This window comes from Pituophis catenifer, unplaced genomic scaffold, assembly GCF_029215685.1.
Source record: "Pituophis catenifer annectens isolate HBS135680 unplaced genomic scaffold, rPitCat1.0.hap2 SCAF_3, whole genome shotgun sequence".
In the NCBI taxonomy this organism is placed as follows: domain Eukaryota; kingdom Metazoa; phylum Chordata; class Lepidosauria; order Squamata; family Colubridae; genus Pituophis; species Pituophis catenifer.
The window spans coordinates 44,017,654-44,537,636 of NW_027256883.1; the positions used below are offsets into that span (position 1 = coordinate 44,017,654).

The 519,983-nt window shown below is 36.5% G+C and overlaps 6 protein-coding genes and 3 non-coding genes across 15 annotated transcripts; 5 read left to right on the forward strand and 4 right to left on the reverse strand.

Annotated features, from left to right (window-relative positions):
- Nucleotides 1-131,512: 131,512 nt before the first annotated feature.
- Nucleotides 131,513-140,682, reverse strand: UBE2V2 (ubiquitin conjugating enzyme E2 V2). 3 transcript variants are annotated; one of them, XM_070940550.1, is made up of 6 exons: nt 140,619-140,657; nt 139,209-139,247; nt 137,199-137,344; nt 135,139-135,189; nt 133,474-133,599; nt 131,513-132,384 (listed from the first exon to the last, which is right to left on the reverse strand). In XM_070940550.1, the coding sequence occupies exons 4-6, from the start codon at nt 135,157-135,159 to the stop codon at nt 132,238-132,240; spliced, it is 294 nt and encodes a 97-aa protein (XP_070796651.1). In that variant the 5' UTR covers nt 135,160-135,189; nt 137,199-137,344; nt 139,209-139,247; nt 140,619-140,657; the 3' UTR covers nt 131,513-132,237. The 3 variants fall into 3 exon arrangements, with proteins under 3 accessions (XP_070796651.1, XP_070796650.1, XP_070796649.1); XM_070940549.1 differs by lacking the exon at nt 135,139-135,189; XM_070940548.1 differs by lacking the exons at nt 135,139-135,189; nt 139,209-139,247 and having other exon boundaries at nt 140,619-140,682.
- A 1,135-nt stretch (nt 140,683-141,817) lies between these two features.
- On the forward strand, nt 141,818-141,890 carry TRNAA-AGC (transfer RNA alanine (anticodon AGC)). Its single transcript has one exon. It is a non-coding gene; the product is annotated as a tRNA-Ala (tRNA).
- Nucleotides 141,891-142,375: 485 nt separating this feature from the next.
- TRNAA-AGC (transfer RNA alanine (anticodon AGC)) lies at nt 142,376-142,448 on the forward strand. Its single transcript has one exon. It is a non-coding gene; the product is annotated as a tRNA-Ala (tRNA).
- A 623-nt stretch (nt 142,449-143,071) lies between these two features.
- TRNAA-AGC (transfer RNA alanine (anticodon AGC)) lies at nt 143,072-143,144 on the forward strand. The gene has a single exon. It is a non-coding gene; the product is annotated as a tRNA-Ala (tRNA).
- A 7,777-nt stretch (nt 143,145-150,921) lies between these two features.
- On the reverse strand, nt 150,922-163,984 carry MCM4 (minichromosome maintenance complex component 4). Its single transcript, XM_070942312.1, has 16 exons — nt 163,850-163,984; nt 162,421-162,576; nt 161,302-161,462; nt 161,065-161,166; nt 160,704-160,799; nt 160,520-160,615; nt 159,867-160,005; nt 159,260-159,480; nt 158,771-158,891; nt 157,744-158,003; nt 156,575-156,940; nt 156,010-156,137; nt 154,945-155,152; nt 152,139-152,367; nt 151,835-151,968; nt 150,922-151,202 (listed from the first exon to the last, which is right to left on the reverse strand). Exons 1-16 carry the CDS (start codon nt 163,944-163,946, stop codon nt 151,110-151,112), a joined length of 2,607 nt encoding a protein of 868 aa, XP_070798413.1. The 5' UTR covers nt 163,947-163,984; the 3' UTR covers nt 150,922-151,109.
- A 669-nt stretch (nt 163,985-164,653) lies between these two features.
- PRKDC (protein kinase, DNA-activated, catalytic subunit) lies at nt 164,654-258,590 on the forward strand. The gene is made up of 87 exons (XM_070940987.1): nt 164,654-164,819; nt 169,481-169,557; nt 169,804-169,896; nt 170,521-170,595; nt 170,684-170,792; nt 171,916-172,028; nt 173,120-173,219; nt 174,438-174,493; nt 174,589-174,619; nt 174,984-175,141; nt 175,715-175,861; nt 178,629-178,793; nt 178,978-179,146; nt 180,863-180,912; nt 186,047-186,052; nt 187,572-187,694; nt 188,403-188,555; nt 188,736-188,851; nt 189,651-189,810; nt 191,586-191,672; nt 191,939-192,058; nt 192,488-192,647; nt 192,981-193,087; nt 193,803-193,893; nt 194,088-194,251; nt 194,933-195,085; nt 196,312-196,419; nt 196,888-197,114; nt 197,958-198,052; nt 198,917-199,016; nt 199,608-199,738; nt 200,714-200,968; nt 201,485-201,714; nt 203,178-203,386; nt 203,503-203,635; nt 204,110-204,268; nt 205,445-205,648; nt 206,150-206,335; nt 207,415-207,516; nt 208,670-208,837; nt 209,320-209,447; nt 209,852-210,059; nt 210,168-210,346; nt 211,657-211,825; nt 212,853-212,918; nt 214,080-214,152; nt 214,744-214,892; nt 216,296-216,433; nt 216,536-216,655; nt 218,275-218,418; nt 218,836-218,987; nt 219,701-219,832; nt 220,378-220,489; nt 221,813-221,937; nt 222,033-222,182; nt 222,418-222,591; nt 224,147-224,245; nt 224,631-224,841; nt 226,203-226,365; nt 226,693-226,902; nt 229,168-229,280; nt 230,613-230,744; nt 232,071-232,250; nt 232,507-232,718; nt 234,058-234,196; nt 235,406-235,594; nt 236,026-236,250; nt 236,927-237,035; nt 237,524-237,635; nt 238,035-238,215; nt 238,637-238,811; nt 238,948-239,138; nt 240,475-240,655; nt 241,814-241,974; nt 242,725-242,936; nt 243,670-243,757; nt 244,137-244,280; nt 246,139-246,343; nt 248,177-248,244; nt 249,760-249,980; nt 250,484-250,576; nt 251,861-251,947; nt 253,983-254,054; nt 255,102-255,303; nt 255,904-256,092; nt 256,454-256,593; nt 258,054-258,590. Exons 1-87 carry the CDS (start codon nt 164,654-164,656, stop codon nt 258,256-258,258), a joined length of 12,384 nt encoding a protein of 4,127 aa, XP_070797088.1. The 3' UTR covers nt 258,259-258,590.
- A 5,491-nt stretch (nt 258,591-264,081) lies between these two features.
- CEBPD (CCAAT enhancer binding protein delta) lies at nt 264,082-265,864 on the forward strand. Its single transcript, XM_070940551.1, has one exon. It carries the CDS (start codon nt 264,306-264,308, stop codon nt 265,254-265,256), a length of 951 nt encoding a protein of 316 aa, XP_070796652.1. The 5' UTR covers nt 264,082-264,305; the 3' UTR covers nt 265,257-265,864.
- Nucleotides 265,865-268,024: 2,160 nt separating this feature from the next.
- On the reverse strand, nt 268,025-436,558 carry SPIDR (scaffold protein involved in DNA repair). The gene is made up of 20 exons (XM_070942313.1): nt 436,525-436,558; nt 434,988-435,143; nt 432,949-433,018; nt 430,815-430,982; nt 428,456-428,616; nt 384,237-384,478; nt 379,777-379,877; nt 369,330-369,549; nt 336,220-336,433; nt 330,972-331,237; nt 300,139-300,300; nt 298,960-299,047; nt 296,142-296,282; nt 295,990-296,049; nt 287,689-287,899; nt 280,436-280,588; nt 278,106-278,199; nt 269,609-269,723; nt 269,206-269,259; nt 268,025-268,726 (listed from the first exon to the last, which is right to left on the reverse strand). Exons 1-20 carry the CDS (start codon nt 436,537-436,539, stop codon nt 268,604-268,606), a joined length of 2,814 nt encoding a protein of 937 aa, XP_070798414.1. The 5' UTR covers nt 436,540-436,558; the 3' UTR covers nt 268,025-268,603.
- Nucleotides 436,559-449,834: 13,276 nt separating this feature from the next.
- On the reverse strand, nt 449,835-515,772 carry MAPRE2 (microtubule associated protein RP/EB family member 2). 5 transcript variants are annotated; one of them, XM_070940553.1, is made up of 8 exons: nt 515,686-515,772; nt 505,030-505,091; nt 479,740-479,867; nt 458,782-458,927; nt 458,307-458,520; nt 455,201-455,340; nt 452,894-453,052; nt 449,835-452,341 (listed from the first exon to the last, which is right to left on the reverse strand). In XM_070940553.1, the coding sequence occupies exons 3-8, from the start codon at nt 479,858-479,860 to the stop codon at nt 452,270-452,272; spliced, it is 852 nt and encodes a 283-aa protein (XP_070796654.1). In that variant the 5' UTR covers nt 479,861-479,867; nt 505,030-505,091; nt 515,686-515,772; the 3' UTR covers nt 449,835-452,269. The 5 variants fall into 5 exon arrangements, with proteins under 5 accessions (XP_070796654.1, XP_070796655.1, XP_070796656.1 ...); XM_070940554.1 differs by lacking the exon at nt 515,686-515,772 and adding an exon at nt 515,494-515,626; XM_070940555.1 differs by lacking the exon at nt 515,686-515,772 and adding an exon at nt 515,080-515,131.
- Between the last annotated feature and the right edge of the window lie 4,211 nt (nt 515,773-519,983).

Genomic DNA, 519,983 nt, shown 5'->3' on the forward strand with positions numbered 1-519,983 from the left:
ATTGAAACATACACTTCTAAATCATTTCAAGTATTGGCTTTATGACATATTTTTGAATGGCTTGCTTTTAAAAGCATCTAGTAAATTTTTCTTCCAACTTCTAGCATGTAAACCAAAAACAACTCTTTCATCAAATTTCCTCAATCACATCCAGTTGCCTTATGAAAAAGCACCTTTGAGACATCTATGACCTGGATGACTAAGAATCTACAAAGACATTCTCCAATCACACTTTCACCCTGACTATAAAAACCTGAAATTCTTTGATTTCAACACATTTGGTAATTTTTTATTGATTTCTTTTAAAATATTACAGAGAATCTCAGCATTTCCAGGACAAATTAATACTAAACGTGTATTTTTCTGTTTCATATCAATTAACTCAGTACAAGAGCTTTGTAAGGGAGACCATTATTTTTTCCCTGCATTACCAGCAAGTAGGTTTGTAATTTAGAGATCAGATTATTGCTTGGTTTCATAGCAATCAGACTATATTTGAAATGGCTATGCTTCAGTGTATTTGTTTTCAAAAACATAAAAAGTTAGCAGAATTATATTTTAACATTGACTTTTTATAAATGAAAGGAATTAAACATTGTGTTGCTTATGAGACTCAAAACTTTCCACCAAGAATTTATCAAGAAAAAATAATTGATTAAATTAAATTTCTTAAATTTGTAAGACCACCCAATTCAAAACCCCTCTGGGCAATGTGTAATATTAAAAGCAGATCAAAAACAATAATTATCCAAAAATGAAGTGAACCAGAAGACCTGGCACACTGCCAAAATGATGTCTTATTTCATCCTGGTGTTTGTTTTGTCACATTTTTAGACAAAATGTTCTACCAAAGTGGTGATGAAATTGAATCCTTTTCCATGAAATATATGATTGGTCAGCTAGTTTATTTTTAAACTAGTTCATTGTTTGTTTATTTATAGCTCCAAAATAGTGCTACAGCAACTCCACCCAGCTTTATCATTAGTACTGCCCCAGAAAAAATTAGTGCATAATTTATGGTACCTCCTGGACTTGTGCTTCTGTTTGTAGTTATGGCACAAATTCATCTTATTCATTAAGTACACCTTTTCCTGGACTGGGAAGCATTGATCACAGTCACTTTTGATTTGGTCCCTGTTCAAATAGACTACATGGAGTTGCCCTTGAATATCTCTTGGAAGCTGCAACTGATCCAGTATACAGTACCACAGACAATTATGACAGCACTTTGGTGTGCCCACGTTACACGATTCCTCCATGGGGTGGAATAATGTTCAATATGCTTCCAAATGTAATGCAAGGTGCTGGTTGTTACCTATAAAGTATTTTATCACATGGGCTCCAGTTATCATCTGTCACCCATTGTTTCTGTCCATCCCATTAGATCCAACAGGTCCTGTTTATTAAACAGTGCCATCTAGAGGGGCCCTGGAAAGCCTGGCTTCTGGAAGATTATATCTCATGAGGTCTGCCTGGTCCTGAACCTCTTAGCATTTTGTAAGAACCGGAATAGAGGCTCCTTCAGACATGGGATCTGGAAATTGGATAATCTGTTGATGTGGTTCCATATCTTTTTATGGTTTGAGATAGATTCATGTTTGGGTGATATTATATAAGTATTGAATTTAATAGTGTCTTGTTTGGGCTACACATCACACATTTCTAACATTCTGTTTTCACTTTGTTATAATTAATCTATATAAAGTATAGATTAATGAGAAAAATGAATTTCAACAACTGTAGAATCAGGCTGCAGCATAACAAAATTGAGAAAAGTGAAGGGCGTCTGAATACTTTCTGAATGCACTGTAAATAGCCATAGCAATACCACCTAGTTTTATTTACCGCTTCACAGTGCTTTACAGCCATCTCTAAGAGTCAGCATATTGCTCTCAATGATCTGGGTTCTCATTTTACCCACCTCGGAAGGATGGAAGGCTGAGTCAACCTACAGCCAGTGAGAACTGAACTGCTGAACTGTAACCAGCAGTCAGCAGAAGTAGCTTGCAGTACTGCATTCTAACCACTCTATTCTAAATCCTTCCATTCTCCACCATACAGTCACGAGCGAAGAAGCTTCTTGGATGAGAAATGAAACATTTTCAAGGAAAAAACTCAGAAAGTTAAATTGCCTTTTGAAAAGCACTATGGGACATTTTAACAGAATAACATTTGGAAGGGACCTTGGAGGTCTTCTAGTCCAATCCCTTGATCAAGCAGGAGACCCTACACCATAGGGTAGGGTCCAGTCTCTTCTTAAAAACTTCCAGTGATGGAGCACCCACAATTTCTGAAGGCAAGTCATCCTTGTGACTACTTGTTGCTTTCACTGTCATATCTATATCTATATGTATTTGTGTGTATGTGTGTGTGAATATACATACATACATACATACATACACACACACACACACACACACACACACATGGGTTATTTCAATACTATCATTATGAATACTGGTGGAGTATGTTTGCATTAAATGAATCACTTTAATTTTCTGTTATATTAGCAGCCCAACGTTTTAATATATTACTAGAACAAGCCACAATATTTATGCATATTATTTGAACTAAATAACAACATGTTCTAAATCCCAAAACAGCCTGAATGGCCAATGTTCAAATCAAGTAACCAAGCAGGAAAGAAACTTCACCCAGAAAGTCTAAAAACAAACTAAATTTTTTTCAGCTCACTTGAGATACAGTGCCGGGCTGGGTATATTCTGAATACTAATGATCAGCTGTTTGGCAAGGACGAAAGCCTTAGGAGACTTATCCAGCTCCCTGCTTTTTACCAAACAGCTGATCAACAATGTACATCTGTATCTTAAATCAAATTAAGTTATCTCTGATTAATGCTAAATTCCTAGCCTGTGCAATTCCCTATTTAACCAAGGATGCAGGCTCAAAATCCTGCTCCCACACGTACTTAACTTCCAAGTAGAAAAAAATAGTGAAAGGAGAATTACACTTTGTAAAAAAAAAATTGTAGCAGAACATTTATGTAACAAAGAACAACACCGGAGGAAAAAAATGCTTCTTAAAAACTAGTGTACAAAGCTTTATATATTAGAAAAATTACAAACGAAACCAGATGTAGATTTTATTAATCTTTTTAAGGACACATTTTTTTAAAAAAAACCCTCTAATGGACTAGAAAATGTTCAAAGAGTAAAATGGGACAATTGAACCACTTGATGAAACAAGTGCCGATAGCATGTTACTTGGCATGACAAGTTTCAAGTAAATCTGCTTAGGCATCATATCTGATTGAAATACATAAAGGCTGCCTGGCCACAGGCATTGGCCTTGCTCTCAGCATGCCAATATATGTAGTCTTCATCTATTTACATCATATAGATTTAAACACCATATCTAGATTATATCAAAATCTAAATATATATTTCAATGCATAGCATGATAAAAGTGCACCAAAAAGTTAAAATTACTTTAAAGGTGACTTGCATTCCCTTACATGCTCTATGGAATCACAGAATCTCTGTTCACATGGAGAATTCTACACTTATTCAAATAGGCTAAGTATAAGGTGACCAGATTTTAACATTGGTAAAGAGAGACATTGTGGGCGTGGCTTATTTTGTGGGCGTGGCTAGCTGGTCATGTGACCGGGTGGCCATGGCTATGTGTATAGGGTAAGGTGAACAGATTTTAACATTGGTAAGAGGGACACCATTGTGGGCGTGGCTTATTGTGTGGGCGTGGCTTGGAGGCCATGTGACTGGGTGGGCGTGGCTATCTGGTCATGTGACCGGGTGGCTATGGCTATGTGTATAGGGACTACTCAGAGGGCTGAAAAAAGTCATTTCTGACAGGTCCTCACACTTTTGACTGGTCCTCACACTTATGACCATCCTCACATTTATGCCCGTGCAGCATTCTTAACAACCATGTCACTCATTTCACAACTGCTTCTCTTCACCATGATGAGAAGATAGGGCAAAAATGTAAAATGTGAGGACAGTCGTAAGTTCGAGGACTGGTCAAAAGTGCGAGGACCAGTCAAAAATAACTTTTTCAGCCCTCTGAGTAGTCCATATGCATAAAAGGATACAGCAATAGAGAGGAATGAAGGAAGGGAAGGGAAATTAGAGTAGGAGTGACGGTAAGAGAGGGAGGAAGAGAGGAGGAGAAGGAGAAAGGAAGAGGAAATAGGGAAGAGAAGAAGAGGGTGGGGGGAAGAGAAAGTAAGAAGGAAAGAAAAGAGAGGTGGTAGGTTTGAGGAGAAAGATTGCTGTACAATAAAAAAGATGAAAGGGAAGAAAGCCAACCCCAAACAAATATGAAGATATTAAGATAAAGAATGAATTGTTAAACTTTAAGGAATAAAAGAGAACAAATATGAATAAATAGCAATAATTAGAAACACACATACAAACATACAATGTATTTTCTTTGAACAGAATATTTGGCTGGTTCACAAATTTAAACAGTGTTTAGTCATTTCAATTAAATTTACAATTTCTATATTTCCTTTTTGCCATATTTATTCCTCATCTATTTTTTTAAAAAAACAATATTACCCTTCATCCTCATCTCTAATCTTAATCAAATTCAATTTTTCCCTTCTATTCTATATTATACCCCTTCCCATTGTCATCTATTTTTATATCCATCCTCACATTGGTTAATTATGTAATTATGTAATACAGTTGTTTAATACAAATTCAACATTTTAATATAAATCAATTAGTTATATAACTACCTTTTTTGTATATTAATCAATATGAACATGAATATTCCAATTATTTCCATGCAATCCAATTTCTTACAAATCAATTAATTATACTTACCAATAATAATAAACCAAATAATTTCCCCCATATATTCCTCCAAACCACAACTTAACCATTTCTGCTTTCAACACAGTATACAATTAATAGTATCTCAATTATTACAATTCCCTAGTTAAAAAGAGCTTTTTTTTCTTTTGTGTTTTAAAATCTTGAACTCTCCTCTTTTGCCCTAAATAATTTCCCATTGTTTGCACCTACCTTTTTTGGTGAGGAAAAGGAAAATAAATCTGCTGCCTAATTTTCCAACGTTGCAAGCAAACAGCAAAGCCAACAGCCTGTTTTACTTTCAGTTTCGTTTTGAGCTTGGTTTGCACAAAGAGAAAAAAAACTGCTGAGCAATTTAGCAAGAGCAGAGCCCTGCGCAAATCAGCTGAGAGGGGGAAGCCAAGCTAATCAACGTAGGGCGGCCCTTTGAAGCCCCGCGGCAAGAGTTTAAACAGGTTTTTTCCCTCTAACCATCAGCTGGGACTCAGGAGGTAGCCGGGACTCAGGAGGCAGAATGAAAAATCGGGACTTTTTTAAAACGCCGCAGGACGCGGGACAAATTGCTCAAAAGCGGGACTGTCCCACCAAAAGCGGGACGTCTGGTCACCTTAGCTAAGTAGCATGGCCATCATTCCACTCATCAGATTTTACCACTCAATTAGAGAAGAAAATTAAGTGTAGATATAGGTATATGGTTAGCATGTGCATTGAACCTTGTACACAGATGTATTTAAACATCCTGTTCAGATATAATGCCTGAGTGAAGTTGATATAAATGGGAAATCCCTGCTTTCTTTAAGGTACCGAAAGCCAAAGTTTCTACAAGAGTACATCGGGTTTTTCTAATGATAATGATATAAACAGGTTAACAACCAACATGGAAGGAAAATTCTTTTCTTTGATACATACAAATAAGTCTATCCACAAGACGTTTGCTTATACTATGTTATCAAAGGAAGTCAGCCTTAATTTACTATTTATGATGTTATTTAAATAGTCAGATGTTCACATATGCTAGTTTGAATTAGTGCAGATACCATCTGTTTAAAAACAAATATACGTATGTGCTTCTATCCATATTTCTTTGCCTGAAATATGATGTACTCAGTCTCAGATTAATTGTTCAATTTAAAGATAAGTGTCTGGAGTAACCAGCAGCCTTGCAGCATGACACCCAGGTAAAATGCTCTTCATGCTTTCTTCTATATTGATGCTAGCCAATATAGGTTTTAAACTAAAATTAGAGGTATGAGAAATGTCCATATGGATATAACTATCACCAGAGAAAATAGCTGTAGAAATAACATTACAGCCAGAACAAACTGTTTCACAATATATATGCAGAAAAGAAAGTAACCACAAACATTTCTCAACTATAAGAATTATACCTGGTAGCAACAACAGACAATTACACAGTGACAATAAAATATTGGGAACCCTACTGCTACCAACACAGTAGTGTTCTTCCCAAACGTTAGTTACTTTCTTTGAAACACTGAGGGCCTGCAGTGGGGCGGCTCCACCAACCAGTTGGAGATTTTGCTTAGAAGTCTTCTTCATGCTGTTTATGTTGCTGACAAACCCAGTTTGCCGCAAACCAAATGCTGCCACTTTTTTGTTTACATATCTCATTTCCAGAACATCACTGCCCTCCCCTACTAATCCAGCTCAGTGTGCAAGGAAAGAGCTCCCTTTTTGTGTGAAGTTTGTTAATTATCTTCCTAGGAGGTGTTCAGTCAAACACCACCTGAAGAGATTCTTGCTATCCATGTTTAATTAAGGCTGAATAAGGAGAGAATTCATCCCAACAAAGCTCTCTTTTTCACAGAGAACAAGGGCAGGATCATCTTTCTGAAGAAAAAAAGGCTTTCAGAACAGTTAGCCTAAGACTGTCACAGAATGATGGGCACTGTAGGTTCAGCAACTGTGGAAATTGAAAGTAGCCCCTGGGCATAAATAATGTCTAAATGGTATAAGTCTACAATAGGCTGTGTGATTTATAGATTACATCCTTTCACAAAAGTTCTCAAATTCCTTATGCTTATCAAACATGCTCATCCTTTTGTTTGGTATATTCCTGAACTTTCCACAAGAAAATATGTTTGTTTTGCATGGAAAAAACATTTCTCATTTTTCAATGTTTGCTAGGAGCTTGTGTTTTGTCAGATATTTCTTGATCCAGAGGTACTTCTTCCTTAATGGAAATTTATGATACAAACATGTAAATGTCCATTAAAAAACTTGGATATTTAAAGAAGTATTCAATTTTGGACTGGCTAGATATACATTTTTATTTGGAAAATGGAATTGTCTCTGCTTCAAGCTGTTTTCTGATCAGCAACTCCTTTTCCTCTTAATATAGGTAGCCAATTACTTTTTATTTAGCTCCATGTATTATTCTTATAAACTAACAGAACAAGTAAAGGAAAAGTTATATTATATCCAAGACGGGTGGATTGTTAGCAAGCGTGAAGAAGGTCACAGAAGTAATGTCCAACTGTGACCTCCCTTTTTGTTCCTTTGTTTACGGGATCAAGTCCTCAGTTAATAAAATCTTTTTTTCAAGGGGAGTGATGATCGCATTTTAACTGAAGCTAACAACTGCAGTTCTTAGTTGTTCAGAATTTCATCTGAAATGAACAGTAATAAGAATTCTGTAACCACATTTTTCAGGTGTTAAATACTGATCTGTCAACTAGTGAGCAGTTTGTTATTCTACATATTAATCAGCATTTCCACTCACCCTTCTGCCAGAGCTGGAATGATAAAATGCAAAGTGCCTCACATTAGTGAACTTAGTCCCTTTATGTCTGAAACACATGCCATGGGAATGGAAATGCCCTTGTAAACTTCTCAAGGTCCTGAGTTCACACAAATGGCAGCAATGTAAGAAAACTATTCTGCATCCTGCAGAGAGGAAATTAAAGGTATCACAGAAAAAAAGAATGTGCTGCATAGTACAAAAAAACCAAACCTTGCCTCCTGATGCTAAACATCTGCCACTTTTTTGCACTGACTCACTCAACAGTGAGAGAATATAAGCATCCTTGAGGTCGCATGAAGCCTCTTCCAGACACAAACTGTCTATGCTGGCAGCTATGGGAAGACCCACAGGAAGCAGGGACCCTGGAAAAAAGAGTGTGGGAGTGTATCCTGGAAAGACAGATAACAAGTCATAATAGGACTATGGGAACATATTCAGCACCAGTTCATGAATAAAGAGTCAAGGCCTCTGTTGTTTGTTCAGGGATTTGGGTTTATAAGAAATCGTTTTATGTTTAAGTGACTTAGTGTGAATGGCAGTTATATCAACAGTCAAGTAGATCAGTTTTCCTGAGAATGAGAGTTGAAGGGATAGATACTTCAGCCAATGGACCCAAAACCATTCAGATAAACCTCATTTATCCCAGGAATACTGAAGAAAGCAAAGATCAGCCTGGCTCCTCCATCAGCAGCTGTAGAGAGCTGTTCTTTCTCTCTCGGCCAGATAAAACACTCCACTCCAGTACAAAAGTTGTTTGGAGATGAAGAACTGAATGAAGGGAAGAGCACTCGCCTCATCTATCACACAGGTCTATCCAGGGGTGGGCTTAAAAATTTTTAGCAAGGGGTTCTCTGCCCGGTTGCTGGGTGGGCGTGGCCATGGTGGGCCTCCTGCACCATGGGGGGGGCATTTTTGCCCTCCCTGGGCTCTGGAGGCTTTTCTTGAGCCTCCAGGAGGGCGAAAACAGCCTCCCCAGGATTCAGAGGTGCTCTTCTGGTAGGCCCATTTTTTGCCCTCCCCAAGCCTCCGTGTGCACCCTGCCCTTACCTGCATTCAAAATGGGCCGCATGGGGACTACTAGAAGGGGCAGGGTGGGGCCAGCCAGGAGTCCCCATGTGTGGGATTTGGGGGTTATCTGAACTGCACAGAATCTTAGCTAGAGGTTCTCCTGAACCCCTGCAAACCCCGAGCAGCCCACCTCTGGGTCTATCATACAGGAGACTAAGAACCACTGGAACACCATACTTGCTTCCTCTTAAGAAGAGTTGAATAGAAAATAGAAGGCCAAGCTGCTCCTGGTCCAACAGCCAGACAAATTCTAAAAGTGTCCTATTCCCAAATATATTTTACACTGCTTATAAAATTTGCAGAGAAGTTTGTGTTCTGCATTGTGGTGCCCATGTTCTGTAATAAACTTCCAATAGATATGCAATTCAAATGCTTTCACTAACAATTAGAGAAATATTGTTTTGCCCAGGCCTTTCTTTGCTTTTCCTTTCAGTCAGCACATTATTTAGAATGCTTAATACAATAGAGCAGAGGCTTTTGTCTGGAGAGTAAAGATGGTCAAATGCAGAATGGAAAGGAAGACCAACATGTGTACCTTTCTCTCCTTGACCGTGTTTATGGCATGTGGAAGAATAAGGTGGGCCCATATTTGCCTCTTACATATAATGTTATTCAAATACTAGATCTCTCAGAAATAAGAAGGAAATAGAAAGGAAAAATCTCTCAGTTTTTTTATCTCAGCTGAGAAATCTCCTGTCTGGTAGGTGTTTCTGCCTATTATAAAAAGAATGGCAAATGTATAAGGATGTAGGTTTTATAGTAAAAATTCTCCAGCGAGAGCAAAAACAACTCATATCTTTTTAGCAATCGTTTTTTGGACAGTAGACACATAGAGACAAAAGGGGGGATTATTTTTGACTCTACATATATTACTAACTGAGGATATTAAAAAGTCTCTTTAATTTAATTTAATTTTTTGCTTTAATATCTCAGACAATTTAACAGCATATCAATACAATACAAATCAGCTGATGTGGCAAATAATGTTTTACATTACTTTATTTCATTCATTCACAGTGTAATTTTTTTCTCCAAAGTTTCTTCCTGCTCTAGGCTCCACGCCAAATTGTCATCACACTCCCCAGGAGCTCTTCGCTGTAGAAAGGAAGATATATGACTATAAAAATGGTGCTCCTATGGTACATAATGGTCCATTGCTGCTTAGATCTGCCTTTTTTGGTAACATGGTACCAAATTATGTCCTTTCCTAAAAGGAAAGCCATTTGAAAAATAAATTTTCTGAGAGCTCTTACCAGAGAATTCTAAAGCAAAAAAATATTGTCTCTTTACTGCCATCAATGAATAAAGCTTAATGTTTCACTCACTTCTTCAGTATTCTGAACAGATAAATTAGTTTATTCCCCTTTTAAATATTATTTGAAAGATTACTCAGAAAACTCTAGTAAGTTATTTTACAAAAAAGCAGGTCGAAAAAAGGGTAATGCTTGCTAGAAAGACATAGATACACAAAGCTCAGTCTAAGAGAGTTCACACCATAAGTAAACTATCTCTCTTGCAAACAATAGTGAAGGAAAAGGAATCAATGAGTATCCTTCAAAGCATCATATGATTCCCTAAAGCCAGTGGGAAGGACTCTGGAGGCATAAATAGAATGCAGATGTTTCGAAAATGCAACTTAGTGTTCTGCTTAACCTATTATCCTACAGGGAGGCTATGTCTCCTCCCTGGGGACATTCCAAAGAGAGACCAGCTGATTGCTCATATTGAAACAACATGTCCAAGAAAAATTCCAATGGAAAGAAAATAATACTGGCCTATTCTCGAGCAACATATTAATCATCAACTTCTCTCATTTCTTTCTATCTATCTCTCTCTCATCCTACCTCTTTTTTTTTTTTCTTATAGTCTGCTATAAAGCTTTCCAAGGGGAATAGAGTAGTGGGTAAAGAGCTGCTAAAGAAGTAAATTCAGGCACTGACAACTGTTCCCAGTTCCACCCAGATGACTGCTGGATGGGGAAACTATAGATTTTTGCACTAGAGGCAGTTTCTTTTCTGGAAGAGAACAAAGGGGAAAAAACTTTTACATAACATTACTTTGAACTCCCTATCAAGCTGTTATAATACCAATATTCTCCTGAAATGTAAGACAAGTAAAATAATCAAGTCATTATGTTAGAAGAGGGCTGAAAAATTTACAGCCCTCAAAAAGATGCTGAACTGGAATTCAGCATCATAGCATGGTAATTCAGCAATGCCCAGAAGACAACCATTTTACCGTTTTCATTTAAATTAATATTTGCCTATATGCTTTCAAATCTAGCTGGTTCCTATGTACAGAGAATAAGAAAATTAATGAAAAAAACTTTTTCAAAATAATAACTTAAATACTATAACAAACACACAGCTGGTGTCCAAAAGACAGTTTTTATCTAATTCCTCAGTTTTCTTAATTACAACAATACATCCTGCTGATTCCTGATATTGTTATTTTTGGTGAATAGTACTATACATGCCTACTGCAACTGCTAATCAAACATCAGATACCCATGTGAACACCCATAAATATAAATCAAATAAATGGTATCCTGTCCCTTTTATGGTCCATAGTAGTAATGCATATTCTAGTCTGGTGTCTTTTTTTAAAAAAAAATGTTTGATCACAATTTTCCATGTGTGAGGCCAAGAATCAACTTGATTGTTGCAGCATAAAAATTGGTATAATAAATAAATGAATTTTATTTATTTATTTATTTATTTATTTGTTTGTTTATTTATTTATTTTCTTTATCTGTCAAAGTTGTCATATATAACCTCCCCTAATATATATGACTGATACAAATCTCCTCCACCTATCTCTTTCGTGCAAATTTAATGAAATTTTCTCCACATTAAATGTCTTCTTTCTCGGAATCGAAACATAAACTTTAAAAATACAACTATTACAATATACTGGTAATAAATGTTTATATATTATTTTCAAGAATTATTCTTTGTTTAGGGAATACATCTTTCACAAGCAGAGGCAAATTATACCATCAAACTCCATCTTATGCCACTATGTATGTAACTGGAAAGAGACTCTTTAGGGATCTCTTGCAAATTAATTCTTATTAGCATCATTTTTATTCCCACATTCACATACCTAAAGAAGGCAGAAATATTAATCCCCATTAAGATTTAAAGATAGGGTTTTTTTATTAAAAAATTTATTAAAATTTTAATAGTATTACAATAATTCTTGAAATTAATAAAACAATTATGAAGAAATTCACCCTCTTTACCTTCTAGATACTTAAATTTGCATCTTTACAGAGCTGTGAAATGTAGGATGATAAAGAAAGATATCCCCAAGAACAACAGAGATTATGCTTTCCAGTGAGTTCCAGAGCCATCATGACAATTATCTAAACCATACTGTTTCTTTTACTGATCCAAGTTCTCTTAATATTCCCAGAAGCCTGAGCATTGTTGGGATCTACATCTGCACATGAAGCAGCCTGGGTGGGAAGAATGCATGCTGCTTACTTGCCTAACACTGTCTGTTTACATTTCACACTGGGAAAGACCACTGCAGAAAATATTTCACACACTTCCACACAGAAACTAAGGCTTAGGGAAAGCTCTGTAGGGAACTACAGATCATACACTATAAATCAAGACATTGTAACTGTAAACATATATACTATGAGAAATGGGAACTAACTTTTGCTTACAAATACCCAGGCAAAGTCCTAGCTGTGGGGGATAATAATGGAATAAATCACCAACTAATAGCCAGCATCTAACCACCCTTCCTTCTGAGAACTGTCAGCTGTAGTGTACGAGACTAAACCCTTGTATGATTCTATATTGTAGCTTTCATACAACTGCAAAGGTGACATGGAATAGTTTTCATACAATGGCATTGAAAGAAAGAATCTCCATGAGGCTTGTAACTTTCTATATAGTATTTTCCTAATTATGAAAAGTCTTATTTTTCTGGGCTAAATATATTGAATATATTATGAGGTCCTTGGTGCTCTCTGAGTTTGGTTGTTTTCTTGCAGACATTTCATTACCAAACTAGGTAACATCATCAGTGCTATTAGGAAGTGGTGTTTGCTCTCATTTTATATATTAAAGTATACTTTATATACCAATGGCCTGCCCTGTCAGTGTTGGAGGGAGTGGTCCCAGTGGTTGATTACACTATTGTTCACTGTTAGTTTGTTTGGCAGTTCTTTGGGGTATTGTTTGCTTCTTTGACTGTTGGTATAATGTTAATCTCGATGTTAATCTCTGTTCAGCTGGATATTGATCGCTGGTGTGGTGGTGTTTTGATCTTTTTGTTTCCTTTTTGGCTTTTTGGTTGTCTCTTTTGAATGGTATGTAGAAGTGCCTGTTAACGCAGTGGTCCCCAATCTTTATGGCTTGGCGGCCCAGTGGGGGGGAGAGGGGAACTGACCCAGCTGCCTGCATGACTTGGTTCCAGACAGGCCATGGCTCACTACTGACTACTGACTACTCACTACTCACTACCAGTAGTGAGCCATGGCCCAGGGTTTGGAAACCCCTGTGTTAATGGATGATTTGTCTGAGTGCTAAGCTTCCATATATTCTTTAGCATTTTAATTAGACAGCCCATGACATGATTGAGTCATTCTTTTATTCTTTGACTTACAACTATTTGTTCAGTGAGCATTCAAGATTATGACATTGCTGAAGGGAGTTGCCACCCCTTCCTGAAGTTATGGCCTTTGTAGCACCCCCACGGTCACAAAATAAAAATTCAGATTTTTCACAGTGTGCCCAGCCTTATGAGGGCATTGCAACTCCCCCTATCTTTCTGCCCACCCAATGCAGCTACTGACAAGCATGCTAAGCCAGTGCAAGGTGCATCCAGACAACTAGCAAGCATGGTGTTTCTAAAACTAGAAAGGCTGGAAAGATTAAATATAAATTTGAAAATAAATATAATTATATCTATGCAAAGTATATTTTCTTTTATTTATTTTCCTAGTTATCTCCATTTTATAAAGTGTCACTTTTCTTTTATGCTCCAGTCAAGTGCAATACTTTATCTTGAAAAAAGATAAAACTCCTAAGAAATGATTTTCCTGTAGTATATTTAACATCTTTCTATTGTTTTTCAGACCTGTCAACAAATTCATTTATTAAACCTGAAATGTTTCTTAGAAAGGATTGGATAGAGCTGACTCTGTGAATGGTTTTAATTAGATATGAAGTCTTTTTTCAAGAAATTTGTAGACGTATTCAGCAGTTACAAAAATGTACTCATATTTGACCGTTGGCTAAGAAGAACCATGAGCTGTCAAAACCAAGGAAATATGTACCTCCCTTTTAGAGCTTTTCTGTACTAATACTATTAAAGGATCTGAAGTCATGCTATTGACACCAGCTTTTGGCATGTGCTCAGCCGCTGATACCATAGCAGCCAAGAGTGTGACTGGTGCCAGTCCTTATTGTCACAGGAGCCCCAGGACCGCATGAAGAAGGGCCCTCCAGGATGCAAAACAATACTGGGAAGGAAAAGGAGGGAACCTCGACCTTGGGGCAGGGCTGGTGGCAGACTATTGAACCCTGTGTCTCGACAAGCTACTAAGAGTAAAACATTCTTGGAAGCTGCAGAGATTGCAGATGAAAACAAAGGATTCTATCATGTAGGAAATAGAGCAAAACACCGCAGAATATGTTTTGTTTTCTGAGATAAAATAAGCACAGAGCATTCCAGCCGGGTCAGGAGATTCTAGATCTTTCGGACGAATTGAAGAGCACAAGGATAAAGCAAAAAGCAGACAGGCATTTAAAGACAGGTAGCGACTTAAAGACAATGGACTATTTTTTTAAAAAAAACCTTGACAATCTCATTTAGGAGGAAGAAAATTGGAGGGTGATAACCAAAGCATTTTACTGTATTTTCCATGAGAAGCTTAAAATAAGTATCGAGACAAGCATTTGATATCAGTCTTGTTCACTGCTGCCTTTCAATTTAATATTTTTATATAAACTGCCACATGGTATTTTAAAAATGTTTATATACGTTTAAATTCTTTTATTTTCTTTCTTTTAATGAAGGAACCATGTCATTTCATGATGATGCTTCAAGTTTTCCAAAATATCCGACACATTTCTTATATTATCCTATAACTGTTTTTTTAGGTTAAAAAAAAACACATTGATCCTCATAAATAAATTCTTAGGATCTTATTTTCAACCTCCTAGCCAAAATTGTTGTAAACAACTTATGGTAATTATTCAATAATGATATTGACCAATAGTTTCTTGATAAAATCAAATCTTGTTCTTCTGTAAGGCATTATTGTTTTATTAATCTCTTTCCAGCTCTCTTCCATCTTTTCTCTCTGTAAAATAGAATTCATTGTATCTTATAAAAGTTCATCCTCAAAGCATTTATAGTAAAAAGCTGGTAACCCATCTAGCCCAGGCAGTTTTCCTGTTTTAATCTTTTTTAAATAATTTCACAAACTCCCTTTATTGTTATAAATCCATTCATAATCTGTTTCTGTTTGGCATAAAATTTCTCACCTTTTTGCTCAGTAATGGGACCAATGAGTTGTGCTTTCATGCATGGAAAGTTAAGGCAAGTGAAAAGTAGATTCCTTTGTTTTCATTTCCCATCCGACCAAACATCACCAGCTGATAGGGAAACATCCCCGCTGTCTCTCTTATTGGAAGGAGACAAGTTTTGACAGATGAGTCCATGGAGTCCATGTCAAAACCCAATATTAAGAAAGTGCATCTGTAGGGTGGACATGGCTTCCTGATAAAGCAGGAGAGGCTATTTAACTGGCAGGTACTGATTTTATTTCTCCCACCAGCATCAGCCTTAGCTTACATTAAAAAAAATACAAGAATTTATCTACCTGCCTGGACTCGGAGAATTAATTACAGATATCTTAGATAAACAAATCTGTTTCTTATTAATATAATAAACTGAAATTAATATGCAGAGTCACTTAGATTAACTAATAATGAAATCTAGTATTATGAAATAGCATCTAAAACAAAAGGTCTCCATGATTTTGAAATAAGTTAAATAATTTATGAAGGCTCCATTATTATTTTTATTGTACTCAGAATACTAAATTATCATTATCATCTAAATTGACTCCTGGCTTTGCCTGTGCAAATTGACTAATCAACTCCTATAAAGCTGGCTGTGAGTTTCTCTTGTCATAAAACCAGAAAGATGGAGGAAGAGAATTCTGAGGACCAGAGGGGAAAGCAGCTTAATAGCAGCTTAATAGCCAGTAGAAGAGAGAACACCTTGTTCACTTCAGCAACCACATCCTCAAGGAAGCAAAACAAATTTTATCCATTGCAAAACTGTAATGGAAGGGTGTGGGGGGGGGTATCAGAAAAACAATGGAACAGTCAAAAGCAACCTTAAGCTGCTTCTTTTGGGGACTGAGGGTCAGATAAAGGCAACTATGTATGATATAAAAACATTTTTAGATATGTTTGTGGTGTGATTATACAGATGTATGGATGAGCTCTTGAAATGTGGAAATGGATGCCCTTTGTAGCTCCATGGGCTGGCCTTGTTTAAACTTAATAAGAGCTTGGTATCAAATATATGCAATCCAAATTTAAACATTGGAAGTCTGTGTGTGGCCTTTCTTTTTCCATCCATGCCTGCAGCAAGACATTCTATGACCATATAAAACAGTCTCCTGTTTCTCCTCACATCCTGTTCAGTCCCATTTTTACGTCTATCCGAAACTCCATTACTTTATTCCTTGACCTCCTTGACAATGAAATAGAAATCATTTAATTTCTTGAATGCTCATCCAACTTACATTGCACTTATTCAAATAGGTTTGTCTAGGAGGAGTGGAAATGGATGTGGCATTGACTTTTTAGCTGTGGTTTATATTTCCATTAGCCTTACAGCACAAAAATCCATGAGATATTTACACAAATCTTTCCACAATTCCTGTGGCTTTGAGGGACATTGCATTTGCATGATCTCACCACTGTGGCTGATTTGTGCTTTCTCAGCATCATTGCCTGAGACAAGGAGCCATCAAACCAATTCCTAATATTTCTCCCTTATTCTATTCTCAATCTCTCTCTTTGTTCTCTCCCATTATTAAGCAATACAAATGCATTTAACCTTCTTGAAGAAATGATTCAAATATTTTTGACGATTTGCAAAGCATCAGTGTAATATGATATCTTTATTTATCTATTGTTTTGTTTCTCATACTTCTCCAAAGAACTCTGGGGGAATAAATGGGGGATTGCCTTACCAGCATGGTTGCACATACCTATAAATATATATGTTTAAGAGAATCTAGAACTGTTTTTTCCTTTTTCTTTGATGATGGACAGGGCCCTCTTCTTTGTCCTTTTGCTGCAGGCTTCAAATTGAGATTATTATAGTTGGCTACACAATCAGCCAGAAGTTTAGACTAGGTTTGACATTTTTATTTACCTATCGAGTCCTTCCCAAGGACCTAAGGAGATGAGCCGGGATAGGAGGATGGTATTTGATGGTATTAAAAGTGTTGTTACCAGATGTAAGCTGCTCGATGTAGTGCTGCCTTTTGCAATTGACTGATGATTTCATCATTTTTGTGATTGCATCCGAGGTACCTATCACTATTGGTACTACCTTTGCTTTCTTTTGCTACAGTTGTTCTATTTGCAGAACTTTGCATTCTTTCTTTTTCTTCTATTTTCTTCTTTTCTATTCTGATCGACTCCCAGTGACTCTGAACATAACTGAACATTAGACAGTGCTTTCTCTTTGTATCTTACCATAGTACAAATGAACCGTGGCAGCATCTTTTTTTCTGCTGTGTATCCAAAAGGTGTCTTTCATCTCATCCCATTCCATGAGTGAAAGAGGCTTGAAAGATCCTTAGCTATATTGAGGTTAAGTTAATGCTTTTCTCCTATTCCAAAACTGTCCAAAGGCAGCTACAAGCTATATAAAATCCTTTACACATCCATTACTTTGAAAGGCTATTATATATCTGGAAATGAATAGGAAAAAGCAGGACAGGGACTGGCAATAAGAACCACAGATTTCATACGTTAATTGCTTTCTGCTGATTCAAGGATAAGATGTAGTGCATTTCAAGTAAGAAACAATGGAAAAGCTCCAATAATAATGTAAAATGATTGGTCCTGAACTACTTGCCAAAGAGAACCTAAGGGCCAACTCAAAATAAGCAGATAACTCAACCCTGTACTTGCATACCCTGAGGTACTATAACTGAAAAAGGTTGTCTTATACATTTCAGGGAAGCAAATTTTTCATTCTTCTTCTGTGCGAACATACTTCAGCATAGAAAAACGTGTATAATCTCAAAGGTTCATTGTTATGATGGGCAAACTCCATATTTATGTATCACTGTTTCTCCTTTGAGTTAAGAAATCTAGATACCATGCCCATTGAAAACAATGTAGATTTGCAAGAATAAGGCAGCTGAATATTTTAACAACCAGAATTTCTTAGCCTTCAGGAAAACATATGAGCAGATATGGAAATCCCAATCCTATAAATGATCAGTAACTTCTAATAAAGAAAGAGTCTAGGAAACATCTAGAAGAATACAAGTCAATACTTTTCCCATTACAGTAGTTCACTGTTCTGCCCGTGTCCATCTGGCTTTTCCATTTCAAGGTAATAAACATTATGCAAAGTATGAAAAAGTAATAAAAAAAGTAGTAAATAAGAAAATGAACTATAGCTAACTCTAATTAATTCAAACAATATTCAATATACTTATCCATATCTTACTGTCTTTCCTCCAAATTTATCATCCATAAATACATTGAAGAACCAAAGGAACTTGTACACCTACATCTTATTTACTAATCAGTGTTGAATCATTCATTAGACATTTCTTTTTACATGCATATTGTTTTTATTGTATGTTTTGACACATTCAGTAACTGATCTTCAACTCAATACTTGAACATTCCAAAATTTAAATATTCTTACTGTATACATAAACAGAGGGATAGAATCAAGATCATGTGAAGTGTTAGTACCGCTTTATACTGCCTTAGTAAAGCCACACTTGGAATACTGCATCCAATTTTGGTCGCCACAATGCAAAAAAGATGTTAAGACTCTAGAAAGAGTGCAGAGAAGAGCAACAAATATGATTAGGGGACTCAAGGATAAAACATATAAAGAACAGTTGCTGGAACTGGATATTCTTGTCTTATGAAAAGAAGGGGTAACATGTCTAGAGGTAAAATGATAGCAGTGTTTCGGTATCTCAGCGGTTGCCACAAAGAAAAGGGAGTCAAACTATTCTCCAAAGCACCTGAGGATAGGACAAGAAACAATGGGTGGAAACTAATCAAGGAGAGAAGCAACTTAGAACTAAGGAGAAATTTCCTGACAGTTAGAACAATTAATCAGTGGAACAATTTGCCTCCAGAAGTTGTAAATGCTCCAACACTGGAAGTTTTTAAGAAGATATTAGATATTAGATAACCATTTGTCTGAAGTGGTGTAGGATTTCCTGCCTAAGCAGGGGGTTGGACTAGAAGACCTCCAAGATCCCTTTCAACTCTGTTATTCTGTTATCTGTATCCTACCCTTTCCTGAATTAACAGTTCACATTAGTCATACCACTCAGTTCTAACAGCTTTCACCAATCATTTTTACTTCTACTCACATCAAAACTTTCACTAATTCACTAATTCCTCTTGTACAATTACTACTTCTTTGACACCATTTTTTTTTAAATGGTGTGGGGTAGAAAAGGGAAATCAATTGATTTCTTAAGAATGAATGTAACTTGAATCCATTTCAGTAAGCCAGTCAGAATTCTAATTCTAGGATAATAATTCAAATCAGTGAAAATAATAAAATAAAATATACTTTGATAGGACTTCTAATGACTATACAGCTGTCAAAAGATACACTTTTATGTGCAGCTTTCAATAGGGATTTCTACAGGATATATTTGTCAGAACAATATTACATTTAAAAAACCTTACCAAAACTGCTAAAATTATCTTGGAAAGTAGAAATTCAGCCAAATCTGGCCTCAGTTACAACTCAACTATAGGTATTGTTGCAATTTAATAGGTATCCATTAAATAAATACTTGAATGGCTCTCAGAAACCACCACTACCACCCCCCCACCACCACTTTTACATCCTTCCTTCTAAGGTGTTTGTAGATATGCGTAAGATCATATGATCCTCAGGCAGCACATAAAATAATCGAATACTAAAATAAAACTTAGATCTTATAAAATCACAACTTTTTCTGAGTGGCAGTTAGAAAACTTTGCTTATCAACATTAACCCTTGCTCAGTCTCAAGATCCTATTCTACCTTCAACCAATCAAGTTCTAATTAAGATTAAACCTATTTTTTTCAGGAACTTAGTGTCTTCATTTCAGTACCAGTCTTCTCAATGCTGATCTTTAAATTCAGAAAATATATCACGTAACAGTAATAACAGCTTTTCTCTAGCCTTGAAATATAAATTGCAATGGAGAACGGGAATAAATCCAGGGCCCATGATCTTAGGTAATATTGTTTTTAATAACAATGCCTTTTAAAACTCAGTATTAAAAATCTCTTTTTTATTGAGTTTCCCCCATTAAAGGCATGGGCAAGATTCTTTATTTCTCCTGAAAAAAAGACAATCTTTCTGGCTGATCTAAGATGAAAGCAGTACTTCAGAGGAAGTACTTTTTTATTATTTGGTTATGGAGAAATCTTTTTTAAAAAAAGTTTTCACAAAGGAAAGCTTTCAGTTGAAAGGTTGAGAACTGATTTATTATTGTCTACTTTTTTTGATGATGACTCCCCAGATGGCAGAGAACATGCAATTTATTAAAATCCCTTCTCATTCCACTCAAATTCAGGTGTCAAAGACATTTTATTGAAAATCCCTGTTGATTTTTACCTTCATGTTCCCAGTCTTATTTCCAATTACCTTTACCTCCTACAGCTGGCCACAGTTTTAGCATCTGATTCTCATTTTCAACCATAACAATATGCAGTGTTACCTATAACTGACATGTCATTTTATGAATCATCAATGCATACAACATCATAATTCCCAAATATCCATTTAATGTGCTTGGGTGTCCAGTTAGATGCTATGCTGTTAACCTTTTCGGGGGGGGAAAACAGTAATATTAAGTTAAAATTGCTTCCTGAATGTTAGTTGTATTGCTTAACGTTAGTAGCAGGTCTCAGGTGGTTCTGCTCAAACAATACACCAAATATTTATAGTCTAAATTTTCCCAATTCCCTTGGTTTATCTAAAAGAATGGGCAATTGCTTCTGGCCAAATGTGGCTGTTCTGACCCAGCAGAAGCAAGAAACAGACGCCTTGTCACAAAAAAGCCCTCTTTATTTACCTCTTGTGAATTAATGGCATTCATCCACCGAAAAGTCCAAGCAAGACTCCTGCAAGGAGTTAAATGCAGCAATAGACCTTATCAGTTCCTTGCAATAATTACAAGGCCGTGAGCTCCCAGCCGAAAGGCTGCAAATTAAGTTCTGGCAAGCAGTCTTTGATGCACGAAACACAATAAGCAAAATCTTCAGAAACACGAACTGTTGTCTCCTATGACAACCACTCCCCTTTCCTTCTATTTATTCCCCAGCCAGGGAGGGGCCATTCAGCATCCACGTTTACTTTGCTTCCCAAATCGACTCCTTGACCTCTCCTAACTGCTCTGCACACACGTCCATCTGGAACAGGCCCCAGCTGTTCTTCCTCCTCACTTATCTCAGCCTCCAAAGGCAGCTGCCTCTCCGGTGGCTGGGAAATGTTGGGCGGTCTTGGCTCTGTCTCTCTGTGTCCGACACAGAGCATCCATCAGAGCCTTCACCAGACTCCAGAAGTAGCCCAAGTTCCTCCCCAACCTCCTCATCGTCCGAGTCTGCTGCCAGCTGGCCACAGTAGTGGCAATATCTGTGTATTCCATAGACAAGGATTGCCTAACCATCCAAACCACTACCATTTTAATTAGATTTTATTTATTTAGGTTATTTGGATACCATTTCTTGCTTTCCCAACGAAAACTCACTAATGGCTTACATTATCAACTCCTGAGGTAAATGCTAGATAAACTTGTGATTCCAAAGTTTTTTTAAGCAAATTATTCTCATGTTTATAAACGTGACCAATGTGTATTACATACAGATATTTTGAGGCTAATTAATTATTTATACATCATCACAGGTTCTTATTAAATTTATTAAAGAGACTCATAGTTTTTATCTGATTACTCCTTCTATCAGTTACTTTTAAACTAGCCAAATATCAATAGTCCAAGCAGAATTATTTGATGTTAACTGAGTGCTTCTTGTAAAATCCTATATTGTTAGAATATACATTGAAAATATATGTAAACATATATGTAAATGCAGAATGTACATTAAGACTGAAGATTAATTTGGAAATGGAATGGGGAAGATTTAGGAATGAATACACATAAAAGGAGCATATCCTGCAAATAAACAAACTGAACAATTTTTAGCAAAACAAAGCCCTGATGGAAAGGATTAGGGGAGCTGTGTGGTAGGACATCTGGCTATACAATGTTGTTTATATATGAGCATTACTTCCCTAAGAACAATACTGACTGCAAGTTCAAAACTGAAATCAACAGAAAAGAAAAGTAAATGAACTGCTGAGGTAAAATATTGCCTTGCTTTTATACAACAGAAATAAAGGAAATTGATAAACTAAAAGAGCAAAATTAACCAGCAGAGCTGTAATTTCAGGCTTTCTTAAAATAATTGTAAATGCAAGCCTATTCAGATATTAAGCTATTTTGTTGTCCAAACTGATGCAAAGAAGACATTAAGAGATATAGAACTGTGATATTAATTAATAGAAACAGAAGTCCAGACAGTTTTGTGGAGATATGAATATTCCCATTTGTATCATTATGAAGATTTAGCCTAATCACTGACCCTAGGCTTCAAGAGTCAACCATTTAAATTTAAGCCACCTGTAATTTGGAAATGGAGACTAAGTCAGCAATTCTGCAATTACAAACAGAGCAACTTGTCTCATGATCAACATAATGTAGAATAAATTAATATTCCAAATATTGATCCCAATATTCAGGTCATGTGCAGCAGAATAATTGGGTAGGAGGTTGGATAGCACCTGAGGAGGTTCAGGTTCAAATACAAAGTCAGCTGTGGAAACTCACTTTAGTTGAGTACCTATCAGAACAACAGAACTCATATTTCTTCATTCATATGCCCCCCACCCCCATAAGGCAGCATAGCAGGGCTTATGGGGATCTTCAGTCAGTGGTAAGACATTATTTTCTAGATCTCCAGGAGATTCAGAATAATTGTCCAACAACATACTGGTTTTATGGGTCCAAATTTTTGCATTGAAAGGGGATACAAACCATTTTCTCCATTATATTAGTAGGGAAACTTAAAATTTCATGGACAAAAATCAGCAATTTGCCACCCAGTTTTGGTGATGCAATGTGGAAAATCTCATTTCACAATCAGCCCCGTCACAGATTGCTCACACCTGTCCAAAACTATTATGAAATGATGGGATGGTCAACCTTTTTGGAATGATGTCCAGTGCATTCCCAAACTGAAAGCAGTCTTGAGATTTTGGCTGTTAAATAGAGTCACATATCTTTCCCACCTCTCCTTCCATTCTCTTTTCATTCCTTTAACTGATTATTGTTAACTGTATTGTTCTAGAGATGTGTGTCTTGATTCTTTGACCTCTACATATGGCACTTATATACCAACCTTTCTCAGAGAAGTTAAAGTAGTTTATTTGAGGCTCTCCCCTAATTTTATGTCCAAGAACAACCTTGCAAAATTGAATGTGCTGAGAGAATGTAATTGTTCCATGGTCAGGCAGGATTGAAACAAAAATGCAACTGGTTTTTAATTAACTCTTTTCAAAGAAATTAGCCTTGGATAAGTACTGGCATCCTAAAACATCCCATACATCGAACCCACAGACATATACTATTATCTTCCATTCATTGAAATTTGAAGATACAAATCACACCTGCACTATTCTTTTTTCTTTTGTATTATAATTATGGAGGGTGTAGTAGTTCCCTGTATGCAGACATTATCAAGTCATTTGAGCATTGTACAAAATATGTCAAGGAGTTGTGGAGACCTTACTGGTAAAAGTTGTATGTTTTAATTCTTTTTCTCCCAAATATCAGATAGAAAACAAAGGTACTTCAAGCTTTTTTCCCCCAGATCCTATTTATGAAATGCATTTGCTCTTTTAAAAAAAGCTGTTTGGCTGATCAGGTTTTTTTTTTTTGCTACCTTCACAATCACACTTTGGTGTTTTATTCAACTGTTCAGCTAGCCATTGCCAAATACAGGCAGATGTTGCAGCTCTTGACCTGAGCAGTTTGAGAGGTGGTGGAGGAAAGGGGCAGGCAGGGAAAGAATTAAGTCAGTTAGTCAAAGAAAAAGAAGGAATAAAAGGAACAAAAATACACACCAAGCCCTCACCATACACAATAGCTGGAAGGCGGGAGCGGAGTGGTGTTTTCCTCTGTCAATGGATCAATGTGTTCTGTAAGCATTTCCATCCTGTCAGGTCCCCAACTCGGTCTCCACCTGCTAGTTTGCCAACTCTAGAAGAACACTGTCCTGGCCCCTCCCTCACTTTGCTGGCGCCAGCGTCTTGATGGGCCTTGCACTTTGATTATTTGTGTTAACAGTTAATTTAGCACCAGGGACACGTGTGCCAAAGCTGCCTCCACTTCCTTCAGCCGCCAAACAAATGGGACTTTTATGAGATGCTTTTTAGGACTCACCCGCATCCTTTGCCTGGACTCCATCTCCTCCTCCCCCCCCCCCCCCCCCCCCCCGCCTCCAGACTCAGCTGTAATCTTTTCTTCATCTTGCAGGAAAAGAGCTATTTCTGGCAGCTCTGTCTCTTAACACTCACTCCCGTCAAACTGATTTAATGGAGATTTATAGAGGCTGGGCTCTGGAGCTCTCTGAGGCCCTTTCCAAAACTGTTGCGCCTACATTATGTATGGAATGTATTTAATGTTTTATATAGAAGCTGTACTATAAACTATTAACAACACTATAATAGATTTACCTAATGGGGTGGGTTTTTTTGCACCAAATGCAAGCAAAAATGTGTTGTTTTTGGCCCCAGTCACAATCTAGATCATCCTAGCACAACTAGCCAAAGGTATTTTGCCGCCTAAAGAGTGGAGGGCAAGAAGACACTGTTTGACAATTTATTATACTTGTTCAAAACAGTTAACATACTCTGTTGTACCTGAGAAGAGGTTGGTTGCTTTAGAGCAGTGTTTATGAATCTTGGCAATTCTAAAATGTGTGGCTTCAACTCCCATAATTCTCCAGCAAGCAATGCTGGCTAGGGAATTCTAGGAATTGAAATATACACACTCTTTAGAGTTTCCAAGGTCAGAAACACTGATCTAGAGCATAGCTGGCTATCATGCATGATATTGCTGCACTCTTCGTGATTCTCCTGAGACCCAAACCCTGCCATCTGTGTCTTCTAATGATAAGGAAAGCCAGTTTAGGTTCAAGCAAACCAATTTATGTGAGAAACCCAGTTTAGGTCCATTAAAGTTGAACTGATATAGTTAAAATAATAGCTGAACAACATCTATGTGTATTGATGGTACTCAATAAGAACTTTAACAGATCAAAAGAACAAGCTTCAAGTCAGAGTAGGCATAGCATGAATTGCTCTGATAATTGGACAATATTTTATAAGTTACACTTTTCTTTTGGTGGATTTAAAGTAACAGTAAAGATTGTTTCATGAGGATTCAAGATTCAATTCTCTTTCTATGCTTTGCATGCATTCTTTACATTATATTTCCACATTCTAATGTTCAATTTTCAGTTTTTTATGGTCTCATTATTTTCTTCACCCATAAAGAGAAACAAAAAGGCATACTGTGCAATAAAGTATAAGTGCTGGGACTGTTTCCCATACCTCCCTGCTCTTTCATGTTGGTTTACTATATTGCTTACTGAGTCTTGACAAAGTTAGATTGCTAATAATATGGCCCCTTCTGCACATCCAGGAGGTGCCAATGCAGATCACCACTGTTCCCTGTATGTCCACAATGCCAGTGGTCTTGAGGATGTTTTCAGCAGCTGAGCTAATTAATGTCAAACAGAGGAAAGATGCTGAAGAAAGTTCTGCAGTATTTCCCCTTGAGCTATGAGACAGGCAGTTTCCCATTGGTGGAAATTCTCATCTCATTCAACCTTCCAATTTCTCAGCTTTCAGAAGATAATGTACTGTTCTCCCATTCTGCTGAGTGGATCTGAAGAGCACTTGGGTTGTTTCAATGCTCTATAGTTTTTTTTTCCCATATTGCAAAACTAATGGAATAAAGCAAGGACAGAGATAGGATATTGGCTAGTACATCTCCATTGGGAAATGTACTGTCAACTTCCTGGTAGAAACAGTGTAGATGGTCATAGTATGCAGCTCTTAAGGTTTGTGAGGAGTAAAAAATTACAGCTGTGTAGAAATCTCTCTTTTTTTCTTGTCTAATACCTGAAACTGTCTTTCATCCTATAGAGAACTCAGATTCCAAGTCAAGCATAAACACATTCTGGAAAGCCTCTCTGTCTAGAGCAGGGGTCTCCAACCTTGGCAACTTTAAGACTTGTGGACTTCAACTCCAAAATTCCTCAGCCAGCTTTGCTTTGCTGGCTGAGGAATTCTGGGAGTTGAAGTCCACAAGTCTTAAAGTTGCCAAGGTTGGAGACCCCTGCTCTAGAGCAGCACTTGAATTGTTGCTATTGTTAGCCAACTGTTTAAAATTTCAACCCAAAATTTGTACAAAATCTCACCCTATATTTATGAAAGTGGAAAACCAGTCAGGGTATCCAGGCAGGGTATGCAGAGCAAGAGATGCTAATGGAGTAGTTAGCAATATTCAGAAGACCACAGGTTTCTGTGACTTGTATTAAAACCTCTGTGGAAAAAAATTATGACTAACCACTGCAGTCTCCCCACATAATCAATATGAGGTAAAGGCTGATCCATAATAATTCAGGTGTTAAAATAACTTAATCTGACCTATCATAAACATCTATTGTATCAAAGATCATTGTTCCGTGTTTGCAATCACAATCCCACAAAATACCATCAAGAGCACTCTACCAATACTTCAGAAGCCTGTTCACATCATGCAACAGTGATTAGAACAGTCCCCAATCACACAATAGCCATCCCAGAGATATTTATCCTGTAAAGGAAGGAAGGAAAAGAGCGTTTTCAGGGAACTATCAACACTGAGAGGTATTCAGATATAGTTCTGTCTATCTGTAGTCTTAAGCATACAGTCTCAAGAGAGAACTAATTCACAATATTAGGCATTTGAAGATCAGCTGTCAGTGATAAATTACCTGACAGACCCAGGGAAAATTTGCATGGGGCTTCTATCATAGGAAAAGAGTCTTGGTGGCACAGCAGACTAAAGCACTGTTAAGTAACACCAGCTGCCTGCAATTACTGCAAGTTCAAATCTCACCAGGTTCAAGGTTGACTCAGCCTTCCATCCTTTTGAGGTAGGTCAAATGAGGACTCAGTTTGTGGGGACAATAAACTGACTTTGTATAAAAAAGAACACTGCTTGGGGGGGCTGAAAGCCCTACTAAGCAGATATATACAAAAGTATGAAGGCTATTGCTTAACGCACTGTAAGCCGCCCTGAGTCTCCGGAAAAAGGCGGCATATAAATCGAACCAATAAATAAATAAAATAAATAAAATAAAGGAATGTCAAGATCTGTGAGAAAGTGCCCCCAGTGCTCACAGGACAGAAGACACCAGGTCGAAAGAAACTTCAAATATTTAAGGAAATGGTAGGCAGAAAGGCAATGCCTATTGTTCAGCTCTCTGCCTTCTCTCTTTTTCATTTCTAGTCACTGCTCCCCACCTTGGAACAACATTCCAAAGAAATAATCCACGTGGCTGAGGGTAAAATGAAGCAAGGCATTAGAAACTGTAATTTAATCTAATATTTGAGGCTTGGCAAATGTATCAATGGGGTTTTAATGAAAAATCCTACATCTTTTTCATTTTTGAGCAATTAACCAGAGTCCCAGTTCTGCTGGCTCCAGCAAGCTGCTTAGCTCTTAGTTTTATTAGCCATTTGCTTTTCCCCTTTCTTTGCATGAGCTCTTGCAGCTAAAGCACAAAAGAACAAATCCCAGGCTACTAAGGTGCTGCAAAGGGGCCACCACAGACAAGTGCCAGGCAATGATTTGGAAATTAATGTGGAGCACACATCAATGTGATATATTTGGATTCAAATGCTGTGGTGTGGAATCATTTATGTGTGGCATAATTAAAAACATCCAGCAGTCATTTCATGGAACCCACCAAGCACAGACATAAAGTCTAGCTTGTCTTCTCCCTGTGTCCCTCTTCTGCAGTTTTAACTCTTGGAGGAAGAGCAACAAGGAAACTTGAGTTACTCACTGCAGTTACAGAAAGTCTTTTGTTTGTATTCTACTTTATTTAAACAGAGTACAAAAGGCTCAGCCAGGGGCCGGGGGTGGGGGGAGAGATATAAATAGTAATCACATTTAACTGGCTCTAAATTTTCCCCTCCCCCCAGCAACAATGCTAGGAAATGAATTGTTGATTTGTACACGGTGCATTGTTGGAAATTACGTGGAAATACTAATTATCTTCTGGGGTTGGAGAAGGGAAGGGCTATTTCACCATACAAAGCATACAATTGACAATTCACAAAATTTGAATTTTGTACATGTCTCAAAAAAGAAGCATGTGCTTCTTGTTATATATCAGTATCGATTGATTGCTATGTTCATGTCTGTTCTAGAACTGAATTTAGACACCATAGACAGAAAATACGATAATATGATGATCCACATCTCAGAGTGAGCTGCGGCAAACTGTTAAAGTTAAATGCTTGTTTCCACAATATAACAAGACCTCCTTTACAAGTTTGTTGAGAAGAAAGCACAGGCTTTGAACATTAAACTTAGAAACATGCAGTAAACAGGATAAGTATGTTTTTTTCTCATTATTCTGCTTCCCAAGTAAACCTGTTTATATCAAAAATCAAAGGGGCATTCAAATCAAATCTACAGTATTTCTATGTTTTGCAACTAATAGTAAATACTGTATTCCTACTAACTGTAAATGGAAAGTGTATTAACTGACTGCAGTACAAGTGTTTCACCTAACACAAAGCTGAGTCTTAAAAGGGAAATACATTTTAAAATTGCATTATATATAATGAAAAAGGTCGGGGTAAAGGCCTTTTTGGTCTCTTATACATGATTATTTTGTCAGTTCCTTTTATTGTATTGACTTAAGGCCCCCAACCGATTGACTTGTGTGCCCATTAGAAAGTGCCTACTTCCTGGGGGTGGGGGTGGGGAGTAAATTGTATTCTTTTCCCATCTGTTTCTAAGCTCAGAAAATAGTCTCTTGGGGTGAGGGTCACAATAAATAAGGCTTGGTTATATGCAAGCACTAAATTTTATTATGTAATTCAGAGTGCAATGAAAACATTGTAGTACATAATTATGTGGCACATTGTACAGTTCCTTCATTCCTTTTGACATTGTATTATCTGCTTAGGGCATGGGATTGCGACCTTCTCAGACAGCTAGTTTCATAATTCAGCAAATTTATGCAAAAACCATTTCTAATTCTTTTAACAAAAGGTGGCTCAGCTATTGCAAGATGCTATTAGATTTTTTTTCAGTGTCAACCTGACATTTCAGTGTTGATTTGACCAGTTTTCACCATTCTCACATAAGTTTGCAGATAATAGTGATGGCTGCCTGACATTTAAGGCATGCTTTTAAAAAAATGTAATGGAAGAAACTAATTCTGAGAGTCTATAGATGTCATTGCGAGTGTTGCAGATGTCTTAGTTTGCAACCTTATTGATTGCCTTCCCTGACAACTGACACAATCTGGCAGAAGTGAATAATTGTTAACGAGCTGGTTCTGACAACCAATGGTCGTCACACAATTAGTTTTCATCTAGGCCAGGGGTGTCAAACTCACGGTGTTACAACGGCGTCACATGACGTATAGCGACTTTTTCCCCTTTGCTAAACCAGGTGTGGGTGTGGCCAGCATGTGACACATCCGGCCCATGGGCTGCGACAGCCCTGATCTAGGCGATGTGTATGGGAGGACTTGCAAAAACAGAGCCACAACCCCCACAGTTTACTATCATTGCAAAAGTCACACTTCTGCATAATCCCATCAAGGGCACAAACACCAAGCAGCTGCCACAAACTATTGCAAGAGCGTACTGCATGTTATGAAACATCATCAAGTCTTCTAAAAATCAAGAAAATTTAACAGTCCCAGCAATTAAAGCCACAGCAAACTGCAAGCACAGTTTGACACAATAAGACTTTCTTCCAAGTAAATAAGGCTCAAATTGGCATTTATAAAGTCCCTTTTCACCCTTCCAATGGAACTGATTTCCAAGAACTAACATTTTCTATTTGATGGAATTTATGCCTAACAGTAATGTAATACAAGGCAAGATAGAAATTAAGTTAACCAAGGCAACAACTTTATTAACTCTTCACATAGGAAATCTACAACAATGGTATGGGCTAATTCTTGTGCTGAGGCCAAATGAAGAGACAGGAGAAATGTTCTGTGTGCTGAAACCTAACTCAGAATCTAAGCAGCTGCACTTGGTTGTTTCGACTGATTCCAATTACAACTGCCCTTAAAGTCATAATAAAAGTTTAATCTTAACAGATTCCAATTCATATTTAAAGATTGCAGCAAGGAAGGTGTGCCTGTGCCCCCAAATCCTTGACCACTAAGTATAATGGTTTGATGACTAATACAAGTTGTGCCCAATATTTGGAAATCTACAGGTAATTTATCCCTGACCTGCCTAGCCTATTTAATCATCATAACATCTACTTATTCTTTACCTGTAGAGTAAAATATGCCAAAAAAACCCACCCCACCCTTCATTCAGTATTTAATTAAAGAGAATCTTTTTTTATCAATCACTGATGCAAACCAGAGGTGGGTTTCAGTATGTTCTGACCAGTTCTGGAGAACCAGTAGCGGAAATTTTGAGTAATTCAGAGCACCGGTAAATACCACCTTTGACTGCTCCACCCCCATCTATTCTCTGCCTCTCGAGTCTTAGCTAATTGGGAGGAAATGGAGATTTTGCAGTATCCTTCTCCTGGAGTGGGGTGGGAATGGAGATTTTGCAGTATCCTTCCCCTGGAGTGGGGTGGGAATGGAGATTTTACAGTATCCTTCCCCTGCCAAACCCACCAAGCCATGCCCACCAAGCCATGCCATGCCCACCAAGTCACACCGACAGAACTGGTAGTAAAAAAATTTAAAACCCACCACTGATGCAAACTGTCCTTGCAGTTTAATAATGCTGAGGACTCGTGACTCCCTTTAGTACAAATATTAGAATCATAGACTCATAGAACGGGAAGGAACCAGAATCTCTGCCACTTTGCATGAACATGATATAAAAGCTATTGGTTATTTATTGCTATTGCAGCATTATGCTGCATGCTCTGATCCCTTCGCACATGCATGTGAAAACACACATAGAAAAGGCATGGAACTTGTAATGTGATACTGCAATACTTCTTCGCTATTCTGCTATAGTCTTGTCCCTCCTAGCAACAGGCTTGACCGGATGCAAAAGAGCCAATGCCCAATTGCATTGTTTAATTTGGACATTCACCTACATTGCTGGTTTCATTTCATTTTTTAATACTATAAATCTCCAGGTTGTCTATCCCAATTTCACTTTTTTACTGAAATTCCTCATGTGTACATTGCATCAGTGTATCTCTTTTAAAGTAATGCTACAGTGGCTTATCTTGAGCAAATGGTTTGCTTTTAGCCTGATTAACAGGCTCTATATATCCTAACGTAGTATATTTTCTGCACCTTCTACTTTAAATTTACTTTGGGATGCAACAGCACTGCGTTCATGTTTTCTTCTGTTTATATTGCAAGTTTATTCACTTGGCTTCTATTCCTGCCTGTTGCTCCCAGCAGTCTCCATGGAGATAGCAATTTCACATGCTCCCTTCAACGGTAACCCAGGAGCTTTGAATGCTCTCTTTCACAATACCACACCAGCCAATGGCTCAATGCATCCTTTGGCCAGTCACCAAATTTGTAGAAGTTCAACTGCATATGCTGCAATAGGTTCCCCCTCTTTCTGTTTGTACTTTGGAAACCTGAAATGCTCGCCATTCACTAATACTTTTGATGCCAAACATTCCTGGGTTATTTTTATTAGTTCTGTGAAGATGAATTGCAAGAGAAACTTCATAATAAAGAGTATGGTTTTCTTCCCACAACAAACGGTAAAACAGACACATTTTTCTGATCTGCCTCAAAAAAAAATTTTTTTCAAGTTTCTCTGTATTTCATGCCCAGCCACATCTCTCCAATAAAAATAGTCTTATTGCTGTATTCTTTTCCCCTTTGTTTTTAATCACTGTGACCCATTCAGTATTATTTGTTCTCTGTTTTCTGCAGCCATTTGTCTCATTTCAGAGATAAAGAAAAGCTTGAGGAGTTTTATGTTTTATCATCTCACCTCATTGCCATTGTTGTGACTTTTTGACTGATCTAACAAAAGAAGACACTACAATCAGAAGAGGTTCCCCCCCCTTTACTTTATTAAAAACTAGTTCCAGTGAGTCTGCAAAAATTGCAAGACATGACAAGGTGATCAGATAACAAGGGATGCTTAAGCCACTAAAAACAACAATTACCCAATAAAGGATTCTTCTTTTGCACATAACTGTAAAAATTATTCAGAAGAAATGCTTTGATTTCTGTTTGCACACATCACTTCTCTGCTCTTCACTAAATCAGCTCCCCATATTTCCATCTTCCACCTAGGCCTGAATAAAAGATGCTGCCACAAAAGAAGTTGACTCATTAAAGTAGTACTTCCCAAATTTTTGCCTTCATTACCCAAAATGAACTTCAGTGATTAGTTGTAACTCCCTTCCTTCATAACTTTGAATGAAGTTGAATGAATGATGGTAATTTGAGGACTACCTGTATTATAAAAGCAATATCATTGACCGATCTTTATGTCATTTCAACAAATTGCCATTGGTCATTTCATCATTTTTTTGTCTCCATAAGAATACTTTGGAAGATTTTCAAATATATTTTAATATTGTGGAATCCTTGGTGCTCTCTGAGCGTGGTGGTTTTCCTGAAGACATTTCATTAGCAAACTAGGTAACATTATCAGTGCTAGAAGAGAATGGAGTTTGCTCTTATTTTGATATATTAGTGGCTTGCCCTGTCAGTGTTGGTGAGATGGTCTTGGTCAGGGGTCAGCAATCCGCAGCTCTGGAACCGTATGTGGCTCTTTCATCCCTCTGCTGTGGCTCCCTGTTGCCGGTCGGCTCCACAATTGATAGGGCTTTCAGTTAGGACAGGTAGAGGAAAAAGGATGCTGCGCTAGGAGGAGACTCTATGATGGGGGAACTGGACTTCTGGTCGGCTCCAGAATTGAACAGAGGCTTCCGGTTAGGACCTTTGTGGCGCTTTGAGTGTTTAAAGTTGCTGAGCCCTGGTCTTGGTGCTTCCTTGATTAAGCAGTTGTTTATTATTAGCTTCTTTGCATTAGTAGTTCCTTGATTGGGGTATTGTTTACTTCTTGATTGTTGGTCTAATGTTAATCTTGGGGTTAATCTCTGCTCATATGGGCGTTGACTGATGGTTTTAATATTTTTAAATTTTTAGTATTTTTAGTAGTTGTAAATTTTACTATGTAAAGCAAGTTTAAAATCAATTTAAATGTCCATGTTGTAAAGGATAAAGACTTCTGTGTTGTTACCCAGAGAAAAACTTTTACCCAATGCTGGATTATTTACTCAGGTTTGGGAAGCACTGTATTAAAGTAAGTGTGATCTTAAGACTTAAGACAGAATCCTATGGAAGCCCAAACAAGATCCAGTTGCTTTAATGAATAGCAAAGAGGTTCTGTGCCTGTTTATAACACAGAACACTTTTTCCAGCTCATCTTCAATATGTTCTCAGTTCTACTAAAAAGTTCAACTGTAATATCATTATTGAATGGCTATTTTAGCAATGTGAAGCTACAAATATATCCCACAATGAATATGTGACAACCTACAAGCATTATGGATTTATCGTGCATGAACTATGCTTTAAAAAAAGGTCCATTTGGATGGAAACACTATGGTAACCAATTTCAAACCATGATTGATATTTTCACTGAGTTTCTTTGATAATGATGTAGAAGACAGTGTGACCAATACTAGTCCATATAATCCAGATTTACCATATCTTTCGGAGTATAAGATGAACCGGAGTATAAGACGCACCTACCTTTTTTGGTTGTTGTTGTTTTTAAGTTTTTTTTTATTTTTTAGACAAACACACATACAAACATACAATGTATTTTCTTTGAACAAAGTGCTTGGCTGGTTCACAAATTTAAACAGTGTTTAGTCATTTCAATTAAATTTACAATTTCTATATTTCCTTTTTGCCATATTAATTCCTCATCTATTTTTTTTAAAAAAAACCAATATTACCCTTCATCCTCATCTCTAATCTTAATCAAATTCAATTTTCCCCTTCTATTCTATATTATACCCCTTCCCATTGTCATCTGTTTTTATATCCATCCTCACATTGGTTAATTATTTAATATTACAATTGTTTAATACAAATTCAACATTTTTATATAAATCAATTGGTTATAACTATCTTTTTTTTAATCAATATGAACATGAATATTCCAATTATTTTCATGCAATCCAATTTCTTACAAATCAATTAATTATATTTACCAATAATAATAAACCAAATAATTTCCCCCATATATTCCTCCAAACCATAACTTAACCATTTCTGCTTTCAACACAATATACAATTAATAGTATCTCAATTATTACAATTCCCTAGTTAAATAGAGCTTTTTTTCTTTTGTGTTTTAAAATCTTGAACTCTCCTCTTTTGCCCTAAATTTCCCATTGTTTGCACCTACCTTTTTTGGTGAGAAAAAAGAAAAAGAAATCTCTGTCTGCCTCATTTTGTCACGTTGCAGCAAAGAGCCTGCTTTACTTTCAGTTTTGTTTTTTCAGCATAGCGAGGGGAAAAAAATCTGCTCCAGCACTTTTTGCAGCAAACAGGAAAGCCCTGCGCAAAACAGCTGAGAGCAAATCAGATGAGAGTCGGGAGGCTGATCTAATCAACTTGTGCTAATTAACCTATGCTGAAGCTGAAAGGGGCTGTTTTTTCTTGCTGTTTGCTTGCAAGAAGGTAACTGCTGCGAGGCACAGGCCAAAGGGTGGGGGCCAGTGGATGGGCAGGGCTACATTCGGTGTATAAGACACACCTAAATTTTCACCTCCTTTTGGAGGTGTCTTATACCCCGAAAAATACGGTAGTTTGTTGTTTCAAACCTAATTATATATATTTATACATGTAGATATATAACTAGGCATGAATAGGGTTATATTCTTTTACTTTACCCTTGTTTATTTAGCTTGTTTATATTTTTGTTTTTGCTTTCTCTTAATATAAAGCAGTGTTTTCTTTTAAAAAATTGAATCTGCTGAACCATCAGAATCTGCAATCATCAACATAAACATATACATTAATTATAGTCTGTAAACTTGTTTCTATATGCAGTTAACAAAAATCCTACAGACTTAATTTATCCTGGAAGACTTATTAGCTTAATAAGGGAGGTCAAACTCACAGCTTGCAGGCCGGATGCATCACATGCTGGCCACGCCCACCCCCAGTTTAGCAAAGGAGGGGAAGTCACAATACGTCCCAAGATGACAATGTGATGCCGCGAGTTTGACACCCCTGGCTTAATTCATTCCCTTATCCTAATTTCATCCAAACGGATGGCAATTCCTAGCCAATCTTGGCTGATAATGAAAGCTAAGCTGGGCTGGATTTGAACAGGAAGACATCAGAAATACCAAGGCAATTTCCTACACTGGAAAGGCTTCAAAACAGCCCCAAATCCAGCAATTAAAAAAATATGTCCATAGCATTGTCAGGAAATCTACTGTACATGGGTTGGGTTTGTGTAGAACAGGATTTCAGCTTGACACAAGTGACCCTTTATTTTATTCTTATTTATTTTTATGTATTTATTTAAATGATTCATAGAACCACTGTTTCCTTGTATTTATTAAATCCATATGGTTAGTAAGGAATGATAAAAGGAGCAAGGACTTCTCTGAAATTCTACTTGTCGCCCTTTAATACCACAGGAGCAAGCATTGTTCAATTGGATGCAATAATTATTGCATATTGTTTCTTAAACAGAACCAGTCCTAGGCATGAACAGAAAAATGAAGTCTCTGTCAACAACAGAATATTCTTCCAGTTATAATCCTGATAAAGATCTATTCCTTTTATAAATAAAAACAGAGCATGCTTTATATAGTTTTCTGTGGCTGAAAAGGCAGCCAGATGATGGATTTGGACTGCCATAAATTCTCCCTGGGTTAAGGAGAGATCTTGAGATTGCCCATATGTACTGCAGAGACCTGGTTTGTTTGTTTGTTTGTTTGTGATAAATAGAAGAAAGTAATGTTTTTCCAGTCTCTTGCAATCTGCTGTCTGTCATGAGATTCCATTGTGCTCAGAGCTGCTAATGTAGAATTTATGGATTCAAAGTTTGACTGAACCTCATTTTATAAATCATTTTGGATATTTTTATTATTATAATTGTTTGTTAATGATTTAAAAACCTTCAAAATTGCAAGTATAATATTCACTGGGTGAGTTTCTTTTCAGTTTGGTTAGAAAGTTACATGAAAGGCACAGGCTGGCTGTATGTGTCTCTATTTATGCCTGAAAATCCTGCTGAGAGAGACTCACATGTGACTGCACTGGGCCTTTCACAGTCTTCCCCATACCTGAGGCACCTTGCACTCCTTACTTGGGATTCCATCTGCTTGATGATTCATGATAACCTTTAATGACCATAATCAGGAAAGCCAGGATTGCAGTGTTGAGTGAAGTGGTCACATGATGTCTCGCTTAACAACTGCTTTGCTCAAGGACTCAGATCTTGGTCTCAATTGGGTTTTAAATTGAGGATTATCTGTACATTGTCTATTTTGTGGTCCCACCAGTACTTGCTTGCAGGGAAATGGCATTTCTTGCAGATATTATGTTATTTTGTAATGCCATTCATTATAGTCAACGTATGTGATTAGTTGTTTATTATTTACAATTAATTATAGCAGTTAATTGTGCTACCTAATAATCAGAAGTAAAATATATGATCCAAGTGGCAGCCAGCTTACTCAGCACTGGGTTTCAATTAACATTCCCAGATAACAAATTTACAATTCTATTTTGGATTAAATTATCTTTCCAAACCCCACCTATGGTGGATTTCATTAATCACTGCCATGCTGGAAACAGTTATTTAAAGTCAACTTTGTGATGTTTTAATTATTATTTTGAGTACATTCAGCAAGTACCAGATGAAGCCTAAAATTGTTTTATGTAATTTCAACTTTGGACCCCTTTGCAATGAATTATGTTTTATATTCCTATTAATGTTTTGCTAATGCTCTTTCATGCCATATTGGTTGTAATTATAATGACAACTTTTACACAGGAGCAGCATCAGCTGTTCTTTCTTCAGCATCTACCAGTCATTTTCTTTCTTTTTAAATGAACTACATTTACTCTGCAGATATGCCTCCTTCTATTTAACTTGTTCTCTCATGACAAATAAAGATTTGTTTTTAAGCCTAAAGGACACCTTAACCCATGTGTGTATGTGTATACTATGGGGTGGGGTGGGGGGAGAGATAGAGAGGGAGTAAAAGCAACATACAGGTAGTCCTTGACTTACAACTGTTCATTTAATAACCGTTCAGTTACAACGGCACTGAAAAATGTGACTTATTACCGTTTTTCAGTTACAACCTTTGCAGCATTCCCATCGTCACATGATCAAAATTCAGATGCTTGGCAACTGGTTCATACATATGACTGTTGCTGTGTCCCAGGATCATGTGATCACCTTTTGCAACCTTCTGACAAGCAAAGTCAATGGGGAAACCAGATTCACTTAACAACCAGGTGACTAACTTAAGTGTGGTTATTCGTTTAACAACAGTAAGGTTGTAAAATGGGGCAAAACTCACTTAACAAATGTCTCACTTAGCAACAGAAATTTTGGACTCAGTTGTGGTCATAAATCGAGGACTACCTATATTGAGTTAAAAACCCATTGTGGGATTATCCTAACATCCTGCTAACTGTAGTCCAAAACTGTCCCCTTAACTATTTTCAGCTGTCATGATATCATCTTCATGTTGTCATTTGTACTTTTACAGTCATCTTTAGTTGTTCCAGCGTACAACCAGTGATGTATCTGGATGCACATGGATACATTGGATATGATGGATTGATCTAGTCTTGAGTATCCTTGAGGTACTCTCTTAATTCTTCAACCACAACACTGCTTCACCGTCCACACAAATCCTGGGATTGCCATCCTGGTAATATTGCAACCAGCTACCTTTTATCCCTGGTTTCCTTGGGAGGAAGAAAGTGGCAATTCTCCTTCCTCCAAGAATTGAACTAAATGGGAAGGAAATCTATTAAAGGCTTGTTCTTTTCCTCAGAACAAATATCAATCCGCTAGGAATTCAAAGACTTTAAGGAGGAAGGACAAAAACAGGGAGGAAAAATGAATTTCTGAAAAGGTTGGCTTCAACCAATTACTGCTTTTGGCCAGGATCTCTCATAAAACACAATATTCCACAATTCATATCACCATTCATACATAATAATCAATATTGCATCTAGTTTCTCTGGATTTCAGCTTTGAGCTTCAGTCTGGCTTTTTTGTAAGCTTTTACAAGCTATTTTGATTGTAAAAGCAAAATAGAGCTGGCAAAATAGGATGGCTTACCAAGAGGGAAAAACTCACATTTCTGTTTGGCTTCTAAGCATTTGATTGTCTCTGCCCATGCCTTCAGTTATCAGCCTTAATTCTTTTAAGTGTCAGAACCTCCTTGCAAGGGATTCTCAACTCCAGTAGAGTTTTTCATTTTCTCCTAACATATAATACTTGCATACAAATGATCTGCAATGGTTCTTCAATGATGCTGGTGATGATATTGTCAGAAGTTGGGATCTGACAAGTTCCTAGTGGCTACTATTGGCTGGTGCAGGCATGTCTGTCTGGTCACTGAGCATTGTTTTCCAAATTTCTCCTGTTATCTTCCCTAGACCTGTCAGGGATCCAAGTGATCTTGCTATCACTTGGGCCCTGTCATCTAATTGTGAAACTGTCAGGAAAAGGGAGAACAGTTTTTCTTGCCAATCAATTTTTCAAACTGGAAGGACTGATAGAGAAAGATCCTTTGAAACATGTATTTTGCACTCTTTTATGGATCTTAAACTCTTTGGACTGATCTGTGGCATGGATGTGCATTTCCTAGTAAACCTCTCCCAATTCATTAGAAAATAGTCCCCTGCCTCATACTTGGATTACGGTACCAATACATCCAATGATTATGAAATTCTAAAAATGCCCAGTATTCCTCATAAACATATAAATCTTGTTTCCTGATGACTAAATAAACATTTCTGGGGAGTTTTTTGCAAATTTTTCAGAAGGAGTTTGCCTTTTTCCTACAGCAGAGAGAAAGCAATGGCCAAAAAATGAACTAATACTGACTAGTCTCCTGATTTTTAGCCTAGTACCTTTAACTGTTACACAAAACTGGGTCTGTAGATCTGCACAAAGACCTACTCAATGGCAATCATTCAAAGTCAGATGTTATACCTAAGAAATAATTGAGAGACACAGATACAACACAAATCTAGCCATTACAAAGTTGCTACTGCATTTGCTTACTATATTAATGATTACTCAAAAATGTATTAGAATTTTAATTTACCATAAACCCATCTGTATTTTATGATGAAATCCAGTGAGATAATTTTGCTTAATAAATAGAAAATAACACTGCAGAACAGGATTAATGTGATAATGTGAAAACAACAGCACCACTACTAAGTTTTGACTGTTAAAGCCAAGATGATACAACTTGCTGACATTTAAGCTAGAACATAAACAAGTTAAGCCAGAGACATCATCACGAATCAATCATTAAAAAATCAAGATAGCAGCCATCACCATACAATAGAAGTATCACCATCTTGACTTCTTATTTTAGCATACTCTGTGGACTTTCCTACTACTGATGTAATCTTGGATATGAGAATTCTAAAGAATCCTGGGGCAGTAATCTATATTAAGTTAAAAAGAAAAAGAAATATTCCTGGAAATAGGCAGTGGCAAAGAACTTCTGAATTTCTGTAACTGCTGGAAAAATCATCAGGAGTCATTTCAACTTGAAGGACAATTTATCTTATGCTACATTTAAAAATGAGATGTAAATATGCTGACATTCTTAAGGAATCCCAAATCTTGAACAAGAAATCATGCCCCATTTCTACTTCAAATCCCACTGAATTCTGTCAGCTAATTCCCAAATAAATATGACAAACATATTTTTTAAAGTCTTTGTCTTACCAGAGACAAGCAAGCAGCAGGATTAAGTTCCTATCCATTTAAAAACCTGAGACTTGAATGTTCTTTTGTGAGAGAATAAAATTGTAATTTTTTAAATTATATAAAAACTGGCTTTACAAGCTGTGTTGCAAAGTTAACGTGGAATTAGAGAAAACAATAAAGTTGCTTATTTAGATTTATATTCTGCCTTTTCTCCAAGGTTCAAGGTACCTGACATGGGAATCTCTCTTCATCTTGGTGTCATAACAATCCTGTAAGAAGACTGAGCTAATGAAAGTGACTGGCTCAACGTTATCCCTTGAGTTTTCATATCTGAGAGTGACATGAACTTAGGTTTCCCAGTCCATTCCGTACTTTGATGACACCACACTTGTTTCTCAATTTTTTTTTTCCAAAAATACCTCAAGTACATAAGAATTATAGGTAGAAAACAACTGATTTGTATGAAGCAGGAGTGTCAAACTCACATTTTCATGTCATCATCACGTGACGTATCGGGACTTTTTTCCCCTTCGCCAAACCGGGAGTAGGCATGGCCAGCACATGAGGCATGCGGCCCGTGGGCCGTGAGTTTGACACCCCTTGTATGAAAGAAATGTAAGAAAGAATCCATATTATGAAAACTTATTTAATGTCATAGACATTTTTATAATAATACCTGTGATGTTTTGAAGAGAAAATATATTCATATTCTCCAGGTGCCAGTCCCAAAATTGCAATGGTTGCTCTTCTTAATGAGTCAGCAAATTCCATCAAAGTTTTTCTGTGGCTCTTGGCAGAATATTAGTTATAAACTGAAGGCCAAAATGAAAACCATATGTATGATTTTTTAAATACTATTATTATGACCAATCATTTATGTGGTAGGCTTAAATACATGCTGTACTTCTTCAGAAAAGCTTAAGACACGTTCTTTTAATTCAGGATTGCTGTGTTTGACAAATGCTTGCTGAATAGATTACAAAAGTAACAACAAGTTCATAATTTTAAAACAATTAGTACTCAAAAATGAGACAAATTATGTCTCACTTCTGGCACTTGTTTCTTTGTCCTGTTCATGGTACACCTTACAAATATGGAGGGTGAGGGTTGAGAGCCTTCTCTCTCATATGGCATACTGGAAATGTAGCAAAGAAAAAGTAAAAACAAAGCAAATATCTATGGAGATGCTCAGTCATCCAGGTCATGACTGTCCCAAAGGTGCTTTTCTCACTCACAAGAGGCAACTAGACTTTCTGGTTTTTCTTTGAAGACATTTTTATTATAATTGAACAGGAGCTGAAGAAGCTTCTTGGATGAGAAGTGAACGGTCTTCAAAGAAAAAACAGAAAGTCCAATTGCCCCTCGAGAGAGAGAGAGAGAAAAGCACCTTTGGGATAAAAATAAAGCATCAACCACAAAAAGTAAATATTCTATTTATTACCAATACACTTTCAACAACATTGGAGGTGGGGGGTGGAGAAAGAATCAAAAATCCATGCCTCTGCCATCTTAACTTTTTTGCCCTTCTGGAGATACCATTCTGTCATATGCATTTTTGTCATTATTGTCCAATATATTTTTCTGAACCATTTTCCTGCCAAATTAGACATATGAAAGGAAAAGATATAATTTCAAGAACCAGCTGCTCTTAAAATATATTTTGGAAGCTTTACTGAGTGTAAAATTCATTACTCCCATCTGTAAGAAGGAGAAAAGGATAGAGAACCCTTTTAGATAACTGACGGGTCACCTCTAGACTTTTCTACTCTGAAGTCTATTCTGATTATACAGAAAGGAATTGAGTTCAACGGTTCTAACCATTCCAGAAATATTTGAACTCACAATTTCCTGGTCCTAGACTGGTGCCTTAAGCACCAGTTCAAACTGGTATTTTAAAAAAAACCCTACCGTGTTTTGTCAGTTAACCATTCTGTTAAATAAATATAAAACTGTGTGTTTGCTAACTGAACTGAGCAGTATATGTGTTTGCTTTGATCTAGAAATAGAGATAAACTGGGGAGTGTGCCTGATGCCAACCAAATTGGAAGTTACCAACAGTAGTTTTCCAATGTGACCTCAGTGCTGCACTTTTTTAAAAATGCAATTCACTTTTTAAAAAGGTGGAGCTTTGACTGTGTGCTCCCTGCTAGATCTTTCCACTAGAAAACAATCTGTAACAAATGATAAATGACAAATATGTAAAGATTTAAAAGATAGGTCAAGAGTAAAAAGGCCATTCTCCTGCATAATGCTGAAATGAACCCTAACTAAACCAAGCCAGTGTTTCTCAACCTTGACCAATTTAAAATACTGTATGTGGACTTCAACTCCTAGAAATCCCTAGCCAGCATGAAGGGATTCATACAAGGAGAGGCAACCTCTGAATTATTCAGATATGTCGAATTACATCTGTGCCCATCTCCTTTATTCTTTTCTCTCAGCTGCTCCAGTTGCTTCCTATTCCTTCCATTTTGCTGTCTTTTTTTTTCCTCTAAAGCTTTTTTAATGTCAGAAATTCTCTCCCAGAGCAGCTTTGTGGAATCCTTTGAACCAAGAAACATCTTAGGAAAGTTATTTGAATAGGCAAAGTCAGGAAAAGGGAAAGAGATGGAGAAAGTAGGATCACATATATTTTTACAGTGCCCAAAATCTAGCATTAAGAAATATATTCTAGATAGGTTAAATTCCAATCTTCAAATGTGTATGAAACTTAAAAGCATGGAAAACATATAACCTAATATACATGATTTGTACATTCAAATAATGTATAAAAACAGTTCTTCTACACCCTTCTTTTATATGAAGTCTATCGGTTAATTCCTTAGTCCTTTTTCTCCAGTAGATATATAAGCTGTGTATAAATGGATTTGTACACATTGATATCCTGTTATCTTATTCCCCCCATTTCCTTTCTTTCTTTCCAACGTCTCCTTCTTTATCAAAGCTTATCCTATATAAACCTCAAAGTAGAAAACTGTTGTGCTGCATAAGTTATGCAATGAAGATCTGTGAATAATAATAATGTTTGTAAATACATCAGTGAAAGAGTGAATGAGTGGGAAGACTCACAACCTAAAGGCTTGAATCAACATTTTTCAGTTGCCCAAAATTTAACTTAAAGAAACCTCTCAGCCCTGTTTATGTATTACATGGAGCCAGCTTTCTAGTTTAGCCAACTCCCAATGCAACTCTCACAAGCTTTCAAGTAATATGCCTTGTGATGTTCACAGATCCAAATCACCAAGGTTGGGACAGGCTGGCTTTAAGCCATTTTGAAGAAGCAGGTTGCTTTCTCCTTTGTTTATAGTATAAAAATATAACATTGAGTTTTGAGACTGAAAATTAGTCTACTTTAACAGCTTGCAAACAGATTTGGATTTTTACTGACAATCTATGACAGAATGAAAACTAAAAAGAATTAAACCTGACTAACAGTGTATTCGTACTTTCAAAAAAAAAAAATCCATTACAGAATAAGATGAGGGTTCTACATCTTATCTAAAATTTCTTCAGTGGACAAAGAATCCCTTTGATCCTGTTTTTTTTTAAATCATAGCATATTGAAATTGGTAAGTATAGGGTTTTTTTTCTGTGAGTTCCTGAACTGGCCACATTCAGTGCAATATTAAACATCAGTATTTCTCCATCTTTATTGAGTCTAGCGATAGCCAGTCAGTTGCCTTGTTTAGGGTAACCTGCTTCCTGCTGATCAAGAATAGACTACTGGATTATTTACAGAGCTGCTGTGGAAAATATTCAGGCTATTTGGTGAATAAGATCACTCAAGTTGGACCCCAGAGGGCAGGTGCCAGAAACTCAGTCTTGTGGTGACCTGGGATAAGTTTGAGTCTGTGACACCTGAGGAATTGAACAGGATCTCTATACTGTTAGTTCGGACACCTGTTTATTGTACCCAGAGAAATGACCTATAGTTGGCTCCATGCTGTAGTGTCAACTTTGTTGAGGTAGTGAGATAGTGTCTTCAACCTTGAAAGAGGCAATGGTACTCCCCTACTCTAGAGATTGGCCTTGGATGCAACAAGTTTAGATAACTACCATCCTGTCTTTCTTTTTGAGGGAGGGTTATTGAGAAGATACTCAGTCTGCCGTTGCAGAGAATCCTGAAGGAAGTGGATTGCCTACATCCATTTCAATTCAGTTTCAGGTCAGGTTTCAGTACTGATAGAATTTGCATGTTCCAGGTCCCTTAAATTAAATCTATCAGGACACATGCCTGTTTTGTTGTGGTATCTGCTACAGAATGAGAAAGCCTCCAATAGAATCAGAGACCCTCTGCATCTCAGGCAAACAAATGCAACTACTATGCTACTAGAACAGTATTGGTAGCAATAGCTGCAGCTAAGCTTAAAGAGCAATAGGGCAACCACTGTTGACCCAGGGAGGCCTGTTATTGCCACCACATGCAGCAGCCAATTAAAGTGTAGTGGTTTGCCTAGAAAGAAGTAAAACACATCAGCTGAGCCAGGTAGCAACACCATTAAAAGCCAGTAAAAGTTGAAAAACTCTACTTTCAGTGTGAAAACATGGGTGAAGGTTACATTTACAATGACCTGGGGAAGATAGAAGATGATGCCCCATCCTGCCCTCTACAAGAAATGGAGACTGGGCCATATAATACTTGCATTGTGGCAACCTGGCAGGGTGGATTAAACTCATTATCCTTAGACCATAGATGAATGACCTTGTACAATTCTCTTTCAGAAAACTCAGAAGGGAAAATGCGAAGCTGGAATTGTATAAAAGCATCTGCCTATAAATGGTGGCTGAGTGGCTAAGACACTGAGCTTGTCGATCAAAAGTCAGCAGTTCAGAGGTTCGAATCCCTAGTGCTGCGTAACAGGGTGAGCTCCCATTACTTGTCCAAACTTCTGCCAACCTAGCAGTTCGAAAGCATGTAACAAATGCAAGTAGAAAAATAGGGAGCACCTTTGGTGGGAAGATAACAGTGCGCCTTTGGCATTTAGTCATGCCAGCCATATGACCACGGAGACGTCTTCGGACAGTGCTGGCTCTTCGGCTTTGAAACAGAGATGAGCACCACCCCCTAGAGTCAGGAACGACTAGCACATATGTGTGAGGGGAACCTTTACCTTATATGTTACATCCAATGTGTAGTGGAAGGGAGGAATGGTTTGGGCAAGGCAATGGAGGAGGAATTTTTCATTTATACTTTTTTAACTCTGTCCCCCTACTTTGCTAATTAAAATGTAAAAGAGGTGCTGTGCTCTGCTCAAATAAATGGAAAGCCTACCTAGTCGTCTGTTCAGCTGCCTCTGGAAACTCTAAGCAAATCAAGTAAGAATCCTCTAGGAAGAAAATAACTGTTGTCCATATCTCTGACTTATGTTAGCCATCTGTTTGGTGACAATTTCTTTTCATTCTTTGTCTGGATATATGCAGTGTATACAAGTAAGACATGCAAATTAGTAACAGTCTTCTAGTAAACGGTTCATTTAAGCAGGGGCTTTTTATGCCAAATGGGATAATTGCCTTACCATTTGTTTGTCACTTTTAATGTAAACAAGCCATCAAATCAACAAATAGTATACAGCTCATTTCTCAGTGTCAAATTGGTGGGTAATAATAAAACGCTTCAAAAGGTAGTTGTAATATACATGAAGGAACACTCATATAAAGCAAACAATTGTCTAAATTCTGCTGAGTTTCACAGCTTTTGTGAAACAGATTTCAGAGGGAAGGGGATCACTTTATCAGTGTCTGTTTTTAGAGACATTTTTAATTTCATTTTAGATTTAAGTCATGTTTTTTCCTCTTGTATTCACCATCGTTTTTACATTGTGCTGTAAAAATAAACTCTGCCAAACTTAAAGTTTTGTTTTTTTTTAAGAATTAGAATTGAAAAAATTACTTCACAGTATTATTTTCTATTTGGCCTGTATATCTTAAGACCAGAAATGTGAATATTGAACATACGATTAAAAAAGAAAAGGAGACAATATCCATACCTAAGCCAACTATGTTTATAGCATTGGAATGAAGCTTTCACATTGTATAGAATATAGTGGCCATTATTCAGTTCAAAATACTACTATACAAATATACCAACAATATGAATAAGTTCTACTGTTTTTACCACAGATCATTCCTAATAGTTAAATCCCTTCATCAGAGGAAAGAAGTAAAGTATAAGACCCCATCAATGGCTAGGTTCACACATGCTCAGTAATAATATGATTTGTTGGATTGTAGCTTAGTGCAATGGGTGAGCCCATCCATTACATTTTGTGAACTATACTTTATAGCTTAGTGTCATGCATTAATTAAACCATGGCTAAAAGAAACAAGTTGATACAAGGAATGTATCAATGCACTAATGGATTTTGGCTCCAGTTTTTCTTAATCTTTACTAGGGAAAACAAATTGAGTTGAACTTCTTTTGGGCAGCTTTCTCATCAAATCTTATCCATTTTGATGTAGAAATTTAAACTTTTAATTCCAAATATATTCTGCAAATTGGCAGATAGAAAGTACTACAGTCTTTTTTTATTTCAATTTATTTCAGAACACTATGTTCCTGATATAGCACTTCTGAAGTTAACAAGCTACTGTGTACTCCCCCACAATTTCACAGGTGAGATCTATTAAACAATGCAGCTGAGGAGTTAGGAATGTCAGAGCTATTAGTCGCTGTATATGGCAGCCATGAATCAAAGGTAGAAGATTTTCACTGTATTTCCTTAAGCATGTTTTTTAAAAATTGACAGGGAAGGTGCCAAAAATTGCACATCTGTGTAGTTGTCAAAGTTAGGAGGATGTCTTAAAATTTCATTATTCAGAAAATAAGTATAGCTATTCTGGATTTATGCCATTTCAGAATCCATATAAGGATGTCTTTTTAAATGTTTGCCTACATCATAAACTCCCAACCCATAGAACAACCTAAAATCTTTGAAACGTTTCATATTTTTCCTTATACATTGTGTTTCTTCTATGTAACAACATTTAGACATGCAAGTTCCACCCACATTCCAAAATAATGGGATTCCAGAATAACAATATAATACATAATATATTGTATTATAATTATTTTTGGACTCAAATTCATCAAATTTTCTGGAACATAATCAACTATATGCATATATGAAAATTCTAATAACTTATCCCAATTGCAAAACAATGTATCATCAGGATGCTTCCCATATTAAATCCTGGACCTTATTTTAAAATAAGAATGGGACTCATTTCAGAAATGAAATTAAGTTTGCCCACATGACTTTTCTTTTGTTGTTGTTGTTGTTGGGCATTAGGGAACAAACTGATAGGGGGAAAAGCAGTTTGTGTCCTAGGGCACGTTTTAAAGCATGATCTCATGCCTTAAAATTATAGCATACAACAGCATCTTAAAAAGTCAATATACTAAATACAGTTTATAGGTAATTACATTTTTGGGTAATGTTTTAACTCTACTCAGGCCTGCATGCTGGTCATGATTCTAGCAGAGATAGAGAAAAATATTTCCTCAGTGTAACCCAATTATGTTCAATATAATTGATATATGAAAAATACCATTTATAAAGGGTTTTGTTAATGTGAAGTATGTGGTGATTCTAAACTGAACATTCCAATAACTTGGAGTAGAATCACGATAATGTACAGAATTTGTCCATGAAACCTCAAACAACTGGATTTGCAACACTGCATTTTATTGGGCCTTGACTTGTCTGAGGCTGATGTAGAAACAGCCATGAACCAAAGTGCAACAAATGTGCAACAGATGTGCTACTGGCTTGCTGCTCTAATTCATTCAAAAATTCATTCTTCTCCTCCAGGGAATGGAACAAGTTGCTTCTTTGAAGAAAATGGAAAAACTTCAGTTGAATAACCATATACTTTCAATAATATTTCCTTTAAAAATGAACATTTCAAGGGTTAAGCAAGTAGTTTCAATATCAAATCCTGCATTATGACTTCGACTTATATCATCTCTTAACTTGGCTCAAAATCTAAGAAAATGATCCAAAAACGATAACCATCTGCTGAGGTCATTTTTATAATTCTGTAGTGATACAGTTCTATCCAATGCGGTGGGCCATGCATGGGACATATTCCATTTACTTAGCAAGCCCTGCTGAGCTTTGTGAACTTGTTGCAAAGAGTGGCATCTAGTGGTGCCTATCAGCAGGTGGGTTTCATGCATCGACTCAAACTTGTAGCAACATGAAGAGCTATACAGAAAAAATACAAAGGTGCCTACAACAAAAGTTTTTTAAGACGTAAACTAGGAATTATGAAGCAACAGGGTAAAGCCAGCAGGAAATCATTCTTTGAGAAAATTCTTGGTTTTGTACTTTGGTTCATCCCCGCATTATGTATCAGAACAGCTTTGCTGAAGAAACAAAACAAAACAAAACAAAACAAATCCTTCAGAAAAAATGGTGAGGATATCCTTGTGAATTAACCTGTTTGGGTAGTTATGAAGCAGAAATGAGATGTGATAAGTCAAAAATCACAAGAGGAAAATAATTGCCATATTCAGGGTTTGTTTTTTTTTAAATCATTTCAAACAATAGGCATTTCCAAAATCAAAATTCAAAAAGCAATTTTGGGTTCTAATTAACCGGCACTCCGAAGATTTGATCAATATGTAATGATGTATATGATTCACTTAAAAAAAGCGCTGAATGGCCCCCTTTCAGATCAGAAGACTAAAGGTGTTTGCAATATCTAGAATCTATTTGTCTGTGAAGGACAGCATAATTAAGAATGTTCCTCAAGAGGCAGAATTCCAAGGATATCTTACAGAAAAAGATTTGAGAATATCCTTGAGTTAGCTTACTCTATAAAATAAATTGATTAAATAAATAAACCTAAATGAAAGAACAACCAGTTACAGGAAATCTGAATAACTAACAAATCATCCTAACAAATAGAAACTTCTACCCCAACACACCTCCCCATTTCCTAGCTGGGCAATCTAACTTGTCTGCATTTTCTGGATGAAAGCCATCTGCATCTTTTGTATGCTGTTGTATGCTGTCTCTATTTTCTATACCATTACTTTTCATTAATAATTTTTGTTTTCATTATTTGTTTTCCAAAAATGAACTGGGAAAACAGTGTTAGAAATGGACTTTGGATTAAGCTGAAGTCTACGTCACAATGAGAATGAGTTGTAGCCAGTGTGGAACAGAAAAACCACAATTGCTCTCCTTCAATTCAGATTCTCAGCTTCCATGAAACTCCTTCCCTCATCTATTTGTTTGGAGTTCCATTATATTGGAAAACCATTATGAAAAACAGCATTTTTGTGACATTCCATTCTGGGCAGGAAGAGGAAGGAGTGAGTGAGAGTATTGCATTGATGCAGGGGCAGGTTTCAAAACCTATCACTACCAGTTTGCTTGTGGGCGCGCGCGCACTTGCGCGCACAATGCTTTTGTGCAGACACGTCCAGGCTGGTGGGCAAAGCCTCCCGCCACTGCCGCTACCAGTTCGCCTGATCCAGGGCGAACTGGTAGCAACCCACCATTGCATTGATGTGATCAACAGGACTGAAGTGACGTTGGAGACATCCTAGTGACTAGTAATTGAATTCTTTGTACTTCCTCCTCTGACAATGAATTCCACCACATTCAGAAAAGAGCACTATTATTTCTTATTTCTCTTACCCTTCTTTTGTATATCTCACTCCATGTTCTAAGCAAAACTGGCCAAGTTGTTCCCCATTGCAGGGATTGTTATTGCTGGAATTTTCATTAACTTCCATTTCAGAAAATTAAATAGTTCAAAAATAATCTCTTTGATTAGTATAAATTGGGCCTACTGCATCCCCCTTTTAAATTCAATCTGGTTCAATGTATCCATTGAAAGTGGATTGTATTAAGCTATCTCTAGCCTAGATCAAATAGCTTCCGAAGGTCCAAATTGGAATCTAAGTCTCTACATCAAATCCATGAACTAAATTTGAATAACCTACTGTAGTCTCCTGGCATAAGAGAACATGTAATGCCAGTGGAAGAATTCCATATTTCTTATATGCTCCTCCATCTATTTCCTACAGCTTTGTGTTGTTAGCATGAGCCCAGTAACCAAACTTCACAAACAAAACTCCAGTGTTTTTTTATTATTAATACTGGATCATTATTTGGGGGGGACTTTATTATTTTACTTATATAAATTTTAAAAGTACTGTATAAATAAATATAACTAATAAACATATTCATTAGATGAATCTCATAATTCAGAACTATTACATACAAATAATCTTTTAAATGAATTTGTGCATTATAGACTAGAAAGTGATTGAGCGACTCTTACTCAGGTTTTATTAATAAAAATAAAACTGGACTAGAAAGTGGGACAGTGTAAGTACTAGTTCTCCCTGAAAAATGAAAGATGGCTAGGGATTTGGGGCCAACCATATTACCTCAGCCCAACCTGGTTTCACAGATTTGGCACCAGCTGAGACCCCAGGGAAAGGGAGGTGAGGTGGCAGCGATTACAGTGGTGAAATCCAATTTTTTTTACTACCGGTTCTGTGTGGCTTGGTGGGCATGGCTTGGTGAGTGTGGCTTGGTGGGCATAGCAGGGGAAGGATACTGCAAAATCCCCATTCCCTCCCCACTCCTGGGGGAAGAATATTGCAAAATCTCCATTCCCACCCCACTCTGGGGCCAGCCAGAAGTGGTATTTGCCAGTTCTCCGAACTGCTCAAAATTTCCACTACTGGTCCTCCAGAACCTGTCAGAACCTGCTGGATTTCACCCCGGAGCAATTACCTGAAATAATTAGAAGGCATCCAAACACCTAACTTCACAGATTGTTGGTTGTGAGATGCTGTTTCTTAAATTGGGCACCAGCAAAGGACACCTGGGATTATTGCTATTGTACCAGCCTCCCTTCTGCGTGGCAACTTCCTTGCCTGAGCTCCTTGATTCAGGCAGGAGAGGCAGGGGAGTTCCCTGGACTCATGGCTCATGGTTAATCTGCCTTCACTGGGCATGGATAAGAGGTAGCTCAGGAGTTTATATCTACTACGGCAGCCATGGACCTGACCCAAATTGTTCAGGGGTCAACTCATAACAGTGATAATACATCTGATCTGGTTTTTCTGTTGGGGCAATGCTAGAACATTCTGGATTTGAGGGAAATACGAATGTCTCCCTTGCCATGATCCATCCCGTAGAGCCAGTTCTCTACTGCCATCCCGCTTTACAGGGAGGTTGGGCCTATTGGATTGGCCTTCTCCAGGTGACTAATGGACTCAATTGGGTTCTAGAGGGAGCTTAAGGTTATTCTACAAAACCTGGTAGGCCTGATTGAAGCTTTAGCAGTTGCATGAATAACAAAGCAACACCTTTAGATTAGATTGTGCCTAAATGGACTCTCCTTGCCCAATGTTCCCAATGCTCATCATGGTATATGATGGAATTCAGGAAATTAAATTGGCTAAGAGATGCCTAGAGCACTGCTGGTGAAAAACAAGGCATGAAGATCACCGGACATGAGCTAGAGCCACTATTAGAGCCACTATCTCCCTGTCAGAGAATAATGTTCTGAGGTTATATGATCAGCCTTAAAATTAAAAGCACCTAGACTACAAACTTATTTCCCCTGACTCAATTTGTTTGCTTTTGGTTATTATCCAGTTTCAAAAGAGTTCTGATATTGGCAATTCCTGTTCATATGTGGGACCAAATTAAAAAAAAAAGTTTCTTCTTTGGGTTGGTCAATATTTTTCTTATTTGCTCTATTGCAGATCACCAGGTGCAATGGGCCTCTAGAAGGGGGTACTATTAAATAAACTAAGAAAATCACAGGTTGGTTGGTCTGGTTAAAGTAAGGAAAATAGAAATGAGTAAATGGTGAATGTATTGAAGTGCTGAGAAGTAAAACGGGATATCTGTGACTTGCTAGAGTTGCATGACTAAGGGAGAAAAAAGTGCCTTTGGACCTGAGTAATTTATATAGTTAGGGACGCAGTGGTTCAGTGGTAAGACGCTGAGCTTGTCAATCGAAAGGTCAGCAGTTCAGTGGTTCGAATCCCTAGTGCCACGTAACAGGGTGAGCTCCCATTACTTGTCCCAGCTTCTGCCAACCTAGCAGTTTGAAAGATGTAAAAAATGCAAGTAGAAAAATAGGGACCACCTTTTGTGGGAAGGTAACAGCATTCTGTGCACCTTTGGCATTTAGTCATGCCAGCCACATGACCATGGAGACGTCTTCGGACAGCGCTGGCTCTTCGGCTTTGAAATGGAGATGAGCACCGCCCCCGAGAGTCAGGAACAACTAGCACATATGTGCGAGGGGGACCTTTACCTTTAATTTATACAGTTAGAATCATGGATCACTGCAGTGGTTGCAGTTCAGAAGAGCATCCTTCTGTATCAGAATATATTGTATGATTAAAGAAGACTGATTTCAACTGCATTGGATTCAGAAATTTCACTGAATATCAATTTAATTGTGATCTTCAACAAAAGACATTACTCCAAAGCTATTACTCTATACATTTTGCCTAATATACATGTTGTATACACTTTTAAACACAGTAAGTTACATCACAAAAATCAGAAGTACATTTTGGAATATAACTATATTCTGATTCACATATAGATTCAGGAATAGAAATGGGTAAAGTCTTATTAAACTATGAACTAATGCAAATACATGACCCAATATAAAGCCTTTAGAACTGAATGAACCTATTGTATTCTAATTTTTTTTATCCAACCATTGTGAGAGGAAAGTACATTTTTTTCTTCATACATTGCAGAAGTAGATAATAATCTGTAATATAATTACTAAGTATAATTTAAAAAGTAGCTTTAGATCGTTAATCTAATTGTCTAATAAATAACTTTGATTATATTAACTTTTTGAGAACTTTATGGGGGGAAAATCCTCTATTCAATTAAAAACCTTTTTGAAAGTACATGTGGAATATTTTTAGATTTTGTTCTTGTATAATCTTCTAGTGTTTTGGCAGAGTTTTTAAGAACCATGAAATTAGTTCCTCACATACAGTACTAAGCAACCTTGGAGCAAGGATTTTTCAAATTATCCCTCTTCCAGATAATTTTAAGGATAATTTCTACAATAAATAGTGAGTTTGGATATTAGGAAGGTTTTTTTAATAACAAGTAAAATATCTTCACAAGTATGTCAAAAGAAATGATTAGTTGATTATGTGCCATCAAACCAGTGTTTGACTCTTAGTGACCTGGCAGACAGATCTTTTCTAGGTTGTTTTGTCCCCAGGCTGGCCTTCAGTTCTTTCAATGTTGCACCTATTGTTGCTGTAATCTGTCTTGCTACTAATCATCCTCTTCTCTTTCCTTCCACTTTTCCTCCCACTTCTCAAGGGACCTGGATTTTCATATGTGTCCAAAATATGATAATTTGATATTTGTGCCTCAGAACTCTGCATTAATTTGACCCCTTTGTTTGTTTCCTAGATGGCCCACCATGGTATTCTCAAGACTCTTTCTTGGCTAGTCTTTGTATTCTTGCAAGGTTAAACTATTTTATTCTATGAGCCAATTGTTTGTGTTCTTGGTTATCCAAAGTTCAAAATTGTCTTTATGTCTTGTTTTTTCAGCTTTTACTTCCATGTTATAAAAACATGGAAGTCAACTGGAAGCATCAACTTCTAGTTAATGCTTGATCATTCTTTTCAGTGTTGGATCAATTATTTTACGAATTACTTTTTTCACCATTACTACGTCAAAAATATAATATAAAGAATGTCAGTTTATTAGATCTTGTACAATTTATTTGCTATAAAATGACATTGGCTAGCATCCTCTATATCAGTTTGCTATGTTAATACATTCATCGCACTAGCTATGATTAATCAAATTGTGCTATTTACTTTCACGATATGTACGCATGTATGTATAGAATTGTTTTATGATGATCTAGCAATACGTTTTTTAAAAAAATAATTTGAAGTATTTGGGGAAAGTATTTCAGTAAGCATTTAAGTAAGAAAGATTACAGATTTTTCTTCCCTAAACCAACATGGTGATAATCTTTTGCTCCATTCTTTCCCAAATCCATCTAGGATTGTTTTCCAATTTTTTTCATATATATGGTGATCAATCAGTATTATAGCAATGCTGGTTTTCTGAATTTTTTATATCAGTGATACATAATATTTTTAAGGTGAGGAATATATTTAGTGTCCAAAGGCTTGCGAAGGCCATATTAAAAATATGGTAGACCAAAACAAAAATGTAATGACAATTTAGTTTAAATAAAAAGAAATGTATACAGCATACATGATTACTTCCCTGTGTTTAATTAGTTTCTTCTCTATCATATTAAAGCATTACAATTTTTTGATACACCAAGTAAACTTCACCAAACACTTTTAGAAGCTTTATAAAGTCATAGTATAATCTTTCAGCTCAAAATAACAACAAACCTTGGCTTTCCAGATTTCAAAGCTTTTTTTTTCTTTCAGCATTAGTTTAGTCTGTGATAGAATCTTGGACAAAGTATAATGAAGATACTTTATTGAAGGCAAAAATGAAGCCAACTATTATATAAGATCTGCCTCCTGCAGTATATAGGAATCAGAGCCTATGTATCTCTATAATCCAAGAAAATATATATATATATTTCCTCCTACCATTCTGGGTTAAGTTTTTATATACATACGGATTATAATATGTCCTATCTTAGATTCAGATGCAAACAACTATGTAATTAACATACACTATGAATTTTTTAAAAATCATTCATTCGTTCATTTATTCATTTGTTGTAAAACAGTCACAATGGGAATTGGGCATGAGCCATGTATCGTAATTTGAGCTAAAGAAACCCTATAATTTAAGAACTTCAAATATAAACAAGTTATATATTTCTTTCATTCATTATGAAAAATGTTAAGTCTACCATCACCACCACTACCACCAAAAAAAGAATACAATAATGTTTGATGATTAGTTCAATCTTCATTTGGATTATTTCCTAGTCCAAAAGCTCATCATCTGAGTGAGGCTGGTGTGATGCTTTCGGGGATCCCAGGTTTTTTTCTAGTTGGAAGGATATCAGATCTTTCCTAGTGATTATGCCAACAACTTCATTCTGCAAATCAACTACTGTTAAGTGACGAAGACCCAAAGATCGAAATATGATGTATGTGCGTTGCAGTGAGAAATGAGCTTGAACTGATACTGCTGATTTGTTTATATATGGATCCTGAAAGATAAAGTAAAGAACAGATTAAGAGAAAAAGATTGAAACTTTTTTAAAAAACATCTCATTGGTAGTTTAAAATGATTTTTTAAAAAACCAATTACAACAACAATTGGGACCAGAATTTCAGTTGCTAAATAAGGTGGTTATTAAATGAGTCATACCCAATTTTATAACCTTTTTTGGCCACAGTTGTTAAGCGAATCACTGAGGTTGTTAAGAAAATCACATGGTCATTAAGTGTCTCTTGCTTCTCCAACTGATTGCTTGTCAAAGGCAGACTGGGAAAATTGCAAATGGCAATCATTTGATCCGAGGAAGTGGCAACCATTACATGCCAATTGGAAGATGGGAAAAAATTAAGTTGTTCGATTACTAATCATTAGAGAAAGATCAATAACTACATTTATCAGTAAGTGGAACCTTATAGACTTTTTGCTGAAAAAAAGAGAAAAATGAACTTGTGATTTATGGATTTGAGGAATGAAAAGAATACTTTGTGGAAAGAAGGAAATTACGATGTAACTTTAGATGGTGAGGGTAAAATAGAAATGTATTTACAATCACAGTTATTTTTTTTTAATTTATTCATTCACCATTTTTTCTTATTGTCTTTCTTTCTTTTCTTTTCAATATTTGTACTGTTTTTATCTCATTAGAAATTTCTTCAATAAAAATTACATTTTTTAAAATGGCACATTTTGCAGAGGGGTGGACAGACTGGTGTGATTTTTTTTTTACTTATTTATCAGCCCCCTGTTTTTCATTGCTATATTATTAGGGGTATGGCTAGAAAAACAGGGGGGAAATGAATGCAGAATATTGCGTCTTCATGATTGCATAGAAATCAAATATTGACTTTTAAAGGATATGTTCTATTAACGTTGCATCTTTTTGATAATCTGGAACATTTTAATTGCTGGCCCACATGCAATGGTTGTTTTCTTCTTTCCTTTTTTTCCCTTTTGTTGGCTCATTTTATCAACATCTGTTATGTTTATATAATATGAATTAAAACTCAGGAATGCTGTTTGTACTCAGTTACTTTTGTTGAGAGTATATCGTCTCAGGATTGGCAGTGTTTATGTAAATCAGTGTAACTGACACAGCCGTCATAAACAGAAGAGGAAATATAACAAACACGTTGTAGGCAAAGGAAATGTGTGCTTTTAGAATTGCTTTCACTCTTACCAGATTGATGAAGAGTTGCTGATATCGAGGGTCTGTAGTATAGCAAGCCAACATAGCAGTCATCCACTGCTGATTGGGCAATTTCTCAGTTCTGATCTGGAATATACAGTATAATTACTGGAATAATACAGTGTAATTATATAGTACACAAACACTCCAACTGTGTAGAACAATTCAACCAGGTTGGCTTTATAGCAAGAAAAATAAAACTCTGGCGCACTGAAGAATGCATGCTTTTTTTTTTTTCATTCTATGATGCAAAATCCTTGTACAAAATTCAATACTTGCAATTTTTCTCTCTGAAAATCATTTTCCTACCGTGTTTCCCCGAAAATAAGTCCGTGCCTTATGTTTTTTTTGAACTCCGAAATGAGTGCTTGGCCTTATTTTCAGGGATATCTTATTATTTTGGGGCGTGAATATCAAGACGGGACTCCTCTTGCCTTCTTACCTGATTCCCAGCTCTGTCTCCCTAACCCTAACCGGAGGAAATGACAAGGGACTGCTGCGCATGCGTTTAAATATTTTTGGGAAGGGCTTATTTTCAGGGAGGATTTATTTTAGCACATGTGTTCAAAAGCCCGATTGGGCTTATTATCAGGGGATGTCTTATTTTAGGGGAAACAGAGTATGTAGTTATTTTTTAAAAAAGCAACAAGTGCTTTTTAAAGAATAAGATATATTAGAAATTTTATTACATAAGATTAATAAAATTGCGAAGTCCAATAAATCAACAGCTGCTTAAGTTCGATACAAGCCATTAATTAGTTAAATATACTTTGTTTTGCAATTGTTGTAATTCATAAGGCTTCACAAATGCAGCAATATTCTGTAACAAGTTTATTATAGCAATATATAATAAATAGAAGTAGAAAAATCATGGAATAAACCATTTCATTTTTGGTGAATAACAAATTCATTATTGATGAAAAAATGCCATTCATCAAATAATTTAGTACACACATGTAATATTTTTGGAGCAAGTGTTTGGTAATCAATCATATACTAAATAAAGAAATAAGGAAGCTTGCTTCAAGAAGAATACCATTTTTGCAAGTTGGGGAACTATTTAATCTTTGTTAAAGCAATTGTGGTAGAATAGGAAATGTACTTCATTCAACAAAAAGCCGTTTTTAAGAAATAAAAAGAAAGAAATAAAATAAAAAGTGTGTAGAAAGATAAGTAAACTGGTCGGTTTCTTGTTTATATTTTTCAAGCATTGGCAAGTTTTTTGAGGACAGATCAGTGGTGGGTTGCCCTCCTGCTTCACACGGGTTCTATAGAACCGGGGGGCAACCCACCACCCACTGACCCTGACGTCATCAGAATGCTTCTGCACATGCACAGAAGCTTCTGCGCATGCGCGTGGCCCATTTCGAACCAGTAGTAAACGTAAGTAGAACCCACCCCTCGGACAGATGTCAGTATGGCTTTAGTGATGTCAGTGGCAGTAGTAGATAATTTCTATAATAGAACTGCACAGATCTATATAAAATCTTTAAACTTCTTGTGAGATCAGGAACTAAATTTTCCTATGTAGAATTTGAGGCATACTGAAGCTCTATCCTATTATTTTATTAATTAAAAATGGCTTTGATAAAACAGCTGCAGGTTCCTGTTGTAGAAATACAGTTGTGTGCCAAACCAGAACTTTCAAAATGTAATGCATAATGTTTCACTGGAGTAGAATAATGAGGGAGGGAGGGAGGGAGGAAACAAGCTAACATCAGCTCATAGTGTTCTATACTATTTATTTTAAATCCTACAACACTGTATTGTTTCCATAGTGAACAACCACCCCTAACTAAATTTCATATGAGAGACAATTAAACAAGAAAGCAAACATTACCTTCTGATAGGGCAGAAGAGGTGGATGGGATTCAGTGTCTTCCATTTCAAAAATGGTCTCATTTTCCAGTAGCACACAGAGCTCAGGCCTAGTTTCACAGAAAGCACATTTATCACCAGATGAAAGACCATGTCCAAATCTTCTATGAGACTGTTTTTGTTTTGTTTTGTTTTTAACTGGCAAAATTCTTAATTTGTGGACTTTAGATTTTTGAATTTAGGATTGATGTTCATATCATACTTGGTTATGCTAGCTATGGATTATGGGAGCCATACTCCAAGTCACTTGTGGACCCAGGATAGATAATAATCTTTGCATCAGGATAATAGCAGTGACACAGTTTTGCACTTGTACACTTTTTTAATTTCCCTGAAAGATGGGAAGCTTAAGGAAAGATATTTTCATATTTATCTCAATTTTCATTTTTAACAGACTTGCTAGTACTGATACACACAGAGAGACATATATATTCTGATAATTAGCTTAACATAATAACGCATATTTAAAAAAGAGAATACTGAAAACTATTTTCAATTTATTTCTTATATTAATAAGTATAAGGTATGGGTAGGTGATCATTCATATAGAATAGATTGCATTAGATCAGGGGTGGGCAACTATGGCCCTTTTATGACTTGTGGACTTCAATTCCCAGAATTCCTGAGCTAACAAGGCTGGCTTAGGAATTCTGGTAGTTGAAGTCCACAAGTCATAAAAGGGCCATAGTTGCCCACCCTTGCATTAGATTAAACTTTGATCTGTTCTAGATGTCTATAAGATCTTTGATGTTTATTTTATGTCCATAACACTTATATGTCAAAACAGACACCTCTTCAATTTTCAATCTATTGATATATAAGCATACATGATATGATCCCGACTTAGTTCACTCCAGATATGTTTGCTGGAAAATATTGCTAGTATTAATTAAAAACCTAACATGACACCAGTTGGAGAATGGACAATATAGGCCATCCACCAAACAATGGAGATATTTCTGTTGGAAAGTAGTCTTACTGTTTCACTAATTTAGATGCTCACTAGTGACTTCAGGCAATTGCTGTCATAATCCAACCATGCTTGAGAAGATATCTATTGTGATTATTATTCTGATCATTCCACATAGCAATGGCTGGATAATTCTAGATACTACAAAAAATTATGGGTCTTTGTTATTTGTTTTGAAATCTGTTAATTGCACTTGACTCATGGGAATAATGTTGTGATATTATACATTGATATTAATTTTATATGCAGAAAGAGAGTTGAACCTTCCTCTTATACATTATCTGCATTTATCCTCTTATTTATCTGTAGAAATAAAATTTTGCTGGGATAAAAATTGAAGTATGTTATTTTTACAAGTATCTTTTATAATATTTTGTATTAAACAACAGTATTATTGTCTCAACAGTAGCTATGCAAAATCATGTGTCCCTGTGGTCTGATCCAATTTTCAATAGCTATTACATTGAATTGGCTTGAAATAAATTCCCTCACTGGGAAACATGAGTGGGTTAACGGTTATATATGTGTTTTTCAAAATAGACAAATGATCTAAGCACAAAGTGAGCAAGGTTGTATTCAGTTACCTTCTACCGTAGTTCACTCAGAGTTTTAATAAGTAGATCCATTCATTTAGCTAAACAAAACATTTATTTACTCATAAATGCAGAAAAAGTCATTACAATATTTATTCTCATGGTAATCCCATAAAATAGTTCATTGTAATGCAGTTTTACAATTCAGCTAAACATTTAATATTGGCATTCTTTTCATTTGGCCATGTAAGGTCTTGTTAATAAGTTACTTTCCATTTAATTAAATTTTTTTAAGACATTGTCCAATATACTTAGATACTTCAATATCACTTGTATTCACACAAGACAGTTAACCTGGAATCTCATTTTATTCATACACAAGGTGTAGTTGTACATGTAAAGGCATAAATTGCAAGTGCATAAGGAAAGAAAAAAAATCCACCGGATCAAGAACTTTAATCAAAATAAGGAAAGCAGCATTGTACCACTACTCAAGCTTTCAGTTATATGTGAATATAACTGCTCTTTTTGTCATCTGCCCTCCCTTCATCCTCCCTCCCCCACAGAAGCCTTGGGTACTTGAGCAACTTCATTTCACTTCACTACTTCACTTGTTTCAAACATGAATGATAAATAAAAAAACATCTGAAAAAAAATATCTGAGCAAGGAAATTTTTTAAACTGTAGTAGTTGTTTATTATACTAATAGCGGTGTTTTAGTAGAGTTAAAATGTATGATCCATTGAGTACAACGGTAAAGAACACAACCATTGGTTTTGCATAAGAGTTTGGCTAGCAGATTCATAATTATTCAGCTTTGGTCTGAAATAAACCCAGCAGGGCATCACAGAGAAATTGGACTTTGGGGGGAGGTGGAGATCTCTGTAATGAAAAAGACATATGTACACATATTGAAAGAAAGATTTAGAATACAAGAAAAAAATAAGTATCCATTGTTTGACTTAGACTCACTGAAGTCACACTTCAGAAATATAACAAGCTTATTCTTTGACGTTACATATATCCTTCTGATGGATTGTAAAAATAGAAGATAAAAGCAAACAGCCAGCCAGTTTTCTACTATTTTTTGGGCAAGGAAGGATGATGGAGTGTTATCTTCCAGTCTCACACATACTCAACAGAAATAGCGGAGGAACATGGAAACAGACAGGTAGATCATATTTTCAATAAACCTTCAATAAATGGAGCCTTGGTAGTACAGTGGTCTAAGGCACTGTTATTAAGCTGGTTATTAAGACCAGCTGCCTGCAATTACTGCAGGTTCGAATCTCGCCAAGGCTCAAGGTTGACTCAGCCTTCCATACTTTCTAAGGTAGGTAAATTGAGGACCCAGTTGTGGGGGCAATAAGCTGACTTTGTATAAATATACAAAAAAAGATGAAGGCTATTGCTGAGCACATTGTAAGCCGCCCTGAGTCTCCGGAGAAGGGCGGCATATAAATCAAATTAAAAAAAAATAATAAATAAATAAATAAATAAATAAATGAGGTATAGCCAATCTGATGCCCTCCAAATATTTTATGATTCAGTCTCAGACTTCAATCCCAACTATCATAGCCAATTACAGAAATAATGGTCTAAAACATCTGAAAAGTATTAGTTACCAATAAGAATAACAAATCCTTAAACGTCTTCTCATAGTCATTAATTGCACTTCATATTATATTTCTATTCTACTCCCCAAATGAAATCTTGGTGATCTGTTGCTCACTATCAAGTACACCCAAGATTTTGTTCCTTCCACAGCTTTCATTAGCTATTCCAAACCAGACATGGGTTTCACTGATCAACTGACTGATATTTTGTATTGATTTATTTTATTTGTATGTGAAGAGCTACTCTCTTCAAATACAACTTTGAGAGTTCATACAAATTGAATAAAGTAATTGTGTAGGTGATAAAATGTAAAAATAACAACAGTAACAATGGTTGCATATGTTTAAAAGCAAAATTGCAGCTGAGAAATATTGTATCCAAATTTAATGATGATATTCACCTGAAGGCAGGGCAAGAATGGATGGAAAAAAATCAAGGAGAGAATCAACCAAAGGGAATGAAGGGGAAATTTCATGAATGTTAAAACAATTACTCAAGGGAATAACTTGCCTCCAGAAGTTCTGAATGCTCCAGCAGGAAATTTTTAAGACGATATTGGAAAATCATTTGTCTGAAATGGTATAGGGTTTCCTGCCTTATTTACATTTTATGGCAAAATACATGGGGAAATGCCGTTGGCAGAAAATCCACAGGGTTAAGGATAGGTCTCCATCAATTTGGAGAGGAAAATGGACATCGCAAATGGATTCAGAGCAATTCAGTATGGTTAGGAGGATACATAATTTTTAAGCCTTATCTACAATTTTGATAAAATACATGAGAAAATGGAATCCGCGGAAAATCCACTTAGGGTAAGGGTTAGGTCTCCATGAATTCATACAGCAAAATGGACATTGCCAATGAATTCAGAGCACATGGGTCTGGTTAGGAGGATGCATAACATTTGAGCCTGCCTTATCTACATTTCCTGGGTATATACATGGAAAAATACCATTTGCCAAAAATCCACTTAGGGTTAGGGGTTAGGTCTCCATGAATTCGGAGAGCAAAATGGAAATCGCCAATAGATTCGGAGCCCATGGCTATAGTTAGGAGCATGAATACCTTTCAAGGCTGCCTTGTCTACATTGCCTGTGAAAATACATGGGAAAATCCAATTTGCCAAAAATCCACGTAGGGTTAGGCTTAGCTGTCCATGAATTCAGAGACCATAATGAACATCGCCAATGGATTCGGAGCCCATGGCTATGGTTAGGAGTGTGCATTCTTTTTAAGCCTGCTTTATTTATGTTTCCTCAGAAAATACATGGGAAAATCCTATTTGCAGAAAATCCATTTAGGGTTAGGGTTAAGTCTCCATGAATTTGGAGAGCAAAATAAACATTGCCATTGGAGTTGGAGCCCATTGGAATGGTTTGGAGGGTGCATACTTTTGAGCAAGGGGTTAGACAAAAGACCTCCAAGGTCCCTTCCAACTCTGTTATCCTGTTATACTATTATTCCTTTTTTACTGTTTAATTCTTATTGTACCTGGATAGACATGATATAAAGAAATTATTGAGAGGAAATGCATATCAACATTTGTTTAAAAATGTTGTTAAATGGTCCAATTAACTTTCAGTTTTAAACAATTCTATCACATACTTATTGTAAGCTATAAGACAAATATAGGATCAATATTTCTATGCATGCAATTTTTTTTCACATACCTGACAACAAACTGCTCTTGCCTCAAAAACACTTACAGATTGCAATTCAGCTACATCTGTTTTTAACTGACCTTTCAGAAATTTAATTCACATTCTACATTATTTTTATTTGTTCTGAGGAATGTGCATCTGCATAGCTGTTCATGTAAAAAGTGAACTCTTGATGCTTAAAATAATTTTAAAAATCATCCTTAAGATCTTATATAAAATCTTTATCCAAGCACGTTTCTCAATGAATAGTTTTAAAAAACCCTGCATAAAATAAAACTTGTACATGGGTATCTGTGTGTGTGTTTGTATTTCTCAGATTATTTTTATTGAAAATACTACGTAAGAAAAATCTGTTCAGAATTAAGAACAAAACACTTTTTAACTGCATCAGTTTTATAGGCAAGTGTTCAAATGCACATCAAATGTAGGAATCCAGGCTGTAGTATAAGACTGGGAATTGTTGTTCATAGGTAAAAAATTTTACTGTTGTTATTTTAATAAAGTGTGTAGTAAAGTGTGTACCCTATGCTTTCTAGCAGTAGTTAGCATTGCTTCATCATCATATTCACAAGAGAGACATGTTTTTATATCACCAATCTAATTTCTCTTCTTCTGCCTTCCTTCCCCATTCTCAATGCCTCAGACCGTTCCTAGGTTTCAAAAATATTTTTCTATCTTTGCATGGCATTAATTTCTATTAATCTGATTTAATTCCATGCATGGCAAAGACACAACATTTGTTGATGGAACAGTTTTCTAAATGAAGGAGTCAGTGATGGTACACTTACAATCTTATCACAACTATTGTACCATTGCTTTCTAAAACAGGGGAGTTGGAAAATATTACAGATTTGAGTTTTATTATGGGAAAATATATAAGCAATGTAATCTCTATGAGATTGTGCTACAGAGGACAGCATATATTCCAAACTATAGCTTTAAATACAAAGTCTTAGTACTGTTCATTATGACCCAAACCTATTCATAATATACCTATAGTGTTGATGCAATAAATTATATGTAGAAATAAGAATACAATAAATTTGAAAGTTTTTACCAGATCTTTTGTACTTCTGTACTCAGCAATTGAAACAATTCAGAGAAGAGATTGTGAGATTGCATGCAACAAATGAAAAATTCATGCATAATTATTTATTTGGTTTTGGTTTGTTCATCTGTTTTTCTTTAGAAGAGATATTATGCAGAAAGCAGTTGAATCACTTTAATGCACAATTCCATCAATATTGATGGGATCTTCATTATTTATATAAGAGGTTCAGAATGGTCAGAATCTTTCCCTTATTAACATTAGTTAATTGCAAAATTATTGTACTACTTAAGTTACTAAACACGAGCATCTCTCTTTTTCCCAAAAAATGGTGAAGTTCAATAACTGTTTTTGAAGGAAGAAAAAAAATTATGGGATTATCCAACACTAGATGTTGTAACAAGAACTGTGACCTACATATCAACTCTATTTTTTTGCTCAAGCAGCACATATCCAAAGCATACCTTTACGCTTCTGAAACAAATTGGCCCTATATCATTTTGGCTTAGTAAATTTGTCAATGAAAAGAAATCACTAAAAATCAGCCAGTAAATATATAGACATAAATAAGTTATTTCTGTCTCGAAGGATAATGCAGCTTTAAGTTTTCAACTTTGTCATATTTTCTAAACTATAATGTCTTCAATTTACTTTCAATTATGCAACATGCACTTTACTGGAGGGAAAGCATGTTTTAGCTAAACAATGTAGTTTGGTTTTAGTATTCCCATGGATCATTGTAAAAATGTTTCTCTCAGCAATAGTGTTGTTATCGTTACTAAATACAGCTGCTCAGCCATCACTAATACAGATGATTTTTTTAAACTGGTTTGTCTACTGAGGAATTAGTACAAGACTATGGCTACAATCAAATAATCTTTAAACCATCAAGTTCTCTCTGTGTCATATTTCTTGTCCTGCTCTCACACTTCCTTCCTATTTTTAATATTCTGTTGCAACTGAGTAGGTATGGGTAGAACAATTCCTCCAAAAAAGGAAAGCAAAGTGTGATCAAATTTTACTATTTTGGTATTACATAGAAGATGTTGATGTAGTTATGACTTAAATGCTAAGTATTAGCACCAGTTCAGGTAAAGATTAATCCTAGGGTCATATTAAATATTGTTTATATAGCTTCAAGAAACTTCACAGTCTTTTTCCTCATTGCTCATGTGTTCTTTTCCTGCTGGGTAGGTTCTCTGGATAGAATACTCAATTTTTTCATTATCAAATCTGTAGTGTAGAAACTCCAAGACAGTTGCTAGAATTCACACATTAGAAATTTGATATCATATATTTTAGGGGGTTATATTTTGGTAAAGCAACACTGATTCTGCAAAGAAAGCTAAGCCTGCAAATATTTTTTATAATAATGAACCATGAAAAATATCTGGACATAAGGGATGAATCCTCTAATTATTATAATAACACTTCAATATTTATGACCTAAGGTATGATTTTTTAAAAAAAAAATATCCAGGAGAAGAGAAGAATTCTAAAATGCTTCTTTATTTCATTTTTAAAAGAATAAACGTCATTTGCCATAAATGATGTTGTTTTGCTAGTATAAACCCATCCCAAAATTGGAAATAGAAATGCCTGGTATTTATGCAAATGCCAGTCTAGAATTTTTTTTCTGTTTTGCAAAATGGTTAGCCTGTATACCCATTTTTATTAGCATTAACATTTTAAGGGCCTCCAAAGCAGAAGAAATGAGAATTTGCTTACATAATAAAAATTATAATATTGCGACCAAAGTGACATTCATATTTCATAGCCAGCTATTTAATACGGTTTCCAATGAATTTTATTTTGCTTTGTAAGTGTAAAGTTGTTCTTACTAAAAACTACTAAATAAATATAAAATGTTTTCTTCTATTGAAAGGCAATCACAAACATTATTTCCTAATCATAGGTTGGAAGAATGCTGCATACAGTTCAATATCATCATGATAAGTAATATAATCATGATAAGCAAATGAGTTATATGATTCCAAGGAAACTTTTTCAGATCTAAGAATATAGGCAGTAATCATATACGTCTGGCTAGAATTGTTAGCAGACCAAGCAAGGTGGCTAAATAAGATTAGTTCTAAACAGCTAGGATGCTATGGGTATTGGGAAATGTCAGAGAATTACTAAGGCAGAGATGCTACCAAGTCTGATCCTATGCTGCTAAATTGCATCTTATTTTTGCAATTGTTAGGATAATAATAATAATAATAATAATAATAATAATAATAATAATAATAATAATAATAATAATTTTATTGTCATTGTACGTGTATACCCGGTATACCCATACAACAAAATTCACTTAACATCCAAAGACCAGGTCCAACACAGATAACAATCCCCAAACACACTCCCACCCATCACAAATTCTCCACCCCTAAACCACCCAAACATCCACACAACAGAGCAAGTAATACTGTCTAACAGCTGACTGATGGTGGCCCTTTAGTTCATTGTTGAGTGCAATTATAGCTCTGGGATAAAAACTATTCAGAAAATTATCTATCATCTTTCAACATTCTTGACTAAGGACCTTCATCTGGGGGTAACAGTGCTTTAGAGCAGAATAATAATCACTTTTGTGGTTTCTGTCTCTTTCCTAATACTCCTGTATGGAACTCCTCAGGCTTTTGTCCAGGACAATTAAGAACAGGTACATCAGACCCAATCAGAAAAAGTAAAAAAGTGACTTAGTGGTAGCTGTTTGAAACACAAATCTCTTTGGAATGGAAATTTTTCTCTAAATAAGAAAGTTCTCATTCTGCTTGTAGCAGTTGTCCCTATTGATCTTACATAATCCAGAAAAGAGTGACAGGGCTTCAGACAGAAGTCTGAATCTAGGTCAATCTCAGGTTTAGCTTGACTCTTGAGATTTCACCACTGAATGCAGTAAGGGTTCCTAGGCAAGCTCTAGGAATAAACTTACAAAATCTGGCTCATGGAAGAGAGTAAGTATCCATTGCATAGAAAGCAGAACATTAAAAATTGCTTGAATGGGTTAGACAAAACTAAAGGAACACCTAGTTGTGCAATGGGATTTGGGAGACAGGTGAGAGAAAGAAGGAAGCTCAATAAATCTAAAACATCCTAATAGAAATATATTACCTTTCTGAAATGACTTTAACAAATTCAAGAAGTTCAAGTATGTTTGCATTTTCCTTGCCCTGCTTGTACCTGTGCTCTTGGGGTGTATTTGCCAAAGATAAAGTAATTAGCCAAACATGCTGTTTAAACAACGTTTTCCCAGTACAAAGAAACAATTTATCATCTGACCAAATGAGACTCTAAAAGCAATAAACTGAGAAACTTTGATAAGTCCTTAGGCAATAGTAAGTTCTTTTTCAACAACTGCTTATTTCCCTGATCTTTCCACAACTAAAATATAATTTGTTTTGGAATTAAAGAAGGTCTTAAGAATTAGGCCAAGGATAGGTAAAGGTAAAGGTAAAGGTAAAGGTAAAGGTAAAGGTAAAGGTAAAGGTTCCCCTCACACATATGTGCTAGTCGTTCCCGACTCTAGGGGGCGGTGCTCATCTCTGTTTCAAAGCCAAAGAGCCAGCGCTGTCCGAAGATATCTCTGTGGTCATGTAGCCGGCATGACTCAACACCAAAGGCGCATGGAACGCTATTACCTTCCCACTAAAGGTGATTCCTATTTTTCTACTTGCATTTTTTACATGCTTTTGAATTGCTAGGTTGGCAGAAGCTGGGACAAGTAACGGGAGCTCACCCTGTTATGCAGCACTAGGGATTTGAACCACTGAACTGCCAACCTTTCAATCAACAAGTTTAGCGTTTTAGCCACTAATCCACCACGTCCCCTACTTAAGGATAGGTAGGAAACTTTAAACAATAACAAGACAATTTATAAAGCCTTGCAATAGGCCTTGTTTATGTGTGTGGATAGACAGCAGCATTGTGATGGTAACGTTTACTGCAATATTTATAAGCCATTACATGAAAGATGGAATAGATCACCATGATCATACCATCACACTTGCATAAGGACTCCAATTCTCATGATCAGGATTTTCAGCTCCAGCTTTACTGATGTTGTCATGTAGTTTTACGGTACCTTTCTGCACTCGTTCTTGGTGACCTCTGTTTTCCAATCTATGCCTTTGCTTGGCACAATAGAAAAGGAAAAATCTCAACATCTATGTGAGTACACTGAATAAAAAATATATGGTGAATGTAAGCAACATTGCAGTAGCAGCCCTGCCACAATTGATGTATATTTAGTTGAAGTTCACTTATAAGAGAGTCATGCAATGCTTCATATACAAAGGAGTTGAAGATGTGCTATAGCAACAGAGAGAAGTTACAGGATAGGTAACTAGATGCTACATGCCTGTTCTTGTGTTCCCTAGATGACCTTTTTTCCTGTGAATCTGAAGTGCTATACAGTCTTGCTATATAAATATGGTTGCATAGTATAAGACTGTCTCTATTCAAAAGAAAACTATTTGCCACTGTATTCCTGATCATGTGGCTTGTGGCCTGAATGTGCTAGAAAGTCATTTTTCAGGAATGTTTTAATATGAATATCTATCTATTCTGAGCAACAAATTGTTGCTGGACTAAAGAGTTGATGGACTAAATGGCACCTTCCAACTCTGTGGATCTATAATTATAATTTAGGATTATATTTGCTGTATAGAAATAATGTGTCTCTGACCTGCACAGAAAAAGAAACCAAATTGCCTGTGTCAAATATTACTTGTAGTTACTGATCCATAATTGTCATATTTTCCTTTTTCATTATATAAAATAATGGCAGTTGACTACATTTACACACACTGATTTCACTTGCAGCCTTCTGTTTAATTTCTATTTTTCACTGAAATCCATTTGCTTCTATTTTATTTAACATGCACTCTTACAGGGTATTTTATGTCACTTTCTCATCTGCCTTATAATTCCTAGAGCAGACACTGAATAAACAATGTAAACCAGGGGTATCAAACTTATGTCATCACGGCAGCGTCACTTTTTTCCCCTTCGTTAAACGGAGGAGGGGGGTGGCCAGCACATGATGCATCTGGCCCACGGGCTGGGAGTTTGACAACCCTGATGTAAACAGATAGAACTTCAATCAGTCTTTCATTGTTCTTTTTGCTGATTCTGAAATAAACCAGTAAATAGTTCTGACTTTATTAAAATAAATACGGTGATCTCCAACTGATGAAACAACTAAAGATAACATCTTATTTGTCTGCAACAGTTATGCACAAGAATATTGTCTATCACTTTGAACACTGAAAATGATTGGAAATTTGGCTAAAGTGATAATGCATTGTATTTTTCTGAAGCTGTATTTGAGAGAACCCAGTACTTTCTATATCCTCTTCAGATCTCCCATAAATGAATTGCAGGCACTTTCAATTAAATTATTTTCAATGTGTGAAGTTTAAGGGACGTTTAACAAATAAACTAGGCTGTATCTTGGCAAAACTACCAACAGCACTGGCTGGTGAGTTATATATTATTTCATTTTTCAGCTGGACATTTAAAATATGGCAACTTTTGTTCATAAGTAGCCATCATTCACTCCATAAATTGATACTAAATTGGTAGTAGGATTCATAGGTTGTAATTGAGATGTTCAGGTGGCAAATCACATTGTGGCATCCAATGATATCACCAGAAAAGTACAGCTGATTTTTTTTAATACCCTGCCCGCCAGCAATCACACTAGTAGTGAGTTCCTCTTACCTTCGCTACTGGTTTGGAACTGGGAGTGTGTGCGTGTGTGTGCTTCGCTTGCACACTGTGCTTCTGCGCATGCGCAGAACCTTCTGCACATGTGCAGTGTCCGTGATGATGTCCGGACAGGTGGGTGGAGCCTCCCGCCGCTGCCACTACCAGTTTGCCCAAACTAGGGTGAACTGGTAGAAATCCACCACTGAATCACACCCATTTGTAACCAAAGCTATGCCACCAAAATGCGGCTGCTTGTTTCTTAGTGGCACAAGACCCGATTGCTGGAAAAGTACAAATGGGTTATTGGCAGCCTATAAATAACCTCTAGATCATAGATTAACCATCCCTGCTCCATACCTTGAAAAGACCAACATCTGAAACCAAGACTGCAATACCTTACTGTGTTGAGATGCATAGCACAAGCCTTCATAAACTCTCACACACATTCTTCATTCTCTGTTCCTATCTTCTCTTTCCCTTCTGAAAATCCATTGCAGACTCTTTGATATTAAATATTTGTTAACTGACTAATGAAATTTTATTTTCTTTATATGAAAGGCTTGATTATTTGAAGCAAAGAGAGAAAAAGAATTTCTTGATTCCTTCCATTTCTGCAGTGTGTCTTCTCAACATTTTTCTAAGACACTTTGGCGTCCTACTATCTTTTCTCCTATGACTTCAGGGAGGAGTTAAAGAATCTCTCTTCCTCTCCATTCATCCGTTCAAATTAAGGCACTCTTACATCCTTTTTCAGTTAAAGTCTCTAGGCCACAGGTGTCAAACTCACCACGTCACGTTGCCATCATGTCATGCCGTCATATCATGACATTTTTTTTCCCTTGCGGAGCTGGGGTGGGCATGGCCTGCGTGTGACACATCGGCCCATGGGCCACCAGTTTGATACCCCTGCCCTAGGTAAAATAAGTATGTCTTTATTCTTTCGAAACTAGTTTTAAAACTTTAGAAAGAGGTCCATGCAAGGAGGCTAGATAACAAGCATTTAAAAAAAAGTAGTCTCATTTAAGATCACTGGAAAACCATAGATAAGTAGGAGGGGATATTAGGCAAGCTGCAGAATACAGAGAATGCTGTTCATAAATGGACTATGAACAGAATCAGCCCAAAAATGATGGTTTTCTTTTTTAAAAAAATATGAAAATTTTAAGTTGGTACTGCATGAAAAATCCTGCTGCTCCCTCCCAGAAAATTACAGGTTCTATAGAAAAGAAATAAATATAACAGTTTAGATATATTAAGGTCTCTACTTTTTAATCTTTTACTATTTCACATGGGAGACTTACAGTAACTTTAGCTTTTTATTCTAGTTGTTTTAAAATGTATCATATAGGGTGTATAAATATAAAATCCAAATATCTGAACTCTACCATTATTGAATTCAGAATGCTATGGACAATTTAACAGGGAAAGAATGAGACAATCATTTTGGCTCAATTATTTATTAGCATCAGTTCTTGTTTTATTGCAGCAGACAGCTGGAAAATAAATGAGTGAGTTAAGCTTATTTAATGTAACAAATTCAACCTGGTGCAGACCCCATAGTTTACAAACTATTAGAAGTGTAGTTCTGTGATTTTTCAGACACTTCTTAATAAGATTTAATGGATGCAACAATAAGACAAAAATCAAAGCATTTTAAGAATGTCAGCTGGCCTCTTCAGACATTGGGTTGGATCCAAACTAGGTTTGCTGAACTTGTCTCATTCAGATCAATAGGCTACGTCAATTGTGATTTAAGTCAAATAATTTCAGTGGGATTAAGTTCATGTCAGCCAGTGGTGGGATTCTGGGGGTTCTAGGGGGTTCAGCTGAACCCTTTGTTAAATTGCTGGCTCGCCCCGCCCCTTGCCCCGCCCCTCCGCACTACTATTTATTGCCAATAAATGGGGCGAGCGAGCCAGCAATTTAACAAACGGTTCAGTGTTTTTTTGTAATTTATTGGCCCCGCAGCACACCAAACCGTTTGTTAAATTGCTCGCTTGCCTGCCCCTCACCCAGCCCCGCCTCCCACCCGCGCGGCGCCAGCCTACCATAGCCAGGGGTAGGCAATTGTGGCTCTTTTACAACCTGTGGACTTCAACTTCCAGCTTGGCTGTCTCAGGAATTCTGGGAGTTGAAGGCCACAGGTTATAAAAGAGCCACAATTGCCCACCCCTTCCCTAGCCTGAGTTCCGCTGCCTGGGATCCACGTGGGCTGCCACGTGGTTCCCCACCGGCTCCGGACGCAAGAGAGCAGGATGGAGAAAGCAGCTTCCACGCCTTCACTCACCCTCACTCTCTGCTCTGTTGGATTGCCGGCCGTTCGCTTACCCCGCCCACTCCCAATCTATTGCTGCCTCTGGAGTCCCAGCTGATGGCTAGAAGAAAAAAAACTGTTCAAATTCTTGTCGCGAGACTTCAAAGGGCCGCCCTATAGCCAGTGGTGGGATTCTGCCGGTTCTAGGAGCCGAACCATTTGTTAAATTGCTGGCTTGCCCCGCCCCTCCTCACCACTATTTATTGCCAATAAATAGTGGTGGGCGAGGGGCAGGCGAGCCACCAATTTAACAAATGGTTCGGTGTTTTTTTGTAATTTTACAAAAATTACTTCAGCATAGGCTAATTAGCCCTTGCTTAGATCGGCTCCCGAGTCTCAGCTGATTTGTCTCAGCTGTTTTGTTCAGAGCTCTGCTGCTTGCTGGAGCAATTTTTTTTCCCCTAGCTATCCTGAAAAACGAAACTGAAACTGCTTTGCTGTTGCTGCAACGTTGGATAATTAGGCAAGCAGATTTCTTTTCTTTTTCCTCACCAAAAAAGATAGGTGCAAACAATGGGAAATTTAGGGAAAAAGAGGAGATTTTAAAACACAAAAGAAAAAAAACTCTATTTAACTAGGGAATTGTAATAATTGAGATACTATTAATTGTATATTTCTGAAAGCAGAAATGGTTAAGTTGTGGTTTGGAGGAATATATGGGGGAAATTATTTGGTTTATTATTATTGGTAAATATAATTAATGGATTTGTAAGAAATTGGATTGCATGGAAATAATTGGAATATTCATGTTCATATTGATTAATATACAAAAAAGGTAGTTATATAACTAATTGATTTATATTAAAATGTTGAATTTATATTAAACAACTAATATTACATAATTAACCAATGTGAGGATGGATATAAAAATAGATGACAATGGGAAGGGGTATAATATAGAATAGAAGGGAAAAATTGAATTTGATTAAGATTAGAGATGAGGATGAAGGGTAATATTGGTTTTTTACAAAAATAGATGAGAAATAAATATGGCAAAAAGGAAATATAGAAATTGTAAATTTAATTGAAATGACTAAACACTGTTTAAATTTGTGAACCGGCCAAATACTCTGTTCAAAGAAAATACATTGTATGTTTGTATGTGTGTTTCTAATTATTGTTATTTATTCATATTTGTTCTCTTTTATTCTTTAAAGTTTAACAATTCATTCTTTTATCTTAATATCTTTATATTTGTTTGGGGTTGGCTTTCTTCCCTTTCATGGTTTTATTGTACAGCAATCTTTCTCCTCAAACCTACCACCTCTCTCTTTTCTTTCCTTCTTACTTTCTCTTCCTCCCCCTCTTCTTCTCCTCCCTACTTCCTCTTCCTTTCTCCTTCTCCTCCTCTCTTCCTCCCTCTCTTACCCTCCCTTCTACTCTAATTTCCCTTCCCTTCCTTCATCCCTTTTTATTGCTGTATCCTTTTATGCATATGGACTACTCAGAGGGCTGAAAAAGTTATTTCTGACTGGTCCTCGCACTTTTGACCAGTCTTCGAACTTACGACTGTCCTCACATTTTACGTTTTTGCCCTATCTTGTCACCATGGTGAAGAGAAGCAGTTGTGAAATGAGTGACATGGTTGTTAAGAATGCTACAATGGGCATAAATGATGACCAATCATAAGTGCGAAGACCGGTCAAAAGTGCGAGGACCTGTCAGAAATCACTTTTTTCAGCCCTCTGGGTAGTCCTTTTGTGCATATGGACTCCTCAGAGGACTGAAAAAGTTATTTTTGACTGGTCCTCGCACTTTTGACCAGTCCTCGAATTTACGACTGTCCTCACATTTTACGTTTTTGCCCTATCTTGTCACCATGGTGAAGAGAAGCAGTTGTGAAATGAGTGACATGGTTGTTAAGAATGCTGCACGGGCATAAATGTGAGGATGGTCATAAGTGTGAGGATCAGTCAAAAGTGCGAGGACCTGTCAGAAATGACTTTTTTTCAGCCCTCTGAGTAGTCCCTATGCACATAGCCACGCCCACCCGGTCACATGACCAGCTAGCCACACCTACACAGTCACATGACCAGCTAGCCATGCCTACACAGTCACGTGACCAGCTAGCCACGCCCACCCAGTCACATGATTGCCAAGCCACACCCCCAACTAAGCCACGCCCACAGAACCTGTTGTTTAAAAAATTGAATCCCACCACTGATGTCAGCCCATGTCTATGCAGAAGTAATAATGTGGTTTTATAAAATATGAAGGCAAAAATTTGATATAGATATGTTCAAGATGGTATATAATGTGTAGATAAAAATTTGATAGCTTGAATTTAAATCAAATAGTTCTAAGTTTCATGAATAATTTTGTATTTGTTTAAAACACTCAAATGATATGAATAATTTGATCTTTTTATCCACCACTTTCAAATTGGAATACCCAACTTCCCCCAAAATAAGACATCCCCTGATAATAAGCCCAATTGGGCTTTTGAGTGCATGGCAATAAGTCCAAGCTTATTTCAGAGTTTAAAAAAATATAAGACATGTTCTTATTTTCGGGGAAAGACAGTATGAAAGACATATCTAATTGTAATAATATCTAATTGTTTTAAACATTTGTATTCCCCAATACTATGGATCAGTATAATTCCAATCCATTCCAATCCATGTACTTTCTGTTTTATAAGGTACATTTCCTCTGTCACTGATTTATGGCCACATAAATTCATTGCTCTGCTTTGGGGCAGCCCATATTCCCCACACATCAGGGGTGAAATGCTCCCGGTTCTAAAATTGGGTAATGTTTTAAGGAATTAAGCAATTGATTTTATTCTTTAAAATCCTCCAATTAAAAAATGCAAATGGGAAGGGCTAAAATGTCTGGACCCACTTACACTAGTGGGTTAAAGGCAGCTCTGGGACACATTTTTGGCAGCTTTGATGTAAAGGGTTTTTATTTTGAAAGGAGAAAAAGGGAAGAAGAAAACCCATGATGTGGCTATGATGACTTCATATATTTTCAGAAGGGAAACTAATTTTTTTCCCTGAGGACTTAGTTTGAGTTTCATCCTACTATGTTTAATATATGCTTTATCTTTCTTAACTTAATCCTGCCATGGATGTGCTAGGACAAAAAACAACAACAACAAAAATGCCTAAAAATGTTACATTATTTTACATTCCTACTCCTCTGCAAGCAATTGTAGTGTTTACCAGTAGTTCTTAAATTAACTTCCATCCATATAGCAATCATAGAACCAACATTGTTCTACCAACATCAAATACTCCATTGGGGGAGGGAGAGAGAGACAAAATCTCAGATCCCTGATTGGTTTAAAGGTGACCTGAATCGAAAGTGTTATAGCTATTCGACTCAACCCTTTCAAGACCGAGTGGCTATGGCTTCTGGCGTCCCGATATAGCCAGCTGGTGCCATCGCTGGCTATTAGGGGCGAATCACTGGACCCCACGGAGGGGGCTCAAAACTTAGGCGTCCTCCTGGACGCACGGCTGTCTTTAGAAGAGCATATGACGGCCGTGGCCAGGAGGGCTTTTTGACAGGTTCGCCTGATACGCCAGTTGTGCCCCTTTCTGGATCAGGACTCCCTATGCACAGTCACTCAAGCACTCGTCACTTCCCGCCTGGACTACTGCAATGCTCTCTACATGGGGCTCCCCTTGAGGAGCACTCGGAGGCTCCAACTGGTGCAGAATGCAGCCGCGCGGGAGATTATGGGAGTGACGGGGCGCTCACATATAACACCTCTCCTGCACAAGCTGCACAGGCTTCCTGTGGTCTTCTTGGTGCGCTTCAAGGTGTTGGTGACCATCTTTAAAGTGCTCCATGGCTTAGGGTCGGGGTATTTGCGAGATCACCTTCTGCCACCAATAGCCTCCCACCGACCGTTTCACTCGCACAGAGAGGGCCTCCTCAGGTGCCGTCGGCCAGACAGTGTCGGCTGGCGACCCCCAGGGGGAGAGCCTTCTCTGTGGCAGCACCTGCCCTCTGGAATGACCTGCCCCCTGAGATACGCACGATATCAGACCTCCAGACTTTTTGTCGGGCCCTGAAAACACACTTATTCCATCTAGCCGGGCTGGCTTGATCCCATCCTCTCAGTTTTTAATTGATTTCGGTTTTAATTGGGTTGTTTTAAACTTGGGCCAAAATTATTTAATTGTTTTTTAAAATGCTTTTAAATTTTATATGCTATGTTTTATCCTGGCTGTACACCGCCCTGAGTCCCGCAGGAGAAGGGCAGTATAGAAATAAAATAAAATAAAATAAAATAAAATAAAATAAAATAAAATAAAATAAAATAAAATAAAATAAAATAAAATAAAATAAAATAAAATAAATAAATAAATAAATAAATTTTGTATTTCTACAAGTGGATGTGGGCAGAATCAGGATGCTATGATACATTTCTAAATGATTTTCAGTAGACAAGATTACAGCACATCTCCCAGTTACAATAACTCCAGATCAGAACTGGGCTAGAGCTAGTCAAGGCTTTGGATACAGAAGAGGAGCTGTAGTGTGCAAGATTATGTAAAGTTACTTTTTTCCCCCAGAGGAAAGATGGATATTTTGGGCATGAAAGTAAGATGATAAGACGCCTTAAATACTTTGCAGGCCAACAAGTAGCAATTGGGTGAGTCAAGTCAATACTAATTTTCTGGCAAGGAAAGACATGCTAATTTGGCTGTTTGATTCTCTGCAGAGGTAAATGTCCCACATGTAGTTATCTTTGATGACTATAATTCATCTGACCAGCCTCTTCAAGGTGTGCATGAGATTTCACTGTGAAATCAGTAGACTCTCCTAATAAGAAAGCTGCTTATGTAGAAGTGCCCTAAAATTATCAATTTTGATATGAATTCCTGATAACCATGAGCATTGGGGAGGAGGTGCTAATAAAAATATATATCATCAATTTCCATAATTTATGTACTTGACTGATAAATTGGATCATCAGGCACAACTATGTAATGGTGGAATTTGTGTAATGATAAATTGGATCATCAGGCATGTGTCTTTTTTTTTAATGTCACTACCACTGATGAACAATGAAAATCAACTATAGCACAAAACCCTTTTTGTGATCCTTCCCTACAACAAAATCCACAAGTATTGCCATTTTTCTTCCTTAAAGCAGGGGTGAAATCCAGCAGGGTCTGACAGGTTCTGGAGAATGGTAGCAGAAATTTTGAGTAGTTTGGAGAATACCACCTCTGGGTGGTCCCAGAGTGGAGTGGGAATGGAGATTTTGCAATACCCTTCCCCCAGAAGTGGGGTGGAAATGGAGATTTTGCAGTATCCTTCCCTTGCCATGCCCACCAAGCCACGCCCAACAAGCCACGCCACGCCCAACAAGCCACGCCCACAGAACCGGTAGTTTAAAAAAAATGAATTTCACCACTGCCTTAAAGTATATCTGTTTAATTCCTGGAGCAAGCCATCCTTTGCTGTTTGAATGTTGATATACTTTATCTTTTAAAAAATGGACTTGGATAAAAAGAAGAAGGTGGCTACCTATTTCCCCTTCTTCCAGTTTTATTTCAGTTGTATGAGAAGTTTGACTACAGAAATGTTTCTGTGTCTTTTTCTGGAATTCCTTCAAGTCCCTAAGATTTTATTCTGTTTCTAATGTCATATTGCACAGTAATTCAGAATAACCCACAAAGAACCCTATGTGTCCAATATTGGATAAAGCTATATACACTGTTGTTTCAAGAGCAAACAGTTGTAGATTGCAGGGCATCTACTCATAATATACTGTGTTAAATTCTAAAGACTGACTCGAGGGGCTACTCTAAGGAGGAATGTAGTGTCTTACCTTGTAATTGTTCCCAGAAACACCTTGGACTGGTCTGGTTTAGATTTGTAGACCACTGGGAATCCACTATGGTTGGTGCTGGCAAGGACCTGAGCCAAGAAAGCAATGTTTTCCTTTAAATTGAAGACTCTGACGTGAAGCTTCATGACATCTTTGGCAGCAAACAATTCCAAATTTAACCTGAAAAATACAAAGCAGACAGGCATAATTTATTTAGTAAACAAGAAACTAGGCATGCAATACCATTTTAGCATATGATGGTTTTATAGTGTGCTAGTGAAGTACTTCAAGCTAAAATTAGATTTATGAATATTTTGTTTAAAGCATAATTACCCAATAAAGTAGTGATCAAGCATAGCCTTCTTACCTGTGAGTAAAATCCATGATAAATTCAACCAGATGCAAGCCATGTTTTTTTACTAGAGGACAAGCACCTTTCATCAATTTATTTTTTTTAGCTTTTTGTTTTAACATCCTAACTGAAAATGAAATGCTTAGAAAATCACATTCAGTTAACAAAATGTTCTTGGAGTGAAGAAAAATATGACAAAAAGATAAATAAATCTTAATTTTATAATTAAGTATGGGTGAGACCAATTGTCCAGTTCAATATCCTGCTTATGTCAGTAACCTATGAGAATGGTTGGTGATCTTAAAAACCACGAACAACGGCTTACACAATGAATAACAAGAGAACATTTGTGCCATGTTGGTTTTATTTAGAATATTTTAACAACATAATAAAATCTGATCATCCCACAATTTTCATAGAGTTTTCATGGACTAAGAAGATATAAAATTTGAGATAAAATGTACTGGTCCTAGAAGAGAATCAATTATTACAATGAAGCAAGGCAATTAAGTCACAATTAAGATATTTGGGTATGAAATTGGGTATGTCTAGTTTGGAATTGGGCATGTCTAGTTTAATGAAAAGAAGGACTAGGGAAGACATGATAGCAGTGTTCCAATATCTAAGGGGTTGCCACAAAGAAGAGGGTCCAGCTATTCTCCAAAGCACCTGAAGGCAGGACAAAAAGCAATGGATGTAAACTAATCAAGGAGAGAAGCAACCTAGAGCTAAGGAGGAGTTAGAACAATTAATAAGTGGAACAACTTGCCTCCAGAAGTGAATGTTTTTAAGAAAAGATTGGACAACCATTTATATGAAATAGTATAGGGCAGCGGTTCTCAACCTGGGGGTCGCGACCCCTTTGGGGGTCGAACGACCATTTCACAGGGGTCGCCAAAGCCCTCTCTCGCCCCCCCCCCCACATGCCTTCACTCACCCTCACCCTCTGCCTCTGTTGGATCGCCCGGTCGCCGTTCGCTTACCCCGCCCACTCCCAATCTATTGCTGCCTCCGGAGTCCCAGCTGATGGCTAGAGGGAAAAAAAACTTTAAATTCTTGCTGCGGGGCTTCAAAGAGCTAACTGCAAAGAGGTAAATTCCTGGAGCAGATTTTTTTCCCTCTAGCTGAAAACGCGAAATTGAAAGTAAGCAGGCTGCAACGTGACAAAATGAGGCAGAGAGATTTCTTTTTCTTTTTCCTCACCAAAAAAGGTAGGTGCAAAACTGCAAACAATGGGAAATTTAGGGCAAAAGAGGAAAGTTCCAAGATTTTAAAACACAAAAGAAAAAAAGCTCTATTTAACTAGGGAATTGTAATAATCGAGATACTATTAATTGGTTAAGTTGTGGTTCAGAGGAATATATGGGGGAAATTATTTGGTTTATTATTATTGGTAAATATAATTAATTGATTTGTAAGAAATTGGATTGCATGGAAATAATTGGAATATTCATGTTCATATTGATTAATATACAAAAAAGATAGTTATATAACTAATTGATTTATATTAAAATGTTGAATTTGTATTAAACAACTGTATTACATAATTAATCAATGTGAGGATGGATATAAAAAGATAACAATGCAAAGGGGTATAATATAGAATAGAAGGGAAAAATTGAATTTGATTAAGATTAGAGATGAGGATGAAGGGTAATATTGGTTTTTTAAAAAAATAGATGAGGAATAAATATGGCAAAAAGGAAATATAGAAATTGTAAATTTAATTGAAATGACTAAATACTGTGTTGGAAGAAATATCCTTCTGGGTTCTGCTCCAAGTGAGGAAAAAGACACTGGAAACATAGAGACTGCTTGGAAAGATGGTTTAATGGTGGACAGGATCACATGGCTTGATGGGGCCCATTGTGTTAGTTTCTGTTGCTATTGTGTTGCAAATGTCCTTTGACAAAGGATTGACTTTCTGCCTCTGGCCCATTAACAAAGGGTGGGGGGCAGGAAGGTGGGAGCTGCTTTGTCTGTAAAATATGCTTCTCCATTTCTCATCCAGGTAGGGAAATATAATATTCTGCCTTTTTAATATTTCCCAAAATATTTCATTCTTCTAGGAAAGGGGTGGGTGCTAACCTCCTACAACTGTTTAAATTTGTGAACCGGCCAAATACTCTGTTCAAAGAAAATACGTTGTATGTGTGTATGTGTGTTTCTAATTATTGCTATTTATTGCTATTTGTTCTCTTTTATTCTTTAAAGTTTAACAATTCATTCTTTATCTTAATATCTTAATATTTGTTTGGGGTTGGCTTTCTTCTCTTTCATCTTTTTTATTGTACAGCAATCTTTCTCCTCAAACCTACCACCTCTGTCTTTTCTTTCTTACTTACTTTCTCTTCCCCCCTCTTCTTCTTCTCCCTACTTCCTCTTTCTTTCTCTTTCTCCTCCTCTCTTCCTCCTTCTCTTACCTTCACTCCTACTCTAATTTCCCTTCCCTTCCTTCATCCCTCTCTATTGCTGTATCCTTTTATGCATATGGACTACTCAGAGGGCTGAAAAAGTTATTTTTGACTGGTCCTCGCACTTTTGACCAGTCCTCAAACTTACGACTGTCCTCACAATTTACGTATTTGCGCTATCTTGTCACCATGGTGAAGAGAAGCAGTTGTGAAATGAGTGACACGGTTGTTAAGAATGGTACAATGGGCATAAATGATGACCAGTCATAACTGCGAAGACCGGTCAAAAGTGCGAGGACCTGTCAGAAATCACATTTTTCAGCCCTCTGGGTAGTCCTTTTGGGCACAGGGACTACTCAGAGGGCTGAAAAAGTTATTTTTGACTGGTCCTCGCGCTTTTGACCAGTCCTCGAAAGAAGCAGTTGTGAAATGAGTGACATGGTTGTTAAGAATGCTGCACAGGCATAAATGTGAGGATGGTCATAAGTGTGAGGACCAGTCAAAAGTGCGAGGACCTGTCAGAAATGACTTTTTTCAGCCCTCTGAGTAGTCCCTATACATATAGCCATGGCCACCTGGTCACATGACCAGCTACCCACACCCACAAAATAAGCCACGCCCACAGAACCAGTAGTAAAAAAATTTAGAACCCACCCTTGGTTGGGGTTCACCACAACATGAGGAACTGTATTAAAGGGTCGCGGCATTAGGAAGGTTGAGAACCACTGGTATAGGGTGTCCTGTCTGAGCAGGGGACTGGACTAGAAGACCTTTAAGGTCCCTTAGAACTCTGTTATTCTGTATTCTGTATTCTATATTTTTTTGTTTCAAAGACAATCCTTTATTTTAAAGAAAGAGATATTTTGTCCAGATTTGATCTATAATGAAATATCTTAAACTAGAATTATCATAACTAGTTACAAGGATCCTGGCATCAGAGTAATACATCACAATTTTCTGTATCATTTTGCTGCCATCTCATGGATATCCAGATGCTTGCAGCCCACATATGTAACCCGGCTATAAACCTATGAGACCATTCGTCTGGAATAACTTTTTTTTAATAAAACACATAGCCATAAGGATCAGTGCAAAGGAACAGACAGTTTTATTCATTCATAAGTTTTACCGTAGTTTTTGTTCTAACTCAAGATATTCACTTCATTTGGTGGGAATGTTTATCTGTTATTTAGCTAGAGATTTTCATCAGAACAACATTGGATTTTAGTTTACTTTCTTGTAAACCATTTTTTTATTATGCTGAGTAACTATTAAACCTTATATAAATATATTTCATGAGTTTATTTTGAAGATGGCTTTATTTTCATGGTAATTGCCAGTTTCATTTGGTTAGCTCAGCAATGTTTGGATTCTGAATTATATACAACACTGTAGGTTTGCCTGTTATTATTAACTGGATCCATGACTAAATCTCATTGGTGGTTTACCATTTATGACTTTTTTGCAGTTATTCAGTGCATCTACTTTTGGTTGGAAAAAAAGTAATACCGCTACTTATAAGGTTTCATATTCACATTTTGATTCTTTACATTGTTGAATGTTTATATTTTATTTTGGTGCACCATTTAATAAGTAAATAAAAAACTAGAAAAGACTCAGTTTCCCTTTATATCTGATTTTTTTTTTATTTCATAATGAGGGAAAGGTTCAGGTGATAATTCTCCAGGTTATATAAAAAGAAAGGATTTGATTGTTCAGTTACATAAGTGGGTGAGAATTTAAATTTTAAATATATTTCAGATAATTTAATACCTGTGCCACTTCTCCTCCACAGAGAATTTTAAAAGTTAGTTGTTTTTCAACCAACTAAAGGTTGGTTGAAGGCATATATCTTACTTAAATCCATCTGTGGGCATTTCTATTGAATTTTATAAGATAAGATAGCAAAGAATTTTGCAAATATCCAGTAAAATCATTTTGCTTCTGTCTTTTTAATCTTTCTTTGTGCTAAAAGCAATTTTGATAGTAAGAATTACTACTGTGAATTCTATTACAGCACTTAGACTTATACTGTATATTGCTTTACAGTGCTTTACAGCCCTCTCTAAGCGGTTTAGAGAGTCAGCATATAGCCCCCAACAAATTGAGTCCTCATTTTACCCACCTTGGAAGGATGGAAGGCTGAGTCAACCTTGAGCCTGGTAAGATTTGAACTGCCAAATTGCAGGCAACTGGTAGTCAGCAGAAGTAGCTTGCAGTGCTGCACTCTAACCACTGCACCACCATGGCTCTTTATCAGTTGTTATATTCAATATTATCTTAATAACATACACAGTATTAAATTATAGCTGTAAAAATAGGATTTGCTGATTTCCAACAATTTTCTGAAGCTAGCATTTCATCGGTAGGAGGCTGAAAATATTCATTTCTGTAATGTTTCTAGCATTTCTCTGCCGACCATATGGCATCATCATGATTGAATAAATATTCATGTCCGCAGCTAATATGCCTCCAATGTCAACAAAATTTTATTTTTACTTTTATCTATAAAGCATTGAATGTTGGTTTTAATAATATTTAGATTCATATTTTTCATTACATCATGCAATCTAGCTATTATTTACTGCAAATAATTTTGCTCCTCAGTCAACAACACAGCATCATCACAAAAGGTACACATATATTCATATTCCAAATCATTAAGTATTTAACTTCATATAGATTTATTCATAAGTATATTTTATAACTAAAGGGACATCACAGATTTACTAATCTCGGCTCACTGTTGAGCCAGTCATTAAATATTTTATATGTTTTCATAGATGCTTCACTTCTATTAAATATTCCTCTTAGATTAACCAACCAACATTAAACTCAATATTGGCACAAAATAATCCACAAGTTAGCTCTATTCACTTTGTCATACGCTTTCTCTAAATTAAAATGCAGTAAATTTTATTTTTTGCGATTCTATTTTTCAATGATTTGAAGAAATTTATGGTTAAAACACATTCAGAACTGAACTTTTTCTAGCAGATAGTCACCAAATAATTACCATTTTCATTTATCCCTGGATGCCCAATAATTTCTTTTCAGCTCATTAACTAATATATTCTCTTATCCTGTTCTCACCCATCCAATCATGCTCTCTAACAGAATTATTTTTCCTTGGATCCCAATCATCCAGAATGTTGCATAATTTCCATAAATTCACCCAGAATAAGGCTGAATAAATCATAACTGGGCAAGACAGACATGTCTAGTGACATTGTAAATAATGAATTAAGATAGGCTCCAACAGTCAAGCAGAAACCAAAAAAAGTAACATGATTTAATCAAACACATGTTAAAGCACCATAACAAATATAAAAGCTATCTCAATTATTAATAAGCAATTAAAATATAGCAGCTAGACAGCCGTGATCAGAGGTTAAATGAAGAGACTTTAAGTATATATTGGAAACCAAGCTTAGCACTTGGGAGGTCATTCCACAATCTCGGCTTCCTAGAAATGGTATTATCTGAACCTCTCCAGCTTTCCCATTATGCCAGTAGATATGGAATAGGATTCTGACTGCTAATATTAAAGATCAGACAGAAAAGAGAAAGAAGAGGAATCACATTGTTAATATTCCTAAAATACAACAGATCTTTGCATTTATAAATAGACCTGTTGTTTTTTAAATAAGCCAGCTGCATCAGTGTCTGCCTCATCACAGTGGGATGATCTGGTTGTTTTTAAGTAGAAAACCTCAGTAATTTCTTTTGTCTGCCAGCTGGTGACTAGATATTGGAACAGCCTTAACTAATTAGTAGAGTGTCCCATCCAATAACTAGATTCACTGTGTCTACCACCTGCAAACTACTGCATCTGAGATCAATGAACCTTGTTTCTGGCACATAGAAACTATTCAACCTCTGTTTTTCTCCCCAGCAGGAAGTCAGTTGCTCTCCGCACATTATCTATAATAGCCCGAAAAAGAACGGAGGGTACATAAGCACTCCATAAGCCTGAAACAAAATATATGAACTCCATATGTTGCTCTCTTGAGCTTTGTTCTGCAAAGTGCATGGATATGGAAGAGATTTTATTTCATGAAGCTTATCAGAAATGGGAAACTTAAAAGTCAGTACGGTAGGAGGGAGTGTTTTAATACAATGCAAAAAGCCATAAAGAATAGCAGTTTTTGCTACAGTATCTGCTGAGCTTTTGCTAGTGTATTGTTCAAGTACTAAGAAGAAATGTTCTTGGTCCTTCCTTTAGTGGATTGGATAAAAAGTAGACATGAAACCCCATGGGCAGAAGAAAAGAGGATATAGGGCTTAATGTATTATGTAAAGGATGTTATAGATAGGCAGATCCCAAACCAAAGACAGGCAGGGCTTCAGCAAGTGGGCTGTGGAAATTAATTAATGAATTAATTAGTTAAATAAGTTGTATCATGACCAACCTAAAGTATAATATGAAATAGTGATGCTCAACTTCATTCAGTTTCTTTTATCATTCATTTCAGTTATATGTACATATGCATGTGTACTGCTATATGCTCCTCATATATTGCATGATGGAAAAGTAGAGAAAATTGCCATTATGCTAGTGATATTAAATTGCCTTCTAAAATGTATTGTAAAATGTTCTCTCATATCTGGAGAATGTAGCTATTAATAACTTTAAGAAACAAGATATGGAATTTTTAAAAAAATGTTGTTAACTTGAGTTGTACTCTGCTCTTCAATAAGATTCATAGGGCAATTCATCATCATATTAGAATCCCCAAAATTTAAAAGTGAGCAATATGATTGTTCGATATGCAACTTCTGGGATTTATTATATCACAACTAAAATATGACAGCCATTTCTTTTGTCTTATTTTTTATTTTTGATCTCATGAGATTGCCAAAATCTACAACCTCTTACCTCAGATCTACACACTTCTCTCAAACTCACTGGGGAAAAAAATACTCATGTCACCCTAAAAAAATTGGAATTATTTCAGATATAATTTACATTTCTATACACTAATTCCATCAATTAAAAATATGCATACATTTCAATTTTCAAAGTCCATATTAGCATTGTGGAAAAGGAAATTTGAAAAGATCAAGTATGCAATAAAAATCAACTATTCAATATAATGCCATCCTGTTTAACTTAAAACAATGTGCAATGGCTACAGCATGCTCAGAATTCTTGGCTTCAACTTTATCAGCTCATCAGCTTTATGTGGTATGGCAGGCAGAAATCTCCAGTGAAAGCTTTGACAGAAGTAATGTTAAACTAGAACAGACTAAGCATCAGACTTACTCAAGTCTTTAACTGACCTTATCACATTAAAGTGCTAGATGTAAGATATTTTCTCTTGAAGTGTACAGGGGTTTATAAAAGCAAGAAGCTCTGCCAAGTTGGGGATGTGTTCAAGAACTCTTGCCCTTATTAAAAAGCACTTCCTGGCACCTAGCAACTCTGAGCATTCTAGCCTGTTAGTTTATAACTAGAAATGCAACATAAGTAGACGTCAAAGAGCACCCTTTTTACTTACATTCATCTCAATCAGCCAAAATCTAAAACATAAAAGCCCATGTGATCAGAAATAAATATTTGCACACAAAAGTGAATAACTACACTATGCAATAAGAAAAACAGTCTTTCTTGTTCATTGTTTATTAATGGAAAGCATACTCAACATTTGAGACTTTCAATCTGGGGAATCAGTCAAACTTGGCTGAAAACAAACCATGATGAATACATTGCCTTTTTCTCATCTCAGAGTACAAAGAGACAGCAGTTCAACGTATAGCTATTCCACAAAAGAGCAAAGAGACAGAAGAACATATATGTTCCCATTCCTCTTCAAAAAAAAAAGTTACAGTGCCATCATTCATTACATTCTAAGTCACTTTTAATTATAACACTGCAGCCATTATGGATATGTGATTACAAAAAACATGGGAATAGAAGGACAAGATACTATTCAAGGCCAATAAAGTCTTGGCCACTCAATTATAGCCTTCTGACTGGCAGCTGCAACCCATTGGAATTTGTTACAGGGGACCTGAACATAGGACTTGAGTGAATGGTCTTAAATTGGGACAGGCAATAGACCTAAATGAACTTGAACAGCTTGCTGTTTTGTGAAGCTGATTGCCATTGATGGAAGATAAGAAAAGGTCTATGAGTTTACAGTCACTTGAAATTGGGTACCAAGAGTGAGATTGGGGGCATATTTCCCCCTTTCTTCCAATGTATCATCTTGGCCCCAATCTTCTGCCACAGACTTACCTAGAAATGTCTCCAGTGGGAGATGGAATAGCAACCAGATTGTCCCCAACTGTAGTGGGAGAGAGAGTTGTTGCCATCTAGATTTGAAAAAGTAGGGGTAGATGGCTTGCAATATTATGTTGTAGGACTAATTCTTAATATTGTATGTTTGAATGAATGGTACTATTGTATGCTGAGGGGAGGCCCAGTGAAAGGTATTTCCAACAGTAAGCCCTGTGTGCATTCTGGTTGGGTTGGAGATTCCCATTTAGGTATATGGACATGGAGGTATTAGGTAGCTTCAGCAAGACGTAGGCATAGATAGTTATATCTTTGAGGCTATGGCAAAGAACATTGATGGGCCACTGCAGGAGAAGAAAAACCTCCAATATCATAGAGATCTTGATTTCTGACCCACCCTGAGGAACACCACTCATTGTATGATGATTTGATCCACCACTTTCCCAGATTTCATTTAAAATTTATGGGGGAAAAAACCACTCACCCATTTTTATTCTGGTAGACAAATGGTTCAACATCTAGATATGGTATGCTTTTTAATTTCAGTAAAGAACTGTACAAAGACATGTTAAACCAGTCGCCAACCATTTTTGCTAACATGACAGCCAGCATGATGAGTAACAAGGATTGTACATCATTTGTGATTTCTACCTAAATGTGGAGGGAAAAGAAAGAATATATTACTAGAAAATAAATGTATCAATGATATCAATCAAGCCTTTAAAACTGAGTTATAATTACAATACAGTCTTTAAATAATTACCATTAAATAAACTTTGGCACATAGTATTTTTTTACATCAGATTTCTTTTCTAATGATTTTCTGCCTGACAAAGTATTGTTTTATTTAATTCTATAGAGAAGCCTGCAAATTGTACCTTTGACCTTTCACTTGAAAAGCATGGACTCTACACTGAGCATGGCTGGCAAAGTAGGAAGATATCACTTAAAAATTCAACTCCAGCAACCACTCTAGATAGCGTCTCCAATTATTTGTTTCTACCTGTAAAAGTGATAGATACTTTTCAAGCTTTGTGTTAAGATTAGTCAATTACAGCTACAAATCTGGTTCCCCTCTTTATTATTTCAATGTACATGAATCAATTCACTGGCAGTAGCATCACCAACTATCAGTGATAATAACAGCTGCTATCAAGTAGGAGCTCTTAAACCAATATAGACTTCATTAGGAAAGAGCTGTGAGCAATATCATCTAAGTTTCAACATCTTAATAGTAAGTAGAAGATAGAAGGCAGGAAGGCAAAAAAGCAATAATTAGAAATGGAGAGATAATTTTCCCCCATGCTATTGTCTCAGGTAAAATCATTATCTCATAAACTGCAGTTTTATCCATGGGCAGAAAAACATATAATTATTTCTCTTGTGTAACATTCTTCTATAAAACAAAGAGCAGCTTCAGATTATCTAAATTTCCCTGAAATTGGAACAAAGTGAAAAATGAAGTCAATCGTCCCCTTGCCATCTTAATTGCCATCCTAATCCAAATCAGGAAGAGCCATTGCTGCCTTTAATTGTTCATCAAAAGAAAAATAAACAATGAGATCCTACTCTGATGCTCCCATCAGTTTTGCCTTGTGACATGCATGACTTTGTCACTTAACACCATATTTAGGTGAAAATCTAACATTTCTATTAATAGCTTTAGATGCTATTCAATAAAATAAACATGCACCTTTATGATATTAGGTGCATATCAATGTATTAGGCTCAAGGAACCAAGAACAACATGATGAATAATTGCTCAGAGAAGTTTATTACTGTTAACCCATAGACAGGAATCTTGCCAAACTAAAGCACACTTCACATAATTATCACACATATACTGTGAAGATTTAGGGAGGATCTTTCCTAGGCCTCTTTCTGCATGCCAAGGACTGATATGCCTCTTAGCTGTTTGGGATGCCCTCCCTCCTGCAACTCAGAACCAGTTTCTGCAACAACATGCAACTGTTACAATTCTGGGATTATATCTTGATTCACAGCAACCCTATTAAATAGAAAATATAGAGCTAGTATGATGGTCTGACATTGGTTTAACCTTTTCCCCCCACTCCTTGACACCTACCCAGAATCTCCGAACAATTCTCTTCCTCCAATATAGTATTCTACTATGGATTTTAGTCATCCAGAGGAAAAATCAGAAAATAGTGCGTTCAACTAAATGTGCTTAAAAACGTATACATAATCAGGAGTTGTGCCTTCTCAAGCTTCCTGATAAACTAATGATTCAAAATATATTTAATATGTATTCCAAAAAAAAAAAATCAGACTTAGTAGTGAATGAATGTTAAAAAAAAAAAAATGTACAATTGAAAATGCCAGAGAATCCCTGCATAGTATTTTCTGACCTTCTCTGCAGGCTTACTTCTTGAATATGCATTTCTATGCACGTTCAATAGACAAAGGCTGATTGTACATGATGTTAAGTCCTATTTGACATAGTCATGTGGATTTTTAAAAAATAAGGATGGGACAACTTGATCAGGAATTTTATTGCACAGGGAAGGGGATTTATGCTTTTCTTCCTGTACTGCAATCTTAATCAGTCAAGTTCCTTTTGGAAATGAAAGGTTAATTTCTTTGCACTAAATAACAATTTCTGGGGGGATTTCAACCAAGTCTACAGGGCCAATAGAATAATCTAATTATCCCTTCTCTCAGGGCCTATCATAATTCCAATTCTATATGCATCTTCCCAATCTTAGTCTCAGGTTTCAAGTGCCTATACCAAATGCTTAATTGGGATTCTCATTGTTTTAAAATTATGTCCTAGTGCTTCTTCTTTTTCTTTTCCCCTGCAAGCATACCATCTTTTTTTAAAGTACAAACATTCTTTGTGGACAGGAATCCCAAACCCAGCAAAGTTTGAAGAAACTAGTTAAAGCAACTTTTGGAAGCACATTAGTGGTGCAAGAAGAAGTGTGTGTGTGGGGGGGGGCAGTGCCTCCCTCCTATAGTAGCTGGGAAAGGTATCTTGCCCTTCCTGCCCTCTGAGAAGCAGAAATGAGGCAAGAGGAAGTGGCCAACAAGCATGCAGACAGCATTTAGGGGCTTGAGTGTGACTGAGATTGCTACAGAGATTTTATTCTTCCTGAACAAAGAGAGATTTTATTTACCAAAACATAATATATAAAAGCTAAATTGATTGAACAAACCCTGATTTATCAAAGAAAGAGTTGATCTGAAAAGCTGTTCCAAATTCATTTATTTATGTTGCATTTCCCCAATTGTTGTGATGCATTTCTATGCCAGTTGATTTTTCATTATTTGGAATATATTGTCAGTTAAGAGAAAATAATAAATAAATAAATAAATAAATAAATAAATAAATAAATAAATAAATAAATAAATATTCCTCTGGATATCCCTCACTCAATAATTTAATATGTTTTTTTTTTCCTTTGGGGCTTAGAAGATTGCTCCCATAATGGTGAGCACTGCTTCATCCCCATTTATTCTATTGGGGATCTATTACTTTGGATTCTGACAGGCAAAATGTGTTCTAGGAAGAAGAGCAAACATTTTTCTCTGCACCATATTGAATTTTTTAAGTACCTTCTTTTTTTCCCCTAAACTTCAAATGTGGTTACCATATTATGACTGTTGGGTATAATTATAGCTTTAGTTGAGGTAATAATTTAATTAAAAATGAATAAAACACATGTTTGATTTTAGTATATGTTTCCTTAACATTGGGAGGGGTAAGTCTAATCAGTAAACCCATGATTCTGGAAAAATGTTACATAAAATTACTAAACTGTTTTAGGTAGATATGCTTTCCTATGAAATTATACCTTTTTTGTTTTCTTGTTCACGAAAACTGAACAGTTCCATTTTGAAGTTGTGCTGGTTTGTGCTGAACACAGCCAGAAAAGCACTTAATGTCACCAACAGATGTTTTGCTTTGCTTTTTTTGCAGCAGATGGAAGCTTTTTCTTTTTTCTTTCCCAGGAGGAAATGCCAACAGGGTTGTGATCCAGCCATGACATCAAACTGCGACAGTTTACTCCTGAGTATCAAACTTTTATCACTGCTATGCGATCTTGCCATAGACTGCAGATATTTATGACACCAGATGTACTACTGTTATACAGACACGAGTATTGATATCCTGCTTCTGTCAATCCTAGGTTTTATTCTATATATATTCATGCTTAGTAAAAGAATAAACTCTTCTGTACTTTACCATAGTAACAATGCCAGAGAAAGGTTTATCACTTTCTGAGTTAGTTTTTGTCATTGCTTGTCACTATTTGGACATAAATAATATGAATCCATCTGCAATATCTATGGAAGTTGAAAATTGTACCAGGTGAAAATATAAATCAAGATTTTTTACCTGTAGAAATGACTTCCCTATTATTAAACTCTCTCTTGTTGAATCTCTCTCTTGAGAAACTCAGAATCCTCCAAAACCCTAGAGCAGTGTTTCAACCTTGGCCACTTTAAGAGGGATGGACTTCAACTTCCAGAATTCTCCAGCCAGCTTTAGTTGAAGCCCACCCCTCTTCAAGTGGTGAAAGTTGAGAAACACTGCCTTAAAGCAATGCCAGTCAGAGCTCCTGATAGGATCTCACTTGTTAATTTCAAAGGTGGAGGGAAACTAAGAAATCCATAGCATGAGGGCAGGTGAAATCCTGCAGGTATAGAAGAATCTAATCACCCAGAAGTAGTAACTTCAAAATTATACCATGACAATCCACTTTTGTGTAATTGTCAAAAAGCCCACATAAACATAACTGAAATGTTTAAATCAGCCTGGGTGCCAAATAAAAAGACACCCAAAGTGGATAGACACTGCTGTATTATTGGGAAGAAAGTGAAACTTTCATAAGCAGATGTGGCATAGAAAAATAAAGGTTACAAGAACATCTGGTTTCAAAGAAGGAAGAAGAGTTTCACCTAAATATTTAAAAATGGAATGTGAAAAATATGAATCAAATAAAACTTGAAATTCTAAATTAGTTGTTTCAGAAATAAATGAATATAAATGAATGAAAACAGACCTGATACATGATTACCTGATGATAGAAATAGATAAAGGAATGGAGAAATGGATTGGCAATTGTGTTTAAAAATAGCATCACTATTTTTAAACACAACTATAACCCAACACAGGTATAACCCAACATACAAGAGGATCATATCCATTAGAATTAATGGATATCCAATGAACATCGATTTTACACACACACACACACACACACACACACACACACACACACAATTGTAATATGTGCTCAATCAAGAAAAGATGGAGTACTATTAATCAGTGATTGTTTAGCAAAAGTTAGAAAATTGAGATAACTGGAATCACTGGAACATTTGGACTGAGTATTGAAATAAGGGAGGAGAAAGTTATGGGGATTTCTGAAGAGATTATTTGTTTATTGCCAAAGCCCACTTCAAGCAAAATAAACTCAGGTTCTACAAAGGCACACCAGCAGATGCAAACACTGGAATCAAATCAAATACATAATGGATAACAGAAGATGAGTAAATGCAATCCTATCAGACAAAGCACTTCCAAGTACAAACTATAGAACAGATAATAAATTGTGTTAAATATATCAAGTTACACTTAGAAAAATAATGAAAGGAGCAGGAGGAGTGGAATAATGTAAATCAGGATATAGGATGAATATAAAGAAGAGATTAAGTATACTTACCTAATGTGCAAAAGACCATGAGAAGAGCTAAGATATACTGTTATGAAAGCTGAAGCAAGAATATTATCAAAATTTCAAAGCAAATCCAAATGGCTTTTGGAATAGGTTATTGTGATTACCAAAAAAAGATAGAAGAGTAAAAAGATAAGCAATATAGAATTTTAAAATTAAGCTAATTGAAGTAATAAACAAACAAGCACAATAAGCTCTACAAATAAAGATCAATAAACAGTACCTCAATCAAGAATATCAACAAATGAAGGATAATAACAAGAAAAGAAAAATGAGAACTATTTTTAAGATAATATTAAGAGAAATATTCAAATAGCCACAGTGGAATTACTTGGAGTAATCATGAAAGAGACCCAAAAGAGGCAAATTAGATTAAAGGAAAATGGAAAACCATAATTAAAAGCATTATAAAATAAGAGAAACATTTGAGAGAAAAAGGAGTTCGAGAACCTATTCCTTTAGAGTGACTATATAACTTCATTTTCTCCTGCAGCTTTAAAGTGCTAACAGTTACATGTCAACATAGAACAAGAATGTGGCAAATTGTAAGAGGTGATTAATAAAGGAAGAATAGAGTACTAGTGACCTGTGATTGGAATGTAAAAGTTTGAAAATGGAGACATCTGGAATCATTGGATAAAATCAATTACAGTATATACCTATGCTGAAGAAGCAAGATGCAAAAGAATATGTTTAATTTACCAAAGGATCACACTAATTCTTTGTGAAAGCAAAGTTTTGTTTAAGATCAAAGAAGAGCCATACGTGGTAAAAGACAGTAGCAAATTAACCAACAGACATGAAATCAAATAGGTAACATTAAAACAAGATTGTGGAGAGACCATGAGATCATGAAGAATAGACTTGCATGTGTTTTATTGACTTTGTCAAAGATTTAGGTTGTTTAGATCATGTTAGAATGTGACATATATTAAAACTAATGGAAGTGCTTGAACATCTGCTTATTCCTCTGAGGAACCTTCAACATGAGCCTTGATAGTACAGTGGTCTACACACCCTGTTATTAACACAGCTGCCTGCAATTTACTGCTGGTTCGAATCTCTCCACGGCTCAAGGTTGACTCAGCCTTCCATCCTTTCTAAGGTAGATGAAATGAGGACCCAGTTTGTGGGGGCAATAAGCTGACTTTGTATAAATATACAAAAGTATGAAGGCTATTGCTTAACGCACTGCAAGCCGCCCTGAATCTCCGGAGAAGGGCGGCATACAAATCAAATTTAAAAAAATAATAATAAAAAAAAAACATCAACAAAAACTGCAATAAGATCTACACTTCGTGAAATTAGAAAATTTGAATTGGTTTAGAATAAGGAAAGGAATAAGACAAGAATTCATATGGTCCCCATAATTGTCAAATTGATGTATTATAAGAATGGAATTAGTGACAACTGAAATGAAAACAAGAGAGTAAGGCATGAACTACAGTATTTCAGATAAGCAGATGGCACCACTTAGTTACCTAAAATTATAGAAGACTTAGAAAAGTTTATTATAAAATAAATATGAAAATACATCTGGATTAATAGTAAGAAAATTAAGATCCGCCACCATGTGGATGGTGAAAAAGATAAATATGTAGATGGTTTTCTTGGGTTCAAGAATAGATAAAGATAAAAAATATACTGGAGAAGAAAAGGGAAGATTAATCCTAGGGAGGAAAGCCAATGTAGATAAGATGATGAATAATAAGGATATTGACAACTCATGATTTAATTAGGGCATCCGTCGGAACCCTGACAAATATTTTTATGATTAGAAATATCAGAATATATAAAGCAAAGATGTTCCATTGGTAATATATGACTATAAATGTTAAATAAACTGAGACAGATCAAGAAAAAACACATAGTTGCTATTAACTATGCTACAGATTTGAAACAGTAACATGGGCTGCAAAATTAGCTAGTCTATGTCTTGTACCAAATAAAACCGACTGCTCTTTTGAAGCTAAGATCAGGCAGCAGGTCATATGAAACAAGACAGAATAGAAACGTATATTGGTAAGGTTGAGGGAAGTAGAAGATATGATGATAGATAATGTGGACTGATAGGACCAAGAGAAGATTACCACCAGATACAGGTGAGATGGTAGATATTGGTCCATGCTGTCCAAAAGAATAAGGCATGCTAGGCTTATATCCCTGTTCCCACAAATGTCTGTTTGTGCTTCTCATTCTTTGTCTCTATATTATTGAGTCTGATTCTTTTTAAATGCTTCCTGGCACACCTATATCTTCCTATATTTTCTGTTTATGTCCTCTTTTTGTTTTGCTACTTCTGCACAAGTTCATAGGTTGCTAGTTCTCTTTAGCTTCTTCACAGAAGAATATAATAAGTTTCATAAACCATTCACACTGCACTTCTAACAAAGCTCAAGGGAAATAGTAAAATGCTGCTACATTTTTAGTAGTAATTTAAGCAGCAATCCATACAGCTGCAGGACTACATCCCACAGGAAAGTGGTGATAATCTACTAGTACAGATGGCAGTAACTGGATTTAGATGATAAAATAGAATGAGGAGCAAATGAGCTGGAGAAAAACATTGTAAATCTCAAGAGCCAAATATATTTGCAGCCAAAAATAACAGCTGGGAAATTGGCCTTCTTTGCACAAGAGAAAATCAAGTGTCAGTTGGCAAGTAATCTTCACTTTCTCTTGCAATAGTTCTGCTGTTGTACTGAGACAGATTGAGAATAAAATATTATACTTTTAAAAAGACATCATAAAGTCAATGGGACTGGTTTCTGAGCAGAAGTGTAGCATTCTCCTAAATTCTCTCTATAGAAATAGTTAACTTATTTTAAAAGTCTACTAGCAATTGTCCTCACAATGAGTAAGCTTAAAACTGTGATTAAAGAACTGGGCACGATAAAGGAGGGTAATGGATTGCACACATTTTGTAAATCTTTTGGCTTTATATATCATGCAAGCACAGCTCTACACTACTTAGCGTTATAATATACCAGAAATTTAAACATCCCATCAAATTTAATTGAAAGGAAATATCTTTTTGTTGAATTTGGGGGCACAGAAGCTAAAGTATGATAAAGCTTAGAAGTGGTAAGCATTATAGAACTGCAGGCACTATATGTTTTAATTTACCACCTTTAATTCAATATGCATCTGAACAAATAATGAAGATAAGCTGTATTCTTGCCAAGGAAATCTTCCAGACTAGCCTCACAAAGTCACTGCTATGGCAATATAAGGCCTGTCTGCAATAGTGATTTAGTGCCATAGCAAGACCTGAGTTATGCTATAAATTACTACTCTGGAAGGCTTCTGGAAAAGCCCTGAGTGATCACAGGGTTTTTTTTCCCTTCATATGTTTGTTTTCACACAAAGGGAAAAAAGTGAGTCGGGATGATTTCAAGGACATTGGCAGGGAATAACCTACACTTCCTGCATTATATTTAAGGTACCTTTGTAACGGATTAGATAATGGGAATAAACAAGATCTAACTAAATGGGCCGCATGATTTAACCAAAAGCTAAATCTCCCTTTAAAAAGCAATTCCTATAAAATCAGATTTATGGAAAGTGTATGAAACAGTAAATATTCTTTTTTCTTTCATGTTATTGCACTAATAACAGAAGAAGGTGTTTTTATTTTGTAGATAAAGATAAAACACCATCAGTCCAGTGGTGAAATCCAATTTTTTTTACTACCGGTTCTGTGGACGTGGCTTGGTGGGCATGGCAGGGGAAGGATACTGCAAAATCCCCATTCCCTCCCCGCTCTGGAGCCAGCCAGAGGTGGTATTTGCCGGTTCTCCAAACTACTCAAAATTTCTGCTACCGGTTCTCCAGAACCTGTCAGAACCTGCTGGATTTCACCCTTGCATCAGTCTCTGTAAATGTAGCTGAGCAATTTTTATACATTCTAACTAGTGGTTAGAATTTTTTTACTACTGGTTCTGTGGGTGTGGCTTGGTGGGCACGTGGCATTGCTTGGTGGGCATGGCTTGGTGGGCATGGCAGGGAAGGATACTGTAAAATCTCCATTCCCATCCCACTCCAGGGGAAGGTTACTGCAAAATCTCCATTTCCTCCTGATCAGCTGGGACTTGTGAGGCAGAGAATAGATGGGGGCGGGGCCAGTCAGAATTTTTACTACCAGTTCTCCGAACTACTCAAAATTTTCGCTACAGGTTCTCCAGAACCGGTCAGAGTTTACTGAAACCCACCTCTGATTCTCACAAACAAACAAGTTTGACACTATTATCCATGGTATAATAAACAGAGGTGAATCTCCTCTAGAACACTGGTGCTTAAATCCTTAGATAGTCAATTCATATGACCTGTTAGGTCAAGGAATGTCCATTTATTCCAGAATATAGTGGCTGATAATTTTCAGAATTACCAGCACATCCATTTCCTCATCTGAAGCATATGGTCTTCTAGTCAACTTCCTGCTTAAATAGGAAATCCTATACCATTTCAGACAAATAGCTGTCCAATCTCTTCTTACAAACCTCCAGCGTAGGAGCATCTGCAACTTCTGGAGACAAGCCGTTCATGATTAATAGTTTTAACTGTCAGGAAATTTCTCCTTAGTTCTAAGTTGCTTCTCTCCTTGATCAGTTTCCATCAATTGCTTCTTATCCTGCTTTCAGATGCTTTGGAGAATAGGTTGACCTCGTCTTCTTTGTGGCAACACCTTAGATATTGGAACACTGCTATCATGTCACCCCAGTCCTTCTTTAAATTAAACCCAGTTTAATGAGTTTCATTAATACCCAGTTCCTGCAACCATTCTTTATATGTTTTAGCCTTCAGCCCCCAATCATCTTTATTACTCTTCTCTGTACTCTTACATGTGAGACGGTTGATATTAAAAAAATTTAAGACTATCTTAAGGTTTAAACAAATCCAATGAATTTTTAACAAAATATACTTGCAAAATGATAAGGGATTTGTAATTTGCCTTATACGTAACCTGCATAACTACCCTCTCCCTCCCATCTTGCTTCATTTTTAATTAAATCTTACATCAGTTATAAGTCATAAGTCATAAGTTTTATTTGTCAAGCATATATAAGATAACAGATAAAAATATAAACATAATTTGAATACATGAAAAGAGTAAGTAAAGAGGAATATTAGGATAGGGATGGTAGGCACCCTGGTGCACTTATGCACACCACTTACAGACCTCTTAGGAATGGGGTGAGGTCAACAGTAGATAGTTTAAGGTTAAAGTTTTGGGGGTTTGGGGAAGAAACTACAGAGTCAGGTAGTGCATTCCAGGCATTGACCACTCTGTTACTGAAGTCATATTTTCTGCAATCGAGTTTGGAACAGTTTATCTTGAGTTTGTATCTATTATTTGCTCGTGTATTGTTGTGGTTGAAGCTGAAGTAGTCATTGACAGGAAGAACATTGTGGTTAACCAAAAAGTTATTACTCCAAACGAAGTAAACTATACTTCATGAAAGCTTCTGTCTTTTAATAAAATTTGTTAATTTGAATACTTCTTCTGATTCAGAGCTCCTACAGTTATTATCTGACTTATCCCACTGCACAAAACTTTGAAGTAGTTTGTCTGGTTATACTTCAGTATACTAAGCAAAAACAGCCAATTGTAGCTTATTTAACAAAATTAGGTAATATCCATGGCGGATATCATCATGGAGCAGGTATCCAAACAATGAAATGATGCAGAGATGGAACCCATTTCATTGAATAGAAAAAAGAGAGAACATAGAGAAAAATTTGGATTAATTTAATAACAATAGATGAGGGAAGAGAACAAAAAAACCATGGATAAATATATAGTATATCTTAAGTCTATTATCAGAATACTTTAAAGTTGCTATTTACTGATTTCTATCCTTCCTTTCATTTAGGAGGTTGAGGCTGGGTATATCATTAGAAACATAAATGTTTATTTGTTATTTATTATTTTTTTGTTTACTTATTTATTTACTTATTTATTTATTTGATTCTTTCTCTTTTTTACTTTATAAGTAAATCAAGGCAGTGACCGTACATAATGCCCCTCTTCTATTTTGCACAACAAGCCTGTGTGGTGGGTTGGTCTGAGAAAGCGTGACTGGCCCAAAGTTACCTAGCTGGATTTCATGCCTATGGCAAGACTAGAATTCAATCTCCTGGTTTCTAGGCCAGCACCTTAACCATTACATCAAACTCATTGAATACTGTGGAAATAGGTGATATAAGTGTGTATTAGAAGAGACAAAGCAAGAATTAATAGGTACTAAATTAATATGGACGAGTGGTGGGTTCCTCCCGGCTCGGCCCGTTTCCGCCAAGCCGGTAGCGGTGACAATATGATGTCACCGAACTGGTTCTGCCCACCCCAACCCCCCACCCCCCTCACCCCCCCGCATTATTCTTACCTTTTATTTCGCCCCACCCCCAATTTATTGCTGCCTCCTGAGTCCCAGCTGATGGCTAGAGGGAAAAAAACTGTTTAAACTCTTGCGGCAGGGCTTCAAAGGGCTGCCCTACAGCTGATCAGTGTTAAAAGAAAACAAATGAGTAGACCGGTGCCTGCAAAAATAAATGGGTAGATCAGTACAGCTCTGCAAGCAGTTAAAAGCCTGGTAGACAAGTACCTCTGCTAAATCCTAAAGAACTGTCACATGACCATCAAGCCACGCCCACAAAATAAGCCATGCCCACAGAACCGGTAGTAAAAAAATTTAGAACACACCCCTGATATGGACTAAATATAAAAATAAGTGACCAGTGCAAAAGATCTACATTGAGATAGTTTGGTTGCATAGAAAGAATAAATGTGAAAACAAAACATGAAGGGAGAATGAATGGATCAAGAGAAAAAAGATTGAGAAAATTGTAGCTGGATTCTCAAAAGAGTTTTTTTTAAAAAAAAAGTATGAACTGTTTTTTAGTCAAGATGGAAAGAAAGTTTCTAAGATTAGGAAAATATGGAGGTAAAATAACAAATGAAACTGATGTAAACTAGGTTTAGCTATATCTGTTTCTTACCTCATGCTTTAATTCTTTGGCTTTTCTGAACTTTGCACGTTTACCCCAAAACAGCAATAACATAAAAGTTATGTATTTATATAGGAGCCTTTAAGAAGTGTACAAGCAACATTTTTTTATTCCAAGGGTTCCACAAATAGAATGAAAAGATATATTCCCACACACATTCATATATAGTACATGCACATCTCTTCCTTTACATCCATCCATGCATTGCTTATTCGTACCTCATATTTCTCCACCTCGCATAGTCTCTGAGAGACTATGCAAAAAACCAAAACAAACATTTCAAAATTATTTTGGAATCTATCAGACAAAGAAATGTGTGCATTTACAGTGTAGTTTTTCAGCTATGTTATTGCACTGTTCAAGTCCTTATACTCTTGTCAAAAATATATGATGCCTGTATTTACTTTGGAAGGACATGAACTGAACTTCTACTTCCCAGCCTAAAGAAAAAGACTCACAAGTGTTATAATCGCCATCTAGAGGGACTACATGTGCAATGCTAGGGTGCCAGAGTGAATACTAGCAGTTCCTTTATGCTGCTGCTGTCCTTTTCTAATTCTATGGATATTGATTTTTTTCTGACCTTTTCATAGGAATTCAGTTGCACTGAACATAACATTCCACAAAGCTTCTGAACAATGTTTCAGATAAAGGTTTCGTTTTGCTCTTCAGATATTTTATTTCCAGAAAAATGATATTAAGACTAAGGTTTCGATTGTCTTAAAGTCAAAATAGATCTTTGGTTATTTCATTGGTAGGATATAAGTAGTCCAGGATGAATAATATTTATATTCTATTTCAAAAGAACATTGATAACATAATTGCTATATAAAAAGCATTTTATTATTGGGAAGTCAATGCCTTCTAGGTTTAGATTTTTTCAAAGGAGAGGAATACATCTTGAAGACTTATTTGTTTGAATTTAGATCTGGTGTCAAAATCAGGGACTGAAAAAAGTTGATCTATTGGCTCTTCAGACCCAAGAAGCAGCTTTCTTAAGAACTAAATCTATAAAGATGATGAATCTGATAACCAAGAATTTGTTTCCCATCCCCTCAGGTCTAAAATGCCACATGTCATCTAAGTCTTATGCCTTCTCCCCAAATTTCCTATAATATCTCTATATATAATGCCTGGTCAAAAGTATAGAAACATTTATCTGGTAACTAATTATCAGTTTCTTTAAGTAATGTGATATTCCTCAAATCCTAGCATTTGGTCAGAATTTAGGGCAGTTCTTAACATCATCGGCCAGATTAGAAAAATCTGAATGCCAGTGGTATTAAAGCCTCACCTTAAAAGATATGCTTATTCTAAAGTGACATTGTATTGTTTTGTGTATGTTTTTATATTTTATACTATACTTAATGTAGTTTTCAATTATTGCACTGCCTAGGGAGGCAATTTGTGAAAGTCAATATTGTATATAAACATAAGATAGAAAAAAAGAACTATTACAGACCTGTGGGTATAACTTTCTCTTTACATCAAACAGTTATACTTCACCCAATTAGCAACATCTGGATGAATCCAGTAAGTCTCTCATTATCCCTTCCCAGCATAGCAAAATCTTCCAAACTTTCTTATGAAAAAAACCTTCTTCAGGGCAAAAATCTAATGATTCCAGCCACTCATTCCCACACTCTTAGTCTCCCAGTCAGGCAACACCTCATCAAATGCTCTTTTGATCCAAGGCTTTTGATCAAACATCTCTTCCTACAAGTTATCTTAAACATACCATGATGACTGTAAGGGATATTGTTAGTCTTGAAACACCACTGAAAAAGGAAGCTGCTCCAATTGCAGCAAACAATCCAGGGTCTATCCATGCATGACTTTCATCAGTCTGAATTCCAAAAATGGAAACTAATACCAAACCAACAATTCTCCCATATAAAGCTCCAATGTATCTGCAAAAGAAAAAAGAGAAAGAGAATTCTGCACTGAAAATGCTTCACATTGTGCCTATTTGATGATAAATTATTATTTTTTTATAATGAGAAAATTTGGGTTATAGTTTTATGGATGGGAATACAAGATTCTCATGTTTAATTTAGTAACAAAGCAATTGAAGGGTGGCTCTTGACTAACTTTGACTGAAGTGATTAGAGCACCAGGAATGCTATGGGTTTAATTGGGACATTAAAAAAAATATTAAACAGTCTGTGGCTAACCATTTCTTTATTGTTGCCAAGATAATTATATGAATAAATCCAGGTAGTAACTAGGAGTCATGCTTAAATCAATGAATTAATATTTGTAAATATTTTATATTTTATTGCACAATAATTCCCCTAAAAGTGTTATGGGTATTCACAGCCCAGGCTGCTTTTTTTCCCCCAAAATTATGAAAGTGGCATTGTTCTGTAAGTTCTGCTTCTTTAGGACATATATGTGATGTCTCAAAGTACATATCAAACAGCTGGGGCTTTGGAGTTCAACAATGTTGACATTGCTTTCATCATATTGACTGATTTGGCTGTCTCTGCAAATGCCACTAAAAAGTGTCCTGATCATTCCATAACTACAATTAAGTTACAAAGGAACTTCTCCCACAGGGTTGTTCAGGAAGCAGAAGCAATGAATGACATTATGGAAAGGTGTGTGTAACAAAACATGTGTGCAGCTCAAAAACAGCCTCAAAAGAAATATTTGAAATATTGAAATGTTGAAAATAAGATGGGGAAAATCTTTTTTGTAATAGGAGAAAACTTTAGGGAAGTTAAAGGACAGGTGTTAGCACCATTTAAATCTTGAGCAGAAATTAAGTGTCTCTTTAATCTTTGTGCCATATCCCCAGTTTGCTTTTTAGCAAAGATGACAGCATCCCACAGCAGTAGAAAATGAATAGCATACTTACAGCATAGGTATAACCAAGCCACTTGCAACAGCAGAGCCTGCAGTCAAGCAGGACAACAAGAAATAGAGAAGAAGTGCCATAAAAAGAGAGGGATATCCAAATTCCTCATGAGTCCCACGTCTGAATAAGTACATGATTCCTTTCATACCATTTTCTGCCAGGAGGGCAGCAGCTTTAAATTTGAATGGAGAGAGACAGAAGAGAGAAGAGTTCATAATCTAGATTTGTAAAACACACAGATACAAAGATATGCACCGCATTCATTATGGTTCCCCGTCTTTTCTCTTTAGTTCATCATGTTCACTAAAATGCCATGGACACAGATTGTTGTACACTGTTGTTGCTATTGTTACTATTATTGCAATGATCTATGTTTTCTCTCAAAAGGATGCTAATAGAATAACAGAATAACAGAATTGGAAGGGACCTTGGAAGTCTTCTAGTCCAACCCGCTGCTTAAGCAGGAAATCCTATACTATTTCAGACAAATGATTTGTCCAATCTCTTCTTAAAAACTTCCAGTGTTGGAGCACCCACAACTTCTGGAAGGAAGTCATTCAAGTCTTTGTGACTTGGCTACTTAGCTTAATGTCTTACATAAACAGTAAATTCTCATATCCTAAATGAGAGTTACAAGCAACTTTATTTGGTCAGGCCTGCTATTATTATTGACTAATAGGCAGAGGAGGTGTCTGATGATGAGATGATCTTATCAAAGGGTTTAACCAATTTTTTCAGTCTTTCTCCTTTTACTTTTCATTCTTTTTTTGACTCTATGGGGGAGTCTAATCCAAATTCTTATATTCAAATTTTAAAAACTGAGAGTTTTAGGTACATCATGGCATCAGCTACATATTTCATGCAGTTGGATGTTCCTATACATAAAAGGGCTTTCATGCTAGCCCAATGAAATGCCCTGCCTTCATTCCTGCTGTAGATACATACTGTAAAAGAAAATACCACAGCTATTACGCCCCTGTGGGAAAGGTAGATTCTACTGAGCATGCCCTCTTTTACTCCCAGTTTTATAGGGAACCCCATAGAGTCCTAATTAGTCCATTTCTGAATAATGTCACAGAATTTACCATCCAACAAATATGCATGGTTCCTGCTATCTGACACCAGTTGTAACATATTCAGATTATGTGTGGCTGAATACGAGCCACATGGTAAATAAGAGCAGCTGAACGTGTTTGATTATGATCTGCTAGATATGAAACTACTTCCAGCATTACATTTAGGATTACCTGTTGTTTGTATTAGCCAAAACCACTTGTATTAAGTGGTAAAGCTTTTTCTTTTAGTTAAAATTTCTGTTTTTAATTTACCCCATCATTTATTTTAATCCCTTTATCTTTATTCATGGATCAACTATTAACTGAAACATTTTGCCTTTAAATTTCTTTCAGTTGAAATTATACCTTTACCTTCTGTGTTGGTTAATAACTACAGTAAAGATTTGATTTAGCCTCCTTTTAGACCAAAGGAGGAAATTGACAGCACTGGAAATTATCAGTTTTGCTAGCAATTTTGGTGGTACATACTGGGATTACAAAATAGGGCAAAGATTGCTGGGTTGCCCATCCTGTTCTGGGAGACAATATTGAAAGAGTATAGAATGGCTAGAATGTTTTAAGTACAGAAAGTCCACAAATTCCCAAAGTGGCATAATTTGAATCCAGATATTGCTGAAAACCAAGTTTAACAACAACAACACATGGCTTCTTGTAAAACTAATATATTTGCATTACAATTAGGGACCAGTCTTCAAAACATTTGTATGTGAATCTTGTAGAAGAATATTTAAGCAAAGTTGTTCTTTAACAGAGAGGGGAAGGGAAGAGATTTTTTTTCCTCTTACCTTCATTGAAGGTTTGGTTGTAAAATTCTGTTTCATTTGATCTACCTTGTAAAGTGGCTAGTTTACAGTTATATTCACATATTTGCCAGCTAAGATGATGTATGCTTGTAACCAAAATGAAAAGAAATCATAATCAGTTCATGATAAGAATATATAATGCAGGTGCTAAGGCAATTATTATCCATGTTCTCCTTTCCCAACAGTATCTGAAGCTCTTAATGTGCTTGCAAAGTTCCTTCACAAGCAAGATTTCATCTGAGCTAAATCTCTTGAACAAAAAAATGCAATATAGTAAAAAAAAAAAAAAAACCTGCTTTCAATGTCAGTCAAACATTTGGCCAGTGGTTGGGGTAGAATACATTTTTCACCTACGTGGTTATTTTTCAATGCATTGTGAAGTCACTCATCCATCTATTCAAAAAAGTTGTTTTCCAGTGAATCGTTCTAAAATTGGTGATTATTTGTAATGTTCTACTATATGTATACTATTTCTTAAATTTTTAATCACCTTTTGGGGAATGGGAGGCTTAGCTAGATATATGATATAACCTTCCTATTTTTATGTATGTGGCAATTAGCCTCCTCGCCTCCTAATCCAGAAAACAGGGCTCTTTAGGAAACTTGTGTTGTGATGTCAACAATTCAAGCATCAAAGGTTCTGCAGTTATTTAAGGAACCTGCATATGAAAACGGCTTTTTTTTTATTTCTGTGATTCCTGCCAGACCTTAAAAGTGCCTGATTCCATACTTTTTGACATCACTCTGAAAGGATGCTTGTACTGTCATAAATCATTACAGAATGTCTAATTGTGAGAAGTACAGTATTGCATATCTGAAGTGAGCATACATTCCACTTCCTGTGCCCCCACTATGAAATATGTTTATGGACTAGCCCTCCATGTATTCCACCCAGGTCATATGACATGCCTTGAAGCTACACAATTGAATCAGTTCCCAAACTGAAGTACCCCAGAGCCATTTTAATATACATGTGCTTCCATCCCTTTCACTACTTACCTCTGTGACTTACTAGTTGGATCAGATGCTGGCAGCCTCCTGACAGGAGTACAGTGAAAGAAATATGGCAAGTAGACTGTAGTAGTAATAGTCAAAACCTGCATATAGTATTTTAAAATACAGAAAGAAATGTTTAACGATAGTCTAAAATCAGCCAGTTCTATAGCACAGGAACATCTACAGTTATATTCATTTGATCTAGATCAAGCAATTTTAACTATCAGATTCACAAAATATTTCAGAGAGGGACATTTAAGTTCATGAAAGAACAAAAATCAAAACCAACAATCCAATAAAAATTATCTTCATAGTACTAGAACTGTCAAAAACTATTTTTACCCATAGTTTGCTGGTCTCCAGTTCTGCAAACTTTTGCCCTCTAGAGATACTGAAATTTAATTGTTGAATGCCACTGCCTAATGAATTCTAGGAATGGTGGGCTACATGAGTTACATAATGGAAGGCATTGAATTGGGAGAGAAAACAATTTTGCACTTCATTAAAGGAAAAAGATCTGTTTCTGAAAATGGTCTGGAAATTTCAGTTCCTCTAAAATAAACTGCGACACAATTAACTGACAAATCGGGTCATGTTACAGTTTAATGTTTGATGATAATAATCTAATTCAAAACACCACTTTATATTTGGCCTGAATTCAATCAACAAGTTTGGGAGTGTGTTACAATTCTTCTTCGACTTATCTGATAACGTCAGTTTGCAAAAAAAAAGGTATTTTGTGCTTTAAGTATGCTTTATGTACTGTACTACATGTATACTTGGCCAAATAAAGCTCAATTCAATGCTTATGTAATGAACTGAGTTTCTGTATGATACATTTACATATTCCTATATTCATAAGCAGTGTTTATTGATTATATGTGCTTGGCTTCATTCTTAAACATAATTCAGATGGAAGCATTATGTTATACTTGAACTTTTAAAGTAATATTTCCAATTCTTTCAACTGTTCACCAGTATCATGGAAACCTTGTTTTGTTAAAAACTGAATAATAGATTCCCTTGTAACATTTTGCAAGGAAAGAACATTCTGATTTTATTTTTTATTAATAGTTTTTCTATTTTATAATATGAAGATTAGAAAATGAATGTTATTTTTAAAAGAACATATTTGCAGTTAATTTTTGTTATCTCTATTATATTGGCATATTTTATATCCCATCCCATCTTTGTTATTTTTATACATAACTCAAGGTGGCAAAACTACCTAATATTCCTTCCCACTATTTCCTCCATAACAACTCTGTGAGGTGGGTTGGGCTGCAAGACAATGACAGCCCAAAGTCATCTGGCCAGCAGGACTATAACTCATCATCTTTTGGTTTCTAGTCTAGTGCCTTAACCACTAGACCAAACTGACATTTTTGTGTCTTTTTAGTCCAAACTACTTTTAATTTCTATGCATAAAGTAAAGTAAAATAAGTTAAAAATATATTGATTATGAATGCCTATATTAATGGTATTTTCTAATGCTTAAGGAACTATTACTGTTCAAAGGTTGCAATTTTCAGTCCAAATGCAACTGAGAGTGACCAAGAAACTTTGAGAAAATTCAGAAAGAGTGTAAAACATTGGAAGAAGATAACAATAGCACTTAGATTTATATATTGCTTCACAGTGCCTTACAGCCCTCTCTAAGCAGTTTACAGAGTCAGCATATTTCCCCCAATAAATTGGGTCCTCATTTTATCGACCTCGGAAGGATGGAAGGGTGAGTCAACCTTGAGCTGGTGAGAATTGAAGTGCCAAAGTGCTGGCAGCCGGCAGTCAGCAGAAGTAGCCTGCAGTACTGCATTCTAACCACTGTGCCACCATGGCTCATGGTGCAATGCAATGATGATGAAAAGGGAGTTTCCCTGGAAAAGCGAACTCCAGGGAAATTCCTTCTTATAGTCTAACAAGTAGGGACTGAAACACTGCCAGTTTCAAATGTTTAAAAATTGAGGAATGTTGGACTTCAGGGTTTAGTTACCATGGTCTCGAAAATAGATTTCCTGATGTTTGCCAGAAACTATGATTGGTATCTTCAGAAGAAATCTTCTGTATAGGAGACCACAGCTGCTGGCAAAATGTCAAGATATCTGTTGTTTAGACCATGGTCACTAAACCTGGAAGCCCATTGCTACCCAACAGTGAAAGTCTACATCAGTAAATTGAAAAAGTGTCTAAATATCTATGTCTTACCATTCTGAATCTGGTATAAATATATCTTTGGAATGCTCGAGAAAATAACATTCAATACTTACAAAGATCAGAATACATTCAAGAAGTTTGATTGATTTTCTGAGGGATGGTTTTTGAATTGTGCTGAAGAACCACAGACGTATTTTATTAATCCTTATGTTGAGGAAAACAAAAAAAGCTCCTAAAAGACCCCCAAGTATTCCAAGGAAGATGGCCGGAAGAAAGGCCAACACACTCATATCCAGTAAGTTCTTAACCTAAACAGAAAGGAAGCAAAATAAAATGTTCTGTAATTTTTGCCAATTATTTGATATCTAGCAGCCTCCAGGATAAAAGGTACATGATGCAACCATTCTACATATAAAATAAAATTAGGTGCATAAAAACAGATTGTTCTTATGATAGTTTATAGCTCATCATCAAAGTCTTTTTTCCAGAACTTGTACTGTCTCCAGTGGTCCTTCTTATCTTGAAGATTAAAATACAAATGCTTATTATGGGATTGTATAATTGATAATATTAGAACTGACTGAAATAACCTATTGGATAAACTCATACATGCTGTTTCAGGGCTTTATATAGTTATGAGTGTCTCTCCATATCCCCAAGCAGACCTAAGAAGTTTAGATAAATACATTTATTATGGAGAAATGGAAGGCCATAAATAAAAATGATTTTCCATTTAAAGCAGGGGTCCTCAACCCCTGGGCTGCGGCCCACTACCAGTCCACCAATGGTGGGTTGTCCCCGGTTTGGACCGGTTCTTTGGAACCAGTAATAAAACCGGCGGGAGGCTCCGGCCACCGACCCCAACATCATCAGACTGCTTCTGCGCATGCCCCATTGCGAACCGGTAGTAAAGGTAAGTAGAACCCACCCCTACGGCCCACTACTACGGCCTATTCAGAATTGGGCCATGCGAGTGGTTGGCTGGGGCATGCACAGCCCAACCTGCACAAGCAGTGGCCTAGTGGGTACTCGTGCAGATGTATGCCAGTCCATTGCTTGTGCAAGTCAAGCTGCATGTGTGTGTGCCAGCCTGCTCACATAAGGGCTGAGTGCACATGCACACATGCCAGCCTGTTACTTGTGCAGCCCAGTTCCCCTCTCCCCCCCCACCTCAGCCAGGCCACCAAGCCACAAAGGTTGGGGACTGCTGATTTAAGGCACCCCAGAATCTTCTTTTCTAGATTTGTGGTTTAAATTCTGGGTTGCTTCATTCTATCTTTTGAGTAGCTGCTCATTTCCCAGTTTTAAATATTCCTACTATGTGTCACTTGTTTACAAAATGTCTTTCTCTGGCCTGAAAATCAGAGATATCCACCTTACTAGCTTCCATTCTATTGGGGTCTTTATCAGCTGGCTAAATTGATGATTCTTTTCCAAGCACAAATTATTGTAAAATTTTCTTTCAATATGCACACATACATTCTTCATTCGTTTGCTACGTGGTATTTCCAATTCATTCATTCATTCATTCATTCATTCATTCATTCATTCATTTTCATTTCTCATTTGTGTATGACCGCCATCTCATAAAACATGACTCTGGGTGGCGTACAATAAAAGAAAGTCCTATAAAACAGTGATATAAAAACAAGTAAAAATATTAATGTTATAATTAAAGGCAAGGAGAAAGCAACAGGTATTAACAGTGAAGCCACTTTAACATCTCATAATTCTCTTTAGACTCCCAGAGCTGATGACATAACCAAATTTTGAGGGACTTATGGAAAATTAACAAGGATGTAGCCAACCTCATTTCAAAGGGGATGGTGTTCCATAAGGTAGGTACTGTGGCAGAAAAAGCTCATCTCCTGGATCCTGCCAGATTAGCTCCTTGGCAGGTGAGACCCACAACATACCTCTTATGCCAGATATGATGGGATGAGCAGATCTAGTTGGTAATGGGTATTATATCAAATAACTTAGCCCCATGTCATGAAGGGCTTTAAAACCAGCATCTTGAATTGGATCTGGAAGCAAACTAGTAATCAATGCAGCTCATAGAGTAGAGTTGTAAAGTGTTCTGTTTAGAGGGGCACAAATAACTGCCCACACTGCCACATTCTGCACAGCTAAAGTTTCTGGATACACTTCAAGGGTGGCCCCATGTAGAGCACATTACAGTAGTTAACTCAGAAGATGAATAGAGTATGAGGATCCAGGAATGGATGCAATGGACACATAACACAAAACTATGCAAAGACCCTCATACCCATGACTTCCACCTACTCTTTAAACAGGAGTTGCAAGTCCAGAACAACCCCCCAAATTTGTGCCTATCTATTTGTGGCAGTGCAATCCCATCCATTACCAATGACATCATAGTTCCAGAAATGGCAGGCCCCCAAACCCAGAATCTCTTATTCTTGGCAGAATTCAGTTGAAGCCTCTTGTTCCCTGTCCAGAGCCTCACAGCTTCCAGGCACTGGGATAAGATATCAAAAGCATACTTAGTTGCTTAGACAGAGGTGTATAATTAGGTATCATCAGCATACTAATGATACTTCAGCCCATGGCAATGGATGAGCTCACCCAGTGGTTTCATGTAAACGTTGAATAGGAGCAGAAAAAGCACTGAATCCTGCAGCATCTCACATACTAGAGATCTCTCCCTTTCTCAGTCACCACTGACTGATATCAAACCTGGAGATAGAAGGGGAATCCAGCACAATACATTGCCAATCACCCTCAATCCCCAAAGTTAATCCAGAAGGACGGCATGATCAGTGATAGTGAAGGCTGCTAAGAGATCCCGCCAAATAGGGCTGAATGTACAACTTTCATTCTACTCTCACCTGACATTATCTAAAAGTGTGACTAATACCATTTCCATTCCATAATCAGGCTTGAATGCATATTGAAAACGATTAAATAATCCAGAGTTCTCAATCAAAATGGTCAACTAGTCAAGTTAGTTCCAGGACATGCATATTGGTGATGGTTCCCAAAATAAATTCAGCAAAGCCTATCTCAACTTGGTAGCATTCAGAACCGAAATGAACTCCTCTATACCCTGAGATGCAAATTTGCAATTACTTGCTACCTGTTGACAATTTTATTTTTATGTTTTAACTATAGTCCTAAACAACCCCAGATAAAAGAGGATGTTATCGATAAAAGAGTTTGTTTTTAACTGTCCCTCAGAAATATGGGAGTTGACATTATTTGATTTGGTATCAACTTAATACATACCCAAAATAAAATCCTCTTCTCAGCTTTGAAAAATCCAAATTGACCCCTGTATACAAACCCATAGAGAGAAGAGGATAGTAAATCTGAAGTGAAAGCAGCCATCAAGCAACAGAAGAATGTTTGCCAGGCCAATTTGATATCCCAGAAAGAGGCCACCTCCTCTAGTGTAAATAAAAGTCCACCCACAGGAGCATGGAACACAGAGGCGAGTGCTGCTCCTGCACCAGCTGTAACAAAATTCCTTCTGTAACAAAGGTGAGAAAGGATTTCTTTTTAAAAAATTACTCTATAGGCTTATATTAGATGATAAAACAATTGTGCACTTCATAAAACTGGACATCTCAGTCCAAATATTAACCATGGATTTGTGAGATAAGAAAGGAAAGGAAAAAGAAAAACGTAACTCTAAACCATCTACTTTATGTAGGTACATATTGCAGTTAGGTTGAGTCCCAATATTTAAGTAGGTTACAGCTAACCCAAAAACAATTTTGTTTAGAATTGGTTTGTCAAATTGAATCAGATCAAGGTTTTTTGTGAAGAAAGTTCAGAACCCAGTGTGTTGGCTGTAATGCAGATCAGGTAGAATTAAGTTTCCATGGTCTTAAATGAATGTACAAAGATATTTCTGAAGTCTACATTACTGGTCATGGGCCAAATGTTTTCTATAAGTAACAGCTAAAGAAACACATCCCATATTCCTTTCACAAATTGCTGAAGCCGGTTAAAAGACAAAATATATTTTGTTTATTTGGGCTGTCAAGTTGTCCTTGGGCCACTGATAACTTGTAATAGCTTTTTGTTTGGAGATACAACAAACAGTATGGTCAAAGGTTTGGATGTTATTTACATATTTTCATAATCACTGTTTTAAAGCAATAGAATTTGATCCTTCAACTCTTTCCAAAATCTGAGCTTGACATGAACAATAACACTAGCATTTTGTTTAAAATAAAATTTTCTGGGTACACCATGGATTTGCAAATGCCATAATTTTACAAAAGATAGGGTTTGAACTCATATTCATACTCCAAGAACTGCTGATTTATGACATCCAAATATCTTGAAAGTTTGTTACTTCATACAAATTTAGCATGTTATACAAATTATATCCATGTAAAATCCTATATGAATAGAAAATGTTCACCTGTGATATGATAAGCCAACCATTATGTCAGTTCACGACAGAAGACAATCAAAAATCAACTCCAGAAAATTAAATTCTGATATTCTTTTATGCATTTGGCTTGGCAATGTTATCATATTTTTGTGCTATCTATGTTCCAGAAATACTGTGCCCAAAAGTATAGCATTAATTGATCTCTCTAATCTCTCTAATTTTCTTTTCCCAATTAAAAAAAATCACCCTAAGTTGATGTGTTGCTTTCGGATATATTATACAATTTTTCTCCATCTTGGTGTCTCATACACTGTTCTGGTTGTAAATTGAGGCTACAGCTTTGGAGAAGCTCAGATTGAAGATTTGTAGTGCAACCCAGTCTTCCAATGTATGCTTACTTGTAATAGATATAAGCATATGGTAACAAACACTTAAGATGGTGGTCATAACCACACAACTGAAGCCCTGACCCTTTTTTATGTTTAACACTGATAGGTGTATGGCTATGATTAGATAGTTGTGGCCATTATCTTGACTTCTTTCTCAGTCCCCTCTCCCTGCAGAGACCACTGGAAAAGTGATGTTGCTCATATATGGCATAAAGTGCTCACTGCTCTTTTCTGCAGTGGAAATGTAAAGATATTGAAGAAAGATGGGCTCCAAATGTTTACAGCACATCCTTTGAGATTCATAATCATTACAACCACTGCAACCAACCTCCAAAGACAATATGTCCAACTTTCACTTCTGGAATTTTTTATGTTAAGAAATAAAGAGAAGTAAAGATGGAATTAGAAATAGAAGATAGTATCCAGATGCCACCATTGAATTTTTGTGGTGAAGATAGGATAGTTGTACTATGTATCTTCACTTGAAAGTCGTGGAACCTTATTTATCCCCAAATGAAGTGTTTGTGCATACTGTTACAAATATGTCATACAAACATTGTCTAGGCTTGGAAGGAACTTTAGTGGTCTTCTAATCCAAGTCTTTGCCCGGTTCAAGAATCTTCTGGACAAAATGAATATCTATTTTTTTTTAAGAGTGATAGAGCACCTACTTCACAAGGCAGGCTGCTTAATAGCTCTCATAGTCAGATATACCCTCTGTCTTCTATTGTGCATATACCATATGTTTTACTTACCGTATAAGTGCAAAACCTTATATTTATAACTGAAGAACATTTTGTTGACTGGAGCCCAATGTTCAAGTGTATCAAGTGCCTTTTGAACATTAAGCCAATCTTTTGGGGTGTTAGCAATCCCCCCAGCTTTATGTCATCTGCAAATTGAGATCTATTCCCCTCATATACATTATTTTTTAAGATAGTGAAGAATATTGGACCACCCAGGAGAAAATCCTGAGGTATCTCATTGTATATCATCCTCTGCGTGGGCATAAAAAGCCCAGACTGGCTCCAGTTCTTTAGCCAACTGCAAATCAATTTGGTAATGGGATCCTCCATCCTCCATTATTGCAATTTGTCAAAAAGGAGGTTATGGCTGACTTTTTCAAATGTATTATTAAAGTCTAAGTATACATGCAAATGCTAAATCCACAGCATTTCCTTAGTCCACTACTCGCTTGATATTTTCATTCTTATACATTCCATTATGTACGTTGAGGCAGTCCTTATTTTATTTCAGGAACAATTTAGAAGCACACAGTTAATAAATTCCCATACCTGTCAGCTGTATTCCAAAATCTGATGATGGAAGGAAAATAAACTCTAAAAATCTTTGGTCTGAAATGGCTCAATCCATACCCTATATTTGCCCTAGAAAAAACATTTACAAACATGAGTCTCCTTATACATTTTCATGAAATTAAAAAACAATATACCAAGTTATAGAGTTATTTATATTTTTCAGATTAATGATTATATATTCATTCACAATTTAGAAGTGGAATTTACAGTAAAAACTACAGCATACCATACTTTTCTTCAGCCATCTGGATTCTTTCTATTCTATTTCTTCCTCGTCCATGTTTTTCTTTTATCCTCCACTTATTTCTGAATTTGTATCCATTAAATATGATATTTATTACATTATACCACATTCTGTTGGCGTTTGTCAGAAAATTTATAGAACTTTACTTAGATTAGTAAAACCTAGTTGATTTTCATTACTATGACCTGCACTTTGTTAGAATGTGTATCTTGCCTTATTTGACATGCTGAATGAGAAAATTAGGTTCCTGATATTCTACCTTTTGTGTAGATTCATGCAGTAGAATCTGTTTAATTAATGCAGCAATGCTTTATTTTTCTACCAGTATGTAGTTTTAAAAACATAAATTATTTACCCCAAATGAATCATAGGTCCTTCTGGTCCACAGAAGAGTCCAGATGCTACAGCTAGAACACAAGAGCCAAATGTTCCTGCAAAAGTCCTAATATTAAAAATTTGCTGAATAGAAGCTCCATTCAGGAAACCAATGACTTCAGGTAATCCACTTGGGGCACCTGTTGGACAAAAGAACTATAAAAAGAAAAGAAGAATTTTACTGTAGTTATCATATTCATAATTAAATCTAAGTTTTTGTTGCTCTAATCAGAAGTTTACTTGTTTATTTAAATCATAATGCTTGGTCCCAAAGAATCCTAGAAGTTATAATATCTTAACAATGCTCTGTCAGAAATAAACTAACTAGTGGATTGTGTGTGTGTAAAGTAGAATTTTGGTAAAATCAGAGGAACTTTAGAAATTGGCTGAGTGGTAGAAACAAGTAACTTCCCAAATCAAGTATTCATATAAAACGATATTGTTATAATCTCATGATCATGCAGATTTTTGCAGCCCAAATATGATAGCCCTAGTGATAAGTTAGTTTAAGAATAATGTTAATGTTTAAAATGTGCTTTCTAAAGTATTGTAGCATAAATAGTGACTTCTCAGTCATTTGTACCGGGGATCTCATTTTTTTTTCACTATAAGGAAACACTTCCCATCTTTTAGAAATTGTTTCAGATTGCTAAGTAAGATATTTAACACTTACCACAACTAATCCTGATGATAAAATGATCATCGCAAGTCCAATTCCCAACATGTAAATCCAGGTCATGTGAAAGTTGCCTTTCTGTCCATTTTACAAATATATGGTAAGCGAAAGAGGAATGTTATAGCTCTTATCACATTCATTTGCTCTACATATTCTGTTAAAACATTGTATGACCTCCTAAGATTTATTTAATCTATATACTGTCTTTATCATATGAAAAAAAACTCACAATAGAGGAATGGAAACTGGGTATATTTTAGCTTGGGGAAAATATATGTTGGAGATCTGATTTCAGCATGAATCCTTGTTAAAGGATTCTGCTCCTGTACAAAAAGCAGAAGAATCCCAAGTAATTAAGTAACAGGACATCCCATTAAAAATGCTCATCTTCAAAATGAATATTGTTTTATTTGGCACAGAGTGTAGGCTTACCCCAACTATCAATTAATAGCAACAGACGTTCATTGTACTTGAACTGAAACTTTGATTTATTAAGAAGTATAATAAATACTTATTATACAGAAAGCTTTCACTTCTATGTAAACTATATTTTATCCAGAGTTGTGGATGGGCAGATTTAATAAATAAATACATTTTAAAGTGTGATGTAGTCTGAAGAAAGGGAGGAAAGGATGGAGAAAGAAAATTGCCTTATTGCTTAAGAGATTCATTAACTAACAAAAGAACAGGAGAGAATTGAACATAGGAATACAGTATGAATACCCTTATTAGTGGCTTGTCATTGGCTCTAGTGGTTAAATAGGCTTATAAGTGCAAAGAGATAGTCTAATCTCCAACAATATGAATACAGAGGAATATAAAAGCATTCTTCATGTATCTTAAAGAATAGCACGCAAAAGAAATCATAACCTGTGTTTTATCATCTCAGAATACAAAAACAAGGAATGGTCTTAATTTTCAGGAAGAGGGTTTCAGAAAAAATAATAATAATGAAGCAAATCAACAGTATTCCCAATCACTCTTCCTTTTGCTGGAAGATAAAAGAGTTTTTGATTTGTAGTCCTGCACTGAGCAGACTTTGGAGTTGACTACTTAAATTATCTTTCCAACTCTGCTTGAAGGGTGCAACCAGTCCACAGAAACATCATTGTCCAACTGGTATCAGCAAATAGTAGTATCATGGTCATGAACATCTATAATAATGTTTACCCTTTGTGCTGAGCTCTTGACTTTCACCCTCTTTCAGACGTATTTCTGTTCACAATCAAATCCAAATGACAATAGTGAATTGCTAGCTCAAAACAGAAGTACAATTGCTGATGTCAACAGCTTATGTGTTAAGGCTAAGCATATGTTTATTTGTACAACATTCACTGCATCTCTGCCAACGTCTACTGTTATTTTTACCATTTCATAAAATATGAAGAATTCCTTCCTCCCACACACTCAAATACATATATTAGTCCCTGTTTCATCTAATAAGCCACCTCATTAGCCTCCAAGCCCTATAATAAAAATATAATGAAACAGTGGATTTATATGCACTCACACAAGCAGAAAGCCATTTTCGGTATTTATCTAGAGTTATACATTTATTTTTAAATAAAGGCATATTAAATTGGCTATATTGCTTAAGTTAAAAATAGTAGCTTCTGAATGTTACACATTTAATTGCATATATTTAGTATATAGTGTTTATTTACTTTAATTTTGAAAAGATACTGACTTAATTATTTGTCCAGTGTTCCTGACTTGGCAAATTATCTTGTAATTCAGCTACATCTATAATTATCATTCCAACTAAACAAATATTTCTACTACCAACTTTATACTAACACCCAACTGATTTGATACAGGCTGGGTGATACTGGGAGCAGACTTTTGATACACATTATGAAATAAATCCCATTGATTTGAGTACAATTGTGACAATGTCCATCCAACTCATTGATCATTAGTGAGTACTTTGTAAAATCATCGTCACAGAAACCCATACAATATATTTCCTACTTTATATCTTCAGCAAAATATTGTTCCATCTTCCAACTTTTTTTTTTTTTTTTTGGCTTTTGTTTGTGTTGGATTGGCTGGAGTCAAGATGTCTGGAGTGCCCATCACAAGTAAATTGACTCCTATGCTTTTGCAAAAATGTCATGATACTGAGGTTAGATTCACTTGTGGCTAAACGTCAAAGATGCCTCCAAGATGAAATAGTTCAGCAAGCTACCACAAATTTCCTGCTGTAGCTTCAGGCCAGATCTTTTGACTGTAAATTGCAAACATGTGGTACTCTGTAGTAATTCAGGAAGACCAGATACATAAACCTGAATCTACCACTTCACAAATTTAAATGGTATTTACCTCAGCCTTGGAAACATTTCCATAATTTTCTCAAGTTTCCTTACATATGATTAGTATATTCAGCATTTTAACAGAATCCTGATAATGTAAAACACACAAAAAAACCTATGGGCTAAAATCTGCTCTAAATCTTTGGTACCAAAAAGAGCCATTATTTACAATCTCTTAGCATTAACAGGCTGGCCTGGCCTAAATCTTCTCCCCTTTTTAAATGTAAATTTTAATTTGTTTTTAAATTATGGGATATTTTAAATTCAGCCAAATTATTTAATTGGTTTTTAATTTATTTTAAATTTTTGTATTTATGTGTTTTATCTTGTGGCTGTTCACCGCCCTGAGTCCTTCAGTAGAAGGGCAGTATAGAAATTTAATAAAATAAAAATAAAAAAATAAATTATTCACAGCCCAAGTCTAAAAAATCCTTCTTGCTCTTTACTGCTACATTGTGCATCATATTTTGATATTTATATTGGGTGATATCTTTGCAGGCATCCCCTGTTTTGGATGCAAGTAATCTGATCCCTGTGAACATCCCTGTCTGCACTCATGATGCTTTGCCAATACCCAAGATTTATATTATTTCTTTTTGATCAGACATTTGCTAATCACCTTCTCTATTTTGACCCAGAATATTAGTGGACTCAATATAAGACCTAAAGACAGGCCTCAGAATTAAGAACAGCACTTCCTATATTTAACAATAGAGGTCAGCAGTTAGCTTTGAAATGCTCCTGGACATTTTCCCCTACAAAAGAAAGGAAGGTATTGAGTGCCAACTTTGTTTAGTGATTAAGGCACCAGACTAGTACTCAGAAGATTGTGACTTCTAGTCTCAACCTTAAGCATGAGAGCTGGCTGGACAACTTTGGGCCAGTTGTTTTCTCTCAAATCCACAATGTCAGGCTTGGTTGACAAGCTGGTCAATCAATTCCCTCCGCAACCAATGGATCAATTATCAGTTAATCATTTTGGGGGAAAGGTGACCCTGTATTTGTGAGAAAACACTAGGAAGGGGGGGAGAAAAGTATTGACCATATTGCCACTGACTATTTAGTGGTAGAAAGCTAAGAATGAATTGTGTGGACTTTAAGCTACAAAAGCTAGAAGCAAAGAACCTGAAACCAAAAAGGACCATGATCAAAACCCAATATAGGTGTCCTCTACACCCAAGAAGACATGAGTAACATTTAAGAGCAAAGAGACTTAGAAGAGTTGCATATTTATTTATTTATTTTATTGATAGGCCAATCAACATCCAGCAACTCTGGACAGTTTGATGTGCACTTTTGAAATGCACTGTTTTAAATTCCCTTTTTATGCTGGAGTTCCAGAATGGCAAGATATTAAAATGCTATCGACTGTAGTTTTATATCTCAGCTATATTTCTCAGACTATTTATATTCAGAGTTTTCATATATCAACATAAAAACAGGCACCACACACTTGATTCTTTTAAAGGATCTTCTGCATTGATAGCAATAAATCAATGCTTATGTATTCGCTGAAATACACAGAAAGTATAGGTTTTTTCAATGCTTTCAAAAATCTGCTTTTGTGGGTCTATCAGCCCTTTAGGATAGATTTTAAGACTAGGTAGTACAGCATCAGAAAATATGGGAAACAGCAATAAATGCCTTGTTGCTCATGTAGTTTTAAGACATCAGTTATTAATTCTAAAGTTATCGTACCTAAAAAGAAGACATGCTTATTTTTTACAGTGCTCTATTTTGCACTTTTAGAATCTCAGATTTCAAAAGTTTGGATCAAACAACAATATATAGGGAAACCTACCAGAACAACTATATCAGGGAAGTGAAAATAGAATGGAAAAGGAAATGAGATGGGTATCACATGTATGTATTAATCCAATTTTATCTCCATTATCTGCTTTGTGGTATGAATAATCTACTGCAGATTTCACTGAAACAAGCACATAATCGGAATGAATCACTGGAACTGTCTATTCTAATACTCTAGGAATGAAACTCACAAAAAAGTGATGGAATAATATAAAAAGAAGGCTTAGGCCCAAGGTCAGGCAATATTCTGGATATATTAAGGACTATGACTCCATCCTCCTTAAAAGCCATAGTCTGTCATGACCAGTTAACTTTTTGATTGGGAATTAAGGGAGTTGTAGTTCAGGTTGGGCAAGGATGAGATAAATTACTGAGAAAAGACTATTCTGCAAAGCCTGATACTTTATTGAAGATCCAAAGGGGCTTGTCTCTGAAAGCTCCATTGAATTACTGGATTCAGTGAGGTGATGCATTTTATAAATAGGCAAGGTTAATAGAGCAACATGGTTGAAAGGTAATTTCCATGAAAATTGGAAGTGTGGCAGTTAAAAATTTGCAGGGTAATGGGAGAAAATATTCGTCGTGTTTGCCTTCAGTCTCAAAGCACCAGTAGACAAAAACAGCACCTTCTTCCTGCAGCTGAAGTAAGTCCTATCATGTTTTTGATTATGGCCAAATTCAATGGCACATAGACAAATGCCTTTTGTTTCTTCTGGCTGCTGCTCTTATAGATATTGGTTAAAGCTTTCATTTGCTTTCAATTTCATAGTGATGTTTTTAACCTCTGCCAGGTTAAAATAAAGACCAGATGTGCTGGACTACTTATTCATCAGGCTTCCTCTGCTGACAACTGTGTCCTTGTTGTCAACACATTCAATAATATGCAGATTTCTTATAGGCTGCTCCACTTCAGGCATTCAGCACTTCCCTTTGATCTGACTCTAAATATAAATAAAAGAAAACCTGGAACCGAAGAATGCTACTTTATATAGGCAGCAACAGGTCTCTAAGGCTATCTGACATTTTTCAATTAGGTAGTATTTTTTTTTCCAAAAGAGACAAAAAAGCATAATTTGTTTTATTAGATTCAATGAGCAAGCTTGAAGAAAAATGGGAAGAATTGCTAAATAGGACCTGGTATGTTGCATAGGGTTGTTTTAATCACTGTGTGGAAGAAAGAACTCCAATTGGATAATTGGACCTAAGTTCTATTCATCTTAGCAGGTTTCTAAGGCATATTAGGTGCCATTGCCCCACCCTGTGTGACAGGGGGAAGGTGTCAAAAAACTGTGAATGCATGATCAAAGCTCCAACTCTCTTTTCATCACATAATCTATTTTAACTTTCTTAGTACCCACTTACAGAACCTTATATTATCTATCTTCCGTTGTGTGTACATGTGTGTTACTTCATTACCTTTTGCTTGCCATTTAGTGTTATCCAGATTTATATGGCCCAGATATAGTTGCATGCAAATCTTTGAAAATGACTCATATGGCTGCTTCTAAAACTGTCCCTGCCTGGTTGACTCAAATAAGAATATGTGCATATGCAGACAACAAAAGTCAGAAACAAACAAGTCACCTTATGGATTACATGTAAATGTACAAACCCTATCAAAACTAATTGTGGCTCATTGGAAATCACAGGCTATTACCAAGTTTTCCACCTGAGGCAAATTCCTTGTGTGTCTAATCACACTTGGCCAACAAAGTGTTCTATTCTAAACTGATATTTATCATTTGTTGTCTTCATTTGGGGGCTGAAAAAACTCACCTAGTATTAAGTAAACAGGAAAATGACCTCACTGCATTGTTATACAAGCATATTGGGACAAAGTCCTTTTTATAAAAATGGGCAATCTTGTGAAAAGAAAATATGACATATGAAGTGATTGAATCTATACATCTTACTAAGCCATAGTTTGCTTAAGCATGTTGATGGGTGAATCATCTTTGGTTAGATTTGCAAAACATGCCAAAACACACCAAAATTTCATTTATGGGCTGTAGTAGCTGTACACTACACAAAGCAAAATAAAACAAACCCTATCTTGATGTGACCCAGCCACAATTTAAAATCACCAGGCAACTATATTCAATACTTGAGCAGGGAAAAATGTAATGAATGTAGCATAATCTTACAATCAGACAAGAATATTTCAGTTGAGTTTAACTTTGTAATAAAAGCTATAGTGTATAATTTTCTTTTACCTGAAGGTAGTCTTCCACCAAGCCCCATTTTAATCTGATGAGGTAATCAATTATCTGGTGAGTCAGGAAACCTAGAATTCCGACTGCTGTTCCAATGATCCCCATCACCAACCATCTATCCCAATCCGTTCTTTAAAAAAAAAGGGAGGGAGAGGAAGCAATTCCATATCAGAGGCAAAAATATTATGGGGTTAATTAGTGGCTTTGAGGCAAGAAATGCATAAAGGTTAATTAGTTAATGTTTAGGATAATGGAATCTAGGTTTTAAAACTGATTCAGAGACTTATCCTGAGAAGCCAGAGGCAAGTAGGAAAACCTCCACTAAGAAAACAATGACTTTGTTTGATTCTACTCCTCTGTTTTGTTCCCTTTTTGCATCACAACAATCCTACATTCTAAACAGCATGTGTGGCATACTGAAAGTCACTCTATTAACCCTGAGGCAACTTCTTTAAGAAAAAAATTCAACAAAAGCAAACTGGTTTACATTTCATTATGTATTCTAATGAGAACTTTTGAGAGGTATAATTTGCTTTTGAGATATATTTGTTTATGGGTAACATTTAGCTTGTTTTGTCATTACATTGTGGCCACATTTGAACTCAATATACACAGGGGTAATAGCTCATTCTTCATTGCTGAAATGTGAAAATAGTTTGCCAAATCTAGCCTCATTGTCACCATAATTCCTAGTTCAGAAACATTTCAAGAATCTTAGCAAGCTTAGTCCCAGTTTTCCTTAAGCAACAAGAAGTTCATCAGTGCCCGCAGGTAAAGAACATATTTTCTTATAATGTTGTTCAGGTGTTTTAGATTGCAGTTCTTCAATAAAACCACAAAGAATTATTATAGTTAAGTATCAAAACACAATTCTGTCCACTGTTTTATCACATTCTTACTTTTACGTTGCACATACTGATATTGTTTTTCTGTACATTATTTGATTACTTTTAGCAGAAAATTAGAAATAAGCATTTTTCTAAAATGTGTCCACAATGTAAAATGACATTTTAAACTTTCCTCATCCTTGCTTATAACACTTGCTCCCCTTTCTTGATTGTGTTTGGTTCTTCTAATGAAAGGGTATGGATTTCTCAAGAATGGGTGTGATTTTTTTTCCTAATGTGATCTGTCTTCCTAGACTTTTGGTTTATTCTGGAGTTCATCTCCTGGCTGATCTGAATGCACTTTTCACTGTCATCAACAGATGGCACTAGAGCACTTTATAATCCTTGTGCAGAGAAAAAGATGTAATGGAAGGTATTTTCAAACTAGGAAATATTTAGTGTCTCAAATGAGATAAGGTTCCTCAGGTGCCGTGCTCCATTTACTTTTGGGAGACAATTGATCATGTAGTTTCCTCAATGTATATTTTCTATAGCTAGTCCTCAACTTACAACCACAATTGAGACCATAATTTCTGTCATAAGTCATTGTAGTCATAAGTCAAGTTAGAACTGATTTGATGACAGCATTTACAGTGCTTATTAAATAAATCACTGGGTCATTAAACAAATCATATGGTCATTAAGTGAATTCAGCTTCCCCAATGGGTGGTTTTTTTAAAAGAAATTGGCAACAAATGTTCCAAATCATGTGACCATAGGATGCTGCAACCAGTTGTGATCTGGTTGCCAAGAGCCAAAATTGTAATCATATGACTGCAAGAGTGATACAATGGTCATAAGTGCAAATACAGGTCACAACTCACTTTTTTCTGAGGCTGCTGTAACTTTGAATCATGGTTAAATAGTTCTTTAAATTGTTAAACTTGGATCCCTTTAGTTCTAGCACAACACTTCAATCTCTATAGCACATTTGAATGTTTATTTGCAAGGTATTCATTAGATTAGAGATCTTAGTTTGCATAGAATAGTGTGAGCATATTTGGGCTTTGGTTGTGCTTATGGTTTAAGGGCAAAAATGTGCCAAAAAGTGGCTCATACAGTTCAGATTCTTAGCAAACAATAATGCCTATTGCATGAGTATGAGTAAGGTACTTAATTCTACCCTTTTCTTACTAAAAACATTATTTGAAAGCATCAGCTGACCAGACCATGTTTGATGGCAGTAATGATAGTATATGAGCTCAAAGATGACATCACAGCTTGGGATGTAATAGGAGTGAATAAAACAGGGGTGTCAAACTCGCGGCATCATGTTGTCGTCACGTGCTGTATCACAACTTTTTTCCCCTTCGCTAACCCAGGGTGGGGGTGACCAGCGCATGATGCATCCAGCCCGTGGGCTGTGAGTTTGACACTCCTGGTATAGAAAAAGAACTAGAATGTATGACATGAAAGAAAGAAAAAAGATGTCTTTTTTACAAAACTAAGAGAAAAGGGAAAGCTACAAAAAATTAACAATGGCCTGATCCTGTTTAGTGAAGGTATAGATTTAATTATGAATAAGTGATGAAATATGTCAAAAATATTAATTGCTGTTAATATATGTAGGTTGGTATATGTACAAAAGTAGGGATACATAGGTTGACAATGTTTATGATAGCTTTGTAGGTGACAAAAGACTAAGAAAAGCTCCAGAATGCAATAGCCCTCATGTTCAACTTGGTATATCCATGTTACATATTGCATATATGTAAGACTGTTTTCTCTAGACAGACACTATCCATCCAGTGAGATCCAGTAGGTGAGAACTCAATCCCCAAGAAATCTTACCAGAAGCTTTGAGGGTAACCTTCACTGTAGGAATTCCTATCTTATGGAATAGCCTCACCCAGAAGACAATAAAATCCTGGTTCTTCTGGGTGGCAGCTAAGATGGCTGCATGATTCCTGATGTTGCCAGAACATTGTGCATCATTATATTCTTACTCACAATATAATTTGTTCAGATTTGGTTTGAACTGGAGTGGTATATAAACTCTAGAAAATAAATCTTACTGGCTGACAATTAGATTCATTGAAGTTCAATGAATTTGGAGAGGACAGACTGAGAAAACAGATATGCATATTCAGAAAACTACCTCTAATTGTTGTGGGGGAAATTGACTATATAATAAATGTCTTTTCAAGAGAAGCAAACTCAAATTTAATCAAAAATCCCACCAGTGTACTCTAAATAATCTGTTTTACCTGCTGAATTGTTAATGGCAATTGCAAATATATAAAAAAATAGATATTCTGGCTTTGCTGTCATTAATTTCTAGATTAATTTTGCTGCAGACATTAGAAATATTTCATGGACTGAATGATCTGACTCACACAACTTATTTATGAAGGATAGGTCTTATTCTGCCATATTTGACCACTTCCCCTTGATTAGTATTAGTGACGTGAACAGGTGCATTATAAAAAAAAGTGCTTCACTTTAGCAAGATTATATGCCTAAATATACAATAATCCTGATTTAATTGTGCAACCCTGTCAATTGACTCAAGAATGAAGCCTGCTATTTTTCTGGGATTTAGTCCCTCACTTATAACCCAGTTAGTTCCTCCGGCTCACCAGATGTACTCGATTAATTTCCATAATTGCTTAGGAATTCATCTGGTAGCCATTATAGCTGAGTAATTTTAGATACTCGATACATATCTGACGACATCAAGCTGGACACAGCTGCCATAAGTGCATTATTAATTCATAATATTAAAATCTACATATTTCATTTGGATAAGTTTCTAAACAAGAGAAACTTTGTTAGCTTACTTATTGCATCAGATTCACAATTCCTTCATTCCAAAACCATTTATTAATATAGTACTTATTGGTACTTTGTTACTGTTTCCATGAAAGGCATTTTCAATCATGTAAACATACTTAATATCTATGATATATTATCATAAATGCATACAGGTAGTCCTCACCTACCTATCGCAGTTGGGACTGGCAACTCTATCAAGCAATGAGATTATGAAGTAAAATGTCATTAACCATGCCTAATTTACAATGTCACTTCAATTCTGGTTACAGTTGTTAAGTGAACCACCACAGGTCATTAAATATATCTTGTGACCACAACTAGCAACTTTCTACCAGTTTCTCCATTGATTTTGCTTGTCAAAAGCTGGCTGTGATTGTGGGATGCTGCAACTGTCATAAATGTCCACCAGTTGCTAAATGCTTCGAATCCTGATCATATGACTGTGGTAATGCTGTAGTGTCCACAATTTTGAGAACCATTTGCAAGTCTCCTTTTTCAGTATTAATCATAATTTCAAAACAGTTGTTAAATTAGTGGCTGGTAAATAGGGATTGCCTGTACTGCCAGTTCCTAGTAAAATTCCCAGTTTGGAGTGTTAGTTCTATGAGGATAATATCCAGAGTCTCATAGTTTCAAGACTTTCTGAAATTAATATCGGAGATGTTCTCCAACTTTATAGTACCATGCTCTCCCCCCCCCCAATTTATAAACATATGTGCTTCCTAACAAATTAGAAAAAAACACTTCTTGGGATTATGGTGAGGTAAGAAGTAAATACTACTTCCATTTAAAAATTTAATTTTAATCCATTTATTAGATGAAATTGTAAGCCAAGATGAGCTCCATTTTTTCTGCCTATGCAAGCCTGAGTAAGTTTTTAAAAACATTGACACCTGGGGGGGGGGAGAATCCGGCTCATTGTTTAATAATCCTACAATCAACACCTCTCAATGCCATTTAAAGAGTTAATAGCAATAGCACTTAAATTTATATACCACTTCAGTGTTTTACAGCCCTCTCTAAGCGGTTTACAGAATCAGCATATTGCCCCCAATAATCTGGGCCATCAACTTGGCAGGATGGAAGGCTGAGTCAACCTTGAGCCTGGTGAGATTCGAACTGCCAAATTGTAGGCAGCTGATTGTCAGCAGAAGTAACCTGCAGAACTGCATTCTAACCACTGCACCACCACTGCTCTAAACTTGATCAGTGATCACAGAATCCTAGCTGACTACTGAATGGAAGAGGGAAATGAAAAATTAAAAAGGAGGAAGTAAGCTGAAATCAGCACTCCATGTTTGCTTCTTATAATAGCAATTCTAAGATACATATACATACAAATTTAAGTCAAGTACCTGTAAGCTTGCTCCTGCAGCCACTTCTTATAAATATTACTGTGTGAAGGCAAATAATCCAGACTTTCATGGACTGAATGTTCATCTCCCTTCTCTTGAAGACTGTTTTTTCTAGAGCAATGAGTATTGTTAGAGTTCCCTTTGCATTGGAGATCAAGAGAGTCAATCAAATCAGGCTGCTCTTCTGCCAGCAACATTTGATCTTCAGCAACACCTGTGCACCTCTTATGAGAAAGCAGGATTGACAAAATCACACAGCTCACAAAAGATTGCAGCTTGCGAAGTTGTCTTGCTACCCAATCAGATAAGTAGGAAATTCAACAGGAGCAAAGAATGTATCTGTACAAGAACTTGCTGATGTTGTGGGTTGGATTATTTTGGGGCTGCAAGATACAGATTCAACATGTTTGCGGCATCTACAGCCAGCCAGAACCAGATCTTGCTTTGTATGGTAATCTTCTCACTGGAAGAGACTAGCATGCAACAGACTAGATGCTTTTTTTTTTCTTGAACAGAGGTGACTTGAAATGATAGATTTAGGAATTAAGCAGCCACTACAAATAATTTGAATAATTTGGCTACATAATACAAAACTGTATTCCTTTTGTTTATTAAGTCAAATCAAACAGAATTCGGAAGGCTGCAGAAACATTACATAACAAGGCAGGTATCAAGGACTGTTGTATAAATTAAGTGATAAGGCACATCGCCAATATCCAACTGTACTTGAGTTTGCTGCTGCTGCTCCTTTGTGCTGCTTCAGTTTACTTTCTCCAAGAGCAAAAGAAGCCCCATTTTTCTCATCTCAAGAGAAATCTAAGCATATGGGGGAAATGATGAGAACAAGAATTTCTCATTTGCCCTAAATGGAAGATTCATAGTGAATGCCTTTTGAGTATTGTGCCAATCTCGGTCAATTATTTGTGTGACCAAGAACAGAGGCATTTTCTCTCCATACAAATACATGTACATGTTAAATCCTGATGACTTCTATGGAAGATTACCTGTCTTGGGTGAAAACAGAACATATGAAATTTCCCAGTATAAATCTTGAGGTATACTTGCACATTCATCATGGAACAAGTTAAGGCAGCTGGAGAGTGGAGCATGCTGTTTTGTGTTTCTGCATGGACATCAGCATCACACAAATTGTTATGAAAGTTAGATGAAATATTGCTTTTATATATATATAGTATTGATAGGCAATACACATAAAATAGTAGCATACAGGAATGAAGGAGACAATCCATGACAAAATTTTCTGAATAGTGCCAGTTAATGTTTCTAAGAAACACATTTCCTTTCTTCTTGTACCACTATGATGTTTACTGTAAACTGGAAAACAGTATCAATACTGCCTGTTTACGTAAGAAGGCTTGTCAAGTCATAACTTAAGTTTTTCATCAGTGCCATTATTTATGCAGCACAACAATGGAAGAATACTGCAGCATATCAGGCAGAAGGTTTTGGGTTTTTTTGCTTTACAACAGAAAAATGGAAAGACACATTTTAATTACAAACACTTGAATCTCTTTATGAGCATAGCATGATTTAGATTTCAGATAGAGCAACATCATTGGTATACGGGTGAAAGGGATGGTGATCTTCTGACCATCAGGACATTATCAAACTGACAAAAAGCTTCATTTCTTTGAATATGAAGTTATTTGAATATGGCTATCTTGGCTGTGGAAAAACAGTAAGCTATCTTTTTTTATTGTAAATGAATAAATAAAATTTCTTCCACAGGACAAATGGTAGACACCTGTGCATATAATTAAACATCTTTTATGAAGTGTTTAAAAATGTAATAAAGCTATCCTGAAGTGTATCATCCAATTCATTTTCTTGCTAGAGATAAAACATAATGTATTTTTGTATTAAGTTAACCTACAATAAATGACACGGAAGTTTTAACTCTATCCTATAGTACTCGAACTCAGGGTCAGCTATGAACTTTTCCCAATTCATGTGCTTCACTTTAAAAAACATATTAGAAATTAATTTTTACAAGATGCAGTAAGGCTTGATTAGAAAAGGACAAGCCAGATTAATGGAGAAGGTAAAGGTCTATTGCCCATGGCAGCCCGGTCAGTAATAACAGTACCAGATGATTGAATGCAATGATGAAGAAGAGGTAGAGTTTGCATGGAAAAGCCAATTCCAAGGAAATTCCTTCTTATAGTCTAACAAGTAGGGACTGAAACACTACCAGTTTCAGAATGTTGTTTAAAGGGCATTACTCAATGTCAGCAACTTTTAAGATACTGTATATGGACTTCAACACCCAGAATTACCCAGCCAGCATCAGAATTCTGGGTGTTGAAGCCCGCACAACTTAAAGTTCCCGAGGGTGAGAAACACTGGTTTAAAAGATGCCTTTCCATTTTGCGAAGTCTAAACCTAACAGTATTCATGTTTGGGGTGTGGGGTTTGGGGGAAGCAGATTTTTTGTGGGGTGGGGTTAGATACACAATACTGGGAGATTGGGGAAAGGGGGCTTCTCCATGCAGATGTTATTTTGTTGTTGTTTAGGCCTTGTAACAGCATAATTATCTTTGAGCAAACATACAGCTTAAAAATGGCACTTGTTCCAAACATTTATTATAAGTAACTACAGTGAGACAATCAAACAAACACTGAGAAGCCAATGCAGTCAACACACATTAGAAAACAGGATACTAATGTACTATTCTCAGTATATCAGAATGAGTCGGACCCTCAAAAAAAAAATGAAAGATCACTCATAGAAAGCCGGTGCAATACATTTTGCTGCCTGAGGGAAAAGACAAGATGACATCTCTTTATTCAACAGACATCAGCTGACCAAGTTGATGGCTGCATCTTGTTTCAGTACTACCAATGAGGCAATATTTATCATTAATACCCCAAAGTAACCAAGATAGCTTAGGCCTTGGAACCATCATTTGATGCACACAACTCTGACCTCACATCTTCCCAAATCCTTATCCCTCAGTACTTGCTGAGGTAGCTGCCTTTTTTTCATAGTAAGAACAAATCTGCACACCCAAAGGCTAGGTTGACACATCACTAACTCTATGCCATAAGGTGATTTTAGTTTTAGCTTAATGTGGTGTGTTAGCCCAATAATTGTGGCTTATATAAGCATAACTGATGGCTTAGTATTGCATATGAACCAGGCCATAATGGCTTTTTAAAACAAGCTATGGCTTAGCACTATGTGTAAAGCCTGAATTGTGTATCATACATGGTCTGATGGATTCATACTTAATAATATATTTTTATTTTGTATATTGTGTGACTTCTGAAAATTCTGGCTTCTTCCAGAAACCATGGTTAGAAAACAATGGCTTAGTATAAAGTTTAAACCCATTCTCGTACTTGTTAATTATCCTTTAGCAATAACCTTTATTTCCAGGCACATTTTTTAGAAATTATTGTGCACTGGGATTTAGGAAGGAAAAACATTTTTGCTTGCCTTATTTATACTGTTATCGCATATGCATTTTGCACCACCAAATAGATAATTTAAGGCTGATGTCAAGTTGTCCTGTCTACACATGGTTCTGTGCTCAAGGAACTTTGTTTTTATAAACTTACTAATATCATTAATATCATTACACTGAAAAGTTGCCAAGCTTTAAAGGGAAAAGGCACAAAGTGGCTTTAGGGGAATAATTCATCAACCTTCAAGGCTCCTCCAGATGTTTTTTGCAGCTGCCCACTCCCAGTCATACTGTTCCACACTTTTCACTCCTGGCACCTCAGTTCATGTGATCTAGATTTTGTATGTAGAATCAGGTAGTCAGTCACATATATACTCCTAGTTTATCAAATTAAGTCTAGATAGAATCCTTATCAAGGAAAGAGTAATATTATGTATCAATAAATTATAGCGGAATGGAAATGGCTGGTCAACTTGGGACATGTATCTATCAGAATTTTTCAAAAAGAAAGCCTTCTTCTTATGATTAGATTATCATAATGGAGGGTTTTTTTCTCAAAATGGTAGGAGCTATGATAAAAGAATGTATGTATGTAAATACCCATACACACACTAAAAAATTAATTCCATTACATTCAGAAAGCTCATAATCTAGCAAAATACATTTAGGAACTCAGGTTTGAGGCTTACTTACCATGTGTATATTAAGGGCAATTTCCTATAAGAGAATTTATAAGATATAGATATCCAAATATAAAACATGCATTAGTTATGAAGGCCACATCATGAAGAAACTGCTGTTCATTTTTAATGTATCTGAAATTATGGATTAACCTTATCTTGATTTCCATTTATTCTGAAGATAGAAGCTGCAAACTGCATTTCATGAAACACAAAATTTTAACATTTACAAAGAAAGCTTCCCTTAAACAGCTGTTTATCCTGTTCATTAATTTAGAAGGAACAAAGAAAAAAGAATTTATTCCTATATTAATGTCTCTCCTCATGTAAAATGAAGGTGGCAAAAAGAAAATATTTCTAAAATTAACATTTACACCCTGCAAACAAGATTAGGCTGAGCTAATAAATTATCCATCCACAATGGCTACACAGATCAGAGGCTTCTTGTACCTTAGATAGTACCTTAGTTGCTGGCATATGAATAACAGACCTCAATTCGTTGAAGAAGGGGTTTGCATGCATATTTCAATCAGTATGAAAGGAAAAGAAATATAAGGCAGAATGAATTTTCAACACCTTACTGTCCATCTAGGGCTCCTTGAACCATCGAGCAGCAATTGCACAAAACACAAAAGCACCTAAAAAGCCAGCAATAACATACTTACAAGGAGTTGTATCTTTCCCCTCTTATTATTTTTAATACTATACCTGCTAATAGCAAAGAGAGTTCAAAGAGAGAATTCAACATACGAACTGAGCATCACAAAAGCAAAAAGGTTACAATAGAGGGCCATTTAGTTCAAAATTAAAGAAAAAGAATTTACACATGCAGAGTCTAATATAACTGGTTCCACTAAAATTGCTCCAGCAGCCTAGATACCAAGAAAAAGAGTAATTAAGACAAGATTAGGAGCAACATTTGACTTCTCAATCTTGCAGGGTACTGCCAGCGTAAATTTAGAAATAGCACAGCCTCGGGGGATATTTTTCACATTTTATTTACATTTGAAGACTAACTTTATTCTCAATCACATATCCATACACCTATTTCCTTTTTTTTTTGTTTGTTGGTTTCACTAAAACTTAAATGCATGGTTTATTAGAACGAAGACTGTAAACAAATATTTGCAAAGTCCATTACATGAAACACACAGGAGCTGCTTAAAAGAAAATCATTCCCCCATTTTATAAATACAAGTATCAAAACAATCCTGACCATATTCTGAAACACTACTAGCAGTCAGCACCCACACATTGCAAAAATTAAACAAGTTGAGCAATGGTATTTGCAGTACCTGCTACTTAATTGTTTTAATCTGCAGCTCTTTCACTAAAGCAAGATGGATAAAGCATGCCATTAGTTTCTTTTTTTTTTCTTCTTGCAAAAAGTTTCTGAAACATTATTCCACAGCAACCTGACACTTCCGATCATGCGCTCATCTTGAAACACTGGAGTTCCAAATTTAGGCTACTTCAGGCTTATGCTTAAAATGATAGTGCTTGGTAAAGAGGAAAAAATTGTGCTGCCTTTTTTCTGATTGTGCCTGAAAACATATGGGGCATACATATACATATATATTCTTTCAATGTCCAGATCATATACACCAGCAGAAACTCTTAATGTGTGGGTGGTTTGCATTGTGAAATTGAATCAAGACATTAACATAAGTAGAAGTTGTTTAAGACAAGTTTGGGATTCAGCTAAAATTAATTGTTGTAAGTTTGCCCTTCTGGAGGTTGTGGAAGCTTCATATTTTCTTTGGACATCATTAGACGCCTTAACTCTTGAAGTACAACTTTAATGCTATAAGAATTTTGCCATTTTGCTAACACTGGTATGCTCCGTGCATCCACCTATAAAGAAAGAAATCATACATTTAAACTGAGAATGTAGAATAATTCATTCTACAATGATGTCAACAATCAGCATGTATATTTCAGAAAATATGAACACCAATTTAAACCTGTGGTTTGGTGTTTAAACTGCTGCATTAATTTGTAAATGCAAAAAATGGAGACTACTGATTATTGCAACATAAAAGAAATTATTACTCAGTGTCTCAAATAAGAATCTTTATCTTGGTGCCCTTTGAATTTTTAAAAAAGCCAAGCTATGGGCTTGGGAGGGATGAGGGATGCTTTCAATGAATGAATATAATTTTTCCTCAACAATTCAAAAATGGAAAAGCATATGAAAAGCAGGAAATTATTTATGTATATATATTTTATATTGTCATATTCAGAAAATACTGTTTGAATATACTCCAATTTTCTGGGACTAGTACGTCAAATATTCAATGATATTGCTTTATCTTTAAAAAAATACTCAGCTATTTATTTTTAATTTCTGGAATATGCATAACTGTTGACTTTTAAAATAGAAATTCTTATATATTATTCTTCAACAATTTGCAGTTACAATCTCATTAATTGTTTATCTATCTATCTATCGAGGACAGTCCAATTAGATATATACATTAAGAGGATTATCAGAAACAGACATATTTAGCCTCTACTCCATCAGTCTCCTTGCAGCTGCCATGGCAAAGTGGGATTACAGTTCCCACTACTACCTCTCAATATGCAGTTCCCATAGTCAGCTCTATGTTTTACTAATCTCTGATAACAAATAAAACACTACTAAATTAAAAGTTTTAACTTTTACTATTAATTAGTAAACATTCTATTGTGAGCTATTTTATATCTGAATCAAAATTTTAATAGTGGTGTATTTATCAATATGCTCTTTTAAAAAATTGTAATCAATCTCATCATTTTGGCAATAATTACCGTGATCCAGATGTACCGTATATAATTACACACTGGTACATGACAATTTATAAAGAGGTATGTTCCTTAATTCTAAGCCCAACCTCTCCTGCCAAGCACAATCCTTCACAACTTTCCTGCCAAATTAATTGGCTAATTTTGTATCCAACTTACCATTCCATTGGAATTATTTATTCCATTCATATTAATTTTAGTTACAAATCTAACTGTTGGAGGTGCTTCAGGATATTTAGGCCCACACTCTACTTTCAAGCTGTATATTCTGTTTTCATAATTTGTCTAGTAAACAGAGAAGACAAAAAGTTAATCATAATGAAAATATGCATTCACAATTTTAAGAAAACAACTAAATAAAGCCAGCCATATTTCAGGGCTGGTAGACTTTTGCTGAGCAAATGCAGCAGAAATAAAAGAATGTTAGAGATATATTACAATATTCACTTCTGTTAATCAGCTGATTAATAGATTTTAGGCTTTTTTAGGAGTGGCATTTACAGCCAATCTAATTAACTGTAGAATTATCACCATTCGAAAGGATTTGTTTGTAAACCTAGTTTCAATTCTACCTAAAAATATGTATGCCTAGTAACCATAACTGAATGGGGAAAAGCAATACAATATTTTCAATTTAATTAATATAAAAATGGCTACATGATTATCTGCTTGCTTCTTTATGGCATTATAGACTATTTTGGGCATACTATATTAAAGGTTTTAGCCAAATATTTTTAAAAAAAAAATTAGAGAAATTTAAAAATATCCCTATAATAGCAATCCTTAAGAATTGTTCCAAGAATCAATTTTACACTCCCCAAAAGGCCTTGAGAACTCCTAATACTTGTTATTTGATTCTCAAGATCCTCCAGATTCTATCATTTATTTTTATTAATGTGTGGAAGAGGAAAAATATTGCACACAAGTGAAGTAATCAAATTGTCTTTACAATTTAAATAACTATACTGTACATTCAAATTAAACAAAATCAAAGTTACTTTTGTCATACCATAGCAATTTCTTTATTCTAAGCACACTTAGTTTTTGAAATGCCAACCTTGGAATCCCATGATAGGACAACTATAGCTTCTGAACCTAAAATAATGTGCATACCTGACAGAACAAAATAATGGTGGCAAAACACAATCAATTTATTAAAAATACAGAACTTGCTAAATAAAATCAATTTCTGTAAATTTGTAATAGTTTGAAAATAAATATCAAAACTAATTATATCTAGATGCTAATCATATTTCTCTTTTCAACTTAACCAAGCTGTATTTTCTTACAACCCAGTTTTTCCCATTGAACAACAGTATGCTTTATAGTTGTTCCATGTACACTTATTCATTTTATGCTGCCTTTATCATTTTTATAAATAAAGGCAGCAAATATACTCAATACTCCTTCCTCCTCCTATTTTCATCACAACAACCAGGTGAGCTGGCCTCAGAGAAAGTGACTAGTCCAAACTCACCCAGCCAGCTTTCATGCCTAAGGCACAACTAAAACTCAAATCTCCTGGTTTCTAGCCTTATGCCTTAAATTTTGCTGCTATTATGTTCTGATGGATATTGACCTTTCAGTTTCACAAATTCATGGCTATGCAATGATTGGACTACATATAAATTTACAAAGCAAGTTTCCCCTTATGCAAATTTATTTTCTGATCTCAAGAGGTTCCCTATCTCTTTATCGCAGATTTGAGGACCGCCTAGAAATGCGGTCATTAAAAATAATTTTGGCAGAATGGTATCCACCACAAGATAACAACCCATTAAGGTAGAAAGATTCAACCCATTAAGGTAGAAGGTTTCTTCACACCTGTTTACTTCCATTTTCCATACTTGCTCAAGAAGCAATTCAGATTTTGAGCTAAAATAATACAAAATGACAGTATTTAGGGCACTGTCCTAACTAGAATAAAATGTTGGTTATTTCAATAGATTTTTTTTCTGTGTACAAGTAAAAAGTAAAGTTATTTCAAGTCAAACTTGATTCCTGGTGACTTTATGGATATACTGCTCTTTGCAGCAATATGGAAGTTGTTTGCCAATGTAATCTTTTTTTCTTTTCCTCTGATCTAAAGCCCTGGAAATCCTCAGTTTTCCACTCAAATACTAACTAGCCCATGCCCAATTAGCTTCCATGGCCAGATACTATTACCCATATTAGGTAGTATATAATTATTTAATCTCTATTTGTCTTATTAATATACGATTAATGAAGTCATTAGTTAGCAAATTATACGAAAGCATAAATCAAATATATATATACATAAACAGAACTGAGAAAACTGTGGGCATACATCAAGCTAATCATCAGAGAGATCAATTCTGCTGATTGAAGAGTAATCTAAAAATTAATGTTACAAAATAGGGCTATCAACTGCTTTCTTTCCTAGATAAAATGATATTCAGCATAAAGATTACACCTATATTATTATAATTAAAACATTCTAGATAGAAGTAATTCTTAAAGCTTCAGGCAGTGAAGTTGCAAATAGCGTATTTACTGGACCTAAATACTGAGGGACTTCCATTTTTACGGTTTTAGATATATTTATAGGTGATGATTTTAATGTTTTATGCTGTAAGCCATCTGGAGTCATTTCATTACAAAATGGGCAGCAAATAAATTTAATAATAAATAATAATTCCCTCAACAGCACTGAGAAAATCCTCAAATTTCTCAGTGCTAGGATCTCCATTCTGTAGAACTTTTCTCAGCTTAAACTAGTAAGTGTTACAATTACAAAAAAGAAATACAAAAAGAAATAAAAGAACTTTAGTGTAAGCACCAGCCTATTTAAAATACTTTTATACCAAATAAACAAAATTCATTAAATTGTGTTCAGTTCTAAGCAGTACTGGGTTTTAAATCCTGTCGCTACCGGTTCGCTCATGGACGCGCTCACGCATATGCGCAACGCTTCTGCACATGTGCAGAGATGTCAGGGCGGGCGGGCGGAGCCTGCCATCACCAACCCACCACTGGTTCTAAGATACAAATTTGTATCAAAGAGCAAAATGCTGTATAATACTGATACATAAAACTAACAAGGCCGTCATGTGTAAGTTAAATCAGACAGAATAACTAATGTTGGTATACCTAACAAGAAAATTATACTCCAAACCCAGCAACAGACACACATCTAAGAGGTCCAAGAAGGATGCAGTGGATGGAGGATAGGTTTCCATGTGGCAGTAGCTCACATTCCCTTCTGTCTTTCACTTTATCTCACATATTAACCCTGGGGGAGAGGCCCACAAAAAAGGGGGAGGAAAAGCAACGTATCTTTGGATTCTTTAATGCAGGCCAATTGACCTCTTGTCATACATACATACATACACACACTAACCGAAAGGAGGGGATCTGCAAGAAAGCCTAATATGACCAAGATTTTTTATTTCTGAAAATCATATCAATTTCTTTGCAAAATGTAGCTATCAAGTATTATTTCAATATTGAATCCATGGAATAAGATAATATATTTCAGTTGCATCACTATTGGAGAGTAGCGTTCAAAATTCATGAATCCTTCACTTTGTGAAATAGCTACCAGTGAGCTCTATTTTCTCAATATATTATTATAGAGTTAATGAACATATACATATAAAGGTATTTGCCCTTATTATTTTAAGTATATTGTTCATGTTTTAGATTGAGCATATAAGAAATATTTCCAACTATACCCAAAAGGGAAAATATTTTTTTGTAACTTCCACTATTAATTCCTATTACTTAAAAGACTCCTGACAAATTCCACATTTACATTCAAAGGAAGACTTGAATGTAATTATATTAACTACCACTGATCATGTTCTCTTAAAATATGACCCAAATGTTTCTTTTTAGAAAAATATTTAACTTGCAGCACCAACCCTTGGTGGTCCAATAATCATGCCTGTCCACCGTGTAAGTGTCATGTCTTCATCATCTTCCAGACCCCAGCTTACTGTACCATCTCCTACTCCTTTTTGACCCTCTTCAAGTTCTTCCAACAAGCGAAAATTACGAGGGACTTTAACTATTGGAGAGAAATGAAGTAATATTAACATTTTTAAAAACAGTATTAAGAATTTATGTAACCTGTTAGTAAATATGTTTCATCTAATCCAACCATTATCAATCACACATCAGAATGTTTGTATTTAAGCAAAACAAAAACACTTTCATGGTAAACAAAGTACATCCCAATTGAAAATTAAACCATTATGCATAAAATAATGTTGTTCTAAGTCGTTCAGAGGTGCCTCGAACTGCGAGATGAACAATATATAAATTAGATGGATTTTTCAAATTATATGGATAAATGTTTATTTTGGAATAAAACACTTTATCGTGAGTCTTTTAAATGATAGATTCTAAATATCAAATTTCATACTTGGAAGTCAAATCAATTTTCTGCATCAGAAAACAGCTCTTTTTTGATAGTGAGGATTTGTTCAGTTAATGTTATCAATGACTGACAACCAATCTCCATGAAACTTTATCAAATGTGAATAATCAAATCTTGACTTAATCCTTTTTCTTTCCAGAATATATAACACTTTTTTCCATAGTGAGACACTGAAATTAGAGAGTTTCTAACTACTAGTTTTAGAACAAGCTAGAATATTAAACCAATCTCAGATTATGGTTTATAATTTCTGATTTGTTGTAAAGATGACAACTGTAATTCTGTAGTTTAGACAAAATAGGAAACTACAGACAGAGTATTTCTGATTAGTTTTATTATATTGAGCAGGCAACTGCTCAATACATGAGTGCTCCAGGGGGCAGGCAACTGACTATTGCCATTCAGTATAGCACGGCCAGGTACAAGATAGGTGTTCCAGAGGGTAGAAGCATGGAAAAATGACAGGAGTGGGAACAGACCTATGCCTTCACCTCCCAGCATGTGAGAAGCTGGCAGGGAAGGTTACAATGATGATAATGTGACCATGGGATACTGCAACCATTGTAAGTGGAAGCTGGTTACCAAGTGCCAGATCTCAATCACATGACCACAGGGGAGTGGAACTTTTGAAGACCAGGCTTTTTGTTGTTAAGGTACTAGGTCTGGGAAAACATCTGGTGCAAAGTAAGTTTATGATATTTCATTTTCTTATCAATTATATGCTTCAAAACCACATTTGTACTGGTCACTGAAATTGATATCAGATTATTCATTCAAATATTGTCATACCTGATTCTTTCTCTAGATTAATAATTATGCAAACATGTTGTATCAATTAACTTGGTTGAATATTACTATGCCCACACAGTAATTTTGCTTTTGGAGACACAAACTGAGGAAAGATCTATGGGTTTTTATTAGATGGTACCTTCAACTCAAGATAGAAGTCTGAACTTTATTTTATTAAAATATACTGGGAAAAAATAGCAATTGTAGCTATCATACTAAAATACACAAATAAGAAACTCATCTATTCCATGTTGTGAATTCAAACAAAGTGAAAAAGGACATCTTAGCAAATTCTAAACAGCTACCTTCTCTTACAGAAAAGCAATGTGTTTTATTTCTACATAATGTAAGATATAAACACACACTATACTTGTTCAGTACATACTTATCTGAACTAGATGTAGATTTATAAATTGCTTTTCTCATGTAAGAAATACTATCATTGCTTCCCATAAGACTTCCTGAATTTGTCAAGTTTTAGATAATACTTAAAAACACAAGTATTTATTATACTTTTTGAAGTAATACTAAGAATCAAAACTCTTAAGCAGATGCCAGTTATTAAAACATTTGTGTAGATACAATTTATTTCAAACCTAATCAAGTACTTTATTTTAAAGTAATGGCTTATTTTATTGCTTTGTATACTGCACTGGACTCTTATGACAGAGATACAAATATAAAAATACTGTACATTACTTACATTTAATAATTTAAGCATCCATTGTGTGCAAAACACATCCTGTTTAACAAGAAACAATATTTACAGTCTAAGCAAATCAGAATATAAGGGCAGCTGCCAAAGGCCTAGTTGCCTTATCATGGCAATTGGATGCCCATGGGAAACTCAGAAGTTATGAATAAAACACCATCTCCAGGTAACTACCGGTATGATTAATGTTCACTGATTTAACAATCCCATCTGTATCAACAATTCAATAATTAGACAGCGTAAAGCATCAAATTAATGATCTGTAGCCCTAGAATACTTAAATACAGAGTTGAGATGCAATGATGCCATTTCATGAACCCAAAATAAGAACTGATTTAATCAAGATTTTATTAATTTAGGATACTAGAAAAATAAATTTTGTGAATATAATATATATACACACTGAATCATTGTTTTATTTTTCCATACTCACTGAAATGCCACATCATCAGAAGCACAGGTGCTTCTGAATGAATTTAGGGTGAATTTCTGGTTAACTTATATGTCCTTTCCACAAACAATTTTTTTAATCATTATGTGAACAATGAGAAGATATGGACAAAATACCAAGAACACCCAAGTCAGAGTAATATAAAAGACAAGGCATACTGCAAAGGAGCAAGAATATTCACATTTATCATACAGCCTAAACAGAAAAAGCAGAGGAACAATCAAAAAAGGAAGAAAACAAAATCCTAAGATTATATAAACTGCTTAAGTGGCAGATCTTTCCTGAGATCCGAAGGAAGTTAGCCAAGATGACAGAGGAGGAGGAAAGCGCATGAGATTATCAAATAGAAAACCTTAAGAACAAGCATTCTTCAGAACCAATAGAATAGTAAGCGAAGATGCCAGGCAAAACTCATTGGGTGTTTTTTTTTTAAAAAAAAAGATCTGTTAATCAGGTAAATCCCAGACTTTAATATCTGTATTTTCGACCGAATTCAGTCTGGCTTGGGAAGAGCCGCATTTGTCAGCATCCTGACTGGAAAGGGATGCGACCGAAGACATTGCTCAGCTCGCACAGCCCTTTAAGCCCTGGAAGTTTCCGCCACAGAAATAGGTTCAAAGACCCAGAAAACCGGTCACCGCCCGTCAAGATGCAAAAGCCGCCTTGGAGGGCGCGTTTGACGCCTTCGACACGTTCCTAACCCGGTGTCTTTCCCCTCCCGGGTCTCTTCCAAGCGAATTCCCTGCCCCGGCGCCAAGCCTTCGGCCTCTCCTCCGCTTCCCCGGGTGGAACTTCAGTCGGGCTTTACTGACGCCGCTCACCCCCCCCCTCCCTCCCGAGGGTTAGTCTCAGCCCCACGCTCGAAGCCTTGTCATCGGAGGGCCCCTCCCCCCCAACCGACAGCGCCGCAGCAAGCCCCAAATGACCCCCACCCCAATCTCAGCACAGACCTGTGGATCCGGCCATCTTGTCCAAACCCCTCCCCCACCAGCCGGAAACACACTGGCGGCCAGCCGTGAGTGTTGCTTTGCGTGCAACGTCATTTCCTGGAAACAAACCCCTCCCCTTCACTGAACTTTTTTTTCTTTTTTGGTGGCGGTGGTGGTGGTGAGATCCGTCAATCTCACGGCTAGCATAGAATGAGGGCCTTTGCATCCGGGAAGGGAGGGCGCGATAAGCGCTGCCGCGTAAATAGAAGGTGGGGCGGTTCCAACCAGTAGAATATTCTGGAGAAATTTGCTAAATAGACTTGTGTTCAGGAAGCTGCTGCTAATGTGCTCAACAAGTATTTTACCATCTGAGTAGTTAATTCATTTCACAAAGCATTTTACCATCTGAGTAGTTAATTCATTTCGCAGCATGTAATACTTAGGTTCCAGTTGGGCTATGTAGTTTGGCTGAGGAATGGGCTTCCCTGGGCAGTAATCACTAAGCTGAAATTCCACTGAAGTATAAATTTAGAGTCTCCAGACCAGTTTTCACAGATACGGCTGGTGAGAAAGAAGATCACAGGAGTGACTAGGATGAGGAGGAAATACTTGTCATTATTGTGTGGTTGTTACCTTGAGGAGTGGTAGCTTTTATTGACTTCTCACATGGTTTCAGATCCAGCCTTACTACTCCCAGTACTATGCTTATAGGATTTAATCCTAACGGAGCTGCATATTTCCAAGATTCAGTTTGGAATTGAATGGTTTCGTCAGACTTATTAACCTTCAAAACAGCATTGCCCTCAGCAAATGACACGTGCCATGACACTTCACCACCACGGATAAGGCTATCATAACAGCACTAAATGCGTAGATAGCCTTAATTTTTACCATAATCTCATACGTGAGTGTGTTTTAAGGCCTCAAAAATCGTGTTTGGATTCAGTGAATGTATTCCGTTAACAGACCTCCTTTCCGTTGTTTATTAGATTGAGAGTTTGTTAATGCGTTGTTTTTAAAAAGTATGCAATGTGAAATATTATTAATATATGAGAAAGAATAGATTTAAAACAAGATTTATTAAAACTGCATGTTTCACTTTTAATTAAGCTGTCAGGTGACGCAGAATACCCAATACGGTTTACTGGTTAATCTATGTAGCGTGAACTCCTTCGTCTTTGTTTACTTTTAAATGGAACACCGAGAAGCACACTTAGGAAGGGGAATTAGCTCAAATGGTAGAGCGCTCGCTTAGCATGCGAGAGGTAGCGGGATCGATGCCCGCATTCTCCAAGGTACTGCTTTTTTTTTTTTTTTTTTAGATCTTCCTCATACAGCCAGTAGTTAACAGTTCTCTTATTAGGCAAATGGCTAGTTAATCCAGGAGAGGTTATTACTGCACCAATGAGTGTTATGAACCATTGTGGTTTTAAATGGATATGCAATCAAAGTTTCGTGGGCACTTGACATTTATAAGGGAGGAGGAAGATTAGAACATATTTATGGAAGAAACATATTTGATTATTCAGAAGGAAGGGGGGGAGGAGACTGAAAGCAGCAGACGTCTCACAGTTTCAGCTGCAATTAGCTGAATGGGTGAATCTTTGCTTTTTTAAAAAAAAGTGTATTTTGGCTCTCTTGATATTGCTTTAAGTTTCTTCCAAAGGAACCAAATATGAACGCTGTATTTGTGACGGTGGAGAATACATCGTAGTACTTAGTCTGAGCCATTCATTTCCTGTGATGATTCATCAGAGGTTGAGCAAACCCTCTTGAGAGGGGAATTAGCTCAAATGGTAGAGCGCTCGCTTAGCATGCGAGAGGTAGCGGGATCGATGCCCGCATTCTCCATGGTGTGCTTTTTATATTAAAAGAGAGAATATTCGAGGGGAGGGGGAATCAGGACATTCAAATTAAGTCGTGTATATTCCCGGTATCCAATGTATTCCTTTTAAGAAAATATAGTGGAATATAATTTTGGGGTGAATTTTTTTTAAAAAAAAACTCAGACTACTGTATTGCCCAGAATAAAGATGTGGGGAATTAGCTCAAATGGTAGAGCGCTCGCTTAGCATGTGAGAGGTAGTGGGATCAATGCCCACATTCTCCATGGCGTAGTTTCTTTTTTAACCCCATGTTTTTATTTATAAAGCTTTGCTTTTGATTGTTACATAGGATAAATGGAAGATCGAATAGCAAAACTTTCCATTTCTTCACATGAGTACCTGCAATTGAATGGTGACAATTTTAAGTAGAACTGCCTTAACTAAACATAGAAAGAGAATTACAAAAACTATTATTTGCTCTTGTTTTATCATAAACACAAACTTCCAAATCCTGGTATAAAGGGCTTATTTTCAGTATAGACTGTTGCTTTGCAGTTTTGCTTCGGAATGAACTGTGAATCAACAAAAATCCCCTGTTCTTTTCGACAAAGCTTTCTATACAGTAACTGCCAAACTGCTGCATTGGGTGGGGAATTAGCTCAAATGGTAGAGCGCTCGCTTAGCATGCGAGAGGTAGCGGGATCGATGCCCGCATTCTCCAGTTTTCATTTCCAGTCCATTTTAAGAAGAACTATTTTGTTTCGTTTTTTTGAAAAGTACAAGAAAAATGAGGGAACCAGACAATCTTTTATCTTTTATCTTCTCTCTTTATTTTCTGGTGCTGCTATGATTAATCTTAGAAAAGATTAATGTTAATCTTAGAAAAAGTAATTCTGGAGCTGCAATGTAATTGTTGCCTTAATTTTATATTAAAATCAAAACAATAGTGAAATTTGAAAAAAGTAAACTAATATTAATAGTTGTTTATAAAGTGATTACTGTTGTGAACACTTTTTAATTTATGCTAATACTTAACAGCAATACTTCACAGATTTAGTTTTGCTTAAAGAAATAACCTTGATAAATTGATATGTTTGTTCCATAGAACAGAACCCAGTTTTTTGTAAATCATTTGCTATTTGTACTTATTTATATATTTGCTAACTCAATTTATACCCTGTCTTTCTGAACACAAGCTGGTTTATGTCAGAAAGCAAACAAATAAAGGAACCATTAAATCAAATATATGTTGTGCCTTGATTAATCTTGAAAAACACCATTTCCAAGAATCAATGCCACAGAATACTCTCTCCAGTCTGCCAACTTTGAAAATAAAGAGCTTTTGTGAGGAATATAACTTTCAATAGATTTGTAACAGGAATGGTATGTGCTCAAATGGTCAGGCCTTAAGCATCACAACAAGCAATAGCAACCACTGTAGATCTTTCCGTTTGGGGAACATCTGATCTCTATATCAGCGATTAAGTAGCTACCGACATGATGTTTTTGCACTAATAATCTCCCAGGATTTGAAATGGACATCTAACATTAGAACCATCACTAAAAAGGCACAACCAAAAAAGTTCTTGCATCAACTTTGGAAGTTCAGACTGTTCCTGGAGCTGTTGATACAGTTGTGCAGAGGAATTATTGAGTCTGTCATCTGTACTTGTTTGGTACAGCAACCAAACAGGACAGTAAAGACTCCAATGGATAGTTAACACTGCAAAAAGAACAATTGAAACCAGCCTGCCTTCCATAGAAGATCTGTCTATCAAAAGGGAGACTGGGAAAATATCTACAGATCCCTCATATCCTGGACATAAATCTGTTTCAACTCCTCCTTTCAGGACACTACTGTTAGAAGAATTATCCTTCTGGGTTCAGTTCCAAGTGGGGAAAAAAGACACTGGAAACATGGAGACTACTGGAAAGATGGACAGGATCACATAGTTTGAGTTCCTGAACAAAAAAAGGGGCAAGATGCAGCGAGTCCCCGGGTTTTATGCCCTCTCTGGCTTTGAACTTCCTGGGGCCCCGAAAGAGTATCCTGATTGGTTGTTGGACTCCCAGGGGGTGGGGGTCTTAGCTAGCCTTGCTGGCTGATGTAATTTTCCCTGGTGCCATGTGGTGAGTTTCTGTTGCTAGATGGGTCCTATTGTGTTAGTTTCTATTGCTAGATGGGTCCTATTGTATTGCATATGATGGTCCATTGACAAAGACGGGAAGAAATTGAGTTTCTGCCTTTGGCCCATTGACAAAGGGTGGGGGGGCAAGAAGGTGGGAGCTGCTTCATCTTTAAAATATGCTTCTCCATTTCTCATCCAGGGAAACATAATATTTTTAATATTTCCTAAAATATTTCATTCTTCTAGGAAAGGGGTGGGTGCTAACTTCCTACACTACTATAGGGCATTACATGCAAAAACAATTAGACACAGGGATAGTTTTTTCCCGAATGCCATCACTCTGCTAAACAAATAATTCCCTCAACACTGTCAAACTATTTACTAAGTCTGCACTACTATTAATCTTCTCATCGTTCCCACCACCCATCTCCTTCCACTTATGACTGTATGACTGTAATTCTGTTGCTTGTATCCTTACGATTCATAATGATATTGTTTCCTGATTGCTTATTTGTACCCTATGACTATCATTGTGTTGTACTTTATGATTCTTGATGAACATATCTTTTCTTTTATGTACACTGATAGCATATGCACCAAGACAAATTCCTTGTGTGTCCAATCACACTTGGCCAATAAAAAAAAATCTATATATTTACCCATGTTGTATGGCTGTAGTATTATTATTATTATTTTCATCTTCTCCACCACTTGCTCTTACTGCTATTATGTTATGATTACTATTACCCTGTTGCTTTGCGTGTACATTGAGAGCTTCTGCACCAGAGATAAATTCTTGTGTGTCTAATGACAGTTTATTTATTTATTTGTTTGTTTGTTTGTCAAACATGTACAGATAACAAGTATAGTATAAACATAAACAAAGGAAGTAAATACAAATAAATGGGGACAGTAAGACAGGGACTGTAGGCACGCTGGTATGCTTATGCATACCCCCTTTACAGACCTCTTAAGAAGGGAGTGAGGTCCACAGTAAACAGTTTGAAGTTGAAACTGTGAGGGTTTGAGGCTGTAACAACGGAGTCGGGGAGAGCATTCCAGGCATTGACCACTCTGTTAATGAAATCATTTCCTGTGATCGAGTTTGAAGTGGTTTGTATTGATTGTTTGACTGTGTACGATTGTGGTTGAAACTGAAGAAGTCATTGACAAGCAAGACATTGTAGCAGACAATTTTGTGTACTATGTTTAAATAAAAACTTTGCATTTCCCTCAGGCCTTGGATAGAGGTGGATGGGTCCTATGAATTATTAAGAATTTGGAGCAATGTCACCTTAACAATTGCTATTTTATGAGTATACATAACTGTGTACTGTTATTTCTAACTCTGTGAACTCAACCAGAGTCAATTGAAATAGAGCAGTTTAGAATTTAATAAATAAATGTATACTCTACTATTGAATAGAGAACTCTTGGAAAAGATGTTACTTATTTACTAGTTGATTATCAGGAAACCCTTTTTTAACCCTCCTGCATATTCCAATTTAAATATGCAGCTGATGTGGATTTTAAATCACACTTATTTCAAGGCTCCTTCAGCAACTTCAGACAAAAACTTCACTTGTGGCAAAAAGAGTGACATTAGGGGTTAGTCTCCCTGTGTATGTGTTCCCAAGCTTTGACTCACTTCAGAATGTTGGCATTGGCAGTCTGCTTAGTGTGCAGCTGACAGTCTTGAATCCTTTAAATGCAGGTTAGCTTCACAATAGCCTTAGCTACACTTACTTGCAGGTTTGTATCATACCATTTATTCAGGAACTTAAGACAGCATATGTAAACAGTCTCCCCCTATTTCCCCCCTCCCCACACACACATCATCCTATATGGTACATTTGACTGACAGAATGACTGGCTGAGGGTCATCAAGTGAGCTTGCGTAGCTCAGCAGCTCAGTTGGATCTGGATCTGTGCAGTCCCAATCTGATAAATTAACCATGCTTTTCATGCTAAGAAATTACTGTTTTGGCTAATTGGGGCTACTATTTAATGTGCTTAATTAAGTTTGTTAATTAATTTTCACAAAGACGCTATCTTATTTTTCAGACTGCAAAATGACATGTATTTGAAAGCATTTTTTAAAAATCCAAAAATGAACATTTCCTCCATCAGGGTATAATTATGTTTTTAGTGCTGTGGTACACTTAATTGAATTAATGTCATTATCATGAAAACACAAATATATGTATATATATTTTTCTATTTCTGTTTGGCAGGCTATTTCAATATATTTTAGCTAGCTATCTTTCGCTGAAAAGAGAACTACATGTTCTATTAGTTTCTGAATAGAATTTAATATATAAACTGTCATTGTTAATATTTCCCTACAAATATTACTAATCTGTTGCTGTCCCTTTTCCTGCAATGTTTTTTTTAAATTTTTTAAAACTGATCAACATTGTTTTATTTGCACCATGGAAAAAAATAACTACAATTGTAATTCAGTTTCATTCAAGTTTGCGTCCATCTCCTCCTTGTGGTTATAATTATTACAACAAACACAAATATTTTTCCAATAGTAGCAGTGGTATAAAATCTATGCTATTCTGTCCAACAATAATCCTCTTAGTTTATTTTAGAAAACAGTTTTGTTGTGGTGCAAGGATTTATACTGCTTATACCAGAGGAAAATTTGTTAAGTCTAAGCTAGTTACTGTGCAAACTGAAACCAGTTCAGGTTTAAATAGTGGCTTGGTTGAACTATAAATCACTTTTAGTGTGACCAAGAAATAAGGCTTATATAAAAGATGGGAGGCAAAATTGGTATTTGGTAGAATCAATTTTAACACACAGCCCAAGTGAAGTTTTGGAGTGTAACTTTCACCTTATTCTGTATAAAACATTGCTATTTTTATGTTGCACAGATGAGAAAAATTGCTAACAGGAAGTTTGAACAGAAGGCATACTGCCCAATATTTTGCATATAGGCTGCAGGAATCTTAGGGTTTTTTTATATAAGAACAAAATATCTGTTCAATGTAAGAAATCTTAAAATAAATTAGAAGTACATGACAAAGCAGGATGCCCATTATTACATCTTTATTCCAAAGAATGTCAAAATAGGCCATGTAACTTCTTAAAAAATAAAAAATAATAAAAAATAATAAAATAAAAAGGGAAATACGGACAGCAAATAAATGTTTTGTATCAGTTATGTTCCTTAAGATAGACATTTTGACTAATAAGTCTTCTGATTGTCATTTGACCATGTTCTTAAATTTTCAGATGTACCAGAGCTGAAAAAGTTCGCTAGTCTCTGTTTCAGGAATACCTTGTAAACTGAATGGGAGAAATTTCAAATTCTATCCTCTGTCCACTTCTCTGTTGAAATGCATGCCTCCACTTTATTGTCACAAAGAAGTTTAATAGCAAATCCGCATCTGATTTTGGGATGGCACAATAGCTCAGTGGTTAAGATGCTGAGCTTGTCAGCTGGGAAACCAGCAACCCAGGTTCGATACCTAAGCTCCCACAGGGTACAGTCCTGTCCTCTCCTGCCAACCTAGCAGTTTGAAAGCTTGTAAATGCAAGTAGATATAGGTACCACTTCAGTGGGAAGTGAACATCACTCTGTGACATATGTTGGCCATATGACCAAGAAATGTCTTCGGATGGCGCTGGCTCAATGGCCTTGAAATGGAGATGAGCACCGCCCCCTGTAGCCAACGACTAGCAGAGTAGAATCCACAGGGACTCCTACCATCTGATTAATATTATTGATTACTTAACATTCTAGTATGGCACTTGTTTCTAATATGAATCAAGTGGGTCATTCTTTATGAGGGATTAAAACGCAGTTGTAATTTGACCAAACTAAGAAACAAATGCCAGGTTTGCTTAAAACTATTTAAAAGATTGGATATTGCAACAGAGTCCTTTAAGTCTGAATTTGCTTCTCTGCATCTTTTATCTTCATGGGAATTTTGGAGTGTCTGAGATGCTTTTGGACCTTTCCTCCCTCCTCTCGTCTTCTGCATTGTTTATCTCATCACTTTGGTAATGGACCTTCTCCTTTGTTTTCTATGTTTTTCTTTGTGATTTAATTTAAAATGGCTATTTATTTCCAAGTGCTAATGCTGACTCTTGGTTTCTAAATGCTTGAACAGAGAACATCCAGAGTACTTCCTTACCCACATTTGACCTGAATGTTTATTCAGTTATACAATTCCGTCATCTATACATGACACACTGAAGCATAAACAGGTTGTGTTCATAAATTATCCAAGAGTCAGCTTGGAGCTCCTTTATGAACTGACATATTAGTGACAATTAGGAACAGATCTTTCAATATTATATGGCTGACTCAGTTTCAAAGCCTCTGTGCTAGTTCCTGTTTTTAGTTTCTCTTTGAAGCCTACCTCCCCTCCTCCCCACCAGTTTTATTTTCATTTTGTGAGATTTGCCGAGATCTATTATTTGTTTTGAAGGAAGACCCCCCCTCCCGAGATGGAAGAAACCATGAGGCAGCAAATAATTAAATCACAACCATTTACACCAGAGAAAAAAAGCCTTGTCTGGCTCATTGCCAAAGCTCACACTCCAGCCAAGTTCAAGGGTAAACACTTGAAATAAACCTAACTACAAACAATGCAATTAACGCTATCGTGTTTCCCCAAAAATAGGACCGTCTTATTTTTTTTTTAACCCAAAATAAGCACTTGGCCTTATTTTCGGGGAGGTCTTATTATGTGTTTAAATATTTTTGGGGAGGGCTTATTTTCAGGGGGGGCTTATTTTAGTGCATGTGCTCAAAAGCCCGGTTGGGCTTATTATCAGGGGATGTCTTATTTTAGGGGAAACAGGGTAGAATGCAGCAAAAGAGCAAACACAGTAGCTGTTGCTTGTTAGACCAATTACTAGAAGAAATAGACACAGAAATTAGAGATTTCTCAGCCCTCCTTCTTTTCAGGAACAGAGATAAACCTTCTTCCTTCCAAACAAATAAGGAAAATTATCCCATCAATAAATACAGGATTAAACGTCACCAAGCACAGAATTAAACGTCACCAAAAACCAGTTTTAGACCAAAACTCAGAAAGGTTATATAAAATCATGTTTGAATAACAATCTTTCTAGCTAGCCAAGAAGCCTTGTTGAATGTCACTCAGCGGGAAGAATCCTAATCAGGAAGCATTTTCCTCCCAAGTTTTAAATACTTGTATGCTTTATATTTAAATACTGGCATCTTAATTTCACTTTGAATGAATTTTAACCACTTGATTCTCAGTTTACAATGTACTGGAATTATAGCTTCCACCCAAATTCACTTGTCTGAAATGGGCAGCTATAGATGATGACCCAACGCATCATGAGTTGTATAGTGTTTAAGAAAAGTACAAGCTATATTGCTGATACTTCTATTTGACAGGAATACTTTTTATCATTTCTGATTGATGGCAGGTCCCCTCTTTGCATAACATATTGTCAAAGTCAAATTATTAAGTGTCTTACACATAGATCTTTGTCATCTTCTCAGCTAAGAACAGCAGCTTTAGACAGCCCCAAAATGTCAAGCAAACTCCAAAACTGTATCTCATATTTTCTATTGCTTTTATTTATTAGATTTATATCTTGCATTTTGTTCAGACTGGGGCAAAACACAGCATTTCCTTCTATTTTCCACAAAAGCAACCCTTGGAACTGGGTTTGATTGAGCATGTGTGTGACTGGCCTGAAGTCACCCAGTAAATTTCCATGGCTAAGGGTAGTGTTAAGTGTCAGTCTAATCACATGACTTTCAGTGCTATCATATTCTATACTTCTGTCATAACCTACAGCATTTATAAAAAATATTATATGCTTACTTAGAAGTTGAATTAAATTTGGTCTATTGATAAAGGCAATGAGTAGGACATCAATTTACTATACTGAAAAGGTTAAAATCTTTTCCAATTCTGAAACTCAGAACGAAGTCTTTTTGGAGGAATCAAAACACGAAACAATAATTTGCTCCTCAAAATATTAAGTTATCTTTCATATGTTGATGTAGTTCAGAACAATAACAATTTATGAGGGCTACCAAAACTACAGTATTTATGCAAAAGTAAGTGAGTTTATAAATATTCAAAGAAAATTAAAGTAAGAAGTTTTGTTCACAATTCACATAAAGCTTTTTAAAAGAATATGGTAAACCTTACAGGCCTAGTCTTCCACCTGAATTGTTTGCTTTCTAAACATGAAATTATTAAGAATAAAAAATCAATTACTGTATTTTGGCCAAACAGACACAACTACTTGAAGTTTGTGATACAAATTGATTTTTTTATTGTAACAATATTTAAAATTTTTATGTAATAATGAGTGTAACATTATTTCAACAATCTTTGAATTCTAATTCTCTACTATCCCAGGTGTTTAAATGTATAGCATTTATTCAGTTTAAAATCCTAAAGAAATATATTCATGAAGATAAAATTCACTGTGCTTTAAGTATTTACAAGCTTTTTTAAAAATTAAACTTTAGATATTAATGTTCAGTGGTGATGTTGACAGCCTCTGTTAAACAGTATTTTTAAATTACTGCAAAAAGATGATTTGAATTAAAGTAGTCTCACAGTCCTCCCAGTTACAGTCAAGAAATCATCATCAGTCAATGCATGAAGTGCTTCTTCAAACATTTCTTTAGTGATAGCCTTGAAGAAAAAAAATTGAAATGAACAAATATGACTTTCAATTAACCAGCTTATCAGCAAGCATTCCTTTATCTCCCATCACTTTTCCTTCACTGATCTCAAGTTCAAAATTCTTCAACTATAATTAAAATGTACATACAATCTAGAAATTATATAATAGATTTGGATATTTAAGACCATTATTTGAATACTTCCTGAAATATTACTGATAAAACTTTCTGAAAAACATGATCAATCTTGGCAACTTAGCCTTCTCCAATCTGATATTATCCTATAAATGCTGTAAATCACATTCCATGCTGGAATTGTAATCCAACAGAGAGAACCAGACTAGAAAAGGTATTCTAAAATAACTTTGTTCTCCAAGTTATGCAGACAAAATGGCCACAACCAGATCACTATTGTTCTTCATAACATGCACATTGTCTTTTGCATTTTCTGGCTGCCTATGAAAAATGCTAATAGATTCTTATAGCAGAATAAGACATAATAGTTTATTGATTAGTAGTTATGGTTTTTCAGTAGTTATGAAATAAATAATAAAAGTGAAATCAAAACATTGAAAAATAAATAGAAGTGCCTTGTTGGATATAGATAAAATATACAAAGTCTTAAGCCTGTATCAAACTTACTGTTTCAGATTGTGCACGAAGATCATCAAAGAGTTGTTGATATTTTAGAGATGGCGTTTTACCCTTGGACTGAATAAGTTTTTTCAAAGCTTGAGCCAATTCTTCTTTGCGCTTACGGGCAGTGGCACTCATCCCTTTAAGAGCAAAAATAGAAACAAATCATAGCAAGAGGATTCTATACAACATTCTAATACTACATACAGAACTCTTGTCAGATTATGGCATTAAGCATTTTTAGTTTTATCATGTGGAAATATTTATACACATTTAAGTGAAGAGAGAACATGTATTATTATATGAAGACCTGTTGTAAGAATAGATATGTCCACAATTCCAGTCCTTGGATCAGTGGCAGACTGTTTTAAAGCCTCACGGTGAAGACGTTTTGCTTCTTCTACATCAATTGTTTCCACCTTTGCAGAAAAGCGCACTTTAGCATGAGCTTCAGCCAAACGAATCAATGATTCTAGTTGCCGAGGATATGCTGAAACCATCCCTTTTCCACTCCCAACTTTCCTCATATCCACATATGCCTAGTGGAGAAGAAAAGGTTATAATATTGTTTGTATATATTATGTACATGGATTAAACATTTTAGATAGGACATTAATATAAAAAACACTTCTATTATTCAATCCAAATTGAAATTGGCTAAATTGTTTACCCTCAGCCATTGTGGGGGGGATTACATTATTCATATAATTTTCAATCTATATGGGATCAATGATTTATCTCACCTTTACATATTTATGTAATGAATATATGTACTGTATATTACTTAGAATTTAGTTGAACATACAACTGATCTACAGTCAGGTCCAGAAATATTGGGACATCGACACAATTCTAACATCTTTGGCTCTATACACCACCACAATGGAGTTGGAATGAAACAAACACAATGTGCGTTAACTGCAGACTGTCAGCTTTAATTTGAGGGTATGTACATCCAACTCAAGTGAACGGTGTAGGACTTACAGCAGTTTGCATATGTGCCTCCCACTTGTTAAGGGACCAAAAGTAATGGGACAGAATAATAATCATAAATCAAACTTTCCCTTCTTAATACTTGGTTGCAAATCCTTTGCAGTCAATCACAGTCTGAAGTATAGAACGCATAGACATCACCAGAAGCTGGGTTTCATCCCTGGTGATGCTCTGCCAGGTCTCTACTGCACTGTCTTCAGTTCCTGCTTGTTCTTGGGGCATTTTCCCTTCAGTTTTGTCTTCAGCAAGTGAAATGCATGCTCAATGGGATTCAGGTCAGGTGATTGACTTGGCCATTGCATAACATTCCACTTGTCCCTTTAAAAACTCTTTGGTTGCTTTTGCAGTATGCTTTGAGTCATTGTCCATCTGCACTGTGAAGTGCCGTCCAATGAGTTCTGCAGCATTTGGCTGAATGTGAGCAGATAATATTGCCCAAAACACTTCAGAATTCATCCTGCTGCTTTTGTCAGCAGTCACATCATCAATAAATACAAGAGAACCAGTTCCATTGGCAGCCATACATGCCCATGCCATGACACTACCACCACCATGCTTCACTGATGAGGTGGTATGCTTAGGATCATGACCAATTCCTTTCCTTCTCCATACTCTTCTCTTCCCATCACTCTGGTACAAGTTGATCTTGGTCTCATCTGTCCATAGGATCTTGTTCCAGAACTGTGAAGGCTTTGTTAGATGTTGTTTGGCAAACTAATCTGGTCTTCCTGTTTTTGAAACTCACCAATGGTTTACATCTTGTGGTGAACCCTCTGTATTCACTCTGGTGAAGTCTTCTCTTGATTGTTGACTTTGACACACATACACCTACCTCCTGGAGAGTGTTCTTGATCTGGCCAACTGTTGTGAAGAGTGTTTTCTTCACCAGGGAAAGAATTCTTCGGTCATCCACCACACTTGTTTTCCAAGGTCTCCCAGGTCTTTTGGTGTTGCTGAGCTCACCGGTGCATTCCTTCTTTTTGAGAATGTTTCAAACAGTTGTTTTGGCCACGCCTAATGTTCTTGCTATCTCTCTGATGGGTTTGTTTTGTTTCTTCAGCCTAATGATGGCTTGCTTCACTGATAGTGACAGCTCTTTGGATGTCATATTGAGAGTTGACAGCAACAGATTCCAAATGCAAATAGCACACTTGAAATGAACTCTGGGCCTTTTATTTGCACATTGTAATTGGGGTAATGAGGGAATATCACACACCAGGCCATGGAATAGCTGAGAAGCCAATTGTCCCATTACTTTTGGTCCCTTAACAAGTGGGAGGCACATATACAAACTGCTGTAAGTCCTACCCTGTTCACCTGAGTTGGATGTACATACCGTCAAATTAAAGCTGACAGACTGCAGTTAACACACATTGTGTTTATTTCATTCCAACTCCATTGTGGTGGTGTAGAGAGCCAAAGATGTTAGAATTGTGTCGATGTCCCAATATTTCTGGACCTGACTGTATGTAGGCAAGCAATTCCCTTGATCTAGTTCATCCCTCTCGCATCCACACATAAGATTGCAGCAAAAACTGACCAACCAGCCATCCATTTCCCTGCAATGAAATCCTTGGGCATTCGTTTGTGCAATTAACAAGATGAGTTGATGATATGATCTTTAGGGCAGAATTCTTCAAATTATACCTAAGTTGTTCACATATTCAATTAAGTAACCTTAAATTAATGCATGAAATACCATTTTAAATTTAATACTAACATAAAGCTCTAATCGGTTCTAAATCATGTTTATTTGCCTATTCAATACATTCATTTCTAAGGATCTATACATCTTTCAAGAGCACTTAAGTAGTGCTCCTTCTCTCTGCAGCACAATGTTCTGGAGTCTGCCACAATTTTTCTTTTGGGATCATCGATTTACACAAAGGTGCTTCATCCAAATGGATTTAATCCAGAGCCGAGTTTCCGGATTCTCATGTATCCTACTTTTAGGCCATGTTTTTCAAATAATATACCCTTTTTATATACTTGTTAAACTAGTCACTTGTAATTAATTATATTTCCCATTAGAACTTTAAGTGGCTGTTAAAGAGTTCAAAATCAGATGAGCAATTTAAAAATGTGCTGTACAAAAGTTAAAAAATGTTTTGGCCTGTTTGTACCTCAATGAGAGCTTGACTTGCTTCTTCACTCAATTTGGGATTGATGTAATTACGAGCATAAGCTATATAGTCTCTAAGTACTGCCATATCCATGTGTTCCTCTTCAACCTGTTCTTCAGTTTGGTAGTATAATGAAACCAAATGATGAGCTAAACGTCTATCATATGTTTCATCACGAGGATCCAACATAAGGAAAATGAGATCAAATCTATTCGGAATAAAACAATATGGATGATTTTTCCATCATTAATAGGATTGCTTCTTAAAAACAATAGCACTAATTTCAAGTTACAAAAACAATTTTATTTCATTCTGGAATGCGAACTTCATCCAGTAAAATCTAAAAGTTAAAATTTTTTTCTCTATGTATGGCATATTCATTTTTTTGATTTGTCCTGCTTTTCACACAGAAGCACAAGAGGACATAAATACATTCCTATTTTTCCCCACATCCAGCTCGCTGTTGAAGTAGGTTGGGTTGAGACAGGAATGATTGCTCAAGTCAGAATGAGCTTCTTTGATTGAGAGTGGACTAGAATGCTCAAACTACAAATCTTAGGTCTAGACATGTATCCCCATTTCTGCCTCCTTAAATATTTAAACTTTCTTCTGCGAATGCAGCCCTAAGAAAAGCCATGGCTTCTTTTAAGGAGCAGCTACTGATAATGAAAGGGCACCCATACCAGACTTCAAGTATTCTTGCCCACTTCAGATCTGAATATTGTTCTGAATATTCAGAACAAAATGCCTCCTTTTGGAGTATACCAAGAAAGAAATATAGAAGGGTCAATGAAACAGCTTCCCATCATCTGAATATTTAACATTAGTGTCTTCCTCTTCTTGGGTAAGCAATCATATAATCCCAGAAGATACAGTAGCTCTGAAGAGTTCCAAACTAGTACTCCTTCCTTACACTTCAATGCACTGTTTTGCCAAAACAGTTAAATCCAAAGCGCTGTACAGCCCTATTAGGGAGTTAGTGAAAAACTATCTGCAAAGAGCAAAAGAGTAATGTCATGCAAAAATAACTACTAGCAACGATAGCGCATATATTTCAGAGCATACCTGGATAATAATGTGTGGGGAAGCTGGATATTTTCAATTGTAGTTTTCTTTGGATTCCACTGGGATTCTATTGGGTTAGCGGCTGCCAAAATGGAAGTACGAGCATTTAGTTGGCAAATAATTCCAGCCTGTTAGGAAGAAAACATTTGAGGGTCTCTTACAATTCTGGATCTCATTTACATGAAAGTACAGCAACAAAGTTGTTATATGTTTTACTCTTTTATAAAAACTCTGTAAGTGAACCATTTCTCAATTGTTCTTTGTGAATAAGACCCTAAACAAAATATGTCAGTGGGAATGCAAATATTTACTCTTTTTCTGGTCAGTAGACTTTTCTTAGGACACCCCCTTTGTCTTATCACCCCCATAAACTCGAGCATTTTGCCTTTTCCTCCTTTATACTATTTAATTTTTTTCTGTCATGCCTGCTTATTTGTCCTATCATATTTTGCATGAATTATTCTATTTGGGTATAGAGGTATCTGCACTCACACCTGGAGGCCAGATATAGAGAGAATAATAAAATTACCAAAATTTTAAAATGCTGGTTTTTTTAAGGACTTACCTTGGCAATAGAGAGTGTTTGTTGCTCCATAACTTCATGAAGCACTGATCTTGTACTTTCATTCATTTTATCGAACTCATCAATACAGCAAATCCCATTGTCACTGAGGACCAAAGCTCCAGTCTGTAGAACTAATTGTCTTGTTTCAGGATCCTTCATTACATATGCTGTAAGACCAACAGCACTAGAACCTTTTCCAGATGTATACTGTCCTCTTGGAACCAGGTTATAAACATACTGAAGTAATTGTGACTTGCTGGTGCCAGGATCGCCACAAAGCAAAATGTTTATCTCAGCCCGGAAATTACCTCTGCCAGTGTGACTGAAATCTTTTCTTGAACCTCCAAATAGCTGAAGAAGAATGCCCTGCAAAACAATCTCAAGGTCAAGTCTCCCTCCCACCTTTTTAAAAAGGAGATTCAATCATACTATTAACAAAATGAACCATGTGATTTTTAAATTTCAAATTCAAATAATTAGGTATCTGATTAATACATATGGAACATTTTCTTAGAACACCTAAGTGATATAATCGTATGGATATGTCTGGTCATATGCATCTTTTTCATAGAACAGGCATTACTTCTGAGAAAATCTCCCTGTAGATTGCTTATAGAGACATATCTCACTTATTAGCCTTTTAAAAACACATCCAAAATCAGACTAAATTTCCAAACTGATGCATGTTTTAGAAATTTAAGGGGCAATTTAAGGTAGTATTAAAAACCTCTGACAAAACAGGTCAATTCTTTCTTTTGAAATAGATATTAGCTATCCAAGTTAAGTATTTTATGTTCTGTTTGGTTTCAAATTATGAAGGACCTTATTTTATATATCCCCAAAATGAATTGCCCCATTCATTTATACTGAACCATCAGTATAATTGAGAGTTTTTCCCCTTTAGTAAACCAGATATAACTAAAAGTTCTCTACTATCATTTTAAGAAAATGCTATCTAAGTTTCTGAAGTGAGATTCGCATCCTATACTTGCACCTAATGGTTTGAGGTTTTAAACCCCCTTATGTAACATAAAGCACTTTACTTATTTTTCATAATTTAACTGTTACTGTTAGAATGCATGTACCAAGAGGTTTGCAAAGAGTTTCATGTATTTCATCAACATAACATCTGGTTCAGCTGCTAAAATATAGTTTTAAGTTTTCCTTACCTTTTTAATGTCTTCATGCTCATATATGCTTGGAGCAAGAGCAGAAGAAAGTCTGTCATAAATATCTGGTTTTTGAGAAAGCACTTGAAGCATTTTTTCACGTTCTTCCATAAATATTTTCTTTTCTGTTCCTTCTTCAATTCTATGGAGACGTTTTGAATCGGTTTTGCAGTAATGAATAACATCAATGTGAGTCTTATAGACAGACCTTACACTGCTCATTCTTGGTATGACACGAACAGGAACTGCTCTGTAGATTCCTGATCAAATATAAAATAATATTAATTTACCATATATCTATATATCTATGTATGTATGTATGTATGTATGTGAGTTTTCACGGGTATATATGTGTGTACAGTTAATATTTCGGGTTTCTTCCCGTGTAATTGTGAACATATCCCTAAAAGGGTAGAAGCGACGTTTCGACAGAATCTCATCTGCCATCATCAGGCTTATGAGGGGGGTCTTTTGCAGTAACTTATAACTAATATATATATATATGATTATGGAGTCACAACTGGATACTAGTAATGCTCCTACACAATACAATTATATGTATTACATATTATTTTAAGTAATATTCAACAAATAGATAGATCCACCTCATTGGTTATGTCTTCCCTTCAGTGAAATATGTTATAAGCAATCAACATGAAGAAATTTTTTTTGAGCAATAGAAAGATAACACATTCAAAATGAACTCCATAATTCTTGGATTTGTGAAATTATTATGATGTACCCAAAATAGAAAAATTGTTTTGCAACTCGAACAAGTCATTTGTGTTTTGGACGATCTGCAGAATTTTTGGAGGCCAGTTTCAGCAAAAGCCAAACCAGAGAATGTTTCTGTTGTTCAGATGAAACAAAACCCATATATCCTGGTGGGTGTGGCCCCTTTTTCATTCCCAGAAACTTATAGCATATCATGCCCAAAAACCTACCCATCCCCCTGCCCTTCCCAGTGCATTGTGGTCGCCCATCTCTAGGTTATAAAAAGTAAGACTATCAATCTTTTTTTCCTTACCAGTAATATTAACTCTGTCCCCAGGCTGAACTTTATCCACAAGATCATTGTGAGCAAAAAGGATAATAGTATATGGTGTCTGACCAGCTGGCATATCTTCTGGAGACTCCTGTAGTTTGATCTGACAAAAAAAAAAAGTGCAAAAATATATTTTTCTATTATATTAGATAATTCCAGAATAGATAATCTTCAAGAAAACCGTCAAGAACAAAAAGGCATTTTCCTAGATAGGATCTCAGTAGATAGGATCAATTGAGCTTGCAGTTATCTACTCTCAATTAATTTGGCTTTGGATAGATCAAAAAAGTAGGATTTTTAAAGAAGGTGTAATATAGCCTGGTATAAAAGTTAACTGTTTAATCAGAATGCAGCCCAAGGAATGAACATTTGCAAGTCACTATAGACATGGAGCTGAAAGCTAACAGAAACATATAGTAATTTTTGACAATTAAGAATGAATTTTTATGATTGAAGATAAGAGCAACATACCATCTGTTTATCCGAGAAGAGAGAGCGATTGTGAATCAAATTCATGCTATGTGTAGTGTTACAATTCTTACATGCTGATGGTTCAGCAATCCTGCCACGATCAATCTCAACTCTTGTTGTGAATCCACAGACCTGACATTTGAAGAACGCTTCTTGCATTTCTGGAATTAACTGGGATGTTCTGATCACCATGCCACTGATTGTGTTAAGCTGATCAATATCTGATTTTAAAATGTTTTTTAAAAAACATATAATTAATCAGAATGAAAACTGTGTTACTGTAAAATGGCATCTAGCATTTCTAAACGTATTTCAAATGGATACAGATACAGTAAGAGACATCCAAAATATTCATTGTAGAATTATACATTTATATGTAAGGTAAATTATTCTATTAAAATAAAGTTGCTGATAAAGGAAATAATTTCCCAAATGACATTAGTTTGTTTCTTCCCTTGAAGCAAAGACATTTGTTAAAATTAAATTGCATAATAGTGACAAAATGTACTAAAATTCAGTTGATTACAAACCTGTTGACATCTAAAGATATTTATAAACAATTTCTATGATAATACACAAATATCGAACTTATACCAAAACTTCTTACCTTCAGGGTTCAAACTTCTCATGTTTCTTGTCTTTAATGCATTGTATGGTCTAACTTGAATCTGATGTTCCAGTATGGAATCAGGGTAACGCTCAAAGAAAATTTCATTAGCAGCCATATCAAATGTTGGGATTACTTCCTATGCAAGTTAGATATAAGTGAAAAATACATATTGACATTCTTCAGTACTAGCACATCTTTCCCATAAAAAGCAAATCAATCATTCAATCCAATTGTATAGTGGATAGATTCAGAATCCACTTTATTAATGATATATTTGCTTTAAAACACAAGGCGGATGGGTAGAATGGCAATGGCTATATAACAGTGTGTGGTTTTTCTGGACACATACGGTTTTTTTTTCTTTTTTAAATAATCAGTTGCCCAGAGTCACTCTGGACTTAGGCAGCCTCTAAATCTTTTAATAAATAATTAAGTAAAGACTCAAACCATTCAATAACATTTTCAGATAAAAAGAAATGCTTACTCATTAAAATAAACAACTAATTAATTTCTAATCACAAGAACTTATAATTTTTGCAACATCTCTATTATGCACATTAATGAACATCCAAATTACTTAAAGCAATAAATCCAAACTATCTAAAATTACCTTTGGCTGAGACTATTCCTCCATTAAAAATGACTATTACCTGGGGATAGCACATCAGCTGTCTGTAAAGATTTTCATCAAATGATTTTAGATGGTCACAGTTTAGATTCAGAAATGGTTCCCCAATTAAATTTATCTGCAAAGTGAACAAAGATTGACAATTAACATGCAAGTCTTCTAACACAAGTCAAATTTAAATAACAAGTACACCTCTTCTATTATACCTCTTCTAGTCGCTGCATGTATAAAGGTTCATTAAGATCCAAGCCAATGTTTTCTTCTTCCTTAGCTGTTGGATCAATAAAACGCTGAAGAAATCTCTGGATATTTTAAAACAAGAGGATATGGATTCAGTGCTTAGGCTTAGCCAGCAAAATCACAATAGGATAAAATATCCTGACGATGGTACTCAACCCAAATGAATCTTCACAAGTGCTATCAATTTTATGTAACCGCAAGCAAGCATAATAATTAAATATAAATATCCAGAAGCATTCAACACAAAGCTTTTCATGCATACTTCATGTTTAGACTTCATGTCTGTTATCACTATTTCAGATCAAATTATAAAATGCAACTACTTACCTGGAACTTTTCTTTACATGAGGCTACATTGACATCTGTTCCCCAAATCACAAGCTTTTGTCCATCAGAGGGGTCACTTGCTATTGCATCACCTGGTGCAGGCTAAGTAAAACAGGAAGTTATTAATACCAGTATAAATCAAAAGGATACAATTTTATATTTATTTATCCAAAAGAATGCCACTTTTTTAATACATAAGTTGACATGTATCTCCTGAAATATATGAAAAAAACCTACCGTATCAGAATGCAGATCCACCTGCCTGGTTTTACGGACAGAGCCAAGATCAGCCCGTTGTCGAATGGGAGTCCCTCGTGCACCACTCCTTGGTGTTCCCTCCACTCTAGAACTAGGTGTTCCATAGGTCAGAGGTGAACTAATATCAAAATCCATGGGAACTATTAGAGAGGAAAGTTTTATAAAATAGATTATATATTTTTAGACACAAGCTTGATGATTTATTTCATTTCCTGTCAATATAAAACTTTAGTAGGCTACTTTAGTGTATATTCTCCACTATCAAGAGACACTTGATAGGTACCAATAGGTAACAATAACCATATGCCAATTAATACAAAATTAAAACTTGCAAGATAAAAACCTCACATATCCTGCTCCTCCAAACAATCCAGCCTGTTTAAAATCAACAAAATCCAGAAGGTTGGATATGGACTTCAAAAGTGAAGTCTTTCTAAATTAAAAAGATAGTGCATTGAACCTCTGAAATATAAGCAACAATCATGAAGACACCAGAAAAATATATTCTGGACCTGTAATATTTTATCCTTGCATCACTACTTAACAAAGCTATCTGAAATGGGCATGCAAAACCTTCCAATGATCAGGGATAAGCCGTTCTACTTTCCTTCCAGAATGGCAAAACTGGTCAGCTCCCAGAGATAATGAACTGGGAAATTTCAGAATGTTTCATTCCCAAGACAGTAAGTTTTGTCTGCAATTAAGGGAGAGCTAGGAGTGCACAAAAATTAAAATTTAGATGTTCAGAATTTTGAATGGTTATGTATGGCTAATATTATATACAAATACAGTGGTATATTATTTTGGACACTGTATATTCAAAATAAAATATTATGGGTTATGCGTATGCTTAAATATTTCATGAGAATTTGATACTCCAAATTTAGGACTGTAATCTTTTTATTTTTATTCTGTATTTGTATTAATATTCTTCATCCACTTTTACAGATGAATAAAGAGCATCAATTAGAAATACTTAAGAGTTAAATTATGTTAGAAAATTATTCACTACATAAAACTACCGGTTTTGACTTGACAAATAATTATAAAAATCCTAATAAGTTTAATGCAATTATTAACATCTGATGATAAAGATACCTGAATTTTGCATTTGTGGTGGACTGGAAAACAGAGCATCCTGAACATTTGGGCTTTGTATGTCAACTGGTGGAGAAGTTGGCATTGGTTGCAAATCTGTAGAGTCATCCAGGCGACTTTGCTGTGACTGAGTGGAGTGTACGGATTCAGAAGCAGCTGCAACAAGAACTATTGTAAATAAAACTTCAAGCTAAAGAGTTTCAAAAAAAAAAAAAAACCCTATACAAGAAACCTATACAAGAAAAATCTAGAGCATCATAGAGAAAGTGATTCCTTAATATATGTGATGTTCGTCCATTGTGTTCGAAGAGGACCTTGACATCTAACAGGTTGTGGGCTGTCCACAATGTGGCTGGTAAAGCCTATACGGGCAAGAAATGTTCTGCTACATGTCGGGCAGAAATATGTGGGCACCTTAATATAACAGCATACTGAAATGACAGCAAAATGGTAAGGCTGCATTCTGCTTGGCGTTCCTCAGTGTGGTTGAGATGAATTAAAGATAAACATTTTTTAACAGTTTAGTTACTATCCTTTACCAGTGTGAGCGCCCTGAAATGCTCCTATAACCATGATGGCGAACCTATGGCACGCGTGCCACAGGTGGAACGCAGAACCATATCTGTGGGCACACGAATGTTGACCTAGCTCAGCTCCACCAGCTGATTTTCGGGCCTTCTGGGCCCACCGAAGTCAGGAAATGGGCCATTTCTGACTTCCAGAGGGCCTGTGGGGGGGGGGGGGAGAGCCTGTTTTCGCCCTCCCCAGGCTCCAAGAAAGCCCCTGGAGTCTGGGAAGGGTGAAAAACGGGCCTACGAGGCCCACCGATAACCTTTTTGCCATTGCGTGCCAAAAGTAGGGGAGCGCATGCATGCGAGGGGCAGGTGTGGGGGGGCATTGAATTATGGGTGTGGGCACGTGTGCGCACGACCCCCCCCCCCCTGTGCTCCCAGTGCTTTTGGCATGCGACAGCAAAAAGGTTAGCCGTCACTGTCCTATAATAATAAGATAATACAGGAACAACAACAATCAAAAGCAGGGGTCTCCAACCTTGGCCACTTGAAGCCTGGAGGACTTCAACTCCCAGAATTCAACTCCCAGAATTCCCCAGCCAATTCTGGGAGTTGAAGTCCTCCAGGCTTCAAGTGGCCAAGGTTGGAGACCCCTGATCAAGAGGATAGGACTCAACAGTTAACAGCCCATCTAATGAACAAGCCACCCGCACAAATACAGAAAGCAAGGCACTGGTAGATCCTTGCTCGCAAATGCACAATCCGGGATGATACAGCGGTGGCTCTCTTTGCAGGGCAGAGCTTGGACTGGTCTATTAGCCGGGGTTGCACTATTCAAGAGATCGCATCCCATCGATCTCTCTGATTCGGAAGAACGACGGACGGCGCAGACGGGCTCGGGGGAATCCGCAACTTACGAGTAGTAGGAGCATTCGTGTTCCCGCCAGTCGGGGTGGTTTCCCCTCTCGAGCGTTTTTTGCCTCGGCGACTCGGAGTCGATGCTGGCGAGGACATGACTGGTTACGCGAATCCTACAGCGGGGGTAAAAAAAAAAAAAAATCCGCGCCAAATGGGATCACATGACCGTGCGTTTTCGCGGGCTTTCTCGCCCATTGCAAAGCGGGAGAAACCACATCTGCGCGAAAAGGGGGGGGAGTTAATACCCGCATGCCAGTCGCAGGTTTAATATTTGAAGCGACGTCTTTGAGCGGAATGGATGAAACGGCGAAATTTTCGTTTGTCGGCTTGGTGGAAGGGGCTGCTGACCGAACCATACGGCCGCGCACGCTTCCAAATAACTTTTTTCCATGTTGAGTCCTCCTCCATGTTCAATTGGTACCGCCCCGCCTCAAAGAGTCTCCCTGCTATTCAGATAAGGAACATCCAATTAATTTCAAGGAAGGAGGGTTGTCTAACGTTGTATGCTAATTCAATGTCCCGACAGGACCAAGCGAATTAGAGTGTCGTTCTTCCTTGTGCCGTAATCTTAGACCAGATTGTCCCCTCCGTTTCCAGGCGGCAATGGTTTAATCTAATAATAATAGGCAGGCAGCTCTCTCTTGCTAAAGCCAATCCCGTCATGTTCCCTAGCGCCTGATAGACTTGGTTTATTCCTCTCTTGTTCCTCCTCCGTCCGGAGGTGGACTTGGTTTCGTCCGCTCCTCTCCACTTCCCTCTTTGAGCCCGAGCTGGTTCCTGCTGCTGATGCGGCGGTGGGCGGCATGGCGCCCTCCCTTGCAGTGCCTGGCGGTGGGTTGCAGGGCTGCCTTTTGCAGTTGCACGACACCCTTCGGAGCTCAGACCCCGGCAGCGCCGCGCTCCACGGCTGCGGCTTAATCCGCTCTCTAACGGAGTCGTGTGTCGTTAGCAGTGGAGAAGACATCCTGGGTGTGTAAAACCATTGATCAAGCCGTGACCTGAGTTCTCAGCAATGGTACCCCTAAAAAAAAAAAAAAAAGCAAGCAAACTTTGGGGGTGATCAAATAGAGTTCGGGCTTTGGAGTGTAAATGCAAGCGATGCGTTGCTTATTCAGCGAGTCTTACTTCTTCGGAACGTTGCAGCGGTTGTTATCCATTCTGGAAGCAGATTGTTTACTCCAGATTCAGTGGTAGTTAATGAGGTGAAAAACGGACCGGAAAACAAAATTGCAGACCACGACTGTGAACGCGCAACCCTGGGAAGTAGGGATAATTCTGCATTCGCAAACGCTTAAACAATGCATTAAACAATGGCTTGGTTGCAACCTTCTGAGGAATGAGTTGTGAAGGCAAATTTAAATCGACTTGTTGTTACCCATGCAGATGTTACAACACTTTATGAGGGTATTCTTTAACAAATGGAGGTTTATTTAAATTACGTTAAGCTGCTTTACAGGGCTAGGTTCTCAAAAAAGTGATAAACAAAACTACCGTATAATAAGTAATCTTGGGTATGTTTTGAGAAAGCTGCTGGAACAATTTGGTTTCTGAAGAAGCAACAGCAGGGAGATGTAGCGTAACCTAAGAGTTTTTTTTTTAAAAAAAAGTGTTCTTTTGGTTCAGCAACTGTTAAGACCCTTAAACTTCAATTCCCAGAATGCTAACTGGGGAATGAATTCTGGAAGTTGAAGTCTTTAAAGTTGCTGTGATTGGGAAACACTGAGAATGTTAGACACGGGTTGGAAAGATCCAGCTAAGAAGCCAGCTATGGATTTAACTAGGTGCTTCTCAGCTCTTGCTGTTTCTCGATCTAATCTGAAAAAATTTGTGAGAATGAAATGAGTGGCCAGTCACAATGCCTAATAGGAAAGCTGGGAAGAGTTAGTAGAATAGAATATAGAATAATGGAGTTGGAAGGGACCTTGGAGGTCTTCTAGTCCAACCCCGTGCTCAGGCAGGAAATCCTATATCATTTCAGACAAAAGGTTGTCCAATCTTTTCTTAAAAACATCCAGTGTTGGAGCATTCACAACTTTTGGAGGCAAGTTCTTCCACCGATTAATTGTTCTGTCAGGAAATTTCTCCTTAGTTCTAGGTTGTTTCTATCCTTGATTAGTGTCCATCCGTTGCTTCTTGTCCTGCCTTCATGTGCTTTGGAGAATAGCTTGACTCCCTCTTCTTTGTAGCAGCCCCTGAGATATCGGAACACTCAGGGCCGGATTTTCCTATAGGCTAACTAGGCTTCAGCCTAGGGCCTCAAGATCAAGAGGGGCCTACACAGTGGTGGGATTCTGGGGGTTCTAGGGGGTTCGGCTGAACTCTTTGTTAAATTGCTGGCTCGCCCGCCCCTCGCCTCCCACCCGCGCAGCCCCAGCCTACCGTAGCCAGGGGTAGGCAATTGTGGCTCTTTTACAACCTGTGGACTTCAACTTCCAGAATTCCTGAGACAGCTTGGCTGTCTCAGGAATTCTGGGAGTTGAAGGCCACAGGTTGTAAAAGAGCCACAATTGCCCACCCCTTCCCTAGCCTGAGTTCCGCTGCCTGGGATCCACGTGGGCTGCGGGACGCAAGAGAGCAGGCTGGAGAAAGCAGCTTCCACGCCTTCACTCACCCTCACTCTCTGCTCTGTTGGATCGGCGGCCGTTCGCTTACCCCGCCCACTCCCCATCTATTGCTGCCTCTGATGGCTGGAGGGAAAAAAAACTTCAAATTCTTGCCGCGGGGCTTCAAAGGGCCACCCTAGAGCCAGTGGTGCAGCCGAACCCTTTGTTAAATTGCTGGCTTGCCCCGCCCCTCCGCACCACTATTTATTGCCAATAAATAGTGGTGGGCAAGGGGCGGGGGAGCCAGCAATTTAACAAAGGGGTCGGTGTTTTTTTTGTAATTTTATTGGCACAGAGCTTCAGCATAGGCTAATTGGCCTCCCGGCTCTCAGCTGATTTGTCTCAGCTGTTTTGCTCAGGGCTCTTCTGCTTCCTTGCAAAGAGTGTTGATTTTTTTCTCCCTAACTATGCTGAGAAACGAAACGAAAGTGAAACTGCTTTGCTGTTGCTGCAAGGTTGGAAAATTAGGCAGGCAGAATTCTTTTCTTTTTCCTCACCTAAAAAGGTAGGTACAAACAATGGGAAATTTAAGGAAAGATTTTAAAACACAAAAGAAAAAAAAGCTCTATTTAACTAGGGAATTGTAATAATTGAGATACTATTAATTGTATATTTCTGAAAGCAGAAATGGTTAAGTTGTGGTTTGGAGGAATATATGGGGGAAATTATTTGGTTTATTATTATTGGTAAATATAATTAATGGATTTGTAAGAAATTGGATTGCATGGAAATAATTGGAATATTCATGTTCATATTGATTAATATACAAAAAAGGTAGTTATATAACTAATTGATTTATATTAAAATGTTGAATTTATATTAAACAACTAATATTACATAATTAACCAATGTGAGGATGGATATAAAAATAGATGACAATGGGAAGGGCTATAATATAGAATAAGAAGGGAAAAATTGAATTTGATTAAGATTAGAGATGAGGATGAAGGGTAATATTGGTTTTTTACAAAAATAGATGAGGAATAAATATGGCAAAAAGGAAATATAGAAATTGTAAATTTAATTGAAATGACTAAACACTGCTTAAATTTGTGAACCGGCCAAATACTCTGTTCAAAGAAAATACATTGTATGTTTGTATGTGTGTTTCTAATTATTATTATTTATTCATATTTGTTCTCTTTTATTCTTTAAAGTTTAACAATTCATTCTTTATCTTAATATCTTTATATTTGTTTGGGGTTGGCTTTCTTCCCTTTCATTTTTTTTATTGTACAGCAATCTTTCTCCTCAAACCTACCACCTCTCTCTTTTCTTTCCTTCTTACTTTCTCTTCCTCCCCCTCTTCTTCTCCTCCCTACTTCCTCTTCCTTTCTCCTTCTCCTCCTCTCTTCCTCCCTCTCTTACCCTCCCCTCCTACTCTAATTTCCCTTCCCTTCCTTCATCCCTCTCTATTGCTGTATCCTTTTATGCATATGGACTACTCAGAGGGCTGAAAAAGTTATTTTTTACTGGTGCTCGCACTTTTGACCAGTCCTCGAACTTACGACTGTCCTCACATTTTATGTTTTTGCCCTATCTTGTCACCATGGTGAAGAGAAGCAGTTGTGAAATGAGTGACATGGTTGTTAAGAAAGCTGCATGGGCATAAATGATGACCAGTCAAAAGTGCGAAGACCGGTCAAAAGTGCGAGGACCTGTCAGAAATCACTTTTTTCAGCCCTCTTGGTAGTCCTTTTGTGCATATGGACTACTCAGAGGGCTGAAAAAGTTATTTTTGACTGGTCCTCGCACTTTTGACCAGTCCTCGAACTTACAACTGTCCTCACATTTTACGTTTTTGCCCTATCTTGTCACCATGGTGAAGAGAAGCAGTTGTGAAATGAGTGACATGGTTGTTAAGAAAGCTGCACGGGCATAAATGTGAGGATGGTCATAAGTGTGAGGACCGGTCAAAAGTGCGAGGCCCAGTCAGAAATGACTTTTTTCAGCCCTCTGAGTAGTCCCTATGCACATAGCCACGCCCACTCGGTCACATGATGAGCTAGCCACGCCTACCCAGTCACATGATTGCCAAGCCACACCCCCAACTAAGCCACACCCACAGAATCTGTTGTTAAAAAAATTGAATCCCACCACTGGTGAAAGGGCCTCATAAGTGGAATAGCCTAGGGCCTCTTTTCATCTAAATCCGGCCCTGGGAACACTCCTATCATGTCACTGCTAATTCTTCTTTTCATTAAACTAGACATACCCAATTCCAGCAAATGAATAGTTATATACATTTCAGTGGTAGCACAGTCCCCACTATTTAGTTTAGCGCAGAGATGGGCAACTGTGGCCCTTTTACAACCTGTGGACTTCAACTCCCAGAATTCCTGAGCCAGTTGAAGTCCACAGGTTGTAAAAGGGCCACAGTTGCCCACCCCTGGTTTAGCGTGAAGTATAAACCCAAGCAAGGTTTGCAAATAACTTGCCTTAAGTTTTTACACTGCATTTAGATTTCCCCTGCGTTTGTGATGTGGAGAATCAAGAGCGTGATCCTTGTTCCCAATATGACATGCATTTCCTGAATGTGCCATTCTTTGTTACATTCATAGGGAGAATATTATATTCTGTAATCTTCATTTGGAAATGCAGGTAGTCCTTGACTTCCGACTAGAATTGGGACCAGAATTTCCATTGCTAGGCAAGGTGGTTATTAAATAAGTTGTGCCTAATTTTACAAGCTTCTTTGCCGCGGTGAAGCAAATCACTGCTCTTGTTAAGTGAATCATGCATAATTAAGTGAATCCAACTTCACCCACTGACTTTGCTTGTTGGAAACAGTTTGGGAAGGTAACTGCAACCATCATAAATATATGGTAGTTGCCAAGCACCCAGTTTTCATCAAGTGACCATGGGGAAGCTGCAATGGTTGTAAATGAGAAGACTGATAATGTCACTTTTTCCAGTACCATTGTAACTTTGAATGGTTGTTAAACCAATGGTTGTAAATCAAGGATTACCTATAGAGTATTTGCTTAATTTATTGAAATATTAATCTGCATTTATTCTTCCCTTCAGCCTTGCAGATTTCACTGGTGTTTTCTAATGAAAATGGACTACTATCATTTATTGATAAATCACTGAAAGTTGAAGATGTAAGTTAAAAATTTAGGGATGAAACTTTTTAAATAGTTTAACTTTATTGAATATTATTTCTAGACAAATTAGGTACATTTTGTTAACATTGGAGGTGATTTGAATTGCTTCTTCAAAAGCTGTGTGTAGCAACTAAGTAAGTGATCTGAGACGGCAGTGTTTATATATATGTTCATTTCATAAGGCTGATATGAAGCCTTATTTTGTCTGAATGTATTCTTAATGAAGATTATTTTTTTTTTTAGTTTAGAGAATGCAGAGAAGAAGCATTAAAATTTATTCTTACCTTTGTGGAAAAGATTGGCCCCAAAGTTCAGCCTTATGCACAAGATGTAAAGGTAGGTTAAAGAAAATTATTTTACTTTTTTTAAATGTCAAACTAGATAATTTTGCTGAGCAAAGTAGAATTAATGTTAGGATTAAAATATTAGTAATTTTAAAAGCTAATTACTTCCATGAAATTTTTGAATTATTTGTTCAATTGAAACTCTCAAACACGAGATAATACTTACCTATACTTCATGAGAAATATTTAAAGTGTCTCAAATGAAAAATGTTACATCTTCCAAACAGATTAGATGTGAAAATTGTATTTTGGATGGAGGTCGGTTGGGAAAACAGGAAACATGATTTGTACTTCATCTTAATTTCATAATTTATCTTCAGAATGCACCCTTTTAATATAAAGTCTGTAACATGCTTGTCCTTCTGAGTCTGAACAATCAACTGTGATTGTAACCTTCTGCCTCAATCTAGAAATTGTACTATTGTAATATTGTTAACATTGTTCTAATCCCCCAGCAGCACTGGCTGGGCGATTCTGGGAGTTGAAGTCCACCCATCTTCAAGCTTCCAAGATTGAGAAACACTGCCTCACCAATTCCATATTTAAAAGTTAGAGGATTTTGGTTGTATTGTTACTATATAATAATATATTATCATTTTTGTCTTTTAAAAATTAGCGAATATGTATTATTGCTTATACAAAAGACAGATCAGCAAGATGTGGAATCCCAGCTCTAGAGCTACTGATCAAGGTAAAATTGATGGCATTGTTTTATATTTTGCTGTACTTTAAAAAATTATTTACCATTCTAATCCTTGGCATGTTGAATATCTTTGTAGTTGCTTCAAAAGTTACAATCATCGAATGCAATGACATACATGAACGTCGGAAAAATCTTTAACAAATTTTATGGAGAACTTGCTATAAAAAGCAAAGTGCCTGATACAGGTAATATTTAACTTGTCTGTCAGTAATTAAGATTAAAAGGTATTTAGCAAGTATTGTAAATTAGTGTCCTAAATAATAAACAGATTGAGATACAGTATAACCTGACAAAAAGTTTCTAATAAGTCTCTAATAAGGTGTAAGTAGTATTGAAAGCAAGGAATGATGGTAACCAATGTAACATTGATTTCGTACAAATTTAATCCTAGTTAATTGTTTTTAAAATTCATTCACAACTTAACATCTTTTTAAAAATGTGCCAGACATCAAGATTTGTTCCACAGGTGATGCAAAAGAGACCAGCCTAAAGGAACATGGCTTGACAATAACTTGTAATTTTTTCTTCCAAAGAAAAAATGCACATGGATGAAGAAGAGTATTCTTCTGGTTTCTGGCTTGACTAGGGAAGAAATAATCTTTACACATGCTTTATTTCTTCTCTGAGTCATTAAAAAGTTATTGCTGAAAGCCTGAGCAATCTTGTGGCAGACTCTTCACTTTTATCAAGTTTATTTGTAATTTGTCTGGCAAATTAAATTAAAACCCAGTTGTAGAAATTATATAATTAAGTAGCTGAGTTTATATACCAGTGATAATTAACCTTTTTGGTGCTGAGTGGCCAAAGCACGTGCAAATTCATGCACGCGTGCCCAAAGTCCCAAAATGCAATGTGAGTGCTTCCCCATGCATGCGCCCCACTCCACCCCCACATGCGTGAGGCCCTCCTGCACCGCTTTTTGGGCCTGGAAGGCCGTCTGCACCACCCCACACATGCACACGCATGTCCCTCACATGCACCCCACGCATGCACGGCAGAGACCTGAAAACTAGCTGGCCGGTGGGAGGCACCCACGCATGCGTGATGAAGCTGGGCTGGAGCGATGGCTTGCATGCCTGCAGAGAGGGCTCTGCATGCCACCTGTGGCATGTGTGCATAGGTTCGCCATCACAGTTATATACAATGAGATTGGCACCCCTCAGGACAATGTATGCAAATGCCAGTAAGAACTTGAAAATCTGTATGTTGCTCTGAATTAAATCCTCCTATATTTGATGATAAGGGAAAGTAATTGGGGTAATTGACAGAAAATATAATCAAGTGATTAAGATGCTATTTTTTTTTAAGTGTTGGAAAGGATTTATGAGCTCTTGGGAGTCTTGGGTGAAGTTCAACCTAGTGAAATGATTGACAATTCTGAAAACCTATTCCGCGCTTATCTGCGAGAATTAAAAATACAGGTAAGAAAGGTTTTTGCATTTGATATGGAAGGTTGAGGTTGTTTTCTTAAAAGTGTTGATAATGCTGACTCTTAATACCTCATATATTGCTATTTGTATTATGATACAGGTTTTAATGGGCTATTCCAGTTTATTGTATCAAATTGAATAGATATTTTTCCAATGTGTGCTTTTTATATATATATATATATATATATATATATATATATATATATATATATATATATATATAAATTTTGAAATATAAATGAACAGGAATTGGCAGAAGTGAGACTTAAAATTAATGCAACTTGAGTTAGTGAGATAAATGTTTATAAACACATTTAATATTTTTAAAAATATTTAATGAGAATTTGGAAATCTGTATATTGAATTGGATTAAATTTTTCTATATAATGAAGGGCAAAAATAATTTGCATAACTGGTATTAAAATAGAAATAGGTGAAAAGGATGCTAAATATTTTTTGTAAATGTATTAGAAATTATATGTAAGCTCCTGGGAATCAGGTAAAGTTTATCCTTTATTTACTTACAACTTATAATTTATATTTATGTACATTTTTCTGTTGCTTATATAGTATTCTTACACATGTAATTAAAACTATGCATTCTAAACTTTATAGAACCGTAAAATAAAACAACTGATCTATATATGCAGTATATCAGAATGATGAATATAACTCTTATTGCTGTAGAAATTAGCTCGCTTCTAGGAAAGTCAGATTTTACAAACCTATCTTTTAGCATCAGTTATTCATTTGTAATAGAAGTCTGTTTATTTAAGGTATATATAAATGGTGCCAATTTGACAGAATTGCCAAATAACTTTAAAGACAGTTGATAAGAACTTGGTTAGTGCTATCACAACCCTGTATGATTTATTGATTACTTATGTGTCAACATTTTCTGGATTATTCATCCTATCTGCAATAACAGTGATGAAACGATTCTTTGGTACCCCGATATACATCAGAAGTACCACATTTGTTCCATAATCTGACAATAAATGCATTACTAAAATGTTGACGTTTATTATTATTATTGTTATTTCAAATTTTTTTAATGCAATCATTTATTTTCTCATTTTCAGATGACCTCTGCAACAAGGCAACCTAAATTCCCTATTGTAGCAGGGTGTCTGAAAGGACTGACTGCACTTATGTATAATTTTACCAAATCCATGGATGAAGGTATAATCTTTATTTTACTAAAATAACCCAATAACAAAAAAGCATACAGTTTTTTTCCTGTATAAAGTTGTGTTTTACCAAAAAGGCTAAATCTCTTAAGGATGGAGACACGGAAACATTGTCAAGGTTGGAAAGTTCATGCCTCAAGCCATCCAATTTAAATCTCATTTCACTGTTTGGAATAATTTGCTTCAAGATCAGACCACTTTCATTAAAGTGAAAATGGCCAAATTTGTGGTAAAAAAAAAATCTCAATGTTGAACAATTTGCACACATATTTAAAATGAAAAGCCTTGCTGACTGCTTATAAACTGTGGAAACTTTCTATGAATTACTTTCTTGCTTTGTATGATACTAAAACTGATTTATCAATTTGAGAAGCATTTGGTATAAAACAAGCTTATGGATACTTTCCTAGATTAATTCATATATAAAAGGAGCCTATAAATATTTAGAATCGTCAAAAGGTGATTTTGTGACTTCTTTGATCTTGGTAATCTGTTTTATTGGAATAGCATTAATTCCCTTTATTTAACCTGTTGTAAGTGGATACTTTGCTTTTCTCCTTTTTCTAGAACTATTTTTAGATTGTTAAAATGTTTTTAGTGCCCTTTCCAAGTAATTAGTTCTGTTAGGATCTTAAAGCAGATTAGCAGATATTTCATAGTGTTTGGATTTCTTCTCTGAAGGTTTTATAAAATTAGGATATGCGAGAGTCGAGTAGAACAAATTGATAAAAATTGAAACTTCCAATTGTTCTCTACAGTTCATTCTAATAATTTTCTAGGCTTTATGGTGCAGCTATATGGAGATTTCCTGTTTCCTACAATAGCAAAAGTAGAATGGACCAAAATGGGAATGCCTTGGATTGGGGTGGGTCTTGCTTAATGATTGGTAGGATTTGGTTATCAGTGGCAAGAGAATGCCAGGATTTCCGCTGCTTAAGGAATGCAGTTACATGATGTTGCACTTTCTGACCATATTGCTTAGCAACGGAAATTCTGATCCCAATTATTGTTTGTTAACCAAGGCCTTACCTGTATGCTAAATAAACATGGTGGATTAGTTTGGCTTAGTTTGTTAGGAAGTCCTTGTTGAATCAGAGCAATATGTTGGAATAAAGAATTGTTGATATCTGACTTTTATGACATGTGAGAAAAGGATTAAATTCACACAACTCTTGTCATTACTATGTTTATATTGTTCCTCTATCCACAGATCCCCGAACATCAAAAGAGATCTTTGATTTTGCAGTGATGGCAATAAGTCCACAGGTATATAGAGTGTCTCTTCTAACTTCTTCTTAAATGAAGATTCTGACATATCAATTTGACAAATTATTCTTATTCTGAACCCTTTGAAATTGCAGATTGATTTAAAAAGATATGCAGTGCCTCTTGGTAAGAATTTCTTATTTTCTTATGAAATAGTTCTGTGGTGACAAAATAGTTTCTGTGATAACATATTGTGCTTGTGTTCTTTAGATATACTTTAATTTCAGCTCCCATTATCATCCAATATAATTACAGTTTAGATTAGGTTGACATGTGCTTTCCATTTAGAAAAGACATAGATAAATCACATGGGGTTTTTTTCCCCAAGGAAATATTTAAAAACTAACAAAATAAATAACAATTCAACAATTTTGTCAAAAGTAGTTTTATAAAAAAGTAATCATCCAAAACTCTTAAAATCTACTATAAAAATATTTTGGAAATAATTGAAACAAAATGGTCAATGTAAATTAAAATGTTTACTTTACAGCTGGTCTACATTTATTCAGTAAGCATGCTATTCAGTTCAGCACTCGTCTTTTAGACAATTATGTCTCCTTGTTTCAAACAATGTCTAAATGGTGTGGCCATCAAAATGCAGAACTCAAGAAAGCTGGTCATTCTGCGTTGGATTCATTTCTTAAACAGGTATAAAAAATACAGCTGTTATCTGGCAGAATTCCTAGAATGTATGAATTCCTAGAATAGTGAAACAGTCTACATATAAGTTTGCCTCTTGTTGTAAGTAAGAAATGAGTTATGCATACTAGCTCTAGCCTGGTTTACATTTTTCAAAGAAGAATGGAACAACTTTAGATCAGCGAATTCAAAAAAATTTAAAATCTATCTAGGGGCAACCATATTTTATCTCTTTTCTTCCCTTTTATGTTCATTAATATTAGACTGAATTCAGAGTTGTGAGGATCTCAGAGATTCATGAAGGCATGAAGAGTTTATTCACATTTTTAAAAGCAGATCTTCCTTTCATCTCTTAAACGATATCTGTTTTCATGGCCTGTTGGATTGTAGGCCTCCTAAAAGTTTTATTATGTTACTTTTAATATCAATAGATCACTGCTTCTTGTTCCTTCAAATGTGTTAGCATTTTATTACATAATTTTGGAAAACAATTAGCAATGTTAATAATAGATAAATGTAAGACTGTGGAAAATATTTGAATATTCAAATGATAAAATTACTAATTTTACGTATAATTTTAAGGTTTCATCAATGATTGCCAAAGATGTTGAAATACATAGGGATAAGTTACACTTCTTTATGGAAGAATTTTATGATATCATTAGAAATATGGATGCCAGCAACAAAGAACTGTCCATTGCTATTCGTGGTTATGGACTATTTGCAGCGGTATGTAGTTTTCTTCATGATATGAAGGTATTCTGAAGGAATGCAATGCTACAAATTATTTATTTATTTATTTATTTATTTATTTATTTATTTATTTATTTATTTATTATTTCAATTTGTATCCCGCCCTTCTCCTAGTGGACTCAGGGCAGTGCACAGCCAGAACTAAAACACATACCAATACAAAATTTAAAATTTTTAAAAGAATTATATGACTTTGGCCCAAAATTTAAAACATTCAAACTAAAACCCATTGACAATTTAAAAGGCTAAAAAAAAGGGGGGGGGGTTTCACGCCAGCCCTGCTTGATGGAAAAGAAAAGTTTTTAGGGCACGGCGAAAGACCCGGAGATCAGATATCCTTCGTATCTCCGGGGGCAAATCGTTCCAGAGGGCAGGAGCTGCCACAGAGAAGGTCCTCCCCCTGGGGGTCGCCAGCCGACATTGCCTGGCTGATGGCACCCTGAGGAGTCCCTCTCTGTGGGAGTGTACTGGTTGGTGGGAGGCTATTGGCGACAGAAGATGGTCCCGCAAATACCCAGGTCCTATGCCATGGAGCGCTTTAAAGATGGTGACCAACACCTTGAAGCGCACCCGGAAGACCACTGGAAGCCAATGCAGCTCACGCAGGAGAGGTGTCACATGGGAGCGCCCCCTCGCTCCCATAATCCCCCACGCGGCCTCATTCTGGACCAGTTGGAGCCTCCGGGTGCTCCTCAAGGGGAGCCCCATGTAGAGAGCATTGTAGTAGTATATGGGAATGGGAATAAGGTTTTATTTTATATATTTGGCTAGTCATGTTCTGTAGAAATTTTGTTAATTGTTTATAATGTTTTAATAACATTTAAAAATACAAAGATAAAAAACCCAATATATACTAAGAAATATATTAAAAATACAAAGAGAAAAAAAAAGGGGGAGGGGAGAGGCAAAAAGGGAAAAATATATTAAAAAGAAGAATGAAAGAAAAACATAAAAAGAAATGACTTCCATCTTCAGCAAGACAAGTACAATCATTTTCAATAATTTAACACCACCTTTAATATTCCAACCAAATATTTCTTTATCCCATATAGAAATCTTGTTAAATCCTATGCTGTACTACAAGTAAAATTCTGCTTGATGTGAATAGAGACTTTAGGAACATTGCAAATATAGAAAGGGATTTCTAACTAAAAATTTCCCCCTTTTCTTTAAATTTAATTTTCTTTGTATACAAAAATAAAATTAGTAAATACATTTTGAACATGTTCTTTTATAGTTAAAACTATTAAATTAGAAATGGATAATCATGAAGGCTTTTTTTATTTTGTGTAGAAGACACAGATGCCTTCTGTTCCAAACTATAGTTTTTTTAACTGGTTTAGGATTTTTTGTCATTTTATTCTATTTTACATATGTTTGTATTAAATTGGTACATTTTATACTATAACTATTGTATTTTACCCTACTCTCATTTTAAATTGTTTGTTTAGAATTTTATTGATAATATGTGTTTGAACCAGAGGTGGGTTTTAGCAGGTTCTGACCAATTCTGGAGAATCGGTAGCGGAAATTTTGAGTAGTTTGTAGAACCGGTAGTAAAAATTCTGCCTGGCCCCGCCCCCATCTATCCTCTGTCTCCCAAGTCCCAGCTGATCGGGAGGAAATGGGGATTTTGCAGTATCCTTCTCCTGGATTGGGGAGGGAATGGAGATTTTACAGTATCCTTCCCCTCCCATGCCCATCAAGCCATGCCACGCCCACCAAGCCACACCCACAGAACCGGTAGTAAAAAAAATTGAAACCCACCTCCAGTTTGAATCTGTATGTTGATTTGGTCATAGGTAATCAATTTTTTCTATTAAAAAAAAATCCTGGTTTTAGGAGACTATTGAATAGTTCAGGATGCTGTTGATTCTTGTAGTCCTATGCAGTTGGAAATTCATTCCACTCATGCAACTGGATGTTGAAATTCAAACGAATGTACTATAAATCTAAGATTATATTAAAGGTTTTGATTATGCAGAAAGTTGACAGAAAACGTGGTGTTCTTTAGATATTACGTTATATCCCATTTAAATTGTTTTGTGTCAATCTTCAAATTTGTGCATAAATATTACTAAATATTTAATGCATTATCAGAATGCTGGAGAAGAACTCCATACAGGTAGTCCTCAACTTAAGAGCACGACTGAGCCCAGAATTTTTGCTGCTAAGTGAAACATTTGTTAAGTGAATTTTGCCTTTCTTTCTACAATGTTAGGTGAATCGCTGCAGTTGTAAATTATTGTGTTAATCTGTATTCCTCATTGACTTTGCTTGTCAGAAAGTCACAAAAATTATTCCATGACCCTGGGACACTATCAAAAATATGAGTCAGTTGCCAAGCATCTGAATTATGATCACATAATTTCACGTAGGTGAAAAATGGTAACTTCAAATGGTCACTAAACAAACTGTTTTAAGCCGAGGACTACTTCTATTAGATAGGTAGAAGATGTTTTAAACAAACTGTCTTAGAGAGCATTTTGTACATCTCTCTGGCTTTTCTATATCAAATTACTTCTACTGAATATTGAATAGAACATTTCAAAGAAGTCAGATCATGTTAAATGACTTTTGGACAAAATACATTAATGAATGACTTAGTAATTTCTAAAGAAATTTTGACATGGTCCATAAAAGGAGTAAAATAATCCAGAATTGTCCATTCCCTAATTGATGGATTTTGCATATTCCTAACCTTAACCCTATATAATAGTTTTTGTATTTTCTCCACTTAAAGCCTTGTAAAGTTATCAATCCAAAGGATGTTGACTTCATGTATGTGGAACTCCTTCAGCGCTGTAAGCAAATGTATCTAATTGAGGCAGAAACCATTGATGACCATGTGTATCAGCTCCCAAGCTTTCTTCAATCCATTGCAAGTGTTATAGTCCACTTGGACACTGTAAGTAAGCAGTTTAAACCTGATTTGTGAGGCTATTTGTATGTTCAGGAAATATATGGACCTCCACTGATGAAGATGCTAATATAATTTTTTCTTTGGATTGAAAAATACAACAACAGATTTTAGAAATTTTAGAAAACGGGCAACTGCTTTTTTCTGATATCTCCTCTTGTTCTTCTTCTAGATTCCTGAGATATACACTCCAGTTCTTGAACGTCTTATGATAGTTCAAATAGATAGCTTCCCACAATATAGTGCCAGGATGCAAACAGGATGTTGTAAGTCTATTGTGAAAGTATTTTTAGCTTTGGCAGCAAAAGGCCCAGTGCTGTGGAGTTTTATGAGCACTGTCGGTGAGTATTCGATACTGTACAAACAAATGTGTATTGTTCCTTTGACTTCAGTATGAATTTAGGTTTGAATAACAAATTTAAGGAAGCAGTAGTGATAGTAAGCTTAGGCATTTCCTGATAATTGCTATTTAACTTTTGCAGCAATTAGAATATATTGTTACATTAAAGATTTGCATCTTTTAATACAACAACCCTTCAATTTGGATTTGGATTTCTGAAACAGTTTTCCCGAACTCCATCATACTCTCCACCATTTTGGAGGACATTGCTGACTTTCAATTTATTTTTTAAATTCCTCCCTGACAGTCATGACTTAAATACTATTAATTTTCACTAATTTTTTCTTTTCCTCATTCCTGTAACAAAAAGGCTTCTTATACCATAATGAAGTTCGAATTAGGCTTAACAAAATGTATGAACCCATTGAGTAAACTTAAGCATTATATATGAACTCTACACAGCAAACTGTGATTTTAAAATCTTGGCTTAGAGTTTTGTACCAATTCCAGTTTCTAATGCTAGTTTGTTATAGTTTTCTTTTGAGTCAGGTATTTTTCCTGTTTTTAAGTGCTAGAAGGTAAGAGGTTCCATGTTTCCATCTTAGTTTAGTTTTGCTTAGACTAGATTCCGGATGGGAAGAAGACAAAAGATTTATTACCAGCAAGATACTGGGTCAAAAATCACCTTTTTAACCTTTTATTTTCTTATGATCTGGAAATAAGAAGGGGGAAGACTTACTGTCTATAAATAGGATGATTGATACAGTCAGAAATTAGCAGTTGATTACTGAATTGAACAAATAATTAAGTTTGATAGTCTAGACAAATCAGTGAAATACATTGCATAAGTTGCCATGCAAAAAGACTTAGAAATTACAGAAAAGTAATGGTAATGGCTAGTTTAACATGATAAAGGATGCTGTAAATCTTATTCAGTTAACAACTGGACCATTTTAAGATGCCATTTTAAGATTTCATCATTGTCACTGTGAAAAGGAGAGAGTTTTTAGAAGTTTTCATTTTCTTTGAGTTCAGTGGCTAGTGAAAAGTTGTCATTGTAAAACTTAATTGTGAGTACAGGTAGTCTTCAACTTATAACCATTAGTTTAACAACAGCCCAAAGTTACTATAGCCTTGACAAAATGGCTTGCATTCCATTCTTGAAGTTACTATTCTTGCATCACTCCCATGATCACATGATTGCAATTTGGGCATTTGGCAACTGGCTTGCATTTACTTAATGACCGCATTGCTTAGCCATCAAAATTCAGGTCCCAATTGTGGTCGTAAGTCAAAGATTACCTGTTGCAAAAGTCTGTCATAAAATTGGGTTCATATTTAGGCCTCAGAGAAGTACAGCAGATTGATCGTTGCAATACCCATCTCCCCTTTGTAATGGGAACATAGAATTTTTGTTGCATTAGGACATGAGCGGTATGAGCCGTAGTGGTCCAGTGGTTAGAGTGCAGTACTGCAGGCAACTTCGGCTGACTGCCAGCTGACTGCAATTTGGCAGTTCAAAGCTCACCAGGCTCAAGATTGACTTCCATCCTTCCGAGGTCAATAAAATGAGGGCCCAGATTGTTGGCGGCAATATGTTGACTGTAAACCACTTAGAGAGGGCTGTAAAGTGGTATATAAGTCTAAGTGCTATTGCTAGTATTTTGAGGCCAGCTTATTGAAATACTAAATAAAAACAAACTGTCTTCAATTTCAGTGCATCAGGGTTTAATCAGAATCTGTTCAAAACCACTGGTCTTTTCAATGGTAAGTTTACTGGGGTTTTGTGGAATTAAATGTGTATCTACAGAATTGGAAAAAGTACTTATTTACAATTTAGGGACAGTTATTCAATTATGAATTTCAACAATGTTCTCCCTTACCAGAAAATTTAGAATGTGGTATACTGGTATTGGGGGAATGACTTTGGGAAACTGGTTCCAGAGATGCTTCTTAGGAATAATCGGATAAGAGAAAACATAGTCCACAGCTGGATAATGGGTGGGGTAAGAGGCTCAGAAGAGACCCCCGTAATTTTTTAGTGTTGTTCAGCCAATAGTGCCACTGAGGAGTGCCGCTATATAGGGCGGCCAAAGGGGCAAAGGTGAATAGGGGAGTAGAAGCAGCCCTATAGTTGTAAGTGCTGATAGGCTGCAAATCCCCAAATGTTGATCTTGTGACCATGGGGGTACTGCAGTGGCCATAACTTTGGGAACCAGGCACAAGTACCACTGAACAAATGATCATAACTCAAGGACTATTTATATCCATTTTTAATTTTCATTTGCCTGTATGTTACCTCTTTATTCAAACCTCTTGATTTCTATTGCAAGAAACATAAATAGGAATCCCAGCAGATTTATTAGGAACCCATTCAGCACTTTTCAGTTAATTTGTATTGTACCAGATGAAGGCATTTTGAAGAATATTTCAGTATGTCTTGGCAAAATGTTCTTGCTTATTTATTATCATGGAGTCTTAGATTAAGTATTGAAAACTATATAAATTTCCTTGATGAGGGTGTGACATTGTCCAGATGAGGGTTGTATCAGTCGGATCTGATGCTGGCTGAGTCATAATTTTTGACCACTCCCCTTGCTCCGCCCCTTTCATGCTCAGTTTAGACTCAGTCGGCCTGAGAGAAACATCTCCTACAGATCTGGCTATACAGCCCAGGTCTGTTCAATATCACAGAATTGTAAGTCTTTTTGACCACCTTTTTATTTCTCTAGTTTAAAATTGTTACTTCCCCTTTAAATTTTTTTCCCCCCTTCTATTGTAGCCTGCCGGTTTTGCCTTGCTAGAGCGTCCTAAGCTGCAGGCTTTGCTTCGCTCCTGGCGGCGGCCATTTTGAAAGCCCCATTTTAAAAGGGAACTTTTTTCCTTTTTCTTTTTCCTGTCTTTTTTGGGGGGGATTTTTTTTGATCTATCCCACCAACGATTGTTTAAGGGGCCCTAGACCACAATACCACCAACAATAATAGCGATTCCCTAATTTTAAGGGAAATTGCCAAATCGGGCCGCCGCCCACGCTACAGCGATCCCAAAACCGCTGATCAGCTGTAGAGCGGTTAATTGAAGTGCCGCGGCAATTTTAAAAGGAAATTTTTTGCCGCTTTGCCACCAACGAGTCTGCAAGTTTGGGGGGGGGCAGCAAGCTTCTTCTTGCCTCCCCCTGTGGCATTTCTAGCCAGTATTTTTTATTTTTTTCTCATCGTGGCTGTGGGGGCGCTGAGGAGGTCCGTTTCTAGGCTTGCCTAGACAGATACCTCCAGAGCAGAGTTTCCTCCTGCTCAAGTGTGACCTGGCAGCCATCGTGCTTAACGCCAGAGTCGTTGCCATCTCAAATTTCAACCACGTGGCGAAACTGAAACCAAAAGCTATTTCTCCAGTCGACATCGTGGTCGCAGTGAGTATACTAAAGATGGCGGATTGCTCTTCCCATGGGGAGGAAAATACTATGTACACTGGGAACAAATCAACTTCCAAACGTAAGCACCTTTCTAAGCCTGAGGAGAAGGATTTAACAAAGAGGCATAAATCTCTAGAAAAGCAAGTTAGTGAGGTGCCTGCAACAGAGCCTGGTAAGGGGACCCCCCCCCATCTACCCCCCCTCCTCCCATTTCAACTGTTAGCCAGGCCTGGTCTTCGGAGGGAGAGGGTAATGTTCTTCAACAAGACCAAAGCAATTTGCAAAACCCCTTTGCAAGTCAATTAATGACCCCTGCAACTCCTGTATTTGGTGGCCATGCAGCTGCAGCTGCTTCAACAGGTGAATCCTCTATGCCTGTGCTAACCCCCGAAGATCCTTTAAAAAATGTGCCAGAAGGATTGAGAATTCTGATTGAACAGGCCATTGCTTCTAGAATGGCAGCCAATATTCATGGTCACCACTCTGGCTCTGCTATTTCAGAGCGAACTGCCCGTATTAGAATTTCTCCTGCAGTCAGTCTTACTGGCTCTCATTCTCCTGCAGCCTCCAGAGTTAGTGAAGCCTTTGTGTTTGAGGAAGAGAGACATTCTGACCTATCAGATGATGAGGGAATAATCCAAGATCAACCTGCCTTTACAGGATTATTTCCCCCCAATAAATTCAAGTCTTTATTGCATAAGGCTCGCTTAACAGCCGCCTTAAAGGAAGATGAATACTTTCAAGAGATGCAGGAGGCTCAAAAGGGTGGACTACAGGGACCTTTTTCTGAGCCCCCCCCCTGAACTTTGTTATGTACCAACTCCACAACTGTTCATAGACGTGGTAAAGAAACAGTGGGCTGGGCCTGCAACCATGGCATCTGCACATGGTTCAGATAAGAAATATTATGCTGTTGCTCCAAAGTTTGCTCAACTCTTGCAAGTTCCACCTGTAGACAGTCCTGTAGCGGCCCTTTCCTCTTCTTCTTCATACGTAACTGGGGATACTTCTGAAGGTCTAAGGCCAGAAGACAAAAAGTTAGAATTTCTGTTTAAAAAGAACCATCAGGCCTCGGCATGGGCAATTCAATCAGCTTCATCAGCCTCATTTTTTAATAGAACTACCATCCTTTGGCTTCAATAGTTACAGGCAAGGGTACCCCCCAGTGAGGTTCGCCTTCATCAGGATATTAATAAAATCATTGCTGCCACTCAATTTTCGGCTGATGCAACCTTGAATTCAGCCAAATTTGCATCCAGAGCCTTAGCTTCTACAGTTTCAGCCCGCAGGATGCTCTGGCTTCGCCAATGGCCTGCTGACCTTAAGGCCAAATGGCGCTTGGCTGCAGCTCCATATTCTGCAAACAAACTATTTGGGGAATCACTTGACCCTCTTCTTGTAGAGACACGGGACAAGCGAAAAATTTTGCCCTCAACATACAAACGGGCTGAAGGAAGACCCTCTCCATATTACAGAAGGCCTTCCTTTCGTTCCTACCCCCAGGGAGGCCCCTCCAGGCAGGAATATCTTCAGGGATCCTATCGATCCTCGGACCGTCAATATTTTCGGGACAGGAGCAGACAATTCCAGCCCAAACGGTCCTTTCGGGGTTCTGGTTTCCGCCAGCCCCGCAGTCGTAAGTGACTCACTACCAAATCCTCCAGTAGGGGGTCGCCTGTCCCTCTTTGCGGACAGGTGGGAAAGGTCATCTTCAGACCTTTGGGTTCTTTCAGTTGTGAAATTCGGCCTCCCCCTGGAATTTCTCTCCAGGCCTCCAGCGAATCCAGACGTCAATTAATGAACCAAGCAGTTCAGCACCTACTACAGATTCACGCCATAGAGGAGGTCCCCCACGATCAATGGAAACAGGGGTATTATTCCATCCTGTTCGTAGTTCCAAAGCGGTCAGGGGGGTGGAGAGCCATTCTGGACTTAAAAAATCTCAACTCATACATAGTGTATCGCAGATTCAAAATGTGTTCACTAACCTCTATTCTTCAAGGGATTCGTCCCAACGATTTTCTAGTTTCCATAGACCTCATGGAGGCTTATCTTCACATTCCCATCCTGCCAAAGCATCGACAGTATCTCCGATTCAGCTATGCAGGAAAGCATTTTCAATATCGGGCTCTTCCCTTCGGACTGGCATCTGCACCAAGGGTCTTCACAAAGGTCCTGGCGGTGGTGGCGGCTCACCTGAGACAACAACCGGTAAGGATCCAGGCTTACCTGGACGATATTCTGATTCAGGCTCACTCTCAAGAGCAAGCCTTACACGACCTACACCTCACGATTCAAACCCTGAACGACCATGGGTTCTTGGTCAACTACAAAAAAAGTCAGTTAGTGCCAGTCACCAGGATCACCCATCTTGGCGCCATCATAGACGCAGCCCAGGGGACCGTCTACCTAACCTTGGAACGACGGTCAGACATCAGGGACCTAGTAGCTCTCATTCGCAGAACTCCATCAGTTCCATTGGCCACTCTATCCAAGCTCTTAGGCAAGATGGTCTCCTGCGTCCAGATCGTCCCATGGGCACACCTTCACGCTCGCCACTTGCAGTGGTTCCTGCTTCCTTTTCAAAAGAAACGCCAAGCTCACACCATGTCAACAGTCAAAGTTCCACTCTCAGTCAGGCGATCGCTAGGTTGGTGGACATCGCCTTCTCTCGACAAGGGGTGTCTCTTCATGAATCACGACCGACTTGTACTCACTACAGACGCCAGCCTTCACGGATGGGGGGCTCATCTTGCATCACACGTGGCTCAGGGCCGTTGGTCTGCATCAGACCTCGCCAACCCTATCAACTGGCTGGAGCTGAAGGCCATTCGTCTCGCTCTCACACACTTTCACCGGTTCGTGCAACACCGTCATGTTCTGGTGTTGACAGACAATATGGCGGCGAAGGCACATGTCAACCGTCAAGGGGGCACCCACTCAAAGCGCCTCATGGAGGAATCATTTCGCCTGGGCAAGTGGGCAGAACAACACCTCCTCTCCATCAGAGCGGACCACATTGCGGGGTCGGAAAACACACAGGCGGATTTCCTGAGCAGGACAGAGGTGGACAACAGCGAGTGGCAGATTCATCCCGACATATTTCATCAGATTTGCAACAGGTTCGGCATCCCAGCCATAGATCTCTTCGCCACACACCTGAACAATCAGCTTCCTCGCTTCTTCTCGAGGTTCCCGACGCCAGGGGCGGAAGGGGTCAACGCTCTCCGTCTCACCTGGCCGCCGGGTCTTCACTATGCCTTTCCACCGCTGCCTCTGATTCCGGCCCTGATTCGGAAGGTCATCGCCGACAGAGCAGAAATTATCCTCGTGGCTCCCCACTGGCCACGCCGTCCGTGGTTCGCAGACCTGGTCAGTCTCTCCACATTTCACCCTTGGAGGATTCCACCAGACGAGATTGTCCTGCGTCAGGGGAACCTTCTTCATCCGGACCCTCAGTGGCTCCAACTGACTGCATGGCGCTTGAAGGGGCCCGTCTAAGGCAGGACAATTATTCAGATAGGGTGATTCACATTGTTCAAGCCTGCAGACGTAAATCCACAGTCAGACTCTACAATATCTCCTGGCTCGCCTTTTATAGGTGGTGCCACTCCCGGCAGATAGATCCTGTTTCAGCCTCACCTGCCCAGATCTTGGAGTTCCTCAGAGATGGGTTTGACCGTGGTCTGGCCCATAGTACCCTTCGGAGACATGTGGCGGCTCTGTCTACGGCCTTGTCCAGTCCATCCGGCCGACCACTCACTCAGCACCCTGTGATAAAAAAGTTCCTGCGAGGAGCCAGGCTCTTGCGGCCCTCCTCGATTCATAGATACCCTACTTGGGATTTGCCCAAGGTCCTTAACGCTTTAACTGAGACTCCCTTTGAACCCCTCCGCACGGTTCACCTTCGCTTTCTCACCCTTAAGGTGGTTTTCCTTATAGCCATAACTTCAGCCCGTCGCATTTCGGAGCTGGCAGCCCTCTCAGTTAGGGAGGATCTCTGTGTTTTCCGGCCGGACACAGTTATTTTGAGATTGGACCCTTCCTTTATTCCCAAGGTTAATTCCCCCTTTCACAGGGCCCAAGAGGTTATTTTGCCCAATTTCTGTCCCCGGCCCTCTCATGCCTTGGAACGAAGGTGGCATACCTTAGATGTACGGAGGGCCCTAAAGATTTATATCAAAAGGACTGCTCCCTTCAGGAAGTCAGAGGCTTTGTTTGTTTCCTTTTTGCCAGGCTCCCTAGGGCTCAAAGTCTCTTCTGCCACAATTGGTAGATGGATCAGGGCTTGCATCGCCTCGGCATATCAGGCCCAGGCGATTCCTGTTCCCAATAGCATTACTGCCCACTCCACTAGGAGTGCTGCTACCTCAGCAGCTTGGGCGACTCAGGCCTCCCTTGAGGAGGTATGTAGGGCAGCCACCTGGTCTACCCCCTCGCCATTTATTCGTCATTACAAGATAGATACCTTTGCTTCTGCTGAAGCGTCATTTGGCAGGAGGGTTTTGCAGCAGGTGCATCGTGCGAGGGTCTCTCCAGGCCCTTCGACATCCCGCCCTTGAGACAGCCAAATCTTTGGTATGTCCCTCATCTGGACAATGTCACACCCTCATCAAGGAAATTGGGCATTGGTCTTACCTTAAATGCCAGATTTCTTGAGTGGGGTGACATTGTCCAGCCCCTCCCTCTGTCTCAGTGCCTGTACAGTTTATTGTTCTTGTTCAGTAGTTTTTTTCCAGTTGTCCCGTTGGACCGATTTACTTCCTCCTGATAACGGTGGTTCCTGTTGGAGATACTTCTGGTGGCCTTCCTTCGTCAAAACTGAGCATGAAAGGGGCGGAGCAAGGGGAGTGGTCAAAAATTATGACTCAGCCAGCATCAGAGCCGACTGATACAACCCTCATCTGGACAATGTCACCCCACTCAAGAAATCTGGCATTTAAGGTAAGACCAATGCCCATTTTACTTATAGTTACTTCAACATTGCAATGTCTTTCAGGATTTTTTTGGAAAGAATATTTCCAAATCAGAAGAATCAAATTCATCTGGAGAAGTAAGGACTGGGAAATGGAAAGTGCCTACATATAAGGATTACCTAGATCTCTTTAGAACCTTACTTAGCTGTGATACAATGAAGGTAAAGAAAAACTTAAGCAAGGTTAAGAATAATAATTAATATATTGTTACGATTCATGATACAATTTCTGCTGGAAAAAAACTATAAATAGTTTTGTCTCCTGGCGCACTCTTTCTTTCTGTCACCTTCATCTTATAAGAGATTATAGTTGTTCAAAGTGTTCTTTTTCCTCATGTCCAGTTCAGTATTTCTGAGGTCTCATAGATGTTGATCAAACTAGCTGGGCATGAACAAAATGACCTCTCCAAAGCTTTTGTAGATGCAGTATGTGCAGTTTAATCTTTAATGTGGTAAACAACCATTGAAATACAATGCCATAAATACATTTAACCAAAAAAGAGTTGTAGAGCTCCTATGTTTGGGATTCCTATATACATATCACTCAAAGGTAGGTTTCAGATATTACCACCAGTTTGCCATGCTTGCTTCGCCCACATACCTTCCACACATGCACCCAGCCTTCCGCGCATGTGCTTTGCTCACGTGCGCACGTTCCGCACATGTACCCAGTCTCAAAAATGTGGCTAAATAGGACAGCATAGCACCCGGGTGGGTGGGCCCACCCGCGATTTCTGCTACCGGTTCGCCCCAACCGGTCCAAATCTTCTATCACTTAATTTTAAAATATCTGTATTTTTTTGATTAATTGGCAAAAAACCAATATAATGTGCAATAGCAGAGTTTTCTTTCCTTCCTTCTCTATTAAAGGATATCCTATTGACAGATGAAGTCTGTTTAACTGAAAATTCACCACTACTGTCTCTAAATCGTCTGTTATATGATGAACTCATTAAATCTGTCATAAAAATAATTGATAAACTGGATCTTACAGTTCAGAAACAGAACATTAAGGAAGAGAAGGTAGGATTTACTTTTTTAAAAATAAATATTAATATAGAATTATTCAGTCTTTTTTCCCCATATTATTGTTTTCAAGGTCCCTTATTGGGTTTTTGTTCTTATTTGAGCAGTTTGCAAGAATTTTATAGTGGCAAACTTGAAAATCAGTTCCAAAACTGCTTCTGAAACTTTTTTCCTCAGGATGGAAGTGAAGGGGATGCCCATCTGACAATTCCTACCTCTGATCCAGCTGCAAATCTTCAGCCATCTAAGCCTAACGACTATTCTGCCTTCATTAACTTAGTGGAATTTTGCAGGTAATAATAGGACTAAAAAAGCAGCATATGTGCGAGATGCATCATTTAACATACTGTGTTTTCATCATTCTTACTAAAATATCCTGGCAAAGCTTCACAAATGTACCATTTACTTATTTAGGATATTTTAAAGTAGTTGAAATCCCGATACTCCCATGTTACACACCTCCTGCGTGATTTGCATTGGCTACCGGTTGCCCTCCGGGTGAGATTCAAGGTGCTGGTGTTGACCTATAAAGCCCTACATGGCTTAGGACCAGGATATTTGGCGGACCACCTACAGCCAGCAACAACATCCCATCGCCCAGTTCGCGCCCATAGAGAGGGCTTACTCAGGGTGCCGTCGGCTAGACAGTGGCGGCTGGTGGCCCCCAGGAGTAGAGCCTTCTTGGTTGGGGTGCCCACCCTCTGGAATCAACTCCCCTTGGAGCTCCAACCAGCTCCCGATCTTCGCACCTTCCGCCAGGAATTAAAAACCTGGCTTTTCAAATCCCTTGGCCTGGTCTGATGATGGGGTTTTAAGGGTTTTAATGGGTTAATTTTAAATTTTTTAGATTTTAGTCTTTATTTTTATTGTGGCTTGTGTTTTATTGTTGTGAGCCGCCCTGAGTCCATTGTGAGATAGGGCGGCATATAAGCCGAATAAAATAAAAATAAATAAATAAATAAATAGTTCTTTGTTTGATTGGAACATCCTAGGTGGGGGCGTATTGAGAATTGCTTTAATTGATCATTGGTCAGATTGCTCATCTGACTTTCTGGTCTACTTGTTTTTCTTCTTATTTCCAAACTTTTGCAGAGATATTCTTCCAGACAAGCATATTAAATATTTTGAACCATGGATTTATTCATTTGGTTATGAACTGATTATACAAGCAACACATTTACCTTTTATTAGTGGATTTTATAAACTACTTTCCATCGCGATGAAAATTGCAAAGAAAACTAAATACTTTGAGGTGAGTAAGCCATTGAGGAATGATAATTTGGGTGGGTTTTTTCAAAGGAACAACTGAAGTTGTATTGATCTGTTCACACCTTCATATTTTAGATATAATTGTGATTACTTCATTTTTATAAGAGAAAGGTAGTATTGAGCCATTTTTCTACTCCCAAGTTCTTTCTCTCTTCTGCCACTGACCCTATGGTTCATATTATTTCTTTATCACATTAATTATAATTGTAGGTTTTCTCCTAATCAGAATTTGACATTAATCACAAGTTTGAAGTGAATTATAAACATTTCAGAGTTGGTCATGGTTCAAGCTGATGGAGATTAGGAGCAATTCTCATGATAGATGCATAATCTCTCAACTGGGTTTTTACAAATATTTGCATACAAATGAAAAGTATCATTTGGATTTTTATAATATTCCAGGGGAAAATAGGAGGAGGAAGGTGTTGGATATGTTCACTGCCTTAAGTTACTTATAAAAATAATAAAGCTGGGGTACAAATAAATAGTTTTCAATAGCATATTCTGTTATTTTCATTTTCTGAAGAATTTCATTATATTGCAAAGCAATAAAATTAAAACATAGCATTAGACCCCCTCCTTGTAACAACACTTCATTCCAAAGACTTGGTTGTTAAGTAAAAAGTTTGTAAGTGAACAAGAAGGTTCTTCCTGAGCTGCTTTCCTCCATAGCGGAACACTTCCTTAAAAAGTGCTAACCTCAAGCTAATAAGCTTAATAATTAGTTGATTAGCTGGCTGCTTTAAACTGACCAAACCTTAACCAGTTTCATGCTAAAGACTTTTGTTGCCAGGCACTTGAATTTTTGTTGTAAATACAGGCATTGGTCAGAAATTTTTTTTTAATTACTGTTTATTACCATCATGTTACCGCATTGTAGTTGCTAAATGCTGAGTGACTATTGGAAATGGTTTTAATTGGGAGATAGATTTCAACTATTCCCAGCATTTTCTGGCCTTGATTTGTTGATTGCATCTTATTTAAACATCATCCAAGTAACAAAGATGATTGTACACTGCTGAGAGTTGGCTGTGATTTGAACTATCTATAAACACTGTTAAATAAATAAATACATAAAGCAGCAGAAAAGGAGCTGTGCATGTCAATGTGTCATATTAAAATTCTTTTACTCAGTGGCAGGCTTAAATATATAGTAGTATTTTTCATTGAGATGCGAAAGTCTTGAGGTAGCAATTGTGGCATGCCTTGTAGTACAGGTTTACTACTTATAGCATGTTTCTCAGCCTGAAAAACTTATAGCTTAAATTTTAAAAAAAGATTAATTTAAATTTTAAGCCTGCTGAAATTGACAAATGCTCCCTTTATAGAAAAGACATCAAAATTAAGAAGACCTTGCCTTTCATTGAAGCCCTGCTCAGTCTTAATCAGTCTTATATGTTTTTCAGAGACTTGAAGGTACCACTGTATATGTGAGCAAATGTGGCCTTTGATATACTTGCTATACGTTTTCTTAGGGCATTAGTATTTGAGTTATGCGCAGAAAGAAATCATTGGTCAGTGCAATTCATTTAAAAATTAGCAAAATTTTAAAAACAATTAATTGTATTCTAAACCAATTCCAACTTCCAAACAGTCTTCAAAGGAAATGATATACAAAGATATTGCAGTAATTTTTGACACTTTTGCTTGGTACATGGAATTATCTAATATTTTTACATTATCCAAAAGGTTCTTTGAAAACATAAAACACAAGACTAATAAAATCTGTACAGTTAATCCTATTTTGTCTTTTGCTAGGGTGTCAGTCCAGAGAGTACGAAAAAATGTCCTGAAGATCCAGAGAAGAGTTCCTGTTTTGCATTATTTTCCAAATTTGGAAAAGAGGTTATTTATATTATTCTTTGAACTGTGCTAGTAGTGTTTGCAGGGATGAAAAAGGCAAAGAATTCTAACTTATCATATTTTCATTTATATTTTTTCTTACTTTAAATCCATGACCTGTTCATTTTAGTTAAAAGGACACTTGTGGGCTTATTTTAAAAGAATATTGTTGCTTTTTTTGAGGTACGGTGAATTATTTTTTACATTTATTAATTCATTTGTTCAGGTAACACCCTATGTTATTTCCATTAAAATTTTTCTTACCTCAGGTAACTGCAAAAATGAAGCAGTACAAAGATGAATTATTGGCGTCCTGTCTGACTTTTGTGCTTTCTCTTCCATATAACATCATTATGCTTGATATCAAAGCATACATTCCTGCTTTACAGGTGGGTTAATGTGGTGATCGAATAATGAAAAAAAATTATATTTGTAATTTTGTTGGTATTCTTTTCTTCATTTCACTTATACAAAATATTTTTTCATGATACTTCAATAATACGCAGGCAGGACTGCAGTCCTCTTTATATTACCATCACAACAGTGAGCAAACCAGTGAGAAAGTCCAAAATGTGAATGATAAATTTGTATGTCTGTTACATGTGATGATGTAGTTTTATCACCTCTATTTAATTCTGTGGTTTAACAGTACCTTATTCCAGGAGCAAGTCTCGTTAACAATCTTAACATTTTAAATATTTGTAGCAATAGTTAAGAAAATAGTCCATTGTATGGTCAAAGATAACTTCAGGACAATGTGGATGTTTTATATCTCCAAAATTCTTATATATCTCCTTGTCATTATGCACAAACTACAGAATGCCTTTAAACTGGGTCTCAGCTACACTCCAATGGCTGATATGGCACTGGACGCACTGGAGGACTGGTCAACCCACATTCCTAGATACACTATTCAGCCTTACTACAAAGACATTGTGCCTTGCCTTGATGGTTATTTGAAAACTTCTGCATCAGCAGGTAAAAATAATAAATATACATCCTATTTATTTACAGCAGTAGATCTAGGAATATGAAGATATTCATGTATTACTAAATTCATAATTCATGTATTACTGAATAGTCTTAGAGTGAGTAATGTCTGAGGTATAAAGGGCTGTAATTCAACTTCCTGATTTTTATAGGACTACTTCGTGGCAGTTTATAATAGCATTGATGGAAGATGTATGTAGTCAGTCATTTCTGCTGCATTTGGGGGGCTTTAGTTTTTTCAAAAATCATAACTACAGATCTTGTTTTAAGATTTATTTTATTGCTTGCATATTAAATTTTCAGTTTTGTATTTTAAAATAGGTGAATCTCAGAATAATTTGGAAGTGAAGAAACTTTCCAAAGCCATCCAGAAAGGAATGAACAAAGTAGTTATTCAGCATCTCAAAAAATCAAAGAATCTTGAATTGGTAAAGAATTTTCCTACCTTTCTAAAATACTAGCTTTTTATTTGGAAAAGTGATAGGTGGTTTTATTATTTCAATAAAAGCTAATTTTGTTTATTATGTAAATAAGCCTTGAATAGAATTTACATATTAAAGCTTAAAATTTGTCAGTAAACAGTCAGTGTCTCACAATAGATTTCATTGGTAGTAATAAAAACACTGTATGGTTTATTACAAAATATCTTATCCTCAGGCAGGCTAAAATCTCATACAAATAAAACTGTACCTGCTGGTATGATCTTGCAATATCTAGAATCAATAAATATTCCATTCTACCAAAATCAAAGGATAGCATGTTCTTAAAGGCTTCAAAATTTACAATATTAAAGAACTTTCTGACAAAGTTTGGTTATGAAATATTGAAGATTTATAAAATTAAAACAGAGTATCTTTTCTGATTTTTGTTTTGAAAAACACTTTACACAAAGTAAATTTTATACAACCATTTCTGTTGAAAACTTTATAAATTTGATAAATAAATTTAAAATGTTCCAGGAATATTTGTAGGATTTGGGGGTTTCTGACACAGGAAACTGTTGCAGCATTGGTATATGCTTTGGTTATTTATGACTATTACTGTAATATTGTCCTGACCGGTGTTCCCAATTTGTGTCTCTGTTGCCTGATTTTACACCTTTTAAACTGTTCACATTATCATTACACTGTTGTTATGGTTTAGGAGGAAGACCCATCTTTAGAAGCAGTAAGAACTAGAGTTGTACGCCTTCTTGGAACTTTGGGAGGACAAATCAATCGGCATTTAATTACAGGTAGCAATTTTATTTACATGCTTTTATATTTTTTTCTTGTTTTTAAATTGTTGCACTGGTTTTGCACTTTTATATTGCTTTTAACTGTTTGAAAGCTGCCCAGAGCGTATGTTGTACATACTCAAGTATTAGCCCTTCTGTGGATAAGACAGTACTTAGATTTTTAGCCAGATATTCTTTTCTAAATGTTACAGCTGCTTCTGCAGAGGAAAAGATGAAGAAATTTGTATCCTGGGATATAGAGAAGCGTCTGAATTTTGCAGTTCCATTTGCTGATATGAAGCCTGTTATATACTTGGATTTATTTTTGCCTCGGGTCACTGAATTGGCTCTTTGTGCTAGCGACAGACAAACTAAGGTATTAGGCTGAATATTTTTGTTCTATTCTTTTCCCATTGAACTATTTTTTTCTGGATTGGGGCTATGGTTCATCATTAAAAGTAATCTAGATATGAACGATACAAATAAATATTCCAAAAGTATAAACTCTGAAGATCTTTGAATACAGTGACATTATTTACTTATTGATTATTGGGGGCAATATACTGACTCTGTAAATCGCTTAGAAAGTGCTGTACAGCACTATGAAGCGGTATATAAGCCTAGGTGCTATTGCTATTGCATTTATATCCTGCCTTTTCTCAGAGACTTCAAGGTGATATACATAGAAGTCTGCCTTACTTTTATGCTTAGAGTAGCAGCTCTGTGGGATAGGTTGGGTCGACAGAATGCTCCAATGAATTCCATTGCAAAGAGAAAGTAGAACTTGATTCTCCCTGTACATGTCCAACAGTGTAAGCATTACTCACCCCAGCTTTCTAATTGCAGGATAAAGATGTTAATTATTTGGGGAAATATTAATCCCTGTCCATATATTGCTTGTATGTTTTAAAGGAATATTAAAGATTTAGAGTTGTAACATAACATTCTTTCACATTAAATTGTATTTTTATCAAATAGAATGTGCTGAATAATTCATACTGATAAAATAATTTGGAACAATTCAATCTAGTAGCTGATCAGTACTCACATTTTTCAGGTTGCAGCTTGTGAGCTGTTGCATAGCATCGTTATGTTCATGCTGGGAAAAGCTGCTCAAATACCTGAAGGACACGAGAATTCCCCACCAATGTTTAATTTGTATAAACGTATGTTTCCTGTACTGCTTCGACTTGCTTGTGATGTGGACCAGGCAAGTAAATTTCATTTTACTGCTTCAGAGTGAGATTGATTTTTGATGTTAAAAAAAACCCCAAAAACTTATGAGAGGATTTCCAATGATTTTAGATTTCATCTTTGGTCTTATTGCCTCTCCCACAGGAAAACTTACTGTTTTGTCTGTTACATCATGGAAGCCATTGAAACTAAAGAGGAAGAAAATAGTTTAAAATTAAAAAACCAGTCATCAGTCCAGTCAATATATAGGTTAACTCAGTGTTTCTGAATTAATTTAATAATGGACTACTTAATACCTATTAGAAAAATGAGAGCCAGTTTGGTCAGTCAATTCCTGTTGGATCAAATCAAGCCTGACTAGGTGGCTCAGTGGCTAAGACACTGTCTGTCTTTCTGTCAATCAGAAAGGTTGGCAGTTCGGCGGTTCAAATCCCTAGCACAGGTCTCCTGCGTGAGCAGCGGGTTGGACTAGATGACCTCCAAGGTTCCTTTCAATTCTGTTACTGTTAATCTCTGTTAAACTCTCAGTTGATTAACTCCCCCTCTCCTCCAAAAAACAGATCCTGCACTTCTTAGAAAAATTCTAAGAAGGAAATAAAAATACGTTAGAAAAAATTTGAGAATACCATGTTAAGCAAATAATCTCTCCCTAGTCTTTTTTTAATTGTTCATATTTTTTTTAATTAATTTGTGAATGCCTTCCTGTTCTCTCCAAACATTTGAATGCTTTTATTTGCTCCCTTGAGTTCGTTTATGTTCTGCATACTATAAGGATTCCTACTACAAGTTCGTAGAGGCAAAGAAGGTTGTTTGATTGAAATCTGTGATTACTTAAGAGCTATAAGCAAGTGAATCTCCAGTTTAATAAAACCTCATTTTTATATATTCATCCGTTGTTTTCTTTTGGGATTGCCTATACAAGATTACATTTCCCCTTATCACAGTATGTATAGATTTACAATCAGTAATTGTACTTCAGACATATCAGTTTGTCAGTTTTCTGAATTTAAGCATACATACATGTATGTTTCAATAGTCAGTTCTAAAGGGAACTAATACAAATCATTACATAGCACTTAATATTTAGTAAAATATAATAAAGAGTTCAAGCTGTATGAAATCAAGTGAGTTTATGTTTCTAAAAGGTCTGAAAAACATTGGGATCATTTTGTGAGAAATTTTCTACAGTATAATTATAAATCTAAAATGCAGAATAAACCAATCTTTCATTTTTTTTTTTAGGTTACAAGACAACTCTATGGCACTTTAGTAATGGAATTAATTCATTGGTTCACAAACAATAAAAAGTTTGAAAGCCAAGACACTGTGACGCTATTGGAAGCAATTTTGGTAGGTGATTGTTGAGTAAGATAAATTATAAAGATTTCTGTCAAATTGTAACTTACCAGTCTAAGTTTTAAGATTTTCTCAATTAATTTTCAATTTCTTACATAGCGGTTGACAATTTGCCCAACTACTATTGTCTTATTTTCGACCATTGCAATATGGGCCTCATGCTGCTGTGTTTATTTTATGTTTATATGTTTATTTTTTAATAGAATTTAATTAAGTGATTTTAACCAACTAGAGAATCCTATTTTTCTATTTAAAACAAAATCCCCTATTATTAAACCAAAATTTTGACTTGGAGCAGTTTACTTGAAAAGGTTAAATAGGTTAAATTTTTGCTGTCATTGCTATTTGTAATTATTTGGATAGCCTAAAAATGCCATATATAAATTACTTACCGTTTCATTTTGTGTTGCATAAGTTGCATAACTCTGAAACATAGTGAATCTAGCTTGTTCTCTGTTTCAGGATGGGATAGTGGATCCTGTAGACAGTACTTTGAGAGACTTTTGTGGTCAGTGTGTCCATGAATTTTTGAAATGGTCCATTAAGCAAACAACTCCACAGCAGCAAGAGAAAAGTCCAGTGAACACCAAATCTCTTTTTAAGAGGCTGTACAGCCTTGCTCTCCATCCGAATGCTTTCAAACGGCTAGGAGCTGCCCTTGCTTTCAACAACATTTACCGAGAGTTTAGGTGAGCAGTGAATAAATTAATTGCTGAATCAAACAATACAGTGATGTACAAATATTTGTGCAGTTTCTATCAAATGTACTTTAAAATACTATTAGAAGTTGTTACTTGTGGGATTTAAGTAGTTGTAAATCTGATGAGGATAAACATTGCCACAACCTTTTGTGATATTGGGTGCAATAGATTTGAATTCAAAATCAAATAAATATTTATTTATTTATTTATTTATTTATTTATTTATTTATTTATTGGTTTGATTTATATGCCGCCCTTTTCCGGAGACTCAGGGTGGCTTACAATGCGTTAAGCAATAGCCTTCATACTTTTTGTATATACCTGCTTAGTAGGGCTTTTGGCCCCCCCAAGTGGTGTTCTTTTTTATACAAAGTCAGCTTATTGCCCCCACAATCCAGGTCCTCATTTTACCTACCTTGGAAGGATGGAAGGCTGAGTCAACCTTGAGCCTGGTGAGATTTGAACTTGCAGTAATTGCAGGCAGCTGGTGCTACTTAACAGCACTTTAGTCTGCTGTGCCACCAAGGCTCTTGAAATAAAATACTTCAATCTATTAATTTTTGGAACAGTTTTGCTGTATTAATAGTTATTAAAATCTGGATCGTTTGGCATAATTGGCATTGGGTATCATAGCTGTGGTGTCTGTTCATGTTTAGTAGAATCCAATTAATAACTCATGTTTATTCCGGAAGAGATCAAATTGTTATTATTTGCCTCTGTGCTAAACATTTTTGAACCATCTGAGACAATAAAGTTACCATTTTTTACACTGCATTAGCTGTAAATAGTTCTCACCTAATAAGCTTAATTTGTTTCCCCTTCGTTTCATAGAGAAGAGAATGCTCTGGTGGACCAGTTTGTTTTTGAAGCATTGGTTGTATATCTGGAAAGTCTGGCCTTGACACATGGAGATGAGAAGTCTTTAGGTGATATTGACAGCTTTTGTTGGATTAGGTTTACATTTGGTTGTTTCAGAATTCTTTAAAAACTAAATATTTTAATAGTTTTCTAATGAAATGTTTCTGTGTTGAGCAGTTAGAATGTTTCTGTGAAATTATATTATAGAAATGTGTTGACAGACAATTTTGGAAAGAATGCTTTTTTAAAAAATAAACTTGAAATACTTTTATGTATGGTTCATATTTTATATTAATTATTTCAGTATTATGTTCTTTTAAGCATTACATTTTAGTAATTTATTTATTACAATTCTAAAAATATAAAACAATTAAAACAAAACATTCTCAAAATAAATAAATCATCAATCATGATTGATCAACTAACAGTAAATCCAAGAAACACAGCCATTGATGTACTCAGACCCAGATCTGAGTACATAGCCAGGTTTTCAAACTTTTACTGTGTAAAACTTTTATTACAAACAATCAAACTAAGTGAGGCATATTCAGGGTTTTCTGTTCTCCAAAATGGGGAAAAATGAGAACTATTAAAAATTAGGCTAGATGTTACCACTTTGTGGATTAAACATAGACTGAATCCAATTTTCAACCGGAAATGTGTTCACTATCAGATTTCAGATTACCTTCTCAGACAGAGCACACGGAAGAGATATTATCTATAGTTTTGTTTCTTATTCTCAGAAAACCTTAAAGGTTCCCGACTTAGCAGAGAATAAAATTTTTTTAACAGTCCTTATACAGTATCAGCAAAGCTAGAGAGTAATTTAAGTAACGTGTATTTTATCATTGCAAAACCAACTAAGGGTCATATCTGTTCAAAATTTTACTTGGAAGCAATGACAATATTACTTTTTGTTGATTTGAAAATAGGTACAATTCAACAATGTTGTGATGCTATTGATCACCTCAAGCGTATTATTAAGCATAAAGCATCTACTTTGAACAAAAAAAGCACTCGGAGATTGCCGCGGTTAGTATTAATTACTTTATCAATTCAGAGGGAACATCATTACATAGCACTTAGTTATTAGTTTCAGTGATTTTTCTTCTGAGGGAACACTATTATAATCTAACAATATATTTCAGCATTCTATAAACTCTGAATTTGTTCCCTAAATTTACTTGCAACTAAGGTAGGCATCCAGTTTAATTGACCTGGATAAACCTCTGTATCCAGACTTTTGCATACAGATTGAATGTATCTAGTTTAAATACATCCAAGTTACATGCAGCATAGTGCAATTCTGTCACAAATATAAAAGATGAAACTCTTGTTTGAACTGATGTGGTATAGGGGAATAAAGAAAGTTACTAATTATTAATTTATTTTGCAGTCAGGAGGAGAAATTAATATTTTAATATTAAGTATAATATTTAGTATTGGAGAGTAAAATACAAGGCATGGCAAAAATCTGACTACGGTATAAACTTCTAATGCATATGAATCTGTTGATTCTCTTATTGGTAGAGCATTTGAAATCTTACATTTATATATAAATGCAAAAGCAGAGCAGACAACTGCTTGATAATTTCAGACTTACGTTTTAATTCATTCCTGTAGGGGATTTCCATCTAGATCTATTTGTTTAGAGGATGTTGTCATGTGGCTTTTAAGACAGTGTGGACAACCCCAAACTGAGTGCCGGCACAAAGTCATGGAACTGTTATTTGAATTTGTTCTCTTATTGCCAGGTATGTATATTACAACATGTGTAAATAGTCTATTGCTATCATGATATACTAACTTTTGCACTGTGTTGCAAATTGGAAATTCCTTTTGAAAAATGTCCCTTTTGGAAGCCTAGCAATTTATTTTACTTTCTTCACATCAGGGGTGAAATGCTCCCAGTTCGGACCGGCTTGGGCGAGTAGGTAGCGATGGCGGCGGGCAGTTCGGAGAACCGGTAGCAAAAATCCCTGCCCCCGCCCCCCCCATGCCCAGCTGAGCCGTGCAATCATCAGAGGCTTTTTTTCTTTTAAATGCCTCTGATGATCCAAGCTGTGACGATCCCAGCTGAGTTGCCTGATCGGCAGGCAACTCAGCTGGGATCGTCAGAGCCTTTTGAAAGCATTTTTTTACATGGTTTTACATGTAAAAAATGGTTTTAAAAGTAAAAAAAAAAATTGGCCACGCCCACCCAGTCACATTTCCCCCGCCCCCCACCAAGCCACACCCACAGAACTGGTAGTAACAAATTTTAGATTTCACCACTGCCTCACATAAATACATTTTGAAAGTATGTGAACCAGTTGTAATGTTGCGTTCTGCATACCATTAGGTTACTTACATTTTATATATATTGGTAGGACATGTTCTATAGTTTAATAAATTGGCTTTTGCCAAATCAAAGTAGCATAAAAATGTTACTACCATTTTTTATAATAATTTTAAAATTGTATTATCATCCCCCCCCCCAAAATCAAATCCTTGGAATAATTAGCTCTATTCATTTTATAGACTGTCTAAGGGTAGCAGAGAATATTCTTTATCAATTTCTCTATCAATCCAGGCTTTATTTAAAAATGGATCCATTTTTGGAAATAGTTTTTATAGTTTCCCTCCATTTTTATAATAAAAATATTTTTGGGGGGTGTTTTTTAAAAAAAATGTAAACTTGAAATTGAATTGCAACAAATTTATCCAGGATCTGTTTGCTTCTCTAACAGGAAACCCATCTCCATCTTCATGGTTGGGTGATGTTCTCCGGAAAGAAGGAATCTATTTTCTGATAAAGAAATTTGAAGGAGGAGGATGTGAGGGTGAAAATGTCTCTGGAATCTTAGCTCATCCAACCCTCTATGAGTTGCAAGGGAACTTTAGTTTGCGAGCTGTTGTACAATGGATGGATATGCTTCTAGCTGCCTTAGACTGTTACAATACCTTTATTGAACAGGGAATGATAAAACCAAATGAGATCTTAGGTAGGTAGATGATGACCTAATCAGTTTGTACTGTGATTATCATCCCAAATCCATTAGAAGAAATTATATAACTACAGATGTGAAAATGGTTCATGTTGAAGTTCATGTTTAATTGCAAATAAATTATTTTTGATAGAATTTTTATAATCTTTTAACCAATATACAGAAAGTCCAGAGTCCTAACCCCTTCATTTAGGAACACTGTTCCACCAGACCGATTGGCAAGTGCCAATGGGGAATCTTGCACTGAGGTAGATTTGCATTATAGAAGATCTCACTCTCCTTTTTATGCTTTACTTTGCCAAAAAGTACTTCAGTCTTATTATCAAAGAACTTTCCAATTGTATTTTTTCTTCTTAATAAGATCATTCTTTGGTGCTGGCCATCACAAAGGCCTACTTTTTAAAAATAATATATAGTATGCTGGTATAAATGATTTTTGGAAGTTCTTGTGAATTTTGGAATAAAAAATTGTGATGGATGTATTTTTAACATTTTTTAAATATTTGTTTAAAGCTACAAACACAGGGTCTTCGTTTTTAAAATCACTGGAGTTCTTCCTTGGTAAAATTGCCTTGTACAATATATCTGGTGCAGAACAATGTTTTAGCAGTGCATCCAAAGATGATACGTTGTTGACTCCACAAGAAAGAGAAGAATACAATTATAGCAAATGTACAATTATAGTTCGGATTATGGTTTTTGGCAGCATGATTTTGGAGACTCACCAGCAACATTTCTGGAAGGTAGGTTTGGCTTCACTGCTTCAAGCAAGTTTGCTATTTGCACTTTTGCACTTAAAGGGACTTAAGAAATGCATACACGGGCACGCTATTTTCTGACTTTGGGGCAAATTATTTTTAGAAATTGTGATTTATTTTATTTAGTCAAGTTATATGTGTAGTGTAGGGTTTCCTGCCTAAGCAGAGGGTTGGACTAGAAGACCTCCAAGGTCCCTTCCAACTCTGTTATTCTACTCTATTCTATATAAGATCAACATGACTAGCGGTGATGTATAATCAAAGCAGTAACAGAATAAAAAATTATAAGACATATAGGACAGTATTCCAAAGGCAACTCAACAGTAATAAAGAATCTAGATCACAAGACCATGCGCCCCAATGCTGGAGGAAAAAATGGCTTAAAGGCCTTTAAAAAGGCAGGGAGGGCCAAGACATGCAGATCTACTGGTACTGTTATTCCACAGCGTGGACATGATGATAGAGAAGGCATGTCTCCTGGGTTCTACTAGATGATACTTAAGTAATGGAATTGGAACATATCAACTCTATCAGATCTTATGAGACCAGTAGCAGTAATTGGATACAGACAATCTTGCACAGATCTAGATCCTGTGCCAAAAGGTCCAGCATCTTGAATTGTACTTTGAAGTCCAAGTGCAATCAGTAGTGATGTTGCATGGTGTCAAGATGTACCATAACTACCTGTATGACATTGAGATGTACCCATAACTACCTGTAGTGCCGAATCTTAGACTGCATATACCTTAAAGCCTCATATAGAGCATATTGCAGTAATTTAGATGAAAGGTAGCCAAGGCATGAGTGAGTAAGACTTCCTGATTTAAGAGTGGCACAGTTGGCATATAAGATAGGTTTAAGATACATTTGTGATATAGTTTAGGTGGAGTTAAAATTATGAAAGAGAATTGTGTAATTTTAAAAATGTCTTTATATCCAACATTGCCTTTGTGTGCTGCCTTCTGACAAATTCAGATAAATGCCTGTTGCAGTTTTTATGACACTGTACCAAATGAGCTGAATTAATATACTGATTAAATAGCTCCATGTTGTTTAATACAACCCAGAGAAATATATTTTCCCTATATGAAGATGATGATATTATGAACAATTTGTTGAAAGTATGCCCACTAGATGCATGCTGAAGTGACTGTCAGAGTATAGCAGAACTGTTTCCTCTCGGTTACCTTCAATAAATCTCATAGGTGTTCTTGAAAATTTGATCCAGGTGTTCATCTATAAACATACATAGCTTACATAATACCATCTAATTAAATCCTTTAACTTTTGAAAAAATTGTATATAAATAAAATGTAGATTGAACAAAATTATTATTTCAGGGGGATGCACACAGAGGTCGTATATTTAAGGGTAAATGTTAAATGCAAATTATAAACATTTCAAATTAAAAGTACTTGTCTATCTCATTTTTATCTTACCATTTCTAGCTGCTTGAGAAAGAGCTGCTTAATGAGAATCTAATAAAACTTCTTGTGAAAACCATTTGTGACCCAAAAAGTGTAGGCTTTAATATAGCTGATGTACAAGTTATGGAAAATCTCCCAAGTATTTGCGTGAGACTAGTAAAAGCTTTGATGAACTCTCCCTATAATGAATCTTTAGAGAATAGTATCAAAGAAATAATAACCATGAAAAGGTAAGACATTTTTGATTCAGTATTCTAATATCTCTGTTTAAAAATGCAAATAATTTTTAGGGTAACATTTAGTGAGTCTGTTATGCAATTGTAATTTATTCATTTCTATTTGTTAGCATTGAAGAACTTTGCACTGTTGATTTGTACAATCCAGAAGCCCGGCTGGATCACGTTAGATATGTATCCATTCTTTCTGCCTGCAGACAGCTTCACAAGGCTGGTGTATTGCACTGTACCTTGCAATCTAAGGTAAAAATATATGTATTGATATAAATGGGAGTTCATATGTCTATCATGCTAATGTAACATGTTTGTTAGTCGCTGAACATTAGGCATTCATCACTTACCAAGTATTGTATATATATCGCTCTTTTAGGGGCATCTAAATGATGCAGTTCTCATTCTTTTAATAGTTTGGGGGATTTAATGCATTGGAGGAAAGCCATTGTTTTTCCTCAGTTATTTAGTTTAAGAAGAATCTCTAGGGTTTTTTTTAAAAAAAATAATGATAAAGACTGTAAGAACTTTAGACCAGGGGTCTCCTACCTGTGGGCCACGGCCCACTAATGAACTGTGAGGGGTTTGCAACCAGGCCACAGAAATGGCCGGCGAGCACACTCATCCTCACTTGGGGAGCAGCAGACATTTAGAAGACATTTATTTAATTGCTTAATTATAAATATGTTTTTAGTAAAATATTTTAACATTTTTCTCTCCCCAAAGGGTGGCGATCTACATTTTGAAACTGGTTCTAAGTTCATGTTAGTAGTGTACAAAGGTATTGCACCAGGAGAGGAAAGAAGGTCCCTTCCTTCATTAGACATCGGCAGTAAACAATTAGCTGAGGGACTTCTGCATCTGGCTTTTGCTTTTGGTGTTCGGGTAAGGCCTTGTTGGTGCCATCTGTCTCTTTTCTGTCTTCTCTGTATCTGTCTCTTCTTTGGAATTTAAATGTATTTAAGAAACTTTCCAGTTGCTGATCTCTGTCCCTTGTATAAGCCACCACCCAAGTTAATGTTATATCACATAAAGACAAAATAAAATAACTTTAATTAAAAATCGGCATGGGTTAGGGTTAGGGTTTGCCTTTACCCATAGAGCTATAGGACAGTGTGATCAGTAGTGATATATATAGATACACACACACACACTTCTGGATAGAGTGAGTTCTTTTGTTCGACATAGAGAGGCCGAACTACATACAGAACTCCCTTAGAATTTCCATACTGCAGTTCTGCACCTGAACTGCAGAAGACACCTTTTCTTCTTTACCTTCCTATTTCCAAGCTTAGTTCATTAAGGAAAGAAAAACAGAATCTCAAAAGCAGCAAAAACGTGAAGAATTAGTTTGCTGGTAGATTTTCCAAAGTAGCTACTGCTGCCAAAAGCAACTTGCTTTGCTGGACAGTTGCAACCTACTATGCTGTCATCAGTATCTTGTTCCCCTGGAAGCACTGAATAACCTCCCTACTCTGAATTAGTGGTGAAATTCATTTTTTTTTACTACCAGTTCTGTGGGCATGGCTTGGTGGGCATGGCAGGGAAAGGATACTGCAAAATCCCCATTCCCTCCCCACTCCTGGGAAAAGGATATTGCAAAATCTCCATTCCCACCCCACTCGGGGGCCAGCCAGAGGTGGTATTTGTTGGTTCTCCGAACTACTCACAATGTCCGCTACCGGTTCTCCAGAACCTGTCAGAACCTGCTGGATTTCACCCCTGCTGTGAACCTAAATATCCCAAAAAGAGAAAACAGCACAATTGATGGAAGACATTTGTAGATGTGCCACCTGGGTGCCTGCTTTCACCTCTACCACTGTAAGATTAGTGCTTAGGTATCGGTAGAGATGAATTTTGTAAGAAAAACAAAGCAATTACTCTGGGCTACTATTGCTTATCTCGCCAAAGGATATCTGCCTCTGTTCAAATACAAAAGATGGTTCTCCTTGGAAATCCTGATGTGTTCTGTATTATTTTCTATTTGTGATTTTTGACTTAAGAAGATACATGGGAAAAATTAAATGACAAAAAATATTCTTTTGTATTTATTTCCCTTAGTGCACAGAGCTGGTGAGCCTCTTGTTGAACACACTGATGTTATCTGTACCATTGTCTGGAGCAGCCCAAGAAAGTCTTATCAACTTTTCTCATGGAGAATATTTCTACAGTCTCTTCTTAGAAATCATTAACCGGGAGTTGTTGAAAAATCTGGAAATTGCTGTATTTGAGCTTATGAAATCAGCTTTAGATAGCCCCAAAATGGTACTGGATTTTTCCTTTAAAATGTCGTTTAAATTTTTAAAATATTCCTTTAAAATATACTAGCATATTTATTTTTTTAGGTTTTATTTCCCCAAAAATTCACAATGAAACTATAACTGTATTTTAGCTATCCTTCTATTTTTTGGTTCTTTGTTGGTTTTATTTCTGTTGAATTATTTATTTTTCATTTGTTACTATTTTTAATAGTATTTTTTTAGCCTTTTATTACTTTTACCTTAAACACCACTTCTATTTTTAGATCTACTACTAGATCTTCTTGTTACTATTCTATAAGCAATGGATGTTTTGAAAGTGGCTAGAACATTCTGATTTTACATTCTTAGTTTCTTAGAAGTACACTTTCTAACGTTTGGGAAACTTCTAAAAATGTACTTACCAATTGCTTACCTTGTACATTTTGTGCCTCTGTTCCACAGTATAAAAGTTGAATTAAATTAAAATGCTGTCAATATTGTATACTTTCAATATCCTATACTGCAGGTTAGTACAGTTTTGAATGGTATGTTGGATCAAAGCTTTAAAGACCGTGCTACTTGCAAACAACAAGGAATAAAACTAGTAGCTGCTATTTTAAAAAATTGGGGACATCTTGATCACTGGTGGGCCAAAGATGCTTCTCCTGAGAGCAAAATGTCTGTTTTGACTCTATTGGCTAAAGTTCTGCAGGTAAACACGCATATATATCTACCCAGCCTCCTCTGGGTAATTTTCTAGGGTTATAATATCAAAATTGATTTTGGAATAATTATTATTTTTAAATGTCGGTGGTATTTCTACAGCTATCCAATATTTTAGCCTTGTTTCTTCCTTTTCTATATTTGGTTTAAAAAAAGGTAAGTATGTTGTAATCGGTTGTAATGTCATTTCAAGATAGTGTTACAAGGTAAAAGCAGTATCCCATTCATCACCTTAATTTTTGATTTGCTGTACTTCTAATCATGATAAAGTTGTCTCTTTCATCCTAATAATAAAGGCTAATGTAGAGGTCTGGTTGAGGACACTTGAAAATTGAGATTACTTGTGTTTTTAGGTAAGACTATAGTTATATCAGGCTACCTTGAGAGAATTCTGGGTATTTAGAAATGTAAAAATGTTCAGTGTGTTCAGAAGTATTAGACGTATATTTATTTATTTAAATATATTTATTCCCATATCTCTGTATAAGTTGCTGTATTATCATGGCTGTAGCATGTTGATCTTCAGTCCGCCTTTCTAAGGATCTCAATATATATGGGATATGGTCCAGTAATTATTGCACCTGTATAAATATTGCAACATTACTCCCCATATTAACTATACTTATATAATGGATGATTCACAATTGAAATTGCCAACTTTTCCTGCACTATGAACTAAAATGACTCAAATCTTCTGTCAGTTTGGTTTATAGTATCCAACCTCATTGTATAATTGAGAGTGTTTGTTATTTGTCTGCATATATTTAGAATTGGGACTAATATGAAGTTAAATAATAATAAAATTATATCTTTGAAAGAACGCTTTTATTTTTTTTTATTAATAAATTTTTTTTATTAATATAATAAAAAAAAAGAAAGAACGCTTTGATTTTAATAGGCATTATGCTGTTGTTTTTTTGCATTTATTAATGTAATTAATGTGAGAGTTCTTAAGAGCTCTACATGACACAAAAGTATAGAAATATATTGTATATAGAAATATAAAACAGATAATGTAAACTTTCCTTAATGAAATGCTTACTATTCTAATTCTTTTATGTTTTCAAGATCGACTCTTCGGTGTCATTTACTCATCATGAGGCATTTCCCCATGTTTTTAATACATACACATGTCTGCTTGTGGACCAGAACTTGGGTTTAAATCTCAAGGCAAGTGCCTTATGCATGCTTATTAGTGTAAATGAAGAATGTGTTGCATAGAGTGGCCATTTAGCTTTATTCAGATTAGCTAGAAACATTGAACTGCAGTGAGAATTATTACTATCGTTATTTAATGCTGCCTGACTCTCAACCACTCTGAGTTAAGTCTGAGGATGCTTCATGAAAATTGTGCCAGTATCACTATTTAAGGCTAAATATTCATATATTTACTGTGGATATCTGTATTGAGGACTTTTTTTGAGTAAATGAAACCCAACCCCATGTAATCTGTTGTTGGTAGATAAACTGAAGAGAATGTTGCAGGATCCTATCTGGGTCAGTCACTGGGACCAGAGGTTTTGTCTTCTGAGCTTTTTGACTTGTGTTGGAGCCCTTTTTCAGGGAACTTCTCTCTAGCCACACTGGCTAGAAGTTCCCTGGGCTCCAGCATGAGTCCAAAAACTCATAAGACAAAACCTCTGGTCCCGGTGACCGACCCAGATTGGATCCTGCAGCATTATCCTGAGACATGTATATTCCCCTTCACTTGGGAACAGAATGTTGTTAGCAGGGGAGAAAATGAGAACAACCTCTGACTGTTAAATAGAATTAACAGGGTTAAAGATTTCTACAAAAATATCCACAAGAGTCTGTCTTAACCATATGAGAGTAGTTTCAGCTCTCCTTTGTAATCTACATTTCTTAGCACTTAATTAAAAAACAAGAAACCAGTTTTGGAAGAAACAACAAACTCTACAGTTAACTAAAGCTAAAGTTGCCAAGACCATTTCAGGTTATGATTTGTTTGTATGGATAATGGTCAAATGTATAAGCCAACTAGACTTCACAAATTATTGTTTGTTACATCTGAGCAAAGATTATGGTGTAGCCTGTTGCTTTTATACTTTGTTTTCTCAATCTTAAATGTTTACAGTTTACATTGGTCCAAATGCTATTCAGAATGTTAATTAACCAGAGTTAAAATTAAAGCTTAAAACATTTTCAGATTTCAATGTGAAAATTGAAAAATCTTAATCTGACCAGAATTTACTGTTCTTATCTTGTTGTGCATCATTTTTTCTATCAAAGTTTCTCAAAAGGCAATAAGATTTTAGATTTAACCAGATCTACAGTGACACATTGTAAATTGTATATATTTCAGAGTCAGGCAATTATTATTCTGCCATTCTTCACTAAACTTGTTGGAGAAGGACTTTGTAGCCTTAAACATGCACTTGATCAACTTGTAGCATATAATTTCCCTTTGACATCAGATGAGTTTCCTAAGGGAACTTTAAAGTACAATAACTATGTGGATTGCGTAAAAAAAGTAAGTGAAAAAAATCTAGAATGACTTTTTGCACAGTTGATTTATTTCTATCATATTACTAATTTTAAGTCCTAATTGATATAAAGCAAACAAATCTATGAACTAAACTATAGGAACAAATAGACTATGCAATATTACGGTATTATAAAGAGAAATTATCTTATTTGTAATAAGATTTTGCTATTTAAAAACTTACCTAAATTTCATGTGTAATTGTTAAGTATTTTTATACTTTTAGAAATTATAATAATAATTGACATAACCTTAACATTCTGAATTCCTTAATTTGTAAAGGCATTTATGTTTGTATCTTAATTTTAAAGGCTATTGGCACCCGGAATTGTTCTAATGAGATGGCCATCCAAATCAATCAATGTTTTATTAAACATACCAGAAAAAAAATGAATTTATGTAGATAAGCCTAAGAATACATTTTAGTGTATGGAAACTCTTAACTGTACAATTATTCTTTTATATTTTAGCTTTTAGATGCACTAGAACTATCCCAGAATTCTACATTATTGGAGCTGATGACAGAAATTCTTTGTAGGGACCGTAAGCATATAATGGAGGAATTATTTGAGATTAACTTCAAAAGAATTGCCAAAAGGTAGTCAGTAACATATTCTTTAATCGCATTATATTAAGAGCATGATTAAAAAACAAGAGTTCAGTAGTATGTTAAAGGCTTAAAATGTGATCAATGACAACTGCTATGCTATGCTTACACATTGAAATTCATACATATTATTTGTGTATTTATATGTATTTCACTTTGTTTCCTATCAGAGATACTCATACTGGAGAAGACACAACACATATGATTTTTTAATAGCAGTAATATAGGTTGTGGTTGTGATAGTTAGCTGGAATTTATCTCAAATACATAGAAAAAGAGATTGGTTTGTAACCAAATCACAACTTTAGAAAGAATTCACTGAAACATTACGGATAACATAATTTACAAGTAGGAAAGTAGCTGAAGATTCTACTTAAATTTATTGTGGTGTTTAGGGGCAGCTGTGAAAGGCAAGTGCTGTTGTTGGATACCGTGCACCAGATGTTCCAGAGTGAAACCCTTCACTCAAATATAATCCGACAAGCCTATGTAGATCGATGTCTTCTCATTCTGTTGCTTCACTGCAGCTTAGATGCATTGAAAGAATTTCTAAGTAAGATTATCATAGAGGCTATGGATACATTGAAGTCCAGGTTTACGAAGGTAAAGATGAATTATTACTAAATAGTTATATTATTTTTTAAAAAAATAAAACACTTATTCATGTATGAATCTCCTTTGACATTTTGTTCTTTTAATGTATTTTTCCAGTCAACTGAAACTTCTTTTGAAACCCAGCTAATCAAGAAAATAAGCTATTACAAGATTCTAGAAGTTATGTACTCCCGTCTGTCCAAAGAAGATGTGCATTCTAAAGATTCCAGAATTAACCAAGCTTTTCAGCATTCTACCCATGTAGAGGGGAATGAACTTACAAAAACACTTATAAAGTGAGAATTGTTCATGTATGCTTTAAAACAATGTTGCCAATAATTAATTTGGTTATCACAGTCAGTAAAAAAATACTTTGAAATATTGCCTTAAAAGTGTCATGGTAGCTACATGGAGGAGCAGTAATACCCAATTAATAATGATAAACACTTAATAAACTTTTCCTATTTGTTTAGAAGAAAATTCGCAATTCTTTCTTGATCTTAAAGGTTTATCCTGAAAATCTTAAAGAAAAATTATGTTGCTTTCCTTCATAAGTTTTATTTTTGTTAGCAATTCAGTGAAAATATTTTACTGGTCTGAATCCTCTTCAGGCACACGAGATAAAGATTTCAAATAAAGTCCATCAAAATAGGGTTTTTTCAAAAGGCTCTAGGACAGGGGTGTCAAACTTGCGACATGCAGGCCAGTTGCATCACGTACCCCCCCCCGGTTTAGCGAAGGGGAAAAAAGTTCCAATATGTCACGTGACGTTGCTGTGACGACAACGAGTTTGACAACCCTGCTCTAGGATGACTTACAAACTGCTGCCCTCTGCAGTTTGGAGATTAATGAATGTACACTTTTACTTTTTTCCCCTGGCCTTGTCCTTTATATTGTATTATTTATGTTTTAAATAAATTTATTGTATTATTTATGGTATTATTTGTGCAGTGGTGAAATTCAAATTTTTTTACTACCAGTTCTGTGGGCGTGGTTTGGTGGGCATGGCAGGAGAAGGATACTGCAAAATCTCCATTTCTACCCCACTCCAGGGGAAGGATACTGCAAAATTTTCATTCCCACCCCACTCCAGGGGAAGGATACTGCAAATTCCCCATTCCCTCCCCACTACTGGGGGAAGGATATTGCAAAAGCTCCATTCCCACCCCACTCTGGGCCAGCTAGAGGTGGTATTTGCTGGTTCTCCGAACCACCCAAAATTTCTACTACCGGTTCTGTGAACCACTCAAACTTTCAGCTACCGGTTCTCCAGAACCTGTTAGAACCTGCTGGATTTCACCCCTGTATTTGTGTCTTTTAGCCTTACTTATATAAATAGGGTACACCGTAGACTGGGGGTTGGTTATAATTGGAATGGAATATTAACTAAATGAATAGATCTCAACTAAAGCCAGCTACAACTTTAGTTTGTATTTGCTGGAATGTATTTGTTCAGCAAATTAAATCTCAACTAATAGCCCTGATGTTGTTCAGATGTATTAGATGTTCTAGTGCACATATAGACGGGGTAGCAGATTTGGGAAGAGTACACACATTTTTAAAAAAAATGTCTTGGTATTTTTTTCTTTTTTTACTTCCTTTCAAGGTCCTGTTATGATGCCTTTACAGAAAACATGTTGGGTGAAACACAGTTGTTGGAAAACAGGAGACAGTTTCATTGTGCTGCATATAATTGTGCCATTGCAGTTGTCAGCTGTGTCTTCAATGAAAGTAAATTCTATCAAGGTTTTCTGTTCAGTGAAAAACCAGACAAAGTACGTAATAGTAAACAGATACTAGATGGAATTTTGGTGTAGAAAGGTGGTCAATAGCCTATACAGTGGAGTATTTTTTAGACCTTGCCTGTGGGTTTTGTTAATATTAATTTGTATTGGTTTTATGTATTTTATATAGTTTGAGTTCATTGATTTTATAGTTTTTAAATTACTGTAAGCCATCCAGAATTATGCAGTTCAGTTGGCAACTATATAAATAGAATGAATGAATGAACGAACAAACAAACAAACAAACAACAAGATTAAATTAATGGAATTTGAATGAATAAAATTTTAAAATATTTTTATAGTAAAAATCAACATCTTCCAAAATTGGTTAAATTGTGCTCTTATCAATAGGTAGAAGAATACAAAATGTAGCAAATGCTGCCTTAAATACCATTGATCATGGTACCTCTCTGCGCTGGTTTGGGAGATTTGGGAATGGGAGAGATGGTGTTGCAGTGGCTCTCCTTCTTTCACTGATATTGGTTCCAATCATTTTTGATAGTGACCCTTGTCCCCAGCTCTTACTCTTGGGGGAGGGGGGCTCATGGTTCAGTTCTATCCACTCCTGTTTAATGTCTAAATGAGACTTCTTGGTTAGGTCATCTCTTACATGAGGTTATATATCAGTGTCCTGATGTTGTACATATCAGCCCTTGCTTGTCCAAGTAATGCCCTCAAGGTTCTTTGTAGAAAGACTCTGAGGAAACTGGATGAGGAGAAAATGAATCCAACTCAATCCTATAAAGTATAAGCGGCCTTGGGTTTTGAGGCTTCCTGAATCCAGAGGTCTTATGAGTTAGTCTTGAGTGTTTGTCTTTGGTGTTTGAGTTGCCTTTGGCACAATATGCTGTGTTATCTTATATTTTTATGTTTATTTTTGAATGTAATATAGCTTTTTACAAAATTGTATATACCTGCCTAGGTTGCATATTGAGTAGTAACGATATGACTAAATTAAAAAATGTTTATAATAAAGTAAATCATGGTGATCACATTACAATTTGCTATTGTCCTACAGAATCTGCTTATTTTTGAAAATTTGTTAGATTTACAGCATCGTTATTCATTTCCCATAGAGATTGAGGTAAGAAATCTTATTCCCTATGAGTTCTGAAATTGTAATCATTTTTATCTAGCATGATACTAGAATGTGGTATAGATAATATAAGAAGTTAGTGTTCCCAGATAAGTTTATTGAGACTTTTTTTCCAATTATAAAATTTCTACAGTAAGCTTAAAGGGTCTAAACAGACGACAAGTATCAAAGTATACCTCCTTGAATTAGTATTCTTATATAACTCTCTCGTACTATGAATGGATTGTGTCCTTTGGCAAATGTTAGCCTAGTTCTTCCTGCTGGCTACTACTTGATATGTATTATGATGAATTCCAAGCTTAATTTTGGCATGGTGGAATTTAAACCTTATCTTATAACAGCAGTCCCCAACCTTTCCAGCTCTGTAGATCAGCGGAGAAGGGGAAAGAGCAGAGGTGGTATTCAGCAGGTTCTGACCAGTTCTGGAGAACCGGTAGCGGAAATTTTGAGTAGTTTGGAGAACCGGTAAATACCACCTCTGACTGGCCCCGCCCCCATCTATTCTCTGCCTCCCGAGTCCCAGCTGATCGGGAGGAAATGGGAATTTTGCAGTATCCCTCCCCTGCCACACCCGCCATGCCACGCCCACCATGCCCACAGAACCGGTAGTAAAAATTTTTGAATTCCACCACTGGGAAAGAGGGGATGGTTTTGTGCACATGCCTGTCTTGCAAATGGAGTTTCACGTATACACTCTCCTACTGCTTGCAAGGCCTGGTTCTCAATAGGCTGCAGCCCAGTACCGGGGTATGGAGCAGAAGTTGGGGCCCCTGGATTAAACAACATGAATATGTAGGCGAGTTCTTACAGTATTGATGCACAGCTTTAGACCCTATAATGATTATTTACTTCCCAAAAAACTTACCAAAGGATCATTTTTAATGTGACAAAAATTAAATAAAAAGTAGAGGGTAATCTCTCTTGTTAGGTAAGTGAAACCAAATTTTATCTAACCAGATTCTCTACTTTTTGGAGCATGATTATCCAGCATGCCACTCAAACGCCAGGTGCCTAGAAACAAACTGGGTAGTGCAATCATGCATTTATTAGTGTTTAAGATGCCACAGAATTCCTTGTTGTATTTTTCTTGGTTTATTTAGAAATTCTGTAAATATATCAAATATACTGAAAGCTTTTTATATTTTCTAGGTTCCTCTGGAAAAGAAAAAACGGTACATAACCATTAGGAAAGAAGCCAGACAAACAATGAGTGGGGATTCAGGTATTTGCTATGTCTACAAAAAAGATGAATTGATCACGGCTTAAGTTATTCTGTGTCAAGCATGAATATACGTGTACTAATATAAATATACTTTGAAAGCAGAAATAAACAAAACCAATCTAGAGAGCCAGTATAGTGTAATGGTTAAGGTGCTGGGTTGGGCATGGAGACACCCGTATTCTAGTCCTTGGTTTGAAGGCCAGACATTCCCTCTCAACCCAAATTGGCATCAGGTCTGCAAGAGGCCAGCTGAAAACCAGTTGCCTCATTACATCATACCGTGGCACCTTTGGTGTGTAACTATGGTGAGTGCAGTGAAAAATAAGTGGACTCTGCAACTGAGCAGGACAAATTCTAGGAATAATAATCTGGACCACGTCTCTTGCTGTTTTCAGTATTCACGTTCGCTAAAGATTTGTTTAATTAAATGCAATGTAATGTTGAAATCAGAAAATTCAGAAAAGGAATTTGAAAGAAGAAAATTTATTTAGCATTATTTATTGGAAACATACAAAGAGGTTTGTGTAACTGATTTTGTAATTTTTATTGGGAAGCTTCTTACTTATTTCAGCCGCACTATTTGCTTTCTAGCTGAACCAAACTATTTAGCGTCTGCATCATATATGGTAGATAGCAGTTTAAGTGAAGAAATGAGCCAATTTGATTTCTCAACTGGAATACAGAGTTTTTCATACAGCTCTGAAGGTCCTACCAGTTCCGGTTCTCACATCAGGAAAAAGGTGATTTAATTTATACACGTGTAAGTGTGTGCTTAACTATACTGCTTTTTAGCCCAAACAATTCCTTTAGCTGTTTGTAGAAAATTGTCAGATTTTCTAAAGGCTAAAAAACATACTTTATCGGAGTACTAATGAGGATGCAATAACTGCTCTCTAATAGCAACATAAGTTTCCCCATAAAATACTATCTCCTTTTGAGCAAGACTTAAATCTATAAGTAGTCAGGCACATTATCATTACAAATATTTATATGATTCCTTAAATCTAAATGACAGATTTCAACTGTGAGAAACAGGAATGTTCCAACATTAGTACCTCAGCAGCGGAATAAATAGGCATGGTTAACATTAGGTTGTCTAATTAAGCTTGATTATAATAATAACTGCCTTGAGTACATTGTGAGGAGAAAGACAGGGGTAAGAGATTTGGGCTGAATCAAAATTTTCCACTTCAGGCAAATTTGACAGTTTGTCATTTATTAGTCTTTATTGTTTTACTGGACATTGTACAAAAATACAGTGGAATGTTTTCAACACTCCAGTTACAAAGCTCCCTATATAAAAGCCTTTAGGTTTTTTTTTTCACTATATTGATCAAACTTCATAAAGCTAGGTTTAATTTCTTTTTCACATCAAATGATAGAGCCCATGGAATGTGCAGACCAGGGTTGGGTTCTACTTACCTTTATTACCGGTTCGCAACGGGATCACTCGCACGCTCTCACTTCACTTGCACGCACGCCTTGCTTCTACGAAGCTTCTACACATACGCAGATTGCCAATGATAACATCCAGGGTGGTAGGCGGAGCCTCCCGCCAGTTTTACTACCGGTTCTTGCGAACTAGTCCGAACCGGGGGCAACCCATCACTGGTGCAGACCATAGAAATTGAAATGAACATTCTAATTGGGATTTTCTCCCAAATCTAAAAGGAAATAATAAATTAGGTGTGTAATAAATAGCCAAGCAACTTTTGTTTTGTTAAACCATTGTTTCTTGGAGAGCTCCAGATAGAATCCAGTGAAATGTGGAGAGCCTTTTAGTTACATTATTGCAATAAATCCATCTTCCCCAAAGTTTCGTTGCATTGTTCTTATTGTTCTTTATGTTCATTTTGGGGTTTGGGAGACCTGATTGAAGTGAGAGATTAGCACATGCAATATTAATCATATACCAAGCTCATACTTCATTTAAATCAAGTTTCTTGCTAACATATTCTTTTAAAAAATAGGGCTACAAGGATATCATATGAACAACTTTGAGAAATACAAGCTTTGCCTGATAAACCATCTTGAAATAACAGGATATAATATATGCATTCTTTATGGGTAGTTTTGTTATAGCAAAAATCTGAACAAAAAGGAGAGATAAGGACAAAATTGAAATTAATTATTATTCTAAAAGGAGATTACGGCTACTGAGGTTCCAGATGATGTGATGGAGTTAGAAATGGATGAGCTCAATCAGCATGAGTGCATGGCTTCTATGACAATCCTACTCAAACATATGCATAGAAATAATATCACACCAGTAGTAGAAAAAGTAAGTATTCCATTTTAGCTTCTGGAGTTGGCTTTCAGTTAACCTAATTTGTAAGAAGTATGCTTTTATATATATAAATCTGTAATTTTTTTGGGTATTCAGGATACAAATTCACCAGAACTTCCTCCATGGATGAAGTTTTTGCACAGCAAACTGGGAAATTCTACTATACCTCTAAATATTCGTCTCTTTGTAGCAAAACTCATTGTGAACACAGAGGAAGTAAGTTCTTTTTTATGATAGAGAAAAGTATTGTATATAGCTGGTATACTTGCATTTCTTTGGGTTATTAAAGAAGCTAATATTGAGATTAGAATAATCTCCGAACTTTACAGGTAGTCCTTGCTTAATAACCACAATTGTGACCAGCAAGTCCATCATTATGTACCATGGTCACTAAGCAAGGCATCACATGACCGTGCCAGGCTTACAGTGTCTTTTCCACTTCCAGCGTCTAGGGGGTCACTGTGGTCATTCACCAGGATATCACATGACCTCAACTTCCGATTTCACTTTTACATTCTCCAATAATTCTACTTGGTAGAAGCTGGTTGTGAAGCTTGCAAATGCAACCACGTGGCCACGGACTGCTTCAACAGTTGTAAATATGTATCAATCGTAAAGCCAACAAATGGCGATTCTGTGATAGGGATGCTATGATGGCCGTGACATCCATGAGATGTGAGGATTGATCACAAAGCTGGGGTTTTTTTCCAACTGTCATAACTAAACAGTCTTTAAACAAGACAGTATATAAGGACTACTTGTAATAATCGTTCTGGTGGTTTTATTAAATAGAGGCAGTTTAACATTCTTTTTATGAACAAGATTTTCAAGTGTTACCAAAAGTGACAAAAGCTTCTTGTTCAAACTAAATATAGGGATGACGATATCAAATAAAGTCTGTCTTTGATCTTGTGAGGGTGGGTTTTTGTTTTTTTTGCACCTTGTTGAAATACATTAATTTTCTAAGCAAGTATAGATTCCTAACTGATTTCTTAAGTAATTAGTACAGCTAGTATCTCCTTTGTGAGGTGGATTCATGAATGATTCATAATGGCAAACTATGTTCATATAATATTGTTATTACCATGTATACATTTTGACTGGAAACAGACAAGGGTGCAAAATAACTTTAATATCATTCAGTCTCTGTGTTGTTGCTCAAAAATAAGTCCTCCCAACACAGTAAAAGCTGCTCCTGATTCACAAGCTATATCAAGTCTCTGGAGTAAGAGATGATAATTCCTTGACGAAATAGTATCTCTTCTAGACAGAAAGCCACTCCCCATACAATTTGGTTGGTAGCTTTATGAGCAGTGTTAGAATTTACAGTTTGGTTAGCTGTTCACGAAATAAAGAGTACAAGGACATTCATATGATCTTAATGGGCGTCCTGGTAGACTGCAGTGTTATCTCCCCTGTGATGATTAATTTTTCCCTCTTCCTCTACCCAGTTATTTGAACTCATAAAAGGTTGTGCTAGATGACAATAGTTTAAGGATGGTAGTTTTAAAAGCAATAAAACTTGATGATTCAGGAGACATTCTGTAATCACCCAGAATTTTGTATTTTATATTTTGTACTGTTGTGGATGGCAGTTGACTGATATGTGCTAATAGAGGGGTTTGATTGAGGTAGTTCTTATATTAATTATGAATATAAATCGGAGGTTGAAATACTAATGTGTTATGTAATTTATCTGCTTAGATATTTTTGTGTAAGGCATGAAATGTTTTTGCATTGTTGAGTATTTGCATGGGTAACCTTTTCAATAATAATTTGGTTAGATGTAAATAACAAAGCTAACGTGCAACAAATCTTGGATTTTTCTTCTCCAGGTTTTCCAACCCTATGCAAAATGGTGGCTGGGTCCTTTACTGCAGCTGGTCGTTTCTGAAGATAATGGAGGAAAAGGGATACATTACATGGTGGTGGAGATAGTGGTCACACTGCTTTCATGGACTAATGTGGCAACTCCTAAAGTAAGAAATGTATTTGGTTATAATAAGGCCGCCATATATACATATGGCCAGACCGGACCTGCCCTCTCCTCTCCTCTCCTCTCCTCTCCTCTCCTCTCCTCTCCTCTCCTCTCCTCTCCTCTCTTCTCCCCCTGCCCCTCCCTCTCCCCCTCCTCTCCACTCCTTTCCACTCCTCCCTTCCCTTCCCTCCACTAAGCCTCTTTAGTACATATATTCTTAATAGGACAGCGGCTAAGAGAATTTTGTATTGCTGAAAAATAAGACTTTTCTTTCTTTTCTGAATATTTGTTAGTCCTAAACAGGGAGAATTTGGCAAGCCTGAATATAATGTGTTTACATTAAGGTACCATATATTTTGTCACTTAATGAGCAAAGATGAATATTTGCAATATGCTTTTTCTAATTCTTTCATATCAGGGCAACATAAAGGATGAAGTCTTGGCAAATAGGTTGTTGGAGTTCCTGATGAAAAATGTGTTTCATCAGAAAAGAGCAGTATTTAGACATAACCTGGAAATAATCAAGACGGTAATAGAGTGCTGGAGGGATTGTCTGAGCATACCTTACGGGTAAATTATGGCAATAAAATGTGGTTGTATATGCAATTTTCCAAGAGCTATAGCAAAAATGAGAAGGGGTGACTTTCTACATAATACTGAAATAAACAGCAGTGCCACTAGGCATTGGCTATACTAAGAAAAGGAAGGAAAGAAGGAAGGAAAGAAGGAGATTATAATGAGAGTGAGGGAGGGTGTGAGGGAAGTCCTGCCTTAGGACTTGGCCACCACAGGTGGCCCCAACATGAGTGACGTTGAGCTGGCCACACCCACTCTGGCCACGCTTACCCCAGCCCCCCCCTTCCAGGTTAAACACAACCCTGATGTGGCCCTCAATGAAATTTGACACCCCTGGCCTAGACCAAGTCTTAAACTTCATCTATGGGATACTGGTTTTTTTAATAGATGCCTCTATTAGACTAAATCAGAAAGTGTTTTAATAAGGATTATGTTTTTGCATCACTAATTTGTTTGTGGTGCCTAAACTCGATAAGTAATTAAATAACCTATTGTTCATGATTGATGGCTTATTATATTATAGTAATTTGTCCAGTTTGCTAACAATCTCTATTTAGGTAAAGTTTATGACTTAGTGTGATGAGTGATTCCACTTATTAAGTGACCAACATTTTGCGGTCTGTTCTTTCTCAGTACAAAACACCAACCTGGTACCAATGGTTACTAGTTATTTTCAGTACCTTCATCTCTGTCTTTGCTTGCTGCAGGATAATATTTCAACAATTTTCTGGTGAAAATCATAATACAAAAGACAATTCAGTAGGAATTCAATTATTGGGAATTGTTCTTGCTAATAATTTACCTCCATATGATCCAAAGTGTGAAATAGATAGTATAAGGTAAGTATAAGGTAAGAATTAAACTTTCTGATATTCCTGTTGAGGTACATTGAGCATAAAGCAAAAGCAAAGAAAGTTATGAAAATAGGAGGTGATCTCCAAGTGCATAGATTGGAAAACAAATGATGAAATTGAGATATATTATATCAGTTATTAGCGGACATTTTCCTAAAGAATTTGATTGATTTTTTATTATATTTCATATGTATAGATGTGTTTCAGAAAATGAGGACCCAGATTATTGGGGGAAATATGCTGATTCTGTAAACCACTTAGAGGGCTGTAAAGCACTATGAAGTGGTATATAAGTCTAAGTGCTATTGCTATTACTATTACGCTTGGATGTGTTTGAAACATTGGAAAGAGGTAGATGGAGAATTGATAACAGAATTGGGAGATGTAAAAGACAGATATATAGCTCTGGAGCTCCTCAGACTTTACCTGAACATTTCAAGATATTATGAAAGTAGTTTACTTTATGTCAGGGGAATAAATATGCATTTGTGAAATATTGTGAAATAAATAATATTTCTCATTTATATTAGTTATTTCCGAGCTTTGTCTAATAACATAGCTCTGGAAAAATACAAGGAAGTACATGCTGCCGCCGCTGAAGTACTGGGACTCATTCTTCAGTACATTGCTGAGAAAGAAAATGTGAGGATAACATGCTTTTTATGTTTTATTGTGCTATAATTAAAGAGTTAGCTTTTTAAATCAATTTAGTTTTTAATCTAGTACCTAAAATATTTTGATTTTAATATCATGTTTCCCTGAAAATACAACCTATTCAGAAAGTAAGTCCTAGCTTGATTTTTTACATATGCACCCAATATAAGCCCTACTCCCAATATAAGCCCTAAGACCCCACCCACTCCAGAGTGCACGGGTAAAAATTAAGCTAGGGTGGGGATTAGGGTGTGTGTGTAGCTGCCTAACTATATATTAGGATAGTTGCAGCCAGGCCTCGCACCCTCAGGATCGATCCGGAGCTCTCTTATCGGCTACAGAGGCCTTCAGGAAAGACTTGCTGGCTGCAGAAGAAATGGGCCGAGGTGTGTGAGGCCTGGCTGCAACTATCCAAAGCCGAAGAAGTTCCTGAAGGCCTCTGACAGTGAAAAGGAAGCCAGGGGCAACACATGCAAGTGAGGTGAGTCAGTGGATGATATTCCCCTACCCCGAAAATAAGACCCGGTGCCTTTTTTGGTGGCAAAAAAAATATAAGACACAGTCTTGTTTTCGGGGAAGCACAGTACTAGTACCTAAAATACTTTGATTAGTCTACAGGTAGTCCTCAACTTATAACCACAATTGAGCCCAAAATTTCTGTTATAAGTTAGACAGTTGTCAAGTGAGTTTTGCCCAATTTTACAATCTTTTATTATTAGGTAAATCACTGCAATTATTAGTAACATGGTTGTAAAGTGAATCTGGCTTCCCCATAGACTTTGCTTGTCAGAAGGTCGCAAAAGGTGATCACATGATCCCTCATAAATATGAGTGTTGCCAAACATCTGAATTTTGATCACGTGATCATAAGAATGCTGCAACAGATGTAAGTGTGAAAAAGTTTTTCTGTGTGAAAAACACTGAATGGTCACTAAGCAAGTTGTTGTAAATCAAGGACTACCTGTATTGAAAATAGCATTGAAAGGCACTGTAGAACAGTGATATTACAAAATATTAGATTTACTTTTCTGGATCTCCTGAAAGATTCTTCTAGTCTAGGATTCATTCTTTGGTATAGGCCAGCTATTTAACTCTTAAGAAGCTGTATAAGAAATAGTTTATGATAAAAGTATCATTCATTTGTCTCTGAATGAGGATTTATGGGCAATGAAAAAGAAAGATAGTTTTTATGAAATGTTCCTAAAAGAAGAACTGAGGAGGTAAATTTCAATTAGCAGCAGTAGTTTTAATTATTGCCAGAATATTTGGCCAACATGTTAAGTTTTTAACATTCACTTTTCAATTTTTCAGACATTTGAAGGTCCAATTTATGACATGGTCATAAAACAATTAAAGCTGTATCAGAATACCAGAGATGACAAATTTATTGTGTGCCTGAATAAAATCACAAAGAACTTCCCTCCTTTTGCTGATAGGTATATTAGAATTATGAGTGGTATTGTACTGTTGGGATTATGAGTTTAATACCTTGGTCTAACTTCCTGTACTTTTTGTCTTTGGTCATGGGAAGATTTATGAATTTTGTCTTCTTTCTGCTACCAAAACTTCATGGAGTAATGAAAACTCATTGCTTGGAAGTAATCATGTGCCGTGCTCAAGAAACAGCTGATTTGTACTTAGAGTTGAAGAGTATAGAATTCACCCAAGTCATGTGCCACAGGTGAGGGATGGCATGATTTGTAATTATTTCTTGGTAGAATAGTCCATATTAAAATGTCTTTGAACAAACTCCATATTTAAGAAAGTGGGAGTTGATCAAGGCTTTTTTTTTTGTCATTTTGCCTGATAACAGATGTTGGAATTATGTTTCTTGTCAGTTTCATTAGGCCATTTAATGCAATCCCCCATGATTAGTAATGAAGGCAATAAAGGTGTTTTATTCATTTTCCCCTTAGAGACGATGAAAGGCAAACAATATGCTTAAATATTGTGTACAAGATGTTACCTAAGCTGAAACCAGCTGAAGTATTAGAGCTACTTCCTTCAATAACAGGATTCATTTCTCATCCTTCACCATTATGTCGGGCCCGAATGTATGATGTGCTCATGTGGATCTACGATAACTACAGGTAAAGATTCAAGCATTGATAGTATTATAAATAAACAATCTGAAGCTATTTTAAGTTTTCCGGGATTCTAGATCTCGCTCTGTGGTCTGCAATTTAATTTAATTTAATTTAATTTAATTTAATTTAATTATATGTGCTATTAGGCTGTAAAATAGGTCTTGATTAGAATTCTTTTCTTTTAAAAAAAGAAACATTCTAGAGTTGATCAGACTGTTTTTTCTTTATTTTTATTTTTTCCTACCCAAGACAATTGTCTCTTTCCTCCTCCCATTTTCATCTATCTGTCTTACAGTTTGGAAAGCCACAGAGCAAAATGCCTCAATACCTCATTTCTACCACAAATTCTTCACAGAATTTCTATTAAACTCCTTTTGCCCAAATCAGCAGAAAAGGGAACTGCTGGAAACTGCACTGGGAAGGCCTGGGTCATACTTCTTTTGCAGATCGTTCGCTTCTGCCATAATGCAGATTTGCAGCTAAAGGGGAGGGGGGAGCTGGAAAATGCAGTTGAATATTTCAGATGTACTGTGCATTAAACAGTTGCCTCTTTCATTTGTCTTTTTCGACTTCTAGGGAAACTTCAGAATTCACATTCATTAACTTTTGATTTTATATTTGAATGCTACATAATGGGTCTACGTACATTCAGGCTTTGACATTTAACATTGTAAGGATGTGCAAATAATCATCACAAACACACTTGTGTAATAGCCATGTGAATGTTTCTTTAGGAAGAAAACATCCTGGAGACTATGAATAAATTCGTGCATATGCTCACTATAGCAAAACTGCCATTAGCTGAATTTCTGTGATCTTCTACTTCCATGGAAGAAGGAGAGTGGTTTAAGTAGAAAAACTTCTCACAAAATCTACAAAACCAGAGAAATGGTAGAAGTATCAGCAGAGTTAGGCAGCTGAGAATTGAACAGAAAGGCCACTCAACAAATACTGGTAGAAACAGGCAGGGTATTTAATTGCAAAAAATAGACAAGAACAATAGCTGGAGGAGATAAACAAGAGAAGAAGTAAAGAATTTGGAGTACAGCTGAAAAAACTGGAGTACAGAGATGATGAAATACCTCATCTCTGTTTATTAGAGATTATGTTGTGGAGTGAAGGAATGTGAGACAAAGGCATTAAAGAGGCTAAGGATTTAAAACCAGATTAGGAACAAGATGAAGGGGCATATGAAAATTTCATGTTCATCTTCAGAATTTATTTTAATGTGGAAGTCTTTGGAACAGCTTCAGATACTCTTTTGTGATTTAGGCAAAGCACATACAACTGAATAAAAGGCATTTCCTTTTCTTTGTTTAGCTTTAGTTTATAAACCCCTCTTTTGAATCCTAAACCAACAGAGATAGCTGAAGCTTATTATTTAATAACTATATCTAAATATAAAGTAAACCCCTAAAGTGCTTTTTCCTGTTTCTTAATTATTTATTATTATTCCAATAAGTGGTCTCATGTAATATATTTCATCTGGTGAAAACCATCATCAGTATTCTGGTATGAGTGACTGAAGTTCAGTGGAGCATGCATTTTCTTTTATTAGTGATTCAGAAAGTCAAGCAGATGAGAAATCTTCACAAGTGCTGAAACTGACAAAAGAATGTTTACTTCAAGGACTGATTGATGAAAATTCTGGACTACAGTAAGTAATGTAAATTTTATTCTGAAATCAGAATTCTCTTTTTAAAACTTGAATTGTATCTATTGCAAAATTGTGCATGTTTATACATACATTTACAGAATAAACTTTTTATAATAAATTTAATTTTAAAATTGAATTGAAATATATATCTTGTTTATTAAAATGATATAGAATTGCAATCTAAATGTTTTAATAAATTCTGAACCTTTTTTAAAAATAAAGATTTGATTTAAGCAAAATTTTGTTTTTAATTTGGGAACGATATAGAGGTAATCTTCATCTACCATTCATAAGGACATAAGGATATGTCATGCACTTTGTTCATATATTTATACAACTATGGATTATTTGAAGTTGACATTTGCATATTTATTTTCTTTTACAGATTAATTGTTAGGAATTTTTGGAGTGATGAAACTAGGTTACCAACCAGTACTCTTGATCGCATGCTGTCTTTACTAAGGGGTTTATACTCTGACAAAATTGAAACTCAGTATTTGAGTTTAGCTACAAATTTTCTCCTTGAAATGACGAGCAAAAGTCCAGATTACTCTAGAAAAATGTTTGAATATCCACTTTCAGAATGTAAATTTCAGGTGAATGTATATTATTTTGCAATGTTATAAGAGATTATTGGAATACTTTTTAAAAACTAAAATTCTTTAGATCAGAAGTAGATCATTTTTTAAAAAAAATTCATAATAATGTAATTTTTATGTTAATTCTTTGTTTTAATAGAGGCAAATATTAATTTTGATAATTATATTAAAAACATGCAACTGCATTTGTTTTTACTTTGATACATATTGATATTAAAATTATCATTTACTGGTATATAAACTTCATAAATAAAAATGGAAGAGAGGAATATGGTGAATTATGCTACTGATTATTCCATATAAATGTTATGCATCTCTAAAAAAAGCATGAATCTTCCTTAATTTCCTTATTATGAAATATTTACAAAGGTTGCATATATTAATATGCTGCCTACAATTTGTTGTGATTATTTTTTATGGGGAAAACAGGGATAATGTTTTCCTATTTTTACAAATATGTGAACCAGTAATTTGAGAATAAATGGGCAAAAAATACTTTGTTTTGACTATTTAACTATAATATAGATGTTATATACTATATACCAGGGGTGGGCACAGGTTGTAAAAGGCCCCTTTTACAACCTGTGGACTTCAACTCCCAGAATTCCTGAGACAGCCAAGCAAAGCTGGCTCAGGAATTCTGGGAGTTGAAGTCCACAGGTCATAAAGGGGCCATATTTGCCCACCCCTGCTATATGCAGTATATATAGTTTTATATATACTGTATATTCTACCTATAATGTTTATAAAATACTTCTAATTTATAACTAACAATAGCCAGGCATCAGGCTAGAAACTACAAGACTGTGAGTTCTCGTGCTACCTTAGGCATGAAAGCCAGCTGGGTGTCTTTGGGCCAGTCACTGTCTCTCTCTCAACTAAATTAATCTTTCAGGGTTGTTATTATCGGCAAATAGGAGAAGGGAAGGAATGTTAGTCATGTTAGTTGCCTTGAGTTACTTATCAAAGTAATAAAGGTGGGAAATAAATAAATAAAAATAGACGCTATCATTTTTGAAAACTGAAAATCTTAAAATCATCTTAAGGAATGAATCTCTTTTAAGTAAAAGTCAAATGGGGTAGTTTCAAGCTAATAGATGCATGATTTGATTAAAACTGCAAACTTGTTATCTATTTTTTCCCCAGATACTGATCTTTGATATATTTAAAAATAAACAGCAAATAAACAATATAATAATTAGGAAAATAATATAGCCTAAGCATGTGGACATTTTAGTAGTCTCTCTGATTTTAATAGGATTCTGCAGGATATATTTGCATAGGATTATAATGTTTGTGTTGACATTAGAGTGATGATATCAAGATGGCTTCAAGTATTTCATATATTTGTTCTCCAGGATTTTGTAATTGATTCCAATTGGCGGTATCGAAGCACTATTCTTACCCCGATGTTTGTGGAGACTCAGGCTTCCCAAAGTGCCATTACACAGGAAGGATATTTGGGTGGCCAGCTAAGAGCTACTCAACAACAATTTGAATTTACGCCCACCCAGAATATCAGTAATTATCTTACTCCTTTATTGTAAAGCATTAGCATATCATAATGAAATTGTTGAACCATAAAGGACATATGATTATGTTTTGCCACTTTAAAGAATCATTCCATGCAGAATAATGTTTTTAATATGTTTCTGAATATATATATATTTTTCATATACGTCTTTGCATTTCATATATTACTCTTGCATTTCAGTTTTTCTATCAAAAACTGATACTCTGTTGTCATTCTTTAGTATGCAATAGATCAATGTAAAGGAAAAGTATTTGCTGGAAAGAGGCAACTTGCTTTTTCATACTTTAAACTGTGTTCTTATACTCTTTTTATAGGTGGAAGAAGCTCTTTCAACTGGCTAGTAGGAAATAGTGTTGACACCTTTGCAGACTCTACGGTTCCTTCCTCTTCTGCATCAGTTTCCATGTTGCTCATCAACAAGCATACAGACAGATCTTACAAAACTGCATTCAAACCATTAAGTCCTGATTTTGGGAAAAAACGACTGGGTTTGCCAGGAGATGAAGTAGACAGTAAAACTAAAGGTATTTGTTGCTGTTACTCTAGTTCTTTTTGCTCTTTCAATATGGTTCTCAAATCAGGTCACCCCCCTATTGCAAAACCAGAATTTATTTGGATAGTAGTAGCATAATTTGTTTTAAGTTTATACTGGGAATAAACATCTTCTAGGCCACCATCATTAGCATCCTTCAGTCTCAAGAGACTATGGTATCGTGCTCTGGAAAGAGGTCCTAAAACAGCATCTAGTGTGACTAAAAAGGCCAATTCGAGAGTGGCAATCCCTTCCACACTGAGGGCAGATACATTCTGTCCCCTGTCCAGCCCCCAGATTTCGCTGGTTCCGGGACTGCCTCTTTGCCTCAGCCTGCCGAACAAGTGTCTCTTCAAATTGGAGAAGGCCATGCTGCGTCTTTAGCCTCCAAGTTGAACGATCGAAGGTCAAGGTTTCCCAATTGTTAATGTCCATTCCCAGGGCCTATAGGTCCCTCTTGCAGATATCCTTATATCGCAGCTGTGGTCTCCCTCTGAGGCGCTTTCCCTGCACTAATTTTCCATACAGGAGAATACAGGCCACCACAAATACTAAATATTCAAATTCTAATACAGTGTTTCCCTAAAAATAAGACTTCCCAAAAAAATAAGCCCTCCCCTGAAAATAAACCCTCCCCTAAAATATTTTAACACATGCACAGCGGGTCCCCGCTATTTCCTCTGGTTAGGGTTAGGGAGGCAGAGCTGGAAATCAGGTAAGACGGCAAGAGGAGCCCCACCTTGCTTCATGCACCCCAAGAGCCTTGGTGGCGCAGCGGACTAAAGTGCTCTTAAAGTAGCATTTAGCTGCCAGCTGCCTGCAATTACTGCGAGTTCAAATCTCACCAGGCTCAAGGTTGAGTCAGCCTTCCATCCTTCTGAGGTAGGTAAAATGAGGACCCGGATTGTGGGGGCAATAAGCTGACTTTGTATAAAAAAGAACACCACTTGGGGGGGGCAAAAGCCCTACTAAGCAGGTATATACAAAAGTATGAAGGCTATTGCTTAACGCATTGTAAGCCGCCCCGCGTCTCCGGAGAAGGGCAGCATATAAATCGAACCAATAAATAAATCGAACCAATAAAATAATAGATCTTCCCAAAAATAAGGCCAAGCACTTATTTCAGGGTTTAAAAAAATATAAGACAGGGTCTTATTTTCGGGGAAACATGGTATTGGGGTTTGTATTTTTATTAACATTACTATGTCTCTTATCTGTTCTTTGTAAATCAACAATACATGTCATAATTTTGCATGAATTTGCATGCTCTTTTCCCAAACATCAGCACTTTAAATTATACTTTGTAGAATGCACAAAAAAACACATCGAGTTCCTACAGATATGAGGGATACTAGTGAAACAATATTCAGTATAACACATGCTTAAATGGTTTGAAGAGATTTTAGTAAACATGTCTTCATAAAGATCTATGCCCTGAATCCAATTATTTATGCCATGAAGTTGCTGGCAGTTTGTTGGTATCTACAGTTGTTTGCTTCCAATGACCAAACTTCTTTCAGAGATATAATAAATCCATGGGGGAAATTTCATCCTGCTTTTACTTTCTCTGTTCAGTATTAAACATATACATATAAATATGTAGCTTAAAACAGATTTCTTCTTTGGAAATCTGAATGAGTTTCTAAAATTATATAAAAATTGCTGAAAAATAAACAAGTTTTAACTTTAAATGTGGAAACAGGTGCATCCATTGTAGATTTTTTTTTAGCAAGATATCTTGTTAAAAAGTTTACAGAACAAATATTTTCAGCCATTTTATCATTCTCTTACCTGTCTTCTTCTCTCCCGTAGCAGCCTCATTAGAAATGGGAGAGAGGAGTATGCTTCCAAACAGGAATGTTTATGAAATCTGCATACTGTTACTAAGTAGTTCGCTTGCTTATATGAACACCTTCAAGAACTCAACTGAAACCAGTGGATAAGTGACAATAGTTATAGCCCTGCAGGAACTATTGCATGAGACTGTAACAGTAGGCAGGGAATGATAATTTAAGCAATTCAGAATTTATCAAAATATGTTCTTTGTTAAAAGGAATCACCAAAAAATTGACTTAAAGCATGACAATAAGATGGTTCTTAAAGGTGTCCCAATTCTGTCCCTGCTGTATTTATAAATCTTAAGTCGTACAAATTGAGAAATTTTCAATTCCAGGATTTGGCTAACAAGATTGAATACGTAATTTCTTAAATCGTTTTACTGTGTAGGTTTAAAGGAATTTATTTCTACATGCATTAGATACAGATGAACACACAGAAATTCTGAGACTACGGAGACGCTTCTTAAAAGATCAAGAAAAGCTTAGTTTGATCTATGCAAGAAAGGGTGTTGCTGAACAGAAACAAGAAAAGGTTAGTTTCCCATGTATAGTTTTCCAAATATGCCTGACCGGTACATGGATTTCCTGTTGATGGATTGATAGTAGATTATAAAAGGGTGTTATAAGTTTTAATTATAACACAATTGTGCTTAAGTATGGTTTAAGTTATGTGGACTTCAATTCCCAGAACTCCCTAGCCCAGTGATGGCTAATCTTTTCCGGACTGAGTGCCCAAAGCATGTGCGTGCCCAAACCCCCAAAATGCAATACAGCTGCCTCCCCCCTCCCCGTGCATGTGCCCCTCCCCATGTGCATGCGTGGCAGAGACATGAAGACCAGCTGGCCGGCGGGAAGTGCGTGCGCATGTGCAGCAGAGCTGAATTGGGGCAACAGTTCGTGTGCCATCAGGGCACTGTGTGTCACAGGTTCGCATCACAGCCCTAGCCAATATACTGCTTGGGGAATTCTGAGAGTCGAAGTCCACACATCTTAAAGTTGTCAAGTTTGAAAAACACTATTCTAGAGTATTTCATGAAGAGCAAGCACATCTGATGCATTAATTTAGCTATCTTTTCCTGAATCAAATTTAAAGTTTGAGCCAAAATATCTAAATGACAACTGAAAAAAACACAAGGCATAAAATGCATGTATGAATAGAAAGCCAATCTATCCTTTATGTATTTTGCTTGGATAATGTTAGTTGAATGAGCAAATCCCTGGCTTGGTTTAAAGGGTGTGCAGTAACTCTTCCCTTTATAAAGTTAGAAGATGACACTGGAGATTTATGAGTTTCTAGATTCCTCTTTCTGATCTGGAAATAAACATTTTCATTAAGAGGGAAAAATTTATTTATTATTTAGTAATAAAACCAAACTAATGCAAATGTGAATGATTAAAGTTACTCTGTGAGGGGCAAAGCAAATCAGACCACATCTTTATAATGGTTATAGACCAGCATTAGGTGAGGGGGTACAGTCATTAAAAAAAGCATAGAGTAAAAATACTCTTAAAAAAATATGAAAAGCTAAAAAATAGAAACAAAGTATATATAAAAAACAGGCATCTAAAAGAAGCATTAGATTGGTTGTAAGAAAGAATAAAAGATCAGCATGTAAAATAGCAAGCTAGATGCTCACTAAATTTAGTTTATAACACAGGTAATGGTTAATGGGGCAAAGCCAAGGGGCAGGAAAAAGATGGAGTCAATAGCTGAGTATAGTCACCCTTACTCTAGCCTTCACTTTCCTGAAGCTCCCCTTTAGTCAGAGGGCGGCATTAGAGAGAGAGTTAGGAATTTGAAGGGCTGATCTTATGTGAGGTGCAAATTTTTTGCTACTTGTGACAAAATGATAAATTGTTGCAGGAAATAAAAACCCAGCTGAAGATAAAGCATGATGCTCAGATCACTTTGTACAGGAAATACAGACAAGGAGATCTCCCTGACATCCAGATTGAATATAGCAGTCTAATTACTCCCCTGCAGGTTGTGGCACAGGTAGGCTATTTTATCAAGGATTTTTAATAACTCTGAGCTAAACAATTTTAGTAAATACAATTTAAGAACAGTATGCTAAAAGTTTAAATTGGATATTTTTGTTTTAAGAACCTGTATTTTTCTATTATTGCATTGAGTCAATCCAATTTACGTGTTAGGCAATATTTATTTTATTTAAATTATTTTTATAATTGTTTTGTCTTAGTGTATCATTTAATATGAAGAGTTTGATTCCAGGGTTTGTTTGTTTTTTTAGCTTATTGCACCTAGAAAAATAAATGGTTGTTTTCTCACCATATATCAAATGACCCTGAAGCAAACCTGAAAATGGGGCATTTCAAATTTAAAATACGGTACATATGAGGCCTTTTAAAGTGCTCAATGTTACTTAACATAACCAGGAGTGTGTTGTTCTTCTTACATGCTTCAGAGGCTGGACTGTTCAAATAATTTAATGCTTGTTTAAGCATGAGGAACCTTTACAGTTCAAGTCTTGCCAACTTCAAAAACCCGGCCTTCAGAGTTCCTGCTATGTGACAGTTTTGTCAAGTGAGCAGCTTACCCAAACACTGATTTTTATGTTGGTTTATCTGATCTTGACAAAAACAATTTATGTTTTACATATCCCTTTTGCCCCAAAGAATACAATGGCCACAAAGACAAGAATAGCTACAGAATTGTTTATGGCAGGCCTTCCATTTCTCTGTGGAAAGGCCTGAAGTCCTAACTGTCCTAACTGATGTCCTAACTTAAATCATCATCATCATAGGATTCATGGATTCTGAAGATGATTAAACCTCAGGTCTTTCACGGAGAAGTAGTAAGAAATGTATAGAAAATGATGCTCCGTTAAGCAGTTCCGTGGGAATCATATTTTCACCCATGGAGATTGGCCTATGAACATAAAAAACAGCAAATTCATATTTATTTAGATCACTTAATTCATTTGGTTCTTTTACTTTCAGGGTTTCATAGACTTCACAGGCAATCCAGTTCAGAGTGCAGAAACAAATATGTTTTGTGTAACTTGTAATGCGTTCTTATTCAACTGTGTTTCACAAGTTTCATTGCAATTTGTTTCAGTATTTGTCACCTTTTAAAACATACCTTTTACAAGAACTCACAAATTGTTTATTGTGATTCCATAAAACCTATTACTTATTGTATAATATTACCTACAAAATTTTAAAAGGTGTAACTTAGATTATAATATGAAAATTCATCCAGTTTGAAACAGTACTCTAGTGAGCATATTGTTTACACTGTGACAATACTTTTGCAGAATGTTGTAAGCAATCATATCATTTATATGTCTGCAATTTACAGAAAGATCCCACACTGGCTAAACAACTCTTCAGCAGCTTGTTTAGTGGAATTCTGGAACAAATGAAAAAATCCAAGCCTCTGGTTGAAAGAAATAATATCATCAAGCAACTGTTACATGACTTCAATAACTTTTTAACCACAAGTGTGTTGTATTTCCCACCATTCATAGCTTGCATCCTGGTATGACATTCAATATTATATTTGTGAATTCATTTCTTAGTTCTTTTTTTTATATATATACTTATGGGTAGTATGAATGAAGACAGCTAAAAATTCTATCAGCAATAGAGCCTGCCCAATATTCTTTCTATCTCTCTCTCTCCCCCCCTCTCTCTCTCTCAAAACTTCAGTAATCTAAAAATGGTGACTGTAACTCAATATTACTCCATTCTCAGAATGCAATTAATTTCATTAATTGTTTATTTGTTAATAATAGGAGATGACTTATCTGCACAAAGAGTTGCTAGACCTCAAGTATTACAGTGTAAGTACTAGTTGTTTAGCAAGTTTACAGCAACCGATGGGCATCCTTCTTCTTGAACAAGCTTTGGTTGACCTTTCTCCTGTGGAGCAAGAGCCTCCCTCCAAAAGAATGCGTGGAAAGTCAGAACTTTCACCTGATGTGACCGGGTGGATTGAACTTGCTAGGTAAGGTTTCTTTCCTTGAGAAAGAAAATGTTTGTAGATTTTCCCCTTAAGTGGAACATACGTGTTAGAATTTGGCAAAAGTTAATATTGAAATTAATATAATGGCAATAACTTTGGTTGTGTATTGTCAGAATTTTGGCCTGCCTTTTACTTTTGAACTTACGATATCTGTCTCTTTGATTTTAATTAAATGATAAAGACTCTCTATACAGTTAGCCATATTTAAAGCATACCTTGAGTTATCCAGTACTGAGTAAGAAACAGCACTGTATTAGAAGCCTTTCTGCAAAAACAGACTTTGAAATACAGTCAAAATGCTAAGCCTTTTACTAACTACTACAAAGAAAAAATTAAAGATATGGAGAATCTGCATCAAAGATGTGACTAAAAGCTTTAGAATGCTATTTGACACCACGTTTAATTTACTATTTATCCTCTACTCATTGAACTCAAGGTCAGAAATTCATGGGCACCAGATACAATAGGTAAAGACAGTTAGTTTCATAATCATGTTTAATCTTATATCTGTTATCTTATACATGTTTGACAAAGTAAATAAATAAATAAAATAAAAATAGTTCAACCATTGCTGTATCCAACTTGTGATTTGGTTCAAAGGATTCAGTGGTCCTTAGAATGAAACTTTATTTGGACATACCAAGCAACACACTTATTCAGGTTGGAGAACCTAGTTTAGTTGCAAATTATTAAAACAGATTCTGCCCAAGGTACCTAGCTTTCGGGTAGTTAATAATGGTGGTGGTAGTGGCAAGTTTTGGTCTTGACTAAAACTGAGATTAAATGAAAAGATAAATAGTTTAAATATCTTGAATGAGGGGCGGATCCAAATAAGCTTACTGGCTGCTTGAATTGGAATTGATTGAGAGAGAATCACACAATCCATGCATTTAAGAAACGATAATGGTTTATGAAATAGAAGAAAATTGAAAAAGCATGTTGGACTTGATTGTATTTGTAATAAACTGGCTACTATGAAGTTTGTGATTGGGTGGAGGTCATAACTTGAAGTCAGGCACTGATTTGCATATATTTGCAATTTAGTTCAAAACTTTCCCCTTACTAACTTTCCCCTTACTAACTATCCTGGTAATCATCAAACTTTTCTTTTCTCAAACCAAAAAGGATTTGCTAGCTAAGGTGACAAACTGATGATGATGGTAGTATGTATAATACAAGCAGTATGAATACAGAAAGCTTTGTATCCTGAGCTATGAAATTTGTCATTATCTGTGTCTTTGGAAAATTACCTTAATCTCATTGATTTAAGGAATGAATCATTTTAGTAATTTAAAGTTTTTTTCCCCCCAAATGTGTGTAGGCTTTATCGATCTGTTGGAGATTATGATGTTCTCCGGGGTATTTTTAGTGGAAAGATTGGAACAAAGGAAATTACCCACAATGCTTTGTTAGCTGAAGCAAAAAGTGATTATGCTGAGGCAGCTAAGCTGTATGATAAGGTACAATTATGTTTATAAAGTACATTTTCAAGGACATATAAACGGGAAATAAAGATTGAATGTCACTTAAGAATAAAAACACAGCCTTTCAAAATCAAAGTATCATCAGCATAACTGGTGCCTGAGGAAAAACAAGGAACCTGAATTGTGCATAAACATATTTGAATTTTATAAAGATTCTTAAATGCAGTTTTGTAGTCTTTAATATGCTTAAAAAGGTGGGTCGATGGAAAAATAACCTTTGAGATGAGGTTGAATCAAAAGTAATTATTAACTAAAATAATTCAAGCCAAAAACAAATCCAGAGGTATCTAATGAAGCTCCTATATTAAAACAATAATCCACAACAAGAATTCAGTAAAGGCAGATACGTTCAGTGATTAATGTTCTTTCCCCTTTTCTGCTCAAATATCACTATCGTAAGTCCTAATCATGATAAATTAACAATAGTGATTCAATTATTGGTAACTTCGTGTCTTAAATATTGCAATGTAGGCTGGCAAAATGTAGTTAGGCTGCTGTTTGAGTCTGATTAGCACCATGCGACACTATTATTGAAAGAATTGTTCCAATGATTGATATGATATTAGACATAGCCAGATTTTTGTACTAGCATAAAAACTTGGAAACAAATATTTGTATATATACTTTCCATCCTGTATTTTAAAATTTAGGTCAATAGAAGCTATTTTTAGTACCATAGCATATGTTGATACTGTTCCACCATTCCTAACCATTGGGTTATATATTTTAATATATCTTAAATGTTTTATTGCAGTGTATTCTGTAATTCAGTGAATGTAATACTGATCTATATAGACCTGCTATGTCCCTAACTCATGGCATTTATTTCATAGACGTACTTCAGTTTCATGGGGAAAGAATAACTCAGAATTTCATAAATATATTTGTATAAATCACAGACACATTTTTTTCCAGCAGCCTTTAACTGATGAATGCAGGCTGTAGTTCTTTAATTGATGGTCCAGGAAAATGAAAACGAAAATTAATTCATTCCATTTGCATTAAAACAGGTCCTTTATTTATTAATTTTTACATTGAAAATTACAATTTTGAAGCAACTTTTTAAACTCTGGGGATTTCATCTAAGGGTTTCCAGGCCTGCCTGCTTTGCTCTAGGTTAATCACTAAAACACATTGCCTCTCCCTGGATTAACTGCTAAACTGCAACTTTCTTTGCTTCGGTAGGCACTCTCTATGCAAGATTGGCCTGATGATGAGCCAACGGAAGCAGAAAAGGATTTCTGGGAAATTGCATCTCTTGAATGCTACAACCATTTGACAGAATGGAAATCTCTGGAATATTGCTCGACTATGAACATTGATAATGGGCAACCAGCAGACCTAAATAAAATATGGAGCAATTCATTCTACCAGGTTTTCAGAAAAAAATTTATAGAGATGTTCTCATATTATATTTATGAGTCTAAGGTAGGGGTGTCAAACTGGCAGCCCTTGGGCCGGATGTGTCACTCTCAGGCCACATCCACCCCAGCTCCGCGAATAGGGAAAATGTCACATGATGGCAACGTGACGCACCGAGTTTCACACCCATGGTCTAAGAGAAAAGGTTTAATTGAGCCATTGACCTTTCCTCTAGGAATTGCTTTGCATAATACATTAAAATATGTACAATACTGTGGTTTACCCTTTGGGGGGCAGGAGAATTCTCAGTTTCAATATTAAACTTATGTCGGAGAATCTGATTGTATTTAAAAATATATAATTTTGTAGAGTTTACAATTTAATATACAATGCTAATGTATTTTTTATTACTCAAAAACATTTCAATTTTCTTACTATTTTAGGAGGCCTATTTACCCTATGTAATTCGCAGCAAGTTGAAACTTCTCTTCCACGGTGGCAGTGACCAGTCTTTATTGACATTTATTGATGAGGCTATGAAAGCAGAAGAGAAGAAAGCTCTAATAGAAATGTATTATAGCCAAGAGTTGAGTCTTCTCTACATTTTACAGGATGATTTTGACAGAGCCAGATATTATGTCAAAAATGCCATGCAAGTGTTCATGCAGGTAAGTCAAAATGAATGAATATAATATCACACATGTGCAGAGAAAGTGCAGAGAAGAGCAACTAGGATGATTAGGGGACTGGAGACTAAAACATGAAGAATGGTTACAGGAGCTTGGCATGGCTAGTCTAGTGAAGAGAAGGAACAGGGGAGACATGATAGCAGTGTTTCAATATTTGAGGGGCTGCCACAGAGAGGAAGGTATCAAGCTATTTTCCAAGGCAGCTGAAGGCCAGACAAGGCATAATGGATGGAAAATGACCAAGGAGAAATTCAACCTAGAAATTTTCTGACAGAACAATCAACCAATGGAACAGCTTGCCTTCGGAAGTTGTGGGAACTTCATCACTGGAGGCTTTCAAGAAGAGATTGGATTGCTATTTATCAGAAATGGTGTAGGGTCTCCTGCTTGGACGGAGTTGGACTAAATGACCTACAAGGACCCTTCCAACTCTGTTAATCTGTTAAATATCATGCTATTTGTATTAACTAATCAGGAGTATTATGTCGTTCAGAGATTCTGTGTATGAATCCACCATATCCAGTAGTATTAATAATGGAATAAATGGGTTCATAGAACTTTTATTGTTAGGATAAGATGTTTATATCTGGGAAACCCAAGAAAATCCACTGATTATTAGATAGAAATTCAAAATGAAATGTTTTTTCCTCCACAGAACTACTCCAATATTGATTCACTATTGTACCACAGCCGTATGATCAAACTGCAGTCAGTTCAGGCTTTAACTGAAATACAAGACTTCATCAATTTTATGAGTAAACCAAGTAAGTTCCCCCCTTCCCCCAATGCAGTGCTCTTGTTATATAGTGAGTATATTGTTTTAGTAAAATAATAGCTAACATAGTCTTGGCTATCACTGGTGAATTGCGTTTTGAGTTTGGGGGTTTTATGACATTATTGTTTGTTTTATTGTTTGGATTAGTTGGTTCAAATACATAAGGGCATGTGAAAATTTGATTGAAATTATTTCTGTATATTATACGTCATAAAAAAAGGTTTTTAATATACAAGAAGTATTGATTGTATTAGAAATGTATTAGGTTCATATAAAGTGTTTCATTTGGCTTCAGTGTAATGTGCCACCGTGGTTTGTAAATTATTTTTTACGGTTTGGCCTGATGAATACAATCACATGCCTACAGAGCTTGAAATCTGTTACTAACTATAATGATTTATTTAGTTTAAAATGTGATTCTTCACTTGCTAACAGTTTTAAATATTTAATTTTTTTTTTTCAATAATTGCTTTTTAGGTAATTTAACTTCTCTGACTTCTCTTAAGAGATTTCTCAATATTTGGACAAACAGATACCCTGACACCAAAATGGATCCTATAAACGTTTGGGATGATATAATTACAAATAGGTAAAAAAAAAAAACAATCTGATTCAGTTATTGGTGTTTACATACATTTATTGTACACCCAAGAATATCCCCAGTAAAATCTCTTTTCCGAGAGCACTCTTTTGGTCACTTGAGACCTTGGGAGAAAAATAGGGCCACTTTTACTCTTGTAAGTTTTAAACTATTTTTTATTATGAGTTTCAAATATATATTCAGATTGAAACAAACCTGTGGATTGATTCCTGCTCTCAACTGCTGACTTTTACTGCTGAAACTGGCTGGGGAAGGTTATTAGAGCTTTAATAAAATCATTATTTTAGTATTTCATTGTTATGCCCAGCTCTCATTTTATGAGGCAAAACAAAAATATATTTTTAGATGGTTGGATGGGTTCTCAGTTTTTTCTTGATTTTTGTGCAGATGCTTTTTTCTTGACAAAATTCAGGAGAAATTTTCTAGTACCCATCTAGATGATAGCATGGAGTTAGATGGAGATGCTACTTGCAGCATGGAAATGGACAAGAATGAAGATATACATACAGTGATTAAAAACTGCAAGTTTGCTATGAAATTGAAGATAATAGAAAGTGCTACAAAACAGGTATTTACTTTATGAGGACAAAATGAGGTAAAATATAACTGAATAATATAGCCTTTCATCAAAATATATTGTGCCAACTTTGAGAGATTTAGTCATAATTCCTTTAAAATATTCTTTAGAACGGCAGGACTATGCATGCCTACCATTATGCCAAGATTATTTTAGCCACAGTTTATTGAATTGAGATACATTCAGAGGTACCAAACGAGCAAAATAATTGGCTTATTTGATCTTTTGAACTAACAATATTTAAATAAAACACACAATCACACACACAAAAAAAACCTTACTAGCACTGTGGAATTCCTGTAATGCTTATTATTACTATTAATTTTCATATGTTGAATTTAAGAGATTCTCCCTTCTTCCATATTCTTACGGTAATCTCTTCATTCTTTTCTCCTGTTGGATTGCAAAGTAGAACAGTTTCTCAGTAGCTTTAAAGCTTCTGAAGGATTTGCATGGAGATTCTAAGACCTGTGAAGATTGGCAAGTAAAATGGAACCACAGCTATTGTTGTTTTAGCCATAGTCGCAGCCGGAGTCAAAGTAGTGCTGAACAAATTATTACAGTACTCAAAACTGTCTCTCTACTGGGTAAGTGCTTTGTGTAGGTTTTCCATCACTACATAAGAACATCATGATGTTTACCTTAGGAAAAGATTCTTGGTTGTATTTTCTAGGCATGGAATATTATACCAGCATATTAATTTTATAATTTTTTTGTCAACAGATGAGATTAAACTGAGCAGCATGAGCAATAATGCTGTTACTTTCCGTAACCAAAACCTCCTCTTGGGAACCACTTTTCATATAATGGCCAATGCTCTTTCCAAGAATCCAACTTGCCTTGACCAAATTGAAGAAGAAAAGGCTAGAAAAGTCTTGATGCTTTCAGAAGAAAGACCCGATAATGTTGAAAAAGTAAGATGCCCATTTCTTAAAATATGAATGCCTAATTAGAAAAATGAAGGTAGAATTTGAGAATTTTTTTTAACCTGGTCAAAAATGTATCATATAAAAGCAAAACACTGCAGCAAATTCAGCAGATGTTATTATTTTCACAGACTCTGAAAATATTTGAAGCAGAACCAAACTCTCTGAATGAAGAAGCACGTTGAATTTGTCTGTTTTTAACTCCTTTTGTTCTCAGTGATTCCTTTTACATTTATTTATGTGTTTATTTATTTAGAAGATTTATACAGTTGCCCATTTCAAATATATGGCTCTGAGCACCTAACAATAAAAAAAATAATAAAAATATGCACACACACACACACACACAAAAAACCATAAGAAACACAGCAGCGCCCCCCCTCCAAAAAAAAAAAAATTTCAAAAGCAACAATCAGTTACTCAGCACAACCAAAAAATGGGCTCTGTCATAGATTAGGTCACCAGGTTTCAGCACAGAGCGAAGTCTTCAAAGCCTTATGGAATGCCAACAGGGATGAGGCCAAAGGGCAGGCATCACAATGCAAAAAGCTGTCCACCTGAGCTTTGCCAGCTGACACTGCTTAGCAGATGGGAATGGATCATGCCCCCCCCCCCCGCCCTGGTCAGACTGGTTGGGATAATCAAACAACATTTTCCAGTGGATCCTGGTTCAGGATAAGAGACAGGAGAAGGGTATTGACATAGTTTGGGACATAAGTTTCTTTTAGATCTCAGAGAGCATGGATATGAGAATGATTTTGGAACTGAAGTAGTTAAATATATTCCTGAAGTACAAGCATATCATAAACATAATAATGGCCATAACAAAAAAGGATTAATTTTAACTCCAGTGATTTCTTGCAGATGTATTTGTACATTTTGATCAGTGATAATATTCCATTTAGATTCTTCAGGTAATATTTTTCTCTTATATGACCACAAGCATTTCTAATGCAAATTATTACTCCTACCTCCATCCCCTGGCAGGAGCTTATGATTGTGCCTTTCTCCTTTCCATTTCCAAAGAAAGGTCAAAATAGACGCTGACAAAAGGTCCCTCTATTCAAAAGTTAAGAAATGGAAAAGGTGTGGCATCCTTAAGAGAAGAAATACTCATGTTTGGAGTCAATACATCTATTTCAAGACTTTCCAACATCTTGCTTCCACCTGTGTACCTTAGTTTTATCTCTAAGTGTTGAATGAAAAGTTATTTCATTACCCACATAGCAATCACACATAAACTTTATGATTTTATATTCTATTTCTTATTGTTTCCTATTGTGGTTTGTGATCGTGATCACAGGTTTTTCATGTTTAATTTCAGGTGATAGCAGGACTGAACAAGAGAGCTTTTCTGTGCTTCAGTGGGGCTGTGAAAAAAGCTGAAGAAGAAGTACAGTCCATGTCATTTGACCACATAGACATAAGTGGAATTATTGATGCTTATATGACATTGGCTAATTTCTGTGACAGTCATCTCCGCAAAGAAGAACAAAATTCAGCAGGTAAGTTAAAGGATGAGTTGTTCATTATTTCAGTTCTGTAAGAAATGCCAGAGAAAATTCGCTTCAGACTGATACATGTCATTTTTGACATTGTCACCTTTAGTTGATCATGTGTAGTGCTAGCAGTGTTTGCAACGTAAGGCCAGTCTTATGTTCTAATCTTCATTTTGTTTTGGTAAATACCAAAATGAATTCTCACCATGCTAATGATACATTCTTGCTATTTTTTTTTTCATGCTATCTAAAATTTACTCTGTTTTGGTGCAGTATAAAAATGTCATTTGGTTCATTTGTAATTTTTTAAAAAATTAGATACACTTAAGAAAATATATAAATTACTTCACTTATACTTGTATTTATTAATTTTGAATGCCCCAATAATGCCAAAAAATATATAGAAGGCAGGGAGAATGTTCAGAACCTGACAACCAAAATGATTGGGTTGTTAAAAGCCTTTCCCCTATTGGAAAGAGTACAATATTTGGAATATTTGGAATATTGTACTTCAAACCAAAAAACAGGTAGGAAGGGATAAAATAGAAGTATTTAAAAATCATGAGAGATGTAAAAAATTACATTAAAACAAGTATCATTATCTATTGAAATTAAAGGGTAATCAATTTAAATAATACAGGAAAATGTCTGAATAAATGAGAGTACTTAGGTAATAGTGTATAGTTAAATGCTGGAATTTATCACTATTGCATGTGATGGTAACCAATTAAGATTATTTGAAGAGAAACTGGGCAGTTTCAAAAAGGAATGCACTATAGCTATCAGTTCTAGTAGCTGTTAATTATCTCCTGAATCTCAGACAAGTGCCCTGGATTAAAGTTTCTGGTAATTGGCCACTATGTCATTCAAAATGCTGGACTAGCTGCTTTGCACTAATCCAACAGATTTCTTCTTACTATTCTTCCTACTATTGTAAATGTCATTCCAGCCAGCCTTCAAATCTCATACTATATGTTGTTTTCTTGAGAAGGGTGTGATGATAGGTGAAATGTCAGGTCTACAGAAGATTTGATAAAGTACTTTAGAAAAAAAAAAGAATGTATTATTTATATGTAGCCCTAAAAAAAACTTTGTTAAATAAATCACAATTTTTAATCAACATTAAAAGTTTAATATTTTGTTAACGATCTTATGTTCTGCCAGATGTAAACACTGAGGATTTGCAAATATTTCCAGCAGTTGTAGTGGAAAAAGTAATAAAAGCTTTGAAACTAAATTCAAATGAAGCAAGATTAAAATTCCCTAGACTATTGCAAATTGTAGAGAAGTATCCAGAAAGGATTTTGGGACTCATAACACAAGAGGTGAGTCTTCCCATCTCTAAAGGAAAATATATTACCTACTTTTGTTTTGTAAGCCCCTCACAATCATTGCATGTACATTTATAAATAGATTTTGGAAAATTAAGACCACAGATGGCTTACTTTGAAAAAAAAAGAAGATATTCTCGCAGACATCTGTACCTAACCTCCCACTGGAATCAGTTCCTTGCTTGTGAATATTACTTGCTGTAGCACATTTAGCAGGCCTCCAGCATTATCTTATAGGTCATCTTACCTGCCTCAGGAGAGCATCCTACAAATTGATGCTTCACTCATCGGTAGTTCTGCACAGGTGGTTTATTCCTTGTGGAGAACTTTATCATTTTGTTCCAGTGACAACTGGAAAGTGTCCTGATTTTCCTTGTCCTTTTGTGCTGGCTCAAGCCTATATTTACATTTAAATATAATAAATGTTTAGGATTGACACTCAAAGGAACAATACGTGCAACTGTCAGCATTGAATACAAAGTTTGTGGTTTGCTTCCATAGCTGGTAAGAATATTGTTACAAATTATGGGCAAAAGCTAGTTGATTTGTGTTTATCTCAAGTTCATTGGTTCTTAGAAACATGTTACTATGTTCTTGGCTGAATTTGGTAAACCTTTTATACATCCTACATGCATTTCCATATTCCAGCAGGTAGATGCTTTAGTTTTTATTGAGTTCAGGGGAGTTAGGATAGCAGCATGCTTTATTTGCTGTAATCTACATTCACAGTTACTGTTTTCACAGATTTCTTCAATTCCCTGCTGGCAGTTCATTGGTTGGATCAGCCAGTTGATGGCAATGCTGGATAAGAATGAAGCACCTGCCGTTCAGCATATAGTGGAAAAAATTGCTTCTACTTACCCACAAGCAATAGTGTATCCCTTCATGATCAGCAGTGAAAGCTTTTCTTTCCCAGAAACTGCCATAGGTCATAAAAATAAGGAGTTTGTAGAAAGGTAATATTAAAAATGAAAGAAAACATGTTTTAGAAGAAAAGCAAATTATCTCGTATGGTTAGACAAAAGTGTAGTGTGCACATAATTTCATATGCTACATTTAAGTGAAAAGTTTTTTTTTAGTTTGCTAAAGGTTAAAAAAACCGTCAATAGGTTAATTCTTCCTACTAAGGAATTACATAATTGCTGAAACACGTTTCTATAAGTTGTAAATTCATTCATTTTATTGATCTCGCTGCCCCAACATAATCTGTGTTATCAAGTGGCTCAGACACTATGTCTTTTTTTAATTTTGTTTTTTTTATTATATCTGTTCAGAAAGAAAGACATTTATTTAACTTAACCTAAAGAGCAAGGAATCTTAATTTAGAGAGTAGTTTATATTAAATCATTAAACTTTGAACTAAGTTATAGTCTCTCTTTAGACCAAATATGTTCAACCCACGACCATATGTGGTCCTAGACAACTAGTAATCCAGTCCCACAAGAAAATAAAGTATTAAAAAATAAAGGCACTTTGTTATTTATATACATTAACTATATTATATATTTTATATGTGGCCCAAGACACTTCCCTCAATGCAATCCAAACAAGCCACAAGATTGGCTAACCATGGTTTAGACGATTGTAGCTGAAATAGCTTGCTTATTAGTTGAAAAACTAGGATATCACTTTTAAAAAATTAAGGGGAACATTTCTCTTTCCTTGTTGCACTCTTTCTTTCCTTTATAGAGTGAAGAGCAAGTTGTACGAAGGAGGAGTGATACAAGATTTTGTCCATTCCTTGGAACAGCTTTCCAATCCAGCAATGCTATTCAAGGTACATTTGTCTAATGCTTCATAATGTGAAATTATCTATATTTATTTATGTAGTGACTTGAATATGCCAGATTCATCAGTTTTTGCTGTTCACCCACTAACTAGGTGTTTTTTTTTTCTTTTAGTCCCATCCGATTTTGTCATCCTGCCATTTCTATCCTTTTAAAAAAATCTCTTATTGTTTTCTTGGTTTTAATGTTGTAACTATTTGTAAAGCACCCAGAATCTCTGGGAGTTAGGTAGCATATAAATTTAATAAAACATTATCTCTATCTTCAGCAGCATGAATTTCTGATTATGACCTGATTGCCATTACATTTTTATGTCTGCTATCAGTTCATTTCCTAAGAGAGAAAATAATTTTTATTCTACATTTATAGGATTGGATTGATGATGTCCGAAATGAGTTGGGAAAAGCTAAGAAAAATACAAATAACATTCAGAAATTGTATGATGGAATGTACCAAAACCTTGGAAATTTAGAGGCTCCCGGTCTTGGGTGGTTCAGAAAGCAATTTATTAAAGTATGTATCATGCTTTACAGTTGAATACTAATGAGTTTATAAATTAACTATTGATTTTTTAAAAATAATCCCTATACCCTGTTTTCCTGAAAATAAGACATCCCCTGATAATAAGCCCAATCAGGCTTTTGAGCGCATGCGCTAAATAAGTCTGCCCCCCCAAAATAAGCCCTCCCTGAAAATATTTAAACGCAGAGCTAGAAATCAGGTAAGACAGCAAGAGGAGCCCCATCTTGTTCCACGCGCCTCAAAATAATAAGACCTCCCCGAAAATAAGGCCAAGCGCTTATTTCGGGGTTCAAAAAAAATAAGGGTCTTATTTTCGGGGAACATGGTATTTATATTGTGGTTACATATCTCAGTCATATTGACATTCTTTAGTGCAACTGTTCACAAATCTTGGCTTTATGCAGAGTTTGAATTTTTTTTAAAAAAAACTCAGTTGAACAAAAAATACTTAAGAGTCCCAAATCTACGGTAGTCCACCATTAATATTATTACTACTCAGGTTGCAAATTGAAAAGTTGAAAGCAGAATAGACGTTTTGAAACATTCCTCCAGAGGGAGCATTCATTCAGATTTTATGGAATAAAAGAAGACTAGAGAAGCTTCCAGTTGCATACAGAACATAACTACAGAAGAGAATTTAGATCCACTTCAAGAAATTTTTTTCAGCCTTTTTCAAGGCACATCCTCTTCTGAAATTGTTGAGCACAGTAAAGTAAAAATGAAAATGTTCTGCATAATCTGTGTTTTTAGGAATAATCATTAGAAGTCGTCACTGCAGCAGCTGCTTTTTAGCATATTCATTCATAGAATTGAGCCATTCAAAAATTAGTATGTATTTGGTGGAATTTTGGGAATCTCCTATATTGTTGTTGTTGTTATTAATTTATTAATTTATTTATTTGTCAATAAGTACAAAGAAATAAGTAACAGTATAAACAAAGATATGGATACATGAAATTTTTTTGGTACAAATAAAAGGATATAAATAGGCAAATATAAATGGGGACAGTAGGACAGGGACGGTTGGCATGCTGGTGCGCTTATGCACGCCCACTTAGGGATCTCTTAAGAAACATGAAAGGTCCACAGTAGACAATTTAAGGTAAAAGGTATGAGGATTAGCAAGACTAACAACAGGATCAGGATATTAACTGATTGCTGGTCAGCTAGAAACCAGACATAACTGGTGCTGCTTTGATAGATCTGAGGTAAATGAATATTAGAAAGACTATGAGTTCATTGTTCTTGGACATTCCTAGAAGGCAGTGAATTTGCCTGTTTCAGAGTCTTATAAGTGAATTATTCCTGCAAAGTTTTTGATTTCATTTTTCCTATGATGGAGGTAGACTGGACACTTGGAATTTAGTTCCTAAAGTTCTATGATTTTTTTTCCCCAAATGTCTTTCCTTTTGGCATAGTTATGTTTTATTCCACTAGTGAAAAGAGGAGTTCATGTAGCTTTGATTGCGGTTCAGTGTGGCAGCTTCTCTAGGAGGACATATTTATCCATGTTCCCTTTTACTAGCTTCAGTGAAAAGTGCCATCACACTTTTCCAGTGGTAACGCTTGGAAATTTCATAAGAAGCTCCCACCCCGTTGTATGCAGTTTATCACTCAAAACCCACATGCATTTTTTCTTGAAATACATGGAATCCTTCCCTGGCCACAGCTTATACTTTTTGCTGATCACTTAACTTTTGGCATGTTGACAGTTAAATTCTGGCAGTTTGTAAAAGTTCTACTCTGGTCCTTTGTTAAGGATACCATTATACTTTTTTTTTTCATAACAGCCTAAATATTTTTCTTATATTAAAGCTAGTGCTTTTGTTGTAAATGAATTTTATTTCAGGAATTTGGAAAAGAACTTGACAATCATTTTGGAAAAGGAGGTTCAAAACTGCTAGTTATGAACCTCAAGATTTTCTGTAAACTTGCAGACACTCTCTCTACAAAAATGAAGACATATGAGAAAGAACCTGGGAATCTAAAGGAGTGCTCCCCTTGGATGAGTGAATTCAAACCAGAATTCTTGAGGACTGAACTGGAAATCCCTGGTAAAGTACACTTTGGAGGGTAAAAAGAAGAAAACTCCCTATAAATTAAAGAACCTCCCTAATGAAAACAAAATATTAATTGAAGTAATACCCTCTAATTATATAATCACAGGGGGTTGGACTAGACTATTTGATATTTTCTATCTCTGGTTTTTACCACTTTTGAGATAATATGAAATCTTCAAACTTAACTTTAATTCAAAAGCTTTACGTATGAGAAAATGCATTTTGGTTGAAATGGGATGTGAAACAATTTAAAACGATGTTGAACTGTTTTTAGTACAGTGACAGGAAAAAAAACAATGGCATTTTGCTTTTGCTTGGTATTCAGGACTGAGGTGCTAAAATGGTACTTGCATAGTGTGCCTGGCCCATTGGAATTTTTTAGTGAAAATGCTGCAAAACAGCATACTAATTGCCAGCCTCTCTTTTATCTCCGGAACATACAATTTGTTTGAAATTGTGCTCATGTGCCCGAAATAAATGAATAAAAGAAACCTGAGGATTGTGGGGAAGTATATGAGGGATATGGCAAATAAAAGATATGAGGGTATATTTCCATCCGCTTTCTAGTTTTGCCTATCAATTTTTTTGTGGTGGAGGGTTTAGTGTGTGTTTTTTGGAGTATAAGATGCACTCCCCCCCCAAAAAAAATGGGTGGAAATGTCTTTGTGTCTTATACAGTGAATTTTACCGAAGCTCCGCCCACTCACTGGCCCCCACCCTTCGGCCGTTTTTGGCCTCCACACGTCACGTTTTTGGCCTCCACATGCCCCGTTTTAGACCCGTTCCAGGTTGCGGGGATTGCCACAGCACATTGCCGCCTCCCATGTCGCATTTTCGGTTCCATGCGTCACAGCGTGCGGAAGCCAAAAACGTGACATGCAGAGGTGGCGTTCGGCGGCGATGTGCTGTGGTGATCCTGGCAGCCTGGAATGGGTCTAAAATGTGATGCACGGAGGCCAAAAATGTAATGCGCGGAGGCCAAAAACGCGACACGCAGAGGCAGCAATGGACTGTGGGGATCCCTGCAGCCTGGAACAGCCGATTGGCAGTATTCTGGAAGGCTGATCCAACCACCAATCAGCTTTTCGTGCTGAATCAGGCTGCGATAACATGCTGAAGCTGACCAGGCTGTTTGCAGCAAGGACGCTAGCCAGATGAATACCGATGGACGCTGGTAGGCAGAGGCAGATGTTTTTTTTCTTGTCCTTCCCAAAAATTAATGTGCATCTTTTATTCCGGAGCATCTTATACTCTGAAAAATACGGTAATTGACATTGTTTGCTATTTTATATATGGTTTTCCTCAAGGTTTCTGTGTTGGTATAATCGCTGGGCATCGCCGTTTTGACTTCATAAAAGTGATTTAGCATTTAGGATTTAGATTCCTAAATCAGTCTTTTTTTGAAAAAAATCCTGAACTATTGAGTTTCTGGTAAATGAATGCTCCATCACTCACCAGAACCACCCTGACAAATTTCTCAACTGATCTAAAATGATTGTGACATATTAGAGCTCCTTTTTAGACTGGAACTTAATTGACAATACTTTCCAAAGCAGCATTTTTCAAAAAGTTTTTGCTGACAATCTTGATTTCAAAACTTGAATTGCAAGAATCGTATTGAAGCTCCCTTAACAGGCATCCTTCCTATATGACTACCTTTCTACTATAAAAAATAACTTGAGATTTTCTACCAATGTAATACTGCGTTGTGTACCAGATAAAAATGTATCGAACACATAATACATTCTGATGAAGTTACTTGTTATTTGATCTAATAAGCATTTTTAAAAAGCCACATTTTTAAAAAACAAATTTTTACTTACTCAGGTCAGTATGATGGTAAAGGAAAGCCATTGCCGGAATATCATGCAAAAATTTCTGGATTTGATGAGCGGGTATGTGAAACTATTAACCTACAGAGCATACTGTTACCATTGTAGTAGAAATTTATCTTAAATAACAATTGGACATTTTCCCCATATTAATCTACTCAGTGCAATAAAGATTCTGATGCATATGCCAAAACAGGAAAAGTTAATAGCATCTATTAATTAAAATTAATTGGTTGAAAGCAGTGGTGGGTTTCTATCGGTTCGCCCCGGTTCAGGAGAACCAGTGGCGGGAGCTCTGCCCACCTGCCCAGATGTCATCACGGATGCTCTTCGCATGCGCAGAAGTGCTGCGCGTGAGCACAGTTCCAAAGTGGTAGCGGAGATAAGTGAAACCCACTAGTGGTTGAAAGATAAAGAGATTCCATTTATAAAATTGATTTCCCCACTGCATATAACCCATTAACTATCATAGATGGAAACACAGTTACACTCATTCCTCTCCCTCCTTCCAGCAGAAACAGCAAAAAATAAACGGAGAATAAAGCAGAAAAGAGATGAATAAAGGAAAGGGGTAACTGCAGTGGAGAGTGAATGAAAGAAAAATGGAATAAAATGGAAGAGAAAATGAAGCAAGAGTAAAATTTACAAAGAAAGAAAAAGCTATTTATATATTATTAAAATGAGAACTAGCAGCCCCAGCTGCTGGAGAAAAAAAGCCTAGAAACTAGTGGATTGGGATTTCACTGAATTAGGGCTGCAGAAAAATCTTGGTTTACGTAGGAAGAACCTGGCTAAAGAGAAACACACACACACACACACACACACACACACACACACACACTATGTATGTATGTATGTGAGGGAATCTCAAACTGTGACATCCATTTTGCAAAAATAAAAACTACAAGGAACATAGTTTTTATTACCACTCTCAAAAACAGAAGTAACTATAAGCTCAAATGAAAGGTCTATGACCGCTGTTAATACCCAATGAGATTCCTGACTGAAAATATATATATTAATAGATGTTGAGGTCTGTGCCTTTCGAAAATCAGTGACCTGCAGCAAACTGAATCTGTTTACTTGCGACATGGCTTTTTCATTGTTGCTTGTATATATAACCAAATTTAAGAGCAGCATCAAGGTCATTAAGAATTCTAAGATATCCTTGACTTTTCCTAAAACTGGATTGTTTGCATTTTAAAATAGGAAGATTTTTCAGGTGATATTGTTACTTTTGTTCATAAGTAATTCTATAGCATCTCTAATACATCTTTGGTGTGATTTACCTCCTTTTGTCTGTACTCTCCAATTTTATTAATTTTAATTTACTGTAAATCTTGTTTGTTATTACTATAAATTGCAGGTCACTAAACCCATGCGATGTACAAAAACAAAATGTAAAAATAAACAATATAAGGTAATGTTTGGAGACAATACTTGAAAAGCTCAGGAGAGAATTTCATTTCTGGGTTTTATTTCTGGTGCTGCATAGAAATATGTCGCTTCTTTAGGGGTCGATTTGTATAACAGTATTTTCTTATCTGCTCTGTATTTTTCTTCTACATTCTGTCAAAGATAAAAGTAATGCAATCCATCCGGAAACCGAAACGTATAGTTATCAGAGGCAATGATGAGCGGGAATATCCCTTTCTGGTGAAAGGAGGAGAAGACCTCAGGCAAGACCAACGCATTGAGCAGCTCTTTGAAGTTATGAATAACGTTCTTTCACGAGATGCTGCCTGCAGCCAAAGAAACATGCAGATAAAAACCTATCAAGTTATACCAATGACAACCAGGTAGACACATGCTAAACCCTTATGTAGAACGGAGACGTATGTCTTCATCACAAGGCCTTGTTGGAAATAATTGCTGTATATTACAGAGCACCACCTCTGAATTACTTGTGCCCCCCCTCCCCATTCTTAAGCTCCTCCTCTTTGCTGTTTTCAAAACATGCACCGTGCCATCTCTTATGTGCTTAAAATATTTTAACATGGATGAGAAATACATTATTTATTTTGCTATTGTTGGGTGTGCAAAACCAAATTCATACACAAAATTCCAGATTACGGATTTATTGTTAAAGCCTATGCACAGGAATATTCTCAGATTAATGATTAGCAGCTGGTTAGAGCTAGATCAATGGCATTTGGGGGTGCGGGGTGTTGGACGTAGTTGACTTGTGGCTTTGTTAATGATTCTAAACTAAGGCCTCTTTTAACTCCTCCCTCTGGTTCTGCCAGTCATCCTCCTACAGCCATATCATAACAAAAATAAATTCAAATTCATTTTTTTACAGATTGGGACTGATTGAGTGGCTTGAGAATACCTATACATTAAAAGACTTTCTTTTGAAAAACATGTCTGAAGAGGAAAAGATTTGTTATAACAGGTAAGTGGAGCAAAACTCTGTTCTGATTTGTTAATGACTTTCTTTGCTTCTATTATTAGGTATGTATAATCAGTTAACATTACTTATTGTACTAACGTCCATTGGATCAGCCGAGAATTATCTACCTCTGGTTATTTGAAATATTTCCTGACCTAGATAATAATTGGAAGCTGTTTGCTTAATCAGCATGAGTTCACCTATATATTTTCTTTATTACTTAAGCAAGAAGATTTTTATTACCTGTGGCTTTTTTATCACCTCATTCTTATCAACAGACTGGTTTTTACAAGGAAGGGATTTTTAAATTTCATTATAGTTTAAATAATTAGGAAGTCAACTTTAATTAAATTGGAACTCAGATCTGCTTAGTGTGGAAATCAGATCAATAGCAGCAGGAGGCAATTATTGTGGAAAATTAGGATTATGAGGAACCCTCACTGTTGCATCACTTAACAGAATCTAAGCCATTTTTCATTATGGAAGGTTTTTCCCCCCCTCATGAATGCTAACTAATGAAAGCAGCTCTTAAATATAGTCAAATCATGTACAATTGTAGGTTTATGTGAAGGTCAAATTAAAGAAAATACTTTTTGGCAACTTTTCAATGCTTGTCTTTACTTATTGGCCCTTGTCAAAATTTTGTGATATTTTGTGACATAATTTGATAGCTTCATTTGAGTTTGAATGTACAAATTCAGTTGCATATTTATTCAGCCCCACTAACCTTCTGTCTTTTGGGTTACACCAGATGCTTGGCATTTTTCTGTTAACAGATTTTATGTAACAAACTATTTAAACAGTTGTGGGGGTTCTTGTAACAGTTTGAACTGACTTGATTGAATACAGCATTGATAACAATCAATTGTTCACATTATTTTTTATGTTTTATTAACAGATGTAGCTGTCATCTGCAAATAAAGTTACTCTTTATATTATTCTAGAATATTGGTAAAACAGTACATTACTAATAGCAGAGAATATTTATAATTTGGGATTGAATTGTAGAGTCCTTGGTGGTCTCTGAAAGTGGTTGTTTTTTTGCAGATATTTCATTACCAAACTAGGTAACATCACCAGTGCACTGATAATGGTACCTAGTTTGGTGATGAAGTGTCTGCAAGAAAACAACCATGCTCAGAAGACCAAGGACTGCACATTTGGACATTAATTCCTCTTACAATTTATCAGTGCTAAAATCAAACCAGAAAGTAAGCACTTTTAATAGTTCAAATGATGTATAAATGCCTGCATGTAGATTAAGTTTGTATTCTTCCCTCTCTAAAGCCCCAAAGGTCCTTATGCCAACTATAATGATTGGCTGCGCAAGATGGACGAAAGAGATGGAATTGTACGTTACATGACTATGTTCAAGTAAGTCTTGGAAATGCTTATTCTCCATCAGATACTTTGGTTCCCCTTCCTCCAGCACACACATAAATTATTGTCAGCAGGATACAGCAGTTCTGCAGTGACTGATCATCCACACCTGCTCCCCTTCTTGCCCCTGCCTCCATTTCTCTGCATACCGCATATTTATAGCAATATCAATAATATTTATATACTGTTTCACAGCCCTCTCTAAGCCATTTAGAGTCAACATATAATCTGGGTCTCATTTTACCTACCTCAGAAGGATGGAAGGCTGAGTCAACCTTATGCTTGAACTAGCTTAGAAGACTTGGAAACTGAAGATGTAATACTATATTGTATTATACCGTGTTTCCCCAAAAATAAGACATCCCCTGATAATAAGCCCTCCCACAAAAATAAGCCCTCCCTGAAAATATTTAGATGCATGCACAGCCAGTCCCCGCCATTTCCTCTGGTTAGGGAGACAGAGCTGGAAATCAGGTAAGACGGCAAGAGGAGCCCCAACTTGCTCCATGCCCCAAAATAATAAGACAGTCCTGAAAATAAAGCCAAGCACTTATTTTGGGGTTCATAAAAATATAAGACAGGGTCTTATTTTCAGGGAAACATGTATTATATTTTATGTTACGTTGTGTTGAAAGCACTGTGATACAGTGAGAGGCAATTCCTGGATGTAAAGTTTCCAGGAAATACATCAGATAGAGTGATCAGATGTAAACCTTATTATAATTAATTTAATATGGACTCTATAATCATAATCTGTCCTGTTCTGCTATGTAAAATTTACTTAAATTGTTCCACGTGGTAAGTTTTTGTGATCATTTTATAAATGATGATGTCCTTTGTATTTTTGTATTGCAGAGGCCCAAACAGAAAGGTTTGTAATAGCTTGTTGAATTATTGCACTTAATATGAGGAGTATAGCAATTGTTATAGGCTTGAAATACATTTATGAGGCAGGACTAAATTTTGTCAGCATACCTAAAGCCCAGTTAAAACAAAAGGCAACAATTAAAATATATTATAGAGACACAGAATAATGTTAATTAAGGAGTGGTTGAAAGACTACGATTGTGTTTTTAGTTCAATCTGCAAGCAGGTAAGAATATCATCTTTGGAATTAAGAACAATTTAGTTTAATTACATTCAGTATATTACATAAACTGTATCATTTAAAATCCCACAGCAGTATACAACACAACACAGTTAATTTATTTTTGCCTGTGTATCTTTGATGCAAATATTTTGGTGTTTTGTACATATAATATTTATACATTATAAAACATTGGTATTAAAATGCCAAAAAAAGAATTATTTTAGAAGAGAATTCTCTGTGCTACATTTATTTATTTATTGGGTGAGTGAGTGAGTAAGTGTATGGCAAATACATGGACTTATAGTAGTTCAAATGTTAATGTCCAGTCCACCCCGTCATTCAAAGACAGGGTGGTCTATGTAGAAAAAATCAGACTGGGTCGGTATAAGCTCTTGATGGACATTTGGACACAATGTGGTGGACATTTTGTTGAGGAGCACCAGTCATACTGAGGGGTACAGACAAGACCCCACTTCTTCCACACGGTACCGTAAGCTGCAGTAAGGTCGATGAACACAGCTGTGGTTTTTAAGCCTCGCTGGAAACCAGCCTCGATATGTCCTGTTAGGCCCCTTTTTGTTTATCCGTTGCCATGTATTTAGAGAGCCAGGAGTTTTACAAAGATGTCTGGCTGCCAACTGTCGTTAACTGCCAATTCTTCAATGTAGTCTGGCTGCCAGTTGTTGCTAGTCATTTGATTCACACTACCGTGCTATCCAGGGTGCACCACAAGGAGGTGAACTAGCATCACACCCCACTGTGCTACACTTTCTGTTATTGGTGCTTCACATCCTAATAGTTTGTAGTTTACAGACTGACAGAGCAAAAAATAAGAGATTCAGGATAAGCATAGATTAAAAATAACGTTGCTACAAAATCCTTTATTGCAGTTCACATATTTGCCTGATTATAATTCTCACTGTTTGCTCTAATTTTCAGAAGAGCTAGCCGAACAGAAACAGTGATGTCCTTCCAGCATCGAGAAAACTGTGTTCCTAAAGATTTGCTAAGGTAAGATAAGGGTATTCTTTCTAAGCTCTTGGTAGTAATATTTACTACCATGTTTCCCCAAAAATAAGACCCTGTCTTATATTTTTTTTGAACCCCTAAATTAATGTTTGGCCTTATTTTCTTATTATTTTGGGGCACGTGGAGCAAGATAGGTGGCTTCTAGCTCTGTCTCCCTAACCCTAACCAGAGGAAATGGCGGGGACCGGCTGCGCATGCGTTTAAATAATTTCGGGGAGGGCTTATTTTAGCGCATGTGCTCAAAAGCCCGATTGGGCTTATTATCAGGGGATGCCTTATTTTAGGGGAAACAGGGTATTAATGTTGTTGGTAAGAACACTCAAGGTCTTAAAATACAGGTAGTCCTTGAATTACAAGAGTTTCTTTAGTGACTGTTACAATGGCACTATAAAAAGTGATTTATGACCATTTTTCACACTTATGACTGTTGCAGCATCCCCATGGTCATGTGATCAAAATTCAGATGCTTGGCCACTGGCTTATATCTATGACGGTTGCAGTATCCGAGATCATGTGATCACCTTTTGCAACCTTCTGACCAACAAAATCAATGGGGAAGTCAGATTCACTTAACAACCATGTTACTAACTTAATAACTGCAGTGATTCCATTAACAACTGTTGCAAGAAAAGTGGTAAAATGGGGCAAAATTCATTTAACAACTGCTTCACTTAGCAACAAAAATATTGGGTTCAATTATGGCCATAAATTCAGGACCACTTGTAATTAGATTGAGTAAATGGATTTTAAAAGTGTAATGATTAGGTACAAAATGCATTGATAGGAGCTATTCCTTCACCTTCCCTTGACGTCTGCTTATTTTAACCTCTAGTTCCATAATACTTTCTAAAGAAAACCTTTATCTGAGTTTTTTGCAAAGCAGTCCAATTTTGTTGTTTTATTTCACTTATTACATGTCTGAAAAAGTAAGAAGACCCATTTTTCTGAGTTTCTAAATGTTGTGATTTCCAGAATTATCTGCAAGGTAGTTGTACTTCAGCTAATATAAAATCTATTTATTTTCTAAAGGAAAGCCTTTGTTAAAATGAGTACAACTCCAGAAGCCTTGTTGTCCCTGCGATCTCATTTTGCCAGCACCCATGCACTGCTGTGCATCAGCCACTGGATTCTTGGCATTGGTGATCGACACTTATCAAATTTCATGATCAGTACCGAGACTGGAGGCTTGGTGGGAATAGACTTTGGACATGCGTTTGGTTCAGCAACGCAGGTATTTTCCTCTTGTCCTTATTCTAATGTTTACATCAAACACGTTTAGCTATATTGAATGAAGCCAGGATAGAAAATATCTGACAGCCTCAGGGATGCTTTTGAGGGACCATGGGACTTTATGAGGCTTTTTTTCTGATCACAGAAAGTATGATATCCATTGAACTCTTGCTCTTTGCCGAGTCAAGATAAGCCATTCAGAGCATCATTTTTTCTGCTCTTTCTGCTATCACAATTCCAGTAGTTAAGAAGACCAAAATGTAATAGTTTTCTGGTTACTTTCTGATTACTCAGTGCTTACTTTCTTCACACACTTCTACAATAGCAGACATTTCCTGCTGGGCAGAATGGATTTGAAATTTAAAGGGAAAATATTTGCCAGTCCCCTTATTTTGCACCTTTAATAGTTTAATATCTTCGAGTGCCTTAAAAGCTAGAGACAGTGTAGACAGTACTAATGCATGCATTTATAACTAGAAGCCATATTCCTTTATCATGTTTTGATTTCTGCTATTCATAAATCACAGGCTCTTCTGCTATGAGCAAAAAACGTTTTCTTGTTTATTATATGGATTTTTTAAATAATTTTTATTCTTTGTAGTTTCTGCAAGTTCCAGAATTGATGCCTTTCCGCTTGACTCGACAATTTGTTAATTTGATGCTGCCAATGAAAGAATCTGGTCTTATATACAGTGTGATGGTACATTCTTTAAGAGCCTACCGTATAAATCAAGATGTTCTCATTAATACAATGGATATATTTGTAAAGGAACCTTCTTTGGATTGGAAAGTAAGATATTGACTTAATGGCTTAATTTTGGCACACCTGAAAAAACAGAAAAAGTTATTAAATGAATTACTATTCAACAAGCAAACACTGAATTTTAAAATAGTTTCGTTCTTATATTTGAGTCTCACCTTTCCTTCAGTAAATAAATACGACAAAGTACATTTGCCATTCAGAAATTTAAGCAAAATACTTTTTTTTTTTGTAAAATCACTCTTGAAGATATATGTGTACCCTAAGTTTCAGTACATACACACATACATACATGAAGTAGGAATTTAAATTTTGATTGATAACTGCCATTAATAATATGCACTGTATTATACAATATTGGTTTCATGGTTTAACTTTTTTTTCTCCTTAGAATTTTGAACTGAAACAGTTGAGAAAAGGAGGTACATGGACTAAGGAAATAAATACAGATGAAGTGAATTGGTATCCTCTACACAAAGTAAAATTTGCAAGAAGAAAGTTGGCAGGGGCTAATCCAGCTGTCATTACCTGGTATGAGTTTGACATTTTAAATGTGCAGATCTGAATTAAAAATGCAAATTCAAGAATTATTTCCTGGAAAATAGGAATTTTAATATAATGTTCTATTTTAAGATGAATTTATTTAAAGTATGTAAAATGTTTGGAGAATTTTCAGACTTTATAAAAAATGTTCCAGATTTGAAATGAGCCATTACATAACATCAAATTATAGCCAGAGTCACCTGTTCTGAAGATGGAGCAGGACAATATGCTTTTTCTGTGGCCACGAAAGAACATTTGGGGATGAAAATATTTCAGCCTTTAGCTGTTTTGTACAACTATAAGATGCACACATTCATGCTCATTTCTTGAAGAGTGCATTGTGAGGTGTGTGTAATTGCTCTCATAAAACAAACATCATTGAACATACTTTCGCTTTAAGTATTTTAAATATGTGTGAGGTAATACATGAGTTTGGAACACACACATTGCCTCATAGCTGTTGACATTCCTTAGGCTCTTAAGATATTACTGAGTGACATATAAGACTAAGTGATGCCCATGTTGTTGTATATAATAAAGTACCATATTTTTCGGAGTATAAGACACACTTTTTTCCCTCCTAAAAGAGGCTGAAAATTTTGGTGCGTCTTATACTCTGAATGTAGCTTTTTCAAAGCTTTTTTTTCAGCCCTAATGAGGCACTAGCGAGTGAAGCAATCTACCTTCGACTCTCAGCTGTGCTTTAGAAGCTTTTTTTCAGTGAAGCGATCGTCCATGCTTTGCCTGCTCCCTCCAGCTGCTCCCTCCGACTCTCAGCTGTGAAGTTTACTTTTAAGCCCTAACAAGGCGCTAGCGAGTGAAGCAATCTCCATGGTTTGCCTGCTTTTCTCATTGCTTCTCTCTCCAAAGATCAGTTGTGCTTTAGAAGCTGTTTTTTATCCCCAAGCAGGGGATAAAAACCAGCAAACTAATGTGCTGAAGCTGACCAGACTAAGGACGCTAGCTAGATGAACACCTGGTAGGCAGATTTTTTCCCCTATTTTCCTCCCCAAAAACTAAGTTGCATTTTATACTCCGGTGCGTCTTATACTTCAAAAAATATGGTATATGTACTGTGCCACCCACTTCCAAAACTAATGCCTCTGGGTGGTGTAAAACAAAATTAAAAAATTATAATTGGCAAATAACAATTATTAATATTAAAACATTAAAAATGCAGCTGAAACAAATAATTGGCTACGGGATGTTATTCTTAGTAGATTGCCTGTTACTGGAGGTCCCAGGGCCCAATGGCACAAACGGGTCTTCAGAAAGTCAGGAGTGATGGTGCCAACCCAACCTCAGGTCTGCCAAATGTAGGCCCTTAAATGACAGTGCCAGCTGCATCCAGGTCTAGTAGAGATATGGTGGAACAGGAAGATTTAATTGGGGAAATGTGGTTTGTCAAATATGTACTACATACTTATTTGTACTTTTTCTTTTATAAGTGATGAATTACGTCTGGGCCATGAGAAATCTGACGCCTTCAGGGAATATGTGTCTGTAGCACAAGGGAGCAAACAGTTCAACATCCGTGCCAGAGAACCACAGGATGGACTTGCAGAAGAAATACAAGTGAAGTGCCTTATTGATCAAGCCACTGACCCAAATATCCTTGGCAGAACTTGGCAAGGATGGGAACCCTGGATGTAAAGGACAAAGTTGTGGCTTATCAGTGTTTAATTGACCTGGAGATGGAGGCTAAAAGGACTGGATATTTTTTATAACCAAAAAGTATTAAAGCATACATTTCAAATTGTAATGTAGTAATATAATTTTATATATTTCTTGGCATTTCTGTAAACTGATTTTCAAATTAAATGATGTAGGAAAACTTGAATTATACACGTTTTATAAGTATACATTAAATTGCTGATCTTAATGAAAGGAGGGATACCCAAAATTATTACTCAAAAAGTTAGAAAAATCTAGTAAGAATTAGTTATTATATTAACAATGAATATTAAATAAATCTGATACACTGATTTCACGAGTGTCATGTTGCCTGTCAATGGGTATAAGTATGGTGGCTAAAGTGAGTATTTCTTTAAATTATTTCTTCCATGAAGAGAAAAAATAGTTGTAATTTATGATGTGTCGAAAAGAGAGACAATATGGTTTAGTTACATTTCAATAGTTATAAGCAAGCGGTGATGTGTACAGAGCACTTTGAATACATTTAAATACATACTCTGAATTCTGTCATTCCTTGACACAGACATTAATGATTATTAGCAAAATTGATCACTCATGAAATATTATTTCTAATATGTGTGCAGTTTTAAAATGAAACTGAAAATAATAAAATCTGTTGACAATAAGGTCCTACCTTCCTATAGAAACCAGACTATAGAGAGGAAAAAAGGTACCTTTGAAAGATGCATCAGACCCATCTGTAAAGATGCTTCCAAACATGCCTTAGAAGAATTCCTCGTTAATATCACGCAAGTGGTTAACTTTTATTTGTGTACCCTGTTTCAGATAGGTAATCAATCTGTTTTTAGGATGTACAAAATTAGCACAATATTTTGAATAATATTGAATCTAACAAAATGTTTACTTTTAAAAACATGGTATGGACTATTTGATATACAACTTCATGCTGTATTTTTAAAAACGTAGAAATGTAAATTCTGAAAATAATGATTTGAGTCCAAGATCATTTGGTAGCATCCAAGTGTTATTTAGATTCTATCTTATTAGGGTTAAGATTGGAAGATGTGGAGAGACTGGCCCATAGAACTGACAAAAGTCGGACACAACTGAATGGATAACATCATCATCATCATCATCCTGTTAAGGTAGAGTGAAATCTCATCTTTCCAAGCCAATGTAAAAAGTTCATATAATCAATATTGCATGGGCATTAAAATATAGTCTAGCTATGCAGCCTCCATATTCAGGACTAATAGAAATGTTGGCCAGTAGTTTCCCCTTCCACTCTGAAAGATGGGAGATATCGGATAAAAATATAGTGGGAAAACACATCCATCCCTTTCTGCTTTTTGTAAGTCAGTCCTTGGAATAAGGCAGTTCCTCTGCCTTCAGATCCCCCACTATCTGGTTGCTTTGTTTGGTGAGTATCTGTAGTGAATTTTCAAAATTGTTTTCTCTTGGAGACAAATCTTCTCTTTTTATATTTATATCACTAAAGGTGTTCTACTTTTAAAGCAATTGCACTGTGAAGAAAATTAAGATAAAGCTCAATTAAAGCTGCAGCTTTGGTACTTCAGGTATTTGTCTTAACAGGATACATTACTTTGTACTTCTGCTCAGTCTTTCACTTACTGAGCACTTTGACCTGTAGGTTTAAAGGGCAAAGTTCTAAGCTTATAATTTAACCAAGTCCTTAATCATAATGCATACTTAGTAAAGCATTCTTGTGCCAATTGCTTCTTGTTATAGGTTCATATTCCAAATGTCAGACAGATGTACTGTATATTAAAGATCATTTTTCCAAAGTCTGGTCAGTACTAGTAAGCTTTCAAAAGGAGAATTATTTAGTTTTCTTTAAATATTATTTCATTGTAGTTGCAGCTACAGGAAAAAGAGTGACATTAAGTCCCGTATTTGCATGTGTGTTTTTCTGTATAGTGATGCCTCCATTGTTATAAAATAAATCCACCTGGACTATATGGAGTTTGTTTTGTTTGCTTTAATCAATTTTGATAAACCCCCATCCCTCCCCCAAAAAACGTTCTCTTCTGTAAAGATTCTATCAGTTGCTATTAAAGTCTTTCAGGCGAGAATGATGATGTTATCCATCCCACCACATCTTCCAATCTTGCACTACTTTGATTTTTTCTATGCTCTGGCTGGCGTCAGCTTTGATGGTGTCCAGCCACCCGTATTCTTTGACGTCCTGGTTTCCATTTACCACCAACTCTTCCAGACATAGAGGAAAACGAAAGAATAAACATTCAGGCCATAAAGTGAGATATAAATACTTTCAGGTGGAAAACTTGTAGTTATCCAAAGTTGATGATGGACAACTTGTCATGCTGGCCATTCTGATGGGCAGGGGTGGGCAAATGTGGTTCTTTTACAACCTGTGGACTTCAACTCTCAGAATTCCTGAGACAGCCAAGCTATCTCAGGAATTCTGGGAGTTGAAGTCCACAGGTTGTAAAAGAGCCACATTTGCCCACCCCTGGACTGGGACTTCTGGGCTCTATAGGTTTCTACCAGTGGTCTTTGTGAACTGAAGTATCAGAACACTAATCCCCACTGATGACCACATTTGGGGATGGGAAGTAATTTCTGGCTGATCGGCTTAAGAGCTATCTAGGATTGATCCACACACACCCAACTCTTCACAAAATTTGCTAATATAGTAGTTTATCATAGATGTGCTTCTGTGCCAAACTGATGAATTGTGAACATACAGTGAAACGTCTAGTTCAAGCTTAAGAAATGCTTAAGATGTTGATGGTTCTTTAGAAGACTAGCAAATGATTAAAATATACTGGTATTGCCTGTTTGCAACATATAATAGATAAAGGATCAATTTAGTCTGATAAAAATTGATACCTTATAATTTCTACTAGAATGTGATCCATATTACTTTTGGTTTTGGATATATTTTTTTAAACATGGCTAGTTTATCTAAATAATTTCAATTTCTTTTTAGGTTTTTATATAAAAAAATTAGTATTTCAGAATCAAGTTCTCTGGACAATCAAATGGAATAAAAAGCCAAGGATAGGCTAATAATTAGCATGAGGGGAAATCTAATGCAGTGTATATCAAGCCAACATCTGACTGTACAGTACATTTTCTACCCACAGAGAATGATTAATCATGAAGCTAATCACTATGCACTATGACAAGCATTTATTGCCTTTACTCTGGGATAATTCAGTCATTAAAATCAAGTGGCTTTCAAATCTTCCTAAAGGCAGAGCAAAGGTTTCAGGGTATTCAGCAATAAAAGCTAAAACAGAAAATTCCATGTATAGTTTGAAAGTGGAACAGATCTTAAACTTATTAAAGTGAAAAAAGAGTTATCAGCACTGGATAACCGAAGAATAATGAGCAGAAGTATAAAAGAGTGACAGTAATAGCCTTCAACAATCCTGATCGTATTGGTTGTCAGGATGTATCAAGTAAATGATAGCAAGAGAACTCCAAATAGTTCTATCCAGACTTAAGAATTTTAAATTCTCATCCTGAGAGAATTCCTGCAGCTGCAAAGAGAAGAACAAATACAGCTGCTGGGCACAGAAGAAACTCCTCTTTGCACATATGGTGAAAAGGATTTAGAAACCAGTTTCTAATACAAATCAGCTCCTGTTGGAAAGGGACCAATGAATTCTGTTTATCTGTTTGTTGATCCACTTTCCAGCCTTGCTCATACCACTGCAACTGCATAATTATTTATATATTTTAATTTTATGAAAATAGTAAAAAGATTGTAGTTCTTTTTAAAACTACTCTTATGAATTGGTAGGAATATAAGGATTAAAAGGCTTCTTTGTATGTCAGTGTGTTACGGTTGTATTTTATACTAAGGAAAACCAAATATGAATTATAATGCTGATGACAGTGCTGAGAATTAGTTGCTATACAAAAGCCTCTCCTCAGCATCATTAGTTTTCCCATACAGATCATGTTTACCCTTAAACTAGAACTATAAATTGGTTTTACTTGCACAGGTAAGGAACACTTAGGTGGTCCAGAAACAACCAGAGAGATTCTCTAATTGCTATATCAATGTTTTTAAGCAATTTTGGACTCACTTTTCATTAATTTGGTTGATTCTGATAAAAGTATATCACCCTTATGGAGTTTTGATTCTTTTTCTAATGGACCAATAGAATTATGGCTTCTGTTTTTTAATTTAATGGGATTTAAATCACATTGAATCAACAATCCCCTTTTTGAATATTCAATTTTAATTATTGTGCATGAGAGTTACTAGGAGTCAATACCATTTCATTTGTTATAAGCACAAATGAAATGGTATTAACAAAAAATTACAATGAAACTGATGATTAGAACTGAGAAAACAGAAAGACCCTTTTTGCGGTTTTTAAATTGCCTCAAGATGGCAACAGAATTTCCTATGGTCTGCAAAACTCATCTAAACAGGAGAAAGTATTCTGGATCACAACAGTATGGGCAATATTTAGCCACTAGAGGGCAATATTTAAATGAGAATATACAATGCAGATATAACCAATTGATATTTTCTATGGCAAGTATAAATAAAAGTATACATAAAAGCAGTAGTAGACAAAACATTGGAATCCCAAAACAAAATCCTATGGCTATGCTCTGTCAAACCAGCCCTTGCATATTTTGCCAACAGTTTCTGATAAAATGGTAAACAACTTGTTTTCTAAAGATTTGGCAAGTGTTTCACTTTTAAAGTGAGTTTGAATTCTCTCAAACATCAAGTTGCATGTCTTGTTCTATGTTTGATGTGGTTTAGAACCATCGCATATGTATATCAGTGGGTTTATGGATTCCGCCAAAGCAATAAAATATGTAGTCCTGATTAGCGTATTTCCATGCTGACTGGGAGTTGAACTGTAGAGCCTGTAGATTCAGATAGCCCTTCTGAGCGGAGACCAACTTTCAGAGATCTTAGAAAACCATACATGCAGGGCGTGAGCAAGACCAAAATGGGACCGTTCGCACAGCACGGGGCAGGCAAAACTAGCGCTCAACCGCTTTCCCCACCTTCTCAGAAAGGCTGCCGGGGATCCTCTCCCTGAGATAAAGAACTGTAATCAAAAAGCAAACGGGCAGGATGGCTATCAGAAAGCGATCCACCCTCTGCCGCCCACCCCCTTCCAGCGCAGCCACAGTTAAAGATCGGGCTTTGCACGGCTTCCGCTCCATTTCTCACACCCCAACCTCCCCTCCTCCTCCCCCCTCGGATTATTAGGTGTTCGAAAAGCTCCTTGCTCTGGGGGGGGAGAGCTGGGTGAGGTATTGCCAATCCAAGTAATATCGGGCGGAGGGTCTATATCTCCAAATTATACTGAGTGGCCCGGGTTGTTCTTAGGACGGGCTTCCTTTCCCGGTTGCTTCGCTGCCTCAGGCCAGAAACCCCTTTTTTAAATCCGGAACCAGCCGAGAGTGACGGGCTAGAGAGCTGCCCTTTCGCTCCCACGCCTTGAGCCAAGGCAGGCGGCTGCCATCTGAGCAGAGCCGCCGTCCTGGCCACTCGAAGGACGTTAATCTTCATCTCCCGAAAGGGGAGGGGGGGTGTTAAAGGCCGCTCCTAGGTTGGCTTCCCGGCCCCGATCAAAGGTGGCAAAGCAGCAGGGGAGGTCCGGGTTTTGCAGCCCAATCCCAGCAGCCGTCTCTCCTCCAACCGCCCCGTTGGCAGAGAGGCCGAAAGGCGCCCAGAGCCAAACCCGCTGCCTCCACCTCCCGGGACTTCTCCAGCCACACCCTCCGCCGTCAGAAAGGGCAAGGAGGTGGGGTCCGAGAAGCGATGTCGATATAAAGGGCCGTGGCGGCACCTCGCCGCCAGGTTTTCCTTTTCAAACGCACGTGTGCGATCTCGGGCTCTCAAGCTACGGGAGCACAGCTTACCAGTCCGAAGGCGCGAAAGCCCGAGTGACATCGGGGGGTCAAGGAACGTCCCGGGAGGGCCACAGGTCAAGGAACGAGCCGCACCGACGGCCGCTTAAGGTTCCCACCTTCCCTCTGAATTCTAGCTTACCTCGCCGACCCGAGAGTTTGCAATGAGCGCCGCCACCCTGGACCCCTTGGACTCGCTTTCGTGCTACAGAACCTGGTCTCTGGAGCCCGCCAATTTCTACGACGCCAAGGCGGGTGAAGGCAGCGGCGGCCTGAGTCCTTCCTGCAAGGCGAGCAGCGTGAGTGTCGCCCAGGCGAGCGAGGAGTCCGGGGGGATGTGCTCGGCTCCGAGCAGCGGCAGCCGCGACCTGGCGGAGTTGAGTGCCGCCGCGCCGGCCATGTACGAGGACGAGAGCGCCATCGACTTCAGCTCCTACATTGACTCCATGGCGGCCGTGCCGAACTTGGAGCTGTGCAACGACGAGCTCTTCGCCGACCTCTTCAACAGCAACCACAAGGGCGGCGAGCGCAGCGGGGGCTACGGGGATTACCTGCCGCCGCCACAGGCGCCGCCGCCGCCAGCGTCCGGAGGGAGCGCCTTGGCCAGCCTGCTGCACGCCAGCGTCTTTCCCGGCCCGCTCCGGGGCGCCGTCAAGCAAGAGCCAGAGTGGGGCGAGGAGGCATCGAGCTCGCTGTTGCCCTCCCAGATTGCTACTTGCGCCCAAACCATTGTCAACTTGAGCGGGCAGCCCACGCCGCCCACCTCCCCCGAACCTCCGGGCAGCGCCTCGCCGTCCAGCTATAGCAGCCGCTCTTCAGCTTCGTCGTCGTCGGGGTCCAAGGAGCGGTCGGGCAAAAAGGGCGTGGACAGGTTCAGTCCGGAGTACCGGCAGCGGCGGGAGCGCAACAACATTGCGGTGCGCAAGAGCCGCGACAAAGCCAAGCGCCGCAACCAAGACATGCAGCAGAAACTGGTCGAGCTCTCCGCCGAGAACGACAGGCTGCATAAGAAGATTGAGCAACTCAGCCGGGACTTAACTAGCCTCCGACACTTCTTCAAGCAGTTGCCCAACGCCTCTTTCCTGCAGCCTTCCTCGGTCACGGACTGCCGGTAACCGGCTGCAGGCAGCGCCGCCACGGCCGCCCATACGCGAGAGACTTTGAACTTCTTCATGAATACCTCAGCGCGAGTCGCACAAACTGCAGCGGGGGCTGCGGGGGGAGGGGGAGGGAGGGCCAGACTAGAAGACTCGGGCTGCCCCGGGGACTGTGCCAAAGGTACGCGGAGGGAGGGAGGGAGGCGCTCTTTGCCTCGCCTCTTCCCTCAAGCAAGAAACCTAGCCTGGAAGGCCGGACTGAACTACGCCGGAGGGGGGGGGGACAACAACCTGTGTGCGTGCGTGTGTTTTGCCTTTTTTTTTTTTTTTTTTTTGGAATGGGCTAAGCTTGGGTCTTTTTAACCACAAAACTTGCCAAAGTTTTTTTTTTTAGCGAAAGAGAAGCTAAACGTGTTTCCTCCTAAATTATTTTTATAATGATCATCCTCCCTTTCCCCTCCCCCTTTGTTGATGCAGCTATGGTACTTTGTAAGAAACAATGATTTTTCAGACTTTTCAAACACTTTTTATTATAAATAGTATGAGGAAAAAGTAGACTGAGCATGCTCAAACTTTTATATAAAATTTTTACAGCATTTCTAAAAATAAAAATCCCTTGAAATGTATTTGACTTCGTATTTGTTGTGATGTGAACATGTACAGAGGGAATGTAGCAAAATATAAGTGTACCATTCAGATGAATGATAAAATGCCATGGTTAGTATTTCCTCAAGGACATTTAAATGTCAATTACATAGTTACTGAATACTTTTAAAAGTGCAAATACAAGCAGAAGATATATAGGTGGTGTGATAGAATAGTTAATGGATAATATATGATTCACTCTTGGACATAGTTAGCTTCATACAGGATCCAACCACCTAAAGGAGGGTCCCAGACACCTGGAAAGGTGCCTCACTGCATTTGTTACAACTTCAGACTGTTAAGAAGACCTTTATTTCCATAGGTAAACATTCCATTCATATTGAGATGCATAAAAATAATCAGGTAATACAAATTTACCTATATGTCCAAAAAGACATAGTATTTGCACAAAATATTTTGAGCCAAATGCCATAGATAGATTAATGCACAGTATTGTGAAATTGCAATGCAATAACAAATTGGGTTTAGGCATGAGATTAACAGGCTGAGAAAAAAATTCTAACCAGAGTAAGTAATTAGCACTGGAAAAATATTCCAACTGGTAGAAAAAGATCAACTGTGAGAACAAAGCTTCAAAAATTAATCTAATTTAACGATTTTTTCCACAGGAAAAAATAACGGTTATTTTGCCTTATTTGCAAAACACATTGGTCTTTCTAAAACCAAAAGTACATGAGAGAAGGGTGGGATTTAGAATGGTTATGTTACAAGATAATTCCACTGCTCTGATTTACACACTTAAAAGGTTTTAGAAGCCTTTTTAAGATCACCTGAAACTTTATATATAATATATCACATGTATTTTCTTCTGCAGCAAGATACAAAGAGAAGGCATAACAGCAATGACTTCCAAAGCTACCTATAAAGTTCAAAATAAAAGTAGTCCTTGACTTATGACCACAACTGAAGCCAAAATTTCTGTTGCTAAGCAAGGTAGTTAAGTGAGTTCTGCTCCATTTTATGACCTTTTTGTCACAGTTAAGCAATCATTGCAGTTCTTAAGTGAATCATGCAATCATTAACTGAATCTGGCCCCAGAACAGCACAACTATTATAAATACATGCCAGTTGCCAAGTGCCTGAATTTATGCTGCAACGCTTGCAAGTATGAAAATGGTCATAAGTCACTTTTTTCAATGCTGTTGTAACTTTGAAAGATCACTAAATGAATGGTTGTAAGTCGAGAGCTATCTACAGACTTCAGGTAGTCCTCAACTTACAACCATTTGTTTGGTGACTATTTGAAGTTACAACAGCACTGAAAAGTGATTTATAACTATTTTTCACACTTAAAAGTTGCAGCATCGCCATGGTCGTGTGATCAAAATTCATGTACTTGGCAACTGGCTCATATTTGTGAGAGTTGCAGTATCCAGAGTCATGTGATCACCTTTTGCGACCTGGCAAACAAAGTCAATGGGGAAGCCAAATTCACTTAATAACTGCAGTCATTCACTTAACTATGGCAAGAAAAGTTGTAAAACAGGACAAAATTCACTTAACAGCCTCACTTAGCAACAAAAATTTTGAGCACAGGACTACCTGTACCATGACTGATTTAAACTTCGTTCTCTGCCTTTCTGTCTATCAGGGTGTCCTCAACAGAAAACATTTTGTTCTCTACAGCAGCTAAATTTATTTCCCTTGACTGTCACCTATTCACCCACTAAATACAATTATCTAGAGTCAACAGAACCATTATTTTGAGAAATTAACAGCTTGATCATATCTATATCTATCTATCATGTTTTTCTATAGAGATTATACTCTATAGATTCCCAGATCCCTCTATATGTCCCTGTCCCCCACATCTATCCTCCACTACTACATCTTCTAAACACAAAAATCCAGATCCAGCTGCTGAGTACGGGAATATTTTATGCAAATAACAGGAAATCCCATGCATGCCAAGTTCTGTCTAAAAGAAATTACAGGAATTTGAATCAGATACTAAATGATTCCAGTGTTTCAGCATCAAATAATAATTTCATCCAGAAATCGAAATGTACAAGCAGAAGGTATAACCATTTTAATTACAATATATTAATCTACTTTATAGAAAGGTTTAAAAAAATACAAGATCTAAATAATTCTTTATTTAAATAATGATTATTGCTGAACATATGCCTGTGTTCATATATACTCTTCTTTCATAATATTTAATTGTAATGATAAAAAATACATGCTACGTCAGGTCAAACATACTGTATCTGAACACTTAGCCTACATTTACATGCGAGTCAATTAAGAAAATGTACCTCTAAATTAACAATTTGGAAGTTAATTTCAAAACCTTTCAAAAACTTACATTTAACATTCAGTTAGTCAAAAATTATTTCAACCCCTGAACTCATTACAGAATATAACCTCCAGAACAAAAAACAAAACAAAGCCACTGCTGGAAAAAAATAGGTTTCCTTTTAAGTGCTATATGAGGACCAGACATCTGTGTATGTGAATTCCATTAATTTCTTGAGAAAAGATTTAAGAATGTGCATTTAACTCCTCTCATTGAAATGACAATTGCACCTGAATTGAGATTTGTTCATGGTTACTGTTCCCTGACACATGCCTAATGTGAGTATTTTTAAAAAAGGCACAACAGTTTGATTTCAAAAGCAGCATAGAAGAGCTGAGTACAGTTACAAATATGTTAGAAAAATCATAGACAGAAGCAGACAATATTCCCTTCAGTTCTTTCAGGCCTCCGAGAGAACAATTTCTTCCAATCCAATACAACTAGATGGGTGGCTGGTTATAGATTGGACATAACAATTCAAAAACCCCACCTCTTTCCTCAGCACACTCGTTACTTCATAACTCTGCAATGATAAAGCACAGTCATTGAAACAAATAATCTTGTACATTTTGTTCTAGCCAACATACCGCTGAACACTCTTCAGTAAAGAAAGTTCTTAAGGGCTTTTTTCCTTATTTGCTTTTTTACTGCTCCAAACTCCCTGTAATTCTAACAGTTATGAGAAATAACTTTATTAAAGAAATTCAAATAAAAATATCTCTGAACCATTTAACCGAAAGCCAAAATTTCTACAAAACTATTCCAGGAATTTCAATAGAGCATTAGACCAAGAGATCACCCACTTAATAATTATATTTTTATTCAAATGCCAATATAGTCAAAATATTACAAATGGAACAGGTTATCCAGAATATGCATCTTTATGAACCCTAGCTGAAAATGGTGGGGGTTGAGAACTAATACATCTAGAAGGCACCAAGTTGGGTGGGGTGGGAGGTGTCATCACTAGAATTATGAAGTTGCCATTTTAAATGCACATACCCCATCATCCATGGTTGCTGATTCTAGAAGTGAAGAAATAGACTTCTGTAATAGCTGTTATAATGGAAAGAATAAAGTATTATAATTATGAAATCAATAATGTACTCAGTTTGTATCCCTAAGATCTAAGTATTTTATTACCTGCAGCCGTTATCTGTAATTTCACAGAAAAAAAATTCTTGGTTAAGACCTTACACATAGTAATCTCTATTTAATTCTACCACAGATTATCTAGAATATTTGTTTGCCTATTTGCTTGCTTGCTTTACACCTTGTCTCTATGCTCTGGGAAACATAACTATGGTATCAAACACAGATAGGTGGTAATATAAAAATAGATGTCTTTCTTCACCTAGAGCTGATAATAAAATACTGAATTAGAACAATATTGTTCTTATACTACCTTGATTTTTACTGTAGAATTTGATTGGGATTGGCAATTCAAAAAGACTTCCAGATGCATCTTGATAACTGGTGAAGTTACAACTTCACAGCAATGGCTGCAATAGAGTAACCCTCTGAAATACATGAGAAAAAGGCCATTTATATCTATCCCCAAATTTCCATGTCAAAGTGTGCTCATAGACTTCTTCACTTTGCACTGTAAGATAGAACATATATTGTTCAAATATTCCCAGCTTCCTTGATTTAATGTGTAACAATCCTTTGAGAGATGAGATAAAAAATAATGAAAAAAACACAAGTTTCTCAACTCATGTTCCAGTGTCAATATTAGGAAAAACGTTTAAGTGAAGATGTTAACCTTTTACAACTTATCAGTTGTTTTGGTAAAATGACAATCACTTTAACCATTTCTGAAAACTGTTCAAAAGATTGCAAGAAGATTTTTTAAAAAAACCTGGCTTGGAAAGGAGCATATAATGTACATCTGGCAGAATTAAAAGATGCGAAAACAGTAAAATACACAATACTACCGATCCTGCTCTGCTAATCCCCTGCTTTATACTTATTAACAATCAATTATACATTTAGAAAGTTTGTGCTAGCTTATTTTTAAAAGATTATCCTATTCTTTGGCTTTAAAAAATTCCCAGTACAGTTTCTATATGATCAATACAATAAACCATCACTATGCACCAGCCTACAGTATGAAAAGTGTCCATAGTATCCTGACATTAAAATTTAAGTGCAATTTTAAAAGTTAGTGAAAGTGAGAATCTCATAATTATGACAAGACCTCAATGGAAGTGCCAAAATCTTGCAAGTCTCTTCTTTCTTTAGGAGCTAATGTGTCTTTCATTGGAAAAAAAACCTGTTGATTTCTGAATTAAGAGACAAAAAGGAAAAGGAAAAAGGAATTAGGAGAAGAAAACCAAACTGAGACATCATATTCTTACAAGATATACAGTAATTTTTTTACTGTAACTCAGGACATCAAAACCAAGGAAAGAACAGCATTGCTTTCATTGTCATGAAGGCTATAGCAAAGATACTACTTGGATATAATACAATCAATTTTGCAATAATACCTATTAGACTTTGTGAAGAGGTTTTTTAATATGATGGTTATCGATGTTATATTCTAAGCACTCATGCAGAAGAAGAGGAGGTTGGTAAGGTTTATGGTCAAATTCAATTTGAAATTAACAGAATATTTTAGCAAGTTGTTTGTGGTTGGAGATTGGCATGCCAATGTTGGAAATTAAATTAGAGTAAAATATTAAAAATATTAAATGTAATGGCCTAAGAAATAAAAAGATGAAGATGGAAAGAAACATGGAAAACAAGGAAAGTCTTCTTTAAAAAAGCTCCAAATCCAATGAAAGTTCCAAATTTGCTGAAAAAATACAAATGGACAGTAGTAACTGATTCCAAGAACATTGAGCAAAGATGGAAGGAATATACTGTAATTCAGTAGAGATGTGAACATCCGTAATACTTTGTATAGGATATACTTAAGATATACTTAGGATATATTTCCTGCTTACAAAAACCTCTAGTATTAGAAGATGAAGTTATATCAGCACTCCAATCATTATCAAATTGGAAGACTACAGGAATTAATAAAGTATCTATATAAAGTTGGCAAACAATTAAAAAAGAATCTATAAACTTTTAAGAGTTATCTAATATTGATTAGAGCTTTACATGGAAAGGCTGAGGGACAAGAGACATTAGTGCTGATTCACGCTGAATAATTGAAAAAGGAAAACAATACCAAAAAGAAGTCAATACATGCTTTACGTATTATAGAAATATTTCAGTTATGTCAAACTTGTCAACTGTGGGATGTGCTTAGGAAAATGGTAACCCAAGAATATCTTATAGTCCTCATGAGAAACCTTTACAAGATCACGAAGCCACAGTTTGGATGGAACATGGTGAAACAGACTGATTTCTGTTCAGGAAAGGAGTGACATAAGGTTGTATACTCTTCCCTTATGCTAAATATGTATTAAGGGAAGCTGGATTGAAAGATGATGAGCAATAGGAATATTCTTACTGTTCTGATGATACTATGTTGATAGCTGAAAATTTAAAATTAAAATCATGGAGCATAGTAAAAAAATAATGACAATAAATACATCAACTAGTCTTAGAATTAGACACTTATATGATATGGCTGTATCTAGTTTTCTTGTGATAGTCTTATGTAAATAAAAGTTGTACTGTCAAGAAGTAGAATAAAAGAGTATTGATACATTGAATGCTAGTGTTAGAGAAGAGTCCTGACAATATCACAGATAACCAAAGAACACACAAATGGATCATAAAACAAATCAAGGCTTTTCATCATGGCACAAATGATCCAGCTCTAATTATTATATTTGGGTACATTATGTAAACATTTATAGAAGTCCATAATACTGGGAAGGTAGAAGAGAAAATTGGATGATCAATAACAAGGTGGATGGACTCAATTAGCAGTGGGTGCTATGCTGGAAAATAATAGGACCGGTTGAGGGAAGGCTTCTTGAGAAAAAACCTGTGAGGTTACTAAGACTTAGTACATAATCATAATTACATATGATTAATTACATGATTATGTAACTATCATTGGATTGACTGACTTAATAGTACATAATCATAATTACATAGTAATTCTAGTATTGACCAATTGAAATGGAACAGCTGAAAGGCAAAGTATCTTAGAATCTGCCTCCATCGCTTTCACTGTGGTGCCAAGGAGAATAGACTGCAACTAAAAAATTATGAGACATCTTGCTCCCAATAAGATTCAAGTCTGAATCTCTATTCTGTGACTATCAAGAACCATTCACAAAACCTGTTTTCTAAATCACTGTAATTTTTAAAGAGACATTCTGTGATGACACATTATAGTTTCATGAAGTAGACATTTTTGGTTTCTCTTTAAAATACTTCTTTTTTGCAAGACTTAATGAAGTTAGAACTATTCTTATCAGGTGTAGCACATGATATTGGCACAAATACTCAGACACTTGTATGTCTTATGTTCTATATAAGTGCCCAGGAATTAAGAATGTTTCTACTATTGTAATTACTATTACTATAATTATAATCAACTTTACTGAATGACTAAGAAAAATAAATGCTGGAGATATAATATAATATACTTTATATTTACTTTCTTTGCACTCTTTATGATTTTATAACCCTTCCAAGTTGGGAGTTCATCACCAGGACAAAACAGTTTTGTAAGGAAGCTAGTGAATTTGGAGAACTGATCAACTATTTGTAAGGAAGGATCTTTATTAATTGAGTGAGATTGATCCCCCCTCCCCCTTGCTGGCTGGGTATGTGTTTACTTGCACCCTGAGCACATGGACTGAGGGGAGGGGATTACAGCTAAATCACTGATCAAGAGATTGGCTATTGGCTTTTTGTAGCGTTCCTTAGCCAATAGGAAGTCCCAGCCAAAAGTCTTTCCAAAGAGGAGAAATACTTGGAGCTCAGAAGCAGAACAAGTTAATAGGAATGGGAAAATTTTATAACAAAATTAAAAGGGGGATGAAGCACATACTGACCTTCCACTTTCAAAGCTAAGTAGCAAGATGAATTTAGAAATAACATGAGGAAAACAGGGGTACAGACTCTGTAAAAGTGTAACATAGTATAAAACAATTGTTAAAAGAAAAAGAATCCAAGTTATTAACAGTAAGTAGGATGAAGATAGAAAGCCAAGGTAGAAGGTATTTTGCAGTTTATTCCACAGACAGTTAAATGTATAAGTACTAGCCAGCTAAGCACAAGTCATGATTCATTCCTGCATTCCTGGCTCTCATGAAGCTAATCTGTTTTCTTGAAACTATTGCAGTTATTAGACAGTCATGAAACTATGTGGATGAAACTTCCTGGGATATGACAGCTTTGTCCTACTCCCAGAATGACAGCTCCCTTATGGTCAGGGAGAACAAGTGTTAAGGATGGCATAATATATTTTCTGTAGACAATGAGCCCAATTATTATCTATGATAATAAGAAGACTTTTGATTGTGGGTGAGATGAGTTATCATTTTTATCATTTAATTAAATTTGTATACCGCCCTACTCCCGAAGGACTCAGGGCGGTGAACAGGCACAAAATAAAACAGATAAATACAAAAGTTAAAAAACATAATTAAAACCAAATTAAATAATTTTGCCCAAGACAATTAAAATTCCCAATAATTTAAAACAAATTAAAATTTCAATTTAAAAATTTAAAAGAAGGGGAGAAAATTAGGCCAGGCCGGCCTGCTGGAATAGGAGTGTCTTCAAAGCACGGCGGAAGGTGCGCAGATCCGGGATCCTCCGTATCTCCGGGGGGAGCTCGTTCCAGATAGTAGGTGCCCCCACAGAGAAGGCCCTCTGAGTTGGGTTTGTCATGCACGTGGATAATATTGGGGTAAAAGTAGTAGTCATAGTCTACATTTGCATTAACAACATTAAAAAACTAAATTAATTGCCCTGGAACTAATTTAAGATGCTAGGTAGATGAGTAAAGTCCAGGTCTGCCAAGATAGTATTGTGAGAAATATTATTTCTTCCACACAGAAAATCAAGACATAAAGACAGAGCACAGTGGTCTCCACATTTGGTCAAGCTCATGCAAGAGATTTGGATTTACTGATTATCAGGCAACTTTTTGGAAAAAGCTAGATCTGTATGAGAGAGGAGTTGTCACATGACATCAAAAAAGATGGCACAGCAGCTTTTAAATTTATCTCTGAGGAAAAGCCTAGCATAAAATTTAGAATAGGGCAGATGCCAATATCTAGATGAAGAACAGATACCCAATAGTTTCTTTTACTTTTCTGGGAAGAAATCAGAATAACATAAACAAATTAAGGTAACAAATGAAGATATTCTAGGAAGAAAGTATTTGAAGAAGTCAGAATAATAAATAAAAACATAGATTGCATATCAAAATTAGGTTTACATATATTAAATTCTTTTGAGAGTGGTAACTTTACATTTAAAAAGGGTACTTACTGTACTATTTACTCTTAGCTGCTAAATTAAAAATTAATAAATAATTTATCATTGGACAATTGATGCACTATGCTATAGTCAATTACTCTTCTTGAAAAAGTCACTGACAAAATTTGAATACTAAATTCACAGATGAATTGCATTTTTATCGGATGTACAATTGCAATGTTATTTTAATAATAACTCTAGTTATGGCAATATAGAGAATCTCTTACTGTTCTTGGATGCTATCTTGTACTCTTGTTTCAATGCTGATTTGTAGAATGAACAAGTAAGATTTAATTATAAGAATTCTAGGGTATCTTGACATGTGGGTCCTAATGGCATCCTCCAAGAATCATTAAGCAATTCAAATTTGACATTTCTTCACATTTGCAAAGAAAAATATCCTTCAAATTGGGCTAGGCTCCAGAAGAATCAGCAACAGTGCATGCAACTTTACTTTTTTAAAAAGAGAGCTGACAAAATGAGGATATTATAGACTAGTCAGTTTAACATCAGTTCTTATGAAACTGGTGAGTGATAAGTACAATTGCTCTCATTCCACATTAAGAGCAATGAGGAACAAGCTTTGCTGAAGAAAAATAAGTATGTTTTTTGCAGTGAAAAAAGTATATCTTTTTTTCACCAATCTTTCTAGAGGTTTTTCAGCGTGTCAACGGGTATAAGGATAGAGGTGTTCTGCTGACATTGTCAGTCTGTTTGAAACTGTAAAGAATACAAGACTCCTCATCAAAGGATTTTGAGGAAATGTAATGGGATAGAGGACCATTTTTATGAATTGCTAAATGGTTAAACAAAACAGAAAACTAAGAGTTGAAATAAATGCATAATTTTCTCAATGGAAGAAGTAAGAATTGGCATCCCTCAAGAATTGATAATTAGGTTTTTTCCAACTTGTTGATAAATGATGTTGACTTAGGGATAAGTAAGCAGTGATCTGATCAATTTTATGGATGATACCAAGCTGTTCAAAATGACTGTGAACTGCTGAAGAATGATTTTTATTTTTTCATTTTTAAGATTTTTATGCCACTTTTATTACTTTATAAGTAAGTTAAAGTAAGTTACTTCTGCTTTATTGACTATATTAAAGACTTTGATTGTGTGGATCACAACAAATTGTGGCAAGTTCTCAAAGAGATGGGAGTACCAGACCATCTTATTTGTCTCTTGAGAAACCTATATGCGGGTCAAGAAGCAACAGTGAGAACTGGACACGGAGCCACTGATTGGTTCAAAATGGAAAAAGGAGTTTGGCAAAAGTTGTATACTGTTGCCCTGCCTATTTAACTTATATGCAGAGCACATCATGAGAAAGGCGGGGCTAGATGAATCACAAATTGGAATTAAGATTGCCGGGACAAATATCAACAACCTCAGATATGCAGATGATACCACTCTAATGGCAGAAAGGGAAGAGGAACTAAAGAGTCTTCTGATGCAGGTGAAGAAGGAGAATACAAAAGTTGGCTTAGAACTCAACATTAAGAAAACTAAGATCATGGCATCCGGCCCTCTCAATTCCTGGCAAATAGATGGGGAAGAAATGGAGGTAGTGACAGATTTTATTTTCCTGGGCTCCAAGATCACTGCAGATAGGGACGGCAGCTAAGAAATTAAAATATGCTTGCTCCTGGGGAGGAAAGCTATGGCAAAGTTAGACAGCATACTAAAAAGCAGAGACATCACCCTGCCAACAAAACTGTATATATTCAAGGCTATGGTTTTCCCAGTTGCAATGTATGGCTGTGAAAGTTGGACCATAAGGAAGGCTGAGCACCAAAGAATTGAGGCCTTTGAACTATGGTGCTGGAGAAGACTCCTGTGAGTCCCTTGGACTGCAAAGCGATCAAACTGGTCAGTCCTAGAGGAGATCAAACCTGACTGCTCTTTAGAAGGCCAGATCCTGAAGATGAAACTGAAATACTTTGGCCACTTAATGAGAAGGAAGGACTCACTGGAGAAGACCTAATGCTGGGAATGATTGAGGGCAAAAGAAGAAGGGGATGGCAGAGAATGAGGTGGCTGGATGGAATCACTGAAGCAGTCGGTGTGAATTTAAATGGTCTCCGGGAGATGGTAGAGGACAGGAAGACCTGGAGGAAAGTTGTCCATGGGACTGCGATGGGTCAGAGACAACTTCGCAACTTAGAACAAGAAGTTAAAGTGGGGAATATACATAATACTCCTTCCTCCTCCTATTTTCCCAAAATAACTACCCTGCGAGAAAGGTTGGGCTGAGACAAGTCACGCAGCCAACTTTCATACCTGAGGCAAAGCTAGCACTCACTGTCTCCTGATTTCTTAGGACAGCACCCTAATTTCTACATCAAACTGGTTCTCTTTAAACTTTTTTAAAAATTATATTTCTTTAAACTGGAAAAATGATCAAACAAATAGCAACTGCAGTTTAATTTAAATGAATGTAAACAGATATATACTGAAACAGATACACCCTCTCCATTTTATATAAATACTAATGGGATCTGAGCTGCCCATATAACCAACTAGAAAAAAGATATTGGGTCAAATGTAATTTAATGAAGGTATCAGCTCAGTGTATGGCAGCTGGGAAAAAGACAAATTTCATGCTAGGTTCACTAAGAAAGACTGGAAATACGACTGCCCATATAACATTCCTATATAAATCTACAATGTATCTGGTTGCCATATATGTAAAAAGATAGAACTGGAAAAGATTTGGAAGAAGATAAGTCAAATGAACAGAAGGCTCTAACATTTTTCTTACAAGAAAAAACTAGAAAAAATTGGACTCTTTAGCTTAGAAAGAAGACAAATGAAAGGGACATGGTTGAGTATGCATGGCATGAAGTTCTCCTCCTTCTCAAATCACTAATATAAGACAAGATGATGACAACTACCTTGTATGGATTTAAGAAGTTGGATAAATTCCTGGATGATACGTCTATCTAGGGCTATAAATCTTGAACCTGAATCTTTGCCAATTTACATGATTTCCAAAGTTTTGTACTTTTTGAGAATCACAGTTCTTCCTTTCCTGTATTGATATTTTATGCTAATACCACTATAAAGTCAAAGGAAATTAGAAGAAAGAAATTAGAGATTATTTGATGTATGAAATATGTCATTTAATTTTTTTGTTGATAATAAGTTTCCACCTCTGGATGAAATTAGACAATGTTGCTCTAAAATCTGGACCAAAAATAGATAGAGGCCCATGATACAAATTGCCCAAGATAACATTGAAAACTTTTTATTCCATAACTTTTCCATTTCTGTATACCTTTTGGTGATGAACCTCAACAACTGAAGTAAGACTTTGTATGTGAATACCTACTGCAGGGGTCTCAGACTCGCGGGGCCAATGCGTCATGTGCTGACCACCCCCACCCCCATTTTAGCGAAGGGGGAAAAGTCGTGATATGTCACGTGACGACATGAGTTTGACACCCCTGACCTACTGGATCATTAATATGCCAGTTAATCCAACATGTTCTTACTTGTCTTGTGGATGCTGATCTATTTTTTCATTGCCACATCTGTTACATATAGGCCAAGAGAAAGCAGTTCTCTCATTAATGCCAACTACAGTACCTGAATAAAAGGTAAAATAAGTTGCAAAATTTAGTATACTTTGACTTTGAATGCCTTTAACAATCATGTCTGTTTGGAAATACCCTTTCTTCTTCTTTTTAGAAGTATAATTAGCAATATTTAGATTTCCATTGATTTCAGATTTAATTGTAATCCAATCCTAGTTGCTTTTCATGTATTAAAAACCTGTAACTATGTTTTATTATTTTTCTAATTTCTAATTTCTCTCTTTCCATATCAAAGAGGAAATGTTTTCAAACACAAAGTTTGAGTGATTATATAGCCAATCTAATAAACTAAGAAATTAATATTTTTTTGTCACCAAATACTGCCTCCCTTAGTTTCTGTCTTAATGGTAAAAGTCAACAAACCAGACCTCCTTTGAACCAGAAAATTCTGATTAACAATACCAGGGCATGAAGCCAAATTTAAATGATGATTAAATATTCTGGCTTGTCTAGAGCTATTAAACAGTTTTCTGAAATGGATGAAAAGGGAATTAGTTAATGGTCGCTTTCCTAAATTTATTCCATAAATTGATCAGCTGTGGTGGCACAGTGGTTAGAATACAGCATTGCAGGCTAATTCTGCCAGCAATTCGATGCTCACTGGCTTCCTTCCTTCCAAGGTCAGCAAAATGAGGACCCAGATTGTTGGGAGTAATATGCTGACTCTGTAAACTGCTTAGAGTGAGCTGTAAAGCATTATGAAGTGGTATTTAAGTCTAAGTTCTATTGCTATTTGTCCCATCCTTTAGAGAAGTCATTTGAACAAAAGGATTTTCATATCTCATTTTATGAAGTTCTGATACTAAAGATAGCTATTACTTTCACCTGAAAAAAACCAAAGTGAAGAAGAAAAACAGATATGACAGAGTTTTTAAAAAGCATTTACACTGGTTTAACACCAGGAATTATTCTTTATTTATATCCAAGTAACTGAGATTTAAGTATGTTTTCCCAAGCCATATACGTGACTAGAAACATTAAAGAACTGAAGGTCAGTCAGATATTTGGATCACTAGTAAGCATTGTTGTTTAGTGTTATAAATCAAGCAAGATGGGTATTTTATGGGAAGGCTAGTAAAAAGATTTAGAACAATAGCAGTTTGCTGAGCCGAGCAATAAACATTAATGTTTGCAAGCAAAACATATAAATGAGTAATCTTAAAACACCTGCAAATAAATGGATTACAATTGTTAATCCTACAGCGTCAAAGGCAAATTGCTCAGAAAGCCCTGAGGGGTTGAGTAACATGCTTGTCTTTTGATAAATGAAATTATTAGGAAAATAATTTCTGGCAATAATCCTATACACAGGTAGTCCTTTTACTTACGACCACAATTGACCAAAAATTCTTTTGCTAAGTAAGACATTTGTTAAATGAATTTTTTCTCACTTTAGAAGGTTTCTTGCCACAGTTGTTAAATGAATCACTGCAGTTGTTAAGTCAATAACACAGTTGTTAAGTGAATCTCACTTCCCCATTGACTTTGCTTGTCAGAATTTAGTAAAAGGTGAGCAAATGACCCCAGGACACTGCAACCCTCATAAATATGAGTCAATTGTCGAACATCTGAATTTTGATCATGTTACCATAGAGATGGTGCAATCATTGTAAGTGTGAAAAACAGCCATAAATCACTTTTTCAGCTCTGTTGTAACTTTGAACCATCGCTAAATGAACAGTTGTAAGTCAAGGACTAGCTGTACTAGACATCAGTGCAGGAATTTGTAATTAATTCAGGGTTGTGAGAAAAGCAATGTGTATATATTTTATTTTTATATACAGTTTAAGCTTTACAATGAGTTAAAAAAAAACCTTCAATCATGTTGAAAGACCAGATAAAGTAATAAATGTAAGCCAAAGTCCCAATTTTCTTCCCAGGTTCTCAAGGCGGTACATATAGGCATTCCCAATTTATCCTTGCAACCATCCCATTATATAAATGGAGTTACCCAAGCCCCAGACTCTGCAGTACAGGATCATTTGTGAGGTCACTATCCAATATACTGGCACCCATAAAATGCCAACAGAATAACTATTATTAAAAGTATCATTGCCATTTTAATAATCTACTACTGCACCAGAGGTGTCAACTATAACTTTTTCAAATGGAAATTATTAATTAAAGAAACAAGAAACAAGGAATATAATTTGTCATACACTTTTGGAAAACAGGCAAAAGAACAGTTAGCATTAAGATTTTAAATAACAAAAAATATAGTTACAAACCTCTTACAGTACAAATAGAATTAATTTGAGTAGTAGAATCCAGATAATCTAGTTTGACAGGACCAGTCAGTTCAGTGATGTCAGCACCAGCAGCCCTACACAAAAGGGGCTTTTGTAGCAAGAGAACGGTACGTTCAATGCAAATAATCTTACCTGCCAACAAAGACATTTTGATAAGTTACAGTAACAAAGAAAAAAGTGGCTGTTAATTATCTAAGCCAATAAAGACAAATTCCTGCAAGCATTTCATTAAGCTTGTTTTAGTCTGATTCATTCAAATGAGTACTTTATTCTTGTTAATAGTCTGCCAGCATCCACTAACCTGGTTTTATTTAGAAAGGAAATTGGCTGCATGCTGAATTTTCTTTATCGTTTAATGGTGGATTGGGAGTTATTCCAAAATTATTCACATGTTGCACTTTGCTCCCCAGAACAAGGTAATCAAATCTTTGCCCAGAGGGGGGTGTCACCTGGATGATTCAGTTCTGGAGGCATGGTAAGAGATTTGTGCAAATAGGCCAGAGGTTTAAATCTGATAGCCAACAATGACCAAATATGTACTGATTAGCTTATTCTGAACATGATTAGAATTTAATTTTATTCTTCTCAAGTAGTGTTAGCTAGAGTACTGGCATTGATACTCTATCAGATACTTTCCCTCCCCTTCCATTCAATGGTGTCCGCTTCTTGGAGACTGCCTGGACAAGTCTCTGTGGTTTTCTTGGGAAGGTTTTTCAGAAGTGCTTTGCCACTGCCTTTTTCCTAGTGCTGAGACAAAGTGAGTAGCTCAAGGTCACCCAGTTGGCTTTGTGCCAAAGGTAGGACTAAAACTTGCAGTCCCCTAGTTTTTAGCCTGATGTCTTAACCAGTAGCTCTTCATTGAAATACCTACAAGTGTGATTTATTATTTAAAATAAAAGTTAGGCTTGGGCCATTGTATTTAGAGAAACAACTTAGAGTTAACAATAATGAACATATTCCAGAAGTGAGATAAGCAGCTATAATATAAACAATAAAACTTATTCTGGTGCATAATTCCCTACAATTCCTTCCCATTTGATACTACTGGACTGGATATGTAACGCACAATAAACTGGTTTTACTGGTGCACATTAAATTGTTATATATCAAGTGTGCTCAGCAACAACTTGAAGTATGCTGGTATGCTATCAAATCAATAAAGATTAAGCAGTGGAAAGCATGAAAAGGATTGCTTCTTCAACTTTGTTAACAATATAGTTCCACTGGTTTCCATTCCATTGTCATTATAAAACTCTGTAATTCTAAAATATAGCCTCTATGTTTTCTTATTATTTAGTCCCTTCTTTCTTTCGAGTCATCATCACTCTCTAGTTTCTGTTGTAGGGATGGTCTAGATATAGGAAAGTCATCTTATTTAGTAAATAAGCTGCTTTCAAAGCTTTTCCACTTGTAAAGAAAGAGTGAGTGTGCTAAAAATCCTTTAATTAAAAACACAGCAAAAATCACAGAAAATATTTATTATTTATTTATTTATTTATTTATTTATTTATTTATTTATTTATTTATCTATTATCTATCTATCTATCTATCTATCTATCTATCTATCTATCTATCTATCTATCTATCTATCTATGCTTCGATTTATATGCTGCTCTTTTCCGGAGACTCAGGACGGCTTACAATGCGTTAAGCAATAGCCTTCATACTTTTGTATATACCTGCTTAGTAGGGCTTTCGCCCCCCCCTCTAAGCAGTGTTCTTTTTTATACAAAGTCAGCTTATTGCCCCCACAAACCGGGTCCTCATTTTACCTACTTCGAAAGGATGAAAGGCTGAGTCAACCTTGAGCCAGGGGAGATTTGAAATTGCAGTAATTGCAGGCAGCTGGTGTTACTTAACAGTGCTTTAGTTTGCTGTCTTCCACCAAGTGCACCAATAAGATTTGATTCTCTATTCTTAATGTATTGTAATGTCCAAGTGTCAGATATCTTTTTAATTTGGGGCTAAGGAATGAGTCTAGAGGCTGAAGAAACTCCCTTTTATTGTGCAATGTTTATGTTTGTATTAGGAGAGATCTGGAGAAGAATCTGGATGGTAATGAAAACTATGAAAAAGTAATTATCGGGTGATCCTGCGGGAGAGGGCAGCTTGACCATTATAAAGAAAGGGCAGATTGATTGCTTTCTCACATCTTTTTCAGGTTGCTGCTTAACCAAAAATGTCAAAGAAAGAGATGTTAAGTCCTATAATCATAAATTCTGCTTTTGATTGCTAGGTTAGTTGCTGGTTAAATGTATTATCCAGCATTTAATTATGAATGGAAGTACAAACCTGGCATGTGACAGGAGCACCTGGCAAGAGCGTAGAACTAGTTAAAATGGCCTGATCCGGAAACCTTATGAAACTGGATAGTTTCCTCAATCCACTTAGGGAATTTTCTATCTCATCTGAAGTATTCTTTGAATTCCTATTCTGCTGCATGGAGGAAATGGACGTTGGTTTACCTGAACGTCCTTTCTGCGTAGCAGAGGGTCCAGCAGTCTTGACAGGGTTAATACAGTGTTCCGGTACGAACTGAGTCTGCAATTTGTGAAGCTCCTCCCACTTCCTCTGGCTTCCCAGATTTCTGACGAGGGAGATATTGCAGACTGTGAAGCTGAGCTGAGAAAAAACAATATTAGAAACACCCCCGCCCCTGCCCGAGGACCGGGAGAAACAGGGTAGGAATGACTGCTGGATCCTCTGCTATGCAGAAAGGATATTCAGGTAAGCCAACGTCCATTCTACTATAGTGAGGGTCCAGCAGTCATGACAGGGACATGTCAAAGCAGAACCCTCTATTGGGAGGGATCCGCCCGGTCCGAAGAAGCTACCCCTCCAAGAACCTGCTGCAACACCCAGTGGCCGATAGCCGCCTCCGCCGAAGCATAGATGTCCAACTTATAGTGGCGGATGAACGGGGAAGGCGAAGACCAAGTAGCAACCCAGCAAATGTCCTCCAAAGAGGACTGGGTAGCCCAGGTGGCGGAAGTGTCCGCACTATGGGTAGAATGAGCCATGATGCGTGCAGGTACAGAAAGGGATTGGGCCTTGTAAGCCGAGGCAATGGTAGCCCTGAGCCAACGACCCACTATAGAGGAAGAAACCCTCTGACCCAGGGTAGCCGGTTGGAAGGAGACAAATAGACTGTCCGAACGCCTGAAGGAAGAGGTTCTCTTAAAATAAATCCTAAGGGCCCTACGGACATCTAGAGTATGCCATGTCCGTTTCAGGTGATGAGATGGAGAGGGACAGAAATTAGGAAGGACCAACTCCAGGGCTTTATGGAATGTGGGACATTAATGGGGGAGGACTGTGGAAACTCCAGTCTCATGGCCACCCGTACAGCCTTTTCAATTGCTCTTTCAATGGACTTATGCCTCTGGGTCTCAGCTTTTTTGCTGGCTTTGGAAGCTTTCTGGGTAGCAGGGGCTTTGGAAGATGAAACTTTGCCCCTTTTTGAAAGTCCCGGTTCAGAGGGACCAGAAGGATCAGATGACAACTGAGTAGCTGCTGCCCTTTTAGAAGGAAGAGCAAAGGGCCTGGAAGACATCTGGGACTAAAATGTGCAGAAAAAAAAAATCTTCAAACACTGTCCAAAATGGCCACCGACACAATGAGGCAAAACAAAATGGCTGCCATCACCCAGGTGCAAATAAAATGGCCCCAGACACAATGAGGCAAAAACAAAATGGCCGCCTGCACAAAGAAGCCAAACAAAATGGCGGCCGGCACCCAATGTCACTCAAAATGGCGGCCGCCAAAACTCTCCACCAGGTCCACAATCCCAGCAACTCCAAGTCCAAATGGAACAGGCTTACCAGCTGTTGGTATGCTGTTCTGAAGCCCTCTGCACGGCGCTCCGGCGTCTCTGCGGCTAAAGGAGCAATCGAAAATTGCCACCGCTGCGAGGCGTGGGAGGGAGCCCCCCCAGGGACACCGATTCAGGATCTGCCAGGTGGCAGACCTGCTGCCAAAAATAGCAGTCTTCAGCGGGCTCCGACCTGAGCCGTTCTCGCTGGAAAGGGAGGATCTCAACCAGACAGGCCAGGAGATCCTCACCCAACTGCTAAAGCAGTCTTCAGCAGTATGAGGCATTAGCCCTTCTCGCTGGAATGAGCAGAGCTCAACCAGATCCCTGGAGCTCTGCAACCTTTAAAGGAGAAAGGCAATGGTAGAACAAGTAAAGCCAAATTGTTTTTAAAATCAAAACTTGGCAGCTCAGCCAAAAACAGTCCGTTCAGAATAACTGAGTCTGAAATCTGGGAAGCCAGAGGAAGTGGGAAGAGCTTCACAAATTGCAGACTCAGTTCGTACCGGAACACTGTATTAACCCTGTCATGACTGCTGGACCCTCGCTATAGTAGAAAGGCAGCATAGAAGCATTCTTTTATGCTTTTACTGTATCTTCATAAGACAGTTGCAGCATCTTCATCAAGAACAAAGAAGAAAGGAACTTGCTATAAAAAATGTGCATCCTCCTTTATGAACAAAATTGATCAGATTTGTCTCAACCTGGATTTCAATGTTGGAGCATGTCACAGGGACAAAATCTTGGCAACTGTTTATTCTCTTAGTTCACAAAGAAAACATTTGCACAATTAAGCTTAGGATACTGTTATGAACTTTTATTATGAACTTTAGGATACTATTATGACCTTGTCATATTTAACAGTGCTTATTCACACCTTATTTACATCCTATCCGAACCGTTATAACAGATTCTTCATAGAATTATCTTTAATATGTATTTGGAAGTTGCTATTGGTTTAAACTGGAGAAGGTAAGCAGGGATCATATCATGCTTGCACTGAATGTACTTCCTGACAATTATTGACTGGACACAATATATTGACAATATATTTAATAACATAATGTAATGTAATATCTCAATGCCTAAATGACTATCATTTCTGATAAAACTGTCCAATTATTAATATATGTTAGAGACCCATCTTTCAAATATCTGAATGAGGGTATTCTCTTTTGTTGTTTCCAGGCCAAATAACACACTTCCTCAGGAACTGCATTTAACTTCCAATTTTTCAGCCTTTAGAAGATATACAGATGCATGTATTTTACAATAAATGAACTTTGTACTTTCAAATCGGTCTTGACTCCTGTGACAAATCCCTGCAGTTTTCTTGGCAACATTTTGAAAGTAGCCTAATGATATTTTGGTTTAAACCTGTTTGAAAACATTAAGTGGAGTCCACCTACAAATTGGTTCCCTCATCAAACATTTCTTAGTGTTAGGATTTTTTCCCCTGTCGTTCAGTTGGAATCTACCTTCCTGTGACTCTGAATTCAAGTCAAAATCATCTTGTCTGACATTATTTCAAGTACTTGAATATATTATTTTAGTTTCTCTCAGTCTTCTCTTTTCAAGGTTAAACATTCCCAGTTTCTTCACTGTCTTCAGTAAACTTAGTTTCCAGTTCTTTGATCATCTTCACTACCCTTTCTACCTATTTCAGTTTCTCTGAATACTTTTTAAGTGTGATGGCCACAAGTGTGTGTGACACAAAATAAAATAAAATCAAAATATTACTGTGGAGTTCTTGCGATCTCCGAGATGATTGTATGTTAGGGTATTTTATCAAATATTTTACTGAAACCAGGATGTATTATGTCCATATTAATCCCACTCTCCATTAAGAAAGTTTCCCAATGAAAAATTATTTTTTAAAAATAATACTGTTATTTGGTAATTACTACATTCATTTCAAGGTGCTTACAGATCTACTTGTTTATCATCTGCTCTATGAATCTCAGACTGATTGGTCTGTAGTTTTCTGGGTCCTCCTCCACTTATCCTTTTGAACAGAGACATTTTCTTTCCTACAAGCATCTTGTATTTTATACATTGTCCAGGATGTCTCAAAAATAATGTAAGCACTTGGTGAAACTGTTAGTCAAATCATCCAACCCTAGAGATTTAAATTCATTAAGACTAAAATAATATTGTCTAATCATGCTTTCATCAATTCCAAATTACAATTCTGCCCTTAATTCTGCTCTGCATAATTTATTGCTATGGGATAAACTTTTCAGTTAAAAAATTGATCCAAATAAGAGTTCATAGACTCTTTTTTTGTACTTGTTATACAAATTTTGTTGTAGTAAATGTAGTAAATGAAGAATGTGTAAAATTCATTTTTTGTTTTTATTTTGAAGATGTATACATATTTTTTACTGTTCTTAGCATTCTTTATTAACCTCAGGGCATTCCAACTTTTAGTATTTGAGATTCTATCTCAGTATCATGTTTTATTTTCCTTAAAATAAAAAAATGCCAGCTCACTTTCTCCCAATGTTCTCATGTTTCAATTTCATCAACAAAGCATTCTGTATTTGTTGATATCTGATCAAATATGCCTTATCTTCTTGCGCTATATCCTTTGAAGGAGAAAGTTAGGATATATCAAACTAAGAAAGTTGTCAGTTAAGATGAGCCAGGAATTTCCTGCAAGTACCATGCTTGGCAGAATTTGTCTCGCAACAGATATCAGGGTAATTAAGTTTCCTATCACTATTGCTCCATGCTCTTGGAAAGCTCTGTGATTTGCTTTTGAAAGAATTATCCACATCTTCTTGCTGGGGAGGTGAACACTAAATTGGTATGGATTTTATTCATTTATCCTGTTTTAACAATTCAATGAATGAGGTTTTAAAGAACATTAAATGTAAGATCTTAAGAAATCAACAATATATTAATTTTTATGCTTATTGGATACCCATAGAATGTTTAAGGATGACTGACTATTGCAAGTATAAAAGGGGTAAGGGGCTATATTATATTCTCATATTGGATATGATATCCAATTCAGATTGCCTCATTATTTGGGTTTAACAGACCTCTGTTTGCTAAATCTATTTCTAATCAACGAATTATTCTTAGAAGTTGGGAAAGTGATGTGAGCCCGGATTATTTAGTTATTATTTATTTATTTATATTTATATGCTGCCCATTTTATAATCCAAAGCAACTCTGGGTAGTGTATAAATTTATAATCTTGGATTTCAGATTTCTGTTTGCTTTCAGTTTGTGCAGAGACTGTTTTCTATATAATGGAAAGACTGATATATATTATTTTAGGTCCTCAATATTTAATGATATGTTTAAAAACTAGTCTATATATTTATATGCATTATAACACGTTTGTACACATTCTTTTAATTTCTGTTAGTTTGCATTTATTTCTATTTTGTTATGAAGTACTAACCCTTACCATTTCCACACATAGCGTCCTTGAAGAAAACAATACAAGGGGATGAGCTCTTGAATGCTTCCATTACTTCCACATCAATCACACATGATGAAGAAACTGAGACAGGTAGCGTTTTGGGGGTTCCAGAATTGATCTCAGACTCTCTTTGCAGTGAGAAATCAGTGACAAATAGCCAAAATTGTCTTTGGTCTGGGGAAGTGCTGCCCATTTCCTAGGGTTGAAAGGGGGAAAAAATTAAATGTTAAAGTTTAAGAAAAATATTTTCTAACCAGCATAAAATTAAAGACAATTAAGCAGATGAAAACTTCAATTTAGCTAGCAGCATTTTAATCAGAGTACAATCAATGGATCATACAACACATGCAGCCTACTCTACCCTCCAAACTGAAGTTCAGAGACAAAAATTGCCAAATTTTTATGGCACAATTTTATTCTATTTAGAGTGATTTTAAGATAATGGCTGCACATCGTTTCTCTTCTTCCCATATCTCACCCTTAACCACCACCATCCAAGCTCAAAATATTGGCTACAAATTTAAATAGTTTCAGGTGACATATAGAATCACTAGATCTTTTGTAAATCTTCAAAAGATCAGGAGGTGATTATGGTTGTACTCCAGCCATAAGCAGAAAGACATCCAGGTCCTGTATACATGCTGGGATAAAATCAATGATCATCACTGCTGTCTATTGATTGCAATAAATCAACTATGTGATATGACTAGATTTGAAACTTAGAAAGTAAAAGGGTACCATATTCAAAGTTGCTATACAGGTAATTTTCATTTAACAACCACAACTGGAACCACTCTTTGTCACTAAGGCATGTGGTCATTAAGTGAGTTATCAAGTGACTGTGGTGGATTTGCAACCTCACTTCTACCACAATCATTAAGAGAATCTCTCACAGTCATTAAGCAAGACAAAATTAAAATTTATAAGAATTTTAAGATTTGAGAATCATTTGTCTGAAATATTACAGGGTTTTCTGCTTGAGCAGGAGGTTAGACTAGAAGACCTCCAAGGTCCCTTCCAACTCTATTTTTCTGTTAACTGCAATTTTACTGCCAGGCTTTCAATTGACTCTGCTTGTTTAAAGCTAGCTGTAAAGTGTACAAATGACAAGCACATGACCATGAAACATTATGGTCACTGTAAATAACTGCTTGTTGTAAAACACCTAAATTTGTGTGACTGTAGGGATAGTGCAACAGTCATAAATGCAAGGACTGTTCATAAAGTTATTTTTTAAGTGCTGTCATACCTTTGAATAGTTGCTAAAGAGGGCAGTTGTTAAGTGATGTCTATCTGTAGCAATTCGACACAGCAAACTGTTACCAGGGGGACCTTTTATCAGGTTCGCCTGATTCGCCAGTTGCGGCCCATTCTTGATCGGGATTCCTTGTGCACAGTCACTCATGCCCTCGTCACCTCTCGCCTTGACTACTGCAACGCTCTCTACATGGGGCTCCCCTTGAAGAGCACCCGGAGGCTCCAGCTGGTCCAGAATGCAGCAGCGCGGGTAGTGATGGGAGAAACATGGCGCTCCCATGTAACACCGCTCCTGCGCGAGCTGCACTGGCTCCCGGTGGTCTTCCGGGTGCGCTTCAAGGTGTTGGTTATCATCTTTAAAGCGATCCATGGCATAGGGCCTAGCTATCTCCGAGACCGCCTGCTGCTACCGACGACCTCCCATCGACCTGTGCGCTCCCACAGAGAGGGCCTCCTCAGGGTGCCATCAGCCAAACAATGTAGGCTGGTGGCCCCCAGGGGGAGGGCCTTCTCTGTGGGGGCTCCCACCCTCTGGAATCAGTTGCCCCCGGAGATAAGAAGAATCCATGACCTCAATGCCTTCCGTCGTTCCCTGAAAACCTATCTTTTTCAGCAAGCCGGGTTGGCTTAGAACAAATTTTTAAATTCTTTTAATTAGTTTGTGATTCTTAACTTCGGGCCAAAATTTATATATATTTTTAAATGTTTTTAATATTTGTATTCTATGTTTTTTATCTTGGCTGTACACCGCCCTGAGTCCTCAGGGAGAAGGGCGGTATATAAATTGGAAATTAAATTAAATTAAATTAAATTATTACAACCCATCTTATTGGTCAAAGTGAAAGTCACTATAGTGCAGGTATAATTTGCAGCTCTGTGAGTCCCCTTTTGCAATTTCCAGAATCAACTCTACTACATGGGCTGAAAGTAAGTAAAATTTTGAAGTGAAAAATATTAATAAAACCTGTAAATTCTAAATTTCACTTCTTTTGTTAGTTTTATATCTTGCTTTTCCTCCAAAAATGCAATGCAGCATACATGGTATTCTTTTTTCCAATTTTATTTGAATAACAATTCTTTAAAGTAGGTTGGGCTGAATCGTGACTGATAATCATCCAGTCAAATTCCGGCTTAAGATAGAGTTGAACATCAATCTCACAGACTTATTCCAATTCCCTTAGAAAAATTCTGAGCTTACCCAATTTACCTCATCTTTCTACACATAGACGTTTTTGGCCACTAAAAAGCATAAAGTCCTGCCTCTAACTATGAATAGTTCACCCTTAATTAAGGTTTAAATATAAATGTTTTCCTTATGCATTTGTTTTCAAATAAGTCACTTTGAGGATTTCATAATTATTGAGCAATTCAAACATGCTATATGATGTGATGCCTTTGACTAGTATTATTTTGAAATTTTAAACAATTGTTATGTGTTTTTTTTCTTTGAATAAAGAAAATACCAGAAGCATTATTCCTATACTGTGCAATGTAATTTTCTTGGTAGAAACTCTATAGATATAAACATGGAAGTTTTCTTCCTGGATAAATTTTGACATTTTTCAAGGATGCATACAAACTAAATGATTCATAAAAGGTAGAGGAGAAACAAAAACATCTATTCTAGCAACATAAATATCCTATTTGGGACAGGAAGACAAATATATTCAACAAAAGATAAAGGTCATCAAAACAGATGATCTCATAATGAAATTGCTTACCTTTTGTAGCTCCTTCTAGACTCAAAGAGTTTCAGCTTTGTACTAAGAAGTTTACTATTAAATAGTGAATATAAACACTGAAAGGTTCTTGAAGATTCTTGAAAATACTGCAGAATTACTTCAGATTAAAATTTTATTCAACTTTTACCATCTGACATTTTTGTCATTCAAGATTTTGATATAAAATGCTTAGGCACATCTTCCTGAAAGTAGGCCCTCTCAGAAGTCAAAGAAACATGTATAGATTATACTATTAAAGGTATGTGGTATACCAAAAGGTGTTATAAAATATCTATAAAATTTGAGTGTTTAAATTGAAATACTAATGCTGTAGTTGAATTTAAAACAACAAGTGAGCAGGATCATGATCTCCCTTTTCTTCTCAGCACTTCTGCCATAATTCACCCATTTCCACAGAACCAAATGACCCTTTCCAGGAGCTGAGAGTCTGCTATTCGGAGTTCTATTGGCATGCACCCAACTCTACAGATACTTCCACTTAGCATTATATCATCATCCGTAGACATAACAATTCAATTAGTCTTTAAAATGTCACAGTAATACTTTTTCTATTAACAGATTTCTATAGCTACCATATCTCTTCAGAATCAAGAATATTAGAGCTTTAATCTGATATTTGCATTATATTTTTCAAATAATTGTATATTAATTTTATTTATGGCCTCAAAAAAAAAAAAAACCTGGAAAATATGAGTGACAAAAAGGGTTAATAAACTGCAATGTATAATTTCTTCAATCTTGTTTTGCTGCTGTTCTCATTTCAATTGTTAATTGAAAATTGAATTTTAATTATACTTTTTAAAGACATAAAGCAGAAACACTGGAACACTGAATTACTAACCTTTAGATTCTGACCAACAAGACTGTCAGCCAGAAAGCAAATAACAATAAGTCACTTTAAAACCATCATCTTCCTGTATGTGTGTCAATTTGTTCTGAACAAAAAGGACAGAACAGACAAACAGCAGCAGGATTGAGTTATGTGACAGTACAGTTCCCCGAGCCCAGATGGAATATATTTCCTCATTTTCCTTTCGTACCATAATACTTATTCTGAATAGTAATAATAAAAAGACAATATTTCCATTTCCCAATTCACAGAAAGAACTGAAGAATTTTAGTTCCACTAGTTCTCTGGAGTTCTGATTTAAAAAGAAGACAAAAGGAGATTTGACTCTTAAACACAAAATGTAGTCAGAAAAGATTATTTTTCCTGGAATGAATTAGTCTGCAAAAGAATTTTAAGCTGAACCAAGGTCTTTCTCTCATATTTTATGATATAGTAGACTTTTATGAAGGACACATCCTTGCTAGCAGAGATTGAACTAATAAACAAGTTGCAGCCCTGACATTTTATTTCTGGAACAGTTAACCTAGGTGAGCTTGTTTAGCTTGTTTACATTTTTCCTAATTTCTGGACCTCATTTCCAATAATGGTGTATCTTTTTTCCATTTTGAAGATGCTGATAAAGTAGAATTAAGTGACTACTATAAAATACTACCTTCAATTAAATATTTGAACTAACATTGCTATTCAGTTGCAGAATTCTGAATGATTTTTTTAAAAAATTTCATATTAATTAAAACAAAATTAATGCACATGTGAAACAAAATAATCTGGGATGTTTCTAGTACAAAGGCTATGCTTTTAATTTGTGGAAACTGAGAACATAGGATCAAAGAAGCTAAAGAAAGAACGTAAATTTGAAAAACTGTACTATAAACCAACTGTGCTATTATACGATTCTAGTCTTCTCCTAAGCTTGCGGCAAACTTTGCGTAGGCCACCTGAGATGGTGAAAAAAAAAATCCTAATAGGGAGCTCTACAGCTTACAACCAGTGGTGCCCACCAGCTGTTTGGTGGATTATACTGGGATACAGCAGGGCTTAGATGTGACCAAGACTGATACATAGCCATGTTTGGACACAATTAACTTACATTTAATTGTAAAAGATTCATCAGTTGCCTTATTGAATTAAAATCAATTATTTTCTTAGTGTCCTGCACTAGTTATTCTTGACAGATTTTATCGCTCTTATTGACTATTTAATGTTTATGAAAATGGGGTTAACCTCTAACTATCCATCCATCCATCCATCCATCCATCCATCCATCCATCCATCTATCTACTTACTCTGCCAATCTGCTCTGGATATCTTAAAATGAATCGAATTATCAGACAGAAGCATACATGTTTTATTTGTGCCCAATCATCCCAGAAATTCTGAGAAAGAATACAAGCATATCTTTATAGCTGGATTTCTCATGAAGATCTGATTTAAGGATTGGGATTATAAAAGATTTGGAACTAAGAGAATATAACAGAGATGTGCAAAATTCTGTCACAGAGCTGCAGAATTTTGATTTTCCCCCAACACATATCATTTTTTCCTCTGTTCCACTCAAACAGGAAAATCTGAATATTCCTGGGTGGTTAATGTAATTCTGGAAGTGGATTACCTAAAATTGGAAATAATTGTATATTCTGGATGCTGCCCAACTACTCTTCTATGGACAGTTCATGGCGAGTCACTTATAGAAATAGACTACACCTCTCTGGGATTAAAGACATCTATTTTATTATCACATTTAGAATATAATATATATCTCAAAAAAGGATATAGATCTATTATAATATTTGGTGCACCAGAACTTCCAAATTCAAAGCCACTTAATATCTTCAGGAAATGGCTAATGCTTTCTTGTCCCTATTATGGACTTCCTAAAGGAATCTGATTGGTTGTTGTGAAAGGAGCATACTTGGTTGTCGTGAAAGGATCATACTTATAAAAATGCACTATTGGTCTCTTCTAGCAGTTCTTCAAGTCAATATAAACTAATTTATCATCACACAAACTTCTGTGAATTATACTACAGTTTAACAGATAATTGGAGCACAGTCCTAAAAGGAGTTTATATGTACAACCTGCTGTTGATGGGACAGTATCTTTTAAAATAGGAAGAAGAGAGATGGTTACAGGAAATGAAAAACACTGGGGATGACATATAAATTGTCTTAAATATTATCTTAAAGTTTGCTTAAACTCCCTCTTCTTTACAATAATGTAAATGTAGGAAAGTCACTGTTGATCAGCCTATTTTTCCTTTTCCTAGGTATAATATCCTATTATACTTAGGATATAATCTGAAGTTTAGGGATAAAATAGCCATCATGAACATGCTTAGCTGTGGGGAGTGAGGATTTCCCAGATGTACAGCTAATTTCAACAGAGCTTGCTGATGTCTTGTATTAAAGGCTTCCAAACATGAAGCAGATGTAACCAGGAGGCATACAAATTATGCAAGAACCCAAAATGTCTGGAGCAATGCTTGAGAAGGCAATTTTTTTTCTTTCTGTTAAAAGAGCTCACTCAACTACCACTGATTCTGTAAAAGTAAGACAACCATTATTTAACTTACTAAGTAAAATATACTTTATTGCTTAAAAGTAACCTAATGTTTAAATTGTCTTTTAATGCCAGATAAGAGTATTAGATTGTAGTAAGTAAAACAAACAAAATTTTACAAGACTTTTAACTCTTAGTGTCTCCCATGTGTACTTTTAAGGAAAGTTTCATGTTTCATTTTCATTTAATGTGATATCCAGTTAAAATCTCTGGAATTTAACATATGACAGGTATGTCATATGTTTTGTTGGAGTAATTTGTAGAACTGTACTGACAAGCAAACTCCAGCAGCTGCCCACATGCCCATATAAAATGTTTAGTGAAAGAAAATGTTAGAAATCTTAGGAAGATAGCTTGAAAAGAAGGCAAAAATAAAGAGTTAACCATCTGGATTATAAAGGACAGAGGACGTGGCAAATGAAATCTACCCAGATATATTCAGTTTTTACTGCAGTTTCTAGATTTACACACTTAGTCATCTCTCATCTAATTATGTAATATTTTCAACATACAAATATGCATTTGGTGTCATCTTTGTATCTTTCAGAGTAGTTTCTGGTGAATGCAATAGTTCCAGTTCAATCAAAATCTTCTTTCCGGTACTGTATACACAAAACTTTTTGTAAGTGGAGTTATTTATATTATCCACTGTCTAAATGAGTAAGATTATTTTAGGTATAACACACTACTTCTTTAGTATCATAATACTATTTTTACTTTATTCTTTCATTTTATTGTAAATAACTTTTCTAAAATGATTTTTTTAATTTTAATATGAATCCATCGACATTATATAATCTAGTAATTTGATTTAATAATTGGACAGCCAATATGAAGTAGGACTGAAAGCACCCAAGTTCACATTTGTCCTTATTCATGGGAACCAACTGGGTGATTTTGGGCCAGTTATTTTCCCTGAGCCCACTTCATAAAATTGTTGTTCCTGGGATAAAAGGCAAGGAAATCCCTACGTAAACCTTAAGTTTTTAGAGGAAAGACAGAATAACAATCAAACAACTATAAAGATGGAAACCCTCTAATGAAACTCTTAAGGCGGCATCAGGCTTTAAGGAATTGTACCAATAAAGGAGAGTATTTGTAGCTCAAGGTTGAAATGAGGAGTGCTTAGTGCTCTCTGAGCTTGGTTGATTTCTTGCAGACATTTCATTACCCAAACTAGGTAACATCAGTGTTAGCAGTGCTAGTTTGGGTAATGAACATCTGCAAAAAAACAACAAAGCTCAGAGGGCACCAAGGATCCCTCATTAAGGAAATGTGTTGGCCATCTTTTTGAACTGTTGAGCATATTTGGAATTATGAGAACATGTCAACAATTTTCTTACAAACTAACTGTGATAAGGAGAATTGAACTGTTACTGAATAGGACCAATGAACATGTTTGTTTATGATAACAATAGCAAATAACTTTCGTTTATACACTTTACAAAGAAAGAGACATTACCATTTACATGGCAATGAATAGAAGACACATATAATTCATTTACTATTTCAAAACTAAAAAACAATTTCAATGTAGAAAATGGCTCCTGTATTTCTGGAGAAGAAATTCTACTATGATCAAACCCAAAGAATCCTCTAGCACATAAAAGGATTCTCATTTAGACTGACAACATATTCAGTGGTTTAGGTTTGGACTGGGATAAGAAGAATGAGGTTCAGGAATCTGTTTGACCAAAGTGAGTGATTTTGATCTAGTCACTTCCTTTTAGCTCAGCCTATCTTACAAGGTTTTGTGCAAATAAAATAAAGAGAGATTCCTATATGCACACACTGAGCTCTTAAACCCAGAACATAAATGCAATAATTAAAAATAACTTGTTGATGTATAAAGGAAGATTATTTACATAAAAACAATACCTGCAGTCTTCGATATATAACATATGCCCAAAAACTGCAACGCTGAGGTAAATCGCCCATCTGAAAAACAATTAAAATTTGGACTTAATATTGAATTCCAAACTATTACTGGTTGATTACTGATTGTAAAATTTTTGAGGAAAAAAAAATACCTGGTAAACTTCCTTGAGACTATGAACAGCTGGGGGGAAATATAAATTTGACAATTGTTCTCTTTCATCTGCATCAATGTAATCAGCAGAAGCAGCAAGAATGTAACAGAAACTTGGAGGAAGCTGATTAGCAGTAATGTGCTGAAAATAATAAAAATAGATACAGTCATTTAATAAACGGATGCTCCATACTAAATTAATTTATTTGGTATGGTCTAGGAAGCCCTTCTAAATTAGTGAGAAGAGACTCACTTCTCCAAATGTCAATCATCTTTGCAAAATCAGAAATAATATTTCATCTACACTTTATTCTGAGTATTTATGACACAAATTTATGACACAAAAGATTATAGCTAAACACAAAGTAACAAATCATGGAAATTGCTTTTGCTATCATAATACTGGCCAAATGGGGTTCTAATATTTTAATTTCTTCACATACTTTCTCTGTTATTTAGAATATTAAACACGAGGGTGAAACCATCAATAAATATTTTAAGCTATGTTACTGAAAAACAAGAATGCTGCCAAACTGAATTATCCTCATGCATCCAGCAGCATGAGGATAATTGGGGACATGAATAGTAGAACATAACATGATGTTCTCTTTATAGGTGGCTGTAATGAGATTAAATCTATTTTATTTATTTGAAGATTGTATGAAGCAATGTAATGCTAATTATAAATGTAAAGATCAATAAATACTGAAAGTTATTTCTTGATAATTACTCCAATTACAAAGGAATGACAATGAAAACAGTTTCATCTTTGTATATCCATTTGTGCACATGGAGTTTCTGAACTATCACAACTTACTAAATCTGTGATTCATGTTCCGAAGCACCGTATACCTATTTAACATCCTGACTAAAGGATCCCGGGTGCTTTCGCTCTATTTTGTCCATATGCATGTAAATCTGAAATTCACAAACCCCACCTTCAACCATCATTGCTCTACCCAAATCAACTAAGAGATAAGTGCAAGCCAATCATTGAATATACCTCCACAGACTTTCCAATGTGAATTAACAAGAAACTCAGCGAAGCATAAAAGTGAATATATATTGTAAGTATATCCTTTCACTGGAAGACATAACACACAAATGCCCCTTGCATCAGTATTTGCGCTTTTTATGTTGCACAAAGCATGATTCCTTACAGACTGTAGAAGTGGGTGTTGTGCAGATGGGTGGAGAATTGGAAAAAGCTTTCAAAGAAAGATTGATTTGTGAAGCACTTAGTAAATTTACAGAAGGGCCAGAAAAGGGTTTTATTCTATATTAATACAAATCCGCTTTGGTGGTATATTCCCCACAGCAGTAACCCAGTGAGAGTTTTATGCTGGTGAAAGAACATTTCTGGGTTTCTCCCACAGCTAGCATACTAACAATAGGAAGAGAAGCATAGCAGTGATAAAACAGCAATTTTGGAAGGACTACACCCACAGGGACAGGATGGAACCGCTTAAAAGGATATGTCTTCCACTGCTAAGAGAGGAGGTGGACAACCCCTCATTAAGCCTGGTACCTTAACCATTGCACCAAACTGTTCCTCCATTTTGAGAATATTATTTATTTATAAAGGAATTAAAATACAAGGCAAAGCAGGCTATAACTGCCCTAACCATAGCTCCACCTGTTTCATTATTCAATTCCTACATGGCTCCTACTTCAAATTTTACTCAAAGAGCATAAGCATCAACATACTTTAATCTGAGGTTTAATATTCTGCAGAGTCCCTCCCAGACTGAAGTTATAATTAAGTAGGAACCTTAAATAACATTTTATTTTGCTGAGATAAGAGGTATCAAAGTAAACAGATTTTCCATTCATTAGAAGAGGAGTAGAGAGGATAGAGAGAGGGGGAGAGAATAGAGGGAGAAGATAGAAAGGGAGGGAGGGAGTGGGGGGGAGAGAGAGAGAGAGAGAGAGAGAGAGAGAGATTGAAATTATTCCTTAAGAGGCATAGAAAAATATCCTTGCAAAATCTATGCAACATTGATCTTATCTACTTCTACAAGACTTAGGTAACGTTTAAAATATGGATTTTATCTATTTTATCTATGTGATATTTGAGAAAAAATGATTTCGGTGTTAAGTACAAGAATATTCTAGTGTCTTATTATCTTTTTGAATATGCTTTTGTAGCAGGAAATACATCTTCCCTGCTAAAAAGTACCTTAGCTATCTTTCTCTCCCAAATTGCAATAGTTATAAATTAGTACAACAAAATCTCAAAATCTCATTAAATTACTGTCAAATTTTAAACAACAAACTATGGTATCTTAATTACTGCAAACAGCTTTGTATACATTTTATTTACTTCATATTTTCTCATTTTCACAGCTAACAACACTGTTTTAGCATGCATAAAGTATTCTATTATAGAAGTTTTATCTCCATATATGGTTCTAGCTCTGATTTTATATAAGATTGTGATTAAATATGGTGGTTGATTGAAGAAAATAGGGCATTTGCAGCTGAAGATGCTACTCTTTGAAGATTTTAAAATGAACCTAGGTTAAATCAAATTAATTTGGAATTTCATGTACATAATTATACTAAACATTTCATTTTTAATTTCCTTCAGGATTTTCATTTTTTAGGATTCTTTGCTTCTAAATGTAAAATACTTTTCCATAGAACCATAAATAAGATTTTCTGTTGCACATTACCAATAACAGTAATTGTTGGTGATGTTATATTAAGGGAGGAAAATACAATGTTGAAAGTGTAATGAGGGCATTGAGAAGATAATTATTAAGGAAATCTTATTTATATGATTATTTTTGAAAAAAACAAGTCTAAAAGTATCTTACTCCTTTATTTTCTTGTCTCTTGCCCGGAACTTGAAGAGGTGATAATGGTGGCCATAGACTGTCAATCAGGCTAAAAAGCCCTAGAGTTCTATCAAAACAAGTAAGCAAAGTACAAATATGATAAAATCTATGTGAGTATGTACAATAAAAGTGTAATCATTAGAAACATACTATCAAAATATTTTTTGTTGTTTTTGCTGAGACTGCATCTATATTTTAATTATTTTGAATTACAATGGAATCTTGTACTACTACTATAAGAAATTTCACAAGATATTGATATGGAAGCCATTCTAGATGAAATGGTATGTGTCTATGAGAATCCAGTATACTGTAGAATTAAAATACAATGCAGCAATGTCTAAAGCCTGTAATTTAATTATGAAAAACAGAAAAGATGTAAATAAGTTATGTTGTAAAGAAAGCAGTGGAAGGTGGCAAGCCAATCTGAAAAAAGTTTTACAGAAAATCCAATATAACAAGTTAATGATAAGTTTAATATTTTGGGGATGATGTCAAAATGAAGATTAGTTTTGATATATGGCTTTTATTTTCTACAATGTACATTGAAACCAAATATGCTAATTTCAGTGCAATTATAACATCTACTGGCAGTATCTAGTCAGTAGAAACATTTTTATTTAAATGATTGGTTGTGTTTTTAGTTCTTTTCCTTTACAAAATGGCATGTACAGCACAAAACAACACAGAACATTTTACATGATAAAATTTAGCACACTGCCCTCTTTTTCTTCTTTTATCATAATCACTCATTAGTCACCTTCTGTTAAACAGCTGTAAAGTATTCAAGTTAACTTTGGGAAGAAAGGTAATCATGCATGAATCAGCACAATAACACGAAAGGATGTCAGGAAACAAAGATACTACCTTACATAGAATTAATCCAGTTGCTTTAGCAATGACTGTATGGCGTTCTAATCATCTACTCTCAAAAACAGCAGAACAAAAAGTGTGCAACAACAATAAGGGACAAGGAATATGTTCCATGGTAATAAAAGTTTTCAATTTAAGAGCAAACTGCACAGTAATTTTTTCTAACAATTGAGTACAATGTTATTCAAATTCATTGAGCTATGCTAGTAGGAATATGCAAGAATTGTTGGGTTTTCTGCTGCCTCTTCACCTTAAGATGCAAAGAAGTTCTGTGACTTTTCTTACCTTCCCCTGGTGACTCTTCGCAAAATTTTCAGTCTAGAAACATGACAGCATTTTCCTTCCCATTTTTTTCTATATTGTTCTATCAGTTGTGAAGAGGAACATAGAACTGGAAGCTGTATTTCACTAAATATTCCATAGATGTCCTGAACCAGCAGACACAACCTACAAAGGGTATGTAAATGTTATCTCATTAGCAACACGCTTTTTCTACATCTCGATCATCTCAGGTTTTTTTGAAAAAAATTTTTAGCAGAGAAATTTTACTTTTACTTTAAGACTTCCTAAATTCTAATGTAATTGAAATACTTAGCAATTGGTAATCAAGAGCTTTATTAAGTACTGATATATCAGTTTTTAAAATGACAACTAAGTACACTAAGAAATTTTCAGCAATGATTTACACGAATCTCAGCTATTATGGCCAATGACAAAAGATTTGGAAAATTGTAAAGTACAACACGATGTCACCTGCCTAATTGCGTTTCTCTGGATGTCAAATTTAAGAAAAGCAACAAAAACAGAGTAGTAGAGAAATTCTTAGCTTGAAAATTCAGATAAATTGAGCCTAATATACTAAGCAGATCAGACTCCTATTCAATAGTATCTTCTCATAACTTATTTTGTAGATTTATGTTCTACTACCAATTTCTTTTTAACGTTTACATTAAAGCCACCAAAAAAAATGATTTAAGATACCTAACTAAGGTTACCTGCAATGTCACAAATAAGCAGGTAACATGCAAGTGTTACTTATATTACATGTAAATCAGATTAAATTTAGGAGCAATACAAATATGTTGACATAATCAGTAAGAAGCTCATCTGATCACATTGTCTCTTAGAGGTGAGACCGCATTTCTCAAAAACATAATGATATTAAATTTGGTCACCACAATAAATGCCTTTCCCCTAGGTCCCATTCATCACCAATGGATTCCACCATTTCATTCATTTTCATTTTCATTTTATTAGATTTCTATACCGCCCTACTCCCGAAGGACTCCACCAATGGTTGGAAACTAGTGATGAAGGTGTGAATCAACCTAGAACTAAGGAGAAATTTCCTGACAGTTAGAACAATTAATCTGTGGAACAACTTGCCTCCAGAAGTTGAGGATGTCCAACACTGGAAATATTTAAGAGGTTGGAAAATGATATAGGGTTTTCTGCCTGAGCAGAGGGTTGGATTGGAAGACCTTCAAGATCCCTTCCCTTCTGTTATTCTGTTCTGTTATCAACACAACTTAAAGCAGAGTCTAGACTACTGCAGACTGAGATGATCTGGCCTCATGTTAGAAATGCATCTTATTTTGAAATATACTTAGAAAAATAATTAGGTGCAAAGTGCAACTATCAGAAACTAAATGTGCTGATCAAATTTTTATGCTTCGAAATCTTTCAACTATTTTATTTATAATAAAAATTTAACAGGCTGTTATTTTTTAACCTTTTAAAGATTTAATATATTGGTTTCCAGGCATCTAAATACACCAAATGCAGCTCATATACAGGTAAGGCCTTCACATAACCATCTGCTTAATAATGGTTCAAGGTTACAATGACCTCAGAAAAAGTGATATACAACCTGTCTTCACAATTCTGTCATACCACCTGCATATTCACAAGATTGCAATTTGGGTGCTTGGCAACGGGCTCCCAGCTGCAATTTCTGCAGTCACAATTTAGGACCTTTCCAGCTGGGGGAAAAACATCAAATGGGGGAACTGGATTTGCTTACTGACTGCAATTTGCTTACTAACCGCAATGATTTGCTTTATGATCACAGAAAAAATGGCTGTAAAATTGGGTCTGGTCATGTGATCACTTGATTTACCACTGTACTGATTTACAACAGAAATTATTTTTATCTGCCAATTTTAACTAAGAATTTATTTAAGTGCTCTTCACCTATTGCTTTTTAATCAGTTTTAGTGTCTATAATTCATTAATAATCATTTGTAATTTCTTCTTTTTCTGCGAGCTCTTTTAGACAATTTGTAGTCCCTGGAGATACCTGAACTCATAATTCTTATTTACAATAATTACTACTTCCTAAACTGTCATATATCAGTTTCTCCATATGAGTGCTCTCTACATATATTGGGACTTTGACTGTCAGAATTCCCTCCTACGCAATCCTACAGCTGAAATATTTCCCTTCAACCCCCCAAAAGAAAGAAATTTGAATAAATAAAAAAAAAACTCTTGTGCAGAATCAATTCATTAGTTCTAAGCAACTATTCTTTTTCTCAATTCCCCAAGGATGGGCTCCAGCATGGATCTGAAAACTCAGAAGACTAAACCTCTGGTCGTGGTAACCAACCCAGATTGGATGTTGAAACATTATCCTGGGACAAGTATATCTGCCTTCAGATATATCTACTTTGTGAAAAAGCTATTTGCTTATAGCTGAACATAAAATAGGTGGAAAATTGTCAAGGGGTAAAACTGATATTCTCTACAATTACCACTTCAAAACCATATGCAGATGCCCAAACACGAAGAGAGACTGTTAGGTATGTAGTTACGGAGAGTACATAAAACTGAGGGTGTAAGAAAAGACATGTAAACAAGATACTCAAGACACATGATTCACTGGGAGGAGCGAAGAGGCAGAGGCTATCTGAGATGACAGAGATTAGACTATTCCCCCCCCAAAAAAATCTCTGGCCTGATTTTCCTTGTAACAATAAATCTATGTGCCTATTGAAGGAAATTGTACAAGTGAATGCTTGAAGAAAACAACAAATAAACCCTTTCATATCTGACATGCTAGACTAGGTCTCTTCTTAACATTTCTTATGCTTGCAATAGTTTTGTTTTGTTTCGATATGGAAGGTTCTTGTTCCTATCAGAAGTAGGTAGATGCAAGTGTATCAAGTACAGTGAGTAGTTTGGAGCAAACAATAAAAATCCCATTTCAAAGCTTGGGAATATTCTGTTAATTCCCTAAAAGAGCTGGAGGCAGGGGAGCGAGAAGGTGAGGCCAATTCTTTTCACTATTTTTTTAAGATTGTGTTGGTAATGCTTATATTTATTCATTTCCCACTGTTTATATGGAAATGCTATCATGCCATCATACCCACTCCTAATTAGTCATCATTCTTGGGAAAGATAGAAAATTACTTTTTTCATCAGTAATTATACACATATGCCCTGAAACTTGGAAATGAGGTTGGTGGGTTTTTTTTACGATTTTCACTGTTCCAAAGGATTAAGGCTGAAATGCATTCCATAAAGTAAACAGTTTTTTTTAATGCTTTTCTGAGGATATCAGTATAACAGAAAGACCCAAAGAAAAAGAAAAAGAAAATTTGGTATTTGTAGTAACATTTTCAAATAGGTATTGTAAAAGCAAAAATACAGAACTAAATACATTTAATAAACAGAAAGGAAATAGCTGTTCAGTCTTCTGTTAGCTTTCTGAGTTAATGAAAGTAGAGAGAAGGGATAAAAAGAAAAGCGGAAGTTGGTGAAAAAATAAGAGTACAGTCCATATTTCCTGTGATCAATGAAGACATTTGCTCTTCCAAAATGCAGTGAACTTGGCAATTATACTTGCCCCCTGAAGGAAAACCTATCTCTAGGTGCATCCTAGCAAGGGACAAAGCATGAAGCAGCACATGCACTCTTAGCAAGACCTCTTGTGTTCCACTCTTTTAATCAAAACAAGCACAAGGTTGCCCACAGAGTTCCAATCTAACAACTTGTCTGGTCAAGTCTTGAGGTGGAGCTCAAGTAGCTTCTACTGGTGTGGCTTAGAATCAAACAGCAACCCTCAAGGCTCCACCCAATGTGGATTTAATTTATCTGAACTTTTCTAATACAAACAAAACCCATCCACCAACGGCACACGTTATCTAGAGTGCAATCAGAATCAGGCAATCAGATATGCAGGCACTGAAAAATAAAAATAAAGAGCCTGTAATATAAGAATTCTAAAAGTAATTCTTCTGCAAAGAAACTTCATATTAGGTCTAATATCTTTCTTATCAGTTCTAGAATATTCTCACACCTCCATAGAATGTTTTGGCTGTTGTGTGTGCTTTCATAATTTATTTTGATAAGAATAAACACATGTAACACAAATCCACATTAACTAAAATCTGAATAATATTAATCAGAATTACAACCAACTTAAAAATATATTTGTTATAGAGAAGTTTTCTCATCTAAAGGAATGTAAAATTCTTTATGACAGACAAGAAATTTAATTATTTTTATTTCTGGGAATAAAGTCAAAATCCCATTTTGAGGGAAGTACATCAGCTTTGACGGAATAAGCACTAAAATCCAAGCTAGAATTTACCAAGCAGCTGGTGTTTTTGAAAACAAGTTTTGGGAATTTTTTGTTTTGTTTTGCTGAAATCTGCACCATTTTTATTATGCATTCCTAAATACACGTGACTGAATTCAAGTCCCTCTGAATTCTATGAGGCTTACATCAAAGTATATACAGAACTGAATTTTTGATATTGTGCAAAATCTATCAAGAAACCACAACTTCTGAAACTTTATGTTCCTTTTGAGTGTCTTTCCATTTGTACAGCTTTATTTGTTAGTTCAGCTTCATATAACATTGTGTCATAACTCTTGACTAGGAACACTGTTAATGCAGTGGATTTGAAGGGCTTTTCCATGACAAAAAAAGAAATATGGTTAATGTATGTTTAACTAAAATTAAGTGAATTTTCTTCAAAATATTGCTTTCTGATTCAGATTATTTTATACGAATTAAATTACATAAAGCATTGGCATACTTAATGAAGCAGAGTTTAAAATGGTGATGATACTTCTTTTTTCAGGCCTTTCTACATGGAATATTGCATTATCCACCTGCACTTCCATTCTTTATATTTTGCAAGATGACACATCATAGTAGTCATATTCATCTTTTGAATTTCTTATAAAACAATTCTTATAAGTCATCACAATGTACTTGTGTCTAAAGAATCACAGTTGCAACTAATTTTTAGCTGTGGAATGGAAAAGCTGAAAACAAAAGCTACATAACATGAGATATCCGGCTGCTGACTGTTGTTCAGTAGTTCAGCCATTTCCAACTTTTTGTGACCCAGTGGGCATCATTACATTAGGATCATCTGTCAGTAGTTGCTTCTTTGAATTTCTGTAAGTTTGATTGTCATCAATAAAAGTATCTCAGTAGCTTGTCTTTTTCAACTGCCTGCAAATTTTCTAAGCATCAGGGCTTTCTCCAATAATTCATATTTTCACATTATGTATTCAAAAGAGTTATACTTTACCTTGTTGCTTCCAATGAGCAGTCTGGTTTTATTTCATTTAGAATTGAATTATTTCTTCATGCAGTCCAAAGTATTCTCAACTACTTTTTTATGTGACGTATCAGGATTTTTTCTCCCTTCGCTAAAATGGGCATGGGCATGGCCACCGTGTGATGCATCCTAGCCCGTGAGTCAGGAGTTTTACACAGCCCTCCTCTATAGTATCTTCATGATCAGAATTTGGGTGCTTAGAACTATCATGCTGCTCCCAATTGCGATCATAAGTGAGGAATACCTATAGTTAGAACTATAATTTATTTTGTGTATTCTAGTCCTTATTTTATTCTGTTTAATCCAACAAATTTAGTCCATGCCTCTTGATTCACAATGGTAGACATCCAAATTCACACTGCAAATTAAGCACACATGGCATATATAAAGGGAAGATGGTTTCTTTTATCTTGACAGTTTTAAATCCATCAAAATTAATTAAGAGAAAATAGCACATTGTCCTTAAATGCTACAGAGACATAAAGGGTTAGAAATCTTGAATTTCTTCACTCTAGCTGCCATCCGTGTGATTGGGAACTGTCCTTAGAATTAGCAAAATGAGGAGCATGCCACATAAGCAGAACTGATAGATATATCCATAAGGTCAAATCCAGAGAGGTTCTGGATTTGGGGAGGGGAAACAGAAAGCATAAAGAACCAAAAACAGACGAAAAGCAACAAAGACAAAACAGACATAGTCCAAAGATAAATTCTGTAAACCCAAAGAATGTGTTATTTAGGATTCAGCTCTAAAACTCAGGAAAGTTGATTGTATGTGCAAAGTGTAGCATAGCCAAAACATTAATTCAAATTTCCATCTTGTAATCTGATACATTTGCTCTGAGATTCTGGACAAAAATTTAAGAAAACACACATTACATACACACCTTGATTCATGAAGCAATACTTTTATGATTTGGAAATGAAAGTCACATGAACAATTGATATGGTATGAAGGGCACTTCAAAGTATATAAAATATACATGCCTATAATTTACTGGACATAGTATATATGATGAAAAACATAGGGATGGCACAGCAAGATGTATATTGCGATAGTAGGGAGTAAAAATTAGATATCTGAATAATTATTTTTTAAAAAAATATAGTTGGAGACTTATCAAGATGATTATTTTTATATATGGTTTAATTTTCTTCTGCTATTTTGTTAAACACAGTAGTACCTTGTAAAGTAGCCATATGAACAAAATGTGGACTTTTCTATATTTCTGTGTGGTATGTGTGAAGGAAAAAACATAATGTGAATATTATTCACAAAATTATTCACAAAATAAGGAAAACACAATTCCACATCCACAATAGAGAAGAAAAATTTCCTTATTTTCTAGAGCTCCAACTTTTTTTTCCTTATTACAAAGCCCATGAGCCATCTTCTCCCATGATCTTCACTGCTAATACCTGTTTCCTTCATTATTTCCAGCTTCCATTTCTACTGTCTCTTATCTTATTTTCCAGCCTTCATGCATCTCTTCTTGCTGGTATTGTTGAACTTTACAAGAGAATTAAAATTAATTTATTTGTATCTTTTATATGAACATCTTCATTACTGAAGAACTGTATAAACATGAATGAATTAAATTTTGGAATAAATATGGATGGAAATTGAGGAATTGCTATAAGGTTGCTACTGAATTCGTCCTTTCCTGTATGTCTGAAACTCAGTTTGGGAACAATCTTGTTTTAAGATTTAGAACTGATTAAAAATATATTAGTCACTCATTTTTGTGAGTGACATTTTAACATCTATCCATTGCAACTACAAATTACAAGACTAATGATTTGGAAGACCTGAGATTCAGATTAATTATTTTATTGTTAATTATTCAAATTAAAATAAAATGAAAATTTATTTATTATTGGTATTTATGATATTTATTGTTTTTAGTGAGGTAGTTTGATATAGTGGTTAAGGCATCAGGTTTGAAATGGGAGACTGTGAATTCTAACTCGTGAGTTTAGGCACGAAGCCACATGGGCCAGTCAAATTCTCTCAACCCTAGAAGAGATGTAATGGCAGTAGCAAAGGATGCAATGGTGAAATCTTGCCACGAAATCTGCAGAGGCTTGTCAAGACAGTCTCTGAGAATCGGACACAATTGAACAGAAGAAAAACAAAGACAGAAGTGAACAAAGAAAAAACATACTAATAAATCTAATTTTAATTAATAAATATTAAAATAATTTACCATCTTGGGGAGGAAAAAAAGAGGCCAAATGGGACAAAAAAAGAGGTATTTTTGTACTATATATTATAAACCATCTAGAGCAGGGGTGTCAAACTCAAGGTCTGTGGGTCAGATCCTGCCTGGAAATAGCAAAGGACTGGCCCGCAGTGCCTCTGGCAGCCAAAATGGGGTACAGGGCGGTTACGTGCAGTACCCCCGCACCTCATTTTCGGCCTGGACAGCCTCCTGCAGCACTCTGCCAGCCAAAAAGGGGCATGGGGGGTCCCTGCGTCCCACTCATCCCCCATTTTGGCTGGCAGGGTGCTGCAGGAGGCGTCCATCCCATCTCCTTCCACCCCGGCCAGCCCACGGTGGAGAACTGCAATGCTGATCTGGTCGTCGAAAATAGAGTCATTCAAAGAGCCATATAAATACTGGTAATAAATAAACATGTACATTTCTATTTATTCTAGTGGGTATTTCTACTTGTATTTATAATACACGTATGCAATATGCCAATGTAAGTATACTGGGAAATAGTTAATTTTCTATCCACAATATGAGATTTCACCTTTGAGGAAAAAAAAAAAAGCAACATATAAGCAGAGATAAATATTCATTTGTTATATAATTTAACTTTAGTAAACATAGAATAGTGAAAAGATCAATATACCGTACACTGATTTCCACACGTATAAAAATTAGAATCCATTTATTTTGAAAAGTAAAAAAAAAAAAAAACAGCCCAATAGATTATCTGTTACATGAAGCAGACTTAATTATTATTTTGTTTCACTGTAAAAGCAAAAGCAAAAAGGTATAAAGTGCATATATTTGGGATCATGTTTTTTTCTACTGTTTAACTTAACACTATCTTGCTGAAACTGAACAAAAATATGCTCTACTGTTTTAGGAAAACAAGCTAAGATGAAAAACAAAGTGGGGGTGGGGAACAGAAAGAAAAAAAGAAAGGATCTGCTGGGGATTCTCATTTGGCAATTTTTTTTAAAAAAAAACACTCTTTTTCAAACTTTTAAGAATCAGTTCTTCTTCCTTCCATACATATAAACTTCAATTGCTTTTTGCCTTCCACTACTTTTGCTGGCTCTGCTTCATAAATGCACGCCAAAGTGTGAGTTGAGTGTTTCTGTGAGTAGGCTGTTTACAAAAGTTATGCTAGACTTCAGAGCAGCTCCGAGAATTCCAGGAAATGGCCTCTGTTATTTTATTCTAGGTCAGTGTCGACTCATGACAGGCAGCAAAGCTGACACAGGACAGCTCGCTCAGCCTTTCAATCCATAGCGAGGCCTCAATGGGAAGGAAAGAGGAGAAGGGGAAGGAGGGAAGGAGAGGGGGGGTGGAGGGAGAGAGGGAATGCATACGAATGAGCCATGAGTGGGCGGAGTGCTTTCCCAGCACTCTACCAACCACAGCACAAGGAATTATGATAAACACCACTCTGGAAACAAGATACAACAGTACATTGTGTTCTTCTTCAGAAAAACATCCAGACTTCGGCTCACTTCAAGTAAACAGTTAATCTTGTTTACTTTTTTATTTGTTGAGCGGTTAACTGAACAATCTAGTGTGCACATGAGCTTTTTTTCTTGCAGAATTTTTTTAAAAAAGAATATCTCAGCAGCATCCTTCCACAAATCAGTCCAATGTGTAAATCTTCTATAAAATTTGAAAACATTGCGGAAATTTGTTTTGTGCGCAGTGTCAAAATAAAATGTTTTTCAGGCAAATAAGCGTTGAAATAAGTTCAAGATTTTCCTCCATGAAAATCAGCGATAGAATATAAATCTGTAATTAATAAAGTGGCCGTAGAAACAAGCTGTTAGACATCAGAGACAGACCAATAGTTTATGTAAAACATCTGTAGGAAAAATGAGGACCTTTTAGCAAGGACTGGGACATCTCTTAGGCTACTTTCACGTGTAATTATATAAAGAGAGAAATTAAAATACATTGATTATAATGTTTTTGGTATTTACCCATTTAGTGATAGTATAAGAAAGGAAGTTATTGGCTCCACATTTTGTTGAATTATGATTTTCAGAACTTTCACCTAGCATTCAGAAACGAATATGCTGAATTTTAATGCAGTTTCTAGAGTATTGGAAATTCCTCACTTCTGCCATATATCTATGAACGATCTGCCAGAGAACCTCCAGGTATCAGATGGAAATCATATCATTCTCACCATTTGCCATACAAGATACTGCAAGCCACAATACCTGAGGCCACAGTTAAATAAAAAGCTGGCTATAGTTACCAAAGAGGGTTTTTTTCCTGCCATGAACCTACTTTCAACTTCTTTATTATAGAGATGATGTCTTAGAACAAAGCAAAAGCTGAGTATGATCTAACAGAACAAATGATCATATCAGGCAGGAATAAAAGACTGCATGTTAGCTACATTTTTTCTACATTGTCTTTTCTCTTGCTAAGAAAGCAAATGATAGTACAGTACCTGCCTTTTATATTAGAAATTTAACTTGGTATATAAATCAATAAAAGCCAAAATTGCATTGCTACTTCATGTTTATTGTAGGATATCAGGCAAAAGTCCCATTCAGCTGTTTGTTTGGTAGCGGATATACCAATCCTCAAAATATATACAAGGAAATTTGATGGCTTTCCCATCAATATGGGCGGCCGCTGGAGCTCTGGATCGAGTTGTGCCTTTGCGGCCTCTGACCCGGGGCTGATCTCACCTGGCTCCTTGGTTCACCGAAGAGCTGAGGGAGATGAAGTGCCGGAAAAGACGCCTAGAGAGTAGTTGGAGGGCCAGTCATGCTGAATCTGACCAGACACTGGTAAGAGCTCCAATTAAGAATTACCTAGTGGCGATAAAAGCAGCAAAATGCACTCATTTCGCTGCTCTTATTGCATCATCAGATAATCGCCTGGCCGCCCTGTTTAGGGTGACCTGCTCCCTGCTCCACCAGGAAGCGCGGGAGGACCCCTTGGAGGGAAGAGCCGAGGATTTTGTTCAGTATCTGTATGACAAAATCACTCAGATTTGGGAAGATCTGGACTCCGACTGGGTAGATCCAGTGGGGATGACGGAGGCAGGTCCTGAGAATGTTATCTGGGATGAGTTTGATCCTGTGACCCCTGAGGACGTGGACAGGATTCTGGGTAGATTGAACGCGACCACATGTTTGTTGGACCCGTGCCCCTCCTGGTTAGTGCTGGCTTCCCGGGAGGTGACGCGAGGCTGGCTCCAGGGGATTATAAATGCTTCATTGGGTGAGGATGTCTTTCCCGCCGCCTTGAAAGAGGCAGTGGTGAGACGTCTCCTCAAGAAGCCTTCCCTGGACCCGGCAGTATTGGCTAATTATCATCCAGTCTCCAACCTTCGCTTTGTGGCGAAGGTTGTTGAGAGTGTGGTTATGCGACAGCTCCCCCAGTACCTGAATGAAACAACGTATCTGGATCCGTTCCAGTCGGGCTTCAGGCCCGGGTACAGCACGGAAATGGCATTGGTCGCATTGGTTGATGATCTCTGGAGGGCTCGGGACAGGGGGTGCTCCTCTGTCCTGGTCCTGTTAGATCTCTCAGCAGCTTTTGATACCATCGACCATGGTATCATGCTGCACCGGTTGGAAGTTAGGGGCGGGAGGCACTGTGTTGCGGTGGTTCTCCTCCTTTCTCTCTGACCGGTCGCAGTCTGTGTTGACAGGGGGACAGAGGTCGACCCCGAGGCCCCTCATATGTGGGGTGCCGCAAGGGTCGGTCCTCTCGCCTCTCCTGTTCAACATTTATGTGAAGCCGCTGGGCGAGATCATCCGTGGTTTCGGGGTGGAGTACCATCAGTACGCTGACGACACCCAGCTGTACATCTCCACCCCGGATCACCCCAACGATGCCCTTGAAGTGATGTCCCGGTGCCTGGAGGCCGTACGGATCTGGATGGAGAGGAACAGGCTCAGGCTCAACCCATCCAAGACCGAGTGGCTGTGGTTTCCGACGTCCCGATATAGTCAGTTGGCACCATCACTGACTATTGGGGGCGAATCATTGGCCCCCATGGAGAGGGCTCGCAATTTGGGCGTCCTCCTGAATTCACGGCTGTCTTTAGAAGAACACTTGACGGCCGTGACTGGGAGGATTTTTCATCAGGTTCGCCTGATTCGCCAGTTGCGTCCCTTTCTGGATCGGGACTCGTTACACACGGTCACTCATACCCTCGTCACCTTCCGCCTGGACTATTGCAATGCTCTCTACATGGGGCTCCTCTTGAGGAGCACTCGGAGGCTCCAACTGGCGCAGAGTGCGGCCGCGCGGGTGGTAATGGGAGCGACATGGCGCTCCCATGTAACACCTCTCCTGCGCGAGCTGCACTGGCTCCCGGTGGTCTTCCGGGTGCGCTTCAAGGTTTTGGTTACCACCTTTAAAGCGCTCCATGGCTTAGGACCTGGTTATCTATGGGACCGCCTACTACCACCAATAGCCTCCCACCGGCCAGTATGCTCTCATAGAGAGGGACTCCTCCAGGTGCTGTCAGCCAAACAGTGTCAACTGGCGGCCCCTAGGGGGAGAGCCTTCTCTGTGGGGGCACCTTCTATCTGGAACGAGCTCCCCCGGAGATACGGACGATCCCGGATCTGCGTACCTTCCATCGCGCGCTCAAGACTTTCTTATTTCGTCAAGCTGGCCTGACCTAAGTCTTTCCCCTTTTTAAAATGGAAATTTTAAATTTGGTTTTAAATTATTGGGGTTTTAAATTTGTTCAGCCAAATTATTTAATTCGTTTTATTTTATTTTATTTTAAATTTTGTATCTATATGTTTTATTCTATTGCTGTTCACCGCCCTGAGTCCTTCGGGAATAGGGCGGTATATAAATTCAATAAAATAAAATAAAATAAATAAATAAATATCTGCCAGAACTGGTCCCTCAAGTACAAAGATGCTTTTTTTACATCGGGGAAGCCAAAGCTGAGGCCTAGCTAACGAAAAGGCTGCCAGATAAGTGACCATTGAAAAAAAAAGTAGTTTGTTTCATCAGTATATGTGAGTATGTGTAAAATCTGTGTAACTGGCATACTGTAATATTTTTAATTTATTTTATATCTCAAAAGAGACTTTTGTATGAAAAGCCTTCAGGGTTGCAGTAACTGGTCTAATGAATTATGTGCAACCCTTATATTGACTTAATGTTGAGAACCCTCATTTATATTAATTTGAAATAGAACCTATGCAAAATCAGAAATCCCAATAGTTAGTGTTGGGATTTTAGTGTTGGGAATAGTTAGTGTTACCAGGTCTCTAATATGAGACCTGGTAAGGTCTCATATTAGGACATACCTGGTGGCGATAAAAGTGGCGAAGTATAACTATTTTGCCACTCTTATTGCGTCATCAGATAATTGCCCGGCTGCCCTGTTTAGGGTAACCTGCTCCCTGCTCCACCAGGAAGCGCGGGAGGACCCCTTGGAGGGTAGAGCCGAGGATTTTGTACAATATCTGTATGACAAAATCGCTCAGATTCGGGAACATCTGGACTCTGACTGGGTAGATTCAGCGGGGAGGACAGAGGCAGGTCTTGTGAGTATTATCTGGGAAGAGTTTGATTCTGTGACGCCCGAAGACGTGGACAGGATACTGGGCAGACTGAGCGCAGCCACATGTTTACTGGACCCGTGTCCCTCCTGGTTGGTGCTGGCCTCTCGGGAGGTTACACGAGGCTGGCTCCAGGGGATTATAAATGCTTCCTTGAGTGAGGGTGTCTTCCCTGCCGCCTTGAAAGAGGCGGTGGTGAGGCCTCTCCTCAAGAAACCTTCCCTGGACCCGGCAGTGTTGGCAAATTATCGTCCAGTCTCCAACCTTCGCTTCATTGCGAAGGTTGTTGAGAGTGTGGTAGCGTGACAGCTCCCCCAGTACCTGGATGAATCGTCGTATCTGGATCCGTTCCAGTCGGGCTTCAGGCCTGGGTACAGCACGGAAACGGCATTGGTCGCGTTGGTTGATGATCTCTGGAGGGCTCGGGACAGGGGTTGTTCCTCTGTCCTGGTCCTATTAGACCTCTCAGCGGCTTTTGATACCATCGACCATAGTATCATGCTGCACCGGCTAGAGGAGTTAGGGGTGGGGGGCACCGTCCTACGGTGGTTCTCCTCCTTTCTCTCTGACCGGTCGCAGTCTGTGTTGACAGGGGGGCAGAGGTCGACCCCGAGGCCCCTTGTATGTGGGGTGCCACAAGGGTCGGTCCTCTCGCCCCTTCTGTTCAACATTTATGTGAAGCCGCTGGGTGAGATCATCCGTGGTTTCGGGGTGAAGTACCACCAGTACGCTGACGATACTCAGCTGTACATCTCCACCCCGGACCACCCCAATGATGCCCTTGAAGTGATGTCCCGGTGCCTGGAGGCCGTGCGGATCTGGATGGGGAGAAACAGACTCAGGCTCAACCCATCCAAGACCGAGTGGCTGTGGTTTCCGACATCCCGATATAGTCAGTTGGCGCCATCACTGACTATTGGGGGCGAGTCATTGCCCCCCACGGAGAGGGCTCGCAACTTGGGTGTCCTCCTGGACTCACGGCTGTCTTTAGAAGAGCATATGACGGCCGTGGCCAGGGGGACTTTTTATCAGGTCCGCCTGATTCGCCAGCTGCGTCCCTTTCTGGATCGGGACTCGTTAAATACGGTCACTCATGCTCTTGTTACTTCCCGCTTGGACTACTGCAATGCTCTCTACATGGGGCTCCCCTTGAGGAGCACCCGGAGGCTCCAGCTGGTCCAGAATGCGGCCGCGCGGGTGGTTATGGGAGCGACGTGGCGCTCCCATGTGACCACCCTCCTGCGCGAACTGCACTGGCTCCCGGTGGTCTTCCGGGTGCGCTTCAAGGTTTTGGTTACCACCTTTAGAGCGCTCCATGGCATCGGACCGGGGTATCTACGAGACCGCCTTCTGCTACCAATAGCCTCTCACCGACCAGTACGCTCCCATAGAGAGGGGCTCCTCAGGGTGCCGTCGGCCAAACAGTGTCGACTGGCGGCCCCCAGGGGGAGAGCCTTCTCTGTGGGGGCACCTACCATCTGGAACGAGCTCCCCCCAGAGATACGGAAGATCCCGGACCTGCGCACGTTTCGCCGTGCTCTCAAAACTTTTCTATTTCAGCAAGCTGGCCTGGCCTAACTCCCCTCTTTTAAATTCTTAAATTTTAAATTTTTTAATTCGTGATTTTATAAATTGGGTGTTTTAATCTGTGTTTCGGCCGAAATATTTAATAATTTTTAGGGATTTTTAATATTTGTATTGTCTGTATTTTATTTTGGCTGTTCACCGCCCTGAGTCCTTCGGGAGTAGGGCGGTATAGAAATTTGATTAATAAATAAATAAATAAATAAATAAATAAATAAATAAATAAATAAATAGTGTTGATGGTTAAAATATGATTCTATATGTATTGTGAGGCCCTGTTCAGAAAGTCCTGACTGCTATGGAGGTAGGGACAGGTTGAATGAAAAGCTCTTGACAGACTTGAACAATGGGCCCTATCCAACAACATGAAATTTAATGTGGAGAAAAGCAAGGTTTTACACCTGGGCAGGAAAAACCAAAGGTTCAAGTACAGATTAAGTGAAACCTGGCTCCAAAACTGTGAGAGAGACCTTGGAGTCCTAGTGGATAATCATTTAAACATAAGTCAGCAGTGTGCACTAGCAGCCATAAAAGCTAATACAATCCTTAGTTGTATAAAAAGAGAAATAGAATCAAAATCATATGAAGAATTAGTACCACTTTATAAATCCTTAGTAAGACCACACCTGGAATACTGCATCCAGTTTTGGTCACCACATTACAAAAAAAGATGTTCAGACTTTGAGAAAAGTGCAAAGAGCAAGATGATTAAATGCCTAGAGCAGGGGTGGGTTCTAAATTTTTTTTACTACTGGTTCTGTGGGTGTGGCTTATTTTGTGGGTGTGGCTTGATGGTCATGTGACAATTATTTAGGATTTAGCAGAGGTACTGGTCTACCAGGCTTTTAACTGCTTGCAGAGCTGTACCGATCTACCCATTTATTTTTTGCAGGGACTGGTCTACCCAATTATTTTTGCAGGCACTGATCTACACATGTATTTTTGCAGGCACTGGTCTACTCATTTGTTTTCTTTTAACACTGATCAGCTGTAGGGCGGCCCTTTGAAGCCCCTCGGCAAGAGTTTAAACAGTTCTTTTCCCTCTAGACATCAGCTGGGACTCAGGAGGCAGCAATAGATTGGCGGTGGGGCCAAATAAAAGGTAAGAATAACGCGGGGGTGGGGGGGTGGGGGCGCTGGGGGGCAGAACCGGTTCGGTGATGTCATATCGTCACTGCTACCGGCTCGGGAGAACTGGGCTGAACCGGGAGGAACCCACCACTGGCCTAGAGACTAAAACATATGAAGAACGGTTGCAGGATTTGGGTTTGGCTAGTCTAGAGAAAAGGACTGGGGGACATGATAGCAGTATTCCAGTATTTGAGAGACTGCCACAAAGAGGAGGTGGTCAATTTATTTTCCAAAGAATCAGAGGGCAGGACAAGAACCAATGGATGGCAATTAATCAAGGAGAGAAGCATCCTGGCATTAAGGAAAAACTTTCTAACAGTGAGGACAATTAACCAGTGGAACAGCTTGCCTTCAGATGTTGTGGATGCTTCATCACTGGAAGTTTCAGTCACTTGTCTGAAATTATATAGGGTCTCCTACTTGAGCAGGAGACTGAACTATAAGACCTTCAAAGTTCCTTTCAGCTCTATTCTGATTCTGATTCAGACCAGGACAGGCCTGTATTCCTTTCACATGTGTTGGTATATCTTGTTCAGAGATACTGAGGGTTCTGAATAAAATCCTTTTAAAGATGGACTAAATTATATATATTACTGAATAAAATCCATGAACATAATATGGTCTATTACCATGATGGCGAACCTATGGCAACGTGCTACATGTGGCACGCAGAGCCCTCTCTGCGGGCATGCCAGCCGCTGCCCCAGCCCAGCTCCACTGCACATGCGCGTGCGCCTCCCGCTGGCCAGCTGGTCTTCAGGTCTCTGCCGCACATGCATGGGGGCAGGGAGCATGCGCGGGGAGCGCTCGCATTACATTTTGGGGATGGAGCATTCACACGTTCATTCCTGTGCACATGCTTTGGGCACTCGGCACCAAAAAGGTTAACCATCACTGGTCTATTACATTACATGTAGTTTGATTCCAAAAAACATTACTGTACTTATTTTAAAATTTAAATGTTAAAGTACAGTAACATTTATCTTTGTAAAATACTATGGAGCAGCTATTGTTTCTATTTCTTATGCATTTAAATTTTTTTAAAAAATAAAACAGGAGCAACAGATGTCAGCTAATCTGCAGTAAGCAAGCTGAAGAATGATAATCAAGTTAATCAACAACAATCTCACACTTCCATATGGCTTTTCATCACAAAAGACCTCAAAGGGACAAACTATCTTCAAGATGGGTATCTATTTTACTTTTCTGCTCCAGCCACATAATCAGTATTTCCCTGAAAGGGATAAGATTCTCTTTATCAGCATTGAAAAACAGGCCTATTTACTACTAGCCAAAGGCTTAACACAAAGCAAAGAATGCCTATCTAATCTAAGCTACAGAGGGAGACTGAAGGTAATCACACAATTAGACCTGGACAAGGGCATTCTGTTAACATCATCAGTTTACTCATATCCAAACTGCATGAGTAATTCTGAACAAGTAGTTCAGACTTGGATTATCCCTTACTTGGATGAGAGTACTCCTTCTAGTACATACAGAGCAACAATAGTACTACAGCATGCTGGGACACTAGCTAAGCGCTAACCCTTAACACTTTAAAGAGGAGTTTTGTTCCTCCTAATGTACCTTCTCTAATTTACCTCTTTGAAATATTTTGCACAAACCTACACAAACCTAATATATTATGGCATGTCTACCAATTTTTCTTTTCAGAATTTATATGATTCAGACATATGGTCAGAGAATCAGGAACATAAAATCACCTTCTACACAAATGCACATGCAGCAATTTTTAACCTTCTTTCTAGAATTATTTTAGATTGCTATAAAATACGTGCATCACAGTCAATTACTTTATAGAAACATGCTGTTGTTTAACATTAAACCCCCTTGCCCTCCCTTTTACATCAGAACTTTTATTAACGTGAAGAATAAAACTAGACCCAAACAATTAAGCTGCCTTTTGTTTGCTGAATGTCTTTTCTATAGCAGTAAATTCTGTTTTCTTACAATTTTTATGGATATGATCACATTCTGAATTAAAACAGCTAATTGTAAAATATATTCAAAATATTGAAATGACACCATCTTTATTATGATGAACCACACCTTATTTCAAATTTGATTCAGTCTTCTTTAGATCATGACATTATATTCAATCATAAATAAATAAGTAAATAAATAAAGTGGGGAAAGGAAGTAAGAGGTGTTTGACAGACACATCGAAACATTCATTCATTCATTCATTCATTCATTCATTCATTCATTCATTCATTCATTGGTTCGATTTATATGCCGCCATTTTCCAGAGACCCAGGGCGACTTATAATGCATTAAGCAATAGCCTTCATACTTTTGTATATACCTGCTTAGTAGGGCTTTTGGGCCCCCCCTAACATGCTTCCATCCTGATGGAACATGTTTCCATCCTGTTTGTGTTGGAGGCACCGTTTAAAGCACTTCTGGATTGAAAGGATTAGCCGGTGACATCACTATTGCCTGAGGGATACCCATAGGGGCTTCTTTCATGTCCTTGTCAAGGAGCTGGAGCGAGTGATGGGAGCTCACCCCGCCATAAAGCAGCACTCAGGTCTCGAATGTGGGCTTGCTAAATTCCAAATCAGCATTGTAATGACGTGATTGATTGCGCTTTTCAGGGAGTATGCCATAACTTCAGTATTAATGCACAAATATTTATTATATAATTTATGAGCCTTTAAGTATTAGTTTGGAAAATAATACCCAAGTCCCACCACAGCGACTTCAAATATAATCTTTTCAATAACACATTTTCATATAATCCAATCAAATAGTGCAATGTCACAGTATAAGAAGAAATATCTATATACACTATTAAAACTCTAATGTCTGTAACCTTTAACTGGGCAAAACTGTGTATCATAGGGCAAAACCTTTTGAATCAAGCTATCTCAAATAGGTTAAGATAGAGAATGCATCCAAAATCCAGGATGCATGATTGCCAGGATTTGAAATTTGGCATATTTTATAAAACATTTTATGACTTAAAATGATTATAAAACATATTATGATATAATGCAAATTGTGTCAACTGGTGTTTTGACTGCACTAAATAGTTCAATATGGGCTACTTTCAAGGCAGATATATCTGAATATATCCCTTAATTTTAAAGAACTTTTCACGTACTTTAGAAGATCTACCATTGTTAAAACACTGAGGAATCTAGTAAGGAAATATCTCTGAAACAATGACTGAATGGATCACAGTATGCCCAGTATTCAGTAATAGCAGCCATAAAATTCTGATAGTAATTTGGAAGTAAAAGCAAAAGGGGATTTGACAGAGAATCTCTCTTAATGTCCATGAAGCCTAGATACACATTAAAAGAAAGCTAAATATAAAAAAACCACCTGTATTTCTATTTTTTTTTCAAACTATCTTTGAGTGACGTCCATAAACAAAATCAATATATAATCCAGAGGCAGAATTTTGTCTTAAAATGCTTTTAAGTCTACATTTCTAGGATTATATTTCTTTGTTATCAGTGATGTGGAGTCGGAGTCGGAGTAAATTTTGGATACCTGGAGTCGGAAGTACAAAAACTGAGGAGTCGGAGTCGGAACATTTATCTCCCGACTCCACAGCCCTGTTTGTTATACCTGTTTGAGATGTCTCATTTTTACTTCAAATTTGTAGCACTTGGGGATTTTTATAAATTTTCCATGATCAGTTTTGGCGAATTGATTCTGCAAAGCCCTTTATGTAGCAATTATAAAAAACAGTTAACCTATACGGTGACAAGACAAAAGACATGATGTATAGGTTATATATAAATACTTCTACTCAGATTTGAACTATCAAAAAGCATAACAACAACAGAAATAAAAGAATCACAAACAGATTTGAAAAGTTTAATTCCATTTCAAAATATGGTTTATTACTAAAATTACTTTCTTAATAAAGTCTAATCACTTACTTTAAAAAAAGGTAATTAACCCTAGAACATGGGTGTCAAACTCGTGGCATCACGCTGCCATCACGTGACGTTTCATGATGTTTTTCCCATTCCTGGAATGGGAAGTGACTGTGGCCTGCGTGTGACGCATCTGATCTGTGGGCTGCCAGTTTGACACACCTGCCCTAGAACATAATTCTAGTCAATATAGTCATAGGGGTTTTAAATTTAAATTTTGTGAGCTTAGACAATTAATTTAGAATATTTTCTGAAAGAATCATGTTGGACTATCATTTATTTTTATTTTTATAGTTCTAAATCCTTGGAAAGTAAAATTAATTAGAATGCTTAATACAGTACATTAAAAGTTCAAATGGGAAAATGACCTAAGATGCTATTTATGTTCAATTACCACTGAAATCTTTCAAAGTATTGATGGGAGATTAATTAAATAAAGAGTTAAATTCACTTTGAATATGGTATAAGTAGTTCTTGTTTAGCTATCCCAATAGGGACCAACAACTTAACAGTGAAGTGGTTACTAAGTGAAACCCTGACTGTGCTTATCATCTTATTTCTCATTTCCTTTGCTTTTCAAGTCATAAACATGAGGACTGGTCGTAAAGTTACTTTTTCATCACAATCTTAACTTTGAATGGTCGCTAAACAAGGTAGTTGCTAAACAAGGACTGCCTGCACTGATTGACTGGCAGCTGCTGTTCAGCACATACTGAACCTGCTCCCTGCTGTTCATAAAGTACATGCAGTACCACTGAACTGCAGCCATTTCCAATATTAAAAAGAATGGACAAGTAAGTTTAGACAAGTGATTTACTAAATTTCCCAACTGCTCAGTTATTTTATATTGAACTATTATTTTGCTATCTTGCCTTCTCTTGTAATTGTGTTTCCTCAAAGCTTAATCTGATTAAAAATACAATATTACATTTAGTATCTGTGCTGTAAGAAGTGACTTCTTGAATGCAGAACCAAACCCTTAAATTTACAACAGATGTGTACTGTTCTAATATATAAACTGCGACAAGTCAAAGAGCCTTCTTGTAAACTAGTGATATGATGACTAACAACTCTGTTTCCATCAGAAGCCTTTAATCCTACGTAAAATGTCTGCACGCTAATAGATGTCACAGGCAAATGTTAACCAACTACAGCTGGTTCCCAGCTATAAAAAGATTAATGAAAACACAAATACTAGCTTTTGCTACCCCCACCCTTCACCCTCTTAGCCCTACGTCAAGGCTGTGCAAAGGCATCACTTTCCAAGTGTTCTATGTGAATGAACTCCCTGCTCTGAACTAGCTTGGTCTGGTTCCTTGAAGTTTGTTTACTGAACAGCATGTGCAGAGACGCACACTGATCATGGGGGAAAACGGGGAAAGAGAAATCACATGATCCCTTGGCTCAGGCAATGGATATTACTGAGAGACTTGAAATATGTGCTTTTCTATAGCAAATAAGACCAGGAAGTAAAAGTGTGCTTTGGTGAAAGGGGAAGGAGGTTAATAATAGCATTTGGAAAAACTAATCTGAAGACAAAAGTTATTCAGTCTGTACTAGTTTCAAATATCACAAAATATGATATTTCACTGAATGTGGAAATTAAAGGCTTAATACCTTTAATTTTAGAAGTACATAATATTATTTGTATTTCCTTGCTCTCCTGCAATTATGAAGCATTTACTTTGTCTGTATATCATAACCATATCATGACATTTAGATATATTCAAATTATTTTGTATTTTTAAAACTTATAAACTGCAACTTTATGTAGACTTGGATCCCAGAACAAAACACTAATTTTGAATGATACAATGACCATGCCCCAAGGGTGCTTTTTCAAGAGGCAACTGAACTTTCTGGTTTTTCTTTGAAGATGTGTTGCGTCTCATCTAAGAAGCTTCTTGAGCTCTGAAGCTTCTTGAAAAAGCACCTTTGGGACAACCATGACCTGGAGAACTGAGAATCTCCACAGACCAGCGCTGTCAAACTCCCAGCCAGCAGGCCGGGTGCACTGGCCACGCCCACGCCCGGTTTAGCGAAGGGGGAAAAGTCCTGACACGTCACGTGACGCTGCAGTAATGACATGAGTTTGACATCCCTGTCATAGACATTTACAATGATCATGGCAACATTTGTTAGAGGAGACATTTCTCTTTATTGAGATGGAAACACTTCTGCCTAAAGAATACAGGTAGTTTTCAATTTACAACAGTTCATTTAGTGACTGTTCAAAGTTACAACAGCACTGAAAAAAGTGACTTATGACTATTTTTCACACTTACAACTGTTGAAGCATCTCCATAGTCATGTAATTAAAATTCAGATGCTTGGCAAATGACTCTTATTTATAACATTATACATTTATAAAAATGCTTGAATTGTAGGGAGCTCTAGGAAGAAGTAAAAAGTTCAAACAAATGTGCAACAAATCATAGCACTACATGCATTGTATATGAAATTATTCCTTCCATATTATTTCAAGGGTTCTAGGAGGCCATGATTGCCTTTATTTGTAATTTCTTTTACCCATTTAGGGAAATATTAGCTCATAACACATCAAATTCTATCTCTGTTGTCACTAGCTGAAATTAACTATGGAAAGGAGGGATGGAGATCAGGAAGGGTGTACATTTAGAGATTGGTAACTATTTCAGACAACAATTTACACCTGCACATAAATTTCTCGCAACTGGGAAATTAAGAGTTCGTAATTTTGTTTTAAGGCATGCTGCCAAATATAAGAAATCTGTACTGTGTCTGTGCAGTACAGATACAATGTTGGGAGACAGAGTTTCTCAAAGCAGGAATCCTGAAAATGTCAGTAAGTACCATTTAGCACTGAGTGTGAGAAACATAAAGCAGGATTTCTATTAAACCTTGGAAAGAATGGGAAGAAATGGTGCTGGGTTTAAATTCAAGAAGGCATATAAGAAAGATCAGCAGCCTAATAATTGGAAGCAATTCTGATTGAAGTGGCTTCAGATTTTTTACTAGTTTTGCCATGTTGAGTTTTCCAGGAACCTTCAGCCAAGTTTTTGCCAGCCTAAGGGTGATTTGCCATTCATTACACACCCTTTACTTTGACAAGGTTGAAGTCTGAGCACATTCTTTCTGATCTTATACCATTGTTCTTTAGTTGCACTGCTCTAGAGCATCAAATAGTGCCCAGATTTATTTAAGTTTATGAAGCAGAACCTATTTCTATGTTTTGGGAGTTGATCACACTTTTTCAGAACTTGGAAAGGTATATTTTCCCTCCATGTTGCTTCAGGAATGTTCTATGGCATGTCATATTACTGAGGTAACATGGAAATTTTCACATGGAAATGTTTGTCAGTTCTTTGTATAAAGTGATACATTTACTGGGAAACATTCATACAATTTATGTGGTTCTTCTATACTGGAGTTTCTAGAACTGGGTAGAAAAAAATATAAGTAGCTTTCACTTTTAGAACAACATGGTACTGTAATTAGGCGAAGCAAGAAGCTAACATAATGTTTACAACTTCTTTTGCAAATGTAAATGCTCATTGTAGAAAGAAATATTACGAATGATCCAAAATTATAGGAGTCCTACTGATATTTCTGATCATTTTATTTTTCAAAGTGAAGGATATAATGCTTGAATTGCCATTTATTGCTTTATGAAGGCAATAGGAACACAGTGTTGTCACTATATCTAGAATGCATGCTGTACGCTATACATAGTATATATAGGAAATTGTCAATTTCATAATCAAGTAATTGAACACTTTAAAGTTGAAATTCTATGGACAAATGTTACTAACAGGATATAAACTATTTGTTGCTAGCATGCTAGCTGACGCAGACTTTACTTTGCAGACTAAAAACTTCAGTTGATAAAAAGAAAATTAAGAATGACTCATATCTGTATTCAATATGAAATCTATGATTGAGACAGTTTTATTTCCTTTTAAAAAAAACATTGAGTTCAAAAAAAGGAAAGAAAAGAAACTGGAATAGAGAAAAATAAAGTTTCTCAGTTTGGGATACATGTAAAAAAGCCATTCATCTTATTACCCATCCTTATTTTCATCTACCTAAGACATGACAAGATACTATTTAATTCAACATAATTATATATGGAAAACTAAGCTCAGCTAGCAGTCAAAAATTGTCACATAAAAATATCCAGTCTCTAAGATAAATAATTCAACATAACAAAACATGGGAAATACTTCTGGATAGTTAAATACTTTAAATCATTTTCACATATGCACATTTAAATTAAGGAAAAGCTTTAATTGAAGTACAATTGATGTTTTTAGCCCATGGATCTGTTCTGATATAATATTCAAATGTACAGTTTGTTGAAGACGTACAAAGAAATCAATGCTGAAAGGTAGTGATATTAAACTTTTTGGCACACTCTGTACAAATTCATCCATTGCTTATTTTATTACACTTGCAATCTAGTTTCAGACATACTCTTGTTCTTCACTTTTTTTTTTTTTTTTTTTTTTTTTTACAAAGCAAGCATCTTTTCCAACTTGCTGGCAAAATGGGGAAGACATAATGCTCATAGATTTCTCCCTGCATTCCCACCTTTTCTATTCTTGACTTCCTGCAAAAATCTGTTCAGAAAACTTGGGGACCTTCAGAGAATGTGCTAGGTGGCATATCTTTTTAAAGGCAGGCATTCTTTAAGATAAAAGATCTTAGTGATAAAAACTGCTACCATAGTTTGAATCTGTCAAGTCTGACAATCTGTACATCTGAAACAGCAGAAGCTGAGTCATCTCATACTTCCACAGGAGGTTGACACAATATAAATACACGGTAACCTAAAGTTTTATATACATAGTATTATACACACACACACCACACACATAGACAACACAGCTCTGCATTTAAATATTTTCTGGGAGGGCTTATTTTCGGGGGAAGGCTTATTTTAGCACATGCGCTCAGAAGCCCAATTGGCTTTATTATCAGGGGATATCTTATTTTCAGGGAAACAGGGTAGTAAAACTCATTTAATTCTGCCTTTATTATTTTTATAAATACTTTATCTCAAAAGGCAATGAACACCCCCCCTCCTCCTATTTTGACCCCTCTCCTCCTATTTTCCCCACAGCAACAACCCTGGGAGGTAAGGAGGGCTGAGAGACGTGACTGGACCAAGTTCACCCAACTGACTTTGTGTCTAAGGTGGGATTAAAATTTAGAGTCTCCTGATTTTTTGCTTTCCTCTTAACCTAGTTTAGGACTCCCAAATGAATCATGATAGCATGAAGTGAATTCCAGAGCATTAAAAATGATAATTTATTATTTTAAAATTATTTTTATTTTTAATTATTTATTTTTTTATTTTTGTTGGTTGATGGACATGTATTTATCATAAGCATCTTTAATCTCAGTTGCTGATGATTGACCCACTACTTCCGCTGGAAATTTGTTCTAAGCTTCCACTGCTTTTTCTGTGAAGTAATAGTTTCTTAATATTACTCTTGAACTTCCCTCCTATCAGTTTAAGGTTATGCCCATGTTCTTCATTTTTGGTTAATATTCAAAGTACTGCCTTCTAAAACTTTATTGACATCCTTAATATATTTAAAGATTTTAAGCATGTGCCACCTTTCATTTCTATCCTTCAGTCTGTATATATTCATTTCCTCCAATGTCTTCCGATATATATGTGTGTGTGTGTGTGTGTGTGTGTGTACACACACACATATATATACATACACATATAGACACACATACATATACACACACACACACACACACACACACACACACATATACACACACATATGCATACAGTATTCCAAGTGCGTCTGATTAAAGCCCTATGTAGCAGGATTAGGACCTCCTTTTTTTCTGCTGATCCCTTTGTTCAGTACCCCAAAATACACTCCCAGTATAATGTTGAGGCTTGAAGTTAACATGCCAATATTAAAGCTCAATCCTGGACTAGGATTCTAATTTCAGGATTTAGAATTATTTTTGACCCTACAGGCCTGATGCCTTTGCTGTTGTGAGACTATTACCAATCTCATTGGCACCATAACTATATAGAAGAACTTTGCAGTTTTACCTTCCTTCCTGAATATTTAGGCCAATTAACCCTGGAATGGTGAAATCAATAGTAAGAGAGATTCAGGGACATTGATCACAAAATGATATTTTCAGTACCTTTGAATTCTATTGCCAAATGTCAGATAGTATAAGCCAAGGGCGGGTTTCAAAACCTGTCGCTACCGGTTTGCTCATGGGCGCACACACGCTTGCGCACACAACATTTCTGCGCATGTATAGAAGCTTCTGCGCATGCACAGAAGTGTCCGGGCGGAGTCTCCCCCCGCCGCCACCACAGGTTTGCCCAATCTGGGGTGAACCAGTAGCAACCCACCACTGCTACAAGCCGTCTACTTGCAATCTACTCTACAGGCCATCTATACAATCTAACCCTAAGCAAATAGAGATGAGCTTTATCTAGAGTCCATTTTGATGCCCTCCCATCAGCTTCATTGGTGGGAAGATTTTATGGAACTCCTTATTTGCAGCGACTTTGCCCTTGTGGATCCCGGAAGGTAGAGCTTCTCATTCATGTTCTCATACAGCATTCTTTTTATCATGCCCAAAAAGGTGATCTGATCACTGTAATCATTTTCAAATACAATGGCCACTTTGATAAATCCTATGTTTATTATTTTTAAGGAATACCCCATACTCACATACCAGGTGGCCAAATATTTTCACCAAGTTATACAATTGCACAAACTTTTAAGTAGATATGTCTTTTTATTGCCTTTTTTTTTCTTTTTTCCAATAATGAATAGCTTGCCAAACTATCTTTCTTTTTCATTTTAAAGGCTGGTCAAACACTGTTATAAAGATCTTTATTTCATTAATAACTGATATTAGCATAATAAAGAAAATAGAAAACAGCATCAGAAAAGTGTGATTCTTTGCTGTAGCTTTGGAGACCTGATTACCTGTTTGGCTTGTAACTGATTGCCTTACCCTATATGTTGTTATACAAGATTCCTTTACCTTATACTGTGTAGAAAACTGCCTAACTAAAAATAACAAGGAGAGCATGGGAGAGAAAGAGGCAGGCAAGTTTGCTTCTTAGAAGAACATCATAAATTTACTGTGTACATCCCTAACATATTCACAATATGAGAAGACATGCCAAATTGTTTTGTCCAACTCCTGAGCCACAAAGTACACTCCTTTTAGGGGGTCCTATTATCTGCCTTCCAGCAGAGCAGATGGAAAACGTTAAATTGAGCATGCAAAAAGGCACTGCAATGTTTAGGCAGTTCCAAAGTAAAGAGACATTTGGCCGATTGTGGACTTTGTTTCAGATTTAAATTCCAGTGCTTACAACTGTAAGGAACTAATTCAACTAATTTTGTGATTCCATTCCAAGACTTGTTGTTTAAGAAATGCCTTGACTTGATCATATGATTCTATTTTTAATAGAAGAAGTATATGTTATACAAAAACAACAGATATCAAAACAATATCCAAGTAATGAAATTTTAAAATCAGCTTCAGGAAGCTGCTATACTATTCCCGCTATTTTTTCAAGCTGACAAACCATCTATTTACATGCTGCTTCCTCTTTATAACTGCAAATTTCAGCGCTGGATACTGTTTCACCTTCCTTATTTTATTCTTCACAGGGATGTGAGATGTGTACAGAAAATCTCTAAATCTCAATTAATTCATGTACTCAGTGGGGATTTGGATCAATCTCTGCCATCTTGGTTTTCCATCTAGAACCATGATGGCGAACCTATGGCATGTGTGCCAAACATGGGGCGGGGTGCATAGAATTATGGGTGTGGGCACGTGCTCACGCGCCCCCCCCGTGACCCCCACTTTTGGCACACAATGGCAAAAAGATTAGCCATCACTGATCTAGAATGTCAGAAGATGGGTTTCTTCTATTTTGTAAGGCACTTTTATCTATTAATGTCTATCATGCAATAGATAAGTTGTCAAAATTGATTACATTATTAGCTGTGGCAAATAAAAACATTCATTTGTCCTTTGGTCAGAATAAAATTGCTAGTATATATTATTAAGTACTGAATGTAACTTGCACAGATAATGCTTTGCTGGGGACTTCAAAAATATCAAAAATAAGGTATACAATTGAATGTATTTGTGTGTAGTATGTGATATTTTACAAGGTCACAATTTCCAAAGGGTAGAGAAAGATTATCACAGAAATATAGAAGCAGTATTATATTCTGTACAAATCACAATTGTTCCTTAAATTTCAAAGGAGAATCTGATTGTTTTTCTATCTGTAATTGATACATTCAGACAAAAATAATAAAGCAGACTGACTAATACTTAAAACAGCTCAGAAACAATTAAAAACATATTTCATTTACAAGGCACTTCCATCAGGTATCAAATGGTGTTCAGAGAGTAACATTTAAATTGCCTGCTTTCAGTTTATCTTTCACTCAAAAATATGCATCCCAGAAGTATTAACAATGTTCTTTAAAATCACTTTTTCATGAAATGTTTTGTTTATAAACATTTAGCTGAAAAAAATGAATGGTATGCTGTAAACAGAATGAGAATTGCCCACACACAAAAAATGAAGACAGCTAACATTTATTAACTCAGCAAAATCCTTTCCCTCTCATCCCTCTTGAGTCTCAGCAAATACCAATTTTAAATGAATCTTGTGTAACTCAAATTTTGACTTTCCTTAAGGCAAACACTACAAATGACCTCAATTCTAATTTACCTACCTTGAAACATTGGCAATAGCATTGGAAGTATTATCTTTACTCAGATGGAGATCTGGCAATAAATTTAATGATGTTTGACTTCAGATAAATGTAAGATCAATGTAAGTTGACATATAAACTTTTAACATAGAAGTTAAAAATTATAAAGGAGTTTATGAATAATTTAGATTGATTCAGATAGTCCATTTAGAATTGCATAAATGAAAATGCTATGACTTATTAATCATTTCTTCTAAAATTATTGAATTTCTGGAAGGCAAATTAAAATGTATATATTCCTCATTACCTATACTTTCCAGACCTCATATAAATTGCGAAATATTTTGAACTAGGCACAAATCATCAAAAACATATAATCTGGGATTTAAATCAGGCTGCAGTTTATTATTTAATAACTAAATTATTCAAAATATATACACCAAGGTAAACCATGGCAGATACAACCTAGTCTTTTAATAAAGCTGCCTATAAAGAAATATTGGGTTCCTGTGACTACTTTTGAGGTAAAGATTAAGGATCTATATAGCATGCTATATAGCAGTGATGGTTAACCTTTTTGGCACTGAGTGCCGAAACTGGAGTGTACGTGTGCATGCCAGAGCACCAGAACCCAGAAGAGACCAGCCTGCCGGTGTGCATGTACGTGCCGGAACCCGGAAGGGACCAGCTGGCGACAGCACACATGCCCACAGAGAGGGCTCTGCGTGCCACCTCTGGCATGCGTGCAATAGGTTCGCCATCCCAATTATATAAGATCTATATAGTTGGATGTGATAGCCAACCTTTATTTTTAGCAGTAGAAAACTGGGGTGATTTTTTTTTTTTTTTTGCTGCAGAAAATAAAAGTCAACCTACATGCTCCTGTTAATTTGTCTGGTAAGAATTTTTATAGGAATAGACTGGAGACATTTTTATGTGTATTTTAGCAACAGCAACCTATCCATTCATGCAATAGCTACAGCTATTAAGATCCACACACTGCATTAAGTAACTGTTGGTTTTACATATGGTTTATACAACAAACAGTGGTGGTCTAACTCACATATAATCCAAAGCCATAAACTATGATTTGCAAACCACAGAAGCTTGATTCACAATAAAGAAAATATAAACAAACCACTTAATACAAGAGGTGATTAAATGCCTAAATGAAAAACTCAAGGAGAACACCAACCTAAAACTAAGGAGAAATTTCCTGACAGAATAATTAATCAGTGGAATGACTTGCCTTGAGAAATTGTGAGTACTCCAATGCTGGAGGTTTTTAAGAAGAGATTGGACAAAACATTTGTCTGAAATGGTACAGGTCTCCTGCTTGAGCAGGAGGTTGGACTAGAAGACTTCCAAGGTCCCTTCCAACTCTGTTATTCTGTTATCAGTAAAACTATACAGTCAAAATTGATGTAGTTTCTAATATTGCTTTATCAATATTACCATAAAACATTTGGCTACTTCATAGAGAACTGAATAATCTTATACATTTTTAAATGTATAATGCGAATACCCTTTTTGGTAAGCAGAAATTAAGTCCATTGCTATCTGACAACAAAAAGAGGTAAGAGCAAGAAAAGAGATCGCTGATATTGTGAAACCTGGAATTATGCATCACATTCCTTTTATAAATAGTGAGCCACAGAAAGGATTTAGAGTTTGAGAGTTTGTTCTCTCAGTATCTAAGTTCCTTTATTGAAAGAGTAACATCTTCACACACACACACACACACACACACAAAGAGTATGAAGGAAAAAATAAGACAATAAGGTAATAATGCCAGAATGTCAGTTTAGGAATAACATCAGCAGCAATTTCTGAGCAGTAAACCTGGATGATAATATATTCAGTCTTAAAAAATCTCAGCTTTTAAACAATGATTAGGTCAGCGTCACCATTTATGCTTTATTACTACAATCATCTCACTAAAACATAATTTTATAACCTTACACATTGTGTAGACTATTCCAACATCAGTTTCTGGGATTTTCACATAGATTCACTAAAACACTATTGTCTGAAATCCTGGAAGCTACTTTCATTTTGTGCAGAAAGTAGGTTTAATGAATCTACTAAGCTAAGTCTTGATTCCATGTTTATGTCCTAATTGTATATTTCATAATATGAATGGATCTGAATGAGCAAAAGATGTGGCCTTCGAAACTCAGAAAAGATTCCCGGAATGGACAGTACTTCAAATAAGAAATATTTGAAGCAGTTCTGTGTTGCATTGTGTTTTGAGGATTTAAACCAACTTTAATGCTTATTTCAAAGATATAGTATTTGTGCATAACTTCAGTAAAAAACCAAGATTTTTTTTATTCTGCTTGAAAACAAATTTATGATAGCTTCTTTTTCAACTTCCTTTTAAGTTTTCTTCAGTATTACAAATCCACATTCTTTTACTTACCTTAAATTCTGAAGGTCTGATTTTAAAAATGGTGCCATGTTCTGAGAAGGATTACTTCCATGAGGTTGACATCTGAAACCATCTTCAACAGCCAAATAATAGACTCTCTGAATAACTACTTGGACTTGGATTGCAGTGCTTTCAGTTGTCCCTTGCATCTCCACAACATCAAGAAGAGAATCATTCAAGGAAATAACTGACTCCTTAGTTTCAATATTGAAACAATTCTCTGTATTTTTAGAAGTCTTCATATTGGAACAGGAAATCTATTTAAAAAATCCTCAAATTAATACATAAATTATTGGGAAATTAATTATTACATTCTTTTTAGAAGTCCAAAGACCAAACTATCCAAGTTAGTTCTTCCTGGTTTACCAAAATTGGTGAAACAGTTTCCACCATCAGTGATGAATATGTCAGCAATAGCCTCAAAATGCAGGGCTATAAAACTGGGGTTGTACTCATTTATTCAGAATGAAAGACATGCAATGCTTCCATCTTGCTGCCTTTAACTGTGTTTTTCAGAATACATTCCAGAATTAGTTGGATATCATCTTTATAGTAAATCAATTTATGTTTTGGATAATACTGAACAAAAATTAGGCTATATCCATCTCTAAAAATAGAATTTCTAAAATTTAGCTTCAGTGTAAAAGTAATATCAGGCCTAAGCACATTTGTTTTTATGAAATACCCCCATATACTTATAAACTATATTCTAAGCAAAGTGAACGCTTCAAAGAACAATAATTAAACAAATAATAGAAGATTATTCTATTGGGAAAAAAAACTATCAGGAAGGTTTAAGAGGAAGACTAATGAAGACCAAAGCACTTGGTTCAAGCTTAGCATAAAATAAATATGAAACTAATGGAAGATGATTAAGATAATAATAATAATGATTTATTAAAATTGTAAGATTATTTAAAGCAGAGTAAAATCCAACCCAAGCGTGGGCCTTCAGCCAAATTCCATCTTCCTTAATATTTCCTCCATTTAGATTCCCTTCCCTCTGTGCCATGGGTACTTTTTCATATACCCAGGTCTTCAAAACCTACAAGAGCCAGCACAACCACACAGATCCCTCAGCAACACATACACAAGGACTCAAAGGCTAAGTATACTGCTCAGTAGTCTACGTTTTCCCACTTCTACTATATCTCCTCCTACTGCTCCTTCAATTATTACTCTTTATATGAATTCTACTGCTAGATAACAGTAAGTCTTTCTATCTGCACTTTTGGCTTCTTCAGGCTACTTTACAAACATTCACAAATACCAGGACTCCTAACTACCTCTCTGTTCTGCTTTTATAACCAACAATTGCTGTGCAGGCTAGGGACAGGACTTAAAGGGACAGGACAACAGTAGTACAGTTGCTGGCCATTTTGTAGGCAGTCTGTCCTCTCACAAAGGACAGTCTTTTTCCTTTTAAAAGAAGAAGTCAAACCTTTGTTTCCCACCTGCTTCTATACAGAAAAAAACCACTCCATTCAGGAAAAGTAGGAGAAGATAACTCCCTATCCCTTCTCCATGAAGTGTCTTTATGGAGGAAAAGGTATGGAATCACTTAGCTTCTATGTCCTTCTGCAGAAATCAAGAGATTCTTTCAGTGATATGATAGTTTGCTTTCTAAGTCCTCCCACATAGGCAGGATTTTAAGTAAGGGACAGGTTTGTTATCCAGGCCTCTTTGAGCCACACAAAGTCAATAGATCTGCCAGTACTACTTTAGACTAATTATCTTCTGTTAGTAAATTATTCTGGCTATTTATTATACCAAAACATTTTCTATCTAGAGGAAAGAGAAAAAGGTCTGCAAGAGAAAAAAAATAAGATTACAAACACAGCTCTAAACCACTTTGTAAAAATTGTTTATGTTTTTTAAAATGTAAACTGTTTGAGAAAGCAGGGAATTCCTTCAAATGAAGAGATCAATAAATAGTTATTTGAATCAGGAGGAAGTGCTAATTCCTGGTAAAGAAACTATATGTTGGGAAAACGGAGCTTTATAAACACATGCTCAATATTGAAAATTATATGTTTAAAGCTTTTCTATTTACCTTGTATCTTTCTCATACAAAATACATTTGTATTTATATTTAAATTCTCCAAACTGATTTCCGGTAATAAACAAAATACATGGTAAGATTTCTTTAAAATATATCACAAAATAACACATTAAAATTTTGGAGGAGAGTAACAAAAGAAAACTTTCTGTAAATTGCATGCATTTTTTATTGCAATTTACACTGTATATAAAAACTCTACACACCCCTTTCAAAATCCCAGGTTTTTGAGATGTAAAAAAATCAGATCAAGATAAATCATTTCATAATTTTTTCCCATCTTTAATATAACATATAAACTGCATAATTCAATTCAATTCAATTTAATTATTTAATTTAATTTAATTTAATTTAATTTAATTTAATTAATTTAATATTTAAATTTATATACCGCCCTTCTCCCGAAGGACTCAGGGCAGTGAACAGCCATAGATAAAAAACAGAATACAAAATTTAAAAACAATTTAAAAATATTAAGCAATTTGGGCCGACAGTTAAAATCCCCCATTTAAAATTCAAATTAAAATTATACCATAGGAGAGTTAGGCCAGCCCGGCTTGATGAAATAAAAAAGTTTTGAGGGCCCGACAGAAAGTACGTAGATCCAGAATCATCCGTATCTCCAGGGGGAGCTCGTTCCAGAGGGCAGGTGCTCCCACAGAGAAAGCTCTCCCCTGGGGACCACCAGTCGACATTGTTTGGCCGACGGCACCCAGAGGAGCCCCTCTCTGTGGGAGCATACTGGCTGGTGGGAAGCTCTCGGTGGCAGAAGGTGGTCTCGTAAGTATCCAGGTCCTAAGCCATGGAGCGCTCTAAAGGTGGTCACCAACACCTTGAATCGCACCCGGAGGACCACCGGGAGCCAGTGCAGCTCAATTGAAAAACTGAAGTATTTTAGGGAGAAAATAACAATAAAAACTTATAACAATGTGGTTGTATAAGTGTCCACATCCTTAAACTAATATTTGTTGAAGACATCATAGCACATCTTGTCCTGGAGATCTTTGCCCACTCTTCCTTGAAAAAGTGCTCCAAATCTGTCAGACTGCAAGGGCATCTGCTGTGCACAGTCCTCTTTGGGTCACCCCAGATTTTCAATTGGATTCAGGCCCAGGCTCTGGCTGTGCCACTCCAAAATTTTGATCTTCTTCTGGAGAATCTATTCTTTTGTTTATTTAGAGATATGATTTGGGTCACTGTCTTACTGAGAGATGAAATTCCTATTCATCTTCAGCATTTTAGCGGACACCTGAAGATTTTGCGCCAAAACTGATTGCTATTTGGAACTGAACTATCTTGATTTAAGTCTCGGTTCCAGCTGAAGAAAAACAGCCCCAAAGAATAATGCTGCCACCACCAAGCTTCACGGTGAGTATAGTGTACTTTGGTGATGTGCAATTATTTTTATGCAAACATACCTTTTGGAATTGTAGCCAAAAACTTTTAACTTAGAATCATAAGACCATAACACGTTTTCCCTCATGCTTTTGTTGGGTTTGATGTAGATTTTTGCAAACTTTATCCACACTTGGTTTTTTGTTTTTAAGAAAGAAAGGCTTCTGTCTTACCACCCTACTCCACAGGCCAGACATATGAAGAATATGGAAATTGTTGTCACATACATGTAGTACACAACCAGTACTTGCCAGATATTCCTGCAGCTCCTCTAATGTTACTATAGCCTCTTGGCAGCTTTTCAGGCCAATTTTCATCTTTTTTTAAAATCAAGTTTGAGGGACATCCAATTCTTGCTAATGTCACTGTTATATTTTCTCCAGTTGTTAATGATTGTCCTCGTTGTGTTCCCCGGTATATCCAACATTTTTTATACTCTTCTCCTGACTGGTATCTTCCAACAAGGAGATCTGTTTGATGTTTTGTAAGCTCTTTGTAGACCTGTCTCTTTTTGTAGACAGGTCTACAAAGAACTTACAAAGAGTCTCTTTGTAGACAGGTCTCTTGCTGTCATAGGCAAATGAATACAGGTAATCCTCCACTTATAATAATTGAGTGCCAAATTTCTGTTGTTAAGTGAGATATTTGTTAAGTAAACTTTGCCCCATTTTATGACCTTTCTTGCCACATTTGTTAAGTGAATCACTGCGGTTGATAAGTTAGTAACCTGGTTGTTAAGTGAATCTGACTTCCCCATTGACTTTGCTTGTCAGAAGGTCGCAAAAGGTGCTCACATAACCGTGGGACATTGCAACCTTCAAAAATACCTGCTGGTTGCCAAGTGTCTGAATTTTGATCATGTGACCATGGGGATGCTACAATGGTCGTCAGTGTGAAAAAATGTCAAAAGTTAATTTTTCCGGTGCCATTGTAATTTTGAATGGCCACTAAACAAACTGTTGTAAGTTGAGGACTACCTGTATATGTCCCATCCCCTCCCAAAAAACAATCCTACTAGATTAGCTGAACTTTATATGGGCTTGATCAGAGTCACCTTAATTGATGGCAGGTATGTACTGACTACTATCTAACATTAGTTTGAATGTGACTGATTAATTCTGAACATAGAGACATTGCTACTTATAAGAAGGTGTGCACACTTATGCAACCACATTATTGTAAGTTTTTTATTGTTATTTTTGCCCCTAAAATATTTCAATTTGTTTTTCAAACAACAGTTTTTCACTGTTGGCAAAGTGCTCGCCTAGAAACTGTGGAGACTGTGTTTACTCCCACTTTAGGAATGAAAACCAGCTGGGTAATTGTAGGTCAGTCACTGTGAGGCGAACCCACCTCACAGGGTTGTAGTTGTGAGGAAAACAGGAGGAAGAAGGAGTATTAGGTACTTTTGCTACCTTGAGTTACTAATAAAGTAATAAAGATGAGATAAAAATTTAACAAACAAATAAAATACATAAAGTCACAAATGGCAACCCCATGACTGCAGGCAAATGAATAGCCAGAACTATGAGAACCAGTCAGAAGTACAATTCTTTCAGCCTTCCCCCCTTGAGTTTGAACAGTTGCTGATCAAGTGTTTATTAAATGAAGACCACTTGTACTAGAGACTGCGGGAGAAAAATGCTTGTAAAAATATGAAACTTGTTCCCTATCAAACGTTCAAATTTGCTCAAATGGGAAAATATACAAATTCTTGTGTTCATTATTTTCAAAGATTTATTCATCAATTTATTATAAAACATTAAATCATAAAATAAACCTTACCTGATTTGCAGGTGTTAAAGAGCAATTGTCTTTTATATCAGATAAATTAAATACCCAGGCTAAAGATACATTCCTTTTAGCAAGCATTGGCTCTTGCAAGAGGGGCTTGTCCATATCAGTAGGTATATCTGTTGATTCTTTAAGAGTGACCTTTTGACTGAAATATGTATTCAGGATAACTGGAATATTTTCATTCTGCAGAAAGAGTTTTTGCCTGAAACAATAGATACATTTTGTTAGCTTTCAAATTATTTTGAATGATGATCTATTTCAGTTTTATGTATTAATTGCTTTCCTGCACTTAAACACAATGAATGAAAATTATTTGTTTTAACGATATGAAGGTATTAAAATATTTTTTTAATTTAATTAATTAGTTTAACAAAATAATTAGTAATGAGCTCAGTTTTAGCTATGCAAAGACATGAAATATTGACCAAATGACACCATGTAAAAGAGAACTGCAGTTCAACATATTTCAAATTTGAAATTTGAAGATTTACTTGCGTCTTTAAAAAAGCACTTAAAATCATAAAGTTAGCACAAATGCTAAGAGTAATTACAGAGGTTTTATTTGTACTTTATTTATTTTTAAAAAAAATACAATTCCATATATACAAAAAGAATGCACACAAATAATTTTAATGACATTTGTGAATAAACGCGGAATGTTGACGCCAACTATAAGCAATTTGAATTAAGAAAATTAGACTAGAGTGGTTACTAGGACTTCTAAAACTAGAACGACACAATTTTTTCCTATGTTTAATATTCTATATTTAAACTTTTCGCATAGCATAGCATAGCATAGCATAGCATAGCATAGCATAGCATAGCATAGCATAGCATAGCATAGCATAGCATAGAATTCTTTATTGACCAAGTGTGATTGGACACACAAGGTGCATATGCTCCCTGTGTACATAAAAAGAAAAAAATACATTCATCAAGAATCATAAGCTACAACACTTAGTGTTAGTCATAGGTTAATAATAAGCAATCATACCAGGAAACAAACAAAACAATATAAATCGTAAAGATACAAGCAACATGGTTATAATCATAAGTGGGAAGAGATAGGTAATAGGAAGGATGAGAAGAATAATAGTAATGCAGTCTTAGTAAATAGTTTGACAGTGTTGTGGGAATTAGTTGTTTAGCAGAGTGATGGTTACTATTCGATACTATAAATATATACATATAACCTCTACCTCTATTCAAGGCCCCAGCTCAACAGCTGCATAAACAAATAGAGACAGAACCATTTGGAATGGTAAAAACAACAAAATGAGAACATACCGTATATAGCAAAGTAAGTGTGTGACGGTCAAATCTTAAAATCAGCAAGATGTATAATTTAAGTGAGTCCACTTTATTACTCATATACAACCATTAGTGAAAATTAAATAAAAAATGATGAGAAACAAAACATTCTGGCATCTGTTATCAGAGAATCGTGGGTTTTTTGCTACTGTCAGAGAGTTGCATTTTTTCAAACTGGCACATTAAGAGGCCACTGCCTTTTCTCCCAAAAGAAGTACAATACTGAAAAATGGAAACAATATAGCACATGAATAGATTCTATCATTAAATTCTCGACTTACAACAGTTTCTTTAGTGACCATTCAAAGTTACAACAGCACTGAAAAATGTGACTTATGACCGTTTTCAGTTAAGACTTTTGCAGCAGTCCCATTTATTTATTGTTTTATTGGTTCGATTTATATGCCGCCCTTCTCCGGAGACTCAGGGCGGCTTACAATGTGTTAAGCAATAGCCTTCATATTTTTGTATATACCTGCTTAGTTGGGCTTTCAACCTCCTTAAGCGGTGTTCAAAGTCAGCTTATTGCCCCCACAATCCGGGTCCTCATTTTACCTACCTCGGAAGAATGGAAGGTTGAGTCAACCTTAAGCCTGGTGAGATTTGAACTCGCAGTAATTGCAGGCAGCTGGCAGCTAAGTGCTACTTAACAGCACTTTAGTCCACTGCACCACCAAGGCCCATGATCATGAGATCAAAATTCGGATGCTTGGCAACTGGTTCATATTTATGACGGTTGCTGTTTCCCAGGATCACAATCTTTTTGTGATCTTCTGACAAGTAAAGTCAATGGGGAAGCCAGATGCACTTAACAATTGGATTACTAATGTATCAACTGCAGTGATTCACTTAACAACTGTGGCAACAAAGGTTGTAAAATGGGGCAAAACTCATTTAACAAATGTTTCACTTAACAACAGAACTTTTGAGCTCAATTGTAATCATAAGTATTTGTAATTGTATTCTTACAATTACATTTATTATTATATACCAAGACACTGTCCAGGATTCTTTAGAACATAAAAACAAGTTTTCAGAAATAAGTATCAGTTGCTGTGTATGGTAGCATCACTTTTTTTAAAAAAAGATTTATTTTTACAAAAACATTAAGAACACTTTTAAAATCCAGCCTCTACCTTTATATCTATTTTTCACAAGATCAGTTAAAATTGATTAATTTACCATTTAATCTACCATTTTCTTAAATTATGTGGGTTACACTCCATATCCTAAAATTAGAGCATAACGGGCAGAAGGCAGATATCATCCAAATATATGAAGGCCTCTAGATTTTTACAGTAACAAAAGCATTGATTTTCCTAGAAAATAATTTCCCTCAAAGCATTAAGAGCTGTCTGCATATTCTGGATTTAAAGTGCCTTGACTGATGTAATAGAGTTAGAGAACAACAGAGTTGGAAGGGACCTTGGAGGTCTTCTAGTCCAACCCCCTGTTCAGGCAGGAAACCTTATAACCTTTCAGACAAATCGCTGTCCAATTTCTTCTTAAAAACCTCCAGTGATGGAATACTGACAACTTCTGAAGGCACATTGTTCCACTGATTAATTGTTCTAACTGTCAGGAAATTTCTCCTTAGTTCTAAGTTGGTTCTCTCCTTGATTAGTTTCATCCATTACTTCTTGTTCTGCCTTCAGGTGCTTTGGAGAATAGGTTGACCCCACCCATTTTCCTTGTGGCAGCCCCAAAAATACTGGAAAACTGATATCATGTCACCCCTAGTCTTCTTTTCATTAAACTAGACATACCCAATTTCTGCATTCGTTCTTCATATATATAAGAGTTTTTCAATTCTGTGATTTATCTAATTATATAAAATAATGTAGAATAACATACCTGTAAATTTTAAAAAGCCAATAAAATAAATCAGTTGTGATTTGGGGAGAAGTTTTGAATAAAATAGTTATTCATTTAAATGGATTCAGGAAGATAAACAATTAAGCTGAGATTATTCTGAAGTCTTGGTGAATTCCATAATATAAAAAGTAAAGAGGAAACTCTGTAAATGTCCTTACATAACCCCACAGTCTTGAATAATGCCCCTTTTATTCAAAGCATCATGATCACTGCCTGCTTCATAGCACAAAAAAATTATAATGAATTGTAATATTGAAAAGTTGAAACCTCTGTTCAATTTTATAAAGTTGAATATATATTTCAGATAATTCAACAATACTTATTTTTAAAAAGAAATCAAGAAAAGAAAAAAGGGAGGGTAACGTTACTTCCCAACTATAAGTTGCTCTGTCAATCTTTTACAAAGACAATATTTCATGGGCAACTTTAATCACTACACTACAAAACTATTAGCAGCTCAAAATAAAAATATGATGATGATATGATAAATATGATATAATATAATAGGATAATAAAAATATTGGAAAGTTTAATTTTTCAGAGATTTATGATTTATGTATAAGTCATATGTTATTTATTCAGGAAATGTAGCTAAATGTATCATAACTAGATACATACATGGCAAGAAAATATGTAGTATATAGGTAGCTTTCGATCACCCCCTCTCACCCCCCACCCCGTGCTGAAGGTTCTGAAGAACTTCCTCTCTGTACAGATAGTCCTTGGGTTATGACAGAAATTGGGACTGTATAACTGGTGGCCAAAGTCAAAACCATCCGAATCATCAATTCAACCATCCTATAGGCTCTGTAACATATTCCACAACCCATGTCCTATGGCATAACCAGGTCTTCAAAGCTGTATGAGGGGCCACCAGAGTTGGAACTCTGTGCCAGATCTATCCACTGTGCCAGATGTTTGACAACCACTATTTAAATTACTGATGTTCATATAAGTATTCACAAAGCTCTGCCCAGTAGCAATTAGTTATAGTGGCCCACATAAATGGAGAAAACACACAATCCAGCAGAAATCATACTGCTTCTGCAAAGAAAATGTAAACAGTCTTTGTATATATTGTTATCTGACAATTATTTTCTTCTACTTTTCCAATTTTTCTCTGCCTATAGAGAATTCATCATAGCCTGAAGTGAACACTTGTTCACACCAACCTACTCCCCCCATATCAGGAGCCAGATTTATATTGGGAAAGAGGGATCATCTGCAATTTGTGATTGAAAAATTGTACATGCTGACATTATTCTTGTGATTGCTGTTGTATCTTGTTGAGTTTTGGAGGGTTTAATGTATGTTTTTAATACAAGATTTAATTTAGTATGTCAAACAAACTTTAGGAAGAACAGTTGAAATTAAGGGAACATCGTATGATGAACTAAGAGCCATATTCTTGCATAAAATATAAATGAACTGATTCATCTTTGGGGGATTTCCCTTTTCTCTTACCTAATCTCTTCCAGGATACCGTGCTCACAAGGAATTCTTTTCATTTAGCCAGTTACAATACGCCAAAGAAGGCAAGTTGCCAAATAGCAAACACAATGAGTACATGAGCATTTAAGAAAATACACAAAAAAAGCATTCAATTTCATGTGAGAGGAACACTTTTCATTGCAACTGTAATTTGAAACCTGCTTTATAAAAGAATGTTTTAAAACAGAAATATTGTTCTTTACCAGCAAATCTACTAATTATTGAGGAGCCAAGGCCAACCTGTCAACAAAATACAAACATTTATCTCACAATAAATGGGTGCAGCAAACCTACAAAATATGAGAAGTAAGAAATGAGGCAAGTGAAAATCATTACTAAAGAAGGCTACATTAATAAAATCAAGTACTGGAAGTAGAGAAGAAGACTAGAATCAAGACAAGTCTTAGTCTAAATAGATGAAAACAAAGTGGTTAGGATTCCACTCTTTATCCAAAAATTAAAAGGTAGTATAAAAATCAATAGTTTTGCTGAATTACATTTAAAAGGAAATATTTAATGCATTTGTTAAACTACTTCCTTTTTCTTCTACAACCACACAAGGCCTTTCACATTAATTTAAATATTTATAAAATAAGAATAAAGTCATCTCTCCTCCATAGGGAATACATTTAATAACCTGGAAACAATACATGACAAAACCTTTTCAAGTATTGCAGATAAATGAATTTCTGGCAGCAACAAGGGAATCTTTAATGATATAAGCTTTAGGTCAATAATATTAAGCAATATATACCCCATATTAGCCACATTAGCCATTTTTTAATTAAGCTAAAATATGCATAATTGAAATAAGCTTCAATTACGCATAAGCTTCTTCCATACATATTAATATTCTCCCATTCCCCTAACTTATTTTCAGACCAGGAATTCTTTTCATAAACACCTTATCAAACCTGTTATTTTGGGGGGTGGAGGTTGTAGTACATACAGTAAAAAGTTCTAAAAACAAAAGCCCAGAGGAAAAGTACATCTTGGATTCAATCTAAATGACATATCTCTATGAGGGATTCCTGTTCTGAGATTTTAAGAGTTTCATTTCAGTTTCTTGAACCTAAATTTCCTTGAAAAATTTCCCCCGTCTCCTGAAATATATCAAGAAATATCTCAGGGCAAAGAATCCAAAATCCCATAAGGATAAAATATGGGAGTATGAATCAGACCTAAATAGAAGAAGAATTTGAAAGGATGTCTAGAAAAAATAAGTAAGATGATGTAATTTTGCCTTAAAATATGATAATCTGAATGAGCCTCAAGTGGAACATTCAGACTAAAGACCTGGGGAAAGTCTATATTGGAAAGCCTTTCTGTCTAGAACTTGAGGTATGGAAGAATCTCTCCCAACATTTCTTAGTTTGTTACTTCTCTGGACTGTAGTACCTTGACTAAAAGAAGAAAACAAAGCAACGCAGACGTCTTCTGGATTTTATTATTGTTGGTTGCACAGCAGGATTTTTAAACTGGATTTCACATATTGTTCACTTGTTTAAGTGAACAAGACCTTCTAAGGATCTGGGATAGGCAGATATTTAACAATATTAAAAATATCATCATAGGATGTGAGCTATTCAACGTAAAGCTGCCTTTTGCATTTGCAACTGGTGATAAATTTATCAACACTGATGCTGTTCAGTTGATACTCCAGATGTTTTGGAATTGTTTTCAAGGCACCCATTACAATTGGTACAACCTTTGCTTACTTTTGTCACAGTTGTTCTACTTCTATTTGCAGGTTTTGTGATGTTCTCCAGGTATTTTGTTTGTTTGTTTGACTGTGTTGTTTCCAGATATTGCAATATCTATTATCCAGACTTTTTTGTCTTAACAACTGTTAAGTTTAGGGTTTGTGCAGCAGATACTTGTCTATATGAATTATATAATCCGAGAGCACTTTAGCTCTTTCTGCTCTTCTTATTAAGGTCTTTAAGTTCTGCTTGAGTCCAGTCTACTATTCCACCTATGTATCTATAATGACTGGAAATGCCTAGGTAATAACTGCCTTGATGGTAATTCCTCCACTGAGTTTGGTCTGCAAGATCTTCACTTTCATGATGTATTCACTTTCTAGTCTTCTTCTTTACTTCAGTGTGCTTTATGCTGTCATCTTGAAGGATGCCCAAGTATCTGTAGTGATCGTCTTCATCCAGACTTTTGAAGTTATTTCCATGGAGTTTATTTCCTTCAGTTTTCAAAATTTTTCCTTTGATGACAGTGAGGGTGGCACATTTGTCTACCTAAAGTAACCCCCGCAACCCTGCAGAATTTTAAAAAGACATTTAAGACTGGGATCTTAGCCCAGTGCTTCTATCCGGTGGGATACAATACAGTTTTATTCCAATCACCATTTAATTGTTATATGTTATTTTAGTGATGTGTTCCATGTGCCTCTGGCATATAGCCATGCTGGCCACATGATCACAGAAATTGTCTTCAGATAAGAAACATAGATAAGCTCTATGCCCTAGAATCAGACATGGCTGACAGGGAAACCTTTACTTTTTACTGTTTTTTTCTTTTGTATTTTTATCTAACAGCTGCGTATGTTACCTAGTCACAATGTTTGAGTTGGGCAGTCATAAAAATGTTATAAATAAATAAATGAAACTCTTTATCAGGAAAAAACATGAACTATACTTATTAAAGTTTAAATCACAAGAAGAAAAATGTCATTGTCTTTTTTGTCGACCAAAAAATAGACTTCCAAGCCCATATAAGCTATCCTGCTGAAATTGATCAACAATGGATGCTATGCAACTATCACAGTTCAAAGAAAACTGTTAAATGAAATTTCAACTTTCTATCATTAAGTATTTTCTCATGATCAAAAATAATGTGCTTGAAAGTGGGAACATCTGGAAGAAATACATGCTTGTTAACCTTTTAAAAACATTAAAAGGTTTTAGCATGCATTTAAATATGAAATAATCCCTATTTCATAAGAATTGTACTATTTGATGTAAAACATGCAACAAAAGGCAGTGGTTGAAAAGTTATATAGATAAAAGGATGGAACTTGCTTGGGAATAAATTCAAGGATTAAATTAAAGGAATCAAATTCATGCAATGGTTCAATATGGAATGTTTAACCAAATTCCTTAACCTGAACATATTTCCGTTTGTGGAACACAAAAAATAGGGGACATAGCACATATTGCATATTGTTTGAATGCAAACTGTGTAGTAAAAACAAAACAATGTCTTGATCCATACATTAGACAATAGCCAATTGGTATTCACTCATTAGAACAATAGATTTTACATGTGAACAGAATCCAAATATGACACATTGTATGGACTTTTACTTGAATAAAACAGAACAAATGAGAATTGTATATGTAGAGTTGACTGGAATACATTGGAGGAGTGATACAGAAATACTATTTCTATTTTCTTTTAATTTGTTCTTCTATTCTTTTTATATGGTCTTATTTTTGTATTTTGACATAGTTTGTATTTTGACATAGTTTGTATTTTGACATAGCTTATATTTTATATTTTGACATAGCTTCATGGCTAATCAATAAAATATATTTTTTTATTTTATTTATTTATTTATTTATCAAGAACGTATTAGGCAATAGTATAGTTTATTGAATAGCCCGAAGGCCTTTTCAAACAAAACAGAAAAGAAAAAGGGAAAAAGATAAAACAGTTACAAAAATAGCAATCTAAAAATATATGATAGATGACATTAAAATTTTACAATATCAAATTTCAATAGCTACGTTGCCAAGACTAGATAGTATTAGGCAATAAGTATAAACATGGATTGGATACATAAAATAGATACAAATAGAGGAAACATTAAGACAGGAACAATAGACATGCTGGTGGTCTTATGCACGCCCCTTACAGACCTCTTAGGAATGGGATGAGGTCAACAGTAGACAGTCTTAAGTTAAAATTTTGGGGTTTTGGGGATGGAACCAGAGTCAGGTAGTACATTCCAGGCATTGACTACTCTGTCACTGATGTCATATTTTCTGTAATCGAGTTTGGAGCGGTTCACTTTAAGTTTGTATCTATTGTGTGCTCATGTATTGTTGTGGTTGAAGCTGAAGTAGTCATTGACAGGTAGGACATTGTAGCAGATAATTTTATGAGCTACGCTAGGTCATACCGAAGACGTCGTAGTTCTAAGTTTTCTAAGCCCAGAATTTCAAGTCTGGTGGCATAAGGTGTTGCGAGCAGGAGTGGAAGACTCTTTTTGCGAAATATTTCTGGACAAGTTCAATTGTATTAATGTCCAATATGTAGTGCGGATTCCAGACAGATGAGCTGTATTTGAGAATTGGTCTAGCAAATGTTTTGTATGCTCTGATTATTAGTGTGATATTACCAGAGAAGAAGCTATGCAAGATTAGGTTTACAACTTTTAATGCCTTTTTCTCCTACAAATAATAGGATTGAAGGGGGGAAACAACTGGATACAGATAATCCTTTAAAATATTATTAGAAAGGGGGAGAGCACTCATATCTTTATGGAACTGTAATGTAAGTGATGGAAAAGCACAAATGGAGGTATTCTATAGTTCGTGACTATAATATTAATTAGGAAGTCTTTGTATTTAAAGAAAATCACTGGCACAAATGAACATATTACTTGCCATGTCCACTATAGCAACTTGAGATTTTCTGCAAAACAAATGTGACACAGAGCTAAAACTTGCTAAATTTGCCAACACTAGAATGTTCCTGCTCATCCTGGTTTTTCACTTCTAAGTACAACTGGAATGTTGTACATTTCTAAACTCTGCCTCTCAGCAAAGCCTAGATTATTTTATGACTATATTGTGACTACATCAATTAAAATTCAGTTATTTGGCCTGTATTTTAAAATTCAATCTTGGATGCTCTTTAACTACAGACTGTACCCATTACAGAAAGTAGAAACATCTAAACATGATTTTTGACATTTGGTTTATTAATTTTGCTCCTCCTCCCTGAACAAATTCCAAACTCTACACCGAACACTGACAAAACAGCATGTTCTTTCTACGTTCAACATATTGCACTCTCTTGCAAAGAATGCAGCGTGCCAAAGCAGAAATCCCTTTGAACCAGAAGCTTTATATAGAAGCTAACTATATAAATACAGGCTAACTCTGTATACCTTTGAATGACTGTTATTCTTACCATTTATGTAATAACCTTATATACAATATTAAGTTTTCTGTATAGTCCTACTGAAGGAACATTTTCTCCTTTTAACAGATTCACAAATATGATCCGTTTCTACTTAGCAACTCTTCTGTGAAGTCCAAGAAACATTTTAATTTTAGAAAAAGCAAATCTGCTAAACTTAAAAAAATAAGATCAAAACTCAATAAACTGTTTTGACTAATTAAAAAATGCCAATTGTAAAATGAAGATTATAGGTCATCCCAAGGTGGGTTCTAAATTTTTTTACTACCGGTTCTGTGGATGTGGCTTGTTTTGTGGGCGTGGCTTGATGGTCATGTGACAATTATTTAGGATTTAGCGGAGGTACTGGTCTACCAGGCTTTTAACTTCTTGCAGAGCTGTACCAATCTACCCATTTATTTTTGCAGACACCGGTTTACTCATGTATTTTTGCAGGCACTGGTCTACCCATTTATTTTTGCAGGTACCTGTCTACTCATTTGTTTTCTTTTAACACTGATCAGCTGTAGGGCGGTCCTTTGAAGCCCCGCGGCAAGAGTTTAAACAGTTTTTTTTTCTCTAGCCATCAGCTGGGACTCAGGAGGCAGCAATAGATTGGGTGGGGCGCGGGGGCGGGGGGGACAGAACCAGTTCAGTGATGTCATATCGTCACTGCTACCAGCTCGGCGGAACCAGGAGGAACTGGGAGGAACCCACCACTGGGTCATCCCCATTTTTTAGTATCAGACAATTTACATCTCAAGTTTTGGATTGAATAAGAAATTCTAGTTTAAAAAATATGCCTATGGTGCTTTTCCAAAGCTTAGATAGAACACCAGAAAGTATGTCTACAATAAAAAAAAAATCCAGAAGTAAAATAACTCATTGATAGATATTATCTCAGCTCTACAGGTTAATATTTTACATTTTGTAATGTAAAACCTCATTAAGAACTAAAGAAGATAAACCTCTGGCTCCCAAGGCTCTGCATACCCACAGTCACTCCATCTCACCAGGATTCATCTGAAGCCTGCTGTCCCTCATCCAGGTCCCCATGGCGTCCAGGCACCACAAAAGGGTAACAATAGCCTCACTAGGGTCATAGGGATGGAGATGTAAAGCTGAGTATAAGTATCATATTGATGATATCTTATCCCATGGTGTCAGATAATCTCACCAGTGGTTTCATGTAGCTGTTAAAAAGGAGCCAAGAGAACACCGAGCCCTGAGATACTCTATAAAGTAGCTGCAGCAGACTGGACTTCTTGCACCCTATCAATACCAATTGAAAATAGCCGTGGAGAAAGTACAACCAGCCCAACACTGCATCGCCCAATCCCAAAGCTACTCCATGGTTGATGGTAGTGAAAGCTGCCAAGAGGTCAAGGAGAGCAAGGATGGATACACTATCTTCATTCCTAACTGGGAAGATGGGGAACTGGACAAAAATTGCCCAGTAAGGTGGGGTCTAATTATGGCTTCTTATGTAGGGGGAAGACCCTGTCCTCCTTAAAGGGCCTTCCAAAAGCCCTCTCTTGCAGTGATGCATTAATCATTGCATGCACCCATCCAGAAATCGCCATCCTGGAAGCTTTCAATAACCATAAGGGACATTATGCTTAGATTCAAACTGAGAGAGAATACGACCAATTTTATCTATCAGGTTTTGCACAAACTCCACTGCACGGCCATGGGGATGATCATCTGAGCCCTTCTTTCCATGGATGGACCGGATGACCTTAAACAAGGCTGTCAGGCAACACTCTACAAATACAATAATTGTGGAGAAAAAATGACGTTTTTCTGCTCTTACTGCCATAATGTAGGGCTTTATCGCAACTTGTGTTCAGTCACATTCATTCTTTGTTTTCCTCCAGCGGCCCTAAGAATTATTAGGCCATTGCAGCTAGCAGACCAGTTTTCAGCACATAATGAACCAGATCCAAGCGTAAAAATAATTCATTAAAATCAAATAGATTTAATTTAGCAACAATTAACTTCAGTCTAATTGATTTCAGAGGATCTAATAATCTTCAAACAATTTTTAAAAGAATATGCTTTCTGAACATTTGGTCCATTTCTTCTGTTTTTCTTTCTGCTTTGTGTTTGGATGAGAGAATATGAACAAAAAATTATATTCTGTTTCATAACAATTATAAACTATCCTATTATATAATTGTATATTATGTAGATTGATAATATTCAAGAATCCATTCTATAATTACATGTGTAATTTTAATTACATATTTTAAAAACTGTAACCAACAATCTAATAATGGAGTTCAAGCCTCTTCTTGAAAACTGAATCCCTCATAAAAGCTCAGTTTCTACTCAATAAAGCAATGTTTCTTTTCTTTCAGCAATAGTGACCAAATATTTGTGCTCATTTGAAATTATCACTAAGCATATCGGAGTGGGCTTTGGAACAATACACAAGATGAAATTCAAACCAAACATTAGATAGGGACTCCTAAATATATGTTCATGAGTTTTATGTGTGCGTTTGCAAAGTATGCCTGGGTAAACACTCCAGTAGAAGAACAAACTATTAAAAAACCTCTGAGTTAAAAAAAAAAAATCCAAAGGCTGAGGCTTTATTCATCTGTCCTTGGGAGTTAAAGTCCCATTATTTTCAGTGTGGCATACTTCAGAATACGTCTGAATAGGATTTCATGCAACCCTTGTTATTGAGAGCTCTTTTTCTATTTTAGAATCTTTATGCTTTTGGAAACATTGAATAATAAAATACTAACACCTCACCACATATTATATAAAATATAGTACAGGATAATATTTTACAGTATTATACTCTTTTTTAAAGAACAAGCCAGTTTTTGAAATGTATAAACCACAAACAAGTAGATAATACAATTCCATGTAATTTTAATGGAATATTGATAACTTCTTATTTAAAGCCACTGTTAAATAGGGTTAATAGTCAAGGCATCATTGACAGAGCCTTAGAACATGCCTGAGGAAAAACAGCAAAGACCAATAATTTCAGCAAAACAGCTTGCTTTCCAAATGCTAAAAATAGATAAAGAAAATATCTCACAAACTGTGAAATGTTGGTCGGCAATCATTTTATGCTAAGCAACATAGCCTCCCCACTACCTTGCTAAAAATAAAACTGTATGTATTGCAATACTTTTCATTTGCTTCAGCCAAGAACTCCAAAACCTCCCTGAAACTAACCTCAGTTGGATCACTTGCTTGTGTACTATGAGTCAGCACTTCTCAACATTTCTGGAAATTCCTCAGTGTAAACTCCTCCCATATAGCAGGAAACTGCAGATTCAACTCAGCATATACCAGGAAATACATTCAGTTATGCACATTTCACTGGAGTCACATAAGCATTCAATTTAGTTTTTGGAAAGCTACCAACCACACAGTTTTCAGCCATTCTCTTCGTGCAGAAATGCAATGCTACAGTGAAGAAAGAAAAATAACAAGAATGCCTTCTGTTCATCGCTAAATGCTGCTTAGAACAGTATCAGATTACATAATTATTAGAATTCTGACAGATATTCTTAAATCTAATGTATATAGTTAACAATTAAATATGATACCTGTCATTTCCTAAGAAATATATTGACTGGAAGCAGTTTCTACATTAACTATTTCATATTCAGAATAACCATGTAAATAAATAAGTTAAACGTGAAGTATAATTAAAGTAAGGTAAAATAGACAAAAACAGGACACTGTAAGTAAAACCAAGGTAAAACCACTAAAAGTGAAATATCAAAAAGAACACAAAACTGTTCTTAAAATCTCAAAAAAAAAAAAGTTTTCACCTAGTACTGACAAAATATAATATAGAACCTAGGCAAGGTTCTCTGAGGAGCTTATTCTATAAAAGAGATAACAACTCTCAAATGATCTTCTTTTTGTAGCATTATGCCTCATCATATTTGAAGAGGATTTCAGAAGAAAATGGTTGATGACTATGGTGCAATAGATGAATATGAGAAAAGGTAATCTGCCCCAAGCAATTTATTCTATTTATTATTCAGTTTACATCCCGCCTTTCTTCTGTACAACCCAAGGCAGTGTACATAATGTTCCGCTATCCTATTTTACCCATAACAGCAATCCTGTTAGGAGGGCTGGGCTAAGAAAAAGTAGTTGACCCAAAGTCACCTAGCCAGGTTTCATGCTTAACAGAGAACTAGCACCAGAACACCTTAACCACTAAATAAGCAATATGAATTCTCTCAATAGAATCATGCAGAATGATATGTTCCGTTCTTCCCATGTGTTTATTAAGAATTTGACCTGAATACTACTGAGAAACAGGCCAAATCAAGAGCTCAACTGCCATATCATGATCAATTACTTTGATAAAGAAGAGAAGTTCTGACTCCTTTGTTGTAGAGAAGCTTGTCACCGGAGTGTCTGCTAACTGCAGAAAAGTGGAACAAGGATGAAAAGCTTCAGGACAACAGAAAGGAACCTAGAGAAATAGTAGCATTAGAAGGCAACATCAGTACCAAAAGAGAGACTGCAATGAAGTGGGAAGCAGGGATGATATTGTAGCACATTGTAGTCTTCTGTAAGGTAAGAAAAGAGGGACAGAGAAAAATAGGCAGCCCTTCCTCCACATTAAGAGCCTGCTGGAAAGCAAGTGACAGCAACTGCAAGGCAGTTAGACAGCAGGCCTCTGACAGTCTCAAAGATTGATGATGGAACAGGTGAAGACGCCAGGTACTAGTAGCAGAAGACAGCTGCAATTGATGGCAACTCAGCAGAACATCTTCTATTAAGACTTTCTCAGAAAGTCTAGAAATACACAAAAGAAGTATCAATGATGGCTGGAGAGAAACAGGAAAAAGAAATGTCAAAGTCAGGAGATGACAGAATTCCAGTAGCAGCTTTGATGGAGACAACTGAAATAAGCCAAGAAGACCAAAGTGAAGCAATTATAGCAGACTGCCTCCACTTGGCCAGCTGGCAGTAGATCCTTGGTTTATCTAAGCTGATAGGCCATTTAAATAACCAAAACCACCTGTGTCCAATAAAAACAATAATACTTAGTCAAAGCATCTACCCAGTTTATAAAACTGTTATTTTGAGGGGAGTATAACCCTAACCCTAATCCAAAGAGACAATCTTCCTACAAATAGTTTCCTATGTCTGGATTGTTTCTCTGTTTATTGGCTATTATTTCACAACACCGAACAGTGCAGTACTATTAACATACCTCATCAGATCAAAACAAGAGAATACATAATCCCCACCCAAGCAGAATGTGTAGAATCACTTTCCCTTGCATTCTATATGCCATATAGACAGATTCATAGCCTTCACCTGCCCAATAAACTTTACAGCAACTCTATGAGAAATGGCAAGTCTCTTAAAAAGAGTTCTCTGTAGTGAACATTTAATATTTGTTCTATAATAAGCAGCACTGTTGACAGTTAATATAGTCTTAACCATACATACTGTTTCACTGGATGGACTACAGATAGTATTTATTGTTCTATTTATTTCTCACCTTTCTGCTCTGCAACTTTGCAAATGAATGGAGCTATAATACTATGAGTACCTACTATTTCAGCTGCACAGGAATGTGTATAACTTTTTAGGGTACCATAAATATATTATTTAACAGAAATAAATATTATGTTTGGATATATGTGCTTTTACAGGGAAACAGAATCACTCATGCTGGTTGTTTAATATTATATTCAACTTCTGCACTAAGTAGCTTTTTTTTTCAGTTGTGCTCTAAAAAGAAAAGCTCTGTAACAAACCTGTTTTTCTGAACTTTTTTTTATTCTCTCTACAGATCAATGAGATTAAAAAGTGGCAGACAGCCAAATACTCCAAACATTATAGTCATTAATAGATGCATTTAACATGTATGCAGCTTTTAAATGCAAGACATCTGGTTCTAATTTCAATTCTGGCTTACAATAAAAGTGACTCCTCCACAATACTCGTATTATAAACTGTTCTCCGCCTCCCCCTCTTCCAATATTTTCCTCCTTTGTGGAAGAGGTTGTTCCTTCCTTCTTGCTGGAAGCCACCTGACCACTGCCAGGAAGAGGAATGCAAAACATTCCCAGGAGCAGTTCCTGACGTCAGCAGAGCTTTTCCCCTCCCAATGTTCAGAACTGTCTGGAAATTCCAGTCTCCAGAAGAACTAATTGAATGTGATAGCAGCTGTAGCCTGTACTGAATCATATTAATCTGCTTCATGCAAGCTGTCCCAAACAACCATAAACCTGATCATTTTTTTCATGGAAATAACATATACCATAAGTACAACTATTATTTTTGCAAGTATTATAATTAACTTGAGCAACTGCTCTAGCAAAATTAAATATATACCTATACATTTCATTTCTATTCCTTCTTTATAAGAGGAGGAATAGGAAAGGCAAGGAAGAAAAATATTTATAAATAAGACAGCAGACTTCCTCAAGCAGTTTTATGTAATCCATAGTTCTACATACTTCAAACTTCAGGATATAAATTTCTCCTTCCCTTCCACAAAAAAAAAAAAAAATTCAGTAACTATGTATATTGTTATGATTTTTTCCAGTCTATAACTACCAATTCTGAGTACAGAAATATGTATGACCAAAGGATAGCAACACATAGTTAGAATTTAGTGATCATCAGTATGATCTAAATCACAAGTACCATTAATATATTCCCAGAAAATATCTTAAATTAAAATTGTTGGTCTTGGAATTGATCATATATCAAGGCTTAATAGGATGTCTACTTTCATTTGGAATTGTTGACTGTGAAACAAAGATAAGACAGAATGTGAATATTAAAGTATGTCCACAAGTAATCCTATGTCTCCGGAGATGGAATTTATTACAGACAGTCTTTAGCCTACATGCATTTGTTCTGCGACTTTTCAAAGTTAAGGCACTACTGGAAAAATGGACATACAACAACCCCCCAAAATTCCAGCTATCACAGTACCCAATGGACATGTGATCGCAATCTGGATGCTTGAGTGGCCAGCTCGTGATTACTTCCTCCAAAGTAAAGGGGAAGCTTGCAGGGAAGATTGCTAGTCATTTCTTTAAGTTGCTCCTGCTTGTAGCACCTCCCCACACCTATGCACAGCCTTTACTGGTCTCCTAGGTCTTCTGAAATTTGCTGAGTCTGCCAAATCCTTGTATGTATTTGTTCTTAAGGCTTGATCTTACACAGCCAGAATCAGCCCCTCTGTCTCTTGCTTTCCTGCTCTTAACCATTGCCAAATCTTATTATCTACTTTGCCTGTTATTTTTTTTAATAAAAATTGTCTTCCCATCTCTTTTTTCTCTTCTTCATTACCATTACAAAGTACTGGTGGGTTGGTTGGTCTTTCTTGTAGGCCAGAGTGGTCCCTCCAGTACTCAGTAAGCCTTCATGCTATACTAGCTTCAGTGCTTTTCTTCACATCTTTCAGATATTCTTCCAGTGCTTTTCTTCTTCTTCAACCATTTGTTGTACTTGTAGTATTCCATGCATGGAAGTAGGGGGTGATTCAGTGTCATTATTTTTTGGTCTTCCTGTCCAGGGTTTTTAGTTTTGCTTCAGTCCAGCCCATTATTCCAGCTGTATATCTAATGATCAAATTACCCTGCTGTTAATTGCCTTGATGCAATTTTCCCACTGAGTTTTGACTTTGAGTTCTTCATTCTTATGATTCATTTACTTCTAATCTTCTTGAATTCAGTGTGCTTAATGCTGTCAGTTTGAAGGATCCCTAGGAATTTGTAATGATTGTCTTCATCCAGACACTTGATGTTATTTCCACATGGTATCTTGATTCCTTCAGTTTTCACTATTTTTCCTCTGTTGATGGTAAGGGTGGCACATTTGGCCAACCCAAACTCCATTGCAATATCTTGATTGAATATATGGACAGTGTTCAGCAGGAATTCTATTTCAGATGGTATTTTTCCATACAGCTTCAGATATTATGTGAAAAGGAGGGGTGAAAACTTGGCAGATGTTTTTGATGTTTGATAACCATGGCCTGACTTGTTCAGTATTGTTAATAGAGGAATCGGCAATAACGAACAGTAGTAATGAGAGTTAATCTCCTTGAAAGATTTATCTTTTAATATTAATTTGTCCCAATCTATTACCATTGACCGGCAATTGTGTCTTCCATTCTGCCACTGATTTTTGCATAAAGCTTTTGATATTTTTACTAATTCCTGCTTAGGCACTAGATTATCCAGTCATGTAATAGAGAATCAAATGCTTCCTTGTAATGAATCCAAACTACATTCAAGTTGGTCTTCCTTTAACTGTGGTTTTTCAAAATCATCTTGTCAATTAGGATCCGAATTCTTTTGTTCCTCCGCTACTTGGGCAGTTTCCTTTCTGCTCAGGTGGAAAGAGCTTGTTTTCAATGTTGGACTGCATTAACTACCACACCTTTTAGCAATTTGAAAATTGTTGGTAAGCAGGTAATTGGCCTGTACTTGCCTGGTGCTGCCCTTTTTGTTGGATCTTTCATTCAGGTGGGTCTTGCCAGATGTTAACCAATGTTTAATTTCACCTCCTTGCAGTATGTTATTAAATTGCTTGACAATGAGTGAGTACAGACCAATCAGATATTTCAACAAAACACCATGCAGTTCATCTTCACCTGGTCTTGAACTATTCATGATCTTCTTGCCCTTTTCTCCATCATCTCTGCTGTTAAATTCTTTCATTATAAGTTGTTGTTTTTCACTCTTGTCCACATCATTTATCCAAGCTACATTTTTGATGTATTTCTTTGGGTTGCCCTGTAGCTGTGCCGAGAACTGCCCTGTCTTTTCTTTATCATGTCATGACCAATGTAGTGTCTCCATTGATGGACTGGTAGAAACATTTCTGATTCAACTGAAATTGGAGATTCTGCCCATAGTTGTGCAATTCTGCTGATCTTCTTCACCAGATATGTTATTTGCTGCTTTATTATTTCCAGTGCTTTCTTAATCTTCCTTATATCTTGGTGATACTTCTTGATCAGGTAGTCTTTGGTTTTCTCGTTCTTCACCTCTCCTTTTGTTCTAGCTTGTTTTCACCTGAGCTTAGGAGGCTGATCTTCCATTTTGGTGGTGCACTGTTTGGCTTTTTTCTTGCTTTTTATATCCAAGTAGTTATTCCATTATAACTACAGCCATGCAGTACATTAATTGGTTGTGTCTTGCAATGAGCTGCTTGTATTTGATATAATAGTATTGACATCTTTTAATATTTGTGCTAGCTGTTTCATTAGAACAAACTTCAATGTAGGCAACCTTATTCTGTTGCTTTACTGTTGGTTTATATGCCAAGTTATTCTTTGTTTCAATTTAACTCTTTTTTTTTTTTTAATTGAAAGGTTTTGTTCTTCTGAGAAGATAGAGGAGAGCAGTCACAGTTTGGGAATGAAAATAATTCAGTAGCTATGCTGGCTTCCTTTATTGCAGACTCCCCCTGGTTTGCCTCTACAGTCTAAGCCACTTCTGGCAATGCTTTGATTTCTCTGCCCTTCGCAGTTCTTCCAAGTCTGCTTCTGTGAATATTTTATTTTGTATTATAAATCAGTGTTGATCCGCTAGTCTCCATTCTGTAATTTCTGATTCTGGATGTTGTTCTTTCCAGAACTGATGCATTCTTTTCAAATAATCTCTTTTCATTTGACTTGATTTGTAATAATAGATTATTCTCTGTTTCAATCTTTGTGTATTTGAGACAGGTAAACAACTTTTCTACACCTACTTGGCCTTTGGTTGTGCTCAGCGAAAGGTCCTGAGTTCTCTAGACCATTTGTCGCCAGATGTCCAGGAACTCCAACACCTAATGTGGACTGCTGTTGTGACCTGGGCGATGACTGATCTGGTATGTGTTACTATAAATTACATCTTACCATAGTGTTTATGGGAGAGACACTCATCTTGCTTCTCTGATGAGATTGTCTAGTATGGTCGAACCTCTGGCATGACCTTCATCTTCCTCAGAGTACACAAGCCCCATAAGCACATCAAGGCAGTGCCTTTCTGGAGGCAGTACCATATCATGGGTATGGAGCATTAGCATTTTTTAGTATTATTATAGCTTGTTACAGTCAAACCAGATATTTAGATTTGATCTGGCCTATGAATCCTTTTTAAGGACCTGGGATAGGCAGGTCATTGTTTGATGGTATGAAAGGTACCATAGCATTATTATGTATGTAGATAATCTACAGTTAGATTCATAATCTGAAACTAGTGGAAACTTGTTACTTTGCACATTTTATGTATATATTTAGTTTATTTGAACATATAAGCTACCCACATCCAATGAACTCTGAGCAGTATACAAAACTAGAAAAAAAAAGCCATAAAATCAGATAAAAACATTAAACCAAATGAACATTTCAAGACTAATATAATCCCTCACACAACAAAAGTCAAACAAAAGACTGGGACCCTAAACAAATATTAAGCCTGGGACTGAGGTCAGTTTTCAGAGATTCCTGGAAATCTAGGAAAGAGAATGCAGTCTTTAACACTTTCCCTTAACTGGGTGAGGGGGTAATATTATTACAGAGTTTTGGGGCTGTGACAGAGAAGGCACACTTCCTTAGAGCGATGAAAACAACAGATTATGTTTAACGCAGGCATCTAGAATGCATCTACTCTGCTGGAACATGCTAGGCAGAAAGAAATGACTGGAGGCAAGTGGTCACTCAGATATTCAGGCCCTATTCCATACCTACCTACCTACCACCTACTTATCTATCTATCTCAATGCTCTACAGCCTGCTGAAGAAATATTCACAATCCCTATCATATATGCGGCTTTCAAATGTACAGTATGCATGTATATATATGTACATATGCATATTTTCATATGCACATATACATTAAGGATGTAAGTTGGAAATCTTGTGTAGCTCCCAGCATTATCCACGTGCTGCAGGGCCATATTTGCCTCCAAATTGTTTCTTCTGGGAAATGCTACCAATTCACGTGCATATACATGAGTGGAGAGATAAATGATGAGGCAGATGCCAATTTCTGGCTCTGCTCAGTCCTCTACTGGCTGTCCTCAACTTATGACCATAATTGAACCCAAAATTTCTGTTGCTAGTTAAGACAGTTGTTTAATTTTGCCCCATGATATGACTTTTCTTGCCATAAGTATTAAATGAATCACTGCAGTTGATAAGTTACTAACATGGATGTTAAGTGAATCTGGCTTCCCCATTGACTTTGTTTGTCAGAAGGTCACAAAAGGTGATAATGTTACCAAAAGGTGATCATACTTACCACATGGTCATAAATATGAATCAGATGCCAAGCGTCCCAATTTTGATCACATGACCATGGGGTTGCTGCAACAGTTTTAAGTATGAAAAACAGTCATAAGTCCCTTTTGTTGGTGCCATTGTAACTTCAAACAGTCACTAAACAAATGGTTGCAAGACAAGGACTACTTGTACTATCTTTTCCTGTGAACAACCAACAGTCTTCAATAACCAAAAGGAGTTCTCCTATACCAATTGCTGATATTTCTTAGACATTATTCCTTACTCTATTTATTTATTGTATATGTAGAGTTTTACATAATAAAATACTCATTCTTATAATAAGCTGCACATGTAAGGGTTATTGTGCATTTCAATTATTTTGAATTCCAAAGAAACAAACACCATTAACCTTTCATTTTTTTGTTTCCCAGAAAAAAATAATTAATCACAGATTTAACTTTTTAAAAAAATCTGTTTATTCCATGCCAGGCTTTTTTTTTTTAATATGTATGGGCGAGTTGGGATTACAAAAGGAACACACGTAGGTTTCATCTTTCACTTTAGGTTATTTTAAAAGCATTGATTGTTTTATTATTCCTCCAATTCTGTTTTTAACAATAGTTTCAGTTATTGGGGGGGGGGGCAATTTTTACTAGCCAAAGGAGTCATCTTGCAGGAAGAAAGAATTGGAAAGGCATAGTTAGGCTAAACTATTTATCACAGCAAAACTTTCCATGAGTATCTTAAAGGAAAGAAAGTTGTTCAAATATGCCTCAAAATCCCATGACCTTCCTAAGCCTCATTTCCAGAGATTTGCGGTCATGCAGTCATATCCAACATTCTCTGGTCCAAATTCAGTAAGAAATTTTATTCCTTTTAAATCATTAATGGAAGCTTCTGGAATGCAATTGCAAACTCTCAGATTCCTTGAAATAAATATATATAAATTAAGAAAACATAATTTATCAACATGGATTGTCACAATTTTAACTTCAGAAACAAAAAGACATATTTCAGAGACTAACAGAAAAAGCTTAGAAAGTCCAAAACAAAAAAGGGCATAGAAATAAATTCTACATAAAACATATTTTTGTGATATCTTGGTTTTTGATATACTGCCATGCCTTAAATGTTTAGATACTGAAAGAAATGCTAGTCTTAAGAGCAATCACAACTTTAAACATGACCTATATATACAGTACCATACAGGTTCAAGCAAACTCAACTCTTAGTTCATCGACATGCAGTTCATGACTGCAGCAGCTTGCAAGGAAGTCTTTCAAAGTATTTTATCTCTAATCTACAGTCTTCTTATTTCTTTATATTCTCCCAGCCACATACTAGCCACTATGGATCCATCCTTTTTAATTTCTTAGCCCAGTCAAGTGCTGACATGATTTCAATCCTTTCAAATACTGCTTTTTTTTTTCCACTACAAAACTGAAATTTCATCCTCACTTTCAACTTTCTGTGGCATGAAGACTCCTTACTAATCATTTTCATGGAACATTTCTTAAAGATATCACCTATATCTCATCTCTAGCCTGCTGCAATGGCAATCTGAAATCATCTTCTGCTTTTCTCTATTAAACTGATGTTTTCCGTCTTCTTTCAACACTAGTTTCACCATACAAATAACCAGTGACATCTTGGTGATAAACCTGGCAAAAATATGATCATGCCTTCTACTGATCAATTAATTTTGCAGGCACACTCTTCCCCACCAATGTTAGGCTCTCTAGGCATTTTGAGTTGGGCTAAAAGAAAGTCCAGACACCTCATTTTAGTGCATAGTAGAATTGCCACCTGGGGATTTTGTTTTGAGTTATTTTACCATACAAAAATCATGTCTCCATGACAATGATGGTCAAAGAGAAAGATAAGTACAGCTTCTGAAAGAAGCAGGGTTAAGCAAGAATTGACTGTTAATCCAAATCCCAACCTCATCCCAACTGACTGATCAGTTTTTTTGTGTTTTATGTTGATACAAGCCTTTCTCTCTCCTGGTAGAGCAATAGTTTGGGGGGAGGGGAGCAATGTTCTGGTGAAGCAGAGGATGAGCACAAGATGAAACTAATCAGAATGGTCAGAGTTCCCAAAACATCTATCAGACAAAACGAATTTTTTTACACAACACATAACGTTTGGAATGTGCTACTAAGAGATGTGATGCTAACTACCAGCTTGGCTATCAGCAGGTCTAGACCAATTTATGGAAGACACAGGGAGCAATAACTATTATTTGATGGCAGAGTGGCTGCCTCTGAAAGCCATCTACTGGGAAACAAGTAGGCGTCCTTGTGCAAATATCCTAGTTACAATTCCTAATACAACTTCAGATAAAGAAGTCTTGATTCAGCCCATATGGGTGATATGGCCCAACCCCTGAGTCCTTCCCCCACACCTGCAAAAATGCACAGCTACCAGTCTCTAAAAAGATTGACTACACTGTACCATGCAGATTTCCCAACAGAATTGCACTTCTATCTTCATCGCAACCAGAGCTGTGGAGTCGGGAGATAAATGTTCCGACTCCGACTCCGACTCCTCAGTTTTTTGTACTTCCGACTCCGACTCCGACTCCCCGACTCCTCTGTATTAATATGCGAATGTATTTTATACATTCCTTGAAGGAAAGAAAGGCAACATACATGTCATTACCACAGGACTACTGGCTGGGAAGCCAACAGTCTACTGTATTGAACAGTTTAAGCAAAAGACAAACACAATGAAAACAACAAAGTTTTATTAATTTTTTTTTATTAATTTAATTAATCAAGTTGCTGGATAGTAGCAGCAGGCATAAACATCAGGAACAGGAACTTTACCAGTTCAAAAATACAAACCACATTATTTGGTTGTTTTAGAACAAAAACAAAGCTTATCTATATGAACCAAAAACAAAATCTGTAAAACCTAGAAATGGTTTATATTAATCTTGAAATGTAGTTATAGGCTTAGCAAATGCAAATCAATTCAATGTAGAGTTCTAAGGAAGAGAATTGCCTCTGCCAGATCCTCTTTCATAGAGGCTCTTAAGTCAGACTTTATTATTTTTAGGGCTGAAAATAATCTTTCGACACTGACTTGGGTGGGTGGCATTGCAGTAACTATTCTGGCCACATCACTAACGATCTCTGGATAAACAAGGATGGCTTCTTCAACAGTAAGTTTTGATGAGCGATCATACTTTTCAACTTCTTTTAGTGCTTTATAAAACTCCTGTTGGAATTTTTTTATTTGGACATTTACTGGTTCTGTAACGCTTATGCGACGTCGCTTTCCTTTAGCAACTTCCATTTTGTCTAAGAAGGAATCAAAGTCTAATTCTTCGTTTGAAGAAGATGATTCTGAGTTACCACTATTGCTTAAAAGAACTCCATCCTCCTGTGGAGGTATTTCAGGTCGTAATCCCTTCATGCGAACTGCTACATCATAGAGGGCCTTTTTCCCAGTAGCAATCTGTTTACTGTTCAATAAAAGTCGGCTCATTGGGTCGACATAAATAGCCGCTAACAAGATTTCATTTTCCAGCAAAAGACTCTCTCTTTTCATCATTGAAGATGCAATGCCCTCAGCTATTAACCCTCCATTTTTGTTCAGGCGATATAACAGGCTCTTCCATTCCAAGAGGAATTTACCCGGGGTTAGATCATCACATTGCAACCTCTTGGTGACAGTGAAGGGGTGAGAAAGAAGGTTCTCCAGCTCTTTTGTTTGTGTCCACTGGCTTGCAGTTAATGCAAGATTTTCATTGTCCATTTCTTCTATGAAGTCTTTAAGTTCAAGTAAACGCTTCACCATTAAATAAGTGCTTCCCCAGCGAGTTGTTTGATCCAAAATGGCTCCTTTTCCTGCACGTCTTTTCAAAATTGCATCTGTTTTTGGGGCCCTGGCTGCAACAGTTACTTGTCGTAATTTGCCAATTAATGTAGCTGCATGGCGATCTTTTAATCCATCTCTTATGGCAAGTTGCAGTGTATGAACAGCACATCGCATATGATGAATAGTAGCAAGCTTCAATGCTTCTTCAACAAAGTTGTCTAAAAAAATGTCAGCATTCTCTTCAGTTTCTAAACTTTCTCTAATACTTGCAGAGCTGTCTTCCTCTAAGTCTAATATCTGTTTGATACCTTCTTCATCTGCCTTCATCTTCTCAATTGTGCTCAACATGTTAGAAGCGTTATCTGTCACAACACATAAAATCTGTTCCTTTTTAATTTCAAAATCTTCTAGAACACCCTCCACTAACTTCTGAAGGTAATCACTGGTGTGATGTGCCTGAGTGTCCTTTACTCCGAGGGTCCGTGTTATTGTTTTGTTATTTTCATCCACAAATCTAACATTAATAGCGAAATAATTGACTCTGTGACGTGTGCATGCATCCATTTTAAGGAAGACAAAACGTCCTTTCATAACTTTCTGTAGTTCTTCCTTTTTACATTTGGCCTCCTCAATTATAAGTTTCCTTATACTTTCTCTTTCCAGAGAAACACCAAGTTTTTTTGCCATTTCTCCATTTAGGCCTAAAAAGGCTGTCTGTGAAAAGAAGGATAGTGGTACACTATTCTTTACTACCATTTCAATAATGTGGTGTTTGAATTTTTCTGGTGTCATCCTTATGGTAACTTTGTCAGATATAAAGAATTTTCTTATCTGTGATTGTTCTCCAGTAGATTTCTGAACGTTTTTTGTCACAGAAGTAGATGCAATGTTTTCATTGCTATCTTTCTCATTCACGGCTTCTAACACTTTGGGATGAAAACGCTGTAAGTGTCTTTTCAAATTTGATGCTCTTGTAGGTGCATTTTTATCAGGCCCACTGAAACTGCTAATTTTTGCATCACATTGTTTTTCACCATCATCATCTTTTCTAATACATTGGCACACGTAATGTTTTCCATCACTTGATAATGCAAAGTGCTCATAAACATGCAATCCAATTTCTTACAAATCAATTAATTATATTTACCAATAATAATAAACCAAATAATTTCCCCCATATATTCCTCCAAACCACAACTTAACCATTTCTGCTTTCAACACAATATACAATTAATAGTATCTCAATTATTACAATTCCCTAGTTAAATAGAGCTTTTTTTCTTTTGTGTTTTAAAATCTCCTTTTTTCCCTAAATTTCCCGTTGTTTGCACCTACCTTTTTTGGTGAGGAAAAAGAAAAGAAATCTGCCTGCCTAATTTTCTAACATGCAAAACCAACAGCCTGCTTTACTTTCTCTTTCGTTTTTCAGTATAGCTAGGGGGGGAAAAATCTGCAGTCTTTCCAAGCAAGCAAAAGAGCACTGAGCAAAACAGCTCAGAGCAAATCAGCTGGGGGTCGGGAGCTGATCTAATCAAGGGCTAATTAGCCTATGCTGAAGCTCCGTGGGCCAATAAAATTACAAAAAAACCACCGAACCATTTGTTAAATTGCTGGGTCGCCCGCCCCTCGCCCACCACTATTTATTGGCAATAAATGGTTTACAGCTTCAGTCTTGAACTATTGACCCTCCATTCCCTTCACTTATGCAAGTGTCTCTAGTCCTGCAAAAAACATATTTACTTAATCCCTTATCAGTGAGAGGCTAGGTTACCCATGGGCGCTGCGTTCCCTGTAACAGCAGAACACAACACTATGGAAAGTATAAGTATTGCCACTCCTAATTGTGCGTTGCGTGCCTTATAGTGAAGCACATGAAAAGCATGCTTCTTCACGGTCACTTAACGTGTTCATTTTGCGGTTACGTGAGGCACTGCATGCATTGGTCTTTATTCTTACAGTAGAGAAGTCATTAATTATAACTTTTTGTGAATTGGGACATTTAAACTTGCTTTTTTTAAAATTCCAATCTAAATTTAGTAGGAGTCGGAGTCGGAGTCGGTGCATTGTTTGCCGACTCCAGGTACCCAAAATTTCCTCCGACTCCGACTCCTCGACTCCGACTCCGACTCCGACTCCACAGCACTGATCGCAACACTTAATTTATCCTCCAAACATTTCTTTTCCTAACGCATTCAATGACTACTGAAGTCAGACAACTATAATACCTATTACCTGGTTATGATTTTTCTTTCCATATGTTGTTTAGTACAAAGTTAACATTCAGATGAATAAATATTTAAACCTAAATTTTATGGGCAAGTAGCTACTAAGCAGATAAATATTTTATCAATGTAAACTTTTCAACATTGATTAAAAATAATTCAGAGATATTTCTATATTAGAAACTAAACTAATATTAGATTAACTCTACCAAAGAATGTTAACAGAGAAATAAATTCAACCATTTTATTGAAGCAAGCAACCATTTTATTTGCAGATTTCTTTAATCTAATTTGTTTGGTAAGTGGACATTTTTAAACCTAAAATAAAAGCAGATGTGTACTTCTAAGACTAGAGTATAATAGGATTCTGATGTTAAATTTGTTGCTGTAATTTATTGTATTTTCAAACAAATTGCAACCCTTTTTATTATTATATGTTCTAATGCTAATATCCCTTGCCTACTCAAAAGCCAAAGACAGAAATTGTTGGAATCAATTTAGCAAAATCTGCTACCTTCAAAGTTTATTTTGTTTCAATTTATTTGATAAATTTGTTTTATTTCTAGACTTATAGGGACTGCTTTTATCCAGATATTACATATTCTTCAGATATTTCTTTATTCCTATGAACATGCAATTGTTTTTGCATGTACATAGCAATAATTGTTTTTTAATTATTATAGAAAGATGACAAATAAAATAAACACAGTGATCAATTGGGACAGTGTTTTTGTATTTGTGCACAAGCATTTCCATTGACTATTAATGGAGACTGACTGATCTGGTATTATGATGGTAGCAAAGGCAACAAATAAAATCATTCCATCATCATATCATTCCACTTGCATAACAGCTACTAAAAAGTTTAGAATTATTCAGATATCTTCATGCAAATATTTGATTATAGATACACACTGGGACAGTAAACTGATTGAAGATCAACTTCATTGAAGTTGTGTATAAATTTATTATTTTCCATATATATATATATCAAGCAAACAGTATTTTACTGGGGTTTTAGTTAATAAACCTTGGACTTCCTATAGGTATATATTATCCCAAATATAAAAGGCTAAATGTAAGTCAAATTCCACTGTGATCTTTTCTGTGTCTTACATGAGATGTACAAAGGTCAGGCCCCATAAGCCAACCATAATATATTTTATCAATTATTTTCTTTAAGAAAAAATGTTACTGTATTTAAAAATGTTCAAAGGTCTTGTGTCAATTGGGTAAGGAGCGTTTACACATAATCCTTGACTTACAACTGATCATTTAACAACCGTTCATAGTTACAATGATCGATGCTCTATGGCCTGCAAAACATTTTCAACCATCCTAAAATATCACACCACTCCCCCTGCAGTCAAATTACTGTATTTTGGGTGCTTGGCAACCTCTCTGTATTTATAACTGGTTGCCAAGCACCCCAAAATTATGTAATTCTTAAAAAGGAGCCTCCTTAAGGATGGCAAGAAGAGCCCCCACTTGCAGACTGGCAGAAGGCAGCCTTTGTAGAAAGGCAATGCCTCACTCTGCCTGGGTGCATCTATCAGAAACTACAGAAAAACAGAAAGGTAAGTTGTGAACTGCTAGGCCCTAGAGCTGGCCAAAGGCTTCCACATATAGCTGGGTGGGGAGCAGGCTAAAAGCCTCTAGGGCCATGGAGGGTTCAGGTGCACTGATACACCCTCGAATTAGTTGAGGGAATCTGGGCATAGCTATGTGGGAAGCAGGCCAAAGCCATCCAGGGCTGCAGCAGCCTTGTGCATGCCAGAAGGTTCTGGAGCCTGTCAATGCCTCCTAGCCCAAAGCACGTTTTTGCATGCTGCTGTGCCCAGGTCTCCCAGGACCTCCCCCAACTCAAGGCACCTCCACGCTCTGCTTAATGACTTGTGCAATTGTTTAACAACCACAATTAGGTAAGCAGGCTTTATAGTCATTAAGCAAAGCAATCACATGACATCTTACTTAATGACCAATTTGCTCAACAACTGAGATTCTGGGTCTAATTGTGGTTTATTTATTTATTTATTTGATTTGATTTTTATACCGCCCTTCTCCAACAGGACTCAGGGCGGTGAACAGCCGAGATAAAACATAACATAAAAAATTTAAAAAACAGTTTAAAAGACATTAAATAATTTCGGCCCTCAATTTAAAACAACCCAGTTAAAACCAATTTCAAATTAAAACCGAAAGGATGGGATCAAGCCAGCCCGGCTAGATAAAATAGATGTGTTTTTAGGGCCCGACGAAAAGTCCAGAGGTCTGGTATCATGCGTATCTCTGGGGGTAGGTCGTTCCAGAGGGCAGGTGCCGCCACAGAGAAGGCTCTCCCCCTGGGGGTCGCCAGCCGACATTGTCTGGCCGACGGCATCCTGAGGAGGCCCTTTCTGTGCGAGCGAACTGGCTGGTGGGAGGCTATTGGCGGCAGAAGGTAGTCTCGTAGATACCCCGGCCCTAAGCCATGGAGCACTTTAAAGTGGTCACCAACACCTTGAAGCGCACCCAGAAGACCACTGGAAGCCAGTGCAGCTCGCGCAGGAGAGGTCACATGGGAGCACCCCGTCGCTCCCATAATCCCCCGTGTGGCCGCATTCTGGACCAACTGGAGTCTCCGGGTGCATCCCAAGGGAAGCTCCATGTAGAGAGCAATTGTGGTTGTACGTTAAGGAATACTTATAGAAGAAAATGAACAGTTAATTTATTTTGATAATAAATTGTCTAATAGGGCTGCCTTTTAGTACACTCAGCATAAAGGCAATAAAATCTCCATTCCTGTGGTAGAAACACAGGCTGAATGGGAGATGGGAGTCAAAAGGAATGCCAGGATGGAATCACTCTGGAGAAGGAAGCATCATAGACCAGACTGGAAAACCTTGTCCGTTGGTTCCCAAAGAAATAGAGACAGTCTAGGGAGATTCTTGTAATATAATTGATCAGTGATCAGTGTTTTGGCCTATTCGTAGAGTTTTGGTTCCTTGCATCTGACTATTTCCCCAATAATCTTCTTACCTAATCCAAGAATCTTAAATCTGACCTATTCATTAAAATTTATATAGCGATCCATCTATATCAGTGATGGCTAACCTTTTTGCCATCGCGTTCCAGGAGGGGGTGGTGGTGGTGGTTTGCGCGTGCCCACACCCTTAATTCTGTGTGCCCTGCCCTGCACATGCACGGGCAACCTCCCCTTCCCCCCCTCCGCTCCTGGCACGCGATGGCCCGGTAGGCCCGTTTTTCTTTCTTACCTGGCTCCAGATCCTCTCTATGCATCTGGGAAGGGTGAAAAGAGCCTTTCCCACTCCCTCAAAGGCCTGAAAGGGCCCATTTTCCAATTCCCGGTGGGACAGGAAGTGACGTTTTTTGCTGTCCCACTGGGAGTTGGAAAATGGGCCCTTTCAGGCCTTTGGAGGGCCTCCGAGGGAGTGAAAAAGGCTGTTTTCGCCCTCCCTAGACTCATAGAGAGGATCTGGAGCCAGGTAAGAAAAAAAAACAAGCCTTCCCCATGCCCCCCCTCCGGCCCTCCGGAGGCAGGAAACAGCCTGTTTCCCTACTTCTGGTGGGCCCAGAAGGCCCAAAAATCAGCTGGCCAGCGCACACATGCGCCCCAGAGCTGAGCTGGCGTGCCCACTGATATGGCTATGCGTGCCACTGTGGCACGCATGCCATAGGTTCACCATCATGGATCTATATCAAGCTCTGGGCAGCTCCTAGTCAGCAATTTAACTTCATATTTACAGGCCACAAATGTATGACATATTTCTTTTACTGCTGTATACAATTTCATTAATATCTGTTATTTCAATTTAGGAGAATATTCCATTTAACATGGATTTTGAGCTGAATTAAAACACATCAGCATATTATTAGTAGCAAATGCAATCAGCTAATTCCTTATTTCCTCCCCAAATTTACTGATAATTTAAAACAAATGCCCCAAACTAGTCTCTGAGGGATTCTTCTAGTTTGTTCCAAAATATATTGCCTTTAATAAAAATGTCATGTTATTTTCTCTGTAGTTAGCATCTATTCTAAACCCATTTCTCTCCAAAACTGTTTTCATTTATTATTACATTCATTGTGAATAGAAAACTTGACTTTTTAAATGAAGAATTATTACAGGTAGAAGATAATCATTCATAGCTGTGGGAAATTAAAAGTCAATAATTATTTATACATTTACCCTTGGCCAAATTAATTAAAAGTGTTTATTATTTTATATTTTAATAGGGCTAGATTTTAGCTCTACTACTTCATTATTAAATGTGGGGTTTGGCCAGTCTAGAGAACAGAAGGACTAGAGGTGACATGACAATAGTATTCCAGTATTTGAGGAACTACCACAAAGAAGAGGGGGTCAACTTATTTTCCAAAGCACCAGAAGGCAAGACAAGAAACAATGGATGGAAACTAATCAAGGAGCGAAGCAACTTACAATTACGGAGAAACTTCTTAATAGTTAGGACAATTAACCAGTGGAACAGCTTGCCTTCAAAAGTTGTATGTGCCTCATCATTGGAGGTTTCTAAGGAAAGATTGGACAACTACCTATCTGAAATGGTATAGGGTCTCCTGCTTGACCAGGGGGTTGGACTAGTCACTAGAAGACCTCCAAGGACCCTTCCAGCTCTATTGTGATTGACTGATTGATTGATTGAATCCATACTGAAAGGGGTATGAAGCACAAATCATACTATATATAAAGTCACATGAACATTTAAACCAATATTATGGTTAAAAAAGCTTTAAAAAGTTAGGAAATGGCTTTGCTTCAAAAAAAATTCTAAAATTCCAAATTTCTAAAGATTTGATTATCAAGCATGTGCTACAATAACATGAAAGAATTTGATAAAAGACTAATTTGCTTATTGCTCCCAATTCAAGTAGAAGAAAAACAACTGCTTTAAAATAAGACCTTTGGACGTCAAATCTTATTTTGAATGATGATATTAGGCAGAAGCTAAGCAAGCTGTTCCATTTTTTTCCCATATAAAATAGTTTATTATCTCCAGTTCTTTGAAGGGGTAAACATCTACAGATTGTCCAATTACATCTTTTTTCCAGCAGTGCTTCTGCCGTAACTGACTTTGAATTTTGTTGAATTTTATTGTAGGGTGGCTCAGTGTCTTTCCCTTATCAGAGCTTTTTACTTTTTCTGTTTCTACAAAATCTTCAAAGCAGGAATGTAAAAAGGACTTACTTTCTTTTTGATGGTAGGGATTTGGATGTTTATTTTTTTTATCTGTACTGTCTGCTTAAATATCTATAACTTTTCAAAATGCACAGATGATATCAAAGGGCTCTATAAAAACAATGGTAACAAAATTTCTTTGATTTCTTTTGTTTGGAACTTCCCCCTCCCTTTTTTGGGGAAAACAAGGTACTGTTCATCTCATACCAGAGTAAAATGGGATGAAGAATAAATGTCTTTAGCATACAGCATTAATCCTGCATGATTATCAGCAAAAACACTATAATAGTAAAGCTCTTTTTCTACTGGAATCTCTTATATGCATTTAATCAAATGCAAATTAAATATGTTAATAGTTGAATCATTCCTATATTTTAGCATTTAGCGAAATGCAGGAACATAAGAAATAGACAACAAAGGCAACTACATTATTACTAGAATAAAAAAATAAATAAAACTTAACTTAAATTTGGGTCTCTTCTAAAAGAGAGCTACTGCTAAAGGAGCACTTAGGTATTTTTATTTATCTTATATCCCACCTTTTTTTTTTTTTTTACAAATAACGTGGCAAACATATCCAACACATATTCCTATTTTTCTCACAACAACAACCCTGTGAGGTGAATTGGGCAGAGAGAGAATGACTGACCCAAGGTCACTCAGTTGGCTTTCATGACCAAGGCAGAACTTGAACTCACAGTCTCTTGCTTTCTAGTCTGGTGCCTTAATCACTAGACCAAACTGGCTATGATATGATTGGTTGAGGGTATGACTGGTTGAGAATGTTTTATGTACTTACCAAGGAGGATGAATATATATGACGTCCTGTGGTACTGCCTTCAAATGAGCTGTTGTTTCTTTTGCAAAAAGAACTTTAAGTCTTGGCTGAATTTCAACAATTTCTTTTATGATAGAACCATCAGCACAAATTTGGCCCAGTTGATGACAGATAGCTATGCAAAGAGTGCATTCTTCATGCATTTCTAAGATCTTCACAATTAATACACCAGGTTTGCCACCTAGAAGTTAAGGAATAAAACACAATTAAGAATTGATGAAAACATATGAAAAGAAAATTTTCTAAAACTTCTCAGCTACAAATAAGAAATCAGAAATGAGTTTGTATGGACTTCTTTTAATTGCACAGATCTTCAGGAAAACAAAACTTTGTATCTGTTACAGAACAATTTATTCTTAAGTGTTTTTTTAATAAACTTAAACATTAAATAATGTCATAACAAAATGGAATTATATTTAAGACAATGCTATCCAAACATTTCCAATTATTTGGCTTGTTAGAAACTGGCATGAAAAACATGTGCTAGAGATTCTCATAGGCTAGTAGTTTTTGCAGTTATGAGGCAATTTCCTGTATTTCTATCAAAACAACACTTCTCAAAAGACCGAGACTAAATCGACAGGCCTCATAATCTCACTTATGAAAAAAGTTAGCATCTGAAAACTTAAGTTATCCTTAGTCATGTTAGTAGAAAGAAAATTTTCTAATAAAGAAAATACTGCATAAATCGTGCAATAAAATCCCAAAGCAAGGGGAAGCTAGTGTGTCACTATAATTTTATCCATTGTCAATATCTCATGAACTATTGAAGAATGATAGCAAAATCATTTTTACCAGTATAAATGCCAACTTTAGTGAGTTGCTTGATCATATGAAGAACAGACTACAGCTTCTGTGGACAGCAAAATTTATGTGTTTACTCTTATTTAAAAGCTGTATCCTGTTATTCCCCTCCCTTCCCCCCTTATATTAGATTGTATTTTAATATTTGTGTATGAAACATAATGAAGATATTTATTTTAAAAAGCTGTCCAGCAAAGGAAAAACAAAAAACACATTTGACACTTTGAAATATTAAAGCATTGGAAAAGATCTTCTGTGATGTTTGAATATGGTGTACCAGGATTTCTAAGTAACTAGAAAGTACAGCCAAGAAGGGGCTTAAAGCACAACATCAAAGAAAACCTGTTCCTGAAACTGCAGCTGCCCTATCAGTTAGGTTCTACATGGAACTCACAAGGCTAAGTTCTTCCCTGGAAGGCAAATCTTTTCAAATACTTGCCTAGAATAAAAAAAAGTTACATGTCAAATGTGGAGGAAGAAATTTGTTATAAAACCTAGAAATATATCACTATGGAATAGAAGAAAGCTCTATCTAAAATTTGAAAATCCACCCGATATTACTTACTCATTTCTAATCTGATTGTTGTATCTTTCTTGTATTGCAAAAAATTCAAAATGGGCAGAGCAACGTCTCTGCTAAAAGCTCACCAGGCATAATGTGTCGAAGCCAAGGCCTGGCATAGTAGAAGAGTCCAAAACAGAAACAGCAATTCCTGCCTTTCCTGTATTGCTTTTCTTTTATAAGTCTTATTCCTTCTTGGTGTATATAGACAAAGTCAGTCTGCACTCATCTACATAATTTATTGAATGACTCTCTCTCTCTCCCTCTCTGTCCCCATCTCTCTCTCTCCCTCTCTCACACACACACACACCCACCACCACCACCACCACCACCACCACCTTTACAAATTTGCTGTGAGGAGAAAATGAGGAAATTGAGAACATTTATGTTACCTTTGAGCTCTTGGATCAAAAGTAAAGCATGAATGAAATACATATGCATATAAATCTTTATTACTGATTTCATTAGTGGTAGAATTCCAATTAGCCCCACAACTGATTTCAATTTAAAGAAGTTAAGTAAGTGAAGTACCAAGAACTAACTTGAAAAATGAATGTAAATACCTGTCATACTGTTTATTTCATGGATACATATATGCTTATTTGAGCCCTTAAATTGTTTTTAGCACTAGATAAAAAAACATTTGAAAATAAGTCTAAACTTATATTTTAAAAAATAAGCAATGCTGTGCAAAATATTATGTACAAAAGCCAGCCAATTTCAGGTGGCCTGTGTCAGCACATATATTTGAACTAGGCATAGCTGCAAAACATGTTCCAGGCAGGAGTGATTGAAGAAAAAAATAGAGCCATTTGCAGCAAGTAAATGGAGATTAACATTTTGGTGTAGTGGTTAAGGCATCAGGCTAGAAACCGGGAGACTCTAAGTTTTAGTCCTGCGTTAGGCATGAAACCAGCTGATGATCTTGGGTCAGTTACTCTATCTCAGTCTCAGGAAAGAGATAATGGCAAATCCCTTTTGAAAATGCTGCCAGGGAAACTGCAAACACTTGTTGTCAACGTTTAAAAAAACAACAACAAACGACTGACTTGAAGGCATTTTTAAAGGGCTCTGGAGAGATTGGTAGGTTAACCTGCAACCCACATGGAAGACAAAGCGAGAGATGGTAAGACATCTTCAGCCTTCCCTTACATATCCCATAAGATTCCTGTTTTAGGTTTCAGTTAAACCTAATTTCCTGTTTTTGTTTTGAGTTGAAAATAACACTAATTCTGTGGTTTGTATACACTCCAAGAAACAAGAATCAGCAATCTTCAAATATCTAGTAAAAGATAAACAGGGCAGTTTGTATGACTAGATTTGAAGTAAGTTTTCTCCATTTCTAGAATTGAGTCCAGTCCAGTCCACTCCTCCTCCTCTGGTTGAATAGCACTGAATGGTAGAATTAATTAGTTATGGAAAATAGATTATAGCAAACGGGGGACAAGTAATTTTTAGCATCTAGACATTTTTTTTTAGAAATCCATACATTAATTATACCCAAACTCAATTTTACTGGCAGTTGCAAGTCTAGTTTCTACCTTCTCAGAGGCAGCTTACATTTAAAGCCATACCTTTCCGGAAAAGTACCGTATGCTTGGGCATGTGTATGCATGTGTGTGTATGCACATACAAAGGCAGACCATTCTAAATTAAAGTCCAGTTGCTTGATTTTGAATATATGTCAGGTTCAGGCTGCATTTAGCTATTCTAACATTCTCTCCTATGTATATTCCCATTCCTTAGGTCTTATCCTCAAAATCTAGATGATAAGACAGGTGAAAACAGTGTAATGAACAGGTGAATGCAGACAAGGTACAGTCAAATAATCCAATTTAGCTCTATTTATTTATTCAATTTATTCATATTTTTGGATAGCTTCTTATCTCCTATCAATGACACTTAGCAGCTCACAGCAATTAAAACAATACCCAAACCACAAACATATAAAAATCAATAAAAAGCAGCATTAAAATCAGAAAAATGACTATAATCAGCACAACATCCAATCAGTACCTCACAATCAACACATCAAAGAGCTCTTGTAAGTACCACGGTGCCAGCCATATCAAGCAGACAAAAGATTGAAGCAAAAAAACATACACAAAGCTAATTTGCATGGAGAAACCTAGGAATACTAACTAAAGTTGTCATTTCCATTAGCAAATTGGTATGAATCCGATCCATTCAGAAAAGTTTGTTGTACTTGATCATATTTGGCTTAGAAACTCTCATACATATTTCACCAATCTGCTATAAAAGAAGAATCCAAAATAGATCTCTTAACTCTGCCCCTTCTCCCTCATTTTACTATGTTTGCTAGTAGTTTTATATCATCCATATGGTGATAGCATTTATTTTTCCTTTCCAATGCAGGAAGTGAGCATCTGCCTTTGCTTCTCTGAGGAAGGACATGCTATTGCCAAATAACTGCAGCAATAACATTATATCCTCTGAGAAGTTGACATATGCTCTAATGAGAAATTGTTGTGGTATCAAAAGCAGCCAGAAAAGATGGCCAGCTACTGTCATCTTGGTTTTTTTTTTTTTAATAACTATGAGCCAAGGCTCTTGCAATCAAGAAACTATGTGCATTCATAACAGAAACAACTGAGAAAGGCAAAGTAGCCTCCATAATTGGGAACTAGAGAACTTAACTAATAGAGGGTGTTTTATAAGGAACTGCTGCCTTTCGAAAAGTGGTATTTAAGCTCAAATACAAGACATTGCTCTTTCTAATGAAAAGAAATGGATGGAATTTTCTCCTCTCATTATATGTTGTATTTTATAGACACATACTGTATATTGTTTTGGCCCCATTTGAATAGTTCAGAGCTAGTTCTGTTATACTGCTGAATGAGATTTTGTTCTGGATTCTGTTAGATTTTGAGGTGAGAATCAATGTAAGAGGAGGGAGGGAGGGAGGGAGGGAGGAAGGAAGGACATTTCAACTGATGTAATCTATCAGATGTTTCCTTGTTCTAGCAACTGAAGGTTCTAGAGAGCAACTGAGGATTCTGAACAGCTTACCCTCTAGTTCCTCATGCTCTGATTATTCAATCAAATGATCTGAGTGATGACAAATTCTTGGCTTCTAATCTTGGCAAGCATTTTGAAGGTCTGTCTTTCACTCTGAAAATGACATTCAGAGCCCATATTGGGTTCAGGGTGGGTCATTATAGTTCTGTAACATAAAGTAGATGAATATGGCACTGATTTGCTGGTCCTCTTCTGCAAGAAGCTCAATCTCTTTGATCTTCAATTTCTCCAAATACACAAAAAGGAAGCATCAGAAATCTTTCCTCTGAAGCCCAAGATTTCTCTTGCTAAGTGAAACATTTGTTAAGTGAGTTTTGTCCATTTTACAACCTTTCTTGTCACAGTTGTGTGAATTACTGAGGTTGTTAACTTAGTAACATGGTTGTTAAGTGAATTTGGCTTCTCCATTGACTTTGCTTGCCAGGAGGTTACAAAAATGATCACATGGCTCCAGGGACAGTGCAATCATTATAAATGAGTCACTTGCCAAGCATCTGAATTTTGATCATGTGACCATGGGGAATGATCATAAGTGTGAAAAATGGTCATAAGTCACTTTTTTCAGTGCTGTTTTAACTTTGAAGAGTCACTAAATGAACTGTTGTAAATCGAGGACTACCTGTATAACCAGAGTTATCCTACAGATAATATTATGGATATTCTTTCAGCCAGATTACATACCTGAATTCTGACAAAATGTATTTATATGTGGATATTTTAGTTTGAACTACAATTCATTTATTCATTCACTTCAAGTTTTTAATAAAGCAAATTATCTAGTAATTATTTAAAAAATCCAATCAAAAATATATAATCTGCTTTTAAACAATTGAATGTTGTTCCCCAATATAACAAATGTACAATTCTTTTGTTTCTCATGTTACTTAATCTCAGAGTCATATCTCTAAAAATGACACAGTATAAATAACTGCAATGCCACTTACCATTTGAAATAATTTCAGTTAATTTCAGTTAAATTCTATCATTCAAGCAAAACAGGAATTACAGTGTTAACAACTAATTTTATAATGCGACTTGAAATTCATCAAATCACTTCCAGACAATACAATATGCGACAATGAACATGACTTGACATGACTAATTGTGCTGTTGGCTTCTTCAGAACAGATTTAGATCTTGGTCAAAAAAAAAAAAAAGCCATATCCTTACATACTGTCCATGTTCAATGAATGGAATGCTCACTGCCCATGATCAATGTATGTATGTGTATATATATATATATATATATATATATATATATATATATATATATATATATATATATATATATATAATTTATTCAGTGAATGCTATAAGTAAATATCTTAGAGTTCCAGAGAATGGCAGATGTGTATGAGGATAATGAGATATTCTGGAATTCCCATTTTCAAAAGGCATTATAACTTGAATGACTGATATAACTGAAGGCCTTCTTATAGTCAAAGAAATGGATTTTTAAAATTAAAAGATAGGACATTCCCATATCATTGACAGCGAGTCCATCAAAACCACTGTTCATTTCAATGAGGCCTTCATATAATCTTTATCTGGTGGTTTTGTTTTTCTCCAATTTTCTGATTTGTTTCCTTGTTCACTCATCATTTTTATCTCTCTTCATTTCTCTATGGATTTCTCCCTCATTTCTGATTTTGTTTTTCTTTTCCTTTTCCTTTAAAAAAAAACTTTGCTAGGTTTAATATTATTCCATTTCCACAAGAACACAGAAAGAAATGTGTATCAAACCGAAACAACGAATGTTGCATTTGTGAAAGTATGTGATTTTAAATGCCATAATGTTATTGTCTATCTTATTTTTTCTGTTCTTCTACATACACTTCTTTCCCTGGGAGTATGAAGGAACCTCTGGGAAAGCTAGATGACCAAAATTTGGTCAGTATTTGGGAAAGTCCCAAGAAAAGCCCAGCAGGAAAAAAAGAAAGGGGGGGGACTTCTTAAATTATCTTCCCTATAGAAATTGTTCTTTAGGAGAACTTTTCTATGCTGAACATTTAGGATGGTTTCTTTCCAAAAAATATAATCCTGTTAAGTCTGCAAAGCTTATTATCAATTATATAACAACATTCTTTCATTGTTCTTATTTTCTGTTGAAGGAGGTTACAGATACTTGTGCACAGGTGTACCAACTAAATCAGAAGACATCTGGCAGGAGAAGCTTTTTAAACATAAAACCAATGACTCAGTCCACAGAGAAAAAAGGGGAGTGTACACACATTGTACAAACTTAAGTAAGTGCTACTTTAAGCCTAATCATAAAAGCTTAGACTTGAAAAATGTTTACTTTTACTTAAATAGCACTTTACTTTCCTCAAATAAGATAGGCAAATGTGAGAAAAAACTACAGGCATATAATCCTATTTGGAAGTCTATGGTTTAAGACAAAGATATTGATACATATTTTCTAGCTTCTTTTAAACAAATTTCTTGGCTATTGTAAAGGCTTCTAATTAACAAATGTGTTTGTATGTGCCTTACAGAGAAAGAGACAAAGTATACTTTTTTTCCAACAATGAAAAAAAAAATAAGGTGATCAGAGGTCACAACTATTTAAGTAAAACAAAGCTGATGGATGTGATGAGGTCATAGCAGAAGTACTGAAGTCACAAGATGACCTTTATGACAACTGCATTTCCTAATTTAATTGTTCTGTACTTCAGAACAAATACCAAGCACATGGAAGCAAGCAGGAGTGATATCCAGCAGGTTCTGGAAAACCAGTAGCGGAAACTTTGAGCAGTTCGGAGAACCGGTAGGGGAAATTTTGAGTAGTTCGGAGAACTGGCAAATGCTACCTCTGGCTGGCCCCAGAGTGGAGTGGGAATGGAGATTTTGCAATATCCTTCTCCCAGGAGTGGGGATTTTGCAGTGTCCTTCACCTAGAGGGGGTAGGAATGAAGATGTTGCAGTATCCTTCCTCTGGAATGGGTGGGAATGGAGATTTTGCAATATCCTTCCCTCAGGAGTGGGGAGGGAATGGGGATTTTGCAGTATCCTTCCTCTGCCACGCCCACCAAGCCACACCATACCCACCAAGCCATGCCCACAGAACCAGTAGTAAAAAAATTTGGATTTCTCCACTGGAAGCAAGACAATAATACCATGTTTACAGACCAAGCAATCCTTATCTCCATCTTTAGCAAAGAAGCCAACTACAAATGAAAAAACTGCTGTCCTTAGTCAGTAAAATACTGTATGGACCAGCCAAACTCTATAACAAAGAGAAAAACTGACTCATGAAGATCAGGATAGTTTTTGATATCTATGATATTTCACTACTGCAATAGGCGTCATCAGGTGGGAAAAACATTAGTGTTGTTAACTGAACTTTTTCATTTATCCATCTATCTACTGCTTATGGGGAAAAGTTAATATTATATATCCCAAAATGCACCTAAACGGCATACTTGGGAGGATAAATGGCCAGCATATTGATGAAGTGAAATCTTTTAAATATGTGGGCATGGTTTTCTAGAGCTCCACAATGCAGTGTACACTAAAATTATATTAGAAAATGGTCAAAATTTAGCAGCCATTTTCACGCCATGCATGTGAATTTGTTGAGGCCTGGTATTCTACCAAAGGAGCAATTAACGAACATTTTGACCCAGATCCAGCATATGAATATATAAGAAACCAGACTATTCGAACAACCAACCAACAAAAGAACCAATCAGCTGCTCAGAATTTAAATATAACTCCAAACGAACAACCAATCAAATCACCAACTGAACACAGTGGCACACAAGACATTTACAAGCTAAGGGGAATAGGACAAGACAATCCTGCTAATGATGTTACCTACTCTGGTAATGAAACGTTCGGAAACTAAATTGAAAGAAGCTTGGAGAGCAAACAACTGCCAAAATCTAAAACCCAAGCTACAAATATTTTCTATTATTTCAAAATAGCAGCCATTATTCAGTCTTTTCACTTCACCAGAGGAACACAACAAATCCCAAAAGCACTGAAGTTATATTCAGCTTTAGCACAATTACTTTTTGGTACCCAGCTATGACCTTACACTTTATATTGCTCTTGAAAATGTCAATTTCTATATTCCTAAGGGATATATTTCGAGTAGCCACTTGCTTCCTACATGTAGTATTGAGGAAGGAGGGAGGGAAGGCTACTATTGGTGCATGGATCTGATTCATAGCATATTGTTTGAAGTTATTGTTCTTTACCACAGGACTTTCTTTCCTTATTGTGGACAATTACAAACCAATATTGTTCAGGACAATTTCACAAAAACTTCAGCAGCTTTTCCAATGCATTCATAATGATGGATAATAAACTCAAGAGTTTGCACTTAGAACATTTAAACAACATATCAAAGAACAGAAAGCCCAACAGGATCAGTAAAAGGTAAAGGTTCCCCTCGTACATATGTGCTAGTCTTTCCCAACTCTAGGGGGCGGTGCTCATCTCCGTTTCAAAGCCGAAGAGCCAGTGCTGTCCGAAGATGTCTCCGTGGTCATGTGGCTGGCATGTCTAAATGCCAAAGGCGCATGGAACTCTGTTACCTTCCCACCAAAGGTGGTCTCTATTTTTCTACTTGCTTTTTTTACATGCTTTCGAACTGCTGGGTTGGCAGAAGCTAGGACTAGTAACGGGAGCTCACCCCATTACACGGCACTAGGGATTTGAATAGGATCAGTATGCTCTACCTAAGAACATTTTTCTGAGCAGTCAAACCTCTTTTTACAATCCAACAAGTTATTTGCATCACACATAACTCGTTCCAAATTCTGAAGAGTACTAACTTTAGCATGTTTCAATGCTCTCTACACATCAGTTTTAGGGGGCTGATGAAAAAAAAACCACTATGAGCTGAGACTGTGCCCGTGGACAAGGGACTGTTGAAACTTCAGTTCATGTCCTGCTGTACTGCAACACTTTACAAGGACTCAAGAATCTACCTTATAATTCCTTATCTGGTAAAATACCTGGGAAATTCTGATCTTTTTTTATGTACAGTTATTCTTATCAGATCAGTATGATTTAGTCTCCTTGAACATAGCAAAATTTTGTTATACTGCCTCTAAAATCAGGCATACTTTGATTATCCACTGACAAAGCTACCACCAACTGTAATGTTACATCTCGTTTGATTTTTACTTTTATTTGTAACATGTGTGTGTTTGTAATTCTGGTCAGTGACCAGAATTTTTAAAAAAGTATTAATACACAAAATTGCAAATTTTGTTTCAGTCAGTGGTATTACCAGTCCTTCTATATTGAGCTAAATCATGAATGCTTCTGTAACCAGAGATAAAAAGTGGGAACCTTCTAGGAGTCTTTGGCGGTATAGTGATAGACCATATTGAGAAAAGAGACCATGTATCAACAATATTGCAACCAGTCAACAATAACTGATGAAAAAAAAATTGGTGGCTGAGATGGTTTGGGCACATTTGTATAATAGATCCAGTTTGTTTGCCATAAAGTTATATGGGAACACAAAGATAGAAGGTTTAACCCAGGGTAGCAAGGCAACTCTGGAAAAGGTAGATTGTAACTGATCCAGATTAGACTTGAATCCATTACAGCAATGGACAACACATCTTAGGCAAGACATTATAGTAAATTCCCAGCAAATGACTCTGTAGCACCATAGCAGCATATTGGATGTACTTGCCATTTAATCTGTTTTTGCACTGTATTCTAAGAGACTTAGGATAATCAGTGACGTTTACAAATAACATTTAAAACCACCAAAAATATATGTTGAAAAGGCATCACCGAGTGTAAATAAATGTAAGATCTTCATGTTTCTTCCTTCAAGAAGCAACACAAAATATTTATATATCAAACTTCTTAAATGCCTATCTCCCTCATAGAGGGGCTCTGGGTGGTAAGTATATCATGACGGTCAAGCCTTGAAAGCATACAGTTACGAAGTCATATCAATATAACCATAAGACTTTGTTTAAAAATTATACTTTCTTCCAAATCGTAGTAAAATATTTTTATTATAGTTCTTACCTGACAGTGTTTCATGGTGAGAGGTACATTGATGCCTCCAAAAGTTTACTGTAGATCTCTTTCTATTTTGAAGTGTATTCAACCTTTCTGCTAGCCCTCCCCTAGAGATAGAAGAAATTACTTTTCAAATTCTCAAAATTCACTGATTTTCTCCAAGGCTTTGTTAAATAAATGCAACACACAATTTCTAGAATTCTTAGCAACAGAAGAATATTGTAAGAATAGTATGTGAATAGATTTATATAAACTGTGTGTAATAAATTCTACATTTAATATAGGCAGTTTCAATAAACAGTTTTTTTTTAAATTCCTGGAATAAAAATCAGAACAATTTTAAAAGGATACAAGAATACTCTTTGGGTCAGAATAACTTTCCACCTGAAGAGTGTAATTTCAGTCAAGACAAGTGTACTTTTGACCATTGCCCTACAGAATATTACTGGAAGACAAGTGACCACTGGTAAGGAATGTATCCCAAAATACTCCTTGTGCATACTTGACCTCATGATTCATTTCATAAGCTAGGTCAAGTGTGCACTTTCTGTAATTTGAAAATTGTCTATAACTGAAAAAGTTCAGTATTTGTAAAGGGAACAGCCTTCAAAACAATTTTATTAAAAGCAATTCTGAAACTTACTATTTCAGATAATATTCAATACTCTCGAAGCTAAGAACAAGAATTCTTGGTAAAGCTGCCTCTGTCAGTTGCATGATTGAATAATTTAGTAATTCACTTCTTAAACATCAATTTTCAGCTGTGATCCTATTTTGAATTACTTCTGTGAAGAAAAATCTGTATTGAAGCCACATTAAAGGCTTTTGCTGGTCAAATACTGGTCAAAAATATGAAATTGGCTAGAGGAAATTACTAAACAACAAATAGATCTAATACCAGAATTAATCTTATCAGGTATATTAAGGAGAAATTATAGTAAAAAAACTCAGTATATCATATTACACATAATAACAGCGGCTAGAATCATCTACGCACAATACTAGAAAAAGGATAGTACTCTCTCTGATGAAATGGTGATTAAAAAAGTGTTAGAATGTGTGGGGATAGACAGGCTAACAATGGAAATAAAAGAAAGAGGTGAAACAGAATACTATCTGATTTGGGACACATGGTATAACTGGTTAGAGAATAGAAGCAAAGAATAAAGATGTAAAAGTAAATTAAGATGTGACAATAAAGGGTAATATATATAGGTATGTAATTGCAATATCAATGCATTGTATAGAATAGATACGTACACAAAAGGAAAGTAAGAATAACAAAAATAATTTGTATGTACTTAGGAGATATACTGATACCGGAGTGCTGTAAAGATCAAAATTGTGATATAAAATGAAGAAAACTGTTTAATAAAAACTATTTAAATAAAAAAAAAATAAAGGCTTTTGCTTGATTGTCATATATAAATGAATACCTTGTACTCTAAGTTCTAGAGTATTTTTGTGCTATAATACATATTTTTGTTAAGGCAATATTTCAAGTTTATGCTGTAACTACCAATGCAAAAGAAGAGGAGGAAGTTGATTTCTATGATTAAGTTCAGTTTGAAATCAAGATACAAGTAAGATGTGCTGCTCACGACTGGAGATTGGAATGGCAATGTTGCAAAGGAAAATGTAGTTGGACTGTATGGTTTAAGCAACTGAAATGAGCAAGAGACCGACTTATTAATTTCTGTCACTGCCATCATTTCTTCATAAGTCAAAATTGTCTTCAAACAACCAAAATGAGGCCTCCATACTTAGACCTCACCAGATGGTGTATATAGAAATCAAATTGACTACATTGTTGCTAAAAAGAGGTGGAGGAGCTCAATTATAGCATGAAAGAAATGCCACAGGAAGAGATCACAAACTCCTCATAGTTAAGCTAAAGACAAAGAAGAAAGTCAGTTGGTTTTCACAAATGATAGTGAATATATATGCACCAATTTCAAGGAGAACATCAAGAATCACTTTGAAATCCTGAACTTCATTGATACCAGAGAACCAGAGGAGTTATGGAATGAACCTAAAGAATTCATAAAGAATGAATGTGGAATGAAAATGCCAAAAATGATGAAAGAGAAGAAAGCAAACTGGATATGAGAAGGGTGGAAATTGCCAAAAAGAGAAGAGAAGCCAAAGCTAAAAAAGGCAAACATCTCAGAAAGGAACTTAACAAAAGAGTTTCAGAGAGTTGTTAGAAGAGACAAGCAGTACTACATTTGTAAAGACTTTGAAGATGGAAACATGAAAAGGTAAGACGGCTTTGCTGAATGACCGAAATTCCAGTACCAGTTATAGTCAAAGACTATCTGTATTATGGTTTGGGGGACAAAAAAACTACACCACATCTCATGGTTGGACTATAGCATTGAATAAGCAAAACATTTTATAGTTTTTTAAAAAAATATATTGCCAGGATGCATCTGAACCCATATGTCAACTGTTATTTGATACAAAAGGGAAACATATAAATATAGATTTACTTAGGGAAAAATTAGTGCACACCTTGCTTATAGCTTGGAATGGAAAGTAAGACTTACGATTAAAAGACTTATAAATTAAAAACTGAAAAGTTAAGAATGAAGAGTCGCCATGAATCCTCTTTTATGTATTACTTTTACTTTCATAGTTGGGTCCGATCCCTTAGCAGAAATTGAATGACTTAAACTGCCTGGTATGGAAACACTGGAAATTCCTGTAATCCATAAGTATTTCAGATGCATAACAAATTTTATATAGGTCTAAATGAGCCATGAGCCATTGGGTCATCCTTTCAGAGATATTTCCTTAACTAAACAAAGTGTCATGCCCCCGTTGGAGTCTGAATCTGTGGGGGAAGATGAGCTGGAAAAAGAGCCGACAGAAATTGAGAGGGCGGCTCCATTGGCCTTGGAGGAAACTGGGGAAGGGCAGAGTCAGTCCAGACAAGGCTTTTCTGAATTAGTAAGGCCTGCAGACAGGGAGAGCTCAGGAGAAGAGCAAGAACTACCCCATCCTGATCCTCGAACAAGGAGGGAAGAGAGAAGGCGAGATCAACGAAGATTGAGCTGGTTACGAGGGAGGAGAGTGCCCCGCCCCCTTTCATAAGGCACACCTGGGGACTGAGATGTAAGGAGGTGCCAGTGGGAGGAACATTTGTCGGGAACAAGCGTTGAATCTGTGGAGCCTCATGTGCACTTGCCAACGCCTGGAGATTGCTGTACTCCATCTTGTGGGGCTTGCCGGTTTGCCTGCTTTGCTGAACTTTTTGCTCTGGTTACTGTTTGGCTAACCTGGCTTATTGGACTGCTGGCCCTGGTTAATGTTGGTTAACCTGACTTACTGGACTGTTGGCCCTGGTTGCTCTGTGGTTAACCTTGCTTACTGAACTACTCGCAGCCAGAGGCATGCGTGTGCGTGTGAGAGCTTTGCTCCAGGACTTGTAGTGAATGTGGGAACGTTGGGGGGCACAGTTGGAGCAATAAAGGGGAGTTAGGTTTATTAGGTTTATTATTATTAAATTAAGTTATTTTATTTATTTTATTTATTTGATTTGATTTCTATACCACCCTTCTCCAACAGGACTCAGGGCAGTGAACAGCCGAGATAAAACATAACGTATAAAATTTAAAAAACAGTTTAAAAGAATTAAATAATTTCGGCCCTCAATTTAAAACAACCCAGTTAAAACCAATTTCAAATTAAAACCGAAAGGATGGGATCAAGCCAGCCCGGCCAGATGAAATAGATGTGTTTTCGGGGCCCAACGAAAAGTCCGGAGGTCTGGTATCATGCGTATCTCTTGGGGTAGGTTGTTCCAGAGGGCAGGTGCCGCCACAGAGAAGGCTCTCCCCCTGGGGGTCGCCAGCCGACATTGTCTGGCCGATGGCACCCTGAGGAGGCCCTCTCTGTGTGAGCGAACTGGACGGTGGGAGGCTATTGGCGGCAGAAGGCGGTCTCGTAGATACCCCGGTCCTAAGCCATGGAGCGCTTTAAAGGTGATCACCAACACCTTGAAGCGCACCCGGAAGACCACCGGAAGCCAGTGAAGCTCGCGCAGGAGAGGTGTCACATGGGAGCGCCCCATCGCTCCCATAATCCCCCGCGTTAGAGTTAGACCTGTTATCTGGTTGTGTTGCTTTCATGCCACCCCCCGGATCATCACACAGAGAAAAAGAATGACCACAGGTATGCAACCCCCCCCCCCCCACTTCCTGACAGCTTCCCCACTGACTTTGCTTGGGGGAAATTGGCAGGGAGCATTGAAAATCACAATCACCATTTCACATAATCAGTTAATCGAAGATTACAAACAGATGAACTCAGCATGAGTTTTTATCACTTTCTGAAAAACATGAAAAACGTTAACTAGCAACAAAACATGATAAAAAGTGAACTGACCAATGCCATCTTTTTAAAGTTTCAAAAATATAACTCTAAAATTAATGTTCTTGTTACTTTAAACAACTGATGCATACCTCAGCAATTTTCTTTTCTTTGCAGAATCTTCTGGAGTCTTCAAACTTTTTTCATTTTTTTTCTTAGGAGTTTGTAGAAGGGTCTGAGCAGATTTTAGCCAGTCAGTGGCTGATCTTCCTGTATCTGTTTCAAACCCTACTCCAAAACAGAACTGGAACTTTTTAGGAAACTCTAAATTAGTAGCTTCTGTTTCTACATTGTTTCCTTCAAAATTGTCATCATCTGATGAATATTCTGAAATCTGTGGAGAAATTGTCAAGACAGAAAAAAACATCTATTTAAAGAAGCTAATGAATTAGTGTAACACTAACTAATAAGGATTTATAATCATGGAAATGTATAATTCATCACCACATATCCAGAATGTGAGGACTCAAAGCCACCAATGTAGCTATATTTTATTTATTTGATAAAGGAAATAAAGTCTACCTTTCTGGTTCAAAAGTGACATACTTAATAATAGTTTAAAAAATATTGGTAGTATGTAGCAACACCCAAAATACAGTAGTTAACTGAACAATGAGAATCATTACCAAAGAAAAATCACAGAAACAGACCTTATCCCAAACAACTGAATCTACATAGTTCAGGAACAGCCCACCAACCTACTTTAACTAAGTACAGGTAGTCCTCAATTTACAACAGTTTCTTTGGTGACTGTCCGAAGTTACAACTGAAAAAGTGACTTATGACCATTTTTCACACTTATGACGATTGCAACATCCCCATCATCATATGAGCAAAATTCAGATCCTTGGAGGCTGGGTGTGTTTGGCAGCCTTGCTGTGAGCCTTGGAAATAGAATCCATGGATTTGACACTTGTGGCTCTAGCCCTTTCAGAAGCCTCAGGTGTGCTGTCAATTCTTTCTATAGCCGCCATATTGGCTGTCCTGCTTTTCCTGCCCTTTCTTGTTTTAAACAAGGCTTTGGGCATCAGCTGTGGTTGTACCTAAAGGCAGTTGCCCCTTTAAGAATGGTTTCCCCTGGGAGCGCTAAGCTCCTCAAATGGCAGCAAATGGCAGGCTTAGCTAGAAAAACACACACATACACACACACTGGCTCCAAGCCTTCAATGCCATCTCAGCCGCTCAATGAATTGCAGAGCGCTTCTCCTGTCAGAGAAGGCCCGTTAGTAAGTGGAGCGCAAGGCTCCTGTCAATGGCTGTGCGGTATGCCGCGGAGCACTAGGCTGCTGTCAAGGCAACCGACAAGCGATCTCACAATCTTACACCTTGTGCCGCTTTTAAACCTAGGGGTAAGTGCAGGGCAACTGCCAGAATGCAGGCTGGCAAGCTGAGAATGCAAAGCTCCACCAGAAAGGATTTTAAAGTGTCGGGCGGCACAGCAGCTTTTCGGTGTTCAAAATGGCCACCCAACTCGCCCTATTCAGAAGCACCAAAATACACCAGCAACTCACTTTTTGACTGAGTCAAAAGATGGAAGCCCATAGCAACAGGGGCAGGACTTGTCAATTATGACAGACCCAGTCCATCAATCTGAACAGACAAGTACAACCCATGCCTGGCTGCTGGCTCCACCCACAATGGAGAAACCTTTGACACGTCTGTCCAGGCTGAAGGACGGAGTCAAAAGCTGGGAGGTCTTAGCAACAAGGGCAGGACATTTCAACTTTGGCAGACTCAGTCCAATCAACTGAACAGACAAGTACAACCCATTCCTGGATGCTGTCTCCACCACTATGGAGAATGGGGTAAAACTCATTTAACAATTGTCTCATTTAACAAAAGAAACTTTGGGTTCAATTGTGGTTGTAAGTCAAGGACTAACCAGTATGTTTCCACTTTGCTGAATTGCAATCATTGTAGCTACTGTAGCATGGTTGCTACTGTGGAAGGCTAACTTATTATAAACATCCAACAAAAACTCCACAGGATTTTCCCGCCATCCTTAAAAACTGAACTTGGAACATGACATCCATGTTCTGTCCCCGTACCATGCACACACCCAACCAGCCAGCCAAGGGTTAAATAAACTCTTCAAACATTCAACGTCAATGATAAGGAACTTGGCAGCAACTCCGTGGCTGCCTGCCAAGAACTTTTACTCCGATAACACAGACAAAAATACACACAGTTTGAATAGTCCAGTTTGTAATTAAATCCACAGCAAATAGGTGTTGTGTCCGAAGGTGCAAAGTGCCTCGCCAGAGATTAGCTTTGTCCATCACAGAGTCCGAATGGCCACCACACTCCCTTTTATAGCCTGTGGGGTGTGGTCCAGTGACTCAGCTTAATCTCTGGCACGCCTCCTTTTCTGCTGCGCCTGCTTGTCTCTCCGACGCTGGCGTGGATCCAACCACAATGTTTCTTCGTCACTATCCAACGGCTCAGAAACACCTGGCTCCTGGCCAATCTCTTCTCCTTCGGGAGACACCTGAGGCATTGCCAGAGAGGAGGGTCCTGGAGAGGGAGGCCTGGCCGTCTCCTTTCCTTCATGTTCAGAGCCTTCTTCCTCCGATAACATAGGCTCGGAGGACGGAGCCACAACAATCCATTATTATACTACAGTCATTTCCAGTAATCATAAGCTTACTGGGAAACTTAATTATTTGAATGGTAACTGACCAAAAAATGGTTTTGCCAAGAGCCTTTGTCAGAAAAAAGTCTTAACTTTTAAACCAAGGAATATTTACATTTGGGTGCCATAGCAAAAAAGGTTATGTGCTGATAATATTTGGAAGTTATGGAAAGTGAAAATGAGCACAGCTCAGTAGATGAGGAAATTTATATAGGGAAAAATGATATTTTGTTTATAATGGGCTTGTATTAAGAAACTGAGCAGTAGTCAACATAGCTGGTATAATAAAGAATTACTCATTTAAATGTGATTTTTATTTATTTTAAGTAATCTCACATTTGAGAACATTTCTAGTAGTATTTATAGCAACTGAACCTTCAGAGATGATCCTGTGTAAATCTCATTATACAATTCAATCAAAATGGATTACTAAAACCTTTGTGACTATGACAAGATGAACTGAAGTTGAATTCCTAAATACCCAACTGCATGCTTAGACTATAAACTTCCTGTTTTCAAGAAAGAATAATTCCATCATGAAAAATCTAAGTTATGTTGATTGGCTTCCTGGTTTTTAAAAAAAACCCTCCATGCTTTTAGCTCACCCTTGGAAAGCAATTGACAGACTTTATACAGTACAAACTGTACCATTTCAAAACATTTCATTTGTAGTGCAAATAATAGTATAAAATTACAAATCATAAATAATCAACATTGGTTTTAGAAATCAAGGTTGATATATTATTGAAATGGGCCTTCCTTATCAATATGTAAAAAATAAAAAAAATATTTGGAAATTGGAAAATGAAAGAGGAACAAAGGAGTTCTGGTATAAAAAAACAGAGTTAATTTCTTTTCATCTAAATTTAATACAGTATATACACTGAAGCAAGTTTTACTCCTTTATTCAGAGCAGTAGATCAATTAAAATTTCTAAAAAAATCTTCTGTGAGGGCTTATCAAGCAGGAGTGCCTTTTGCTCAACAATCTTATTATTATTATGTAGATTACCCAAGTAAGACTTCCTTCCAAGAACTTGATTCTAGCTACATGCAAACTTCCCTTTGATAAAATGATTTCCTTTTCATTTGCACCTTATCATTCCAAGATCACGCTGAGAGCTTTTCCTGCCCATTTACTCTTCCTCTGATTAAGTTAATACCCAAATTAGCTACCATGAATGAAATGCTAGATATACCAGTGGAATTAGAAAGCAGAAGCTAGATCTATGGACCACTGAAAGAGGCAGGATTAGAAATGATAACAAAGAGGTGTTTCTAAGGTGGCTGTAATTAGCAACTTGGAACAGGATTAGAGTTGACAAAACTTCAGGTTTCATGGAATCTCTTCCTAATTATCTATTGACTGCTAATTATTTGCACAAGTAAAATAATTATTTATACATAAGAGTTTCTCTGCAGGCCTACAACTCCACCTTTGAACTTAACATAAGGTCTTTTTTAGCTATTAATCTTAACATTCTATCATTATTCTATCAACCAGGCCTTTGGCAAGACAGAATATAACCCCTTGCTTCATCGTGAGTGACATCTTTTATTGTTAGCTTTTATGTTTTGTTGATTTTATTGTGATTTCTTTGTTTTTATTGTTGTGAGTCACCCAGTTGTTAACAGAAAGCAGCATACAGGTTTAATTAATACAGTTCATTGTACAGTCAGCCAGATATTCAGGCAGGATTTGACATTTTTATCCTCCTATTGAGTCCTTCCCAAGGACCTGGGATAAACAGATAATGATGGTGATGACGATGATAATTTTGTGAATATACATTGTCACAGATTATGTGAATTATACAAATGATATTTTTAAAACAATGAAATTTGAAAGTAGATACAAATATGCTTAATAGTAGACCAGATAACCATTAGATAGCAACAAAGAGAGAAAATTGTACTTACTGCCATCTAGAAGTTATCTGGAATTTTGACACTAAGATGTTGTATCCATTCTTAATATTCCATACATTTATTTTATTTTTTATTTTGGTTTTATTTTTGGATTTATATACCACCCTACTCCCGAAGGACTCAGGGCGGTGAACAGCCAAAAAAATAAAACACACAAACTACAAAATTTAAAAGACAATATAAAAACCCATTAAATGATTTGGCCCAAAACAAATTAAAACACCCCTAATGTTTTAAAACAAATTTACAATTTACAATTAAAAGGGAAGTTAGGCCAGACCAGCCTGTTGAAATAAAAATGTTCTTCAGGAAATTTCACTAACATCATATCCTGTAACATTTTAAAACCATTAGGTCCATGACTTTAATTAACACAGTTAATTAAACTGGATATGGAATTATGGGCCAACATTTCTGGACAGCACCCATGCATAATGTTCTGCACAGGTGTCAAGAATATCACAAGAAGCGGTGTATCAAATTAATCTGCTAAATGATTTAGCAATAGCAATAGCACTCAGACTTATATACCATTCCATAATGCTTTACTCTCTGAGTTACTTACAAACGTCAGCATATTGCTCCCAACAATATGCTGTTCAATACTGTGTTCATTTTACCGACCATGGAAAGATGGAAGGCTGAATCAACTTTCAGCCGATCAAGACTGAACTCCTGGCCTTGGGCAGAGTTAGCCTGCAATACTGCATTCTAACCATTGCGCCACCATGACTCGTATTACACTTATTCATAAGTATAATAATAGTTCTTTCTTTAGCATGAAAAGTCAGTTCAGAAGAAGGGAAATTAGGAACACAGAAATAAATGGAACTTAATATTTCTCTATCCATAATTCCAAATTACCTTTTAATAATTCCCTTCCAAAGTCATTATGCATACCTCAAAAGTCATTAGATGAATATTATATGTGCAATTCAGCCCTGTGCCATAATTATTTAAAGAAAAGTTTATTTAAAATTTTGCAGCCACCAATTTGGACATACAATTATTTTAATAAGCAGAAGATACGACTGTTACAAGCCAGTATCCTGGATAATGGAAATTGGAGGCTATTTTCACACAACATGCTCAACCACAAACCAGTCACCATATTTTAACCTACTATGTTGTGGAAGCCAGTTTCTGTGGTTAGCATACTTCTTGTTATATCCATGATTAGAGACCTGAAGGAACAGTTTAGGGACATATTATCATGGAGAAAATGTAGTCATTAGGAATTAGGAATAACCCTGCTAGACTAGGTTAAAGGCTGCCTTAGTCCAGCCTATTTGTTTCTCACACTGGTCAAAAAGATGCCTTAAGGAAGCTTGTAAGAATGAGGAAAAGAAATACTCTTTTCCCAACCCTAATCCCCTGCAACGCTTATTTGGTAGTATTCTACCCTTGTGTCCAGTCACTATTTTTCCAAGCTAAAAAACCCAAATATTCTAGCTCTTTCCCACAGGAAAAAGTGCTAAGCCCTTTGAAATGCCATAAATATATAAATAATAATCACCACACATTTTTAAGCAGTGATCTATAGCCAAAAAGCCAAAAAAAAAAAAAAAGTTTCTGCTGGGCTCTTCTGAACTATAACCTCCTTTAGCAATGGTCCCTTTATTGTCTATTGATTACATGTAGTAAGTGACAAACATCCTTGAAAACCTTCTTCATTTCTTTCATTAATACACATGTAGAAATAATAGTGTTAACCTTTGGCATGTACAGGTAAATTAATGTCTGCTCCCAATTTTAGTTCCATATGACAAATATTTTCATGAGGTAACCTGATATTTCAAACTGTTAACTGTATCACATCAGAAATTTGTTTAGCTTCACACATCTTTCTTGAAAGTAATATCAAGTTCCTGCCATGCTCCAAAAACTTTGAAATGACTTTTCTCCGTATGAAAGCACATGAAGTGAATGAGGCATAGTGATTCAACTTGCTTGCCTTTTCAATAATATGTTCTGCTGTTGATTCTTAAATTCCTGACTAAATATGCCAGGATCCTTCTAAATTATAGAACAGAGGAAAGAAGACAATTTTATGACATGGGTATTAAATAATTATTCTACATTAGTTACCCTATTTATTGTTGTAGTTTGTTTTTGGAATTTCCTCCAACACTGGGCTCTTTTTACTATCTTTCTTTACAACTAGACTCTCTAATATACTCACTTGGTATGAAAAAACAACTCTTCCTTTAATATTCTACAGCAACCTTCTACCACCTAAGCACCCACCTGTGGACTATACTTCAACACCCAGAATTCCCAGTTAATATGGCTATTCTTGTGAGAACTGGGAGTGGCAGTCCATAGATCTAGAGGCTGCTCAGGTTGTGCAAGGCTTCAGTACAGTTTATTTCCTCATTTTTTCAATAGTTTCTATTCTGTTCCTAGAAACTATTCCAACTTTTTTTTTTCAACCCCAACTTCATTCTACAGAAATAACTTGTTTTACTTTTCTTAGTCATTTGGGCAGTCTCTTCCATTTGCACACTGGAGTTTTTAATGAAAGTTTTCCCACATTTAATTTGAATATAAAAACTTTTTGTTTCTAGTATCAATAGCGTTAATACAGGAATTACTGCTTAAACAGACAAAAAAGTGTCTGCACATTTCACATTTTTACAGAGCTCACAAGGTTTATGATCCTTCCAGGCTGTTATCCTCACCTTCAAACTGCACAATCCTTCCCAACTACTTAGTTTGACCTTTTCTATTGATTTATGGTTCTCAGAAAAAATAGAAAACTAATTCCAAAATCATACAAAGAGTATACCCAAAGTCAACCATTTTTGGGATAGGCAAGGTTAAGAAACAGGCATAGCAGGAATTCTATGAAAATTTGTTATCAGGCATGCTGCAATGCTGCCTGCCGCCTTGGGTGGCCGGCTGACTTTTTAAAAAATTCAATAAACTCTCAACCACCCTGAAATAAACGCTGCTGAGCACCTCCAGGCCTCCCTACCATTGCTACTTCTGGTGCTGCTGCCTTTCTAGGTAGTAGCCACTGAACAACTGATCAACATGCCAGGTATTCCTTTGCAGCCTGCAATTATTTTTAATTGAGTTTTATTTTTTTTAAAAAGAAAAGATAAATGTAGCATTCCCTCTCTACAAGTTCTGTAGGCTTGCTTTTTATTGGTATTAGATACAGTAACAGAATCTTGAAAGCCTGACAGATTTTTTCTCTATCCCTTCTTATGCCAAAGCACAACCATCTTGAGTTTCTAACATTTCCACTTTTTCAGGACTCCTTTTTTTCTGAAAACTCTCCATTAATGGTTTACTCATACATTTTCCATGCCGAAGGCAGGTCAATGTTTCTTCACAAATAGAGAAAAAGTCAATACAATATAAAATCACAGGAAATGATTCATTCATATTATCAATAACACCTTCATAGACCTGTATTTCATACTTTCCTATTTATGTTATAAAATATTTTTTCTCATAAAATGCTTTTAAAAAACCCTTCTCTCTCCAAACTTTAACATTGGGGGTGGGAGCTCCAAGGTATGATTTCTTTGTACCCTGTTTCCCCTAAATAAGACATCCCCTGATAATAAGCCCAATCGGGCTTTTGAGCGCATGCACTAAAATAAGCCCTCCCCAAAAATATTTAAACGCATGCGCAGCTGGTCCCTGCCATTTCCTCTGGTTTCCTCCTTGCACCCCAAAATAATAAGACCTCCCCGAAAATAAGGCCAAGTGCTTATTTCGGGGTTCAAAAAAATTTAAGACAGGGTCTTATTTTCGGGGAAACATGGTAATAGAACTTGTTACAAACCACCTGGGTCCAATTTTGTTTTATCCTATTCTTCTTTAAATGGACAGCTACAAACCTAATTCAATATGACAATGTCTCAGTTTTGTCCATAGTATAATGCTATCAAAGGAATTATAAGGAATAATTCTTTTGATAGCATTATACTAAGGGCAAAACTGAGGTTTTCTATTACAGATAATAAATGAAACAATTTATCATATGCTAAAATATGCTTGATATACTTGTCTTCTGATCTGAGATTAGATTTCAATATATAATTTGACCATGGTGCAATAATGTTTAACAATAAACAGACACAACACTACTGAGTTTATTGACTAAATAAATTTTGAATTTTATACTATGATTCTAACACTCATTATGTAACCCAGGCATTTGGGTTAGATGGGTAGATGAGTTTTGTGACTATTGATGGTGACTGGAGTCACTGTTTATCCATAGCCCTGCAGGGTTATGTCTGGTGAGTTTGCGTTTTAATCCGATAAACTATGCAGAGTCACTTGCCTGAGATGGGTGGCTATATAAATCAATTAAATTAAATTAAATAATTAAATAACATCAAATCTGATGCAAAGCTGAACATGCAACAATTGAAAGAAGCTGTGTTTGACAGGGTAGCATGGAGAGCACTTGCCTATAAAGTCACCAACAGGGCTAAATAAAGAACAGAGTTGATAATTTCACTAAACCATATATTCCTGATATGAACAATTATTGCATATATTAATAGTTGTAAGGATTCTATATGCTTTTTACTGAAAAAAACCCTCTGATTCCTTAGGAATGGCTAATTAAATTATGAGAATATGCTTCAAAACCTCTTTCTCTGTTCATGTTTCTAGCAAAAAGAGAAGCAGCCCTTTCTTCTTTTGGTGAGCAACATCTTAATATATTGGCTTGCTGGAGATGACTCTTCTCTTTTTGGCAGCAAAGGAAGCAAAAAAAAATGGTGTATTTTTCCCAAACTGCCAGCCAAACCAGGGTATCTCTCAGATCTCTGAGATAGGTGGAAAAAATGATAAGAGAAATTGAACATGCCTGGGAAAATCTAAATGAATGATAACCCTAGTATTTGTGAAGATCTTATAGTATGCAACATAAGGAGGAAAATTGAGACCACACCCAACTTCTCATTTTTAACTATCTGTGTGTATAGTTATAGGTAATACCTGTTTTCTTCAAAGAATAAAATCACGTAAAATGTTAATGATAAAACCTAGGCATGGGTAGAATTCACCATGTTAAACAACTAAATATAAAAGCAATTTTGACTTTTTATATTGTATATACAGCGCAGTCATTCATCCCACACAGAAATTTGCTTCTTAGATTACATGTCAGATGTTTTTTCTCAAATTCAGAATCATGCAAATAAATATTATGTTAAGTAGAGAACTATGTCTTTCCATTAAATTTAACAGTGGGATATTTATTATAAACTTAGCTCTTCCTAAAATATATATATATATATATATATACATATAGTAAAAGAGCATGTATACATGAAAAAGTAGAAATCCTGTATTTTTAATAGAATATTACTCTAGCTGATGAATTTTGCTGCATACCAGCACACATATTCAGGATTGCAGCTTCAGATATGTATCTCATGTTATGTTCACCCATACAATAGTAACTCTGCTTTACTTAAAGTCAGGTCCATTGCACTGCTACTAGATATGTTTGCTCTCATAAACTGCATCTTTAAATTCAGTTAGCCAAACTCAATGGCAGGAAGCTTCAGTATTCCACGTTATCAGTTATGAACAAAATGTTTTTGTTCATTCCAATGTTACTATGTATTAATTCTATATAACAGTTTAACATAGATAGTAGAGAAAATTAATCTTAATGCAGTAGCACATAAATCAGATTAAAGATCATCAGATTAAATTTGTATTTAAGACACCACCCCACTTCTTCAAAACGGTATTTACCGATCTTTGAGTTGTGGTTAGAATTTTAATGCTATAATGCATTATCACAGAAAGGATATCTTAATGCCTTACCACATGAGGACAAGTTAATTATCTCTATATGAATGCAGCCACCATTATAATTTCCTTAAATGTTTTTAGTTTTAAGTCAGTGTGGTTTTGCTATGAGTATGTGTTGATGAGATTTCACCAAAACACTATTTTGAATGGAAATCAGTACAAATGTTTGGGAATGAAATAAAGGAAAATATAAAACAATTTTTCTTCAAGTAATGAAAACTAAAGAAAATTTCTTTTTTTTTTCCCCATTTTCCAAGATATTTTTCAGAATAAAAGTACCAAAATCACCTACTGGAACACAACCAAATCATACAGAATGAAGTCCACTGTTTATTTGTATAAAATATTTTTTTTAATATTTGTGTAAAATATTTTCAAACTCTTAGCACATTTATGCCAGGAAAATCACTTAAAGTAAATTAATCACACAGAATCTAGGCTAGACTTCTATGAGTTTATAAGCAACAATTTGATCTTTGATCTTTCAAATGTCCAAAATAGTTCACATGCATTACTATAAGCTCATTAGTGATGCTTTAAATATACTTTAATTTTGAACTCCATACTGCAGATTACATTATTTTGGGAGTTTGCCTGGACCAAACTGGGGAAGTGACAAAATTCTGATGTGCAAATCAGTATTTAAGCTACTCCTCCAGCTCTTACCTACTAGCTTAGTGGAATGTCTTAGAAACCAAAGTACTGCAGATGTTTTCCAAGAGCAGGGGGAACGACAATTTTACGAAAGAAGGTTATAATAAACTAGACTTCGTATCTAAATATTTTGAAGGTAGCAGCAAGAATCTATATATGCAGTATACGTAGTTTTTGACTTAGTACCACAATTGGTACCAGAATTTTGCTCACTAAGCAATGCAGTGATTAAATGAGCCATTATGTGACCAGACCCAATTTTATGACCATTTTACCACCGTTGTTAAACAAATCATGTGGTCCTTAAGCGAATCACAAAATTGCTGAGTGACTATAGCTTCCTCAATTGACTTTGCTTGTCAGAAACCAATTAGGAAGGTTGCAAATCATGATCATGTGACCACAAAGCATTTCAACTGTCACAAATGCAAGGCAGTTGCCAAGCACTGAATTGCGATCACGTGATCACAGGGGTAGTGCGATGGTCATAACTTTGAGGATGGGTTGTAAGTCACTTTCACCAAGGCAGCTGTAATTTTGAATCCTCATTAAACAATGATTGTAACTAAGAATCGTCATTAATCAATGGTTGTAACTGAGAATAAAAACAAAATACTGAGACTTTAAAAACAATAATCTTGCTCAGCACATATTATTTTGGCCACTTTTCAATTATTTTGAACTAAGAGACATAAAGATATAACATATTGCATGTAAATTATAACTGATATAATGTCCAGATTGGTAGATTTAATAAAAAGAGGAAGAAAAAGATCTGGAAATTATACTGTAAACAAAGCAACTAAAAAGAAAATGAAGATTTTTTCTTTTTTTAAATTGCTAAGATTAATTTTAATTGATTAATAAAATGTTTTATGTATTTATTCTTACTAGCTTGTGTAGTAATATAACAAATAAATAATGTTGATTAAAAATCTTTAAGCCTTTCTAAACAATAAACTCTAATTCAAATATTAATAACTGAGACATATTGATATTCCATTGATGTAAATCAGATGTAGATTTCTCCTTCCAATGCTGTATAATTCATTTAGCCAATCCCTCAGGCCTGGGCAATCCAAAATTATGTCTTGATTGATTCCAAATACTGGGAGCCAAGATGAACATATTATACCAGGGATAGGTTCTACTTACCTTTACTACCAGTTCACATCGCGCCTGCACATTTGCTTCACCCATGCATGTGCTCTTTTGCACATGCACAGAAGCTTCTGCATATGCACAAATCACTTATGATGACGTCCGGGTCAGTGGTCGGAGCCTCCCACTAGTTTTACTACCAGTTCTTGCGAACCGGTCTGAACCGGGGGCAACCCACTACTGTATTATAAGTATTTTTTAATGAAAAGTGACCAGTCCAGAGCAATAATCCTGTTCACCTTTGATGTTCTTCTTTGCAACTGAGCCATTCATCTAAAAATGTTTGTAAACTATGAAGCCCAGCATTACACATATACTATCTTGTGGCAACTGTTTGAAACACTGTCAAAGGATATAATTTGAACAAGTAATACTGAATAGAAATACAGGCTGCCCCATCAAATGCTGCTTCTTCAAAATAAAATATTTATTTACAGTATCACTTCAAATTGTTAGTTCAACAAGATGCTTATGTACAGATAGATCCTACCTCCTCTTATAAACATTATAAACATCCAAAATCTTAAAGCAAAAGCTTTAATCTTTTGCTTTCCAGGGGAAAAAAAAAGAGAGAGAATACAAAGTCCTTGAGAAGATTATTTCATGTTGTAACAATATTCAGTTTATTCTATTTTTCCCAAATATATTGCTAGTAGATAGAAGATGATAAATTGGTATTAGAAAAGAAAAAAGATATAAAGAAAATAAATCCTGCTAAGACTTAAATAAATTATAATTTCTAAACCTGATAATAAATATATTTTATGAAGCAAAACAGTTTTTACAAGTTAAACTTAATCAACCCAATTGTAAGCTGTTCTAGCCTGCCTCTGCTAAAACAAGTTTTTTAATACCGAGATAAAAAATAAAGGTCACTGCTTTATTTGAACAAAAGGGTTGGACCCTTCACTCTAAAGTGTCTCCTATTATATTTGTCTTCACTACGTAAGAATATACAATCTTAATCCTTTTACTATACAAAAATGAAATAAGGTAAACATTTAAAATCTTCAAATGATTTAATAATTTTTGAAGTGGCAGCATGGCAGCTAGATCTCACCTAGTAGCAACTAGCCCACTCTGAATTAATAAAGTACTCTGTAAAATTTCACTGCTGTTTTTTACCTCTAAAAGGTTGAAATAGCAGAAGTCTTATCACCATTCCAAACAAGAGGTTAGATTCTCAAGATGTAAAAAATAATAAATTGGTTAAAGTACTATCTATAAAATGCATGGACTACTATTGAAAATATCTACAAAATATGTGTTGGAATCCAAAGTTGACAACTTTAATATAAATAGTCCTTGACTTACAACCATAATTGAATCCAAAATTTCTGTTGCTAAGTGAGACATTTGTTAAGTGAGTTTTACTTCATTTTACGGCCATTCTTGCCAATGTTGTTAAGTGAACGATTGCCATTAAGTTAATAGCACAGTTGTAAAGTGAATCTGGCTTTCCAATTAACTTTGCTTATCAGGTCACAAAAGATAATCACATGACCCAGGGACACTGCAACTGTCATACATATGAACTAGTTGCCAAGCATCTGAATTTTGATCAAGTGACCATGGGGATGCTGCAATGGTTATAAGTGTGAAAAATGGTCATGTCACTTTTTTCAGTGCTGTTGTAACTTCAAACAGTCACTAAATAAATGGTTGTAAGTCGAGGGCTTCTTTTATTAATCATTTTATTATAAAGAAATCATCCAATATAAGCTTTTGTGTGTTAGAATTGAAATCTGATAAAGCAGTTGTGCATTCAACAAACACAAAAGGGTAATTAAGAAAAGATTTATATGAGGTTAATGAATTTCTGAAAGATTTCCTGAAATTGCTTAACAAGAATAATTTTACAGGAACAATTCTAAAGTTAAATTTTGTATTGAGTCAGCTAAATGTTAGGAATTTGACTTTGTACTTCTGCATTTTGCACTTCAAAGTTCAACCTAACCAGAAGAGAACAATTGTGCATTTAAACATTTTGCAAACTTCTAATTGCAATTCTAGCAATAATTCTTATTATTTTATGGAGCTGTGTTTAGATTCCATAATAAGTGTCTCAGAGAACCTTCCTATCAAGTAATGGATGTTGAAAAATAGAAGTTATATAGGCTTTGATCATTACTATGAAATAATGTATTTTCATGTGCTTCCTCAAACCAGAACCATCTACTCAGTAACAGGAAAATATTATTCCAAAAAAGGGCCATGGTTGTGAAAAAGAACCCCACTTTTATAAACTAAAATGCTGCTGCATGTGCAAGTCTCACAGCTGAAGGTTCATACCCAGCATCTATGAATGTATGTTGGGTTAGCATTATGTGTGCAATATATAAGATGGTTCTTGTGAAAGTGAATTTAGATTTTCCAGCCAAAAGATCATCAAAACATTTGTGCCTGTGCAGCTGCAACCAGTAAATTTGTATCTTTAGATTTTGTAATGAATGGATATATAAAAGGTGTATTTGAGAGAAATTCCTTAAAGCATCTATGGCTTTTTGCAGAATTGTGTAACTTACCCTTTGTAGCTGCAACTCAAACAAGGAAAATCCAAATTTGGTTTTAGGATTAGCAGATGGCTCATATTTCCACCATTATGCATTCTGAAGCACTTTTCTGCCCTTGAATAAAAGTACTGCCCAGCAATCATAACCAGCTATAAGTTACAAAGTAATTTCCATCTACAGTCTATGCTACTAAAACTCTTGCATCTGTAATCTTCGTGAAACAATGCACCATAGGGGAAACCTTTGAATCAAGGTACCTTAAATGAGTTAACTTACAGAAAGTGTCCAAAATGCAGGACCCATGACTCCCATGAACCTGAAATTTGGCAAATTTTATAAAACATTTTATGATATAAAAATTATTACAAAACATTTTATGGCATAATGCTCTTGATCTTTGTGCTATATGCTGAGTTAAATGTGCTATGTGCTGTATGAACTGTATGCTATACAACAGGAGTCTCCAACCCACAGGCTGTGGAAGCGGTGGGGGAGTGTGCCTGTCGCCTGTGCAAATGGAGCTGCACATCATCACCTCCCCACCCACCCCCAAGCCGCAAAGCCGGAAACGTTGGGGAAAGCTGCTATAGAATACAGTATGGGCTACTTTCAAGGCAAATGAGCCTTGGTAGTACAGTGGTTTAAAGCATCCTGTTATTAACACAGCTGCCTGCAATTACTGCAGGTTCGAATCTTACCAGGCTCAAGGTTGACTCAACCTTCCATCCTTTCTAAGGTAGGTTAAATGAGGACCCAGTTTGTGGGGGCAATAAGCTGACTTTGTATAAATATACAAAAGTATGAAGGCTATTGCTTAATGCATTGTAAGCCGCCCTGAGTCTCTGGAGAAGGGCGCCATATAAATCAAATTAAAAAAAAAAAAAAAGGTTTCTGAATATCTCCTGAATTTTTAAGAACTCTTCAAGTATATTAGAAGTTCTGCCATTGTTGAAGACATTGAGGAATCTAATAAGGCAATATCGCTGAAACAATGACCCAAGGGTCACAGGTTATCTAGTACTTCCTGTGATCCAGAGAGGGCTGCTATGAAGTTACATTTCTAAATACTTTTTCCCAATTTGCTTCACGTTCTAGGAAATTTACAACCCCACTTCTAATACTAGTATAATAAGCAAGGCCAGAAAATGTCATGATAGAGGATTGGAACCCTACAGAGGGTTCAGAATGGAATTAAGGTTGGGAAAGTTTCCTAACTTTTATATATGTATATGTAACGCTTGAAATACAAAGTTTATTACATTTCAATCAATAGCCTATGAATAGGTTGTTCAATCTGATCTGTAACTTTTTGTTAAACCAGGTCCCTAATATCTCAGGTTCTGGCATTCTGCAAATATCATTATATAAATTATGTAAATTCTTTCCTAAGGTAAAGGCAAATATTCCCTTGAGATGACCCAATTCTTGGTTTAGGTGCTTTATGGACAGGTGTGGCTTACCACACTGCATTGGTGTGGGATGGTTTCTTCTCTAGCCCCTAGCTTTGGGATTTCCTGGTGGTCTTCTAACTAAATATTAACTGATGCAATCCTGCTAAGCTTTTTGAGATCAGTCTGACACTGCTAACAAGTTCTGTCCTTGCTTTCAATTAAATAAAAATAACTGTTTTACCACTAAATAATGTTAACAGGGTTAAAGTCAATTTTCAAAATTACTGTAAATATTAAGTGTAGTTTTCTGTCAATAAGATCTTCTTTTTCCTTCCTCTCTTCCAAATCTTTACAAAGATGAAAAATTCTCTATTGTGCAGTATCTCTGCACATATATTACATTTTAAAAGTGCTTAGGTATATTTGAATTACCGTATATACTAGGACAGAACATCTTGATCTACTTCTCATTATTCAGGATGCAAAGCAAAGTCATTTCCTTCTGAAGTTCCACAATTCAGCAAATTATGACATTCAAGTGAGAGCAAATGCTCTGCTGGACTGCAGTACAAATCTCTTAACTTTTAACGAGGGTCATCTTCCAGGAAGCTCTAAAGCTGACCAAAAAAGCAACTTGTGTTTTCTCAGGATTTAATCTATATGCCTTCCTTCTTACCTAAAGATACCATTAAAAAAAGACTATTAAAAAATCCACATTCAAATAAGAAACTGTTCCTGCAAAGGATATTGCAAATTCATCCCAAAAAGGGAAGTTGCAGAACAGAATTAAATGTTCCAAAACAACTTAGACGTCATATGTGGGTCACACAAAAGAATAATGAACTGAATTTATCAATTTGAGCTGAACACTTTATTATTTAACCAATTTGCTCTTTTTATTACAGTATTTTTCTATGCCAAGGTAATATACAATAAAATAAATAGAAATAGTACATGATACAAATATAATTAATAAAAACATGTTAAAAATAAATGCAATCATTCTAAAAATAATTTAAAAAATAAAGTTAAAAAGACGAGTCTTAATACCTTGGAATAAATTCCACTATTTGAGAGTAACACAGCAAAAACCTATTTCCCATAAGCCCAACAAGCAAACCCATTCTATGAACAGATATGCCCCGAAAAATAATTCTCCTACAGAAAACTGGTTGAAAGCCAGACAATTGCTTGGATACATGTTGTTTATGACTTGTAGCTCAAAACAAGTATTTTGAACTGAGCCCAGAAAACAACTGGCAACCATGCATTTCTTTCAACACTGTTGAAAGCTTGAAGCTTTTTCAAACGAAGTATCAGTTTAGTAGACTGCATCAGGAGATGTATGTGATTAAGACCAGAGAAAAACAGATGCAATCAAAACAGAAATAAGAATCATGACTGACTTGTTTTTCTTAAACAGATTCTCTCACCAATCCATCTTATTTCACCTTATCCAGTCTTAAAATTACTAAATTTAATTTACTAACATAAATCAGCAGAGACTGAGGTGGGGACTAGAGTTCTCACAAAACCCTCAGGAGTGCAGATTGTACACCCACAAAACCCATTAATTAACAATCTAATTTGCCATTTTACACTTCTCAAAGCTTCCTGGCATTCTTAAAAATAACTCTAGTTTGGAGAATGTTGCGATATTCTCAACATAAATAGGTCATGGATAATTATTACTAAATCAAAACAGCTCCTGAAACAAAAGTATATAAATCTATTATTTGCTCCTGTTACAACCTTAAAAACCAAATGTTCTGATTTAGTAACAATTATCCATGACCTATTTATGTTATTGGATGTAATCAAAACCAGGGTGGCTAAAAATCAATGATTTTTTTAAAAAAATCAAAAAAATCAGATTTTTTTTATTTAAATCAGATTTTTTTTGATTTTTATCAAATTTATTTTAATAAAAAAATTTTGGGGTAAAAATCTATCGTAAGGTAGTTTTCTATTTAAGATACATAAATAATTTAGTTTATTCAGCATGAAATGGAGCTTAGTTATGTAGCATGAGGCTGTATATTCTGCAACACTGGGACTATCGGTGAGTCAACAGTGGGTCAAAGGAGTAGCAGAGATGATAGTTGCGCTTTAAAAATTATGATTTAAATCGAGTTGATTTAAATCAAGCCTTTTTACTAGTGATTTAAATCATGATTTAAATTGTGATTTAAATCAACTCGATTTAAATCAAATCCACCCTGATCAAAACTACTAAACTATAGATTTGGCCTTTTAGGAAGAGTGCAATCTTTCCAAAATAAATTATTTCCTAATCCCCAAATGGAAACTTCCAGTGTAGAAAACATTTTCCAGTGTAGAAAATATTCTTAATTTTCTATAAGCCAATAGCGTCAAATATCTTAAATCAGCAAGAATAAAATGACTTCTCAGATTACAAATTTCCTAGAGACATTGTTTATTATTTTAGAATTGTGAAATCATAGTTAAGGTGACTTCTACTTCCAGCAGCCCAAATTAATGTCTTCCCAACCTCTGCTCAAAATCAGCAAGCAAAAATAACCTATTAATCCTAATTCATTTTCCTTTTATGTTTTTATTTATGTACCTACACTGATCTCTGAATTTTTATGCTCCCTACAAACCAGATTCAGAGGCTATTACTGTGACATGTAATCAGCATAGAATCCTTTTCCCTGTTGATCTTTGCTTTATTTCAAATTAAAACAGAGGAAGAAATACGGGTAAAAAAGATAAAGCATAATATTAAGTAAAAAAAAAATCCTGATTCATACCTAGAATCTACTTTTAACTATGTCCAATGATGAAAATGAGAACCACTTGTAGAAATTAAAAGACAAATGTAAAAGTTTAATGCAGCCAGATATGGGTACCATGATACCAATCTCAAGCCATAAAAGAAAAAACATTTTAAATATAATCCTGTTCATACAAATTCTAAAACGAATGTCAATTTGGGTTCTTATGTTAATTTTGGAAAGTGCTATGGCTAAAAAAGTGCAATTTATAGTCTTATAGGTTTCCTTCATATTGACTCCTATAGAATAAAATCTGAATGGTCTACTGTCATATTATTAGGCCCTTAACCTAGGCTAAGTGTTTGCCTGATGCTGAGAATAGGAATCCAGCAGTGTAGTTTACTATTGTACATGTATTGCAAGCTCACAATAATTAGATTATGTTGATCGCACAGTAATCCACTGCTAATGGTGCAAGCCAGAAATGCAGCCAAAGTTGGTCTGGATATTCAAAAATCACTCATAGTTCCCAGAATGTAAAAAAAGACTCGTCTTCTCAGAAACCCTCTCAAACAAAAAGGAACATTGAAACGCATGCAGAAATCTCATGGCTCATTGAGTGACACGCAGATATCTTCATTCATTAAGTGGTAGCACAATGTCCTCCGTTCTGCAGCAGCGTAACAGGTTTTTTTTTCCCATCAATGGATGGGAATTCAGAAAGGGTAGCATAACTTTCAGCATAATTTTTGAAAACCATGATCAGATGTACTCTTATTTAAGACTGATACTTAAACTGTTAACAATTCTAACAATATTTTTTAAAAGGTAACACCGGGTTGGGAGGTAAAATAATGTCTAGCTGCATTGTATATATGGCCTTCTGCAAGTAATTCTATGAATATGTTACAGGCTTAAAATTAAGCAGAGAATGGAGCAATGCAGATTCACCCCCATCCCCACTTTATCCAACTTCCAAAGAACAGCATATATTGGTCAGCTTGAATCTGTCTGTGTGATCCAAAATGCTCACGCCAATGAAATGTCCTGGAAGAAAGCATGGAGGTGGAGAAGAGTAAAAAGCAAGGGTAATGTGTATTCACTGTCTGAGGCCCTCCATCCGTTCACTGCTCAGATCTGTACTAGTTTATACGTTAGTGGATTTATATTTTCTATTTTTAAAATCTATACATAAATTTTGAGTTTTGGTCTTAGAAATCTTCCATTAGCCTTCAATTTAACTGAGAAATAACTTTAGGGGGGAAAAAACTTCCAAACCTGCTTTTTTTGCCTGATGCTCTTTACCTGCCTCCAGTGAGCAATTTGATTCTACCATATTCTTTCTATCATATTCTCTCTCATTCTCTCTCTCTCTCTCTCCCTCCCTTCCTCTCCCCCTCCCCTTCCTTTCTCCATTTACAACAGAAAATAAACATTAAAAATATAGTTGAATGAACAACTATATATAGTTTTTGATATAGCTTAAATATAAAACAGATGTTTTATTTAAAGGTTAATATGATAAAATTAGCCATTTTGTGATTTCCATAAATAAAAAAGCAAGAATTCTGTCATAGATAGATAGATAGATAGATAGATAGATAGATAGATAGATAGATAGATAGATAGATATTAATTTGACAATAATTTAAAAGGAAAGGGCAGTTTTATCACAAACTCTTCTATACAAGTGAGAACATTTTTATTGTCCTACAAAATTTAGGAACCATTGGAAATTTTTATCTTACTTTCTTACATATTCATACCTGACCTATTTTAATATCATTTTTTACTGGCATGTTTTTAAATAAATTGATTATTTGGGGTTCAAAATATAACAAATTTGGTAATTTTTAAAGTGAACTTTAAAAAAAAACCATTAAGATCACTGTAGATCAGTAATCAATATGGATTTTTCTAATATTGCATATTTATGTCTCAGAAATTTTATAAAAATGCCACTTTTTTCAGCGGATTGCTTTCTTTCATTGTTAGGCTGGGAGAATATAAAACTCTGCACAACTAAAGTGATTACAGGTAGATTTAAATCAGCAAATGTGGTTCTATTAACCCCCTTCCCAAACTAGTTTTCCAAATAAAGAAATATTATTTTTTATTTTCATTAAAATTTTGGATTAAATAGAACCCTTGCTTGTACTCTTTTTAAATATTTAATAGTGAACATGGAATTTCAGCTATGTATTCAGTGAGTCCATAGGAAGATGCATCTCATTATAGCTCTTCAACCACTTGATTGCACGTACTGTATCACAGAAGTATTAAATAATGAAATAAATACCTACATTTTTTCTCTGTTTGTCAAAATGAAAGGTTTTATTCAGGATAAAAGCTGCAATCATAAAATCACTCCAGCTTTTTACAATTTGTACGGTGAAGAAAACTTATTTGCTTCAGAAAATAGTCTTGTTAATAAAATAAACTGGTGATAAATTCAAAATTCCATACTTAACAAGTAAAGCACTTGCTAAAGTACAAAACAACAGAAAAATAAATAAAACCAAAATGAAAACAAATATCACATTCCACAACATTTACTGGTAATTATAATTACAAGCAACATCACACCCACATTTGTGCATTCTGTTTGAATAAAATTTTAAGTTGCATAGGTTTTTGGATACAGTATATGATTTTGCTTTTTGCTAGCAAATCATCTATATGGCCATTCTACCTACTCCTCCTAATTAATGCCCTCTATTAATTAGGTAAATGTCATGCTCAGGTATCAACATATCTTTTGCTAGCTGCATTTATATTCCAAAGTTTCCCTTTTCACTTAATTTGTAATGTTTTTTTTAATTGTAAATCCTTATTTAGCATACTTCAAAATAAAGTGCCAACTTTCAAATCAATGTCTTTTTTTTAATGTTTGCAAATTTCCTTGATCCCATTAAGTAGTCTTTGAAAAGAGATGGTTGATAATTTCATTTTCAAGCCTGCTAAATAAGGAGGGAAATAACACGTTACAGGTCTAGAAGTGACAGAAATAAAAATGACTGGGTTTTAAAAGTTGGATTCCAACTTGTACATACAATCTGGAGTAAATTATTTTTCTTTTTGCATTTTCTTCTGAGAATTAGCTGTTTTATGACTGGATTTACCCATTATGCCATATATCTAGTTAACCTTTGATAATGTGTATATACTGTATTTTTCGGAGTATAAGACACACCTTCTTCCCCCCTAAAAGGGAGTGAAAATTTGGGTGCGTCTTATATACTGAATGTAGCCCCACCCACCCACTGGCCCCCACCCTTTGGCCTTTGCCTTTCTCCTTTCCGCTTCAGCACAGCCTAATTAGCACAAGTTGATTGGATCAGTCTCCTGACTCTCAGCTGTTTTGCTCTCAGCTGTTTTGCGCAAGCCTCTGCTGCTTGCTGCAAGGAAGTAAATTGCTAGGGGCAATTTTTTTTTTCTTGTGCTAATCAAGCTATGCTGAAAACGAAAATGAAAGTAAAGCAGGCTGTTTGCTGCAACGAGGCAAAATTGCTGGGAGGCAAAGGCAGATTTCTTTTTCTTGTTTTCCTCACCAAAAAAGGTAGGTGTGTCTTAAAATCTAGTGCGTCTTATACTCCGAAAAATATGGTACTTCATATTTATGAACATTATTGTTGTGACCTAGGCTCACTTAGTCATTACAAGACACAATTAGTCCCGAACAAACTATTTTATTATAACAACTGAGAATTATTTCATTCCCAGCTTAGTTCAAATTAATTGCAAACCAAGTCTTTCAGAATAAATTCTTCGGGCTTAACCTTTATCTTCTTTGGCACCCTGCCAAAGGCCTTTTTTTGGCAAAGCCCCATGGAGTTCAGTATGCAAATTACATTGTCAACCGTACTTGGAGCAGTGTAACAAATCAGACTCCTTTCTTCATGTTGTATGGCTACAAGCCTGATCTTAAAAACATTCATATTTTTGGTTCATATGCTATGGTGAACATTCCCTTAGCTCAAAGAAGGAAAGGAGGTCCAACAGCAAAGAGACTGAGATTTATGGGTATTGATGATAATTCAAAATGGAGCAAATTTATTGACTCTAAACATGCAATTGTGATTTCCCAATCTGCTAATTTTGAGGAAGACATTGACTGGTCCAGGATTCATTCCAATGATCCTGGAGTTTATTTTCCCAGAAAAAATGGGAAAAATTTGAAAATGCTTTGAAAAGTTAAAATAAAAAAAAAAAAGTTGGCCACGCCCACCATCACATTACCCCCCCACAAGTCACGCCTACAGAACCGGTAATAACAAATTTTACATTTCACCCCTGCCCTGGCCCCATCTCTGCCTCCGACGCAGAGCCCTCATCCAGGCTTTCCCCAGACTCCAGGACTGGCCCATTGTCCTCCCCAGCCTCCTCACTGTCTGACTCTGCTGCCAGCTCCGCAGGCTGCTGGTGGATCACAACAATTGTCTTTTGAAAACCTTAAAACTTTTTTTTAAATATAGAGACAGTGAAAGGGTTAGTAAAGATAGTCATCAACTTACAACAGTTCATTTAGTGACTGTTCAGTTACAACGCAACAGAAAAAAGTGACTTATGACAGTTTTTCAGTTACAACCTTTGCAGCACACCCATGATCATGTGATCAAATTTCAGATGCTTGGCAACTGGTTCATACTTATAATGGTTTCAGTGTCCCAGGCTCATGTGATCACCTTTTGCAACCTTCTGACAAGCAAAGTCAATGGGGAGGCCAGATTCATTTAACAACCAAGTTACTAACTAATCAACCGCAGAGATTCACTTAACAACTGTGGCAAGACAGGTCGTAAAATGGGTCAAAATTCCCTTAACAAATGTATCACTTTAATAACAGAAATTTTGGTCTCAATTGTGGTGTAAGTCGAGGACCAGCTGTATTTTATGTGTCATGTCAAAAAAACCAAACCCAAAATCTAAACCACAACTATTGAACTTGAGATTTTTATGGGGTTGTGTTTCTCCATTACACACATTAACCACCTAAAATGAATTGGAGATTCTAGCAATGCAGACATCATGTAGCTAATATACAATTTCTTCAGATCTCTCACATGCTATTTCCCATATACAACCAAAGTTACTGTATAAGTGAAGCAATCACTAGTTAGCTAATGAAAATCTATACACTACTTCTTAAAATAATCTTTAGAAAGTGCAGGCAGAAGACTTCTTGTAGAGAGAGACAATTGTATTCAGTTTTTAAACTGGATTATTTTGGGTGATATTCACAGTTCAAGACTGTTTGCTCCTCACTTGCTAGTTTCATGTATAACACTATTTTGAGAATTTTTGTCCACAGTCTAAAGTGGTATAATATAAGCAGATCATCTGTTGTTGGCGAGTACTAAATCTATGTAGCAAACTAAAAGCATGTATCAGAATGCATTTACTATTTCCTAATCAATCAGCCATGTTAAGAAGTAGGAAATGACAAACATGGTAAATAAATACCAAAATAACAGCTGCTATTGGCAAGAAAAGACAAAAAAAAGTATCTTTCTTTCTTCCACAAACAAAAGTAGAAATCAAAGGAGGAAAACAAGGGAAGTCACTGCAATCATGACCTCTAGTGATGAGTACCAGGTTGATCAGATCTTGCTCTCCCACACAATTAAGATAAGGAAGCAAGCTCTGACAAGTACTTGTTCCATAGTGGGTGTTCAACCATGGGAACCTGGTACAGCTCTGTTTCTCTTCCTTAAAAAATGAACACCTGGTGAGCCAAGACCCAAAGCCGACACATAACCCCAAAACAAGTGGATAATTAAAACAAATGAAACAGAATTCTGCAGTCTATTATCTGTTTAATTCTCTTCTTAGCCCATTTTCTTGCTACTCCCAAAACCTATCCCTTCCCTCCTCCTCCTGAACATTTTATTAAGACATAATGAAAGGAGGTCTGTGTGACATAGGTAAAATGATACCGAGGGTAAATGATTCCCAGTTAGACTTTAAATACTTGCAGTTGTTTTGGAGAGATTTTAATAGCAGTCTGACTATTACTACGATGTAGTGACTAGTTGTTTTATAAATTTGCCCAATACATTTTGCCAGCAATTCCCAGCTGTTGCTAACTAAGCAGTTACTAGAAGTGAGGAAGAAAAGAGGGGGCAAAAATGCAATGTGATTTGTTGCAGAGTTTCAGGAAGGAAAAGCTATATAAAACCGAAATAACGGCAATTCACTAAAAGGGAAGCTGGAAGAAGACAGTAAAGTTAAAGTTGTCATGATTACACAGTGCACCCTTGAGGAAGGATTCATCCAAAGGGCTATTGCTGATCTCTGTAAAATTAAAAACCTAATATATGAAATGTGTTTATGTAGTTCAAGTACATATTCCAAGAAAACTCCTGGACTTCTGGCAGTAATTAAAAAACAAATGAACAAACATGTAAGACTGGGATCAAATCTATCTTTATTCCAAGCAAGAACACTGAAATAGCTGCAGAACACTCAATTCCAAGGAAAAGAGGCATGCAGATAGTTTTAAAAACAAAAAAGGAGAAAATATTCTTTTCTTATTCAGTTTACTTTCTACATAATTTCTCTCAATTTTCTTTTATTTTAAATTTGCCAGTTATATGTGCTACATCTCTCCTGAATTTTCCATGGCACAGGCAGCTATCATGCAAAGACACGAATGACATTCCTTACCCAGCCAGAGCCTACGCTGAAACTTATTTGAATGAACTTGACCCTCCTTGGCTGCAGGCCAGCATGCAACGTCACTCAATGACTTAACAGAACACAGTGTTCTTGGCACAAGGACAAAAATGTGCTGAAAGCCATGCTGGAGCAAATCTAAGTATAACATTTCACATTAATAAAAAGAACAAGTAATAAAGAGATAGTAAACACAAAGCCAGAAGTAGTAATCTGAATATTTGCTTTCTGAGGGAAGGGTTTTTAAAACTGCACTCTGTGCTTCTCTGCTTTCTCCTTACTTCCACCAATCCCCAACAAAGTAAATTTATGGGCTTGATCTCTGAATTGAGCCTGTTTCAACTCCACCCTCAATCTGCTTCAAATCAAAGCCCACACACATTCTTTATCCTGCTTTCCCGCAGTGCTTTACCTGGAAAATTCCTATTCACCTTTCAACATGCAAGAAAAGGGAGTGACACTCTCTTAACTACCAACAGTTCATGACTCACATCCCTTCCTGAACTTCAAGCAGATGATACCCAACAAACATTTCACACAATTCTAGTGCACACAGTCACTTATTATAAAGTTATGTCATTCATAAATAGATTATGGTAACTCTGTCAAGTTATTAAAAGCAACCAAAGGGAAAGAAATCAATACAATTTTACTATGAACTCAGTGTACTTCCTCTATGTAAATAAATTGCTATTATCTCCTCCCCTATTTCCTTGTTGGGGATTTCCCCATTTTTCCCCCAATGGCTATAGCTTGATATTTTTCTATTTTATCTCAGATGACCTATTTTTCTTTATTGTATCCCATTTTTTGAAGGTTTGGGCTTGAACATCGTAAATATGTAAAAACAAACATGTTATCACATGTAGATATACGAATTTGTATTTTTGGGATAAACATGAAAGAGAGGTTTCTCCATTCTGCTGAACCTTTTTCTGAACAATAATTGGATTAGTACTTGGCAGGGCAAATAGTATAAATCTATACAAACTGTATAGTAATGAAAAGGAAAAAGAAGAATCCATTTCCATTGTAACTTGAGAAGTATTACCCTGCCATGGCAGAGTTGTCCTGAATGTGCAGGTATTGGCTGAATACACATAATGAAGACTTCTATAGGTTTATATTAAGTTGCTGGCTGTGATCCTTCCTGAATTAGTTGAATTCTAGTGACAGTTAGTCAGATTCACTGTAAATTACTGCACATGATTCTACCCTAGCTGTAAAATGTGGCAAATCTGAAAAATCTGCACTGACAATTAATTGTTACCAAGCATCATTTAAAGTGTTGGTATTTGTTTATTCAAATAATTTCTATACACATGCCATGTAAAAATCTCAGATAACTTTAAGGCTATGTTATTAACTTTAAATTCTAAATAATTTATACTAGAAGACACCGACTTTATAAATCAGTCAGACTGGCTATTAAAATTATCAGGAGAAATCCTTTTGAAATTGGCCCTATTCTCAGAACCCAATTTTATGGAAAACTGGTATTGCACCTGAACTACGTGTTTGACTCCAACATTGTTGGCATTTACAAAAACTGGAAAGCTGGATCTCTCTCACCAGGATGATAATTTTAGCATTAACTTGCTGAGACTTTTAATTTATAATTTTAATTTAACTAGTTTTTTAAATTATTTTAGCATCTCCTCTGAATACATAGACATTATAAATTAAAGAAAAATAAAACTGCAGTTTGTACCCAGCCTACAGATTCTGTCTCTTTTCCAAATTTACTACATTGATATATATCTAAATAGTATAGAATAGCAAGAGCAAGAGAAGATTTATATACTGCTCCATAGTGCTTTATAGCCCTCTCTAAGCGGTTTACAGGATCAGCATATTCCAGACCCCAATAATCTGGGTCTTCATATTACGGACCTTGGAAAGATGGAAAGTCAAGTCAACCTTGAGCTGGTCAAGATCAAACTCCTGGCTGTGGGCAAAGTTAACCTCCAATACTGCATTCTAACCACTGCACAATCACAGCTCATATTGCAGTTAAATTATTTATTATTCCCTCAATGTGTCACTACATATAGTCCTTGATTTATGACCACAATTGAGCCCAAAATTTCTACTGCTAAGCGAGACAATTGTTAAGTGAGTTTTAGCCATTTTACGATTTTTCGTGCCATAGTTAAGTGAATTACTGCAGTTGTTAAGTAACATGATTGTAAAGTGAATCTGGCTTCCTCATTGACTTTGTTTGTCAGAGGGTCACAAAAGATGATTATGTGACCCTGAGACATTGCCACTGTCATAAATATGAGCCAGTTGTCAAGCATCTGAATTTTGATCATGTGACCACGAGGATGCTGCAATGGTTGTAACTGTGAAAAATGATAAGAAGTCACCTTTTTTCAGTGCCATTGCAATTTTGAATGGTCACTACATGAAAAGTTGTAAATTAAGGATTATCTATGCTATTTTTTCTTCCCTTTCTACTTCAAAGCAGCCAACTTTCCCTGTGTCATCTACTAAAGTGCTAGTGACTTGGTTTTACTTATGTGGCTAAAATACTTGCAAGCCTATTAATACAGAAGTTCTAGCTTTGTAAATTAAGAGTTGGAAAAGGAAGAGGAGGCAGTAGCAGTAAAATCTATACTGTAAAACTTACTGCCTAACATACCATTATAAGCACACAAAGTTGCAATGAATTCTACCCAGTTTTATATTACTAGAACCTCTGTGTTGCCTCTGGATATATAAACACTTCATTGTAGAAGTTTTCTGTTTCATTTGGTATAGCAATGAAATACCTATAGCAGAGGTTTTGCTATGTCCAAAAATTGGATCCTTGACCAAGGATCCTTGGAAACTCCAGTTTATAAAAGAATCAGATGAAGTGATGTGAAAGGTTTTTATATAGTTATTAGATTCATATACCGCCTATCCTTTAGAAGCAGAAAGCAGCTTAAACTTATTCCAGCAATACCACTGACATTCATGAATAGGTAGACAAGTAATCTGATATTACAGTTTCCTGTAAATGGGATTGTTAAATTCTAACGGGTAAAATAATTAAATTGAATATTGTTTGTAGTTTTTTGCAAAAGTGCAGCAGTTTTATTAGGCTTTTTTTACTTTTTTTTACTGTATTAGCATTTAGTATTTAGTATCAAGACCTGTAAGCCTGCCCTAAAAATGCATTTTTTTAAAAAATGGAATAAAGACTATATCAGGAAAACATTTTTACTAATTTTGTGTAATTGACGAAAGAATGGAAATGCTGATTACTTTTACATTATGTTCTGAACTACTGCTCTGATACTAGTAATATCATAGCACTTTCAGCCAAGTTCAATAAAGTCTGAAAGCTTGATTAAAAACCAGATTTACAGGTTTGTGAGGTTTCTAAAGCCACTCCTTTTTGGTTAGTGGAAAACCATAGACGTTTGCCATCATCCTTAAGGAGGGCAGAGTTGAAAGGAGAAGGATGTGACACATTTACCACAGCTAAGCAACCAGCTGGCCTTTGTAATTAAGCACGAAAGTAATTTGCAGTGGCTTAAAATGAAACCCGTAGAGCAGACAGGATTACACTTGGAGTATAAAACAAGAGTGCAAAATTGCACTCAAGAGTTTTGTAATATTTTTGAGATTCATTATCTGGGCTAAAAATTACATGGAGATCTTCTCTATTTATCCCTATAATAAAACTAAAGTAAACCTAAAGAGAGTAATTGGTCAATATTATCCAATAACTTCCATGGTCGTATAGATTGTTCATCTATGTTCAAGACCTTAAACACAGCAGGTACATATGTGGAAACCAATTGAAGGTTTCCACATATGGAAACTTTTGCAAAAAACGAAACTGGTAAGGACTGATCAAGGGAAGGGATCCTGAAGTCATGATGGGCAGCTCAATGGAATTATCAATCCAGTATGCAATTACTATTTTAAAAAAAGACACATTCAGTGCTTGGTATTACCACAAAGGGAATTGACAAAATAAATATCAATATAACAGGGCTTGGAGTATTGCATATACAGTAATTTTAATCACTACACTTCCAGAAGGATGTTTTAAAGCTAGAAAAGATGTTTAAAATGTACCGAAATTATTAAAGGGCTGGAGTTAACTCCCCCATGAGAAAAGAATATAGCAATAGGGGCTCTCCAGTTTAACAGCTCAGCATATTAAAATCATGCCTGACATCTATTTCATATAATGCCTATTTCAATGGTGAAATTTTCTGCCAGCAGTTGTGGTAATGGGAGCCAATTTATACAATTAAAAAAGGACTGAACAAGTTTGTAGAGGATCATACATCAACAGCTACTAATACTGATTGTCATTTATTATCTTCTAAAGCACAAGAAATATCATTTCAATATGGTTAGTGAAAAACAATATTGAAAAATGACTATTGTTATTAGTCCAGGTTTATGAGCTTTTCAAATCCATCTAGTTGGCCATTTTTTGACAAGAGAATTCTACGTCCTGATCCATCAAGGAAAACTGGCAGAGAACCAGTAAAAATTGTAAGCTCTATCTTGTTCCACAATGAAACATTACTGATTACAGAAAACATGTTAAAAATTAATAGAGCAAAGTTTTTAGATATGTCTAGGGACAACAGATTAACAGCAAAAAAATTATGACCAGTTTCATTCTTAAATATAGAGTTCGCTAAATGACTTTGGATTGAGAGAATGTGACTAGCCTAATCTGGAAAAAATGTAAGACAGCTGGGTTTGCTACCTTGAACTCTTAAAGGAAGAACTTTAATCTATAAATAATAAATTCATCCTCTGATATAACTTACAAAAGTTAGAGAAGAAAATCCATTTGTGTATGACAGCTAAAAAAAACCATATGCTTATGTGCAAGGAAAACAATCATGCTGGTAAAGTCTACAATCTTTTTCTACTCTCCAGCTAAGCAGTAAACTCTATGACCAGTATGACTTACTTTCCTAATCCATAAAAGTAAAAAAAAAAGCACAGTCATGAACTCTACAGTCATGCCAGCATTAATCAGCCACTGACTAGTCTGTTAATATGTTGATTAGTAGCACAGCATATTAGCTGACAATGTACTTCCACTTCTGGTGACATTTCCTTTACTTGAAGTAAATTCAGCCATGAAAGACAACTGCACGACCTCTGTAATTCTAATACATTTTATACTATTGATTAAGTTGACTTGACAGGAAAAAATACATTTTATGTAGTTAGTTATAGAACAATTACCTTTACCAGTACATTAGTATGATCATCGTTGTTTCTTTCTCTTCAGCTCTTCAGCGTGTTTCCCCAAAACAATGACCTCTCCAGATAATAAGCCCAATCAGGCTTTTCAGCGCATGCGTTAAAATAACCCTGCCCAATAAGTCCCCCACCACTCTACTTACATGCATGTGCAGTCGATCCCGCCATTTCCTCTGGTTGCTTGCTGCGCAAACAACACGGGGTGAGGAGGCAACGCTGTGGGGGGAAGGGGGGACATGCCCTCCCCTCCTTATTCTTTGTGCCGGCCAAGTGGCTGGCCGCCGCTGCCCTGATGTGTCCTGTCACCACCACTGCCTTGAGCAGGATCCTGGAGCAGGACTCTGCAAGGCTTGTTGTGCTGTTGCACGCACGAACTGCAGCACCATTGCAAGCTTCATCACATTGGCACAGCTGGTATCCTGCTGCTCACGGCTGTGCCGGTATGTCGAACCTCACAGCAATGTTGCCGTTCATGTGTGCAACGGCACAAACCTTGCAGAGTCCTGCTCCACGAGGCAGCGGCGTGATGAGTCTCACAAAGACAGGTGGGGTAGGGGAGAAGCGAAACGCGTGGAGCGAAACGTGGCTCCCCTTGCCGTCTCTTCTCCCCTCCCCTCACCGGGCATGGCAGGGCTTCTGCCCCTTGCTTAGCCACCCACCCCCTTTAGGAATGCAATTTGGGGGTGGCAGGTGGGGAGGGCAAAAAGTGGGACTCAGGTCTTACCTTTCAAACTCCGTCACATTCTTCACCGTTGTGTCCAGGGAAACGTTGTAAAAAAATACCTTCTCATGAGTTCAATAAAGGCAAGCACTGTTAAGATTAATTTCTGGGTCCATTGTTCAAAAATATTTTCAGTATAGCCAATGTTAAAATATTTTGCTCCATTCTGTATTGGTACATCAAATTTAAGTATTCTTTGTTCCTTACTATTTCCTCTATCCTTCAAAATCGTGGCCTATCACTTTTTAAAGGGAATTCAGCAGAATTTTTCCACAAGAAACATTCTTATAATTAATTCCCCCAAAAAATTTCGAATCCATCTGGATTCCAAAATCAAAGTTTTAGTCACTCTTTTGTTGTTTATTCTAAATGAAAAATGATCTTAAGTTCTTAAACTTGTATTTAAAAACTTCTTTTGCTAAGGACTGAAGAAAACTCAACAGGTTATGTCGGTCCAAAGGTTCCTAATAGCGGAACGATGAAAGCTCATTGGATGATTTGGATCAATCACTATTTCTTGGCCCAACTGTAAAGGAATATAGAGATAATCTTGATGCTAGAATTGAAGAGGCAGTAAAGGAAGAACAATTCTACTTCCCTGAAAAAGTAGAAAGCAAGAAAAAGAAATTCAAAATAACCCTGCCTTGATTATGTATGTTACAAAAGGAGGCAAATAGATATTCTGGCAGGCTTTGAAGTTTCATATTATACCCTACAACCACAGTTCCCAAACTGTGCACAGCAGCACCCCAGGGCACTAAAACAAACTCACAAAGGTGCTGCACGATATTTTACTACTACTTGATCTTTTGTAAAACAATCTCAACCATCCTTAATTTATAACCTCAGTGCAGTTTCATTAATTACTTTAGAAGTTCTACATGATACCCTTCTCTAAAAATCTACTTAGTTTATTTTTAAATTTAAATATATATCAACCAATAAAAAAACACCTATGACTTAAATAGAAGAAAATGAAGCAAATGTTCCAAAGAAAAATGTTACATCCATAACGGTGGTAGCACAGAAAAAAGATATTGTGACCTTGATAGACGTACAACACTTACTTGAAAATGTTAATAATGGCCTAACAGAATGGTTTAGGTAATAGAAAATACATGGATCTAAATCAGCACATATTGAAGTGGCAAGCTTGAATAATTATGTTAGCATGTAACTGAATGGACAGTTCTTAGAATATCAAGTAAGAAAGTTTGAGAGTTATTGGATTAATTAGAGATAAAGAATATATTGTTCTTAATGTACTTATTAAGCTTATTCAGATTTCCTTTCATTATGAGAGCTAAACAAAACTTTAATTACTATATGGTCAATGTAACATATTATACTGTGAATATATAGTGGATATGTTGAGAAGTAGATGCTGAACTAAGAACTACTGTGCATAGAACTCATTAGACCCTCCACCCAAAAAAAAGAGAACCAATATTGACAATGTTGATTTTCATGCAAACATAAGCAAAACAGGTAGTTTGATCCAGTATAGTTTATGTACCAGTTCTGTAGTATAAGATTTTTTTTAAAAAAACAACAACCACCAAGTCTATACAAGCTTACTTAGAAACCTCTCATTATTCACAAAAACTATTTGCTTGGAATGTTCTGATAAGTAAAGAATTGTAAATATGACTGGCAGGTTATGGATGAAGAAGGTATTTGCTTTATGACCCTCCTATATCTGTTCAGAGATAACACAAAGAACATGGCTCTCAACCTATGTCCTTCTCAGGAAAAGATTGATTGTTTTTAGCTGAGATTAAAAAGCCATACTCAATATTTAAGCTGGTGATTATTTGTTTCAAAATTACAGTGATTTTCTTTTAGGTTTCATTGGCCATTTGTTAAAAACATCAGGATATCATGGAATTCCTATTTTGTTTTTCAATTAAACCAAGTTTTTGACACTTTCCAGGAAATCAAGATCATACTCATGTTAAACTTTAATGAGTAATGCCAAAGCAGTGACTTTTTTTCAAGCTCAAATGAAAACCAAGTGAACAGCAAAGATATGCTGTAAAAGTATGTGATCCAAAGCATTTCTGGATCATTTTCAAAGTATATAACCTTAGTTGCTTAATGTTACTGCGCCTTGGTTAAAGTCTAGAACATCTCCCCACAATATAATATGAACAATCACATGAAAAAGTGACAGAAGGCATATGTAAAATGTGTATATAATGCTAATTCACAGTTTTATTAACCGTGGTTTGTTGAATAAATCACCACTAGCTGAGTTAACACAAAATGATCTAAATCATAATCCATGATCTGTAAAATACAACAGTTGGTCCTGCACATCGTACTAAAGCAAAACTAAACAAACAATATTATTTATTTATTTATTTTTATTTCTTTGTTTTATTCAACTTCTATAACCACCAACTCAGCCAAGTGATTCTGGGCAGCTTATAATTCTGAAATTCTAAAACAATTAAAACAATTTAAAATACATTGAAATTATAGCATAGCAAGTAAATGCAGTCACACTATACAACTAGATAAAAAAATTGGATTCATAAAATATATATTTTTTTTAATTTGATTTATATGCCGCCCTTCTCCAGAGACTCAGGGCAGCTTACAATGCGTTAAGCAATAGCCTTCATACTTTTATATATTTATACAAAGTCAGCTTATTGCCCCCACAAACTGGATCCTCAATTTACCTACCTTAGAAAGGATGAAAGGCTGAGTCAACCTTGAGCCTGGTGAGATTTGAACTTACAGTAATTGCCGACAGCTGGTGTTAATCATAATGCTATCAGTCTGCTGAGCCACCAGGCCCAATAATTACTTGGTTTTCGCTTAGCATGCAATATAAACTCAACTGTAATATATGAACAATGGTATAAGTCTTAGAGTGCTATATAAACCAATCAATTGTGGCTTAGTTAGTAACACAGTTAAGCAAAGTATATCTGAGATGCATGAATTAGTATGTCATTCCACAGGAAAGTGGCTTGGCACAGATATGTTTGCTATTCTTGATTTTTCTCAATATTATAATTGGGCAAAGTTTTGTAGCTGTTATGCTTGGGATGAATTCAAACTTTTTTTCACATTAGAGGGATTCATTATAACAAGTGAGTGCTCCCAATGCAGCAAAGATATCAGTGGAATGCAAACAATTGTTTGTCTTTTCCTCCTTGCTCCAGCTTGTTCCACCCTTCATACTAACCAGTAATAGCACAGTTTTACCACACTGGCCCCTGTTTATCATATGCTGCTTGGCTATATTCCCTCCATTCAAAGGCCAGCAGCAGCATGAACAAAAGCACAAGTATGTAGCAGACTTTTCCCTTGTGAAATAAAGCAGGCGTAAAATTATATAGATATACATCTAAGAAAAGAACATTATCTATCAAAAAAATGGAAAGAAAACAGACACACAGGCCTGAAGTGACCAGATTGCTGGAATCTCAATCTCCCTAAAAATGCCAAGAGCTAGCAAACACTACAGAAGTCATCTATTTGATTAAGAAGAGTCTAATGGAAAAGAAAAAAATAGGTCCATTATATATATATATGGAAAAGCAGCAGGAGCAGTCTCCTTCATGGCAAACATGGGTCTACACAATGCCATCAATTGCCAAAACATAGCTGTCCTGATGCACACATATTTGATGCTTATTAAACAATATATCCATCAACCCCCAAAAGGGTTTTTAGCATCTTACATGGTTAATCAGAAGGTACACCTGAATTTACTGATAATCTGATATTTTTTAGTAATTAAGCACAGAATTTAGTAATTAAGCCAAGGAATTTAGTGAAATGAAGAGAGCTTTGGGTAACCTAAACAAACCAAAGAATCTGAGGTTAAAGATGTTAATAAAAAACAAAAAATCAAAACCTTTAGGGGAGGGGTGTCAAACTCGATTTCACTGAGGGCTGCATCATGGTTGTGTTTGACCTCGGGGCCAGGGGCCGGGATGGGTGTGGCCAGCTCTACGTCACTTGTGTTGGGGGCACCTGTGGTGGCCTGAGTACTCTACCAGCGAAAACAGGCTACTGAGCTCCGTTTTTTACTGCAACGACTTCCTGCAACCCTTTGACAGCAAAAATGGAGCTTGGGTGGGCTGCATTATACTCTGAGAAATAAGGGTGGATCTCTACTGTACCTAAAATTACAGAATTGTTGCATTTCAGTTCTTTTATTATTTGCTTTAATCCCAGAAGGTATCAGCAGGGAAGTTAAGAAGAGTCAGGCCTATGTGGATATGTCACCAGGGAATTCAACAGCTAAATCAAAATCCCAGAAGAAGACAATGGTAAACTATTCCACAGAGCTGGCAAGAAAGACATATTGATATGGGCACATAGACAGGAGGATTTGAACGTTATTCAAAATCATTTTTATTTTGTTATTTTCTTATGTTTTGAAAATATTAATACAAAATATTTGAGAAAAAATGAAAACTTCCATAGCTGTTCAGCAAAGGAGAAACAATGGATTATTAAATTCTAACAGGAATTTTAAATCAATTAGCAGCACAATTTATGATCAATGTACAGTTTTCAATCTACTGCACTGTAATAGAGCCTTGTTTGCACATATAGCAAAATGAAGTGGTAGAATGAAATATATTCTGAAATGAAATAAATTGAATTGGGCAAGATGGCTCTCCTTGCTCCACACAAAATACTCCAGAAATATATAACTTGCAAACTTGGAAGAAAAGCTTTGACATCATCTTTTGCCAATAGAACTGTTTGTATTTACTCAAAATTCTAGTAAACCATACACACATCCAGTGTGTCATCATTATCCAGGTGTGAGTAAAACATTTTACATAAGAACACAGACATGTTATCTGCCATCAGGCATTAGGTCATCAGTCTGACACAGATACCATATCAAAGAATAGTGCCTCTTAAAACAACTGCATTTTATATTACACAATAGAAGGAACAGACAAACATTGTTTCAATAGGAGAGAAATAAAGTAAAAACATCTTTTAAAATATGCATACAACTACATGGACCCACACACACACACACACACACATGTGCACACACATACAAACAACTAATTTTTAAAATGTTGATACTAAATGTTATTACTCTGAAGTCATTGCATCACCGCCCTGAGTCCGAAAGGAGAAGGGCGGTATAGAAATTCGAATAAATAAATAAATAAATAAATAAATCTTACATAAGAAGAAGATGGGCTATTCCATTAATCTCAATGCAAATATTGCCACTCACTTAATTTGAATACTTGTTGCATAGCAGAGACTATTTTGAAAAAATATATACGTTTAACAGAGAAATGTCTAGCTGCTAAATTAGTTTATATACTAAATAGTTTTGAACATTTCCCTGTCTCCAAAATAGTTTACTAAATACCAACAGAACTAAATTTCTCCCCAGTATAAATTCCTTTAGTTTAAAAACACTTCATCACCTATCTCAAGTTCTTAGAATGGGATAGTACACTATACATTTCAATTAAATCGCTCTACATGAGTTATCCTTGAAGAGCATTTGGAAGCTACAGCTGGTGCAGAGTGTGGTGGCATGCACAGTTCTTGGGGCCCCAGAGTGGCCCATGTTACACCACTGCTCCATGAGCTGCACTGGTTGCCAATTTGCTTCCAGGTGAAATTCAAGGTGTTGGTTATCACCTTTAAAGCCCTAAATGGCATGGTTACTTCAGAAACCATCTCAATCTGATGGGACTAACTTGCTTCAACAGCGTTGGCAGAGGAGACATACTGTGGATCCTGTCAGCCAAGGAATTTTGGCTGGCAGGGTCCAGCAGAAAAGCCTTCTCTGCCATGGAATATCTAAACCCCTGAGGTGAGATCGGCTCCCACCCTTCTGACCTTCTGCAAGACCTTTAAGGCCAGATGGCTTGCAGATCCAATGTTGGAGTATTGCATTGGAGGTGGTTGATTAATTAACAGCTAATCCCACCTCCCACACACATATCCAGCTGCCTCCTTCCCCGTCTTATGACTATGATTTTACTTTAAGGAATATTTATTTCAGATGATTTTAATATATTTTTATGCTGAAAGTTGCTAAGAGCTACTTCGAAACAAGATGGGTGGTAAACAAATTAATAAATAATAAATTAAAAAGTGGATTGGATAAGCATTTAACAAAATCTTTCTATTCCTAGTGGGCAAAACTGTCTTCAATAGAATTGTAGGTTCAGTTCTGCAGCCAATTATCAAATTGACCAAGTGAAGGACAAAAGAAGACCTTCTTGATTTCCAGGGAAATACCTGAGTAGAAAGCGAAAAAGATAGTGAGGTGTATTGCTGCAATGATGACTGCAGGCCAAAGAACAAAATAAAAACAAAACCAAGGTGACTCAAGCATGCTAGCCAGTCTATATTGAACAACAGGCCAATTTTTACAATTATCACTAATTTGATGTTGAACTAATTTTTTTTCTGTCCTTATTCCATCATTCGAATGAATGTCTGTTATTTGCTCCACAATTTGACAGGGACATGAAAGGAATCCCCACCTCCTGCCCCGATGTGCCCTGGGCAATTATGTTACTGGCTAATCCTTTCAACACAGAAGCACCTTAAATAGTGCCTCCAAGACGAACGGGATGGGAACCAATTTGATGTTGGACTATTTTTTTCTGTCCTTATTCATAGCAACAGTTACATTTCTGTACTATTGCTATTAAAAATTGATATTTTTTTTGCAGCATTTGGTTCAGCTACTTTTGCTTTCTATGTACCAGATTAAATTTTATTAAAAGTTATTGTTTAATGCAATGGAAATAAGCACAGTATCAGCCTTTAATGCTCAAAGCCATCTTCAATAGTAGACCATGAGAAGATCAAGAATGTTTACTATGTTTTGATTAAGCATTAATGCTAATATTAATGCTTAATATGTCAGAATCTTAAACACTAATAAACTTTAATTATGTTTTCTTTATATCAAGTTAACTTCAACTATAGATTGTAAACATGATGGGCTACAAAGCCCAGTTACAAATTAACTAAGTTAAATGTTCTGAAATCCATCTTTAAAAATACAATAAACTAATATTTAGGGTGAGTAGAAAAAGACTAGGACATGGAATGGTCTCAGACAAACAACCTAGCAGTTTAATCCTCTGGAATTAAAATAATTAAAATTCAAGTTGTTTAACAGACTATATTTGTATATATGAGTAGCATATCATCTTGAGGATAATCAGCAGATTAACTCAGAAAACAGCTGTGAGTGCCTTAGTATTTTGCACTGAAATATTGTTAAGAATATTGTATTTTCATTGTTTTTAAAAAGTAATCGAACAGTTACACAGCAAGGAATTACAATGTAAACTGTCAATATTTCAAACAAAGTTATTTTTGTGATAAATTCAATATTCATACATTTAACAACCAGTTTCTCTTGCAAGCTTAGCTCTGTAACCTCCAAAGTAGCAAAGCCATTTACTAAGAGCAGCCCAGTAGACAACTCAGCCCCATTGCCATAAAATTAAATTGTTTGTATTATACCCTCTAATTCCCTCTCCTTTATTTTAATGTGGTATCATTCTGGTAAAATCAATGGCCATGTTTACACAATGGCAGCTTGTCTTAGTAATTCAAGTTATGCCTAAAAAATATGAAGCCAAGAATTCTGAAATAATAATAAACATTGATACAACTTAAAAATTGAAACTTACAGAACGTGCATGAAAGAAAACATGAATAATAAAACAGTGTAATAAAAACAGAACAGAATGCTGGCAAGGAAAAACATTTCATGGTCAATTTCCACAACAGATTGAGGGGAAGATGATAAAGGTAAAATCTGGGAATGGCATACAACAAGAAATTTTAAAAAAAGAAATGAGGGCTTGATTTTGGCTGTGCAAGACCAAACTATTTAAACTAAGGCAATCAAGGCCAGAATTGAAAAATCAACAAATGATTTTGAAAAGAAGCAGAAGAAACCAATTTTGTATTCATCTCGTGCAAGAAGATTGCACAAACTGATTATAAACAATGATATAACATAATTGCCAAAATGATTCACAGGAACACCTGTAAAAATTACCATGTACCATTAATGAAAAATTGAGTTGAAAAAGTAGTCAAAAATGAACAGGTTAAAATATTGTGGAATTTCCTAATGCAGATTAATAAAGCCTAGGCTCGTAACACACCAAATATAAATGTGGTTGAAAAGAGGAAAGTATGGATAATTGATACCAAGGGGTTGAACACAAAGAATTGAAGAACATCACAAAGTATCAAGATCTGAAAATCAGTATTGAAAGATTATGGCATAAACCAGCTGTAGTGGTCCCAGAGATTATTGGAACACTGGGTATGATCACAAAAAATTTTGGACAGCCCTTAGAAATTCTACATATTGATATTTCCATCTGACAGCTACAAAAGGCCACACTGCTTGGATTTGAACATATACTATGTGGATACATTACAGCATCCTTGGTTCTTGGGAAGAACTCGATGCATATGAACTCCAGCACCATCTAAAGAACTGGCAGCTGTGACTTCACATTGTTGTGAAGAGATGATAATTAATTTGTATTTCACCTGACTACCAACAACTCTGGGTAATTCAAACGTAAAAACATTAAAAATACAATAGGAGACAAAAATAAAAGATGGCAAAAATGACAGACGTCAGTCAGGAACAAAAAAGAAACAAACTCACACAATCCAAGGATTTGTGTATTTAAATCGTATGTTAAATACTAAATGTTCAATTAGGTTCAAACCAGATTTTACTTTGCTTTCAAAATACAGTGCTAGGTAATGCTATGGTTTAAAGTTGCTTAATATCATGGTTTATTTTCAAAGTATGAAACATAATTTTATTGTTTTATAAAACTAGAACTTTTGGCATATATGAAGGAGAAAAAAAATTGGTGGGAGACAACCAATCTATGTAGTGCCACAATGTACAATTCTATAAGAATATATTGTGGTAAGATATTATTATCTGAACATGGTGTTAGAAAAGTTAATCAACCATTACTAATATAGCAAATAAAATGATATTTGTACACTTAGCTCCAATACCTATGCGTACAGTATTTAATCATATATGGAAACATGTAGCAGTAGTATCAGCTTTCACTACATATTCGTTTTTCTAAGTCTGCACTTGAACAATAAAAATAATCACAACTAAGGATGTAGACTAGATTCTTCACATTTCTGTTTGAACCATATCTAACAAAATAAAAGAGTTGGAAGAGACCTTGCAGGTCTTCTAAACCCCCTGCTCAAGCAGGAGACCCTACACCACTCCAGACAAATGGCTGTCCAATCTCTTCTTGAAAACCTCAAGTGATAGAGTACCTACAACTTCCAGCAAGCTGTTCCAGCAAACTGTTCTCTCTGTGAGGAAACTTCTCCTTAAAAGTTGGATCTCTCTTTAATAAACTTCCATCATTTACTTCTTGTCCTGCCCTCAAAGCTTTGGAGAATAGGTTGATCCCTCTTCTCTATGATAGCCCTTCAACTATTGGAAGACTGCTATCATGTCACCTCTAGTCCTTCTCTTTGCTAGACTTTGGTAGACTCTTTGTTTCTCTTCTCTGTACTCCTTCTAGAATCTCAAAATCTCTTCTGTGTCAGAGTGACAACTGGACACTATATTTTAAGTGTGGTCTTATCAATGCAACATAAAGTGGTGTTATCACTTCACATGATCTTGATATTATTCCTCTACTGATGCAGCCTGCATTGGCTTTTTTTTTGGGAGCTGCAGCACACTGCTGGCTCATATTCAAGAGGTTGTCCACTAGGACACCTAGGTCCCTCTTCCAGTTACTTCTGTTGAACCAGGTATCACCTATTCTATACTGGTAGTCCTTGACATACAAGTTCATTTAGTGACCGTTCAAAGCTACAACAGCATTTTAAAAAGTGACTTATAACTATTTTTTTACAATTGCAACCTTTGCTGCATGGTCACCTGATCAAAATTGAGATGCTTGGCAACTGGTTCATACTTACGACAGTTGTTGTGTCCTGGGGCCTTGTGATCACCTTTTAGGATTTTCTGACACAATGGGGAAGCCAGAGTCATTTAACAACCAGGTTACTAACTTAACAATTGCAGTGATTCACTTAACAACTGCGGTAAGAAATGTTGTAAAATGGGGCAAAACTCACTTAACAAATGTCTCACTTAGCAACAGAAATTTTGGGCTCAATTGTGGTTCTAAGTCGAGGATTACCTGTACCTGTTATTTACTTTTTCTTGCCTTATCTAAGGTAGCCAGGTATAATATCTAGATCCAGATATTTGTCTTGTCCATTTGTCTTGTCCATAACTTCTCTATTTACTAAGCACATAAACAGGCAAGACAGTCTTATTATATTGAATTAAGAGGCATACAAACACTTTTTAAGCCATTTAATGTAAGAAGTTGCTAGTAATAGCAGTTCTCTTGGTTAACTTATTTGAGTTGCTGTAAAAGGCAACCTGTATTCACTATATTTAGAATTGTCCCACTATTTCATGCCACATAGGCTTCACAGGCACAGATACTTTGAATCTACTGCTTTACATGATGCTCACTTTGACACATAAGAAGAGACAGATGCACCCCATTCTTACCCCATCCAGGAAAAAGATCATTTATATTTTTGAAAACCAAAGACATAACTCTAGGAGAAGAGAGTCAAATATGAAGCTATGTGATATAGTGAATATGATATAGTGAAGAAAGTTAATTTCTCTTCAACCCAAGTTTAAAGTTTAGAGTTTACTTTAGAACTTCCAAAAAACAGAAGGGAAATCTAGGTGGATTAAATGAGAAGGAAAGTCTGATTCAAGGAATATTACCTAAGAAGAAATAGGTGTCTTAGCTTGTTGTTGTTAGTTGCGAAGTCGTGTCCAGCCCATCACAACCCCATGGTGTCTTAGCTAGAAACTGCTTAATTTAATGTTTGTTTTTCTTGTGTTATGCTCCTCTCTTAAAGCATTATATTTACTGTCAACTGGAACCCAATCATCAAGGAATTTGTGTTAATTTGCAAGTTGTGTTAAGGCAAGTTTTCTCTTAGTAGGATAGCACCATCTTGTGGTCTGCAGGAATTCTTGTGTTTACTCCACTTGTTCCATTTATTTCCAGTTGTTCTGGACTGGAATAACTTTGTAATCAATTTTTTTCCCAAAACCTCCATTTTAATATTTAAAGCTAAATGAGGTTGTTCTACATTTATATGTTTTAAATAAAAATTGATATTAATTTCCCAATAGGGAAAAGGGCTGATACCTGTAATCAAAATTAAGATAATTGCTATTGATAGCACATATCCGATTGTTTAGCATTTTTACTAATGTTTCTTTTCAGCTGATTTTCATTTGTGGCCACTTTATTATTTTTACTGGTTTTAGTATGAGTGTTTCTTTTGATCTTGATTAAAAGATCAGTGAAATTTAAAAATTAATTTAGAGATGCATTATCACAAGTATAACGCCAGATATAGAAGATATTTGGTAACAGCTAGGATGACATGCCACTCCTACAGGATAAAAGATGGAGCCAAGAGAACTTTTAGGGGAAAAGAGGGAAAGGCACACTTCCATCCCAATAGGCTCAGTCATGCCACTAAACCATGATTTACAAAACATTATGGTTGGGTTCATGTAACACATACAAAGCTTAGTTCACTGTACCTCCAGACTTCTTACTTGAACCCACTTGACTTTATTTATTAAACCTATCTTTACTCAACTCAAAACAAAAACAAATATTTCCCACTTTTGAGAACAAGAAGGAACTGTGGCCAGAAAATGCTGCTTTTCAGTAGCACTGCTGGCATTTTGGAACAGTGTTCCAATAAAAATTAGATTACACTAAATAATAACAATGCTTCCCCTCTCTCTAATTTTTAAATATTATTTCCCCAATTTTAATATTGAAGAGCTCCTGTTGCTTAATCTGGGATTAATGATGCCACATTTATCAGATATCCTGCATTTATTACCTGATAGTTGACCAAACATTTAATTTTTACAACCTATTTTTAAAAAGTATTCTTTATCAACTTTCTTCTAAATTAAAACTTTAAAAAAAAGGTTCCTGTCTCCCTCTACTGGAGAATATTGAAACCCTTTATAAACCAGGTGTCAACTCTCAAAATGAGTTTAGCTGAAGCCATGTTCTTTTTACTTCATTTTTTAGTTGCCATATATATGGGGGAAGGGGGAACTACGGAGTGTGGGATAATTTCCTCCCAGGTGCCAGACATAACAACGATAAGGCCCTGCCATCTACCTGGTGGGTTAACGTGACCAGCGAGCCTACAGGGGTGGATGATATCTATTTCTTTTATTATAACAAAATGCGGGAAATATTTAGCATTGGTTTCACAGTTGAATGTGCTGATATGATGTACTCAATAAAATAGATCTTTGAGAAAAGCCACAGCTTCAGAGTCCTGAATTGATTGGGCCCATTACTCAGAACCATGACACCAGGATATTAAGTTTAAAAGAGCAAAACTGGTGAACCATGGTTTGTTTATTATTAAAACATTTCTTCCTCCTTGCATGCTATAAGTCCCAGGATTCCATGCATTTAATTAAAAAAATGCTTATAATTTAAAAATGGTACTGGTCCCTGGCCTGTTAGCAACTTGGCCACACAGCTGGAAGTGAACGGCAGGCAAGCGAGTAAAACTGAAACCATCCTCCCCCTTGCCCCTCCATGGAAAAACTGTCTTCCAGGAACCCAGTCCCTGGTGCCGAAAAGGGTGAGGGCCACTGATTTAAAAAAACAAAATTAAAATGCATTAAATTGTATTCAATAATCTCCACTTTCGAATAGAGTAGATATTTAGTCTGGCAGCAAACATTCTTAAGACTTCCATCTTAAAAAAATTTTTTTTTACCTTTGAGGGTTCATCTTCCTTCTCTCCATCGGCTTTGAAAGTGCTGTTTGTGCACGAATCTGTGTCCAATATATCCAAAGGAGCTTCATTACCTTCCGATTCACTACATTGTTCATCATGCTCATAATCACTATCATTCTTCCACTCAATGAATTCAGGTTCTTCATGAAGGAGCAGGAAAAAAACTTCCAGAAATTAGACATTTTTAAAACTATTAACATTCTTACACATATATATTTCAGGCATATCTAATTTTTTATATAGAATCTAAGTTAATGACCTCAATTTGGTGTAGATTTGATGACAACTAAGACTAGTTGTTATATTTCACAAAAGAAAGTACTTTCCCAATTAATTTTACTAATTGTTATGTAGCTACTACTCTTACAGATTAATAATGTATTTCTCATTTAAACATACTATACTGGCTGAGCTTGCACAAAATACCAATATATCTACAAAGCCCCCTAGAAGTACATTATCTGGACTTTTTCAGTCAGGATCTGGATCTGGAGAGCTTAGTTGAAGGTAGCATCCACCCTCTAATCCTACTCCTTTTCTCAGTAGCATTTTATATGATCAACCATTCTTGACTGCTTATATGAGTTGAGTATTGGAGCTGCTGTTCTACAGTACAGTGATTCTGTTTGTTTGCTGACATTTTCAGTCATAAAGGAGAAAGTAATGGAGTTCACTCCTCTCCCCATTCGATAACAATGACATAAAGGCACTGAGAAAGGTTATCTGTCAGTCTTGGGTTTATGCTGATGATACCACTTTACATTCATATCATGGGACAAACCAGTTATGTTACAGAAATTTTGTTCCAGTGTCTGAAGATAGTCAGTATCTGAATGAGATGAAACTGACTGTTCATTAAGGGTTTTGGCTGGCCCTAATGTCATTTCATGAGAGAAGCCACAGTATCTTTGACATGGTAGGTCCACAACTTGGAGTTCTTCCTTATCACATAGCTACTGCTGGATAGGTATGTGGAAGGTGTGACCAAGAGGATCATTGCCCAACTTCTGCTAGCCCACCAGCTAACTTAGCTGGAATGAGAAAACCTTGCTGCAGTAATCTATGCTTCATCATCATGTATAGAGTACCATATGGCGGTGCCTTTAAAGAACATCCAGCTTCTATTAGTGCAGAATGAAAAAAACTTAGGTACTAGCTGAAAAATATATTTCACTATGCTAAAGGCACTGCACTGGCTGTTGATAGGAAAGCTTCCCTTTGAATATTAGCATTGGCTATCAGCTTGTTCCAGATGTGATTCAAGATGTTGGTAGCTTTATGACTTGGGACCAGGTAACTTATCAACCAGTCTCTTTCCAGTTGTTTCTACCCATCCTAGCCAATCTGTCAGATAGTGTATATTCTAGACCCTGTTAGTTGGTGGGCTCTTCCAGGACCATTTCTGCCATGGCACCTGTCCTCTGAAATATCATTACTCCACAGTCAGACTGGCCCTGAAAACCTGAGCCCAGAGCCCTGGGTATGTTAGAGCTCATCTCCTGGTTATTAATGGTTGTTTTACAAGTCCATCTGCTATGTTTTATTTTTTATATTGTTTTTACTTTTTATCTATTTTATTGTAAGCTGCCCAGTCACGAAAGATAAGTGATGATATAAATTGATTAAATAAATATTAATCTAGGCCCAGCTATGCCGCCATTCCAGACAACAATGAACCTTTGGTAATTGGATGGTGTCTTGTCAATATTTGTGAATTGTATGTTATTACTTAATTACTATAGGGTTGATATACTGAATGTTATCAATTTGAATAATGGTATTATAGGTTTATTTTACTATTACACTATTTACTGTAGATGTTTTATCATTTTCTTTCGTCCATTAATGTTCATATTGTTGAAATACACTATGGATATATTATTTGATTTTCTTGTAAGCCTGCATTTATCTGAATGAATCTGTTAAGCATATCAAATAAATAAAAAATATCCTATTAAATGTTAACACATAAACATACTGATTCCTCTTTTCCCTCCTGATATTTCATTTGATTCCAAGATTTAATAATAGAAATAACAGCAACAGCAGTAAGATCTGTGAAATGTACGTAAATTGTAAACCAAGCAAATAAATTAATGTATATAAAATGCTAAAAAGTAGAAAGAATTCAGGACTGAGGTTCCAAGACCAGACTGTTCCAAAGAATACTAGAGCTATTAGTAGAGGCCTCAGGAATAGAATTTTTCCAGGTCTAAAGAATAAAAAAGGGGATAGGACTCACTCTATGGAGACAAGAAAGTGCAAATATGGGAAATACGGCTTTTTGAAAATTAGGAATGAAAACTGATTTTTACATTGTGTACAGAAAATGTGTTACCTTTACTACACATTTCCTTGGAGATCAAGGTATACTTTCTATATTTCTTCATTTTCATATAAAGAGAATCTGAGGCTGCAATGTCATTTTCCTCATCTGAAAATTCACTCCCACTGGAACTCCATACAATGTCAGTAAATTCACAAAGGTGCTCAGTTTTAGAGATTTCTATGGAAAATAATTGGAAAAAATGTAGTACATTACTAGTTTCTTCAGCTTTAATTAAATCATTGCATTACTTAAATATAAAATGCAATAGAAATCCCCCAACAGCATTTAATCATTCAGAATATATGAAGCTATACTTTTAACTTGATATAATAAACTTAAAAATACTCATAGAATTGGTCCAAATATTGCATACCTTTAAGCAGCAGTAAGACTGTGATGTACCATATTTTCCAGAGTATAAGACACACTTTTTCTTCCCCTAAGAGGCTGAAAATTTGGGTCATCTTTTTCAAAGCTTTTTTTAAGCCCTAACGAGGCGCTAGCGAGTGAAGCAATATTCCGCTCTTAGCCTGCTTTTCTCATTGCTGCTCCCTCTGACAATCAGCTGTGCTTTAGAAGCTGTTTTTTATCCCTAACCCAGTGCATGCACGCTCAAAACCAGCGAACTAATGTGCTGAAGCTGGCCAGACTAAGGACGCTAGCCAGACGCTAACCTGGTAAGCAGATTTTTTTTCCTCCTATTTTCCTTCCCAAAAACTAAGGTGCATCTTAAACTCCGGTACGTCTTATACTCTGAAAAATATGGTATTTAAGGTATTAAGGGAACAAAATTATCACATGTTCCAGCATACAATACAGATTTTAAATTCCAATCTAGGAACTATATGAAATTAAGTATTTCCAAATGGCAATAGCTATGTTTTATTGTTTCTCTCTTTTTCTCAGGAGCAATTTCCAACTGGGCATTATACATAAAACCAAAAAATACTAAATCATTTAAAACCCATTCAATAAAATATACAAAATAAATTCATACATGTTATAAGATATTCTCGATGTTTTTTGAGAAGATATTTAGCTTTTACATTTAGATATTAAAATAAGCTATGTCTTATTGTGATGGTGAAATCTGTGTCTCCTTCATATACCCATCTGATGCCATTCCTTTTTTTTTCATCCTATAAATTCTTCAAAGATGTTATGTTCACTGACCCCTAAACTATGATGACTCTTAGAATACATTTACTGTGTAGAAATGCCATATTTGATATTAACTACAGCTTATCAGAATTAATTAAAAAATAAGAATTTACAAACTTTTTTTCAGTATATGAAAGAAGAACATACAAGCCCAGGAAAAGTTGATATGATTTGATAAACTGTAATTTATTGTGATGCCTGAATAATACTTTGTAATTTGAAGACTAAAGAAGTAATGTTTATCTTTAAATGAAATAGTTGCTGAATGTATAACAGTAATCAGAATTTTTATTATAATTCTAAGCAATATTTATACAATAGCTTGTTGCACTCTTTACAACAATCTGTTTTATCTTCCAAAGATCATCTATTGGTTCAAGGGACAGATCTGAACCAATATCTTTCTAAACAGAACTCAGCCACTATGTTATCTCACCAACTAAAACTAAAGCTTATCAGAAATTTAACTGATCTGCACGCACAACTCACTGTTACTATTTAAAAAGTTTCCACTCTAGAAAGAGGGAGTAAATCTCATTCTTACAACACATTCTTCTGTGCATTAAATGTAGCATATCACATCTTATTCCTATATATATACTTAGATCTATATAACTATATTTTCTGTCAATATACTCTGGGTAAAAACACACATTAATTTCCCTCACCGCAATAAGACATGGTTAAACTTTATACTGGTTTTTTAAAAACTCATAGGTTTGGTGGAATATATCAAAATCAACAATATCTTAGCATAAAGTGTGATTACAATCATAGTGTTGCATGTTATTTATTTCCTTAGGGTTATAGAGTGCTTTAGTCATAGATGACTCTGTGTATATTCTAATACCGTTAAGATTAAATTGTGTAACATAATCCAAGACAATCATCTATTCTAAACCAACACCAAATTCATGATCTATGAAAAAATGAGTGTAATACAAATAACATATTAATAAAATGAAAAAACACAGTATTGTACCTTCACTTGAGCTAAGCAATGTTGCAAAAGACTTTTTAGCTCTAACTGGTTTTCTTGAAGATTCTTTAGCCTGTTTGAAGAAGAGAATACATATAATTTAGTATTGTGTAAATTATATTTGTAAATTTTTATCAAAAGTATACTTTTAAAATACATAAAAATGCTATTACCCTTTCTGAACTTAAGAGCTACAAAATAGCCAATTCTTTAACTGTTAACTGTTAACTGTTACAACTGTTAACTGTGTTTTCCATTGAATACTAATAAACTTTACTCAGATTAGTTTTATTCTGGTTCCTATCTACCCTGGCAGTAAATAAATGGATTTTACTGCATCTTCCAGACTTCCATCAATTCATCTCTGTAATTTCAAATTATTGAAAATGCTGCAGTCAAGACATGTGACAACTGTATACATGAATATCCTATCCTTTAAAATGTTTTCTAAGTAGAGCAATTGATTTTTTTAAAAAATCTTGGCAATATTAATCTCCTCTGCAAAAAAACTCATTGTGACCCAGCCCATGTGAATCAGGTCATAATATGTATTTGAGGGTAGTCTCACAACAGATCTCAAAATAAAAGCAGACTGATATGAGGAAAAATTCTTACCATTCAGGTAAACTGAGACATCAGCAATCCAAAACAAATAAGTCAATTAGCATAGCTTCTACAAGAATGGCACGATAGGATCACATCTAATTATACTCTTTACATATTTTACTTTATACAACTTGAGGCTCAAAGGATCATATATCAACCTTAAATAGAGATGTCAATAACATTATGGTTGTATGTCACAATGACTGTTAAGTGAAGTATCTCACTTCATGACACATACCCCACTACTGTCCCCAATGCAATTGTTAAACAAATGTGCAATTCATTAAATGGAGCACAGATAACAAGCACAGGCCCAGGCCCACCGTCCCAGCCCTCCCTTACTCCCTGAGAACGCGTGCTCTTCCCTCTCCTTGGGTACCCCGTCTTTTCCCACTCCCACTCAGTTCTCCCAGGACTTCGCACCCACCAGGCCAAGCACACTCCTCACTTACCTTTTGAAGAGCTCCAAGGCCTTCCAAAGTTCTAATGTATGACCACTTGTATGTATCAAACCAGAGTTTATTGAGAGAACCCTGTGTTTGTCATTGGAGGCCATGAACTCTAGGACTTTTCTAGACCTGGCTTGAAGGTATGAAGAATTGAAGCTATTAATCACAAAAAAACTGAAGGGATTCCAATACCAGCTTAAAGTGGCTAGTAAATTAGGGAGGATACCCTACTGGCTTTAATGCCTAATTAGACTATAAAAACTTACATCTAGCCATTTGCCTCATCACAAGCAAGTTGTTCCAAAACAGTAATGCAAGCTACCTTGGTTTTGAGCCTGCAATTGCTGCAAAACTCAAAACCCAGCTGAGCAAATCTCCAACAGGATGGTATCACCTAGCTAGCCACATCTTGCTAATATGCATCAGGTCTGCCAGATGGTCTACATCCAAGTCAAGTATAAATTTGATCTTCTTGTAGGATTACCAGGCATTTATTAGGAGCACCATGAGTCATCAATACTTTGACTTCCCTTCCTCGCATATTAATACAATAAAAAGTGAAAACAAGCTTTTGTTTTGATTTTCCTCAAAAATATTTGGAGTGGAGTCACTGACATGCTCCTAAAAAGCTAAAAGTGACACCAGAAAAAAAAATACTTTTATTGGCTTTAAAGCAGCACTCGGCATAATTTGGAATTTCTAGTAGTTTTCAAGGGTACTACATTCAGGCTGATTCACACGTTAATACTGAAATCAGAATGTTTACCTGATTTGGGAGCCTACTTAAAAATGGACATGAACAAAGTGAAGTGGATGCAAAAAACAGCTACTATCTATAAGAGTTTGGAAAGCTATGGGGAAATGAAAAAAGAAAGAAAATCCATGTAACTAAGCAATTAAGAATCATCTGGCAGTCTCCATATAAATTTTCTTAACTCTTCGTCACCAAGGATCAAGCTTTCCTATAGGAAAAAATAAAACATTAACCTCCAATGAAGATGAAATCTGAAATCCATCACCACAATGATGCCAGGCATCTGAAATAGAAGCAGCAGCCACTGGAGCATGAGGATTTTTCTTCTCTTCCTCTCTAGGCGTCTCATCAGGAAAACAGGCATGTTCTATGTAGCATGATCGTTTCCTCTGCAAAGAAAATGTTTTAAATCCATTTCTGCCAGTATTTTTATTAATATAATCATGAATACAAATATACAAATGTAACGGTGCCTAACAAAACAAAATATATCTTCTAATCCAACACAATGAAAACTGAGTTCTAGTGCCATTTTAGAAAAAAATAAAACCGAGTTCTAGTGCCATTTTAGTCAGCTGGGTGACTCTAGGCCAGTTACTCTCTCAGCCCAACTATCTCACAGGGTTGTTGATCTGTATGTTTGCCACCTTGAATTACTTATGGAAATAATAAAGGCGGAATAAAAATCTAATAAACATAACAAAATAGTTTTACTGCTAGGGTGAAGTTACAAAGTATTGTACATTGAGCCAAAATTTAAATAATGATAAAATTGTTAATTACATAGATTCAATAGGTTACGATCACCTGCACCATGCCTGGGCAATCTTTACATCTGCAGATCAATTTAATTTTTACTCAACCAAAGGAAGTAATGTGAAAAATAATATTGTGAGGAGATACGGCCATATACCAATAAAGGAGAATATTTGTAGCTCAGGGTTGAAATGAGAGGTCAATACTCTGAGTTTGATTGTTTTCTTGCACACATTTCATGACCCAAATTAGGTCTAGTCTGGCACTAGACTCACAGGGCCATATACACAGGACTAAGCAACATAATGCCTTTTTGTTTTTGTAATCAGAATGGCCCAATAAAAATTCAATCACCTCTGAATATCACCTAATTTTATTTTAACCACAGGGTCAGTTGTAGAGAACAGTTAAACATTATCCCTGATATCTTTCACAACATTTTCTTTTGAACTTTTATACAAAGTACAAAATACTTTTATACAAAGTACAAAATACTCTACTGCTTTTCATCATTTCATATGCAACAAATTTTACTGTCACTGTTCTCCACACACACAGGGCTATTTAGGTAGGTTGTAAGCACACCAGGAAACTTTTAGGTCCCAACCCATAGAGAATACAGGACCAGAATCAAAATTAAAGAGGATAATTATTTTAATACCAATTTCCTTCTAAAACAGTATTTTGAAGTCATTGTAGCTCTCATTGGCCAAAGCAAGCAAATCAACTTCTAACAAAGCCACTCACTTCTGACAATGCTGTTTTCTTATCATTATATAGGCTAAAAAAGTATAAAATTCCATAACCCCTGAAAAACTCAGGCGGGGTTTAATTACAGCCATCCAGAGCTTAATATTCGTATTTTTAGGCAAGCGTGACTTTCTATCCTTCTCATTCTCTACATCGCTCATTAGCCGCCGCCCCCCCCCCCCGCCCCCTCCGATATTTAGAATTATTGGAAGAGGACTCCAACGTCCTACTTCTACTTCTACCTCCAAGAAAATAATTTGGTACCTTCCTCATGGCCATCTCCCCTCTTCAGAATGAGTCTCCCATTGGTCACGTGACGGAAAAGAAAGCGCTTCGCCGTTTGGGGAGGGCCGGTGTAGGAATTCTAAACTATTATACAGCAGTCAAGAAAAAAACGTTTCTATGTAACCGGATTGAGGCCACGCCCCCTTCTCTTCCACCTTGGCGCCGTTTCCTCTGCTGAGCTCTGGATTGGGGAAGACATGACAAGCTACGTCTGACGTAATAGTGAAAGCGGATGGCCTTCGTCTTTCTCAGCTGTTCGCTTTGGTTTGGCCACACGGGGGCGGTCGCATATTAAGGCCCGTTTTCTTCGGTTGCGCAGGCGTTCTCTAACGAGTCTTCACAGCAGCAAAAACTGCCGTTCTCTCCTTGCTTAGATTGAAATGAGTTGATGAGATGCCAGCAAAAGGAAAAGTAAACCTCAAGTCACATGTATGTATGTATGTATATATGTATGTATTTAGTAATATGTAGGAGTATATAATGATTTGACTAGGGCTGAAAAAAGGCAACACCTCAAATAGTTGTGGACAGTTAATTTTTTCCATCCCTAACTTATTTTTAAAGCAAATTGGTCGAAGGAATATGAATATAATAAAAGCATAAATAGAATCCTCAGAAATGGTGGTCAGGTCACTGAAACTAATTGAATCTAATTTAATGGAACTTAAACTACATTCAAATCATTAAAACATAAGTATAAAAGAAACAGAAATCCTAACCCATTTCACCAACTGAAACCTATTTACTAAAAGCTGCCTGTGCTAAAAAATTACCTGCCTGTATATATGATGAAATCATCAGAAAATACTTGCACTGAGACATCTTTAAAACTGAGACACCAATGTAATTTTCACCTGCCACACACTGCCAATTGCTATGAAGAAAATAACATAATTTTGACCGCTGCCCTTAAATAATATTTAAGAAAATGATATAAATGAATTTAGCAGCTGCTCAAGTAGAGAGTAGGTAAACCTTCAAATTTTCTTAACTTGGTAAAATAAAGTATCTAGTTAAGGATGAAGGTTAGACTACATGTAAAGAGAAAAAGGTATGTCATAGGCACCAATGAAGTGTATTGTATTGTATTGTATTGTATTGCACAAACAATACTTTAAGTATAGGATGTGATTGTGCATGTGTAGTTAATTTGAATAAGAAACAAGCCAGAAATTAAAAATGCTAACATATTAGAGACTTTACAGATAATTCTGAGCCAAGCATATTGGCTATGTGGGATTATCTGGACCCCTTCTACTCAGATGTATGCCCAGATATGAGACAGGAACAGCATTGCTTGTGCTTTTGGATGGTCCCTGGTGGGCTCAAAATGAGGATAGTGCATTGATCCTGGCTCCTCTTGAGCTCTCAGTGGCCTTTGATACCATTGACCATGTTGGGTTAGCCCTGGGTGTTGGGGTGCAGTACCACTTTTGGTTTTCTTCTGGTTTCTGGCAAAAATGCTCATTGGGTAAATGTATTTGCTTAATGCAGGGCCGTCAAACTTGTAGTCCGAGGGCCGGATGTGTCACATGTTGGTCATGCCCATTCCCGGTTTAGCAAAGGGGGAAAAAAGCCCCAATACGTCACATGACGACACCATGAGGACGCACGTTTGGCACCCCTGACTTAATGACTGCTGTGTGCTTAAGGACATCACAAAAAAGGTTGCAAAATCAGGATTATGTGTTCACCTGCTTAACAACTGCAATGATTTATAATCATTATTCCCAGCTCAGTTAAAGACTACCTGCTTTATGGACCTATGGAACAACATGTTTACACCACATGTGCCTTTCCTTTCAATGATTAGTGAAAGAAGTTTTAAATACAAATTTAAGGATTTAAATAAATATTTTGGAATAAACAACAAAATGGAGATTGAACTTTGATTTTGGAAAGTTAAAAATGCATGGAGCTCCCAAATGGATTGAAATAAAATTATGGAATGAATTATAAGAATTGTAATAAAATGTTTTTGTTTTAAATTCTCTTTAAAATAGGATGAGCCTTGAAAGTTAGATACTACAGGAAAGCAAAAAGAACTAAAAATTACAATTAAAGGAGGAGGTCACTTAAATTTGACTTATTAATACAAACTGGAGCCACTTGCATTAGCAAATAGCATTACTTTATAGTTTATTACAACAGACTAACAGCTTTAAAATAGATAATAGGCAACTTCTGAAAGTGATTAGAAAGTGAGGTTTGCGAACTTGGTGCCTTTTAAAGGTCTCTGCCATGGTTGCGAACAAATTGGCTAATCCCATCATTTCCTGCCCACTCAAACCTAAAATACAGAAAAAGGCTGTCCTATGGTCTCTTCAGCAAGGAGCAGCTTTCCTTTGGTCAATCTTACATCCTTTCCTTTGGAGATGTTCCAAGGACTCATCAATTCCTTGGTCTTTACCTTTCTCATCAATTCTGCTTTTGCAGACCTGTCTTCAGTTCTCCATACCTCCCCTGGAAAGCCCCAAAGATTTTACAGTTCAATAAAACTGAGGCAGTTTCTACAGCAAAATTACTTGTCTAGTAAATTGTATTTTAAAATATATAATATCACAATAACTATATATTTTAGTTGTCATCTAAACAAAGTTTGGCACCATTAAAAAAAGTAAAATAGATTTTAAAATTACCTTTTTATTTTATTTTAGATTGCTATCTCAGTAAGTCACAGAACAAAAAAAGAATGGGTCTCCGTGTGTCTTCCAGTTATTGTTTTAATATTAAGAAAACATACGGAACATATTTTCCTTGAAAAATAGATGTTAGGAAACATTTTTATCTATTCCATTGCTTGACATCATTTGATTGCTATATTATTTATAATGATGTCCTTGAAGCAAAATTTTCATTTTTCTGTTGTTGTAGCATCAATGCATACATAACAAACAATAAAATAGTGACTCAATATAGAATACTGATTTTCTTCAACTTCTTTGACCTTTTTTTCCTCCATGAGATCCTTGTTTCAGGACTTGTTATAAATAGATATATAGCCAGAATTGTGTCTACTTTATTATATATGGAAATGAGAATTGAAAATGTCAGAACGAATAAAGTCAAATGCAATGGAAATGGGAAATGGGCTGCTTAAGAAATGTGTGTAATAAAACAAGGAGAGGAAGTTAAAAAAAGTTAACAAACAGATAAGTTTGTTACATAGAATGTAAAACAAATATATGTTTTACAAATATATGAGAAGCTCGAGAAGAAATGTGAGAATGTTATATTGGAATCCAGCTAATGAGTTTTTTTAAAAAGACAATATATGAAGAGGTCTGTTAATATGGTGAAAGTAAGAATATTTTTCAAGAGTACAGAGAAATACAGTGATGTATTTAACTTCATTGCCTTACTATTTCCTACTGTTTTTCTGCAATCTCTGAAATGGCTTTTTCTTTTTCTTCGTGCTATCAAGTTTTTCTTGACTTCTAGCAACAGCTTGCCTTTTTCTTCGCAGGATGTTCAGAAAGGGGTTGCCATTACCTTCTTCTTAGGGCTGAGAGAGAATGACTGGCCCAAACTCATCCATGTGGCTTTGTACCTAAGGCAGCATTAGAACTCACAGTATCCTGGAACAGTGCCTTAAACTACACCGTGACTCTCTATTACATTGTTACTCCAAAATAGAATAGTGAGTTGGGTATATTTATAAGTCCTCTCACACTGCAATACTGCCCTGTAGAGGAATATGGACCTAAGTTTGAAGAACAATTGCAAAAACAGTAGTATGCCATTAGGCTGTTACGTATTGGCGCTTCATATATGCAGGCAGACCTTCGATTTTCTTGGCGGTTGGCACCAGAATTGCCATTGTTAAACAACACAGTTGTAAAGCACAACATGACTGGGTCGCTTAGCAATCATAATTTTGGCAGTCCCAGTTGCCTCCGTTAAGTGAGGACGATGTGAATCATTAAGCAAGAACCTCATATGACTGCAAACTTCAACTTCCTTCTGGCTTCCCCATTGACTTTGCCAGAAATGTCAGAAATTCTGATCATGTGATAATAAATAAATTAATTAATTAATTAATTAATTAATTAATTAATTTCTATACGACCCTTCTCCCGAAGGACTCAGGGCAGTGTACAGCCTATTAAAAGCACAAAGACAGACATCAATTAAAAATAATTAAAATTATTAAATAATTTCAGCTCAGATTTAAAACCCCAAAAATTTAAAGCACCCAATTTAAAATCATTACATTGATAGCCCGGCCTGGCGGAACAGCAGGGTCTTGAGGGCACAGCGAAATACACGGAGGTCGGAGATCTTACGCATTTCCGGGGGCAGTTCATTCCACAGGGCAGGGGCTCCCACAGAGAAGGCCCTCCCCCGGGTGTCGCCAGCCGGCATAACTTGGCCGATGGCACCCTGAGGAGACCCTCTCTGTGGGAGCGGACTGGCCGGTGGGAGGCTATTGGTGGCAGAAGTCGGTCTCGAAGGTACCCGGGTCCTATGCCATGGAGCACTTTAAAGGTGGTGACCAGCACCTTGAATCGCACCCGGAAGACCACTGGGAGCCAGTGCAGCTCGTGCAGGAGGGGTGTCACGTGGGCACAACGAGTTGCGCCCATAACCACCCACGCGGCCACATTCTGGACCAGTTGGAACCTCCGAGTGCTCTTCAAGGGGAGCCCCATGTAGAGAGCATTACAGTAGTCCAGCCAGGAGGTGACAAGGGTGTGAGTGACCGTGCACAAGGCGTCCCGGTCCAGAAAGGGCTGCAACTGACGAATCAGGCGAACCTGATAGAAAGCCCCCCTGGCCATGGCCGTCATATGCTCTTCTAAAGACAGCCGTGCGTCCAGGAGGATGCCCAGGTGATGGAATGTTGCAATGTTGTAACCATTAGCTATTCACAATCTTGTGACTGCAGAAACACTGCAATGGCTGGAACCGAGGTAACCTTGAACAGTTACTGAATGAATGGTTGTGCAGTACTATCTGTAGTATTTGTAATATATAGTATAGGGGCCCAACAAAGCTAAAAAAAATTAAGCAGTCATTCAGTTCCTTTGGCATCATATGAATAAAAAATGTGAACCAATTGAAGTGAATAATTATAATTATTAATTAACCAGAATTATAATAATTATAGTTGTTCCTTAACTATCTGTACTATCTGTACTTGAAACAATTTTTAGGAAAAAAGCCCAAAGGAATACATGGATATTTATATAGACACAAATGTAATGCTTTTCTCACAGAATAGGGCTAATAATACATACTGTTATTCTGTGAGCAGCCATTATCAGACAGCATGATAAAGGTATTGAGTTTAGTGCATGTGAGGATAACAAAACCATGTTTCAAACAGAAGTCCTTGGTATCTTGTGTTTTTATTTGGCATGCAATAACATACATGGCTATTTTTTTTGGCTAAAAAATTGTGATTTGTGTGTTCAGATCTCCTCTTGATGGTTAATTCAGCTGAAATTTCTGACAATAAAGATAATATAATCTATGTAAGTGAAAATTACCTTGACACCATATATCACATTTACAATAATTTGTCAAATCTTAGATTCTGGAGTCTACAAAAATTCAAAAAGACTCAATTATGCTTATTAATTACCAAGCAACTTAGAATGCACAAAATTTTAGGTGAGAATTTTGTTATTCAGTTCCCAGCATTAATCACATACTACAAATAATCATACAAGGCCCTTATATTGTTTATCTCTTCTTTATTCTAAAAATTGAAAAATTCCTAGAGTAATTCACCTTAAATTTCCAGGAGAAGATGTGCTAAATAAACTATGTAAGTTCTCTCAGGGGTGTTTCCTTGAGAAGTTAGTATTCATTAAGAAGATGAAAATACATGCCAATATTGTAATCACAGGAAAGGATGGGTATACAAAACAGTCTGAAGAAATTCATTTTGCAGAGAAAGGCTAAAGATAGGGAAAAGACATAGCCTCAGCATAAATCTATGTATCTGTATTGATCCTAAAAGAAATAACAGCACATAAATAAATTCATATTATGGTGCTTAATTTATATTGATCAATAAGAATGCATGTTTATGGTGCTTAGTTCTCATTTTCATATTTGTCAGGAGAGTACTTATGTTTAATAAAATATGGATCAGTTTTATATGTACAATGTAAATTTTTTATTGGACCTCTTCTCTTTTCAGTGTCATCCATAAAATAAGCACAAAGTCTCATCTAATTAAATTCTCATATTCTTTTGACAGCATGCAGTCCTAAATAAAGAACAATATTGTCACAAGAACTACATTGAAATAATTTTCAAAGGGTTTTTTTGTAATTTATTTCTTTATTTATTTTTATTTTATTGAATTTATATACCACCCTACTCCCGAAGGACTCAGGGCGGTGAACAATCATAGAATAAAACATATAAATACAAAATTTAAAATAAAATAAAACAAATTAAATAATTTGGCTGAACAAATTTAAAACCCCAATAATTTAAAACCAAATTTAAAATTTCCATTTAAAAAGGGGAAAGACTTAGGTCAGGCCAGCTTGATGAAATAAGAAAGTCTTGAGCACGCGACGGAAGGTACGCAGATCTGGGATCCTCCGTATCTCCAGGGGGAGCTCGTTCCAGATAGGTGCCCCCACAGAGAAGGCTCTCCCCTGGGGGCCGCCAATCGACATTGTTTGGCCGACAGCACCCGGAGGAGCCCCTCTCTATGGGAGCGTACTGGTCGGTGGGAGGCTATTGGTGGTAGCAGGCAGTCCTGTAAATAACCAGGTCCTAAGCCATGGCGCTCTAAAGGTGATAACCAAAACCTTGAAGCGCACTTGGAAGACCCCCGGGACCCAGTGCAGCTCACGTAGGAGAGGTGTTACATGGGAGCGCCATGTCGCTCCCGTCACCACCCGTGCGGCCGCATGCATTATGCATATCATGAGTAATGGCTCATGATATGATAGCAACTCCCAAGAATAAAATGTATACATTTTATAAATATTCATTTCTATAGTGGCTATTAAATATTTAGACTAAAACCAAAATAATGTATAAAGTTGAACATCGTAAGATATTTTTCTATTATGGAGAACCTCCCATGTATATACAATGTGATTTGAATGAAACAATGTCTGTTAAGCAACTTCAAATTTAAAACAGCTAGTCTAAATTTGGAACATAAATTAGTACTGTAAATACAAATATACTGTTGTCCCTATATTCAATATTATACTTAACAGGATTTGAATAAGGGTATTACTCATGTTACATCATGCTTTTCCTTTGAAGTGGCAATTTTGAAACAAAAGAAGCTTCAAAGGAAAGTAGAATTGGTTACAGGAATTTTTCTCTAACAATCAAGTACAAGTACTAAACAATCCTACTCTAAGCCAATGAATGAATCCATTTCAGGGTTACAGCACTAGGGGGCAATATCTCTAACCTTTGATGTACCTGGTTGATCACATTATGAAAGTCTTCAGTCTTTTCCCAAATTCATTTCAAAAAAGTGACTAAATACATATTTCCTGGCTTCAATATCAACAATTTTTCCCTACTCCCTTTCCTTTTTTCACTCTTTTCCTTGTTTACTTTCTTGCTTAATAAATAATGGTGGAAAATTGAAAAGTATGCACCCTACTTTGTGATTTTCAAAATTGACTTAATAAAGATGTAATCTAACATCGAATTTGTATTTTGTTTTTAGAAATATGCTATTTTAACTTGAAAAATACTTTTTTAAGTCTGCCTTCCTTTTCTTTTGTTCTTTTCTATTGCTTTTCGTTCTAAAAACTGAGGATTTTGGTCTTCAGCAGGATAGGTCTAACATCAAGCATCATGTTGCTTGATCTCTAGCATAATGTAATGCAGATGTTTGACTGCTGTATTTACATAGTTTTTAATGCAAAAGGTTTCTTTAATAAAAACCATAACTACAGTTCAGATTAACTGTAGGCAATTCTGGAAACAGCAAGCTTGAAAATATTCAGAAAGGTATTCTAAATACTTAAGATCCTTCTTGTGGGAAATCAAGTAGATGTTTTATATATAGTACCACTGCTGCTCTATTTTTAGAGGAGCAGTGGAGGAAATTACAAAGTAATTACTATGTTAAAATAATAAACACTAGGAAGAATGAGATCTGAAAAGGAATCCTAAAATCTTTTTAAAAACAATTGTTTGGGATCAAAGATTTATATTCTTTCTTTCTCCACAGCCTGGTGATCTGCATATCAAGGGAGCAAAGCACAAACTTTGAGAGACTGCTGCCCCCACACTGTCCATGCTCTGTCTCCAAGATGAGGTCAGAAAGTTGCTGCTCTTGCATGAAGGTCTGGCTCTGCCAATTGGCTTGAGGCCCCAACAGGGGAATATTACACTGGAAATGATTGATGGACCAATAGCAGACCCCAACTCCCCTCCTCTACATTCTGCTATCTCTCTCCCCATATTTTAGTCATAATCTATATTTTTATTGTAAATGATTAATATAAATGTACATTATATAAATGATTTTATATATAATATATGATTTTACACACACACACAAACACACACACACACACATACATACATATTTACATACATCATACATATATATGTATATATATATAGCAATAGCACTTAAACTTGTATATCACTTAACAGTGCTTTACAGCCCTCTCTAAGAGGTTTAGAGTCAGCATATTGCCCCCAACAAGGATGGAAGACTGAGTTAACCTTGAGCCAGTGAGAATTGAACTGCCGAACTGCAGCCAGTAGAAGTAGCTTGCAGTAGTGCATTCTAACCACTGCGCTACTACAGCTCATATAATCATTTATATCATATTTATATGATAAGTCCTCAATTTACAACCATTCTTTAGCCCATTCAAAGTTACAACTGAACTGAAAAAAATGACGACTGGTTTTCAACTGTTGCAGCATCCCCATGGTCACATGGTCAAAATTCAGATGCTTGGCAATTGGTTCCTGATGGTTGTGATGTCCCATGGTCATATGATCACCTTTTGTGACCTCCTGATGAGCAAAGTCAGTGGGGAAGCCAGATTCACTTAACCACCATGTTCGTAATTTAACAACTGCAACAATTGTAGCAAGAAAGGGCAAAACTCACTTAGCAACTTAGAAATGTTGGGCTCAGTTGTGGTCATAAGTCAAGGACTACTATGTCTCCTTTTCCACATAGAGCTCTAAACTACATTGAATAAGTGTAAGCACTATTTTGCTATTTTATGTATAGGTTATTGCATGATAATTTGCACACACTCTAAATCTCCTTTCTTTGGGATTATTATGTAGATTCACCTTTTTCAGTTAATTGGCCACTCTGTCATTTTCCAGATTTGCTGATATAGTTTGGTTAGAACTTTTGCTGATTCTTCTTTTGTTGCTTTCCATAATTTTGTAAATATTCCATCAATTCTTGTAACCTTCCAACTTGATAATGACTAGAGTGCCGATCTAACTTCATCTTCTAGTACTAGAGATTCTATAAGTAGGGAATATTTTATAAAGTATCTTGGATGTTGACATCTCTACTGTGGAGAATTTCAGTATACTAATATCAGTATACCATTTATCTATTTTATTAATGATAACGTTATAATTTGCTTTGATTAAAGAGTAATGTATTTTATGGATTAAGATTTTTGCTGCATTTGAAATGGACAAAACTTTCTCATTTTTGTTGAGTATAACTCATGTGTTGATGAAATAAATTATTATTGGATATTGTTGATCTATTGATCACTGATAATTGAGGTTAACTTCTCCCCATATTTCTGGTTCCAGCATCTTTATTAGTATGGCATGTAGTATCATATCCATAGCTTTGCAGTGTAATTTGAAGTATTTTTATCCATTAATTAAATTTCTAGCCTTTCAAAATAAAAACATTACTGTTACATGGTAACATTGAAGTTAAAGATGACAAGTCTACCAGTTGGACTAATTAAAATAAGCCTAAATCAAGAAAGATTATGATTAAGATTATAGATGATATTGCTAAATTTAAGACCTCCAAAATGTGGAATGTAAAGCAATGCTGTTTGGCTGGATGCGTGTTCCAGTAAGAGACACCATTTATTGCAATACCATTTTTCCATTCTGAATGGATTCTTTGTTAAGAATTCAGGTTCTGTTCCTCAGTCAGAAAAGCTAGCTTTGTAATTTCCTGCTTCTGATATTATCCAGACGTATTCAAGTCAATAATGATGAGATTCTTATAAGAAAAGACACATTGGCAGATGTTCCTTGTTAGGCAGCAATTTACTGTGGATTTTTTTCAGTAAGTTACATGTTTCAAGACATAGATTAAATCTTGTGTTAAAAGAATTATGTTTGGAAGGCAGAGGCTTTTTTTCATATTTCATAAGCCAAACAGTAACATTCATGCTTCTCTTTTGTGATATATGTTTTTTCCTTTAGTGCTCCAGCAGTTTCAATCAAATTCTATAAATCTGTATAAAACCTATTTAAACTTTAAGACTTATTTCTGAGTTAAGGATGGGGTTATGCTGTCAATATTTGCACAATACAACCCAAACTGTGGTCACCTTTATTTACTTCTTGTGTCTTTCACAGTATTCAGTTGCTGTTGCTGTTGCTGTTGCTGTTGCTGCTCAGTTTCCTGTTATAAAATGTTGCATGTTTTCATTCAGTGCTCTTAACTGCCACAGTCAATTAAATATGTACTGTTTGTCTTTCAACTACCGTATACAAGCCATTTGTTTACCCAGTTCAACATCTACAGAATTTTAAGAGATTGTTGACATGGATATGTTAGAAGAATTTATAATTAGATTCTGAGCTTGGTTGTCCAATGAAGGACTTAGGACAATTGCTTGAAGTTGAGGTAGAGTTTATTCAGAAAAGCCAGACAGTGAAACAGATAGCAAGCAAATTGAAGGTGGCCATAAATTAAAGACAAAGGCAGAAATATTTATAGGAGGGTTGGTTCCTTGTTGTGAATTCTGCCTGCCAGTGTGTTTTGTCCTGGGGAATACATGGGCTCCAGGGGGAAGGAAATTCAGTTTTCTCATCCCATGGGATACAATCTTTGGCTCTTGTGTGTCTAGGTGTTGGATTCTTGCTAGTGTTGAAGGACCTGCATTGTGTGGATAAAGGATTTCCATATCTTGAGGGGATTTCTTTAGTTATGATTGCTTTGATATTTGTTGATTTCTTAATAGGAAATGCACTTAGTTGGTTTCAGTCAATGTGTTAATGCAGTTGGAAAGAACTTAAAAGTTTTTGGTTATATTATTTATGGGTTTACTGACAGGTTGAGCAGATCCAAATTTTGCAAGTGGAGTGGATGTTAAGGGTGAGGTGAGTGACGTGAGAGTTTTGTGGGCATGTTCTACCTACAGATGCTTCTGTATTTTCCTAGCATACACCTTTGCATGAAAATTTTCAGTACTGCTCCTGTAATCAGCTGGTGAGTACTTATATGTACATCTCCAGATAGTTAGAATTCTATTAAATATATTTTGTTTTTAAAAACCTTCACTGTGAAACTAAGCTGCTCTTTCATTTTACCTTGGTCATTAATTTAGCAACAATTTTACCAGAACACCAAAATTCGATTTGTTGTTGAACAATAACAAAATACCCATGTACCTAATGATATGAAATTTGGAAAGATTTATCACCTATGCCTAGAAAATAATTCCAATTCTGCTAAGAAGTAAAATACTGCTAGTTTTCAAAGGAAGAAAAACATTTTGCCTTTAATGCATCACCTTGCAAACTTAAATTTCAGATTGTTTTTAATTGAAAGCAAGGTAGAAAATGAAGAAATACACTACGACACACAGGGAAAAAAAGCAATTGTAATTTGATATGTCTCAACTATCACGGGAGAATGTAGAGGCTTGCAGTTCCCAATTGAATTGCTCATTCATAAGGTAATCATAGTGGAAAGCATCCAGCTTGGCCCAGAAATAAAAACTAGGTCCTTTAGAAAGTACTGGAGGAGGAGTCAATTTAATGCCAAGAAGAAGGTGCCCCCATCAAAGTGCACTTCCTATGTCACAAAAGCTGCACCAGCAATGCAGCCACTTCTTCAGTTTGCCCCAAACATCAGTACATGGTTTGGCTAGGTCGCTCAAGAGTGCACCTTTGTTTCTGCTGCTAAGCATAAATGGCATTCTGCCTTCCTTTCTATTATCAGGCATCCTTTGCCAGGGTTTGCTAAGATATCTTATCATTGCTGCTTTCTTCTATACCTCTGCCTTCCTTTCCCACCATTCCTTTTGCTCTCCAGCAAACAGCTGGGGAGCACAAGAGAGCCATGAACTGTGCTGGCCTTACTCATCTGCTTGGCTCTTACTTCACCTCCAACTGGAGTAAGCAGGATGAATGGCAAACAAAGGGGAATATCTCTTCCATGCAGCTTTCCCTGCCCCCATTGCTGTTCCTCACTAACAGCAAAAAAGGCATTTTCAACAAGTTATTCAGAAAATAGATGACAGAGTTGGCAGAGGAGTCAACAGGCACCACTATAAATAAGGTACCTTAATTACACCAAGATAAGCAGCGCATAAATAATTCTTTCTTCAACTTTGCACTTTCTTTACTTACAGTATTTTTGTTTATAGACTTGACTCCATACAAACTCATTTCCCATGCCCTTGCACACAGCCTTTGGATTAAGTTATATATTCTGTTAGTACACTACTTGTAGTCATTTTTTCCCTGTTCAATCATGTCAAATTCTCAGAAATTGCCTCAAGTTCCTGCAGTTGTCTCTGCAACTTTTTTTAGAAGAGTTTGCCATTGCCTCTTTCGTAGGGCTAAGAGAAAGTGACTGGCCCATGGTCACCCAGAGGGCTTTATGCTTAATAACTTATAGTCTTCAGGTTTCTAAATTGATACCTTAACTACTGTACTACACCAAACTGGTTTTCACTTGTAGTCATAATGGAGTGTTTACGACAGTCTGTCTGTCTGTCTGTCTGTCTGTCTGTCTGTCTGTCTGTCTGTCTCTATCTATCTATCTATCTATCTATCTATCTATCTATCTATCTATCTATGTGCAATAGTAACAATACCTAGAGAGTTTCTATCCTTAGAGGTTACTCCATACATTGCAGCCTCTTTGTAGTTGTTTCAGTGTGGGGTGTCAATCATTAATAGTTGTCCAATTATTTAAACTGGATTGAATTTAGCAATGGCATTTGCTGTCCCTCCAAAAATGAATATTAATAATTTTAAAATGCTATGTACAGTATGTTACGTTTGATTATGAAGCAATTTGCTTTGATAACTCAAAAACCCTATCCCATTTGTAAGTCATAAAACCCAACATAGGATCTCACGAAGCTCACTTTAGCAAGACAGATTGTAACATTTTTTTTATTAAATATGTAAAAAGATAAACGCAAATCAAATTATTCACATATTCAGAGACAAAAAAAGTATATTCTGTCATGCGACAATTGGTGGGTAATGCAAAATGACTGGTACATCTGAATAAGACCTTTTTGCATCTATTATGTCATTATCTATTTATAATTAACAATACATGTTTACATTCCTTTCAGTTTACATTTAATATATAACCAAAGCTTTATGGTGTGCTATTCAGTAAAAGTAATTGCAAATGTATATTAAAACTGTAACGGAATAACAGGATTACTCACCACAGGGGAGGGGGGGGATCTTCTTTCCTTCCAAGAGTCTCTGTCTCCCCTCAGCACAACTGAGCAGATCAGGTTTTATATTAAACTATTCCCCTGCTGCCTCCTAAGCCAACCACTTCCCATCTCCAAATGGGGGGAAAATGCTCCATATACTAGTCATACAAAGGGGACCGTAGAAAACCAGATACATTACTCTCCTCCCATGGACACAAAATATTCCTATGTGACAGGATGGTGAGCAGAGAGGCTTTGGATGAGAGCAGTTTAGAAACAAACCTCGAAAAGCCCAAAAAGCGCTTCAAAAGGAAGTATTTTAAAAGTTTTCCTAGAAGGAAAAAGAAACAGAGACATGACTGCATTGATGGAGATAGGAGTGTTAAAAAATAATGACTTCCTCTGGTTTGTTTGTTTTTTTAGCACAAGAAACATTTTGGAAGTGGCATAACGATAATAAATATTATGGATTTTTTTTTTGTTGGATTATGACAGCATACAGCTTTTGAAAAATAATGCTATTTATGAGTTTGATTATGCCTGCCAAGAGAAATTAAATCCTTTTCCTTAAAAATATTAAAAGATTTTTTTTTCTAGGAAAGGTGAAAGTGTTACTTTATTTGTGATGAGTTGGCATAGTATAGCTTTGTAAATTCTTCTAAACTGAAGAGATGGAATTAAACTTCAGTTGAGCTACAGGATTAAAGAGAGATTGTAATACATGCTGCCTGAGCTGTAATTAAGTATTCTGAAGCAAGAAAATTTCAGAGAAAAAGAAACTTTGAAAGATGCAACACATAATTTACAGTAATAATAGAACTAGCATTTATGACCAGATCTAGAATAGACTGAGACCTTCAGTGATGATAACCTGTACATTGAATTCTATTTGTTTTTTGCTAGAATACTTATAACCAATCCAATTTAAAACCGAGCAAATCATAAAACAGTAAATACAATGGAAAAATACTATAATTAGACTGTGAAAATGTGCAATTTAAATAAGGAATGTTTTAATATGATTTATTTCTACTATAAAAATGTCACAATCTAAGTGCAAATTTAACTAGAAGTTAATAGAACGCATGGCAATGAATATTTCTGTAATCCAGCAATTTGTTTTTCCATGCTACCCAAATCCATTCATCCAGACTATAACTTTTCTTTCGGAAACTAGCATTGCATCTGTGTGTACTTGAATTACTCACTGACTTTTAGATTCCAAAAAGATGTATGAAGATCTTTAGAGGATAAACTGTGTAATTATGCTAGTAAATATTCTGACATGGCCAACCACTACTTTCTCCTTTTGCACAGAAGAAAAAGTAAACATTTATTTTCATAATCAGTGTAGCCAGCAGTGGGAATTGGAATATAGGTGATATCTTCAGACATATATACTGTAAAGATTGGTATAAATGCTTAAACTGACAAACACTGAATATAGAATTGAAACAGGAATAACCTTTCTAGAAGAGGGAAGTGTCCAAAGAAAGATTAGGCAGGCAGGCATGTATGCATCTTCCAATACTATAAGATACACTTTATAGCTTCCTAGCATGCTTTGGATTATGACATCAGAAACATTACAGCTCTAGCATGTGTGCTTTTGTTCTAATTGGGGAAAATTATTTGAAATTACTTAAATTTGTCTATTTCAATTATTTCCCACTTTTGCCTTTTGTCCAAAGTAATGTCCAAGTGCACCGAATTATCATGAAATGTGTGAAACCTAACTGAATAGTACTTTTTGTTTTAAGAGATGCCCATATAAATAGTTTTGAACAAATTACAAATGTTATTCATACTTAAGACAGAAGGAAAAATAAATATATATATATATTATATTTATATATATATTTTTAAAAGCTGAACAAATTTCAAGCAGCCAGATAGTGACGTTGCAGTGGTAGAAACTGGGAACAAAGTTGCAGACCTCCTTAGGTGCAAATGCTGATAGAAGACTTCTGCAAAACACATCTTGGCAAGTTGGCTGACACTCACTATGGTACATTTATGTTAATGGCAGACAGAGAGTGATTGGTTTCAAGTCTGAGGCCACACACATTCCATTCTTCCAAAGAAAGTTCCCACAGAAAATCAGAAACAGCCAATGTGCCAGCTGATCAGTATTCTTCCTGCTGCTGGGGCTGTTCATGAACCTGTTCTTCACCTTCATGTTCTTCTGTGTGGCTCTCCTATATAGGGTAGAAAACAAGAAAAACAAACAAACAAACAAACTTGATCAAATACTAAAAGCAAAATTCTGTCTGCTTAGCTTTCTAAAAAAATGTTAGCGAGTTCAACATTTCTTAATCTTTACCACATAGATAGTTAAAATCATTAGGAGTCTTATACACATACCCTAATTACTCACATTTTTATTTTAATTTAAAGCTAGGATTATGTGTGAAGGAGAGAAGAGAGTGAGAGAGCTTGAAACCTGTGTATAGGGAAACTGATTTCAAATATGAATATGATTCACTGGGAATCATGGAATGGCAAGCTTTTTTCTATCTGAATTTTGGATCTAATCGGTATCAACTCCTCCAGAATATTCATAATTCTTTTATGGATTATAATTTCTGCAAAGAAATTCTTAGTTGAAACCATTTTGTGGAATAACTAGCATAGAGAGGCAACATTGGAAGACCTTGAATATGAATGTTATCCAGTTCTATTAAAACTACTAAATAATAAAAATTATTTATGCTATTGTGTAGAGGATAAAATAGATGATGAAGACTTACATGTTCTTCTGAAGCATACAGAACTTCCATTAACCGTTGAACAAGATCATTGTTTTCTTCTCCGTGTTCTTGACATAGAAGCTCAATCTCCCTTAATTTCCCAAAATAGAAATCTCTCTCCTTTTCCACACCTTCAAGTGCAAGTTTTAATGAATGTACCTGTGAAAATAAAACATTTAGGTAACTGTATATTTATATAGCAAATCATACAACTGCACAATTGCTAGGGAAACAGAATGTTCACATGCATTCAATACAAATAGAAACAAATTTGTACTATATACTGAAGAATTCAATTCATTTTTTTTGTTCTAACTTTGATGTTTCTTCATAATACATTCACAGGTATGTATCTGGTGTCTTGTGCTATTCAGGTAGTTCTCAATTTACAACCATTTGTTTAATGACTGTTCAAAGTTACAAAAGTGCTGAAAAAAATTATGTATGATCAGTCCTCTAACTTAACAATTGCTGCAGCATCCTCATAAACATATGATCAAAATCTGGATGCTTGGAAACCAGCAACATATTTACAATGGTTGCAAAATCCCAGGGTCAGCTGATTGGCATCTGCAACCTTCTCATAGAGCTTATGACAAGCAAAGTCAAAGCCAGAGTTGTTTAATGACCATATGGTTCACTTAACAACCACAGCAAAAGGTCATAAAATCAGCCATAACACACTTAATGATCACATTGCTTAGCAATGAAAAGTTCCAGTCCCAACTGTGGTCACAAATCAAGGATTTTATCTGTGCTCATTAGCAAAAAGGTTATTCCAGTCTAACCTTAAACTAGCAGAACACCCCACCAAATCTGACAGGCAAGCTGCCAGTATATAAAAAGAAAACAAACCCCACTCCCTTCTAATACTGTTACCTAGTTTGGTAATGAAACACCTGCAAGAAAACAACCAAGCTCAAAGAGCACCAAGGATCCTATAAGGGAAAGAACTAATCCCTAGGGCACTCCTTATTGGGTGTCTGGGAACCCAATCTCCCTCCCTCACACACATACACACACATGCATAATCACTCACAAACTCAACTATTCTACTTCCCAAGTAGAACAATCATAGAACGGGGCCTCTTAATCCTAGTTGTAATAGCTGTTTCAGAAGGATACTGCAATACTAAAGTCTCTTGAAAGTTCCAACAGAAGGCTGGGTTTCCACCATTCATGCCTCACTACTAGTTGTCTGTAACAATGACCAGTGTGGTTTCCATTGTACCATAGCTTGAATCCTGACTGCCAAGATTCTAGAAAATCTGTTTCTTCCAGAGCCCTATTCACCTCACCAGAGAGCAGTTTTCACCTCATCACTTTCTTCACAACCTTTCCCCCCAAATAGATCTTCAGGATCTATTAAGCTAACCTAAACTTGATTTTCTTGCCCCCAGGCATATAAAAGGAAGTAGGAAAGACTAGATTCTTACCTATAAAATATAAAGGCACCTTCTTACTGTAGCTTCTGTGCTAGTTATTTTTCCCATAGATCAGGGGTGTCAAACTTAAGGCCCGCGGGCCAGGTCTGGCCCACAGGGTATTTAGATCTGGCCCGTGGGGCCACCCTGGAAACAGCAAAGGATTAGCCCATGGTGCCTCTGCCAGCAAAAACAGCACTCGGGAGGGCTGCATGTGGCCCTCCCGAGTTCCGTTTTTCCTGGCAGAGGGTTGCAGGAGGCCATTGCAGCTGAAAACAGAGCTCGTGAATGCTCCGTTATCGTTGGCAGAGGGTTGCAGGAAGCAGTTGCAGCTGAAAACAGAGCTCAGGAGCCCATTTTCACTGGCAAAGTGCTCGGGCCACCACAGGCGCCAACACAATGATGAGCTGGCCACACCCCCTGGCCATGCCTGAAACCAAACACAACCCTGATGTGGCCCTCAATGAAATCGAGTTTGACATCTTTGTCATAGACTTTCTATTCAGAAAACCAGTAGTATAGGATTTTCTTAGGGAAAGGGGGTCAAATGACTATATTTTGGGTTGTTCAACAAGGCCACTCAAATATGTAGACTCTTAAAGGACATTGATTTATGTTACACAATTACTATAATGATGTAATGAGATATCACTTGACTAAATGTTTACAAAGCATTTTTCCTGTTATCATCCCAGGTTCCTCCGCTGGCATAAAAATAACTAAGGTAATTGGTTAAAGATGTAATGATCTTCCAAGTATAGGTCAGCAATAACTAGTGCTTAATTGTTGAAAACTGCTATGGTTATCTTTTTAGAATCATACTAGATTTTACCTCTTTGCTCATATGCAGTTATTTCCCATTTTGGTAGCCTAAGCATATTACCTGTTCGCTGAGCTGTATGACTTGTGTCTCCAAATCTTTATCAGACTTTGACACTGAACTGCTTGGCGGTGTTTTTTTTGCTGATGATGGACGAGATGATGTGGAGCCAGGTTTTGATGCAGGACTGGATTTGGCAGCACCTGAAAAAATATATTAAAAGTTTTTAAAATATTAGTTAGAACCAAGACTCTTGTCACTTAAGAAACCAACTGTGATGAATTTGGAGAATGAGTATGTAAAGCATTGTATGATTCAGTGGGCAAAGAACTTTAGATATAAAGTAATGCTTGAACAATGGGAGAATATGAGAGAAGGTCTAAAATTCACATTAAATTATAATTTAAAGGAATTTTTTAATAAGATGATGTCTATTTGATATCTAACAGCCGACAAGTTGTCGAGAAAGTATAAAGGTTTCGCAAATGAATGTGGGAAATGTAAATGTAAAGAAGGAATTTTTTATCATTTATAGTGGACATGTGACAAAGCAAAGAAATATTGGAGAAGGATTCACATCTTAATTCAGAAGATTCTTAAAGCGAATATAAAGATAAAGCCAGAGACTTTTCTTTTAGGCCTAATGGGCAAAGAACTTGAAAAAATAATGGAACTTTAATGTTATATATGTTAACATGCGCATAATTACTTTATGCACTGCCCTAGCAGGCAGATCTTACAAAGATCCCTACCCTACCCCTGAAAAGGTGCAGAGTAAAACTGGCAAAGCACATGGCAAGGACTTGGTCCAGAGAGTCATGCCAAGCCTTGGTTGCTAAGTAGGGAGCCACCAGCCAGCCCTGGTTGCTCCAGATCAAGATCCCCAGCCTGCATCTACCTTGCTTTTGATTGCTTCCCAGGAGGTACCAGAACTAGCAGTGTTTTGCAAGATCTTAGCTGGCAACCACACACACACACACACAAAAAGAGTAAGCTGCATTTGGTGCACAGAATCCTAGTAGGCAGATTGGGAATACACATGGGAATGTGTGATGAGCTGAGACTGCTGACGCCAGGAGCCTAGGGGTCAGGATGGCACAGGGGAGGGAGCCCAGCAGAAGGCAAAAGATAGCAAAGATCAGCAAAGTCAGCAGAAGTAGGCCAGAAGAATGAAGGCTGGCTAAAGAGCAGAGATGGGGTGAAGATAGGCAACCGGGGAGAGTTGAAGTGGAGGCAAGCACAGCAGGGTAGGAGAAATCTGAGATCTTCACCTAACAATGGCATGATCCTGGCCTAACAATCACAACTGGTATTACTGAAACTGCTGTCTCTAAGGGGTGCAGTTCACCTAATAACCACTTCGCTTAGACATTGAAATTCCAGTCCCAATTAGGGGTCCTTCAGGTTATTCGGTGAGGATTACCAGTATTATTTTCCAGTATGTAACTTTTGTTTATCTCTTCTCCCACAGAACTAGAAGAATCTCTTTTCTTGTTCTGAAGTTGCTGAAATGTGGATATCATTTGTTCAAGAGAATTAAAAAAAAATTGGAATCTAGTAAAGACCTCAGAAATTGTCTACTTACAGTAGATCCAGGACAGTTTATCAATTATATAATAATTTCTAAAGATGTGTGCAAGAGTACTCAAATTGGAAATGCTTCGGTTGCAAAATGCTGTATTCAAGCTTGATTGAAACAGTCCATGTTTTGCTCAAAACAGGACATTCAAACTCAAGACAAGGCATTTAGAATTTGAAACAGCTGAAATTAGAAATGTGTTCCATATGCCTAGTGGCTTCCTTATTATCTGATTCAACATTATTTAGAATGGCCTTTTCTCCATCTTGTGCCTTCAAAATGCAATAATTTTCAATTGTCAGCTATCATAATCAGCTGATAATAAAGGGATGTGGATAACAATTAAATGTTGTAGAAGCCATCTAAGAATGAAAATCATTGTAGGGATTTCATTACATATAAAGACATTCTGTTAAAAAAACAATATTGTCAAATGTCAAGACCCTCACTTGACACACCCACAACTGAAGCCCCTATAAACAGAAGAACACTGACACTGACACCTCCTAAACTCCACTGAAGATGTTACCTAGCCTGGTAACAAAACGTTCGACAACCAACCCACAATCTCGGAGAATGAATCTTCACCCTCAAAAAACAATATATCTGCTGACAAATGCTGCAGCTCGCAGAACTGCATTGTTTTAAACAGGCTCTATTATTTTTCTGTAGCTTTTTCTGTTATACAAATAATGCAAATAAATATCAAACCAAAAACCACTAAAGAAAATCTGCATGGCAAATAGTATATGTATATGCATTCCCTTTTTTTGTATACTGGGCCAGCACTTAGGGTTTGGAAACATTCCAGTTACTATAAACCTAGATTACACCAGCAGGTTCTAGTAAGAAGGAATCTATCAAATGAAGAGGAGATGCCATGCATCCCATTTCTTTAATATGCCCATTAGTAACAGCAGTGGCTAAGAATGTGCTCTTTTAAGGATGGAGGATTTCAGGAGATTTATAACCAAAGATTTAATACGCTAATGAAACCAACCCCCAGCCTGCAAAAAGCCAAAATATTTACAACAGATTATTAGATTTAGATATAATGTTCTTATATATTGCTCTTTTGTGACGTATACATGCAAATAATTCAGTAGAAATTATAACATAAAATATAACAGCCCTATCCTCATCATTTCAGCATGTGGGTACAAGCTAGTAGAAAATCTAGGATTCCCAAAATATCACAGTCTACAGCTGTTACATTAGCAACATATATATGAGCCACAATTACATACAGAAGTGCACCTGTTTACATGTGTATGCTGAAGGAAGATGGAAATCAAGTTTTGGCAAGAGGAAAGCCTAACACAACTCATCGTAAAAGAGAATATCATTGAGATAAATTTACTCTTCTTGCCAAAGAGACAGTTGTATATAAACTCTATTTGGGAACTGTACTATCACATTTTACATATTTCAAGAGGACATCACAGCCCCCATAAATCACAGTATGTTATATGATGTGGTGTGGGGAAAAAAGCCATTGTCCTTTAAAATTAGTAATGAAGTTGTATTTTTAACGTATTATTCAAAAATTACAACTGTAAATAGCAATAGTTCACAATTGTGGATAAATACCTGCTGTAGGAGAGTTTGCATGATGAGATTTTTTTGGCAGATTAAAGATCTGTTCCCCAGGATCAGGTGGTGGAATTGCATCTTGTCCTTGCCGAGCCTCTACTGGATCATATTCTTTCCCATCATAGTTAGCATCAAAAAATTTCTTAAACCACTGTATGAAATCAAGGTTATCTTGGAAACGTCCCTTTACTAATTTCTCCACTGGAATGACCTATATGACAAAACAAGGCAGATCAGTGATTTAAAAGGCCAACAGAAGAATTTAAATAAAAAATAATGTTTCCAAATACTAATAACAAGTGTAATACCAAATAGTAAATTTAAAGCTATCTAGCCAATAAAATATTAGATTTATTTTAGCTACTATAAAAGGAGCCATCACATACCATTCATAAATTTCAAACATCCTTTTTCTATTAAACAGATAATTGAATAGTATTATAGACAGTTCTGCATAAACTGGAATCTTTACCTTATCCACATTCATTCTTTTAAATGATGCTTGCAGAAGTTTGAAGTTATGAATATACTCATGTTCAAGCTTCGCTTGAAATTTTACTTTCTTCAAACTAATACATCCTGGGAACAGCATATCCATGAACTGGCAGTAAGCTGCTCCTAGAACAAGAGAACAGAAGCATATTAGTTGCAGTGCAAGCAAATAAGCTAGCCAAGTGTCACAAGAAACAAAGTAAATAGACTTACTTATCACCCAGCCCAAAAAGGAACAAAAAGACCCAAGCACCTCTCCACCATAAATCAGCAGCCAGATCAGTATAGATTAACTCCAAGGTTAACATCAGACCAACAATCAAGTAAACAATACCCCAATCAAAAAACTGCTAAAGAAACCAACAGCAAACAGCCCAATCAAAGAATCTCTAAAACCACCCCCACCAACACTGACAAGCAAGCCACTAAAATATAAACTGACAGCAAAGTGCACTCCTTACTAGCACTGATGATGTTATCTAGTTTGGGTAATGAATCATCTGCAAGAAAACAAGCAATCCAAGGACCCCTCATGTCAATCCTCAATTACAAATATTCTCTTTTATTAGACTTACTTATTCCAGTTGCAACAATAGGATTAAATATTAAACTTCTCTCTTAGTATCAAATGAAAGCAATATGTATTTAGTTTTAGTATGTGACTGCTTTTTCAAGCACATCTGCAACATTAGAACTGTAACAAATGTTACCAAGAAACATTCCAGTAAATACAGTACAAAAAGTCTCTATAGAATATGCAAGACAAACTAGCATATTGGTCTGATCTTAAAAATTAAAAGTGCTTAACTGATTTTTAAGAACCATTGATTTTCAAAGCATTTACTTTTTAATATTTTATTATTATTTTGCCATCTTTATATACATCGGTATATCCCATCTTTATTATTTTTTATAAACAACTCAAGGTGGTGAACATATCTAATATGACTTCTTCCTCCTATTTTCCTCATAACAACTCTGTGAGGTGAGTTGGGCTTCAAGAATGGACGTTGTCTTACCTGAACGTCCCTTTTCTGGGCGCTGCGTACACTATCCATCAATGGGTTAACTTCTTCAGCCTTTGGCAATAACTGAGTGAGAGCTCAATTTCCCTTTCCTGTTGCCCTGCCACGCCCCTCAATCCCATGATCCCCAGTCTGAACGAAGTTATGGGAGACCACACCGTGTCAGGTAAGCAACATAACTTTAATGAAACCAACTGTAAACAACAAACAACACTACTGGCAGAAGCCAACTAAGAGAGAAGGGAGGGTATGGATAGTGTACGCAGCACCCAGAAAAGGGACGTTCAGGTAAGACAACGTCCATTTTCCTGTGCGCTGCTCCCACTATCCATCAATGGGATATACCCAAGTTTAAACCCCATGGGCGGGAAGCTGAGTGCCTCCAGAGTCCTCCTCTGTCACCACCGTCTGCAATATCCTACGGCCGAAGGATGCTTCTGCAGAGCTGTAGGCATCTATCTTGTAGTGACGGATGAAGGGCATCACCGATGACCAGGTCGCTGCTCTGCAAATATCAGCCACCGACGCCTGCGTTGCCCAGGCCGCCGTTGTGGCCGCGCTGCGTGTGGACTGCAGAAGAATCCTTCCCGGAGGAGGTTTAGTGTTCAGCTCATACGCTAATGCGATGCAGGCCTTAATCCATCTGCTCACCGTGGATGCTGAGATCTTCAGTCCCATGGAAGCCGGGTTGAATGACACTAAGAGCGCCTCCGTGTGTCGGAAGGCCGCCGTCCTGTTAATGTAAATGCAAAGGGCGCGGCGGACATCGAGGGAATGCCATTGTTTCTCTCTGCTGTTGCGCGGGCAGGGGCAGAAGTCCAGTAGGATGAGTTCCTGGGAGAGGTGGAACCAGGAGTTCACCTTGGGGATGAAGGCCGGATCCAGCCGCAAGACCACCGTGGTGTCCCTGAAGATGCAGAGATCCTTCCGGATTGAGAGTGCTGCTACCTCCGAGACTCTTTTGGCTGAGGTGATGGCCAGCAGGAAGGTCACCTTGAACGATAAGTGTTTTGAGGACAACTGAGCCCAAGGGCTCAAACGGGGGGCACATTAAGGCCCGGAGAACCAGCGGGAGGTCCCAGGACAGGTACCAGTGCACTGTGGGGGGGGCGCAAGTTCTTGGCGCTGTGGAGAAATCCCCTGATGCGCGGGTGATGGGACAGCGCTTGGTAGGGCGGGCATACGATGACTGTGGACAGAGCCGCTGTCTGGCGTTTTAGGGTCGCTGGCGCCAGCCCTTTCTCCAGTCCTGACTGCAGGAATTTGAGGATGTTCTGGACCGTTGCCGATGTTGGGTCCTCATGGTGCTGGGAGCACCAGTGGCAGAACGCCCGCCACGAAGCCTCGTAAATGCGAGTCGTTGAGGGCCGTCTGGCAGCTTGGATAGTATTTACTACCCCATCTGATAGTTTATCTCTTTTTAGGATGACCCTCTCAAATGCCAGATGGTCAATTGTAGCCACTGAGGCTCTGGATGACTGACCGCCCCCTGGCAGAGTTCCACCTGGTGGGGGGGAATCTGCCCGGGTTGCCCCACGGATAACGCCACGAGGTCAGCATACCACGGTCGTCGAGGCCAGTTGGGAGCCACTAGCAGTAGGTCGGCTTCCTCAGCCAGCAGCTTTCGGATGAGGCGAGGAAGGAGGGGAATCGGTGGAAAGGCATAGAGTAGGCCCTTGGGCCACCTGCATCGTAGGGCGTCATGGTCCTCCACCTGTGCTGATGGGTAGCGGGATATGAAGCGGGTCAGCTGGGCGTTGTTCGGGGTCGCGAAGAGGTCCACCTCTGGCATCCCGAAGCGGGTGCTGAGCTCCCGAAATAGGCGTGGGTGTAGCTGCCACTCCGCTGGGTCTATCAGTTCGCGGCTGAGCCAGTCCGCCCTGACGTTGGTTGATCCCGAGATATGCTCCGCCTTGATCAACAGCAGGTGAGACTCCGCCCAGGCGAATAGGGCCTCGGACTCGAACATCAGTGCACAGGACCTCGTGCCCCCTTCCCTGTTGACGTGTGCTTTTGCCGAAATGTTGTCTGTCCGGATCAGAACGTGCTGGCCTTGAACTGCTGTCTGGAATTGACGTAACGCCAGCCTGATTGCTCGGAGTTCCAGGAGGTTGATGCTGCTGAGTCGTTCGCTCCTGGACCACTGGCCCTGGGCTACCAGATGGTGCAGATGGGCACCCCATCCCCGCAGACTAACCACAGTGTGAGTCTGTCCGGGTCCAGGAATTCGCAGCCCTTGAGGAGCACAGGGGACCTCCACCACCCGAGGGAGAGACAGACCTGAGATGGTATGGTTACCCTGCGCTTCAAGTTGGTCTTGCCTGCTCTCTGGAAGGGCAGCAGGAACCATTGGAGGGCCCGCGAGTGTCTGCGTGCCCACGGAACGATACCGAAGCAGGATACCATCTTCCCGAGGAGTGATGCTAGCTGTACCAGGGGCACTCTCCCCCCTTCCGAGACCTGTTGGATTAGGTCTCGAATGCTCAGGATCCTCTCCTGAGAGAGGAACACTTGGCCTTTGACCGAGTCGATCTCCGCCCCCAAGTGCAGAAGACGAGAGGACGGCTGTAGCTGGCTTTTCTCGAAGTTGATGGAAAAGCCGTGGTCTTGGAATGCCCGCAGGATTCTTTCCATATCCTTGGTCGCCTGGCCGTGTGACAACGAGAGGATCAGAATGTCGTCGAGGTAGCAGAGGAGGCGCACTGGAATGGTGTGGAGTGTGGCCGCCACCACCGCTACTAGCTTGGTGAAGGTGCGGGGCGCCGACGAGAGTCCGAAGGGCATTGCGTGGTACTGGAAGTGCTGGCCTGCGAACTCGAATCTCAGGAAGCGCCGGTGACTGGGATGGATCGGCACATGAAGATAGGCCTCCCGCACGTCGACTGACTGGAGGAGATCCCCTCTCCTTACGCCCGCTAGTATCGACTTGAGGGAGTGCATTTTGAATCTGCGATACTTTACCGACCGGTTTAGTCGTTTGAGATTCAGAATGGCTCTCCAGCCTCCCGAGCTTTTGGGCACCAGGAAGAGGGTCGAGTAGAAACCGGAACCTTGCTGATTGTGTGGCACCGGTTCTATAGCTCTTATCTCCAGCAGGTGTGTGATCTCTTGTGCCAGAAGGTCTCTGAGTTCTTTGGACTGTGGGACCGGGCAACGTACAAAGCGACTGGGTGTAGGACCGAAGAATTCGATGGAGAGCCCCGATGAGATCGTGCGCTGAATCCACAAGTCCTCCGTTGATCGGGCCCATTGCTGGTGGAAGAGCTGGAGTCTCCCGCCGATGGGCCCCGCAGCCCGGGCGTCACTTCCCCCTCCTGGCAGTCTTGAAGCCGGCCCCGCGAAAGGATCGTTTAGCTTGCTGGCGTCAGCCGTGGTCTCGGAACTGAGATCTGTCCTGGTGTGTGCTGGTGCTCTGGAAGTGGGAGCCCTGTGGTGGGGGCCCTCTCGGCCCTGAGCTGGTCCGAAAGGGCTGCTGGTAAGAGTAAAGTGTGTATCTGCGGTCCTGATCTGTCCCCGTCCACACACACATACAAACACAGCCAGCCGAGGGTTAAGGAAACACTTTGGCACACACCCAGGTCTTATCTCCAACTTGGCAGCGATTTACACACCGTCTGCCAAGTGCGTTTATTTCCACAAAACAGAAAGATAAGATACTTAGCGTACAAAAAGTCCAATCAGAATAATATTTCTTTCAGCAGTTCCGGACGAGGCTTTAGTGACTATCCAAGGTTAGTTTTGTTCGTCACAGGGATCACTGGCCACCACCCTCTATTATATAGTCTCTGGGGTGTGGTCCAGTGATTCAGTTCTAATCCCTAGCACGCCTCCTGAGCTGCTGCAATCGTTTATCACGCCTTCGGAGGCGTGTGTCCAGGAATGATGTTTCTCCTCCGCTCTCATCCGAGCCACCTGTCTCCCTGCTAATCTCCTCTCCCTCGGCCGGCACCTGAGACAGTGCCAGAGGGGAGGGGCCTGGAGAGGGAGGCCTGGCTGACTCCTCTTCCTCATGCTCGGAGCTTTCTTCCTCCGATGGGACAGGCTCAGAGGGCGGGGCCACAACAGGTCCTGCCGCCGGTACGCTGATGGGAGCACCTTCCTCTTGTCTTTACCCTCGATCAAGACTGGTTCCAAGGCTGCCCCAAACAAGTCTGGAGCTTTGTACGGGGCTGCGGCCAGCTTCCATTTGGCTTTAAGGTCTGCCTTCCAGGGGCGAAGCCAGAACAGCCTTCTTGCTGTAACATTCGATGCCAGAGATCTAGAAGCGAATTTAGCGGAATTCAGGGATGCATCCGCGGCGTATTCGGTGGCGGCTACGATCTTGTTCAAGTCCTGGTGCAGCCTAGTGTCTTCCGGGGGGCAGTCTTTCCTGTAATTGGCGTAGCCAGATGAGGGTGGCTCTGTTAAAAAAGGAGGTCGCCGTTGCCGTCCTGATTGCCTAAACCGCTGCCTGATGAGACTTACGGAGGGCCCACTCCATCCTCTTGTCATCAGCTTTGAGCCCGTCTACGGCATCCGTGGACACCATCGATGAGGATGACAGGGAGGCTACTGGCTGGTCCACCGATGGCAGAGTTAAAAGGTCCTCCAACTCCTGGGCTGAGCAGTAGAGTTTCTTGTCCAGGCTGCTCGGGGTTGTTAGCAAGGCTGGCTGTCCCCAGGGGTTCTGGATCACGTCTGAAAAGAGCTGGGGGCAGGGAATACAGTCCTTTTCCTGCTTGGAGGACTTGAAGAGCGCATCGTGGGGTCCCGCGGCTGTGGGCTTAGGCGCGGGGATCTCCCCAGGCACGCCCAAATTGGTTGTGAGGCGCGCCTTGTGAAGGAGAGATTTGAATAACGCTGGACGAAACAGCCCTGTGAAAGCCGGAGAATCTGGCATCAGGCCCTCGTCCTCTGACAACTCTAAGGTCTCTGGCCTGTCCTCGGCTTGGTCTGAATCCTCTGACGAGGATGACTGGGCATGCGCCTATTGGTGCTGGGCCAGTTGCTGTTGGGGCGCCCCCTGTGCTGGTAGTTGGCGAGGGGGGCCTCCTGCGGCCTGCTGCCAGCCTGCAGCCAAGAAAGAGGACATTGCTGAGAGCATGGTCTGAAAGTCCAGCTGGCTGGCTGGTAGGGGTCCTTCTGGGGCACGCAGGCCAGCTGCCATTGGCGTGAATGTTGCCTCGGCCCCACGGTGGCGCCAGTGAGGTGGGTCCGATAGTGGAATATCTGGCAATGAGTGGGATACTCCTCTGGGCCGTGGAAGCTCCTGGTTGAGCCCCGCTGCACTCGGGGTTGCCGGTGTTAGGGCCAGCTCAGCCAGGCTTGTGATGCCAGGGCCCGCCTCCGCACGTGCTTAGGGAGAGGGACTAGGAGACTCGGGCCCTTGGATAGGAGTTGCCACTCTCTCCTTCTGTGCTTTAGTGCAGAGGCGCTCTAAGGTCTTATGGCGCCTTGCAGCATCCTTGTCGTGGATCGGGGGCGCCTTTTCCCCGCGGTCTTTATGATGGGAGGACCGCTTCTTAGAGTGTTTCTTGGAGGATTTGGACCCCTTGCGAGGTGGGCTTGCTTCAAGCTCTGGATCCGAGGAGAAAGGAGAGTCTGACAAGGCCATGGTTGCCATCTGACTCTCTTCGCAAGATTGCTTGCCTGCGCTTTAAATGAGGCCCTTGTGCCACCAGCAGAATTGGGCTTGCAGCAAAGGAACCGCTGAGATGGCCCTGCAGATGGTGTGGGCCTCTAACTGCCAATTAGGGTGGAGCTAGCCTTATATGGATGCAGCCAAGATGGCGGCCCGGGGATCCACCGCTATGGCGGGAGCACGTGGCTTGCAATCCAAGGGCTGGGGAAGCTGCGGTCTCACAGCGGCGGCCCGGAGGTCCTACTGCCTGCCGCGCTCAGCCCAGTGCGGCCCCAAGGGCTCTGGCAACGAAGAGGAGGAGGGGGGCTGCTTGCCTCACCGCGCTGCTCTCCTCCGATCCACGTGCGTTGCGCTGGGCTAGGGAGGCTGCGGACTCACGGCGGCGGCCCGAAGGTCCTACCGTCTGCCGCACTCGGCCCAAAACGGTTCCGATATGCTCCTGGTAGCAAGGAGGGGGAGGGAGGGGTAGCTTGCCTCACCGCTCTCCGCTCTCTCTCTCGCCGTTCCGACGGGCGGCTGCTCCGATCGCCGCTAGCGGGGATGGCTGCCGAGGCTTGCTCTCCCCTCCCACGCTGTTGAAACGGAGGCCGGTCTCTCTCTCTCCGTGAGAGCTGTAGCCGGCATGAATCAGGAGCCTCCGCTGGGCGAGATGCATGGGCGGCCGAAGTGATCACCGCCGCCCAGCTGCTGAGCCGATCTTCCGCTTTGGCTTGAAGGCAGGGAACCGAAAGAAAATAAAACTACTCAAAAATAAAATAAAAGCCTAGGAAAGGGAACAAAAGGGCTTGTAAGCCTGGAGCTCTAATAAACACTTCAGTCTTTGCCAATAACTGTGTGAAGACTGGGGATCATGGGATTGAGGGGCGTGGCAGGGCAACAGGAAAGGGAAATTGAGCTCTCACTCAGTTATTGCCAAAGGCTGAAGAAGTTAACCCATTGATGGATAGTGGGAGCAGCGCACAGGAAAAAGTGATAGGCCCAAACTCACCTGGCTGATTTTTTTTGTTTATGGTGGGATTAGAACTCACGGTCTCCTGGATTTTTAGCCTGGTACCATAACCACTAGACCAGGGGTGTGTGGCCAGGTGGACATGGCCAGTTCAATGTCACTCGTGTCTGGGGCACCTGTGGTGGCCCAGGCAGGTCCCCCCGCCAGCTCCATTTTTGCTGGCAGAGGCACTGTGGGCCGGTCCTTCGCTGTTTCCAGGGCGGCCCCACGTGTCATATCTAAGCACCCATATCTGGCCTGCGGGCCTTGAATTTGACACCCCTGCACTAGACCAAAATGGCTCTCTATATTCTTAGATTCCTCACCAAAATTGTAAAAATGTTGTATTTTGTTCACAGAATAGTACCTATAGTCCCAGTGACAACTTTAGATAGCTCATACATTCCTGACATTGTCAAGAAAAAAGAAGCTGTCATAGCCTGAAAGCCACAAGAACAATTTCAGAGAAACCAGACAGAATTCATACAAAACTGAGTGGAAGTTTTGTCAATTTGCAGGAAGATTTCATAAGAGGCAGACTACTAATTAATTCTGACAATCTAATATGGTATTCATCCTGAACAGTACCACAAACAATGGCTTATGCTACCTAATTAGTTGACAATGTTAAATTAATCAGCAATGCTATCAATTAATAGTGCTGTGGGCAAGAGCAGCCTAATTTAACAGTAAATCTAGCAAAGATTATAATCCAATTCAATGATGGCAAAAAAACCAGATTTCTAATCCAGTAAGTACTGGTAAAATATTGCACAAATCTACATGCTGTTAAGGGACAGTATCTATCCTTTACTACAAAAGCAAAATTGATGCTTTGTTCTTTCAGTCAGATTCATTTGCTTTATCAACATTTGGCTTAATAGACCCTAAGATACAATGGAGCATTGTATCTGAAATGATAGAAAAACTATGAATAAAATCACTTTGTTTTCTGATGATGAATTAATATTTAATTTAAATATCTTATAAATGTCCCGAAATGAAAAAAGCAACCTAAACATTAGATTCTCCTCCCAAAGTCTACAACAGAATCCAGAGCAGAAGACTGTTCTGGTCAGTTATTCTCAATGGAAGAATTTATTATTTATTTATTTATTTATTATTTATTAATTCAATTTGTATTTCGCCCCTCTCTGAAGACTCAGGGCGGCTCACAATGCATTTAAAATCATTATAAAAAACATTTAAAAATTGAAAACATTAAAAACATTAAAACTCATTCACACCATTCATGGCCGGATCTCACCGGATCGCAAAAGCGAGATCAACGGCCCCAGGCCTGCCGGAAAAGCCAGGTCTTCACCGCTTTTCGGAAAGCCAATAGGGTGGGGATGGTCCAGACCTCAGGAGGTAACTGGTTCCAGAGAGCTGGGGCAGCCGCAGAGAAGACCCTCCCCTGCGGGCCCGCCAGCTGGCATTGTTTAGCTGACAGGACCCAGAGGAGACCAACTCTGTGGGATCTTATCGGTCGTTGGGAGTTATGCGGTAGAAGGCGGTCTCGAAGATATATAATTATCAGATATACTATACATGAACTGGTATTATCAGTGGAACATCTTGTCAACATCAATAAAACAGCTTGCCTTCCAGAATTGTAGATGTTCCATTGTTGGAAGTTTTCAAGAAAAGATTGGATAACCATTTCTCTGGGATGGTATAAGGACTTCTACCTTCAACAAGGGGTTAGACTAGAAGCCCTTCAAGGTCCCTTCCAGCTGATTCTATGGTGTTTACTGCATCAGTCTTTTTCCACAACTATCAGTATATAACAACATATTGTCATATTTTTTATTTTATTTTACTTATTTGTATCTTGCCTTTATTATTTTTACAAATAACTCAAGGTGGCGAATATATCCAATACATCTTCCTCCTTCTATTCTCCCCACAATAAACCAGTGAAATGAGTGGCCCAAGGTCACCCAGCTGGCTTTCATATCTAAAATACTAGAACTTGTATTGTCCTGTTTTCTAGCCTGGCGCCTTACTATTAGACTAAATTGGTTCCCTTTTGCCATATACATAGCTGTTGATGCATTTAATCTTTGGGGTGATTTTTCTGATTTTATGAGTCAGCAGAACCTTCACTTTGTTCTACTTTTAGCAGAGATTAAGCACAAAACACAGCAAAGTCAAGCTACAGTCATACCAGCATCTTCATTTTCTAGGCTACTTTCACCGCTGGTGAAAAACAAGGCATGAAAACAATCAGACACAAGCTAGAGCTATTAGGGCCTACCTCGTAGGGGTAAGGATGGTGAAATTTAACTCTTTCTTAATTCTTATTGCATCTGCCAATAGTTGCCCCATGGCCCTGTTTCTAATGACTTTGTCCTTCCTCGGGAGTTAATACTGAAGTTCACCTAAAGGGTCACTGTGATGAATATGCTTTACATCTGGCAGACAGAGTTGCTCATTCTTGCTCCGTGCTGGACTCCGGTTTTAAAGCAGAATCTGTGGAGTGGAGGGAGCCACATCTTGCAAGGTGACCAGGGAAACTTGAGCCTGTGGAACATGAGGAAGTGGACAAAGTCCTCTCAGCTGCTAATTCTTGTATACAGGTAGTCCTTGACTTATGATCACAATTGAGCCCAACATTTCTGTTGTTAAGTGAAACATTTGTTAAGTGAGTTTTGCCCCATTTTACAACCTTTCTTGCCACAGATGTTAAGTAAATCACAGCAGTAGATAAGTTAGTAGCATGGTTGTTAAGTGAATCTGGCTTTCCCATTAACTTTTCTTGTCAGGTCACAAAAGGGTATCACATGACCCTGGGACACAGCAATGGTCATAAGTATTAACCAGTTGCTGAGTGTCTGAATTCTGATCACATGACAACGGGAATACTACAAAGGAGCAGGCGAGAGGTAAAGTACCCATTCTGCCTCTTCTTGACCTCTCAATGGCATTTGATACCATCAGTGATGATATTATTCTGAGCTGGTTCCAGGAGTTAGAAGTGAGTGGCACTGGGTTGTATTGGTTCTCCTCCTTCCTCTGGATTGGCTTCAGTTGGTGTTAATAGATGGGGAGAAACAGGATGCGCCCCCTACTTTGTGGAGTGCCTCAAATTCTGTCTTCTCCTATTTAACATCTACATGAGGTCATTGGGTGAGGTACTCCATCAGTTTGAGGTGAGATTATCATCATATGCAGATGATACCCAGTTTTACACAATATCTCTAAGCCCCTTAAGTGATGCTGTGGATGTCTTATCCCAGGGTCTGGAGGCTGTTCGTGTCTGAATGGGGTGAAACAGGCTCTAACTGGAGTAGCTGTAGGTATTTGGACCTTCCCAAAACAAGGTTCTTTCATCTCTAGTTCTGGATGGGAACAGACCTGGTGCACACTGGAGATTCTCCTAGACTCACAGCTCCTGCTTGAAGAGCAGGTGGCAGCTGGGGCTAGGAGAGCCTTCACACACCTTTGGGATAGTACACCAGTTGCGCCCATTCCTGGAACAGGAGGCCCTGCTCACAGTTATCCATGCTCTTTTAATCACCCATTTAGATTACTGTAATGCACTCTACAAGGGGCTGCCCTTTGAAGAGCATTTGGAAACTTCAGCTGGTGCAAAATGCAGCTGTATGGTTAATAAATGGTACCAGGTACACAGCACATGTAATACCACTACTCCGTGGACTTCATTAGTTGCCGGTGTCTTTCTGGGTGCAATTCAAAATGCTGGTTGTCACCTTTAAAGCTCTGTGTGGCTTTGGTTCAGGTTACCTAAGGGATCATCTTTTTCCAAGACTTCTACCCATCCAACTCGATCCAACAGCTTAGCCATGTTGCACATCCCATCAACCAAATTTGTGTTGAGTGGTCAAAACTAGAAGACAGGCTTTTTTTTTTTTTTTTTTGTGCTAAAGTCCCTGTTTTATGGAATATTCTCTTTAAAAATTTGGTTATGTACATGGGCATGGATCCTGGAATAAGTGTTGAGGTCACCATTACTGCCTTTACTATTAGTTGATTGGCTGTTTGGACTTACTTATTTTGTGGAAGTTTTTTTGTTTTAATGTTTTAATTGTTTGGTTTTATAATTTTATAATTGTAAGCCACTTAGTTACTTAGGGTTACTTAAGTTACTTAGCTGGGTTTGGTAGCTATAGAAATTGAATGAATGAATGAATGAATGAATGAATGAATGAATGAATGAATGAATGAATGAATTTTAGGTCTCTTTTCCTGAAAATAGCTGTGATTAATTTACTTAAAGACAGGGATTAATGCAAAATCAGTATACTCTCCAAACTTCAGTAACAGAAGCTGTTACTGAAATTACTGAAATGAAAAGATGTCACAAATAAACAGACTCACATTATGGAAACAGAAAAGTTATCCTGCTGAGGTGCAACCATTCTACTGATTTAGTTGTCATGAGACATATCATACATTTAAAAATTAGTGTTTCGGGATCCAAAAAACACTGGGAACTATAATAGTTGACTTCAGACTGCCCTCTCCAAAATTCAGGATATGCTGACTGAGCTGTCACATTGTAATCTAATCTGAATTATTGTTGAATTGATGAGATGTGTATTTTAGAGGAATAGCCAATCTTAGAATTAATAATGGATATAATGGTGGACAACTTCTGTTTTTTAGACTCAACCATCAATAGTAGCAAAACAAATAGTTAAGAAATACCCTGCTGCCTAACACTGTAGCCATGAAGGGTCAGGAGAGGTAATTAAGATGCCATGTATCTATACCTACAAAGGTCAGACTAGAAAGAGAACTGGTGGGTTTGAACTTTAGTGTTGGAGAAAGTTCTTGAAATTATCATGGACAGCCAAGAAAGCAAACAAATGGATCATCAAACAAATCAAATCAGAGTTCTCACTCAATGCAAAAATAACCAAGGTATCCTTAAGGTATCCTACTTCAGGCACATTATGTGGAAATCTAGGTTTTTTTGGAGTATGGTCAAATGCTAGTAAAAGTAAAAGAGAATGACCTGCAGGAAGGTGAATGGAGACAATTACAGTGTAATGGGTGAACTTTTGAAGGACTACGTAAGTAATGGACAGACTGTCATGGAGAAAATCTATGTCGTTGCTAACAGTCAACCCCCACTTGATGACATATAATCAACATAGATCTCCAATACTTGAAAGCCGCAAATGTAGAGTTGTTTAAAGCAGATAAAAATCTGTACCATCTTAGATTATAATAAAAACATTATTATTCAGAAGTAAGCATACATGATTTTATGTCAATTTTGGATGCCAGGATGGAGATTCTTATTGCTAGAGTCTACTAGACCTTAACCTAGGTGTTTTCTGAGGGAGGAAGCTAATAAGAAAATGTATGTTATGGCACAATAATGTGGCTTGCTGTGGATACCTATAAGCCTTAGTTCAGAATATAAATTCCTGTGTGTATCAAGGTGACTGAAAGAATGTAACTCATTTTAGGGGTAAAAACATTTTTTTCCCAGAGGAATTGCTAATTTGCACACTATTAATAACTAATGAAGTCCAACAATATATTTGTTTGTTGTTTGGGAGAGTAACTATACATTTTCCTTGTAGAAACATTTCAATTCAGCTGTGGTTTGGCTCAAATTTGTCAAAATACTAGGTTTATATGTTTCCATATGGAAGACATTATCCATCCATAGTATATAGAGAAAACTTGTTCCTTCAGGAAAGTGATAGAATTATGCAGCTATTTAATGATATTCTTTATATATTTATATTGCATAACTTGTAGAAAGGAAGAGATCTTTAAAATAAGAGTTTCAAAAGGCACAACCTGCACCTACAGGGAAGCATAAATAAAGTTGACAACATTAGAATATTCATTGCTTTTACCTATTTCTGGAAATAATGTTTCTTTAAAACTCAAGATTTAATTTTCGTTGGATTATTGATTCAGTGGTCAATATTCATTATATTTTTAAAATAGGCTACAGTTTGCAAAAGTGGTAAATTTTTATCTAATTACAGTATAGAAATTCAGTACTTTGTTTAGAATTGAACAGAAGGCATCATACCTGTCATCATACAGATCTCACAGCAAACAAAAAAGACAGAAATGAAAGTTTGATTTATTAAGCTTACAAATAATATTACAAAAAGGATAAACAAATAGATAGACTGAAAGACAAGAAACATGGCAGACTAACTACAGCTGATTCTAATCAAATACACTACAAAATGGAAGAGAAAAAAGTAGATCTATCATTTTCAAAACAGTTTTCACTAAGGCAAATATCAGTGTGAATATCTTGTCACTGCAATATTGACAACATGAACTAATCACGTATTTCAGAGGTGAGAAGCATTTGACTGGGTGATGAACTTTACATACTTTACATATAAAGTAAATCCCATAAAAAATAATAAATGTAAAAGTATCAGTATGGCTCTCAAAATTAGAGATGATTAATCAAAGCACATCGGAAAGAAAAAAAAAACACCATATGAGGACATGGGCAAGTGTTTTTACCTCCCTGAATACACAAGGGCAAAGTCTCTGTAAATAAGGAGTCCCATGAAATCTTCCCACCAGCAGTACTGAAGGGAGGGCATCAAAATGGCTCTGCAAAAAGCAATTATCAGAAATTAATTGCTAAGTAATTATACCTATACTTTGTCATTAAAGTCCTCTTTTGCCATTTGCCATGAAAGTAACTGATCTACCTTTCTGCTGTTTATGAAAAACAAAACAATGTGTTTTACAGTGAAAAATACTAAGCCACTGTATGATCCATATTTATCTAGCAGCAATGGGGTTGCATTGGTATCTTGTTCCCAAGTTAGAAAACTAAGATATAATTCCTTCTTGGATATAAAAGCTGAATTTTAACTAGTATGATGTAATTATTATTATTTTTTTTACAAGGAACCACTCAGAGTGCCATATAACCAAACACAGCTTGAGTGAAAAAATTATGGGGAAAAAACCCTGCCAACGGTACACTTTTTTTTTTATAGTCTTTTGAGTGTGTTAATATTCACTAGTAAGCAGCCAGAGTGCAGCACAGGTTCGTTCCCCTATGCTTTCTGATAGCCTGCTGTAATGTACCAGATGATGTCAGTTCTGTAGTGTCTAAATTTAGACACTAGTTCTACTAATGTCACTTTTGTGAAGCTGTAATCGTCCATGCATACAAAAGGCCTAACAGTTTCAATTCTAGGTGTATACATGTTCTCAACTGGAAATGAATTGTGAGGATTCTAGAAAATATAGTTTAGTTCTGTGAATTTATGCACTTGAATGAGAAAGCCACAATATATACAGTTCAGATAATCTTTACTATGAAAACAGTCTCATGAGAGAGCAAAACAGGATGCAAATTATGAAGCAAAATCTCTGTCACAAGCCATCTGACTAATGCACTTGCTTAACTATAGTCTAAGTCATAAGGAAACCATTAACTGAAGCCTATAGTTTGGGTTAGTCCTACCTATCTATATGATACTTTGTCACTATTATACAGTATTTACCTTTGGCCTAAACAGTCCTTCTACTATATAATAAATTATGGTTTATGAAGCCATGGCCATCTGGCTCCCTTACTCATTGACTACAGATACTGATTAGCATTAATTCTATACTAATCAAATTAATGTAAAATTTTGAAGTTTCTTCAGAATTCAGCTCTCCCCACCCACACCCACCCCAAAAAAAAATTCTAGATGGCTGGAGAATGAGCTTTGCGTAGAGCCCTTCTTTACTCTCTCAGCCACCACATATTAAATAAAAAATCTACTTGTGTCATGTATTGAGTACAACTCTTCATGCATTCAAGTGGTTCTCGACTGCACAGTGAAAGGTGTGTGTATCTGTGTCTGTGTCTGTATCTGTATGCATATATTCACAAAAATGAAGATATAGTTTCTACTGGGACTTTTACTTGATGGGCATCAGGAAGTTAAATGGGCATCAGGAAGAGAAATGTGGGACCAGTATCCATACCTCAATCTCTACCATGTTTGAAGTACTTCATGCCATCCACTGAATGGTTGGAGAAAGTCATTTCTCAAATAAGAAAAAGAAGCTAAGGGGAGAAAAGAGTATGCAATCATGATACTCAACTTCCAAAATCACAGTTTATGATATCCTGATATAATGCTGTGAAGTTACTTCTACATATGCTCAAATATTGCCATATTGGCATGGATCATGAAAGGTCAAAAAATGAAGAGAAAAACACAAGCTAAAATAAGTACTGCTATTCTTGCAAACATGAAATCAGCCATGGATTTCAAAAGAATCATCCATATACAACTGGAGCATGACAAGAGCAAAATTATTCAATAGAATAATTGGTATACAAAAGATTCTCATTTGCTTCAGTGCAACAGAACTATAAAACTTTATTTTGGTATCAGATTAATTTATTCTTCTTTCATTTTTTTTTTTTTTGTAAATGTCAAAGGAAGGACAGTGAGCTAATCAAATGCCCGTATGAGTACATTAAACATTGAAATTATAGTCTGATCACTACCATGTTTCCCCGAAAATAAGACAGGGTCTTATTTTCTTTCGGACTTCAAAATAAGCACTTGGGCTTATTTTCGGGGAGATCTTACTTTTTTAAAGTGCTATCACTGGCCCCGCTCTCTCCATCATGCTGTCTGTTCCCCAGAAGCAGCAATGGAAGGAAAAGAGACCGGGGGGAGGGGGGGAGGGAAAGAAGCGATCCCAGAAGCAGCAATGAAAGGCATGCAGGCAGGCGCTCAGCAGCCCAAAGGCGGCGGGGCGAGCCAACACTATGTTTGGAGGTTTTCAATCTGAGATGATTCAAGCCAGCCAGGCAGGAGCAATCATGCAATGCTGCCGAGCGCAGTGCTTCCAGGACGGCGAAGAGGCCAGCAGCAGCATGGGCAGTCGCTTGGCCATTTAAAGACTTGTGGATTTCAAGTCTTCCCACAGTCCCCCTCATCAGCTCCTCCCCCTTTCTGGGTTGGGGTAGCTTGCACCCACTGGATCCATTGGGGTTGGAAGTTCAATCGCAACCCACAAGGGAGCCTCCATCAGCTGAGCTAGCACGGGCCGGGAGCTGCCTCTCATTCTGTCTCTCTGCATAGGCCTTCCAGTGCAATGCTCTGCCACCGCTTCGGAGCAAACCTCCAACTTCCCTTCGCAGGATTGCAAGGCTGGAGGCTTCGCCTTGCTCTGAACGATCAGCAGGAAAATCTCCCCCCCATTTCCCTGCCGATCATTCAATCTTTGGGGAGTTCTGCACAAACACACATCCCAAAAATGCTCCCTCCAAAGCCTTCAGCCTTGCAATCCTGTGCAGGGAAGGCGGAGGTTTGCTCCGAAGCCATTGCAGAGCATTGCACTGGGAGGCCTCCGCAGAGAGACAGAATGAGAGGCAGCTCCTGGCCCATGCTGGCTCATCTGATCCGCGGGCCACAATTAAGGTGCTGAGCTTCCATAAGGTGACTAGGGAAGGGAAGGGCTGCCTCCTGTGCTGCCCATGCCCACCCCTTCACTAGGGCTTATTTTCGGGGAAGGGCATATATTTACGCCTACCCCAAAAATCAGGCTTGGCCTTATTTTCGGGACCTGTCATATTTTCGGGGAAACACGGTAATAATGTATGAATTTTTCTGTTTGACTTTCCAGGTAATAAAACTACTGAAAACAAGGTAGATAGATATCACTTTGTAATTCTCATTGAACTTCAAAAAGGATACTGTAAAGGTAGAAAAATGCAGGAAAAAAACAAGAAAAAATTAGAGGTGGCAGGTGCAGCAGCTGCATCTGAAAGGAAGGGCAACCTGTAGACTGCCAGATACTGCAGAACTTAAATTTCCCAGTCTCAGCTTTATAGTCAACAATGTGTTGTATTCAGTAACAACTGGAAAGCAATGGAGGTACTGATGGCCATCATTAAAACAGTATAATGATGCTTCCAATTTTTATACCCCTTTATTTTATACCCCTTATTAGTTCACTTGTCCATCTAAAAAAGTTTATATATTTTTTTCAAAGAAACATTTTATCTTTAGAATAACTGAAGAATTGTATATTATCACTTTCTAAAAAGGCAATTACTATTTGCCTTTTAGGTGCATCATATAATGTTTCCAAGCAAAAAAAAGCAAAATTTGCTGTACTTTCTTACTCAGGATCAAATATTCTGCTAATACTTTTACAGCTTCAGTAACTGAGTACAATATATCTAAAATAATTGGGTAATTCCAGAACCAATTCCTCTCACATGTGAGCCTATTAAGACAGTGGCAAACCACTTCCTATGAAAGCTGCATGAAGCTAGTGATATATTACTAACATCAAGCTTCACTTAAGAATCGTTTTACAATTGAGCACATTACATTTATTAGAGCTTCTAAAGTTGCCCTTTCTTTCCTGCCTGTAAACAGATGGAATTGTGATTCTGTATTAAGTATAAAAGCAGTTTCTATACCTTAATTATTTCTCAAGAGTTTACTTATTAAAAATAACTATTCATTAATTTATATGTTGCCCATCTCACTGTTGAGCAACAAGAAATATTAAAAGGACAACTACAGGATCAATTTGCTGTTTCACATAGTCATACAGAGGGAAATGTTTCTTTAAACTTTATGTCTAAAAGAGTCAAGAGACCCAGTCACGAATATGAATGAGAAATTTCAATAAATAGTATAAAACACTATGCAATTAAAATTGCAAGAAACACTGGAATGATATTACATCACTTCTGGGATGTTCTCAAATCCTTATCAATGAAGCATGGATAGTGAATCAGAAAGGGCAAATTAGCACCTGGGATCAAGACAAAACAATTTGACAAGTTGACTTTACCAGGAGTCTAGCCAACCTATTAAAACGATGAAGACTTTCTAATATACAGAATTACCTTGAAACTCAAACACTCAGGTATAAGAGATAGATTAACAGAGTTCCTAATTGAAATGTATTTATCAAGATAAATGCCAAATATGAGATTTAACTAATTGATTTCTTGTCCACTCTTAGGAAATTCAACCAACCTACCAACAAATTCAAACCTCAAGAATGGAAAATTACATTAAAAAACATTGCTAGCATATTCACAAGCACAAAATTGTGTCAACTTGCAATATCCTATATTATTATTCTCCCTTCAAAGCCACAATCATCTCTATCTTCCACAACCCTCAACTCCCCTCACACTAATACAATTATATTCATTGAGCATTATTTGTAATTTATTGATAATTATCTGGATATTTTCACTGTAGATATTAATGTACAATAGTTATAAAGACTAGACTAAGCATATTGAAAGTTATGCAACATGGGCTTAAGTCTTATTGCACCTATATTACTATTCATCTATCAAGAATCACACATTTTTCTGGTATCAGAATCTTACAAAGACTCTTTAATGACCCATTGCAGTGGATAAAAACATACATTGCACTGGAACAAAAAAAGAGAAAGATTGAACAATAAACATTAATGACATTAACTAACTTACATTAAACAATATACATTAAGAACACCATCATTTTATATCTTTCTCCTTGTAGTTGCAATTACTTATACCCACACTCTCCCTTGGAGTTCTTTTAGAACCTGTTGAATACATAGGTGATTCATGATACTGATTTAAATGTTTTTCTTTAATCATGTCAAACTGGACAATTAGATAGATAGATAGATAGATAGATAGATAGATAGATAGATAGATAGAGATAATTGGTAGCGGTGACAGATAGATAGATAGATAGATAGATAGATAGATAGATAGATAGATAGATAGATAGAGATAATTGGTAGCGGTGACTGCAGGAGGCTCCATCCACCCAACCAGACATAATGCACAACTACTGTGCATGTGCAGAAGGCTGTGTGCATGTATAGAGCTGGCGCATGCGCTCCCATTTGTGAACCATTAGGGAAGGTAAGTGAATCCGACGGATGGATGGATGGATGGGTAGGTAGGTAGGTAGGTAGATAGATGATAAATTCATTTTAACAGCCTTGTTGTCACAACTACTGTTGTTCCTTTCAAGTCTTTTAAAAATTACAAAGTCTATTGCCTGTGTGATTCTGAGATGTGCTTAATCAAGCTTGGACAGGGCTGTCTAAAGTTACTGTAACTAAATTACCAAAGTACTTCACATCTAGACATGACCCATGTGGAAACATCATAGAAGCAATTGTAATCATGCATATTTGTTCATTTGTATTGTAAAGGTGCCAAACTTGTCTCCAATTAATTTTTATGTTGATTCTATAACACAGGTGTTCTCAAAATGTTCGTTCTATCCATCCACTACTGTCAGTAGGTAATAAACCCATTCCATCTTGCTATATGTTAACAATACTGTCATTCTTTTCTTTTCCTGTCCAGATTGGCGGAAGGCTCAGGCATTAGCAACATTCAGCCATGATGTAAAATTAGAAATTAATTTATTTAAAACAAAAGAAGTACCAACTGCTACCATGATTGTAAAATCAGTGGTATACAAACTGAATAGATTCAGGTTTTTAAGTATCTAGGAATCCACGTTCAGTCTTCCATCATTTGGAAACAACAAAATCAAGAAATTACAGAATCTGCCCCAAAAGCCTCTCTCACTGTAATTAGATTTGCTATCTCTCATAAACAAAATATATAAATGCATACATTACCGATATAAAAGGTTATTTTATACAATGGGGTTGTGCATAGGTCAGAAATTTGGGAACAGAATATTCTAATATCCTTCTGTTTCCCCTGTAGACAACACCATTTTTCCTTTGTTCTAGTTCAGCAGTTCTAATTCTTGAAGCAGATTCTTTGAACTACGAGTGTTTTGTGGAATTGTCCAAGCCTGGACAAAATAGGCCTGCTTTAGGATCAGACCATCATCTAGAATGCGAACAACTTTTGGTTCTAATGAAATTCCAGAAATTGCTCGACTATCTTGAATGTTGCAATGTGAAGAGATTTGGTATGGTCTGGAAGAATATAATGTTCCAAAGTTATTAAAACATTCCTCTCCCAAATCAATGACTTTCTTCCTACCTGCAAGTATTTCCAGAACAATTAAGAAAATAGTCACCCTGAATTAAGACTAATGATGAGTAGCTAGCCAACCAACTGCAAACAGGAAAAAATAATTTAAGCTTGAAAGCCAGCACAGAAGATAATTTTTAATCTACTCTAAAAGTTCTATGGTATTTATTTTCTGAATAGATAAAGAATCTTTTTAAGAAAGCAACATTTTAGTAAAGGTACTATGCAGTTCTGAATAAATAATAGAATAAAAAAAACTGTTTTGGTCATTGGTATGATTTATAATACCTAAATGTAATTTTTATTTAAAAAAAATATCTTACCTGAACACAGTTGTTCAACTTTCGTGTAGTTTAAAGCTACTATGTCATTCACCCATGCAATGATGTCATGTCTGCTCATAGTCTCTTGGGTTATAGAGGTAGAATACACGTTGACCGCCATTCCCCAACTGCAAAATCAGATATGCATAGATAAGTTTGATACCAGAACATTTGCCATTCTGAATCCAATATCTATATAACACATGCATAGCAGTGAAAAAAAACCCAGTATTTCCAAAATATATTCATTACCAATTCTGTTGTTTCAAACTCAAGCCATGTTTATTTATCTGTAACCCCTATAAACCTCACTTAGCATATTAATATCCAAATATAGATGGCAAAGAATTAATTAAAGGAGCTGAAGTCCAATGCATTTTGGGGATTCACTGTTATCTGACTTTTCCCACTAAGAAAAAAGAAACTGAATACTTTTATGAAGACTGGTCTCCCATTATTTGACAAGCGAGAATCTTCAAGTCATTCTTATTCTCTCCTAAAATTCTCTCCTAAAACATCAGTGACGGTACAATAAATATAAGACCATGTATTATTAACACATCCATGGAAATATGAGAACAAGTTCTCATATGGTCAAAAGGCCAATCTGAAACAGGGTAGCTTTGAGAACTTTGCATTGTGTGAGTATAAGAAAGTCCTAAGAATCTGAAATTGATTTAATTATGATAGAGTATGCATTTGAAACACAGTAGTCACTAGAATTCTTCCATGTCTTCAAAGCTTTTCTGGAATAAATCTACTTCTCTCCAATTTTGTGTCCTTAGAAGTATATTCTTAAACTTTTTACTTTCTCAACAGTTGGAAGCTTGACTTGTATCAATATACAGCAACTCTCAGTATAATGTTTGTAAATGTGTTGGACTACATTTTAGGATGAATTCTGTTCAATAACTAACTTTAGTATGTTATCTGTTAATTTGGGAACTGTATATCTATCCGGATAGCTTAATTCTGAAAATCAAACAATCATTGTTTATATCTGGAAGTAGCATGGAAAAGTATGTATGTTATGCCAAAAGATCATTATTATATTATGGTTTAGCTTTTCATATGAACTGGATATATATCCTTTAATTGAAGCATAATAGTACTCTGTATATACAGGAAAAGGAAATTAGTTCTTCTATTTTAACCTGTAAAATTCTTCTCCATTAACTCTTTATCTCCCAAATTCAAAATGTACTTGATGTAGTTCTGTGTTTAACAGAAGACAATACTTGGCAGTAAGTTATCAGTTTAATAAACTACATATCACTAGTATTTTGACCAACTTGGGGAATAATCAGACTTACTATTCTGGAATGTATGTATACTAGGAGCTGATAGTTATATTTTACCAGAGGAGTGTTTTTTCTATTATTATAAAATGATGCCTATGACATGAATTAAGATAATATAAAATCACCTGTTGCTTATTTTGTGGTGAGAAATGGGTATTTATTTATTTATAGATACATATCCCTACCTTTAATTTATCTGAACATTCATTTTAAAAATATCAAAAAGAATATCAACAGAAGTTTAAAAACACAGTATTACAACAATTAAAATCTCAATTTTAAAAGTTTTTCATCTTTTTGAAATATTATTTTAAAGCTTTTATTTAAATCATCTTATGTTTAAAAATATGTAAAGTAATTTACCAAGCAAGCTATTAATCAGGTGGAAAAACCTGAATATAGAAAGGGTTACAATAAACAATCATTTTTGCATAGTCACCCATCTCACAAAAAGTGACTCTGGAGCCATACATCAAATGAGTATTAAAATAACAAATACAAAGAAATAGAAAAGAAAAAAAATCCACATTAAAAGATAAATACTATAAAAACAAATATACAAACCCTAGGCAAAGAGGGGATAAAAATTGCTACCTCTAAACATGTCTCTGGGAGCCCCAGGCCTGATAACTTAACCAGGACATGAGGGAATTCTGGAATGTGAAAAGGGATGGAACTAATCTAATCTTGGGAGGAGGGGAAAATGTTTCATAAGGTGAATGCCACAGCAGATCTGGGACCCATCAAATGTAGGTCCCCAGCTGATGATATATGCAGCATGCCTTTTTACCAGATCTAATGGGGCAGGCTAATGTAATCGGGGAGAAGCAGTCCCTCAGACAAGTCTAGTCCTGTGCCATGAAGGGCTTTAAAGGTTAAAACCAAGACCGTAAACTGTTTCCAGAAACATACTGGCAACCAACGCAGTTCATGGAGCAGAGGTGTAACATGCTGTTCTAGGACGCACGTAATTGCCCATGCTGCTTCATTCTGTTCCAGCTGAAGCTTCCAGACATTTTTCAAGAGCCGCTTCACATAGATTGCATTTCAGTAGTCCAATCTGGAGATGACTAGGGCATAAACAACTTTAAGCAAAGCCTTTATATAAAGTAACTTCTAGAACAAAAATAACATACTCCCTACATTGCAGTAGGGAGCGTATTTTTCTATTTTAAGAGAAGGAAGCTGCATAGGAGAAAGGAGCAGAATGCTACCTAGTTTTAAAAAGCATAAATCCTTAGACTGGATTGGTAAGAAGTTGGAAACCCTTGAAATGTTCTCAGATGCTTTTCCCGGGATTTCTTCTTTGTCCCACTGAAATGGCAAAAGGTACTAAGGCAAAGAAGCAACACATATCACTGAATCTTGCCTTTGGTTCACTAGCTCATTAAACTGATGAAATGATACTTCCTCCATCTATTGTACTTGCAAGATAAATATGTTAAGCTTTTAAAAAAAAGAAGTATCCTAAAATGAAAATAATCTCCTTCAGTAGAAATTATATGTCTGGCAATCTGTGCAACTCATATACAGTGCATAATCAAACAATCAGTATCTGTATAGCTCAACCTTCCCCAATTTAATGCCTCTACGTGTTGGGCTACAAATAATATCTCTCATTATTCTTGCCCAGATAGTACCTGGAGAACAGATAAAGTAATTAAAATATATATAATGTTTATTTACAGACAAAAAACTCATATAACAAAGTTACATTTATTATTAAATTTTTGGTGTAAGATAAGACAGTTTTAACAAATGAAACAAATCATAATATGAATGTCATTATAATTTATTCCAAAGGCCAGGGGTGAATATTATTCTTGTACTAAGTCATCTCATAAATTTTATTTAATAGAATGAAACATCAACAACATGTTTCTGGAAAACAAATAAGCAGGATCAATATCAATTTGACCAATTTTTGGGGTTATTTGTTTTAACAACCTACCCACATAAGAATAATTTGGAATTTCATATAGTAGTCCTCCCTTGCTTTCAAAAACATATTGAAACCAAATCTAATTGTACTAAAAGGGACAATAGGATTAGCAAGTCAGATTGATCTTCTGGGAGAAAAATGAGAAAAGCTATTCTACTGTTCAAAACTATCAATTTTCCATATTAAGTACTCTTGAAAAGAATGGATTGACTGTTAGAAGAGCAACAGCTCTGGATTTGAAAAACCACCTTGAGTTCTTAAGTTGGCATTTTATAACTGCTGGAAGTACTAAACCAAGCAACCCTTTCAAAAGAAAAAAATAAGCTTGAGACAGGTGAGAAGAAATGGATTAAATTCCACAACCCCCACCACTCATTCCAGAAAGAAAATCAAGAATTTAGCACTGGAACCTACTGCCTCTATTAGCATTTTTATTTCTACAGGGAAAAAAAAAAGGCCAGATCACTACACCAATTTTAAAAGCAGACTTCCCTGCTTTCATAGTGTCAGGATATAATGTATCATTGCCAAAGCAAATTTATCCAGATGCATTTGGCCTGCTCAGTATGCAAATAGTCAGGCAACTACCAGTACATAATCCCAGAATGAAAAGTCCTGAGAAAAGAGAACTGGTTTAATAGAATGTGGCTTTTAAATTCAATGAGACTGAAAAACAATGGCTTCCAGGACAGAACAATGTAACTTGTACCACTTTACCTGATGTATATTTTATAAAATTTCTAATGGGAACATGTGGAGAGACTATTGGATCTTCCTAGAAATGCATGATTTTTTTACTTCCAATCCTCTTTGCACAAAATGATAAAGTAACCCACAAAGCCACCTGTACATTGAATTATTTTATTATGTACAGATGTTCCTTGTTGGGAATTTGATGTTTAAAGGAAAAGAAGAGCAATTTCAAGTTCCAGGAATCATACCTGGCCAAGACCTAGGTTTTTGCTTCTTGATTATTTGATGTGATGATATGTGGTTTATATTATAAAAGCATAAAAATCCATGTTTATTAATATTTATAACTTGGAGGGTGGGGAATGCAACAAGTACTAGAAAATTCTGGGAGATTTGCCTATGGTCTATATGTCTAGTAAGCAGAAATAGGAATTAATGTTTTTTCATGGTTCTTAGCTGATTTTGCTTTGGCAATAAGCAATCTTTACCTTGGTAAAAGAGGTAGTTTTTTTAAAAAAAATAAAGTATTATAAGCATCTACTTTATTATTGGCTGAAGAACCCAAGCCGTTATGGAAGATTTACAGTATTTCATACTGACAACTGGGACTTGGGACATTTAGGAATTTGATTACTTCTCCTGTTATGACAAAAGAAACAGAAAATAATCAATCACAGTGCTTGGCTTTTGATTGTTTGGGCTATCCATGTCCAGGCAAGACAAAGAGAGCATTCATAGATTCCGTACAATTTCAAAAGATAAAACTGAACAGTTTCTTGCTGCAGAAATAAAGGATAGATAGCTATATAATAGATTTCTATAGCAGACTACAGTTGAACTGCTCTACATTTCAGTATTTAAGAAGCTTGAAACTATGACAATAGATCATATCTGTAGTAGAAAAAACTGCACACATTCTACTAAGTAAGTCTTCCACAAGTGTTACCGCTCGGGTACATTTAATTAGGCCACTGCAAAATTGCAGTAATTGCAGGACGGATTAGTTTGGGTATTTACTAATTTAGGTGCCTCTCCTGCTGCCCCAGATCACACAGTTGAGTTTGTGCCAAACTAAGGCTACCTATTCTCATTAGAAACCAAAAACAAAGCAGGAAAAAAAAATACTGGGTGCTATATTTTTATTCTATTGGAAGAAGTGAAAAAGTACAAATCAAAGGAAGTGGGGGGGAGGAAAGCAACCTATCTGCTCTCAATTTTCAACTCGGGGAAAAAAGAGGTCAGCTGGGAGAGCAGAACCAGAACAGGGAGAATCACTCAGCTGTAAGAAAGGGGAGATCAGTTTTGTTTATGAATCTGTTTCCTGACAGGAAGTGGGTTTTATTGGTTCCTCCCAAGATTCCCGCACTTGACAATGCATCAACAACCTTTCCTAATGTGGTATCCTCCACAAATTTTACATAGCAACTGCTATTGCCACTTCTGTCTACAAGTATAGTTTAAATTAACTGAAAGGGATTACATTAGAAAAGCGAAATTAATATGAACTTTGTTTCTGAGCATGAAGTTCAGCATCATATAATTTGGGAAAATAATTCTCATAAAGATTTATATCCACAAGCACATGTTTATTACTGGACCTTAACTTCAGTTACAGAAGTTGCGATTTTTGCCTGGACTCTTCAAGTGACTACTTACTATTTTTTGCCCCTGTATGATTCATTCATTTAATGATTTTAAATTGGGTTTTAAATTTTTGGGGTTTTAAATTTCAGCTGAATTATGTAATAATTTTAATTATTTTTAACTGATGTTTGTCTTTGTATTTTTTAATAGACTGTATACTGCCCTGAGTCCTTCGGGAGAAGGGCGGTATAGAAATAAAATTATTTATTTATTTATTTATTTATTTATTTATTTGTTTATTTATTTATTTATTTATTTATTTATTTATTTATTTATTCAGCTTAGTAATCATTATTGCCCAATCTGTTCCCTTCAACTGTGTTAAGATTCTAAGTCCCAGAACTGCCATTTTATTCACAATTAATAAATGCCATGTGGATCTCTTTTCTTCCCTGTCTTGCCCTCCTTCGGTTACAGTTCTCACACACACACTTCCACTTCTATATAGAGAGCTCATTCATGGAGAATAATTGCATCATTAATTATCTCATTAAAAAAAAAACTGGGAATGTTTCTAATACACCAATATATTTTCTCTAAACAATGGGATTTTCTGAAATGAAGAACATACATTATCTGTTTTTAGAACCTCAGGCTATGGACAAATTGGTGTTTTAAAGTTAAGCTTTGAAGATGACAAAAGTTACTTTTTAAGTTTTGTTACAATGTTTACGTTTTGTTACAGCTTCTGAGCATTGAAAGGAATAAATCAATAACTTCTTTTTCCATTCAAAAACTATACTGTATCCTGTTCTTTTTTAGAGACTCCAAGTCTGTTATGTTCCATTTCATTTTTCTCCAACTTCATTGCTTAAAGAGTCCAATTAAAACTAATACCTGCCAAGTCAAGATAACTTTTTGTGATTTAATAAACTGGATTTCAAGGTACATCATAATAGATCTTTTAGTCCCGAGATGCTACCAAATCTCTCTTATTTTTGCAGCAACACCAAGCCATCATTGCTTCTTTTTATCAAAGGTTACTGTAAGCTAGTAAGCAGCTGCTCATCTTCAGAAAGTTTTCCAACTCATTTTTTTTTCATTAACATACAAATGTACTACTTTTTAGTTAGAAATGAAATCTCCTGTGTGGATAAACCAAAAGTAGAATGGAATAGGAATGTAGCTCTTAGTTTTAGCTACAGTATTTCTTCATCTAATTGATTAATATTTTTATTGATGTTCTTTAACGTTCATGATTGAGCTGGATGCTTTAATGCCTGTATTCAATTGTTTCAAGAATAAAAATTCCAGTTCTGTTGAATACTGCTCCAGAGAAATAAATGTAAGTTTTCTGCTTTCTTGGTCCCAGTTTTATTGAGAATTTGAAAATAAATTCTTCAGCATGTTTAAACATATATTTTATAGCATCTTAGTCTTGTTTCAAATTTGCATATAAACTTTATATTTTCTACTTGCAAAAGAAAAAAAAAAAAGGAAGAGAAGGGATGTAAGGAAATCCCCTGGATTTCCTATTAAGAATCAAAGAAATGTACATGACCATTGCTACTGAAGAAATACTACTTAGATACGTATCCCCAAAGGTTTAGAGACATCTGACTACAAGGCTGAATGTGTACTTAAATTACCATATTTATATTTCTTTTGTTCAATATAAATATATGATCTTATTACTGTTTCATATTTTGTTTTCCATGTTGTATTCTGATATGTTCTGATAGCAAAACAATAAAATATTACTATTGCTACCATATGTAGAATGTACTTCATAAAAAGTAAGCTCTTGCCTTCTGTGTGCTAGTTTTTCTACCCTTCAGAAACTTTGCATTCTGGCTAGAAAGCTAGCAAATGCAATGTTTCTGAACAGTAAGTACAAAAGTCTTTTCCAGTGATGCTGACTTTCTGAGGAAGCAAGTAAAGAAGATTGCAAATGGTGAGTACATGATCGCAGGACACTGGTTGCCAACTGCCTGAAATACAATCATGTGACCTCCAGGGTGGTGCAGCAGTAACTTCAAAGATGGGTCATATGTAATCTTTTCTGAGACTCTTATAATTTTGAACAATCATTAGGTGATTGATAATAAATTGATGACTACCTATATGAAATTCTTCCATCCTTTTAAAGTCTTGGACTCTTTTAAATTCTGAAAAAGCTTTAACTTTTTACAGAACTTACTAGAGAATTCCAGGTTATGAATTTAACATTCTCCAGTCCAGCACAGCAATTTTCTTTTGCACAGTGAGGGGAGAGGAATCATCTTGCTGGCCCAGGAGAAGGCAATTCAGATCTTCAGGATCCAAGCTTCCTTTCTCTGGCCCAGTCTGGCAGTTCCCTTTCACACATGGAGAAGAGGGGAAGGTTTGCAGTAGACTGGAGAAATGAAGGTTGGCTCTTTGGGATCCAATCTTTGTTTTTCCAGCACAGCACAGGATTTCCCTTCTGTGCATGGAGGACAGCTGCCTGCCCTCTTTCAGCAGGCAGCTCTTTCATAGTAGTGACCACTACTATGAGGGCTGGGTTTCTGGTTGTTGAATGAGGTGGACACATAGGCACCTCACTAAATGACTCCAATGAATTAATCCAAAATTCCAGGCCTAATTGTAATTGTAAATTGAGGACTACCCATACCATTGTGAATGAATAATGGAGAAAGGGGTCCTTCTCTATTATTTATCTGATATTAATTCCATATTTTCAGAGGCAAGTACAGTATCACACATCTGCAACTAAGAAGTCTATATAATGGTTGTCTCAAAGTTCATTTATTTGTACAGTTAATATGCTGGTTGCATTGCTTTCCTTTATAATGCAATACAATTATAATAATACATAACGGCCATCTGTTGGCCATCTCAATGGAAATTGGCAGTAGAAAATATACTAGTTTAAAGGCCACATATTAAAGATTTTTTGTAAGAGTAACAAAAAAAAATTTTTTTTAAAGTATCTGTTGAGACGGTTAGGGTGTGTTCAAATCTCACTTCAAACGAATAGCCAATTGGAATTACCAATACATGTCTTATTGCTAAAATTAAGAGAAAAATCCTGATTTAATTCTTGAATGTAGGATTTGGAAAACACAAGATTCAACAGGCAACTAATTATGAGAGTAACTTGACTTGCATAGTGATGATTATTAACTCACTTATTAGAGAATACTGCTAATCCTCAATTTTCTTTCCAGTCCATAGTAAAGAAATATTCACCAGAAATTAGATAAGTGATATGATCATATCTCACATGTGTAGAGCCATAGGAAAAAATAAATAAAGCAGACTCCTTGCTGGGTCAGCTTAAAATGTCAGAGAACTTGTAGAGCAGTATCAAGCAAATGTTAGTCTGGTCTATTGGAGGCTTTTCAAGTGGTTATGCTTTATCAACTCTCTCCAAAATAGAAATTTTATACATTAAAGAGTAGGTCCCCAATTAACCAAAGAACTTCAGCTTAAAATTACATCTGGGAAAATGAAATTCTGCAATCTAAATGCTAGCATCTATTTTTAAAAATTATGCCAACAGAAGTTGGGTTTATTTTTATTTCAAAATACGGTACAAAAAGAGACAGATACCAGTTCTCAGTTTTAATACCAGCAAGAAGAGAATGCTGGCAAATTCCCTGGAAAGTCCTGAGGATGTTTGTATTCTATTAAGAATTCAGGTTAATAAAAAGTAGTCTTAATTCAAACAATATTTTGAGTGGAAGTGACCCAACAATTTACACTTCTGCACTTCCCCATTTTGTGCAGCATTCCTCTCAATTTCCTGATCAGTATTTTTTCCCCAGCAAAGCAAAACCGTTGTGCATGAGCAGAGATAACTGGGAACAGCTTCCAAAGTAGCCACTCCTAAGCACTCTGAAGAACATTTTAAAGGGTTTTTACAACATTAAAAAACCAAGAAAGTTTTATATGTAAAGTACATTTACTAACCACATTTCAGCCTGTAAGGCATAATAGCAACCTAGAGATAAAGCTAAGCAGGAAACAGAAACCTCACTCAAAATCAAAGAAACAAGCATGCAAATCTACAGCTTGCATCCTACTTTGCATCCAGAAGAGTGCAGAAATGAACACATTTTTTTGAGGCTCAGAGCCATTGGTCTTTTAAGTGTTACATCAGGAAAAACACTTCTACATGTGACAGTATGAGGATAAAAAGCTGGGTGGGACCAAATGTAATTTTAAATTTAAATTTAAATTTAAATTCAATACAAAGTTAATATGATTACTTCTCACATGGATGAACATTTCCCAAAGTGGAATATTAAAATTCCAATTCTGTGGCAACTTTTGTAGGGCGTGTCTTTGTTGTTGTTAGGAGGTTGGGCCTAAGAACAGAAATTGTACCTCTGATTTGGAAGTTTATATGATTTCAGTTTTAGAAATCAATCCATTTTTGTCTTTGCACTCAAAAATTGAGGAAATGATTTGAGAAAATTCTAATCTTTATTTTTATGTAAAGTGTGTTATGTTTTTGTTAATCTAAGTCAAGTAGAATAGAATATATTAACCACAACACTATGGAGATGCAGCTGGGAGTAAGACTACTGTATGTAATGGGAATTATGTTTGTATAAGTATGGTATGAAAATAATATAAGATCATTGCCAGAGTGGCACCATAATTACACAATTTATATTCTAAGATTGTTTTTTTTCTGGAACTAAATATACATGAAATTATATAGTTGGCATTTTTATGGATCAGAAATTGTTCAAATATCAGCTTACTTTCATACAGAGGCTTCCATTTGAGTTGATCTTGGCATACTTTAGAGGATCAGACCAACTGAAACAATTACAATTTCATGGTGACTGTTAAGAATGCACCCTGGTGAAATATGAACTAAATAATATTTGGCTTTCAGATGCCAGTCTGTGGATTATTCATAAATTTATATTTTGTTTTTGGCTTGTTCATATTTCTCCATTGTGGGGGAAAATATGTAGAATGGGTTATCTATAATCATATAGTTAGCACATGTCAGAAATAAAACACAACATCCATCAAGTAGTAGCAATTAAGAGTGCTGCAGGGACACTTTGCTTCTGTACCATATTTATTTCAGAAAACTTTAAAACGTTGGAGAAGTGAAGAAATAAAACACAAATCTATTACCTAATCTAAACAAGCATTTCCATGATCCTTTGAAATATATTTGCAGTTATCCCCAAATAATGTGTTACATTTTTGCAGTAGCCTAAACTTTTGCAACGTAAAATTTTCTTCTAAGCAAAGAAGCTTTTTCTTTAAAGAAAAAATCAGTATATACTGTTGATCAAGTAAATACATTATTTTCAGTAGTAATGTCACAGTATTAAGACTGATATCTTCAATGAGATCTCTGATAGTTTATCAACAAACATGAAATGTTCTGTTTTTAATGAGATTAATATTAGACAGATCAGTTTTTCAATAAAAGGGTTATCAAATAAATTTTCCAACAGAAATCTACATAGTGGAATGAATGAAGATAAGAAATAAGAGATTCCAACTTCTCAATAAGATTTAAACAAAAATAATCCAAAATTTCAGGAATTATTCCATATTTTCAAGGTCCAATTAGTGCCACACCTAACAGATGCTATATATAAAACACAAGAGAAAAGCTTAAGCAATTAGTGCATTTCAAATTAGTCCATACTAAATGGATGTTAACAAATATAAGAACAAGAACTTGGATTTCACAAATAATCCAGTGTGTTATATTTTGAAACATTTTTGTGACTTCAGCCATTCATAAACAAAATAGGAACCTACAGTTAGATTGGCTTTAGCTAAGCTAATGGCATGCAGCAATACCGTTTTAAAATAATATTCATACACTATCCAATACTCAAATTGATCACTTTTATTCTTTTCTGATTTTACATTTCACAGTGTTGTCAAACATGTTAACAATTTTCATTTTCAGAAGCTTGTTCCTGAGCAAGATACTCTTAAAAAGAGAAAGTGATAGATTGTAGGTTGTGGGCAAGAAACATAAAGATATTGATGCATTATGTTATTCAATCATTCTTACCTTTTCAGAATGCAGGGATAAGAAAGCCTCAAACATGAGGCTCATTCTCAGCTACACTTTTATCCTTACTGAAAATGGAAGCAATCTTAAGGACTCTATCTAGGAGAACATGCCAGATATGCTAATGTGTCTAGGGGGAGGAGCAGAAAGAGGGAACCCTCTTACCAAAGGTACATGCCAAGCTATTATTAAAGATGTTTTATAACTATGGATAAGAACAACAGACAACAGCCTCTATCAAAGCAAGGCACATAATGATAGTATATATTTTTTTTTAAAAAAAAGACAGGGATGTCAATGTATATCCTTAGTGTCCCCTGTTCTTTTAGCAGCTACTGTACAGTCCACCTAGTTTCCAAACCCGGTATTAAGAGGATTTTTAATGTATTCCTGACACTCTGACCTCTACTGTCAAGCTTCCACCAATCAGGGGGTTGCATTTCTTACAAAGCTCCATCAATCTGGTGATTTAACATCACACAGACTGCAGCTTAATCTAGAGGATTCCATTTTCCCTCCTGCACACCAAGGCAGTGCACCATTATATAAGCCTGCTTCTTTCTTCTCGTCCAGCCTCTTCTTCTGCGATCTTCCAAATGCCCGCTTTACAAAAGAATAGGAAGAAAAACACCAGCACTCATACTACACCCCTTTGATTGTGTGTGTGTGTGTGTTTGTATACCTAAACACAAAAATGCACTCATACCAGAATGCGTATCCTATTTTCGCCATGCAAAAAAAGAAAAAATAGGAGGGGGAGCTGGAAAATAAGGAAAGGGAAAGCTCCTCTGTAAGACGGAAAGAATATTCACAAGGTTTTTTTTTTTTTACCGAGACAATGCAAGGAACTCATTAAAACTGCTAAACATGCTACCCGCTACACGAGGAGACACGCTAGATTAGGCTTCGGTGCCCCGCTGTTTTTATTATGCAATGTCCTGCAAGCCTGCTCTTTTTCCACCCGACACTGCAGCAATTCTCCAAGGGGTCAGGATGTGTGTGTGTGTGTGTGTGTGTGTGTCCACGACGCACACGCAGCGCGCACGCCCAAACTCGCACACAGGGCGGGCGAGAGAGAAAAGAGAGCGGGTTACCTGTAGGAACGCTCCCCTCGCACTGTATGCTTCCTGAAAGGGATGATGGTGCCGTTATCCTGGATGATGTCGTTGTTGTTCTCTCCATTTGGGGACAGCGCTTGAGTAGGACCAGGCATTGGAGCGCTCCCAAAAAAGCAAGCAGCCCAAAACCTGGGTGCCTGGGCGAGGAGAGGCTGGGACGGGCTGGACTGCTGCTGCTGCTGCTGCTGCTTTTTCCCCCTTTACTACCGATTCTGTCCGCCTCTCTTCGCCGCCGTCTTCTTTCCCCTCCTTTCTGGTCGGTGACGTCAAATAGCCGGGAGCAGCACCCAGGCCACGTGACCAGCTCCTCACCATAGCAACCGACTAACTCATCAGAGCTCCTCGATTCACACAGAGGGCTTGAGCGCGGCCACACGGAGGCAGCCAAACAGGCGCAGGGGGCGGGGCTAACATCTGGCACGTAGAATCCACTCGGCTTGGCGCGCGCCCCCCTCCTTCCCCGCCCCGCTTCCTCTACGATTTCCCTCCAGCCGCGCGCTGTGTAAATGCGGCTGCCGATACAAAGAGCCATCCCTTGGGGAAAGGGAGGCATTGAAGGAGAGCGGCTGCGCACGCTCTATGAAGACATCCCACCAGTAGCTGTATTCGGTGCAGCGGTTTTTTGTTTTTTTCTTTCACGCCTCCTCACACCCGTTCGTAAAATTGTAGAGTAACCATCCTGCTTTTTCGGCTCTATTGGATCGACCGTAACAGAGGACGGAATTGCATAATCAAAACATGCGATTAACTGCTCGAAGAAGCCGAGCTTTAGAATTACCGTCGATAATCATCCCGGATGAAGCTTGGAAAATGTGCACAGCATGGGAAATAGTTCTCAGTAGATAAAGCAAGGGAGATGGCGGGCTAAAGGCAAGTTTTCTACAGAGTTATATTGAAATGGCGATGACACTATTCCCTTTTGCTTTTTTCCATTGAGGCAACTTATTTTCAGGCAAAGAAGAACATGATAAAAAGCTCTTCCCACACCTAAGCATGGAAACAAACAAAGAAGCATTTCCAATTCTCTCCTTCCTTGGCAATATTAATTTGTTACAATTATAACTCTAGAAAACAAAATGAAAAGCCTTTTGTTCAGAGCTATATAATCCACTATCATCTCCACCCTGACAATAGCAAATTACCTTTGGCCCCATGACTGAAAGCAGTATTAAGACCACTGTGTACAAAACTGAGATGGCATCAGTAATCTAAATATTAGAATTGTGGACATAAATCCTAATAAGGTGCTTGTATGGTATAATCCTCATCACTGTCATCATAAAATCACTTCTCAGACTTCAATATACTTTCCTTCCTTATTGTTAACAAAAAAAATGAGTAAAGCAGTGCTGCTGAATTTTTACAGTATTAAAGATCTGACTATAAAGTCTCTGTGTGTGTTGTTAAACATTTTTCATTTTCCTCTTATATACTCCTAGCAGGAAAAAGAGTATCTAAAAACTCTCCTTTCGTAAAGGCTTTTGAAATCACCTTGAAAAGTTTAAATGCATTTTAAAAACCTCAAGAGTATTCACTGAATCTCTTTGATGGTTTTCTTCCTTCAGAATATGCATGAAGAGGAAGGCAGTTAAATGTGTTTTGTAAAAGGTAACAGATCTTAACAACAATCTTGTTAAGTACCCAAATAACAGCACTCCTTTGGTCTCAAGTATCCCTGCCTGACAATTGTTTTCATCTACTTACCATAAAGTAATAAATAAAGCTTTGATTTTATAATCTTTTAAGCAGGGAGAAGAGAAATATCCACCCAAATCACAATTTTTTTGAAGAGCCATTCCTCCAAATAATAGATAACTTGTAGATTTTGCAAGATTAATTTAGGTCATGTGAGTAAATTGGAAAGCTATGGAGGTTTTATGAGTGATAGGCTTAGAAATTTCAGATGTAAGGACCAAATAAACAAAATTACCATTTATTTTCTATGAATTCCTAATATCTGTGCCTACCACATTTTCTCCAAAGCTGCCTAGGGTGAAGTTCATATCATTATGTGCATGAGCTGTTTCAAGGATGATTTGCAAAAAACAAGATTTACAATTTGTAAATCAGTATGAAATAGTTGAAGACAAACAAAGGCTATCTGCCCATTCATAGATTATGTAGTAATTTGTCTAAAATGATCCTTGTCTTAATTTTGAAAATCTACATCACTATATCACATTAACTTGGCTCTTTATTTGTTTTAACCTAACCTATTTCAATATCAGTCAAGATAGGTGGCATCATCTAGGCAACACTGGCTAATATGATCTTTTTTAAAAAAAGTTTTGATCTGGACAGTACTTTGAAGATCATCAAGGCATCCTAGGTGTATAGTGTGGATTAGAAAGTTGAAAAATAGCCTAGAAGAAGAGAGTGAGAATGCATCATTGCCTTTTATTTCCATCTCAATTGTGATATGGTTTTAAGGAAGTCTGATTTCAAAGGGATTGAGAACAGTGGAAAAGAAATCTAACACAAGCAGAGCCAAACCCACTCTAGTATTTGATGTGGGGGGGGGAAAGCATGTGTTAATTATTTTCTTTTATTCAATTGTGTCTGATTCTTGAAGACCCCCTGGACAAGGTCTGCAGTTTCCTCGTCAAGATTTTTCAGAAGTAATTTGCCACTGTCTCCTTCATAGGGCTAAGAGAAAGTGACTAGCCCAAGGTCATCCAATAGGCTTTGTGTAGAACTCAGTGTCTCCTGATGCTTTAACCACTACACCAAGCTGGCTCTTTAACTACTCTTTATTGAGAAGGTGCAAGTATTCTGACCAAACAAATAATTAAACCAAAGGTTCTCAGAAAGGTGCTATAATCTGCTCTAATTACCCATTTCTTAATGGGCATAAGCAGTGCTATAATCTTCTCTAATTCATTACATTTCTTAAGAAATATTGACCAACCACAACCATATTCTTCCACATCCATACTTCTTTTTTAAAAAGAAACCTTAGAACAGTAGACCATTATACAGTGAGTAATGCCAGTTTTCTGGAAACTGATTGAATTTCTCAGTCAGGATAACTGCTGTGCTACAGTCTATCCATAAATTTTGACGCTGCAATCTTATAGCTTCCTTTCTCATATATACACTGAACTTCTCATTTTTCTTTACAAGTAAAGAAAAGTTACAAGTTACCTCTATAGGCATTTTCCTCCACATTTATAGGCCTGTATCTTTTTTTTTTTTATTGCAAAAGTTTTACAATTACATTTTCAGCCCTTTTCCCCCCCCCACCCCCCCACCCCCAAACTTCCCAACCTCCCTAACCTAGGCCTGTATCTTGATTATGGAACAAATAAGGGAAAAGCTGTATCTTTTCATATCAGATGCTCAAATTATTTACTACTTCTCGCTTTGATTCTCAAATGCATTCCCAACCTCCCTAACCTAGGCCTGTATCTTGATTATGGAACAAATAAGGGAAAAGCTGTATCTTTTCATATCAGATGCTCAAATTATTTACTACTTCTCGCTTTGATTCTCAAATGCATAATGTACTGGCTCTACCTACTCCAGGATCCTGAAGAAAACTCTCAAAGAATTTCTCTATTTTTAATATAAAATGCTCATCTCCACCCAGTCTTCCTGACTCAACCCCAAATAAGAACTACAGGATCATAAAATGGGAGTTTTTATGTAGTATTGATACATCTTTGCACATTATTTTAGTTGTATTATTTTATATCTGAAGGAGTCCTCAAAAACATTTTTGCTTATCAATTTTTCAAACAGTTTCAAGATGCAATCACTCCCCCCATCCAAATTTCACTTTTTTAAATTAAACTTTTGGTAAAGCTTTTCTGGTTTTCACGCTCTATGTAATTCCACCTATTTATTTATTTATTTTATTTATTTTGTCAAGCATATATAAGATTACAGATAAAAGTATAAACATGATTATGAATACATGAAATGTATAAACATGATTTTGAATACATGAAATGGATACGAATAAAAGGGGACATTAGGACAAGAACGGTAGGCACATTGGTACCCTTACAGACCTCTTAGGAATGGGGTGAGGTCGACAATAGACAGTCTAAGGTTAAAGTTTTGGGGGTTTGAGGAAGAAGCCACAGAGTCAGGTAGTGCATTCCAGGCATTGACCTTAATTATGAGGACCCAGATTGTTGGGAGCAATATGCTGATTCTGTAAACCGCTTAGAGAGGGCTGTAAAGCACTGTTAGGCCAGGCTGGCATAAATTTTCAAATTGTCTAAATTCTATGCTGAGGATCTTAACTGATGAGCCAAATTGGTTTAATTATTTTAAATTGTTTTTATTTCACATTATATGTATGTTATTCTGACTGTTCACCGCCCTGAGTCCTTCGGGAGAAGGGCGGTATAAAAATTAAATAAATAATAATAATAATAATATAAGTAAGTGCTATTGCTATTAATTAATCTAGTTGAAGCACTTCCATTTTGCTTTTCTGTTTACTTTTATTTTAAAAGTTTGTACTTTTCTTGCATTTTCTTTGAGCCGCATTATATTATAATTTGCCAAGGGCATATATCATGTACTTCATGTACTTTGCAAAGCATTACATATATTTACAGTGCTATGTAAACAGTAAGGCAATAATAGTTTACAGCACAGTTGTCTAATCATTTGGCTTGCATGGGCCGCATTGACTGAAGTGGAATTATCTTGGGCTGCATATAAAATATATAATATAGTTAATGCATATAAATAACAAGTTTCCTTCTTTATATATTTTTTATTATCTTGCAGGGCTGCACTAGCTCTCCAGGGCCAAATGCAGTCTGTGGGTTTCAGGTTAGATAAACCTGATATACAGTAAATATTTAAATATCATTATAGATGTTGGATTGTATAAATCTTTTATCTTTCTTTGAGAAATGCACTTTTGACACATACTTGCACCATTAAAAAAATTAACATGATGCAAAATAACTTAATGGATACATCTAAAAACTTGTAAACTATGCTGAGAGAATAGTTCTGGATATTGTAAAAATATTTTGAGCTACCTTTTAAAAACTGAAATTTCAATATCTACTTCATTGAGCCCCTTAAGCAACAAATTCTAAAAATACTGAATATAATATTTTCAGTTCTGAAAAAATCAACTATATTTCTGGGGACACCTACTCTCAACACCAGCTATTTTATTCCAACTGTGTTTGGTAAAATTATGATATAGAAAGGAGAAAAAAGGCCTACATTTTTTTTCTTTTTTTATAGTTACAATTTTGGCAGAACTATTCTGAGAACAGAGAGAAGAAATGATATCAGTTCCATATGGATAGCAGACTTTTTAGCCTGGCTGACATTAGCTGCTTGGAAACAATGCACACATTACAGATGTACTTAATTTTATCATCATCACAAGCTGCTACAAATACACTAAGTCATTTAGTAGGATTCCATCTCCCACAGCTATAGTTGTAGATTCTCCTCAAAGCTTTACTTCCATTTATGAACTAACTGACATAAGAACACAGACTGAAAGCAAGTAGTTAGAATACTGTTTGGTTCTTTAATTATGCCTTTTAAGCAAATTAATAAGTAGTAATTTGGGGTATGGGAACCATGCCTAAAGAGAGTGCCTTGCATTCACCCTCTCCCCGCAAATGAAAACAAAGAAAATATTTCTTATTAAATAGGACAGTGCAAATGTTTGGGTTTTTGTAAAAAACAGACTATCTTTAAAACATGCTTTAAAAGTATCTTTATCTCAGTATTTCCCTTTCTTTCTGCATAAAACTCATTCCAAACATTGTTTTAAACTGTTGTACTTGGGTAGTTCTCATCAGAACAGAAGAACCAGATTCAAATAATAAAGCATTAAAATTAAAAGACACTAACTTATATTTTGTTAGCATAATTTGTTTTCCAAGAACAACTTTGATTTGGGAATTTTTACACTAGGAGATTTTGTGTCTGTGTGTGTGTGTGTGTGTGTGTGTGTGTGTGTGTGTGTGTGTGCGTGTGTGTTTTAAAAAATGGCTGATATTGTTACAGATATGGATGTTGTTGCTACAAAGTTGCCTATGTAAGAAAGGAAAAAAAGAACACATTCAAATGTGTTTCAATCAGCTTGCAAACTGAGTACAGTATCTTTTTTTGGCTCAAGGGTCTCCTATGTCACAGCCATTTCTTTCCCTTTTGCATTAATGATTATCAGATGCTCACATAAATAACAGGAGAGAGGCTCAAAGGACATTTAGTCTGAAAGTATTTTGTGAACAACAGTGGCTCTTCTGTTCCTCTAGGCACTGTTCATATATCCAGATGCAACAGTCCCAAGACTGAAGTTGCCAAGAACAAAAAGGAGGATGAACAAATGAACTGCCAAATAATACTGAGAAAGCTATTCACAGCTCCCATTCTCTTTCGTTGTCTCTCACACGTATTGTTGCAAACATTCTGTGAAATGTATCTTTTTATCTCAGTGTGGAGTAATAAACAGTGCTAGAATGAGACGAAGTCAAATAAATAACAAACTCATTAAGTTGATCGGGATGGTTATAATTTCTCACCCCATTTGACAGAGTTGTTAGGAATGTAAACCATTATCACTCTGAGTTTCTTATGAGAAAGATGAGATCATTAAAGCCACTTAAGAAATGATATTTAGGGGGGATTTAAACATTTTAGGAATAAAAATGATGAAAATGATGAAGGTTTCATTTCCACTGTGCAACTTTTCCTATTCTTTTGGGATACAATACTGTCATTTCCTTGTAAATCTTCCCTATTCTATTACTGAGCAACAGATCTCACAACAAATTTATCCTCTATATGAAAGGGATTGGCATCAGGACAGAACAAAAGAATTATTTCCCTTCCAGGATTCCTTCCTTTTGCATACATCAACATTCAGTTTGTTTGTAAGTTAGCAATACTATGGTAGATCTTATGGTAAGGGTTCTAAAAAGACACAAGCAATAAAAGAGAAAGTGGAAAAGTTAATTTCTGGGGTTTTTTTCAGTGCCCCCAGGTTGTTGGGACAGCCACAAAGGCTGAACTAATGAGAGACTAGAAATCAAGAAAGGGATGAGTGAGAGTTTTATCTCCTCACAAAATTTCTCTCCACACTTTCACTTCTTATCATCTAATTTAGAACGTTAGCTCTTTGGTTTTAAGGAATTGAAATTTAATTAATTTGAAAATGCCCTCTGCTTTGGGACATTTCCAATTGGTATAGTTTTCAATCCTCCACAAATCATTTGAAGTTTATCTTTAACCATCTTCATTTCTGCAGCCTCCAAACAACAAGAATAGGTAAGGAATAATATGAGCCAGTCAATTCTCCCTGTTGCTGACCTAAATACACAAAGAAATTGCCAGCATCCTTGTTGCCATCCAGGTTTTCAGTAAATGCTGTGAGCAGCTGTTACAGGAAAAAAGTGCCTTGGTGTAAAAGCAACATCTATTTCTATCAAAATGTCTACAGTTGCCATTATGCTGAAAGAACAAACAAAAACTTTCAAAACAGCTTTATCCATGGTTGTAAGTTGCTGTGTAGCCTCTGTACGAGGGAGGGGGGAAAGTGAAGGTACGATTTGCTTCACCTTAGGGCAGTGATGGCGAACCTTTTAGACACTGAGTGCCCAAACTGCATGCACGCATGCCCAAACTGAGAAGTGTGCACGCACATGCATGCATGGACATATGTGCATTCACAGCAGAGACCCAAAGACCATCTGGCCGGAGGGAGACAGGGCATCCCAACACCGGCAGCGCGGCAAGATCTTTTTTCTTTCATGAGCTTCTGTTTCGTCATTTGCAGGGAAACAGAAAGTCATGAAACAAACACCACAGAGACCTGGGGCGATGGTGTAAGTGCCAACAGAGAAGGCTCTATGTGCCACATGTCATAGGTTCACCATCATGGGCTTAAGGGCTGGGAAGTGATTGAAGCAAGAATTGGATGCATATTGCTTATACAAAAGGTCAGGAAAAATCAGTGCACAGTTTTTGAATCTTTGTTTTTTAATGTGTTTCTAAAATTAAGAAGAAACTGACTAGGATAGGATCTGCTCACTGGTAAAGTTACCAAGATCCCTTCCTTAGCATTATTCAGCAGCAGTGGCTATTGTGCAACGAGCTGTTTGCATCCAGGAAAAACCAATAGAAGAAAACATCCAACATCACAGAAGAAGAGGACCAGTGGCTTTATTCTTTTGGTTTCAGATGAATTAGTGCGGATTCTTCAAGGTCACATGACCTTGAACAAGAATAAAAATAAATGTAGAAAATAGAGTGGAAAGTTTGACGTTGTCCAAAAAGGCAGTATTTTTAGAAGGAATTTTCTAAATAAGCCTAAAAATGTCAAGCAAACAGTTGGTCATATCAGAATATATCAAACGAAAAGTTTCAAAGAAAAGCAGATAGCTTAGCCTTCAAAAGATTTGAGTTCTATAGAAACAGGCTGCCTATTTTATTTTTTTTTAAAAGAAAAGCATTAGAAAATATTCTGTTAGTTCCTGAAGAACTACAAGATAAGATCAAGCTAGAAACTTTGGTATGATCGATAATACAAAAAAGAAGTTGTAGAAAGCCCTTGAACTGAAGAAAGTTGAAGAAAGGATGTGCTTCATATGAAGCATTGAGTTGTAGCTTTTTTAAATGAATATTTATTTATTTAACTCCATCTATAGAGCCACCCAACTCACATAATAATTCTGGGTGGCATACATAGAAACAATTAAGAATACATAAAAACCATTCAATTAATCAATATAAATTAAAATAAAAAGAAGATAAATAAAAAATGCAGGAAAACATACAAAGAGTGCAATCCGTTAACTTTCATATAATCAGCTAACAGGCTCCACTCTACCATGGAATCTCAAGCTAATTAATAGAACCATGTTTTAAGGGACTTCTGGAAGGCCAATATATTATATACTAACACTATTGTCATTATTAACTAAACTTCTAATAATATGATTCACTATCTCTTTGTAGTTTTCTCCACTTTTGCCTTTCAATAGCACAAACAAGCTCTGGCAACATATTGGTTCTGCTGTGTCTCCACGACAATGCCTTCATCTTGTTCTCAACCCATGAATGAGATAGGGTTAACTATTCCTTAACAATACTTCACTACCATTTTCCTTCTTATTCCAATACCCTTTTTTAAACTATGGAATCACTCCTGAATAATATCATTGCCCAGGACTGAGGCAAAGGAAACTAGATAATCAGAAGGGCCAAAACATGTTTGGGAATCATACATGCGCCATTAAATTTTAATAACGGGTGAAACAATACAAGATATATAGAAAAATCAGTCCTTTCCGTTCAATAGATATTGATATGTAAGGGCTTTTTATTTTTATTTAGCTTCAAAAGTACTAATAATATTGTAAAATAGGAATTATAGAATCTTAGCAGGTGTACACCTTCCTAGTCTTGCAAAAGATTGTGCTCTCCTGTACAAAAATGGAAAATATTCAGATGCATTCTCTGTGACTGTGCAAACAATTATGAAAATCTTTTCCTTGAAAATCTGAAGAAATCAGCTCCAACAGATTATTTATAACTCCTACAACAATTTAGAATGTATGCTTTCAATGGTCTGGGTTAAAGTCTAAGGAAGAGAGAATAATTAACATATTTAACATGTTTGCTTTCTAATAAGACTTTTGTATTTTAAAAATCCCAAACTATAAATTAAGTGGTGTAATAATATAAACATAGGAACAGAAAAGAAATTTACAAACAGATAAGGTAGCAAGCAGAATAATCAATAGACTAGCATATTTTGCAACATAGAAAAACCAGAGAGATACATAATGTATAAAAGCTAAATATTGCATGGAAATTAATGAAACATTATAATCATTTGACCAAAGCAAAAAGAAGTTACATCAATGCTGAAAGAGGCAAAAGCGCATTATATAAAAAGTTCAGGCTATTTTAAAGCAGGGCCCTAAAAAGGCTCTGAATTTATCTTACTGCCATAGGACACATGTACAGGAGCAAAACAAACATTCAAATAAACTTTTATTTATCATTTTCATCAAGGGAAAATATCTATCCCTCAAGTTTTTAACTAAAAGAAAGAATTTGTAATTAAGAGTGTCCAATTGAACATGGTGCTTTGCAATTATTTTTGGATTGGTGACTCAAATCAGATGTTTGCACATATGATATTAATGTTAATATTACTCTTAATAAGCATCAGATTGTGAGAGATGGGTATATAGTAAGTTCCATATATAAATCCATAAATAATTAATATGTTATCTATGTTAAACACTAATGACTTCACAGATCAGCCTATCAATTGATAATATTGTAGCTGTTCTATTCTCTGATGGCAAAAATAATCAGAAGTCTGATAATACCTTTTATGATTACAGGTAATCCTTGACTTACAACCATTCGTTTACCGACTGTTCGAAATTACATTGTCACTGAAACTAGTGACTCATGACCATTTTTCACACTTACAACCATTGCAGCATCCCCATAGTCACATGATCAACATTTGGACGCTTGGCAACTGGCATGTATTTATGATGGTAAAGCATTCCAGGGTTATGTGATCACCTTTTGCGACCTTTTGACAAGCAAAATCAATGGGGATCTAGATTCATTTAACAACCATGTTACTAACTTAATAACTACAATGATTAAGTTATTACTAATTTAATAACTAGCAATTGTGGCAAGAAAAATCATAAAATGGGCAGAATTCACTTAACTGTCTTGCTTAGCAACAGAAACTTTGGGCTAAATTGTGGTTGTAAGTTGAGGAACACCTATAATCGATTTTATTAAAAAGACATTAACTTCTGTGAGCTGCAGCTGACTTTATCAAATGAGACTAGCTAATCTGTGCATCTGCTGAAATGAATTGCAGCTCACAAAAGTTTATGCCTTTTTAATAAAATCTGACAGTGGGAAAAGATACTACCAGACTCTTGATTTCTTACCAATGGAAGAAAAATGTATTATATTTAAAATCTCAGAAATACAAAACCAATTATGAGAAAAAAAATAATTAAATGCATCAGCAGAGATGCATATCTGAAACGTATTTTAAGAAAAATTTACCAAATCCTGTCTGAAAGGTGCTAAGGAAGAAAAAATTCTTCATCTTTACAAATTCATCTTGGTGCCCTACCAAAAAGAGATGGTTTCTTTTTTTGCAGGTATGCTTGAGCTCTTGTAATAATGGCACACATAAAATGCCTTCCAAGGCAGGGAAAAGAGATTTCTGGCTAGAGATGAGTGGAACTCATATTATTCTGGTCTTTCAGTCCATAACTCACACTTCAAGATCAATAGAAATAGATCTATTGCAATTAGTAGGATGGAATCCAACCCATAGGCCTGGTCAGGGCAAATCTATTTACATTTTAAAGGAAAAAAATCTTACTGTCTTTCCTTCTCCACAAAACAGGTTCCGTCCTGAATCTTTGGTATGATTATTTTTATAGTTGTATTGGACCTGGAATATAACTAAGATTATTATTTTGAGAAATTAGAAAAGTAATATTCCTGGTTAAAATAGTTCTCACTGTTAAGAAATTTCTCCTTAGTTCTAGATTGCTCTTTCCTTGATTAGTTTCCATCCATTGTTTTTTATATTGCCTTCTGGTGCTTTGGAAAATAGGCTGACCCTCTCTTCTTTGTAGCAGTCCCTTTGATATTGGAATACTATCATGTTACCCCTAGTCCTTCTTTGCACAAGGCTAGGCATATCCAGTTCTGACAACCGTTCTTCATGTTTTAGCCTCCAGCCTCCTAATAATCTTTGTTGCTCTTTTCTGCATTATTTCCGGAGTCTCTACATCTTTTTTTATAATATGGTGACCAATACTGGGTGGTGGAAGGACTCATTCATTTAATTAGTTCAATATTATCCAATCTATGCAAAACTTTTATGCCGTGGATAATACAGTACAAGATTGCAAAGAACAAACAGGGGCTCCCTCCCTATTAACAATCAAGTTTTTAAATGTTCTAACTCAGGAAAAACAAATTTCTCAAAACTGGATCAGGGGTCTATAAACCTGCTTCATTAAAAATTAACCATTTATCTCTATTAATTCATTTCAATAAAATAGAATTATAATAATTACTGTTCATTTATTTGAATACTTCAGTGTTTATAATAGTTTTAAGGTTGGATGTTTATTGTGTTCTATGTTAAAATGACAGTATTTGTAACAGTATTTGCAAGCCCCAAATAAGATCTTGCTACTTCTATAGCAACACCAAGAATCTCTGACTGAAGAATAACTTTTTCAGAGACTTTCAAGACATTGCCACCTTGTGGATATATCTTCATATCAACTCTTATGCAGCTTACTGAATATTTAATTGCTGTAATGCAGTAGTTATTAATGGGGTAGTTTAAATTGATGTTATCTTTTTCCAATATTTTATATTTATTAGTTAATCATTATGAATTTACTATAGCACTGAACTGTTTTATTGATTGTGTAGATATAGAAGCATCAACATTGATTGTAATATTGATGTTTTGGGATAATTGCTTAATACTTTTAGTCAATACTTTAGACTTCATATCAAGAGAACAATGTATATAAATATGACATTTAATTTACTGTCTGCTAAGTAGTGCAACAAGTATTCAGAACTTACTTTGTATATTCATCCACTTGTAGTGTCTGCTTAGATGAACTCTTTCTTGTAGCAATTTGATACTAGAAAAGAAAATATAGCAATTTTTAGTTTAACAGAAAATAGAAAAAATATCCAGTACATTGACTTTGTACATCCTGATTATGAGATCAATTTAATCTTGTTTTAGAATCCTCATATCTGAGTAAGATATCTGAAAATTTGAACAAAGCATCACTTTTTCATGCCCATGAGGAGGTGTCATATCCCTCAGGATAATGAGGACGATGCTGCAATCCTTACACTACAGCTTATAGAGGACCCCTAGGGCATATTATTGCATCTGTTTAAATGTTGCATCATGCAATACAAAACTTTCCAGTCACCACCACAAAAAAAAGAAAAAAAGAAAAAAGAAAAAAAGATGCTTCTCCTAGAATGTTTTTAGAGATACTAGGGCTGCAATTCCCAGAATCCTTCAATAGGCTATGGAATTCTGGTAATTATATTCAAACACCTGTAGGAAGTACCTGGTTGGAAATTGTTGTTTAAGAATGGTCTCTCACTGTAGACTGGAGATGAACTAATTAAACCTAACTGTATAGTGGAAAATTCATATAATTATAATAGCTATAATATAGAAATATATTATTTCCAGCTTAATATATGGACAATAGAGCAATCTTTTTAAATACTACAGTATCCAGTTTTACATATCATTTTATTTGTACATGGTTTAATTTGGTTCAATCTTTTTCTGGTTGCTCTAAGACAATGGCATTCTACAACATTGTGTCTGTCTGGGAGCTTCTGACAAGATACAAATTTCTGATTTATAGTAAAGCAGTTCCTTCTCCTTTTTGAATACGATTTGGAAATTTGCCAAGGGAACTGCAGTTATATTTCACATGCCTATTCATACAATTTCTGTTTGTTTCAATACCTTATTTGAATTGATATTTACCACTTGCAAATCTTTATTTCACCACTTGCAAATCCTTGTTCAGGTATGGACATTTTTTTGCCAATGCTCATTTTTCAACACATAGATATGCAGGAAGTGCTAATGTAAAATTAATGGAGTATTAAGCAAAAATATTTTAGTGATTAATATTAATCTTTGTGAAAATTAATATTCTAAAACAGAAAAATCTAAAACAGAAAAACAAATTCATTAAATAACCCTGGAAAGAATATATTAAATAAATAGATTTGACTGAAAAATATTTGATGGAAAAAGATAGAGGACAACACTAAATTTATGTAAGAATATAGCCCAAGTAAGTATTACATGGGCTCCAAGATCACTGCGGATGGGGACTGCAGCCAAGAAATTAAAAGACACTTGCTCCTGGAGAGGAAAGCTATGGCAAATCTAGACAGCATTCTAAAAAGCAGAGACATCACCCTGCCAACAAAAGTGCATATAGTCAAGGCTACGGTTTTCCTAGTTGCAATGTATGGCTGTGAAAGTTGAACCATAAAAAAGGCTGAGCGCCAAAGAGTTGAAGCCTTTGAACTATGATGCTGAAGAAGACTCCTGTGAGTCCCTTGGACTGCAAGATCAAACTGGTCAGTCCTAGAGGAGATCAACCCTGACTGCTCTTTAGAAGGCCTGATCCTGAAGATGAAACTCAAATACTTTGGCCACGTAATGAGAAGGAAGGATTCATTGGAGAAGAACCTAATGCTGGGAAAGATTGAGGGCAAAAGACGACGGGGACGACAGAGAATGAGGTGGCTGGATGGAGTCACTAATTGGTTGTTATATAACAAAAGCCACATGGATGGCACTCCCCTACCATTCCTTCAAAGAGTATTCTAATATCACAGGAATGTAGGAATAAGAAGGGAAGAAATGCTACAGTTGCATGGAGGAAGGATGCTCCTTTTAGAGACCACAAAAAGCAGTTTACATTGTTTTCCCAGGGGATCCCTTCATGTGGTTTCTATGTCAATTGGAACCACCAGAGAGCAAGCAATCATTATGGATCATGTAACAACCAAGCTTGTTCTCTTTCTCTTGCATGACAGATTCCAGTTAGCTCATAAAACCTGCATTGGATTTTATATAGCAAAATTGCAAGGTGGTCAATATGCAGTTTTGGAATTTCAGCATTTATGAGGAATAATCTTTTTAAAGACAGCCTAGAAAAGAGTCTTAAATTACTGTCAGTCTAGAGCTCGGGGGCACAGATAAGATAAAGGACTTTTTTCCCCCTCTCCCTTGCAAAGGTCACCAAACCTTGCAGCACCAGAATCCATCTTTTTTTTTTTTAAAGGATATATATGCATAGTTAAGACTTGAATCTAAATAATTCCAGCTCTCAAATATTTTGGCTCCTATTTGATATAACATTGCATTTTGCATTTCTCCTTCAGGCCAAAGGTTTGCTCCATGAGCAAGACCACACAGCAGCTGATAGTGATAGGATCACTATCATATAGTACTCAGCTACAATGCTAATACAAGAAAAATAGCTTTTTCAGATTTCTAATCATGTTGTGCAGTTTTAATGACAAAAACATTGTGGTGTCTTGGAAATAAAAATAAATACATTGTAGCACAAACATTCATAAACTGCATGTTACTTCATCAACTTTGTCTTGGAAGAAATTATGCAACTATTTATCTAGTTAACTACAGTGTTTCCCTGAAAATAAGACCCTGTCTTATATTTTTTTGAACTCCATTGAGTGCCATGCACTCAAAAGCCCAATTGGGCATATTATCAGGGGATGTCTTATTTTGGGAGGAACAGGTAGTTAGAAATAGTTATCGCAATAAAATTGGGTATTCTTGAAAAGACATTTTAATTTAACATGAAACTATAAACCAGTTCCCAGTTATATTTTAACATAAAATATTTTCCAATAGCTGGCAGGACTTGGCTGACCTTGCATAGTATGAGCAGTATAGTGGGGTCAGGACTGGTTAGTATTTGTAAGAGATAGCATAGGAATCCTAGCAATCTTTATGGAAAAAGCCAGTGGAGGACCAGTATGAACTTCATCCTTAGCTATGCATGCTCACTAAATGACTGAGCTAAGCACTGTTTCTCAATTCACTCTATCATACACTTTATCTTATGGTGGTGAAAAAATGGTAGACAGTATGCTACAAAAGCTGCAAAAGGAAGTTGGGATAAAAATGAGTCAAACAAACTTACCAAGTTTGGCACTTAGACATGTCGAGGTTGCCAGGAATGGACCTTGACTTAAAGCAGACTCTCTTTTCCACCCACAACATTCTATTTTACTGATATCACTCTAAATACCTAATGCTCACAATTAGTGCACATTATTGCATGAAAACGTCCTATATATCTGTGTAGTTCTCTTGATGCACCCTAAAATTGCATTTGCCTCTTTGCAGATAACTCTGATAGCACATAACATAACACAAGGAACAAAATGTTAAATATAACAATAAGAATCAACAATAAAAATAGCTGTAACAGAGGTAACTTTTATCAAATTAGCTGGGGCTGAATTTTCAATGAAAGAATACAATTTACTTTACAACATGCTAACAGGATTGTGCTTGCTTGTACTTAAGGAAGGCAAGTGATTCCAAGTGCAAGTACTACAAAGACCTTTTCTCTAGTTTACCTTCTATGTATATTGAAAGAGATGGAATTTTTAAGTCCCTCCGAAGATAACCAGATCTGAATGGCAAGGCATTTCCTTATACATTTGCCAAATGTTTTTCTGAAATCAAGCAATTATATATAGTATTAACACAATATATTGCATAGGAAACTACTTGATCAAAAAATGTGACATAGTCTGTCAAGATCTGTTCTTTTCATATCCATGGTAACTTCTGGTGATTAATGTTTTAAAGATGTTTACAGATCAATCTGTTTACAATCTGCTTTGGAATCTTCCCTGATATTGATGTCAAAATGGTTTATAATTCCCTGGGTCCTTCTTTCTTCCTTTTAAAGTGAGAATGTTTGCTCTCTTTAAATCACTTAGTACTTCACTAAAGCTTAATGAATGGGTTGATATAGCAACTCTTACTCCCACATAAAATGGATTTTGCTGTATGTTGGCTGTGATTTCAAGGAGTTGCATTTCAGATGATTTGGATGGCACTCCATTGGGAAGGATGATATAGCCCATTTAAGTCAAATATAAAACTTTGGTCATGTAGTTTTAGTGTCATCCTAATTAAAGACCCACTATTCGCAGTACTCATAAACTATGGAAAGATAAATTGTTAAGGACTCCTAAAGCAGCATTTATTTAGTTTATTGGGTGGAGCATCAATTTTTCTCTTACTTTGCAACCACAAACTGTTTATTCTATGTTGATTCATATGAAAGAAGTATGATTAAAAGAAGTCAGTTTGCATTACTCAGGGGTTAAGACATTTGAAATAATGCTTTTTCAAAATAAAAGTTAAAATTACCTAAGCTACAATGGGAAGAGTATATGTCAGATAAAATAAGGTTGATAGCAAATGCAATTTTTATTTGTGCAATTAAATGTATAATTAAAGTGTCAGAAAAACTAACCAGCAAATCAATGATCTCTACTTTAAAAATGTCAATTTTGACATTTATTCTTTTATTACTCTGCATTATCTTCAGGTACCATTCCATGCGGCTATAAACTTTTCAAATTTTAATCTTTACTATGATTATTATTTTAAGAGGATAACAAGACTCCCCAAATGTCAAAGTAGGCCTGTTTAGAGGAAATACGCTAGTCCTTTTGTTTCAAATTATTCCAATACATAATAATCCTTATGAAAAATCCAGCTGTCCTGAAGTTTATTAAACTGCAAACAAGAACATTTGACACGCTATTGAAACTTCTCTGGTGTCCTGCTTCTTATCTTCTTTTCAGAATTTCTCATAGTATTAATTCAGAACTAACACAAACACTTATAACTTTCCCTTTCTATATACTCTACATTCTATAAGTCTCCACTGATAGGTCTTAAGGATTAACAAAGAGATGGAGTAACACTGGATTATCCTTCAACAATATTGTCTTCTGTCCCAGTGCAGAACAATGTTTTTCCAGATTTATCCAATAAATTGTTTCCCTCCTCTTAAATCTTTCCTCAGTAGCTTTCCTGACTCCACTCTGATTTATCTATTCTGGATTTATTTCTACTCAAATAGTTCATTCACTTCATAACCAAATCCAGATCTTTCCTACTGTCATTCTCTGTTTAGTTTAAAAATCTACTGGGCAGGCACCCTGTTTCAGTTCTGCATTCTGTAGAATGTCTAGCGCACTCTGTTGAAGAATTACTAATAATAACCTAACCTTGAACAGCACAAGCAACAGACAGATGGTTGACTATAAAAACAAAATATTTTTAACATGCATTTTAACATCAGACTCCTGTATTACTCATGCTGGAAAGAAAAGTGGTAACTCAGCCAGTTTATAAAGCACAGCAATTTAGGAGAACTGTATTCCAATAACACCTAGGTGGATTTCTTTTGAGTATTACTGTTGCAATCTATATGCCTTTCTGGCACAGTACAGCAGTAGATCAAACTTCACCTTATCTCCTATTACAAGACTATTTAACTAAACTTCTAAAATCAAAACATAAAATGCTACCAGAGTAAGTCTCAGAAAGGGTTTAATTTTGCTTAATCTAATGCTTTATTCCTGCCTAATTTACAATTAATATTCCTTTGGAATAGAGGGAGGGGTTATATTCCTTTTGAATACAAATAGGTAGGTCCCTCCATCTGCAGTTTTCCTGCATCCCATTCCCCCACAAAAATTCTGTCTTAAGAGCCATTGGAGATCTTCTGAGAGAGAATAACAGCTTTGGGAGAAATAACAGAATGGACAATACGCACCCCATTAACTTCACTAAGGTTGCAAACCTCTACCACTTAACCAAAAGTAAGCCTTATAGCAATAGCATTTAGGCTTATATACAACTCCACAGCACTTTGCAGCACTCTCTGGGTAGTTTACAATGTAAGCATTTTCAGAATCGAAGGCTGAATCAACTTTGAGCCCCATCAAGATCAAACTCAAGGCTATGGTCAGAATTTGCCTGCAATACTGCACCTTAACCACTGTGCCACCTGGGCTCCTTATTGAACTCCATAGGAGTTTATTCTTGGCAGATACTGTATGTATATTCCATCTTCCCATACCTCACTCCACATAATTCAAAAATATCCTCAGCCTCCAGAAGGGGTTTCATTGAAAACAGATGATGCAATAGGAAGGGCAGAACTTCAAACATTCTTTCTGTGAATCATTAAAATAACCTTTCTAGGATCTGTAACTGTCTTCTTTCTGTCTTCTTTAAATTTAAATTTTATCTGAAGCATTCATATCAGCTGAGTGGTAAATTTAAATCTCACATTTGAAAGGATTCACTTGATGCTAATTGCTCTATGCTGCTAGTAAAACTATATTGTTATGACTAACTGCAATATAAACAAGGGAACAATAGCTTTGAGAGTTATACAGAAAAAAGATCCAGAAATGGGATACAGAATACTAAGCAGTTTTTGAATGACTGCATATGTAAAAAAATATTTGATCCACTTTATGACTTGTAATTTATGTAACAATACTGTTTCCAAAACAAATATGAGAAATATGGGGCATTAAATAAAAATGTCTTGGCATTCCTTTCTCTATATTTCTTTTGCTAATCTGCTGGGCTTTCCTCAAAGTTTGTTTATGCTTTGAAATTAATTCCTTCCTTTAGAAACATATTTCCTCCCTTAAAAACTATTTGCTATATATTTAAAATGAAGTGTGTGTTTTACAATACAATATATTTAGCCCCAGCTATAATACTGGGTTATAGAGTTCAAGATTTTCAAGCAAAATCTCCATTTATTTCAAACTTTATTCTCCTAAATAAATGTATGACTGTTACAAACCCTACCATTAATTGGGAAAACATCCCTCCCTCCCAGAGTACCCAATAAGAAAAAAGACACATCTAGTTATAGCAATAGTACTTATATACTGTTCCATAGTGCTTTACACCACTCTGAGTGGTTTACAGTGACAGCATATTGCTCCCAACAATCTAGATCTTCATTTTACCAACCTTGGAAGGATGGAAGGCTAAGTCAATCTTGAGCCGCATCAGGCTTGAACTCCAGGCTGTGGGCCTGGACATTTATGAACATTTTGCAATTTTTTTACTCATAACATTTGAAAGTGTCTAGGCATATGAAGAGTATACTATACCCAATAGTACAATATATTTTCGGCCATGGCTTTGGGAGTGACTGAGTACTGATATGCTAAATCCTGTACACCAGACATTAAATGTATTTTTAATTCAAGCATACCAGCAGATTATTACAAGAGCAACAACAGTGTTAATGAAAGTAGAGGCTGCAACTTCAAACCTTTGTTCTGATTCTGCTGGTCACGTTGCAGGTATTATTCCTGTGGACGAACAACTAGGCAATTTTTCCTGTTACTCTGATATTTTCTTTTTTAGAAATAGATTAATGATGAAAATATTAGTACATTTCCAGAGTATACTTTAAATGCAGAAATTAGAAACAATATAGTTCATATTTTCACAACAAGGATAGAGACAGAGTATATTTTATTTGTAGTTGCTGCAACCTTATGACTCAGTTGTGTACAGAGCATAAAACACCAGGCTATAACAGGTATAATGCCAAAAATAAAGCCAGCAGTATAATTGGAGGAACTATATAAACATTCCTGTCAGATTCTCAACTAATTGAAAGGAGTCTCCCACAGAACTCCCTCTTAGCTTGCTTCCGGAAGGCCAATAGGGTTTAATTAAACTTAGCAGAAAGAGCCATTCCATGATAAGAGGACTACCATGAAAAAACACCTCTTCTTAATCTCTGTCCTGATGTCATAGTAGAAAAGAACAGCCCCCATTTTTTTAAGATGTATCTATTAATTCTACCTAAAGACAGTCCTGAACATACCTTGGCACCAAGTCAAAAGCAGCACTTTTACATTCAGAAAGTATCTGTAGCCAATGCTGGACATGAGTGCTTATGGCAGATAATGCCATTTTAAAGTAAAGGCTCTGCATTTGAACCAATTGCACACAACCTCATGCAGACAGTATTGCAGTCCTCTATCCAAGTAATGAAGAGAGCATGAGTTATTGTTGCAAGGTCTTTCAACTCAAGGTCCACAGCTGTAATGAGTGCTCGGTTGGGCAAATGCCCTCCTAGTTACCAGCTGCAGCAAACCAGGATACCAAAAGTATGGACTTGCTCCTTCAGATTCAATGCCACTTCTCTAAGTGAAATATCAGAGCCTTGTTGGATGAACAGCAATTTTGTCTTGTTTTGGTTCAGCTTCAGACTGTTTCTTACCATCCAGACCTCAAAGGCACGAAGCACTGGACAGAACTTCAACAGCACTCTCAGTGCAGCCCACTGTTGGATGGGAGTCTAGGAGTTTCACCACTTTAATGGGTGTTGGAGGAAGCAAATTAACAGGCACTATTTCTGAAAAGTTGCAGGCCAGTTATAGTAATAAAACAAGATTGAGTGTTATATATTAGGGAAACATAAAGCTTATATTTTCTGTTTTCAAATCATAGTTAATCTGTTAGGCATGAAGTAGGATGTTACTGTATCTCGAGAAAAGGTCACCTTAAAATAGATATCTCTTGGCAAGTAAATCCTTATGCCCTGGAAAACTAAATACCACCATGCCTACACACACACACATGCACACACACATGCACACACACACTTGCCAAGTTTATTTGTAAATGGATAAACACTCCTAGAGAAAGAAATCAGATTATTTTAGATCCTAGATGTAATGGTTTTACACTCTGCCCTCAACAAATGGTAAAAAAAAATAGATTCAAAATATGTTAAAATATACTATAAAATGTAGTGCACATGGAAAATTTCCTGTTCATCTAAATAAACAGCACCTGAACTCCTGTGTCCAGACCCTGCCATCATTGAAACTAAGTTCCTGTGACATAAATCAAGCTTCACCAAACATTCAGATGGATGCACCGCTCACACAACGTGGAGGATACTGACACAAATTAAAAAATTACAAAGAGTCTAAAATCTCTCAAAGTTGGCTATGACAATGCAGAGAACTTGAAAGATTTGGCTACTGTATCTAGAAATTTCAGCTACTGTATTTGGTTTTTAAAAACTGTTTTGATATTGCTATATGCACCTAATTGCTAATCTCCAGTTTAATTTATAATATAAATTATAAATTAATTATCCATCTGCTCTGCAACATGTTTGTGTAGATGTTTTTATGTGTGCAGGTGTTTGTCTCAAATTAACAAAACCAGAGATACATTTGCTCCAACAACAGACTTAATCACAGCAGAAATCAAAATTACTCTGCTAAGTACCAGTATGTCTATTGCAGTATGTCTACTGTTCCTGTTTGCTGGTATGAGTAACTTGGCCATTTTTATTTTGTAAAAAAAAAAAAAGCAATCACAATTCTCTAAACCAGGATGGATTGCTGATTCAAAATGGGATTTATGCCAATTCCCCCATCCTTGCCAATTTGTGTACAAAAAGAACAGAAAGGAAACTTTTCAGCGGAAAACCAGTACAAGGCCCCACTTCAGACTGCCTGTCACTATCACATTGGTGCTTAAAACAAAGGATGGCTGTTCAGCCTGACACCACGATTTCCTGAATTAATGGTGTTCTAAAATCAGAACTGGATTGGCTCCTTGACTGAGAAATTCTTATAAAGCCAGCAGGGCTGCCCAAAGGATTGATGGCAGGTTTAGAAAGTAGAAATAAATTTTGGCAAGGCCAAGAGTTCTTCAGTAAGTACAAATCTATGACAAAATGCCCTCAACAACTACCATTGCTCACATCCCACAAAAGTTATGCTTAATGACCTGCCTTCAACATTTTTACAGCACGCAAAATAATCAGAATATTTATTCCAGATAAAACGAGCTTTGTATTTTTGAGCCCAAGGTTGGGTGAAATAACCCCCTTTTCAACTCAATCCCAGGATCAGAGGTCCACCCCATTCACTCAATAAAACCCATCAAGATCTCTCAGCATCCCAACTTAGCCCAGATTCCAATAACTCACTCCTTCCTACCTCTGTCCCCTGAGCTATTTATTGTTTTAACTTCAGCCGGCCGGCTGGCCGGCCACCCAGGGAGGTTCGTTCCAAGCCACCTCAAGCAGCTTGCTTTGTAGAAGCTTCTCCCTGCTGCTGGTAGCAGCAGCTTCAGCTCCTACCACAAACAGGGTTTCCCCCCGCCCCCGTGCCTACCTACCAGTTCCTGCCTACTAAGCAACCTCCTCCCTCCCTCCCTCCCAACTCAACTCTTTCTTGGTTCGAACTTCAGGTTTTTCTGGGAATCTCCCGCCCCAACCTCCGGCTCCCTTACGACCAAGGAGCGCGCCTTCTCTGCGCGGGAAGCCTTCCCAGAGCCTCGGCGGTGCCAGCGGGGCGACCCCTTCTCCCGCTCATCCAAGAGCGTCCGGCGGAACGCTTCCGTTTCCTCACCTCGGGTTCTGAACACCAACCCGATTCCAGGCGGCCAGAGACCGGGCTGTTGCCTTAGCAATTTCTGGGGGGCGCGGGGGGGGAGAGAGAGACTGTCGAAGAAGGTTCCCATTCCGCCCCTCGCTTGCTTCCCTGCCCCTTCCTAGAGAAGCGCCAGTCAGCGCCTCCTTCGCCAGTCCGCCCGTCACTCACCTGCTCTTATACCGAGCTACCGGGCGTGCAGCTCTCGGCGTTGACAGCTCCCTTTTGTTTTCCCCTCCTTCCCCAGCCTCCGCAACGCTTGCTGCTGCGCCCGAGTGCCACGTGAGTCAGCCGGGCGGGCAAGCTGGGCTGCTCTGGAGATGGGCGGTCCCCGTGCGCAGCGGCGGCGGCGGCAGAAGCGGCAGAAGGGAGTGAGGCCAATAGCCACAACTCAGCCCGGAGGCGGGGTGCGTCAAGCGTCTGTGGGGCTGCCAGGGAGGCAAAAGAGCTCTGTCACGCCTGCGACTCCCCGAGCAAGCCCGGCTGGGCGTTCTCCTCGCTCTCAGCCGAGGCCTGAACAGCTGAGGCCACCTCAGCTGCAGCAAGAGCAAAGGGGCGCTCGGGCCACGTACTTTTTTGGGGAGGAGAATGACGGTGGTTTTTAATTGCCAAGTCACTGTGGCTTTGAAATCACAACTGGCCGAATCCAGATATGCAGATGTATTCTTATCCCCATCTTTTATTGCTGAGCTTCCCAACCCTTTCTTTGCATCAATAGAGCACCTTGGATTCTGGAAATTGCTGTTTCAGCCCACTGCTTACCTTGAAGCAAAAGCATTGAGGGCAAAAGTTAACACTTGGTACTTGTATCCAAGTCAGCTTAAAGTCATTGCCTGATCTGCAACTCATATTTTGTGTGTGGTTAATTGGGCAGTTATGAATTTGGATTTTTTAAAATTTTTACAGATGTTCCCTTTTTAATTTTTAATTTTTTAAAATATAATTGACCTTTGTGCTTATTTTTTGTGAATTCTCTGAGGAATTTATTTTAGCATTGACTTGATATAGAAATGTTATAAATAATAAAAAAATAAATGAATAAAAGCTGGTACATTAGGATAGGATTAGGATTAGATAGGGTAGGGTAGGGTAGGATAGGATAGGATAGGATAGGATAAAATGAGAAAAGCTAGGCCAGGATGCTCTGATCTCTGCACAAAAGACAATTCCTTCAGGTTCTTAGTTAACTGAAGAAAGGGAGAAAAAGAAAAAAAAAAGCCTTTTACTGAACTTTGAAGTCAAAAACCTTTGGACTCTGGTCTGCTGGTTGGATTTGTCTTAGTCACATTTTACTCTCTATTTTTGTCCATCTATTCTAAACTCAGGTAAATTTGGATCTGTACCAAGTCACTGAGAACTGAAGTTAATTTCCTCCATTTCATGTAACCTTTCCCCTAATTATTTCATAATCCTTATGATAGATTATATTTATTCATTTCATTTCTCAATTTATATAGACACCCAACTGACATATGACTCAGGATGGCTTACAAAGACAACAGTAACACATAACTAACATCGTATCTCAACACTGTGTCAATAGAGTGCCTAAACCTCAACGTGACTGAAGAGGTCCAGATAATCCATTTCTTCCTTGTGAAGAAGCAAAACAATCACCTTCTCAATAGGGAAGGTTGGAGATGAAACAGAAATTATTCAATATCATTGATGGCTTCTTAAAGAAGTGACAGGCAACTGCTTCTTTAATTCATCCTTAAGTTGAGGTGTAACTGCCCCCTCCCTCTATTTACTATCACTTGGTCCCACCTGCATATTGTTTCCCAGAAGGCATTGACAAACCAGGAAGAATATGGACTTAAGAGCAGTAGCACTTAGATTTTTATACCTCTTCACAGTGCTTTACAGCCCTCTCTAAGCGATTTACAGAGTCAACATACTGCCTCCAACAATCTGGCTCCTGATTTTACCCAGCTGAGAAGGATGGAAGGCTGAATCAACCTTGATCTAGTCAGGATTGAACTACTGGCAGTTGGCAGAATTAGCCTGAAATACTGCATTCTAACCACTCCACCACCATGGCTCTTAATGCAAAGATGGCTGCACTAACTGTTTCAAGGACCCTGTTTATCTCCTCAGGGTCAACAGGTTCCATCTTTTCCCAAATAACCTAGTGAGATCATACCAATCACTTCATCAGACTGCATAACTGGAATCATAGTGAATCCAAGTGACTTTATCCAACAGATACCTTGAACAGTCCTCATAGCAGTCCTTCAGCTGGTTCTCTGAACTATATTCTTCCCCTTACAGAGATTAAGTCACCTTAAGCTTTTTATTAGTTGCTTGAATATTTTTGGCTTGGCTAGGTAAACGTTTGTTCATTATTTTGTAATCTTTAGATAGTCTTACTCTTAATAAAGCAATCGCTCTGAAATAATATTTGAGATAATGAGGAATTTTATTTTTTCCTCATATACAAGAGAGAAAACAAGCAAGTTTGTTTCTTCAAGCAAGAATCTGTTATACTGTAAATGTCAAGTATAAATCCATCTTTCCAAAATGCCAAAAGGAAGATGGCATATTCTTGAACAGAGATAACAGCCTTTCAATCTCATAAGTTCTCATAGAAGCATCAAAATTAACATATCAGCAACATAAGAAATAATATTTAAAACAATTTCCATGCTATCCAGTGTATAATATATGAAGTTGAAACTAAAAATGCTATTTATTGAGATTGCAACTGTTTCCTCACTAAGTTGAGCAAAGGTACAATCTTATTTCCAATCATGTTTACTTCTCTAAAGGCAGAAAGTTGAAAAGCTGTAAAGTTATAAAGCTGAAGGGAGGCATAAGAATTAATACAAGATTTAATTGTTTCCTATCAACTCCTTTAATATTTGCCTGGAGGAGGTTGGATTTAATGCTTGTAAGTTCAAATTTTCTCCGCCTCCTCCTCCTCCTCCTCCTCCTCCTCCTCCTCTTCTTCTTCTTCTTCTTCTTCTTTTTTTTTATTTATGGTAACATTAGTGATCTCTGATGCTCTTTAGTTGCAATGCTCAATCTACTTTGGAAAAGCCACTAGTTGGCTGCTACAAAGATGTAAAAATAGTTGCTCCATAAATTGGACCAGAGCTCAAAAGGTGAATATTTGATATAACTTTGTTGCATTAAATTGAGAAATACTTTTCAAATAGCATTATTCACAGCAGGTTTTCCAATCTTGCACTGTGCTGCTTTCTTTTTCATTAGAGGACATTCCAGTGATAAAATTACAGTATAGTGAAGTATGGATAGACCCTTCCAGGATCTGCATAGCTAGTATTCTGAAAATATTATAATTATGTCACTATGTTTCTTGCACTTTCCTCTCCAGAACATTTTCTTTTAGTTTCTGTATTTGCAAACTCACAATCTATCATTCTTGAGATATTTTAATATCCAAAGTCATTTAAGTATGGGGAACAAGTATTGTGGGGTGATTATGAGAATAAGCTATAGAATCTATCTCAGTAATAAAATTGTCACATGATCTTTTATTTTCACTCAGCCATAAACTAGCTAGTTGATCTTTTTATGGATTTCTTTTCTTATAATTTCTTAAGAAAATATCTCCATAAATACAATTAAACAATTGCAACAATAATATTTTGCTCCGTATGCCTGAAATATTGTATCTGCTTACCCGAGAGTAACTTATACTTAATTTGTTTTTGAATAAATAATTATAGGTTAGAGAGGGGAAAAAATGTAAGTTGCAGCATCACAGTTCTTTCTTTTCATGATCATTTTCCTCCTTAAATGTTTAATACTTATATTTTGAATAAGAAGTTAATAAGCATATAGAACTTAGTGAAGAAATTACTAATGGAGCAGAATAAATAATATCCTTGCGATTGACAGGTTGTAGTCCAACTTTAGCCAACAAATCATTTCCAGATGGGTTGGGATTTCAATTTATTACACTTTAGTGGCTAAACTGATATATGTTTAAATGGGGTGTAAAATCTTCTATAATTTCAGGCTTGTTGTAGGATTTGACAGGATATCATTAAGTTTATTTACCTTTTTTGCTATTGCAATCTGATGCTTATTTTTTTAATGCAGAAGGACAGGTTGAAGATCTGAGGTTTGTCCTAGGTAGATTATGAAGACAGACGTGGCAACTTCTTTTTGCCCTTGATGGCAGTATTCGTGTTCTCAAATCCAAAATTTAGGTATTTCTCCAGATTTGAGGGCCTTGTAAAAAAGCGAGGAAGGCTCTGTATCCTCTGTCTGGATCATACATATTGTACTCAGTGCCATCTCATAATTAATACTGACTTTCCAGTGTTGAAATAAAGTTCAGCTGCCCATTGTGTCATCTTCCCTATGCAAAAGGAAGGTGGGTGCATTTTGATCCTACATCTTTGGAGACAATATTTTTTTCCAGTCAGTTTGATTTGTCATGCTATGTATATACAAACTTGTTTTCTATACATATATCAGAAAAAGTGGGTGCTAATCTG

Excerpts from the sequence above, each read along its gene's own strand:
- UBE2V2 (XM_070940548.1), bottom strand. Across the intron at positions 133,600-137,198 it reads TGATTATTGGACCACCAAGG|ACAAATTATGAAAACAGAAT; the intron begins GTTGGTGCTGCA and ends TCTGTTTACTAG. Across the intron at positions 132,385-133,473 it reads TAAATAATTCCAATGGAATG|GTGGATGCACGGAGCATACC; the intron begins GTAAGTTGGATA and ends CTTTCTTTATAG.
- MCM4 (XM_070942312.1), bottom strand. The coding sequence starts at position 163,946 with ATGTCCTCGCCAGCATCGACTCCGAGTCGCCGAGGCAAAAAACGCTCG. Across the intron at positions 156,941-157,743 it reads AGCATGAAGACATTAAAAAG|GGCATTCTTCTTCAGCTATT; the intron begins GTAAGGAAAACT and ends ATTGTTTTGCAG. Across the intron at positions 151,969-152,138 it reads CATATCTATTCTTACAACAG|GGATGAGTGCCACTGCCCGT; the intron begins GTCTTCATATAA and ends TTGCTCTTAAAG.
- PRKDC (XM_070940987.1), top strand. The coding sequence starts at position 164,654 with ATGGCGCCCTCCCTTGCAGTGCCTGGCGGTGGGTTGCAGGGCTGCCTT. Across the intron at positions 188,556-188,735 it reads AGAACATTAAGGAAGAGAAG|GATGGAAGTGAAGGGGATGC; the intron begins GTAGGATTTACT and ends TTTTTTCCTCAG. Across the intron at positions 189,811-191,585 it reads AGAAAACTAAATACTTTGAG|GGTGTCAGTCCAGAGAGTAC; the intron begins GTGAGTAAGCCA and ends GTCTTTTGCTAG.
- CEBPD (XM_070940551.1), top strand. The coding sequence starts at position 264,306 with ATGAGCGCCGCCACCCTGGACCCCTTGGACTCGCTTTCGTGCTACAGA.
- SPIDR (XM_070942313.1), bottom strand. Across the intron at positions 428,617-430,814 it reads CAAGGAAATGTGTAGTAAAG|AACCTGAATTCATTGAGTGG; the intron begins GTAACACATTTT and ends TCCTTCATGAAG. Across the intron at positions 280,589-287,688 it reads GGACGCTATGTGTGGAAATG|GTAAGATTATTTGCATTGAA; the intron begins GTAAGGGTTAGT and ends CTTTGTTGGCAG.
- MAPRE2 (XM_070940552.1), bottom strand. The coding sequence starts at position 492,518 with ATGCCTGGTCCTACTCAAGCGCTGTCCCCAAATGGAGAGAACAACAAC. Across the intron at positions 455,341-458,306 it reads TGCAAACTCTCCTACAGCAG|GTGCTGCCAAATCCAGTCCT; the intron begins GTATTTATCCAC and ends ATATTTTTTCAG. Across the intron at positions 453,053-455,200 it reads TCATACAGCTCAGCGAACAG|GTACATTCATTAAAACTTGC; the intron begins GTAATATGCTTA and ends TTATTTTCACAG.